Raw genomic sequence first — 472,111 nt, forward strand, 5'->3', positions numbered from 1 at the left:
GCCACAGACACTCCAGACCCAGGACGGTCTCGTGAGCTCGATGTGTGTGTTTCATCCCAGGCGCGGCCGGCATAGCACGGGGGGTGCGGGTGGAAATAATAGCAGCAGTGTTAGCACCCTGGTAAGTGCGCTACTAAGTCAGGCATCTCACATCCACCTGCGACTTCACTGTTGGAGGCGACACTTTTCCCTTGGCACGGTGTTGGGTGCGCATTTGCCATCTTTAGCTCCAACTGAACTGAGAGAGAGAGATACAAAACATCCATTATGCGGTACCATTTCCCTATTTATGATATTAACAGTAGTTGGTGCCATTGTTAGTGTTAGGCGCCTTGGTAAAAGCCAAAGAGAAGAACACCCTCCAGTTTTTTGTTTTGTTTTGTTTTGTTTGTTTTTTTCTCTTGCAGCCCTAAGAGTCCAATGATCCACCATAAGTAAAATTTTGTAGAACTCTCCATAGTTCTGTTAAATTTTTTCCTCGCTCTTGCTCATCTTTCAGGCTGGATTGTGATTTTTGTTTGTTTGTTTGACCATAGAGACTCTGCTTACCTCTTTTTATCCAATGCCTGAACACATTACAGCCTTCCAACAAATAATTAATACAGTGTTGAACCTATTTTATTTTATTTTATTTTTTATTTTATTTTATTTTTTTTTTTTGAGACGGAGTCTCGCTCTGCCGCCCAGGCTGGAGTGCAGTGGCCGGATCTCAGCTCACTGCAGGCTCCGCCTCCCGGGTTCACGCAATTCTCCTGCCTCAGCCTCCCCAGTAGCTGGGACTACAGGCGCCCGCCACCTCGCCCGGCTAGTTTTTTGTATTTTTTAGTAGAGACGGGGTTTCACCGTGTCAGCCAGGATGGTCTCGATCTCCTGACCTCGTGATCCGCCCGCCTCGGCCTCCCAAAGTGCTGGGATTACAGGCTTGAGCCACCGCGCCCGGCCAAGAACCTATTTTAAAAATTCCAGATCCCTCTTTTACATGTCTTCTACCATTTCATCCTCCTACTGCTTTGGGAGGCAATTAGAATAAGTACCATAAACCACCATTTGCATATGTCATGATTGACCCAGGGCATAATTTCTTGTTTACCGAAGAAGACCAGGAATAGAGTCAAGAACGCTCTGTTGCCAACTCACACACCGGCCTCAGCCTCCTCATTTATAAAACGAGAAAGTCGCCTGCTTAGATGATCTCAAAGTTAGCCGTCATCTCCAAATTCCATTAATACAAAGAATCTTACATAGTTTTGTGGAGGGGAACATTCTAAATAGGCAAATGATATTGAAATTATGTGCTTTCAGGGTTCTATTCTACTGGTGAGCTCATTAAAAGTCTACTTGGTAATTTTTGCATGAAAGTGTTTCTGACCTGTGGCTTTTACTAGGTTTAAAAAAAAACACTGGTAGCTGAAGGGAGGTAAGTCTGAACAATTTAAGTAGCCTAATGTTAAGATATTAGATCACAAACTGTGTTGATCCCTAACAACCACAAAGAATTTTCTGGTACTTACCGTGTCATATAGCCCCCTAAGCTTCACTGCTGTTCCAGCACCACCTAGCAGAGCAGAAGAGACTGAAAAAGTAGCAAGAATTGGAGGGCAGTAAGGTGAGGGAACCGAGAGTATGTTGTTGAAATGTCTGGCTATATTAGTCCTAACTAGAGAGAAAAGGAAAACTAGCCATTCATTTACTCAGAAAATATTGCTATGATTTAACTATTGGTCATAATCAAGGTATCATGGCAAATGCTGGAAGATATAGGGGAGTCCAGGTAAGAAGGACACTAGATCCTGTCATTGTGATGTGGCCAACACCAAGGAAATAAAAGGTAGACCAACTAAGGTGGTGACAGAGTATGTGGCAATGCTAAAGGAAGCCTCAAGAAGAATGATCTACTTACTGCATTTTCCCTGTTACTTCGAGAAAAATCAGTGAATAGACTTACAATCAGATACTTCTTGAAGTTTGGTATTTGATGTGTCTGGAGTGAACCGTAGTCCAGTAGGATGAATATTGCATCTGTGAGTCTGAGTCTTCACAGAGCAGAAATCTCTCCATCTGGCCCCAGGCCAAGAAATAAGAAGGGAAGGGGGGAAAAAAAGCTTATTCTTCCAACACTATGTAATTTGCAGATGGAGCCACACTCAAATTTACACTAAATCAGCCTATGTCCACAGAATTGGAAAATGGTATTTTTTTCTCTACTATTTGTGACTCTTGGATGGAAAATAAGTGTATTCAACAAAACTATGTTTACCATCAACCAAATGTCAGACAATAGAGTTAAGATCTAGTTATCTGCATGCACCAAACTGCTTTTTCCCTTGCCAGGGCACATTGTAGTTGTCCTCATTTTATCATCAGTGTCTGGGATTTTTTGCCTTGTGAAATGGTAGATATTACTGTGCACATCAATATTTAACTCTCCTATGCTACCTGGGAACACAGGGACTACACTTCTCAACCCCATTGCTATTAAAGGGGGCCATGTGACTGGTTCTGGCCAATGGACTGTGGAAGCGGTTTATGTCACTTCCGGGCCAAACCCCTACGAAGCCCCTGTGTGGCCCTTCAGTTCTCTCATCTCCTGTCTTGATGACATGGAGGTCACATGTTGAGATTAAAGAGAAAAGACCGGGTGTGGTGGCTCCTGCCTGTAACCCTAGCACTTTGGAAGGCCGAGGCGGACAGATCACCTGAGCTCACGAGTTCGAGATCAGCGTGGCCAATGTGGTGAAACCCCGTCTCTACTAAAAATATGAAAATTAGCCGAGTGTGGTCGTGGGCACCTGTAATACCAGCTGCTCAGGAGACTGAGGCGGGAGAATCACTTGAACGAGGAGGCGGATGTTGCAGTGAGCCAATATCATGCCACCGTGCTCCAGCCTGGGTGATAGCACAAAACTCTGTCAAAAACAAAAACAAAAAAATGAAAAAATAAAGAATTTGCTCTTCATGTTTGAAGTAACTGTGGCCCCAAACTATTCAGTATTCGAATGAAATGAGACAAGAGAGAAACAGCCTGTATCTCTATTACCATTAGCTTCCATTATTGCAAGAACTACTATGGAAAGCCACAGCTGATTCTTTTGTGAGTGAAAAGAACACTTTTGTTGTTGTTGTCACATAAAGCCACTGAACTTTAACGCTCAATTTAGCCTATACTTTGTTGAAGTGGAAAGGGAATTTGACAGTCAAAATAATACACTGTCTCTACCTTTGTGTTTCTGATTTTTTTAAAGAGGGAGTTGATAATGCCTTTAAAGATCTCTAAGGACACCTAACCATATGCAAGACCTAAACGACTTGATTGCATGTTACAAAACGTCTTCTAGAGAATTCTTCTTATGCAACTTTTATCACATAGATAATTCAGTTGCAAATACTATTGCTAAAAGAATTTTAAAATAAAAACTTGATTTCAACTGGGCACTTTCCCAAAATCCTGTGATCTTCAATGGCCTGAGGAGATTTGAATTCTTATCAAAAACACTCGTAAGACTTTTTCCAAAATACTTCCATTTCTCCTGAGGCAACTCAAACTTCTGATTTGGCAGTGAAACCACAACTTGTTTCCTTCGGGATGGTGTTGCCGATGATTACAAACTCAAAACGATCCTATTCGGCGTAATTAAACCCAAACGGACCATATTAAAAGTGGAGGAGGGAACACATCTCTGAACAAACTCAGCCTCATCTGAAGTCACTCAGTGTGACAGGGTCAGAGCTGCATGTGGGGTTCTGCCTGGCGAAAAGTAAAAGCAGCATCTCTTCCTTCAGGATTTTTATGAACTCGATGATGCAATGTATCAGTGTCTCTGTTGGTCTTGCCCTATAACAAAGATGTGGAGGAAAAACACTCAGTGGATTGCAGTCAGCTCTGCCCTTTTTCTAGGAGCCAAAAGGGAAATTCTAGGGCAGCATGAAAAGAGTATTTACTCTGTGAACAGTCAAGGCTTTAAAATAGCCTCCTCCCAAAACTGTGAAACTGCTGGAATAAAACACAGGGGAAACTCTTCAAAACATTGGTCTGGTCGAAGATTTTTGGGATAAGAACTCAAAAGCATAGGCAACAAACGCAGAAAGAGACAAATGGGATTACATTAAATTTAAAAGCTTCTATACAACAAAGGAAACGACAGAGTAAAGAGGCAACCTACAGAAGGGGAGAAAATATTTGCAAACTACGCATTTGCCACAGGGTTAACATCCAGAATATAAAAGGAATTCAAACAACTCAACAGCAGAAAAACCAAATAGTCTGATTTAAAAAATGGGCAAAAAACCTGAACAGAGAATTCTCAAAATGAGATCTACAAACAGGTCTATGAAAAAAATTAAAAATTAAAAATTAAAAATAGAACTACCGTATGATCCAGCAATCTCACTAGTGGGTATTTATCCAAAGGAAATGAAATCACTATGTTGAAGAGATATCTGCACTCCCATGTTTATTGCAGCACTATTCACAATAGCCAAATATGAAATCAACCTAAGTATCCATCAATGGATGAGTAGATACAGAAAATGTTGTAGAGCTACTTAGTGAAATACTATCCAGCCTTAAAGAATGAAACCCTGTCATTTGTGACAATATGGACAAACCTTGAGGACATTATAAGTGAAATAAGCAGGACACAGAAAGACGCATACCATGTGATCCCATTCATTTGTGGAATCTTGGAAAGCTGATCTCATGGACGTCCCGAGTGAAATACTGGCTACCAGAGGCTAGGGAAAATAGGGGAGAAGTGGGTATGTGAAGAGATTGGTCAGTGAGTACAAAGTTACAGTTAGATGGAAGGAATAAGTTCTGGTGTTTCATTCCATAGTATGGTGACTGTAGTTAACAATATTGTATTGTATGTCTGAAAATAACTAGAAAAGAGGTCTTTGAATGTTCTCACCACAAAGAAATGATCAATGTTTGAGGTGATGGATATGCTAATTACCCTGATATGCTCATTACATAGTATATACGTGTATCAAAATATCACACTGTATCCCATAAATATGTGCAATTATATGTTGATTAAATATAAGAATAAAACCTTTAATAATAAAATATTTTAACATTTAAAAATAATTAAAATAGCAATAAAATAGTCTCCTGTATTTTGTTCTCCCTCCAGGAAGGCACACCACTCAAGTTCAAGTCTGTGTCTTCAGGACACGTATTTTCCTTTTTTTTTTTTTTTTTTTTTGAGATGAGTCTCACTGTTTTCCAGGCTAGAGTGCAGTAACACAATGTAGGCTTACTGCAACCTCCGCCTCCCAGGTTCAAGCAATTCTCGTGCCTCAGCTTCCCAAGTAGCTGGGTTACAGGCACCTGCCACCACGCCCAGCTAATTTTTGTATTTTTTAGTAGAGACAGGTTTACACCATGTTGGCCAGGCTGCTCTCAAACTGCTGACCTCAAGTTATCCACCCACCTCGGCCTCCCAAAGTGCTGGGATTGCAGGTATAAGTCACCGCACCCACCCAGGACACTTATTTTCTTAATCCCTTCCCACTTCTATTCTTCAATCATCACTTGGATGCAGATAACTCCCGTATCAGTATTTCCAGTCCTGGATTCTTTTCCTACATGCCATATTATATTTCCATCTACCTGCTGAGTACCTCTACTTGGATGTCCCATCAATAACTCTAATGTTACAAACCAGATAAAATGAAGAACATAGGCTCTGAAGGCAGAAAGACCTATATTCAAATCACCACTCTGGCATGTATTAGCTGTGTGACCTGAACCAAGTTATTTAACCACTCTCAGTTTTAGGCTTCTTGCCTATAAGATGGAATAATGATAATGCTATATTTGTGTCTCCCCAAAATGCACATGTTGAAATCGTAACAACCAAGGGGATGGTATCAGGAGATGGGACCTTTGGGAAGTGGAACCTTCAGGAGGGATGGGGACAAGAAAAATGCTGTGGTCTGAATGTTTGTGTTTCCCCAAAATGCAAATGTTAAAATGTTAAGTGCCAAGGTGATGATATTAAGAGATGAGATCTTTGGGAGGTGGGGTCTTTGGGATTCACTAATCTTCCCTCATGAATGAGATTAGTGCCCTTTTAAAAAGTGGCCTGAGAAAAACCTCTTACATATTCCACCATGTGAAGCTACAGTGAAAAGACCGCCATCTATGAATCCAGAAGCAGGCTTTCATCAGACACTGAATTGGCCAGCACCTTGATTTTGGACTTCCCAGCCTCCAGAACCATGAGAAATAAATTTCTATTCTTTATAAGCCATTCTGTGTATGATATTTTGTTACAGCAGCCTGAATGGACTAAGATAATATCTGTAATGATAATATCTGTAAAAATAATAATAATCTGTTCCTCAGGTTGAATAGTTGGCTTATATATGGGTATTCATCATAGTATTTCCTATATTTTTATACATGCCTTAGGTAGGTCAAAATGAAAATAGATTAGCCAAAATGAGGGATCATTATACTTCCTTATTAAGGGTAGACATGTCAATTTACTGAAATTGAGCATATGACATATTGCATGACAAATATTTATTGAGTGTTCATCTTATGCCAAGCACTGGAGACAAAAGTATAAACAAAACAATTACAGTCCCTGCCCTCAAGGTTTTTCAGTGTAATAATGTCAGCCTTATTATTATCTCCTGCCTATTACTAGCTCCTCCTCTTGACTTCATTATTTCTTTTATTGATCTCGATTACTCAAGCTCAAAGCCTGGGAGTTGTTTTGGCTCCTCTCTCCTACTGGCCCCCGTATCAGGACAGATGTAGTCTCCTCTTCTACAGCATTTCTCTATCCCATTCTTCTCTTCCTTTTTCACTGTCAGGACTCTAGTTCAGATCCTCTAGTTCAGCTCTAGTTCAGACTCTAGGTCATAACCTACTGCTTCTTCCTGGCTGAAATATTAGCCTCTGCTGCCAGATTAATCTTCATGAAAAACCACCCTAACCATATCACTCTTCAGCTTAAAAACCTTCAAGTGGTTTATAATTGCCTTGTGAATTATTTCCTTATTCTGTCACTTAAGGCTCAGACTACTGTCTTTTACAAACTCAGCCAAGTAAGTCACTGGCATTTAGTAGGTGCTCAATACATTTTTTATTTTTTATTTAATTTTTTGGTGGGGAACGGCATCTCACTTTGTCCCCCAGGCTGGAGTGCAGTGGTGTGATCTCGGCTCACTGCAAGCTCCACCTCCCGGGTTCACACCATTCTTCTGCCTCAGCCTCCTGAGTAGCTGGGACTACAGGTGCCCGGTACCACACCCCGCTAATTTTTTTTTTTTTTTTTTTTTTTGTATTTTTAGGAGACACAGGGTTTCACCATGTTAGCCAGGATGATCTTGATCTCCTGATCTCGTGATCTGCCCACCTTGGCCTCCCAAAATGCTGGGATTACAGGCGTGAGCCACCGCACCCAGCCTCCATACATATTTTTAAATGTATCAATTAGTCAACCAATCCCTTTCTATAACCTGCGCTTACAAATTATTTCTATGTCTTCACTCATGATGTTCCACCTCTATCAAATTCTCTGAGGTTCATGTTAAAATTCATTTGAACATTGCCACCAGATGCGGTTCTTCCAAAGTAACTCTTGTCTGTTCATTTCAATGAGCAGAGATTATCAAAAGCAGTTTATTTTCATCTGTCACAACTCATCCACAAGGACCTTGATCAGTACGTTACGCTAAGAATACTACACCGTCCACTACGTTGATAATAACGTGCTGATTAGACCTGTTGAACTGAAAGTGGCAGATGTCTAACTAAGGCACATGCATATCAGAGGGTGGGAGATGCACTCTGGGAAAATTCAGGGTCATGACATCTCAGTGAATTTCTAGAGATCTGCAGTAGTCTGGAGCATGTTAAAATAGCCTCTCCAATGTGAAAGGCAAGTTGCTTCGCTTTGCACCCCTACTAATACATGATGTAACCTATTCCTGAGCTATCCAGAAAGGCTACCAGCTCTGCACACAGCCAAGAGCACAAAAAGGCTCTCCAGCTGGTTTGGGTTGTAGTGGATACATATCTACCACAGTGGCCTTTTGACCTCAGCAGATCCAGATAAACTCAAGATGACTGCAGCAGATAGAGGTTGATATGGAGCCTCTTGTAAGCTCTGATTGAAGACTCATAGTTGGTTACTGCATGGCCCACCACCAACCATACAGTGCCCTTGTGCTAACCTTTAAGATATTTCAAAATATGGTAAAATATACATAAAATTTACCATTTCAACCATTTTAAGTGTATAGTTCAGTGGTGTTAAGCATATTTACATTGTTCTGCAATCATCACCACTATCCATCTCCAGAACGCTTTTCATCTTGCAAAACTGAAACTCTTTACCCACACAACAATAACTCCTGATTTTTCCCTACCCTTGGCCCCTGGCGATCATCATTCTACATTCTAATGCTATGAATATGACAACTCTAGGTACCTCACATAAATACCATATGATCATATAGTATTTGTCCTTTTGTGAATGGCTTATGTCACTTGGCATAATTTTCTTCAGGTGCATCCATGTTGTAGCATATGTCAGAATTTTTTGCCTCTTGAAGGCTGAATAATATTCCATTGTATGGATAGACCACATTTTGTTTATCCATTCATTCTCCAGTGGACAGTTGGGTTGCTCATACATTTTGGCTATTGTGAATAATGCTGCTTTGAACATGAGTGTGCAAAAATCTCCTTGACACCTGCTTTCAATTCTTTTGAATACACACCCCGAGATGGAATTGCTGGGTCATATGGTAATTCCATTTTTAATTTTTTGAGGAAACCTTATACTGTTTTTAATGGTGGTTGCAGCGTTTTACATTCCCACTAACAGTGCAAAAGTGTTCCAATTTCTCTGCGTCATCACAAATACATGATTTTTCTGGAGGAATTTTTTAGTTTTTTTTTTTTTTAATATAGCAATCATCTTAATGGGTATGAGGTGGTTCACTGTGCTCATGTTAAAAAGATGCAGAGGATGCATCTTCTGCATAGCCCAGAAGCACTCAAACATCAGAAGTGGGACATAAGAGATCCCCCTGGAAAGTCGAGGCTGCAGTGAGCCATGGTCACACCACTGCACTTCAGCCTTGGTGACAGAGGCAACCCTGTCCCAAAAACAATAAAGAGAGAGAGAGCTCCCACTGAAGCATATGCTAAAGGTCCAACTGAGTTGCATGAGAAGTTGGTTCAGATTCCCATGTCTTCTTCCAGTGTTGATCAATGCCACCTCTCCCTCGATTCATACTTAGTGTTATAGGGCATTTAATGCACCTAGTTCACAAAAGAAGAAAAAGTTCCAGCCTGGTTTACATATGTTTCCGCAAAATAAACTCAAAGCAGCCAGAAGTGGAATGCTGTAGCATTACAGCTCTGCTCAGGAGTAGCCACCAAGGATGGAGGGGGCGGAACTTCTCCAGGTGGGCAGAACTGTGCAGTTTTTCTAGAAACTTCAATACCTTGAAGGATAGATGGTCACATATACAGATTGATGCCAATTAGAAGTGGGTGACCAGCATTTTGTTCAATGCCCGGGACTTGGAAGGAACAAAATTTGAGATTGGCAATGAGAAATAAGGAAAATATTTAGGCATGGATCTTTCAAAAGAGCCCAGAGTATGAAAATACTTGTGTCCCATGTAAAGACTCACCATACGGCATTGCTTCAGTGATGTAGTGACATTCTCAATAACTATAGAGACAGATGATCCATTTTATGGCACCTCTTACTATTAAGCTTTCTTCTTCTTCTTCTTGCCCTCTCATTAATTTTGTAAGCTAATCTCTTGCAATAAATTCTGTTGGTTTAAAATACTGTTATGGATATTCCCCCAAAATTCATTTTTTGAAACTCTAACCTCCAGTATGACTGTATTGGGAGATAGGACCTGCTAGGAGGTGATAGAGGTTAAATAATGTCATAAGGGTCAGGTCTTAATCCCATAGGATTGGTACCCTTATAAGATGAGGAAGGGACAACAGAGCTCTCTCTCTCAGTCATGTGAGCAGACAGCAAGAAGGTGGCTGTCTGCAAGCCAGGAAGGGAGCTTGCCAGAAACTGAACTCTGCCGGACCTTGATCTTGGACTTCCCAGCCTCCAGAACTGTGAGAAATAAATTGTTGTTGTTTAAGCCACTCAGTCTGTGGCATTTTGTTATGGCAGCCCTAGGTGACTAATATAAATACTTAGAGTGGATTTTCTTCCTTGTACTGATTTTGACCTGACACAGATACATATCACAATATAGCTTTTATGAAATCTAAATACTTTAGATTTCATGAATTTATGAGTACAAAGACAGTCACATGAATATTAACACCTAAAATCTCACCAGCCCGAAGCCTCCGTCTTCATGACAAAGTCCTGTTCTTCCTAATATTCCCTAATAAATATTTCCAACATGTATACACAAGCCAATCCTGGTGGGTCCCTGCAGTTTTGTCAGCTGGCTCAGGATTCCATTGCAGTAGTCACAGAAAGACCTAAAATATGCTGCTCCTCTCTACTGCCTCTGTAGCTGTGGGGAATTTGCAGGACGTAATGTCAGGGAAGCTAAAAGGCTGTCTCAGCTCATGACTCAAGAATCAAACTCACACTCATTTTGGAGAATTCCCCATCCAATGATGTTCACTTCCTAAAGTATAAGAGTTTTTTCTTTTCCCATCATGGTGATCCAAGCTGGGCCCACCATGACAGCTCTATTCTGTGCAAACTCTTGACTGGGACTTAGCTTCCATTGTGGTTAGTCACTGCCATTGCCAATATTGTTGCTTTCACTGTGGTTATAGTCATTAATAGTGCTGAAAACATGCTCTCCTCAATGCCTGTGAAATCGCAAAGCTACCACTGTACCCCAGTGCCAGAGATATGCCCACTGCAGATATTCTTGAGAAGCGAAAGTTAGGACATTCTTAAGTAAGGGTTTGCCCCACAGCAGAGTTTCTGGGTCACCAAAGTGTCAGAGTCCGTAGGCCTTCCATTCATGCACATAGTGATTCCCCATGAGGTGCATCAGTGGGATGCATTCTAAAATCAGTAAGCCCATTGTACTAGAGCCTCCACTCTCCCTCTGACATCAAAACTTGATGCTAGAATTCGCTTTTCATGGTTATCCTATTTGCAGTTGTGATGAGTTTATCACATTCTTTGGGTGGAGTCAGGACCTTTGTGGGGCAGATGATATGCAGCCTGCACTACAGACTGTCTAGTTCTTCAGATAATTGCAAATATCTGTTCAGCGTCAAGTTTTATAAATTCAGAAAGTTCTTCAGCTCCTGTAAAAATAATTGTATTCCAATAGGCCCATGGTGGGGTGGTGGGGGAGGCAGGATTTTTCCTAACATTCTGGAAGCATCTGAATCCCAGCTCTAGTCCAGTTAAGACTTCCTGTCACATTTTGAATAGTGAAAGATTAGAAACAATAGCAAAAATAAATGGAATTATTAAATAAAGCGTGGTGTGGCCATATACACAATATTATATAGCCGTTACAATTTTTTCAAAGAATACTCAATGACTGGCCGGGCTTGGTGGCTCATGCCTGTAATCCCAGGACTTTGGGAGGCCAAGGTGGGCAGATCACGAGGTCAGGAGATCGAGACCATTCTGGCTAACAAGATGAAATCCCGTCTCTACAAAAAATACAAAAAATTAGCTGGGAGTGGTGGTGGGTGCCTGTAGTCCCAGCTACTCAGGAGGCTGAGACAGGAAAATGGCGTGAACCCGGGAGGTGGAGCTTGCAGTGAGCGGAGATGGCACCATTGCACTTCAGCCTGGGTGACAGAGCAAGACTCTGTGTCAAAAAAAAAAAAAAAAAAAAAGTACATAATGACTTAGAAAAATGCTCATAGCAAAATTTTAAGCCAAAAACCTGGATACAATAGTGTATATACAATATGACCTAAGTTCTGTTTCAAAATGTGTGTGCATGTGTGTGTATGTGTAAAGAGAGAAAATAGAAAAAGGAATAAGCAGATACAACAATTACATCTGGGTGGTGGGTTTATGGTTGATTTTAATTTTAAGTTTTAAAAAATATTTTACAAATATTCACATTGCATATTTTAATAATTATAAAGAACAAGTATTTTTAAAAAGTAATTTCAAGCCGGGCACAGTGGCTCATGCCTGTAATCCTAGCATTTTGGGAGGCTGAGGTGGGCAAATTATTTGAGATCAGGAGTTCAAGATCAGCCCGGGCAACATGGTGAAACCCCATCTCTACCAAAAATACAAAAATTAGCTGGTGGTGGCAGGCGCCTGTAATCCCAGCTACTAGGGAGGCTGAGGCAGGAGAATCGCTTGAACCCGGGAGGCAGAGGTTGCAGTGAGCCAAGATACTGCCACTGCACTCCAGCCTGGGCACCAGAGCGAGGCGAGACTTCATCTCAAAAAAAATATATTAAAAAAGGCATCTCAAAATAAAAACCAATCATATTAATCACAACATAATGTCATGAGTCAAAACAAAAATTTTTGTAGAGAATACTGTTTTTAGCAAATCACAAATTAGACACTGATTAGTTGATAGACCCTCCAAACATTTCAATTCAAAAATAATCTTTCTGAGCAGTTATTTTTCAAAAACAAAATCAGGCATATTTGCCATGAGGAAACAATAAAAGCAAATATCCCAAATGTATAACAATAGCTGGAAAAAGAAAAGAGGAGGGCGTTTCCTCCTGATTTGTCAAGTTCTTGGCAAGGCTGTTTTTATAACACCACAATAAAAAAAAAAAAAAAAGATTTTTCTATGAGTCCAGTTGGATTTAAAGGAACGTTTTATGGTGCTTTAAAGACAATATTCTATTAAAATTACTCAAATTAACTTTTAGTAATACATCTGAAATGCATCTTTGGTATTTGGGTAACGAATATATATTTGATATTTAAGAAAATAGAATTTATGTAATTAATAAAGCCTTACCTTAACCCCACCATCTTTTTAATTTTGATATAGATTCTAAGTATTGGGAAAATGTATATGAATATGGATCTTTTCACCAGGACAAGCTCAGATTTTTAATAAACAGATGTTTAAAGTTATTCTTGGGTTATATTAGGGTTTTCTTGTAGAGATAATGAGTAATTTCAAATGCTGGCTCTGCAAAAATATTCTTTCTTCTCTTATTTGGCAGAGAGAATATTTCTGTAAACAAAAGCAGTGAAGAAGATTTGTTCAAAATGGTGAAATAACATAACTATTTTATTTGGATCTAACTTACTGAGAACCACCAAATGTTTGATTTGGATTAGGCGGTAGCTACTGACTATTGCCACTGCAAAGACATTCTTAAAGCACTTGACATGGCACAAATCCCATTATTTTTTGGTAGGGCAGATCAAGTTTATTTTCAGTCTTTTGTTCCTCATGATTCAGCCATTTTGCAAGGATAATCGATACTGTGGTTTGAATGTATCCCCAAAATTCAGGTGTTAGAAACATAATCCTCAATGCAACAGTGTTGAGAGATGGGGCCTAATGATGATGTTTAGGTCATGAGGCTTCCCCTCTCATGAATGGATCAATGCTGCTATTAAAGGGGCTTGTGGGAGTAGGTTCTCTCTCTCTCCTGCTCTTCTGCCATGTAAGGACACATCATTCCTCCCCTATGGAGGACACAGCATTCAAGGCAATATTTTAGAAATGGAGAGACTAGGTCCCAATCTGCCGGCATCTTGATCTTGGACTTCCCAGCCTCCAGAACTGTGAGAGAATAAATTTCTGTTCTTTATGAATTACCAAGTCTGAGGCATTCTATTATAGCAGCACAAAATGGACTTATAACAATAAGAAGGAGAAAGAATTAACTTATAAATGAATTATATTGCAAAAGTTATGTTGTAAAAAGCTTGTTCACTGCTCCAGCTTCACAAACGATGGCTGTTCCTAGGTCCTCCTGCAAACAATGGTACTAATCCTGCTACTACTTACACTGTGTCTAACTCCAATTTATAATATGTCTACAGCAAAATGCATAGGAACTGGCATGACCTTGCATTTTAGGAACAGACTTCCTCCCTCTATCTTTGAAACAAGAGGAGGCACTTCTGCAAACTCCAGAGTGGTGGTGGACTGGGCAGTTCTCAAGTGGGAGGGGTGCCATCAGAGGTGGCTTCTCTTGAAGACCTACAACAACTCTTTATCTTTACATTATAGGCTAACAGAGTCATAAAGCTCTTTAGATTCCATGGTCTGTGCAGACTGTGAAACACTATCCTACCAGGATATGGGGTTACGTATATATATAAGAAGTGGCTCCTCTTATTTCTAAGGTAGAAGGAGGAGGTCTGTTCCTAAAATTCAAGATCAAGCCAGTTCCTATGCATATATATGTAACCCTATATTCATATACATACCTATATATGTATATCCATATCCATATATATATCTCCATATATGTATATCCATATTCATATATATACACACATACACATAACCCTGTATCCATATATATATCAAATATAAATACATGTATCTCACTGTTTTTATAGTTATATATAGAATATAATCATGTCAACACAATAATGTGTCAATGAAGGATCCATTTCCTTAGCTTACTGCTCCTGATTTTCATGGTCATGTTTGTCAGCATTTTTGTATTCATTTTGGTCTTGGAAACAGTGAACACAAAAGATTTTAAGAAAATTTACAAGAGTAAAATATTAAACAGAGATAATTATATGAACTTTTTTAGAATATTGAGAAAAATGGATCTTACTGTAGTTTAACTGATAATATTCTTGTCCACTTTTGAAATCATTGTTTTAAACTTTAAAAGTTTTGAATTAAAGAATAAAAGAGAAGAGAAATGAGAAGGGACTCACTCAACAATGATTTCCCCATGACCTTATATTTAGAGACTCGCCTTTGTATGTCCAGAAGCCCTGAAAACCAAAGTAGGACAATGGAATGGACAATAAACTGGGCAATAGAACTTCCATTACTAGAAAAGTTTTCAAATTACAATATCCTTAATAGTGGTATAATGAATAGTATTTGTCTCTTTGCAGGACACATAATGCTTATAAATCCCAAAAAGTAAGTTAAATGTATAAAGAAAAATAGTTTTCTACAGTAATTTCTTAGCTTGATTCTCATTCACTTGGGTTACTAGTGACCCTGACATAAAATAAAAGCAATTTGTTTTAATGTTAGGAAGAGACGCTTGCTAGGGAAGAAAATGCCTAGGTTTGAACAGAAGACTGTGACAATGCTCAGTGACTGTATTAAGATATTTATCAATGACATCAAACACCTGACTCTTTCGGGCTTTGAAAGAGGAAGCTTCTGCTAGCCAACTTATTGGCAGTGGCTCTGTGAGCTTCCCTATAGCTTCCGATTTCTGGAGTGTCTTCAGTGCTAGTTCCCAATCCTTAATTTTAAATATTTTTCCATTCCCATCATCAGCACACTTCAACTATGATTCTTAAACATCAACAGTCTATTTTTAGAATTGTGCACATTTTATTGTTTTCTTTTTCCTCACTATTTAATACACAGTTGAAAAATGGAAATTCAAAAAAGTGTGTGATTGAAACTAAAGCTAGATGCCTTATCATGTTTAATTATTTATATCTGCTATAATTGTCATATCACTAGTGATATGGTTTGGCTGTGTCCCCGCCCAAATCTCATCTTCAATACCCATGTGTTGTGGGAGGGACCCAGTGGGAGGAAATTGAATCACGGAGGCAGATCTTTCCCATGCTGTTCTCGTGATAGCAGATAAGTCTCACGAGATCTGACGGTATCATAAGGGGGAGTTTCCCTGCTTAATCTCTCTCTCTTTGCCTCCTGCCATCCATGTAAGACCTGACATGCTCCTCCTTGCCTTCCACCATGACTGTGAGACCTCCCCAGCCATGTGGAATTATAAGTCATTGTATTAGTCCATTTTCGCATTGCTGATAAGGACCTACCCGAGACTAGGCAATTTACAAAAGAAGGAGGTTCCTTTTTTTTTCTCTTTTGAGATGGAGTCTTGCTCTGTCTCCCAGGCTGGAGTGCAGTGGTGCAATCTTGGCTCACTGCAAGCTCCACCTACTGGATTCATACCATTCTCTTGCCTCAGCCTCCCGATTACCTGGAACTACAGGTGCCCCCCACCACGCCTGGCTAAGTTTTGGTATTTTTAGTAGAGACGGAGTTTCACCCTGTTAGCTAGGATGGTCTCAATCTCCTGACCTCAGGATCTGACCACCTCGGCCTCCCAAAGTGCTGGGATTACAGGCATGAGCCACCGCACCCAGCCAAAAGAAGGAGGTTCTTACAAAAGAAAGAAGGAAGCTCACAGTTCCACATGGCTGGGAGGCCTCACGATCATGGCAGAAGGCAAGGAGGAGCAAGTCATGTCTTACATGGATGGCAGCAGGCAAAGAGAGAGCTTGTGCAGGGAAACTCTGATTTTTAAAACCATCAGATCTTGTGAGACCCATTCACTATCATGAGAACAGCATGGGAAAGGGGCACCCCCATGATTCAATTATCTCCCACCAGGTCCCTCCCATAACATGTGGAAATTATGGGAGCTACAAGATGAGATCTGAGTGGGGATATAGAGACAAACCATATCAGTCATTTAAACCTCTTTCATTTGTAAATTGCCCAGTCTCAGCTATGTCTTTGTTAGCAGCATGAAAATGGACTAATAAAAGTAGTCTCATTTTTCTATTACTAATTATTAAGAATAATTGCAAAATGCAAAAATATATTCAATATTCAAGTATTGCATGAACACTTCTGAACAAACCAAGGAAGCAATATAGTTTAAGGTAGTATGTCCATTGGCCAGCAAGATCACCATGGGACAACTCTAAATGTGTGTTTATCAGTTGATAAGTAAAAGTCCAAAGTCTGCAAATTGAGGTCATCATAGAATGTAATAAAAGTGCAGATTGCTTTAAGTCCATTATTACCTTTACTCTTTTGTCTTATCCTTCAATCAATAAAGTGCACTTTTATTTTCTGCTTCAATCAATAATGTATATTTTTATTTTCTAAAAAAAATTAGTACCAAACTTTTCGTTAGAATGCTATGTAGAATGAATACTCCTTCAATATAAATTTATCTTTATAGAGTATATAAAAATACATGTTCACATACACATACCCAAACACACACACACACACAGTGTTCACTGCACTGAGAGGAGGAGACATCTCTTGCAAATTGTAGCAAAGTGCATATGTTACCACTAAGATTACTAATGACTTCCTCAAATTGCTTTCTCTATAGCAGTTCAGAGCAAAAGAAATTATTACACAAAAAGACACCTGCATGTTTGTCACAAAACTATTTAAAAAATAAGCACCTGAATGTTTATCACAAAACTATTCATGATAGGAAAAATATGGAATCAACCTAAGTATCCATTCATGGATGAACGGATAAAGAATATGTGATGTATATACACAGTGGAATACTATTCAGCCATAGAAAGAGTGAAACAACATCTTTTGCCGCAAAACAAATGGAACTGGAGGCCATTATCTTAAATGAAGCAACTCAGAAACAGGAAGGCAAATACCACATGTTCTCACTTATAACTAGGAGCTAAATAATGTGTGCACATGCCATAGCATGTGAAATGATAGACATTGGAGACTCAGGAGGGTGGGAGGGGTGGCAGGTGAGTGGATGGTAAGAAATTAATGGGTGCAATGTACATTATTCGGGAGATGGACACCATAAAAGCCCAGACTTCACCGCTAAATAAAATACCCATGTAATAAAATTGAACTTGTACCCCTTAAATTTATACACACACACACACACACACACACACACACACAGAGAGAGAGAGAGAAATGGGAGGCACTACCAAGGAAAATAATTTTATTTTAATCTTTTTGGGCTTTAAAAAAAAGAATTTTCATTTATCATTGGAAACTCTAAAACTATTTATACCCACAGTGAGTGTTTTATGTCATTTATCTTTGCTTTTTGTTTTGCTTTATTTCACTAACTCTTGATAGCACAGAGGCTCCGGAGCCAGACTGCCTGGGCTTGAATACTGGCTCCCCCATTTCAGTTGTGCAGGCCTGGAACGTGCTTAATCTCTGTGCCTCAGTTTCCTCACTTGTAAAGTGGGAATTAATAACTGAGTTGTGAGGAATCAAAGAGTAATGCATCCTAAGCAGATAGAAGAGTGCCTGCCACATACTGTAAGCTCTCACAAACCCTTCTTGCTGGGCTCAGCTCCTCTTCCATTTCATTTCTCTTTTCTAGCTCAAAATAGGCAGAAACAAAAACACAGCATTTCTCATTAATGGTCCCTAGCGGTATGATGGGTGAGACAGTTAATTCATTATGCAAAGCTGACCAACAAATTGCAGACTGTGTCTCATCCTTGATTTCTGGGCACTATTATTATTATTATATTATTGCCAGCAGAAATCCCCAATCTTTTTGACAGTCAAAAACAGCAACCCACCCCCTGCCCTGTCCCTTGGTTCCAAATGCCCACCCAGGTTAAGAACCACAGCAGATATTTAACCCTCCTTTTTATTGATGGTAACTAAAGTTTAAGGGAAAGTAATGGAAATTGTAGTGGATGAAGTAGGCAATGATATTAACAACTGCTATTTATTGAGTCCTTACTGTAGTCCAGGGCTCATAATAGACTCATAAGGAGAGAAAGAAACTGAGATGAAAAAAGTAATTAACTAATCCAAGTCACAAAGGTGTCAAGGTGGTACAAGAATTCAAATTCATGGTTATCTTACTCCAAATCACATGCTCTTGTTCATAAAAACTAAATCACTTACTGCTTTAAGTTAAACTAGGACAGCTCCATCAGTTTGACCGAAGAACAGATTTTGGGCAAGTATAAAGTTAATACAATTATGCAGTATACCTGCAATTATGGGCAAGTGTAAAGTTGGGCAAGTATAAAGTTATACAATTATGCGGTATACCTGAACAGAGCTGGTTTTGTTCACCCTGTACCCTGGACTCTTGACTTTAATTATTAGGTGGAATTCAATTTGTAGATGGTGTATTAGTCTGTTTTTACACTGCTATAAAGATACTGCCAGAGACCGGGTAATTTATAAGGAAGGAGGTCTAATTGACTCACAGTTCCACATAGCTGGAGAGGCCTGTTACAATCATGGCCGAGGGTGAGGGGGAAGCAAGGATCTTCTTCACATGGCAGCAGGAGAAAGAAGTGCGAGCAAGGGAGCCAGATGCTTATAAAACCATCAGATCTCGTCCGGGCGCAGTGGCTCACGCCTGTAATCCCAGCACTTTGGGAGGCCGAGTCACGCAGATCACAACGTCAGGAGATTGAGACCTGGCTAACACGGTGAAACCCCATCTCCACCAAAAATACAAAAAATTAGCCGGGCGAGGTGATGGGCGTCTGTAGTCCCAGCTACTAGGGAGGCTGAGGCAGGAGAATGGCGTGGACCCGGGAGGCGGAGCTTGCAGTGAGCTGAGATCGCACCACCGCACTCCAGCCTGGGCGACAGAGCAAGACTCAGTCTCAAAAACAAACAAACAAACAAAACAAAACAAAAAAAACCATCAGCTCTCATGAGAACTCACTATCATGAGAAGAGCATGGGGGAAATCGTCCCCATGATCCAATTCCCTCCCTCCCTTGACAGGTGGGGATTACAATTGGAGATGAGATTTGGGTGCGGCACAGAACCAAAGCATATCAGACAGATACAGATAACAAGATTTGTGAGAATTCTTATGAAATCCACAAAACTTTTACTGAGCCCAATTGAATTCATAGTCTGTAAAGGAGAGTATAACCCAAAAGTCTTGAGGTCTTTCTAACCTGTGGATATGGCTTCCACTGGCCCACTGTTTCCACTTGCTCATTCAGAAATTCCTGTCTCTGGCCAGGCAAGGTGGTTCAGCCTGTAATCCCAGCACTTTGGGAGGCCAAGGCGGGCAGATCGCTTGAGCTCAGGAGTTCAAGACCAGCCTGGGCAAAATGCTGAAACCCCATTTCTACCAAAAATACAAAAAATTAGCCAGGTATAGTGGCATGCACCTGTAGTCCCAGTTACTCAGGAAGGCTGAAGGGGGAGGATCGCTTGAGCCCAGGAGACAGAGATTGCAGTGAGCCAAGATGGCACCACTGCATTCCAGCCCAGGTGACAGAGCGAAACACTGTCTCAAAACAAAACAAAACAAAACAAAGCAAAACAAAAACACACAAATTCCTGTCTCCAGAAAAACTCCTCACAGGCATATCTAGGCATTCCTAGAAGCTTGCTCAGACAGGCCCGGGAACACCTGTTATCCTCACGCTCCACTCTAGATTCTGCCATATGGAAACTCCTACTGGGGGATACCTCATCTTTGCCAGTGCAACTGGGCCCTTCAGTGAGAAGATTAACATCCATGCCAAGAGTGTTGTTTTCTGGAACTTTCAGACTGACCACTTTGAAGGGCCAGTGCCATGCTGGGTTTTCTATAGAAGTGAGGAGGATGCCTCTCTTCCCGACTTTAGGTCGCATCTTAATCTCTCAGCCTCAGTGCAGCTCTGCCTGAGCCCAGAGTCCACAGAATTTCTCAGGAAGCTCTCCTAGTTTGGGGCTCACCCATGTTTCCATTGCTGCTGAAACCCGAGTAACCAGAGGGGGACAAACACTAGGCCATGTTAGCCCTGTCCTCATCTTCCCAGTCTGCCCTACTCGGACGTTTCTATTCTAAAGAAAATAAAAACCTTTATTGTGGTGGTTAATTTTATGTGTCAACTTGGGCAAGGTATGGTGCCCTGTTGCTGGGTCAAACACCAGTCTAGATGTTGCTGTGAAGGTATTTTTATAGATGTGTTTAACATTTAAATCAGTGAGAAAAACAGATTACCCTCTATAACATGGGTGGGCCTCTTTCAATCAGTTGAAAGGCTTTAGAGAAAAGCTTGAGGATCCCTAAAAAGGAAAGAATTCAGCCTCAAAACTGCCTTAGGAGGAAAGAATGCAGCACCAACTTTTGCCAGAATTGCAGCAAGCCTGCCTTATAGATTTCATACTTGCCAGCCCCTACAATCGTGTGTGCTAATTACTTAAAATAAATTTCATTTATATATATGAAACTAATATATCCTATTGGTTCTGTTTCTCTGGAGAACCCTGTTTAATACACTTATCCTATCCTTTTTCAGACAACCCCGAAGTATTCATTCATAGCAACACATCTACCCAGATGCCCAGTGATATCACTTGCCTGGAAGGTCAGCAAACCAGACATTGATTGGTTACCAACTGAGGCCCTTGAGAGCACTAATTTCTGTTGAAGATAATGAGTTACAGGTGGCATTAGGCGAGTTAGGGTATCAGGTCCCATTTCTCTTGTCTAGGTCCCTACACCAGCCTTGCTGAAGAGATGCCTCCTGTCCTGATCTTGTTTCACGTTGTTCTTTCCCCAGCCAGTCCACATTGGAGTGTCTGATTCTTCAGGAACATTCCTACCACCACAATTCCTACTTCTGCTATGACTACTACAGTTACCTAACATTTTTTGGCCATTTCTTATTTAACCCAGATGTCAGCGAGGAAATCTTCACTCTGAGGTAGAATGAGCTTGAGTCCATAGTCCATACCACTGGAAAGTCCACACGTCTGCAGATTTTGAGATGGGTGTGGGGGAGCTTATATGCTCAAGGTCAGTGTGGGCTCCAGGTTTCCATCGCTGCTCTTCTGTACAATATCATCTCAGACTTACACCCGAGCTTTTTTCTAGATTTCCAATAAAAAACAATTCGAACCAAATATTTGCAAAAATATAGACTATACCGAAGATGTTTAGCTTCCATAGAAGGGTCACTTCATCCCACACAGTACTACCAACCTAAAAACACATATTAGTGTAGTGAATAATGTTTGAAACGCCAGTGGAAGTTTTCTTTCCTTACATTTCCTTTGATCTTCCCCTTTCTTCTCACTGGTCCAGCACCTGTAGCATCTTTCATCTACGCTGCAGAGGGAGTCAGAGAGAAGCTACAGACAAAAAGCCTTGGAGTAGCAGAGACTTGAGCTGAGAGCCACGGCACCTGAAGACGAAAATGTTTTCTGAATTCCAAAAACATGGCTTTTATTATCAAGAGCCAATGCCTGAAGGCAGAAAACACGGTGTTTACCCATAAACAATCCTTGCGAAGGAGAAAGATGAAGAGCCCATTTCCAGCCACACAAGAAGATAAAATACTTTTGCTTGAATTGGGGAAAGAACTTCAAAGAGGAGAGGAGAACAAAACAGTGAGTTTGCCTGTGTCTCTGACCCCTGGCTTCACCTCCCCCCAGGCCATGTTGAAGTGGGGAAGAAAACTGAAGATCTAAGATGGGTTTATGGGAGCCAACACGAGAAAGGACTTGGCCTTCCTTCTCAGTGGATAAACCTGGGAAGACTGTGAATTTCAGAGAGAAACTCAGCATCCATCCCAGCCAGCAAATTCTGAGGGAGACACCCTGACAGTTGGCCTCATGGACCTCCAGGGTGACAAGGGGACAGTGGCAGAAAGTTGCTTGTGGCCCCCGAGAGGAGGATGGGGATGACACCTAGACTAGTGGACACTGATAGGATTTGGATGTGTGTTCCCTCTAATTCTCATGTTGAAATCATGTGAAACACATGATTTCCAGTGTTAGAGGTGGGCCATGAGGATGCATTCCTCAAGAATGGCCTCCCCATGGTCATGAATGAGTTCTTGCTTTCTTAGCTCATGCAACAGCTGGTTTTTTAAAGGAGCCTGACACCTCCTGCTCTCTCTATTGCTTCCTCTCTTTCTATATGACATGCCAGCTCCCCCTTCACCTTGTGCCCTGAGCAAAAGCTTCCTGTGGCCTCACCAGAAGCTGAGCAAATGTCAGTGCCATGCTTTCTGTACAGCTTTCAGAACCATGATCTAAATAAACCTCTTTTCTTTATAAAGTATCCAGCCTCAGGAATTCCTTTATAGCAATGCAAAATAGACTAATACAGATGTGAACGAATCTGATTTCTATGTCCCAGTGAGGAGGACACAGGTGGTTTGCATGGAACAGGTAATCAGAGTCCTTGGGAGAACAGTGGTCATTTTGGCATAAGCAGTGGGTCATGCGCCCAGCGGCCTGGGGGGATAAGTTTCAGCTCAGTAGCAGCCAGAGAAGGATAAAAGATGACTGGGGATAAAGCATTCTCTTCCCTTACCTGGATGACAGTTAAAATCCTTTCCTTCTGGAATTTATATCACCTCCTGGGCAGAAGGGAGAGAAGAGCTGAGGAAGAAGTGGACTTGATTGGGAAGACAGCAATTATTCACTGAGTTTTAAATCCTAAGTGTCTGAACTGACCTTGACTCAGATTACTTTTTTCACTACCAGGTGGAAAGGGGCACTCAAATTCTAGTTCAATTGCAGAGAAATGAACACTTTCCATTTTGCACACCTCTGCAACATATGGGGAAAGTCTATGACATTTTCACCCACAACATGTGGCATTTGGCTGTTAGAGGTGTTCTTGCCCTAACCCTTGAGGGTTTGTCACTCACTGGCCTTCCCTCTCACTGGCTTTCCTTTCTCTCTCTCTCTTTTTTTTTTTTTTTTTTTTTTTTGAGATGGAGTCTCACACTGTCGCCCAGGCTGGAGTGCAATGGTGTGATCTTGGCTCACTGCAACCTCTGCCTCCCAGGTTCACGCAATTCTCCTGCCTCAGCCTCCTGAGTAGCTGGAATTACAGGCGCACACCACCACACCCAGCTAATTTTTTTGTATTTTAGTAGAGACGGGGTTTCCTATGTTGCCCAGGCTGGTCTCTGAACTCCTGACCTTGAGATCCACCCAACTTAGCCTCCCAAAGTGCTGGGATTACAGGCATGAGCCACTATGCCCAGCCTCACTGCGTTTTTCTACTCATACTCACTTCTCTGCTCCTTTCCCACCAAGACTGCCTTGGGAACTCCACATTCTGCTTCTTTAATGTGCAAAGCAAGTCAACACTTCCCAGCTCATGCTCTCAGCACACACAAACCTGTTAAGCCTACAGCAGCATGAAGCGGCCTTCTATTGAACAGAATCCTTTCTAGAAGCCAGTCAGGGTTATGAATGGCATCTTTATTCTATTACATGTGAAGTACCAGTAGCGCGCGAGTTGCTTTACTTACTTCATCTCACAACAACACAAATAGGAAAACTGGGATGGCCCAGAAAGAAAATGAAAGGAGAGACAGGTAAGAAATTGTGCAGTCCCCACTCAACCCTGGTCTCCCTGTTCCCAAATCCTGCACCACCAGCCACCAGGCAAAAATTCCTGGCTTTGCTTATGTACTTGCTTAACAACCTTGAGGATTAAGTCTTGATCATCTTCCTTCTTCTGAAGGCTTGAATTCCTTCCAATCTGCTTCACCTGATTGACTGGTTAATGAAAGAGCTGATGTCTGCTTGGCTCTGTCCCCACATCTGAAGAGCTCATTATCTGCCTTCTCACTTTGGCAACTTTCTCGGTAGTACAAACAGCCTCGCTGTCTTCTGAGGCCCGAGGGAATCTTTTAATTCCCTTTTGATGAGGATAGTCACTTCCTGCCCTGAGTTTAAAGTGAAATTTGATCATGTATATTTCCTGTCCGTCTCTCTTATGAGCAGTAGCTAACGGGTGGTATTAGTGCTTAAGCATTGATGTTCACGTCCCTCCGTGGGCTACCGAGATCACCCAAGGCAGTAATCCTGCAACCTCCTTTGTAGAAGATACCTCATAAAAGGAGTTGATTTAGGCTAGTTCTCAACTAATAGTTTCATAAAATATAGGGAAAAGAGACGGTTGTGTAAACAGGTAGAACCACACAAAATACTTTGCCCTAGACTAAAAACTTACGTATTTGGAAATGCCTAAGATCTCATGAAAAGCAGACACTTCAGTTATTTTCTAATATCTAAATAGATTGAAGAGAAGAATATATTGCATTTTACCTTGGTAAACTAATGATTACTACAAATTTCACATATTTTAATATAACTTCACTGAAAAGTTAAGAAATTTTTTGAGATTTATTGAAAACAGTCATAACTAGAAAAATAACTCATCTTACATGATTTAATACATTGTGCTGCAATAACCAAACTGTCAGATTAATTTAACTTAAATCCAACCCGATGAATTTCTGGTTTTTTTTTTTTTTTTTTTTTTTTTTTTGAGACGGAGTATTGCTCTGTCGCCCAGGCTGGAGTGCAGTGGTGCGATCTCGGCTCACTGCAAGCTCCACCTCCCAGGTTTACGCCATTCTCATGCCTCAGCCTCCCGAGTAGCTGGGACTACAGGTGCCCGCCACCATGCCTGGCTAGTTTTTTTGTATTTTTTAGTAGAGACGGGATTTCATCATATTAGCCAGGATGTTGTCATCTCCTGACCTCGTGATCCGCCCGCCTCAGCCTCCCAAAGTGTTAGGATTATAAGTGTGAGCCACCACGCCCAGCCAGATTTTTCTGTTTTAAAAAACATTTTGTTTATCCCAGAAATGCAGGTTGATTTAAAAATAGCAAATTAACGTAATTCATCATATTAGCAGACTAATGAAACCTCCACATTGTCATCTCAAAAGATACAGAAAAATTATTTTACAACAATTGGCATTCATTCCTGATTTTAAAAAAAAAAAAACCAACTCTCAGCTAATGCGGAACAGAAGGGAACTTCCTCTATCTGATAAAGCAATCCACAAGGAAACTACAGTTAACATACTCAATGATGAAAGACTGAACGCTTTCCCAAGATCAGAAACAAGTCAAGGACATCCAATGCCACTACTACTATTTGACACTGTACTGGAAGGTCTAGCCAATGCAGTAGCAAGTATAAAAATTTAAAGATGTCCAAATTGAAAAGGAAGGCATAAATCTCTCTTTATTTCAGACAGACATGATTCCATACACAGAAAATCTGATGGACTCTACAAATGCTATTAGAACTAGTAAGTAAGCTTAGCATGGATGTAGGATGCAATATCAACACAAAAAAATAAGTTATGTTTCTGTATGCTAGCAAATAACAACTGGAAATTGAAAATTTAAAAATGCCTTAATAATAACGTTAAAAATATGAAATAGAGATAAATCTAACAAAAAAGTACAGCCCTTGTACACTACAAACTATAAACATCGCTGAGAGAAATTAAAGAAAACCAAAATAAATAGAGTTGTACTATTTTCATGGATTGAAGGATTCAATATTATTATGATGTATTCCACATATAGGAGATACAGTGCAATCCTAGTCAAAATTCTAGCAGGCTGTTTTTGTGGAATTGACAAACTGAATTTATAATATGGAAATGCAAAGAACCTAGAATAGCAAAATAATTTTGAAAAATAAGAACCACTTTATAATAAGTCTTGTGGTTAGGTAGAACAACACACTACCAAACTGTAAGACTTACAAAGTTGCAGTAACCTACACAATGTAGTTTTGACCTGAGATCAGTTATTTGAGAGTAACTAAACAAAACAGAGTCTAGAAACAGACCTGTGCATATATGGTCAGTTGGTTTTCAACAAAGGTGCAGGAACAATTCAGTGGTAAAAAGAGAGTCATTCCAACTACAGTGTTAGAAAAGTTAATTTTTGGATGAAAAAAAAAAAAAAGCCTGTGATCTGTACTTCACACCACTCAAAAATTAACTCAGATAATAGATGTAATTGTGAAACCTAAAACTATAAAGCTTCTAGAAGTAAACACAGGAGAAAATCTATATGGCCTTGGACTAAGTGAACTTTTCTTATCTAGAACACCAGAAGTACAATGCACTAAAACATCATAAACTGGGCTTCATCAAAGTCAAGAAATTCTACTCTTTCAAAAACATCTTAAGAGATTAAAAAGACAAGCCACTGACTGGAAGAAAATATTTACAGATCACACATCTGTTAAAAGACTCATGTCCAGAACTTGTATATAAAGTACTCTCAAAACTCAATAATATGAAAACAAACACCTACTTTTAAAGATGGTCAAATCTGAACAGAAACTTCACCAAAGAATACATATGAGCTAGCTTGCAGTGGCTCATGCCTGTTATCCCAGCACTTTGACAGGACGAGGTGGGAGGATCACTATAGCCCAAGAGTTCAAGACCAGCCTGGGCAACACAGCAAGACCCCATCTCTACTGAAAATGGAAGAAAAAAAAAAGCCAGACATGGTGGCATATGCCTGTAATCCCACCTACATGGGAGGCCAAGGCGGGAGGATCGCTTGAGCCCAGAAGTTTGAGGCTGCAGTGAGCCGTGATTGCACCACTGCAGCATGGCAATTCATTATCTTGATTATGGCAAAGGTTTCCTATATGTCCAAACCTATCAAATTCATACTTTGAACATGGCAGTAGTGTATGTCAATTACACTTCAGTAAAGCTGTTATGCAAAATCCTTTTTATGATTTTAATTTATTCAATTGAGAAAGACCTGGATAAATTCTTTTTTGCTTTTTTTTTTTTTTTTTTTTTTTTTTTGAGATGGAGTCTTGCTCTATTGCCCAGGCTGGAGTGCAGTGGTGTGATCTCAGCTCACCTCAAGCTCCACCTCCTGGGTTCAAGTGATTCTCGTGCCTCAACCTCCCAAGTAGCTGGGATTACAGGCACCCACTACCACGCCCAGCTAATGTGGTTTTTTTTTTTTTATTTTAGTAGAGATGGGGTTTCACCATGTTGGTCAGGCTGGTCTCGAACTCCTGACCTCAGGTGATCCGCCCGCCTCTGCCTCCCAAAGTGCTAGGATTAGAGGCGTGAGCCACCGCACGGGCCTATTTGTATTTCCTATATTTTAAAATCCAAAATTGAGTTATTTTTGGAAGTGCTTTAAGCAGCAATTTCACAAGAACATTTACACATTTTAAATTTATTTATTTTTTATTTTTATTTTTTTGTGGAGACAGAGTCTCACTCTGTCTCCCAGGCTGGAGTGCAGTGGCGCAATCTCGGCTCACTGCAACCTCTATCTCCTGGGTTCAAGCGATTCACATGCCTCACCCTCCAGAGTAGCTGGGACTACAGGCGCACACCGCCACGCCCAGCTAATTTCTTTTGTATTTTAGTACACACGGGGTTTCACCATGTTGCCCAGGCTGGTCTTGAACTCCTGAGCTGGGGCAATCCCCCTGCCTTGGCCTCCCAAAGTGCTCAGATTACAGGCATGAGGAACATTTACACATTTAATGGTCTGACTAAAGAAGTAAAACTGTACAGTAAGGTCTCTAGATGGCAAATCTCTGTCAACAACGATCTGCTATCATTCAGCTTAACCTGGTGCTATGTAGAGGTCCGTGGGTGAAATGTGCAAAGGCATTGTCTCTAGGGGCTCAGGAGATTTACATATTCCAGAGAGGATGGGATCTTAAGGAAAAGCTCAGATAGGAGAACGTGGTGCTGGTAGCTTGGAATATTGGAATGGAAATAGTGCCTTGGCAGTATTCTCTCCGAGTCTTCCGGGAGTTGACGACACTCCTCATCCCATCCACTTACACAGAGTGAGCGGCGCTGTCCGACCAACTGCATGTTTGCTTGGCTCTTCTAATTTGTGGGAAGACAACCAGAAAGCCCTGTGCTAGGGCATGCAAAGACCACAACAGTGAGACCCTTGGTGTCCTCTGTCTGCTTGAGAAGCTGAGAAGAGCAAAAGGGATCAAGGTGATCCAAGCATGTGTTGTGTTGATTTTTGTGTTTCTGCCAATTTCAATAAAAGATTCAATGTGCTGGTTGAACTGGCAATGTTGGCATGCAAAGGGCCATGTGGATCTGTGGTGACAGCAGCTGTGACCAGGAGCAAATGTCTTTTGCTCCACTTTAGGGAGCACTTTGGGGCTCTGTCTACAGTGAGCGACGCCCTCACAAATGAACTTACCAAGGGATAGAGCATGAAGTAAGAAAGGGAACTAGCGATACTCACTGCTTGCTAGACAGAGATACTCTGGGGTCTAGCCACCAAGGACTCTAATGCCACATCAGGATGGACAGTTAACAGTAACCACTGAAGGGCATCCAGCTAACCTCATAAGAGTGGAGTCATCTGAATATTCAGGAGATGAAGGTAACTGTGCATCTTTCTTTGTTTTTATCTGCCTAATAAAATTGTCGTATGTGAGATGCTTTCAAGAACCTGATGTCTGAGAAAACTCTAGAAATAAATATAACAGGGCCGGGCATGATAGTTCATACCAGTAAATCCCAGAGCCAGGCTGAGGTGGGAGGATAGCTTGAAGCCAAGAGTTTGAGACCAACCTGGGCAACAAAGTGAGGCCCTGTCTCCACAAAAAATAAAATAAAATAAAATAAAATAAAATAAAATAAAATAAAATAGCTGAGTGTGGCAGCTTGCACCCATACTCCCAGTTACTTGGGAGGCGGAGGCAGGAGGATCGCTTGAACCCGCTTGAGTTTGAGGCTGCAGAGAGCTATTGTGCCACTGCCCTCCAGCCTTATCTCTAAAAAAATGAATGAATGAATGAGTAAATAAAAAATAAAATAGTTTAAACTGTTGCTGTTCAATAGTGGAATTTTTTTTTTCATGATGGAAATATTCTTTGTTACACATTAGCCACTAGTCCCATGTGACCACTGAACACTGAAAACTGTGACTAACACAACTAAGTTACTGAATTTTAAATTGCATTTCACTGTAACTAATTTCAATTTGTATTTGAATAGTGACCTGTGGCCAATGGCTGCAATAGTGAACAGTTGTATCCTGTCATGAAACAGTCTGCATTTTAGTTGGCGGTATATCATGTTTCCCCGCCTGAGTAAAGTTAGAAATCAATTAAATTGCTACAAAGAAAAAGCACCAGTACTTTTGTATACTGTATTTCAGAGTATCTCAAAAGGGGTACAATTTTTTTTTCTATTCCTGTTGGTTTTTCTTTTTTTTCTGTTGCATACCAAGAGAAAAATTTAGAAATACAGCATAAATATTTATTTTTTTTTTTAAGGGAAACCCATTCATTTCATTAAGTTAAGATTCGTTTCTTTTGAGTTCTACATACCTACCAAGAAAGGGTAGATAAATATTATTGTGCTACTCAGCATTAACTCACATTTTTCCTGTTAGCAAAACGATGGGTTTTGTTTATTTCTTTGTTTGTCATCTGAGTAACTATCAATGCCACAAAAACCTATCCACCCCTCCCACCCCTATCCTATTACACAAACTTGGGAGGAGTTTGGTTTAGAAAGTTTCTAATCATCCAATCAGAACTTGCACCTGTAGTCCAGCTACTCCGGAGACTGAGGTGGGAGGATCGCTTGATTCTAGGAGTTTGAGACCAGCCCGAGCAACATAGCAAGATCCCTCACTTCAAAAAATAAAAAATAAAGTGAAATGAGATTTTTGTTGGGACTGTAGGTAGAAAGACATGCTCATGCCACCAGAATGTTGAGAAGTGAATACAATTTGAACCTGAAGGGGCCATGTGGAGCTGAGGGGTCACCAACATAAGGGAAGGTAGAACCAAGAAATGCAGAAAAATCAAGTTTAGGTCTAATGATGTTGTTTGAACTTCAACATCCAGTCACAGAAAAAACCTGCCCAGGAGAATTTGTTCTAAAAACAGCTTTATTGAGGTATAATTCACATATCATATCATTCATCTCTTTAAACTTTACAATTCAATGATTTTTAGGATATTCATATTTAAATATGAACCATAACCACCATCGATTTTTGGACATTTTCATCACTCTCTGAAAAACCTGCACCCATTAGTGGTGACTCCCCTTCCTCTTCTCCCTCCAGCCCTAGGCAACCACTAATCTATTTTCTGTCTCTAGAGATTTGCCTATTTCAGACAAACAGATGGTTCCATTTCATATGAATGGAAACTTCATATGTAATACAGGGTCGTTTTTGACTCACTTTTTTCACTTAACATAATGTTTTCAAGATTTATCCAAATTGTAGCATGTATCAGTACCTCATTTTTTTATTGCCAAAATGAAAAAAATTTTGAAATAAACTTTTTATTTTGTAATACTTTCAGGTTGCAAATATAATATTCATACTCTTCACCCAGTTTCTCCTAATATTAACATCTTACGTGACCACGGTACATTTGACAAAACTAAGGAATAGTACTGTTTAACTAAACTATAGACATTATTTGTGTTTTTTTAAAATAAAATGTATTTTTTTCTGTTTCAGAATGTAATCCAGGAAACCACATTGCTTTTAGTAGTCATGTCTCCTTAGTTTCTCTTCTGGTGTATAACATTTTCTTATTTTTCCTTGTTTTTCATGATCCAGAAATTTTGAAGGGTATAGGCCAGGTATTTTATAGAATTTCCCCCAATTTGGGTTAGTTCCATGTTTTTTCTTCATTATTGCCCCCAGGGGCCCAGGTGCGGTGGCTCACACCTGTAATCCCAGCTTGGGGAGGCCAAGGCAGGCAGATCACCTAAGGTCAGGAGTTCGAGACCAGCCTGGCCAACATGGCGAAACCCTGTCTCTACTAAAAATACAAAAATTAGCTGGGCATGGTGGTGTGAGCCTGTAGTCCCAGCTACTCAGGAGGCTGAGGCAGGAGAATCGCTTGAACCCGGGAGGTGGAGGTTACACTGAGCCGAGATTTCATCACTGCACTCCAGCCTGGGAGACAGAATGAGACCGTCTCAAGAAAAAAAAAAGATTGCTCCCAGGGTTTGTTTTTCATAAGAATACCTCAGAGATGAGGTTTGCAGCTCTCTTCACATCATATTAGGGGGTAGGTGATATTCACATGACTTACCGCTTGGTTAAGATGGTATCTTCCAAGTTTCTACTCTGTAAAGTTACGTCTTTCCTTTCCATTCTCTGTGTTTGGCACTGAGTCCCTAAGTTCATCCCTCACTCAAGGATAAGGAAATTAAGGTCTACCTCCTGGAGCTGGGAGTATCTACATATACTGTTTGGAATTCTTCTGTAAGAAAGACATGCCCCTTCTCACTCCTTCATTCATTCATTTATACCAGTATGGACTCATCAATACTTATTTTATTGTTTGTGTTATAATCCAATGCTATCATTATTTATTTGGTTGCTCAAATTATTCCAGGTTTGTCAATAGGGAGCCCTTCCAGGTTGGCTTTTTGGTCCTTTTAATATGGCTCTTTCTCTTCCTCTTTCTCCTCTTCCTTTTCCTCCTCTTCTTCTTCCTTCTAGTCCTAGTCCTCCTCCCCCTAATCCTTCCCCTCATCTTCCTGCCCCTCACTCCTCCTCCTTCCCCTCTTTACCCTTCTTCCTCCGCCTCCTCTTTCTCCTCCTCTTCCTCCTGATTCTTCCCCTTCTCCTTCTGCTTCTGGTCCTTCCATCCTTCCTTTTCCCCCTTTCTCCTCTTCCTCCCACCCGTCCACTCCTCCTTCTGCTTCTCATTAGTACTTCCTTACTTTCTGGCACTACAAAATGCTCCACAACTGTCTTGTATTTTCCTTGCCCCAGCTCTAGAATCAGCCATTTCTCCAAAGAGCCCTGCTTCCTTTTACTGGAGAATGATATGTGGAAACCAAAATCTGGGCACTGAGTGTGCTTATTGCCATTGGGGTGCAACTGCTGCTGAGTCAACATACGTATGCATACTAACTCATACATATGCACATCTAAGATTATTTCTTTTTCTATCTATTTGCATATATATAAACATAAACAGGAGCTTATATTGATATCTCTGACTCTAATCTAGAGCCACAGGGTTCATTCTGAGCTTCACCTCTTCCTTATTTTTAACTTCATATCTGACCGTGAGAAATCTGGTTCCTCATATGTACCCATTTGTTCACACCTGGGACACATGCAAAGTAGTTTCAGAAGCGCTAATTTCCACTCCCTGTTAGAAAGAAATTTACCAACTTGGGTACAGTGTTTAGTCACAATTCTTTTTGTTCATAGCCTTCTATTACCAGATAAATAAACTCCTTTTTGTGGTTTTGCAGATTTGAACTGCATGATCCAATACTTTTATCTCTTATAGCATAGCTTACATGCATTAAAACTCCTTGTTTTTTAAAAAAGTGCTGCCCTCTGTTTTATAATTTTTTGCAATATATTTAATGCTGTGATTTGACATCAATTATGAGGAACGTAAGTCTATTATTAAGTCCTTGGAACTTACCTAAAATACAGGGAAATGAAAGAGACAGAGCTGTGCTCCATATAAAGAAAAACACGTTCCTCTAAGAAAAAACGTTCATCTAGAAGGAACAAAACAAGATTATGTGGCGATATTGTTATTGAGTGCCATAATTAAGCAAGTTTCAAAATCCGTGGTGGCTGGATCATAACATGGGACAATAATATTTTTTGAATGATTGCAGAGGACTGATGGGCCAATGTGAAATTTGTTAGCCTAACTACTTTTTCAAAGGCTATCAAATACTTTTTCTTGCATACTCATGTTCTTTTTTTGTATATCAACCCTATGAAGATAACTTTATTATAATTATCATGATAATAATTTTCCCTGATTTTCCAAGAAGTGAAGCTGAGTGCCTAAGCTAAGCAATACAGCTAGATTAAAAAATGGGTTCTTGAACTCAAATTCCCCTGCCCTGTCATTTCCACTAGGTTATTGATAAGGTCATTTTCTATGGTTTGGATGTTTTTTCCCCTCCAAACTTAATTTTGAAATTTGATCCCCCATGTTGGACTTAGGGCCCAGTGAAAAGTGTTTGGGTCCTGGAGGGCGTGGATCCTTGATGAATAAATTAACACTCTCCATAGGTCAGTGAGTGAATTGTCACTCTATTACTTCCTTCCACAGCTGGTTGTGTAACAGAGCCTGCCACAGCTCTCCTTACTCTTTTGCTTCCTCTCTCACCATGTGATCTCTGCACATGGCTGGCTCCTCTTCCACTTTCTGCAGTGAGTTGAAACAGCCGAGACCCTCGTCAGTTGCAGGTGCTTAATCTTGAATTTTCCAGTCACCAGAATTGTAGGCCAAATAAACCTCTGTTCTTTATAAACTACCCAGTCTCAGATATTCTGTTACAGCAACACCAAATGAACAAAGACAGTCATCATGCCACTGAGGATGCTGACATATTGACATCACATAGGTTATTGGACGTTTTTGGAAGGAGGCTCACAACTCTTTCAAGAGAGCCATGGAAGGTCCCTGAGTTCAGAAAGATAGCATATATTCCTTTTCTCATCACACCATTAGCCATAAACCTATGACATAAATAGTAATGCTGTGAAATAAACATACAGAAAATAAACACTTGGATTTGTAAAAGCCCCATAAATGTTTCCATTTCTTTTCCTTCTCTTTCTCCTCCTCCTCCTTCTCTTCTTCCTCCTTCTCCTTCTTCCTCTTTTTTGCCAAATAAAAAATTTCAAATCATTAACTTACATAAATAACTCATCTATAAGGGATACAGATTTTTACATTTAAATTTCTTTGAGTTTGCTGGCAGCCTTTAATGACAAACCTGGAAAAAGATACAGGGCCTATGCTAGTTTCACATGGTAGCTGCCTGGCAAATGTTTGTTGAATTAACCAGTTATTCAAAATCAACAAATATTTACTGAGGTAAACTCTGTGGAGGTGCCAAAAAGAAAAGGTCTGTGTCCCCAAGCATCAATGACCTTATTGAGTAGGCTGAGGCATTAACACCAGAACCTACTTAGAGTCACCAATGAAAGAGCCGAGGATAATTATTAAAAAGCCAGCATGGGTCTAATTACCAGTTAAGTGATGGGGAATAGGTAATGAAGAACTTCTGAGCAGAAGGTAGTGGTTATTCAAGCAGAGATGACCAAGCTGATGTTTTACAGGGGAGATAGTTCGAATCTGATGTTAAAGGGTGGATATGCTTTGGGCAGGTGGGCCAGTTGCTATGAGAGCGTTGGAACAGGGAAACGCAAAGGTTTCCTATATAACACACATTTTTCCATTTCAGAGAGGGTAAAAAAGGTGTTTGGGGTGAAGTTGCTTATGTCAGAGCAATCAGTGGTCTTTAATCACAGATCTCAAAGAAGCAAAAACTCTCAAGTACTCTTTAAAACTTTGGAGATGAAAATAAAACAAATTATGGCCAGGTGCAGTGGCTCATGCCTGTAATCTTAGCCCTTTGGGAGGCCGAGGCGGGCAGATCACTGGAACTCATGAGGTCAAGACAAGCCTGGGCAACATGTCAAAACCCCATCTCTACTAAAAATCCAAAAATTAGCCAGGGATGGTGGCACATGCTTGTAGTATCAGCTACTTGGGAGGCTAAGGCACGAGAATCACTTGAACCCAGGAGGTGGAGGTTGCAGTGAGCCAAGATCGTGCCACTGCACTCCAGCTTGGGCAACAGAGCAAGACGCAGTCTCAAAAAATAAAAAAATTAAAAATTAAAAAATTAAAATAAAAAATTTTAAACAGCAGATAATTGCTTTTTTCTGATTTTTTAAAAAATGACTTTGTAATACTAGCAGTTATCTTTTCCTGGAGTTTTGTGTATGAGTTAAAATTTAAAGTTTAGCTAATCTCTGTATTTATGAGTTAAAGTGAAATTACTTAAATAATCAAGTCATAATAATTTTCAATATTAAGTATTGAAAAAAAATCCCAAATGTCAGACTATCTTTTATAAACTCACCTTATTTTTTCAACTTTTATGTTTTTAATTGAGATTATATGTTATGTGTGGAATAGATGTTTTCTGTTTATTTCTCTTTCATTAATTAGCAGCTCAATTTTACAGGTCATTCCTTTCATCTCAATAACTTGAGGTCCACTGTGGTTTCTGAAGTCTGCAAAGAACTTGTGATCAGAAAGTTCCACCCAGAACTTGGAGCCTCAGTTTCCTGCATTTGTACATATCTATAGTTAAATGACAATAAATATGTATTCATCTTGCTCTTAGAAGTAGGTTGGCTGTTTTTAAAACACACACTTTTTCATCTAATGATACCAGGATGAAAACTTTCCATTTGCTGAGGGAGTCTAATTAAAGAAACTGAAAAGAAACTTATTCATTATTGGAGGAAAAATTATTTGCCTTCTGAATAGTGCTAGAAGCACATGTCAAGAAGATGTGCTAAAAATAAAAAAAAAAAGTCTTGTTGTTCTTTTTTGTTTAACGTAGCTGTGTGAGGCAGCTGCAAACCTTTATTTTCATGGAAACAATCCCAACCCTTGTTCACCCCAAAGAGTTCTTTTCATCCAACTAGGAACAGATTTTTTTCCCCAAATTTGATAGGATCATAAAATTTTGAAACTTAGAGATCCTTCTGTCTAACTTTATAAACTAAGTAAGGAGACAAGGATAATGCAGGGAAACAGTGGGAAAATCTATCCACAGAGCTCAACTCTTACCTTGTACTTACCTACAAGCAAATTACACTCCAGCAGCATTAAGCTTCTCTAAAAGATCTGGTGATTTTAGGACTCCATATCTTGGCATTGGGAACTCCTCTTGCCTGGAAGGACTGGCTCTTCTGTCATCGTGAACATGCCTGCTCTTCCTTCAAGACCCAGTTCAAAGATCACATCTGGTCAAATGTAGTGGCTCACGCCTGTAATCCCAGTGCTTTGGGGAGGTGAACCTGGGAAGAATACTTGAGCCCAGGAGTCTGAGACTGCAGTGATGGTGCCACTGCAATACAGCCTGGGCAACAGAGCAGGATCCCATCTCTTTAAAAAAAAAAAAAAAAAGAAAAGAAAAAAAAATCTTTCCCAGCTCTGAGGCCAGTAGTATCTTGTGACTCTGTGTTCCTCTAGAGTACTTTGCTGCCATCTCTACCATGGCACTTGGCATGGTGCCTTACAACAATGTGTTCCATGTCTACTCACTAGCTTATGAGTGTTTGAGTTCTTTATTTGTATATATCCATTGCCTAGCACAGTACTTGCCACATAAATAATTAATAACTGATAATTGAATGATTGGCCAGAACTCGTCTGTAGCTCTCCTGGCCTCCAAAAGATTGGCTACACGTTCTCATATCGTCTCTAAATTAAAATCATTACCTTAATAATCATTCTCAGTCTCACACCTTTTGAAAAGTAAACTAAATATTAGCTTGTTTTCTCATATCCAAGCCTCTTTAATATGTTTGCTGAATAAATTATTCACCGCAACCTACTATTTGTTAAATTCAAGGCATACAGGGCCATTCAGACTTCACCTTCGAAAAATTTAATCACTGGGCTTGGCAAGTTTAAAGTAAAATAAAATTAGAGTTTGATTACTTTTGTCTTTTTGTTAGAAGTTTGTTTGTCCTTTATTAACGAGATATAATTAGGCATCATAATTGGGGTGTTGCTTTTTGTAATTGTTTTATCCACACGTTTGGCCCAGAAGAGTACTCCTTCACTTATAAAATCTCCCATCACATATTTTATGGACTAGGAAGGATAGAGTCTAAGATTGTATACACACACACACACACACACACGTATATATATATCTCCGTCAAAGGTACTACCAAGTACAAGAGGTTAAAATTTTAAAACTTAATTTCAATAAATCATCTCTCTCTTTGTCTTCCAGTCCAATGGTGAAATGGAAGTTATTTGCCCTGGGAACGTTGACTATATTGCTAATGAATCATTTCTGCTGTCACAGGAGGCCCCAGCACTGGGTTCCTGGGTGTTCTCTCCATTGCCGTCACTGGTTTTATATGTTTGTTTCAAATGAGCCAACCAGGTGCATTCAGCCTCTATGGAAAGGTCACTAACCTGTCAGAGCGGAGAATTCCTGAGGAGTGTTGGACAGATCTTTTGGGAAAAAAATCAAAGGCTGCATAGAACTTGGGGTATAAGCAAACTGTAAGCACACACGGAGCCAAAAATAAATGTAGTGTATTGGCAAAGGCTCAGGGCTCAGAAGTCAGTCTTTGAAATTTCTGGTATAACTTTCAAGCTTTCCCTATAAATAGAAAATACTAACATTTGCAATTCTTTAGAGTACTAAGCAGTTGCTCCCTAGAGAAAAGTACAGAAATTCTAAGTGTTATTCTTACCTATTTTTTCTCTTCATTAAGCCAGTTGCCGTAATTGATTTTTAGATATACAAAAAAAAAAAAGTCTTTAAATTTTACTGTATACTTTCCTATAAAGAGTTTGACATGAGTTAAAATCATGTCTTTTCATATATGGGGCTACCATATTCTTTTTCCTGAAACACAAAAAGATTTTAGCATTTTTGTATATGTGTTTCTGCACACAAGAATGTTTTGCTCTCTTCCTTTCTTTTTCCTTTTTCTTTCTTTTTTCTTTTTTTTTTTTTTTTTTTTTGAGAGAGTCTCACTCTGTTTGCCCAGGCTGGAGTGCAGTAGCACCATCTCGGCTCACTGCAACCTCTGCCTCCTGAGTTCTAGTGTTTCCCCTCCCTCAGCCACCCGAGTACCTGAGGTTACAGACGCCTGCTACCATGCCCAGCTAATTTTTGTGTTTTTAGTAGAGATGGAGGTTCACCATGTTGGCCAAACTGGTCTCGAACTCCTGACCCCAGGTAATCCACCCACTTCAGCCTCCCAAAGTGCTGGGATTACAGATGTGAGTCACTGTGCCCTGCCTCTTCCTTATTTTTTTAAATATATGTGCATACATTACACATGTATATTATATATGATATATATAATACACATATATTAAACACACATATAATATGTAGTGTATATATATTACATATGTGTGTAAGATACACATACATATATATGTACAAATACATGAAAAATGGAGCTCTATTAAAATTACACTTTAAGTAAATTACCAGACAGATCTTATTGACTAGGGGAGGCCTATAGAAATAATCATCTAATAATAATGTAGTAAATGTGTTTTCTCATTCCACATTCCAGTCATACTTACATATACCATTTCCCCTGGAAATGAAAGTAGAGACATACTGGGAAAAGATATTCACACATGCATGTCCTGATTAGGGCAGGAAGTAACTGACAAATCTCAGGAGAGCCTTTCTTGCAACCCCGCCAGGCCAGTTGCATGGATTCCAGATGTTTATGGGCTTGTTAGAAACTTTGAATTGTTATCTGAACCAGAACGGTTACACTAAGCACTGACTCCCCATTGCTTCATTCCTCACATCCCCCTAGATTTGACTTGCTGTGTCTTTATACCAGAGACTGAAAGAAGAAAAGAAAAATCTAAGCCCACCCATTACCCTGGCAAAACTTTTAATCAAAACACTCCCACCGGTTTCCTAGCTTTCTCCTTCAACCAACAAAGAAAGGTAAGAGATCACTTTTCCAAAGTCATCGAAATATCAATTCTAGTTTTCAAATCTTATTCTGCTCAGAAGCCCATTCTCTGGAGAATGGTTGTTAATATTTGAGCATGGATGTACTTTCTCCCCGAGACAGAACACGAGGCTGGGTGATACCCCAGGCGGAGGAGCCATGCTCTATGGACTCCTCCAGGCTTCCCAGTCTCCTGCCTCTCCTCTCCCTCAATCCACTCTATCACAGTGTGGACAGCAGTGAAATATGTTTCACATTATCCAAGTAAGAGAAGGGCTTTTCTTTTCTTCTGTATTGCAAATAAAAGAGAAATTCCCTTTCCATGACGTATTCTCTGGGTACATTTTTTTTAACTTTTATTTTAGGTTCAGGGGTACAAGTGCAGGTTTCTTATATACAACTCACGTCATGGGGGTTTGCTCTACAGATTATTTCAGCACCCAGGTACCAAGTATAGGCCCTAATAGTTATTTTTTTCTGTTCCTTTCCCTCCTCCCACCTTCCACCCTCAAGAAGGCCCCAGTGTCTGTCGTTCCCTTGTATGTGTCTGTGAATTCTCATTGTTTAGCTCCCACTTGTAAGTGAGAACATGTGGCGTTAGTTCTATAATGAAAGACAAACAGTTACAGGTGAGGAAAACAGTTGAACCAAATTTGGTAATTTGCATAAGCCAGTCCCCTTCTTCTGAGGCAGGGTGACTGGATATGGCCTGACCCTTCTCTTCCTTTGAAATGTTACCCCCTGCACTGGTATGTCATCCCCGTGACTGGAGTTGGTCCCTTAACCACGCGTAGAACCTTGTCTGGTGGCCGGTGCTTCTGTTCCAGGGTGAGGTTCGCTTTCAGTCTAAGGGCTGGTTTTTGCTCATTGCTCTCTGCATGCAGGGCCGCTGAAAGTGCATCACGTAGCAAAGCTTTTCAGGAAATTTGTGTCACAGGATGTTTAACTCTGTTAAGGAGAGTCGGTAATAGTCAGTTGAGCCCAGTTACATGGAAAATCAGCACGGTTATCCATCCATTACTCAGTTTTCAGGGGGGAAGTGTTAGGGAAAATAATTGCTTAGTAAGACTAAAACTTGTATTAGAGAAGCAAACAGTGAACTTCATTAATAACATTTAATAGGAAATATGTAGTCTTTCATGTTCAGAAATGGCCATTTTCTAATTATCCTTTGCTAATAATGAGTCACTCTTTCCAGTCTTGGGGACAAGATGGTTGTTTGTAGGACGAATCAGTAGATTGCAGTGGTGTTTTTTTCCCCCTCACCAATGATTTCCACAAAATCTAGGGTTTTTTTAACCTCTGGAAAGCTATTTAAAAACATTAAGGAATTATTTTTGATCTCCTACTATATTATGTCTCTTGTTACATAAAGTCAAGCAAAAACACATTAAAGACCAGTTTATTGCAGAAGTGAAGTATCTTACTTTCTAGACATGTCTAGTAAAATCGTCTAAACTCTGGAGTAGGAGAAACCTGGTTACCACTAGCAGAGTCAGCAGCAATCTGAAGTCATATGAAAAAACGAGTCTGAAAATAGGAAAGAAATTCCTCCCTGCGTCTCAAAGTGGCTAAAACCACAAGCACTTCCAGGCATTCACTGTTTCAGAAGGCAGGGATTGAGGGGGAACATGCAATGTAGATTCAAAAGAAAACTCTAACAAAATATTCGAAGAAAGGGGCAGCGGTGTTTCAATCACAGTGGAAGACCCACAGGCAAACCTAAAGTGATGTTCATTTCGTTTTGCTTTGAGTCTCAATTTTGCCCTTTCTCTGGTGTCTCATTTCTCTAAGCTTTCAGTCAGAGACCACCTTGTGAAATGTGTTGGACTCAGACACAACAATATCCGAGTCAGAGAACTAAATAAATAAATTGTAAACAATTTCTTGGAGAGCTGAACCTGAGTAGCCCCCATGGAGCCTCACTGTTTTGTAGGTATCCAAAACTGTTTGTTCTGTCCCACAGGAAGGAAGCCAGTGTGTCCTGAAGCCATGTCCCTGGCACTTATTGGACAAAGCTGAATACTGTGGGTGGATAAGGGTTAATCAGGTGGTGAAAAGTCAGGGAGGTGGGGAGGAAAAGCTACAAAGGGAATCAATGGTTGGAAAACAATGCAGCAGGTATAAGATGAAATATCAAAGGAGATGAGGTTCAGGGACCTTGCAAACTGTAGAGAATAGAGACAAACTTTGAAATCAGCTGCAGTAGGACTGGAGCATAAGGAACAGAATCCAGGACAGTGTGGAAATTAAGAGGAAACTGAGGGAGACGTAGCTTCTGCATTGACATAGAAGTGCAGTTAGGAGGAGTGGTCATTGGCCTCCAGTAGTGACAGTCACAGTTGGGGTCTATGTGTTTCTTATAAGTAGGCTCCAGGTCTAATGGTATTAGGAATTGGTAGCGTGCCTTTTGGCCCAAGGGATTGAGCGTCCATGGACTCTGGTTTTTCAGGTCGTACTATTAGAGCACTAGAGTCCCAGGTCCTTTCTAATTTCTGTTCAGTGCCACCTGCAACTTCTTCTTCTTTTTTTTTTTTTTTTTTTTTGAGATGGAGTTTCATCCATCGCCCAGGTTGGAGTGCAATGGCGTGATCTCAACTCACTGCAACCTCCACCTCCGGGTTCAAGCCTGCAACTTCTGATGAGGATTGAAAAGTCCACAAAGCTTAGGGATGAAAAGAATATGAAGTCATGTCTGTCAAAGAGATTGCTACTTAAAGGCTTTGGATCTCACGGTGGCTCATGCCTGTAATCCCAGGACTTTGGGAGGCAGAGGTGGGCGGATCACCTGAGGTCAGGAGTTTGAGATCAGCCTGGTCAACCTGGTGAAACCCCATCTCTACCAAAAATACAAAAAAAATTAAATGGGTGTGGTGGTGGGTGCCTGTAATCCCAGCTACTCGGGGGACTAAGGCAGGACAATTGCTTGAATTCAGGAGGCAGATGTTGCAGCGAGCTGAGATCGTGCCACTGCACTGCAGCCTGGGTGATGGAGCGAGACTCTGTCACAAAATAAAATAAATAAATAAATAAATTTTTTTAAAAAAGACTTTGGATCTAAGCACTTGGTGGTTCTCCAACTTTTATACGTATGAGAGTCACAGTGGTGGGGAGTGGCAGGAGATGGTTTAAAATACAACCAATCCAGAGATGGTGTTTCGACAGATCTGGGGTCAGAACCCAGGAATCTGTGCACATAACCAGAGCTGTAGGCCATTCTGATCAGGTCAGCAGCTGACACACACGCAGAGTGGTGCCATTGAGAAAAACGTGCCTCCAGTGGGTGGACCAATGTAAAAGGCCTTGTTTCTCAGGTTCCCCCACAGCCTTGCCAGTGAGAACGTTTTGGCCATCAGGGCTGGTAAAATTTCAGTCCAGCTCCTCCCTACTTGGCTAGGCAGAGTACAACCTCCACAGCCTCCCTCAGTGGTCCTGATCCTTTAAAGATGTTCTTTGAACCTACTTTAATTCACCCTAAACTGCCCTGATGATAACAACGTCCCAGTAGCTTAATAAATGAGGGGTCCAGCTGGGCGCTGTGGCTTATACATGCAATTTCAGTACTTTGGGGAGCCAAGGTGGGAGGATTGCTTGAGGCCAGGAGTTCAAGACCAACCTGGGCAATATAGCAAGACTACATCTCTAAAAATAAAAATAAAAATAAAAAATAAAAAATAATTAGCCAGATTTAGTGGCACATACCTCCAATCCTAGCTACTCAGGAAGCTGAGGCCAGAGGATTGCTTGAGCTGGTGAGGCCAAGGCTGCAGTGCGTTATGATTGCGTCACCGTACTCTCGCCTGGGTGACAGAGCTCGACCTCATCTCAAAAAAAAAAAAAAAAGAGAGAGAGAGAAGTCCCTGGGTACCACCTTAAGCCTATCAAATCAGACTCTTCAAAGGCCCAGATTGAGAATTAGTATTTTTAACAAGTGTCTCGATCAGGCATTTGGGAAGCATCGATTTTAAAGGGTGGTAAAACACTAACGCAACCTTTCTCCTTGGTGTGTTCTCTCCGCCTGGGAAATCAGAGCCATCTTTCTACTCCAGATCTTATTGCTTCCCAGAATGGAATAGAAAGACATAATAATATGGACAGAAAGAGCAGACTTGAAAAATATTTATGAAGGTCAAAATGCAGTGGAAAAATATAATCCAAAACAAGATACATGTGTTCCTAGAAGAAGAAACTGGGAATATTGTCTTGTAGTTTTAGGCTTAAGCAGCTATAATTGTTGGGTTTGCACCTACAGTGCCTCTTTTCACTTGTCATACTGTGCAAGGTGATAGATGAAATAAATTTAAACTTTTTCATGTCATCATACCTACAGATATTAAACACTTTCAGTTGCTGTAAGCTTATCTGTTAATAAACTTATTAATTAAAGAGTAGGTGTCTCACCATTTTGCCTTTCACTTTATAAAATAATACCAAAAAGATCTACCAGGAAAGAGCAAAAGTAAGTCTGAAAAAAAAATGTTAGAGGGCCTGGCCCAGTGGCTCACACCTGTAATCCCAGCAGTCTGGGAGGCCGAGGTGGATGGATTGCATGAGGTCAGGAGTTTGAGACCAGCTTGGCCAACATGGTGAAACTCCATCTCTACCAAAAAATACAAAAATTAGCCAGGATGGTGACACGTGCCTGTAGTCCCAGCTACGGGGGAGGCTAACGTGGAAGGATTACTTGAACCCGGGAAGTGAAGGTTGCAGTGAGCCAGGATCAAGCCACTGCACTCCATCCTGGGTGACACAGTGAGACCCTGTCTCAAAAAAAAAAAAAAAAGAAAAAGTTAGAAGTGGATCCCTGATTTAAATATTCTTATTTTGTAAATGTCTTAAACACAATAGCAAACAGGTAAATAAAATACAAGCTTCAGATTCTGGTAATTATCTGGCATTATAGTGATCTAATTTCTATAATGTTTAACATTATAGGATCAAACCCCTACAATGCGTGATGTTTGGAATTACAATAGTCACCACTGTCTTATTCTTCTAAAACTAAAAATAAAATCTCTAATATGGTGGCCTATAAAAGCTAGATTCTATTTTTAAAGGGATTCTGGTCAAGAACTGGCTTAGTAATGTGTAAGTAGTTGTAAAATGAGACAGGATAACTTTGGATACTCCTGGCTGGTATTTATGACCAGCTAGGGTCCTTGATCACTTGATGGTCTAATGACCACTCACAACCAGGCGTGAGCATGGTTGACAGCCTTAGGTCCTGTGTTCTTCCAGCAGGCTTAACAAAATTGATTCCTCATGAATGTGGATGGTCATATTCACTTCTGGAGGGGAGTACCTACGCTGTGAATACTTGCTAAGACATGTTACACATGAAACCCCAACAGGAAAAGACCTTTCTAAATCTACAGGTGTGCTTTTCACAAAGACAGGATTCTTTGTGAGCAACAAATAGCAACCTTGCCAGCTATCTGATTAAAAAGCCAAAGGTTTCAGCAAACAAACTCTTGTTTCTGGAATACGGGTGCCACAGAGGCTGGAAACATTGGAAAAGCCTCTGACCATGGTTCCAAGGGTGTGGCACTGAGAAACTCTTGGCCAGAATGCTCTGATGCTGCTGAAAGAGGGACATGGAACATGGATCTGCCCTTCCAAAAACCAGCAACAGTTTTCTCAACATTTAGATCAGGTTCCTGAGAAAGAAATTTCAGCCTTTTTTTTTTTTTTTCTTTTTGTAATCAGTATTTTTTTTTTCCTTTGGAAACAAGGTCTTCTTCTGTCACCCAGGCTGAACTGCAGTAGTGTGACTATGGCTCACTGCAGCCTTGACTTCCTAGACTCAAGTGATCCTCTCACCTCAGCCTCCTGAGTAGCTAGGACTACAAGTGTGTGCCATCACACCCAGTTAATTTTGTTTATTTTTTATAGAGACGGGTTCTCATCATGTTTCCTAGGCTGGTCTCGAACTCCTGGGCTCAAGTGATCTTCCTGCATCAGCCTCCCAAAGTGCTGGGATTAGAGGTGTGAGAGATTACATCCAGCCTGTAATCAGTATTCTTAAATTAAAATGAAGAGCAAATTTCCTAGAGTTGCCTTTTAAAGTGCTTATTGGGTTTTAAAGGATGTTTAATTTTTCCTCCTTAGTCTATTGTGTGGCAGATGCTTGGCTACCCTGTCACTGTCCAGTATTTGTACATGAGTCAGTTTATGTGCACCTTGGAGGGGGTAGTGCAATAAAACTGGGAGTTTTGCAGTGCGTCAGATTCCCATCGGTGGAGCACTTGTATCAGCACACATTAAAATTATAAAACCAGATACTGACTTCCAGACTACACTTATAGACTGATAGCTACTGCCACAGTTACCCACTCTCAGCTGTCTGCAGTCACATGTACTGTTGAAAAAGAAACACAGGAATAAAAATAGATCCGTCAGGGCCAGGCGCGGTGGCTCATGCCTATAATCCCACCACTTTGGGAGACCAAGGCGGTTGGATCACGAGAAGATCAAGACCATACTGGCTAACATAGTGAAACCCTGTCTCTACTAAAAATACAAAAAATTAGCCGGGCGCGGTGGCGGGCGCCTATAGTCCCAGCTACTCGGGAGGCTGAGGCAGGAGAATGGTGTGAACCCGGGAGGCGGAGCTTGCAGTGAGCCGAGATTGCGCCACTGCACTCCAGCCTGGGCGACAGAGGTAGACTCCGTCTCAAAAAAAAAAAAAAAAAAAAAAAAAAAAGATAATTCAGAAAATCTGTGAGTTTGGAAACTCTATTGCTGAAAAACGTAACAAGTGGAATCTGGTCCTGAGTGTTTAACCTGGGGCTGATTTCTAAGTGTAGTTTGCCTACCACTGTAGTAATATCACCTTCACCCAAAGACTTTTTCCTTCCTCGCTTTCCCACACTCCAAAAACTACCAATACTCAAAAAGAATGAAATAGAGAACACAAATAGTCCTATAACCATAAAGAAATTGAATTTGTATTTTAAAATCTTTCACTTGAGAATTTTATCAGATGTTTAAATAATTAACTTCAATTTTACACAATCTCTTCCAGAAAGAGGAAGGAGTATTTCCTAATTCCTTTTACAAGGCCATACTTACCCTGATAGCAAAACCAGACTAAGACAATATGGAGAAGAAAACTGTAGACCAATAACTCTCACGAACTTAGATGAAAAAATCTTCAGCAAAATTTCAGCAATTCAACAATGTATAAAAAGAATAAAACACCTTGACAGAGTAGAATTTATACCAGACATGCAAAGTGGGTTCAATATTCAAAAATCCATCAATGTAACCCACCACATCAACAGGCTAAAGAAGAAAATTTACGTAATTATATTAATTGATGCAACAAAAGTATTTGAAGAAAAATTCAACAACAATTCATGATTTTAAAAAAACTCTCGGCCACGTGCAGTGGCTCACGCCTGTAATCCCAGCACTTTGGGAGGCCCAGGTGGGCGGATCACTTGAGGTCAGGAGTTTGAGACCAGCCTGGACAACATGGAGAAACGTCATCGCTACTAAAAATACAAAAATTAGTCAGTCGTGGTGGCAGGCGCCTGTAGTCCCAGCTACTCGGGAAGCTGAGGCAGGAGAATCACTTGAACCTAGGAGGTGGAGGTTGCAGTGAGCCGAGATCACACCGCGGCACTCCAACCTGGGCGACAGAGTGAAACTCTGCCTCAAAAAAAAAGGAAAAAAATAAAAAACACTTTTCTATACAATGGTAATACAGGGAAATGTCCTCAACCTTATAAAGAGCATCTCTGAAAAATCTATAGCTAATGTAATACTTATTGGTGAAAGACTAATTGCTTTCTCTGTAAGATTGGGAACAAGGCAAGGATATACGCTCTCACCATTCTTACTCAGCATTTTACTAAAAGTTCTAGCCGTGACAATAAGGTAAGAGAAATAAAAGGCATGCAGCTTAAAAAGGAAGAAATTAAGCTGTCTCTATTTGCAGATGAGGGGATTGTCTATAAAGGAGATACCAGGGAATTTACAAAAAATTGTAGAATTTATGAGTTAAGCAGGGTAACAGATTACAAAATCACCCCACAAAAATCAATTGCATTTCTATATACAAACCAAATTAAAAATGCAACACCACTTACAATTACTCCAAAGAAAACAAAATACTTGGGTATAAAGTTAACAAAACACATACTAGATCTAAATAATACAATTCCAGTGCTCATTAAAGAGATCAAAGAAGACTTCAATACTTGGAGAGACATGCTGTGTTTATGGATTGGAAAACTCAACATAGTAATGAATCTATGGGTTTAACACAATTCCTATCAAAATCTAACAAGGCTTTTTGTACACAAAGACAAGCTGATTCTAAAATTTATATGTAAAAGGGAAAGCCCTAGAATAGCCAAAACAATTTTGAGAAAGAAGGATAAATTGAAAGTAATCACTCTTCCTGAACCTACGGCTTACTACATAGCTAAATCGACGAAGACTGTGATTCTGGCAGAAGGATAAACATATATCAGTGGGACAGAATAAAAATTCAGAAACAGATCCACACAAATATGGATCCAATTTATTTTTAACAAAGGAAAAAAATCAATTCAATAGAAGAGACAGAGCATTTTAAATAAATGGTACTGGAAGAATTGGACGTTCACAGAAAGAAAACTACAACCTGAACTTCACACCTTATACAACATGTAACTCAATATAGGTCATGAAGTTAAAAGTAAGATATAAAACTATAAAACTGGGCCGGGCACAGTGGCTCACGCCTGTAATCCCAGTACTTTGGGAGGCTGAGGCAGGCGGATCATGAGGTCAAGAGTTCAAGACCAGCCCGGCCAACATGGTGAAACCACTTCTCTACTAAGAATACAAAAATTACCTGGGCATGGTGGCACGTGCTTGTAATCCCAGCTACTCGGGAGGCTGAAGTAGAAGAATTGCTTGAACCCAGGAGGCAGAGGTTGCAGTGAGCTGAGATCATGCCCCGTTGCACTCCAACCTGGGCGACAGAGCAACACTCCATCTCGGGGAAAAAACAAAACAAAACAAACTGTAAAACTTCTAGAAAATATGCGAGACAACCTTTGAGAACTAGGACTACACAAAGATTTTTAGGCTTGACAATAAAAACATAATTCATTAATTTAAAACTGTAAAATGAAGTCTAGTAAAATTAAAAACTCTTCTTCTGGAAAAGACCCTGTTAAAAATATGAAAATAAAAATTATAAAAACTGGGAGAAAATATTTACAAATCACGTGTCCAACAAAGGACCTATATCTATAATATATAAAGAATTCTCAAAACTGAATGTTTAAAAATATCCATTAGAAAATGGAGGAAAGGCTTGAATAGATATTTCATAAAGAACATCTACAGATGCCAAATAAGCACATGAAAAGATATTCAACATCATTAGTCATTAGAAATATGCAAATTGAAATCATGAGATATTACTATATACCTATGAGAATGGCTAAAATAAAAAACAGTGATAACACAAACTGCTGGCAAGAATGCAGAAAAACTGGATCACTCATAGGTTGCTGGTAGAAGTGTTTAATGCCACAACCCCTTTGGAAACCAGTTTGGCCGTGTTTTATAAAGCGTATCACACAACATACCCTATGATCCAGCAATTGCACCCTTCAGCATTTATCCCACGGAAATGAAAACTTATTTGTAGAAAGAACTTGTAAATAAATGTTTACAGAGGCTTTATTCATTGTAGCCTGAAACTGGAAATTAACCAGTGTCCTTTACGAGGTGATTGGCTAAACACACTGTGGTACATGCACGCCATAGAACACTACTCATTAACAAAAGGTACAAACTACTGATTCATGCAACCAATTGGGTGAACTTCCAGGAAATTATGTTGGAGTGAAAAAAAGGCCAATTCAAAGGATATATATTGCTATGTCCCATTATGTAATATTGTTTTGATCTTTCTGCTCCTTAGCTCAGCTAGGTCCTAGCTCTTGTCTTGCAACCAGGAAGAATTAGATGTGCAGACAGTGGAGGAGAATGAGGGGAGTAGAATGTATTAAGTGAAAGGAAAGCTCTCAGCAAAGAGAGCATACAGGGAGTGAGGGGGCTTCCCCTACCTGATGGTGGGAAACTTCCCTGTGGGGCTGGGTCCAGGGCCTTTTATGGACCCTAAATGGGGAGTGTGTGCTGATTGGTTTGTGAGTATGGAAAAAAGGTTGAAGGAAAGACACCACTCAAAGGTGGGCACAACAGAATAGAAAACCAATTAGGAAAGGGTAGGTATATGTAAAATAGGTGAAGGGTAGGGATCGATCAGGAAAGCACCCCAAACAGGAAGACAAATTCTCAATCTGGTCCGAGGATTTAGCTTGTAGCTTGGCTTTCAGGCTTTAAACTGTCTTCAGTTTGGGAGCGTTGTTTCACTGGGGACCCACGCCATCTACCTAGGCATTTGGCTGCCCCCTGCCACTCGCAACATTTCTGAAATGACATAATTATAGACATGGAAAACATGTTAATGGTTGCCAGGGATTAGGGATGCGAACAGAGGTGTGGGTGTGGCCAGTAAGGGGTAATAGGAAGGAGCCTCTGGTGACGGTAAAGCATCTTGATTGTGGTATTGGATATGTGAAGCTACACACGTGATAAATTTGCATAGAGATGTGGGTACAAACACACACACAGAGTTACATGTTTGGTGAAATCTAAAGCTCTGTGAATTATAGCCAGTCAATTTCCTGGTTTTAATACTATGGTTATAACAAAATGTGCTATAGTTATGAAGATGTTAACATTTGGTGAGGTTAGCTGAAGGTTGAATGGTATCTCCCTGTCCATTTCTTTGCAACTTCTTGAGACTCTATCTACTATTTCAAAGTAGAAAGCTAATAAAATAAAATAACAAGGTAATAAGCAAGAGGAGAAAGAAAGAAGTGTAGCTGATGCTCTCAAATCTTTCTCAAGTCAGCTGAAAGAGACATAATCTTTGGAAAACAACGTGGCATCATATTTTTGCCCAAACTTTTCCCCTGGAAGTCTCCCTTTTGGGACCTCTAAGGATATTATCCTAAATAAGAAAAACAAGCTACATACAAGAGGAATTTTTATGGTGTTATTTGTAGTAACAAAAAACATTGGATCCAATCTAATTTTCCAGCACAAGTGGAAGGATTAACGACATCAAGATGCACATCTAGCCAGTGAAATACCAGCTGCCATTAAATGTGATGTTGAAAAATACAAAATTGCAAGAGGAGAAATGCCTCAGTTAGTAAAATGGTATAAGATCAGGAGACCAAATAGTATGTATTATCTTTACGTAATATGGGAAGAGGGAAAAGGAAATATATAAGAACGATATGTATGTTGGTATAATGAAAATCTGGGACTTTTTTCTTTTTTGTATGTTCTACATTTTTAAAATATGAGTTTATTTTTACAACTATAAATAACAAAATTAAATCCTCCTTCACTTGCTTTAGAACATTTATCACTTTGAGCAGGCTCAGGTGTGTAACTTTAAATAATATCCTGGCTCTGGGAGCTTGGGGAAAAGACACAGAGGGCAAGCTGAAAAGTACACAGATCATTCTTACCTGTTTTTAAATTTGGCCTGTGATCACCCCTATATTGGAGAAAGGGTGGGTATTCTCTGTCTTCTACGTTCTATTTCACATGGCCCAGAACCAAGCTGAGCACATTATTTACAATCGTGATTCAGCTATGTGATGGAAACTCTATGCCTTGGCTGGTCTGGGTCCCTGATCACCACTCATGACATTGTTTCCGAATTCCAAATCTTTGTTAACAAAATTGACAGGACCACAATCATTCCAGTGCAGCAAAATATGAAGGCTACTATCTACTTTCTACTGATAACAAAAATATTGTGCATAGGATATCCCTAGTGCAAACAGATGCATCACACAGCCTTCTAGACGTGAACTTAGTAATAATTCAACAGTTTTGTAATAAATAAATACTAATGATAATGTTAGTCTCTCTTTACACTGATGTTTTAATATGGATCCCACACTCTTTTGTATGTGGCATGTATTGTTGATAAACACAAATATTGATCCCTCCTCACTTCAAAAAAATCAGATAGGATTTCAAAGCATCCCATGTGACTGTAGCCAGGACGATGAAAATTTACTGGATGTTACGAATCCTGATATTTGCCAGGAAAAACCTGGCTGAGCAGGAGGTATGTGTCTGGTAGTAACAATGCTCATAGTACTCTACTTTTCCTTTATAGTTAGTGATAATTTGTAAATGTTTATTTATTTGTGCGATTGTTTAATGTCTCTCTCCTCCACTCCATTTGAAAAGAAAGTGATCGTGTCTCTTTTCTTCGCTGCAATGTCTGAGTCGCCTAATATACTACCTTGCTCATACCTGACAAAAATGCACTGAAAGAATAAAAATGACAGTGCAGGTAGATGAGATAGTCTTCAGGCTGTCAGAGTAGAGAGAAAACATTAATATTTATGAGAATCAATTATGTGTTAGGCACTGTGGGTTTTTTCTCATTTAATTTGTACTCCAATCTTTACTTATTTTTCATTTTTTTTGTTTGTTTGTTTTGTTTTGAGACAGAGTCTCACTTTGTCACCTAGGCTGGAGTGCAACTGCGTGAACACAGCTCACTGCAGCCTTGACCTCCCAGACTCAAGCTACCTTCCCCTCAGCCTCCCAAGTAGCTGCGAGCACTGGTGTGGACCACCATGCCTGGCTTTTTAAAAAATTTTTTGTGGAAACAGGGTCTCCCCATGCTGCCCAGACTGGTCTCAAACTCCTGGGCTCAAGAAATTCTCCTGCCTCAGCCTCCCAATGTGCTGCGATTACAGGCATGAGCCACGTGCCCAGCCTGTGTTACAATCTTTTAACTAGGGTTGTTTTTTTTTTGTTTGTTTTTTGTTTTTTATGATAAACAGCCTCGCTTTGTTGCCCAGGCTGGAGTGCAATGGCATCATCTTAGCTCACTGCAATCTTCACCTCCAGGGTTCAAACAATTCTCATGCCTCAGCCTCCCGAGTAGCTGGGATTACAGGTATGTGCCACCACGCCTGGCCAATATTTGTATTTTTAGTAGAGAGGGGGTTTCGCCATGTTGGCCAGGCTGGTCTTGAACTCCTTGCTGCAAGTGATCCACCCACCTCAGCCTCCCAAAGTGCTAAGATTCAAGGCATGAGCCACTGTGCACGGCAGCTAAACTAGCTATTTGGATCGCTTTTGAAATAACTAAATCAAAGTTCAGAGGGGTTGAGCTATTTATCCAAGGTTGCACAGCTTATCTTATCAGGTATATCTAACCTTAAGTACTTATGGTGTTTTGTTTTGTTTTGTTTTCTATATCTTACTGCCAACTTAAGCCCTGCTGGAAGAAAATTAATAATAAAATATCCTTTAGAAGGGACTGGAAAATAATTGTGGGGTCATCTGTGGAATAAGTATAATGGAGAGAAAGAGCCTAATGCGGTAAATATATATTTTATAAAGTCCTTACTTCAAAGATTCACGTACTAGGAGACGGCTGACTGTATGGGGCTGAATTCCAGCCACCAGTGATGGAAGAAAGGACAGAGAAAGCCCTGATCTTAGAAACACTGTCTTTGAGAAAGAAACTTATTTCAGGGGGCAGTTTGGAATGTTCCTGATGCCACAGTAAACATGTGCAGTGGATTTTTCATTTGGTAACTCTCCCGAATCCCATTTGGGTTATAATACAGCAGCTTTGAAAGACTGAAGAACTTTTATGTTATAATGACTGGAGTAGTTAAAATGTTTTAAATCTGCAAAACCCAATGTCAGATTTAGTGTTACATCTTTATTTTATCCCCAAACATGCCTGCTTCAAAGAAATGGATGGTAAAACCCACTCGCACTCCATTGAGTAACAAAGAACACTGGGCAGGGTGCCAGCCACCTTGAAAGGACCAGCCAGGTGTCGTGCCAGATGTGACAATGCAAAACTGAACAACACAGTCGCTATTTTCATGCTGTTACCATTACAGCTAAGTGATTATAGACAGTAATCGAGCTCTCACCAAAATCCTCTGAATAAAAGTCTGACCAAGAACTAGACATGAGAATGACTCTGCTCCATTGCCGACTAGCATTGTTATTTACATGAAGACTTAGGGAGGAAAGTAATCACATACGTTTTGTTCCTTGAGGAAAGAACAGGTTTTTCTTTGCAAGTCTAATTCCTTTTGTTTCTCTTGAAAAACAATGGAAACAAAAAGGCAACAGGCAAAAAGGACAGTGAGGATTTATTTAGCTAAACATTTTGTACCCCTTGCCTATATCCGAGAGGAGGATAATAATGCATATTAAAACACGTGAGTTCAGTGGCATTCCTCTGATAGCATAAAAATTAATTATAGAGTTAAACATAAGTCAGTTCTGTCTTTGAGCTCTATTTAGGAAGGATGAAATATGGTTTAGAAGCTGCCCAACTTCAAGAACTCCTACAGCACACATTTGATGAGTTGAGTGTAAGTGAATTAGAAACATATGGATTTCATTTTCTTTGCAATGCATAAGAGCTTAAAAATCAAATGGAACAGTGATTGTCAAACATTTTCTGGGAAAAACCTGGCACAGTATTTCTCTCAATCAAACCCAATGAAATTACTTTCATTTGTTTCCTAGTGAATTCCAGTAATAACTTGGCATGGCGTTGAATTTTACTCTTTCCTATTTTAAAGTTTCATTTGAGGATTACCCCTCACTTTAAAATGGACATTTTGTAGGTGACCACTGCATTGCTTATTATTTTCTATTGAATACATGAGACTTAAAAAATTCTGTGCTCAGATTTATTGATTTAAATGGAAATGAGGTTGTTTATGCTTGCTTTCTTTAGGGGTAAGTGGATGGGTGGGAATAAAACATTTTATTTATATTAAACCAATTACTGTGTTTGAAAGGAGATTCAAGAGCGTGGATCTTGCCGTGTTTTTCCTATGTCTGCGATAGAGTTTCATATCCAAATTTTGTCCTACATGTTGATTTAATTGATAACAATCTTCAAATGAAAGCTTTTGGAGAGCAGAGACTGTGTAAGTTTTATCTGTCAGTACGGTGTTTAGAAAACCCATTGTTCTCTATGGATTGAGTAATGACCAATGCAATTACATTAAGATTATTTTCTAAGCATAAGGTCTCATATTTATTTTTTAAAACCCCAAAACTCCAATAATTCATTATTCCTTTTTTACAAAGTTTAATTTTTAAGCGCCAGGCGTATGTCAGCTTCTTTCAGAATCCAATAGTGTTTCTTTCACTCTCATAAAATCAAGTTACCGCCAGTAAGATTTATTTTAAGGAAAGTGGTTTAGGTCTTACAGATTTTCCTGGAGACATTATTTATTATTAGCCTGACATTTATTTGCAGGATGGCATCAAACTACTCTTAACTGCCTAAAGCAGAGAATTTGTCACTGGTGGGTCTCTGAATAAGAGCACATATCCCATCCTGCACTACTTCATCTCAACCATCTGATGGGATGCAGTGCATATAGGACATGGAGCAGGAACTGATTAGCCTTCAGGCATTCCAGCTAGTGGATATTTACAGTGTTTTTCACTTAGGTGTTTGCTAAGAGCAGAAACTTGAACTAAGTTATCAAAAGAATTGCCCAACACACATCACTTGTCAACTGGTTTTTGACACCCGCGTCAACACCAGATAGAAAGCAATGATTGCAATTCACCAGTCACACCCCTCCACACGCCCCTCGGTATCACTAATCACAAGGCTGCCAGATGGGACAAACAGTTCAAATTTACTTTATTTTTTCTTAAATTTTGTTTGAATCTTTGCCCCCTTTGTATTATATTCTCTTTTAAACTAACCATAAGGAAATCAATTTTTCCCTTCGGAGAAAAAATTACGCAACATATTAGGAATACATAAAGCAAAGTTAGAAAATCTGTCTTTTAAAATATTTACTTTATTTTACAAATTAAAAGAAATTTTGCCTTTTAAAGTAAGTACCCCAAGTATTTTACCTTCTGTATTTTTGCAGGCTTGTAACACATTTCATCTCATTGACAAATAGTTTTGACAAATGCCTAATGATTGTCTTACTGTGTTTCCACCTACATTTCCACTAACATCTCTGAAATCACGAAGTTAAGGACAAGTTGTCCTAAATACTGAAATAGTGTATTTATCTAGTGGGAAGCATATTTGAGGCAGGTGCTAATCTCCTGCCAAGTGCTTCAGCCTTGACCCACAGGATATCTGCCATCTTCATTATGAGAGTAGTGATGTCATCAAGGGACTCCCTTGAATGTAGTATGTTTCTTTCTTTCTTTCTTTCTTCCTTTTTTTTTGAGACAGAGTCTCGCTCTGTCACCCAGACTGGAGTGCAATGGCGTGATTTTGGCTCATCACAACCTCTGCCTCCCTGATTCAAGTGATTCTCCTGCCTCAGCCTCCTGAGTAGCTGGGATTACAGGCCCGTGCCACCACACCTGGCTAATTTTTGTATTTAGTACAGACAAGGTTTCACCATGTTGGTCAGGCTGGTCGTGAACTCCTGACCTCGTGATCCATCCACCTCAGCCTCCCAAAGTGCTGGGATACAGGTGTGAGCCAGCACACCTGGCCTTATGTTTCTTATGTCTTGCTGTTTTCAGTATTCTTTCCTTGTCTTTTGATTTTTGATAATTTGATTATGATATGTCTTGGTGAATTCCTCTTTGGGTTGAATTTAAAGGAAGACCTCTGAGTTTTCTGTACCTGAAAGTTGTCATCTTTCCCCAGGTTTGGAAACTTTTAAGTCATTATTCTCTTTTTTGTTGCTGCTGGTTTTTTTTTTTTTTTTTTTTTTTTTTTTGGAGACGGAGTCTTGCTCTGTCGCCCAGGCTGGAGTGCATTGGTGCAATCTCAGCTCACCGCAAGCTCTGCCTCCCGGATTCACGCCATTCTCCTGCCTCAGCCTCCTGAGTAGCTGGGACTACAGGCGCCCACCATCATGCCCAGCTAATTTTTTGTATTTTTAGTAGAGATGGGGTTTCACTATGTTAGCCAGGATGGTCTCAATCTCCTGACCTCGTGATCCGCCTGCCTCGGCCTCCCAAAGTGCTGGGATTACAGGCGTGAGCCACCGCGCCTGGCCACCATTATTGTCTTAAACATGCTTTCTGGGGCGTTCTCTCTCTCTTCTCCTTCAGGAATTCCTATTGTACATAGGTTAGTTCTCTTGATAGTTTCCCATAATCCCATAGGCCTGCTCCTTTTTTTTCATTCTTTTTTTCTTTTCACTCCTCTGACTAGAAAATTTCAAATGTCTTATCTTCAAGTTCACTGATTCTTTCTCCTTCTTGAGTAACCCTGCTGTTGAAGCTTTTTATTGAAAAAACTCAGTTTACTGCATTTTTTTATGCCTGGGATTTTTTTCTTTCTGCTTCTTTATCAAACTTTTCATTTTGCCAATAAGCTATTTTCCAAATTTTATTTAATTTTCTATCTTTATTTTCTTGTAGTTCTCTGAATTTAAGAGGACTGTTGTGAATTCTTTGTCATTTCATAGATCTCCGCTTTTTCAGGGTCTAATATTGGAACTTTATTAGTTTCTTTTGGTGTTGTCATTTCACTCTGATTTTTCATAGTCTTTATGTCTTGCATTGGTGCCTGTGCATTTGAGGAAATGGCCATCCCTTCCAGCTTTTGCTGGTGTTCTCTGGTGGTGGAAAAACCTTCATTATTTAATCCAGTCTTTGATTCTGGTGGGGCCAGGTGGTGGCAACCTCGGAGAGGTGGACTTTACTACTGTGTTCTCTAGTTGGGCTGGGATGTTACTTACGCTCTGGGGTTCAGTGGAACTGCTCTGGGGTACAGTGAGACCTGCTCATAGGTTAGTTCTGAGGTCTGTTGTTTGGTGAGACCACTGGCTGAACTCAGTAGCAAGGCAGATCTGCCGACTGGGCTCTGAGTGCCTCTGATTGGGCAGTGGTGGAGGTTGTCCTTCCTGGCTGGCCAGAATGTAGTTTGGGACCTGTAGTTGGGCAGGGCCACGTGCTGGTCTCTGAGGTTGGGCAAGGTATCTAGGATGGCTACTGAACAACTCAGGGTAGGTAGGGCCAGAGGCTAAACTCCACAGATATGGATAGACATGGATTTACCTGCCTTTCCAGGGTAGCCTTAAGCAGATCACCAAGAATTGGAGCTGCTGGGCCTGGGTGGAGCCAGACACTCCCTCTGCAGTTAATCACTGCCCCGCCTCTGATTTTCAGTTTGAGAAAGGATTAATGAGCATATCAAGGACTTGGCCGGGTCAAAACTCAGCAGCTTGGACCAGGCAGGGCCAGATACTCCCTTTGCAGATAATCACCAACCTGCTCCTACCTCACAGGCTGGGAAAGTTTCAAGGAGAGCACTGGGACTGGAGGTGGAAGCTGGCCAGGGATCCGAGCCTGGGTGACCTGTCCACCATGCTTCCCACACAGTGCTGCTGTTGGCTAGCTTTTCTGGAAGTGTGCCTCCACTGGTCAGAATGCAGAGCAATTGCCAAGATCCTTGAGCTGGTTGATGTGAAACAAAGAACCCTGTTGCATCCAGAATGCATCCAGAATGGTCAGGAAGATGAATGTTCACTTCCAGCTCTCTCCTCCCTCTGTAATCCTGGGAAATCCACTGTGTGCGGCACTGTGCCAGCTTGGGAGCAGGGTAGGGAATGAAGGAAAAGTGAAGCCACTCCTCTCACACTTTGTGCGCTGCTGTTCTCAGTTCTGTGGTTCAAGGGGGTGTCTCAGCCTCACTTCTGCACTCTGTGATACTCATGGGGGCATTGTTGTCTGCAGGGAGTTGCTGGTGGATTTGTATGGAGGGAGTGAAGCTGGAGGATTCCTATTCTGCCATCTTGCTTGAATATAAAATCTTAATCTCCTAATTCCAGAGTTAGTGCTAGTATTATTTGCAGGCACTTTATAACAAATAAAGGCTATACACAAAATAATATTAAGAGTTTTACCTATGGAATACCTTACTAAAGGGAAGAACATGCAAAGTGTGAGAACAGGCTGATTGACATTGCAATATTATCTGTCCTCTTTCTTTGGAAAAAACTATGTACGCTTTTCTTTGTATGTTTAAGACATTCAGGCATTATAAACTATTGATAAATTTCGTGGATATCATTCCCTTTGACTTAACTGAGGGATGTGTCTGTGACTGAGCAAGTGAGGAATATGCAGCTAGAAGACATTTATTCAGCCATAGACTGAAGAACATGAGCAAATCTGTGTTCTGCAAATCAGCTAAGAGGAGAACATGATTTCATGTGTTGCAGAGTCCAAAGAGAACACTGACTTTGAAATCAGAGAAAACAGCAAGAGGGTTTTAAATGTAGGGCTTTAGAGAAAACCTACCTATTCACACCAACCTATAATTGGGGTCACAGGATCACAAATCAGAACTCTGGATTGGGAAAAAGGAATAAAAAGATACTTTGCCACCTAATTGTGTGTGACCTCATTTTGGAACTGTAGTTTTCCTGTAAAACTTTTCAAATGTTAGTCATCAACCCTATAATAGGATTTTGAGAACGATGGGCAGGGAAGGTGCTCGGAAATCCAATAAGAACTACACATTACAAGACTTTGACAAGCCACTTAAAATTGCAGAGCAGGGGTTGACTATTTCTTCCATATGCTCTCTTTGGCTCTTGAGGTGTCACTCAAAGTCAGTGTCTTATATTCACACTTCAGCATATGCTATGAGGTCAGACTATACACTTTTTATTTTAATATTCTCAGGTTGTTAAAGGTACTAGGAAACTTAATTATCACAATTAGTCTGTTTAAAAAAATAGGACATAAAACCCCATTGTTCTACAGATAGTCATTTTGGAGGTACTCATAGCTAAAATACAACATGTAGGAAAAAGATTAAGTGAAAGTTAAATTTAGGCTACAAAAAAAATATGAGTTACAGTTCATTGGTACATTGTGTTGCTACAAAATGAAAGCAGTATCACAAACATCGGTGTATTTTGTTTATTAGCATAATTGTTCTGTACTCTAAATATTCCTCAAAGAACATTTTCCCCACCGATAGTATCTTTGGAAAGTAATTCAATATTGACTTGCTGCTTGGCTTGTCACAAAACACAACCAAACACAAGAAAGTACCAATCATTAAGCAACAGGTAGGGCTTCTAGACAGGATCAACTGGTTTTAGGTCGTCTTGGTTTAGGATGGTGGACCTACTTTAACTTATTTTTTTGAGACGAAGTTTTGCTCTTTCACCCAGGCTAGAGTGAAGTGGCACAATCTCAGCTAACCGCAACGTCAGCCCCCAGGGTTCAAGTGATTCTCCTGCTTCAGCCTCCCAAGTAGCTGGGATTATAGGTGCCCTTCACCACGCCCAGCTAATTTTTGTATTTTTAGTAGGGATGGGGTTTCGCCATGTTGGCCAGGCTGGTCTCAAACTCCTGACCTCAGGTGATTCACCTGCCTCAGCTTCCCAAAGTGCTGGGATTACAGGAATAAGCTACTGCGCCCAGTCCTACTTTACTTTTGAACTATTACAAAAGACGTCTGAGTGGGAATGTAGAGTTAAGGTATTCATGGTATCCATCAACATATTCAGATTAGTTATTTGACTTGAACAAAATTAGAGGTAAATTTTCATAAGAAATAGTATAATGAAGTTAAGATAGTAAAAGTTTATTATTCATGCATTTCTTATCATTGCAATAATATTTGGAGAATTTTGCTTTTTTCCAGTTTGTGTTCCTTTTGTTTTTCTTGACTTCTTCCAATGTTTGATACAAGTGACAAGAGTGGACATCTTTGTTTTGTATTGGATCGTGGGACTAAACCATTCAACCTTTCACTTTTAAGCACGATATTGTGTGTTCTTGTAGATGTCGCATTTGTTTGAAGAAATTCCCTTCTGTTTCTTGTTTGCTGATCATTAAAAGATCTTACATTTTCTCAAATGCGTTCTATCATATGGCTTTCCTTTCTTAGTCTGTCCACATGCTGAATTACATTGATTGATTTTCAAACTTAAAGCTCCTTTTATTCCTGGGATTATTTATACTTGGTCATAATGTATTTTTCTTTTTTCCCTCTCTCTTCCTTCCCTTCTTTCTTTCTTTATTCTTTCTTTATTTTTATTTTTATTTTTATTTTTATTTTTTTTTATGGAGTCTCGCTCTGTCGCCCAGGCTGGAGTGCAGTGATGCAATCTCCTCACTGCAAGCTCCAAGCTCCACCTCCTGGTTTCACGCCATTCTCTTGCCTCAGCCTCCGGAGTAGCTGGGACTGCAGCCACCCGCCACCATGCCCGGCTAATTTTTTTGTATTTTTAGTAGAGACGGGGTTTCACCATGTTAGCTAGGATGGTCTTGATCTCCTGACCTTGTGATCCGCCCGCCTTGGCCTCCCAAAGTGCTGGGATTACAGGCGTGAGCCACCGCGCCTGGCCGCATTTTTCTTTTTATACATTGCTGGATTTGATTAGCTAATATTTTGTTAAGGAGTTTTAGGTCAATGTCCAGGAAAGGTATGGGTTGGAAGGTTATTTGTTGGTTTGCTTTTATGCTTTCATTTTATTTTCTGTACAAGTTAGTGTAGACCCGATAAAGAGAACTGGATGGTGTTTTCTCTTCTTTCTCACGAGTTTCTGGAAGAATTTGTGTGGAATTAGAATTATTGGCATCTTAAATGTTTGATAGAATTTACAAGTGAAACCATTTGGGTCTTTGTAACCTTTGACCATCACCACCTCAGCTCCTGGCTACTTGCTTTCTATTATCTTCTTCTATGAGTTTGACTGTTACAGATTTCACATAAAAGTGAGATGAGGCTGGGTGTGGTGGCTCACGCCTGTAATCCCAACACTTTGGGAGGCTAAGGCAGATGGATCATTTGAGGTCCGGAGTTCAAAACCAGCTTGGTCAACATGGTGAAACCCTATCTCTACTAAAAATACAAAAATTAGCCGGGTGTGGCGGTGCATGCTATTTGGAGGCTGAGGCTTGAGAATTGCTTGCACCCAGGAGGCGGAGGTTGCAGTAAGCCAAGATCGCACCACTGCACTCCAGCATGGGTGATGAAGCGAGATTCTGTCCAAAAAAAAAAAAAAAGTGCAATTTCACTTAGTATAATGTCCTCTGGGTTCATCTTTATGGCTTGTATTAAAATGTCCTTCTTTCTTAAGGCTGAATAATAGTGTGTGTTTATGTGTGTGTGCATGTGTGTGTTTACATTTTCTTTTATCTATTCATTTGTTGACAGACATTTAGGTTGTTTCTATGTCTTGACTTTTGTGAATATGCTGCAGTAACAAGGGAGTGCAGATAGATCCTTGGAACAGTGATTTTTTTCCTTTGGAGCTATGTACTCAGACATGGGATTGCTGGATCGTATGGTATTTCTATTTTTAATTTTTGAGGAAACTGCATCCTGGTTTTCCATAATGGCTGCACCAATTTATATTCCCATAATAGTGTGCAAGTGTCCCTTTTCTCCACATCCTCTGCCAACACTTATCTCTTATTTTTTGGTAATAGCCATCCTAACAGATATAAGGTGATATCTTATTGTGGTTTTGATTTACAATTCCCTGATGATTCATGATGCTGAGCACCTTTTCATATACCCAATGGCTGTTTATATGTCTTCTTTGGAGAAATGTCTATTCAGGGATTTTGCCCATTTTTTGAGTTATTTGGGTTTTTTTGCTATTGAGTTGCGTGAGTTCTTTATATGTTTTGGATATTAACCTCTTATCAGGTAAACCGTTTGCAAATATTTTCACCCATTCCTTAGTACAATGTACTAATATTTGTGTTCTCTCAGAATTTATATTTTGAAATCCTAACCCTTGATGTGATGTTATTAGGAGGTATTGCCTTTGAAGGACAATTTAGGTTGTGACAGTGAAGCCCACACAAATGGGATTAGAACCACACGAAAGAGACCCCAGAGAGCTCTACAGCCCTCTTTCTACTTTGTGAGGATAAAGGAAAAAACAGAAGTCTGCAACCTGGAAGAGGATTCTCAGTAGGACCCAAACATGCTGACATCCTGATCTCTGACTTCCATTAACCAGATTGTGAAAAGTGAATCTTTGCAACTTATAATCATCCTGTCTATGGTACTTTGTAATAGCAGCTCAAAGTGACTAAGAAACCTAAGTTTCATTGTCATCTATTGATTGTTTCCTTTGCTGTGCAGAAGCTTTTAAGTTTGATGCAATGTCACTTCTCTATTTTTGCTTTTGTGCCTGTGTTTTTGGCGTCATATCCAAAAATCATTGCCAAGACCGATGTTAAGAAGTTTTTCTGTACGTTTTCTTCCAGTAATTTCAAAGTTTCTGGTTTTACATTTAAGTCGTTAGTCAACTTTGAATTGATTTTTCTGTATGTGGTGTGAGATCAAGGTCCAATTTCAATATTTAGCATGTGAATATCCAGATTTCCCAAAACCGTTTATTGAAGAGATTATCCTTTCCCCATAATATATTCTTGGTACCTCTATCTAAGGTCATTGATCATAAATGCATGGGTTTATTTCTAGTCTCTCTATTATGTTCCATTGTTCTATATATCTGTTTATATGCTTGTATCATATCTTTTGATTACTGCAACTTTGTAATATATTTTAAAATTAGGAAGTGTGATGCCTCCAGGTTTGCTCTTCTTGTTCAAGAATACTTTGGCTATTTGGAGTCTTTTGTGGCTACCTACAAATTTTAGGATTTTTTTCAATTTTTTGCAATAATAAATGACATTGAGATTTTTAATGGACTTCACATTGAATCCATAGATTACTTTGGGTAGCATGGACATTTTAACAGTATTAAATCTTCTCATCCATTAACATGGTATATCTTTCCATTTATCTGTGTCTTTTTTAATGTCCTTCTTGAGTGCTTTATAATTTTCTATGTAAAATTATTTCACCCTTTTGGTTAAGTTTAATCCTAAGAATTCAGTTCTTTTTATTGCTATTATGATTGGGTTTGTTTTAATTTCATTTTAAGAATTTACTTGTTAGTGTATAGAAATATAACTGAATTTTGTATGTTGATTTTGTATCCTGCCACTTACTGAACTTTTTAGTTCTAACAGGTTTCTTTTTGTGGAGTCTTTAGGGTTTTCTACATATATGGTCACATGATCATGTTATCTGAAAAGAGAGATCATTTAAATTCTTCCTTTCCAATTCAGAAGGCTTTTATTTCTTTTTCTTGTCTAATTGCACTGGCTGAGACTTCTAGTACTATATTGAATAAAAATGAAGAGTGTGAACATCCTTTTCTTCTTTCTGATTTTAGAAAACAAGCTGGCATCTTTCATCATTAAGTGTAATGTTAGTTCTGGGCTTTACATATATGGCCTTTGTTATGTTGAGGTAAATTCCTTCTATAATCTTCTTAAAATATTTATGACTTGTTTTGTGATGGAACATGATCAGTCCTGGAGAATGTTCTGCATGAACTAGAGAAGCCTATGTAGTCTACTCCTGTTGGGTAGAATGTTCTATACATGTCTGCTGGGTTCATTTGTTCTACAGTGTTGTTCAAATCTGCTGTTTACTTATTGACTTTCTGTCCAGTTATTCTGTTCACTATTGAAAGTGAAGTACTAAAGTCTCCTACTATTATTATATTGCTGTCTATTTTTCCCTTCAGATCTGCCACTGTTTTATATATTTACATGCACTGAGGTTGGGTGCATATGTAATTATTGTATATCTTCCTGATAAATTGATCTTTTATTATTTGTCTGTTTTGACAGTTTTGTACTCCAAGTCTGCCAAAGAGGGCAGATCACTTGAGGTCAGGAGTTCGAAACCAGCCTGGCCAATATGGTGAAATCCCGTCTCTACTAAAAATACAAAAATCAGCTGGGCACGGTGGCACGTACCTATAGTCCCAGCTACTTGGTAGACTGGGACAGGAGAATCGCTTGAACCTGGGAGGTGGAGGCTGCAGTGAGCCAAGATCCTGCCATTGCACTCCAGCCTGGGTGTCACAGTGAGACTATGTCTCAAAAAATATATAATAAGCATGTCTGTGGGCAGAAGCATGTCTAAGTACAGATTTGAAATGTCTCTGAGATATTCTTTACCTTAGGGAAAAAGATACGAATGATTACTGATGTCTGAATTCCTCAGAATATGTTTTAAATGAACTTGAATTTTTTTGTCAGCAACTTGAAATACTTCCAGTGTTTCATAGTATGGTTCGATGTTGAGAAAATCATCTGGGGCTAAGAAACCGTTGAGCAAAAGCACAAAAGGTAAAATGGTTATACTGTATATAAGGAACATATAGAATGGGGATAAGGAAATCAGGTTTTTTCATATTGAAGAATAATTAGAAAACAGTCTAGTTGAGATGTTGGAGCTGAGTGGGGAAGAACCTTATCCAATTGCCATGTTCTATTGAACTGAGAGATTCAGGTTGCCATGCAGCTCAATCTAGAACCTATTCAAAAGAGAGGCAAATGAAGGAAAGGATTTATACTTCTCTGTGTCATGTGAGGTCTCGAATAAAAATCTTTGTTCACAGAGGTGGGTGGAACAAATGATCTGTGAAGAGGACTATAAGTAGAAAGGATCATGGGAATTACTAATTCACCTATAAGTAAGTCATTTAAGAGTTTAGCTCTAAAGAAAGGGAACACCAGCACTGCTGCATGCATGAATACACACACACACACACACCCCCCCCCCCCCCCCCACACACACAAATCATTGTCAGGTGTTCAGATAGGAGTTCTATGTCCTTTACCATTTCCTATTCCATTTATTTAGTTCAGAGCCTCCAAATTGCTTTTAATGGAGTTTTACTCATAGTTTAAAAAATACTGAATTAGGCTGTAAGAGGTAGGTGGTAATCAGAGGTAGGTGGTAATCAGATATTGATGAATTTGATGAAGCTGGGAGAGAAGAAAACAGAATTTATAAAAGATGATGTATGACAGTCAATCTTGAATTCTCTGTACAATTATAGTATTCTACCACTTTATGAATGAAAATGCTACATCCTCTCAACAGATGTTTCTGGAGTCCTTGTATAACATAATAGAACGAGTGCAAAGACAGTTCAATATCCTTCCTTTCTTCCATTCGTTCTTCTCCTTCCTTCCTTCCTTCCTTCCTTCCTTCCTTCTTTCTTTCTTTCTTTCTTTCTCTCTCTCTTTCTCTCTTTCTCTCTTTCTCTTTCTCTCTTTCTTTCTTTCTCTCTTTCTTTCTTTCTCTCTTTCTCTCTTTCTTTCTCTCTTTCTTTCTCTCTTCTTTTCTTTCTTTTGCTGGAATCTCACCCTGTCACCCAGGCTGGAGTGCAGTGGTGTGGTCTCAGCTCACTGCAATCTTTGCCTTCCAGGTTCAAGCGATCCTCCTGCCTCAGCCTCCTGAGTAGCTGGGATTGCAGGCATGCACCACCATGCCTGGCTAATTTTTGTATTTTTAGTAGAGACAGGGTTTCACCATGTTGGCCAGGCCGGTCTTGAACTCCTGACCTCAAGTGATCCACCTGTCTCAGCCTCCCAAAGTGCTGGGTTTACAGGTGTGAGCCACCGCACCCGGCCCAAATAGTCTTTCAAGTTTGTTTTCTCATTATCTACTTACAAGATGAAGTCTTAGGAACAAATTCTGACCAGTTTATGTTGGCCAAGTTCATTCTCAACAGTGTTATTTTATTAATAAATAATCCTAGTCCGGGCGCAGTGGCTCACGCCTGTAATCCCAGCACTTTGGGAGGCCGAGGCGGGTGGATCACCTGAGGTCAGGAGTTCGAGACCAGCCTGACCAACATGGAGAAACTCCGTCTCTACTAAAAATACAAAATTAGCTGGGCCTGGTGGCACATGCCTATAATCCCAGCTACTAGGGAGGCTGAGGCAGAAGAATTGCTTGAACCTGGGAGGCGGAGGTTGCGGTGAGCCGAGATCGTGCCATTGCACTCCAGCCTGGGCAACAAGAGTGAAACTCCGCCTCAAAATAAATAAATAAATAAATAAATAAATAAATAATCCTTTTTCATCAAAAAAAAAAAAAAAAACCACACTCCATAAAAATTACCAAATATATATCAAGAGAGACGTGAAGAGCAAATCAGCAAATACGATTTCACTCACAATTTAGAAGTATTGTCCTCAAAGATTTCTTCTAGTGATCTTGCTTTCTTCTTGTGGCCTCTTAGCATTTTTTGAAGTGAGCCTCTCCTTTATTTCACTTGGTTATTTTACCTAAGCCATCAAGGAACTCTCATCCCTTTCATGATGAGGATAATGTTCAGCCTCAAACAAGTCCCCTGCCACCAATCTGCAATGACAAAGTAAAGACTAAGAAAGGGCCGGGCGCGGTGGCTCACACCTGTAATCTCAGCACTTTGGGAGGCTGAGGCGGACAGATCACGAGGTCAGGAGATCGAGACCATCCTGGCTAACATGGTGAAACCCCATCTCTACTAAAAAAAAATACAAAAAAATTAGCCGGGCGTGGTGGCGGACACCTGTAGTCCCAACTACTTGGGAGGCTGAGGCAAGAGAATGGCATGAACCCGGGAGGTGGAGCTTGCAGTGAGCCTAGATCGCACCACTGCACTCCAGCCTGGGCAACAGAGCAAGACTCTGTCTCAAACCACAAACAAACAAACAAATTAAAAAAAAAAAGTCACACTGTATTAAGCATTAAATGAAGGATTCTTGGTTTTCCAATTCAAACTATCATTACTGAAATTTGATAATAACAGCAATCTGTTAAAAACAAGAGAATGTCAACTTCAGCTGAGGGTCCTGCGTATTGATGAGGAAATTTGGAAAATCTGAAAATAGAGAAATAATGTGGACAACAAAGTGCAGATTATTAGAAGTACAGGAGACTTTGAAATAAATATCTGTTCATGACTTCATCTTTTATGCTGAACTATCGGCTATCTTATTCTAATTTTGTGTACTTCTGCCTTTTAAGCGTCCCTCTAAATATAAACCCTGTGATTTCTTTTCCTCACAGTATTGCCATTGTGTTATAGGAGTGGCAAAGGCAGACAAAAGGATTAATCTAGATTGGGTTGAGGATTTTGGTTAACAGTGGTTACAGTGATGGAGTCCAGAACCAGGTTACAGAACAAAAGGAACAAGAATGGGTACTTGAAAAATGGTAAAATGAAAAGAAAAAATTATTTGAGTTCTCTATAAATTTGATGCATAATAAAAGTTGTGGTTCTCTGTTTAATATGTAAGAGTCAGGATGGTTGTAGATGATAATACAATACAGGTCATGGCTCTAGGTCGATGGCTAAAGATCATTGAAGGTGAGTTGTAAAGGTGAAACATATTGGGTGCTGTATGGGTTGTCCACATTCTTGTTCAACACAGCAAGGACTGAATGAGATTACCAGTGGAGAAGGAAATAGTAAATGAGACACGCCTTTCTTTGAGGTTAGTGCAGGATTGATCTGGGAGATTAGTATCATAAGGAAGAAAGGTAAATAATGGTATAATGAGATGGCTGCCAGTTTGGTGATTTGGAAGTGGCTTCTGTAACCAAGTCAAATTACAACAAAACATCTGGTCTATGGGGCATAGGGGGATACTGGGAATGGAAAACTTCCCTTTTGCTGGGTTTCACATTGTTGAGCTCTACGTTTTTGTAAAATTAAATAGCAATAATGAGCTCTCTGTAAAGAAGCATGAAGAGAGGAGAGATTGTTGTTGTTTTTCACCAAAGGAAGTTTCCATAAAGTGCCAGGAAAATGATTCTAGACAGAAGTGGTCAAAGAACTTTGAATCGAGATAAAAGAATATTTAAGGAGAAAGGAGTCCGGGTCCAGGAGATGATAGGTGCTAAATCTGGAACCTTTCATTTTTGTATTACCTGTGATGGGAAACGGTATTTGATCAGTGTGCTTTAGATCTCTCAGAGCAGATTTCACTTTCCTCTGTGTTTCATTCCCCTCAAATAGGCTAGTAGTTTTAAATCTCGTTACTTTAATAATCTCGTTACTTTAGGGATCTGATGAAGACTGTAAACACTCTCACTAGATAAATGAAAATAGGCATTTTATATGTAAAATATCAAAGGCAACTTTACAGATTCTTTTTTTTTTTTTTTTTTTTTTTGAGACGGAGTCTCGCTCTGTGGACCAGGCTGGAGTGCAGTGGCCAGATCTCAGCTCACTGCAAGCTCCGCCTCCCGGGTTCACGCCATTCTCCTGCCTCAGCCTCCCGAGTAGCTGGGACTACAGGTGCCCGCCACCTCGCCCGGCTAGTTTTCTGTATTTCTTAATAGAGACGGGATTTCACCGTGTTAGCCAGGATGGTCTCGATCTCCTGACCTCGTGATCCGCCCGTCTCGGCCTCCCAAAGTGCTGGCATTACAGGCTTGAGCCACCGCGCCCGGCCAACTTTACAAATTCTTAAGTGCATCTTCACCCTAACACTCTGCCTAAACCTATGTTCCAGACCATTAACTTATTGAGCTGAGTAGCATTCATTCATGTCTGTCAAGTGTGCAGTATAATGTCTGCACATTATGTGGTTTTACTAATATTTTATTCAAGAACAATGCAACAAAACAGTATTGCTAGCCAGGCACTGTGCTAGAACCAGGCTTTTCATTTTCACAAATATGTGATAATACGTTTGTATTATTGAGATAATATTTTATATGATATAAGGGTATATATATATATATATATATTTTTTTTTTTTTTCTTTTTCTTTTGACACAAGGTCTTGCTCTGTCACCCAGGCTGGAGTGCAATAGTGTTATCACGGCTCACTGCAGCCCCAACCTCTCAGGTTCAGGTGATCCTCCCACCTCAGCCTCCCGAGTGGCCAGACCATAGGCATGCACCACCACACCTGGCTAATTTTTTGTATTTTTTGTAGAGACAGAGTTTCACCATGTTGTCCAGGTTGTATATATTTATATTTTTCATGACACAAATACATTTCAGGGTGGATCCCAGGAGCTGGTCATTTTATAATTCCAAAAGTGCCAGAAATGTTGATGCCTTTGCCCAGGTACAACAATATTAACTTTCCCAAAGCTTTCTTCCCTCCGCTGGGAGTTCAGTGAGCTCCTTTTCATTTCCGAAGGCACTTAGTTTTGCCTTCAGTATTGTCCCCTCCAGCTATTATGTTCATAGCTAGTTTGACTTCATTTCCATTTTCTATGACCAGAAGCCTTGAAAAGCATTATTTTCCTTAAGAGTATAATCAACCCAGGGTAGTCGACCCTCCAATTCCACCATTGTTTATTGTTTTATCGAATTGAATGAGGGTATCCATTACAGTGGTAATGGATTTTTTTTTTTTTTTTTTTTTTTTTTTTTTTGGAGTGCAGTGGTGTGATCTCGGCTCACTGCAACGTCCGCCTCCCAGGCTCAAGAGAGCTTCCCACCTCAGCCTCCTGAGAAGTTAGGACCACAGGCACACACCACCATGCACTGGTAATTTTTTTTTTTTTTTTTTGTAGAGACTAGGTTTTGCCATGTTGCCCAGGCTGGTCTCGAACTCCTGGCTTCAAGTGATCCATCCACTTCAGCCTCCCAATGTGCTGAGATTCCAGGCATGAGCCACTGCTCCTGGTGATGCTACTATTTTTGAAGGACAATTGATACTTTGAAACTTTGCAGTTTGACAAGATTAGATGAAGATGGAACAGGTAATGATTTGTTGCATGGGAGTATGTATTAGGGACTATACGAATAAAAATATGTGTTTTTTAATGTATCTCTCCTGAATAATGTAACTACATAATTTATTATCAAAAGGAAGAATCCGAAAATCAAGATTCGAAACAAGAAATATGTTTCTTTTTTCATTAAGACCCTTGTACTTTATTTATTATGGAAATGTACACACACACACACACACACACACACAGATGTAGATTTAGAGATCAACGTAATGAATCCATGTACCCTTCGTCTAGGTTCAGAAATTATCAGCCTGTGGCCAGTTGTCATTCTTTTGTCCACCAAGTCTGACTCTGCCTTCCCAAAATGTAAGAGCAAATCCAAGACAGTATATCGAGTCATGTCTTGAGTCAAACATTAATTCATTTTCTCCCATACCGTGCTTTTGTCCTCCACCATGGCCTGTTCATAACATCACCATTGTCCCTGTCCTTCTTGTTTTTTCATTTAGTGCTGCTGCTCTGATGGGTTGAGTCTGCCAGAAGACAGACTGTGAAGGTCAGTGCTGCATACAAATGACTCAAAGAGAGGGAGACACCAACAGTGCCTCCTGCCCTGCCCTCCTGTGATCTCATCCATATAGCTCCATCATGGTGGTTCCACAATGGCTGTAGGCGAGCCCCTGGTGCAGGTGAGGACCACTCTCTTGCTGCTCTGGCTGGAAGTGTTTCTGTTCCTTTCTGGATGGCCCCAGATTGTGCCCTGTCAATACCACAGCCCCCCAGAAGTGGTGATAGCTGTCAGGGTAACTGGCATTGGTAGAAAAATAAAGGCTCCGGGTTGGCTGTCATATAGCCTGTGCTTTGGAGAACAGAGACACATTTTCCACATGAAGGCCAAGAGCAATCTGGTATCTAGATACCTCTCTGTGTTCACCTACACTGATGAGGGTGCTCTCCTTGAGAACCAGCCTTTTGTCCAAAGTGATTGCTACTACCGTGGTTATATGGAAGGGGACCCAGAGTCCCTGGTTGCTTTTAGCACCTGTTTTGGGGGCTTTCAAGGAATAGCACGAGTAAATGATGTTGTTTATGAAATCAAGCCCAAAGGCTTTCTGCCACATTTGAACATCTGGTATATAAGCTAGATAGCAAGGAGACGCAATTCCCACTCTTAAGATGTGGATTAACAGAAGAAATAGCATGACAATTGAAGTTTCAAGAGAGTGATAATTCCACTCTGATGCAAAGCATCTACGAGGGCTAGTGGACCCACAGACGGCTTCTTGAACTGGCAGTGGTGGTAGACTACACGCGATTCCTTTATCAGAAAAGGAATATTTCAAATGTGCAAAGGGATGTAAGCCTTATTATCAATGAAGTAGATGCCTTTTATTCTTCAGTAGAAGTTCATATGGTTTTACTTGGAATCAAGATTTGGATTGAAGGAAACCCCACAGCAATAAATGACCTAGATGCAGTCCTGCCAGAATTTTGCAAATGGAAGAAGGTCAGCTTAAATTCCCGCATAAAATATGATGCTGTACATCTTATTGTAAAGAAAGGATATGGTAGATTTGCTGGCTTATCCCATCTTGGAACAGGATGTACTCTTGCTGGTAATTGTTGAGTTGTTAGTTTCCTGGATGACCAAATGCTTAGATTTGCATTCATTACGGCACGTGAGTTTGGCCATACTTTGGGTATGCCACATGATAGAAGTCCATGTACATGTGGGGAGAAAATATGCATAATGTCTCCAACAGTAAACATCACATATAGATTCAGCAACTGCTGTTATGAGATGTTGTTCACAACCACTGTGAAAGCGAACTATTTGCATGGTTCGCCAAATCCAGAGAAGATCTTCACACACAAGTACGGTGGGAATGATATGGTTAAGGAAGGAGAGGAGTGTGACTGTGGATCCTTATCCTTGTGTACAAAAGATCTGTGTTGTTTGGCAGACTGTACTCTGAAACCTGCGGCTGCTTGCGCTTTTGGGCTTTGTTGCAAAGACTGCCAGTTCCTTCCATCAGGCCACTTGTGTAGAGAAAAGCACAATGAACGTGATCTTCCAGAATGGTACGAGGGAACTTCGCATAATTGTCCAGAAGATGTGTGTGTGCAGGATGGCCTCAACTGCATAGACAGTGGCTACTGCTATCAAAAGGGATGTAAGAACCGTGATGGACAGTGTAGACACATTTTTGGCAAGGTAGCCAAGAGTGCAAATCAGAGTTGCTACAGGGTGAACACCCACAGTGACCGTTTGGCCACTATGGTTTCGATAACACTAAATATGTAAGATGTAATATTTCAGATATCTTGTGTGGGAGAGTTCAGTGTGAGAATGTGACAGAGATTCCCATGTTGAGAGCTCATTCTACTATGCACTGGGCTCACTTCAATGGCATCAACTGCTGGAGTACTGACTACCATTTTGAAATGACCATACCTGATATTGGTGAAGGGAAAGATGGCACAGACTGTGGTTCAAAACATGTGTGTACACGTAGGAAGTGTGTCCCTCTGCCATTTGAGGAAAGTACTTGCTTGCCTAAGATCTGTAATATGAGAGGCATCTGCAACAATAAACATCAGTCTCATTGCAACTGTAAGTGGGCCCCACCCTACTGCCTGTTAAAAGGCACAGGAGGAAGTGTTGACAGTGCCATGCCATCCCCTAGGAAAAAGAAAAAACTTATGGTTGCACAAGAAAATTTTGTTGATACTACTTTTATTAATTCCTGTATGTGTTTACATTTGTTAATATTGCTTAGTAGGAGGCAAAAACCGCATCAGAAAGGAGAGCAAAATGTTCATACTTCACCTGAGAAAGAAAAGCATTCAGACTCCATCTGAGACAGAATAGGAAATTTTTACAATTTCAGAAAAGAAACTCAATCCCTAATGAAATATCCCATGTATTAATTTTTAGTGTCCTAGCAGTAGAAATGTTATTGCCCATGCCAGAGGCCACCGACGGAAAAACCCAGAGATCTATTATGTTTCAGGATTAACAATCTCCATTAAAGAAAGGTAATTCCCAGTGTATTTCTAGTTTTCATCATTTTAAACAATTTTCTTGGAACTTGTCTCTTTGTTTTTTCTGAGCAAAGACACGGCTTGTGGATGCGGAGGGTGTGTGTGTGTGTGCGCGCACGTGTGTGTGTGTGTGAACTTGCTAGGTCTCAATTCTAAGCCCTTTTCCTGTCCCTACCATGCTTCGCCCCATGGAAAATGGGAACCCACAAATCGCAATTCTTTGCCAGTCCTCTTCGTATTCATTTCTGCCAACAGAGGAATGAGAGAGACTGGAAACCTAAGCGAACGGTTTGATTCCTGTTTATGTCAGTATTGCCACAGTAACAGCTTTCACCTTGGCAGCAGCAGTAGCTTTCAGTCTGTGCATTATTTTTTGTATGTATTTAGGAACTCCCAGAACCAACAGTATTGCCAGCTCCAGAGATACCAGCACAGCTACAAACAATTTACACTCAGAGTTCTGAGTCCCAGGCCTTTGAGCCCTACACCAAATTTCAAAGGTTACAACCCCAAGTTGGCTGGATCCTCTCCTCCAAGGTTGGAGTCCTAGAACCAGGGGACCTTTTCCAAAGCTTTAGGTTCCAGTAACTCCAATCTCTTCCATTTGATCTCCACTCTAGTCATGAGAGCTACAGCTTGTTAGTAATCCGTGGCTATCTCAGTGGTGTGGTTTGCCATTTTGTGTCTGAACTCTACGTGATACAGTACCTACGTTGGTACAGCAGAGAACAGAGTCAGACATCAGAAAGTTTGGAATTTTTCCCACCATCCCCTTCTATTTCTTCAAAATCTAAAAAGAGCCTATTAACACTTGCCACTCAACTCCTTTGCAACTTTGATTATAAAATAGGATAAAGAAGATGCTTACAGTTCTATGTAGGATGTAATAAATTTTAGCAAATCCTGTTTCCTCTAGGGTGAAAAAAAAACTGGGAAATCCCAATTAAACTTTAAAAATCATATTTTAAAGCCATCAGAGAGCTGTAGCAACAAGGAGGACTAGATAAACTAAATTTCAGGCATAGAAAGCAATTGTGAAATGAGTTGAGTGTGCCAGCTGTTTCTTCCTCCGGTTTGCTTGCTGATGTTGGATGTGAAGTGAGGATTAGGCTTAGCTCAATCGGAGGACCTCTGCCGAGAAAAGAACCCACCAATCCTCTTAATTACTACACAGGATTAAATTCATACACTAGACATTTTGGAACCTTCAATTTGCAACGATTTCCCCCCAAGTCCCATTTGTTGAATTTAAGGATGTTGTGGGATGCAGGTGAGTTAGCTTACATTTTCTCAAAAAGAATAGTTCACTAAAATCATGTTATATTTTGGACAAAAGGCATAGGTTTGTCTCCAGCATACGTACTGTCTCTTTAAGATGCTTACCTGATTTTGAACTTTCATGTAGCAAAAGGCTGGACAGCTGGGGTGGAAACCTTTGAGCGATAGTGATTCATCCCCATCATCTTTCAAAGCTGAGGAAATAGAGTCAGGTAGACTCCTAGATGAGGGTCTAGCAGACCCAGGCCTGAGAAGTATTAATAAAAGAGAATTAGTCCAAGACTTAATAAAAAACTCATTTACTGGTGACCTAGTTCAGTCCATGACTGGTTTAGGTAATCATCTCCTCATGATATCTTTCTAACAGAAGAAAGACGAGAAAATCTCTAGTGAAGACACCTAGAGCTTCTACAGTTTTTTTCTACACAATTTCCTGCATACAATAAAACACTTATATTCATGTTAAGAGTAAAATAATTATTACTTGTAATTAGAGAAAAGGGAAAAAAAGGAGAAATTTTTAATAGTGTCGAGACAATCCAGACACATGAAAAAATGACTATGATAAATACATTTTAAAATAAGAGAAAAATGTACAAAATGTAAAAGAGAATGTAGAGTTTCCTCAGTGAATTGGAAATTATCAAATGGATATTTTGGAACTAGAAATCACAATTTATTATAAGAACTCAGTAGATGAACCGTAGATTGTACAGGTCAAATTACAGAATTTAACTGGAAGACAGGCCAGTGGAAAAATCCCCACTCCAAAGCACACAGAAAAAAAGCATAGAAATAAGAAAGCAAGAAGTGTATGGAATACATGAACAGTTCTAACAATCCTAATGTTGGAGTTCCAGAGAAAGCAAAAAGAGATAACTAAATAGAAATAATATTCAAACAGCTGTTTGTTGGCAATTTTTTCAAAAGGGAGAAAATATTGCCATTCACTGCATGATAGTGGGCCACATATTTCTCAGAGGCACTTTAAATTTTTTTTTTCTTTTCTTTCCCTTCTCCACGTTGTGTCCTCTCTAATAACTTGTCTTCAAGTTTGTTTATTCTTTCTTCTGTCTGTTCAAATATTCTATTCTCCTCTATGAAACTTTTTACTTTGGTTACTATACTTTTAATTTTAGGAATTTCCATTTAGTTCTTTGATACATACAATTTCTGTCTCTTCATTAATACTGAAGGTGGCTTTTTGTATAGCATGCATTTGATAAGAAGCTGTGTTTAAACTTCTTGAGTCAGTGAGGAATTTATTCATTAGTTCTAACCTGTGTGTATATATGTGTTTAATTTTTGAGTTTTGTACATATATGATCATGTTGTCTGCAAAGAGAGATTATTTTAATTCCTCCTTTACAATTCAGAAGGCTTTCATTTCTTTTTCTTGTCTAATTGCACTGGCAAGGACTTCCAGTACTATGTTGAATAGAAATGAATAGTGTGAACATCCTTTTCTTGTTTCTAATTTTAGAAAACAAGTTGCCATCTTTCATCATTAAGTGTAACGCGAGTTCCAGTTTTTTCTTATATGGCCTTTATTATGTTTAGGTAAATTCCTTCTATATATGGTGTGTTGAGAGGTTTTATCATGAAACGGTGTTGAATTTTGTCAAAAGCTTTTTCTGCATCTATCAAGATGATCATGTGATTTTTATCCTTCACTCTGTTAATGGGATATATCACATTGATTGATTTGCATAAGTTGAACTATCCTTGCATCTTAGCAATGAATCACACTTGGTCAGAGTGTATGATTCTTTTAAAATGGTGATGAATTGGAATTGGCGGTATTTTATTGAGGATTTTTACATGTAAGTTCATTGGAGATACTAGCCTGTAGCATTCTTTTCTTGTGGTGGCTTTGTTTGTCTTTGGTATAAGGGTAATGCCAGTCTCATAAAATGAGTTTGGAAGTGATCCTTCTTTTTTCATGTTCTGGAAGAGTTTGAGAAGGATTGCTGTTAATATTTTAAATGTTTCATGGAATTTATCAGTGAAGCCACCTGGTCCTAGGCTTTTCTTTGTTATGAAAGCTTTTTGATTACTCATTCAAACTCCTTATTTGTTATTGGTATCTTCCAACTTTCCAATTCTTCTTGATTCAGTCTTGGTATGTTTCATATTTCTTGCAATTTATCCATTTTTTTCTAGGTTGTCTAAATTATTGATGTATAATTCATAATAGCTCCTTATGATCTTTTTAATTTCTGAGGTATCCATTGTAATGTCTTTTCTTTCATTTCTGATTTTTTTGAGTCTAGATAGATTATCCATTATTATAAGTGGAGTATTGAAGTAGTCTCACATTATTGTTTTTCTGTCTATTACTCCCTTCAGATCTATCAATCTTTGCTTTATATTTTTAGGTGTTCTGATACTGGGTGTATATACATTATTATATCTTCCTGCTGATTTGACCCTTTTATCACCATATAATTTTTTTGTCTCTAGTAACAGTTTTTGAGGAAAAGTCTATTTTCTATGATACAAATATAGCCACCCCTGCTTTATTTTGGTTACCAATGGCATAGGAGATCTTTTTCCATTTTTTCACTGTCAGCTTGTGTGTGCCTACACCTAACGTGAGTCGCATAGAAAGTGTATCTCTTGATCTTGTATTTTATCCATTTACAGACACTATGCTTTTTGATTGGGAAGTTTAATATATTTACATTTAAATTAATTATTAATATATAAGGACTTACTAGTGTCATTCAGTTGTTTTGCAGTGGTTAGGTTTCTTCTCTCGTTGTCTTCCTTTCCTATTTGATGATATATGTAATGATTTTCCTTTTGTCTCATTATCATTTGTGTATATGTCACAGTTTTTTGTGGTTAGCATGAGGTTTGCATAAATATCTTGTAATTACATTATAACCACCTATATAAATTTATAACAACTTCAATCACGTTAAAAAACTCTACATTTCCACTTCACCCACCCAGTCTGTGTTATTGCAGTTAGAGTTCACTTCCTTTTATATGGCATATCCGTGAATTAATTTTATAGTTATAGTTATTTGTAATACTTTTGTCTTTTAACTTCTATATTAGAGTTAACATTAGTTTATGCACCATTTTTACAGTGTTATGTTACTATATATTTACCTTTACCTGTGAGATGTATGCTTTCATATGCTTACATATATGATATTTAGCATATTTTTATTTCAATTTTAAGAACTCTCTTCAGCTTAGGTTGTAAGGAAGGTTTAGGGGTGATGAATTCCATCCGTTTTTGTTGTCTGGGAAAGATTTTCTTTCTCTTTAATTTTAAAAGGATAGCTTTTCCAGGTATAGTACTTTTGGATGGCAGGTTGTTTTTCATTCAGTACTTTGAATATATCATCCCACTGTCTCTTGAACTCTCTCCCACTTTCTCAGGAGAAATCCACTGATAATCTTATGGCGGTTCCTTCCTATATGAGGAGTTGCTTTTCTCTTGTTGCTTTCAAAATTCAAAAACCCTGTGTGGGGTCCTTTGGGCTTCTGAATCTGAATGTCTATTTCTTTCTCCAAATTTGAGAAGTTCTCAGTCATTATTTCTTTTCTTTTTTTTTTTTTTTTTTTGAGACAGAGGGAGACTCTGTAGCCCAGGCTGGAGTGCAGTGGCCGATCTCGGCTCACTGCAAGCTCCGCCTCCCAGGTTCACGCCATTCTCCTGCCTCAGCCTCCCGAGTAGCTGGGACTACAGGCGCCCGCCACCTCGCCCGGCTATTTTTTGTATTTTTTAGTAGAGACGGGGTTTCACCGTGTTAGCCAGGATGGTGTCGATCTCCTGACCTCATGATCCGCCCGTCTCGGCCTCCCAAAGTGCTGGGATTACAGGCTTGAGCCACCGCGCCCTGCCTCATTATTTCTTTCAATAAGCTTTCTGCTCCTTTCTCTCTCTTCTCCTTTGGGAACTCCATTATTCATATACTGATTTTATTTATCATGTCACCTAACTCCCATAGGCTTTCTTTCCTCTTTTTTATTTTTTTGTTTCTTCTCTGAGTAATTTCAAATGACCTGCCTTTAAGTTTACTATTTCTTTCTTCTGCTTGATTGCTTTAGAAGCTCCATTGCATTTTTCATTTCAGTCATTGTATTTTTTAGTTCCAGAAATTCTGTTTGGAACTATTTTATGACCTTTATCTCTTGTAGAAGTTATCATTTTGTTCACATACTGTTTCCCTTAAATGGCTGATTTATCTATTTGTGTTCTATTGCAGCTTGGTGAACTTTAAAACAATTATTTTGAATTATTTGTCAGGCAGGCAATTCATATATCTCCATTTCTTTGAGGTTGGTTACTGAAAATGTATTATGTTCCTTCAGTGGTTTCATGTTTCCCTGATTTTTAGTGTTACTTATAGCCTTGTGTTGGTGTCTGCACATATGAAGAAGAAGCAAGCATTTCTTTCAGACTTTACAGATAGTTTCAGTAGAGAAAGACCTTAACCTGTGATGGACTTGAGGGCACAGGTTATGTAAGTTTTGTGGTGATGGCAGGTTCAGAGAGGCATGGCAATGGTAGTTCAGTGGGTGCACAAGGTCAGTAGTTCTGGGGTTGTACAGTGGTGCCAGCTGTCAAAATTAGGGAGAGGTCAAGAGCTTCAGTGTCAGGGAAGTGCAGCAACATGGGTTTTGAGTGACTCCAGCAGCTAAGCTCACATCAGCAAAGACTGCACCCTCAGCAGTGAGGGCTGCAGGGATCTGGAACCATGGTGAGAGGTGAACCAGCTGGATTTCCTGGGTCCAGTGGGGGCTTGGAGAACTTTTCTGTCTAACAAGGGGATTGTAAAATGCACCAATCAGTGCTCTGTAGCTAGCAAGAGGTTTGTAAAATGCACCAATCAGTGCTCTGTAAAAACACACCAATCAGCACTCTGTGGCTAGCTAGAGGTTTGTAAAATGCGCCAGTCAGTGCTCTGTAAAAACGCACAAATCAGTGCTCTGTGGATAGCTAGAGGTTTGTAAAATAGACCAATTAGCCCTCTGTAAAATGAGCCAATCAACTCTCTGTAAAATGGACCAATCAGCACTTTGTAAAATGGACCTATCAGCGGGACACAGATGGGGACAAATAAGGGAATAAAAGCTGGCCACCCAAGCCAGCAGCGGCAACCTGCTGGGGTCCCCTTTTGTGCTGTGGGAGCTATGTTCTTTTGCTCTTCACAACAAATCTTGCTGCTGCTCACTCCTTGGGTCCTTGCCACTTTTAAGAGCTGTAACACTCACCAGGATGATCTGCAGTTTCATTCTTGAAGTCAACAAGACCATGAACCCACTGGAAGGAATCAACTCTGGACACAGTGGCAACGGCTAAGCCAGATGAGGTCCTCAGTGATTTTCTTGCTCTGCTTTTCTCCCACTGGGGAACCTGCAGCCGGTGGGTTCCTCTCAGTGCTGAGCTTTGTTAGTCTGAAGAATGGAGTAATACAAGTAAAATTAGACTGTTCTTTCTACCCCTTTCTCTGCAGTTATCCTCAATTTTTTCTGCTTCACTGGTTGCTGCAGCTTCTTTACTGGACTCCAGAGCTCTCACAGACTGATTCTCATCTGTGGATGGTTGTAAAGTTGTTTTTAGGTTGGGGGTTACAAGGGCTGGGACCTCCTGGTCTGCCATCTTGCTTACATGCAGTACTTTGAATCCTTATATAAAATATTCTATTACAGCTAAACTGACAAATTTATTGGCATATGGTTGTTCATAATAGTCCCTTATCATTTTAACATTTTATAATTTGTAGGAATTGATCTCTTGTTCATTTCTAATATTTGCAATCGTGTATTCAGTTTCTATCTTCCCATTGCTTTCCCTCTCCATCTTCTCTATTCTAATAATTGTAACTAATGATTTTTTTATGTTTTCAAAGAGCCAGTTTGGGTTTTATTTCTTATTTTTTGCTCTTTTCTAAATTTCATTTTATTGGTTTCTTCTATTATCTTTATTATTCTATTTTTTATTATTTGAATTTAATTTCTTCATTTTCTAGTTTATTGTAGTAAAGGCATAGAATTTTGGTATGAGATCTTTCTTCTTTTCTGATATAAGAATTTAATTCTATGAATTTATCTCTGAGCATTTTCTAAACTGTGTCACATGATTTTTAACAGGTATTTTCATTTTCATACAATTCAAAAATACTTTCTAATTTCCTGTGTGATATTTTTCTTCAACCTACAGTTATGATTGTGCTCTTTAATTTTCACATTTGAAGATTTTCTAGATATTTTTATCTTTATTACTAATTTAATTATATTGCTAACAGAGAATGTAATGTGTATGATTTCAATACGGCACATCTTTGAAAATATCTGGGTACCTTGGAAAAGAATGTGTACTTTGCAATTTGTGGGTAGAGTATTCCATAAAAGTTGTTGAGGTCAGGTTATAGCTTTGTTCAAATTTTTTATGTCTTTATTGATTTTGTTGTCTATTTGCTCTTTAAGATAATGAGGGCTGAAATATCCAGCTGTAACTATGGACTTACGTTACTTTACTTTTCAGCTCCTTGGTTTTATGCTTTGTGTATTTTGACACTCTTTATTATGCTCATAGGAGTTTTATGCTCTCTTTGTAAACTGTCATCGTTTTCATTATGGAACGTGTCTTTTTATGGCTGCTAATTTTTTTGTTCTTTCTATCCTATCTGATATTACTAGCCATTCTGGATATTTTGGTCATTTGTGTTTATGTACTGTATTATTTTTCATCTTTTTACTTTTAGCATATGTGAATTTTCACATTTAAAGTAGATTTTTTTTGTAGACGGCACATAGTTGGGACTTAATTTTAATCTAATTTATAATCTCTGCCTTTTATATGGATCATTTAAACAACTTTCTATCTTGTTTAATGTTTTTAATATTTTTCATCTGTTCTTTTTCTTGTTGTTTTTGTTTTTGAAGCAGAGTCTTGCTCTGTTGCTCAGGCTGTAATGCCATCAAGACCGGCTAATTTTTGTATTTTTAGCAGAGACAGGGTTTTGCCATGTTGGCCAGGCTGGTCCTGAACTCCTGGCCTCAAGTGATCCACCCACCTCAGCCTCTCAAAGTGCTAGGAATACAGGAATGAGCCACGACGCCCAGCCTGATATTTTTTCTGTTATCTTTCCTGCTTTTTTAGATGCATTGAGTATGATTATCATCAGAATAGTATTACTAAGGAAAAATAAGCAGACACGCAAAAGTATCCCACTGTATTATGAAACAGAAACATAACACTCATTTTTAAATTGAAGTATATAATATGTGAGGTCTGGGTGCAGTGGCTCATGCCTGTAATCCCAGCACTTTGGGAGGCCAAGGTGAGTGGATCACTTGAGGTCAGGAGTTTAAGACCAGCTTGGCTAACCTGGTGAAACCCGGCTCTCTTAAAAATACAAAAATTAGCTGGGCATGGTGGCGCATGCCTGTAGTCTCAGCTACTCAGGAGGCTAAGGCACGAGAATTGCTTGAACCTGGGAGGTGGAGGTTGCAGTGAGCCAAGATCGCACCGTTGCACTCCAGCTCCAGTGACAGAGTGAGACTCTGTCTCAAAAAAAAAAAAAAAAAAAAAAGAAAAGAAAAGAAAAGAAAAGTAAATACATAATATGTGTTTAATTAGTTTTGTCATCTTTATTTGTCCTGCAAATACAGGAGAAGATGCAATTCAGTTTGTTAAAGACGATTTTATAAACAGGTATCAAAAGAAAAAACTGTACTGAGATTAGTGTTGGTACCAGTGTAGAAAAAAGAAAGAAAGAAAGAAAGAAAGGACTTGCACCTGAATACTAATTCACCAATTTATTTACAGAGAACAGTTGGTGATTCAAAACTATGCCTCCTAATCTTGGTTCAGTGTGGAAGTGGTCACTCACTGTGTGGCTTTTCTGTCTGTGTGAAGGAAAAGCAATCAAGGTAAAACTCTTTTCACTAGAGTACACTTCCTATAGTGGTGCTTTCTAAGTATTTCTAGTTCATCATTAGCTTCCTGTCTATAATGACAATAAACTACAATTCCAAACATTTTTTCAAGCAGCTCTCTCAGTGACATTTTTGCCGCTTGAACAGACAGACTCCGTCACTCTCCCTCTGAACCTACTTTTAAAATGTGAGTTTGCTGCGACCGTCCCTGCTTTGGAGAGCTGTGGGAAGAACTGCAGTCATCCAGGTGGTGGTAGGATACATTTATATCCTAAGAGAAGGTGTTGGACTCTAAGTCTGCCAATCAGTTACAATAAGTCAAAGCTAATACTCAACCGACATCTGTGTCTATTTCTCAGTCGGCTCAGAATTCTGAGGGAAAGGAAATGAGATTAATTCTTAAGCCCAAGCACATGATGCTTTAGCCAGGAGACTTTATTTATTTATTTATTTATTTATTTATTTATTTTTTTGAGACGGAGTCTCACACTGTTGCCCAGGCTGGAGTGCAGTGGCGCGATCTCGGCTCACTGCAAGCTCCGCCTCCCGAGTTCCCGCCATTCTCCTGCCTCAGCCTCCTGAGTAGCTGGGACTACAGGCGCCCGCCACCGCGCCCGGCTAATTTTTTTTTTTTTTTTTTTTGTATTTTTAGTAGAGACGGGGTTTCACTGTGGTCTCGATCTCCTGACCTTGTGATCCGCCCGCCTCGGCCTCCCAAAGTGCTGGGATTACAGGCTTGAGCCACCGCGCCCGGCCGCCAGGAGACTTTAAAATGCACTAGTGGAACTCACACTTGGTAATCAAGATAGCATGTAAAGATAATGAAACTCCTGGGTTGGCAACAGCATTTGTTGATTGCAGGTGAGTGGCTACTCTTGTAACCGATACATTGTGAAGTCTCAACTCACTAGAGCACAATGAATAATGATTGTTCTTACTGTATTCCTTAGTTCACCACATTCCTGCCCAAAGGACTTTCCTAACTCTCTCTCAATTTAATCCCATAACTTTTCAATAACTTTGCTTACTAGATCAGTTTTATTTCATTCCTTATAGCCTCAGTCTGGTTCATCGTATTGAGGTATTATTGGCATATGATGCACTGCATATGTTTAAAGTGTGTGGTTTGGTACACTTTGACACGTGCAAACATCCATGATATTCTGACCACATTGAAAAGAGTGGTGTTCATTATCTTCATTGTGGTGATAGTTTCATAGATTCATCACCCTCCGAAGTTTCTTCTTAGGTCGAGTGTGGTGGCTCATGCCTGTAATCCCAACAACTTTGGGAGGCCGAGGGGACAGGATTGCTTGAGCTCAGGAGTTTGAGACCAACCTGGGCCACATAGTATGATCTCATCTCTATAAAATAATTTTTAAAACATAATCCAGACATGGTGGCACGTGCCTATAGTTTCAGCTACTGTGGAGGCTGAGGTGGGAGGATCACTTGAGCCCAGAAGGTTGAGGCTGCGGTGAGCATGATCACACCACTGCACTTCAGCCTGGACCACAGAGTGAAGCTCTGTCTCAAAAATTAAAGAAAAAAAATTTCCTCTCACCTTGTAGTTCCTTACTCCTACCCCTATCCACACCCTCCTTTCCATGTACAGCATGCAGGCATTTTTTTGATCTGGCTTTTTTCACAAAGCGTATTTCTGAGATTCATCCATGATGATGTGTGTATCAACACAGGCATATCTTGTATTGTTACACTGTGATTTATTGTGCTTCACAGGTACTACATTTTTACAAATTGAAGGGTTTTGGCAACTCTACATTGAAAAAGTCAATCAGTACCATTTTTCCAACATTTGCTCACTTTGTGTCTCTGTGTCACATTTTGGTAATTCTCTCAATATTTCAAACTTTTTTATTGTAATATATCTGTTATGGTGGTCTCTAATCAGGGATCTTTGACGTCACTATTGTAGTTGTTTTGGGCAACCATGTAAAGCGGAGAACTTAATCGATACATGTATGTACTGAATGCTCCACCAACCAGCCATTCTCCCATCTTTCTCCCTCTCCTTGGCCTCCCTATTCCCTGAGATACAACAATACTGGAATTAGGCCATTTAATAACCCTACCATGGCCTCTAAGCGTTCCGGTGAAAGGAAGAGTCACACATCTTCCATTTTAAATCAAAAGCTAGAAATGATTAAACTTAGTGAGGACAGCATGTCGAAAGGCAAGATAGGACGAAAGTAGGCCTCTTGTGTCAGCTAGCCAAGTTTCGAATATAAAGAAAAGGTTCTCGAACGAAATTAAAAGTGATACTCCTGTGAACACACAAAGGATAAGAAAGCAAAACAGCCTTATTGCTGAAATGGAGAAAGTTGTAGCAGTCTGGATAGATCAAACCAGCTACAGCATTCTCTTAAGCCACAGCCTAATCCACAGAAGCACCCTAACTCTCCTTAGTTGTATGAAGGTTGAGAGAGGTGAGGAAGCTACACGAGAAAAGTTGGAAGCTAGCAGAGGCTGGTTCGTGAGGTTTAAGGAAAGAAGTCATCGCCATAACATTAAAGTGCAAGGTGAAGAGCGAGTGCTGATATAGAAGCTACAGTAAGTTCTCCAGAAGATCTAGCTATCACCACTGATGAAGGTGGCTACACTAAACAACAGATTTTCAAGGTAGATGAAACAGCCTTCTATTGGAAAACTATGCCATCCAGAACTTTCATGGATAGAATTCAATGCCTAGCTTCAAAGCTGGAAAGGATAGGCTGTCTTGTTAGGGGCTAAAGCGGCTGGAGATTTAAAGTTGAAGCCAGTGCTCATTGACCATTTCAAAAATTCTAGGGCCCTTAAGAATTATGCTTAAATCTACTCTGCCTGTGCTGTTCGTGGAACAATAAAGCCTAAGTGAAACACATCTACTTACAGCATGGTTTACCGAATATATATTTTAAGCCCAGTGTTGAGACCTACTGCTCAGGAAAAAAAAAAGAGTGCTTTTTGAGATAGGGTCTCTCTGTGTTACCAAGGCTGGTCTTGAACTTCCGGACTCAAGACAACCTGTCCAGCCTGTTTTTAATAGGCCTGAATCTTAGTAAGCTCTAACATGTGAACATCAGTGGCTAAATATCACCTAGCATAATCAGCTGAACCAAGGGATGGAATTGCAGTTGTTGCTGAGGTTGGCATTAGATTTTGAGTAAAATAATCTTTTAGTTATATGGAGTTTTTAGGTGTTGGTCAGTTGAAGGTTTCCTGATCCTTGTTGCCTATTTATTAGCAAATAATTAGGACATTATATTAGGTTGGTGCAAAAGTAATTGTGGGTTTGCCATTATGCAAAAACCGTGATTACTTTTACATCAACCTTACTTCAAAGGCAGTTAATTTCCCATGGAATAGAAATCATTAGTATCTAAGGTTTTAGGTCATATTTTTCCTAAAAGTTTCTTTTTTCTCTCTATGGTTTTGATTTTCATTCCATTTCACTTCAAGAACTACACAGAGGATTAACTTCTTAGTTTCTTGTGCCTTCTAATATAATCACCTTGTCACATGGTCACACTGGCTCTTGTTTGTTAATTCGAAATGCACTAATAATAACCCTAAATTTCAGGGACCTAAACCATGGGTTTAACCATAAAGGTGTTATAGATTTTAAACATAAATGGGTAGAGAATAATAAGGAAACTCTTCCATTTATTTAGGTTGAAGAGAGAAACTCTCAATTAATTAAACACCTCCTTCTTGACCCTTGCAAAATACATATATATATATATTTACTTTAAATATGTAAAGTATATACATAATACATAAAATAGATATGTATTTTGCAATATCGCTTGTGTCTGGAACAGCTGGTTTCTAGAAATCAGATTGGTTGATAAGGCGGATTCATTTAAAACTATGTCTAGATCTTTAGATTAGTACAGAGGCTGTGAAGTATTTTTTAAAATAATGAAAATTAAGTTTAATTGCACTATATTTTCTAACACTTTTTCCAATTTTTGTAAAAATATGTGTTAATAATAAAAACTGAAGAAAATTTAAAATTCCCCCAATTCTCATCATTACAAAACAGTAATAGCCTGAAGTAAATATAATTTCAGCCAAAACAAAAAAAGGAAGGAACGAAGGAAGGAAGGAAGACAAAAAAATTTTCAAAAACCAGGGATCACAGTGTACCTGTTATTTCAAAATTAATATTATTCAATTTAATTTTAATTCCACCAATGAAAAAGATACTGAAGTAAAACGGAAGGGATTAACAAATTTGAGATTAATATTTCTTTATTGTAAAACATGTCTCCTTAAAAATCATGCGAAAATTAAGAAAAACAATAAAATCTTTCTTCTTTTTTTTTTTTTTTTTTTTTTAGATGGAGTCTCACTCTGTCGCCAGGCTGGAGTGCAGTAGCTCTATCTTGGCTCACGGCAACCTCCACCTCCTGGGTTCAAGCAATTCTCCTGCCTCAGCCTCCTGAGTAGTTGGGACTACAGGTGTGAGTCACCACACTCGGCTAATTTTTGTATTTTTAGTAGAGACGGAGTTTCACCATGTTGGCCAGAATAGTCTCTATCTCTGGACCCAATGATCCGCCTGCCTTGGCCTCCCAAAGTGCTGGGATTACAGGCATGAGCCACTGCATCTGGCCAACAATAAAATCTTTTTTTTTTTTTTTTTTTTTTTTTTTGAGACGGAGTCTCGCTCTGTCGCCCAGGCTGGAGTGCAGTGGCGCGATCTCGGCTCACTGCAAGCTCCGCCTCCCGGGTTCACGCCATTCTCCTGCCTCAGCCTCCCGAGTAGCTGGGACTACAGGCGCCCACAACCGCGCCCGGCTAATTTTTTGTATTTTTAATAGAGACGGGGTTTCACCGTGGTCTCGATCTCCTGACCTTGTGATCCGCCCGCCTCGGCCTCCCAAAGTGCTGGGATTACAGGCGTGAGCCACCGCGCCCGGCCAACAATAAAATGTTTAAGAGGTTTGAGTAATATTCAACTTCATGGTATTATTATGATATTCTTGGAATCTTTAGATATCTTATTTATAACTTATTATTTATTTATTAATATTTAGATACTTTTAGATACCTAAAGATAACTTTAGATTCTTAATATGAAAAATGGTTTTCATATTTACATATTTCAAAATAAATTTGTATATTATATTATATAATATGTATGTTATATATAGTCAAGAAGTATACCGTTCATATTCTATTCTGTAACCATAATTTCCGTAGTGACCAACTTAGAATTCTTAGAATGGATATAATTCTCACTAACAATTCAACTCAACACTGTTTCTCATATTAGAGTATGCAAGTTATCTATAAAAATGTAAAACTTCCATATTTTTATTAAATTTCTCTTCCAGTGTTTGAATTTATATTTATGTTATTCTAATACCTTAATTGTTGGAGAAGAAAAGAACAGAGAAGGGCTTAATATATAAATAATGCATTCAAGCCAAGTGAAAGTAAATGATTTTATGGTTCACTACAGAACAAGAGTTCTTTAGTTGTTAGGGAAAAAAAGAAAAGAAAAATGGCAGGAAAAGTTGAGTCTTCATATATAATGAAAGCACACAAACTAAGAAAAGTCTTAGTAGTCAGTATCATATCCATAATTTTATGTGGCATTTTAGTTTTTAGCAAACCATGATTTCACGTTAAATTAATGTTAATTTCTTGGTTTGCAATTTTATTTGCTCTTAATTTATGATGTAGGTAGGTTTTACAGTTTTCTAAGAGATATAAACAAAAGAGCTAATAATTAGTTTTATGTTTACAAGGTATTTTTTAAATATAATGAATAAAATTCAAATAAAAAATTTTTTAAATTGATTAAAAATAGCAGGTAATGACAGTGTTCCACGCGTATCTCCCTGGCTCTTACTGTTTTAGTAGTGCACACAGTACTAATTTCCAACTACCAATGCCTCCAACTGAGGCCATTGTTTTTTTTTGCCACCGTGCACATAGCAGGCCAGATAAGCTGAAAAGAATTAACCCTCGTGGCAGCAGTCCTCAATCTATGACTGAAGGGAATTGGAGTGTAAATACCTCAGCTCTTCCTCCAGGTGAGTGAAATAATTCTGAGGTACACATTTACGCTGTTGCCTACATTTCCTCAGCAGGATGCAGCTCCATTTGTTGGATGCAGGACAGTTATGCAGTGGACCTAAGGCAAATCAGGGCCCCTTTTTAAAGAAGGGATACACAGCAGCTAGAGGACAAATGAAGTCTGAAGTCCTGACCTAAGTTCATCTTACAGTAGATCCAGCAGATCTATGGAACTGCCAAGGAGAAATTTCTCTGTTGCCCAAATGCGTAATCAAAATGGCTATATTTATAGCTGGCAAACCTCACACTAGTCCCTGGTCTATATAGTATGAAAGGCCAAATGGAAGCCACCTGAAAATGCCCCCACCATCCACAATAACAAAAGTAATATCACATCTTGGGCAGGATGATCAGACACAAGGGCTATGGTCCCCTTCATACCCCATTTTAAGTTAATTTAACAAGTTAGCCCACCATAGTGTCCGTATTTTAAAGGCACAGGTCAAGGAACCACTTGGAGAACTTGTGCTTCTCATTTCCACAACTTTTGGCCATGCTAGGCCGGAGGTTCTGGTTCCTGGTAGGGAGAGGGATCCTTCTAGAATAAAGTTTCCACCAAATTTAAAGTTATATCTTCTCCCTTGGCATTTTCAGCTTCTTATTGCAGTTGACCAAGATGCAATAAAGAAGCCCTGATTAATGAGGATACACGGTTGCTATGATATTATAAGGGCGGGGAAGACTATGTCCTGTGACCCTTTGCTAGGGACTTTCTCTGGCCAGTAAAGCACGCTTGTCCATGTTCTGGAGAAGTTAACACCTCCCAGAAGAAGCTCTGATCCAAAGCTGATGGAATTTGTTGTATAAACATCTCATTTTTCTCACCCTTACTTAACTCCGAGACACATGATCCACACTGTTTTCCAAAGTTCTCAAGAAGGGTTAAGCTCCAGTTGTCCTTGCAGTGCTTTTCTTGAAAACAGACTCTTCTACTCGTGAGTGAGCTTCCCTCCCTTCTCTGTCTTTGTTACCTGCTCCCTTACACCTTCCAAATAAAGTTCTTGCACTCAAATCCTTGTTTCAGTGTCTCTATGAATACCCAAACTAAGGCAGTGTCCTTGAAATTTTGTTTTCTCTTTAAAAAGCATGTTACCATTTTAAAAACACTGTTGTAGTGCCCAGCCACCACACACGCTTCAATAACTGCTGGGATAACATCCTACAAAGCAGTGGTCTACTTGCTTACATGCTCATAGTCATGAATGAAAGATGCAAGCAAATGTTCTGCAAATGATGCAAGAAAATGTTCTTTGAGAGGGCTCAAATTGTACACTAAACTTTAAAATCCATTTAAAACACATTTGCATATATATATACACACACACACACACACACAGCCATTTTAAATTTGGATACTTAGAAGGACAAATTTCTTTTCTTTGAGAATCTTCCCTATGTAGATCAGCTCATCTAAGTCTTAGATCCTGGATGAGGCTGCTTATAAGGCTGTCTAAGTTGTATTCTCCATAGCTCAAGGGTGAATTGCAACCTGTAGCCCACATCTTCTGGAACCTTCTGGAATTCTGGCACAACTGGATTTACAACATGCATTTGCAAATGGTTATCTATCTCCTTAGACATCATCACCACGATACAAAATGAAGTGAGCCAGTCCATCAAACTCAAGTGCTCCCCAGCCCCAAAAGAAATGTTAGACTATGGATGTTGAAGCTAATTTTATTCAATGCAGTTTTCGTTGCCCCGAGGCACTTTATGTACTGCTGGAATGTACCCACTGAGTCATATTTTAAACCAGTGTTCTCTCCGATTCTATATGCGCCTCAAAGTCTAAGCACATTGGAACTGGATAAAGGGCTCCTGTCAAGTTCAATTTAGTCAAGATTACCTCCTCAACAATACTTCAAACATTTTATTCACGTAAATCATACAGGAGGATTAGAATATGCACTCAGTTAAAAAAGATTACTTTGCCATTTTGATGATCATGCACAATCTTATTGCTAATAAACTCCTTTGTATAGTTTCCCACACAAACAAGTAGAGTTTCTCATGGGAAATACACTTTTGTCGTTTTTTTGAAATATACACTAAGCTTTCTATTTGTTTTAAAAATCAGCAAAACAGTACCTTAAAGGGAATACACTACTGGAATATTACAGAAAATTAAATATCTACAAAGCCTGTTACAAATGAGGAAGTCAGCTTTTGAGGTTTTAAAAATCAGTTTCATAAGTGATTTCCATTGACCACATGATTATATGGGTAAACTTTAGAGAAGATGTTGAACATTTTCAGCGTCCGTTGCATATTACCTGTCTGCCTGTTTTTTTTCAAGTTTTGCATTTCAAATACTTTCTCAGTTCCATAGCCACTCTCTCAGTACCTCACTATTGTCTGGTACTCAACTAAATTCAAACTTTGGTATTACCTGCCAGGTCTCGCAAGGAGGCTGAGATTTTAACCTCTGCATTAAAACAGGGGACCCAGTGGATTGTTCTGAGACCCATACTTAGATGCATTTAATAATATATTTGAACATATTTTTATGTATTTTTATAATGATCACATGCCTATGTTAGGGGAAAGGGGTCCTGATCCAGACCTCAAGAGAGGATTCCTGGATCTCTCACAGGAAAGAATTCAGGGCAAGTCCACAGAGTGCAAAGCAAAAGCAAGTTTACCAAGAAAGTAAAGGAATAAAAGAATGGGTACTCCACAGACAAAGCAGCCCTCAGGGCTGCTGGTTACCCATTTTTATGGTTATTTCTTGATTATACGCTAAACAAGGGTTGGATTATTCATGCCTCCCCTTTTTAGACCATGTAGGGTAACTTCCTGTCATTGCCATGGCATTTGTAAACTGTCATGGTGCTGGAGGGAGTGTAGCAGTGAGGACAACCAGAGATCACTCTCATTACCATTTTACTTTTAGTAGGTTTTGGCCTGCTTCGTTACTGCAACCTGTTTATCAGCAAGGTCTTTGTGATCTGTATCTTGTGCTGACCTCCTATGTCATCCTGTGTCTTACAATGCCTTAACCATCTGGGAATGCAGCCCAGTAGATCTCAGCTTCATTTTACCCAGCTCCTATTTAAACTGAAGTTGCTCTGCTTCAAACACCTCTGACACCTACATAGGCTGTGACATGATTGAGCATTTAAAATTAAAACATTATAATTTCATGATGTTTCTCCCCTCTCCTATTTTTCTTCTTCTCGTTATTTTTTGTACCAGTAGTCTCTGATCTCCAAGTATGCCAGGAAGCAGATAGACACAGGGTCAGCAGGGCAGAAGGGAAACAGCAAGAGCAGCATGCTGAAGACCTTTCTGCCAGTTAACGCTCACGGGTCACGCTCTGGCAATCACTGCTGTTGACACACAGAGGTGGCCTCATAGATGGAACTAGTGTTGAACAACTCCTTGGATAGAGCAATCTGGTTTAAAAATGTCAGTTTTTTTTAAGCATTAGTTTATTTGTCTTCATGTAATGGATAAAGATAATCCCTCATTATATGATTTACACCTGTAACCTGAGAAGAGCTAGATTTTTAACTTTAAATTGTATTTGGAACCAAATTTTAGACTGATGAGGGTATAAACGGATGTACGAGTAAAAACTTAGTGATTAACTTGCTCAGTGTTTTCATTCCCTTGTGTATCTCCTTACAATCTTCTGTAGAAATTAACTATTATTGTCCCTACTTCACAGGAAAAAGAAACAAAAAAAATGGAAGTGAGGAATTTTTTGCTCAAAATCATACATTAAGTTAGCATCCAGTAGGATTAATTTGTTTTTTATTGTACTACACACTTATATGAAATCCTATCTTTTTATTTTATAATCTCCTGTCCAGAATTGAATCTTAGGAAAGACCAAAACAAAAACCTAAGCAGAACTGAAGTGCCCTCCAGGTTAGGCCAGGATCTTATTCAGATTTAGCCTGGCTGTAAGAGCTCAATCTCCCCATTTCCAGGCATCTTAGTCCATTTAGCATTGCTATAACAGAATACCTGAGACTGGGTGATTCATCAGGAAAAGAGGGGTATTTGGCTTATGATTCTGGTGGCTGGAAAGCTCAAAACTAGACAGCTGCATCTGGGGAAGGCCTCAATTGCTTCCTTTCGTGGTGGAAAGTGAAAGGTGAGTGGTGTATGCAAAGAGATCACATGGTGAGAGAGGAAACAAGAGCAACTGTGGAAGCCACACTCTTTCTAACATCCTGCTCTTGCTTTCGCAGGAACTAATCCATTCCCACAGAGTGAGAACTCACTCCTGCATGAGCATCTATTCATAAGGAATCTGCTCTGCCCTGTGACCCAAACATCTCCCATCAAGCACCACCTCCCAACACTACATATTAGGGATCAGATTTCAACATGAGTTTTGGCTGGGCCAGACTATATCCAAACCATAGCACCCAGTAAAAGCACAAAAGAGCAAGTTTCCTCCAAAATTCTGGAGAAAATGCACAGTTACCTTGCACAGTGTAGTTTAATTGGGTAGTTAAGACTAGCAGACAAGCCCCATCAGATCCAGCAGTTTCAATTCTTCTGTATAATTGAGGAAGAACCCCAGACGTTCTCCTTCTGACTGAGTGGGCTAGCATCGACTTGTTAAAGAAGCTGGTGGACCAGACTACCTATCATTAAAATGCACTTTGCCTTCTTGTCTAGGTCACAAAAGGGAAAAAAGACTGCTTAATTTGCTGAAGAGCATCAATTAGTGCCAATCCAAACATAAAGATAAAACAGGTGGAACCTTTAAAAACGTACTCTCTGAAGCACTCATACATTAGGACATGATACTAACTCATAAAGCATTTTAAAGGATGCGTTGGGTGAGCCTAAGCCAGACAAAGACATCAAAGTCATGGTGGACAATGTTAACCAAGTTTAGCCTAAAGCTGCCTCCTTACATATTTAAGTTCAGCCTAAAGGTTTTTCTGTACATTGTGAACTATAATAAGCAGGGGTGTAAACTGACCGTCCACACATGTGCCAGTCAGTGAGTTTTGGCCAATCAAATGTAACCAACTGTTCCAACGGTGTTCAAATTAGGCAAATGCCAACCTGTAACCAATCCAGCTGTTTCTGTCCCTCCCTTCCGATTTCTGTACATCATTTCCTGTTTCTTTTGTTGTTGTTGTTGTTGTTTTGTCTATAAATCTTCTTCCACCACGTGGCTGTGCTGAAATCTCTCTAAATCTGCTGTGATTCTGGGGGGCTGTCTGATTTGTGAGTTGTTCATCGTTCCATTAAACTCCTTTAAATTTAATTTGGCTGAAGTTTCTCTTTTAAAAGCAAGAAACCAACAGTCCTTCCTCCTTTTCCCTCCTGCCAGAGGGTAATTTTACTTGTCATTGTTTGCGTTCAATGAATTTAACGTTCTGATGTGGCTACAGAGAAGCCCTGGAGGGTGCTAAACAGTAATATTTTCACACGAGTACAACAGCACCAGCCCCTTATCCACGGTTTAGTTTTCTGTGTTTTCAGTTATCCACAGTAAATCATAGTTATTTTTGTTAATATCAGGTATTTCAAGAGAGTCACCATATTCACATAACTTTCATTACAGTATATTGTTATAATTATTCTATTTTATTGTTATCTGTCTAGTTTATAAATTAAACTTTATCACAGAACGTATGCATAGAAAAAAAATTGTATATATAGGGTTTAGTACTATCCATGATTTCAGGCATCCACTGAGGGTCTTGGAACATATCCCCCGCAACTTCCCGCAGATAAAAGGGGATTACCCTTTTTTTTTTTTAAGAGGCTGAGTCTCTCTCTTTCGCCCAGGCTGGAGTGCAGTGGATCGATCTCTGTCTGTCTCTGCCTCAGCATGATTAGTGGTTCTTAATTTTTTTCTTTTGTAGAAAAGGAGGTAAAAGTTACTCTCTTGACTGGGTGCTCTGGCTGACGCCTGTAAACCCAGCACTTTGGGAGGCCGAGGCAAGCACATCACAAGGTCAGGAAATTGAGACCATCCTGGCTAATGCAGTGAAACCCTGTCTCTACTAAAAATACAAAAAAATTAGCCAAGCGTGGTGGCAGGCGCCTGTAATACCAGCTCTTTGGGAGGCGGAGGCAGGAGAATCACTTGAACCCAGGAGGCGGAGATTGCAGTGAACCGAGATTGCACCACTGTGCTCCAGCCTGGGCGACAAAATGAGACTCCGCCTCAAAAAAAAAAAAAAAAAAAAAAAAGAAAGCATAACAACCTAGATTGTGAAAATTAATGGAGATAAAAAAGATTCAATAATTTAATCTTAAGAGTGCCTTAGTTAGCAAGCAAGACAAAAAGTTGTCAGGATAGTAAGAGGAAAAGCAAGAGATCGTGGAAGCCAAGGAGGAGACGGTTTCGAGAAAGAAAGAAACAAAGCAGGAGCGAGTTTGAGGCCCAGGAGAACCGGAAAGGTCCATTGAATATGATTAGGAAGAGATTTCTGGAGCAATTAGGACCCTCGTGAAGGTTAAAGAAAAGAGAGGATTTACATTATCTGAACTGCCTCCTGAATCCCTGGTTTTCAGTCCTTAGAGGAACAGGCTAACTGATGTTTGGATTAAGAAAACTGACTTTTTCCAGCAGATAAGAGTCCCAGCAGGATTTCTGGCAGACAGAGTCAGAGACTAGCACGGAGCGGGTGGAGCTCGGGGCCATTCCTGATTAATGGCCAACATAAAGAAACTCCAGAAAGACACCAAGTGACAGGATGCAGGGAAATTCATAGGAAGAGCAATGTAGGAGTGAAAATCGTTGCAACATGATGATTTGGTCTTGGCTAAAAGACAAGTAGAAAAAGATGAATTTGAAAGATTACTTGTCATTTACAGGACTTGCTGTATTTTTTTCCAACCATTTTTTCAATATCTTGTTGCTTGCTTTAAGGGATGGGCAGATACAGACTGTGTCCAGTGGAAAGCTGCCTCTAGGTTTTCACACATTTTTGAAAGGGGAGTGGAGAACAGCGGTGGCCTGAAATCTCTTAAAACTAGTGCTCTGGGTCAGCGCGGTGGCTCAGGCCTATAATCCCAACACTTTGGGAGGTCAAGGCAGGCGAGACCATCTGAGGTCAGGAGTTCGAGACCAGCCTGGCCAACATGATTAAAACCACGTCTCTATGAAAATACAAAAAAATTAGCAGGGCGTCGTGGTTAGCACCTGTAATCTCAGCTACTCCGGAGGCTGAGGCAGGAGAACCGCTTGAACCTGGGAGGCGGAGGTTGCAGTGAGCCAAGTTCGCGCCATTACACACCAGCCTGGCGACAGAGTGAAACTCCGTCTCAAAAAACAAACAGCTAGTGCTCTGACTCTGGTCCAACTCTTTTTCCCTTTTGAGTTGATTCAGTGACAGCACAAGCATTAGTATCCAGTATTCAACCATTGGAAAAAAATTGGAGGATTTTGGCTTGTCTTCACTAAAATAGCTTGGCGATAATAGAGTCACGAATTAGAACTGGTAGGAATCCATTCCTTCAGTCCTGCTAGTTGAAGTAAATCCCTTATTTGTGGACATGAGATTTACTTTAGGTTGTATTTGGCAAGTGTGGGAGTACAGGGTGTGGAATTTATTCAGCTACAGAAGTCCCTTAAAATTCCCCACGATCTCATAAAGCCTTAAGAGTTCAGACACGCACAAATGTTTGTGAAATCTTTGGAAGATGACAACCTAGGTTACTCTGTCTGCTGAAAATGACTAAGTTGGATTTTCTGCTTCATTCCTAAGGAGGAAACTTGACTGGTGAAAGTGAAAAGTGATGGCAGTAAACCAGGAAGGGCAAAGTAGAATGTGGGTGAAAACTTTACTCAACTGGGAAAAAGATGCTAATTCAACCCTGGGCAGCAGCAAGAGAAAATGCCAAAGAAGATGAAGTCAAAATAGCTAAATCTGTTTCAAATATGGCCGGGCGCGGTGGCTCAAGCCTGTAATCCCAGCACTTTGGGAGGCCGAGACGGGCGGATCACGAGTTCAGGAGATCGAGACCATCCTGGCTAACACAGTGAAACCCTGTCTCTACTAAAATACAAAAAAAATTAGCCGGGCGAGGTGGCGGGCGCCTGTAGTCCCAGCTACTCGGGAGGCTGAGGCAGGAGAATGGCGTGAACCCGGGAGGCGGGGCTTGCAGTGAGCTGAGATCCGGCCACTGCACTCCAGCCTGGGGGACAGAGCCAGACTCCGTCTCAAAAAAAAACAAAAACAAAAACAAAAAATATTTCATTTCTAAAAATTCGATTCTATTTTCTCTTGTCTCATGGTCTGTCTTACAGACTCATACTAAATCTGTGGATATCCTATTCTTTCCACATCTAAACACATTTTTAAAGGTGAGAAATAACCAAAGTTTGTGAGGCAGGATTCAGGGTTAATCAATAATTTCAAACAGGAAATGGAATATATTAAGTCAAGAACTAGTGTGTCAAGATATTCAGCAATCTTGTTAGAAAGTTGTTTGAAAGAACTTGCTCTTTTTTTGCCTAGAGATGAAATTGTTTTTCTTATTCACACACATGAACACAGCATGTTCTTGCTTCTGGAAGTGCTCCGGCAGGCAGATTAGGTAAACTCAGAGATTGGTATTCTGACAAAATTGGCAGTTTCCAAATGTCAAATAAATTTGTTTATCCCAACTCATTGTGTTGTAACTTAATCACCAATTAAACAGATTTAAACACAGAGCCTTTAAGTAAAAATATGTGGGGGAAATAATTGCTTAAGTCTAATAATAGGAATCTCTTTTTTTATTTTTTTATTTTTATTACTTTTCAATCAGTGTTGACCAGGTTGGCGTCAAACGTGTAGCCTCGCCTCCCCGAGTGCCAGGGCAACCGGCCTGAGCCACCGCAGCTCCAAGGAATCTCTATTTTTTTTAAAACCTGTGGAAAAATTTTAGATCAGATTACTCACCCTTAGAAATTAGATACAGTAAAAAAAATTTAAAAAAAAAAAGGAATTAGACAAAGTATCTTCAGTCATCACTCCCTTGAACAACGCCTCCTAGCTGTGGGATTGAGGAGGAATCTGGTGTTAAAAGTCCACATGCGTCATTTCTCTTAATGTTATTAATGATAATTTGCATAAGGAATTTTTTTGACTGTAAAAATAAGTTTACTTTGACAGTCTCTATTACTTAAGACATTTAGTCTATCACATAATATCTTTGTAATCACAGTGCTGTTTAAACTTTCAGGTTTTTTGTTCATTTGTTTTTGTTTTTGAAACGGAATCTCACTCTGTTGCCCAAGCTGGACGGTAGTGGCACTATCTCCACTCACTGCAACCTCTGCCTCCTGGGCTCAAGCGATTCTCCTGCCTCAACCTCCCAAGTAGCTGGGGTTAGAGGCGCCCGCCACCGCGCCCGGGTAATTTTTGTATTTTTTGTACAGATGGAGTTTCACCGTGTTGGCCAGACTGGTCTCGAACTCCTGACCTCAGGTGATCCGCCCGCCTCGGCGTCCCAAAGTGCTGGGATTACAGGCGTGAGACACCACGCCCGGCCTACACTTCCAGTTTTTTATGAAGTCCGTGGATGGCTTCCTGAGGTACACGAGCTCTGAAGATAATAATTGGGATTTTGTGTGTGTGTGCTATCTTCTGGAATGAAGTCCCACACCATTTATTAGATTATCTTGGGGAAATATGTCTTGAAGTTAAGAATGATTTAGAATACCACATTAAAATTGTATATGTACTGTGAGGCAGCAATACGAACCTGGCACTTTGCTAAAGTTATTACTAGTGGGTGGGTTAAAGGGACGTTTACCCCAATACTAAGCAAAGTAAGGTGGGCCTTTCTGTCAAACAAAAATAGTAATAGGCCGGGCGTGGTGGCTCAAGCCTGTAATTCTCAGCACTTTGGGAGGCTGAGGCGAGAGGATCGCTTGAGCCCAGGAGGTCGAGGCTCCAGTGAGCCACGATCGTGTCACTGCCCTCCAGCCTGGGCGACAGAGACCCTGTCTCTAAAGACAAACCACACACACACACAGACACACACACATTGTTCAATTCAGTGCGTGTTTCGCTTCGTATTGGATTAAAATTAACAGGCTTTCACATTGTGACTTTAATCTTATCAGAGACTCCTAAAGTAAACAATAGCACAGTAGGAGAAACCCTGATTGTGTAACTTCTGCTCTTGCTCCCCTGGAAATAACGTCATATCCTATAAACCCACCCCCAAACAGTCGTGACTACCTATTCATGCTACTGGAGTCTTCCAAAATAGCAACTGCACATTATTTATCAACGTTTAGGTTGCATTTGACAAGGCACATCCATCTGGGCTTCTATTTATCATTGCTATTACTGTATTTTATTATTATTTTCTTATTTCCAAAATCTGTCTAGAATGAACAGTAAACGCGGGGACCAAAACCCCACTTAGAACTCTGCTTAGAAGATTCGGAAATGCCCTCGAGGTTTGGTCCTCCCAGGAGAGGACGAATTTTGTCCTCGCGCGCAGCCCCGCTTCTCCGGCCTGCGCCCGCCGGCCTAGCCCGGGGCCAGCGCCCGCCCACAAGTGCCCGGCTCCAGGCAAACCCAGCGGAGCCGCACACCGCCCACCCCGGGGATTGGCCAGCGCGGCCGGGGCCCTGCGGGAGGCGGGCTCCGGGTCGCGTTCCGGGAGCGCGGGGGAGGCTGGAGGAGGCGGCGCCGCCCGGCCCCACGCCCCGCCCCCGCCCCCGCCCCGGGCGGCTACACAGAGTGGCGCCCACGTGCCCAACCCGCCTTCTGCTCAGCGCGGCCGGCGGGCGCTCCTGTTCGCGGGACCAGCGAGGCGGCGGCCGCTGCTCCAGCCTCCCTTAGCCGCGGGCCCCCGACGCGTTCCAGCCGCCAGCCCACCGCCGCCTTCTCGGCGCGGCCCCCAGCGCAGCCCCAGTAAGTTGCCAGGTCTCCCGCCCCGCCGAGAGGCCGCGGGGAAGAAGCGGGGCGCGGGCGCCCAGGGACGGGTCCAGCTGCGCGCAGCTGCGCGGAGGCCGCACTCCAGCGACTTTTCGGCGCGGAGTCCCGGGGCCGTGGGCTGGGGCTGAAGCCGCGGACCCTCGTCCACCGGGCTGCGCCCCGGGGTGCGCCTCGGCTCGTCTGGTCCCTGTGCAGTCGGCTTTGCTCGGGGGCTTCGGTGACTGCTGAAACTGGGAGAGGGGCTGGTACGGCGACTTCGCGGGGACCCTTGAGTCACTCTTTCCAGAGGGGCTCGGCGCACCCCTCTCCAGGTGGGTAGGCTGAACCTCCCGGACCTGCACGCTGCCGGGGTCCCCGAAGTCGCCATCGCTCCCTTGGGGTTCTTGGCTTAAATTAGAAACCCGGCTTGGAGCGCTGGAAGCCCCTTCACATTCTGCAGGGGACCTGGTAAAATGGCCCATCTTGGTGTTTGTATTGGGTATTTTAAAGTAACTAGGTGCCTTTTAAAATCCGTTTGACTTGGGCAGTATTTTTAAGCCTGTTTCATGAAGCCCATTTCATCAAACGCTGTTCTTGAGGCTTAGAGAATCTCCGTACCCCTCACCCCAGAGTACCTGTGCACCCGGAAAACTTTCTTTCGATCCGCTTCTGACGCTTACATCTAGTCTATGGAGTAAGGTATTGAGAGATTGTGTCTTCAACTCGATGAAAAGCAATATGCTCAGCAAAAGTCACAATCATACGTGGCTTTTGAAGTGGATATAGTGCCTGGATTTCAAGAGAAAAAGTACTCAGCCTCTTCAGAGTTGTAAATATTTATGCAAAACTGTCTAAAGCCTTTAGGTGACTAATTTTGGACCAGTAATAAGATTTATCTGGACGTTTGTGCGGAAGCGCTAATCCTTTTAATGAGGGGATATCGTCAGATCTTATTCAAATAAGAGCTCTCTGAATCCTGTCCAGGGCCGCCTGGGTTATAAAATTAGAATGTATGTGGCCTTGACTTGATACTTTTCATTCTTGCCTGAACCAGTCTTTAAAACTTAATAATTATCTCCTCCGGAAAGTGAAACATTTTGTGTTTGTAATCTTTCTCTAGTAGATGTATAGGATGTGAATATTATATATTAGTTATGTACCTTGTTAGGATTGCTTTGTAATTAATAAATCCTTTTTTTTTTTTAATTGCACTGCAGCGTCACATGAAATGATCTCTCTGCAGAACACACGACTTTTCCCCCCTCCTTTTACTACAAAGTTGCTAGTTGCCCGCTCTGGATTGAATCGCACTTTATTGTGATTTTTGAAGTTTCCTCCCTTGGCCCACACTTTGTTTCCATGCTGTGCCTTCATCTGGGAATGGTCATTTACCTTAAGGCATTTTAATCTTTTAGGGTGTGCCATGGCCTTGGAGACCAGAGTAAAGCGCTGTGGTATCTGCAGGGATCCAGTTTGCAGAATCCTTGGCCTCATAAGCAGTGGGCATAGCTCTTTTCATTCCAGAATCTCTAATCATTCCAGAGCTCTCCTGTCACTGGGCTTAGGAGACTGTGAAGGCGAATAGAAGCTAGCCGGGGAGACAGGGGAGCTGTGGCAATTTAAAAAGCCTGATTTTACAATGGAGTTTTTCATCTTGTATTCCCATATATCTTTGCCATTTGAACACATGTGCCTGAAGAATTTTAAAGTTCTCGTTTCTTGCTTTGCACTGCAAACACACTCACCTTTGCAAAGTAGAAGTACCTCGTCCCCATTCTAGGCGGTCTACCTTCTGTTCTCTTTTCAGACCTCCTGGCTTAAGCCCTCGTTTCTCCTGGCTGTTATGGCCAGACCCGGAGTCCTCGTTGTGCCCATTTCTTCTCTTTTCAGTCCTTCCTTTTCAAATGTTTTTTCCCAGAAGTCCTCTGGCAGCTTCTCTATTTAGCCTAGCCTCTGTCTTCTCTTGTTTTATTTTTCCCTCTCTCTCTCCCTCTCTCTCCCTCATTCCCCCTCTTTCCCTCTTTCCCTCTTTCCCTCCTTCCCTCCTTCTCCCTACCTCTCTCCCTCCCTTCTCTCTTCCTGTCTCTCTCTTTCTCTCCCTCCCTCTCTCCCTCACTTCTCTCAACCTCTTCCCTCCATTCTCTCTCCCCGCTTCTCTCTCTGTGTGTTCAGAGCCATCTGCTGGTTTTACTTTGATGCCCTTTGGTGAACAACTTTCAGAACAGAATGTTGAAAGCACCTTCATGTTGCTTTTTGCTTTATTTTCCCAAACATGTAGATATGAATACATTGATTTTAAAGACTCTTACAGACTACCTACTAGATGCCAAACATTTAGAACAAAATCAAAAAACTTTCAGTGGAATATATTTCTAAATAGTCACATGTTTAGTATTGGGTACATCATTTGAATGCTTTGTCATCCAACTGAATCCTGAAAAACTTAGTTAACTAAGATTTCTCTTAAGTGATAGCACTTGTCTAAATGGGCTTGAAAATGGAAGCTGTTAACTCATTTCTAAACCTTTAATCTGAATATTCAAAACTATATAGATACAGCCTTGAATGACAACAGAAAACAATTGTTCTTGTCATTGTCTTCTGTTTTAATAACTTTTCATTTTAGTACCTAATACAGTATCTGTCACATAACACATGTTTAGTATGTCTTTATTGTTGACTGAATGCCACTGATTTCAACAGTTTGAGAAAAGATGTTTTATATGTCTTCAAATGTATTTATTCCTTCATTGAAAACTGAGTTTCTACTCTGTACACTGGAAAATCAAAAAAGCAATGTGTAACTCTGGTTTTAGAGGGATTCTTTAATTATGTTTACATTTGGGGAACTCCATTGGTGGATTTTAAGAGTAGTTTTTTATTTTGCTGTACTGTATTGAAAAATACCACCACTTCTAAGCAGGCAATTTCAGAACTGTCTGTGCCACAAAGCAAGTAATTTACATGCTCTCTCTAATACATGAAGGTGATGCTACTCTTGCATCATTAAAAGCACATGTGCTGGACATTTTTATTTCACTAGTAGTAACAAATTTGTCTGCACTCCTCTTATATTTCCCTTTTACTTGACTTTCTAGCTCTTGTTTTAGAAGGGGTGCTTGTGGCTGTGGAAATGTTGTGGATGACATAGACAAAACCCAGCCAATTCGGGCAGATCACTTGAGGCCAGGAGTTCAAGACCAACCTCGCCAACATGGTGATACCTCGTCTCTACTAAAAATACAAAAATTGGGTTAATAGGTGCAGCAAACCAGCATGGCACATGCATACCTATGTAACAAACCTGTGTGTTCTGCACATGTATCCAAAAACTTAAAGTAAAATAAAAAATAAAAATACAAAAATTAGTCAGGTGTGGTGGCAGGCACCTATAATCCCAGCTACTCGGGAGGCTGAGGCAGGAGAATCGCTTGAACCCGGGAGGTGGAGGTTGCAGTGAGCCGAGATTGTGCTACTGCACTCCAGCCTGGGCGACAGAGTTTGTCTCAAACACACACACACACCCCCCAGCCAATTAGGGGTTCATTTTTGTCAGGCTCCAGCTAGTTAAGGTAATCACAGCATGAGTCACCTATTAATTTTTCTTGTCCATCTTAGTAATGGAAACTGTTACATATCAATCTATGGAAACAAGCAGTATACTGTTACTTTTCACATTCTTATGGACTCTTTTTTTTTTTTTTCTTTTTTGAGACAGTCTCGTTCTGTCGTTCTCTCGCCCAGGCTGGAGTGCAGTGGTACAATCTTTGCTCATGGCAACCTCCACCTTGTGGGTTGAAGCGATTCTCATGCCTCAGCCTCCTTAGTAGCTGGGATTACGGGCGTGTGCCACCATGCTCAGCTAATTTTTATGATTTTAGTATAGATGGGGTTTCGCCATGTTGCCCAGGTTGGTTTCGATCTCCTGGCCTCAAGTGATCCGGCCGCCTCGGCTTTCCAAAGTTCTGGGATTACAGGCATGAGCAACTGCACTCGGCCTCCTGTGGACTCTTAAACTTTAAATATTTCTGAGAAAGGCCTCTGCTGCCATTATGTTGACCTCACTGGTGAGTATAATTAGTATTGACTTAAGAAAAGATTTGAGTTAATGAGGCTATTTTAAAGGCTGAATTCGAATATGTGGGTCACGTCTCTGCTGTTCTTATTTAGACTTTTAGTTTGAACCTCTCTCTTCAGAGTTGTGGCTCCCTGTTATTCTGGGTGTGTATGGATGTGATGTGTTGTGGAAAATCTTGGAATTTCTTGATACAGGACTTTATATATCCAAGACTGAATCATGAAACTAGAGCGTTCTAGTGCTGCAAATGTCATGAATTTAATTTTTCGCCGTATCCCCATCCTCCTGCAAAAAATAAAATATAAAATTTGTAAAATGAGATGAAAAATGAAAGTAACACCCGCACACCCATTCTGGCACTGCTGTGTACTAACCCCCCTCTGCAGAACTGAGCCTAATCTGGGATTCAGTATTGGGAAGGCGAGTGATGCGAGAACATTCCATGACCTTTGTAACAGGAGCTTAAAAAAAAAAAGCCCCGACTGTGTTATATTCATTTTTGGAATATTTGGTGAACAATACACAACAAAGAATTTTTATGTCCCTTGTTGATTCTTACTAGTTTTTCCCACAGTTGTGGGGAAAATTCTCTTCTTTCTTTAACCCATTTTGGCTTCATCAAGTCTCCCTAAGTCTTCCTACAAGTGTGTGTATATATATATGTTGGGAGTATATCTGTGGCTAAGGTGGGAGGATCGCTTGAATCTGGGAGGTGGAGGCTTAAAAAAAAAGAATGGAGAAATCACATGAGCCTTTTAGTTACCACTCCCATCATTGCTTCTCCCAGCAGGAGACTCTGAAGACCAGCAGGAAAGCAGTGAGCCTTTACAGGTTAGTGTTGATTTCAATCTTGGCTTGCACGTTGGAATGGAAAAAGGACTGATTAAAAAAAAATGTTGACAGTGGAAAGATTTGTGCCTATTCCATATTAGAGAGGGAAGAGTTCTTCTGTTAGAAGAAACACATTGAGTTTCGTGTCCTACCATTGGCCTAGTAGAAGAAAAAAATACTTTAAAAGAATGTTTACTGGAGACTTCAATTCCTATAAGATATTGCTCTTCTGTTGTACAAGGAAGATTTCCATCGAAGTACGGAGTTGGGTATCACTAGTTCACTTTCCAGGTTCCTGGTTCTTGTGAATGTACCCTTTAGAAAATTTTTGATACTCATTCCTGAGAGGTTGGGTGGAGGGGGGTTTGGACAAGTAATTGATTCACATTTTTTAGTCTACTCAGGCAGATTATTTAAAGGAATCCTGGAATGAGTCCATTTCTTCTAGGGGAATCACTTCACAAGGTTTTTGTTCAGTGGACCTCAGGTGCTCCAAATTCTTTAATCATGGTTCTTCACCACGTACTGCTAGAATATCATGATTGGTTCTTACATGGGCAGTAAATAGTATTCATTTTAGGTCTTGGGTTGGGTGGTGAGTGCATGTTCATTATATTATTATTTTAAAATGTTGTATAAGTTAATAAAATTTTAAATGAACTTTCCATAAATCAATTAGTAAATAAAAATTTCACAAATTTCTTCTTTGTGGTTTTTCTTCAAGTAGAAAACATCTTTATTTTTATTTTTATTTATTTATTTTTTGAGACAGAGTCTCCCTCTGTCGCCCAGGCTGGAGTGCAGTTGCGCAGTTTTGGCTCACTGCAAGCTCCGCCTCCCGGGTTCACGCCATTCTCCTGCCTCAGCCTCCCGAGTAGTTGGGACTACAGGCGCCCGCAACCCGGCTAATTTTTTGTGTTTTTAGTAGGGACGGGGTTTCACCGTGTTAGCCAGGATGATTCTGATCTCCTGACTTCGTGATCTGCCTGCCTCGGCCTCCCAAAGTGCTGGGATTACAGGCGTGAGCCACCGCGCCCGACAAAAAACACCTTTATTGAAAGAAATTTTCCCCTTCAGAAGGGTGGCTGTTTCTTTGGATCGTGCCTTTTTTCCTTCCTGAAATTTACTTTATATTCACTCCCACGATGTTCCTTGTCTGTTCTAGCAAAGGGTACTTATTATTCATACATGACGCTCATAGTTCACAGAATATTTGCAACTTTCCAAGGTACTTGTCCTGATAAAAATTCAAATGGAAACTCTTTGTGATAATTTGTATCAATGTGGGTATGAATTCCTGTGGGAAAAGCCTGAGCTCAAAACTTTAGGCTACTCTGGATGGACTTTCTATTTGCTTTAATGATCATATGAAACAATCCAATTTTATATTTATATTTGAATTCACCAGCAAGTTTTAAGTGGTTTTTTTCATTCAGTTGTGATTTAAGCAATTGTTTGGGAGACATCTTTGCTCTTGGGTTCTGGGGAGACCTAGAAGGAGCCTGGGGTGAGCTTTGACCCTCCATCCTTAGGCCTCAGAAACACTCAGGTGTATTTTGGCCACATGAGGAATTTACCTTTGTTCCACGGCAGCCTATGGCAAGAAAGTGAAATCACATTGGCTGTGATTTACCAAGCGAAGTGAGGTTTCGATTTCAACTCAGAGGCCTGGCATTTTGCATTGATCTGGACTTTCTTGAAGGCATTGATAGAAGAATAACAAACTACTAAGAATTCAGTTTATTGATCATCTTGAAACGAAAGGGGACTGTTGAGTGTTTAGTGAGTCTCAGTGTGGAGTAAGTATCGAGCATCGGCTGTGTGCCCTGTGAGAATGTGCCAGGTGCTCGGTGAGATTGAGGCAGGTGGTAAATGAGATCTTGTGGCTCTCCTGGACCACTGGTCAGTTTCGTACAGAGTTCAGTTTCTAAGGGATTGAAGCCCCTACCTTTGAATTAGTTGCTCTTTAAATTATTTCACATTTTAAAGTCTTGAATTGCAGTGATATTTTTAAATGTTTATGTAATTCTAATTGGCAGAGCACAAACGTGATAGAATTGCCAGTGGTTCTTATTATGGGATAAAATTGAGGTCATGTTGAATGACCAGAGTAACAATTAATTCTATCAAGTTTATCGATTGTATTTCTGTATGCATTCCTTAGAGAACCCATATATGTTCACAGTTACTCTTCTACCATGTTGTCTTCTCTCTGGTTTTCATCTATATTACCACCTTTTATTAACAAATTTGGAGAAGTTAAAGGTCATACTCTTTTTAAGTAGTATTGTATTAATATTTACAACTTGAGGGCCGTACTGTTTGAGCAGTCTCTGAAATTTAACTGCAACTCTTAAAAGATTGAATAAGTGACTCAAACAGGAGAACTAAAGAAATTCAGGTAAAGAAAAAGAAAAGATTGGGTGACGTTTACGGTTTTTTCTAATGAAAGGCATTTGAATGAATGATTCCCATAGTTCCCTGATACACAGAGAAGGAGCTCCTCCTCCTTTACTCCGATATGTTGGCCATTCTGTTTACATTCATGCCTCTGGGGGAAAGAATAACTCTTAAGATCATAGCAGCTGTTTTGTACAGCAGTGACTCCCTTGATGTTTTAGGGGAGTTAAGGATATTAAGTGATGGAAGCATGTACCCCCTGATCCCATCCAGTTCACTTCCCTGTAAAAAAGAATGCACATCTGTATGTAAACTGTGCCTCCTCCCTCCGGCAATTTTGTGTAAGATTTCTGGAAGGTCAAGACTTCCTGCATTCCAACCAGTGGGCTACCAGGGTTTCAGAAACCCAAGATAAGAACCCTGGAACGCAGAAACCATTTCAACTTCTCGGAGAAATATCTTAAGAGAGAATCCTGTGGGCAGGATGGGGCCTTCTTGGTCATGCGTCCTTTCCTCTTGCTGAAGAAGACTGCTTATGACCTCCAAGTTGGTGCTGAGAACTGGCTCAGAAGTAGATGCGGCAGTCGGGGGCACTCTGTGAGTCGCAGAGCTGTGACAGTAACACAGCAATGACCGTTCTCACTAGTGGATGCCGTTCCCTGGCCTCAAGGATATACTTGACTTCAGTGATCTCCAGCCTCACCATCTTTTTTTCCTCCAAATTCTTAGTTTCATAGATTTCAATGTCTTCCTATGGGCCAGAAACAAATTTGCTTGAGTTTTTGCTGAGATCATTTAAATTGAGTATTTGTAAATGTATGACATAAACAGGAAAAAAAAAAAATGGATAAGAATAGTCAATGCCCTCTTTTCTTATCTAAAATTGGAGCATCTTTAGTGTGATGTTTGAAATCTAATCTTGCCAGCTCAATGTCAGTCTGATATGGATGTTCTTGTAGAAATCTCTGAGATTTAGTAAACTCACAGTTGAATAGAACTGAATCATACTAAAGATCAATGGAAGCATCCTTGCAGGGCCTTATCCGTTTTTATAATGTAAAATAACCCTTAGCTTTTCCTTTTATAGTTATGTTTGTTCAATAACATGCTTAATGAGTAGTAGTGAGACGAAGTGAGGAATTTTAATGCTGATTTAGCTACTGAAATTATCTCTTGCAACATTTGCTTTACTTGTAGCTAGGATTTGTAATGTTTTATTGCAAAAGAGAGCCCTCTTTTAAAGGCATTGCATTTGTGGCATAGTGGTTGTGTAGGTGGAGTAGGACTTGTGTCTGTACAATTCATCAAGAGCATGGCACAGAGCGCTTTTACATGCCATTCAGAGACAATAGTGGGTGTTGATAAAATTTGTAGTAGTAGAGCTGTGAAAACAAGTGCTGGGCTGGTGCCTGCTTTAAACTCTCTTGAAACTTAGCAGAATTTCATTTTTATAACTAAAATCACTGTTTTCTTTAAAGAGGATTGATAACATGAGTAACGCTTTGTGTCCTGGAAATTTGTTTGCTTATATCACTATAAAAATGATGAGACACTGTTGTGGTAGTTGATTTTGTGTTTTAAAGCCTAAACTTCACAGTACATTTAAAACTGTCCTATATGAAATTTCAGAGGCTTCGGACATGTTCCTCTCTAGCCTCCTTCGCTGTGGACAGTTATCAAGTTTCTGGCGCAGTGCTAGACAAATACGGAAGAGAAGTAAGTGCCTCAGAATGACATTTTAGAGCGCTCTTTTTATAGGTTAAGAGACTGAGGTCTTGAGAGGTGTAACTCATCTGAGGTTAGACAGCTAGGGATAGAGCGAAGAATAGAGTCCTAGCATATTGAAAAATCAGACCATTCTGTTTTTGTGAAAACAAATAATAATTACTAGAATACACTACTTATGTGGAATTTTTTTTTTTTTTTTGAGACAGACTCTTGCTTTGTCACCTGGCTGGAGTGCAGTGGCGCAATCTCAGCTCATGTGAGGTTAGACAGCTGGGGGTAGAGTGAAGACTAGAGTCCAAGCATGTTGAAAAATCAGACCATTATGTTTTGTGAAAACAAATAATAATTACTAGAATGCACTACTTATTTGTGGAATTTTTTTTTTTTTTTTGAGGCAGACTGTCACTGTGTCACCAGGCTGGAGTGCAACGGCGCAATCTTGGCTCACTGCAACCTCTGCCTCCCGGGTTCAAGCGATTCCCCTGCGTCAGCCTCCTGTAGTCGCGTACCACCGCGCCTGGCTAGTTTTTTTTATATTTTAGTAGAGACTGGGTTTTACTGTGTTGGCCAGGATGGTCTCGATCCCCTGACCTTGTGATGTACCTGCCTTGGCCTCCCAAAGTGCTGGGATTACAGGCATGAGCCACCATGCCTGGCCTATGTGGAATTTTTAAATTGGGAATCAGTACAATTTTAACTTAAAATTTTTAGATTTTAATGGTTAACTATAATTTATTATATAATATTAAAAAGCTGGAAGTGATTTAAATGTGTGTGTGTGTGTGTGTGTGTGTGTGTGCATTAATATTATTTTTGTGTGTGTGGAGACGGAGATCTCACTGTGTTGCATAGGTTGGTTTTGAACTCCTGGCCTCAAACGATCTTCTCACCTTCACCTCCCAAAGTGCAGGAATTATAGGCATAAGCTACTGTACCTGGCCTTTTTAAGTTTTTTGAAGAAAGGATTTTGAATGTCCACAATGCAGAGAGATGAAAAATATTTGAAGTGATGGATATGCAAATTACCCTGATTTGATCATTACATATAGTATATACATATTGAAATATCCTGTATCCCATAAATATGTACAATTATTACATCTCAGTGAAAAAAGAAAAAATACAAATGAATAAATTTAAGAAACTCTTAATTTAGTGATAACATGTAATAGAAATATGCCCTAAAGATTTCATAAGCTATTAAATTATTTTTCAAAGAGATATTTGAAGCTAATGAAGTGCATTTAGAAAATTGTAAGTGTTAAGGAAGAGTGGAAAAGAAAGTTTTTAGTTTTTAAAATTTCTTGGAAATTAATATATTTGGATAAGATATTTTAGTAGAGTGACATTCTTATGGTATGAACAAGTTTATTAAATGGCATACTTTTACCAGAAAATGGGAAAATATAGTCTTAATCTAAAAATAAAAAGACTTTAAATATGAGTTCTAAGTCTTTTAAAGTCATTAGGGTTTGAACCTCATAAATGGTGCTTTTAAACAAGTAAGTTCTGTTTGGAGTGCTATTGTTTTTTTTTTTTTTTAATAAAAAGCTCTTTGAATTTTTTACTTTTTCTAATTATCATAGGTAACAGATGGTTTGCACTTAGTTCGGTGAACCAAACAAAAAAAGAGCAGACTTGGCAGAACATTTCTGTTGATAGTGCATTTCATCTGTACTGAAATGGATCACATGTACTTTTTGAATAATGAATAACATATTTACATTATTCTGGTCTTTTTTGCTACAAAGTATAAGAGAAATGTGAAGGACATACAACCTTATTGTTACTCTTGTAAATTATGTAAAATATTTTTGTATTCTTCCTACATTGCTAACTCTAGGTATTGTTGGATGTCCTGTCTACTTTTAAAAAGGATAAATTGGGCCAGGCGCAGTGGCTCATGCCTGTAATCCCAGCACTTTGGGAGGCCAAGGCAGGCAGATCACCTGAGATCAGGAGTTCAAGACCAGCCTGGCCAACATGGCAAAACTACATCTCTAATAAAAATACAAAAATCAGCTGGGTGTGGTGGCGGGCGCCTGTAATCCCAGCTGCTCAGGAGGCTGCAGTAGGAGAATCACTTGAACCCAGGAGGCGGAGGTTGCAGTGAGGTGAGATTGCACCACTGCACTCCAGCCTGAGAGACAGAGCAAGACTCTGTCTCAAAAAAAATAAAAATAAAAATAAACAAATAGTAAAAATGATAATTTAGTCAGGTGACTGAAAACTGAAAGCCCAATTTATCTCATTGAACCACTGGTAATGGTAGTATATTAATATATTAATTTTTATAAGGATTTTAAAAACCCTGAGGGACCCACATTATTTCTCTCAGTTTTGAAAGTATTTAGTGGAATTGAAATTTTTATTTTTATTTTTTTGACTTTCAGTTGATTGGTCGGTGCCACCTTTTGGTGGCGAGCTCCTGTGGTGTGTGTTGGTGATGATGGAGATGCTGGTTTATAAGGCAGGCGAATGATATCACTAAAGTGGAGGCAGCTCTGGGAGTGGGGGCTGTAGACACCAGCTGTAGTTGTTGGTACCAACGGTAATTGAAAGTTCGAGTCATCTGTTTAAAGAATGGGCCTTTACGTCATCATGTCATTTTAATTCATTGCATATTGGACCAGAGAAATCAGTAAAGTTGAACTATAAAATCTGAAATCTAACGTTTTATGTGTGAATCAGAATTCAGGCTATTTTCAAGAATTGGAAGAGAAGTGCTCATTTTAGTGAACTAAGTTTAATTTCCCTTTTATTATTATCATTATTCTTTTGAGACAGAGTCTCGCTCTGTCGCCCATTGGAGTGCAGTGGTACGATCTTGGCTCATTGCAACCCCTGCCTCCCTGGTTCAAGGGATTCTTCTGCCTCACCCTCCCAAGTAGCTGGGATTAATTACAGGTGCCCACCACCAGACCTGGCTAATTTTTGTATTTTTAGTAAAGACAGGGTTTCGCCATGATAGCCAGGGTCGTCCTGAACTCCTGACCTCAAGTGGTCCACCCGCGTTGGCCTCCCAAAGTGCTGGGAATACAGGTGTGAGCTACCACGCCCGGCAACTTTTTAAGTACAATAAAGAGAGAAACAAGAATGCAATAATTTTTTTTTTCTTTTCACCTCCAACAAAGTGAAGTATGCAGAACAGTGTTTTATGGTAGAGAAAAGTAATTTTTTTCTAGTGTTCATTTCTCTAAAACATCTACTGAAATTATTTGCTGAATGGAATCTTCCACGTCTCTAAAAACATGATATGCAGTATGAATAGATTTAGTAAATCATAAGATTCTGGGCTCGGAATAAGCCTATGTGTTTCATTTCAAGCAGAACTGTATCTACCTATTTCTCACTGGTGTGTGCCTTATGTATGTAAGAGTGAATTGAGGCCCGGTGTAGTGGCTCATGCCTGTAATCCCAGCACTTTGGAGGCCAAGGCAGGTGGATCAGTTGAGATCAGAAGTTCGAGACCAACCTGAACAACATGGTGAAACCACGTCTCTGCTAAACATACGAAAATTAGCCGGGCATGATAGCAGGTGACTATAATCCCAGCTACTTGGAGGGCTGAGGCAGGAGCGTCGCTTGAACCTGGGAGGCGGAGGTTGCAGCGAGCCAAGATAGCGCCGCTGCACTCCAGCCTGGGTGACAGAGCAAGACTCTGTCTCAAAATAAATAAATAAATAAATAAATAAATAAATAAATAAATAAATAATAAAAGAGTGAACTGGCCTTTTTATGTGTACGGAAGTATCTGCAGAAAAGTCAAAATTGCCTAACTGGTAACATAAATGACAGTACTTCCGTATTTAAAAACAGTAAAATGTTGAGACTATAACTAGGAAAAACAGCTGTAGAATCAGCACACTGTCACCCACATTGGCTGAACTAATTTACATTCCCACCAATAGTGTAAAAGTGTTCCTATTTCTCCACAGCTTTGTCAGCATCTGTTGTTTCTTGACTTTTTAATAGTCACCATTCTGACTGGTGTGCGATGGTATCTCACTGTGGTTTTGATTTGCATTTCTCTAATGATCAGTGATGTTGAGCTTTTTTTCATATGTTGGTTGCATGAATGTTTTCCTTTGATAAGTGTCTGTTCATATCCTTTGCCCTCTTTTTGATGGAAGACAGTGTGGTGATTCCTCAAGGATCTAGAACCGGAAATATCATTTGGCCCAGCAGTCGCATCATGGGGTATATACCCAAAGGAAAAGAAATCATTCTACCATGAAAACGCATCCACACGTATGTGTGTTGCAGCACTGTTTACAATAGCAAAGACGTGGAACCAACCCAAATGCTCATCAGTGAGAGACTGGGTAAAGAAAGCGTGGCACATGTACACCGTGGAATACTATTCAGCCATAAAAAGGAATGAGATCATGTCCTTTGCAGGGATGTGGATGAAGCTGGAAGCCATTATCCTCAACAAACTAACACAGGAACAGAAAACCAAACACTCCATGTTCTCACTCATAAGTCGGAGTTGAACAGTGAGAACACATGGACACCTAGAGGGGAACAACACACACTGGGGCCAGTTGAGGAGTTGGGGGTGATGGGAGGGAGAGCATTAGGACAAACAGCTAATGCATGCGGAGCTTAAAACCTAGATGACGGGTTGATAGGTGCGGCAAACCACTATTGCATACGTATACCTACGTAACAAACCTGCACATTCTCCACTTCTATCCCGGAACTTAAAGTAAAATTAAAAAAAAAAATCTGTAGAAAACAGTTAAGCATTTTCTTCTTAACTTCTTCATCCCTAGTCCTGCAGTGTTGATGTTTCCAACACTTTTATTTCAGTGCCTAGGAAGAGGTAGGAGTTGTTAGGGAATCAGAAGAACCCTAAGGCCTTGCCTCTTTCTCAGTCACTGGTTGTAGTCATTGTTTTACAAGTTTTTAAATAGAGCTAGGGAGGGCTCAGTGCGTGATTTGAATTAGACTAATACAGTTACTGCTTTTTGACATCCTGTTATTACATTTGTTGTACAAATTATTCACAGAATAGATAGAATTCAGTGAGTTCAGTTCTTATTCAAGTGATATAATGTGTCGCTAAACCATTAAACATTATACATTAAAATATTGAGTATAAAAAAGCTACTGGCAGAAATAACTGAAGGTGAGATTTTTCAAGGATAATGATCATTTTATAATTACTGTTAGAAGGTAATAAACTGGGGGCTTTACAATTCTAAACAAAAACCTTCCCACTTGAAAAAAATTTCCATTTAAAATTTAGACTCTGAAAGTTAAAATTTAGAGGGTTGGAACCCAAGCTAGGGCTGGCCACCAAAGTTTATGTTCTTTCTACACCCACCTCCTAACACACTGATACTATGATGCTGGTGATTTCACAACGTAATCTGTCATTCTTTCAGAAAATAATCTCCTTTGGAAATCTTTGGCGTACTTGCATGAAGATAAATTCTAAACTTTGCTTCTTCCTCCTTTAAAGACGTAGTTGTTCAGTGCTATGGAATGCTTCTGCAGTGCAGAACTTCTCTTTGTACTTAGGTAGAGACATATACAAAAAGGGCATGCGTGTCCTGTGAGATCTTAGAACATATATTCTACGTCACGCTTATTAGTGTTTGTCTGTCTACGTGGAGTAACAAAAGATACGGCTTTTTTTCAAGGCCCTGGAGACACACAGGCCGAAATCCAACATTAAAACAGAACCCTACGCCAGGCACAGCTCACCCCTGTAATCCCAGCACTTTGGGAGGTCAAGGAGGGTGGATCACCTGAGGTCAGGAGTTCAAGGCCAGCTTGACAACCATGGTGAAACCCTATCTCTACTAAAAATACAAAAATTAGCTGGGCATGGTGGCGCGTGCTTGTAATGCCAGCTACTTGGGAGGCTGAGGCAGGAGAATTGCTTGAACCAGGGAGGTGGAGACTGCAGTGAGCCGAGATCATGCTACTGCACTCCAGCCTAGGTGACAGAGTGAGACTCCATCCCAAAACAAACAAACACATAGAACCCCAAGTGGAGTGGGGTAAAAAATATATAACCTTTCTTATCCTTCATGGTGGGTTTTTTCCCCGTATTTTTAAAATCACAGTTAGTAGACATAACACAAAATTTACCATCTTAGCCATTTTTAAGGGTTCAGTAGCATTAAGTACATTCACATCGTTGTGCAACAGATTTCTAGAACTTTTTAATCTTGCGAAACTGAAACTCTGTACCCTTTAATCAGTTTCCCGTTTCCCCTTTCCTTCAGCCCTGGGCAACCACCATTCTACTTTCTGTCTCTATGAATTTGACTGCTCTAGTAACCTTATACATGTGGAATCAGACAGTGTTTTGCCTTTTTGTGGCTGGATTATTTCACTGAGCATGATGTCCTCAAGGTTCATCCGTGTTGCAGCATGTGTCAGAATTTCCATCCATTTTAAGGCTGAATAATAGTCCGTTGTATGTATAAAGCACATTTTATTAATCCATTTATCCATGATAGACACTTGCGTTGCTTTCACCTTTTTGTAGAATGCCTTTTGTAATTGCTGTCATGAACGATGCTACGGTGAACGTGAGTGTGCAAATACCTCTTCAAGACCCTGATTTCAGATTTTTTTGATCATGTAGCCAGTAGTAGAATTGCCAGATCATATGCTAATTCTGTTTTTAATTTTTTGAGGAGCTGCCATATTGTTCCCCACAGCAGTGGCTGTTTTACAGTACTGCGGACACAAGGATTCCAGTTTCTCCATATCCTCATCAATACATGTTATTTTCTGTTTTTTTTTCTTTTTTTTTTTTAGTAGTCATCCTTAGGGATACTAATTATAATTACAAGTTTGCTCTAAACTGAAACAAAACACAAAATCATCCACTTTACCTCCATTCACACAAAAGGTTTAAAACCTGCCTGGTTATGTTTCTATGATTTTAAAAGATAGAAAAAGTTCCATTTATTTTAAAAGAGAAGATTTTGTCTTTCTCATTTCGGTGAAACTTATCACAGGATCTCCAGTGCCTTTATGCTGATTACTGTTACGATTCTAAGATTTGAGGTAGTTGTGATTCATAAATTTGAACTAGTAGAATCTGCTGAGATGAGGCCTTAATTGATCATTTTTATCAGACATCATTTTTGGCTGAATCAAATGATAGTGAAGCTAGCCTAAGAAATGACTGTGGAATCTAAGAAGCAGGGCAAGGACATTGGACCAAGCAAAATTGACTTTTTGTCCCACTTATAGCAGCTCTAAGAGGGAAAGTTTCATTCATTCTCAGATTAAGTTATAGGTGAGTAGTTTACACCAGAGCACATATTGTCAAAACCCTGCCATCCCACTCAATGTTTCTACCTCTAAAAAAGTGGCAGTCAAGTTCTGTTTATTCTGAGGATCAGTTATCTTCTGTATTCATGTGTATAATGGCATGGATTTAAAAATAATCTGGGCAAATTTCAACTGCAAATAGCATGTAAATATCAATGACATGTAATAGTCTTAGTTCTTCTCTACAAGGGTATATGCTCAGCCCTTATTGGGAGTAAAAACACCTGTGCACATTAGTGAGGCTTCCTTGACCTCACAGAGTCTCTCAGTAATTTGGTCCCAGTTCCCTGGATCCAGGTAATTAACAGAAATGAATGAAACAGGCTAGGGCAAAATAGAAAGGGATGGTGGCAAACTGTGTTAAACCAAAGAGGAATCAATTAAAAAAAAAAATACAATGTGTCCCAAAATGCGCATTTGAGTTGGGAGCAGTGACTGATTCAACATTTATAGAGAACCCTGTGGAGTCCTTGACATTGTGGAAAGAAGAGAAGTAGAATGAGCCCAGAAAATCTGTGTTTTCATTTTAGATTTCTTTAAGTACATCAGAATACAATATTTTCCCCTTCTCAAAAATATATCTAGAAAGAAAGAGATGGGGAAATGCATAGCAGCCATTGGTGGAAGTTGACCCTGGAAGCTAATTCTAGAATAACTTAAAAATTTAAGTTGTCCGGGTTTCCCTTTTATAGCTGCTCTGAGTAGGATGGAAATTCAATTTTGCTTGGTAGAAGGTCCTTGCCTCGCTTCTTAGATTCCACAGTGATTTCTTAGGCTAGCTTCACTATCATTTGATTCAGCCAAAAATGATGTCTTTTAAAAATGTTCAATAAAGGTCTCACCTCTAAGCAGATTCTACTTGTTCCAGTTTATGAGTTACAACTACCTTAAGTCTTAGAATCATAGCAGTAATGAGCATAAAGGCAGTGGAGACCTTGTGATAAGTTTTACTGAAATGAGAAAGATAAAATCTTCTTAGTTTAGAATATGAATATTTCCAGTAATTGACATTGTCATTGTCTGGGCCAAGTGGGTAAAACAGCATTTCTTTCCTGATCTTGTAGGAAATTGGTTTATGTAACGAGGAGGGACACTGGTAGAGCTATATTGGTAAAGGTTGTGTCTGCTATGCTGAATTAAATATTCCTTGCAAGGGTACCAGGAAAAGGGGAGGGACTTTATAGTTGCTAACCCTGAAAAAAGATTGGTTGCATCAGATGAACCTTTAAACTTAGGAAACGTTTACCAACTCAATATTTATTTGATCTAAATAGTCAGTATGTAATGGTGTAATACCCGTGGTACTCTTCCAAAGTCGTCAATAATGAGGGCGTACCCTGTGGTTGTTCATTTTTCAGTCCCTATGAATTTATTTGATTGCCTTTGATTGCCACATTTGTTTTTCCATTTTTTGGCCGGAGTCTCGCTCTGTCTCCAGACTGGAGTGTAGTGTCGTGATCTTGGCTCTCTGCAACCTCCACCTCCCAGGTTCAAGCGATTCTCCTGCCTCAGCCTCCTGAGTAGCTGGGATTACGGGCGCATGCCACCACACCTAGCTATTTGTTGTATTTTTAGTGGATGCGTGGTTTCACCATGTTGGCCAGGATGGTTTTGATCTCCTGACCTCGTCATCCGCCTGCCTTGACCTCCATAGTGCTAGGATTACAGGCTTGAGCCACTGTGCCAGGCCTGATTGCCACTTTTTTGAAGGATGGGGATGTTGAGTGGGGTGGCAGGTTTTTGGCAATGTGTGCATTGCTGAAATCTATCTACCCATATCTGACTGTTGGTTTATACAATACAGAGAACCATGGGCTAAGTCTTATTTTTTCAGCTACAAAATAAAAATCCTATCATTAAATCTTAGAATCTGAGTTGGCAGATAATCTTGTGTAATACCCTTCTAACTAAAACTGGTTCCACAAAATTCCTGAATCAACTGTCCTGTTTTAGGTAATGACAGACATCTGCTACCTTTAGAGGTCGCAGCTTCCTGTGGGTAGGAACACTTTTTGTTAGGGAGATATGCATTTTATTGGGTCAATAAAATGACCCTTTTTATGTGATATCTTACTCTTTTTATGTGATATCCTTTATTTGTCGTTTTGTTTTCTGAAGTGAATACATAGGATCATTGCCTTCCTACATCTTGCCATTCACGTATTTAAAGAAAGTGTTCATCTCTTTTCTTTTTCCCTAAGAATGAAAGAAACTAAATATAGCAGTAATACCTATTTATGATTCTAAAACTTTTTGCTATTTGTCAGATACTTTGCTTGTTCACTTATTCCTTGTGATAGTTCTGAGATATCTGTTTTATTAAATTAAATTAATTAATTTTTTTTTTTGAGATGGAGTCTCGCTCTGTTGCCCAGGCTGGAGTGCAGTGGTGTGATCTCAGCTCACTGCAACCTCTGTCTTCTGGTCTCAAGTGATTCTCTTGCCTCAGCCTCCCAAGTAGCTGGGATTACAGGTGCACCACCGCACCCGGCTAATTTTTGTACTTTTGGTAGAGACGGGGTTTTGCCATGTTGGCCAGGCTGGTCTCGAACTCCTAACCTCAGGTGATACACCAACCTTGGCCACCCAAAGAGCTGGGATGACAGACGTGAGCCACCACACCTGGCCTGTGTGTTGTCTGTGTTAAAGATGAGAAGACCGAGATGCCAGTGACTTGTCCAAAGACACATGGGTGGTAACTCCTAGAGATTATTAGCTAGCTCAGAGCTTGTTCCCTCTTTGGGCCACAGCTGTACCCTCACTTATTATACCTGAACATCTGCAGTTTCTTTCATTGCTCTTTAAGTGATGACATGGTCTCCTAGGACCCCTCATCCCATCCAGATTATTCTTCACTGAACATACCTGGTCAGCACTTAAGAAAAAGATGGATGCCAAGCATCCATTGATTCAGGAAATATTTGAGTATCTGCCACGTGCCAAGCACTCCAGATATTTGGGTTATACCAGTGAGTAGAACAGTCAAGCAAATCCCTGCCTTCGTGCATTATACACTGAGGGTTTATGTTGTGGCTTAGTCCCTGTCCCCACAATCAACACTGAAGAGGACTTTGAAACAAGGGACAGAAAAGTTGCAGGAGCGGGTTTGTGCTATCAAGGCATTAAGGTGGGAATTCTATACGAAAAGTTCAAATGATGTATTAAATATGGATCCAGTATCTCTGCTCACTTCCCTTTGCATCACTTTAAACACACATTCCTTGCGTGGATTCAGAAAATAATGTTGACTTTAACTGATTTATACTCATTTATTTCTAGGCACAAAATGAGACTAAACAAAAACTTGGCAATAGAAGGAAGAGGTTCCTGATGTTATCAGAGGTCATTTGAAATAAAATCCAGGCAAAATGAAAACACAAAAGATGTGATTTGTAGGGCCAGAAGACTTTGCTTGCTCTGAAATACGTTTTGAATTCAAGAATATGAAGAGAATCAAGAATATTAGAGATTGAGAAGCCGAGAGATGGGTTATAAGTGAACTAGATAAACTGTAAAATGCACACAAGTGTATTAGAAAATGTTATATGGTTTCAGTGAAGGCTGTGAAAATCTTCAGCTGCTTCTTGTAGGTAACCTTCTTATATTAAATTATGGGAGGTTTTTCTAGCTTAGAGGTATAAGTTTTAATGTATGTTGGAATTTTTAATACAGACTTAAGTCCTGATGCGTATCTAGTATCTTTCTTTGTCGTTAAACATTGATTTTCCTCTATTGCTTACATTTAATAACTATTACATTTTCAGTTTTAAGGCAGTAATAGTTCATGAATTTGAAAAGTTAAAATCTATTGGAGATGAAGTTTTAAAATTCTGACGTCTTTCAAATATATTTTTGGTAACATCTTGATGACCTTCAAATTTTCTTTCATCAACTGAGTATTAGAGGGTTGCCAAGAGCCTGGGAGCCGCTAGCATTGTGCGTCTCACTGCTTCTGGGTTATGCAGCATAGAAGAGAGGGCATGGAGTTTGGAGCCACACAGACCTGAGGTTCAAATCTAGCTCTGTGATTTTGAGAATTTCCTTAACATCTCTGAGCCTTAGTTTCATCATCCAAAGATAGGATATTTCTCCCGAGGTGGTTGGGAGGGTTAAATAAAGCGTATCAAGAGCCCAAGACATAATAGGAGAGCAATGATAGTCTCTATTATTAATTTTTATTTGTGTATATCAAAGTCTGGGGTACAATGGCCTTGCTTAACAATGGAATCCCCTTTCCTTTGAATTACTTTTCCTCCCCATGTGATAGTCTCGAATATTTATTCATTTTTCTTTTCTTTTCTTTTCTTTCTCTTTCTTTCTTTTCTTTCTTTCTTTTCTTTCTTTTCTTTCTTTCTTTTCTTCCTTTCTTCCTTCCTTCCTTCCTTCCTTCCCTCCTTCCTTCCCTCCTTCCCTCCCTCCCTCCCTCCCTTCTTCCTTCCTTTCTTTCTTTTCTTTTCTTTTCTTTTCTTTTCTTTTCTTTTCTTTTCTTTTCTTTTCTTTTCTTTCCCCCCCAACATCCAAAAGTAAAGGAAACAATATTCTGCAACTCCATCGATTCTGAGTTTCTCTTCGGTATGCTATATTCAGCTAGATGATGTCATCATCAGCTAACATTGGCTTTTCACCAAGCTGTGGTGACAAGTTTCTTTCCTTAAGGCACATTCTGGAATAGTGTTTCATCTCAGTTTAGAATGTGTACTTCATAACTGGACTATTTATTGGTAGGAACTGCCTGTGCTTCACTTTCTGGGATGTGCCAGTTAACACTTTGCTCATCAGAGCGCTCTGCTTCCTCAGCCTAGTGTTCATCATGGGAAACTTTGAGCTCTGGAAAAATGTAAACTTTTATGCTTGTCTCTTTGGATGGTGCAGACTAATCAGAAGCAAAACAACACCATTAGCAAAAAACAAAGAAGTTTTGTTTTTAATTGTAGAACTTCATTACATTGCTTCTGAAATGCTAATGCATATTATATTCATTTATGGAGAGTCAGACATTCATTTTGTCTGACATTGTCCTGACATTGGTCTGTACTAGCATCTTAGTCAGCTTGAGCTGTCGTAATAAAATACCATAGACTGGGGGCTTAAACAACAGACATTTATTTTTCATTGTTCTGGAGGCTAGGAGTTGAGATTATGGTGCCAGCATGGTTGAGCTCTGGGGAGGGCTCCTTTCCTGGCCTGCAGATGGCAGCCTTCTCCCTGTGTCCTCACTTGGTGGAGAGAAAACACCAGCTCCAGGCTCTTCCTCTTTTTATAAGGACGCTAATTCCATCATGGGTGCCCCACCCACATGATCTCATCTAGCCCTAATTACCTTCTAAAGGTCCTACCTCCAAATACTATCACATTACAAGTCAGAACTTCATAGGAATTTTGGGGGAACACAAACATTTAGTCTGTAACAACCAGCTAGTACTTATCCTCTTTAAGCATTGGTTTTCTGACCTACAAACTAAAGATAATAAAAGTACTTACCTCATAGGGTTGGTAGGTAATTCAGTTAGGTTAATATATGTAATACACTTAGCCTAGTTCCCAAAACCTAGTACATGCTTGATAAATGCTAGCTCTCAGTAGTAACACCAGAAGTAACTCATAACGATGGTAGTGTATTTTAGGAGCATGTCTCATTCCAGGAACTTACCAGAACTCTTCTGAAATTATAAATTGATGATTGAATTCTTTTTAAGCGATAGTAATGAGAATCTCTATTTTCGTCCATATTTCTGTCACCATTTTCTCTTCCTAGGCTAAATGTGAGCTTCCTGTATCTGAATCCTGTTCCCTTCAGCCCTGTCCCTCCAGGTCAGCCTTCCCTGAGGCTGTGGAGTTTTGGGTTCTTCTCACTGTGACCTTGCCATATACTTAGGTGCTTGTTTCTCATTGCCTGTGGCTCCCTAGTCTTTGCTTCAAACCCTTCACACTTTTTCTCTAACTTTTCTCCATGCCATATCATCATCTCCTTCATTTACTTCGGGGTCACTTACATAAAGAGGATGAAAGTTTCTTTGGGGCTTCTGAATAAAGGTGGCCGGGTTCCTAAATCTTAACATTCATCTTGCCAAGCAGACTTTTCTGATTACCTAAAATATTCTTTATGATCTCTCCTCCATAAAACCTTCTAGAATGATCCACGAAGAGCACCCTGCTGCTGCTGCTTTAAACCCTGAGAATGGATTCAATTTTGTTGTCTACCAGTAGACCATCTGATTGATTGAAACATCTTATTCCCCAACAGTGAGCTGAGAAAAGAAGAGTTTTCTATGAGAAAGAATTAGTGGTGATCAGAGTGAAACATACATGTTAAAGCTATATTAGTTTTGAATGCTCTTTGGTACTGATTGTAGAATTTGGGGCATTTTGAGATTTCGATAAGTGATAAAAGCGTTTTAAATCTTAAAACATAGGCTATGTGTAACCAATTACAAATATATTTCAGGGAAGAATTATTAAAGGGAGAAACTTTTTTATTGTGGCATATGTTCCAACAAAATATATTTTAAGACAGTTATCTGAAGCATAGGGGTTCATGAGAATATTTGTGTTTGTGGGTGTATATATATATATGTAATGCGCACACACATCCTTTTATAAAAAATATCATGGCTGGGTGCAGTGGCTTATGCCTGTAATCTCAGCACTTTGGGAGGCCGAGGTGGGCGGATCACCTGAGGTTGGGAATTTGATACCAGTCTGGCCAACATGGTGAAACCCCGTGTATACTAAAAATACAAAAATTAGCCAAGTGTGGTAGCAGACGTCTGTAATCCCAGCCACTCAGGAAGCTGAGGCACGAGAATTGCTTGCACCTGGGAGGTGAAGGTTACAGTGAGCCAAGATGGCACCACTGCACTCCAGCCTGGGCAACAGAGTGAGACTCTGTCCTTAAAAAAAAAAAAATAAAAGGGGGACTTTTCCAAACAGAAATTTACTTTCATTACAAAACAGTTTCATGGAGGAAATGGGAGATGAGAAGGACCTTGAGAGAATAAAAGGGTATGTGTAAGTAGAGATGAGCTTAAGCAGAGGATATTTTTAAATAGAGCGACTTTTTTATTTTATACTCCAGTATTGATTTGTGACTACACAAATCAATACTGAAGAAAAAAGATATTTAAGTATCTTTTTTTTTTTTTTTTTTTTTTTTTTGAGACGGAGTCTCGCTCTGCTGCCCAGGCTGGAGTGCAGTGGCCGGATCTCAGCTCACTGCAAGCTCCGCCCCCCAGTTTCCCGCCATTCTCCTGCCTCAGCCTCCCCAGTAGCTGGGACTACAGGCACCCACCACCTCGCCTGGCTAGTTTTTTTTTGTATTTTTTAGTAGAGACGGGGTTTCACCATGTTAGCCAGGATGGTCTCGATCTCCCGACCTCGTGATCCGCCCGTCTCGGCCTCCCAAAGTGCTGGGATTACAGGCTTGAGCCACCGCGCCCGGCCCGATATTTAAGTATCTTAAAAGCAAATCAGTTCTGTTAATTGCTTTAAAGTTATTTAGGTTTTTTTTACCTACAGCTAAGATATATGTTACTGAAATGACCTTTTATAAATCTTTTTCAGGCTTAGCATTTCTTAGTTGTGATTTCATTTAAAAAGAAAACACATAGTGTCATAATGATAGTTACTCTTGCTGATTTGTTGATATTATTGATTAGGCTAATTTATATAAGGTAACTACATTTTCTTCTGCTATTTTTTTTGGTAGTCCTTGAGCCATTTTAGGATATTGCTTTCTAAAAAGAATATATTTAAAATATGAAATTGTATATTTTGATAGAGGGAGGTCAAATAAATGTTTATATTTCAAAAAAATGAAGGGAAATACTTGTAGAGCTTAGGCAATGCTTGATATACCTTGTGTTTTCCCCACAGACAAAAAAGCATGTAAATGGCCTATGTTGGTTCTTTGGAACTGATGGCAAGAGAACAGAGTGTAGGATTGTTAAGAATTTACGTCAGATTAATTTGGAAGGAGTTCCTTGATACTTAATTCTAGGCACACTGTCTCTGTCTCATTAATTTTTATACACGTCTTCGTTAAGGAATTACACTGAGGGAGTTCTGCTGTTTCATCCTCACTCATCCCTGCCTGCCATCCATCAAGTGCTTCCGGAATTCCATGCCTGGATCAGACCACCCTGTGAAGACAACCGTGGCAGGAGCCAGGTTGGGGCCAGTAGCCCCGGAGAGGGACTCCTCACAGGGAGACGTGGCGCTGGGCTGTGGCCTGTTTTCAGCTTTCCGGCAACAAGCCTCTCATTAGCATGGGGTGCTGAAGTATGCTTGGCTAAGGAGGAAATCTCAAGAGCCGAAGCCTTGAAGAAAATCCAGCTCTTGTGTCTATGCCCAGAATGATGCATTGCTAGCATACAGCCAGCTGCAAAAGGAAGAAATCAGACCCAAATGTGGAAGCAAGTTTCTTAATGCCCTTGTTTCTCTGTTTAAAGTTTTCTGTCAAGCCGCTTCCACAGGGAGCTGATACCCAGTGGCTAATGCTTAAAAAAATTGTATTTGGAAAGTTCTTTTAACAAACGCTACAGAATCTTACTGAGACTGTGTCCTTAATGACTGTAGTGGCTGTCTGGCAACACAACCTCCTAGGTAAGAAGAGGAAAATGACCCAGGCTATATGCATGCATTCGTTTGTTTTCACACTGCTGATAAAGACATACCTGAGATTGGATAGTTTATTTTAAAAAAAGACGTTTAATGGACTCACAGTTCCATGTAGCTAGGGTGGCCTCACAATCATGGCAGATGGCAAAAGGCACGTCTTACAGGGTGGCAGACGAGAGAATGAGAATCAAGCAAAAGGGATATCCCCTTATAAAACCATCAGATCTCGTGAGACTTATTCCCTACCACGAGAACAGTGTGGGGGAAACTGCCCCCATGATTCAATTATCTCCCACTAGGTCCCTCCCACAACACATAGGAATTATGGGAGCTTCAATTCAAGATGAGATTTGGTTGGGAACACAGCCAAACCATATCAGCTTGGCCTTACTGGTCACAAGAAGCAGGGCTGAACCTGCATCCTGGGGTTGAGTAGATTGTGCACTTGTTTGTACCACCCTGATAAGTAGCCGAGGGCAGAAACTGGCGAGGATTCTTACTACATTTTATTACATTTTCTCAGAGAATATAATAGGGGATGCTGCTTGTCTTTAACATCTGCTTCTCAGATTTAGCTGGGCATCTACAAGAGCACCTGAAATAAAGACTAGGTCCTGTGTCTCCCCTGAAGCATACTAGGGTCAAATTCTAGCCAATAGCAAGTGAGGGAAAGCATCCTTTGTGACTTTTAGGAAGTATAGTTTTAAAAAGGGCGTTGGCTGGGTACAGTGGCTCATCCCTGTAATCTCAAAACTTTGGGAAGCTGAGATATGAGGCTCACTTGAGCCCAGGAGTTTGGGACCAGCCTGGGCAACACAGTGAGACCCTATCTCTACAAAAAAATAAAAATATTAGCTGGGCAAGGAGGGTGCCCCTGTATCCTAGCTACTTGGGAGGCTGAAGTGGGAGGATTGCTTGAGCCCAAGAAGTCAAGGCTGCAGTGACCCAGGATCACACCACTGCACTCCAACCAGGGTGACAGAGGGAGACCTTGTATCAAAAAATAAAAATAAAAACCTAGATGACAGGTTGAGAGGTGCAGCAAACCACTGTGGCACACGTATACCTGTGTAACAAACCTGCATATTCCGCACATGTATCCCGGAATGTAAATTAAAAAAGAGGGAGAAAAAAAGAAAGAAAATGACCATACAGCCAAAAGTAATCTACGAATGCAGTGCAACTCCCATGAAAATACCACCATCATTCTTTACAGAACTAGAAAAAAGCAATCCTAATAGAACCAAAAAAGAGCTCACATAGCCAAAGCAAGACTAAGCAAAAAGAACAAATCTGGAGGCATCACATTACCTGATTTCAAACTATACTGTAAGGCCATGGTCAGCAAAACAGCATGGTGCTGGTATAAGAATAGCACACAGACCAGTGGAACAGAATAGAGAACCTAGAAATAAACCCAAATACTTACAGCCAACTGAACTTCAACAAAGTAAACATGGCATAAAGTGGGGGAAAGAACACCCTTTTCAACAAATGTTGCTGGGATAATTGGCTAGCTACATGTAGAAGAGTGAAACTGGATCCTCATCTCTCACCTTATACAAAAATCAGCTCAAGATGGATCAAAGACTTAAATCTAAGACCTGAAATCATAAAAATTCTAAAAGATAACATTGGAGAAACCCTTCTAGACATTGGCTTAGGCAAAGACTTCGTGACCAACAACTCAAAAGCAAATGCAACAAAAAGATAACTAGATGAACTTGATTAAACTAAAAAGCTTCTCCACAGCAAAAGAAATAATCAGCAGAATTAACAGACAACCCATAGAGTGGGAGAAAATTTTCACAGTCTATACATCCGATGAAGGACTAATATCCAGAATCTACAAAGAACTCAAAGAAATCAGCAAGAAGAAAACAAATGATCTAATCAAAAAGTAGGCTAAGGACATGAATAGACAATTCTCAAGAAGGTAAAATTCTCAGAAGATAAAATAATGGCCAACAAGCATATGGAAAAATGTTCAACATCATTAATTATCAGGGAAATGCAAATCAAAACCATCATGCAACACCACTTCACTCCTGCAAGAATGGCCATAATCAAGAAATCAGAAAAGAATAGATGTTGGCATGGATGCAGTGAAAGGGGAATACTTTTACACTGTTGGTGGGAATGTAAACTAGTACAACCACTATGGAAAACAGTGTGGAGATTCCTTAAAGAATTAAAAGTAGATCTACCATTTGATCCAGTAATCCCACTACTATGTATCTACCAAAGGAAAAAGAAGTCATTATGTGAAAAAGATACTTGCACATGCATATTTATAGTAGCACAATTTGCAATTGCAAAAATATGGAATCAGCCCAAAAATCCCATCAACAAGTGGAGAAAGAAAATGTGAGATACACACACACACACACACACACACACACACACACACACGCACACCATGGAATACTACTCAGCCATAAACAGGAATGAAATAATGGTATTTGCAGCAACCTGGATGGAATTGGATACTATCATTCTAAGTGAAGTAATTCAGGAATGGAAACCCAGATGTTCTCAGTCACATGTGGGAGCTAAGCTATGAGGACACAAAGGCATAAGAATGATACATTGGATTTTGGAGAATCAGAGGAAATGGTGGGGGGTGGTGAGGGATAAAATACTACACACTGGGTACAGGGTACACTACTTGGGTGTTGCGTGCACCAACTTCTCAGAAATCACCGCTGAAGAACTTATGTGTTTATATACATAGTTGTGACTTCTGCATCTAATCCTGATATTTTTTTTTAGCTTGTTTGTAGCAGGGATTAAAATACAGAGCCACGGTATGCAATCAGGAACAAGTTCTTAGCATACTTGATGAATTTCCCTGTGCTCACTTGCTGCTTATAGTGATAGCACTTTAACTTTTGGAAGTGGAGAAATTACCAAAAATTATTGACTGGGGCAAGGGTCAGGGATGACTCAGAGCTCAGCTCTCTCCCTGAGTCTAGACAAAGTTGCAATCTAACACAGAACCATTTTTCCACATATTTCCCCCATTCTCTACATCACATCCTATCTAGTAAAAGGATCCTTTCAGCCCACCAGATTAGTTTGCCTTGACTTTTTAACTTGAATAATGGGTTTCTTTCTGGTGTCTTAGAGATGTTGGGCTCTTCTTCTCCCTCATTAGAAGGCTTATCTTCATTATGGTTATTTCTCTACTTGAAGAAAATAGAGTGTTTAGAAGTCTTAGTTTTTAAAAAGGGGTTAACTGTGATCAGATGGATATGCTAATTTGCTTGTCTGTCGTAACCATTTCACTATGTATAGTAAAACATCATGATGTAGACCTTAAATATAATGCAATAAGAAACAAACAAACTCTAGAATCGAAAGTGGCCAAAAATCATAGTTGCAATTATTACTATTTGTTGTATTTTCTTTTTATTTCTCAACAAGTTATCTTTGCATTCACAGCAAGATGTCCTAGAAAAAGGACACTATACAGATATGGGTTTGGGTGTCTGAACAGTAGGAGTGGCGAGTCCTGAGGGAGGCACAGGTGATAATCCGGGAGGATTTGTTTGCTAGGGTTTTAATTTGACAATGAACTGGTTACTTTTAAATTATCATGGTAGAATCCTACGTGCCTTGACAGTGATTGGCTATGTATGAGTTTGCACTCAAGGCACATTGAGCAACTGGATGGTGCTAGAGAGGTAGATGATGAAATACTGTTTTGTTGCTTGCAAACCAGCACATTCCTGCAAGCTGGATTTGTTGAAACCTTCCTGTGAAAGATTCTTAAACAAACTTGGTCATTGTTGATGTAAGATAAATGAAATACAGAGGCTGAATACTGAGAGTTTGGGAAGTTCAAAAAATTTACACAAGCTTTACTTTTTGGTAATATTCATAGAATGTTTGTCTTTTGATGATGGGGAAGTAATTTGCATATACCTTAGAACATTCCCTCATGACTAGCTAGTAGACTCAATCTCAATACCTTAGATTTTTAAAAAGCAGATTTCTAAATACCCAGAGAAAATATGAAGATATTTCTGTAACCCTAAAAGGTGATACTTTTTGGCAAGAAGAAAAGACAAATACAATCAAAATCCTAATCTGATAATGAAAGCTTAGAGTTACGAACAAGAGGGGCGGATACCAGAATGTTTCATTGTAGCTGCCATGGGAATTCGTTTGAGGGATTCAGATTTAAAAGGTGGAAGAATAAAGTAAAAAGTATGGGTTTGTGAAAAATGGCAAAGAAATGTTTGATTGGAAGCTTGCGAAATAGGACGGCAAACAAGAAAGGAGAAGCCTGGTGTGGTGGCAGCAGAGGCAGAGCTCCCAAATCTCTGTTTTGCTTTTGTCTTTACAAGAAGAGGGGACACCTGACTAGGAGAACAAGACAAATGATGGAAAGGGAACCTGAAGCCCGAGTTGGTGAGAGAGAACCTCACTGTTAAAACTAGTTCACAATTTCAGATCTGAATGAATTATATCTCATGATGTTGGAAGAATTTTTAGATGTGTGTGTGGAGTGAATAGAGATCATCTTGGAGATGCCCTGAAGTATGAGAAAGAGACAAGAAGAAAGGAAAGAGGCAATTACCCTTATTTTCAGACTGGAAGCCAATGTAGATGCTGGAAACCATGAATCAGGGAGCTGAAGACCATCCACCAGAAACAATTTAGCAGTGTGTGGTATCTAGTTGGAAAAGGGGTAGCTGATCTCCAGAAAGCATCATGAGTTCACTAAGAACATGTTACGCCTAACGAACTGCGTGCCCTCTTTCTCCACGGTTATTGTACTGGTGAGTTTGGAAAGTTTAAACATAACGTATTAGGATTTCAGCAAAGCACTTAATATATTGTGATAACCGTGGGATAAGTTGGAGAGAAATGCGGATTTCTAGTTGCTTGCATGATATATCCAGAGTGTTGATCAATGGGTCAATACCAACCTGAAGGGACATCTTGGTGGCATGCCATGATACTCTGTCCTTGGCTCTGTCAGGTTTAACTTTTTAAAATCATTCATTTGGATTAGCATAGAAGACCTGCTTTTTAAATTTGCAGTGACACACAGGTAGGTAGGGTACTTAATGCATGATTGACAGACTTGGGTTATAATATGACGTCAAATAATATGAAACTTGCAATGCTGAATTTAGGTTTTAAAATAATCAGTGAAACAAAATGGAACCAAGAGGACCACACGATATAGAAATATTTGAGAAAAAAGACCTGAGGGTTTTAGTTGACTACAGACCAAATATGAATCATTCACTCCCTCATTCATTCATTGGACAAATGTTTACTCCTATCCATGTTTCAGTCACTGGGAAAACACTGGGGATGCGACAGATGAATAAATATAGACCTTGATTTCAAAAAACGAATAGTCTAAAGGAATATATTAATTTCGTAGGGTTACCATTCAAAGGTACCACAAACTGGGTAGCTTAAAATAACAAATAGTTTGTCTTACAGTTCTGGAAGCTTGAAGTCCAAACTCAAGGTGGCAGCTGGACTGTCTGGGCTCCTTCTGAAACCCGCAGGGGAGGGTCCCTCCTTGCCTCTTCTAGCTTCTGGTCGTGGCCATTCATCTTTGGCGTAACTTGGCTCACAGCTGCGTCACTGTAATTTCTGCCTCTGTCATCACATGGCATTCTTCGTGTGTTTCACGTGGCATTTTCCTCTTCTTAGAAGGACACCCCAGTCTTATTGGATTAGTGACTTAACTTGATAACGCCTGCAAAGACCCTGTTTCCCAGTAAGGTCACCAAATAAAGTACCAGGTTTTAGGACTTCAGCGTGTCTTTCTGGATGGAGGACACAGTTCAATCCATAACAAGGAGTAAAATCTATCTTTATCCAAGTAGTTGACTAATTAGGATTTTTTTTTAAGTAACGTAAAAATACAGAGTGCTGTGAGAACAGGGTGACCTCATTTAGCTCAAGGGAGTATCAGGGGTGATTGGGAGCTATCCAGGCGGAGAGGAGAAGGAGTAACTTTTCAGGAAGAAGAAACAATGTGCAGAAAGCGCTGGGGCAGTCAGAGGCTTCGTGTTCTGAGGAAGTTAAAGGAGCCCAGGACAGCTCAAGTGGAGGAGGAGGAAGCAGAAGACAGCGGAGGAGATGGTGAGGAGCAGGCCCAGCACAGCTCCGTACACTGTCGAAGTGGTTTTTGAGAACAAAGCAGAAAGAATGAATAGAAGTAGACAAAATGGAGGGCTATCGTAAGCTAATCGGGCTCTATATTTGCTTCCCTACATATGGAACCTTTTGTGTTCTTGAGAGGGTCATATTTTAAGCTAATGATTGTTTTTCAGTGTGGCCATTACACTTTTTTTGTTTATTTGTTTTTTTAGAGATAGGGTCTCATTCTGTTGCCCAGGCTGGAGTGCAGTGGCATGATTATGGCTCACTGCAGCCTCTACCCCCTGGACTCAAGGGGTCCTCCCACTTGAGCCTCCCCACAGGGAGCTGGCACTATAGGTGCGCATCACCATGTCTGGCTAATTTTGGTAATTTTTGTAGAAACAGGGTTTTGCTCTGTCGTTCAGGCTGGTCTGGAACTTCTGGGGCAGTCAAAGGCTTAGAGTTCTGAGGAAGTTAACTTTGTCTGCCTCCGCCTCCCCAAGTGCTTGGATTACAGGTCTGAGCCACTGCCCCCTGGCCTGGTCATTACACTTTGAATTAATATATTTATATGAGGGGAGAGAAATCTTGGGATGGTAGCTATTTGGAATTACTTGAAGGAGAAGACTTTTCTGTATTTGTTCTTAGGGCAGAGTTAGACTAATGGGTAAGATTATAGGAGGAGAGCTCCATGAAATAGAAGCATTGAGAGCTGCATAAGGAGAAGACAGGATGTCCTTGAAGCTCGGGACCCTCTGGGCCCATACAACATGGCCGCCTGTCAGGGATGTAAGGAATTCTGAAGTGAAAATGAGAGGGGACCGGTTTCCTCTAGGGTCCCCACAAAAAGCATCCACTGGAGTTTCAAATGTGATACTAAGATTTCTAAAATATATTTACATGTACTTTATAGTAAAAAGTTAAGAGCATTGTAGAGGCTTTAACATTAAATGTCACTGGGGGATTGTTAAATAATTGAAATTCATTTAAAAACCTTTGCAGAAGTATTTAGACACTTCTGCTGGGCTCTGTTCAGTAGCGCTGGTTTTCCTTACACTCGGCCGCACTTGCAGTAATTGTCCTTAACCGCACGTCTTGTGTACGGACCACCATCTTTTCCCTTTTCTTAATGTTCTCTCTGCTGCCCTTAGTTGACTTGTTCTATCAAGCTCATTTTTAGGGCTCAATTGCCAGTCATTTACGGCCAGCTAAGTCAATCCTATTTAGAAGTGATGGTATATAAATGTGTACTTTCAGGTTTTCACCAGACAAGCAGTTTTCCCTTCATTGGGGGTGAGGGGAGCAAGAGGACACATTGTATAAGCAAGTGTCAGTCCTACTCAAGTGCCATGGGACTCGGTCTCCCCAGAGGGACATTTCCTTTGTTTTTGTTTTTGGTGGTTGCTGTTTGTTTTTTTTTTTTTTTTTGAGAGATGGAGTCTCGCTCTGTCGCCCAGGCTGGAGTGCAGTGACGTGATCTCCGCCCACTCCACCTCCCGGGTTCAAGTGATTCTCCCGCCTCAGCCTCTCGATTAGCTGGGATTATATGCGCCCGCCACCATGCCCGGCTAATTTTTGTATTTTTAGTAACGATGGCGCTTCACCGTGTTAGCCAAGCTGGTCTTGAACTCCTGACCTCGAGTGATCCGCCTGCCTTGGCCTTCCAGCGTGCTGGGATTACAGGTGTGAGTCACCGCGCCTGGCCTAGAGGGACATTTTCAAAGAAGCTGCGGAAAGTCCCTTGAAAAGGAGTTTCAACCTTCCTTTGTGTTAGGTTGGTGGGTGCAGAAGTAATTGCTGTTTTGCCATTAAAAGCAGTAGCAAAAACCATGATTACTTTTGCACCAACCTAATACCTCTTGAAGGAGACCCCATTTGCATTCAACACCAGCACTTCTCTATACCCCCTTCTCTCTCCTGCCGGCTTCTCTTGGCAGGTGGATGAGCGGGAGGTTCTCATTTTTGAGGCTGCTGGCTTTTTCCCTGCCTCCCACCGCGTGTTACATAAATCAGCTTAGTTTCTTAACTTTAATTTTCTACATTTCCCAACCCACCCCTGCCGCTTCTTTGAGTCAGAAGGAAAGCTCAGGAGCTGCAGAGGACAAGAAAGAACCTTCTTGCTGTGTCCATGCAGTAGCTCAGACGGCCTGGGAGCCGGGACAGAGGGAGAGGGCAAGGGGGCTAGGTGGGGGCAGCTGGATACACGCAGTTCAGTCAAAACATTTTCACCTTTGCGTGGACCAGAAGGCTCATGTGCTATGGGTAGTAGGAGGACAAACTGGGCTACAGTACTCGTTGGAGAATAGCACCATGCAGGGCTAGAAGGCTGGGCTGGGGGGATGGTTTGGAAACCAACTAACTTGCTGAAGTTAGTTGGCAGAGGACAAATTAGATACAAGTGTGAGTAAGTAGATTTTTTCTTTTTTTTGAGACAGAGTCTCTCTCTGATGTCCAGGCTAGCGTGCGGTGGCGCAATCTCGACTCACTGCAACCTGTGTCTCCTAGGTTCATGCGTTTCTCCTGCCTCAGCCTCTTGAATAGCTGGGACTACAGGCACATGCCACCATGCCCGGCTAACTTTTGGACTTTTAGTAGAGATGGGTTTCGGCATGTTGGTCAGGCTGGTCTTGAACTCCTGACCTCAGGTGATCCTCCCTCCTTGGCCTCCCAAAGTGCTGGGATTACAGGCGTGAGCTACTGCACCCAGCAAGTAAATAGATTCAAAGCCTTCAAACTGAAATCTCATTCTTTATATAATATTTAAATTTAATAAGAATTAATTGTTATTTTAAAGTATGCTGATATTTCTAAATATTTCTAAGCATATTTAAAATGAAGGAAGCCAAATTCATTTACAAATCTCCATACAGTGTGGCTTCAAATATTTGCCTCCTCTTCTGGGTGCCATTGAAAGTCAGGGCTGGGAAATAACAGGGCTGGTTTCCTGGAAATGGTGTATTTCAGAGCCTAAGATAGGCTCGCGCTCTCTGTCTCTGCATCTTAGTGCTGAAAACCCTGAAGGGCAGATGAAACTGCTCTTTATAAAGCAGCAGCAAGAGTGGGGAGGAAGGGAGTTTATCTCTTTTCTTAGAGTCTTCTTATTTGAAAATACTGCAGCTGTACAATGGCCGTATATTGTATGTAATACAAGGCCACTATAAAGGTTTTAGAGGACGGAAAAGTTATAGTTTAAGTTTTGTTTTGGGGTAACAAAAGATTAAAAATTTGTGCTGTTAAAAAGAAGTTTGAGAAAGTCCGTGTACGATATACGTGTATATGGATGTATTTTTAAATTTTTTGCTTAGATTGCAGGGCTTGCAATGGTTTTTATGAATTATATTCCTTGTAAAACCTACTTTTCACACTTTATTTGAATATTTTAAAATTCCTATATGATCAATGATTCCAAAATAGTTTTTGTATTTATGAGATGGTTTGAATTTTAAATTTTCTAGTAATTAAGCTATTATTAATCAGAATTAAAAATCAAAATACATGTTTCCAGGAATTTCTGATTAAGACTTTATAGACTAATATGATTATTTAAAGGGTTTTTTTTTTTCTGTTTAGCAGGGAAATAACTATAGTTGCTGTTAAGTATTTATGCAAAAATTCAAGATCTTTTTCCAAGGAAGGAATTGTTTCAAATAAAGTAACAGAGAGGAAAATTTGGACTTCTAATTGAGCTTAAGAAGTGAATGATTAAATAAATTATCAAAATTTCAAAATGAGTCTTAAAGATTATGGATATTTCTTAGTTAATAAAAAAATGTGGCCGGGGACAGTGGCTCACGCCTATAATCCTAGCACTTTGGGAGGCTGAAGTGGGCAGATCACCTGAGGTCAGGAGTTCGAGATCAGCCTGGCCAACATGGTGAAACCCCATCTCTACTAAAAAAACTACAAAAATTAGCCTGGCATGGAGGTGGGCACCTGTTATCCCAGCTACTGGGGAGGCTGAGGTAGAATCACTTGAACCCAGGAGGCGGAGGTTGGAGTGAGCTGAGATCACGCCGCTGCACTCCAGGTTAGGCAACAGAGTAAGACTCCATCTCAGAAACAAACAACAACAAACACACACGCGTGCACACACACACACACACACACACAGAAAAAAACCCAGCAATTCTAGAGTGGAATCATGGCTGAAGAATCAGATTAGTCATGGCTTTCCCCAGGAAAGCGTCCCTGCTGCTCCCTGACCCCAATCCCAGTGTGAGCATGGAGCCCCTCCTCTGTGTCCCCAGTAGTACCCTGGATTTCCTTTACCCACAGACATCTAGCTTTACGGTAATGGCCACTTTACTTTAGTACCTGTATCCCCTTGCCTCCTGGAATTTTGTTTGGAAATTGCATTTAGATTATTTTTTTTCTTTTTTTGAAATGTCTAAGGCTTGATCTTTTAGAGAAACTGACAGTTTGTTGAACAGTTGATAAGTTGAATTCAGTCTACGCAGTAATATAAAATTTAAAGCAAAGTCTGGAGAAAACTTAATTGGAGAAATTGTTTACATTTATGGCATATTAATAAGTAGAACAGAAATGCGATAAGCATATCAGTCTTCAGTTTTAAGGACCACATTCCTTCCAGTTGTTTTAATGTTTTAAATTGTTCTTGGTTTGCATGTTCTAGATAGAAATTTTAGAGGCTCTGAATCATGAAAAACCAGCACCCTTTTCATTGCTTTCTCTGAACACACAATGGGAGTATTTTATTCAGATTTATTTGAAGCCAGTATGAACTTGCAAACTTCTCTGAGCCAATAGCAGCATTTCAACAGTCTATCGAGAAGCTAACGATAAAAATCTATGCTCATGCATTGTTGCTATGTTTTAAGAAGAACCAAATCAGAATGTGTTTTTCAAAATTCAAAATATAGTTTCTAAAGTGACCATTTTATTTCAATAAATGACTTTTCCGCAAAACCGTAAATCCCAACACAGTATCCCTCTAAATTTCTTGAACTTGAAGTAAAAATGAATGTGAAATCTGGTTAAATTCCATTTCTGCCACAGTTGAAGGAATTTTGCCTAGCATTGAGACAAAAGTGGTTGAATTCTAACAATTAATTAAATTAGGTAACTTTTACGGGGTGGGTGCAGGGTGGTGATTTGAAAGGGATGCACTTTGGCTCTGTTTGGAAAGAGAATAATTAGAGGAAACCAGTGTTCTAAAGTATTTCTCAGCTCTTGGCTTTTAGACAAAAAGCTTTCTTATACTCCACTACCCTCCTGGTCCGTGCACATACTTCTGGTATCTTTGATCTGAAAGTCAGCTCCTAATCCAGAGAAAAGTGAACCTCGCTTCCCAAACACAGGCTATTTATTTAATTTTTAGTTCCAGAGTATATGGGCAGGATGGGCAGGTTTGTTCCGTATGTAAACGTGTGTCATGGTGGTTTGCTGCACCTACTAACCCATCACCTAGGTATTAAGTCCCACATACATCAGCTGTTTATCCTGATGTTCTCCCTCCCCTCACACCACCCCCTGACAGGCCGCAGTGTGTGTTGTTCCCCTCCCTGTGTCCATGTGTTCCCATTGCTCAGCTCCCACTTATAAGTGAAAACATGTGCTGTTTGATTTTCTGTTCCTGCATTATTTTGCTGAGGATCATGGCTTCCAGCTTCATCCGTGTCCCTGCAAAGGACATGATCGCGTTCCTTTTGATGGCTGCATAGTATTCCATAGTGTATATATACCACATTTTCTTTATCCAGTCTATTATTGATGGGCGCAGGCTATTTAAAAAGGGCAGCAGGAACATGGTTCCATCCAGGTCTTCAGGATTTCCTTGGCATCCTTGAGTTATCTCTAATTTATGTGGACAGTGGATTCAAAGTGGAATTAAGGTAATATTGAGTGGTTTGCTTTTTAAACAACAGTTGTGCTCATCTTCTTAAACAGTTTCTCTGGGAAGTGGTTACCCGTTTGTAAGGATGAGCAGTTCGGACCTCTGTCATCACAGCAGATAACTACCCTGAAATTCAACAGCATTTAGCGGAGGATCACTGAATTGTGGCAAGATTTGATGGACAGTGTCAAAGACTTAGAGATTGAATCTTCAGTAAGCTAGAAAACCCACTCACGTAAACTCACTCATTTACTTTGTTCCATGAAAATATGCCGAATATTTCTCTGTTTGGAATTCTGACAATTCAAGGAGCTCGATGTGGAAATTTTAGCTGTATTCTAGAGGCATATATTTAAAGTCTGTATGTGTTTGCTTTTTCAGTTTTAGAACAGGCATGCAAGCTTCAAATGGAAAAAAAAACAAAACAAAACAAAGAGAAAACAGAACCCTCCTTGCACAGAGTTATACTGAAGTCAATCTGACATAATTTGTTGATTCTCTGTTATCTGTAAACTATATGACATGTAAAGTTAACGTTTTAACTTCAGAGTGAAATAGGAGCTCAATAGTCTTATCACCCAGCTTACAAATCCATGTGTCCCTTCCCACTCATCCTCTTCCTTGACTCTCAAGGTGGAAAAGCTAAGCTCTGTTGTCCACCCGTATCTCTTCACCCTACTGCCCTTCCCCTAGAGCAGCTCAGAGTCCCTTGTGCCTAGATTATTCCAGTAGCCTGTTTAGCTTTTTCCTTATCTCCTGTCTTGATCTTTCTCATCCCCTGTTTATAATAACAGTCAGAATGATGTTTCTCAAATTCTACGTCAGGCTTAAAAGTTCTCAGTGATTTCCTACTGCCCCCAGGGTCAACTTCAAGCTCCTTGCACAGCCTAGGGACCCTCCTGCTTAGCTCTGCTTACCTCTGGCTTCCCCATCCCTAAGCTCTATGTGGAGCTTTACTCTTGCCGGGAACTCTGCTTAGAACACTTGTATCCCCACCACCCCCTCCCGCCCTCCTTCTCACTGAGCTTTCAGATGCCTAAATTTAACTCATCCAAACATAGCTGTCTCCAGGAAGGCCTCTCTAACTACCTGAATCCCTGTCACAGTCAGAGTTAGGAGCCCTTGCAGTGCTTTGCCTCCCGTATGCACAAGCATAGCTGTCTCATATTGCAATGGCCATCATGTGTGTGCCTGTGCAACTGCGGGTGGCACGAGGGAAGAATTGGGGCAGCCTATTTATGGTTGTTTCAGGGCCTGATAGGGTGCCTCAAGTATTTGGGGTAACGATAAAGTAGTGGAAGTATTTATAAGAAATTTACATTTTTGGCCGGGCACGGTGGCTCATGCCTGTAATCCCAGCACTTTGGAAGGCCAAGACAGGTGGATCACTTGAGGTAGGGAGTTCGAAACCAGCCTGGCCAACATGATGAAACCCTGTCTCTGCTAAAATACAAAAATTAGCTGAGTGTGGTGGCGGGTGCTGTAGTCCCAGCTACTTGGGAGGCTGAGGCAGGAGAATCGCTTGAACTCGGGAGGCAGAGATGGCAGTGAGCCGAGATCACGCCACTGCGCTGCAGCCTGGGTGAAAGAGGGAGACTCCATCTCAAAAAAAATTTTTTTTTTACATTTTTTAACAAAAGATAACCCACTAACATTCAAGTCTTAAGTGTTGTAGAGACTTCTGTGACTGAGGAATTTTAAAAAACCTTCTCCAATATGGTAAAATATTCCCAGTGCTTCCCTTGATATGCTTTCCTCCATTAGGTGAATTATCGCTCTGCCACTAGCTTACTTCTATAATTCATTGGCCAAAAAAAAAAAAAAAAAAAAAAAATTTAAATGTTTTTAATAAGTACTATAGAGCCCTTGTTTCCTATTCCTGGGGCCTTAACTAGCTCTTACCTCCTTCTCATTCCAATAGTGGGCATTGGGAGAAATGGTGTTACCGATAATCCAGATTCGTTGTGTGTATATCTAAAAAGAAAAGATTTTCTGGCCGGGTGCAGTGGCTCACGCTTGTAACCCCAGCACATTGGGAGGCCAAGGAAGGAGGATCACTTGAGGTCAGGAGTTCGAGATCAGCCTGGCCAACATGGCGAAAACCTGTCTCTACCAAAAATACAAAAAAAAAAAAAAAAATAGCTGGGTGTGGTGGTGGGTGCCTGTAACTACTTGGGAGGCTGAGGCAGGAGAATCACTTGAACCCGGGAGGCGGAGGTTGCAGTGAGCCAAGATTGTACCACTGCACTCTAGCCTGCGCCCCCTCCCCGGCTCCCCGCAAAAAAAAAAAAAAAAAGAAAAAATTCTACCTTATGTCAAGCTATTTCTTTCAAGGAGAGAGTACATACATCTGTGGGTAAAGGGCAGAACTAATGCAGGTTAAACACTTTAAGTACCGTATTGGAAAGTGAACAAATTTGAGTTATTCTACCATGGAAACCACCTTTTGGAAAGAAGAGGAATTCTCAGGAAATGTAGCAGAAATGGCCGAAGGTAGCAGATTGGAAGAGTTGACAGTGGGAGTAGAGTGGGGTGAAGCAGGCTCACTTAGTACCATCTTGACCTTCGCCAGTAGCTTCTGGTTTCAAGGAACAGAGACCACTCTAAATAGCTGAAGTGCACAGGAGGTGTGTCCAAACCATGTCAGGGAATCTCGCACACACAGCATTAGAAGCGCAGCAAGGCCCGGGGGGACAGAGAAGCTCCCCAGGCTCGTCTTTCCCTGCCTCCCTGCTGGGGCAGCTGCCTTTCCCAACTCTGCCCTACTCTGAATGACCATGGTATGGCTTATTGTATTTATTTATTTGTTTTCAGATGGAGTCTCGCTCTGTCACCCAGGCTGGAGTGCAGTGGCACGGTTCTCACTGCAACCTCTGCCTCACGGGTTCAAGCAATTCTTCTGCCTCAGCCTCCCGAGTAGCTGGGACTACAGGCACGCAATACCATGCCTGGCTAATTTTTGTATTTTTAGTAGAGATGGGGTTTCACCATATTGGTCAGGCTGATCTCAAACTCCTGACCTCAAGTGCTCCTCAAGCCTCCCAAAGTGCTGGGATTACAGGCATGAACCGCTGTGCCCAGTCCCCTCTGTGTGGCTTCTACTGCCAGCTTGTGGGTTTCTGCACCTTGTCAAGCTGGTCCCCAGTGTGTGTGACTTCAGCCTGCACTGGACCATTTGACCAACTCGGTTATTTTGTGCTTAAGAGCTTTAAGAACATCTAATTGAGCATTCCCAGCCTTTGACTGTTTAACCCTGAGTCAGGTGTCTCTCTGGTCCAGTGATCTGTGGCTTGGGGGTGTGAAGACAGTGCTATGGGGAGTGTAGGAGGCAGTGGTGGAATCCCAGGTAAGGTAAAAAATTAAGGAAAGGGCCATTCCTCATGTTTGCCATGGCACATAGAAGGTGACAGGTCCTAGCAGCTTGGGGAGAGGGAACAGGTTGTACCCACTGGCAGTCACAGTGACATACTAGCCAAAGATTGCTGAAGACTTTGTGGGCATGGGCATCTGCCTGGTGCCCAAGCCTGCCACCGAGCTCTGGTCGGGAATGCAGAGTGCTGACTGGGCAGGGACTCCGGTTACCAAGGTGCCAAGGGCTTTGCCTTCTTCGGTTTTTGCTGCTTCTGTTCCCCAAGCCTAAACACAAAAGTTGGATGCTTCATTTAATTTTTTTTTCTGCATCTCTTTGAGCTAACTACGTATGCCTTATTCCCACTGTAATGTTGCTTTTACTGAAGTGAAATGGAGTCACATATTTGGAAGCACCAGCTGTCTTTACATAGACTTCCCAGAATTCTCTGTCAGCCCTTTATTTGTTGAATGTCTTTAGGAAAAATGCTTGCCTGTGTCTGGATTCTATATCAGAAAATTTGAAATAATATGTTTTTAGTCTAACTTCCTGGCAGTACTGATTTGGTATAAAAGGGGAGAAAATATCAATGTTATTACTACAGTGGTTGTAACTTTGTAGTGGCTTCAGTTGCGTTTTTCGTTTTTACCTATGTCTACACTCGCATGCACTTCTCTGGAGAAAACCCTGGAGGAAGAAATGGTTCAGAAAACTTGATTTGGAGAAAAGGTAAGTTTTAGACCCAATAAAAGTGAAGTGAATATGGTAGAGTGTTTTGTTTTTCCAGAAAAATTCAGGCTTAAGTGTTGAATGCAAAGGTTTGTGGTTTCTGTTTTTGCTAATCAAGGCTGAACAGTTACCACTTGTGATAGTCTTTTATCCTACATTATACTTCTGATGAATTTTTAAAGAAATTAATCTCTCAAAACTTAGCAAAAACAATAAAAGTCAATAAATCCATGGTATTATGGCTGTATCTTTTCCCCTTTACTGCATTATTTAACCCACATTATAATTTGAAAATTTATCTCGGAACTTTAACGTTGTAGATTGAAAAAAAAAAAAAAATCTAGGGCAAAAACAATGCAGTAAAGATCCCTACTTATCTATGTGATGTAATTACTTTTTTTCCCATCAGTCCTAAAACAGAAAGAGCAGATGTCTCCCCACGAAACTAGCAAATGGAATGAAGAAAGAAAAAATTGGTTATAATTTGGACAAACTAATTTGTTGAGGGTTTATTGGAACACCTGCCCCACTGGCTTGTGCCAGCCAGTTTCTCCTGTAAGATTTATTGTCAGGGCCTGGGATACTGATATAGAAGATTAAGTTTGAAATGTCAACCTTTACTTACGGGAGGAAGGGAAAGATTCGTTTCTAAGTGACTCAATGCAACATCAAACTTTTGAACTACAGTGAGAATCCAGGATCAACTTGTGACTATGATTGGCAGATTTGAAAAGATTTCTGGGGGTCGTTGAAAGGAAGTTTGCTCTGTTAATGTCATCAGGGTTAGGGATTTACTAGACCTAAAATTCTGTGCTGTCAAGTTGATGGCCTGGGCTGAAGAAGTTTTAGAAGGAGGTAATTTCAAGTTGCTGAGGAAGGAATTTAGCTTTTCGGCAAGAATTAATAGGGCTTTATCAAGGAATAAGGTGCCTAGAAATGGTCATACTTAAGTTTGGGGCAGAATGGGGGTGGGGGCTAAGAACGATCCACATGTATCATTGGGCTCATGAAAATCATTCAGAGACTTTTCTGCAGCACAGCATATTGCTAGTTCCTTCCAGCCCTCCCTTCGCTAATTCTGTTTTCTGATCTAAGCTAATATGCACATACTTGTCTTCCTCAAGAGACGCCACTGTCTCAGTAATTAATAAAATACTTGCTTATCGAAGAAAGATATATATTTCTGGGATTGCCAGAATCACTTGTGACCTCATAGGGATATTGATTAGAGCCTTATATTCTAAGGCCAAGGATATGGGTGTGAGTTTTGTACGGGCCTGTTCCCAAAATCTGCATCATTTTTCTTCTACTACATGCATGTAGGTTTCTTATTAAACATGAGTCCTTGGTCACAGTAGCAATAACTGACAGTGGTTCCAACAGTGCAGATCATCTCCTGGAAAAACAAAGTCTGTGCCCTCCAGAGTAAAGGAATCACCTCCAAAACCCCTGCATTTTATCTCTGCGTTTGTATTTGTTGTATAAGTGGGAGGGATTTTTTTTTTGGGCAGTGAAAGTCCTCTGTAAAAATGAGAGTAAGATGGTCATAACCATTTCACATAGGGAACGTATCTTTTTTTAAATGTTGAATAAGTTATAAAAACTTCAAAAATATGTACATACCACATTATATCACTAATATTAGACACAAATTTTTTTCTCATTCTCTTGTTGCCACACTATTTTCGTATATCAGTGTGTCTCGACAAAAGCGTATTTTACAAAAGTACGAGATTCACTTTCGTCGTCTACGAAGCACTGCATGATACACCTGCTAGAACTCAATAAATGTTTGTTTAATAGTGACTCATTAAATTGACCCAATATGTTTGTTCCTTACTTTTCTCCCATCCCATTATAGTCCTACAAAATTAGTTCTGTGTTGTGGCTTTTGCAATCCGTGTTTTACCAGGCTGTGCGTAGTTGAGATTGTTTGCAGAGGACATTGAGTAACCTGCCAGTTCTGAGAAGTTTCTGACGTATGCTTTTCTAATTACTCAAAAGCAAATGAATGCTTGACAAATGGGATCGTTGTCTTTTTTCCCCAGAGCAACATAGAAAACCTGACTACACATAAAATATTTTTCATCTTTAATGGGAAAGAAGTATTTTGCCTACACAGACCTCCCCGCAACCCCTCCAAAAAAGAAAAAAAAAATAGGAAAGAATCAGTAGAAATCATATCTTATCTGATTAAAGCTGTGCATTTCTATAAGCAGTCCTGCTTCCTGTGTAATCTGGAGTGAATTAAATTCAATTTCATATTGAAGAGATGACCATCACTAATTTATTCATTTTGGGTAACTTAATAATAAAACATTTTCAAAGGAGGTTTGTTTATTGGTCGACTTGCTTATTCTTTTCTTTTTATGCTTTAGAAATTTCACAAATAACATCATAATCATAGTACCAGGAAAAAAGGATTTGAAAAAAGTTTACCCACAATCCTGTTAGCCCCTGAATCTTTCCGTGGTTTTCCTTGCTTCCTTCCAGATCCTTTCTCTTTAAATATGCAATAGTGGTAGAATTTATGTCTTTTACTCATAAAAGTCAAGGTTAATTCAGTCCTCCACCATAGGCATGTTTTATCTGGTTAAATGACAAATGGATATGCTGCACTTTGTTTATCAATTGTGTTCCCAAAGTTGTATATGACATGTCCCATTTTCACGTGATCTTAAATCATTAGTGAACTTCAGTGTGTCTTTGTTTCTGAGCACTTTTCAGTTGGCCGTGGTCCCTAATCCTTGGTCTTTGTGCATCTCTGTATAAAAATGCTTAGATATTACAGAAGCTCAGCATTTAGTAACTACCTTTCCCATCCCTCCTGACCCCCTCGGTTGGCCTTTATGTAACTTCCACTTTTTACTTCTCAGTTCTTTTTAAGCAGAACGCTTATCTTCTATCTATATGAGAACGGGCTATTTAAGGGTTAGCCATTGGTAGAAATTGATATACATTTGATTTATGGAAGTATTGATAGTTTTGACTTTGAAAACCTGACTATTGGTAAAACTGGAGGTGTCAACATATTTGCAGATTTTCCCACAAGCGTTTGTGAAGTGTCACGCTTTGGCACTCTGTCGGGTGGCACAGAAGATACTGAAGATGTGTAAAAGTTTTATTTTTATCATCGAGGAATGTGTCACCTATTTTTTAATTTCTCCTTAGGCTTTTCTTCATATTCTTTGACTTACCTGCTTTCACTATTGGAAGCTTGTATTTATATTTATATTGATGTGTGGATAATGTTCCTCAGTTATTTCCTAATCTGCTAAGTTATATGTTTTGGTAGACAATTGCATGTACAGCTCTTTCATTTTTAATATTTCTTTTGCATATAAGTTGTACATATTCATTGGAGACAAATTAGAAATAGGTATTAGCAATATAATATATGAAATACAGAGATGAACCCATCTTCTAAATATAATTACTCTTAATATTTTGATATGTTTTGCTTTAAGCCTTTTTACTGTAATATATGCCTATGTATTTTTTCTTAACTAATATTCTTATCTTGTTTTGTAACCTGATGCTTTTTCGGTGTTAGATTGTTTAGGCTTGCAGGAGGTGGGGAGTGTGACTTTTTGTCTACTTTATTCATTCCATTTTTAAAAGAACGTAGAATAATATTTGGCATGGACTTTGGACTTATTTATTTAGAAATCTGAAATATAATAAGCTTGTGTATTTTAGTACAAATTCATACTTAAAGCATGGTTGAATGGCAGTTTTAGATTTCAGCAGACTTTGAGAGGTGATTTTTTAAAAATTCTAAAAGTTCACATTTGCTTCACATTCATTATTTAAAATGGAAACAGAGAAGCTCACACATGCTTGATAAATCCGGAGAATACGAAATGATTAAGTTTTTATGTGCTTTTAGACGATAGCTAAGTCCTGTAAGGCTAGAGACCCTATCTGTGTAAGACATCATTCTACACATATTCTCAGCACAATTCCTGGGATTTAGTAAGGCCTGAAAAATCTGGGCCAGGCATGGTGGTTCATGCCTGTAATCCCAGCACTTTGGGAGGCCAAGGAGGTAGGACTGCATGAGCCCATGAATTCAAGACCAGCATGGGCAACATAGTGAGACCCCATCTCTACAGAAAATAAAAAAGTTACCTGAACATGGTGGCACATGCCTGTGGACCCAGCTACTCAGTAGACTAAGGTGGGAGGATTGATTGAGCCCAGGAAGTTGAGACTTCAGTGAGCTATGTTCATGCTACTGCACTCCAGCCTGGCTGACAGAGTGAGACCCTGTCAAAAAAAAAAAAAAAAAAAAAAGAACCTGAGTTAAATGGATAGTTGAAGTACAGATGGACAGAACCTAAAAGATGAGGCAATTCACTCCCTTCCTTGTAGTGAGAACGAAATTAGCCATCTCTGAAACATATTTCTATCAGCATATCCTTTGAAAATTTTTAGCTTGGACATGGTGGCTCACACCCATAATCCCGAGGCTGAGCTACTCCAGAGGCTGAGATGGGAGGACTGTTTGAGCCCAGGAGGTTGAGGCTGCAGTGAGCCAAGATTGTGCCACTGCCCTCCAGCCTGGGCAACAGAGTGAGATCCTGTATCCAAACAAAAACAAAAACACGAAATTATAATATGAGAACAAGAATGGCAAATCTTTTTAATCACCCAAGGCTGCTATATTCCTTTGCTTGCCACATAAGCCATTTATTGCAGTCTCTTATAAACGGACATGTATCTACAGGAAATTGAACTGCAGGAAATTCGAGGCTCTGGTTATTAAACCTTCCTTCTGACTGCTCTGGGTCACTGCATCTCTTCTAACAAGCGAAACGCACACACAGCCTCGCTCTAATTGTGCCTGGAAGCTGGGTCACCAAAGGGAGGGATGATGATTCCAGATCAGCTTCTAACCTCCTCCCTTCCGCTCAGGTTGCCTTCATCAGACGTCAGAATGATTCCCTGCAGAGCCGCGCTGACCTTTGCCCGATGTCTGATCCGGAGAAAAATCGTGACCCTGGACAATCTAGAAGACACTAAATTATGCCGCTGCTTATCCACCATGGACCTCATTGCCCTGGGCGTTGGAAGCACTCTTGGTGCTGGGGTTTACGTCCTCGCTGGGGAGGTGGCCAAGGCAGACTCGGGCCCCAGCATCGTGGTATCCTTCCTCATTGCCGCCCTGGCTTCGGTGATGGCTGGCCTCTGCTATGCTGAATTTGGGGCCCGTGTCCCCAAGACGGGGTCTGCGTATTTGTACACCTATGTGACTGTGGGAGAGCTGTGGGCCTTCATCACTGGCTGGAATCTCATTTTATCATATGTGATAGGTATGTTTCAAAAAGAAGTCAAACGTGTGGAATGGAAGAATTCGCAGCCCTGTGTCACAGCCCTTAGGTTCAGTTGTAGGTGTTGGGTACATCACTTGATGTCTGTGTGTCTCATTTTTGTCATCTCTAAAATGTCTCCTCCTAATTACAGAATTTCCTGGGGTTTTTTTAAGACAGTCTCACTCTGTCACCCAGGCTGAAGTGCGGTGGCGTGAACTCGGCTCACTGCAACCTCCGCCTCCAGGGTTCAAGCGATTCTCCTGAGTAGCTGGGATTACAGGCACCTGCCACCATGCCTGGCTAATTTTTTGCATTTTTAGTAAAGACGGGGTTTCACCATGTTGACCAAGCTGGTCTCGAACTCCTGACCTCAGATGATCCACTCACCTTGGTCTCCCAAAGTGCTGGGATTGCAGGTGTGAGCCACGGCACCCAGCCACACAATTCTGTGATTTTTGCTTCATCTTTGACTATGCCTCTTAATGGACTTGCAGACTTTTTTAGTTACAATTCTTTATTGCAAATAAAGTTACCACATTCCACAGTTATGGATTTGAACATTTGATGACTATTGCATGATTATAAATATCCAGATACTGTATATGTGATTAAAATTTTCAATCTTTTGTGAACTCATGTTTATCCTGTAATAGAGTAGCAAACAATGCTATGTTAATTTGCCCCCAGTGACTTCGTATCCTCTGTTCCATTTTGGGAAGGTACGTCAAGTGTTGCAAGAGCTTGGAGTGGCACCTTTGATGAACTTCTTAGCAAACAGATTGGTCAGTTTTTGAGGACATACTTCAGAATGAATTACACCGGTCTTGCAGAATATCCTGATTTTTTTGCTGTGTGCCTTATATTACTTCTAGCAGGTAAGAAAACCAGTTATGCCTCTCCCCAGGATGAACCACACTATTTGTCTCAGGAAAATAGATTACTTCTGAATTTGGGGCCTGAGTTCCCAAGACAAGGTCAGTATATTTATACATTTATGTTACTGTTAGACATCTGTGGGGTTTATCACTAGCTGGAATCACATTTTAACCTAAGTCTAAATTGTGTGCAGTGGTAAAAATAGCGCTTCTGAGTAAATGGCACCTGGCACACACTAAATAATAGGATGAGGACATTGATTTTTTTAATAATTAATTGCAGGTTTGCAGGAATAGCGGTGGTTTCAGTAAGGAGGAATGTATACTTTCTTGGCATTGTTTCATCTTACTACATACAACTAGGGATATTTGCAATTTCTAGAACAAATTCTGTTTTTCTGACATGCCTTCATCTATATAACGTAGGCCTTTGGTTGTAAAGGAAGCAAGTTCAAATCACCTGTCATTTTGTAATGTTGACATTATATAGACAAACATACTTAGTACTAGGATTTTTCAGTTTTTGTCAGTATGGTAGCATAGTGGTTTTAAGAGGCACAGGATTTCGAATAACCAGATTTCAAACAGATTGCTGTGCCACTCACTGCCTTTAGAACATAGAACAATTTATATAATCTTCCCCTCACTCAGTTTGCTCATACATAAAAGGAGGCATCAGTGTCTGCCCCCTTCAGCCTTCTCATCTGGTTCCTAGTAAGCACTCACATGGTGGTCAGTTTTATTTCATAGGCATAGCTAATCCCTGCTCTGTCTCCTTATATTTGCTTTAACTGTGTAAACATTTTCTTTTTTTTTTTTTTTTGAGATGGAATCTGACTGTGTCACTCAGGCTGGAGTGCAGTGGTACTACAACCTCTTTCTCCCGGGTTCAAGCAATTCTTCTGCCTCAGCCTCCCGAGTAACTGGGACTACAGGTGCCGGCCACCACACCTGGCTAATTTTTGTATTTTTAGTAGAGACAGGGTTTCACCATGTTGGCCAGGGTGGTCTCAAACTCCTGACCTCAAGTGATCCCCTCACCTCAGCCTCCCAAAGTGCTGGGATTACGGGCGTGAGCCACCATGCCTGGCCACGTTTTCTATTTTGAGTCTCATTCTTACCTGCAATCCTGCTTATACCTATCAAGGATTACACTAAGAGTAAAAATCGTGTCTGTTCCTACTTCTTACTTGCTTTACCCTGAGCAATCTGCGTCATGCTTTCTTGTCCGACTTTATCTCTGCTTTCTCCCTTGTTAGAAGAGTGAGACAGAAATATCTTTCTCTTTTGAAACGTTTACTAGAAAATTATATAATTTTGAAAACAGCTTTACCTTTTAAAAAGTGAATCATTAATTAAATGTTTTATATAGGGTTAGGGATAAGAACATGAACAAAGTGTATAGGTCTAAAATGTTTTGCATTTTGATTCTAATGTCAAGAGAAATTGCATCAATTGTTTTTCAACAAAGATTGATTTTTGTTTTGGTTTCTAAGCAGTCTAGCTTAGAAATAGAAACTGGTCTAGTGTTAAATTATTTACATTGTATTTTATTTATTTACATCATATTTTATTTATTTACATCATATTTGATCATTTTAATGAACTTAAAATATTCAACTCTAATCTCTAAATGATGAAAAAGCATGAAGCTATGACACAATCAGCACATAGTTTAATTCCACGGCAAGACTCAGGCCTTGGCTCATTTGTCCCATGTTCATTCACCATCATATCTTTCCTTTAATTATAGGTGGCGCTTATGTTTTAAACTCTGTCCTTAGAATCTTTGAAGATCAAAACCCCCTAATGGAAATCCCTATTCATATTGTAACACCAAATGTCTTGTGACATGAAGCAGTTGTTTTACTAAATATACACGGGAAGTGTATGCTCCGTTTAGATGAGATATTCATTGGTGTGTAATCTGCCAGTGGGAGATGAGACCTCAGAGTAGACAGTGCACATGCGCTGTTGGGAAACTTATGTGAAATATAAAGGTGGCTTTGTTATTCTCCGAGGTATATAGCAGCGGTTCCTAACCTAGCTTACAATTATGGAGTTGGGAACTGTACTGGCCATACAGCTTTCCTTTATATGGTTAATATATGATTCTAGGAATTACACAGGTAGAAGAACAAAATTCAAGTTCTTTCATCTCTGCTTAGAAAAATTTGCTTATTTGTTGCTGGGTGGTATAGATATGGGGAAGAAACAAGTAAATCTGTGACATCGTCTTTTCACAGCAATCATTTGCTCAATAGTAAAAGATAAATTTTCTTAGGTCCATAATTCAAATCTTATACCAGATGGGTTAAAGATATACATATGATAAATATAATTAGAAAAATGCTGGAAGGAAACAAAGTAGATGTTTTGGGTTAATGTTTAAGAGTTTTTTTTCAAGGTAGAAACTAAAAAGGGAAAATTTATTTTTTATTCTAATAACTTTTCTACATGTATATAATCAGTAAGATTAAAGGCAAAAACAAACTGGGAAAAATATGTGTTATACATGACAGGCAGAGAGCTTATGGCATTGATATATACATAAATTTTATAAATCAGTGTATTACTCCATTTTCATACTGATATGAAGAAATACCCAAGACTTGGTAATTTATGAAGAAAAAGAGGTGTAATGGACTCACATTCCACATGGTTGGGGAGGCCTCACAATCGTGGTGGAAGGTGACAGAGTAGTGAAAGAACGTCTTACATGGTGTCAGGCAAGAGAGCAGGTGCAGGGGAACTGCCCTTTCTAAAACCATCAGATCTCGTGAGGTGTGTTCACTATCACGAGAACAGCCCAGGGAACCTGCCCCTGTGATTCAGTTAGCTCCCACTGGGTCCCTCCCTTGACACCTGGGGATTATGGGAGTTACAATTCAAGATGAGATTTGGGTGGGAACACAGCCAAACCATATCGATCAGTATGAATAGAATACCCTAATAGAAAAAATAGACCCTTTAAATTGAGCCAAACTTTCCAGAGAATATTTTGATAATAGGAACCAATAGTACAGACCTTTGATGCAGTATTACCTTGCAGAAAATTATTGTAAAGAAGTAAATGGAAAGTGTAGAAAGATAGTTATAAAAGAATTATTATGTCAGTGCTATTTATAATCGTAACAAACAAAGAGTGATCTAATTTTCTATAAATAAGGGATGAATTAAAAGTGCAGTACCTCAATATAGTCTAAGATTATGCAGCTGTTAAAAATGAGATTATATATTTACTGGCACAGAAGAGTGTGTGTATATGTGTGTGTTTGTGTGTGTGTACAAAACTTGGGAGGGAAAAGCATAGTTGATCTTCTTTGTTTTTTTTCTGTGTCTTCAAAGTACTTGAATAGGAAATTGATCACTTTTACAATCAGAATATAAAGTATTAAAATGAGAATAGGTTTAACAAAGTACTTTGTTGGCACAGTTGAAGAATTATCTTTGTTTATGTATTTTGTGTGCATGGCAGATATATGTTTTAGCGTTTACTTTTAAAAAGTTCACAACTGGGCCGGTTGTTGTGGCTTAAGTGCCTGTAATCCCAGCACTTTGGGAGGCTGAGACAGGCGGATCACTTGAGGTCTGGAGTTCGAGACTAGCCTGGCCAACATGGCAAAGCCGCAACCCTACAAAAAATGCAAAAATTAGCCGGATATGGTGGCACACACCTGTATTCCCAGCTACTCAGGTGGCTGAGTGGGAGACTTGTTTGAGCACAGGTGGCAGAGGTTGCAGTGAGCCGAGATAATACCACTGCACTTCAGCCAGGGAAACTGAGCGAGACTCTGTCTCAAAAAAAGCAAAAATAGTTTGCAGCCATTTACCTTGCAATTAGATGTTACTTTACCTATCATTGGCAAAGATGGCCAAAGTTACTAGATTTATGTTTCTTAGAAAGTGTGGTGTCTTCTATGAGCACGACCTGCCTCCAAAATTGAGTTGGTTGCATTCAGAAGACCTTTCAGGATTAGGTAATTAACTAATGAGTAAGAACTAGCAGTAGAAGTGGATAGATGGAAATTAAAGATATGAATACTGGTGAAAGAATATCCTACAGCCCTGTATTTGCCTCAAAATGCCATTGCCTTTCCTAAAGATAAATAAACATGGAAATGCCCTTTCTTCTTCCATAGGTCTTTTGTCTTTTGGAGTAAAAGAGTCTGCTTGGGTAAATAAAGTCTTCACAGCTATTAATATTCTGGTCCTTCTGTTTGTGATGGTTGCTGGATTTGTGAAAGGAAATGTGGCAAACTGGAAGATTAGTGAAGAGTTTCTCAAAAATATATCAGCAAGTGCCAGGTAGAATATTTGAGATTTTTTTTTTCTCCTTCTTGTTTAAGACAATATTTTAAGTGGGTATATTAGGTCATTTTTACTCTGCTAATAAAGATATACCTAAGACTGGGTAATTTATAAGGAAAAAGAGGTTTAATGGACTCACAATTCCACATGGCTGGGGAGGCCTCATAATCGTGGCAGAAGGTAAAAGGCATGTCTTACCTGGCGGCAGACAAGGGGAGAGAACTTGTGCGGGGAAACTTTCCCTTATAAAACCATCAGATCTTGTGAGACCCACTCACCATCACAAGAACAGCAAGGACCTGCCCCCATGATTCACCACCTCCCACTGGGTCCCTCCCACAACACGTGGGAATTGTGGGAACGGCAATCCAAGATGAGATTGGATGGGGACATAGCCAAACCATACCAGAGGGCATATGTGAGTTTTCTTCTAGAGCAATGGTTCTCAAATTTCTTGCTTCTGAGACCCTTCTGAGAGGCTGTTCCATTCCAAGACCACTCTTCCCAGATTCCCTTCAAACTTAAAGGTATAGGTGTGCTCCCTATGGAGCAACTCTGTGAACCCATGCACCTGCTGAGCCTCAAGCTCTGCTCCGGGTTTAGGGGAAGAGCAAGGGAAGATCCTAACTATTGGGAAAACTTGATCTTTCCCCCTAGCAGTTTGCCACTGCTAAATAACAACGAGTATTTTTGACTCCTGCATCCTTTAGTTCTTCCTTCAGGACCACCATTCAGTTTTATTGTATTCTTTTAATGCTTTAGTAATCTTTAGACCTTGTTTTTTGGAGAATGTTTTTAGTTGCACAAACAGACATAAGATTACAAAAATACCTATTGCATGGAATGAGGTACACCTGTATGTTTTTCTTGATATATGTTGTTTAGTCTTTCCAATAAGGGAAAAAATTGGTATCCTATAAACTTACATAGTTTTTTAACATATAATAAAATATTCAGTTTCATTATTATCAATCAAGACGAGGATGTTTTGTTTCATGTTTTTAAATGTCTCGTTAGGGAATGTTAGAGACATGTACTCTGCCGTACTTGATGCTTTATGAGTTGAAGAATGGATTCTCCTAAGTATAAGCATCCATGAGAAGAGGAGGTTTCTGGTCTTTGTCGTCCCAGAGCATGGCTCATATGTGGAGTCTCTGCTCTCAACGTCCTCCCTGGCTGTGGGTTCAGCTGGAGCTGGTCTGGGGCTTCTACATATGCTGTCAGTCAGCCTGTAATTGGGTGTCAGTGATGCAGGAGGGTCATTTTTAGGTACCATTGTTAGGGGCACCACCACATTCTGTAGCACAAGGTGAAGAGAGTAAGGTTTTAGTTTTATGTATATCAGCTTCAAAGAGCTGATAAGCACAACCACCTTCCAAGGATATAGTCTGAGACAAGTTACCGGAAGGAGAGTTTTCTGTCAAAGTGACTTTCCGCTGTGTTTGTTCTCTTTCTTAGAGAGCCACCTTCTGAAAACGGAACAAGTATCTATGGGGCTGGTGGCTTTATGCCTTATGGCTTTACAGGAATGTTGGCTGGTGCTGCAACTTGCTTTTATGCCTTTGTGGGATTTGACTGCATTGCAACAACTGGTAAGAGCAGTGTCTTGGCTCAGTGTAGAAGAATGGGTGTTCCTTGTCGTGCACGAGTACCCGTGTGTGGCAGCAGAGGGTCCAGGAAAGAGAGACGGATTTGGGATAAGAAGGGCACTAGTTCCAGACCCAGCTGTGACACGTGCTGCTAATGATAAAAAGAAAGAATGCACCTCTCTGCCCTTGGTTTCCAGTTGGTAAGTTTCGGAGAGCAATTCCTATTCCTCAGATAGTAGGAAGATCCCCTAAAATAATGCATATGAAAAATACTTTGCAAGCTGTTGGATTACTTTATAAATGTTAGTCATTATTACCATCCCTAACCTTCTGTCCAGAAGTGCTGTCACGTGGGCCATACATGATGATCATGTTCTTAAATGGTCTCTTCGTTAGTGGGAGAAAAAATATTGTGCCTGTTCTTTCTGTGTTATCTTATACATCATCATCATCATGCCAGAGTCACTCTCTAAATGTCTCCTCTATTTTTATATCTTGGTATGGCCGTACAATTGACCACGTTTTGAGTATTCAATCTCATTAGTGTACAAAGTATACTGTTTTTTAAATTGAAATTAGAACTTCATACCAATAGATGAAATAACGTCATCTGAAGCCTTCATATTTAAAGGCCTACGGAATGGCACGGCAGTCATTTAATCTCTGTAGATGAATCATTTTCCAAATGGATTAAGACTGCTATTCTGTCTCTAAACACTTAACAGTGCTGATATGTTATGGATTTTGGTTGATTGGTTGGTTTTTTTCTTTCCTGGAGATAGGAAACTGACTGGCATGACTTCTCCTTTTCTCCCTCTGGGAATTGGTTTTTTATGTAATAAGAAAGTACCTTCAAGAATAGAGGAAATTTCGTGTAAAACAGATGGATCGGCCGGGCGCAGTGGCTCACACCTGTAATCCCAATCCTTTGTGACGTTGAGGAGAGTGGATCACTTGAGGCCAGGAATTACTTGAGGTCGGGAATTAGAGACTAGATTGGCCAACATGGTGCAAACCATCTCTCCTAAAATACAAAAATTAGCCAGGTGTGGTGGCGCACACCTGTGGTCCCAGCTACTCAGGAGGCTGAAGCAAGAGATTTGCTTGAACCTGGGAAGCAGAGGTTGCCATGAGCCAAGATCACGCCACTGCACTCCAACTTGGGCAACAGAGCAAGACTCTGTCTCAAAAAAATAAAATAAAGTAAAATAAAATAAAATAGATGAACCAAGATAAGAAAAGGAAAGGGACAAAAACAGAGAAGAATTACCCTGGAGGAAAGGAAGAATTTTGCACAATTTAGTTTCTTTACCTATGAATGTTTTATTAAGCATACACATCTTTTGTTTATATTTCCTTAGGTGAAGAAGTTCGGAATCCCCAGAGAGCTATTCCCATTGGAATTGTGACGTCTTTGCTTGTTTGCTTTATGGCCTATTTTGGGGTCTCTGCAGCTTTAACACTTATGATGCCTTACTACCTCCTCGATGAAAAAAGCCCCCTTCCGGTAGCATTTGAATATGTGGGATGGGGTCCTGCCAAATACGTTGTGGCAGCTGGTTCTCTCTGCGCCTTGTCAACAAGGTACATTGCGTGGCCTTTGGGGCAGGGGCTGTTTGGGATTCTACAAAGTAGTCAGTGTCTAAAAATTTGCTTTTGTCTATTTAAAAAGTATCCTAATAGAAACAAAATATTGTGCAACTTTGTATTTATTGATTAGCTTGCTCCGAATTTCCAGATAAAAATCTTAAAGGATAAACTCCCCTGCTGTTAGTTCAGAGTCAGTTTTTGAAGACAGTGATGGTCCAGGCTTCAGTAGAAATATATGTGGCATTGATACACACACACACACACACGTATCTGTGGCACATAGTCATGTATATAGGCATTATGAAACTTCAGGATTCTTGTCCTAAAATGTTTCTCCATTGGCTTTGGTGATACTAGTAGTTCTTTAGACATCTGAGAATGTATGTACAGACCTTGCGTTTGCTACACTCTGTTTGAGTAATACTGAGCCTATGTGAGTGAACACTTATGCTCTGTCTTTTAAAAATATAGTGTGCTTTTTATTGTGAAACATGGAGACTTTTTCTTAGCACCAATCAGAGTGCAGTTGGTCTGGAAATAGAAATTATCATTCTTAAATAAATGGTGACAATTCATATAAATATGTGAAGAGAAAAGGGTCATTGAATCCCAAGTTTTCAGATTCTCAGTAGCTGCTTGTTTGAATACTTTAGAACTCATTTCCCAGGTTTCCTGAGCTGCCCTCATTTCAATTAACATATGATTATGCGTAAGATATTTCATTCTCGTTTTTTATCATGTCATACAGTGGAAGAGTCTTGCAAAGAGAAAATTAATCCTTTTTACCAGATTAGTAATTTTTTAACTGAAAATAAGCTTCTAAAAGTCTGAAACTAGAAAAAGAAGTCTTTTAGTGTAATTCACCAGCCTAGCTTTATTTTTCCCCTTCAAACTCCCTTTTATTTTCTATGTAATAAGAAAGTACCTTCAAGAATAGAGGAAATTTCATGTAAAATTTTAAACTGAAATTTGAACTTCCTACAGATAGTCTTTTCTTTAATTACATATCATTAAGACAATATTAAGTAGCAATTAGACGCTCTTGGTTTCTCAGCCATCTGCTAGTGTTGAGGTTTATTTATTTGAGACAGGGTCTCGCTCTGTCAAGCAGGCTGAAGTGCGGAGCATGATCATAGTTCACTGAGGCTCGAACTCCTGGGTTCAGGTGATCTCCCCAGCTCAGCCTCCTGAGTAGCTAGGATACAGGCACGTAACACCACACCTGGTTAATTTTTTATTTTTTACAGAGACGAGGTCTCGCTAAGTTCCCCAGGCTGGTCTTGAACTTCTGGGCTCAAGCGATCCTCCCACCTCAGCCTCCCAAAGTGTTGGGGTTACAGGCATGAGCCACCACACCTGGCCTTGAGGTTTATTTTGAATAGCTTCAAGTAATTTCCAAAGTCTGAATTCTGAAGATACCACGCCCCCATGGCCTTAGAAGGGATGGGCAAAGATTCATCTGTGGCCAAGCTCAACAGAGCCTTATTAAAGATAAAGAAGGGCCAGGCATAGTGGTTCACTCTTGTAGTCCCAGTACTTTGGGACACCGAGGCGGGAGGATCACTTAAGGCAAAGAGTTCAGGACCAGCCTGGGCAACATAGCAAGGCTTGGTCTCCTCAAAAAATTCAATCAATTAGCTGAGCAGGTGACATGTGCCTTTAGTCCCAGTCGCAGTTACTTGAGAGACTGAGGTGGGAGGCTCGCTTGAGCCCAGGAGCTTCAGGGCACAGTGAGCTATGACTGTACTACTGCATTCCAGCCTGGGTGACAGAGTGAGACCCTGTTGCAAATAAAATAAATAAATAAGAAGGATTTTTAAATAAAATACTTTTTTTTGTTTTCTCTTACATGGTTATTTTTCACAACTAAGTAATGTGTGCCATGGTGCAGCTAGTAGACAAAAGTAATTCCGAGCATCTCAAGCAAAAACTGTCTTACTAATCTTCAGTTGCTAACTTTTCATTGTGGTCCCCTCTGTATACTACATTTACGTAAATTGATCTTCTTTGCCTTTTTCTACCTTGATTATCTTATGATGCTGGGGATTATTACTAACTTGATCCAATATCAGGGTGTGTGAGAAAAAATACTGGTACAATAAATGCAAAAAATACATCATTATTGAATAAAGGTTGCAACTATTGCTTATGAAATAAAATTACTTAGTCTTTTCTTTAATTACATATCAAATTAATAATTTTATTTTCTAAGTTGTTGCTGCTAAAAATGTCTTAATAATATTGGTTTGGTTAAGTCTTAATTACTTAGTTTTAATTTGGTAATAATTGTGGGTACATACAAATTCCTTGCAATATTGTTTTAAGTCTGGTAATTTTGCTGGGTACTACTTATCTGTAACAGAATAATGAATAGCACAATGGTAAATATTAGCAAATTTTTTTAAATGCCCTATCATAGTGCATTTAAAAACAATGTGACATAATTATTAATATAAATAATATGACTTTGTAATTACAACTGTCATGCTGAATATTATACAATTTTATTTCCGTTCGGGGATGTAATCTTGCATGAATGTTTGCCATACTGCATGTGTTTGCTTTTTATTCAGTCTTCTTGGATCCATTTTCCCAATGCCTCGTGTAATCTATGCTATGGCGGAGGATGGGTTGCTTTTCAAATGTCTAGCTCAAATCAATTCCAAAACGAAGACACCAATAATTGCTACTTTGTCATCGGGTGCGGTGGCAGGTGAGAGAGAGTTGACTTTTCTTAAGAAACGGGGGATCTTTTTCGTCAAGGACTCTGCGTTAAAAATACAAAGCTAGGTGGTTTTCTGTTTTGATTTACAAGAAGTTCAGTCACTTTTTTTGTGAATGTTTCCTATTTTGAATTTTTTTGGTTCTGCATTTTCGTGTGTCCAGTCTTTACCTGTGCGTACCTGTCTAGAATAATCCTTAAAATAACTCATGTGTGAATTTTGAATTTTTCTGTTCTAGTCTTCTGGGCTCTATGTTCCCTTTACCCCGAATTCTGTTTGCCATGGCCCGGGATGGCTTACTGTTTAGATTTCTTGCCAGAGTGAGTAAGAGGCAGTCACCGGTTGCTGCCACATTGACTGCAGGGGTCATTTCTGGTAAGCTTTACAGACTTAGGCTTCTTGAGCATTGGACTGGAACATTTAATTCGCATGCATGGACTTAGAAAGAGGGTCTGCATGCTGTGCATGTAAGTTAAAAAAAAAAAAACCAAAATCACTGGTAAATTAGCGTACGGGCATTGGGATTAACATTGAAAATTGTGGTGGCGGTGGTATACTGAAGTTCATTCTTAATTGACCCTTTGGGATATATATATATATTTTTTACTATTTTGTTATTTTAATATTTTGGGCTCGAACAAATGTACAAAGGGTTATAATGGCTCTCCACTAAATATCATGAATTGCTTTTCTGATGAACTAGCACACAAAATTATATCATTGATACCTAAAGTTTCGATTAAGGAATTCTGGCTTAATTTTTGAAATATTAATTTTAAAATAATGATTGTTTGGTCTAGGATATACGTTGAATATTGCTAAAGGACCACAGGATTTTTTAACTGCTAAGCTTTACCTGTTATTAATAAGAAATGTCCAAGATAATTTATGCTTGGGTGTTGTGATCACCGTCCTCAGTATGGTGGGCATCCTTGCTCCCAGGACCATCGTAGCCGTCTAACAGTTAACGAATGTGTATATCCTCTCCAACTCCATCAGGAATCTATTTTCCCTTTCAACAGTTTTGGTACTTAAATTATGTTCAGAAAATCCAGATTACTAGTCTTTTGGCACATCTTAATATCCATGTAAAATACCTTTGGCCAGATTCTTATCTCATGCAGAAAATTTCAGTGAGATTCTAGATCCAGACAATGACCTTAAAGGTACTGTTACAGGAAGCAAAAGAAAGACTTTAGCAAACTTTATACGTAAAATAATGAACAATCTTGGCACTAGAAATTCAAACCAAAGTGACAATTTCGTTGAGGCTCTGAATTGTTGGGAAATCAGGTTAGAATACGCTACTGCTTCATTCTGTGTAAAATGGATTTTTTTTTTCAGGATCAGAATGTATTTGTTTAAACACTTTCACTGTAAACATTTTCTTATAAATCTGGCCCTTTCTTTTTTTTTTTTTTTTTTTGAGATGTAGTCTCACTCTGTCGCCCAGGCTGGAGTGCAGTGGCGCTATCTCGGCTCACTGCAAACTCCACCTCCCGGGTTCCCGCCATTCTCCTGCCTCAGCCTCCCGAGAAGCTGGGACTACAGGCACCTGCCACCACACCCGGCTAATTTTTTTGTATTTTTAGTAGAGACAGGGTTTCACCGTGTTCGCCAGGATGGTATCGATCTCCTGACCTCGTGATCCGCCAGCCTCAGCCTCTGAAAGTGCTGGGATTACAGGCGTGGGAGCCACCGCTCCTGGCAAATCTGGCCCTTTCTTAAACATATGTTAGACAGTCAAGCCACTTATTTTCTCAGGCCTAGGTTTCTGCCCCGCTAAAATGAAGGTTTGCCCTAGACGATGTGAAGCCTATTTTATTTTTAAACAACACATGTTAAACATAGTTTGTAAATATTTTTGACAGTCATACATTTTATTTGACTCATAAAAAATTTTCTCTTTCCAGTAAAATACTTGCCCAGTAATGATCCAGAATTTTTAAAAGTTTATCCTTCTCCATTCAGGAAGAATTGAATTTGGTGGCATGTTAAGATACTAAAATTAATAATTACAAGAAGATGATTATAATATACCACTTTTTAAAATGCTTTAAAATGTTTTTGTTATTTTATACTCCCATACCTTACTTTGCTTATTTTTAACTTGGATTAGAGAGCTTGTGTGGACAATTTATCATTTTCTTCTCTCTTGGCTACCTTATTTGGCTCTCTGTGATTTTTAAATATACTGAAATTGTAATAATCTGACGTATAAGTATATGAGCAATGAAGAATTTTCTTCCTTTTTTTTTTTTTTTTTGTTTTTTTTTTGAGACATAGTCTCACTCTGTCCCCCAGGTTGGAGTTTAGTGGCACAATCTTGGCTCATTGCAACCTCCGCCTCCCGGGTTCAAGCAATTCTCCTGCCTCAGCCTCCTGAGTAGCTCTGATTACAGTCACGTGCCACCACACCCAGCTGATTTTTTTTTTTTTTTAGTAGAGATGGGGTTTCACCATGTTGGCCAGGCTGGTCTCAACCTCCTGACCTCAAGTGATCTGCCTGGCCCGGCCTCCCAAAGTGCAGGGATTACAGGTGTGAACTTCTGTGCCCAGCAAAGAATTTTCAAAGTGACGCATGCAGTGTGTTAAAAGAAACAGTGTGATCTTGTAGAAGGAACATGGGGCTGTTGAATGAGGGAAACTCTGCCCCGACGGGTAGTCGTGGCCTTGCTAAAGTTAGCCTGTCTCTAAGATGGGGATAATCCTGTTAGAAAAACCACTCACAGTTGCTGAGTTTGGGGTCAAAAATTGTCAAATCCAGCCATTTTATATGCCTAAACCTAAATGATTTCCCATCTCATAGGATCATTGACTCGAAGGTAAAATGAGATCACAGAGATTTAAATCTTGTACAGGGATCTGAAACATCATATAAACGGAGTGTGTTGTTATCTACTTACTCTAACAGGGAAAACTATGTGCTAAATTCAAGTTAATATTGTCACTATCTTGATGTTTCAGTGGAGAAAACTGTTGCTTAGTGGAAGTTAAACTATTTAACTGTTTACAGTATGTTTTGCCTCTTAATATTTTGGGATTTGGTATGCAGGACCAGAAATTGATCGCTCAGATCTAGTAAGTCTACCTGCAATGCATGGCTTTAATCGTAGTGGAATTTAGCCTGTTTCAGAAATGTAATTTAATTGAAAATTATTTTATTTTATTTTATCAGAATTACTAAAATAATTTTCAGTCAGGGGGGTCACTGTCACACCTGTAATCCCAGCGTCTTGGGAGACTGAGGCCAGTGGATCATTTGAGGCCAGTTCGAGACCAGCCTGACCAACATGGTGAAACCCTGCCTCTACGAAAAATACGAAAATTATCCAGGTGTGGTGGCACACACCTGTAGTCCCAGCTACTCAGGAGGCTGAGATATGAGAATCACTTGGACCAGGGAGGTGGAGATTGCAGTAAGCCGAGATCATACCACTGCACTCCAGCCTGGGTGACAAAGTGAGACCCTGTCTCAAAAAAAAAAAAAAAAAAATTGAGTTGTATATGATGTAACTCAATGTGTATGGAAACTAAAGTGGTTATATAATATCTGTAATGAAAGCTCCTTCTGTGTGAATGTTTTTTGTGGTTTTAAAAAGGAGCTAGCCAGTGCTTCCTAGCAGTATTTTTCTTCTGAAACATCAAAGACAGTGTTCTGTCATGTAATGTTTTCAGTCTTTGTCAGGCCAAATATTTCTTATGTAATCTAAGTAGAATGTGCCATGTAGTGGCTAGAGAGCTGAGGGTTTTTGAAGTCCTATCAGCAGTTTATATGACCTAAAGAACATCTTATTAACTGTGAGAGATATATTTTCTACACTGTGGTTGGCTTATCATTGGGACTAAAACGAAGTGGCAGTCAGCTGTCCCTGACTTGAACATTAGTAACTGTCTGGAATTTCCTCCTGGGCCGTTTACTCCACCATTCTTTTCTTCTCCCCCTAGCTTTGATGGCCTTTCTGTTTGACCTGAAGGCACTTGTGGACATGATGTCCATTGGCACACTCATGGCCTACTCTTTGGTGGCAGCCTGTGTTCTCATCCTCAGGTGAGTCACCCGGTGGTTCTACGGGGTGTACCATGCATGGGGGACTCTGGGAGTGAGAAAATGAGCCCTCACTCTCCTGGCTTCCTGGGAGCCAGCAGTCTCACCAAGGGGAGAGGTCACATCTATCAAAATAGTAATGAAAAATAGAAGAAGCCTATCTGGTCTGTAGCAAAGAATCATATGCAAGTTGACCACGAGTGATAGGTTGGCCTAATCTACGTGAAAGGCCATTTCTCATAATGTCTAAAGACACTTAAAAATGCTGTGCTTTTTGTTCCATTAATTCAGTTGTTAAAATTTTTGTGCTAAAGATTTAACCAGAGGCGCACATAGATGTATGTAGAGGATGTTTTTGGAAAAGGTAATTTACAACAGTGAAAAAATGAAACTAACCTGAATATCACTAGAGGAATGGTTAAATAAATGAGGCTACATTTATTCACTGAACTCTTCTACAGCAAATAAAATGGTATTTAATTTTATGGAGAAATATATCCATTTGAGGACATAAAACTACAGTATATGTAGTGTCTGAACTGTCTCAAATAATAAATTTACATGGAGAAATCATATATGCCTGTATAGCTGTTATATGCCTGGGTGAAATTGTACCAAAGTGCTAACAGTGATTAACACTGGCTGATAGTATTATGGCTGGTTTTGAATTTCTCCTGTATGCTTTTGTGCATTTTTTCTCAGTGAGCATATTTCTTTATATGGAGGGAAAATGTTACTTTCAAATATAAGTAAAGGCTGCCCAGAAGGAGAAGAGGCCACACTGAAAAGCCTGGGGCAGACACTAGGAGGAGAAGTAGGCTTGTATTAGTCCATTCTCACACTGCTAGTAAAGACATACCCAAGACTGGGTAATTTATAAAGGAAAGAAGTTTAATTGACTCATGGTTCCGCAGGGCTGGAGAGGCCTCAGAAAACTTACAATCATGGTGGAAGGGGAAGCAAACATGTCCTTCTTCACATGATGGGAGGAAGGCGAAGTGCTGAGCAAAAAGGGGAAAAGCCCCTTAGGGCGTGGTGGGGGACACCTGTTGTCCTAGCTACTCAGGAGGTTGAGGCAGGAGAATCACTTGAACCCAGGAGGCAGAGGTTGCAGTGAGCTGAGATCACACCACTGCACTCCAGTCTGGGCAATAAGAGCGAAACTCGGTCTCAAAAAAAAAATAACAAAACAAAACATGAAAAACCATCAGATCTCATGAGAACTCACTTGCTATCACAAGAACGGCATGAGAGTAACCACTGCCATGATTTTTGAATTACCTCCCACTGGGTCCCTCCCACAGCACCTGGGGATTGTGGGAACTACAATTCAAGGTGAGATTTGGGTGGGGACACAGCCAAACCATGTCAAGGCTGATGTCTTGATATAGGCTATACAGGAGGAGGATAAAATAATAAAGGACAATGGCATGCAATGGGTGCAGACGTGCAGGATGGTCAGATGAGCTTGTCTTGGTTTAGCTAGAAGAGTCAGTAGGGAAGGATGAGGCCAGAAAGACAGATTGTGATGAGGCCTTTGAAGGCCAAACTGGTGACTGCATTATTTTATAGCTGAAATTTACCCAGAGTTTCTGTGCTGTTTTCATGAACCGCATTTCCTTTGGACATAGATAATTTCAGAATAATCATCCTTTTATTGTGATTGCCTTACTTTACAGTTTCACTTTCTTTTGCCGTCTAATATATGACTCTGATTAGGTAACTCCTGGGGGAAATTTGGGTATTTTGCTGCAGATGTTTTCTCGAAAAGGTTTGTGGCCTGACTCAGCATGCTCTGGGACTGGAGTCATAAGTGTTGATTTACTTTACACACTATCACTCTGTATGATGTCTTCCTTAAGGCTTTAGGTGCTGGTTTCACTTGGGCCAAATGTCTGTTTGAGAATAAAGACACAGATGTCTGTTTGGGAATAGGTACCAGCCTGGCTTATCTTACGAGCAGCCCAAATTTTCTCCCGAGAAAGATGGTCTGGAATCGTCTCCCAGGGTAACCTCGAAGAGTGAGTCCCAGGTCACCATGCTGCAGAGACAGGGCTTCAGTGTGCGGACCCTCTTCTTCCCCTCCCTTCTGCCGACACAGCAGTCAGCTTCTCTCGTGAGCTTTCTGGTAGGATTCCTGGGTAAGTCGTCTTCTCCGCTCACATTGTACAGACCCAGATGTGTGTGGGTAGAGCTGGCGTGATGTGAAAGAGAACAGAGAGCCTCACATTGCCCTAGAATATATTAGCAACCACCCTGAAATTTTCACCTAAAGCATCACCAGTCGTCGAGATCATCTTTATATTACCTGTATATATTTATTGCATCTTGATAATCGAACAAAAGAGGAAGGAATACTTCAAGACGAGAGTGACAGAAGTACAAACTGGCACATTCGTTAGAGGTTAGGATGCCCTCTGGGTGAAAGCATCAGGCTACGTACCCGTGCCAGTAACTTGACTGACTGGAACCTGATGGAATTGTCCAATAATATAGGACATCCTTGTTTTATGTAACACACAGTTACGTAATCATTCGTGTTTTCAGTGACATTTATAAAATGTCGCCTGTGTGCCGGGTACTCCACTGGGCACCTGGGATGCCAAGAGAGGCGGTCCATACTCTCACTGGGCTTTACAGGACAGGATGATTGGTGGCAAGTAGGAAAGCACAGGCTTCTCAGAGCAAATAAGAGGTGCCCCTAGAGCAGACTTGATGGTCAGGGATGGGGTGGTGATGTCATTCTCCGAAACAAGGAGAAAAGATGCAGATGATATATTATTTGTGTACGTTAACAGTCTGTATTAGTCTGTTCTCATGCTGCTAATAAAGACATACCTGAGACTGGGTAAATTATAAAGAAAAAGAGGCTTAATGGGCTCACAGTTCCACATGGTTGGGGAGGCCTCACAATCATGGTGGAAGGTGAAAGGCACATCTTACACGGCAGCAGGCAAGAGAATGATAACCACGCAAAAGGGGTTTCTCCTTATAAAACCATCAGATCTCATGAGACTTACTCACTGCCATGAGAACAGCATGAGGGAAACTACATACTGTTCAATTATCTTGCACCGGGTCCCTCCCACAACACATGGAAATTATGGGAGCTACAATTCAAGATGAGATTTGGGTGGGGACACAGCCAACCCATATCACAGTCCATGTTTGCAACAGCTTAAAATAACCAGATGTGCCATTTCCCATTTGAAAAAAAGGGAAATATCCACCCCTGATAGCATCCTAGTCTGAAAATAACCAATGAGGACACAGATGGCACGTGGGCAGATAATGCAAGTCAGTAACACCAAGAGGGGCGGTTGGCTTCTAAAGAGGGGAAAGTAATGAGTAAATAAGCAATGGTTCTTAAATCCATGCAACTGGACATCTCTCTTCTCCATGAAAAAGAAGAAAGAGCAAGGCGAAGACTCTGTATTTAGCTAAGTAGATGTGTACAGAACTCAATGTTTTATCAGAACATACTGTATTGCACCAAACAATCTGGGTGGAGCGCGGTATGCTGACTGTGTTATCTACACATCCCCCTGCAGCTTTTCTCGTGTTGGGCCTGAGTGTCTTGACCACTTACGGAGTTCACGCCATCACCAGGCTGGAGGCCTGGAGCCTCGCTCTCCTCGCGCTGTTTCTTGTTCTCTATGTTGCCATCATTCTCACCATCTGGAGGCAGCCCCAGAATCAGCAGAAAGTAGCCTTCATGGTATGTGTAATGAGGATTAGAGACCCAAAATACTGTGTTCATTTTCTCTGTATAATTAGTTTGATGTGTTTTTTCTTTTTTCTTTTTTTTTCTTTTTTTTTTTTGGAGATGGAATCTCTCTGTCGCCCAGGGTGGTGTGCAGTGGAGCGATCTCGGCCTCCTCTGCCTCCCGCGTTCAAGCACTTCTCCTGCCTCAGCCTCCCCAGTAACTGGAATTACAGGCACATGCCACCACACTCAGCTAATGTTTGTATTTTTAGTAGAGACCGGATTTCACCATGTTAGCCAGGATGGTCTCAAACTCCTGACCTCAAATAATCCACCCACCTCCGCCTCCAGAGGTGCTGGGATTTTACATGTGAGCCACCCTGCCCTGCTTATTTTTGTGTTTTTGTGGTGATGGGGTTTTGCCACATTGGCCCGGCTGGTCTCAAACTCCTGACCTCAGGTGTTTGAGACCTGCCTCAGCAACTCCTAATGTGGTTAGCCAGTGAATGAGAGTGTCAGAATCCTTCGATATGTTCCTTTTTGTGCAGAATTCCTTCTACATTGGTCCTCTTACTGCCTTTTCAAAAACTTGGGTATGTTCCTATCACAATATTATTATATGTAATAGTAAACAAATTTCATGTTAAAAGAAGTTGTAGTATCAGAAAAGTAGGGTGAATATTTTTAGAAATTCACTGCCCTCTCCTAAGGACTTTGTTCCCACCAAAAGCCCTTCCTCTGGGGCCGGGTGTGGCGTCTCACACCTGTAATCCCAGCACTTTGAAAGGCCAAGGCAGGAGGATTGCTTGAGGCCAGGAGTTCAAGTGCAGCCTGGGCAACATAGTGAGACCCCATCTCTACAAAACAAACATATTAGCTGCGTGTAGTGGCTCATTCCTGTAGTCCTAGCTAGTCAGGAGGCTGAAGTGGGAGGATCACTTGAACCCAGGAGTTCATGGCTGCAGTGAGCTGTCATAGTATCACTGCACTCTAGCTTGGGTGACAGAGTGAGACACTGTCTCTAAAAATAAAATAAAACTAAATTAAACATTAAAAAGATAAGCTCCTCCACTGCGAGTTAAACTATCCTGTCCCATTGGCGCTAACAGTATACTGGCTTGGGCTTGTAAAGGGCTTCCTGGAAGGATGTACCTGGGATAACCATATGTATCCCGCATTTCAGAGGTATCCCCTGTGTGTGTCTAAATTATTTTGACGGTGCAGGTGTTACTGAATCTTACAAATCCCCTGTTGCCTTGAGCTTTAGTAAATACTCTAAGATGTGATTCTCCTTTTATGGTCTCTAGAAGCGTGGTTTTAACTGTGACTAAGGTAGTGCGAAAGTATATATGCCGAATTAATTGCCGCACTGTTGAAATATGCTTCAAAATATGAGTATGTTCAAAAGGATTGTTTTCCCCCTTAGGTTCCATTCTTACCATTTTTGCCAGCGTTCAGCATCCTGGTGAACATTTACTTGATGGTCCAGTTGAGTGCAGACACTTGGATCAGATTCAGCATTTGGATGGCAATTGGTAGGTCTTTTAATGTTGGGTTCTCTTTCCTATTTTATGTGCTGTGATGAGAGAAATGCACCCTCTCCCCCAGCCTGGGAATAAAAGCTTTTTTCCCCCCATTTCTTTCTTTCCTGATTCTTAGGGATGTCTGAGTGCTTTTCCAGATGTTTTCAGATGCCTTTTTAAATCAGTATCTCCCACTAACCCAGTAGAACCATGTCGGCTCTATTTCTTTCAACTTACGGGTGAAAAAAATGAAACCCAGAAAAAGTCATTTTACATCAACCAAAAACTCACAATGAATTTTCTAAAATAAAACTAAAACAGCAAAATGCCTATATGTCTGCAGTGATCTTAGGAGGGTACTTAAAACATTGCCTCCCGATCCCCACACAGTGTGGCTGTTAATAAACAGTTGCTTTGCAGACAGTTCTTTGGATTCTCCTGGTGACAGTGACACGTGTAAGGCATATCCGTGTCCCCTTAGTTAATACAGGGAGTACTTTCCAAAATACCTGACCTTGACTCTGATAATTCATCACTTGTATTTAGGGTATAATTTGAGACTTTATTCCACATATCATTTTGTTTACAGTATTGACTTTTAAGAACATAAATTCGAAACCAGCCTGGCCAATATGGTGAAACCTTGTCTCTACTAAAAATACAAAAATTATTCGGATGTGGTGGCGCACATCTGTAATCCCAGCTACTCTGGAGGCTGAGGCTGGAGAAACATTGAACCTGGCAGGCAAGGTCACAGGGAGCCGAGATTGTACCACTGCACTCCAGCCTGGGCAACAGAGCGAGCCGCCATCTAAAAAAAAAAAAAAAAAATTACTGGGTGAACTTGTACAGTCTCCTAGCATTTCCCTGTCACCAGGAGATTTAGGACTCAGGGACACAGTGGCTCCTTTTGAGAACCACATGGAAGGAATCCACTCTGCTACAATAGAGTGAGGCCTGGGCATGGAAAACCCACTTACCCCTACCAGAAGTTAGGCTGGTAATCGTAGGGATCACATCCATATTGTTAGACTCATTATTACTAAATTAGGGAACTCAGGAAATTATTGGGACTGGTTTCATTTGCGCCTTTAAAATGCAAAGTGAAGGCCAAACGCGGTGGCTCACACCTGTAATCCCAGCGCTTTGGGAGGCTGAGATGGGCAGATCACCTGAGGTCAGGAGTTCGAGGACAGCATAGCCAACATGGCGAAACCCCGTCTCTACTGAAAATACAGAGATTAACTGGGTGTGGTGACAGGCGCCTGTGGTTCCGGCTGCTCAGGAGGCTGAGGCAGGAGAATCGCTTGAGCCCAGGAGGCGGAGGATGCAGGGAGCCAGGATTGCACGACTGCACTCCAGCCTGGACGACAGAGTGAGACTCTGTCTCAAAAACAAAAATAAAAATGAAAAGCAAAAGTAAATGCAAAGTTAGGAGAAAAAACAAGTAATCCCAAATATGTATTCAATGAGTTGTAGTGTGAATGACATTTCATGATTTACATATCCGAAATATTCTGGAATCAGCCTCATTTCTTCTAATTTGATTCTTCTTAATAAAGGCAAATCAGGAAATTTAAAAAAAAAAAACATAAATTAAAATTTTTCCATATAGACATTGAAAAACTTGTTGAGAGCAAAATACAATCTATAAAGTTTGGGTCTTAACAATAGAGAGGCACATTCTAGCAGGAAAATATTGATCAAGGACATCTTCTGTGGGGTATGTTGTATTTGCCTTTCATTCTTCTAAAGCAGCGGTCTCCAGCCTTTTTGGCACCAGGGACAGGTTTTGTGGAAGACAGTTTTTCCATGGACAGGGTTGGGGGTGGGTTTGGGATGAAACTGTTCCACCTCAGATCATCAGGGATTAGATGGATTCTCACAAAGAGCACGCAGCCTAGATCCCTCACGTGTGCAGTCCCTTCTATGAGAATCTAATGCTCCCTGCTCTGACAGGAGGCGGAGCTCAGGTGGTAATGTTAGCAATGGGGAGTGACTGTAAATACAGATGAGACTTTGCTCGCTCACCTCCTGCTGCTTGGCCTGGTTCCTAACAATAGTGGTCTGTGGCCTGGGGTTTGGGGACTCCTGTTCTAAAGTACTGCAGAAAAGAAAGAGAAAAACTCTGAAGTTCTGTGTTTAATTCTCCACCTCTATAACTTAAAAGTCATTTTCTGACATACCTGAAACCTTGATTTTTTTTTTTCCCCACCCCAACAGGCTTCCTGATTTACTTTGCTTATGGCATTAGACACAGCCTGGAGGGTCGTCTGAGAGATGAAAATGATGAAGAAGATGCTTATCCAGACAACATTCATGCAGCAACAGAAGAAAAATCTGCCATTCAAGCACATGACCATCACCCAAGAAATGTTAGTTTACCTTTCATATTCCATGAAAAGACAAGCGAATTCTAACACTTGCAGGAGCAGAGCTGGTCATCGTGTTAGCATACATATCCTACGCTGAGTAAACCGTGACCGGATGTCATCAGCATGCTAGTTTAACATGGGTTTGCTGCATACATAGTTCACCCTAATTTATACTTACTTACCTGGACAGCATCTCCTCAGATGGTGAATTACATGCCCGAGGAAACCTTTTGAGTGGAGGTTTCATTCATCAGTAATGAACAGCCCCCAAACAGTGGGAGTATGTGTACGTTTGTGTGTATGTATGTATCTATGTATATGCTTGGGAACATGAGTGTTAAAAGTTAGCTGGTATTTTACTGTTACTGTGTTACATTTTTCCGGTGTCGTCATTAATCGGTGGCATATACTGCACATACTGAAATAGAGGTAAATCACTGAATGTAAAGAGGTTTCGTCTCTGGCCCCTGCAGTTGGGGAAATACTAGTAGCTTCACCTTGTTTGACTTCATTAATGTCAGTTTAGGGGATGCCAGAAATGCAGTTACTCATCATGGTGTCTGTCACTGGTTAGGGGTAAGATGAGGGGATAAGGAAAGAGCCTTTTCAATAAGTTGTGAGTGCCAACAGTGGGTTTAATGCAGTTTTTTTTTTTTTTTTTTTCCTGTGAGGTATGACAGTTTGCTCACACCTCAGCCAATAGGGCGTCAGCTTCTGCTGCACTACGCAGGCCAGGAGTGGCATTCCATGTCACTAGCTGGCCTCCCTTTGAACTTTGTCTCCTTTGCAAACAGTGGTCCTAAAATATGAGGTCTTCACTTGATGTGAATGACATATCCCCAGTCAGGGACTTAAGAGAGGCACTGTGACTTACTTGGGACCCTTGCAATTAAAAGGTGAAGATGGTCACCATGGCCAGAAAGCTCATGGAGTGGCTGTAATGAGAATATGTTTGAAGATCAGAGAGTTAGACCAATGCTTGAATAAGCAAACCCCAAGCATCCCTTTCTAAAAAGTCACTTAAAATAAGCCAACAGACTCTCCCAGACCACACAACTTGTGGAATGATTCATCCTTTTTCCATTACTTCCTTAATCACAATTTAGTTTTTTTCTTATCCTTGTCAGGCACAGAGTTCGCTTCTTTGTTTCTGTTTCTTTTGTCTTTTCCTAGAGATGAGGGGCCTACAGCAGCATCATGCAAAGAGGGAAAGACAAAGGGAAAGAAGAGAAAATCCCCCTGTTGTGATATGAACATGCCTATTCCAGTATTAAATGGCATCTGGCCCAATTTAAGGACTTTGGATTCAATTTGCCTCTGATGTTTCTTTTGGAACATCCCTACTCCATAAATTGTTTAGCACTTTTTATTCCATTTGCTTTCAAATGACCACACTAAGCCCGTTAATACAAGCTCCCGTGTTAAATATAATAACCCATCAGTGATTGGGGAATCAAATATTTTGGTTAAAAAAACACGGTTATTTAAAACTCTAAACTAAAAAAAAATTAAATTGAATTAAAGCTATATAAACACAGTTACCCTTGTAAATGAGCAAATAAATTTTTCCGTGTAAGATTCTCTCATTGTTATATTTTACTTTTTAGGCTTCCCTAATAGCAGACTATTTATTTGCAGTGTGTTTTGCTTCTCATGAACTATTTTTTGTACAAATCATTAAACAGTTAATTGGATGAGGCTGGGTGACATTTCCCGGGACACCGTGGCGAACATTACCAAGCATGCTAGCTGGCCCACATAATCCAAAGGCAAGGAAAACATTTGTTTTCCTCATGGGTCTTCCAAGAAATCAGCTATTTTATTGTTGCCATTAGAAAGCAAGTTGCAGTGGTTTTGTATAGCCAAGAGTTTATTGTGATTAAACATCAAACAGGTAGAAAGCCTGGGTTTCTGGCTGCTAGTGTTACAGCATCCGTGACACAGAACTCATTACGGACATTCCACAACTTCCAGGGTGCACATAGTAAAATCTGAAGCCCAGAATTTTCTCTCAAGCTGCATGTTTTACTGGAGAGAAGGAGTTGGATAAGCACAGGATCGGATATTTTGGTAGGAACTGTAGGCATGCTCAGAAATCCTTGCTGTTGTCACAGTACACTGAAAACACGTTTGATTCTATACTCAATCTAGAGTAGGCCCTTCACGCAGGAAATGTGAACAATTTTTATATATGAACACTCAAATCTTTTACTGTAATGCAGTCAAGAAACTTGTTTAGAATGTGATAGGCAGCTAAAACTGTTAGGCCCACTGTGCTCAATTTGAAGCGGAATTCGGTGAAAAATTATTTTTCCACATTGAAACACTTTGCAGACACAAATATATATGAAAAAATGCTTTGTCAGCCACTGTGCCTTTTTTTCTGTGAAGACTCAATGGATGTGTGTGTTTCTATGTTAACAGTTACGTATGTATGTGAGTGTATAGATATCTGTGTGTGTGTATTTCAAACGTCAGTGTATCAGTAAGTTGGGTTTATGGTGGGCTTTGGCTATATCATTATGTGGGTACCAAACCCAACTGCTGTGGAGAAAAATTAATGTTTGATGTTGATAGATATGCTTATACCTAATTTTTAGTTTTTAAACTATTTTAAAATATACTATGATTTTATATGTATATTTCCTATAGATAGACTCTTTAAGAAGTATTTATAATGTTTCTAATACGAAGTCACTCAGCTCTAGTGCATTATAGCAGGTGCTTTGTAATCTGGAATGGAGAGGAGGTGGGGGCATTTGGGGATTCCTGTTTACTTGTTCCTGCCACACCTTTTCCGACAGATCTGTCCTGGTAGGTGTTTATTAGCAAGTCAGTATCACCAGCTGTTTGGCACCTTTCTGTTTCTACATTTGAATTCATAATGTTTTCAACTACATTTTTTTTTTAATGTCTCAGAATTACCTAAATGTTTTGTGGAGTTTTGACTAGTAATCAATCAAAATTATATAAAGTCTTCTCCAGTAATGAAGAAATACATATGCAAATTCTTTCATGATTAAGTAAAAGCAGCTTCAATTACTTTTCTACCCTAAGAAATATATTCTCAGCATTTTCAGTGAGAATTTCTTCTAATGGCACCTCAATTTTATACTCTTAAAAAAAAGAATAATTTGTGACTTACCACCAGAGGGCAATGGCAGTCCTACATTTAAGAATAGAGCTATGCAAACTCTATTAAAAACTGTGAGGAAAATTTATATTAGAACCTTTGATATATACTAAAATACCGATTATCTGAATCACATTTTCCCCAGAGATAAACATTGAGAGAACTAAAGCCATAGTGTCATTTGAGAGAGAGATATATGAAAAAGTAACATTAATATATAGAACTTTACCATTATCAGCCATGGTTGATAGAAAATATTAGTTTCAGAATTATCCTCCTTTAAAAAATAAGAGACTGTCTTCTTTTAATTTCTATGAATAAAAATTTTTTAAAAACTTTTACATTTTAAATATTAGTCAAAATACTTTTAAAGTCCTGAGTGCTTACAGGTAGTTTTAAAAAATTTTTTAAGGCCAGGCATGGTGGCTCACTCCTATAATTCTAGGACCCTGGGAGGTCGAGGCAAGCTAATCGCTTGAGCCCAGGAGTTTAAGACCAGCCTGAGCAGCATAGCAAGACCCCGTCTCTACAAAAAATACAAAAATTAGCTGGGCGTGGTGGCGCACACCTGTCGTCCCAGCTACTGGGGGTGCTGAGGTGGGAGGATCGCTTGAGCCCAGGAGAGTGAGGCTGCGCCGAGCTGAGATTACGCCACTTCACTCCAGCCTGGGCAACAGTGAGACCCTGCCTCAATAAAAAAAAAAAAAAAAATTTAAAACACTTTAATTAGAATCTATTTTTATCTATTTTCTAAATTTATTTAAATGCTTAGCAGGGAGCATAAGGAAAAGCCATCGGCCTCCAGTACCCATGATGACAGAGGGAGCACTTGAGCCTTGCTTTCCCTCCTCTTAAATCAGGGCGTGTTCTGAGATTACAAACCACATGATGAAATCATGCCAGATTCTGACTCTCCCTTTCCGGTGATGTGGCTCATGATTTCTCCTAATACGCTTCAAGCAACTGTTACTTACCACGAAAAATACAGTTTCCACAGGGCTTTAAAGGATTGAGTTTAGCATGTGTATCACGGGTTATTAAAGTTCACGTGATTCGTGTGAAAATTAACTGTCCTTTTTGCTAGTGCCAAAACAGTGCCTTCTCTGTACACTTTACTTTTTTATAAAGTTATCCCACATGTCCTTAAATATCAAGGGGGAAAGGATGGATATTTGCATGGCAAGTAATGCCAGCAAAGGTCATTTTCATTTTTTAGTCATATAGATGTGAAAATAAGGTTGCTTGACTTTATGGTTTTGGGGAGATTTTTTTTTTTTCCTTACATGATTGTATTTAAACACTTTAGCCTTCCGGTTTCTGGATTTTGAGAAGCCTGATCTGTTATTGTTGTGGTTGTTGGTATTTGTAATGTTCATTATTGTTTATATATACACAGTTTAGTCTTACTGATTTCAAATGCATTTTGTTATTGCTCAACCCAGTTGGTAACCCTGTTTGTTGGGAGCACTATACTTAACTTTGATTCACCATGGCTGATGCCACTGCCATGATCGCTGGGTCTTAAAGAGCTTTCCCTAGCCACTGACAGCCCGGTGGAGGTCATTGTCAGGGCCCCAGGCTGGTTCCAGGGTCAGGCAGCCTGTAGAGCATGAGCATCTCTCTATCTGTGGCTACCCTTGTTGGGTGGGCTCTTAGACTGGTGGGGTAGGATATGAAGTGAAAGCCTTCAAATGCAAGTAAGGTAGCTTGGGCTCCTTAATTCCAAACGTCCCATGAGTATATCAAGATGAATAAGGACCAAGGGACCTCTGTGACTCATGGAAGGGCTGGCTATTTCCGGAAGTAGCTTAGTGGGACCTGGTCTACAATTTATGCACATGCACTGACAGCCTTGCTGTGCCACATGTCTCACCAAGACCCAGGTGGGAAAGAGCCTCAGGTTGCCAACAGGTTGGGTTTCTCTGGCCTACACCTGATTAATGGGCCCTTTATCTTTGGTGTCCCCTAGGAGTGTCCCGTTGTTTTATTGCTTTATTCTGTTATTGCAGTACTTACTAAAAATTGTTGATAGGGCCCAAAACACTACAGAAATTCTATGTCTGTAAAAACCAACAAAGGCATTGGACTTGTGTGAATGTAAAGGGTTTTTTTAGTAGTAATTTTAAATTTAAATGTCTTAAGTGATCATCAGTGTTCTTTTTACTTACAAAGTTGGATTCTTTTTTAGAATTTGTAATAAATAAAAACTGCTGCTTTACCACTGTAAAATATGCTTTCTGACGTGAGTGTATTTTTAAAATAAATTTTAATATGTAATAATACAGAATGCAGATGTCACCCATACCAAAAGCACACATTTCATACTGACCTAAGTTAAACTCCTTATTTATTTGGAAATCTTTAAAGCTCAGAAATATAAGCAATCTACATTGAAACAATTGAAGAATACTAAGCTGACAGCCTAGGGCCTGCTGTGTGACTGACTGCCAAGTCCTGTGAGATGAGAGGTGTCTTCACATATCCTCAATCCTCATGGCACATTCCAAAAAATATCAGTTGCTTTTGAAGCATGCTACCCCAGAGTCACACATCTGGGATCCTGCCACTACAGCTGCCATTTAATGAGCCAATCACTTTGACATTGCTTTGATCTGCAAGAAGTTCATCAGTGTTCTTTCCACCAATCATAGCCTTTAATCATTAGTGATCAGTTGTATGTAACTAGGATACTTTTTAAATATGGTAAATAATTATCAACTTTTTACTCTTTGATAGAGAGGGAGAATTCAAAGCGGATTTTTAAAATATGTTTCTAAATTGCTTAAAACTACAAATCTCTTGAGTTAGCTTGTTTAATTTTGAAACATTTGTGTATGCAGTTCCTATTGTTTATAGTAAATTGGAGGGAACATGTTGAATTTAAAAAACTTTACTATCAATTTAGAAAGCATTAAAAACCAAGCTAAAATAGCAAACTACTTGCCAAGTAGAAGCCTCAAACAATTTAATTTTTGTTTGATTAGGGTTGCTGTGAGACAGTTGTGCCCTACCTCTGTTTTGCCACCATGAGATCACATGAAATTATCCCCCAATAGTTGTCTCTGGGCTGTAGGTCCAGCCAGAAGCTCCTGGAGGTAAGAACATGATCTCCTTAGTGTTTAAAGGACACAGATAGGCTTCCTTTGGGGGCTGAGGGTTCAAAGCCATGGATTGCAAAGAGATTGTGCTGAGAAGTCCTCATCTGTGTGGAAAGAGTAAATTATTTCATCCCATGAACTATCTCAAAAAATTATCAAAGACATAACAAAAATAACTCTCACTATCACATTATCTCAGCTTGTCTTTTAAAGTGTGTCAAAGTGGCTGGGCACAGTGGTTCACACTTGTAACCCCAGCACTTTGGGAAGCCAAGGTGGGAGGATTGCTTGAGGCCAGAAGTTCAAGACCAGCCTGGTCAACAAAGCAGAGACTCCAGTCTTTTTTTAATTAGCTGAGTGCCTGTAGTCCCAGCTACTCAGGCGGCTAAGAGGGGAGGATCACTTGAGTCCAGGAGGTTGAGGCTTCAGTGATCCATGATGGCACCATTGCACTCTAGTCTGGGTGACAGAGTGAGAATCTATCTCTAAAATGAACGTAGATCAAAGTGTGAGTGAAACTAGAGACTCGGCTCAACACTCACTTATATAAACCTTCCTAGTAACAGATTGATAGCCACCTCTTAAATAGTTGTAGGTATCACAGTATCAGATGTCATAAACTCTGGGCAAAGAGTTGTTACTGCTCTATTAAGACTGGAGCAGTCAAGAGGAAGAGAAACCCACAGGATAGAGACCGCACTACCCAGGAGTAGTGTATAGCCCAGGGTGGGCCCCAATCTCCAAGCCAGTTTCTGAGTTCTGAGTCCCTTAACCCACAAATACAACATTGTCAAAGTTCAAGATTCTGGGCATCCCCAGTGGCTAAGTCTCCAAGTCACCGGAATCTTTCCTACCTGCTCACTGACGTCTGATAGTTTCACGGAAGGACCAACAATTTCACTGCTCTGGTAGAAATCAGGCTTGGCATGCCATTGTTCTTAAAACAGAACCATTGACTTTAGTTGGCACGCAAGTGTAAATGACTGATAATAGATACTTTTCAAAAAGAGCATCTAGAGCAAATAAGCAAGAGAAGGCAAATAGGCAGAGACAGTTGAAAGAGGAGGGAAGACACTATTAAGAGAAAGAGGAGGCCAGGCGCGGTAATCCCAGCACTTTGGGAGGCCAAGATGGGCGGATCACGAGCTCAGGAGATCGAGACCATCCTGGCGAACACAGTGAAACCCCGTCTCTACTAAAAAATACAAAAAACTAGCGGGGCGAGGTGGCGGGCACCTGTGGTCCCAGCTACTTGGGAGGCTGAGGCAGGAGAATGGCGTAAACCCAGGAGGCGGAGCTTGCAGTGAGCAGAGATTGTGCCACTACACTCCAGCCTGGGTGACAGAGCGAGACTCTGTCTCAAAAAAAAAAAAAAAAAAAGAAAGAAAGAGCAAAGAAAAAAGAGGCCAAAGCTTTCAAGTCACAAGTTTCCTATTCTACGTTTTGGCTTAGAGTGGTCCCTCTTTCCCTTGCCACTTAGAGGCTCTCACAACTAATGAACAGGTGATGCATCTTTATAACATGCTACATCCTGGAGCTAGGAAGGTCATTACTTGTGCTTCATTGGTTTTAAGTAGACTAAGCTTCTGGGATCCTTACCTTACCCTACCCTAAGATGTCTCTTGATGAGTGGCTCTGGGAGCATCAAAAATGTCTGGCATTTCTATCAGAATGAAGTTTTCAGGGAGTCCCATATTTAAAACCACTAAATTTTGTTACTGCTAAAACCTGGAAGCATTGATTTTCACTGTGGGAAGTCAGGGGCCCAGAACGGAGGGACCGGCTGGAGCTGTGGCAGAAGAACATAAATTGTGAAGATTTCATGGACATTTATCAGTTCCCAAATAATACTTTTATAATTTCTTATGCCTGTCTTTACTTTAATCTCTTAATCCTGTTATCTTCATAAGCTGAGGATGTATGTCACCTCAGGACCACTGTGATAACTGTGTTAACTGCACAAATTGATTGTAAAATGTGTGTTTGAACAATACGAAATCAGTGCACCCTGAAAAAGAACGTAATTTTTATGGAACAAGGGAAGATAACCATAAGGTCTGACTGCCTGCAGGGTTGAGCAAAAAGAGCCATACTTTTCATCTTGCAGACAGCCTATAAACAGACGTGCAAGTAGGAGAGAGATCGCTAAATTCTTTTCCTAGCAAGGAATATTAATATTAATACCCTGGGAAACTAATGCATTCCTGGGGGGAGGTCTATAAATGGCCACTCTGGGAGTGTCTGTCTTATGTGGTTGAGGTAAGGACTGAGATACGCCCTGGTCTCCTGCAGTACCCTCAGGCTTACTAGGGTGGGGAAAAAACTCCGCCCTGGTAAATTTGTGGTCAGACCAGTTCTCTGCTCTTGAACCCTGTTTTCTGTTGTTTAAGATGTTTATCAAGACAATACGTTCACCACTGATCATAGACCCTTATCAGTCGTTCTGCTTTTGCCCTTTGCCTTGTGATCTTTGTTGGATCCTTATCAGTAGTTCTGCTTTTGCCCTTTGTCCTGTTCCCTCAGAAGCATGTGATCTTTGTTCTGCTTTCTGCCCTTCGAAGCATGGGATCTTTGTACCTACTCTCTGTTCTTACACCCCCTCCCCTTTTGAAACCCTTAATAAAAAACGTGCTGGTTTGAAGCTCAGGTAGGCATCACGGTACTACCAATATGTGTTGTCACCCCCAGCGGCCCAGTTGTAAAATTCCTCTTTGCACTCTTTTCGTTTATTTCTCAGCCGGCTGACACTTATGGAAAATAAAAAGAACCTATGTTGAAATATTGGGGGTGAGATCCCCCAATAGATTTTTGTGAAAAAATCGTCTTGGTTGTATGTCTATAGTTAATGAAGACTAGTTAAAGAATTTACATGTCCTTATCTTGGGGATGGAGAAGGGATGCCCAAAATGTTGGCTGATTTTTTCTTACCTAACAAATTCCTAATGGTATTCACCACTTCAAAGGGGCGTATAAAAAGCACGGAAGGCAATAGAGTAGGGGGATTTCGTGGGTAGGCATAGAAAACTACCATTAATTAAAATAGACAATGAAAATGGCCGGGCATGGTGGCTGACACCTGTAATCCCAGCACTTGGGGAGGCTGAGGCAGGAGGATCACTTGAAGTCAGGAGGTTGAGACCAGCCTGGCCAACATAGTGAAACCCCAGCTCTACTGAAAATATAAAAATTAGCCAGCCATGGTGGCGCACACCTGTAGTCCCAGCTACGCAGGAGGCTGAGGCAGGAGAATCACTTGAACCCAAGAGGTGGAGGTTGCAGTGAGCTGAGATTGTGCCAGTGTACTCCAGCCTAAGCGACAGAGTAAGACTTATCTAACAAAAAAGAAAAGAAAATAAAGAAAAGTGGGTGTTACAGGTAATGTGATCACTTATCTAAAAACCCAAGAGATCAACTGAAAACTATTTAGGCTACTAAGAAGGTCCATTAAGGTGACCAGATAGAAGCTAAATGCACAAAAAAATTAATCAGGCCTTGGGAAAGCAGGCTTCAAGTTGTATTTGATTTAGAGCTGCAAGATAATGCTTATTTTAATTGGCTAACATTATAGTAATTGTTGAAAAAGGAATGGAAAAGATCAACACAACAGATTTTAATAATAAAATTCTTTCTCACCGTAGAGACAAAGCACGTGGATTTTTATAGTGAAATAAGACCCATGAAAAATACAGCTTTGGCAGTTTTCGTTTTCAAATTTAAAATCATCTTGAGATTGTCTCATTCAAGGATAATAAGCCTTGTGATGAAATAGCTACATGTCTCGGGAAGCCCCTATACTTCTTATGAATTCTGTTCCCATCCTAATACAGACCCTGTATTAGTTTCCTGGAGCTACCATAACAAAGAGCCACAGACTGGGTGGTTTAAAGAACAGAAATGTATTATCTTATCGTTCTGAATGGTAGAAATCTGAGAGCAAGGTGGCAGAAGAATGGGCATTCTCTGAGGCCTCTCTCCTCTGCTTTTATTTATTAATTATTTATTTTGAGACAGAGTCTCTTTCTATTGCCCAGGCTGGAGTGCAGTGGCACCATCTCAGCTCACTGCAATCTCGTTTCCCAGGATCAAATGACTCTCGCGCCTCAGCCTCTCAAGAAGAACCTCTAAGTGGCAAGAGAAAGAGGTACCACTCTAAGCTAAATGTAGCTGAGCCAGGGCAGTGAAACTTGACAAAGATGGCATAAGAGAGGCGGACCTGGAACATGCACAGTTAGCATGGTGGGGAGACTGGGACTGAGAGGAGTAATCTAGACCCAACCCCAGGCTCCAATAGGGAGCGAGAGTGAAGCAGTCATTTCACCGGGTCAGAATGAAAAGAAATCTCAGGATGGGGCAACTTAGGCAGATTTACCCTCTGTGTGCACCCTCCAAGTCCTTTGCTCAGAATTCTCCCCAGAACGTGACATGCCACATTGTAGTGGTCTAAATTCTTGTCTACTCCTTAAAAGCTGCCATAATAGATGATGTCTTAACCTTCATAGCCATAAGGTTAATCACATAGCAAACTCCTGTTGAAATAATCGTCTAGTTCCTTCTCTTAATAAACAAGAGATGCTAAAACCCAGAAGGTTAAGTGAATTGTGAGAGGCTTTCAGAGTTTGCGCCAGTGTCAAGATCTGAACTTTGGTCTTTATTACCAGGCAATTGTTCTCTGCATCACAAAGCGAGTGGCAAAGCTCGGGCTAGAGGTGGCAACAGAATGTAGAATTCTTGGTTCCTCCTGCAGAAGTGACTGAGAAGCATTAGTTTATTGTAAATGGCAGCACTTCTTTCCTTGGGTGTTGAGGGACAAATCCCTTTCCTGATACTCAGAATTGATCTCTCTTTAATAGCGGTGTCTGGTACTGAAGATCAGGATGAGATGGGCTGCTTCTCACCAGGGGGAGCACACACCGGCATCTCCCCCGCTAGCAAACTGCTTTGATCATGTGAGACTGCAAGCTCAGAAACGCAGGATGGCTTTCCGCAGAGGGGCTCGTGAAAGCCTGAATCCTCTGCCCCACTGTTACCTGACAGAGTTGTCCAGGTTCTTGGCCTGTTGAACAAAGAATTGAACAAAATGCAGAGTAACATAAGAAAGAAGCAAGGAAAAACAAAGCAACAGAAGGGAGGAAGGAAAGCGTAGATTTATAGAAGACAATTCAGAGTGCGCTGCAGGAAGCCGATGGTCCCCAGGGATTTTATAAAGCGAAAAGAACTTGGCAACACCCCTGGGTTCCCTTTAGAGGCCTCCAACTGGTTACACCCTACGAAGGATTGGCCTGCCACCAATCAGAGGCTAAAGTGGAAACTTTTGCCTTGATATCAGAGGAGCAAGGATGTGGCCTGTGTGCCGCCTAATCGTGCCTAGAACTATCTGCACCTGCCGATCTTTTGCTTCTGCGAACTGGCTGCACCTGCTGTTCTCCTGCTTATATCCTAGCCGTGCTTACTCTAATTCCCTATTCTCCTGCCTCCCCACCACAGCCCAAGTTCTCTGCGCAGTCTCATTTTCCACGTTATTCCTGTAATGATTCCGTCCTCCCACCCCCACTAGCAGTTACGGGGCTGGATGCAGAGCCCAACTCGGGCCACAGAGGAGCAGCAAGAACCCAGGGCAACGGGCCTGTGAGTGGAATGCATGTGGGAGAGAGAAACGGAATGAACAGAAATATTTAGGAAGCACTGTTTACAGAGGGCTCAGGCTGTGCCTGACGAGGTGGGGGCGAGGGCTGGTGACATTTGGAAAGTCGTGGTTAAACGTGATCCCGTCAGCACCCGCTGGTCCTTCTTGAACTTGATAACCTCGGTGAAAACGCCCAGCGTTGGAGAAATTCAAGGAGTGGCTGTTGTAATTCACATTTCGCCCTTAGCCTTTCCTCTTCGCGCTGGGAAGAAGCGCTGAGCACCGTGGCTCCGCCAGGGGGCAGGAGAAGTCTGGGAATGTTTTTTTAAAAATTTCCCAACTTTTCCCCCCAAACTGTGTGCCTCCTCAAGAAACCGAATCCTCCCGCTGCAGCGTCCCAGGAGCCCGCCCCTCGCCCGCCGCCTCCCCCGCGCCCCGGTCCCGCGCAGCCGCCGCGCTCCTACGCTCCGAGGTCCGCGAGATGAAGGTCTGGCTGCTGCTCGGTCTACTGCTGGTGCACGAAGCGCTGGAGGATGGTAAGTGACTCTGGGCGCTGAGCCACCTAGCTTGTGCCCTGACTTTAGCCGGGACCCGAAGCCCCCGCCGCCCTGCTGCCAGCTCTTGCTCTAACGTTCGGCCTTCGGTGGCTCAGTCCCCGCGCCACTGCCTGCCCGGTGCACCTGCCCTCTTCTAGTGGGGTCGCCTTTCCTCCCACTCTTTCCCTTCCCGGAGAGCCCTCTAGGGGAGGTGGCAGCTACCCCGACCCTTAGGAGCCCACCAGGACCTCTCCAAGCCCCCCACCTCCGGGCGAATCAAGCATCCCTAGCCAGCGCCTGGTCCAGCCCCCACTGTCAACGTGTCGGTCCGGGAGGTGGCGCGGGAGCCTCGGATGGCTTCCACTTCCCAGCGGCGTGGCCGAGACCTCTGCTGCTGAGAGCGGGTGCCACCTAAGCACGGCAGTCGCTGATTCCGTTGTAGAGTTCCAGGTGACCTCCCCCTCCCCTCGCAGTCCTGGGTGAGTTCCGTCTACCACTTTGGGAGTGAATCCTGCAAGATCTGCCTAGATCTTCGAACAAAAATGTCAGTGTATGAAACTTCAAAACGAATGAAAACCCCATGGCTTGTTATATTTATCTAATTGGATGGGAAAGGGGGGAAGAAAATGCTTTTTTTTTTTTTTTTTTTTGGTACAGCGTATGCGACCATGACCGCTGCGCATTTTTGAATCTGTACCTGCCCTGGGTCCACCATGTGCACCATCGTGCACACTCGTGACCACAGGGTCAGGTGCCGTTTTTCTGTGTGTCTGGGTGTGTATTACTGTGGTGTATATTATACATTATTGTTAGCATTTAAGTGTTTTGTTTGTTCTATTCACTCCATGGGTGTTATTTGTACAGCACATGTTTCATCTGGGTACATCCTGGTATCCTCAAGCCTTTCTTGAAATTCCTGGGCTACAGCACAATTTTTGCTTAGATTTAGTGGAAAAGTAGCTTTTGCTGTTATGCAACTTCATGCTGGAGCCAGCTCAACCTGGGTCACATTTTTATCCACTCCTTCATCCTGACGAGTTTCTTTCTTTCCTAGGAAACTACAACATTTGCCAAAAAAAATACCGCATTGTAGTTTCCAAAATCCAAGATAGTTGCGGGACTTGAAGTTGAGAATGGGGATCCTTCAGCCTGGAGCCTGGCTTAATAAAACGTAGGCAGAGCTTCTGTTGGGAGAGTAACACTTAATTCTGCCCAGAGAGAAGTTGGCATGAGTTCAGTTTGTAAAATGCAATATTAAAATGCTCCTGGCAGGCCCTTGTATGCCACTGCTGAAAAAGCAGAAATGTAATTTGTAGTATCATTTTTTGAATAGGACAGGAGATGTCCAGGCAAAATATTTTCAAATCAGCTGTTCCTTTGTTTATACCCAACTTGCCGGTCTTAGAGGCTCAGGAAGTGGCTTCCATTCTGCCTCCTGGATCTCGCCCAGCCCATGTGAGTTTATTACAAACATCTGCCTAAATAAATTACCATTTCTTTAAGTGTAATCCATATAAACAATAAGCATTTATGAGACAATTGGAGAAAGCGGAATACAGACTATAAGAAATCGTTGATAAATTTCAGGTGATAATAGCACTGAGATTTTGTTTATAAAAGTACACACATCTGGCCTGGCACAGTGGCTCATGCCTGTAATCCCAGCACTTTGGGAGGCCAAGGCAGGTGGATCACGAGGTCAGGAGTTCAAGACTAGGCTGGCCAAGATGGTGAAACCTCGTCTCTACTAAAAAGACAAAAATTAGCCGGGCATAGTGGTGGGTGCGTGTAGTCCCAGCTGCTTGGGAGGTTGAGGCAGAGAACTGCTTGAACCCGGGAGGCAGAGGTTGCAGTGAGCTGAGATCGCACCACTGCACTCCAGCCAGGCGACAGCGTGAGACTCCATCGCAAAAAAATAAAAATAAAAATGAAACGAAAGTACACATATCTATAATGTATGGACCATTTATGGATGAAATAGTGAACACATAGTGCCTCATTAAGTTATGTAAGCATTTGGCTAAACCTAGTAAGAATGGTTTTTGGTTTTTAGTTGTGTTGTGAGTTGTGGCCAGGAGCTACTAAGGAGAGTGGATTACACAGGAGGCCCTTCCAGTGCTGGTTTCTGATTGGCAGGTTGGGAATATCCTGCCTTCAGGGCCATCCCAAAGCACAAACTCCAGACACAAGGCCCACGACTCAACTGTGTCACTGCCTTTTAGTTTTTCTGATCACATCTAAAAGACAGTTATTGTTGTTGTTATTATTATTATTATTATTACTATTTGAGATGGAGTCTCGCTTTGTCACCCAGGCCGGAGTGCTGTGGCACAATCTCAGCTCACTGTAACTTCCACTTCCCAGATCATGCAATTCTCATGCCTCAGCCTCCTGAGTAGCTGGGACTACAGACATGCGCCACCATGCCCAGCTAATTTTTATATGTTTAGTGGAGACAGTGTTTCGCCATGTTGGCCAGGCTAGTCTCAAACTCCTGACCTCAAGTGATCCACCCACCTTGGCCTCCCAAAGTGCTGGGATTACAGGTGTCAGCCACCACACCTAGCCAAAGACAGCCTTCTAAGAGAAAAAGACTTCCCTACAAGTGTGTATGGGGGTGAACATCTGGCCTGACCCAGTGAAGTTTGCGTTCCCAATTACAAAATTCTTTACTTTTTTGGAAGTAATGTTCTTTCTCCTCATGAAGAGGGGTAGCTGAAAGGGCCCATAATATTCTGTGGCATAAAAATGAGGGATGAAAACAGGTAATAATCCAAGATTCCACTTTGAGACGTCGATCATAGCACCCGATTTTCAGCATTTATATAGAATACATGCCACAGAGTTTATTAACAGGGTGCTTCTATTTTCACATTAAAAAGTATAAAATCACAAGCATTTCCTGACTTTTGATTACCTACATATTTTTATTGAATGTCAGGAGCAAACACTGAAGTGTTAATATTGATTTGTCACTGCTGTTTTGTTGAACAACATGAGAACCTTGATCCATGCTAATCTGATCTTCAGTAACCTGGGTTTATTTCGTATCTGGTGAAAGGGGTTTCTTTCTGGGAGGACTAAAGACATTCATTATGGTCTGAGGGCAATATAGCCAGATCTCAAGAAGGTAAGGACAGAGACACAATGAGGATGATTCTCTAACCAGGAGCCTGTGACACTTTCATGTCTTCATTTATTCTTGAGAAAAAAAAAACAGAGTAAAAATGAGTACAGAAATATTTTAATGAAAAAAGAATTCTAAAATTCCTTATTGTTTTTGATGCAAATAATGAATGCTTTGAAGCATTCAGGATCTTGGCTGGCATGTTTGACATACAAAAAACAATTTCTGATCCTTAAAACTCAGAAAGAGAAAAGTTTGAGGGCATGAGAGAGATGCGGTGGTCAGAAGATTGATGGTTTTCAAACCTAGACAAGGTTCTAAAACGCTTTCTTTGTGGTGCTCATAATCGAATGCAGAGGAAAATAAAGAAGTAAAGATACAATTTCAGGAAGTGGTAAGTGGCATCGAGAATCATTAATCAGGGTCTGTTAGGTTCCTAGGGCTGCCATAACAAAGTACCATAGAATAGGAGGTTTAAAACCACAGAAGTTTGTTTGCTCATGGTCCAGAGGCTTGAAGTCCAAAGTCAGTGTCAGCAGGGCCACACAGCTTCTAAGATGGGGGTAGAATCCTTCTGTGCCTCCACTAGCTTCTGGTTGTGGTCAGCAATCCCTTGGCATTTTTTGGCTTGCAGCTGCACCACTCCAATCTCTGCCTCTGTTGCCATGTGACCATCTTCTCCCTGTGTCTGTCTGTACGTGGCATTTTCGTGTGTGTGTGTGTGTGTGTGTGTGTGTGTGTCTGTCTCCTAAGAACATCAGTTCTATTGGAGGAGAACCTACCCTAATGACCTCATGCTAACGTGATTGCATTTGCAAAGACTCCGTTCCCGAATGAGGTTACATTCACAGATACGTGGGAGTTAGGACTTTAGCATATCTTTTTAGGGGACACAATTTAACCAGTAAGACAGGGTGAGACATGGAGAGGACTGAGGTGGGGTGTGAGGATGCTGTTTGGATGGAGAGCCATAAGCCTGCCTGAAGCAAGGAAGCAAACCCCGGAGGTGGCTGAAAGCAAAGCTGTGCGCTCCAGGGGTGCCACAAGTGCAACAGCTTCAAGATGGGCTTGTACCGGTTGCCAGTGTGGCTGTGATATGTGGGACAGGAGATGGCCAAGCCTTGTAGGGCGTGGGAAGATTTAGGGCTTGCTTCTAGATGAGATGAAAATCACTGGAGGCTTCTGAATGGAGAAGTACCTGTAATTTGATTTATGTTTTCAAAGGCAGGTGCTATGGTTTGTATATGGCTTGTCCCCACCACATCTTATGTTGAATTTTGATTCCCCATGTGATGGTGGTGGGAGGTAGGGCCTCGTAGGAGGTGTTTGGGCCTTGGGGGTAGTTCCTTCATGAATAGATTAATGCATTCCCTTGGGGATGTGTGCATTCTCTATTATTACTGGCAAGAACTGCTTGTTAAAGAGATTCTGTTGCCTCCTCCTCCCACCTCACCCGGTTATCTCTGCACTGCTAGTTATCCTTGCCCTCTGCCCTGAGTGGAAGCAGCCTGAGGCCTTCATCTGAAGCAGACGTTGGTTCCATGCTTCTTGTACAGCCTGTACAACGATGAGCCAAATAAACCTCTTTTCTTTATAAACAACCCCGCCCTAGGTATTCCTCTGTAACGATGCAAAATGAACTAATGCAGAAAATTGGTACCAAGGAGTGGGATATTGCTCTAAAGATACCTGAAAGTGTGGAAGCAGTTTTGGAACTTGGTACTGGGCAGAGAATTGGAGGAGTTTGAAAGGCTCAGAAGAAAATAGGAAGAGGAGGGAAAGTTTGGAATTTCTTAGAGATTGGTTATACGGTCGTGACTAAACTGTCCATAGAAATATAGACAGTAAAGTTCATGCTGACAAGGTCTCAAATGGAAACAGATAACTTATTGGGAACTGGAGAAAAGTCACCCATGTTAGGCCTTAGCAAAGAACTTGGCTGCATTGTGTTCATGCCCTAGGAATTTGCGGAAGGCCAGACTTAAGAGTGATGTCCTGGGGTGTCCAAAAGAAGAAATATCTAAGCAGCAAAGTGCTCTAGTAGTGGGGGGTATGGCTGGTTTTAAAAGCTTAGTATCAGCCGGGCGCGGTGACTCACACCTGTAATCCCAGCACTTTGGGAGGCTGAGGCAGGCGGATCACGAGGTCAGGAGATCCAGACCAGCCTGGCCAACATGGTGAAACCCCGTCTCTACTAAAATACAAAAAATTAGCCAGGTGTGGTGGTGTGCACCTTTAGTCCCAGCTACTTGGGAGGCTGAGGCAGGGGAATTGATTGAACTCGGGAGGCAGAGCTTGCAGTGAATGAGATTGTGCCATTGCACTCCAGCCTGGTGACAGTTAGACTCCGTCTCCAAAAAAAAAAAAAAAAAAAAAAAAATAAAAGCTTAGGCTCAAGATCAATTACAGCAGCAAAGAAATGACCTAAAGGTAGAATTTATTATGAAAAGGGAAGCACAGAGTAAAAGTTTGGAAAATCTGAAGGCTGGCCATATGGCAGAGAATGAAAGAGCATTTTTGGGAGAAGAATCCAGGGGTACAGCTGAGAGACTGTTTGGTAAAGTAATTAGCACGAGTAAAAGAGAATCATGTGCTAGTAGTCAAGAAAATAAGAGAAAGGCCTTGAAGCCATTTTGCAAATCTTTGAGGAGCCCCTCGCATCACAGGCCCAGAGACTCGGGAGAATAGAGTGGTTTTGGGGGGCAGCCCCTGCTGCCCTCCTGCCCTGCCTCGGGATGCTACTGCCCCTATCCCAGGTGCACCAGCTCTACACTTGACTTAAAAGGCCCCAGGCGTGGCTCCAGATGCTGCTCCAGAGGGCACAAGCCATAAGCCTTGGAGGCTTCCACATGTCAAGTCTGCATGTGCCCAGAATGCAAGAGTGATGGAGGCTTAGCTTCCACCTAGATTTCAGAGGATGTATCAGAAAGTCTGAGTGTGCGGGCAGAAGCCTGCTACAGGGGCAAGAACTACCATAGAGAGACCCCCACGGGGCACTGCCTAGGGGAGCCATGGTAACGGGGCTGATGTGGGGATCCCAGAATTAGAGAGCCACTAGCAGTATGCACCCTCAGCTTGAAAAAGACACAGACATTCAACTCCAACCTAACTGATCAGCCATGTGGGCTTCACACAGCAAAGTTATAGGGGTGGGGATGGCCAAGGCTTGTTTTTGATTTTCCAGGCTCATAGCTGTAAGGAACTTGCCTCAAGTCTCAGATGAAACTTTGGACTTTTGAGTTGATGCTGAAACAAGTTAAGATTTGGAGGACTCTTGGGAAGGGATGCTTGTAGTTTGCAGTCTTTGAAAGACATGGGTTTTGGGGGGCCAGAGGTGCAATGCTATGGTTTGGCTATTTGACCTTCTCAAACCTCATGTTGAAATTTGATCCCCAGCGTTAGGGGTGGGGCCTAATGGGAGGTGTTTGAGTCATGGGGGCAGATCCCTGATGAATGGCTTGTTGCCCTCCCTGAGGTAATAGAACTAATAGCATGAGTTCTTGCTCCATTAATTCACGTAACAGCTGGCTAAAAGGAGCCTGGCACCTCCCCCTCTCTCTCTTGCTTCATCTCTCTCCATGTGATCTCTACATACACCCATTCTCCTTCACCTCTGCCACCAGTGGAAGCAGCTTGAGGCCCTCGCCAGATGCCCTGTCTTGAATCTTCTGGCCAGCAGAACTGTGAGCTCCCTAAACCTCTTTCCTGCATAAATGATTCAGCCTCAGCTGTCCCTTTCTAGCAACACAGATGGCTGAAGGAGTGATACAGTGGAGACGAGGGGCTGCTTAGGAGATAGTATAAATGTCTGGATGGTACATGGCTTGGCCCAGGGTGGTGTCAGTGGATGGAAGGAAAAGAGGCTGGGTTCAGGGTATATTTCAAGATGAAGTCAAAATAATTTGTTGCTGGATTGGAGAGGAAAATTTTTAAAAAGTGAGACTTGGAAGTTTTTGTCCTGAGCAATTGTCATTTGCTGATAAAGGGAGCATGAGGGAAGCATTCAGAGGTCAGACATGCTAACTTTGAGATGCTAAATTTTGGACATGCTAACTTAGACATGCCTACTAGTCTTTCAAGTGGCTGTGCTGAATAAGCAACAGGATATTGAGATCCGGAGTGTAGAGGCGGGCTCAGGACAGGAGCTAGGGCAGCTTTCAGCATATAAATGCTGCAAGGGTCATGGAACTGTGTGAGGTCACTTAGAGAGTGAAAGGTAGTTAGAGAGGAGTGACCAGGCAGGTAAGGAAAATGAGGAAGAGCTGCCGGAGACTGGAGAGTTGTCAATGACACAGGAGGAAAATCAAGGCAGCAGAGGGTCCCGCGAGCCATGTGAATCGAGTTGTTCAAGAAGAGAGTCATCAGCTGTGTTCTAACAGGTGTTCTGGAAAATACTTCAAATTGAGGTCTTTATCCTGGCATCGAAGGATCTCATTCTCAGAAACTGCTATTTGTTTTTTAAATGATACTTTAAACAGTGGTAGTGTTACTGGAAAGGGATCCTGATGCAGACCACAAGAAAGAGTTCTTAGATCGGCCGGGCGCGGTGGCTCAAGCCTGTAATCCCAGCACTTTGGGAGGCCGAGACGGGCGGATCACGAGGTCAGGAGATCGAGACCACAGTGAAACCCCGTCTCTACTAAAAAATACAAAAAACTAGCCGGGCGAGGTGGCGGACGCCTGTAGTCCCAGCTACTCGGGAGGCTGAGGCAGGAGAATGGCGTAAACCCGGGAGGCGGAGCTTGCAGTGAGCTGAGATCCGGCCACTGCACTCCAGCCTGGGCGACAGAGCGAGACTCCGTCTCAAAAAAAAAAAAAAAAAAAAAAAGAGTTCTTAGATCTCGTGCAAGAAAGAATTCGGAGTGAGTCCATAAAGTGAAAGCCAATTTATTAAGAAAGTAAAGGAATGAAAGAATGGCTTCTCCCTAGGCAGAGCAGCGGCATGGTCTGCTCAGCTGCTTATACTTACTGTTACTTCTGGATTATATGCCAAACAAGGGGTGGATTATTCATGAGTTTTCAGGAAAGGGATGGGAAATTCCTGGAACTGAGGGTTCCTCTCTTTTTTAGACCATATAGGGTAACTTCGTAATGTTGCCATGGCTTTTGTAAATTGTCATCGCACTGGTGGGCGTATCTTCTAGCATGCTAATGCATTATAATTAGCATATAACGATCAGTGAGGATGACTATAGGTCATGTTCGTTGCCATCTTGGTTTTGGTGGGATTTGGCCAGCTTCTTTACCGCAACCTGTTTTATCAGCAAGGTGTCTGTGACCTGTATCTTGAGCCAACCCCCTGTCTCATCCTGTGACAAATGACTTAATCTCCTGGGAATGCCACCCAGTGGTTCTCAGCCTTATTTTACCCAGCCCCTATTCAAGATTGGAGTCTCTCTGGTTCGAATCTCTGACAGTAGGAGGGTGTTTTGGAGTGGGGTTCTCGAAAGGAATAGAGAAAGGAAGGGCTCACTACATCTTGCTACATTTTCCTCTCCATAGGGTCGCTTTCCCACCTTCTCAGCTTTGTTGCTGGAAAAGTATGTGTGTTCCTGCAGGGTGTTTCATGAAAAGTGGAAAAATGAGGGTGGCGTCTCTCGGTTTGTGTAACTAATTGGGAAGCAACTGAGCGGCTCAGAAAAATGTATGGCGTGGTTACTGGGGTGCTACTTTTAAGGATGGCATTTCCCCTTTACTGCCCATCAGGGAGAAGAAAACCAAACAACTTTATGCTTTGATGTTAATGACTATGCTTAACAAGAACTCTCATCCAAGCTGCAGTCAACGATTCTTCTAATTAATTTATTTTCTCTTCCAGCACAGTTCTATTAGAGAGGCTAATAGGTTACTGTTGATGAGTAAGATTTGATTGTGGGTCTCAGTTGATGCTGAATAACCTTGGTCCTTTGTCCTGCTTCCTTCTCGCTTTGTAACATCTGTTTATTTATTTTGGATATAAGGGTTTTTGGGGTTTTGTCTGTTTTCTTGTTTTTTTGAGACAGAGTCTCACTCTCTTGCCCAGGCTGCAGTGCGGTGGCAGTGGCGCGATCTCAGCTCACTGCAACCTCCATCTCCCAGGATCAAGCAATTCTCATGCCTCAGCCTCCCGAGTTGCTGAGACTACAAGGCATGTACCACCATGCCTGGCTAATTTTTTTGTATTTTTTGGAAGAGATGGGGTTTCACCATGTTGGCTAGCCTGGTCTTGAACTCCTGGCCTCAAGTGATCCACCCTACTTGGCCTCCCAAAGTGCTGGGATGATAGGCATGAGCCACCGCACCAGGCTGGAGATGGGGTTTTGATCAGCATCTCCTCACTGGGGGGATCCAACGTGTGCCTTGGAAAAGTATCTCCAGCTCTTCCAGGAAGACGAGGCTCTTATCCCCAGCGTCAGGTTCTGTGTGGCTTGGAACTCCATGTCACATCAAACAAAGAATCTCATGGTGCATGAGACTTGTGCAAACAAAGTGTAAAAGCAACAACATGCTAATCTCTATGTGGATGGACAGGCAATGGCATGAGCCAGAGAAAGCTCTAGACTTGGAGTCAGAGGGTCTGGTTTTTCATTACCTTCTTGATGACCTGGAGTGAACTACTTGGCATCTATACATTAAAAAGAATAATATCTGCTTAGCCTCCACCACAAGTTTTTCATAGAGATCTCATGTGACACAGAAAAACAAGTAGCACTTAGCCAGCAATCACTCACTATGGGCCAGATGCTAATTTCACCATTTTCGACATATTAACTCATTTAACTCCCACAGTAACTATTATAGTTATTATGAGGTAGTTGTTACCATATCATTCTCAATTTACAGATGAGGAAACGGAAACAGAAGAGGGTAAGTAGCTTCCCAAGGTCACACAACGAGTAAGTGGCAGGCCTGGACCTGAAGTTAGTAATGCTATTTAATCGTTCTTGAATTTTGCCACCTGTTGCTCTATAAAATATACAATGTAATAGTCTCAAAAATGCAATGGTAATGGACTTTAACTTTTATTTATCTATGGGATGAATTCTTATATTTTTTAGGTCTTTCAAAAATAACCAGTTGACATAGTTAGGCTGAAGAGTCATATCTTTTAAAAAGTTAGACATGGGATTTGGGAGTCACTCATTTCCAGGAATGTCTGGGTATCTGTGGGGCCACTAGGCTGGTCCTTTAAGTTAGCATCATTACCCTCAAACCACAGGCCAATTTTGTGGTCAGGCAGCTGCACCAACTATATAGTTAGATCAGCTGGTGGGGCTGTTTGGTCAGAAGGTCAAATTATTTTGCATAGATAGCAAATATTTGGATACATAATCTCCATAATCAGGTAATCTGATGTTCCTGAGTAACATAGATAACAAGGTATTACAGCTTAGAAGTCAGACAAGTAGCTCTGTTTGTCTAAATTCCATAGGATTTACATATGGTTATTGTCATTTCTGATAGCTTGAATTCCTGTTCCATGATACACAGAACACCAAATTAGACATTAATCCAGAGTTTTCTTAATCTCACAGGCATTAAAATATTTACAGGGCACAGATTACTTGGACATTGTAATGGTAGGCTTTCTTTTCTTTTCTTTTCTTTTTTTTTTTTTTTTTTTTTTTGAGACAGAGTCTTGCTCTGTCAACCAGACTGGAGTGCAGTGGTGCAATCATAGCTCACCATAAACTTAGACTCATGGGCTCAAGTGATCCTCCTGCCTCAGCCTCCAGGCATGTGTTACCACATTCAGCTTTTTTTTTTTTTCCTTAATTTTGTAGCCATGTACCATGTTGCCCGGGCTGGTCTTGAACTCCTGGCCTCAAGCAAACCTCCCAACTTGCAACTTGGCCTCCCAAAGTGGTGGGATTACATGTGTGAGCAACCATGCCTGGCCTATTACTGTCTATCTTAAGAAGAAAACTGTAATTTCTACCTTATTGCAGAGCTGAGGCTTATGCTTCACAACTGATGTTGCTGGATCAATGTACTTTTGTTGGTCTGACACATTCCCAGCCATTGCAGTGCTTTTCCTTCTAGGAGGCTGGGAGCGTGTGCATGGGAGCCATTGTCTACTCCCACCTATCATTAAAACCAGGAGTGATAAACCACATGTCCAGGGTGAGCAGAATAATGGGCAAACAGCAGATTCAGCAGCAGGTGTTGGGGGTTCCGCCTTGGAGACTAGGGTTCAAGGTCACAGCTCTACTCCCTGGAAGGATAGAGGATGCTCCGTAAGGCCTGTAACCAAGAGGAACCTTAGTAGGGGAAGGAAGGGAAATAAGAGACTCGGGCCTAAGAGAAGAAACAGGTCACAGCTGGACATGAAGTCACAGAAAATAGAGCAGGGCTCAGGGGTTGAGGCATAGAAGCCCAAAGAGTGAGGCTTGGATCTTGACACTGAGCCAAGAGATCCCAAGGGCAGGATTGGTTCTAGACTCAGGGCCACACTGAACTAAGAGGGTAGGCCCCATGGCTCCCGTTTCAAAGGGCAACACACAAAGGAAACCAAATTCATCATTACACAGTTGAGTCCAAATCAATTGTGTTTTTTATTATACTTTTCTCCTAATCTACCACATGTTCTATAAATGCCCTGTCGTTCTCTCAATTGGCCAAGGGCTGTGTGGTTGTTCAAAATATGTACAGAATGGTTATCTCCACATAGTGAAATGAGCTCTCTGGAATGGGAATAGGAGGCCTGACTTCTGCTCCACATTCTGCCACTAACCAGCTGAGTGACTCTGTACAGTTTATTCAGCTTTTCAGGGAGGGCCTCCTTTAGTTTTTAAATCTACAACATGAGGACTTGACCTAAATGATCTCTAAGGATGTCGTAAGTTTGAAAATTTTATAATTCTGTGGGTATCTATTGAGGTGGCCTTTGAGCTTGTGCGGACAGATGGTCAAACTGAAACTCTACAGTACCTTTTTCTTTCTTTTTTTTTTTTTTGAGACAGGGTCTCACTGTCACCCAGGCTGGAGTGTGGTGGCATGATCTCGGTTCACTGCAACCTCCGCCTCCCAGGTTCAAGCAATTCTCGTGCCTCAGCCTCCCTAGCAGCTGTGACTACAGGCATGCACCACCATGCCTGGCTAATTTTGTATTTTTAGTAGAGACAGGGTTTTGCCGTGTTGCCCAGGCTTGTCTCAAACTCCTGACCTCAAGTGATCCACCTGCCTTGGCTCCCAAAGTGCTGGGATTACAGGAGTGATCCACCATGCCCAGTCCTGAAAACGTTTAGATAACTCTAGAGAAGATAAATTTTTAATCCTCCCCTCCTCATATGTCAACATTGTTTTCACTGCAACCTCTGTCTCCCCACACCTGGCCTACAGTCCGCTTTTCTTTCTTGTTGCGTGGACACAACTGTGTGGCTGCAAGGGGCTTAGCTGAGATTTTAGGAGTCTGGTGGCCCACCACAGGCAGAACAGGGAGGGGGGACTCTTCCCTGGGTGTAGTCAGTAAGGGTGCCTTATTTATAGAGAAGACAAAAACAACCATAAAAGCAACTTAAAGTCAGTTAGCTTTTTATTATCACTATTTGCCAGCAACTCTCAACAATGTTGGTGATAAAATACTCCTTCCCCAAAGATATTTTGTTGGTGAAATTCTAAATCATTGCTACAGTTACAGTTGAGTTTTGATCATTTATATGTAAGTTTCAGATTAGTATACATTTAATATTTACTCTTTAATAATAAACATTTTATTCCAACTAGACATCACCAGCCCCTGACAAATGTAATCTCCACTTTACCATTTGTTTTGAGAGAAAGTTCATCATGGTTCAAAATCTTGGCAGGGCAGAGTGGCTCACACCTATAATTGTAGCACTTTGGGAGGCCTAGGTGGGAGTGTTGCTTGAGGCTAGGAGTTAGATACAAGCCTGGGCAATATAGCAAGACCCCAACTCTAAAAAAAAAAATTGTTCAGCGTGGTCTCACATACCTGTGGACCTAGCTAGTCAGGAGGCTGAGGCAGGAGGATCACTTGAGCCCAGGAGTTCAAGGCTGCAGTGAGCTAGGATCATGCCATTGCATTCCAGCCTGGGTGATAGAGTGAGATTCTGTTTCTAACAATAAACACAAAATATTTTGCATGCAATTTCAGCACAGTTTATGCCCCCAGTCTCTGTGGAACTACATATTTCTGTGTTTAAACAGTAGAATCAAAATGAACAGTGACAACATAGAGACTGCAAAGTAAAGAAACAGCCTTGAATGACTTCAGTTCGGCTGTTTTGTGTGACCACTTAGAGACTGTGCAACAGTGTGAACTATAGGCAATAATATTTTTGTTTTCTAAGGGCAAATTTTAGCTCATACATGAACTATTTTGCTGAATTTGAGTATCTTTGGAGCTGAAATATTTTCCTTTTTAATGATTGTTTTAAAACTATAGAATCAAAAAATGATTATTACATGACTTTTACTGAAAACAATATTGAGATATGAGGAGGGGAGGATTAAAAAGTTATCTTCTCTAGAGTTATCTAAAAGTTAACAGGGCTGGGCATGGTGGCTCACTCCTGTAATTCCAGCACTTTGGGAGGCCAAGGCAGGCGGATCACCTGAGGTCAGGAGTTTGAGACCAGCCTGGCCAACATGGTGAGACCCTGTCTCCATGTCTCTACTAAAAATACAAAAATGAGTTGGGTGCGGCGGCGGGCACCTGTAATCTCAGCTACTTAGGACGCTGAGGCAAGAGAATCACTGGGAGGCGGAGGTTGCAGTGAGCTGAGATCATGCCACTGTACTCCGGCCTAGGCAACATAGTGAGAATCTGTCTCAAAAAAAAAAAAAAGAAGAAGAAGAAGAAGAAAAAGTTATCAGCCTCAAATATTCCGAGGATGCCGTTACTATAGTGCATTTCTCTCTCCTTGGTTTGTGCAGTTACTGGCCAACACCTTCCCAAGAACAAGCGTCCAAAGGAACCAGGGGAGAATAGAATCAAACCTACCAACAAGAAGGTGAAGCCCAAAATTCCTAAAATAAAGGACAGGGACTCAGCCGATTCAACACCAAAGATGCAGTCTATCATGATGCAGGTGCTGGATAAAGGTCGCTTCCAGAAACCCGCCGCTACCCTGAGTCTGCTGGCAGGGCAAAGTGTAGAGCTTCGATGTAAGGGGAGTAGAATTGGATGGAGCTACCCTGCATATCTTGACACCTTTAAGGACTCTCGCATCAGGTAAGCATTTTTTTTTTTTTAACTGTGTAGGGTTGAGTATTTGTAATTGTAATAGTTAACAAAATTCCTTCTTAACTGTTATTATACATTGTTTCTGACATGTTGCGTTTTACCCTAATAGATCATTAGAATAGAAACTCAAAGAACGAAAGTCACAGATTTTATTTCTTTACCCAGTTAATAAAAACAACTGCAAATCCTACCAACATTTGTTGAAAGAGTGAAATTGTATCGGAAACCATGTAACAAAACCATATGACAATTTTATTTGAAAATGTATGGTGAGTGACATTTTATAGGAAACCAAAATTTTATAGAAAACTATTTTGCGTAGAGATGGATGTTTAAAAATTCATATTGTGTGGCCAGGTGCAGTGGCTCATGCCTGTAATCCCAGCCCTTTGGGAGGCCAAAGCAGGCAGATCACTTGAGGCCAGGAGTTGGAGACTAGCCTGGCCAACATGGTGAAACCCTGTCTCTACAAGAAATATGAATTAGCCAGATGTGGTAGCAGGTGCCTGTAATCCCAGCTACCCAGGAGGCTGGGGCAGGAGAGTTGCTTGAACCCCAGAGGTGGAGGTTACAGTGAACCACGATCGCACCATCACACTCCAGCCTGGGTGACAGAGGGAGACTCCATCTCAAAAAAAATATTAAAAAAAATACTGTGTAAATTAATGGACATGTTTTATGTTATTTCTTAAATAATCATAATGAAAACTGAAATGATCTAACAGGAGATTCCTGTGAGCAACTTGACTAGATATCAACTTCAACTACTTTTCAACTGCTTCTGATTATTATTTTTATTATTATATATATATTTTTTTAGACAGTCTCACTCTGTCACGCAGGCTGGAGTGCAGTGGTGCGATCTCGGTTCACTGCAAGCTCCGCCTCCCGGGTTCATGCCATTCTCCTGCCTCAGCCTCCCGAGTAGCTGGGACTACAGGCACCTGCCACCACGCCCAGCTAAGTTTTTGCATTTTTAGTAGAGATGGGGTTTCACCATGTTAGCCAGGATGGTCTCGATCTCCTGACCTCGTGATCCTCCCGCCTCGGCCTCCCAAAGTGCTGGGATTACATGCGTGAGCCGCCGCGCCCGGTAGCTTCTGATTATTTTTACGTTCATAAATCTATGACTGTTACATTCAGAGGCCTCAACTGGTAAGAAGGCCAGTGATTTCTCATGTTTAAATGAGTACCTTCAGGAGGCTGGGCTTTCTAGACCAGGAAGAGTGGTTATGGTGGTGACGGCGGCAAGTGTGAGAAGCAAGAAAGAAACACATACTTTCTGCGGTGCTGGGAGGAACCTGAGCACGGGCTGTGAGTCAGGGGGTGTGTATGGGGTTAGAGTCCTGTGCACCTTGGCGAAGTCTCCTAAACTCCACCAGGCCTGTTTCCTTATGTGTAGAATGAGGGCGGGGGATGACATGATTTCTAAGATTCTTTCTGACCCTATTTCCGTATATGATGGAGAAATAGGATCGATTTACAATGGAGAAATACCAGACGTTGTTTGAGATGACAAGAGTGGGAGAAAGAAAGGCTGCAGGAAGGCTGGGCGCGGTGGCTCATGCCTGTAATCCCAGCGCTTTGGGAGGCCAAGGTGGGCAGATTGTCATGATGTCAAGAGATCAATACCATCCTGGCCAACATTGTGAAACCCCGTCTCTACTAAAAGTATAAAAATAAACTGGGCGTGGTGCATGCCTCTAGTCCCAGCTATTTGGGAGGCTGAGGCAGGAGAATCGCTTGAACCTGGGAGGCGGAGGTTGCAGTGAGCCGAGATTGCATCACTGGACTCCAGCCTGGCAACATAGCAATACTCCATCTCAAAAGAAAAAAAAAAAAAGACTGCAGAGGGCAGGTGTCTCAGACTCTGCATGTTCATAACAGATTCATATTTCCACACAAACTGTGTTTCTGCAGAAATTCATCTCCCTCAAGGACATCATTATCCACTTGGTTACCCAACCAGAAGACTGGGAGGCATCCATGCCTCCTCCCTCTCTCCCACACTCTCCACATCCAGTCAGTCGCCAGGTTAAGCCAGTTCAGCCTTCATTTTAACATTTCAAAATTCTATGAGTATGGTGTAAATGTAATAGCGATTCTTGCCATGAAACGTAATGATGGCAAACCGCTATTGCTTTTGCACCAACCTAATATATGACTCAATTCCCTCTTCATAGCAATTGAGCCTTCTTCCAGGAATGGGCATCTGTCCATTTGTGTTGCTGGAGTCACTGTCCCCTGTCTGAGCTGCTGTTCTCTGCCATCTCTGATACTGCGGTGACCACACCCAGGCTAGTGCTGCTCACTGCAGCCGGACCAACACTTAGAAGTCAGAGTGCAGCGTGTGGCTCCCCTGCTAACCACTCGGTGGGTGCCCTTGAGGATAAAGTCCAACATCCTCACACGGCAGTGAGGCCCTCCCTGACCTCTGCCGTCTCTCTGGAGTCACCTCTAATCTGGATGGGTCACTCTGCTCTCGCTGCCCTGGGCTCCTGTAAGATTCTCAAAAGCACCAGGCTCCTGGGGCCTTCACGTTTGCTGTTTTCATAGCCAGGAACACTCTTGGGCCCCTCAGCACCAGGCTAACCTCAGGCATCACTTTCTCTGGGAAACCCATGGCAGGCCCCCCTAGCTGTGTGTTCCCACAGCACTTGCTGTTGCATCTTCCCGGCTCTCTTCACACCGAAAACTACTTTCAACATCTTTGTTTTTCACTGAGACTTAGCTGAGTGGTTGGCATTTAGCTTTCCCTACTTAATGCTTGACTGACAAGCCTCCCTGATACATTTGTCCTTCTTACACACACACACACACACACACACACTCCCCTATACACACGACTTGGAAAATAAATAAAATACATGTATAAGTTATAGTAAACTGTCTACTTATCTCTGTTATCCTCTTGTGTTAAGACATCTTTCACATTTTTATTCTGACTCTACCTTCTAGCATCGTGGATAAAACAGGATAGGGTCCTTCTTAAGGCTGAGTGGGCTGGATGGGGAGTGGAAATGGAGAAAGTGAATCCATTCTTCCTGTTTCTCTTTCTACACTTGAAGTGCGTGTGTGTAAGAGAGAACATATGGATATTCTGCTTGGAAGATATATGGAAAGGCTTACCACTATATATGTTTATGTGCGGTAAAAAACACATAACATAGATTTACCCTCTTAATGATTTTGAAGGCCAGGCATGATGGCCCACACCTGTAATCCCAGCACTTTGGGAGGCCAAGGTGGGCGGGCTTGAGCCCAGGAGTTCAAGACCAGCTTGGGCAACATGGCGAAACCATCTCTACTAAAATTACGAGAAAAAAAAAATTTAACCTGGCTTTGGAGTGCATTCCTGTAGTCCCAGCTACTTGAGAGGCTAAGGGGGTGGGATCACCTGAGCCCAGGAAGTCAACGCTGCAGTGAGCCATGATCATACCACTGCAATCCAGCCTGGGCAATGGGAGTGAGACTGTCTCAGAAAAAAAAAGAAAGAAAAAATAATTTTGAAGTGTACAGTATTGTTAACTATAGGCACATTGTTGTATAATAGACCTCTAGACTGTTTTCATCTTGCATGGCCAAAACTCTGCCCACTGGACTCCTCCTCTCTTAGCACTCTTTCCTGGCAATCACCTTGCTACTGGCTGTTTCTATGAGTTTGACAACTCTAGGTACCCCATATAAATGGAATATGCAGCATATTTTTGTTATTGTTGCTGACTTATTTCCCACAGCATGATGTCCTCAAAGTTCTTTGATGTCACAGCATATGATATGGTTTCCTTTTTGTTTAAGGCTGAGTAATATTATATTGTATATATATACCACATTTTATGTTTGAGATGGAGTCTTGCTCTGTCACCCAGGCTGGAGTGCAGTGGGACGATCTCGGCTCACTACAGTTTCTGCCTCCCAGGTTCAAGTGATTCTCCTGCCTCAGCCTCCCAACTAGCTGGGATTACAGGCACACACCACCACACTTAGCTAATTTTTGTATCTTTAGTAGAGACAGGGTTTCACTATGATGGCCAGGCTGGTCTCGAATTCCTGACCTTGGCCTCCCCTAAGTGCTGGGATTACAGGCGTGAGCCACCATGCCTGGCCTATACTACATTTGTTTTGTTTGTTTTGTTTTGAGATGGAGTCTTGCTCTTTCACCCAGGCTGGAGTGCAGTGGTGCAATCTCAGCTCACTGCAATCTCCACCTCCCAGGTTCAAGCGACTCTTCTGCCTCAGCTTCCAGAGTAGCTAGGATTACAGGCACGCACCGCCGTGCCTGGCTAATTTTTGTATTTTTAGTAGAGATGAGGTTTTACCATGTTGACCAGGGTGGTCTCGAACTCCTGACCTCAGGCAGTCTGCCCACTTTGGCCTCCCATAGTGCTGGGATTCCAGGTGTGAGCCACTGTGCCTGGCCTAGACTACATTTTTATAATCCATCATCCAGCGATAGGCATTTAGGCTCCTTCCACCTTCTGGCTATTGTGAATGCCACAATGAATATGGATGTGCATATATTTCTTTGAGTTTCTGCTTTTAATTCTTATGGATATATACCCAAAAGTGGGATTTGCCACATACATTTTTTTTTTTTTTTCTGATGGACATCCTGATGTTGGTTTTACTGTTTTTGTTTTGAATACACAGGCCGGGTCAGGAGCAGTAGATTTGCCAGCACTCTAAGGGTCTTGGGCCAGCTCTGGATGGAGGGAGAGCCCCACATGCCCCGAGCAAGGCCCCCCATTAAGGGACTGCAGCCACCTCCAGGGACCTCTCCCTCCACCCACCTGCTCCCAAATGCCAGAGGGAGCCTTCTCGCCCTCCCTCCCTGCCCACCGTCCCCTCAAGCGTCAGCCTGGCGTTGAAAGCCTTTCCAAGTTCCACCTTACTTTTCCTGCTCCCAAAGGTGCCCAGGCTCTGGGCAGGCCCGGCTCATATCCCTGGTGGTGGCACATTCTCTGGAGGACCCTCCTGTTCTTGGGTGCAGGCCGTGCCCCACCTAGGTAGCCGTCCCATTGGGATCCTGTAGGATCTCTAAAACCCAGCTCTGGCCCCAACTTTCTGTCTGGCCTGGAGGTTTCTCAGCCTCCTGAGAGCTCTCCTGGGCCTTGGTCTGGGCAGAACCTGGGCCTAAACAAACAAGAGCCGGGGCAGCCAGGGTCTCTGCGTGTCTGGGCCCAGGGCTTGCCCTCAGAACTCAACTGTCCAACAGGAGAGGAGGGTGCCTCCACCTTCCCTACTTTCTGCCCCTTTTTCAGGATCTCAGGGCCTCTAGCCCTGTGGGGGGGTGGGGGTGCTGGGTGCCCCAGGTAGAGCTGAAGTCATGGGGCTCTTGAGGAGTTGGTGTCCACCTGGAGTCTGTCCAGTGAGGTTAGGTCAACAGGTGTGCTGTCTGTCGTTCGAGGCTGAGCCAACTCCCAACAGCCCGTACAACTCGAGGGGCCTTTTGAGGGAGGGGCAGGCAGGCCCAGTGGGTGGTCAGCCCAAGGTGAACCCACCCATCATGGCCAGCGTTCCTCAGGTTGAGCCTCCAGTGGGTGAAACCTGGGAGTCCTCATCCTTCCTGGCAGATGGGACCATTGACAGGAGGTGGGTGGGGCCTCCACAGACTCGGCCCTGTGGTGTCACACAGCTGGCAGCCAATGGGAAGCACCCAGCCAGGAAGCCCCGGAGCTACCCTTGCTGGGGGACCTGGGCCATCCCAGTTGGTGCGAAGTGGCCGGAGGCAGTTAGGAGCCCACGTTCAATCCAAGGCTGTCCACTGAGCCCCATGTGACTGTGACCGGGCTGGGGTGTCCATGTCCTCTTTGGACCTCAGTTCCTGTAAAATGGCCCGTTGGCCAGATTGGCCGCTGGGCTACTCACAGGTGCACGGGCTGCATGTAACTCCGTGGGAAGAAGCCAGCGCACCCGCAGGACGGGCCCCGCCTCCAGTACCACATCCATTTTAAACGACCTGATTCACCAAAGTCGGATTCATACACTTTTTATAAAAAAAAACAGAATTGACATAATTTAAATTATTCTGAACATTTAGTCTTTGACTTACACAAAGCATCTTAAGCTTAGAGGATTCCATGCTTGAAATTTTAGTGTTTTCTAACAGTATTTTCACATATATCTAAATTATATATTAAAATACATTTGAAAACATTTTAAAGACTCAGAGTAAGCATTAATCTGAAGAGAGATATTCAGCATCTGAAGAAACAAATTTTGACTCTTTAACATTAAATACTGTTCATCCGAAGCACAGCAAGAGCTTTAGAAGAAAGTAATGACGGATGTGGGCTTCCAAAAACTTACGAAACGTGAAAAAATGTGAAAAACATCTAGTCATAGCTATATCAACCAACGATAAAAAAAACCCCACGATTTATTTCACACCAGAGATTCAAGAAATGGACTCTTGACATCGTTCCCAGAACGTGGTGCCTTTGGATGGCGAAGTATTCGTTGTGTGATTTCTTTTTTCCGTAGAAAGAGTTCTTTCCAGGGCTGTGACAGTGTTGAGTTTGGAAGCTCCCCAGGTGTTCATCCAACAAAGTCTTGTAGTTTTTCATTTTTTTGGTTTGTTTGTTTTTTTGGCAAAGTCTTACTCTGTCGCCTAGGTTGGGGTGCAGTGGCACTATCTCAGCTCACTGCAACCTCCGCCTCCCATATTCAAGCAATTCTAGTGCCCCAACCTCCTGGATAGCTGATACTACAGGCATTAGCTGCCACACCTGTCTAATTTTTGTATTTTAGTAGACACGGGCTTTCACTATGTTGGCCAGGCTGGTCTCTGCCTCTTGGCCTCAAGTGATCCGTCCACCTTGGTCTCTCAAAGTCCTGAGATGACAGGCATGAGCCACCTCACCCAGCCAAGTCTTGTAGTTTTAACCAATATTGGTGGCTTTCTAGAAGCGTGACCACATTTATCTGAATGTAACCATCTGACTACTTCATCTTTTCCTACTAAATCGTGAAATGTTCTTCACACTCACCTACAAAAGCAGGTCAACAGAGAGAGCAATTAACGAAGAAGAAAAAGGTCTAACAAACTTTAGAGCTCTAGGAAGTAAAATGCCCAAGTAGAGAAAAATGCAATATATATTTGCTTTCCCCAAAGTGCTGGGAGTGTCGTAGTTGCTTACTTAAGACTTTAATGAGTTAATGTATCTGGCTTTATTCATCAATGATTTTGGTAAATGATTAAAACACAATATAAAGAAAGGAACATTCACGGCACCCAAATATAATTTGGCATCTCTCTAGGATTGGAGGATGCAGAAATCCATCTCTTCTTACTGATTATTCATGGTGGTGTTTTACCAAGGATGCTGCGTCAGTTTCTTTGGCCTGTAAAACAAGATGGTCTCTAAGGACCCACTCAACTATGAATTTGGGATTTGGGAAAATAAGTGTTTAAAGCAATATTGCAGTAAGTTAATGTGTTCTAACCTGCAGTAGTTTCATATGGATTTTTATGTAGATCTACTTACGATGTTGATGACAATATGGTATTCCGTCAATGTAACATTGCATTGTCATCTTATGGGGTTCCCAGCTTGTGGCTTTGAATTTTTACTATCATAAATAGTGCAGTTATAAACATTATTATATAAATAACTTTCATGGTTCATATGTGTAACACAGAGAAAGCATTCAATTTACTCAATAAGGATAAATGTGTTATTCTATATGTTTCCTTCAATGAGAATAAAGACAAAGAATGTTATGGAACAGAGAAGCCAGAGGCTGAGGCACAGCTAGATTTGAATTATCCCTTTATGACTAACCAGCAAAGTGGTCTGTGATCAGTAATTTCCCTAGCACCCAGCTTCCTGATCTGGAATATGAATATATTATTGCTGATCTGTTTATTCCATTGATTACTTCTTTATAATCTGGGGTCTGTGTCCTTCTTCCCTCCTGAAAGAATAAACCCCCTGAGGCAAATAGCACATCTGTGGTTTATCATCAGATTCCTAGCACCTAGAACAATGTCTGACACATACCAGAGCTCAGGAAGTATGTTTTGGCTTCCCCAGGGGTTTAGGGGACATGTCAGAAGTCAGTTCCTAGTCATTCATTCATTCAACATTTAAAGATAATTACTGAGTACTGATGTGTATACACTGCGTGTATTGGGAGGTGGGTCTGCTAGGCAAACAACAAAGTATTAATATATTTCATATCTATGGTGCTGTGTCACCTGGATCCATCCCCATTGGCTCAGAGCCTGATATGGTTTGGCTGTTTCCCCTCCAAAATCTCATCTTGAATTGTAGCTCCTGTAATTCCCACATGTTGTGGGAGGGACCCAGTGCGAGATAATTGAATCATGGGGGCAGTTCCGCCATGCTGTTCTCATGGTAGTGAATAAGTCTCATGAGATCACATGGTTTTCTAAGGGGAAACCCCTTTCTCTTGGTGCTTATTCTCTCTCTCGCCTGCTGCCATGTAATACATCCCTTGCTCTTCCGCCAGGATTGTGAGGCCTCCCCAGTCATGTGGAACTGTGAGTCCATTAAACCTCTTTCCTTTACACATTACCCAGTTTCAGGTATGTGTTTATTAGCAATGTGAGAACAGACTAATACAGAACCTCTTGTTCCTTGACCTCATAGAGCCATTAATCCATTGACTCTCCCTTCTCCCTCTTTATCCACATTTTGCCCCTGTATGTCTTTACTTCTCTCTCTCTTTTTAAAAATGTTATTTTTCCATAAGTTACTGAGGTACAGGTGGTATTTGGTTACCTAAGTTCTTTAGTGGTGATTGGTGAGATCCTGGTGTACCCGTCATCACCTGAGCGGTATACACTGCACCACATTTGTTATCTTTTATCCCTCGCCCCCCCCCCAGACTCTTCCCCCTAAGTCCCCAAAGTCCACTGTATCATTCTTAGGCCTTTGCATCCTCATAGCTTCATTCCACATATCAGTGAGAACATACCATGTTTGGTTTTCTATTCCTGAGTTACTTCACTTAGAATAATAGTCTCCAATTCTGGTTTCTGTCATTTCTACTGAACTCTTGAACATGTCCTAAGTTCCTTTGCTCTCTGTTCTTCCTTCATATCCACTTGGAAACTTCTGACCCTAAATGACCCTGTTCATCTCCTTTCTCTTGTCTGCACATGGACCCTGAGCACTGCTGGAAGGAGCCATACGACTGGCCACGTGGCCGTGGCTGCCAGTAGTTGTGGCCACCTCACTTCTGCCTGGCAAAACTGAATACATTTATCTAGAAAGTCACTTTTTCTCTCTTCTTAAACGTCTGATCTCTCTCTCTCTCACTTTCAGCTGATGAAGTCATCCCCTAATTTATTGAGAAATTGGAGCTCCAATCGCCTTCACTTTATCTTACATGTCCTCCTTCCCTGCTCTACCAGTGACAGGGGAAGAAGGATGAGGATTTTCCCTCCTAAGGCCAAAGCACTATCTGTGCCCTGGATCTCATCTCTACCTACTTTCTCAGGAACCTCAACATGTCCCTTATTGCCTCTTCATTCTGGGTCGTCAACATCTCCTTGAAAAGGATTTATGGGTCCTTTTCATCAATATTCACCAAATTAAGAAATTCTGCCTTGACCCCCATGCACCCTCCAGCCATCTTCCTCTGTCATAACCTTCACAGCCAGTTCCCTGGGAGGAGTCTCTGTTCCCACTGTATTCACTTTTTTTCTTTTTCCTATTCACTCTTCAATAACTATCTGACTCCTGGCCCCATTACTTCACCAAGGTCAACAAGGGCGCTAAATCCAGAGTTCCCTTTTCCATGCCTTGAGATTTCCTGCACCAACTCCGTTTAGCCGAGTGAAGCATCTTGTCTTGGCTTCCACAGTCCTGTGTCCCTCTGGTTTTCTCTCTGTCTCATAGCTCTTCCGGAGTCCTCTTCACCAGCTCTGCATCCTCCACTCCTCCAGACATTGAATGTTGGCTCTGTACACTCCTCTCTACATGCTGGCAAATGCCCTCAATTTGTCCTATATTATGTTAAATGTTTCTTCTGAGCTTCAGACTGAGCTATCCAGCTGCCTGCTCACAATATCTGCTTGGATATTTCATGAGCTTTTATTTAAGCTGAACCATCTATCCCAGCAACAGGGGAGGCCAGGAGTTTAAGACCAGCCTGGGCAACATAGCAAGACCCCCATCTCTAAAAAATTTGTTTTAAATTACAGGTGTGGTGATACATGCCTGTAGTTGCAGCTACTCAGGATGCTGAGGTGAGAAGATCACTTGAGCCCAGGGATTTGAGGCCATAGTGAACTATGATCCATGACTGCACTCCAGCCTGGGCAATAGAGCAAGACCCCATCTCTAAAAATAAAAAAAAATTTAAAAATATTAAAAAAAAAAACTTTAAAAATGAGCCAGGCATAGTGGTGCACACCTGTAGTCCCAGCTACTTGGGAGGCTGACATGGTAAGATAGTTTGGGCCCAGGAGCTTGAGACTGCTGTGAGCTATGATTGCGCCACTGCTCTCCAGCCTGGGAGACAGGGCGAGGCCCATCTCTAAAGAAATAATAAACAGACTCAGCTCATGGTCTTTCTCCACACCTGGTCATCCTCCTGTGTCCTTCAGTTCAGAGAATGGCACTAAATCCATCCAGTTGCTCTTGACCAGAGGCCCAGGAGTCACTCTGAATACCACTTTCCTTATTCACTCCCGCATCCAAACAGTGATGCTACTGTCTAAGTCGTTCTTGGATTTTCCCACTTCTTCCTATCACAGCAGCAATGACTCTAGTCTCTAACCATAGAGGGTGTCTGTTTATTCCTGATGTTTTCCGCGCACCCAGCACAGTCTCCAGCATGCTGTCGGTCCTCCGTGTGTGTTTCCATGAATGAGTGGTGCCGGCGGCACTGAGCCTGGAGGGGATCTAAAGTCAGACCCCTAAGATCATGTGACCTGAGACTCTGGGAACAAGCTCAAAGAACTTTAGACCTAAAAGGGACCTTCTGATTATTTATCTTACACCCCTGTTCTTTTTCTTCTTTCCAACTTTTAGGTTGAGCGTGTATATGTGCAGATTTGTTACATGGATAAATTGCATGTCACGAGGGTTTGGTGTGCAGATTATTTCATTACCCAGGTAATAAACTTAGTACCCAATAGGTAGTTTCTCAGTCCTCACCCTCTTCCTGCCCTCCACCTTCAAGTGGGCCCCTATGTCTATTGTTCCTATCTTTGAGTCCAGGTGTACTCAGTGTTTAGCTCCCCCTTAAAAGGGAGGGCATGTGGTATTTGGTTTTCCATCCCTGTGTTGGTTTACTTAGGATAATGGCCATTTTGCTGCAAAGGACATGATTTCACTCTTTTTTATTGTGTAGTATTCCATGGTGTGTATGTACCGCATTTTCTTTATCCAGTCTACTATTGATGGGCATCTAGGTTGATTCCATGTCTTTGCTATTGTGATGAGAACTGCAATGAACGTATGAATTCTTGTGCCTTTGTGGTAGAACAATCTATATTCCTTTGGATATATACTCAGTAATGGGATTGCTGGCCCACATGGTAGCTCTAAGTTCTTTGAGAAATCTCCAAACTGCTTTGCACAGTGGCTGAACGAATCCACATTCCCACCTGCAGTGTGTAAACATTCCCTTTCCTCCACGACGTTGATGGCATCTGTTATTTTTGGCTTTGGTTAATAGCCATTCTGACCGGTGTGAGAGTATGTCTCATTGTGGTTCTGGTTTGGATTTCTTTAACGGTAAGTCATGTTGGGATTTTTCATATGCATATTGGCCATGTGTATGTCTTCAAGGAAGCCTCGCTTTTTGACAGATAAGGGAACTGAGAGTCATAGAGGAGAGGTGGCTGGTCCAGAGGGACAAGCTGGCAAGTGGCTGCGTGGGTCCCAGAACTTGGGCGCCCTAGTTCCCGAGGCAGAGTGGCTGCCCTGCTCCAGAGCTCTGTGGTACGTCTGTTGGGATAAATTTACATCACAGTACACTCTCCGTCTGATGGAGGTAGCTTCAGGCAAGATAGATTAATCATCGACTTTTTTTTAAGTTATAGACTAAACTAATCCGATTTCTAAAGATTCAAAACAGAAATGAAAAGCATATACTTACCCAGAAGGAAGCATCGATTTTTCTTGCTGAAATAGCTTTGCATGGAAAGTGGTTGAAATTCCACATTGATTTAGGATAACTCTTTGGATGCCAGAGCGTGAAAACCTGACACTGGGCTATTTGGAAAGGAGAACTCTGTCGGAAGAGCGTAACTGAGGGATGCTCTTGGAGTTCTGGTCTCCTACACTGCAATGCTTGTTTCCTTTGCCTTGCAAAACCCTGTCATGAGAAAGTCCACTAGATGGCAGGTTTCAGCTGTGCTACAACTGTCTTCCTATCACCAGTAAATGAAGAAACATTCCAAATGAGAACTGAGTGGATACAATACCTGCACACTTAAACCTATGGTCCTTTCAGCCTTCTAGGCTACGCAGTGGGCACAGTTTCAAGTTGTATTTTAAACAGTGTAGAATTCAATTTACCAACAAACAAATTGTATTTTAATTTATGTATTTTTGGAGACAGTTTTTTCTCTTGCCCAGCCTGGAGTGCAGTGAACGATCTCAGCTCACTGCAACCTCTGCCTCCTGGGTTCAGGCAACTCTCATGCCTCAGCCTCTCAAGTAGCTGGGATTATAGGCGTGTGCCACCACGCCTGGCTAATTTTTTGTATTTTTAGTAGAGACAGGGTTTTGCCATGTTGGCCAGGCTTGTCTTGAACTCCTGACCTCAAGTGATCCACCCACCACCTGGGCCTCCCTAAGTGCTGGGATTACAAGCATAAGGCACCACGCCCGGCCCAACAAACACATTTTTTAAAAAGGGAGTAGACATTTGTAAGTGTACGTACCCACACAGGGACAAATTCAGTCGTGCCCCTGTGCCCTGCTGTGTCTTTCAGGAACAGTGGCCCCCTTGAACAGTGTAGTTCGTCCCTTCGAGGCTGATAGAAACATGCTGATGACTGTATTTTCAGGTGCTGAAATTGATTCGGGTTTTACTTCCAGACTCAGTCCATCCCAGATCCCATAGACATCTCCTCTCTTTGAGATTGGAAACAGCAAAGGTACTGTTCCTGACAACAGTAATTATCATTGGTCGAACGCTCTGTTTCTCGACTCCTCTGCCCTGTTCCTTCTGCCAACAGTTTTTTTATAAGCATCTACTATGTTTATGGTCCCTGCTAGGCAGATGCTGGATATAAGATGGCGAGCAAAATAGATATAACCTCTGTATCCCATAGATCTTTTAATCTCATGGAAGACAAGCAATTTTAATAAAATATTAAAATCTGTTAGCAAGTGCCTTGTTAACAGATGTATGGTGTCAAGGAGGAGGAAACTCAAGCTCATACCTGAAAGTTGAGAGTTCCCTGGGTAAGGAAAGGTGTAGAAGAATATAAGGAAATTCCGGAGAGAAGTGTTTGAAGGAAGTACCTAGAAGTGGGAATGAGTGTAGAACTTGGAGCATGGAGGGCAGGTGGGTGAGACGGGGAGGTCAGAGGCAAGGGAGTGGGAAGGAGGTTAGGAGAAGAGATGATGATGGGAGGTGAGGCAGACCATGGAGGGCCTTGTTGGCCACATAAAGAAATTTAGAGTAAAATTTAGGGCAATTATGAGTCGAGGATTTAAGGCCTTTCTAAATATGTATGCACAGAAAATGCATGAGTGGGCATGGTGGCTCACACCTGTAATTCCTTACTTTGGGAGGCTGAGGGGGGTGGATCACTTGAGCTCAGGAGTTTGAGACCAGCCTGGGCAACATGGCAAGACCTCATCTCTACGAAAAAAAAGATACAAAAATTAGCAGAGCACGGTGGCGTGTGCCTATATCCCAGCTACCTGGGAGGCTGAGGTGGGAGGATTGCTTGAGCCTGGGAGGTGGAGGCTGCAGTGAGCTGAGATCATGCCAGTGCACTCCAGCTTGGGCAACAGAGTGAGACTCTGTCTCAGAAAGAATGAAAGGAGAGAGAGAGAGAGAGAGAGAGAGAGAGAGAGAGAGAGAGAGAAAGGAGGAGGAGGGAGAGAGACAGAAAGAAAATGCAGAGTAATATAAAGCGTAGTGTGAGGGTTAGCACTCCTCATTGCCTTCAGAAGAAAGACGGTGTCTCTTCCTGTGTCAATTGTCTTCATTCTTCCTCCCCGTGCCCCATGCCTATTTCGCTCAGACTGGGGTCTGTAGATGTATTCCTGGACATCATGTTTCTTTGCAATAATTTTTTAAATGTTTGCTTTCATTTTGTTGATAGTATTAAAACATTTGTACAAGAATATTCTGGATTATCTGAATAACCCCTGCTGGGAGATCAACATGACCCATTTCCATCTTCTCTGCACACATTTTGTTTCTTGAATGTCATCATAACACATTTCCAGGTTGTAGAGCCAGAGAACGATTGGCACCGCGCTGATTCAGGGAAGAAAATGAGAAGAAACTGAGAATAGGTGGGTCTGGACAAAGGCTTAAATATAATCAATCAATGCAGGTAGGAACAAGGAGATGTTGGAGATTTCAGCTATGTTGTCAGCAACATCACAGCAGTAAAAACAAGACAGGCTGATGTGGTAATAGGCCCTGGTCCTGCTCCCTAGGAAATCCAGTCCAGGCATTGTCTCTCAGGATGTTTCTCTGGTATCTGGTGGGATGTTAGCATTTTTTCAGTCAAGAACTGGGAGTTGGGAGGAGTGCGTGGGGTACAGGAGATCTCTTTGATGGCTGGCTCCTCTGAAAACAATAAATAGCTTTTAGAGAGAAGGGAGGGCATCGGGCTTTTCATTTGGCCACGGTTGGCAACAGCTTACTCCACCCACAGACAACACAAAGGGAGGGTGGGCCGATGGAGCAAAGAGTGGGCTCCCGGCCAGGCTCATCATGTCATCCAGCATCTGGAGGGAGAGTCTGGGAGACATTTTAAAAGAAAAAGAGAAAGATCTTAAGTGGTTATCAACAGAAGAATCCCACCGTTGAGAAGGAATCTGCACAGACTTTGGTAAATGTTATGGACAGTACTCTGGTGTTATACTGAGGAAGGTATTTTTGGTTTTTTTCCCCAAATAATTTATAATTTTGGAAAATACACAGAACATACAATTTACCATATTAACTATTTTTAAGTAGACAGTTCAGTACACTTAAGTGCATTCATATCGTTCTGCAGGTGTCTTTTATATTCGAACTCACTTTCCTCCAAAGCTCGTTTTATTTTCCGAGCAGAACAAATGAAGATGACGAGGCTCTCACTTTGCCTTCGTTCTTATCTGGAGCATGGATCCAATTGGGGTCTAGTTTGCAGTGGCCAGTCAAAAGGAAACGCCACCCCCAAGCTCTAATACTTGTCCTCGAATGGTCCTCCACCCCAGAAATGACAAATACATAACTTAACCAATGCTGAAGGTACAGCCTTCTCTTTCCAGACTCACTGGCACCAGCTCCAGGCCCTCCCGTATTTCCCCAGAGATTGGTGGGTGGAGGCAGCAGGATACAAGACTTCCCCCAGTGTACTCAGTGTTCTGACAGTGTTCAGGTTGCAGAAAAACACAGCTATGTTCCGTTCAGGACATGGGTGGGGGGCAGGTAATAATAGAACTAGGCTCATTGTGCTGTTCTCAGGATAGAATGAGGTCATGCATGTAGAGCTCTTGGCACACATAGTAAGCCATCTCAATATCGGTGAGTTATTTCTGTTCACCATACTGTACCCAAAGGAGGTAACTCATAAGAAAACAGCCAGTTTTTCAGATTGTTTCTTTTCTTTTTTTTGAGATGAAGTCTTGCTCTGTCACCCAGGCTAGAGTGCAGTGGCACAATCTGGGCTCCCTGCAACCTCCACCTCCCAGGTTCAAGCAATTCTCCTGCCTCGGGCTCCTGAGTAGCTGGGATTACAGGTGCATGCCCTAATTTTTGTATTTTTAGTGGAAACCGGGTTTTGCCATGTTGGCCAGGCTGGTCTCAAACTCCTGACCTCAAGTGATCCACCTGCCTCAGTCTGGGAGTTTCGTTTTAAGAAATGTTTTAGACGTGTGTCTCAATCCCCTACAAATTTTTGTGTCCATAGCATTGTGGAGGGCTCAATGATACTCATACTAATGGTCTCAAGGTTCTCTGGATCACCCATTGCTCGTCGACCTAGTCATTTGGGTGGGGGAAATTGCTTGAAGCACATTCTATAGTTTTGGGGAAAACGTCTTCTGCTAACTCTTATTTAAAAATAATGTTCCTTCCTACACCGAATATGTATTTAAAACCAAAAAAGAGTTTCATTCAACAACACCTTTCATTTCTTGGGCATTTCTGTTAAGTCTAGGATTGATTATCCCAGATGTGTTTCACAGCATTAAAATACAGTAAGAAAATGACAATACAGTCAAGTTAGTGCATCAAACCAAGACACTGTAGGAATATCACAAACTATGTTAGATGATAATTTTGGAGCATCTTGTAAGATGGAGCTTTGCTGATAGTACCAGTGATTGCATGTATTTTATGAGTGAAACCTTGCTTTGACAAATACGTGTACATGTGGATGATGTCTGGGATTTAATGCTCAAAAGTGCACATTGGTGTGTTAGTAGCATCATTGTTGACCAAGTACTTGAACATGTAACTTAAATAAAATAGTTTTGAAAGGTATGTCAAAGGAAGGAGCAAGAAAAGAGGAATAAAGGATAGATGTAAAATGGGAAATTGTGTGTCCACTAGTCAGTAATTGTGTGGAATGGCACGTTTATAAAAAAGCAAAATGAAGATGTCAGAGGTGTTCCTGCAGTGTCTGGGCTTGGCTCCCTTGGCAGCTCCATCCCACCCACACAGCTGGCTGCAGGTGGGCAGCTGCTAAGTTGCTGCCCTGGGAAGTCAGCCCAGAACCTTCTCGTGTCACTTCCCATCCTGCATTCCCAATTTGTCCATTCTGTCTTGGGGCCTCGGGCCTGTCTCCTGCCTCGCTTGAATCCTTCCTGCTCAAAGACTTTGCTTGGATTGCGTTTGGGAGTTCATCCTGATTTGCCCCTAGTCTCTGCCTTTCAGATCACATCCTACTGTCCAAAGCACTACTCTGTCCCCATCCCACTGCCTAGAACCCAGGTGAGATCCGGTGTCTCACTTACATTGGAGCAGAGGTCAGAAAGCACCAGCTCACCCTTCCCTGTAACAGCGCTGTCGTTTGTGAACTTGACTTCAAAGCTGGGAAAAGGTAGGGGGTTTGGAGCCCTGTGAGTTAACCAACATTGATAGAAGTGAATCAATGTTAAACGCGCCCTCGTGTATTTATTTACCCAAGTGGCTCATGCAAGTGGCACAATACATCACATCCCCTGGTAGGCATCCTGGGGAAAGAGGCAGAGGGAGGAAATGTCCCCTACAAGAGCCAGAGGGGTGACCAGAGCGAGTGTGTTACAGCCTTCAGTTAAGTGTTCGTCCACTGCGGAGAGTGCACGCTAAATGCATTATCATTTGCTTAATGCATATATAAAGACAGTCTACTAAGTCAGAATGGCATATGAGGGGGAAAAAAAACAGAAATAGTCCCAATGACAAGCAGCTTAAGAACTAGTGAGATAAAAGACAAACCGGATACAAGGACAGAGCAACAGAAGACAGCACGTGGTCAAGTGTGAGTGTGGAGCAGCTGATGGGAAGGAGAGAAGGCAGCCGTGAGCAGGCATTGGTGAGGCAAATGGAATCATTGAGTGAGTGATGACCTAACTGTAGGAGACCAGGCCTTGAAGAGAAGATGGAGACTTGTGCAAAGCAGAGCCAGGGAGGGGCCAGGCACAGCAGCTCACGCCTATAATCCCAGCACCTTGGCAGGCCGAGGCAGGAGGATCACTTGAGCCCGGGAGTTTGAGACCAGCCTGAGCAAAATAGTGAGACCCCATCTCTTAAAACAAAACCAAAAAATTCTAGCTGGATATAGTGGTACACATCTGTGATTCTGGCTACTTGGGAGGCTGGGGTGGGTGATTGAGGCTGCAGTGAGCCATGGTCACACCGCTGCACTCCAGCCTAGGTGACAGAGCACGACTCTGTCTCAGGTAGTAGTAATAAAGAAGAGCCGGCGGGGCACAGTGGCTCACACCTGTAATGCTACCCCTTTGGGTGGCCGAGGCTGGTGGATCACCTGAGGTTGGGAGTTCAAGACCAGCCTGGTCCATATGGTGAAACCCTGTCTCTACTAAAAATACAAAAATTAGCCGGGTGTGGTGGCGGGCACCTGTAGTCCCAGCTACTCAGGAGGCGGAGGTTGCAGTGAGCCGAGATCGCACCACTGAACTCCAACCTGGGCGACAGAGCGAGACTCCACCTCAAAAAAAGAAAAAAAAATTACCTAGGTATGGTGGCATGCACCTGTAATCCCAGCTATTCAGGAGGCTGAGGCAGGAGAATCGTTTGAACCTGGGAGGTGGAGGTTGCAGTGAGCCGAGATCACGCCACTGCACTCCAGCCTGGGTGACAGAGGGAGAGACTATACCAAAAAAAAAAAAAAAAAAAAAAACAAAACAGCCAAAGCGAATAGCATCAAACCTCCCCTGAAAGATTGTGATTTGCAGCCAGCTTGGAGAACCGCTGATGTGGCTTGGACCCTACATGTTACAAGGTGACTACATTAAAGCCACAGAGGGGAAAGAGACTGGCTCGTGTTACACAGCTTTTAGTAAAGTAAACTCAAAGCAAGCCGTATTTTCAACATCTCTGTAGTCTCTACACCAAGAAAACAGTTTGTTTATTTAGGTTTCTGATGTTATTCAGAAGATTTACCATCAGTGTGGCGTTATTATGAGCGATTACCTTAAAAATGTTGGCAGGAGGGAGATTTGGTGGATTTTCCTGCAGTGAATTCATTGTGCTGGGTGCGAATGGGTCCAGGCCCCACGGCTGTTGCATTCACTATTCTGACTTGGCCATAATACACTCACTGTGCCTGTGTGCCTGTCCATTGGTAATTCACAGCTTGTTCTCCTAGCAAGGGTGGCAGAGGCTTGCTCCATTGTCCTCTGTCCTCACTCGTCTTCCAGGGCCTATTCTTCCCGAATACATGGCTGTGAGCATTCAGCTAAGCAGAGCTAGGGCATCTTTTTCTCATGTTACCCACAGAGAAATGCTGATGAGCTTCTGCTACATGGTAAGATTAGAATTGCCAGATTTATAGTAAGGGTTGGGCATCCCTAATCCAAAAATCCAGAATCCGAAATGCTACACAATCTGAAACTTTTTGAGCACTATGACATTCAAAGGAAATGCTCATTGGAGCATTTCAGATTTCAGATTTTCAAATTAGGGATGCTTAACTAGTAAGTAGGATGCAGATACTCCAAAATCTGGAAAAAATCTGAAATCCAAACCCCTCTGGTTCCAAGCATTTTGGATAAGGGATTCTCAACCTGTAATGTGAGTCACCCGTATACATCGGAATCATATGGTCACAATTCAAAGATGACCTTGTTGTCAGAATTACAAGAGAAGGGCCAGGCACGGTGGCTCACGCCTGTAATCTGAGCACTTTGGGAGGCTGAGGTGGCAGGATTCCTTGAGATCGGGAATTCAAGACCAGCCTGGCCAATATGGTGAAACCCCGTCACTATTAAACACACCAAAATTAGCCGGCATGGTGGCGCATGCCTGTAATCCCAGCTACTCAGGAGGGGCTGAGGCGGGAGAGTCCCTTGAACCCAGGAGGCAGAGCTTTCAGTGAGCCAACATCACGCCACCGCACTCCAGCCTGGGGGACAGTGAGACTCTGTCTCAACAAAAATTACGCAAGAAGGATGATTTCGTTGTTATTTCTATGCGTTTCTCTACATGGTGAGTGCCTATCTGGAAAGTTATCATCTGCGAATTTCCTCCAAGTCAGCATTTCATTAGGATTTACTTACGTATTTTAAACAGTCAACTCATGTTACTTTCCCCCTGCTCAGTGGGAAGCATGCCAGACTCTCTTTTCTCAGGAGTCCCCAGGGATTTCATTCCCAGCTCTGCCTCTAGCTGGCCTTGTAACCTTGGATGAGTCAGTTCATCCCTGTAAAGTGAGACATCCAACCAGATGATCTTTAAGGTCCTTCCCAGTTCCGAAATTACTCTTGGCACTTGTACTTAACTCACATTGGATAAAAGGGGGGCAAAAAGTAAGGACTCTTAGATAAGTTATTCAGCCTGCTTTCACTCATTGAATTCTGTTGTGTTCTGTACACTGTCACCTTAAACTGCAGTTCAAGGTCACACAGCCAGTAAGTAGTGGAGGCAGGATTTGAACCAAGGAAAGCCGACTCCTGAGTGCATGCTCTTAACCGCTGTTTTATAAAGGCCACTGGACGTGATTGGCCTCCTTGGGAATAGCACCCTGAAGAGTAAGCATGTTTTGATCAGATAGAAGAGAGCCCTTCAGAGGGAAAGAGATGGGTGGAGGACTCAGAGGTGGAAATGAGCCGATGTGTCTGGGTTTGGTGAGGAGCTAATGGCTAAAGACACAAGGTTACTCGGCTTAAGGACTGGGAGAGTAAAGGAGCTGGAATACCAGGCAGAGGTGGTTACGTGCAATTCTGTGTGCAGTGGGAGAAGCTGATATTTAGAACTGGAGGTAATGATACAATGGTTTTCAGGAGAGTATATCTGATACTTGATGAAAGGCATCTGAGGGGGATGGAGGAGACATTTCTCCAGAAAGATAGATTTTTCAGCAGACAGAGTAGACATGAGAGAGTGAGTGGTGATAGCAGCCTGGGTCACAGGTGGAGTTGCAGCTGTGTGAAAAGAACTAGAGATGCCAAGAGTGGGAACCAAGAAGGAAGGCTTGGTAAGATCGGGGAGCCTGGGTTAAACTCCGGGGAAGTGGCACAGCCTTGGCAGGTCCACACAGACAGGGGAGCAGAATGGTTAAGAAACAGCCATGCTGCACTCCAAATGATATGTTATACTCCAATCGACAGTGTTTCCCTTAATCTTAACAAAATAATACACACTAGTTTTAGGCCTCTAAAGGAATTTCCTGTTGGAAATTCACATTTTAAAAAGGCAACGCGTTGTAAAACTAACCTCCAAGTATTTAAATACACACGAGCCATTGTGCTTATGCATTTATGCAGCATCTGTTTTGTACTTTATAAGTACTTTTACTTGTTTTGCTTTTATTATAGTTTTTCTTTTCTTTTCCCTCTTCCCTCTCCTCTGTCTTCTTTTTCTGAGACAGGGTCTCGCTCTGTCACCCAGGCTGGAGTGCGGTGGCATGATCTTGGCTCACTGCAACCTCTGCCTCCCTGATTCAAGCGATTCTACTGCCTCAGCCTTCTGACTAGCTGGAATTACAAGCACCTGCCACCATACCCGGGTAATTTTTGTATTTTTAGTAAATACATGGTTTCACCATGTTGGCCAGGCTGGTCTCGAACTCCTGACCTCAGGTAATCCACCTACCTTGGTCTCTCAAAGTGCTGAGATTACAGATGTGAGCCACCGTGCCCAGTCCAGTTTTTCTTTTCTTATTATAAAATAACACATACTCATTTGATTTAGAAGCTTAAAAACTACATATAAGCAAAAAGAAGAAAGATCTCTGAAAATCCCAAGATACATGGTTAACACAGTAGTGTTGAATCTTCTAGTTTTATTTTTAGTATAAAAAAGGTATCAAAATATACAAACTCTTTTTTTTCTTTTTTTTTTTTTTTAAGACGGAGTCTCGCTCTGTTGCCCAGGCTGGAGTGCAGTGGCGTGATCTCTGCTCACTGCAAGCTCCGCCTCCCGGGTTCATGCCATTCTCCTGCCTCAGCTTCCCGAGTAGCTGGGACTACAGGCGCCCACCACCTCGCCCGGCTAACTTTTTTTTTTGTATTTTTTTAGTAGAGATGGGGTTTCACCGTGTTAACCAGGATGGTCTCAATCTCCTGACCTCATGATCCACCTACCTCGGCCTGCCAAAGTGCTGGGATTACAGGCGTAAGCCCCTGAGCCTGGCCACAAACTCTTTAATGACTAACTTTCCCCCCAGTCTATTGTGAATATTTTTTATGTGTAAAAAAGGTATCAAAATATACAAACTCTTTTATGATTAACTTTTCCCCTAATCTATTGTGAATATTTTTGTGTGTAAAATTATCAAAATATTCAAACTCTTTCATGATTAACTTTTTGCGTAATCTACTATGAATATCTTTCGTGAGTTATGGCTGTGATACTGTAGTAGGTTTAGCTAAATCTCTTGGGTCTCGCCGTCTCTTAGATCGTGCCCCATTTTTTATGATCACTCATTGCTGCCGCTAACATCTAGGTAGCAATGATCTGTTCTTCTGGGTGGATTTGTTGGGGTTGTTTTAAGGCCTTTATTCCAGGTGGTTTGAGGGGATTTTCCGTGGGGCGGATCGCTGGTGTGTCAGGTATGGTTATGTTTTGTGGTGTCAAAGGGATAGCCACTTCTCATCTTCTCAGAGTCCAGGGAATATCCGAAGGAGGCAGAGGAGCTTTTCCTTTGTAAACGACCTGGATGTGCTGGACAGAGGGTCAAAAAGAATGAGGACCCCAGCAGGTGGCAGAGGAGAAATGAAAAGGGAAGCGGGATTTTGCAGCGTGGCAGGCAGAATCCAGGCAGTGCCAAGGAAAGGACCTGCAGGGGTGAGAGTGACGCTGGCAGGGCTGGAGGGACGTAGCATGTGCAATCTCCTGTGAAGTGGTGGAGAAGTGCTTAGGGTGACTTCTTTTTCAATAATCCAGAGGAGGCCAGGCACAGTGGCTCATGCCTGTAATACCAGTACTTTGGGAGGCCAAGGCAGGTGGACTGCTTGAGCTCAGGAGTTCAAGACCAGCCTGGGCAACGTAGGGAACCCCTGTCTCTACAGAAACGTGCAAAATTAGCCAGGCATGGTAGTGGGCACCTGTAGTCCAAGCTACTCGGAAGGCTGAGGTGGGAGGATGGCTTGAACCCCACGGAGGTCACACCACCGCACTCCAGCCTGGTACCAGAGTGAGACCACATCTCAAAACAGAAAAGCTACCTTAAAAATAATATAAAAATAATAATACAGAGGAATCTGGCATAAGTCATTGTAGTAGAGAGGCCTGAGCCACGTTTCACAACGTAACCAGTTGTTGAGATGGACATATTGTATCACATCGCAAGGATTTTGAATAGTTCCTTGGACAGTAGGCACACATAGAGATAGATGATAGAGAGATGGTAGATGGACAACAGATAGATTGACAGATGATAGATAAATTGATAGATGATAGATCAGTAGATGATAGGCTGATACATGATAGATTGATTGACAATAGATAGATTGATAGATGATAGAGGGATAGAGCTATTCCAGCCTAATTTCTGATACAAGAACATGTGATACAAGATAGATGATAGAGGGATAGATCTATTCCAGCCTAATTTCTGATACAGGGGCCTCATGAGGATCAAATAAGTCAAAATGGGTAAAGGGCTTACAGCATTGCTTAGCACATGTTAAACACTGCGTAAGTTTCAGTGATTATTATTAGTTTCATCATTGCCATCTTGTGGGATTGAGAAAAAGTAGTGTCTCTTGGGTATCACCAGTTATGAAGTAGATGGTTAATAACTGATGGGTGTCCCGTTCTTGTTTCCTTTAATTAATTACCGGATGGTTTAGTGTTGACTGTATTCAGTCTGAAGTCCTTTAGATTGACTATTTGTTTCCCTGAGATCGTCATGCATATTTCTTCTTTCCTTTTTAAAGAAACACAAACAGTGACAGTTTCAATATGTTTTACCCAGCTGTCTGTTTCCCAGGATCTGTACTCTGTTCATATGGCACATTTCCTGCATATCATGCAGCCATTCTTCTCTGACACATGCTGAGACGGAGACTTAGAGGAAGCACAGGCCCTGTGTAAACACTTGAAACACAGACAAGCAAATACCAATGAGTCTTTATCGCTCTTGATTCTTGGCACAGTTCCTTGTGTGTGGTAGAGGCCTAACAATTTTTCACATGAATGTAGAATAAGGAGAATATTTATTTTGTACTTTGTAAACTTGTTTAGAGGCAAGGTCTCCCTGTGTTGCCCAGGCTGGAGTGCAGTGGCACAATCCTAGCACCCTGCAGCCTCCAGCTCCCAGGCTCAAGTGATCCTCCCACCTCAGCCTCCCAAGTAGCTGGGACTACAGGCAGGCATCATGACAACCAGCTAATTTTAAAATTTTTGTAGAGATGGGGGTCTCTCTGTTTCCAACAAAGGCAGCAGAGAGCGTCCAAAGCAGAAAATCTTTGTGTAGCTAGCCGAGGCGCCCTGGGAAAGTTGTGTAAACTGAGCTTCAAATTCTTCTCTGGTGGCTCCAGCACTTCCTGTGTAGCCTTGGGAAAGTTACCTAGCCTCTCCACCCTGTTTGTTCACCTGACACGTGGGGTTAATAATAGCACCTATCTCTCAGGGCTTCCTGAGGATCAAGTAAGTCAAAATGGGTAAAGGGCTTACAGCATTGCTTAGCACATATTAAACACTGCTTAAGTTTCAGTTGTTATTATTATTAGTTTCATCATTGCCATCTCGTGGGGTTGAGAAAAAGTCGTGTCTCTTGGGTATCGCCAGTTATGAAGTAGATGCTTAATAACTGATGGGTGTCCCGTTCTTGTTTCCTTAAATTAATTACCGGATGGCTTAGTGTTGACTTAACAGAAAACAGTGTACCATTTCTATTATGGGATTTAAAATTCTGAGCACAATTAACTGGATCTCTCATGTTTTTGTTTGTGATGTGGGAGTGTGTGTGTGTGTGCATGGCTATATTTAGCAGATTTTGTAAGCTATTTAAGGCCCCATCACTCTGTCAAAATTGCTTCATTTCATTTCTGTGGGATGAAAATCCATGCCCTCTTCATTTATAAGCATTTGTAACTTGAGTCTGTGTGACACTAGTTTAGATGCTCTGCCACCCAATAGCTGAGTAACTTGGACAAGTTGCTTCTCTATGTTTCGGTGCCCTCATCAGTAAAAGGGGAAAAATAGTACCTCCAAGTTAATGTGGCTGTAAGAACCAGGGGGACCACAATGACAGTTTCTAAAATGTATTGAGTCTGGGCGTGGTGGCTCATGCCTGTGATCCCAGCACTTTGGGAGGCTGTGGTGGGAGATTGCTTGAGGCCAGGAATTTAAGACTAGCCTGGGCAACACAGCAAGACCCTGTCTCTACAAAAAAAAAAAATCTAAAAAATTAGCCGGATGTGGTGGCACATGCCTGTAGTCCCAGCTACTCAGGAGGCCAAGGTGGGAGGCTCCCTTAAGCCCAGGAGTTTGAGGCTGTAGTGAGCTGTGATTGCACCACTGTACTCAAAGCCTGGGCAACAGAGCAAGACCCTATCTCTAAATAAATAAATAAATAAATAAATAAATAAATAAGTAAGTAAGTAAATAAGTAAGTAGGATGTATTGAGCACTTCTCTGTGGCAGATGCTGTTCTAAGTCCTGAACTTGTTTACAGAGCTTGGCACCATGCCTGCCCTCAATAAGCATCATTGTTTTTACTGCAAGTCTGAAGAGTAGGTGAAGCCAGATTGTGGAAGACGAGCTGTTGCTAAGGACTCTGAAGGTCATGGTGAAGCCGGGATTTGAATCTGGCCAGTAGGGTTACAAAGTCCATGATTTTATTTTATTATTGTGATTATTTTTTATTTATTTGTTTTTGAGACAGAGCCTTGCTCTGTCACCAGGCCAGAGTGCAGAGGCACAATCTCAGCTCACGGCAACCTCCACCTCCCGGGTTCAAGTGATTGTCCTGCCTCAGCCTCCCCAGTAGCTGTGACTATAGGCATGCACCACCGCGCCCAGCTAATTTTTATATTTTCAGTAGAGATGGGGTTTCACCATGTTGGCCAGGATGGTCTTGATCTCTTGACCTCATGATCCAGCCGCCTTGGCCTCCCAAAGTGCTGGGATTACAGGCATGAGCCACCGCGCCCGGCCCAAGTCCATGATTGTATGCCTTTGACCATGGTCTTCAGCCAACTTGTGGTCCAGAAAAACATCTCTTCGTTCTGCACAAACCTGCCTTTTTTCTTCTCTCTGGAGATCTCCTTCCCTCGGAATGTGTGCCCTTGATTTGTGCATGTTGACATCCTTCCTTTCTACCAAGACCCTTTAGGCCTGGAGGGTCTTGCTGGTTACTCTCCTCGGAGTTCTCATGACATGTTGTATAGGAGAACTCGAGAGCAGGGACCTCTCTAGACATCGTTGCATCCCTCCTGTCCTCTCCAGCACCTCCCATTTATTTTGTACTCATTAAGTATGTATGGGTATAAGACCAATGAATCATTATCTTGTAACGCAGGGCTCACCCTCTGCCCTTGGCTTGCAGAGTCTTGACGGGGCGGACAGTAAATGAACCCCACTTCTATTACCTGGCCACTGCCCCAGGTAAGATGCACTGGTCACTATATCTGAGGGCTGTCAGCTCCCTCCTCTACACCATCTCATGACTTAGACCACCCCCAGGAGAGAGCAGCCTGGGCTAAATGCAGGAAGCTTCAGGCCTCCACTGATGAGAGCAAGACTCTGTGTGTGTGAAGGCTGGGAGAGCGTGTTAGAAGACATACACACACATATAAATACACAGGGTCTTAACATTTGAACACATTCACTTTGAAACATGGACTTGGCCATCACTGAGCTCTCTGTGGGTCAGGGCTAGAACTCCTAGTTTGGAAAGAAAAGGCCAGAGGCAAGCTGATGTGTTGGCGTGTTCAGAGATGATTCCTGTTAATGTGAATTCTGCTTCTCTTAGAACACCTTTTTCCTGGCACTTGGTCATAACACCTCCTTTTTGCTCCACTTAAACTCCCCGTTCTCCACTTCCTCCATCCCTGGGGGCGGTGTTCAGTGGTTACACAGAAAGGAAGGGTCTTTGATGAAGCGTCTCTGTACAGTGGCTCTGAAGGGCTCAAGGAATCCTTGTCTCCCTTTCATGACATGGACTCAGCCTCCAGAGGCCTTCGGTCACTTCCAAGCCCTTGCATAGCCTGCTGCCTGGACGGTGAGATACCATTGGTAGAAATGGACATTCTAAATCCAGGCATTTAAACTGTAATCCTACTAAATAATTTGTTTCCTGTTTTATATTGTTTGCTTAGAAGAGGGGGTGGAAAAATGCAGAACTGTTTTCCAGTGCATTTCCTTCCTTCCACCCCCAAACCTACTAAAGATACAGCATGCTTCTTTGCACGCTGATGGTAGGGTTATTCCTAAGTGTTAATTTTTTACGTACCTAATTACTTTCCCAGTAGGAATGGCATCTAATACTTTCTAGCACTACAGTGCTAGCAAATGCTGGGCCCAGAGAAGATGCGTACTGAATTTGTTGATTGCCTGCTGATTTTGTACCCTGATTCTGAGCTCTACAGGAATATGGCCAGATATTGTCTACATGGGGAGACAACCACCTCCATTTTCCCTTCCCTTTTCCACTTTTTTAATGTGCTGAAATCCAGCTTCATCCTTAAAACTAAAACTAGCATTGATTTTTTTAAACTTACTTATTTATTTACTTATTATTTTTTTAAGACAGGGTTTTGCTCTGTCGTTTAGGCTGGAGTACAGTGGTGGGATCATAGCTCACTGCAGCCTCAACCTCTTGGACTCCAGAGATCCTCCCACATCAGCCTCCTGAGTAGCTAGGACAACATGCACACTACCATGCCTGGCTAATGTTTAATTTTTTGTAGATAAGGGGTTTTACTATGTTGCCCAGGCTGGTCGTGAACTCCTGAGCTCAAACGATCCTCCTACCTCAGCCTCCCAAAGTGTGTTGGGATTATAGGCGTGAACCACCGCACCTGACCTTTTTTTTTTTTTTTTTTTGGTTGTGCTAACTGTCCCCAGTGCTACATGTGTACTATTTGTCATGGCTATAGTAATATTCATGATTACTACTACTCATCTGTAATTAAGATATAACTGGGATAATACAATGAACCAGGCATTGCATGAAGGGCTTTGTATGTATTTTCTTGTCTAATGAGTGGCATTTAGAACATACTTAATTGACTTAAGGAAGACTTGCTCACAAGTGGTTCACAAGCTGTGGGTTTCAGGGAAGCCATTTCTGCTGTCTCAGACTCAGTTTTCCCCTCTGCAAAATAGGGAGCTGGATGCCTGCCTCTCCAGGTTCTTTCCTTTTTCATCACTGGTTTACCTCAATTCACTTGTGTTTAGGAGTCCTTGCTGTGTACTCTGCACAGATTTGTTGCTTAGAGAATATAAAACAAATGCAGTTCAGTCCCTGCGTCAAAGCTTGTACCATCTAGTGCAATGACAGGAAGCCAGGGGTATCCGAGGGGTAGAGAACAGGGAAGTCAATTATGTCGGGCGAAAGTGGGGAGATTCCTGAGAGTCGATTCTAATTAGAAGCTTCCTGAAGGAGGAGAGATTTCCGTTCAGGGTAAAGGAGGCAATTGATGGCGTGGGAGTACAGAATCACCTCTTGACAGAACTGGTGGACAAAACAAGCTATTCAGCAGTGAACCAGAACAGGGCTGCGTTCAGGACCAACTCACCTGACATTTTGCCCTATGCTAAATGTAAACTGGTCACCGTATCGATACTGCTGCAAGATAAACTGGAGAATCTCAACTACATCATAAAAGTATGTGGATCTCAGAAGAGTGAAGCATTTGGATATTTGAGATGAGTCCCCAGATTAAAACTGCTTATTTTGGCGTCCCCATATGCTGAGTCTCTCGGCCTCAGGGGAACCTCCAGTGTGGGGATGATAAATCTGATACATCTGGATTTCTGCCACAATATAATAGAATTAATTACCATTGAAATTGGCTAATGCTTGTGTTTAATAATAAATATATATGCCCCTCTTCATTTCAGAAAGAAACTGAAGGGGGTTGCAAATATATTTGCAATGCAACAAGATACAAAATACAAGAGATAAGGAAGAAAAATAAAAGAAGAAATAATTGAGTAAGGTCAGAGGAAAAGTCCAAATGCCCAAAGGCTTTAAATACTTTATTAGAAGTGGGCTGCATGCATGCTTTGGGCTCAGGATCTTATCAGCCAATGCATTTTTTTCCTAAAAGAAAGTTTTTGGTTTTAACATGATAATGTAACATGTCTAAGATTCCAAGAGTTAATGCAGAGACTTACCTTTATCGATGAAAGGGATTTTGGGTATTGGATAATGCTGTGTACTTTCATTCATGTTGACTGCTTAGAAACGAATTCATGAGACACAGACTGAAAGCAAAACACGAGCCCAAGGCTTTCTGGCTGAGCTTCTGAGGCTGCGTAGCTTTTGCACCAAGGATTTTACTTAATGAAACCGCAGGTCTGAGGACAATTATGTTCTCCAAGAAGAGGAATTCTCTTTGACGTTTATTATTTCCTTTGAGGAGAGGCTTTTCTCTCTGCTTTCCCCACACACCCATTTATCAGAAACATACTCTTTATTTTTTAGAGACAGGGTCTTGCTCTGTCACCCAGGCTGGAGTGCAGTGGTATGATCATGACTCGCTGGCATCTCAAATTCTTGTGCTCAAGCCATCTTCCTGCCTGAGCATACCAAGTAGCTAGGACTCCAGGAGTCAGCCATCATGCCAGGCTCATTGTTTAATTTTTGTAAAAATGGGGTCTTGCTATGTTTCCCAGGTTGGTTTCAAATTCCTGGCCTCAAGTTATCCTCCCATCTTGGCCTCTGAAAACACTGGGATTATAGCTGTGAACCACTGCCAAACACGTTGTTTTTTTCTTTTTCTTTTTCTTTTTTTTAAGTGGTGACACATCGGTTTATTGAAATATGTAGCAATGTATGGTGAAAATAATGTTCATATTTTATTTTCTTAAAACAGAATATTGCAGTTTTTAGTGATAGATTTTGTTTTTTAGGGTGGTTTTAGGTTTCAGAGAAATGGAGAAAAAGATACAGGGTGCCCATTTACCTCCTCCCCTCCTGCACACAGTTTTCCCATTATTAATTTCTTACATTAATGTGGTACATTTTTGACAACTGACGTACCAATATTGATACGTTATCATTAGCTAGTCCATAGTTTAAGTTAGGGTTCACATCTTGTATTGCTCATTCTTTGAGTTTTGACAAGTGTATAATATTGCATTTTCACGATTAACATTTCTGTGTATTTTATCACTGCATAAAATCTGAAAAAAAGTAGTAAAATCCAGAAATATGGTTATGAATAAAATTTTTTGAATTGTTGCAAAAAATATTTACCTCGTTGTATTATACTGAAAAGCCGAACAATCCATCATATTGCTCAAATTGTTACAGAATGAACTTTAAAATGGAAAAATGTCATTTTTTTCCTGATTTCTTTTTTTTTCAGTTTTTTTTTGCATTATTATTTTTTATTATTATACTTTAAATTCTAGGGGTGTTTGACAAGCCAGACACATTCTTTGTGACATTGGAGAAAGACTGGGGCAAGTCTGCCCAGAGAACCGTGGAGCCAAGTGTGACAGCTGGAGGGCCTCAGCCCAGGTCTGACCTCCTTTGAGTTCATGTCTCTTTTATTCCTAGTGTCAAGCAGAATGAGCGCTATGGCCAGTTGACTCTGGTCAACTCTACGTCGGCGGACACGGGTGAATTCAGCTGCTGGGGGCAGCTCTGCAGCGGCTACATCTGCAGGAAGGACGAGACCAAAACAGGCTCCACCTACATCTTTTTTACAGGTAAAATACTTGGTGCATTCATGGAACTCTTCAAACTTCTGGACTTGGCTGAGAGCTGAAGGTTTCCCTACTGCATGCTGAATAGCAAATAATGACATCAGAGCACTTCTTGTTTGCCAGGCTCTGGGCTAAATGCTTTACATCAGTTATTTCATGTAAGTCTTACCATAACCCTTCAGGGCATATACTAATATTATTGTTATTATTATTATTTTTCAGATGGGAAAGTTGAGGTTAAATAAGTCCTTAAGGTCACACAGCAAGTAAGTGGTGGTAACAAGATTTCAACACAAACCGTTTGGTTCCAGGGTCTGTCCCTGCACTTGCCAATATAGTGACCACTAGATACGTGTGGCTACTTAAATTTAAATGAAAATTAATCAAAATGAAATAAAATTCAAAACAGTTTCTCAGTGCACTTGCCAGGTTTCACGTGCTCAACTGTGGCATGTAGCTAATGGCTATTGTACTAGACAGCACAGAGAGAGAACATTCCCTTTATCACAGAAAGTTCTATTGGACAGTGCTGCTGTTGACTTTCATCACTGTGTTCTCAGAACCTATGACCATCTCCTCTCTGGAAACTCCATAGGATGCTTTGCTAAAGACCTCCTCCCATTTGTCATTTTTATTATTTTATTTTTTGATTTTTCCATAGAAATGAGGTCTCACTGTGTTGCCCAGGCTGGTCTCAAACTCCTGAGCTCAAGCTATCCTCCTGCTTTGGTCTCCCAAAGTGCTGTAGTTACAGGCATGAACCACAGTGCTCAGCCCCATTTGTTCTTGGGAGTACTATGAGCTGGGATTTCAGAGGCAAGATTCCCAAAGATTGTGGCTCTTGTGTCTCCAGTCCCTGTCCCTAAGCCTCAGTGGACTGCCTGAAAATGTTCAAGTCAGAGTGGAGAACTCTGCAGTGCAAAGTATGTTTCTGGAAGGTGGAGCTTGCATTTTGAGAAACAGGTGTGCAGAATAACTGCTCAGCCTCTTTCTTCTGTAATGTTCTCTAAGTTCTGAAGTTTAGGGGATGAAGTTCTCCAACAAGGTTCAGAGGTCAGTAAGAGCTTTCAGGAATCTTCCAAATCCACCCCAGTCCTATTGTTGTCCAAGACATTTCAGGTGAAACCAGAATCCTTTCTTAGTGCCTGGCCAGGGACTTTCATGAGATTTCTCTATGCCCTGAATCCATCTACCTTTCAGACCTAGAGCTAAATAGGCCTAGACGTAGACTTAGACCTATGACCCAAATGATGTTATGACCTGACCAGTAAAGAATGTTTTAGTACAATTTTATGTATTTGTCCTTTCCTGCCCAAATAACTCCCCTCTGGCAAGAAGATGTATTAGTAGGGTACGCTGCAGTTCTGGAAGCACATGTATCTCATTTTGAAGGAGACTTTTTACTCCTTAGTTCAGCTAGATCCGAGTTTTTGTCTCATGCCAGGAAAACTTAGGCACACAGACACTTAAAAGAGTGAGTGGAGTAGAATTTAGTATGCGAAAGCTCTCAGCAAAAAGAGGGGTCCTGAAAGCAGGTTGCAGGTTGCCCTCTACACGGCTGAATACAAGGGCTTCTATGTTCCCCTGGTAGGACTGGGTTCCCTGTTTGTAAAAGGCGTGAATTCCTGGCGGCTCCACCCCTTCCTTTCAGTGCACATGCGGGCCCTTAATCTGAGTCACTCCACGTTGATTTATTTCCCTTACTGCACGTGTGTTAAGGGATGGAATTTTTCACTAGGGGCATGTTTAGGCGAGACTCCTGAGCACAAAGACCGTGGTAGGTCAGAGGTTCTCTAAGGACCCTCCCATATCTGCTTAGGAGATTTCTCTGCCTCCTGCCTCTATCAATTTCATTTCCACAACATCCCTGGGAAATAAGCAAAAGCTATTTTATTATCTCCAAAATACCACAAGTACTAATGCTCATGCTGAGCCATAATGTTCCAGGACTTGTAGTGGCACAATAAGGAGTGAAATCTTTTTTTCTGACCCAGGATCCAGTGTTTTTACTGCCTTGAGCCTTTTCTAGGACAAGGTGAAGGATGGACTGATAGCCAGATTCTAGCTAGCATAACTGGTGTTGTCAGGAGAATTGTTAATAATTGTTCATAGGCACTCTCTTTGGATCTTCATTTTGGAACTCGCTACCCAAGACTGTCTGTGTGCCCTTTGTATTATACCATGCTGTGAAGCAACAGTGGAAAAGGCAACTAATTAAGATGAATAAAAGTCTGTTATTCCAGACAACAACTGATTCCACATTTCAAGTTGCAGAAGGAAGATTCTTTGCCATAATTAGCACTGTTGTGTCTTCCCAAAGTATCAGTCGAGGTTTTGAACTGAAGGCTTAGCTTGGGCATAATGTTCTATTAATGTTATGGGGTCTTGGCCAACCATGGTGGCTCACACCTGTAATCCTAGCACTTTGGGAGGCCGAGGTGGGTGGATCACTTGAGGTCAGGAGTTCGAGACCATCCTGGCCAACATGGAGAAATCCCATCTCTACAAAAATACAAAAACTAGCTGGGCGTGGTAGCGCACACCTGTAGTCCCAGCTACTCAGGAGGCTGAGGCAGGAGAATCACCTGAATCTGGGAGGCGGTGGTTGCAGTGAGCCAAGATTGTGCCACTGCACTTCCAACATGGATGACAGAGCAAGACTTTGTCTCAAAAAAAAAAATTATGAAAAAAATTATGGGCTCACTTTGAGTTTTGGAGGCAGATCCTTTTTTTTTTTTTTTTTAAATTTACTGAACTCCTTTTGGGAACCAAAGAAAGGCTAAAATATATTTATTCCAACTATCAAGAAACTTTGATCAAAAAGGGAGGTGACCTAATGAGTTTTTTGTTCTTATTTCTCTCTTTTTTTTTTTTTTCTTATTTCTCAACACTAAGGTAGGAGTCCAGTTGGATTTTCACTGTAGGGTTTATCAATTTGTCTTTTCAAGCATGGGTGGGTTTGAAAAATCAAGATGGGCAGTTATAGAAGCTGAGGTTCCCACTGCTGGCTCAGGATTCTTTCAGAACATGTTTCCTGGCTACCCATGTGGAGAAACGTCTGTCATTCATTATGTTTGTATGTTTCCTAGAGTTTGATTGAAGCTTCTTTTGGGGGACTGACTGTTGTTAGTGTGCAATCTGTGATAAACAATTGCCATATATATTTCCTCTTTCGTCTTTATCCAGGAGGCTCTTGGAAGGTTTTTCTCCCTTCTCTCTCACTTTTTATTGGAGTATAACATATGTAAAGAAAAACATTCAAATTCTCAGTATACAGCTCAATAAATTGTCGTCAACCAAACAGGCACATGTGACTCCCACCCAGGTCAAGGATGAGAACATTACCAGCGGCAGGGCTTTCTCATCGTGAAAGGCTGGGGCTCTCATTTTTATATGTAGGAAAACTACATTAATAAGTACTTTCCTGGCTGGGCACAGTGGCTCATGTTTGTAATCCCCCAGCACTTTGGGAAGCTGAGGGAGGTGGATCACTTGAGGTCAGGAGTTTGAGACCAGCCTGATCCACATGGTGAAACCCTATCTCGACTGAAAATACAAAAATTAGCTGGATATGGTGGCACACACCTGTAGTTTCAGCTACTCAGGAGGCTGAGGCACAAGAATCGCTTATACCCAGGAGGCAGTGAGCCAAAGTTGCAGTGAGCCGAGATTGCACCACTACACTCCAGCCTGGGTGATGGAGTGAGACTGTCTCAAAAAAAAGACTCTTCTAAATATTGAATTTGCTATAATTTGGATTTAGTGTATAGCTTGTTAACTTCACTTTTTTTTTTTTTTTTTGTGAGACTCTGTCTCGGCTCACGGCAACCTCCGACTCTCCTGGTTCAAGCAATACTGCCTCAGCCTCCCAAGTAACTGGGATTACAGGCACATGCCACCACGCCCATCTAATTTTTGTATTTTTAGTAAAGACGGAGTTTCACCATGTTGTCCAGGAGGGTCTCAATCTCCTGACCTCATGATCCGCCCACCTCGGCCTCCCAAAGTGCTGGGATTACAAGTGTGAGCCACCCCGCGTGGCCAATTTTTTTTTTTAATGTAAAGTCCCATGTGCTTAGTTTTCTTTAAGTAATACATTTGTCATCTAGATTAGTGAACATAAATACATTTGCACAGGACATGTAATCTATAATTATTAAAATTAACTTCAACAGTTTTGGTTGTTGATGGAAGCTACAAATTGCAAATATATTTTTTAAAGCAACTGGTGTGGTCACTTACTTCAAAGTGTGTATTATAGTATAAGAAGTAAGGCTGGGCACATTGGCTCACCCCTGTAATCTCAGCACTTTGGGAGGCCAAGGCAGGAGGATTGCTTGAGTCCAGCAGTTTGAGACCAGCCTGGGCAACATAGTGAGACCCTGACTCTACAAAAACCAAACAATAAAAAATTAGGCTTGGTGGCACGTGCCTGTAGTCCCAGCTACTCAAGAGGCTGAGGTGGGAGGATCACTTGAGCCCTGGATGTTGAAACGGCAGTAAGTCATGATCATGTCACTGCACTCCAGCCTGGGCAACAGAGTGAGACCCTGTCTCAAAAAAAAAAAAAAATGATATTTTTATGTTCTTAAATTCACATGGTTCACTTATTCAACTAACGACTTTGCTTATTGATTCAGATTATTCTACACACTCTTAAAACAAAAGTTGCCTCTAAATCTTGCAATCATGCAATCCTAAAGTGTTACTGCTAAGAAAACATCTTTAATATTATCCACTCCAGATTCTTCTCTTGACAAATGTGGACACTGAAGCATGAGGAAATTAAGTAATGCCTCCAAGGCCATGTAGATGGACTGTGTGAACACGTGAACGTTGGGCACAACTTTGACAGAGGTGCTCCTTACCTAAGCCTGAAAGCCAATTTCTCATAAAGTAGAACGGATCTCCCAGCCTGATGGAAACCCATGTAAAACACGGAGACTCTCTGAGCCATGATATGCTCTTCCCTCGTCTTAGAGCCAAGAGGAAGGATCTCCACGTTAGTGAACTTGGTACTTATAGCCCAAGAACTCTTGGCTCACGAACCATTCGGTGATGTGTCCAGGAATTCTGCCCCCAACCTAAAACACCATCTAACTCTGACGCAAAGAAGGCAAGTTGGGGAGAAAGGCAAGAAAAATTATTTATTTCAGGAACATTGTGGGGAAAACACAAGAAAGGATGTAATACGTATTAGGGTATCACTAGCTCCAAATATTTCCCTTTGCAATTACTATAATATTCCCTCACAGAATGATCCAGAAAAACAAAGGATTTAATGTACCATTCCAAAAAAGAAAAGCCACCAGCACCAACAAAAATTACCCCCAAAAGCCCAGTCCAGAGTTTCTTGCCTGTCCTAAGGACAGAGTCAGTCCTCATTTCTCCCATTTCGGTAAGATAAAAATGCCATCATCTGAGCTTAAAGAACCAGGCAGAGTAATTTCAGGGGAAATGAGGGGATGTAAGAGACTGGCTGAAGATTCCCAGCCAGGTGCTGGCCAAGCCGAGAGCAGACCTGAGACTGATGGGTTCCTCCTTCAAACCAGCAACATTCCCCTCCACTAACTTTGGCAGGCACCAGGTCCTCTGGGCTGTGTAGGGAGCTCTGATGCGCTGGGAAATGCTTCCTGGCTGGCAGTTACTGACCATGGCTGTGGGGTTGATTTCTCCACACACAAGCAACAGATGGCTTCAAGCTTTACAATTGCTAAGGGTTTAAAACTTACAATCATAAAATCACATTAATAAGTGCTTTCCTAAATACTGAGTTTGCTGTAATTTGGATGTAGTTTACAGCTTATTAACTTGATTTTTTCTGGAAATCTAAAATCCAATGTGCTTAGTCGTCTTTAAGAAATATGTGTGTCACCTACATGAGTGGATATAAATACATTTGCAGGAGACATATGTAATCTATAATTATTAAAATGAACTTTAACACATTTTTTTCTTGATGGAAGCTACTGATTGCAATTTTTTTTTTTTTTTTTTTTTTTGAGACACAATCTTACTTTGTTGCCCTGGGTGGAGTACAGTAGCATGATCTCGGCTAACTGCAACCTCTGCCACCTCCTGGGTTCAGGCAATTCTCATGCCTCAGCCTCCCATGTAGCTGGGACTACAGGCGCCTGCCACCACACTCAGCTAATTTTTTTTTTTTTTTTTTGTATTTCTAGTAGAGATGGGGTTTCACCATGTTGCCCAGGCTGGTCTCGAACTCCTGAGCTCAGGCGATCCACCCGCCTCAGCCTCCCAAAGTGCTAGGATTACAGGCATGAGCCACTACACCTGGCCAGATTGCAAATATATTTTTAAAGCAAGTAGTGTCGTCACTTACTTCAAAGTATGTATTAAAGTATAAGAAGTAAGGCTGGGCCTGTTAAACCTTAACATGTTAAAGGTTTATTTGTTAAATCTTAAATCTTGTTCCTTGCTGCTTCATGGCTGTGATCCGTGGGCCTCATTTGGGCTTGAACTGATACCTTTTCTGTTTTCTTTAAGGAGACGGGAAGGAAAATCATTCTTCCAAAAAATGAAAAGCATTAAAATAAAAAAAACCCCAGCTTTTGCTACTCCTAAGGATTCAGTATTTGGAGGATGTTGCCAGAATCCTTAAGGATGCTTTTACTTTGCTTCTCCAGAGTGAATAAGCCTGTGTCTTCCCTTTGCAGAGAAAGGAGAACTCTTTGTGCCTTCTCCCAGCTACTTCGATGTTGTCTACTTGAACCCGGACAGACAGGCTGTGGTTCCTTGTCGGGTGACTGTGCTGTCGGCCAAAGTCACGCTCCACAGGGAATTCCCAGCCAAGGAGATCCCAGCCAATGGAACGGACATTGTTTATGACATGAAGCGGGGCTTTGTGTATCTGCAACCTCATTCCGAGCACCAGGGCGTGGTTTACTGCAGGGCGGAGGCCGGGGGCAGATCTCAGATCTCCGTCAAGTACCAGCTGCTCTACGTGGCAGGTAAGCTGGGCCACCCCTGTCTAGATTCTAGTCACTCCGCTGGTCAGTTTCAGGTACTGCTGTTCCCTGCCTGCAGATGGAATAAGGAAGCACCATGAGTGCCTTTTGTTTCATTGTTGTTGGGTTTTTTTTTCTTTTCCTTTTTTCCTGAAACAGTGTCCCTTTTTGCTGCCCAGGTTGGAATGCCGTGGCACAACCATTTTCTCACTGCAGCGTTAAAGCCCTGGGCTCAAGCGATCCTCCTTCCTTAGCCTCCTGAGTAGCTGGAACCACAGGCATGCGCCACCACGCCCTCTCGTACAGAAGAGGTCTTCCTGCCTTGCCTGGACTGGTCTTGAACTCCTGAGCTTAAACAATCCTTCAATCTCAGCTTCCCAGAGTGCCGAGATTCCAGGTGTGAGCCACCATGCTCGGCCCACTTACGCTGTTCTTAAAGGCTTCCCTTCTGCCCCACCGCTTCTAGGATGTTCTCCTTCCTTGCTATGACTCTGACCGAAAACCCCCCGTCCCCCTTCCAGCCAAATCCTTCCATCATTCACTCTGGTGCTGCCTCTCTGTTTGATGAGCAGGTCTTCTAAGTCCCCAAACTCCTTTAGAGCATCCTCCCAGCCTCTTGGTCTTAACCCGAATCTGCTGTCTCCTAAGGACACCGTTCGTTCCCACCTCAAGGCTGGCATCCTTCTTGTACCCATTCCCACCCCCCAACCCTCATTCTCTGCCCTTCTGTTGGGAACCTCTGCTCTTTGGGGGCTCCACCAGCATTCTCATTTCCTTTCCTGTCACTCCCCTGAGTGCATCGAACATTTTGGCACTTCGTTCATGGTCCTGCTTGTCGCTCCATTTTTAGGGTGACTTTGATATCGACTTGGAACCCACTGGTCAGGTTCATGGACCCCTCATCTGCTCCACCTCGGATATTCCCACCCTCATCACAATGTGAACATGTCAACCACAACCGCTGTGACAGCAATCACCGGGGCTGACCCCAGCTCCAGTGACACAGGCTTGTACTTTCCCAGGATTCTGTGTTTAATGACTCCCTCAACCACAATCCTCACCTGCACCCCCTGTTCCCCAGGGCTTTCTGCCCTCCCCACCCACGAGGCTTAGATCCTGGCTCCCAGCACATCTCTACTCACTACCCACGCCCTGCACGCCCTCATCTCTGTACTCCCCTCTCCTGTCCAGGAAAGAACCATCCTGGATGAACACAGCTAACTTTCTCCTCGTACCTGTACCCATGGGTGGGTAGAGGGCATGGCCACGAATCTCCCATCTCTTGCCCACCCTGCCTGGCGTCCTCTGCGTTTTGTTCCGTCTTTCTTCTGCTTTCCCCAATGTGCACAGAACACTTGGAGTCCTCAAATTCCCACCTCATTCTCTTCCAACTGGCCTTATTCCCTTCCTCTTGACAGATCTGAAACATGATCAGTCTCCCAATTAAAATTGGAACTACTTCTTTTAATGTGGCCATTTTAGTGGGGAGTTTCATTTCAGGGCGTTTATACATGAAATATGTTTTTCCCTGGTAACTGCCAGCCATTCCACTGTGTTAAATCCCCCTTTTCCTGAGGGTAGGGAGACCTGTTAGTCGTGTTGAGTTTCCCTTTGACATCCAGGAGGCTCGCTGGGTGGGTAAGACAGCCTCGTTCTGATTTCTAAGGCCGTTTGTTTAAAATCTTCAGTCCCGACAATTGATCCAAGCCTGCTTTCTGCTCTTCCTTCCACCTGCAGGCTCCATGCTGAGTCCAGCAGCTCTGAGTCAGAGGCCACAGTCCCCTCTGCTCCCCTCCCCTCCCCTCCCTGCTGGGACACCAGATTAGGGGAAGTGAGAGACAGAGGTCAGAGCCCGAGAGCTGGCTACCCCTGGTGATAAATGCTGACCTGGCTTGCTGTCTGTGAGCCTGATGGGAGCAGATAGTGACTCCAGTGCTTTGTCACAGGTGATAGGGACTCGCTTGTCACAAGCCCCTTTAGTGTCCTAGGCCCTGTCCCATGCAGCCTCGCCTCCTCCTGGACCCTCAGCTGGAGGCTGCCTCTGCTTGTATGAACTTCTTTGCTGTTAGGTGCAGCATGACTGAGAGAGCCTGGAGTCTTGACGTCTCTGAGTCCATCTGATCACCTGACTCCGGAGCAGGTGGCCACCAGAACATACTGTGGAGACACAGTCTGGGCCCTCTTTCCTTCTGGAAGTCCCCCACTCTGCCATCTTGTCCAGGGCTCTTTTGCCCCGGGCTGATGGCATAGGGGCAGGCTAGGAGCAGTTCTGTTGGAGAACGCCACAGCACCCCCCACCTTCCTTGACAAGCAGTTCTCTGAGGCCCCTCCCTCACCTTTCTGGAGTGAAGCACCCCCTTGCCAGCTTTGCAAGGGAGGAGGGGAAGTCGTTTCTCTTTAGGCACTTTAGTCCCTCACAGGTGACTTTAGTCTCTCGGAGAACTCTCACCTTGACCAGGGAGAAGTGGTGTGTGTGGGCAGGGTCCGTCCCCTGCAGTGGAGCTTCTCAGGCAGCCCTGTCGGGGGATCAGTAGCCCCAAGAGTGAGCTGCTCTCTGAAGTTAAAAATTGGACTCTGTCATGCCTCGTGTTCTCAGCCATGGTGCTTATTCAGCAGGCCATGCCCCTCACGCCCTGTTACCAAATCCCTCTCATGGCCCTGCTTCACCTCCCCGCGTGCTGCGCTGAGCCCACCACTCTTCCCCACTAGAACCAAGTCCCTGAATGAAAGAGCTCTCCATGTCCCATCTCCACTTCCTTTCCTCCCACACACTCCTCTGCCCACTCCCATCTGGCCTTCTCCCTTGACTTCCACCGAAATGGCTGTTGCCAAGGTACTCTGGGAACCCCATGCCGTTAAAATCTGTCCCCGTCCCACTGGATTCCGCCTCCCCTGCATGGAACGGCCTCTGCCCTGGTTCCATTTTTTCCAGCTTCCACCACCTCCCCTTCAGCTTTCTCACTCTTCTTGGTCAGCTCTTAGCAATCTATCAACTCTGAAATGCTGGTGCTCCCCCAGTCACCCTTCTTTCCCACTCCTTGTTCTCTCCCTGGGCCTGCTTCACATGTGTACACTGGGAACTCCCAAGTGGGTGGAAGTGGCCAGATCTGGAAGCACCAGATCCACGTGTCCGCCGTCCACCTCGAGCGTGCACTGAGATGCTTCGGGACCCTCCATCCTCTGTATGCCATCCCTGGACTCAGCGCCATCCTCCCTGGACTGGTTCTTCCTCCTCCTCTGCTTTGGCGACGGCACTACCTTCATCCAGGGGACAGGCCTGTGGCTGGAAGTCAAGCTCATCTCCCTTCTCCCAATCCTTTGTACTTTTCTCATTAAATCACTTTCAAATCTTACTGTTTCTCTCCATCCTCACTACAAAAAAGGGATCAAGCTAGCATTGTCTCTGCCCTGGTCTTACGTGAATACCTTCTCATCCATCTCCCCTATGTCCACCTTTTCTTTCTCCACTCTGTTTTCCACACTGCAGTTGATTTTTTTTTTTTAAGGCAAAATCTTGCTCTGTTGCCCAGACTGGAGTGCAGTGGTGTGATCTCGGCTCACAGCAACCTCCACCACCTGGGCTCAAGCGATTCTCCGGTCTCACCCTCAGTATCTGGGATTACAGGCATGCGCCAGCATGCCCAGCGAATTTTGTGTTTTTAGTTGAGATGGGGTTTCACCATGTTGGCCAGGCTGGTCTCGAACTCCTGACCTCAGGTGATCTGCCCACCTCGGCCTCCCAAAGTGGTGGGATTACAGGAGTGAGCCACTGCACCCGGCCCCTGATTTTAATTAAACCATTCAGTAGGTTCCCACTTCTCCCAGAACCAAAGTCCAAATCCTCTGTGTGGCGTGAATGGCCTCGCATGGACTCACCCCTGTCCTCCTCCCCATCCAGGTCTCACTCCTCCCTCCCCTCCTCTCCCCAGCCCTCCTCACTCCGCCACCACCTCTCACCCAGGGCCACGCCCATGAGCACTGCCAGCCTGCTGGTGCCTCCCTGCTTCTCCTGTTCATGTCTTTGAAGCTCAGTCTTGAGATTGTAGTTCAAACAGTACTTCCTCAAGGAAGCCCTTCCTGGCTCTCAGACTGTTCTATTCTGGCCTTTCGGAGTACACTGGGCTTCTGCTTCATAGCTTTTAACACAGCATTTTAAACTAACCATATAGGCCGGGCACGGTGGCTCAAGCCTGTAATCCCAGCACTTTGGGAGGCCGAGACGGGCGGATCACGAGGTCAGGAGATTGAGACCATCCTGGCTAACATGGTGAAACCCCGTCTCTACTAAAAATTACAAAAAAACTAGCCGGGCGAGGTGGCAGGCGCTTATAGTCCCAGCTACTCGGGAGGCTGAGGCAGGAGAATGGCGTAAACCCCGGAGGTGGAGCTTGCAGTGAGCTGAGATCTGGCCACTGCACTCCAGCCTGGGCAACAGAGCGAGACTCCGTCTCAAACAAACAAACAAACAAACAAACAAAAACTAACCATATAATGACTCACTCAGTGTCTGGCCCCTCCCTTAGAATACAGGTTCCAGGGGCTCAGAGATCAGGTCCATCTCCCTCCCTGGTCTAGACCCACCTGCTAGCACACAACCTTGCTCAAGGCTACCATCAAAATTGCTCGTTGACACACCTGTACTCCCAGCACTATGGGAGGCCAGGGCATGAGGATTGCTTGAGGCTATGAGTTGGAGATCAGCCTGGGCAACATAGACCAAAAAAACTGAAAAATTAGCCAGGTGCAGTGGCTCATACCTGTAATCCTACCTACTCAGAAGGCTAAGATGGGAGGATGGCTTCAGCTTTCCTCCAGGATGCAGGAGTTCGAGGCTGCAGAGAGCTAAGACTGCACCACTGTTGGCAGGTTCCTGTACTCCCAGCTACTCGGGAGGCTGAGGCAGGAGAATGGTGTGAACCCGGGAGGCAGAGCTTGCAGTGAGCCAAGATCACGCCACTGCACTCCAGCCTGGGTGACAGACCCTATTTCTTTCTTTCTTTCTTTTTTTTTTTTAATTATTATTATACTTTAAGTTCTAGGTTACATGTGCACAACGTGCAGGTTTGTTACATATGTATACATGTGCCATGTTGGTGTGCTGCACCCATTAACTCGTCATTTACATTTTCATTGTTCACTTCCCACCTATGATTGAGAACATGCAGTGTTTGGTTTTCTGTCCTTGCGATAGTTTGCTGAGGATGATGGTTTCCAGCTTCATCCACGTCCCTACAAAGGACATGAACTCATCCTTTTTTATGGCTGCATAGTATTCCATGGTGTATATGTGCCACATTTTCTTTAACCAGTCTGTCATTGATGGACATTTGGGTTGGTTCCAAGTCTTTGCTATTGTGAATAGTGCCACAATAAACATATGTGTGCATGTGTCTTTATAGTAGCATGATTTATAATCCTTTGGGTATATACCCAGTAATGGGATGGCTGGGTCAAATAGTATTTCAGTTCTAGATCCTTGAGGAATCGCCACACTGTCTTCCACAATGGTTGAACTAGTTTACAGTCCCACCAACAGTGTAAAAGTGTTCCTATTTCTCCACATCCTCTCCAGCACCTGTTGTTTCCTGACTTTTTAATGATCGCCATTCTAAATGGTGTAAGATGGTATCTCATTGTGGTTTTGATTTGCATTTCCCTGATGGCCAGTGGTGATGAGCACTTTTTCATGGGTCTGTTGGCTGTATAAATGTCTTCTTTTGGGAAGTGCAGAGACACCATTTCTAAATAAATAGCTTGTTGAGTGAATTCTCCATAAATGAAGAAATTTGTTTCTGAAACATGATGAGGCAAAGGCACTGCAAACCCAGGTAGCAGTTGTGCCCAAACATCTTTCATATCTGTATATTTAGATTTTCTCCTCCTCTTGTGCGGATAGACAGCCACACACTTATCTGCTCCCTGCCACCCCCGTGGACGCCACCACCCAGTACTTCCTACATGCTTCTTCCCTAAGGACTTGTTCCCCCTCACCTCTTTATTCTCTTCACATGACCCCTGACGGACCTCTGAGCCTCCTCACCTAATCACAGGCTTGGAGGCTGTCCTGGGAGTCCTGGTGCCAATCCCATTCCAGACCACCAAGGTCAACAGGTAAAGGTGGCTTCAAAGGAAGCCCCAAGTGGTGTGCTCACACCGTCTTGGTGCTGGACGGGAAGTTGTGAGAAAGGCAGAAAAGTCCATCTGTCTCCATAGAAAAGAATGCATGTGTAGGTTTGTTTTTGAGGTTACGCTCAGGGTCTCACTCTCCCTGTCTCCTGCTTGCTTCCAGTTCCCAGTGGCCCTCCCTCAACAACCATCTTGGCCTCTTCAAACAAAGTGAAAAGTGGGGACGACGTCAGGGTGCTCTGCACTGTCCTGGGAGAGCCCGACGTGGAGGTGGAATTCACGTGGATCTTCCCAGGGCAGAAGGTAAGTGTCATACTCAGCACCTGCATCTCAGCACTGCATCTCAGCCAGCCATTTTAATTCTCAGCTTTGTCCCCACCCAGTGCTACATGCCATAGCTTAAGAAGTGCAAGAAACATGTGGGACTTTGTTGGGGGCCAAGGCTTGTTTGTTTTCTTTGAAGATGTTTCAGTATATTAAAAAAAATTTTTTTAAGGACAGGAAATAAAAGATTTGAGTTTCATTAGTCAGTTTGCTCAATGTACCCTCTTCATATGCAGGGTTTTTTTTTTTAAACCCTTAACTAAGAAGGGACAGTAATGCTCATCGCAGTGCCATTCACAATACCAAAGACATAGAATCAACCTAAATGCCCTTCAGTGGTAGATTGGATAAAGAAAACGTAGTACATATACACCACAGAATACTATGCAGCCATGAAAAAGAATGAGATCATGTCCTTTGCAGGAACACGAATGGAGCTGGAGGCCATTATCCTTAGCAAACTAACACAGAGGCAGAAAAACAAATACTTCATGTTCTCACTTATAAGTGGGAGCTAAATGATGAGAATACATGGACAAGAAGGGAACAACACACACTGGGGCCTACCTGGGGGTAAAGGGTGGGAGGAGAGAGTGGATCAGGCAAAATAACTAAGGGGTACCAGGCTGAATATTAATACCTGGGTGAAGAAATGATCTTTCATTTCATGACATGAGTTTACCTCTATAACAAACTTGCACATATACCCCTGAACCTAAATAAAAGTTTTTTAAAAAATAAAAGGACACTGGAGGAAAGGGAAATGAAGTATCTCACTCTTTTCTCCTGCCCCCACCTCAATCTTCAGTCCCATCTTCTGGGTCAACTAGAATCTCACCTCCTCCTGGGGTCCTTCAGAGTGTTCTCTTTGTTTTTAATATGTTTTGTCATTTTTTTATTTCAGTAGGTTTTTGAGAACAGTAGGTGTTGGGTTACATGAATAAGTTCTTTAGATGATTTCTGAGATTTTGGTGTATCCATCACCTGAGCAGTGTACACTATACCAAATGTACAGGCTTTTATCTCTCACCCCGCTCCCACCCTTTCCCCCCGAGTCCCCAAAGTTAATTGTGTCATTCTTATGTCTTTGCATCCTCATAGCTTAGCTCACATTTAACAGTGAGGACATACCATATTTGGTTTTCCATTTGTGAGTTACTTCAATTAGAATGATGGTCTCCAGTTCCATCCAGGTTGCTGCAAATGCCATTATTTCATTCCTTTTTATGGCACAGTAGTATTCCATGGTATATATACTACATTTTCTTTATCCACTCATTGATTGATGGGCATTTGAGCTGGTTCCATTTTCTGCGCTTGTGAATTGTACTGCTATAAACATGTGTACAAGTATCTTTTTCATATAATGACTTCTTTTCCTCTGGGTAGGTACCCAGTAATGAGATTGCTGGATCAAATAGTAGTTCTACTTTTAGTTCTTTAAGGATTCTCCACAGTTTTCCATAGTGGTTGTACTAGTTTACATTCCCACCAGCAGTGTAAAAGTGTTCCCTTTTCACCACATCCATGCCAACATCTGCTGTTTTTTGATTTTTAAATTATGGCCATTCTTGCAGGAGTAAGGTGGTATCACATTGTAGTTTTGATTTGCATTTCCTTAATCATTAGTGATGTTGAGCAGTTTTTCATATGTTTGTTGGACTTTGGTATATATTTTGAGAATTGTCTATTTATGTCCTTAGCCCAAGTTTTGATGGGATTGTTATTTTCTTGCTGATTTGTTTGAGTTCCTTGTAGATTCTGGGTGTTAGTCCTTTGTCAGATGTATAGATTGCAAAAAATGTTATCCCACTCTATGGGTTGTCTGTTTATTCTGCTGATTATTTCTTTTGCTGTGCAGAAGCTTTTTAGTTTAATTAAGCCCCATCTGTCTTTGTTTTTGTTGAATTTGCTTTTTGGTTCTTGGTCATGAACTCTTTGCCTAAGCTTATGTCCAGAAAAGTTTTTCCAATGTTATCTTCTAGAATTTTTATGGTTTCAGGTCTTAGATTTAAGTATTTGATCCACCTTGAGTTGATTTTTGTATAAGGTGAAAGATAAGGATTCAGTTTTATTCATCTACATCTGGCTTGCCAATTATCCTAGCACCATTTGTTGAATAGGGTGTCCTTTCCCCATTTTATGTTTTCTTTTGCTTTGTCAAAGATCAATTGTAAGTATTTGGGTTTATTTCTGGGTTCTCTATTCTGTTCCACTGGTCTGTGTGCTATTTTTATACCAGTACCATGCTGTTTGGGTGACTATGGCATTATAGTATAGTTTGAAGTCAGGTAATGTGATGCCTCTAGATTTGTTCTTTTCGCTTAGTCTTGTTTTGGCTATGCGGACTCTTTTTTGGTTCCGTATGAATTTTAGGATTGTTTTTTCTAGTTCTGTGAAGAATGGTGGTGGTATTTTGGTGGGAATTGTATTGAATTTGTAGATTGCTTTTGGCAGTATGGTCATTTTCACAATATTGATTCTACCCATCCATGGCATGTGATGTGTTTCCACTTGTGTCATCCATGATTTCTTTCAGCAGTGTTTTTTAGTTTTCCTTGTAGAGGTCTTTCACCTCCTTGGTTAGGTGTATTCCTGAGTTGTTTTTTGTTTTTTGTTTTTTTGCAGCTATTATAGAAGGGGTTGAGTTATTGATTTGATTCTAAGCTTGGTCGTTGTTGGTGGATAGCAGAGCTACTGATTTGTTTACATTAATTTTGTATCCTGAAACTTTGCTAAATTCATTTATCAGTTATATCAGCTTTTTGGAGGAGTCTTTAGGGTTTTCTAGGTATATGATTATATCATCAGCAAACAGTGACAGTTTGACTTCTCTTTATCAATTTGGATGCCTTTATTTCTTTTTCTTGTCTGATTGCTCTGGCTAGGACTTCCAGTACTATGTTAAATAAAAGTGGGCATCCTTGTCTTGCTGCAGTTCTCAGGGGAAATGCTTTCAAGTTTTCTCCATTCAGTATAGATGGTTTTCATTACCTTAAGGTATGTCCCTTCTATGCCGATTTTGCTGAGGGTTTAATCATAAAGGGATGCTGGATTTTGTCAAGTGCTTTTTCCGTGTCTGTTGAGATGATCATGTGATTTTTTGTTTTTAATTCTCTGTGGTGTATCACATTAACGACTTGTGTATGTTAAACTACTCCAGTATGAAACCCATTTGATCATGGTGGACTATCTTTTTGATATGCTGTTGGATTTGGTTAGCTAGTATTTTGTTATGGATTTTTGCATCTATATTCATCAAACATGTTGGTCTATATTTTTCTCTTTTTTGTTATGTCCTTTCCTGGTTTTGGTATTAGGGTGATACTGGCTTCACAGAATGATTTAGGGAGGATTCCTTCTTTCTCTATCTTGTGAAATAGTGCTGATAGAATTGATACCAGTTCTTTGAATGTCTGATAGAATTCATTTGTGAATCCATCTGTACACATATATATGTACGTGTGTGTATATGTGTGTGTGTGTGTATATAAATATATGATTGTGATATTTTCCTGTTGGACAAGTCCTTTTATCATTACATAATGTTCCTCTTTGTCTTTTTAAACTTCTGTTTCTTTAAAGTTTGTTCTGTCTGATATAAGAACAGCTACTCCTCTATAAGACAGGCCTTCACCTGTAATCCCAGCTGCTCAGGAGGCTGAGGCACAAGAATCGCTTGAACCTGGGAGGTGGAGGTTGCAGTGAGCCAAGATTGCGCCGTTGCACTCCAGCCTGGGCAACAGAGTGAGACTCTGTCTCAAAAAGACAAAACAAACAAAAAGAATAACTACTCCTGCTCACTTTGGTGTCCCTTTTCATGGAATACCTTTTTCCACCCCTTTACGATAGATTTATATGAGTCCTATTTGTTAGGTGAGTGTCTTCAGAACAGCAGATACTTGGCTGGTGACTTCTTACCCATTCTGCCATTCTCTATCTTTTAAGTGGAGCATTTAGGCCATTTACATTCAACATTAGTATTGAGATTTGAGGTACTATTGTATTCATTGTGCTATTTGTTGCCTGAATACGCTTTTTTTTTAAAATTTTTATTTTTATTTTTATTATTGTGCTTTTGTTTTATAGGTCCTGTGAGATTTATGCTTTAAGGAGGTTCTCTTTTGGTGTATTTCAAGGATTTGTTTCAATATTTAGAGCTCCTTTTAGCAGTTCCTGTAGTGCCAGGTTGGTAGTGGTGAATTCTCTCAGCATTTGTTTGTCTGAAAAAGACTATCTCTCCTTGATTTATGAAGCTTAGTTTCACTGGACACAAAATTCTCGGCTGATAAGTCTTTTGTTTAAGGAGGCTGAAGGTAGGGCCTCAATTTCTTCTAGCTCTATGGTTTCTGCTGAGGAATCTGCTGTTAATCTGGTATGTTTTCCTTTATAGGTTACCTGGTGCTTTTGCCTTACAGCTCTTAAGATTCTTTCCTTTGTCTTGACTTTAGATAACCTGATGACTATGTGCCTAGGATGATCTTTTTGTGGTGAATTTCCCAGGTGTTCTTTGAGCTTCTTGTATTCAGATGTCTAGCTCTCTAGCAAGGCTGGGGAAGTTTTCTTTGTTTATTCCCTCAAATATGTCTTCCAAACTTTTAGATTTCTCTTCTTCAGGAACACCAATTATTCTTAGGTTTGGTTGTTTAATATAATCCCAAGCTTCTTGGAGGCTTTGTTCATTCTTTTAAATTCTTTTTTCTTTGTCTTTGATTGGGTTAATTAAAAAATCTGATGTTCGAGTTCTGAAATTCTTTCTTCTGCTTGTTCACTTCTATTGCTGAGATTTTCCAGTGTATTTTGCATTTCTCTAAGTGTGTCCTTCATTTCCAGAAATTTCTGTTTTTGCTATCTATTTCACTGAAGATTTTTCCCTTCATACCCTGTGTCTTTTTTTGATTTAATTAAATTGGAGTTTACCTTTCTCTGATGCCTCCTTGACTAGCTTAGTAACTGACCTTCTGAATTCTTTTTCTGGCAATTCAGGGATTTCTTTTTGGTTTGGATCAATTGCTGGTGAGCTAGTGTGATTTTCTGGGGTGTTAAAGAAACTTGTTTTGAAATATTACCAGAATTGTTTTACTGGTTCCTTCTCATTTGGTAGACTATGGTAGAGGGAAGATCTGGGGCTCAAGGGCTGCTGTCCATGGGGTGCTCTCTTGTTGTAGTGCTCTCCCCATTGCCCTATGTGTGTGGCTTCCTGAGAGCCAAACTGCAGTGATTGTTATTTCTCTTCACCCAGCAGAGTTACTGGGCTCTGGGCTGGTACTGGGTAGTGCCTGCACAGAGTCCTATGATGTCTCAGGTCTCTCAGCCATGGATACCAGCACCTGCTCTGATGGAGGTGGCAGGGAAGTGAAATGGATGAACTCTGTTAGGGTCCTTAGTTGTAGTTTTGTTTATTGCACTAGTTTTGTGTTGGTTGGTCTCCTGCCAGGAGGCAGCACTTTAAAGAGAGCATTAGCTGCAGTAGTATAGGGAGGATCAGGTGGTGGGCAGGACCCTAGAGCTTCCAAGAGATTATGTCCTTTGTCTTCGGCTACCAGGGTGGGTAGAAAAAGACCATTAGGTGGTGGCGGGGTAGGTGTGTCTGAGCTCACTCTCCTTGGGCGGGTCTTGCTATAGCTGCTGTTGGGAATGGGGGTGTGGTTCTCAGGCCAATGGACTTATGTTCCCCAGGGTATTAGGGCTGCTCTGCTGTGTCCTGCAGGTCGCCAGGGAAGTGGGACAAAGCCAGCAGTTACAGGCCTCACCCAGCTCCCATGTAGCCCAAAGGGCTGGTCTCACTCCCTCTGTCTCCGCCAACAGCACAGAGTTTGTTTCTAGGCAGTGGAGGAGCAGGGTTGAGAACTTGCCCCAGGCTACCAGCCTCCCGGCTAAGAAAGCATACAGGGCTTTCAGGTTTCACACCTGCTACCTGCCACAGTTTCTGTGCTATGTCTGCACTACTGCTTCAGTCCCTCACCCGAGTTCTGTCCAGGAAACTTTGTGTTTGGTCAAAATTGTTAGAAAGTTCAGCTAGAAGTTTCCTTCTCCCTGTGGTCTCTTCCCAGTTTCTCTGGTAGCCAGTTTCTCTGGTAGCCAGTTTCTCTGGTAGCCCTCTTCAAGGACCTCTGTGAGACAAAGTGAGAAATGCTGGGGACTGAGACAGCCCACAGGGCTCTTCCTGCCGCTGCTTTCTACCGCTGTGTTTCACTTGGCTCGAGTGTTCTCTATACAAGCTGTGCCTATGGCAAGCTGCTGTAAGCAGACATCCCCCAAGTGAGCATAGAAATAGACCATGCCGAAAAGGTGCTGTGAGGCCAGAGATAATTTTAAAGTAGACTTCTCATAAAAGCAATTGCAGCATATTTAGCCCTTGTGCATGTTTTGCTTGCTAAAATAACAGCTCTGCTACCAGCACGGAATAATCCCTTTGTTGCCAGAAGAGATTTGGCCTCTACAAGACACATTCAGTAGCTGACATCCTTCTGGCCTACAGGCTGTGATTGGTAGAAAATAACTGTCCCTGGGAATAGTGTTTTCCAGCTTCCTGGTACCAGGTACTTATCAAAAGTGTTGGTCATACTTACAGGACATAGATGATTTTCAGTAGAGGTGTTTTTTCTGTTTTTTTTTTTTTTTTCCCCCGCTCCTACATTGCTATTTGGTATTTTATGAGAAAAGGTATTCACCGAGTGATACTATGTTCTTATCACCAGAGTTGGCTGAACATCTCAAAAGTGACCATCTCACTTTCTAGAAATAGGGGTCATGTCATCTAGTACATTATCTTACCCATCCTTGGTACAACTTTTCTCCCACTGGAGTCCTAAGGCACATTGACCTAATCATAGTTCTTCCTCTCCCAAATCTGAGCAATTGGGAGCTCCTAGTCATTTATACAGTGGGTGCGTTTTCAGGCTACTGACTTTCTATTCTGTAGATAAGAACCACTTAGGAAAAGAAAATGGGCAATGTGAAGAACGAGGCCAGTGGAAAATTGTGTCCTTGCTTGTGCTTAATGCCAGTTCCACTTTCTTGGAGTTCTAAAAGCATACATTTTAGATTAAGTAAAAATTTATAGAAGAAAAGGACAGACAGACAGCGCCAAACAGCGTAATGAAATTCAAGGCTCTGTTTGGAAAAAATGCAGCCTAAAATGATTCCAGTGTAGAAGCTTCCACAGCTTATGAGCTATGCATACTAAAGTCTTTTATAAGCATGTGCTTTGCTCTTTGAAAGGAACACTCAACAGTGTTGGGCGAGTGGGAGCTGTTTATAGCAGCTTGTCCCTCGTGCTTCAGTCTGTGTGGGTGTCGTTAAACAGGATGAAAGGCCTGTGACGATCCAAGACACTTGGAGGCTGATCCACAGAGGACTGGGATACACCACGAGACTCTCCCAGAGCGTCATTACAGTGGAAGACTTTGAGACCATTGATGCAGGATATTACATTTGCACTGCTCAGAATCTTCAAGGACAGACCACAGTAGCTACCACTGTTGAGTTTTCCTGACTTGGAAAAGGAAGCGTAATGAACTTATGGAAAGCCCATTTGTGTACACAGTCAGCTTTGGGGTTCTTTTTATTAGTGCTTTGCCAGAGGCTGATGTCAAGCACCAAACCCCAACCCCAGCATCTTGAGTCCGACCCTGACATCCAAACTAAAAGGAAGTCATCCAGTCTATTCACAGAAGTGTTAACTTTTCTAACAGAAAGCATGTATTTTGATTGCTTACCAACATACGTGTTCCTAGTTTTTATACATGTGTAAACAATTTTATATACTCATTTCTATTAAATGAACAAGTTTTTGTAAAGAATACAAAGTGGGATAAGTGTTTGTTAAGTTGGCTTAAAGTATATCCAAAAAGACTTGGTGGTGGCGATACGTGGGTCATTACCAAGTATTCTCTTTTGTATCACCACCACAATGTATTAGAATTTTAAAATGTTCTAGATACAGTTCAACTACTTATCCACAAGCAACAACTCCAGATTCAAATGCTTAGAAATGTCATTTTGTCTTAGTAGCAACTTTAAAGCAAACGTGAGTTAATTTATGAAGGTATTGAAAAAAATCATGTATGCTTCATCTTTTTAAACTGCTGCACTCAAGGGTACTAATTCTAGATTAGTCTATTCAATAAGTACAGCATGTTTTTAGAAGTTTAGCTTTTTTTTAGAAATAGATGCATAGGTTGAGAACATTCAACTTTTAGACTTTTTTTTACCATATTCAAAAATATTTACCAAGTTTGTCCAATTTTCTTACATAGCAGAAATTGTTAAAATCAGCCAAAATTTATTTCTCAAACACAGATAGCTTTGAATTTAGAAAAGAAGAGCTTAGCCCTAACTCTAGCTCTGTGAGCCAAGTTTCAACCCATGACCAATTATGTGGTTGCAGTGGAAATTCCGGGAAACAAACTAAGAGGAGATACCATCTTTACTGTGCTGTCAAAGGGCTATAAATTTGAAGAATGTAAAACTGAAGAATTTGAAGAATGAAGTAGGTCAGAGGATGCAATTCTTGAGTATTCCAGCATTATTTATTTGATCAAAGTAAAATACACTTTCCATCACTACAAACTGAGCACAACTACAGTTGTCTACACATCCATATTTTTGACGTGCCAACATTTTGTATTCTACATGAAACATTTGGTTTAAACAAAATCTTAAAAATTCTCTATTTTGTTTCCTATCTTCTCTCCTGTTCTCTGCCATCCTCGGAAGACGTCTTATATTAACTGCTATGAGATTTATTTCCCAGTCACATAATACGGAGGATGGCAGGGAACAACACAAGATTTACCATGTGTAGGGGATGAATGGCAAACCCAACTTTGGCTAATGTCATTGAGAACTTGCAAGCGTGAGCAGAAATATCCCAGGAAGTGGCAGTGACTCTACATTTCCATTTATCAGAAGCAAACATGGAAGGTTACATACATGATAAACTATTGGAAGTTAAAGACTTATGACACACAGCCACTAATTTAAAAGAACATGCAACGTGAGTATCAACTTGCTATGTAGTGTACAAGTAAATGACCCAAATATCCACCTCTAGCATCCTGGATCTCTTCTTCCTACAGCGGTTATTTGTACAGCCACTGAAGGTTGATTAGTAAATACTGACATCACAATGTTGACACATGCAGGGAGTGGGAGATAAAGCAACAGTTCTTCCTTCCACCTTTTCCAAAGTCTCACGATTAGGGGAGGTAATAAGTTTTGGAAAGAAACTGAAATGCAACTTGGAGGAGAGTTGGACAAGCCACATTTTCCGCTCGTCAGCGGGCCATTCTGCTACTAAAGACAGAGGGACTCCTCAAAGGGTACCTGAAAAATGAGTGTGATCCTCCCAGACTGTTTTCTTCTATCAAATACTGCATCATCGGTAAGCACTGAATCCTACCTTAATTATACTAGCCCAGTGACTTCCTTTTTCTCATTCTTTATTCTAAGATTTCCCAAAATCTGTAGTATCAAATCCAGGCTTTAGTTTATTTGGAAAGTGGTTTCAGCACCTGGAAGATGAGCTGGCTCTGGGGCTCTGGAAAATCATATTCCTTTATCCTTATCCCAGAGAAACGTACGTAGGAGGTAGAAGGTTTGCTTTTGTGGCTCTGGATGGTGGAGAAAGGTAAAAAGGAAAATGAAAATAATGGGAGAGAAGAAGACAGGTTAAATCTGCAAGGATCGATCAAGGTAAAAATAAGGCGGAAAAACCCATTGGTACTGCCCTTTTTCTTTTTACATTTTTTTTTTAATAGAAAAATTAGGATTCTACATTTACACATAGCCTGAGAAAACGAATAATAGGATAGTGTTTGTTAGGCTCACATGGGTAAGTAAAAACTCTACAGAAAAATCTAGTTTCAACTGACATGGCTGAACACTGAAAAACTGCCAAGAAGTTACCCCCAAAAGATACAGAGAATGTATAGATAGGGACAAGTCAAAGCTTTCCCTGTTATACCCTCTCCCTGCCCTGTTACAGGGCTGAGCAGAGTTGGTGGTAGATGATCATAATTCAAGCAACTATTGCTTTTTCTTCTATGGCTTTGGCTGAAATGTATATGCTGATTATTTGATTAGTACATATCCAGATATATTCAGATTTTGACATTTAATACACAGCAGAGGCGGCTGCATCAGACACATGACACTCTGTGACATCCATTTCATTCACACCCCCCCCACCCCCACAGTCAGACTAAAAACTCACAAGAAGGTGTCTGTGGTGAAGGACATTACAAAGGTTATAAATCTTTATCTTAATAGGCCCCTGAGAGTTTTTCCCCCTATGCTTAGGTGAACAAGGCAATGAACAAGATGCTCTCGTTCTTTAAGTGCTTTGTGCAACAACGTCCGTGTCGACGCCGAAATCTTTTTTTGGAGGAAATCTTTTGGATGGAGGTAAAAGCCTTCCTCCAGAGTTCCAGTCTCAGAAGCTGCTGATTCCGGCGGCAGTGACGCTCCAGTTATCCTACGGTGATCACACGTGTGCTGATATACCTCTGTGCCCACGTTCCTCATTGGGGTCAGTCCTGCAGACCTGTATCAAAATGCTTTCAGAGAGTCTGTGGACTTTGGGGAGGCATCATCTGGGTGAAATGCTGGGGCTGGGGAAAGAGCCCGAATTCCTTGGTGACTGGAAAGGGATGGCAGAGGACGTGGGGGATCTCTTGGGGCTACACAGGTCCCCATTGTGCAGCTTCCACAGAAGCTCCTCGTTTTCCATGGAGAGTCGCTTGTTGACTTTCGACTCCTTCTCTAGAGACTCCTGCAGAACAGCCTGCTCCGTGGAAAGTTGCCTTGGAGAAAAAAAAGCCAGAAACCATATACGTCTATGTAAAAAAATAACTTGAAAAACTTTTCTTAGCATTTGAAATTTTGAAGTCCAAAATTATTCCTTTGGGATAAAACAGAATCCTGCACAAGGTCACAGGTATTTGGCTGGCTAAGAAACACAAATACAGGCTGGACTTGGTGGCTCATGCCTGTAATCCCGGCACCTTGGGAGGCCAAGGTGGGTGGATAACTTGAGGCCAGGAGTTCGAGACCAACTTGGGCAACATGGCAAAACTCTGTCTCTATTAAAAATACAAAAATTAGCCAAGCATGGTGACATGTGCCTGTAGTCCCAGCTACTCAGGAGGCTGAGGTGGGAGGATTGTTTGAGCCCAGGAGGTGGAGGCTGCAGGAAGCTAAGTTCCCACCACCGTACTGCAGCCTGAGCAATAGAGTGAGACCTCATCTCAAAAAAATATAATAACTCTACTTTTTGGGCAATTTCATAGTAGGCTGAGTGCCACTTTTGCAAATATTCAACATGTTTTATGACTGTCTTATGCTGGGGGCTGTTTTCTATTTGGTTTTGTATTGCTTTTTGTCTGAAAGCATTCTCAGAGGCAGCCAGAGGCCGTGGCAGCAGGCTTGCTGGCCTGGGTCTCAGTGTATAGTCCAGGCCGCTTTGGTAAAAGCATGAACCATTACCATCACATTTTCCAGAGAGAAATCAATGCCCCTTCAACCATCTGCTTCCATCCTATTTCCAGGAGGTGCAGGGGTAGAGCATGTCCAGAAAGTACACTGGATGTGCAAGGGAGGGGGGAGCTCAGGAGAAACGGCATTGTTTTCTTTTTACCTTGAAATTTCCATGTGCTTGTCCATCCGAGCTTTTAATTCTTCATTCTCCTGCTGGAATCGCTTCAATTTGTCAACCAATGCTGTGTTGTTGTCCACCTTGGCACAAACAAGAATTCCCACATTTATACAGTATTAAAAAAACATCTCATTTCTTAAGGCACCTCATGACATAAGCACACTTGGGAGATTTAATTAAGGAAAATGCAACACCATATTAAAATATTTATACACTAACATACTGAAAAAGATTTTGAAACAGCAAAACAGAGCAGCTGGGTATTTTTAAAACATGTATGCCAGGCCACTTCAATATTGATACAAGTGGGGAACAGATTTGTTCCAGGCCACATTGTTTTGGAATTCTCTAAGAATGGGTGCCTCTTTCTGTTTCAATGTGAAATAAACCTTGCAGCCACACTGCCCACACTTATCAAAGCTTATGTATCTTCTTATGAAGTGAATTTTGCAGAAAGAAAAAAAAAGAGATTCCCACGTCTGATGAAAACTCACAGGCCAACAATTCAACGTCCCTGGCAATGTTTACTATGGACTTGAACTCAGTTTCATGGTAATTCTTCGGCATTTGCCTCTGAGTGGCCACACAAAGCTGTAATTGGACAGAGCTCTTAGAGCATCCCATCAAAGAAGTAACAGGTCAGGTCAGCTGAAGATAGGTCTGTTCTCCTGCTGGCCTGTGCAGGCTGAACTTTCAAGGCAAACAGATTGATCAGCTGAGAGATGAAAGGATAAGATGCCTGAGGACACTGAATCACTTAACATGATGAAGACCTGCCTCCGTCCCCCACTCACTTTCTAAAGGTAAGGTTTGATGAAGAGGCGATATTATAGGTCCATCAGAATTAAGTCTAAGCCCCTTGTCCTTGTAGCAGGACTAACGCACTTTGAGTGTGGTGCTTAGTTCGGAGCCCGGTTGTTCTTAAGACATCCTATTATCCAGAAGCAGCGCACCGCAAGCCGTTCGGGTGAAATGACTTTCCAGAAAATGAGCCTAAACACTGAGTAATGATGCAGGAATCCCAGATAAAACAATGTGGGAAAACCCTGGAATTCGAGACTGGGAGGTATTGTCCTTTATTATCTCATCCTAGGGAAACCAGTCCTGATCACGTCACTGAGCTGATGATGGGCAGTGCTAGTGTCATGGGAAAGTCATCTTAGAAAACTTCCTGTGCTGCTCTCTTCATTTCATCAGAGGCCTGTCATTTACAAATATGAAGGGAACGGTGGGTTTCCCTGTCATTGTGTCAACCCATTCTTCCACACATCCACAATGCAAGGCTGACAGAGATCATCAGGATACCTCTGGGGCATGGCAAGAAACAAATACTAGATCAACACAAATTAAATGTGTCGTTAAGTTTACAGAATAGTCTGTTCTATTGCACATGATTTTTTGAAAGTTTTGAGGCATGAATGGCATATGGAGCGACTATTAACAGGATTATCTGAACCACCTCTGACTACCATTTAGAAGATACCAGACTCGCTGGAACAGGACGACCTCTGGCAGGAACTGGTATGTATACTAGGTTGGGCCCATTAACAACCATGAGTTCCTTTCCTTCCTTTACAAAAATTTCCTGGTAATTCAAAGTGCTTGTATATCCACACAGGGGCTTGGCTGTTACCTCCCTCAACAGAAATCATAGTCTCCAGGAGAAAACCAAACCCCAAACCAACACAAACCAAACAGTAGAGAGGTTCCCCGTGCCCCCTACTGTCCAGGGCTGGTTTGGGTTTGAATGAGGCACTTGAAGCCTGAGTCACTCATCATGTGGGGAGCAGAGGCCAGCAGCACGCGGCAGTTGCACGGTCAACAGCAAGGCACCGCGAGGGCTGGGATCACTTAAGCTGACTTGCCAAGCTCTGCCAGCTTGGTTAGAGTCCTGGCTGGCAGCAGTTGTGTTTCAGGGCCGGACCAAGACTGAAGCTGAACACTGAACATGCCATGCGTGCACACGGTTCTGGGCAGACTCCTCATACACTAACATCATTCTCTGTCCTAGAGACTGCAAACTGAATGTTATTCATAGTTTTGGTAACACTTGCTACTTGTTCAAATGGATTAATCTTCTTATAGTACAATTTTTTTTTTTTTTTTTTTAGACTGAGTCTTGCTATGTCACCCAGGCTGAAATGCAGTGGCGCCACCTCCCCAGTAGCTGGGATTACAGGCACCCACCACCACACCCTGCTAATTTTTATATTTTTAGTAGAGACAGGGTTTCACCATGTTGGCCAGGCTGGTCTTGAACTCCTGACCTCAAGTGACCTGCCCGCCTCAACCTCCCTAAACTGCGGGATTACAGGAATGAGCCACTGTGCCCAGCCCATAATTCTTTGATCACATGCTAATTCACAAGAAGCAAGATGAAGAATTTTGATCGTATTGCTTCACTGGGATTGATTTCTATTAAACATATCCAACTGCTTTGGACCTAAGAAACCTGTCCAGGGTGGGTGGTATATTAAAGTACTGATTTTACATAGATATTTAAACACTTTTCTTAAGCAGGTGAAGATTCAACATACCACTGAACTATAAGCCTGATTTGTTTGTTGTAGTTTTTCCAAGGACTGGGCGCTGTTTTACATGTTCCTTGAAAAAGAAAACATTCTAGGAGGCAGCCATGAATAAATATTGAACAAACTTGGCAAAGAAAATGTAAACTTTATCTTTCGTCTAATTTCTAAATATCTTCAGGAGCAGTTAACTCCATAGTTCTAAAATGCAGGGCACAATTTCATAGATATTACCCGATTTGTAAGATCCTCACTCATTCTGAAGGAAACATACCAGTTTCTCCATTTTCATTAACTTGATGTCCTGTTGGTGCAGTTTCTCATTCTTGATCTCCAACACAGCTTTCAGGCTTTCTAACTCCTGTTCCAGATACATGATCTGAGGATTTTTCTGGAAAGGACACAGCAAGATACTGCTCTTATTCCACACACTCACATAGTTCAAATTCTTAAAGAATCTTTGATTAGATTTAGACATTCGACAAGCAGTAAGAGACAGATGTTCCTCATCTTAGAGGAATTTCAAAGAAAGAGGTGAAAAAGAAGAGCACCTGAAGTCAAAGACTGGTCCTAATACTGAAAACAAACATTTCACTCATTTATCAGTAGGTTAATATGCAAAAACGTGAGTTGCATCAAACATGTTATTGTAGTCAAGAGAAAAACTATTGCTTACATACAAAACAGAATCTTGGTTGGAGATAAGGCTATCTGTAAGACAGTTACTGGCATTTGCCAGGAGAAAAGGGAACAACAGTTCTCCCCTACCAAACAAACTGATCAGGAAAGAAAAAGCAGTGCATTATACCGCTCTCTGGAAAACAACAGAGATAACGACATCCTGAGTCTGTGGATTTTTGTTATGATGGAGCTACGCTGACCAGGCCATACTTCTAGGGCAGACTTAATACTATCATTTTATATTGCGACACCCCAGTACCTACACGGCATGGAGTACATAGCCTACTAAAATTTCTCTCCAAGAATTACCAAAGTTTGCCAGGCATAGTGGCATACGCCTACAGTCCCAGCTACTCAGGAGGCTGAGGCAGGAGGATCAACTGAGCCGGAAGGTCAAGGCTGCAGTGAACTGTGAATGCACCACTGCATTCCAGCCTGGTGGCAGAACAAGACCCTGTCTCAAAAACACAAAACTCTCCAAAATAAACGCTACATCAGGGGAGGCGTCCTTTGAGAGCACACCATTAACGTGGATTCCTCACCACCGCCCACCCACTCCTTGCTTTATTCATGGAAATTCAACTAAACCAGCCAAAATGTATGCTACAGAAGAACAGCTAAGGTCCACTGATCAGATATGTTTAACGAAGGAACGTCTTAGATAAGAGTCAGTGGTGTGGATCATCCAGCTTATCTGCTGGGGCAGTGGTTCCTGCTCTGGACAAATCCTTAGGGAGAATCCAGGAAGGGGCCTTCGGGGATTACTTAATCCAAACCCCTTACTTCACACAGAAAGAGGAAACATGTTGCACGGGTTAAGCAACCTACTCAGGAAAGATGAGGAAAGCTTCCAGAGCTGGAAAGGGTCAGGGCAGGGACTAATACTCAGATCTTCACCTCTAGGTTCTTTAGATAGTTCCCTGAGGCTGGGAGAGGTATGCGTGTGTAGGTGTGGGAGTGGGATGAGGAGAGGCTGGTGAATGCATACAAACATACAGTTAGAGAGAGGAGTAGGTTCTGTGTTCAGTAACACAGCAGGGTGACTATAGTTAATATATTGTGTATTTCAAATAGCTACAAGAGAAGATAGGAAATGTTCCAAACAAAGAAATGATACAGATGACGGATACCCTAAACATCCTGACCTGGGCATTACACAGTCTATGATTGTCTCAGCACATCACATGTACCCCGTAAATACATACAAATACTAAGTATCAATTTTAAAATTTCATACATTTTATACAGTGTTATCCTCGTACATAGGATTTTTTTTTAACCTTGAAAATAGTGAATCCTACCTCATTTTTGTTAGAGGGAAAGGCATAACTTACCGTCAGTTTTAGAATTAGAGCATTTACAAGACTTGTACCCTCTGCATTTTCTCCGCCTCGTCTGCCAGCCCGTCCCTTTCTCCTGGACTACAGTCAGACGCACTCTTTTTCCGCAGCCTCAGCATGCTTACGTGGCAGAAGCAGTTGGCTGGTTCTGTGTTCCTCAGTCTGACTCTGCCTTAGCTTTTCAAAAGCAGCTGCAGTAGAAGAATCCCCTCTGTGTACCGGAGGCTCTTTCAAACCTGTTTCCTGAGCCATCAGTAAGGTTTACACCCTGCATATCCCTGCATATATGTAAGTCTAGATTTCGTCTGAAATCACTGACTCTTCCTAAGAATCTTCTAGAATCTTTGAAGTTTCTTTGACTATAAGCTCATCTAATGTTATCAAATAGCTAGAGGGTCTCCCAATGAGATTATTAGCAGAAGGTCTCACTGAGAGATCCACATATGTACTTTCAGACCTGGCCAGAGATTTAAGTGGAGAAAAGCTTGCTTCAGCAGTCCCAGAGCATAAACATGGAATGAAAATGGTGGTACTAAAGGCAGAAGCAGCCAGGAAAAAAATTTTTTTCAAAAAGACAAAAAAAGGTTGGAGGAAGGCAGGGGAGAAAGGACAAATGTGCCAACAGAAATTTCAGCTTCCAAGAGATTTGTACTTTTCAGAAGTGACATTTATCCATATGATGAAATATTATTCATCCATAAAAAGAAATGAAATACTGAGATAGGCTAAACCACAGATGAACCTTGGAAACTTTATACTAAGTAAAAGATACCAGTCTTAAAGGACCACATGTTGTACAATCAACCTTTTGTATTAATTCCTCAGAATAAGTAAATCCATAGAGATAGAAAGTAGACTGGGGATAGTCTGGTGCTGGGGAATTTGGGGGAAATGGGGAGTGACTGCTAACAGGTCCAGGGTTCCTTTTGGGGTGATAAAAATGTTCTAGAATGAAGTACTGGTGACCAATGGACAACTTTATGAATATACTAAAAGCCACTGAATTTCACATTTTAAAAGAGTGAACTTTTCCTGGCCAACGTGGTGAAACCCCGTTTCTATTAAAAATACAAAAATTAGCTGGGCATGGTGACGCATGCTTGTAATCCCAGCTACTCGGGAGGGTGAGGCAGGAGAATCACTTGAACTAGGGAGTCGGAGGTTGCAGTGAACCAAGATTGTGCCACTGCACTCCAGCTTAGGTGACAGAGTGAGACTCCATCTCAAAAAAAAAAGAAAAAAGAAAAAAAAAGAGTGAACTTTGTAGTTTGTAAATTATATCTCAATACAGTGATTTAAAAAAAAAAAAGTGTTGACATAAAACCCTAATCCTAATTGGCAGTTTCAGTTTCCTTCCTTTTCTGTAGTATTAGCTTAGAACACCAGAAACATCCTGGACTTCATCTGTATGTCAGCTTTTAGGATGGTAAAACAAGACACCAGTAAGCAAAGAAGCTCTTTTACACACCTTAGAAAGCACGTTGCCAGACATGAAAAGGATTCCAAACCTGTGTTATTTCTCTGGCTGCTGAGTACTTCAATGACTCTAAAAGGCAATTAAGAAGAAAAATTCCATCCTGATAAAGGAGCACACACAACTTACTAAATTTGCTTTCTCTCTTGCTATTCTTTTTTGTTCTTCTGATTTCAGTTTTTCATTTAAAGCATCATTTTCATTCTTCAGATCACTGATTTGCTTCTAAAACACAAAACAATGAGATGGGGAACATAAGTTAACAAGAAGACCCCAGAAACTCAGCGTACGTACACAGAAACATTAAAACCAAACAAAATCAAAAATGATAATTTTTTTGTGGGGGATGCTGGGATATTGGCATTCACCCACCTCTAGCGATTCCTGCTTCTCAGAAAGTAAATCTTCAAGTGATTTCTTTTCTATTTCATGGCCTTTCTTAATTTCTGGGAAGATAAAAGGATATTTTTGAGACAATAACATTCTATAAGATCAATGTATTCCACAACGGTGAAAGCATATAGATGCAGGGGTTGACGAGGAAGCCATATGATGTTACTTTACATCTATGGTATGCTTTTATGTAAACTGGCCATCTGTTCTCAAAGTAGCCTTGAGAGGTGGGCAGGGTAGAATTCCCATTTTATGACTGACAGCACTGAGGCCCACCAAGGCCCACAGAGGCCATGCGACCTTAGGAAAACACTGCGTGCCATTTCAGGGCAGGCTCTCATAAATGCCACTCTAGACTCCTGGTCTGGAAACCCCGTGCTCTCTTGAATTTCCTCTTCATGACCTAAACGTAAGTCTATAATTACACTCATTTCTAGCAGGAAGGAAGAAAAACAATGTTTCCTAAAAGTGTGCCCGGAGCCAGTCACTTTTACACATTATCATCTCTGCCTGACTTTGGGCAACTCTTATTTCTCTGGGGAGAAAGTCCTTGCTGATGGTCACACAGCCGGTTCCCAGCACACGTCCACGCTGCCCTGTAAGGTGCAACTGGTTTAGCAGAAAGACTGTGAGCGACACTGCCGATTCTGTTCTGAAAGCAGTGGCTTACACCCTTGCACTGATGAAAGACGAAAAATAGAAAAGACTCTTTTTCTATTCAGTAAGTGACACCGACATTTCACAGCTCCATTGCTGTGCGGGAGCACTTGGGGTGGATCCTTTACCGTGGATCACAAGATAGAAACTTTTACTTTCAACTTCCCAGGAACCTAAGCCGGCAACCACCATCCCCAAAATAGCCTTTACAATCTTTCGAAGCCCATTCTATTTAACACAAGGCTGGCATTTGTCACTATTATTTGCATCCTTAGTGGGAAAAGACATCTGTGAACAATGAACAATGCAAAAAGGAACCAAGAACACCCCACCCTGAACACCACAGGGCATTTGCTGAAGCAGAAAGTTAAGACTCATTTCCATCTTGAAACATATCAGGTGGTTCCTTCAGATTTTATTCTGTTTAAAGAAGAAAAAAAGCATCCTTGCCTGAAAGGGAGGCTTCATAGGCCTTCTTGAGCAATTCAACTTTCTCCGAGTGGCTAGCTTCAATTTCCAACTTAGAGGTTTCATGGGCAGCATTTAAGTTGTCAAACTATAAGAAACAAACAAAACCGTGGTTTAACAGTAAAACCAAATGTCCTAAGTGGAATAAGCAAAGCAACCACATTAAGAGACTTCACAGCTTCCCAGGTAAGCTTGGGGTCTAGTTTAAAGGCTCCCCAACACATACAAAGGCCAGGGCAGTGGTTCACACCTGTAACCTCAGCACTCGGGAGGCAGAGGTGGAGGATCACTTGAGCCCAGCAGTTCAAGTCCAGCCTGGGCAATGTCACAAGACTCGGTCTCTAGACACACACAAAGAATGCATAAAGAGCAACCCAACTGGGGTTCACCACTCAGCTCTCCTCTGTCTCCTTCCCTACCCTCAGGAACACAGACACAGAGGCTCTCCAGAGTGATGGATGGAAATGGCTGCATCAGCCACAAGGGATGACCAGGAATGAGGATATGTTTTACAGTGACAGGGCCACATGCTCTGCGCCTGTCATTTGACCACTCAGGCCCTAGCACGTACCTGGCCTGGAGTAGACACTCTGCAGATAATTACTAAACGAAAAACTGAGTTAAAAAGGGAGCTATGAAATCAGAAAGGTTTGATACTCTATTCAGTGAAAAAAAATAGGGTATTTAAACAAATGCCACTAAAAAAAAAATGCAGAACAATAGTTTGGCAGCACAACACCAGGATGTTTATAAGGGATTATTTCTGGGTAGAAAGAAAGGGTTGTTTCTCAATTTTATCTTTTCCTCCTCCTCTTCCTCCCTTCTTTCACTTAACATACATACATTGCTTTGGTCATAGGAAAACTCTTCAATTAAAAAGACATTGTTTCCAAGGTGGGTGGATCATCTGAGGTTGGGAGTACGAGACCAGCCTGGCCAACATGGTGAAACCCTGTCTCTACGAAAAACACAAAAATTAGCTGGGCATGGTGGTAGGTGCCTACAGTCCCAGCTACTCAGGAGGCTGAGGCAGGAGAATCACTTGAACCCAGGAGGCGCGGAGGGTGCAGCGAGCCAAGATCAAGCCACTGTACTCCAGTCTCTAGCCTAGGCAACAGAGTGAGACTCTGTCTTAAATAAACAACAGTAACACACTTTTTATACCTATTAGACTAAAAAACAAAGAGAAGCTCATCAAGGATGTGAATAGCAATCAGGATTCAAGCAAGCAGCAGAGGCCTCAGACAAGCTCTGGCTGCAAAAGCACAGACCTGCTCTTGCAGTTGCATTTTGTACTTCTCTGCTTCTTCAACGTAAGTGTCCCGAAGCTTTTCATACTCCCTGGTGTAAAATTCCTTAAGCCGATTCTCTCGTTCTGTTTTTTCAGCCTGGTGCTGCTGGACAAATGCTTCATACGCTGTTTGTAACTCATTCCTGGCTTTTTCTAACTTCTCACAGGTGGTTGAAGCAGTGACTGAAAACAGATGAGAAAGAAGAGAGAAGAGGTCATTTTATTTGTGAAATGTCCTATATTCACTGCAGTCACACACAGCTGTGATGACACCTGAAGTATAAACCCACGATGTCTCGGGTCTCTGGTGACCCTATGTTCAAACCTAACAGTATGGAACTGAATTGTAAAAAGGAACACGAGGGCAGGGCATGGTGGCTTACACCTGTAATCCCAGCACTTTGAGAGGCCGAGGTGGGGGAATCACCTGAGGTCAGGAGTTCAAGACCAGCCTGGTCAACATGGCGAAACCCTGTCCCTCTTAAAACTACAAAAATTAGCCAGCATGGTAGCAGGTGCCTGTAATCCCAGCTATTTGGGAGAGTGATGCAGAACTGCTTCAACCCGGGAGGCGGAGGGTGTAGTGAGCCAAGATCACGGCACTGCACTACAGCCTGGGTGACAAACTGAGACTCCATCTGGAAACCGCCCCCCACCCCCCACCCAACCAACACACACACACTCAAAAAAGTGACGCCCAAGCAGTAAGAGAAGTACTTCAGAAGAGCCAGGTTTCCAAGGGAAGATCCCCTCTCATGCGGTGACCAGTCAATGCAGTGGTCAAGAAAAGAGCCTCAGCCAGGCCGAGACATTTCTTAGGACAAGCGACTCCTCCGTCTCCCAGCCAGCCAGTGTGGCAGAAGCTCATACAAGAGCAAGAAAGACCAGGGAGAACAAACGAGTGGACCTTAAGCTTGTGCTTAATTTCAGCTGATTATAATTTGTGATTTCAAAACTAATTAAAATGAAATATTAGTCTCTATTAAACACAAATCACCAGAGCACAAATATCTTAGGAAATAAAAACACATCTTAAAAGCACCCACACAGGCCAGGCATGGTGGTTTATGCCTATAATTCAAGTATTTTAAGAAGCTGATGCAGGAGAATCATTTGCGCCCAGGAGTTCATGACCAGCCCGTACAACACAGGAAAACCCCATCTCTTAAAATTAAAAAAAAAAAAAAAATTATCCAGGCATGATGGTGTGAGCCTGTAGTCCGTGCTACCAAGGAGGCTGAGGTGGGAGGATCACTTGAGCTCAGGAGGTTGAGGCTGCAGTGAGCCATGATTGCACAACTGTTGGGCAACAGAGTGAGACCCTATCTCAAAAAAAAAAAATTATAAAATGAAAGGTTAAAAAAACTTTATATATGTATAGAGAGAGAGAGAGAGAGACAGGGCGAGAGAGAGAGAGAGAGAGAGGGAGAGAGAGAGACACAGAGAGAAAGAGAGAGAGACGAGTCTTGCTCTAACACCCAGGTTGGAGTGCAATGGCACGATCTTGGCTCACTGCAACCTCCGACTCCCAGGTTCAAGTGATTCTCCTGCTCAGCCTCCTGAGTACCTGGGATTACAGGTGCATGCCACCACACCCAGCTAATTTTTGTATTTTTAGTTGACACGTGGTTTCACCATGTTGCTCAGGCTGGTCTCGAACTCCTGACCTCGTGATCCTCCTGCCTTGGCCTTCTGGTTAATATATTTTAGAAGGGCAAAGTAATCTGATAAACATACTAGAAAATTAGAGCATCTTATCTCTTCCCTACAACTACCAAAAACAGAATGACTAACAATAAAATACATGGCAGAACACACCAAAAGATATATGTACACACACTACAATAAATCCTAGCAAATCGTGAATTCCTTAGGAAGTCTGACTTTGGACGTTCCCAGTCTTCCGTCATCGAGATGTAAATACAAGCAGACAGGGTACTACTGTAATTGTCAGGGGTACACATGCTGTCCACACCCCCAGAGTGCCCGTGGATTAATACAACACGGTTGCTGGCAAATCTGTTAAATTAACCCTTACCTCTCTTTTGGAAAGGAATAACATATCAGGAGTTGTTGAAGGAAGATTATTTTAGGACAGAGAAAAGGATAATTTAGATCAGTAATTATTTGACCTAAGGAATGTGAAAATGGCAGGTTCTTAGGAAAATTTCCTACAATGGTGTCGACTTGTTATCTCAGGAACCTGCCATGTGGTGGTAGAAATACCCAAGTCACATGGCCCATATCAGAGTTCTTTCAGAGGAAAAGGAGGCCACATTGAAATAATGGCAGGAATAGTGTCTGCTAAAGAGAACCCTTAAAAATTAAATAAATCCACAAATGTTTATTGAAGGGCAAAGAATGAACATTTAAAAAAAAATCCCCAAAACAAAAACTATTTCTCGGTGCCTGGCACAGAATGGGGCTCCTTATCTTGTTTAACCCTCACGGAGGACCTTCCGCAACATATAAATAAGGAAACTGCCACAGAGAGGCTAAATCATCTGCCCAGGCACAGAGCTGGCAAGTGTGAGAGGACGGGTTTCGGTGAGCAGTGTGAATTGTGATTCTGTCTGCACCCAAAGCCTGGGTCCCTTCTTTCCCACCAAGCTGTCTCTTGTGCCAGGGCTGGAATGGAGCATCACGGGGCCTCTACTGGAAGAGACACAGACAGAGAAGTGGCGGGACCAGGCCAGACCTGAGGGCCCAGGGAGTGGCACTCAGGATAGTTTACATCCAGTCAGGGTGGACCAAAGGTTTGGTCTGATTTTTAAAACAATTAAAATAAAAACCAAAAATAAAAACTGTGATGAGGGCTGGGCACAGTGGCTCACGCCTGTAATCCCAGCACTTTGGGAGGTCAAGCTGGGCAGATCATGAGGTCAAAAAATCGAGAAGGAGGACAACATGGTGAAACCCTGTCTCTACTAAAAATACAAAAATTAGCTGGGCATGGTGACGCGTGCTTGCAATCCCAGCTACTTGGGAGGGTGAGGCAGGAGAATCGCTTGAACCTGGGAGGCAGAGGTTCCAGTGAGCCAAGATCACGCCACTGCGCTCCAGCCTGGCGACAGGGAGAAACTTCATCTCAAAAGCAAAAACAAACTGTGATGAAGCTGACATCAAATTAACAATTTTAATTATTTTTAAGTGTACAATTCAGTGGCATTAAATACCCTCACGTCGTTGTGTAAGCTTTGCCATGATCCATTCTCCAGAACGTTACCCCCCAACCTGAAACTCCATACCAATTAAACAGCAACAACCCATCCCCTCCCCTTCCCCAAGGCCCTGGCAGCGACCATTCTACTTTCTTTCTCTATGAATCTGACCACTCAGTACCTCATATACCTGGACTCATATAGTACTTGTCCTGTTGTGACTGTTTATTTCATTTAGCATATGTCCTCAAGGCTCATCCAAGCTGTGGGATGTGTCACAATTTCCTTCCTTTTGAAGGCTCAACAGTATTCCATTGTTGGCCGGGTGCAGTGGCTCATGCCTGTAATCCCAGCACTTTGGGAGGCCAAGGCAAGCAGATCGCTTGAGTTCAGGAGTTCGAGACCAGCCTGGCCAACGTGGCGAAACCCCATCTCCACTAAAAATACAAAAATTATCCCAGCATGATGGTGCACATCTATAGTCCCAGCTACTGGGGAGGCTGAGGCAGGAGAATTGCTTGAACCCAAGAGGTGGAGGTTGCAGTGAGCCAAGATGACGCCACTGCACTCCGGCCTGGGCGACAGAGCAAGACTCTGTGTCAAATAATAATAATAATGATAATATTCCATTGTACGTACAGATGACATCTGTGCATCCACTGACCATCCACGGACACTTGGGTTGCCTCCACCTTTGGCTATTGTGAGTAATGCTGCTATGAACGCCAGGGGACAAATACATGCCTGAGTCCCTGCTTTCAATTCTTTGGTGTACATACCCAGAAGGAATTGATGACTCATATGGCAATTCTATTATTAACTATTTGAAGGACTATGGTAGTCTTTTCCCTAGTGGTTGAACCATTCTACATTCCCATCAGCAGTACCACACACAAGGGTTCCAATCTCTCCACATCTTCACCAGAACCTATTTTAGTTTTTCTTTTTTTTTCTTTTGAGATGGAGTCTGGCTCTGTCGCCCAGGCTGGAGTGTAATGGCCGGATCTCAGCTCACTGCAAGCTCCGCCTCCCGGGTTTCCGCCATTCTCCTGCCTCAGCCTCCCGAATAGCTGGGACTACAGGCACCCGCCACCTTGCCCGGCTAGTTTTTTGTATTTTTTAGTAGAGACGGGGTTTCACTGTGTTAGCCAGGATGGTCTCGATCTCCTGACCTCATGATCCACCCGTCTCGGCCTCCCAAAGTGCTGGGATTACAGGCTTGAGCCACCGCGCCCGGCCTATTTTAGTTTTTCAAATATATATAACAGCCATCCTAATGAGTACATCACTGTGGTTATGATTTGGTCAGTAGATTTTCAAATTGAGCCATGTGATAGAAATTAAATTCTGGCATCAAGGGTGAAAATCCTATCCCAGCATGAGCAATGGTGGGAGACGGAATGGTGAGCCTTGGTGACTAAGAAACTCACAAAGCAGAAAAGATAGAACCCATAAAGACAGACGGAGGCCAGATTACAGGGGCCATCGCATGGAACTCAAGCCTTTAGGACTGAACATTAAAAGTTTTTTTTTTCCTTTAAAAGAATTTAGTAAAAGATAGTGACAGTCTTGATTGTTGGAAGTTTTTTTTTTTTCCTTTAAAAGAATTTAGTAAAAGAGAGTGATAGTCCTGACTGTTGGAAGTTTTTTTCTTTTTTTCATTTAAAAGAATTCAGTAAAAGATAGTGATGGTCTTGACTGCTGGAGAACATTCTCTTCACATTCACTTTTCCTTCTATTACACTAGTAACCACAGAAGAAAAAATGACTCAAGACGTCCAATGTTAGTCAAACGAGTAAACACAGCATTACCTTCTGCCAAGTAACTTTCCGACTCTGAAGGCTCCTCGTGTGAATCTCATACTAGAACTTTCTATGAAAACCTACAACTTCGCAAGCCACTGGTGAAATCATCAAATAACTTTCCAGTCAGAGAAATTCTAGTTTCATGCAGCCTTTTCACTTGCTTTTCTTAAAATTTCAGATATTCCCCAAGTTAGAAAAAGAAAAGTAAGAACATGATCTGAACCCATCTGGAAGCTCATATCCGGGACAGAAACATCTAAGTGAATTCAGGGACTCAGCAACACACAAGAGACTGCCTTCAAGCCCTGGGCTAGAAGAGCCTTGAAGCAGACGTTAACAGCAGGCTACCCTGGCTGATTTTAACGCATCTGTTTATAATAAAAATACTGTTGGCCTGAACATATAATTATGGCACATCAGCCTTTAAAACCAAATAGGATACACAAAAGTTCTTTCCCATTAGCCATGGGACAGGGCTGTTTCTCTGTTTACCAAAAAAAAAAAGGCAGCTCTGAAGTTTTGTTGGCCACCATAAGTGAGGTGAAGGGAGGACACATGGGAAGAAACGGGAAGGAGAAAGGGAGAAAATGGGTCACATGGGGGAACGGGAGGTTCACTGCTGTTATTGTGACAGTCCAAAGCGGCAGGCCCAGCCCCAGACGGTGACATCAGCCTGCAGCTGTGCACAGACCTTTGCTCTGTTTACTGGCCTGGTGTGCTGCTGGGGAACAGCTGGGCTGCAGTCATCGCTCACACTAATGGCTTTAGTTTGAAAAACCTGGCCTGGGCTCTGAAGGAAACATTTATTTGGCATAAAGAACTCAAGAAGAACTTTTTAAAGGATGCACGTGTAAACACTGTGTTAAAGGTTCTCAGAGCGCTCCTCGACAGCTGTGACATAATGTGTGTGTGTGGCGGTGGGGGGCGTGCATAACCCTGATTTGAGGCCGTGGACTTTCCTATGCACTGACTACAGCTTAGGGGAGATTTATGGTACCACCTGTGTGTGCTCTAGCCCCTATCCTCAGTCTAGTCTCTTCTTGCTTATTCTCCAGAATTCCACTCACTTTCAATTAATCAGACGTCTGCCCAACAAAGCCAAAACCAAACATTAAATGGTTCTGAATTTACATCAAGTGAGCATGGAACTTTCCCCCAGTGATACATAAGACTGTTTAAAAGTAGGTATTACACAAACACAAAGGTAAAGTAGTCCTTTTGTCCCTTTTTTTTTTTTTTTGAGACAGAGTCTTGCACTGTTGCCTGGGCTAGAGTGCAGTGGCGCGATCTCGGCTCACTGCAACCTCCTCCTCCTGGGTTCATGCGATTCTCCTGCCTCAGCCTCCTGAGTAGCTGGGACTACAGCTGCCCGCCACCACACTTGGCTAATTTTTTGATTTTTTAGTAGAGACAGGGTTTCACTATGTTGGGCAGACTGGTCTCGAACTCTTGACCTTGTGATCCGCCCACCTCAGCCTCTCAAGTGCTGGAATTACAGGTGTGAGATACTGCGCCCAGCCTCTGTTGTTTTAATCATTCCATTAGTTGATTTTGTTTTTAAAGCATGTATATGATTAAGAACACCAACAAACCACTGCTTGTAGGAGAACTGTTGGGCAACTTTTGTATACACGTTTGTAAACCATGAAAGCTATCTCCAGCAATCTAGCTTAAAAGAGGAAATGCAGTTCTCAGGATTTCAGGAAAAAGAAAAGAAAAAGAGAAAGGAAGAAAGGAGAAGGGGGGAAGGGGGGAAGGGAGGAAAGGAGAAGAAGAAAAGGAAGGCAGACTCATGTACAAAATCATCTCTAAAGTATAAGGCCATATTGAGATTAGAAGTCAGTATTTTCACTCTGTAATGAACCACCCGAGAAGAATTCTAGGCCAGTGGCCCTCCCTGACAGTTTAAATCATGGATAGCTGAGCAAGAAAAAAAAAAAATCATAACAAGTGAAATGCTAAGTTTTGCTTTTCAAATAATTATCAAGATGATATGTGGTCCAGTGCCACAGTCAAACATAATCTCTGGAAAACAGAGCTGGAGTCCTCCCAGGTCCTTCAGCACTGAGCCCTGCAGAGCAGGAGTGGAGCCATTACTTAATTAGTCCTCATGGCTTTTTCTCAGAGGGGAAGGTCAGACTTCTATTATTTCCATCTCATAGAGACTCATTTCCCTTTGTTAATTGATAAATGTACTGTTCACAGAGAAAAGCATTACATAGCCATGGCCTGACATTGTTAATATTCTTTTGAAATGATACAGCGCTTTCCTAGTTTTTATATCTGAGTAGCACGCTTCACTATGAGATGACCAAAAATATTTTAATGCTCAAGAACATAAATAAATGTCCTAGTAGAATAGAGCCAAAATTACTTGGGTTCAAATCTCAGTCACACCACTTAGCTGCTACATCACTCGAGCAAATTACTTAAACTTTCTAAGCCTACATTTTTTTTTTCTTTTGAGATGGAGTCTTCCTCTATCACCCAGACTGAAGAGTAGTGGCGCAATCTCAGCTCACTGCAACCTCCGCCTCCTGGGTTTAAGCGATTCTCTTGCCTCAGCCCCTTGAATAGCTGGGATTACAGGCATGCACCACCATACCCGGCTAATTTTTATATTTTTAGTAGAGACAGGGTTTCACTATGTTGGCCAGGCTGCTCTAGAACTGCTGACCTCAAATGATCCACTTGCTTCGGCCTCCCAAAGTGCTGGGATTACAGGCATGAGCCACCGTTTCTTGCCTAAGCCTACATTTCTTCATTTTTAAAATGGAGATAATATTAGTCCCTTCTCTATAGGATGAAATAGCACAGGTGAAGCACTCACCCCAGTGCTTGACCACAGTAACTGCAGATAAATTGTTTAACTGTTATAGCTTGCAAGAGTCCACTGATTCCAATGTGTTTGAAGATTCCTGGTAGACAGGCTTGGGGTTCCATAACAGAAATTTAACAGATAACAAGCAGCATTGCTGGCCTAGTATTCGAATTTGATGCATATGCACGCACACACATAGGTATTACGGTGGAGTATACACTCACTTCAAGTCTTCACCTTCCACTATTATTGTTCTCAACATTATATGCAATAGAATTTACCTAATTTGGAGGAGGTTTTGTGTAAATCAGACCTAAAATATAAAAAGAAAAGTGCCAGGCAAATTTTCATAGTGCCACATAAGAGATTATGATAGAAAGAAGAGACAAACAGGAAAAAGAGATGATTCCATTCCCAAATTGCATACATGCACCTTTCCCGGACACTCCGGCCAGCCTGCTGTGGGTGGCAACTCTCCCCCACCCCACCTCGAAATCCCCACCTCTGCACCAGCTAGGATGGAGAAGAGCAGCCTGCCTCCAGCTCTGCCTGCAGTGGGCCCCGCACTCTCTCTTGGCCGCCTGGGAAACTGGCCTCCTCCTCTCAGTTCTGGGCTCCTTGACTTCTTTCTTCAACAGCACATACCCAATACACTTCTCAGGCTAAACTCTCACTTCTCTTGTGCCCCACCCCCAGAACCAGGAGGCGACGCTACCTTCTACTGTAGAGTGTGATAATGTCATAACATTCTACGAGGGGAAATCCGATCACCACACACGTCCATGGCAAGTGACTATGCTGGTGACTCCCTTAAGCCAGGGTCTAATCTGGTTTGAAACTGGAGGTAGTAATATCACCGAACAGGTAACCAAGAAGTTGTTTTTAAACATCAAGTTGATGCTTTGTGGACAGGCAGTGGCCGAAAGAAGAAAAAGGTGGGACCTAGACTAGCCCACAAATAGGCATGTCCAGTTTCCTGGGTCTCCGTGTCCTGATATGGAAGGTAGGAACTAATACCACCTGTTCGGCCAACCGTATAGATTGGTGAGAGTAAAGTGAAACAGAGTTACTATTACGCCTGGTAGAAAAAGTCTCCCCAGCCTGTGGAATACTCCGCTACTCCCAGAGTGCCAGGGTTTCCCTCTCTAAAGATACTTTGTCAAATGACCATGAAATTTTGCAGACAAGTGGTAGACAAGGTTCTTTTTCTGAATTTCAAAATTATCTCCAAATGGCTTTCTGATTGCTCTTGGGCATTAAATCAACGAATCAATAAGAGCTCATTTCAAAGTCTTCCATAAATCATAAATTATTAGGAACTTACTTTTTACAGAAGGCCTGCACTATCAAATCATTCCTCCCATAAATACCACTTCACCTTTAAAACTCAGTTCATACTTTACAAGGTGCTCTCATATTTGTTTCATGTAATGTAACAATGCTCTGAATGAATAAAATAGGTATTATGATACATCCCATTTTACTAAAGAAGAATGGAAATGGCAGAGCTGGATCTACAACTCCAGCCTCTTTTTTGTTGCTGTTGTTGTGTTTTGAGTAGATACGGGGTTTCACCATGTTGGCAAGGCTGCTCTCTAACTCCTGGCCTCAAGCGATCTGCCCACCTCAGCCTCCCAAAGTGCTGGGATTACAGGCTTGAGCCACCGTGCCCAGCCCTAGAACTCCAGCCTCTTTGAGAGCCTAAGCACAGAACACCAAACGAGATCTGACTGGCTCCTTTTCCCAGCCTGAGATTGAGTAGAGAGAAGTTAATTCACACGTACCATGGACGCCTCGGGGTAGCAGGGCTTAATTCTCCTGTGGAAGCACTGCTGAAAAGACTCCAAGATAAGGCAGGTAAAAAAATGACCTTTCTCTCGCTCTATTGGTTAGTGCTGACCAAGTGTGACTCTCAGGTGGGAAGAGAATTCCACTCAGCCAGCCTGTCTTCCATCTCCATCTTGGCGCCTAGGTACCAGCTGGGCCTCCCCTAAGCTTCTCGCCTCTCCCTGCCAATGTTCCGCCTCCCAGCCTTGAAGAGAAGCCTGCAAAGGCCTTGCTGTTTTTCAGCTCATTCACTGGCCAACATGCTGCAGAACAGATGCTCTGTCTCTTTTTTTTTTAAATCACAACAGCAAACACTCCATGTACAAACGAAAACATTTAGGAATAAAAGTGGGCTGGAGGCGAGAGCACAGCTGAATAACGGACAATCTGTTCTAAGATTCAGCCCTGAGAGAAGTGAGGCAGACTTTAAAGGAATCCTATTTCCATCAAGAGTTTCAATGTAAAAAAAAAAATAAATAAATAAAAGGGCGATTTCGAGTCAGGTACTGTTCTGCCTCTCCTCCTCCCTGACGGATCACTTTTTAGGGTGCAAGGGCCAAAAAGGCTGCTATAAGCCCTTGGCATGTGTAACATTTGAAAGTTTGTTTGTAAGAATGTACTCAATTCAGTTGGAGTTACTTCATATTATCCTTACTATGCTTATTTGATATATATATATCTCACATATATATAAATATATGTATCAAATAAATATACATATATATACATTTTTTTACATAAAAGAAACAATATTCTAGACAGAGCAGTGTCAAAGGGTAGTCCTGGGGCACCTACATGAGAACCACCTGGATGATCATTAAAAGTGCAGACTCCTCCTCAATTTCCATTAAGGGAGAGGTTCTGCTTTATTTTTCTTCGTAGGTAGCCAAGGCTGTACTCAGATATTGCTAATGGGGAAGAAACACTGGTCTCCTGTTAACCTGAGGACACTAGGGCCAGAGGTCAGGAAGAGGGACCACTGTCCCCATCAACACATCTTTCTAGACGTGCTGCCTCTCCTTCTATAATTGTAAAGCACCTATTACTATTCCTTAAAGCCCACAGCGGGGTTAGTAGGATGATGGATATAGGAGATGTTGGCATTAAAAAAAAAAAAAAAAAAGTGCAGATTCCTGGACTTCATCCCCAGCCAACGGAGTCAGAAGCAACGGGCATGAGAACTGAGGATCTGCATTTCAACCAGGTCCATTTTCGTACACAATAAAGTTTGGGAACCACTATTCTACACGATAAGGTATTAAATCAGGAAAATCACAAGTTGAGAGACTGGAGTTAGGACAAGGAACAGGACAAGGAGGAACACTCAGTGGGTTTCAAACACAGGTACCATCAGTAAAACTGCGTATCCGCAGGTGAAAAAACATGGCCTTCTACTTATAAAGACAGCCGACCAAAGTCCAAATTGAGGGCAGATGTGGACAGGAAGAGAATGAGCTAAGTTTGAGGTGGCTATCCACTCAGTCTTCAAACAAGTCAGGGACATAAACAGCCCTGTTTTGGTGTACAGTTGGTTTTCAGTATATTAATAGATTTTTCATTAAAGCCTACTTCAAGAAAAATCACTTCTGGAATTTTACAACTCAAAAGTGACTTACCTGTAAAGAGTTTGAAATGTATTTTAAATACATAGCCTTGTTAAACCAAAATTGTAGATAAAAACGGAACAGTGAATGAATCAACACATTCCATATGGTGTGGGGCAGTCCGAAGTTCACGGACACTGGGGAAGTGCTGATTAGACAATGTGTATACTGCTTTTGTCAATACACTGTTTTTTGCAACCTACTTTCCTCAGTAAGATATATTTTAACAATATTTCTTAAACTCTTGATTAGAAGAAAATTATTCCAAAAGTAGCTATCCATTCAAACTAGTGTTTATTTCATATAATTTTCCAATCTTTCAAATCATTTCATCAGACTTTCCCTGTGGTGACTACCAGAAGATTGGTGGTCTAGCCATCTTGGGTTCTTAGGCAAGCTCTATGATTTCTAGCTTCCCTTGGGAAGTTACTTAACCTCTGAGCCTCAATTTTTTTTTTTTTTTAAATACAGTGCAGATGAACAGACAGAGCTGAACATTGTTTGTTAGGGATGAGTAGTCACCAAATACACAATGCTGTTATACTTAGCTCATAATTTTCATGCATAAAAAATCAACTGGTCTTTTTATACTATTATGGGAAGGCCAGGCATTTTTAGAGAATTAAGGATTAAAATCTTGTTGCACAAAATAGAAATAATCAGGACTAATGTATAAAAAGATGAGAGTTACCTGTTAATTGCGATGGCTCAAAGTAATTTTGAAATACGAAGTAACTCTTTCTTCATTAATTTAGATCAAGCTTGTCCAACTCCCAGCCTGCATGTGGCCCAAGACAGCTTTGAATGTGGCCCAACACAAATTTGTAAACGTTCTTAAAACATGATGAGATTTGTGATTCTTTTTTTCTTTTAGTCATCAGCTATTGCTAGTGTTAGTGTATTTTATGTGTGGCACTAGACAATTCTTCTTCTTCCAATGTGCCCCAGGGAAGCAAAAAGATTGGACATCCCTGATTTAGATGCAAAGTCTGATTCCAAGGAGTAACATTAATAAAAAGCAAAAAGAACCCAAAAGATCATAATCATGGTCCTCTATTGCACCAGTTTTTATTCAACATGACTCTAGAAAGAAGCTTATCCTAGAGGCAAAATGTCTGCTGCAGATGTAGACCGTTTTAAATTTAACTATAATCTATTTCAAAGACTGACACTTTCAAAATGCTCTGATTAACTGGGATGGTCGGACATAATCTACAATGCATCCAAGAGAATTATAGCTCTCCTTTATGACCATGCATTCCTAAAGGACAATAATTTTTTCTTTGCAAGATGTGGATTGTATTTTTTAATTATTCTGACTCTGCTTTATTTAAACTTTTACTTGACGTTCAGGGGTACACGTGCAGGTTTGTTATACAGGTGAACTTGAGTCACAGGAGTTTGTTGTACAGATTATTTCATCACCCAGGTACTAAGCCCAGCACCCGATAGTTATTTTTTCTGCTCCTCTCCCTCCTCCCGCCCTCCACCCTCAAGGAGGCCCCAGTGTCTGTTGTTCCCCTCTTTGTGTCCGTATGTGTTTGTCATAGAAATGTTAAACAGTTTATAGAAAAACATTTGTGCATTAAGAAAACACTGAGTATTAGCATATTTTACGAAGAAAACTACCTTTCCCTAGCTACCATTGTTGGTAATAAAATCATTCATTCGTTGAAGTCTAAGCACCTGGTAAGCGCCAAGCACAAGGTGGGAGAGCTATAAAAATAAGGAGCTACTGGCCCTGCCCTTGAAGAGTTCCTAATTCCAGATGGCAAGAAGAGGTCTATAAACAAATCACTGGAAGAAACAAAACCTTAAATGTGTACAAAGTGCCTTGAAAGGCATATTAGAAGGCACAATTAACTTGCTTGAAAGATGTGGGCGAAATTCAACTGAAGATATTTTAGCTACAACTTAAAAACTGAGTAAATGAGAAGGAGCTTGAGGGGTCCACGACAGGAGGGGAGTGGAAAGAGGAGAGTGCACTCCAGGCAGAGAGGATACGGTGCAAAAGATGTGGACAAAAGGTGCTAATGAACCCATGGCTGGGGCCTGGGAGGGGAAAGGAGGCATGAATAAAGGGGAAAGAGTGCCTAGACATGAATTTGGACTGGAAGATTTCAGTCAGTCAAATCACAATGGTGTGCTTAGTATGTCTGGATTTTTTCCCCCAAGGCCAAACTGGAGTCTTTTGTGTTTGTTAAAAATGTCCAGTAGAGGCTGGGCGCAGTGGCTCAAGCCTGTAATCCCAACACTTTGGGAGGCCAAGGCAGGTGGACCACCTGAGGTCAGGAGAGTTCGAGACCAGTCTGGCCAACATGGTGAAACCTCGTCTCTACTAAAAACACAAAAAGTCGCCAGGAATGGTGGTGCACACCTGTCATCCCAGCTACTCGGGAGGCTGAGCAGGCCAATCACTTGAATACAGGAGGTGGACGTTGCAGTGACCCAGGATGAAGCCACTGCATTCCATCCTGGGTGACGGGGTAAAAACTCCTTCCAAAAAAAAAACCCAAAACACAAAATGTCCAGTAGAGACACATGTCAGCTTTACTCTAAGTATAATTAATTCTGGCCGCAAGTGGAGAGCAGATCACAGGCCAGGAGGCAAGGTGGCCTGTGGGGTAGCTGTTGCAGTAACTTCCAGGTGAGAAATTGTGGGACTTAAAGCGGCAGCAGCCAGAATGCTGAGCAGGGATGGATCCAAGTGGCATTTAGGACACAGACTGACATGCACATGGAGGTTGGGGGAACAGGAGTATGATTTCAGTTGTTAGCTTGGGTGTTAAGTGAATCATATCACCATCATCAAAGCTGAGGAACAGGGGTGAATGAGGAGACGCTGCATGGCCAGGAAGGAAGGGGCTGGGTCATCAGGAAGGTCTGATGATACTGGACTGGCTCACCTGGGGGCAGCACCTCACTGAGAAGCATCTGCAGCTTGGGAAGGAGAGGACCAGAAAAATAAATCTGAGTCATTCTTGTATAGGTAGTAGTGGAAACCATGGGAATGGATGAGAAAACAGCTGGCAATGAAACCCTTGCTATATACTATGACACTATTTAATGGGTAAGTGAACTTATGGGACAGCCACTTGATAGACATTCCCCCAGCCCATTAAAGGTGATCACAATGAAGACCGCGAGGCAATGTAGAAAAGTGCTTGACCTGTCCAGTTAAAAAGATCACAGCAGACATCTGACCAGGTGCAATGGCTCACATCTGTAATCCCAGCACTTTGGGAGGCTGAGGCGGGTGGATCACTTGAATTGAGCATTCGAGACCAGCCTGGCCAATATGGTGAAACCCTGTCTCTACTAAAAATACAAAAATTAGCCCAGCATGGTGATGTGCACCTGTAATCCCAGCTATTCGGGAGGCTAGGTAGGAGAATTGCTTGAATCCAGGAGATGGAGGATGCAGTGAGCCGAGACAGTGCCACTGCACTCCAGCCTGGGCAACAGAGCAAGACCCTGTCTTTAAAAAAAAAAAAAAAAAAAGATCAGAGTAGGCATTTAACATACACAAATCTCAAAAGTATTATGAAAGAAGCCAGAGACAAAAAACAGCATACTATATCTTTCCATTTAAATGAGAATCTAGTTCAGACAAAACCTGATGATAAAGGTTAAATCAGTGTTTGCTTCTCGGGGGAGGGGTGTTCCACTGTGAAATGGCATGAGGGAATTTTCTGGATTGACAGAAACAGTCCATGCTTGATAAGGATGTAGGTTTTAGGAGTACATGTCTGTCAAAACTGATGGAATAATTAGTATTCCATTGTATGAAAATTATACCTTAATTTAAAAAAATCATAGTATGAAGTTGTATATATTCATATAAACTAAGAAAAGGGAATATGCAAATAAAGTTACGTCAGGGCAGTGGAGCTACGGGCTGTTTTCTTTCCATTTAAAAATTTTAATTTTCATACACTGTTCTTAAAAAAAAAAAAAGAACTTTAAAACTTCAAATGCCTAAAAATATTTATCAATGACCCAGGAAAACAGAAAGCATATTATATTACGTTTCCATAGGAAACAGAAAAGAATCTCTACAATTATGGACTTTATCCCTGAAGGTAACAAGAAAACACACGAGACAGTAAAGATATCAACGTGGAGTATCAAAGAATCACTGGACCAAGGGGGCACTTGTAAGAGTTTCTGCAGAAGCTAAGTACCAGGGCTTCCATGAGGGGAGGGAGGCTCAGACGCTGGAAACACGCAGGCCGCTTTGGATGCTGGCACGGTGAGAGTGAGAGGACAATGGGGAAGTCAGCGGATGCGGGGACAGCGGCAGGCTGCTAGATTGGAAAAGTGGAAAGCACAGACTCTACCTGGGTTTCAGTGGCCCTGAGTTTATCAGCTGTCCTCTTTCTTTGCAGTTCTTAATAGTTTGGGTGCCTTGTCTCAACTTTCGTAGAGAAGGTGAAGAAACATTACCCAATGGGAGAGTGACACTAACTCCCATCGCCCCACCCCCATTATTTTGGAGGGGAAAAGTGGGTGCTTTGATGACGGCGATAGTGGCAGCTCTCTTTCCTTGAGTTGCTGTGATGGGCCAGGCACTACGTCACTGCTTTACATGTGTTACTATTTTATTCAAGCCCCACAATAACCCAGCAAAATATATACTGATTTCATATCACCAGTGAAAAAACCATACTCAAAGAAGTTAGGTAACATCCAACTAGGAGCGGATGGACAAAAACTTAGGCTTTGACTCCACACACCAAACTCTACTGGATCAGGAGAATACGCTGATGAGGTCTCATTTCCACTTGAGTCTGAAGAGCCTGTCGTTCGGGATTTCTGGTAATACTGAGTCTAATGACTATTCCTTTCTGTGGCATAGATGATGCCCTCACAAAACGGCCCCTGTGGTTCACGACTATACAGCTGTCAAGCTGCATACATCCTAATACCTATTATTTACTAGCAGTTAACACTTGGTTCTAGATGCTTCACAATGCATTACCTCATGTAATCCTCACAACCACCCTTGGGGCAGATGATTGGCACCGCCATTTTCACCAAGGATGAAATTGGGACTGAAGAGATACAAAGCGACTTGTCCTAAGTCACTCAGTGACCACAGATGTGGCCCCGGACAGTGTCACAACATGAGCCTACCACTTGACTGCCTCCAAATTCAAAACTGGGTTCCCAACTTTACTATGGAAACCCATCTCAACTCACACTGAAACTAACAATCCCACTGGTAGCCTTGAGAGTGTTCTTCCTGGACCGCTTCATCACAAGTGTTTATAGCTTTCGCTTCTCTCCACTTACAGAACCAAAACCCTTCTCCAAGCAGAGAAGGGCTACCATCAGATGTATGCCTGCTGCAACAGCAGCCACGACACATTCCCTGAGAGGCCAGCACTGGGTGACTGAGGATCTGGACAGGCCACCCACTGTACCAACACTCTGGAGGCAGCAGAAGCAGCGCACCAGGGCAGCCTCCTTATCACGGATACAAAGGTGACAGTGGGCACACACCGTTACGGCTATTTCCTGTCAGGCTACCTGACTCACTGGAGGTGCTGAGTCCCTGGGCCCCAATTGCAGTTGATTAATTGTTCTGTCCACTAAAATGTAAAAACAGCATCCTTCATTCAAGCAGCATGAATGGGCACAGTGTCCCATTCTCCCTGCTGCCTTGTGTTGGGAGAGAGGCTGAAACGTGAAACTCTAGGTAGGCTCACCTCCACTTCCACTGGGTTATAATGAACTCTGAAACACACACACACAAAGGCCTCTTTCCTGATCTTCTAACTCTGTTAATTACATTATTTAAGGCATGGACAAAAGCGAATTGGGTTGGTCATTTAGGTAATCATAAGGGTGACTGTAAAGTAACATGGCACAAAGCCTGCAAACTCTGAGAGCTGGGCTGTCTCTCAGCTGGGGTTTCCTTGAACTCTTTCACCAGAACTCTCAAGTCTTTGGGATTCTGAAGTTTCCATCTGTCTTAAAATTACTTTTCCATAAAGAGGCCTTCATTTGCATAGCCTAAAACAAAGTCAGGACTGATGTCTTGGCTAGGTATTAAGAGTCTGGATGGTTAGTCAGGGATTTGGCCTCACCTCCCACTAGAAGGGGAAAAGGGAATAGGAATGTAGAAAAGTCTTTTACAGAGTCTTGCTCTGCTGGCCAGGCTGGAGTGCAGTGGCACAGTGACAGCTCACTACAGCCTCGAAGTCCTGGGCTCAAGCAGTCTTCCCACCTCAGACTCCCGAGTAGCTGGGACAACAGGCACACACCACCATGCTTGGCTGATTTTTAAATTATTTTTTTGTAGAGTCAGGGTCTTGCTATATTGCTCAAGCTGCTCTCAAACTACTGGCCTCAAGTGATCCTCCCACCTCAGCCTCCCAAAGCGCTGGGATTACAGGTGTCAGCTACCACACCCAGCCCAGAGGAAGTCCTGACCCCACACTCACTGCCCTCTGATTTTCGCTCTGGTGAAGGTGGGAGAATTAAGTGTTCAAATCCAGCAAATCAGGTTGGCAGTGTGGTCTTGTCCAAAAGAAAAATGGGCAGTTTCTCCTAGAGTTGGGTGAACACAATTTGCTTCTCTGGTTGTTACCTTGCATTATTCATACAACATACCTGGGCATATTTTGATGGAGACTGTAACACACACAGAAAACCGCAAAGGGCAAGGAAATCAGTCCTAGAATGATCAGCTCGAGATCTGGCTGAAGCTGAAGCAGGAAGCTGATTCTCTAGTCTGAGGAGCCCAGGGCAGAAAGAGGAACCCCAAAGTGGTCAGTTCACTCCAAGATAGGAGTTGACATAGAAAAGGCAGTGTCGGCTGGGCGCGGTGGCTCACACCTGTAATCCCAGTACTTTGGGAGGCCGAGGTCAAGAGATCGAGACCATCCTGGCCAACATGGCGAAACCCCATCTCTACTAAAAATACAAAAATGAGCTGGGCATGGTGGCGTGCGCCTGTAGTCCCAGCTACTCGGGAGGCTGAGGCAAAAGAATCGCTTGAACCCGGGAGGCAGAGGTTGCAGTGAGCCGAGATCGCACCACTGCACTCCCGACGGAGCAAGACTCCGTCTCAAAAAAAAAAAAAAAAAAAAAAAAAAAAAAAGAAAAAGAAAAGAGAAAAGCAAAGCAAAGCAAAGGCAGTGTCGTGTCTGTTCCATGAACCCTAAGGACTTCCAGGAAAGACTGGAACTAAAATAAGAGTGCAACCTGGAAACTGCAGGGCTGGGTGGCAGGTGTTGAGACCTGGGGCTTCCTGTGGAGCGGAGACGTGGTTCACCATCAGCCCCCTCCAAATAGTAAGATTAACACAGAATGTACTTTTTCAGTCAGGTTGCCCTAATGGACAGTATCCTTTCAACTTCATCCTCACTACTCACAAACCAACGCGTGGAAGCACAATGGATTTACTGTTTATCAAGAGGGGAAACTTTCACTACTGTCATATGAAAAGTGGTTCAGAAAAAAAAAAATGACAATATTATTTAACAGGAATTCACACAATTACAAAGTAATTCTGTCCCTCTCTTCAGCAAGAGAAATGTTTTGCTCATCAGAAGTTCTGCTAGGCTTAGTCAGATCAGTGCCAGGAATTCTGTGAACTGAAGGTCAAGCTGCCAAGATTCAAAAGAAATGTCGATAGTAAGTGTTTGCCCAGATAGCAGACAGGGAGTGCCAACAGCTCCCAGCATGCAACTCCAGCCACAATGCAGACAGGACAACCACATTTTCCAGTGTTCCCCTTGTCCCATAAAATTTAACAACAACAACAACAACAACGAAAAGCTCTTACCTAGCTCTCCCCGGAGGTTAACAAGTTCTTGAGATAGGGTTTTGTGTTGTTTCAGCGCTTCCTCCCGCTGCGGAAAACACACATCAAGTTACTCATGTTTTCAAGAGGGTCCCTTTCAGTAAGGTACACATTTGTTATCACTAGGAAAATGAGACCCACTATTGGGAAGCCAAGATATGAATCATTTAGACTAACAATTTGTGTTGTTAAAAGAAACACAGTCGTCCCTTAGTTGTTAAGGAAATTCGTAACTCAAAAATCTGTATTTTTGCAGGTCCCAGTGCAACTCTGGTTTGAGGCAGTGAATGGCCCATTTAGAAATATTTACTTTGAGCCAGTGCTTCACTGCTGATCCATAGAACCTTTCGGCTAATGCATACTGTACTTAAGACGTAATGCGTTCTCTTCCTCCAAGGGCAATAAACATCTAATCAGTTTAAGATAAATATTTAATGTTCTAAACACAGGCACATATATGCACTTTGTCCTATATTTGCAAATAAAAAAGTTTCGTTACAATGCCAATCCTTCTAAAAGAAAGATAAAAAGTTTGTTAGAAAGCTGCAGCAGAAAGATAATCCTTTAAAGACAAAATTAAAGTATTTTTTTTCAGCTACATACCATTTTCTAAGGATTACGATATTTTGGATCAGTGATAATTCTAAATCGATGTTAGAGAAACAAACCAAAGAAAACCAGATGGCTGTTTTTAGTATTAGAGAAGCAATTATCAACCTTGAGCTAAAGAATCATTTTCAAGTTACCAGCAACTCACGGCAATCACACATACACACATACTTACACAAATACAGTAATTACATACAGTTCCTTAAAAGGTAGATTCCCTAGCACCAGGGAGTAACTAAAAGAAAAAATGAAGAATTTCAAAGCTCACTGAAAAAAGCCCTCACAAGGATCACCCAAGACGGAGCTCCCACCGCATCTTGATCACAGCGTTGCAGAGATCATGAGACCCGGCCTTTGCAGGCAAGAGTTGCTTGTCATTCCAAGCATTTTCCCCGAATTCCAGACAGCCTCTGCAGTAGTCCTGACATTCTTCCAGAAAAGCACTATAAACAAATACTAATTACCCTTGGTGCTGCACATGGAGAATAGAGGCACATTTTGCTGCTCGGGCAGCCCATTTTCCAGCTTCTGTCTCCAAGTCCCCCCACCCCTCGCACTGTCCAAGAAGCATACAGGTGGCCGCGCCACCCACCAGTCGGGTCTGTCTACATTCAAAGCTCTAGCAGGAGGCGTGCCATTGGCCCTCGGGCGTCTTACTTCATGTCCTGCAGGTTACCGTGCGCCTCGGATTCCTCACTCACAGAAGCTGATACTGCAGCTTCTGCCTTTGGCACAGGCAGCCTGCGATTACTTAAAGCCACAGCCTTTCATTTATGAAAAACGAGAGGCAGGCATTAGACTGATCGATTGCCATTTAGTTAAATATCAGCTGCAACGGGGGGAAGAAACACTGACCCCCTCTGCATGGATAATGGAGTTATTTTGAGACTTGTGAGCCTTTTTCCTCCCCTCTCTAATTGGGGTCATTAGATGATGACACTTACTAATAGAAAAGGGAAACTTGTTCTTCAGAACGCGTATACTAAATGAGGTTATGAACTAGGTGAAGAGCAAGGAAAGGGGCGTGCTGTCGTTTAGAATTTTAAATGGCATTATGAAATGAGCAGTGTTTCAGAGTAAGTCCGAAGTGCTCACTGCAGAGTTGGAGATCCCATGTATTTTTAACTTTTACTTCGTTCTCACCTCTCAGTAACAGCTCAGGACATCAAGTCTAAACGCCAGCACTGAAGCGTGGTCAGCAGGGACTGGGATTTAAGAGACACTTTTCACTGAGTACCTTCTGGCCTCAATGGTATTCTAAATGTTTGGGTTTTTAAAAATATGGTATTAAGTTGTTCTGAAATCACCAATGAGTCTGAGTTTTTTAAATTAACAAGTAATTGGTTTTCTGATGCAGAAATTTAAGTGAGGAAAATCAGCCTGCATAATAATGGAAGAAAAACATAAAAATATGTATCATATATACTTCTCCTCATGTCAGAAATTTAAGACTTAATTTTGTTGAGTAATTTACTTCAAGTAAATACCAGGAAGCTTTGCCACTCAAGTAACAGGAAAAACAAGACAGCTTTACTAACTCCCCACAAGCAATCCTGAAACTCATTTGGTGAACTTGCTTAAAATTCACCTTTCAGTACTAGCCAAGCTGCTAACAGAAGGAAGAGATGGCAAGAAAATTAAATCATTTTTCAAATTTATGGAAACTATGGGAAGATGAAAAAAATTAAAAATTACAGTTAGTATAATTTCAAAGAACAATTTTGTGGAAACATTATGTTCTGTTGCAAAAATACACCAGGTGATTTTTTTACTTATTAAAGGGGGTTTTGGGAAAGCGAGTTTCACCAAACACGTCGACATTTCCCCAAACTTCAACTCCACTGCACTCCACGATCCTGTCCTTAATGCCTCAGAGGCTACTGACATCTTCCAACCTCTGTCAGGCACAGTAACAGCAACAGGAAAACCTTGAGGTCATCTTTCACTCTTTGTCTAAATGGGTTGTGCAAAAGTCAGTCAGTTCTTCCCTTGTAATGTGTCTTGAATCCATTGCACTTTTTCTTTTAGTGCTATCTCCACACTAGTCCTGATCCTAGCCCATTCCTGGACTATCGGAAGCATCCCTTCACCTTTCAGAGGGCTGGTAGATTATTAGTCCATATTCTTTGTATATATAAACTCCCTTGCTCACAACAAGCCTCGTTGAGTGCATTCAAAACAAACGAACTACTTCACCATAGTTCTGTGGACTTGAAGCATCCAGCCTCCCCTTCAGCCTCCCAGCCTCTCTCCTGTGCAAGTCACCCGGACCACGCATATCTCACCTCCACATGCTTGTCAACACCACCTTCTCTGGAATGCAGGACTTTCTTTACTGACTCATTATATAAACCTTCTAGGAATGCTAAATATCATAGACAACATATCCCCCTCCCCCAAATGAACAGAAAGACCATTTACCCTTCTAAATCGGTTGGTAACTTATTACTTCAAACTAATTAATCTAGCATTTTTCATAGCAGATGCTGTGAAAATATAAAAGAAATTTAAGACATGGTCCCTGCCTTCAAGAAGCACGGGGCCTACCTAGAGCTAGAACATCCAGGCTCAGTTCTTTTGGTCATTGATCAAAGCAGATGACCTCATCAGATGGGAAGCAGTAATGAAGAAAACCAAGGGCTTTATATACAATCCGTAGGTGAAATGCTGACCCCCGTGCTCATACTGTAACAGACACATGCTACATGTTAGTTTCTGCCTGACTCTCCCTGATAGCTTGGCCTTTACATGTACTTACCCTTTACTTGTAGATGATAAAATACATCATATGTCCCTTAGATACTGATTTACTGTTTCTTTTTACTCAGCTGCTCCTAGATCAGTGTTTCTGTCTTAGAGAATAAACTCTTAATCGTCCAGATAACGGGTTGATTCAATTCTCTTTGTATTGTAACATGCAGAATTTCACACAATGTGAAAAAAAGAGAAAGGTGGAAATCTGGATATAAAGATGCCTTTATGCTCATGCATTAAATATACGAAATGTTCCAAGAAAAAAAAAATGGATTCACCATAATTGAATTAGGAGTCCCTGGGACACAGGCACTTAGTCTCTGGCTGTCGTCCCATCAGCGTGCCTGCATTTTTGCTAGCCACTGAGTAGCATCAACAGCCCACAGGATCTTGCAGAGAAAAGCCACATTAGATGGCTCAGATGTATGCTGCATCTGACCTCCTCCCCATCACCCACACCGCGAATTTGCTCAATGCATCTACATTTTTTTGTTCCGAGACAACTTTACTGCTAGTGTCATTCAAAATTCAACTTTGTTTAGGTGCTACTTTAGGTAAAATTCCACTTGCAAAAAAAAAAAAGATTTGGAGGCATTTTGAAGAATGAGAGGTTTGGGGAGGGTGACCAGTTCAAGTTTACCTAGAAACCCACCCAAAAGACCCTTTCATGAAGAAGCTTAATTACTACCATCACTACTGTTGTTCACTTTGGCTGTCTGCGCAGAATACTGTCTAAGCAAGGATAAACCAAGAATTAGAAAAAAACTTAAAGTAATGTTAGTGTGTCTTTTGAGGAACAGAGAGTGTGACATTAGTTCTCCGATTCATGAGACATCAGAATGTCTGATATGTCATGAAATATGTCTGCTACTACAGTGGGAAACTTAGAGTTATTAAGTAGACTTGCAACAAAAGCATGATAGTTGCAAGATTCTCTTAATCCATCATTTTCACCCATAATCTAAGGCTCTAATGCCATTTACAAAAGATTAGCAAAAACAAAATATATATACACACACACACAATACCTATATATTATACATATATAAAAATACATAGACTTACAATGTATAGGCATATCATGTATGCAAAATGCATACACATTATATATGTATACAATGTGTATCTATATGTATTTTATATATGTGTGTGTGTGTCTGTGTATAAACACAGTATATATACTTCTGTAATGGGAATGGGAACTAAAAGGTTAACGGAGTTTTTAAAATTGTTTAACTTTGCCCAAGATTTTTGTTCTCCAACTATTTTTATTATTTTATATATATATATACACATATATATATACACACACACATATATACACACACATATATACACACACACATATATATACATATATATATACACATATATATATATATTTTTTTTTTTTTTTTTTTTGAGACAGGGTCTCACTCTGTCACCCAGGCTGGAGTGCAATGGCGCCATCTTCGCTCACTGCAACCTCCGCCTCTTGGGTTAAGCGATTCTTGTGCCTCAGCCTCTCAAGTAGCTGGGACTACAGGCACGTGCCACCGTGCCTGGCTAATTTTTGTATTTCTTGGTAGAGACAGGGTTTCACCATGTTGGCCAGGCTGGTCTCGAACTCCGCACCTCAAGTGATATGCCCACCTCAGCGTCCCAAAGTGTTGGGATTACAGGTGTGAGCCACCATGCCTAGCCTCCAACTGTTTTATAATAGTACTCAGTACACACTACACCATCAGTAAATATTTGCTGATTATAAAATAAAGAGAACAAAGAACATTTACATAAGACTTTATGCTCATCCTACATCTGGAATTCCATCCTCTCTGTTCACATGTTCACTCACCTATACACTGTGTTGTTTATTAAAGCTGCTAGGATGCTTTCATAATAAAGAACTAGAGGCAGATCCTGCCCTCAGTAAATTTCCTATCTTAAAATGCAAAAACAAGCATTAAACCGGTATCTCTAATATAGTGCAGAGAATGAAAGAGAAGCACATATGCTCCTGGAATCCAGAGGTGGACAGAATGCAGATCTAGAAGGCCAGGAAATCATTCACTAAAGAGTGGGTTCTGGACTGGGCATGGTGGCTCATGCCTGTAATCCCAGCAGGCATTTGGGAGGCTGAGGCAGATGGATCACTTGAAGCGAGGAGTTTAAGACCGGCCTGGCCAACATGGTGAAACCTCATCTCTACTAAAACCACAAAAATTATCCGGGTATGGGGGTGGGCATCTGTAATCCCAACTACTCAGGAGGCTGAGTCAGGAGAACTGCTTGAACCCGGGTGGTGGAGGTTGCAGTGAGCTGAGATTGCACCACTGCACTCCAGCCTGGGTGACAGAGCAAGCCACTGTCTTCAAAAAAAAAAAAAAAAAAAAAAAAAAAAAGCAGGTTCTGGAGCTATATTCAGTGCAGTCACAATTCCTTGGGTTTCAGGACCTGAATTTCGGTATAAGGTGAAATTCACACACAGTACGAATGTCTGGGAAAGTCACTAGGAGCCTGTCATGTTGTGGACAATGCATCTCTCTGTAGATCCAACCCAGTGAATTTTTTTTCCTCTAGTGTTGGATCTACTCTCTCTCTGAGCACCTGATAAAGGCCTCAGCTTGTGTTTAGAGGCCAGGTTGTATGAGGGAAAAGTGTCTTTAAACACTAAGATCGCGGAGAGTATAGAATGCTCACACCACAAGAGGTGTTCAGGGACTGAGAAGACACCTGAAGGAAGGGTGGACTCCTGACTTTTATCTCAAATTGACTCTTGGACCTTCTTCGTTCACTGGGGGTGGGGGGCATACAAGGTGGACTTGTGTTCTTCATTTAATTTGCTTTTTTTTTAAGATGGAATCTCGCTCTGTCGCCCAGGCTGGAGTGCAGCGGCGCGATCTTGGCTCACTGCAACCTCCATCTCTCAAAGTAAAGCGATTCTTCTACCTCAGCCTCCCGAGTAGCTGGGACTACAGGCACATGCCACCATGCACGGCTAATGTTTGTAGTTTTAGTAGAGATGGGGTTTCACCATATTGGTCAGGCTGGTCTTGAACTTCTGACCTCAGGTGATCCACTTGCCTTGGCCTCCAAAAGTGCTGGGATTACAGGCGTGAGCCACTGTGCCTGGCCTGCATTTTTCTTATTTTAGTTGTTTGTATACTGATCTATGTAAATTAAATGCAAGTGGTGATGTGATGCTGCTGTAAAACCGATCTGAACATGTAAGTATTGGGGGCAAGGACAGTAGCCCAGTAATGATATGTGAACAAAGGATGAAGTACAGGAAGTTTACAGGACATTTTTAGTTGATAGCGTCCTAGACCTAGGTTTATGTCCTGGTTCTCCTCTTGCTAGCTGTCTGATAGCAGGTAAATTACTTAACTCTATTCCTCAATTTTCTTATTTATAACTTCCAACTCGTGTCTTTGGTGAGGATTTAAATAAGGTAAGTAAGAGTATCTGGCACTTAGTAAATATTAGGTTGGTGCAAAAGTAATTGCGGCTTTTGGCACGATGGCAAAACCTCAATTACTTTTGCACCGACCTAGTATTCAACAAATCCCTCTTGCTTCTCCTCCATCTCTTTATGTACGGCTACAGCATCTGGGCATGAGAATAACATTAAAAAGGGCAGTAGTTACCAAATGATAAAAAACCTTATAGTCCCAGTTAAAAACCAGAGTCTCCCCAAAACAAAATAACAATGTGAGTTACATAAGTATAAATTTCCTAGTAGCCACATTGAAAAAAGTTGAAAAAGATGAAGCTAATTTTCATATTTTAGCTCAAATATATACAAAATAATATTTCAATATATTCAATATAAAAATTGTTTATGAGATAGTCTATATCCTTTGTTTTCATTCTAAGTTTTTGGAATCCAAGTGTATTTTACACGTACCACACATCTCATTTCAATGGATTACATTTCGAATGCTCAGTCTCATACGGCTAGTGGCTACCACACTGGACAGATGAGCTATAGATAAGGGAGAACCACTGGAAGATTTAATCAGCAGCATGGGATGCTTTCGTAAGAGGAAGCTGTCAGCAGTGCTTGGGATGGATTATAGGGGAGAAACAGTGCAAGCCTAATGATTGGTTAAAAAGTTGCTATCACAGGTTGGGCATGGTGACTCACGCCTGTAATTCCAGAACTTTGGGAGGCCAAGGTGAGCGGATCACCTGAGGTCAGGAGCTCAAGACCAGCCTGGCCCACATGGCGAAACCCCGTCTCTACTAAAAAAATACAAAAATTAGCTGGGCATGGTGGCGGGTGCCTGTAATCCCAGCTATTCAGGAGACTGAGGAAGGAGAATCGCTTGAACCCGGGAAGCAGAGGTTGCAGTGAGCCCAGATCACGCCATTGCATTCCAGCCTGGGCGAAAGAGCGAGACTCCATACCAATCAAAAACAAAAACAAAAAAAACAAACTTGCTATTATAATCTAGTGGACAGCTATCCAGGGTCGGAGCAAGGAGGGCATGAGTGGGGATTGCGAAGACATAGAATGGGGAGAAACACTGTGGAATGAGAGTTCACGGGACTTGACTGACATCATGAGGAGGATAAAGGAGAGAAAATAGTTGAGGATGGGAGCTATTAGGCTGGACATAGTAAAATGATTGGTTTACTTCTAAATATAAAAACTAATTATTCCCCACATTTGATAGTATACAGTTTCTAGTTAGCTTACTTGGTTATATAAACACACTCTTGAGTTCCTTTCTTACAAACGAAAGACAAACAAAAATACCATATACTATTACCATAACTAAAAATCTAAGTAGTCCCCATCTTCCCCTCAAAAACAAAAACAAAAACAAAAAAACATCTGGAGAAAGCTGTAAAATACTCATCAAGAATTCACTGAGGCCAATTGTGGTGGCGCATGTCTGTAATCCCAGGACTTTGGGAGGCCGAGGTGGGCATGTCATGAGGTCAGGAGATCAAGATCACCCTGGCTAACACAGCGAAACCCTGTCTCTACCAAAAATACAAAAAATAAGCTGGGCGTGGTGGTGGGCGCCTGTAGTCCCAGCTACTCAGGAGGCTGAGGCAGGAGAATGGCGTGAACCCGGGAGGTGGAGGTTGTAGTGAGCCGAGATCGCGCCACTGCGCTCCAGCCTGGGGGACAGAGCGAGATTCCCTCAAAAAAAAAAAAAAAAAAAAAGAATTCATTGAAACTGTCTACTAGTCTGATAGTTTCTCCAAGGCACAGACCAAGTCTCATCCACTTCTCTCTCTCCCTGCTTCCTAAACAGGCAGCCATATCACAGGGGCCTCTGTATGAAACAAGGACAGGTTTGTTGATCTGAACGAAACTACAGAACAGCCAAACTGAACAGTTTTCTTTTTGCTTTTAATTTTTATGTTTTCCCTATGTTGCTTAGGCTGGTCTTGAACTCTTGGCCACAAGCGATCCTCCCTCCTCGTCTTCCCAAAATGCTGGGACTCCAGGCATGAGCCACAGTACGTGGCCAGTTTTTGTGTTTGTTTTTTCCTTTTCCTTTGTGTTATCATGTATATCCGCCTTGAAAACTGTGATTAAAAACTAAGGAGCTCAAGTTATATTCTCTGATCAGTTTCCCCCTGAAATAATTACAGCTTTTATTGCTATGTCAGTAACATCTTGATATAAACTTGGTTTTCTCAATGAATTTCAGCCAGTTCGTGAAGTAACATCCCTGAAGAATATTAGGGAAGAGTAACAACACCGCAAATCTGCTTTGCTTTTGCTGCACCACAGGGACTATTTAGGAATCAATGGAACTTTCAGAAAGAATCCCCAGATTCTTTCTGAAAGTTCCATTTAACTCACTTTTGAGTTAACTCCCAGAATCGTACCTGGGGATTCTTTCTGAAAAGTGCTCTTTAATCCATAAATATAACAAACCTCATTTTTCAAAGCATTCAACTAAGTGTGATATGAAAAGCTACACATAGACAAACAGAAAAATTAAGTGAAAAAAATGCTAATGCTAGTTTAGGTCTAGAGGCACACAGCGGTGTAACAGGAAATTATGTTCTTGCTGTTGCCATTCTAACCAACAGACTCTAGGGGTAAAAAAAGGAAGCGAGAAAATGTTTCCATGCCAAGGTTCTAGAGACCGACTCAGGTTATCTGGTGAACTGACAAAAATGTAATGTGATGAATCACACCTGATCTTTCCCATCATTTACCTAGATATTCCCAAGGCGAGCACATGAGCAAGTCCTCCCCGTGCTCCCCCGACTTAGAGGAGAAAGGCTCTTTCTAGGATGCATATCCTTACCTCAGACAGCAGGTGCTGAATCACAACTGTCAATGCCTCAAACTTGGTATTACCACAGGCAAGAAGCTGCTTGAGCTGCAGGATAAATCCACTTTGGTTTTCACATTTTGTTTTATATTGCGCCAATTCACGTGTTTTCTCAGAGGGCAGTGCATCAGGAGCCGTCTGCGTCTGGATACATAAGCTTCGGGGATTCTTCTGCCTGCTCTTTTCAACTGCAAAAGGAATTAACATAGATACAAAGACAGGTGAGGTTAATTTTTAAAATCACCACCACATGGGTTCAAAAACAACCAGATAAGCCATGGAAACGCATTTATGTTCCTGTAAGGAATGGATACGGATGAGAGGTGGAATGAATCGGAGATCTAGATGGTGGAATTCTCGAACACAGTGGCCACCAGTTATGACTTTAAAAGATTTATGCGGAACAGAGAATTAGGAACACGACGTAAATAGATTTGGCAACCCAGAAACACAAAAACTGTGTGCAAAATGATTCTGTTCTCCTAGCTTCTCATTTTCCAGTTAAACTGGTAGCGAAACCTTGGCTGACGAGAAGCCTGACTTTTCTGATCTCATATGCCAAAAGAAACACACAAATCACTGGACATTTAATTAAATGCCTTTCTCTCCTCCCATACATTTTCTACAAATCCCTCATCTTTTCCCTGATGATGGCCTAGTCATTACACAGATTTATACTGCAGATGAGTCATTTCCTAATCTCTAATAAATCATAACATACATTGAAAACACTCAGATTTTGCCTCTTTAAGTTCACTGCTACGAGTACTATACTCTTGACTATACTATTCCATTTTCTGCCAAACACAAGCTTTGTCGGTCTTTTTTCCCAAGTAGTGATAATGGCTCCCACAGTTTTTTTTTTTTAAAGCGCATGCTAACACTCCAAATCCAACCCAAATGCCACGCTAAGTGATTATTCCCTTCCTGCGCTATAGTGCCCTGGGAATTACCCTGTTTTACATAAAAAACTGTTCAGTCTTGGAACCATTTCAAATGTGTCAGTCATTCTGAATATCAAACAGAATTGGAAAAATAAGAAATGAATTGCTTAGCTTCTTGAAATAAACAAGCCAAGTAATCCAAACAAATGTAAATTTGGAAAAAAAGACAAAAGAAACTAAAAAAAAAAAAGTTTCCTTATTCTAACAGTCTTTCATTATGGCATCCACATTTTGTGGTAATAAATCTAAGACAACTTGTAAAGAAATTCAGTAATTATTTTCTCTAATTTTTTGGGAAGAGGCAAACTATTACAGTGATTGCTTAAAGAAAAATAAAGAAACATCAGTACTCATGTTCTAAGAACAAATGGCTAAATATATTGAATAAACTCTAAGTTAAAAACAGGAAAAAAGGCTCTTATTTTCTATGGCTGCATTACATGGTTAAATAACTTATATTTGTATTAATATTGATAATTCTCTGTCCTAAAATGACTAAAATATCCATTATTTCACTGTGTCTTTGTAATACTTGATGAGAGGAAGTATTTATCCATTACTCTTTATTATTAGCAATTAATAGTAGCTTATGAATAATTGTCACTTCCATAGATGCAGAAAATAGCCAAGTTAATATATTACAGTCCTGAAGGGCGAACAAATTACTTGTCACTTATTGATGAAAAAAGAATCTAAATATTTGACCATGAGATTAGTATTCTTTATGTCATTTCCTAGATGTTTTTAGAAATTGTCACATAACAGGTAATAATAATCCCACAGTGTTTCACTGATCACAGCGTGTTCTCACTTTCCCTCTCTTTTCATCCTCCCAATGACCCCAGGGGGGACGAGGGGGCTCACAAGTGTGAATGGTCTTCCCTGGGTGTAAACAACTCCTATGGGAATCCAGATTCAAAGTCAGAACCCAGGCCTCTAATGCCAAGTCTCTGCTGTTCCCACACATTTTGGAAAGTGGATTAGGTGGTGACGTAATACATGATATATATAAAAATAAATATTTATGCAACAAATGTAACAATATCTTGCTTTAATACATATAAGCCCATTATCTATCTGATAACTCATTTTAACAAACCCACATATAAACATCTATGTGTTATATAATTTTATAAACAAACATTTTTAGATCCTTTACTATCTAGAATTTATTGCAACAAATACAGACACAAGTTCATTCTCCTGATATCATTTGTGTATGTCCTACTAAAACTTACTTAAAAATTCATTTATTGATAACTGCTTTATCACTTCCTGACTCCTGAATAACATTTGGCTCTCTTTCTAGAATTTCTATGCTAATGAATGTTATTTTAAACACAATTTCAGAGCTTTAAAACTGTCAGTTTAAAATTATTTACAAAATCTGACAGGTGAATCTTTTATATTAATATTTTGGAGAAATATTCAAGATTCTTGCTTTTTGATCATAAATCCATAACAAAAATATCACAGAATACATGTAATTGTACTAACATTGTTTACTTTTGAAGAGAAGGTAATAGGAATCAGATAGCTAAAAAGTATCCTGAGGTATTTTTTATACTTTTTAACCATGGGATAAATATATAACCTCTTCAAAAGTTAAATATAAGAAGTAAACAAAATTACTTTTAAAAGACAGTTAAAGTGAAATTCGAGAACATACATTTTTTATGTACTACTTAGCTATCAAGGAAATAGTCTATGTAGAATTTTTCCTTGGGGAAATTACACAGGAATCTAAACATTACACAGGGTTTGTTAGTGATTACTCAGAATAGCTTTATGATTAAGGAGGAAAGAACACACTATGTATTCGTCTAAGAGTACGTGTCTTCAAATTTTAAAATGAGAGCAAATGAGCAAACAGACTGTCCTCTCTGTGGAGCTGGAAATGTGCGCCGTGCACTCAATCTTCCGCTCCATATACTGTGCTCCCTAAGGATGTAGTGTGACCACACGGCAGGCAGCCGATGACCCAGTTTCCACATGCTTCCCACTCTCTCCCCACTCCTGGCTCAGCTGCAGATCAGAGATGATGCAAGAATCTCCAATGATGCTCAAAGCCCCAAGGCTCATCAACAGGTACTTCACAGTACTGAAAAGCCAGGGGTTTCCCTTAAATCCTGCAGGATTCATTACTTACGTGAAATTAGCATAGTATCAGCCAAACTTTGCGCTTACCCTCGTTTATCAGCATGTTACTGTTTTGATAATAAAGCTTTTATACAAAAGTATAAATTATTTTGTTTATTGTACCTATTAACAGAACACGCTCTGATTTCAAAGGATCAATTTAATCAGAAATCTTAAAATTAAATGTTAACTTCTACATCAATTCAGATTTCTCTCAACAAGATAATGACCACCGTCAGCTGTGATCCAGCCTTACTGGGACTCATTCTAATGAAATGGGGACCTCCATCAGGAAAACAAAGGCCAGAACCAAAGATATTGGCTCATCTGGAAAACAGCTGGGTAACACTGTTGGCTCTCTTTGTTCTTTCTACTCAGAAACCTCAATTTAATAAAATTTAAAACTAGTGCAATGAAGTCATGCATCATCTTCTTAAAGAAAGTAGTTGGTTAAAGAGGAAGATGCCCATTTCTCAGGCTCAAGTCACTTAGGCAAACAGTCCTCCATATCCCAAGACCAAAAACAATTTTGAGAAAAAAAACCTACCCATTCAGACATGGACTAACCATCACCACATACTAGCAGCTCAGGACATATCCGTTCTAGGTCAAACAAGCCACACATTTCCGCAATCTGCTGGCTTTTCACATTAATAAAATCCAGTTAGAGAGGAGACCTACTGAGGGAGATTGCCTTGGGTTCCATGAAACACAAACTAAACACAGAATTTGGAAACGAATGTTGTCTACTTTTGTGTATACTCATTGACCTACTCACTCACTCATGAAATATATTTATTAAAATCTACCATGAGGGCGCTGCTGTGGTGGGTGTGCACCTGCTCTGGTGCTCTGGGGGACGGGAGAAGTATCACATAAGAGGGTGGTATTGCTCAGAGAGCCACAAAGACACCAAAGATCTCTGCTGACTCATGTTTCCCTAGTGCTCACCTCTTCAACTCCAAATCTCAACCTATCTGTATAAAGGTGACAGTCACTGACCGGATGGTATGTGCTTTCCACAACGTATTGCATTAAAAACTGATGTTTGTGGGGTTGACAAAACATAGGTTATGAACTCAGAGGCTGGTGAGGGGTCTCTTCATCCCTGCTAGCAGCGTGGACAGACAGAAAACTCCCTTCCTTCTGCCTAATCTAATCATACACATCTAAAAGTCCTCATAGGGACACCTACACACAAGTTCCTTCAGTCAGGGTTTCCCCAGCATCTGGTGGCAGGTGCTTATCCTGCCTATGCAATCTTACATATAGTTTTTAAAAGTTATCATTCATGTCAACTATTAGCTTACGTTCGTATAAAGTTTCCCAGTGTTCCCTTCATTAGCTGTTTACTCTAAAAGAGTTAACAGTAATAATTCAGGAGACATACAATATTTTTCTATTTCTAGGTAGATACGGCATTTACTGAAAATGGACAATTTTAAGCTCAGCAAAGCACAGTGTTTAGACATTTAAAATTACCCAAGCCAGGCCGGGCGCGGTGGTTCATGCCTATAATCACAGCACTTTGGGAGGCTGAGGCGGGTGGATCACGAGGTCAGGAGATCGAGACCATCCTGGCTAACACGGTGAAACCCTGTCTCTACTGAAAATACAAAAAATTAGCCGGGCGTGGTGGCGGGCGCCTGTAGTCCCAGCTACTCGGGAGGCTGAGGCAGGAGAATGGCGGGAACCCGGGAGGCGGAGATACCAGTGAGCTGAGATCGTGCCACGGCACTCCAGCCTGGGTGACAGAGCAAGACTCCATCTCGACAAAAAAAAAAAAAAAAAAAAAAAAAAAAAATTACCCAAGCCAATTATTTTTGGGGGGTGGGAGAAGGACTTATGATGCCTCAGCATTTAAACTTTTCATTACTATATTGGTAGAATTTGTTGCAATAGCTCATATTATATGAAAAAGGGTTCTACTTCTTTTCTTCACATTAAAAGCAGATTAGAGAACAGAAAGCATATTCATATAAAAAATTCCTGTTTGGGTTAATTATGCTTATAAAATTTTTTCCTGAAGCAACAGTCTAAACTTGCCCTTAACTATTTTTCACATAGCTGGCAGGAAAAAAGCAAATTTCTCATACTCTTATGGACCTAAAATGGACTACTAACTCAAAGAAGAGTTAACACAAATTCACCACATTCAGAAATACTTTTAAGAAGGCACTGCCTCCCTCCTATAGCAACCAAAAAAGCATGACACTGGTCTAAAAATAGACACATAGATCAATGGAAGAGAACAGAGAACCGAGATATAAAGCCACATGCTTACAGCTAACTGATCTTTGACAAAGTCAGCAAAAATACATACAACGGAGAAAGGACATCCTATTCAAAAAACGGTGCTGGGAAAATGAGAAGAGAGAAACTGCAGCCCTGTCTCTTATCACATGCAAAAATGAACTCAAGACAGATTGAAGACTTACAACGTAAGACCTGAAACAATAAAAATTCCTAGGCAGGGGCGGACTAGAAAAAACACTGGCCAAGGCAAAGAATTCATCACTAAGATCTCCAAGCAAATGCAACAAAAACAAAACTAGACGAATGGGACTTAAACTAAAAAGCTTCTGCACAGTAAAAGTAACAGTCAACAGAGGAAACAGACAACCTATAGAATGGGAGAAAATATTTGCAAACTATGCATTTGACAAATATCTAATATTCAGAATTTATAAGGAAAACCAACAACTCAACAAGAAAAAATACAACCCCAATAAAAAATGGGCAAAGGACATGTAGAGACTTTTCTCAAAAGAAGACAGAGAAGCAGCCAACATATGCAAAAGCAGAACATTAGAAAAAATGTTCAACATCACTAATCATCAGAGAAATGCAAATTAAAACCACAATGAGATACCATCTCATATCAGAATGGCTATTACTAAAAAGTCAAAAAATCATAGATGTTGGCAAGGATGTGGAGAGAAGGCAATGCTTATACACTGTTGGTGGGAATGTGAATTAGTACAATCTCTATGGAAAACAGTATGGAGATTCCTCAAAGAACTAAAAAAAGAACTACCATTCAACCCAGCAATCCCACTACCCGGTGTCTTCCCAAAGGAAAAGAAAAAAAAACAGACTATCTTACAACAGAAACGAAAATTAAAATAGCCAGTTAAATACTAGAAATATTTGTAATACAGGCAATAAATAAAAAGAGAACATCATTCTCAAAATACTAAGCAGTTAAAGACAAGCAATTTGGAAGAGAGGTGCCTAGGACTCAGGTCACCAGGGAGAAAAAAGGCAAATCTCTCACCCAAAAAGAAAGCTCTATTAGTCTTAATTTTCCACAGAGCCACATAATTGCTGATGTTTATAAAAAGGACCCTTGTGTACTAAAATAACCCAAAGTATTGCCTTAAACACAGAAATATGACATTCAGTATTAGATATCTTTAAAATCACACCTGTTGTGTTTCTACCTAGGAAAATAATATGCATACATTATTAATAAAATATTATTCATAGCTCTGAAAGATGTTTTAAAGCTCATAAAAAGTATATTACTTTATTTATAGGGTAATTCTCAATTAACCAGAATAAATTGTTCTAATGAAACAACTATTTATTATATACAGCTTGCCATGTTCCTCCAATGTCTCTTGATGAAAAACACTGCTGTCCTTCCCATTATGAATGCAACTCCAAACCATAATTATTTCCTTTCCATTTGTGTGTGAAAGTGGATACCAAGTTAAAATGTAATTTAGTGTAATAAAACTCTAATTATCTGAAACTTGTCAGATTAGGACATACGGTCTCTTTCAACATCTCACTTCTAAAAACTTACCAAAATCGGCCGGGCACGGTGGCTCAAGCTTGTAATCCCAGCACTTTGGGAGGCCGAGGCGGGAGGATCACGAGGTCAGGAGATCGAGACCATCCTGGCTAACACAGTGAAACTCCGTCTCTACCAAAAATACAAAAACTAGCCGGGCGAGGTGGTGGGCGCCTGTAGTCCCAGCTACTTGGGAGGCTGAGGCAGGAGAATGGTGCGAACCCGGGAGGTGGAGCTTGCAGTGAGCTGAGATCCGGCCACTGCACTCCAGCCTGGGCGACAGAGCGAGACTCGGTCAAAAAAAAAAAAAAAAAAAACCTTTCCAAAATCTTAACTATTGTGAACAAAACTTGCCATTTAACACTTTATTGTCTTCTTCAACAGAAAGCTGTAACTACAAAAGTGCAGCTCTTCATGTCACGGCAAAGCTACAGCTCTAAAACTGCCACGGCTACCGAAGCTTGGAATCAATCCACAGCAAAATGATTTCAGCATCATACCATTCGTAATACCAGTTTTTAGCTAACGCTTGTCTATGTGGCAAGAGTCCAGCAAAATCCTTCATGACTGCCTTCAAGGAGGCTGAAAGGAAGAATCTGGATTCACAGTAAGACAACTAAGGGGCAGTGAAAGGCTACTTCTCACATTCTTCTTCATCTTGGTCCTTTTGATTTCTTCTGCATTCTACAAAAGCCTAAATGTTATCTTTTCACATGCAAATTCTAACATATGTGGTATTTTAATGGAAGCTTTCTAATATGGCCTCACTGATGTCTACATTTTGTGGTACAAAAAACACAAGAGAAACTGAAGTTTATTTACTGTCACCCTAACGGTACATGAATAAATGCCCTCCTAATCCATAATACATCCATAAATGCAACAATAACATATTAAGCATACAAAAGCCATACTTAAAGTTGAGCACATTCCTTCCCAATGTATTTTATAACTGAAAATTCATTCAAGAGATCAAAAATCAAATATTAAGACTTACATCCAAACAATAAAACAACTTGAAAGTTTAACTGGAATCATTACAAATACGTAATCAATGCCCCTCCAAAATGCATAGAATAAACAGCAAGGCCTGTTGCAAGGTCCAACTTGTTAAATAATATACTCCCCTCATTTATAATCAGCCAACATCCACTTGAGAAATACCTGTTCTGCCTTCTCTGTGGCAGATACTGCAATAGGGATCTTAACATTTTATACCTATCTGTGCGACAGAGACTAGAGAAGTCACAGGCTCTATTTCCCAGCCTCCCTTCCAGGTAGATACAGTCATGTGACTGAGACCCGGCCAATGAGACAGAAGCTTAAGCGACCTGGCACCACCCCTTCCTCATTTCTTTTTCTTCCTTTCTGGAGCAGCCACTGTGAGACCATGAGGCAACAATCACGAAGACAGGGCTGAGAAGACAGCAGAGATGAGGATTCCGACATGGTGGAGCCACTAAACAACCTCAAAGCTGCTTTTCTTCAGGAGGGACAAGTTGCTTCTTAGTAAAGCTATTAATTCCATCTAAAAGGAGTCGAAAGTGAATACCAAATGTGAGAACATAATTTGATCAATTTCATTGTAAACAAACGCATTCACATTCTGCCTGCCTCTTACTGAACACCTGTTTAAAACGGTTCTCTTCCTGAACACAAAGAAGGGAAACAGACACGGGGGTCTACGTGAGGGTGCAGGGTAGGAGGAGGGAGAGGAGCAGAAAAAAATAACTCAGGTACTGGCCTTAATTCCTGGGTGATGAAATCATCTGTACAATAAACTATTTATTGTACAACAAACTCTGTGACATGAGTTTACCTGTGTAACAAACCTTTACATGTATCCCTGAACCTAAAAGTTCAAAATATAATAAAATAGCAAAAGTAAATGGAAATATTTTGTCCTGATACTAACTCTGCCATTCCTCGATATGTATGTACATGTGTTCCTCCTCCTTTGCGCTGCAGTAATCACGTTTAATGTCACTAGCTCAGCAGAAAGAATTCTGTCCTTAGTGCACTGAATTGCCTTCACTGGAGTTAAGAAGGAAATTACCCTGTGAGGTTCAAATGACACTCTTCATAGTAATTAATACAAGAATTTCCAGCTTCATAGAAAAACTGAATGCTAAGTGGCAGGGAATAAATTCTTAGCAAAGTCTTTTCCTTCCCCTGCCTCATTATAAAAATAGAACTAGTAAGCTGAGGTAAAATTCTGAAAGAGACGGAGTTTAATACTTTGGTAAGAAAGACTATTGCTGACCTTTCCCCACGTCAGTGAAGTCATCACTGGACTTCTCAGATTTTCATCTGCGCCTGATGTCCTGCAACATCATGCACAGTTCCTGACAAATTCCCTCCTCTCCCCTATTTACAGAGGAAAGATAACCTCGATCCAAAAGCACGCTTCACCAGTGGTGGACACCACCCAGTAATAATATATCACAGTGCCCAGTGCCCAGGTGCCAGGTCGCTTAAGCTTCCGTCTCATTGGCTGGGTCTCAGTCACATGACTGTATCTACCTGGAAGGGAGGCTGGGAAATAGAGCCTGTGACTTCTCTAGTCTCTGTCCCACAGATAGGTATAAAATGTTAAGAGTCCTATTGCAGTGACCGCTACGTGGGATCAGTGAGAAAGCTTATTCTGGCTGGATCTCTATAATGGCCAGCCCCCGTCCCACCACATTCTATGCTCAGAAATATTACAACTCTTTTGTTTCCTTGAAGGAGCCCTTCCTCAAACTCCTCTAGGCTTTTACATGCTTTTTTCTCTGTCTGAAACACTTGGTCTCTTGGTTAATTCTCCATTTCCTGAGAACGCAACTTAAAAGGCACTTCTACTGGAGGACCTGGATTAAAGGTACCTCCACCTGCTAAGAGCTGGCTGGGCACCGGTCCACACCCTGTATTATCACCTAGTGCTCTGTCTCCTTCTGTTAAACAGTGGGCTGTGTGAAGGCAGGGTCCATTTGGCTTACTCCCAGCCATACTTTCAGCACCTACCATCATGCCTGGTACACAGTACACGTCTAACAGGTACTTCCTTATGAAATGAATGCATTAATCTGTAATGCGAAAGACAGTTTAGAAGCAAGGGAAAGGCTGGAGGCACAGACCAAACAGAAAGCTTTTCAGAAAGCCCAGTCAACATCTTAGTCTGGATTATACAAAACTGTTCATATTTGACCACATTTTACTTATTAGAAGAGTAATTTTGTGTGTGTGGTTTTTTAAATAGAGACAGGGTCTCGCTAACTCTCCAAGGCTGGTCTCAAACTCCTAGCCTTAAGTGATCCTCTTGCCTTGGCCTCCCAAAGTGCTGGGATTACAGGTGTGAGCCACTGGCACCAGCCAAGAAGAGCAATTTCAATGCTTCAACATAATAGTGCCTGAACTAGGGTAATGGCAGGGGGTAAAAACAAATAGAGATTTCAAATGATGGAGTCTTAAGAGTATGACAACCAATTGATCGTGGATAAATCAGGACAAGTAATGAATCAAAGGTGGGGTATGGCCAGGCACGGTGGCTCATGCCTATAATCCCAGCACTTTGGGAGGCTGAGGCAGGTGAATTGCCTGAGGTCAGGAGTTCCAGACCAGCCTGGCCAACGTGGTGAAAACCCATCTCTATTAAAAACACAAAAAAGTTAGCTGGGCGTGGTGATTGGCGCCTGTAATCCCAGCTACTCGGGAGGCTGAGGCAGGAGAATTGTTTGAACCTGGGAGGTGGAGGCTGCAGCAAGCCGAGATGGCACCAGCGCACTCCAGCCTAGGCGACACAGCGAGACTCCGTCTAAAACAAACAAACAAACAACAACAGAAAACAAAGGTGGGTTCTGATGAGCAGACACATGGTGTCATGAAAAGAAACAGATAATTCAGGAGTATTAACTGAATTTAGGAGGTAAAAATAAGGAGACAATTCATTTAGATAAGATGAATTTCCAAGCAGAATAATACACTGAGGGTTTTCATATCTTCAGTCAGAAAATTCACAGATTTTGAGGCTAAGGGGAACCTGAAAGTCATCTCATGTGATTTCCTTATTTTGTAGCCCTGGGAGGTTAGGTGCACAGGGCTATTCACTTGGTCACTAGCAGAATCAAGGCTATAATCCAGGCCTCTTGGAATCCAGGTCAACACTACTGCACAGAGGCAACCAACACCACTTCCTTCACTAAGGATACAAACCCAAGGTACTGCTGACAGTCCGTTCAGATAAGAGTCACTGCGACGGTGTCAATACCCACCTGACGGACGATTTCTCGGACATTAAAATGACATAATACGGATAAGCCCACAAAAGACCGATATTGGGAGTAAGCAGAATTATATTCCTTACAGGATTTTAAAAAGCCTCCAACACACAAACAAAACACTTTCTCCATCCCTGCTATTCCTTGGATCTAACAAAATTACAGCAAAATTCGCAGCCAGAAAATATGCACGCTAAAAATTCTAAATAGAGGTCCCAGGTTTTAGTCTTATCTCTGCCACTTACTGTGCGCCTTTGGGCAAGTGAATTCACCTCTCTGGGCCTGAGACTTCCTGGTATAAGATAGATTAGATCACCTCTATGTGAACTCTAGCTCAAAAAATTATGATTGCAAATCAACAAAAAATAGTTTTACATAAGTTTAGAAAATAAAATGTGCCCAATACATCACTATTAATCAAACTCTGGTAACAGAAGCCTTGTGTCTTTTGCTTAAGCTGTCTTGGAAAGCTACCTGCTTCACAACAACACTACAAACAACTTAGAATGTCTACTACCAGAGCACTGGTTAAGTAAATCATGACTTATCCAACAATGGAATGTTACAGAACTAATTTTTTTTAATGAGGCAAATAAACATGTGATCACATGCAAATCTAAAATACATTAGCTTTAAAAAGGTATAGAATATATAGTACGCTTTTATTTCTGTATAACAAAAAAAGAATACAAAAGACCTACACAGATTTACACGCGAATGGAAACGTGCAAGGACACTATACAAGCAGCCTGAGAGTGGCTGTCTCCACGGAGTGCAGGCAGGGACCCAGGGTTAGAGAGAGGCTTGCCCAGGACTGCACAACCTTCCACACTGTTTGATTTTATTTTTAACTTGGGGTGTGGATTGTAGTATTTTTTTTAAAAAGCTCGTTAAAATTAAAAGCGATGTGGAGCTACCTTCGATCAGACAAATTATTGCAAATATAGAGAATATAGGGTACCCTTTAATTTTTTTCCCCCCCCACCTATTAATTTTTTCAGTTGGAAGGGCTGCAGCGGCCCTGGGCTGGGAGAGGAGTGCCACTGCTGACCACCTCCTCGCTGCCTCCCCCATTTACCTTCAGCTGGCAGCTCAGACTGAAAGGGAGAGGCTGGCAAACTCAAATGACAGGTCAAGGGGAGTTATGAAACACCAGAGAGAGGTGCTGGAAAAAATCAGAATTCTCCCACAGAGAAGGGAGATGCCTCTGGGAAAACTAAAAACAGTCAGCTGAAAAAAACTCCCCAGGGGCAGAGATGAGCCAAGTGCAAAACAAGACACACGAGGGGTCACATGCACATGAAGCAGAAAAAAAAAAAATCTATTTACATCCTCATCAAACAATCCTGCAACACCTAACACCAACCAGCCCAAAACAAATGTAACAGCACCCCAGCTAACATATTTTACAGAAGAAAACTGATTTAATTCACTGTGGTTGTAAAAATCATCTAGAACAAAAGTAGCAATGTAGGCCAACCCAATCCCCTGAAAGTGAGCAGACAGGTCACCATGTGCCTAAAATATATACTAAATTTGTTTTCATCTTAGGCACAGAGAATGAAAAGCAGATACAAACATAAACCTCAGGGGAAGTATTTTGAGATTGCACACGTTATTACTATGAAGACTGGAAAAGGACATTTGCGATTCACTTACCACTTCCCCCAAACCATTAGGATGTTTTCTGTCAGAAGAGTTTAGAATAGGGAAATCTTTCAGCATATTACAATTAACTGTCTCATCTGACTGAGAAACTATCCAATGAAAAACGATGGAAACCTTCTCATCTACACAGCGGGAAAAGAAATATTCTTCTAAATTTACCTATGTCCTATTTCCCAACCACTGGAAGTAAAATATAATTTAACAGGTGCTGATTTTCACACATTTGGCTGGTGACAGAGAAAGAGCTAGGGAACACCAAGGCAACAATTCTGACTTCCATCAACACAAACAACACAATCTGCTGCTAAAAGTAAAAGTATTATGCACTTGTGCTGAAGCAACAGAAAACAATTTTTAAATTAAGCCTCATCTCTCTTTAGAGAGAGCTTCGTTTCTCCAATTATCCGTCTCCTTGGAAAAACCTCTGATAAACATCTGCAAATTAATGAAGACGTTCCCCATGCAACACTAAGCAGAGATGTACGCAAGACAGACCTGTGTGGAAAACAACAGTGCTTCTCCTAAACCCTGAAGGAAGTCGAAGGTTTCGAAGCAATCCTTTGGCTGTCAGTCGTACGTGAATGGTGGATAAGGAGAATTTGGGAGACAACAACATGTCTTCGGAGCAGGTGGCGAGATTTCACAGAAGAGGCGATGTCCATGCACTGTCACATACTGTCTTTTAAACTCAGTACTCTTCACGGCCAAGAAATACAGTGAGAGGAAACATGCCTACACAGCAAATGTCATTCCACCAGAGAGGCAGAGAAGAAAAAAAATCCCCCAGGGCTAGCCAAGTGTTTCTGGCTTCCGTTTTCACTTCCAGATGTTACCAAAACGATGCTCTTCCTCTGAATAAAATCTCCTTCCTGCAGGTCCAGAAGCCGCCTCTGAACCACATCACACTGTGCACGCTTGCGGAGTTGTCAGGGTTTTCATCCGAGATGGTAAAGGGGAGGAGAAAGTGGGTGGTCTCAGGAGCTTTAGAAAACAACCAATAATGTCACAGATCCTGTGACCACTTGAAAGATCGCTAGGGGAAATTACTTCAAATGCCTAGTGTTTATCTCATAATTAGAAAAAAATTAAGATTTCCTGAAAGTACACTGTGTCCTGATTTTAACATTTTTCTCTTCTTATATTTGCACTAATAACAGGAGTATTTTTTTCTCTAGATATTTTTCATGTAAGCCTATATTTAAGCCTGGTATTTTGGAAAAATTTTGTTTTTGTTTTTTTTGTTTTTTTTTTTTTTTTTTTTAAGACTTCAGGCCATAAATGTTCCCAACGAAAATATTTTAAGAAAATTTCTATTCTAATATATTAATGACAGATTGTCAAAAGGTTAAAGTTCAACTTTAATTCCCACATGCTGAGGACCTCACAAATAGTCAACAACGAAAGATGAATACGGTTTCTCTACCAGAGGTACTATCAGAGTTCCAGAGGAATAGTCTATCAGATTGGCATATTCTAAAGACTACATTTATTGTGTGAGTAATTTAGAACATCAAGTGGTCTCTTACAGCGCTCTTTAAAGACTAGGAGTGTGAGGAGGGCACAGTTATCAGTATCTTTTGCCAGTTATCTACTAATTTTTATTTCAGCAGAGTGGCTTGTAAAAGCATGTTAAAACACGATGGCAAAAACCAAAAGAACTTGTAAAACAAAGATATGGATCTAAGAATTAACAACAATATGCCCACTTAAGCTAATTCCAATAAACCACAAATAGCCTCAGCTCTTAACATTTTTAAAAAATGTTATAAAGTACAACAAAACAATGTTTTAAAAATGTGCTATGCCAGTTTCCAAGATTTCCTAGAAAATAAGACTCAGAAATAAATGCAGAATTGTTACCGTAAATAACACTAGTAAGTGCTACTAAAACCGGCAGGAAGCAGTTCTTTTAGAAATTCTATAGAGTAGGTTATGAAGCGGGGAGGAGAGAGGGAGGAAGGGAAAATTTAAGTAAGTCCTCTTCCCTCAGATCCCCTCCCTCTTTACTCAAGCCCCCAACTTGCCATTTTAGAGGCTGTCAGCAAGGGAGACAGACCCAATAACCCGTCCAGGGCTCCTGTGAGAAAGATACACCTAGTTCATACACTGACGGAAAACCCGCTAAATACACTGCACCATGGCAACTGAAGCCAAATGATCAAGGAACTAAAGTCAAGGCAAGCTGCTTTTAGGGGTTGCCTTTTACTTTATCCCAGTTTATTATTAAAAAACCTAAACACCTTTTCCTTCCAGATTCTACATACTAAAAATATACCAGAACCTTTTCCTCTACCCCCCCAAACCTTGTAAAAACCAAGAAATCAGTCAGCATTAAAAACATAAATAGAAGAACGGAGTCAAATTTTGATATGATTAAAAACAGATATGCCACCACTCCATACAGTAGGAGGCGTCCTTTCTTTATTTTGGTTGTGTCTGCTGTTTATTCAGTAATAGTAAATTCTAAATTATCCTTTTTCTTTTTTTTCAGATGGAGTTTCACTCTTGTTGCCCAGGCTGGAGTGCAACGGCACGGTTTCTGCTCACTGCAACCTCCACCTGCCGGGTTCAAGTGATTATCCTGCCTCAGTCTCCCAAGTAGATGGGATTACAGGTGCCCCCCACCATGCCTGGCTGATTTTTGTATGTTTAGTAGAGACAGGGTTTCACCATGTTGGCCAGGCTGGTCTTGAACTCCTGACCTCAGGTGATCCACACACCTCGGCCTCCAAAGTGCTGGGATTACAGGCGTGGGCTGCCGCGCCCGGCCTTAAATTATCCTTGTTAAAAGGGAAGTTCTTTAGACTCCCTAAAAGAAGAAATTAGCAATCTAATCACCAATTAATCACATTCATTAACATTTTTACTTGAATTACATTAAGCTATAACCACACATATTAAAAATAAACGTTGTTAATGGTATCTCTTAACAGCAGAGTAAGAAGCTGCAGGAATAAACGAAAACAGTGCCAGTGAGGAGGAAAAGCCAAAAGTCACTCATTTGTACAGTGAAATACACACACAAACATAGCAAGGTGTATTAGATACATGACAGAACTACACAAACTAGGTTTCGATTCTTTCCCAAACATAATCTGCCTCCTGGTGGCCATGCAGCACAAGTGCACCAAAGCAAGGGAGCTGCCCTGGCAATCCCTGAACACGAATGGCCATCACTTAACAATCTACTGCTCCAAGCACTCTCTTACACACTTTATGTTTGCTCATTTAAGTAACCGGATAAGCAAGTACTTTCAGGTCACAACTATTTTTATACTATATATGCCTCTAGGGGGAGCCAAGATAAAAAAAACTGGTTCAAAAAAATTCTTTGATTATTTGATCGTCTGTTACCACTTAGGCACTCTGTATTTTCTGAAATAGAACGAATGTAAGAGAAGAAACTAAAAAAAAGTGTCTTTGTTATTTTTAAAAGTCTTAATTTAAGAGGAAAAGATAGGCATCACTTGAGGACAAGAGAGGAAAAAATAAGGAAATTTTAGTGCCTAAGGTAGAACACTTTGTAGTTGGTAAAACGTTAGCTATGAGTCTTTATGAGCTGGGTGTGGTGGTGAGATTACATGCCTGTAATCTCAGCACTTTGCAAGGCCAAGGCGGGTGGGATCACCTGAGGTCAGGAGTTCAAGACCAGCCTGGCCAACATGGTGAAACCCCGTCTCTACTAAAAATATAAAAAATTAGCTGGGCATGATGACAAGGTAAGAACCGCTTGAATCCAGGAGATGGAGGTTGCAATGAGCAGAGATTGCACTACTGCACTCCAGGCTGGGCAACAAGAGCAAAACTCCTCTTCACAGAAAAAAAAAAAAAAAAAAAAAAAGATGAGTCTCTATGAAGCAGAGCCTGTGTTAGGATGTCAGTGGAAAACAAAACCATGATTTAAAATTTTATGCAATGTAGGATCTCAACTTCAAACAAAAAGGATAAAGTATATTGGAGCAAACATGCCAAAATGTCAGCAATGCTCTGGGAGGTGGAAGAGGCAAGACTTCTATTTTTCTTTATTATATGTGTTTGTATTTTCCTTTTTTTTTCAAAAATCCTGGAGCCAGAAAAAAATTAAGAAATTTAAGTGTTAGAATAATTTTATAGAAAGCTTACAAAATGACCCAAGTTTTCATAATGACACAAAGAAAAATAAATGATGTGTAAAGTCTATACTAAGGCTTAAATAACAAAAGATGATGATACAAAATGTTTGGTAAGTCAATATGTTGTAATATCACAGTATATTCAAACACACAGAAATTCCACCGAAAGCTACATAGAAATGTGGTTTTTTAAATCAGGGATTTAGAAAACAATGTCATGATTCTAGACAAGATTCTAGCATAATCTGTATAGTATGCTTAGATGCTACAAAATGCACTCAATTTGTCTGTTATTGTTAATTATCATAAAGAATGAGGAAGATTAAAATTTAAACCAAGTGGCTTGTTCAGAGATTCAAGCATCTCTATCCAATCAGTCTTCTTTAGCCTAATATGGAACATTAATCTTAATATTTATTTCCTTACTTTTCCTAACACAGCATTAACTGCAACATTTTCTTCATTTTACTCCTCATAGTCTTTAATGTAATAAGTTCAATTCTCTATTCCAGTTGTATAAACTTCAACTTAAGGCCCAATTTTTCCACACTATCCTCTTCCTCGGTACGAAGATATATTGTAATTATCAAAAAATTAACACAAAGCAATTAGAAAAACAATCAACTTCCAACCACTGATCAATTTCCATTGATAAGCTCTCAAAGAACAGTGATATTGCCTTTTATTTTGCAATAAGCAAAATAAGAGTTTAAATTAAAAGCAGTAATCCTTTGAATTCATGTACAATGTTTGTTTTTAAAAAACAAAAACCATATGTTCATTGTAGATTTTTTTTTTTTCTAGACAGAGTCTTGCTCTGTGCCCCAGGCTGGAGTGCAGTGGCGCGATCTCGGCTCACTGCAAGCTCCGCCTCCCGGGTTCATGCCATTCTCCTGCCTCAGCCTCCCGAGTAGCTGGGACTACAGGTACCCGCCACCACGCCTGGTTAATTCTTTTTTTTTTTGTATTTTTAGTAGAGACGGGGTTTCACCATGTTAGCCAGGATGGTCTCAATCTCCTGACCTCATGATATGCCCACCTTGGCATCCCACAGTGCTGGGATTACAGGCGTGAGCCACCGCACCCAGCAAGAATTTTTTTTTTTAATTTAAATTACTTACACATCAGACTGCTCTGCAATTTGTTTTTAAACTTACTATAAGCTTAATAAACTTATTAAACTTAAAAATTTCACTTATCTTTCCATGGGATTAAATAAGCCTTTATATTGTTATTTTAATGGCTTCAAAAAATCTTTAAAATGTCAACGAACTTAATTCCTATAAGGTATATAGGTTGTTTCCAATTCTCCCCCATTGTAAATAATTCTGAAAAGCAGTAAATAAGTAAATGAATGATTTTCCTAGACCCAATTCTGAAAAACAGAATTCCTGGGTAGAAGGTGTTTGTTCTCCGCTGCAGCTGCTGTAATTCACACTTAAGGAGCTGTACATGTGAGTGCTGTTTCTCACTCTTTGCCAGTACCAGGTACTAGCATTAAGAAATAAGCAGGAACTGAGAGCACGTTATTTTAACTCATATTTGGTGAACATTTTTCATATATTCCTTAGTCCTTCATACATTTCTTTTTTTCTGTCCATCCACTTATTTTTCCCTTTCTTTTTGTTTAGTTTTTTAAAATTGTGGCAAGAACACTTAATATGAGATCTACCTTCACAATAAAATTTTAAGGGGACAATACAATATTGTTAACTATAGGCACAATGCTGTAACAAATATCTTGAAAACTTTTTTGCCCTTGCATAACAAACCTTGTACCATTGAACAGTAAGTTCCCATTCCCCGGCAACCACCATTCTACTCTGCTTCTGACTTTGACTATGTTAGATGCCTCCTATAAGTAGAATCATACAGTATTTGCCCCATGACTGGCTTATTCCATTTAGCCTGGTGTCCTCCAGCTTTATCTGTATCATTGCATATGGCAGGACTTTCTTTTTAGGGGCTGCATAATACTCCATTGCACATATATGCCATATTTGCTTTACCCTATGGACATTTAGGTTGTTCCCACATCCTGGCTATCATAATGTGGCAATGTCCACTGTTGTGGGAAGTCAGGGACTCTGAATGGAGGGGCCGGCTTGAGCCGCAGCAGAGGAGACATAAATTGTGAAGATTTCATGGACATTTACCACTTCCCTAATAATACTCTTATAATTTCTTACACCTGTCTTACTTTAATCTCTTAATCCAGTTATCTTTGTAAGCTGAGGATGTATGTCACCTCAAGACCCTGTGATGATTGCGTTAACTGAACAAACTGATTGTAAAACGTGTGTTTGAACAATATGAAATCAGTGCACCTTGAAAATAAACAGAGTAACAGCGATTTTAAGGAACAAGGGAAGACAACCATAAGGTCTGACTGCCTGTGGGGTCGGGCAGAACAGAGCCATATTTGTCTTCTTGCAGGGAGCCTATAAACAGACATGCAAGGAGGAGAGATATTGCTAAATTCTTTTCCTAGCAAGGAATATAATATTAAGACCCTAGGAAAAGAACTGCATTCCTGGGGGGAGGTCTATAAATGGTCGCTCTGGGAGTGTCCTATGTGGTTGAGATAAGGACTGAGCTATGCCCTGGTCTCCTGCAGTACCCTCAGTCTTACTAGGGTGGGGAAAAATCTCTGCCCTGGTAAATTTGTGGTCAGACAGGTTCTCTGCTCCCAAACCCCATTTTCTGTTAAGATGTTTATCAAGACAATACGTGCACCGCTGAACACAGACCCTTATCAGGAGTTTCTGGTTGTGCTCTGGTCCTGTTTCCTCAGAAGCATGTGATCTCTGCTCTGCCTTCTGCCCTTTGAAGCATGTGATCTTTGTGACCTACTCTTTGTTCATTATCCCCTCCCCTTTTGAAATCCCTAATAAAAACTTGCTGGTTTTGCGGCTCAGGACTTACCGGTATGTGATGTTACCCCCAGTGACCTAGCTGTAAAATTCCCCTCTTTGTACTCTTTCTCTTTATTTCTCAGACCAGCTGCCACTTCAGGAAAATAGAAATACAGGGGGCGGGTTCCCCCAATAGACCATGGGAATGCAAATATCTCTTCAACATCTTGATTTCAATTATTTTGGTAAATAACCCCTTATCAGATGTATGGTTTGCAAATATTTTCTCTTATCTCATAAGCTGCCTTTTCATGCTATTAAATGATTGCTTTGCTCTGCAGATTTTTATTTTATGTACTCCCACCTGCCTATTTTTGCTTTTATTACCTGGGCTTTTGGTGTCATACCAAGAAAAATCTCATGAAGTTTTGTCCCATGTGTTCTTTGAGGTGTTTTACACTTTCAGATCTTATATTTAAGTTTTTAATCCATCTCGAGCTGATTTTTGTGTACTGTGTGAGATAAGGGTCCGATTTCATTATTTTGCTTGTGGATGACCAGTTTTCCCAGTACCATTTACAAAGCGACTATCCTTTCCCTATTGTGTATTCTTGGCATGTTTGTTGAAGATTAGCTGACCATATACGCATGGATTTATTTCTGGACTATTTTATTTCATCAGTCTATGTTTCTGTCTTTATGCCAGTTCCATACTGTTTTAATTACCGTGTGTTGTAATATACTTTGAAATCAGGAACTATGATGCCTCCAGCTTTGTTCTTTGTCAAGATTGTTTTGGCTATTTGCAGTCCTTTGTCATTCTATATGAATTTTGGAATTGCTTTTCTATTTCTGTAAAAAAAAAAAAAATGACACTGGGATTTTGATAGGGGTTGCATTGACTCTGTAGATCTCTTTGGGTGGTATGTCCACTTAGCCTCTATTATAGAGTTGTCTTTCTCTTGCTGATTTGACAGAGCTCTACAAAGAGTATGTGCTAATATTATCTCAGTTTGTTCTTTGCTTATAAATACTGTTTCTATGGTTTTTATTCTCATTTTTTAATTTTTCTGAGACAGAGTCTCACTCTGTCATCCAGGCTGGAGTGCCATGGTGCAATCTCAGCTCACTGCAACCTCTGCCTCCTGTGTTCAACGATTCTTCTGCCTCAGGCTTCTGAGTGCTGGGACTACAAGTGCGTGCCACCACGCGCAGCTAATTTTTTGTATTTCTGGTAGAGATGGGGTGTCGCTACGTTGCCCAGGCTGGTCTTGAACTCCTGGCCTCAAACAATCCACCTGTCTTTGACTCCTAAAGTGTTGGGATTACAAGCATAAGCCACTACACACGGCCTGTTTCTAAGGTTTTTTAAAGCTTTTATTGTTCTAATTATTAATCGTTTCTATTATACTAGTGTTCCTGGAAAGATCTTTTCTACTTAAGTCCATATTCTTAGTGTTTTAATTACTTTGTGTGTTTAAAACTAATTTATCTGGAATACTTTGCATATATATGAAAAAGATCTAGCTCCTGCTAAAAAGGTAGCCACTGTCTCAAGACGATTTACTAAAGGATCCACTTCTCCCAACCCCAACACCAACTGGAAACAGCAAATGTATCCCATATCAAAAGAGCAACTGCTTTTTAAGTATAAGGGGAGAGTTACGATAATCATAAAACAACAGTGAAAAACAGCCTTCTCTCTGCTCTCACCAGAAGAAACCCTGGCACCCTTGGCATCACCTCATCAGCAGGCTTGCAGCTTGCAACCACTTCCTAGCACTTGGCCAAAGAAGGCAAGAAAGCTGCCCTGTTCTCCTGTGCTGTCTTTACTAAGTAACTGTGGAAGGAACAGTGCATTTTCTACCTTCCAAGGCAGACACCCTGGCACCTGAGACTGATGATCTTGTGTAAAACAAGCAGGGTGCTGGATAAATACAGCTCTGGTATCCCAATGGCTTTAGTGTGTGGCAGAACCAAAGTAATAATAGTATGCTGTGGTATGTGTGACATCTTCCTTATCAACAGTAAGCCCAGATTTTTTTTAGAGTCAATGTCAACTAGAATCCTGTAGCATCATAACCTTTAAATAAATTGCAACGGTTAGACCCCAAGAGGTTGGTTCTTGACTTTACGTAGTCTCTCCTGCTTGCTTTACGGATTTAAAATAATACAACTTCCTGGAAAAGAACTCTAAAAATAAGCCACTAGAATTATAAAAACAATGTAAAAGATCATCATCGTTACCGTTCCTAGCAGCTGAATCAACTATTATTTGAGAACCTTTTATAAAACAATTCTATGATGTCAAATTATTCCCTTTCTGGGAATCATTCCCCCAATATTCCCATGTTTCCAAATGAGAAATTTGAGACTTGGAGAGGCTTAGCAACTAGCCCAAGGTCAGGACACAAATAGAAAGTGGCAGGACCAAGGTTTAAACCAATATCCTGTGCCTTAAAAGTTCGTTCTCCTCCTGCTCTTCTACGTTGTCTTATGAGATAATGAAATTTCTTTAATTGATAAAGGTCAAGCTAAAACAATGACGTAACATTTTAAACTATTATGTTAGTCAAAAAAATTTAAAAATAATATCCAATGCTGACCAAGGTATGATGAAGCCAGCTGTCTTTTATGTCAACCACGGTATAAACTGACATGAAGCTTTTGGAAAACAATTTGGCTATTTGAGTGAAGTGACTGTAAACAGCTACATATTTTGATTTCCTGATACTACTTCTAAGAATCTATCACAAGAAATTTCCCCCAAAGTTGAAAGTGCTAATTGTACAGATGTTCAACATAGAATCATGTATGAATGTGATACAGAGCACTAAAAATATTCAAAAGTAGTTAAATGTTACTGTATCTGCTAAATGTAAAAGTGATTACTATATATTAAATGACACAGCAGGACATAAACTTATCTAAATTTCATTTAAAATCACAAATTTAAAAAAGCTAAAGGGTGATTCCTAAACTACATGCTAAACTTTTTGAAGTGTGGCAAACTGCTATAATTAAAAGTGACTATGTTACTAGAACTAAGGAATATGAAGTTGGTCAACTCAACTGTAATCTCCACCACTATTTACTGCTTTAAAATAAAAATACCTCAAAGCCATAGTAGAGCAATTAAAAATTTAACACTCAGAGGAACACGTCTATGTGTGGAGGCAATGTCTTCTATATCAGCTAAAATATGACTAATTTCCAGCAGAATATGAAAAAAGTCAAGGTGATCTGCAGTCACAGAATATCACAGTGGGGAGAAATCTAGAAATCTGCCCTTTCAGTTACATAGAAAACTATTATCAAAGAGGTTCAATGATCCATCCAAAGTCACTGACTGTCTGGACAACATTTTTCAGCATCAAAGTTGTCCTTCCAAAGTGAACACACTTTGTTGTGGTCCTCTGTCCACAAAGTAACTTCTCACTAGGCTCCTCATAATACCAGGTTAGTCTTAAGTCATGATAATAACGAACCATCAAGAAGAAGAACCTGGGAAAGTCATGCTTATGGTTTTGGGAAAATACACAGGCGTACCACACAAACTAGATTAAATGCAATGTTGACCCCTTAGAATACATTCTATATACTCTACAGAGTCATATACAGATTCAATGTAACAGGAATAATTAGAATTAGTATTCGATTTATTATGTTCCTAAAATCTCACGTGACTTCATTACAGAGACTGACAAAAGCTGATCCTAAAATTCATAAAGAAAATCAAGAGACCCAGAATAGCCATAACAATCTTGAAATAAAAGAAAAACGTTGAATGACTCACATCCTGATTTCAAAACTTACTAATCAAGACAGTGTAGTACTGGCAAAGGTAGACGTATACATGCAAATAACACAATTTAGAAACCAGAAATAAACTCTCACATTCTTAACCAATTATTTTTAACAAAGGTGCCAAGGCATATCGATGGGGGAAAGAATAATGTTTTCAACACCTGGATGTCCATGTGCGAAAAACAGTTAGACTTTCTACCTCATACCATATAAAAATATAACTCAAAATTAATCAGAAACCGAAATGTAACAGCTAGAATAGCAAAAAAATCTTAAAAGAAAACACAGGCATAAATCTTCACAACCCTGGATGAGGCAACTGTTTCTGAGATACAATACCAAAAGCAGAAGCAACAAAAGAAAAAAAATTGATAAAACTGGACCTTGTCAAAATTTAAAACATTTGTGTTTCCAAGGACACTATCAAGAAAGTGAAAACACAGCCCAAGAACTGGGAGAAAATATGTGCAAATGATAACTCTGACAAGGGTCTAATATCAGACTATATAAGAACTCCTACAATTCAATAAAAAAATCCAGTTTAAAATTGGCAAATGATTTGAATAGACACTTCTCCAAAGAAGATATACAAACGGCCAATCAGCATGCAAAGCGGCACTCAATGTCACTGGTTGTCAGAACGCAAATTGAAACGAGACATCACTTCATACCCAGTAGGATAGCTGTTAACAAAAAAGACAGACAAAGCCAAGTGCTGACAAGGATGTGGAAAAATGGGATTCTTCCTACACTCTTGGTGAGGATATAAAATTGTCCAGCCACTTTGGAAAATAGCCTGGAGGTTTCTTAAAGTGTTAAACACAGAGCTACCATTTGAGCCAGTTTTCTGATTATGGTTAACTAAATTTTAAACAAAACCATTCCACAGAATATTAGCTATCTTTTTTCCCCAGATATTAGGATGTACCAGAAACTTGAAATAAAAGCCTAAATGTGCATAACATAGAATTTCTTCTGCATTTTTAGACTATAAAGGCTTTAGTAGCCATAGATATTCACATTGAGCATCCTGGGGATCTTTAGAACTTAGATCATTCTGCATGGCTGTCTTCCCAGCTTTAAGAGCCTACAAAAGGTTAAGAATTCTGTGATAATTCCCCCACACTTCCCTGCTTATTATGCTGAGGAAACTGAATACACCTGATGGGGCATCAAGGATATTTGTTATTCATGATATAATGTTATCCACCCTATTTTCTTTGCACAAGAGGCTCAGAAATTTATACCTCCTGCCCAGGTTTCCCTCACATCACAGCCTTCAATCCCGGACCTCTCTTCTAGGACAAGCCAGCCCTCCTTCCTAGAACTTAGTGCATGTGTGATTCCTGTTTATTTGAGCAGGTTTTTTGTTTGTTTGTTTGCTTTTACTATCCTGTTAGCTCCCCAGAGACAAGGCCCCTGCTCATTTTTCGCTCAGGACTGCATCCTTAACACCTGACACTCACAATGTATAAAGAAACTGTAGTCGACATTCTGTAACAGTACAGGCATACCTGGGAGATACAGATCACCCCATAAGACACATGTCATAATAAGGCAAATCACAAAAATTGTCTGGTTTCTCAGTGCATGTAAAACTTATATTTACACTACACTATAGTCTGCTAAGTGTGCAATAGCATTATGTCTAAAAAACAATATGCCTTAATTTAAAAATATTTCATTGCTAAAAAAAAAATGCTGATGATCATCTGAGCTTTTAGTAAGCAGGAATTCTTTTGCTGGCGGAAGGTCTTGCCTCAGTGCTGATGGCTGCTGACTGATGATTAGGGTGGTGGTTGCTGAAGGTTTGGGTGGCTATGGCAATTTAAAATAAGACAGCAATGAAGTTTGCAACATCAACTGACTCTTTCATGAAAGATTTCTCTGTAGCATGTGATGCTGTTTCATAGCATTTTACCTACAGCAGAACGTCTTTCACAATTGGAGCCAATCCTCTCAAACCCATCGCTGCTTTAAGTTTATGGAATATTCTGACTCCTTTGTCATTTCAACAATGTTCACAGCATCTTCATCAGGAGTAGATTCCATCCCAACAAGATACTTTATTTGCTCATTCATAAGAAGCAATTCCTCATTCTGCTCAAATTTCACCAGAGATCAACAGCAATGCAGTCACAGCTGTAGGCTTCACTTCTCATTCTAGTTCTCATCCTATTTCTACCACATCTGCAGTGACTTCCTCCACTGAAGCACTGAACCCCTCAAAGTCATCCATGAGGGTCAGGTCAACTTCTTTCAAACTCCTATTCAGTTGGTGCTTCGATCTCCTTCCATGAATCATGAATGTTCTTAATGGCATCTAGAAGAGCAAACCCTTTTCAGAAGGTTTTCAACTGACTTTGCCCAGTTCCATCAGAAGAATCGGTATCTACAGCAGTTACAGTCTTACACAATGTACTTCTTAAATAGTAAGACCTGAAAGTCAAAATTACTCCCTGATCCGTGGGCTGCAAAATGGCTGCTATGTTAGCAAGTGTGAAAACATTCATCTTCCTGTACATCTCCATCAGAGTTCTTGGGTGAACAGGTGCATTGTCAGTCACAAGTAATATTTTGAAAGAAATGTCTTTCTGAGTTGTAGGTCTTAACAATGGGCTTAATATTCAGCAAACCAGGCTGTAAACAAATACGCTGTCATCCAGGCTTTGCTGTTTCATTTGTAGAGCACAGGCAGAGTAGATTTAGCATAATTCTTAAGTGCCCTAGAATTTTCAGAATGGTAAGTCAGCATCGGCTTCAACTTAAAATTACCAGATGCATTCGCTTCTAATAAGACAGCTTGTCCTCTGAAGCCAGGCACTGACTTCTCCTGTCTACCTGTGCAAGTCTTAAACAGCATCTTCTTTCAATATGAAGCTGTTTCACCCACACTGAAAGTCTGTTGTTTTGTGTAGCCACCTTTATCAATGATCCCAGCTAGATCTTCTGAATAACTTGCTACTTCACCTTGTACTTTCATGTTATGAAGAGTTACTTTAAACCTCATGAACCAACCTCTACTAGCTTCCAACTTTTTTTCTGCAGCTTCCTCACCTCTCTCAGTCTTCAATTGAGGAGAGTTAGGGTCTCATCCTGGATTAGGCTTTGACTAAAGCGAAAGTTGCAGCTGGCTTAATCTTCTGGTCAGATCTCTCAAACTTTCTCTATGCCGGGAGTCTGTTTTGCTTTCTTATTTGTGGGTTCACTAGAGTAGCCCTTTTAATATTCTTCAAGAACTTTTCATTTACAACTTGGCTAACTGCTTGGCACAAAAGACCTGGCTTCTGGCCTATCTTGGCTTTCAATGTGCCCTCCTCATTAAACTTAATCATTTCTATCTTTCGATTTAAAGTGAGAGACATGCGACTTTTCTTTCACTTGAATATTTACAGGTCATTATAGGGTTATTAATTAGTTATTTTCAATATTATTGTGTCTCAGGGAAAAAGGAGGATCAAGGAGAGCGAAGGGGATGGAAGAGGGACCAGTCAATGGAGCAGTCGAAATGCACACGCATCAGCTGGGTTCGCTGTCTTACATGGGCATGGTCTGTGGTGTCCCGAAACAATCGCAATAGTAATATCAAAGATCACCGATCGCAGATCACCATAACAGATATAATAATAACGAAAAAGCTTGAAATAGTGTGAGAATTACCAAAATGTGACACACAGACATGAAGTGAGCAACTGCTGTTGGGAAAAATGATGCTGGTAGACTCGTGAAAAATACAGTATTGGCAAAGCTCAAGAAAATGAGCGATGCTTATACCTTCATTTCTTCTGATTTGGTGTTCTAATCTGCCAGGGATTCAGAAGCCACATAACTGTTTTATCACTGTATACAAAATAAGACAATGTAGGCAGTGTATGGGAGACCTTATCTATCTATCTAGAGAGATCAATCCATCTATTTTTTTTTTTTTTTTTTGGAGACAGGGTCTTGCAGTGTCACCCAGGCTGGAGTGCAGTGGCATAATCTAGGTTCGCTGCAACCTCTGCCTCCCAGGTTCAAGCAATTATCCTGCCTCAGCCTCCTGAGTAGCTGGGACTCCAGGAGCGTACCACCACGTCTGGCTAATTTTTTTGTATTTTAAGTAGAGATGGGGGTTTCACCACATTGGCCAGGCTGGTCTCGAACTCCTGACCTCAAGTGATCCACCCGCCTTGGCCTCCCAAAGTGCTGGGATTACAGGTGTGAGTCACTGCAACCAGTCTGTCTGTCTGTCCGTCCGTCCGTCCATCCATCCATCCATCCATCCATCCATCCATCCATCCAAAGTACAGGAATCGCAGTGAAGATATTTTGTGAAACCTTTTATGGCTTCTTGAGAGACACAAAGTTTTAGATTCTCAGCTGTGGTTCAAATAGCGGAGGCTGCAGGCTGTCTTGGGAATGTAAGTCCAGTGAAAGTGTAAAAAAGAACATAAAAATATAGGCTGCTGAACTGGGAAAAGGTGCTAAAACCAAATCTTGAGACCACTTAGCAATTAAGGAATATCCAATTTCAAACTAGCATTTATCTTGGGAGAAGTACATTTTCCATCTCATTTAGACCACATTAACAAAATCAGTTTTTAAGAGACTATAATTAACTGTTAGCAATAAAATGTCCTTTTACCATTCAGAACGCCAATCATGCTTACCGTATTTTAATGCTATGTGACCCATCATAAAAAGTCATGTTTATACCTCAAATTGGAAATTCTATTTATAAGCACCCCAGTAAAAAATCACTGTAAATAGTTGTAGTAACATAACTTTACAAAAAGATTCTTTTTATCCCCATCCATAAAGTGGTCACTCACCTGCATTAAGAGCTGTAAATAAATTTTTTCTCGAAGGACCTAAGATATAAAAGAAACATGTAAAATATACACGTTTATTTGACATATCACACAAAAACAAACCATGCTGATAAGAATTATTTTCAAAAACAATCAATCTCTAAATTCCAGGTTCCAGGTGGGAAATATTAGTGAGATTCAACCAACTTTTATCAAGCGCATTTTAAATATAAGATGATATTCCACATAACATCCAAAGGTTTCAGAATGATATGCAAGTCGTCACCACAAATTAAATAGCATCAGTTTTAATATGAAAAGCCAGTGTTTTTTCAGTCAAGAACAGCTGAAGTTCAAGTTTTAACAGTGCTGAATTCACACACTGACTGTGCACATATGCTCTTCTGCTGCCAGGAGAGCAGAGGCCAGACTTGATGAAGGACAGTCACTCCTGTGTGCTTTCTGAAACTACCCGTTTCTATTCAGCTATGAAGAAAAATAGAAATATTACTGTATCCGTTTTCCTCCAAACTGATACAATATAAAATCAGGAGTGGTAATAGGTACCGAGCTGTAAGTCACGAAAATCTATGCACACTTCTACTTAACATGAAATAGTTGTTTCCAGCACATCATCATCTACAGATTAGTTACAACAGCTACCAGATTCTATCTGAAATTTTACACAGATGATCATCTCTTAAAATATGTGGCTGTTATCAAAGGAAAGCACTGATTCCCACTCAAGTAAAACCACTGCAACACAAGAACCTATCAATTCCATAGTGAGGCATTTTAGAATTCTGAGTCTCCTGTTCTACAAAGCTGTCTATGAAATCTCATCCTCTGAAAGTCATTTTAGTATCAAAGTTCCACGGCATTAACTTCGTTACTGCTGTGTGGATCATGGGGCTTTATCATCATCAATAAAAAACCACAGTTTTCCATTCTGATGTCAACCCAGCACGAGGTCATCTGGTGCCTCTGAAATTTGATTAAATCCCTAGACAGACGACTACCTGCTGCACACCAAAGAATTCAACCCACTCCTAAAATTCATGCCTATTTTCTCTTCAATTCAGTACAAAGAAAAGGTATTGACATACATTTACCAGCCTCAAGTTACCATATGATCCTTTAAACACACACAGAGACACACGTTAATGAGGATACTGTGACAGAGCAACACCTTTTAGAAAGTTCCTAATAGATGTTAACAATCCAAAGAGTTTCGGGCAGGTTAACCCAGTAATTCCTCCTTCTGGGACATTCAGAAGTAACCAGAATCTGAAACAATGAACTATGACTCATATTTGAAGAGTTTCATCTAAGTATTAATACACCCCAGTAAAAGTCAGAAGTTGTCCAGCATAAACTAAACTGGGCAACCACAGAATTTGGCAACAGTGGACTGTTGCACGGCCATTTAAAGTGAAGAAGCTCTCATGATATACTAACTTAATAAAAAGCAAGATACAGAAGAGTGTATTCATTATTACCCCAGTTTTGCTGGAATAAAAACAAAACAACACACACATTCCGAGGAAAAAAGTCAGAAGGAAATGTGACAGCAATTGGTGGTTGACAGAATTAAGGAAGACTCTTTGTTTCTGTGTTTTCCAAATTCTCTAACATAAATGTGGGTCTCATTTTATAGGTCAAGTTTCTCATTCACAATTATTCTCTCAGGCTTCGGTTAAGCTTCAGTTCACTAAGCACACAGAAGGCTTTTTTTTTTTTTTTTGAGATGGAGTCTCGCTCTGTCACCCAGGCTGGAGCACAGTGGCGCGATTTCGGCTCACTGCAACCTCTGCCTCCTGGGTTCAAGCAATTCTCGTGCCTCAGCCTCCCGAGTAGCTGGGACTACAGGTACACACCACCATGCCCAGCTAATTTTGTATTTTTGGTAGAGATGGCGTTTTGCCATGTTGGCTCGGCTGGTCTCGAGCTCCTGACCTCAAGTGGTCCACCCATCTTGGCCTCTCAAAGTGCCGAGATTACAGGCATGAGTCACTGCGTGTGGCACAAAGAAGGCTCCTGATGTGCTTTGGGTCCACTGAGACAAAGTTGCATGAAAACATTGCACATTAAGTATATACCACATATTTTGTAAACCTGAAAATTACTTTTAATAGTCACAGCAAATACAGGGTGAGTGATATGAGAAGGAATAGAGATAAACAACATTTAGAGGAAGAACAGTGTGTTGGACCAAAGACATGAAGACACAAGTACAGTAATAAACACAAAACCTCTACCCTGATGAAAAGTCATCATGCATTTCTACTCCTTTCTATCTCACTCTTCTACGGCACTAGTTTAGAATTATTTAACTCTACAAGTTTTGTTATTTTGACCTTATACCTTTGTTCTGCCTGCTGATTTACATGTAGTGATTTTTAACTACAGAACCTACCAACTCTCAAAACAACGATTTCTTCAGTGTGAAAATGTATTATATCTCCTTTCTCAACACATTTTTAATCATTGTTAAATATACTATAAACCTGTCAAAATTTAACTTTCTACAAGCCAAAGACTTTAAGCGTCTTGCCCTCCCTCTTCTAACCACAGTGACAACCATACCTTTTGGAGGAGTTTTCAGCAAGTGAACATGAGCCCTGGATACCAAAGGCTTCAAATAAAAGGATCCTGAGGAACCATTTTGAAATGCTGGTTTTGGAGGTTTCTCCTCATATTTGATGACAGCGGCATTACCAGCTGTAACAAAACAGAAAAGGACACTTTATCCTATAAATACGGTTTCAAACTTCCACATTTATTCCTTTGTTCTTGAATCAACAAATGCTCAATAAGCACCTATGACATGCCAGTCATTACTGAACACTGGGAATACAGTGTGGATAACAGGTAGCTTGTGTCCTCAGGGATGCGAAACAAAGGCTGTAATCGGAGTGACCATGCATCCTGGTTAGCTGGGCACGGTCCAAGTTTATGCATCTTGTCTAGCTCAGCTTTCATTCCAGACAAAAGTTGGAAAAGAAATAATACAGCCATTCATGCCATGTAACAAGAATGCCCCAGGTGCAGCTAGAAAGAGCATCCAACTCCACGGGGACAAGAAAGAATTCACGCAGCCAGCTAGTTAATGACACAAGAACAGTAACATACAGACTCTTTGGTAGCTATAAGGATGAGATCTGGTTCAAATCCTCGCTGCTACAGCAAGGAGTTAAAACGCCAACTTCTGCCCTGAACAAAGGAAGTTTGTTCCAAAGCAAACTTCATGTTTTACTCCAAAGCAAAAGCAGAAAAGGGAATCTCACCTAAATAACAAAAACCGTCTTCTGTATTATGTGTAAAAATTTCCCCTCCACCAACCCAGACTGGATTTTTTACTGTTTCTCTTTTTTTTTTTTGAAATGGAGTCTCACTCTGTTGCCCAGGCTGGAGTGCAGTGGCATGATGTCAGCTCACTGCAAGCTCCACTTCCCGGGTTCACGCCATTCTCCTGCCTCAGCCTCCCGAGTAGCTGAGACTACAGGTGCCCGCCTCCACACCCGGCTTATTTTTTCTATTTTTAGTAGAGACGGGGTTTCACCGTGTTAGCCAGGATAGTCTCGATCTCCCGACCTCATGATCCTCCCACCTCAGCCTCCCAAAGTGCCGGGATTACAGGCGTGAGCCACAGCGCCCAGCCTGTTTCTTAATAATCATCAATATCCAATTCTAGGCACCCAATTCTATTCTACTATTCAACACTTATAAATTTCTTTATTACCAACTTTGATCCCTTTTCTCACTTTACTCATTTAGCAAAGGGTTAACATAGCTACCTTGTTTACAAACACATTCTAAATGTGAGGACAGCTAGAAATTTTTCACTCGGCTAAACTATTCCAACTGCTACAACAGTGCTTATACACATCACATTCAAACTTTGTACAGGCATGCTATTATTTTCCCCTAATCCACACTCGGTCCCTGTACAATGAGCCATCTGTTAATTGTTCTTGTGCCCAAATAACATTCCTAATATTAGGTCAAATCGACACAGAGCCTTCCCTCCTGCTGAGAAAATTCTGTCAATTTCCTGTTCTTTTTTTCCAATTCTCACCTCCTCGAGAACCTAGAGATTTGGCTTTTTGAAAGTTGACAGGAAGCCAAATGGGAGTGACAGTATTAAAGATACTGCTATTATAACATTCAACAGAACCCTTTTTAGATGTTCATATAAAATAGATATTGGGTTTCAATGAGCATTTTAGCTTTTGTGAATCAAATCCAACAAAGAAAACGAGAGTCTTAACCAAGGAATTGTAACAATCTGGATTTTAGTCTTACTTTTCTTGAAGCTATATTTGATTATATTCAGCAACAAATAAGTCACTTATTCATATTTTAAAAAATTAAACTGAGTTCAATTTACAAACCTAATATGAAATTGTGTGATTCTAAATTCATGCTTTTCCTTTCTAAACTTTAGACACAAAGGCTCACGGTTCACAAAGAGATCAGTAAAAAGATTTTCACTAAAGTAAAGGACACGTTCCTCATGAGGAATGATACTCCTGTCCCTTGGCTGTCACACGTAGAATAGGAGGTGGTGTGCTGGAAATCAGCTGTCTCACTGCCACTTTTCAGACTCAATACGACACTAGATCCACCTGGCACCAACTTCGTAACACACAACATGAAGTCGGAATCTATACTGCAAGGATAAAATGTCTGCATGTGACTCAGGTACAAACATACACGCATTTATGTTTTACACATATTTACATGAAAGCTATATATACAAGATATATATTCATATACTCTATGATCAACGATCGTACATGCTTTCTGCCTTACTAATGGCAGGCACAAACTGTACTGAGCTGAATATAATTTTATGACTGACACTTAATATCTTTCTTTCAATCTCTACTCACTGTACTCTAGGCCGGCCCACTGCTTTCTAGTAAACCCCAACATGAGGCATAATGCTCTTCAAATATTTCCCCTGCCCTCTATTTCTGATCCTAACATGGCAACTGACTGGGTATCCTGATGCTATCTAAATTTTCCCTCAGCCAGAGTCGTTATATCCAAACAATAAAGTCCTCAGCGGCAACAGTTCCAATATAAGAGATGCATAATAGTTTCGAGCAACGGAACAGGATGTAAAATACCCAAGTTCTGGTGCTGACTTGGCCACTGCCTAGCTGTGCTGAATCACCTATCTATGAATAAGAAGGGTCTGAATATCGGGTATGGGAATAGACAGCACATTCGCCTTCACAGGGGCCCTACTAACTGACTGTGGTATTCAGTCCCACTGAGGCTGGAAGCATCCTCAGAATCATCCTAAAGACAGTGTTCTAGAGAGCCATGGACACTAAACACTGCTGGCTTGAAGAGACAATACGTAAAATTTTCCATGTGGCCACACACTTCTCAACCTGATCTAGTATGTAGTTTAAAACTGCCCCTTTGTCAACTTTGGTCCCAACTGTCTCAATTATGCCAGAATAATAGATTCTCTGGAATCCTATCTTCATTTCTCCCATGGCCAAAGTGTGTTTCAAGTGAAATAAAGGAGCTGGTGAGACTAAAAGGAAAAATGAAGGGATATTCTCAGAAAAGCCCAAGCAGAAGAAATGATTTTCCTATTAGAAAAGTGCTTCTCGGCCGGGCACGGTGGCTCACGCCTGTAATCCCAGCACTTTGGGAGGCCGAGGTGGGTGGATCACGAGGTCAGGAGATCAAACCATCCCAATTAACAAGGTGAAACCCAGTCTCTACTAAAAATACAAAAAAATTAGCCAGGCGCAGTGGTGGGCACCTATAGTCCCAGCTACTCGGGAGGCTGAGGCAGGAGAATGGCGTGAACCCGGGAGGTGGAGCTTGCAGTGAGCTGAGATCGCGCCACTATACTCCAGCCTGGGTGACAGAGCAAGACTCCGTCTCAAAAAAAAAAAAAAAAAAAAGAAAAGAAAAAAGAAAAAGAAAAGGGCTTTTCAGGCTTGGCACAGTGGCTCACAACTGCAATCCTAGCACTTTAGGAGGCCAAAGTGGGCAGGTCACTTGAGGCCAGGAGTTCAAGACCAGCCTGGCCAATATGGCAAAACCCTGTCTCTACTGAAAACACAAATATTAGCTGGACATGGTGGCAGGTGCCTATAATCCCAGCTACTCAGGAGGCTGAGGTGGGAGAACTGCTTGAACCCAGGAGGCAGAGGTTGCAGTGAGCCAAGATTGCGCCACTGCACTCCAGCCTGGGTGATAGAGTGAGACTCCATCTCAAAAAAAAAAAAAACGGCTTCTCATTGTTCCAGACTTTTATCTGCAAACTACCATTCATACTACATTCTAACATCTAGTGAAAATTCACTTTTATTACATTATGTATATACACACAGAGCCAACATTCTGTTCATTTCTTGAATTTTATGTGAATCAGTTTAACACTCCCCACTGTGCCAGATCATCTGCCCACCTGGCTTAAAATCCAAGTACTACTGAAATCTAAGCTCTTGAATTTCAAAAGCAAAATCACTCAACTATATCATAACAAGAACGTCTCACATATACCCTAGAAAAACATGAACAGAGAAAGAATGAGAACAAAGTTAACAGTGGTTTGGATAGTATTTCCTTCTTCAATAGTCCATTCAGAAGTGTGCAAGTACTAACATGTTTTGTGATGTAGAGCCTAATGAATCGACTGCCTGTTCCTCATCTTAGCCTCACCCATGACAGACATCACTAGTTGAACACAAAACTTTCCCTCTGAACCTGGAGGCACCCTGAGAAACCACTGACACTATCCTACAGGCGAATTCTTATCCACTAACTGGTGTTGGCCACTAACCAGTGTTGGCAGGTGAGACAATTTTCTCTTGCCATTCCTGTCGTGAGAGAAGAAAAAAAAAAAAAAACAACTAAGGGTAAATAAGCCCCACCCTATTCTTTATCAGCTTATTCACTTGAACAACTCAAAACACGGTCCTGCCAAACAGTGAGGCCCTGTTTTATTGCAGTGAAAAGGGTCAGAGACATTTATTGCTGCAAGGACTTTGAAGATGACCCAGTCCTCCCTTGTCATTGATCAGAGGAGAGTATGGAGGCCGGAGGCTAAGAGAAGAGAAAGATTGTCCAACTTAACATGAGTTAGTAGGAAAACTAAGGTGGGACTGGGCGTGGTGGGTGGCACATATCTGTAATCCCAGCGCTTTGGGAGGCAGATGCAGGCATATCACTTGTGGTTAGGAGATCGAGACCATCCTGGCCAACATGGTGAAACCCCATCTCTACTAAAAATACAAAAATTAGCCAGGCATGGGAGTGCATGCCTATAATCCCAGCTAATTGGGAGGTTCAGGCAGGAGAACTGCTTGAACCCGGGAGGCAGAGGTTGCAGTGAGCTGAGATCACACCACTGCACTCCAGCCTGGGCGACAAGAGCAAAACTCCATTTAAAACAAACAAACAAACTAAGGTGGGCCCAAGGTTAGTGCCCTTTTCTACATGTCACACCCCTCTCAGCCAGGGCTGGCAATGAAGGTGAAGGGAAAGAACACTCCATTTCTTTTATTCAGTCTCCTTCTGTTCCTTGCATTTCCAGGAGAATGCAAATAGCTTTGGTCTGCACCTCTTACATTTCCCCTACCATCTGGCTCTCAAATATAAACATGGTTTTGTGGCCAAAGTGGAAGAGGAAGTAATGTCTTTGAAACTTATTTTCCTGCTAACATGGCAAAATTATACACTCTCCCAAGAGCCCCTTCTAAATTGCACAACAGTCCCCAAACCTTCAACTCTGTTCATGACAAACAATATATCATTTATTTTTATCCAGTGACTTTAATGATCTTAAAAACTGGATGTTAGGTATCTGAGCACGAAACAGCTTATAATCTTTAGCTTCTATAAATGAGTACATTTGGTATAAACACCATTGTGAAATGTTTTTACACTAATATCCAAAAGGATCAAGATCATAACTTTGAAATTTTCTACACTTAAAAGAACACACACAAAGAACCTCCTAAAATTCCCAAATAAGAAAAACGTACTGTCTTACGTATTTTGATTCGGTCGTTTAAAAAACTTAGTAACGTTATTTCTATAGGATCCCAAAGTTCCGAGAACCCAATGCTAATTTTACAACAGCACTATGTTGTATCAGAAGTTCTTAAATGATGCCACTAACAATATCACATCACAAAGAAACAAGCAGACAAAGCAAGAAACCACTATTCGTTAAAGGGATTCAGATACTTAAGCCAGTATAAATCAGAACACCGATCAAAAGAGAAAGTTAATTCTTCACATGACCATCCATTATCAGAAGCAGGAAATTTTCAGCGCAAAATGATTTTTTCATGTTTTGAGGTAGCCTTTAAATGTATACATGTTTAATACTTTCAGTTACAACTCAGGAAAACAATCAAAGATATGATGTTTCCATTTTAATTTCAGAAAAGTATTTTTCTACACTTGCACAACTACCAGCTACATACACACAAAAACTAGTTATTTAATAGGAAACTAAACCATCAAAAAGTCTTTGATAATAGGATAATTTCATGTGCCAGAGCATGAACGATGCTGCCGAATTATATCAAGAGTGCCAAAACCCATAAAAGAGACAATAAAATTGGTCCTACACAGAAGCATTCACATCTTAAATATACATTCAAAATGCCCCCCAAATACTACAATTACCATAAATTGCAAGTTACAAAAATAACAGTCAAGAGATCCTAAATCCATTTATTGAATAAAAATTTAAGCATGCTTACGAAGAAAAGAAACCAGAAATCGTCAACCTACTTTTTTTCCCAGTAAACGTGGCTAACAAAGGAATTACACAAAGGCTGTACGATCCCACGAGCAGCAGAGTCAATAAGGTAGCATCATAGTGCCTCTCTGAACCAGGCGGTGGGGTGAGGGTAGAATTGATAAAGATTTTGGAAGAAATATCAGTTTCTGTACAACTGCGAAATCCTCCTGGTACAGTCATTTAAAAGGATCAAAGCAAGCTTAAGCAGGAAACACTGCAGCCATGCTCCCTCTCATATCCCTCATGCTTGCTCTTAGTGAATTCGAATGGAGGAAAAAAAAAAAAATGTGTAAGCTCCAAGGCACTACACAAAACAGATTAAACCAGCTAGCAAATCAAACTAAGAAAGAGACTCATTGATCTGAATGCTTAATCCGCCAACAGGAACACATCGCCACTAGACAGGCTCTGTGGGTGTATGGTAAACCCCTTTGTTAAAAGACAAAAAGGAATGGACAAAAGCATTTTACAACCTCCTTAGGAGCATCAGACATGGTACCGAAACGGTGGCCAAGTCAATGTGGATGTCGACGGAAAACGCGGCGCTATGGCACTGCAGATTGTGTCTGTTTCAAGTGCCACAAATTCTGTTGCCACAACAGTTTTTCTAGAGCATGCTGGTGATTCTGTTTTGGCAGTTTGTTTTTAAAATTGCTTTGCAAGACAAAGAGAGCTTAAAATAATACATGTGTGAATTACCTTTTCAAATTCAGAGTTCTCTCTTACATGCAAGCCTGATTTTGTGCCACAACTTCAAAATTCAAACAATAAAGCTGATAATAATCCTGTTTAATTTCAAGTCACATATCCCAGTATTTCTGAAGGGCCAGGGTATGCAGCTACTTACTCTGAGTCCAGCTACTGCTGCTAGGTGACCCATCGGAAATGTGCTCATTAATTCAATGCCTTCTCTACAAAAAATGCTTTCTCAATTCCCTCACATACCTGCTGCGTGATTTTGGACCAGTGACAGTATCTCTGAGCCTCAATCCCCTCATATATAAAAATCAGGATAACAGTAGAAGGCACTTGAGAGGAAAAGATAAAAGCAAATATGGACATCCTAAAACACTGCTCCACACCCAGAGGAACCTTGTGAGTGAGCATTATTACACTTTGTCCCCATCTCCTCACCCAAAAGAAGAAACTGATCTGTCAAACTGGGGAGATCAAATTGCTGCTCCTCTCCATACCCTTGTGTCTGGTTTTATTAGTATTCTCATCATCCATGAAAAATACCTTCTTTTTCTCCTCCACTATTTTTTTTAGAATAAGGGCCATTTCTATTACATCCTATGTCCCTCACTGCACCTATCATGGTGTCTGTGCACAGCGGGCACTTCAACATTAAATTTATGAATTATTTCGTGGGGAAGTATAAAAAAGGAAATGAGAAAATAAGAACCAAGTCCAAATACATCTTTGGAATGAAAGAGGTATCTCAGTAAGTTCACTCATTTATACACAGAAAATAGAACTCAGGTTAACTGAAAACTTTAACAAAAGTCTCCTGAGTTTAAAATTTTTAGAATGAGGATTCAAGTTATATTAGTCATATTACACAAAATCTAGCATCCAAAGATACCACAAGAGATAGTCTTTTGCAAAGTAAATGAAACTATAGCAATCTTTTTCCTGATTCCAGTTAGATTCCAAATCCCCTGAGTTGCTACTCTTAACCCTCCAAAACACCATTACTTCAGATGATGCACTTTAGAATCCTTCATGCAAAAATATACTTTAACACACAATTATTTCAAGAGAGTTTTTCAAAGAATTTGTTTTTTTTTCTGCCAAACTTTCAGAGCAACTCCAAGGAAGCAGTATGCATATTTTTCCTGAAACCCTAGAAACAAAAATTCTAATTATACGCAGAGCATTCGCTTTTCTTGCAATGACTGTTTCCACAACCCCTGAAGTGTGATATAAAGTTGACTTACAATTGTTGCTGTAAGTGCTCAGCTCACTGTGGGTGCTGGCTATTGAGGGGGTGCTTCCTGTCCTCCGCAGCGCAGAACTTTTCAAAGATGCTTTGGATTTAGGAAGTGGTCTAGACAAATTCACCCATGATGACTGTGCAGTTTTCAAGGATGCAGGTTTTCCTTGGGGTTTAAAACAAACAAACAAAAAAAGTTTCCACTGCTATTCATCCTGAAAGCCGGCACTTTTTAAGCCTGTAAACTCAAAGTTCTGCACTAACAACAAAGTCAAAACACAAAATGAATATTCACGATCATGTAACTTCAGACGAAAGATGAAAGCTTCATGCAGACGTGTTTATTTTTGATCATTTAGAGGCAGGAGAGCAGAAATGATGAGGCAATTAGGATATGAGAAGTGTGGCAGTAACCCTGTCTCCTAAAGTAATTAACTCACACATGTTCTCTGAAGGAGAAGATCAATCAGAAGAATCGTGAGAAAGCAGATTTTGGCAAAACTGAAATCAAAGAATAAACAAACTGATATGACCTCCCATACTGTTGACTAAAAAAAAAAAATTCCATTAGCACAATAGGCTATCATATAAGAAATAAATAAGTGGAAAATTTTAAAATCACCCAAGCAGAAAGAAAAATGCAACTTGATAAGAAAAAACTTCATTTGAAAAATGCCTAATGTTCTAACACCAGGTGGTGCTATACTATTAAGATTCTTTTTTTTACTCTCACCTTTTCTTCTTTATTCTCCACAGTTTATTTATTCTCACCCGCAGTCCTGTCTTCCTTCTGAATCTCAAGGCTACTCGTGTTTTAAAGTACTTATTGAGTACTTTAAGTTTTCATCTTGGACCGACATGGTCCTGTTTATGCTGATTATAGCGCCATTGTTTTATTATTATTTTTTTTAATCTCATTTTGTTGCCCAGGCTGGTCTCAAACTTCTGGCCTTAAGCAGTCCTCCTGCCTCAGCCTCCCAAACTGCTGGAATTACATGTGCAATCCACCCCACCCAGCCATACAGCCCTATTTTTAATTTTTTTTTCTAGCTTCAAACCATTGAAATCATCTTTTCTTCCACAGATCCCCGTATATTCTAGCACTGTCTCCCAGTGCGACCAGTACCACCTAACAGAAGTTGAAAAGGACCTTTGATGAAAATGATATTGTTGCGTATCACTAAGGATCCCGTAAGTGAGTCAGGTAATGCTGCCAGAAAGTCATGCCCATTGCTTTGTTCCAGCGATTTCGCTCATAAAAACCTCATCCTAATGGAGAAAAAGATGCTGAAGCTCCTCAGGCCTGGCATGTGAAGTGACCGCATTAAGCTCCCATTTCAGCTCCAGCCTCACTCTTGTATTGCTCTTCAACATCCACGTGTGCTCTGCTCCAATCAACCTAGCTTTCTCTCTGACACCAGGGCACACCGTGTGCTATTCTATTAATATTCCAACAGGCGCATCATTTCTTTTCAAAGAGCTCTTCTTCCTCCTCTTTTTGAATACTTATTTAACCCTTTATATCATTGTCTAAACTGTACTGGACTACTAAAATCCTGTCCTTCCATCCCTTCCAACTCCATTGTGTTAATCTCCTGAATGTGAAAATGAAGGTCATGACCCAATCTAAAATTTGGGATTCTCCACTATGCACAGCATGTGGCCCAGGACAGCTTTGAATGCTGACCCGATACAAGTTCATCAATTTTCTTAGAACATTATGAGATTTTTTTGCTATTTTTTTTGTTAGCTCATCAGCTATCATTAGCGTATTTTATGTGTGGCCCAAGACAATTCTTCTTCCAGTGTGGCCCGGAAGCCAAAAGATTGGACACCCCGATCTATAGGATGGTGATCTTAGTTTCAATCCTTTTATTTAACATTAATTTCACAGGCTTAAAAGGCAATGTAGGGTTGATCCCTACCCACTTCTTCCCGCTTAGGCCATGCCTCCACCCCTTCATACACACACATCCCTTAGTGGTTTCTCTCCAGTCATTTCACTCTATTCTTCTGCTTATGTACATTCTTCCGACTGAATGGCCTCCTTTCTATCCCCTCCCCTATTTCTGTCCAGTGAATGCAAAGTCAGCTCAGGCTTCTCTTTTAAACCCTTGCTACTCATTTGCAGCTCCACCCTAGGCCTACTGAATCACCACCTGCAGTTCCACAAGATCCCCAGGTGATTAAAATGCACATGGAGTTTCTGAAGCACTGTTGAGAATCAGGACCTCTTTGTGAGCTTATCCTGCCAGGACACCATCTTCTGTGTGCCATGGACTACACCTTGCTTTCTGCTCACACCACGTACTTGCTTCTATCACAGCATTTGCCCCCACATTCCTCTTGGACCATCTCTAAGGTTCCTGAGATCAGGAAGAGCACCTGATTCAATTCGGGTCCTCAGGAACTGGCAAAGGTCTAGCATGGAGTGAGCCTTAATAAATGTTTCCTCAACAAATTCGTTTTTTTAACGCCAAGAGTAAATGATGTATTTTGAAAATGTGTTCGCCCATCACCTGCATTGAAGCATTCAGTGCTTAACCCATTTTCACAAGTTTATGTGTCTCTTCAGTCTATTGGAGACTTTTTTCTTTACACCCTTTACAATAATTAGCAACTGTGAGATGGCAAATACCCATTTTAAAAATTTATGTTTAGCCACCAGTTTTACTTGCTTTAGGAGGAACAGAAAAATGGATTTTTAGAATATAAATTTACCAAATTGCTGCCCTTTCAGGAGAAACAATGATGAGTCATCATCATCACAACTGATAAACAAGGGTGGGCAAGGAACAGATCAAAATGACTGGGCCACAGCCACAGGGCAGCCAAGGCTTCCTACATTTTGGAAATCCGCTTATTCTTCAGAAATACATGCCTCGTAGCTTTGTTTCTAAACACACCTTAGGTTTGCAGACATTACTGTGTGCGCCTTGGAACTACTACAGAACACCTGTACCTTCACACAGCTGCACTAGAGGAAAGCTCTGCACCCAAATATCATTTCCCTGACCTCCCCTATCTCACTGGCACCCCCATCCAGGCCCACCCCCTACACCTAACGGCAGCCAGTCCTCGCCAAAGTCTTCCCTTCCCAATCCCACCATGACTCTTGACTAATGAGCACTGAGGAGAACAAAATAAATGCCGATTTCACCAAAAGATTAGTTCCTTTGATAGTGAGAATAATCCTAACAGTGTGTGACTATTACTAACCCAGTTTATAGATGAGAAAACTACTTAGGTGGTTAAATGGTGTACCTGGGTCACATACCCAGCCGGTGACAGTAAGGCCTAGAATCCAAGTGTCTAACCACCCGCCCAGGGTTCCCTGGGCCATGCCACAGAATACAAGCATCTCAGTTAAAGAAGTGTGAGGCTTGGACGCAGGCAGAGTTCAGACTGGAGCTCTTACTAGACAGGAGCTCCTACAGCGGAATGGGGAAAACAGTGCGCATGCAACAAAGACATTTAACTATTTCACCAACAGTTCCGACGTTTAGCTTAACAGTAAAGATGACCTAAAGTCGTTTTAATTGGATTTCATACCAAGCAATAAAATATGCACATCATAAGCAATATTAAAAGTCAAACATAGCAATATTAGGTTAACTGAGAGACTGCAAGTAACCCAGGCACTAAATTCTTAAACAGTGAAATCAATACAGGACTTCTCTGAATTACAGTCCTGAAAAGATGACATTTACCACCTCATATCGTATTGTGTAACTTATCCCAGATGTGAAAGATAAAGATTTAAGATCTACTTGCCAGGATACCATTGACCTCAGCAGTTTATTTTAAGCTCATGCACTTAGCATAGACTTACATATAGACAACAGATTTGTTTTTATTCTGTAATTATAACCATCTTTTATGTAGGGAAAATCTGGAAGGAATAATACTTCCACTTTGCCTTAGATAGTAACACAGACAGTCTACTGGATTTGAAGCAAATTTTCATTCATCAACCAATTTACTAGAACACTCACCTCAGAAAACCTGAGTAAGTGTACCATATTTAACAACAATAAAAATCAGTAAAAGACGCCTAGCAAAACTAAAATTTCAATGGAAAGATAAAGTGAACAACAGGATAGTGTTAATATTAATATTATTCTATTCTGTAAAACAAGATGGTAGAATGGTGCTTGCCAGGAGCTGGTGGGGAAGGGAAATGGGGAGTTGTTCAACGGATATAAAGTTCCAGTTATGCAAGATGAATACGTCCTGCAGATGTGCTGTATAACACACTGCCTATGTTTAACAACACTGCACTGCGCACTTAAAAATGTGTTAAAGGGTAGATCTCGTTAGGTCTTCTAAGAAAGAAGGAAAAGAAAGAAGAGGCTGGGCGCAGGGGCTCAGCCTTTGGGAGGCTGAGGTGGGCAGGTTGTGAGGTCAGGAGATCGAGACCATCCTGGCCAACACGGTGAAACCTCGTCTCTACTAAAATACAAAACACTGGCTGGGTGTGGTGGCGTGTACCTGTAGTCCCATCTACTCGGGAGGCTGAGGCAGGGGATCGCTTGAACCCAGGAGGCACAGGCTGCAGTGAGCCGAGATCACACCACCGCACTCCAGCCTGGGTAACAGAGCAAGACTCCAATTCAAAAAAAAAAAGAAAAAGAAAAAAGTAAAGAAGAGAAGAAATGAAAACGAAGAGAAGAAACAAACAGGACTTGGAGGGAGCAGTGATAGCTATGAGATGTGGGAAATAAAGGAAGGAGACCAAATTATACATGAACACTGAGAAATTATCATATTGGCTAGAGAAAAACTCAGAACTAACCCGGCTGAGGGGGTTCCAAGGCAAAAATAAAATTATAGAAATAAAGTTCCATTTTGCAAACCCCCTGCAAAAAGAAAAAACATATTTTAAGTTTGTATTTACCTGTATGTTGAAAAAGTCCAAAAGGCCGTACCACAATTTTGTGAGACTAGTAAGAGGTACAGCAGAGTCAGACAAGGAAGAACAGGGAAGGTGCAGAAATGATAACTTTTCCTTCATACTTTATACGCAAATACATTAGTCCACATGAATTTTAATTTTACAATGAGCATATTTTATAATGAAACTATTAAATATTATTAAAGTCAATGGGGTCAAATTTAATCAGATAAGACACCTAAGACAAAGAAATCAAGAAAGGATAAAATTGGATTGATAAAGTAAGTTGATTTTAATAATCATTTTTATTTCTGGTCATCTGTAATCATTAGTTATTCTTCAATCTTTTTTTATTTTACAGTACTAAAAGAAAAAACAGACTCAATATTTTAACTGATGCTTTGTAATGGCTATCATAAAAACAGTCGCTTTACTACTGGAAAGTTCATCATGTTACCCTCATGGGATGTTTCCTAGGACTGGACATTAAAGCCCAAGAATGAACTCCTGAAGGGTGTCCTTTGTCTCGACCCTCATGTTAAATGATTCAGTCGCCAGGAGAGAGTTCCCAGCACCCTCACAGGTATGTAGTGTAATCTCTTAGCAATAATTTGGCCTTCTCCATTCTTGAAGGAAAGCCTAGGGAAGAAGGTGGGTCCCACACCACTCACAGATCACCTTTAATATCATGACAGCAATTTCCAGAGCCACAGAAACATCTACCAAAGCAACTTCTCATCTCTCAACTATCGCCTAGAGGCAAAGGAATTCAGCACTAACATACACATATTTTTAAATTTTTGTAGAGGTGGGGTCTCACTATGTTGCCTAGGCTGGTCTCAAACTCCTGGGCTCAAGTGATTCTCCTGCCTTGGCCTCCCAAATTGCTGGGATTACAATTGTGAGCCACCATGCCAGGGCTTAATATATTTTTCACAAGACTATTCAACATTGAAAAGGTGACTTATTGTTTATACATTTGGTAACAATTTATGGATTCTGAAGACGAGTTTTAATTAGTTAACAAAGAAACACTGACTACTATATTATCTATATCAAAAGACACATATCCTTTTTTTTTTTTTTTTTTGAGACAGAGTCTCACTCCTTCACCCAGGCTGGGGTGCAGTGGTGCCATTATGGCTCACTGTAACCTCCGCCTCCCAGGTTCAAGCGATTCCCCTGCCTCAGCCTCCTGAGTAAGCTGGCATTACATGCACACACCACCACACCTGGCTCATGTTTTTGTATGTTCAGTAGAGACGGGGTTTCACCAGGCTTGTCTCAAGCTCCTGACCTTAAGTGAGCCACCTGCCTTGGCCTCCCAAAGTGCTAGGATTACAGGTATGAGCCACTGCGCCCGGCCAAAACAGATCATCTTAATAAAAATCTGGACAACAGATTCACATGAAGATGTGTGTTACCCAAGTATTTATGTGCTTACCTAGTAAGGCAACTGCAAGTAATCACAAAGTTCAAACATACACAGAGCCAGAAACACCTGACATCCTGCCATAGAATTAACTACCAGATGTTCTCAGTAAAAACTGTAAACTAGAGAAAACATCAGGTCTCATCATAAGATATGTTGTTCTGTAGTTTATACCGCTTAGTAGGAACACAGGTATCATGGGGAAGAAGAAGAAAATGCGGCTGGAGAAGTAGGTAGTTTACAGTTGGGTGAGATATGGCACTGAATGCCAGACTCATAATTTTAGACCTTAATGGTTAGGGATGGATATGGTGGGAAGATGTGTGTTGCGGGGGTTGGGGAGACTGAGGCTTTCTTAGCATTTACATCAGAACTTGATTGTGTGGTAGCAGTGTGCAGAACTGACTGAAGACTGAAATCAGGGAAAAAGGAAGCTAGTATACCGGCACCTGCCAGGGTTAGAGAAGTGAGAATTTTAACTAGAAAATGAAAAGATTATTGAGGTCCATTTGAAATATATCAGTAAGGCATGCAAGTTGCAAGGCCACTAACTACTAAGGTCAGAAACAGAAAATGCCAAATTAACAGACACAGTCAAAATACAAGACATGAGAATATGTATTTTTTTTCCAGTTAATTCAGAGAATGTTTCCAGCTATCATTATAACTTGGGTTTCTTAAACACAACTCAACTACATAGGGACAGTTACCTGTAGAGTAATTATCTACAGTAACTAGCAATTATTACAAAAACAGGGGAAACCTAAAAGTGACAAACAAGTTAACAGTAAGTTACAACAGAAACAAATTATACATACTCAAAACCGTGTTTGCAGGTCCACTTCCAATTAAGCTTAAGGGACCAAATTCTCTCAACACTAAATATACACGTTTAAGAATTTAGCTTCAATGGTAACCACCGTATAAGTATTAAGTAAACCTGATGGGCTTCTTACCAAGTAAGTATTACACAAAATCCATATATTTCCTATGTGCCAGGAAAAAACAGAAAAAGAATTCCCTTAGTCACAAAAAGGAATTGCACACATAGACACACACACATACGCACTGTTTCTATGAATAAATTTATCAAAAAGTGCTATTCTGTTGTGAAAATTATAAAAATGAGAAAAAGTTCTGAACAAGTGTACACATGTGAATTCTTCCATGAATGGATATTTTATGGAATACCATTCCAATCTGAACCTGTATGTGACTGCTTTTAAATGGGGGAAATTGAATTTTTAAAACATGTTAAAGTCATCTAGAATAATTAAGAATAGCCAAAAAAAATTTACAACAGAAAAACATTAAGACTACAATTCAACAACAAAAATACCAAACAACCCAATTTAAAAAGTGGACAAAGGACTCAAATAGGCTTTTCTCCAAAGAAGATAACAAATAGCTCCTAGGTACATGCAAAGATGCTCAACACCACTAGTCACTAGGGAAATGCAAATCACAACCACGATCTCTGTAAGATACCACTTTGTACCTACCAGGATGATATCATCAAAACAAACAGCAAAAACAAAACATTAACAAGTGTTGGCAAGGAAACGGAGAAACTGGAACCCTTGTGCACTGCTAGGGGGAATGTAACATGGTGTAGCCACTGTGGAAATGGTATGGTGGTTCCTCCAAAAATTAAACCTGAAGTTACCACATAATCCAACAACCGCATGTCTAGGTACAGATCCAAAAGATGTGAAAGCAAGCCGGACGTGGTGGCTCGTGCCTGTAGTCCCAGCACTTTGGGGGGTGGAGGCAGGGGATCACCTGAGGCCAGGCCAGGAGTTTGAGATCGGTCTGGCAAACATGGTAAAACTGCATCTCTACTAAAAATACATAAAACATTATCTGAGCGTGGTGGTGGGCACTTGTAATTACAGCAACTTGGGAGGCTGAGACAGGAAAATCACTTGAGGCTGGAAGGTGGAGGTTACAGTGAGCTGAGATCGTGCCACTGTACTCTGGCCTGGGCGAGAGAGCAAGACTCTGTCTTAAAAAAAAAAAAAAAAAAAAAAAGTGAAAGACCCGAGCAGGTATCTGTACAACCATCTTCTCAGCAGCATCATTCACAATAGCCAAAATGTGGAAGCAACACAACTTTCACAGGCAGGTGAATGAATGAACAGAAGGTGGTACAGCTACGCCATGGAATATTCTCCTGCCTTAAAAAGGAAGTTGACACATGATACAACATGGATAACATTGAAGACACGGTGCTAACTGAAATCAGCCAGTTACAAATAATGTATGATTCTCCTTCATGATTACTAGAATAGTCAAACGCATATAGACAGAACATAGAATGATGAGTGCCAGGCGCTGAAAGAAACAGAGAACTGAGGGTTAGTAAAATGGACACAGGATTCCAAAGGGAAAACAAAGTTCTGGAGATGGATACGGAGGATGGCTGCACAAAAACATGAATGTACTTAATGCCACAGAATTGTACATTTAAAAAAATTGTTCAAGTGGCACGTTCTGTGCAATGTATGTTTTGCCACAATTTTTAAGTTAAAAAAAAAAAAGGAACTTGTGCAAGTAGTTAGAGTACGATATTAAAAAAACAAAAGTCTTACTGGAATAAAACCATACTGACACCATTAATAAGGTGGTATATAAATCTCAGAAATATAAAAATTCAGGATAGGGGCCGGGCACGGTAGCTCACGCCTGTAATCCCAGCACTCTGGGAGGCCGAGGCAGGCGGATCACGAGGTCAGGAGATGAGACCATTCTGGCTAACACGGTGAAACCCCGTCTCTACTTAAAACACAAAAAATTAGCTGGGCATGGTGGCGGGCGCCTGTAGTCCCAGCTACTTGGGAGGCTGAGGCAGGAGAACGGTGTGGACCCAGAAGGCGGAGCTTGCAGTGACCCAAGATCGCACTCCTGCACTCCAGCCTGGGCGCCAGAGCGAGACTGTGTCTCAATAAAAAAAAAAAAAAAAAAAAAAAGGATAAAGGAGGTATCTTAAACCAGCAAAAATACTTATTGGTGATATTAAGATATGTGAATTATCAAATTAAAATTTGAGAAGCAGAACGGTATAGTGGTTAAAAGCTAACAATCTCAAGGCAGATCGTCTAGGTTCAAACCCGGCGCCACCTCACACTGCCTAGTGAGCAGGTTCCTTACCACTCTGCACTTCTGTTTTCTCATATGTAAGAATGGGGTTGATAGGAGTAGTCCTTATCTCACAGGTTCTTGTGAGAATTAAATAAATTTATAATTTTAAAATGCTTAGGCCGGGTGCAGTGGCTCACACCTGTAATTCCAATACTTCGGGAGGCCGAGACGGGCGGATCACAAGGTCAGAAGATCGAGACCATCCTGGCTAACATGGTGAAACCCTGTCTCAACTAAAAATACAAAAAAAAACTAGCCGGGTGCGGTGGCGGGCGCCTGTAGTCCCAGCTACTCGGGAGGCTGAGACAGGAGAATGGCGTGAACCTGGGAGGGGGAGCCTTCAGTGAGTGGAGATCGCGCCACTGCACACCAGCCTGGGCAACACAGCGAGACTCCGTCTCAAAAAAAAAAAAAATGCTTAGAATAGCATCTGGCACAAAGTACCATACAAATATTAGCTATTAGTGCTCACCATCCACCAAAATAAATTAAATTGGATTACAAAGCAAAGGGCTTAAGATGAAACCATAAAACACAATAATTAAATATAGGTCAGTCTTCTTTTTGAGTAGGAAGCATCTTATTATGCATAAAAACACAGGAAAAGATAAAGAAAACAAGATATTTGACAACACAAAAGTGAAAAAAAATTAAGAAATCACCATATGCAAAATAAAAAGACATAAAAACAACAAGCAAGGAAATGAACAGCAGCAGATCAACAAAAAATCCTATGCCCCTAAAGGTAAGCGAGCAAAAGCTCTCAAAAGAATGAATAAAAAGAGTTGATAACTTTTGTTTTTTCAAGCTCACTGTGTCTAACACCTTTCCTGGTGAGCCAACTGTCATTCCTAATCCCCATCTCCATTGCTTAACCTCATAGAAAAGTTTAAAAAGTCAAATACTTGCTTCCCCATCTTTCATGCCAGTAGGGGCAAGAGCCAGATCTGGTCTGTGCCAATCAGACATAAGGATGAGAGGGCGAGCGGGGAGCTGTTGAATGTGCGTCCCCAATAAACGAAGAGAGGAGGAGGTCCCTGCCCCGAGATGCCGCCCTTTGCTTCCAGCCTTTGAACACAGTCACAGGAAGTGGTGGCATGCACACGGAACTCTTAGTAGCCATATTTTAACTGAAAAGCCAATGACAAAGCCACACGCTCACGTGAGACAAGCGGAGAGGCAGAGAGAGGACATTTCTGAATCGTCAAACCTGGCCTGCCTCTAGCCCTCCCGAAGAATAAACACACACAGCCTCTGGTTGACGTCCACCAGTTGGGTTTCTGTCGCCTGCTGCAAATTGTGTTCTTAACTGCGCCATTCTCCTGCCAGCAGTATTGGATGCAGTTGTGGTTCTTCCTTTCTCGTTGAAAGGCTTTCCTTATTCGGCTTCTGGGATGCCCCTACCTTCCTGCTGTTCCTTCTTGACTTTGGAGAGTCTAGGGAGCATCCCAGAGCTATCCTTGACCTGTGCTCTCTACACTTACTGCCTTGGGGATCTCATCCAGTCTGGTGACTTTAAATATCCTCTATATGGTGCTGAATCCTAAATTTATATCCGTAGACCAGATTTCTCCCATGCACTTCAAACTTGCATATCCAGCTTTCTACTCCACAGGGCCTCTTATCAATCATTTCAATGTAACTGAGTTTCAGATCTCCCCTTCCCAACATCTATGTTTCCACCATCCAGTCTCATTCTCAGGTAAAGGCTGCGTCATTCTTCCACTGCTCACACCAACATGGTCATGGTCATCCGTGACTCCTCCCTTTGCTCTCACCCTCAATCCAGTCTAAGCAAATCTCACTGGCTTTCCCTTCAAGCACACACCTAGAATCTGACCAGGCCCCACTGCCACAACCTGGGTCCCCAGAAACCATAACCTCCTGCTGTCATCACAGCAACCCCTCCTAACTGATCTCCCTGTTCCTACCCCACCCACATCCAGTCTACTCCCAACACAACTATCAGAGTGATCCCATTAACATTTAAGTCACTCCAGTTCAAAGTCAAAATCCTAATTATGATTTTCAAGACTATACATGATCCATGCTGGGCACGGTGCCTCACGCCTGTAATCCCAGCACTTTGGGAGGCTGAGGTGGGTGGATCACCTGAGGTCAGGAGCACGAGACCGGCCTGAACAACATGGTGAAACCCTATCTCTACTAAAAATACAAAAACTAGCTGGCCATGGTGGCAGGCACCTATAATCTCAGCTACTCGGGAGGCTGAGACAGAAGAATCGCTTAAACCCGGAGGCAGAGGTTGCAGTGAGCTGAGATCGTGCCATTGCACTCTAGCCTGGGTGAAAGAGTAAGACTTCGTCTCAAAAAAATAAACAGCAGACACTGTCTCCATTATATACATAAACATATGTGCATGAGAATATGCCAAAAAAAAAGGTACCAAATAGTCATAAATTTTTAAGCTAAAAGCTATTTGGTGGTGGTAAGATGACAGGTGTTTATTTTCTCACTTTTAATTTAAAATGCTATACCTTTAAAATAGCCTACTGGGATGAGAGTAAACTTGACAAACTATCCAATTTGCCTGGTCAAATTCAAGACACAAGAAGTAAAGAATAAAACAGGGCCCCGCATCCCTTTCTTGATATTGACATTGACAAGGGGCTCTCGGTCAGCCTCTTCTTCGTTGACTGCCAGAAAGCCAATCTGTTGTGTTCTAATCACCTGCTGGCCCTCCTCTGTATTTTCACTCCATCTGTACTTACTTTGACCGCAATCTCTACATTCTATACTATGAGCCGTAACTCAGAGTACTGAGAGAAAAATATCTCAATCCATGTACATCCTCCTTATTTTTCAGATCTCGGGGGGCAAAAGTTAAACAGCACAAAGCATCAACATTAAACCAAGTCTGGCCCCTACCTATTTAAGAGTGTAACTCTGTTACACTATATAATCTCCTATCTTACAGAAAGAAAAAAAGCAAACTTTGCTATTTGTAATTACACCCTCATTCAAAATCCTATAGTTCTTTTTATTAAATTTTACTATTATAAGAACAAATGTGATGAGAGAAGAACTTGTCAGCTCTTCCGTTTGGCAGTTAATACCAAGAAGGCAAAAACCATGTCTTACGCATCCCACAATCCCTCAGTGTCTGGTACATGACTTATCTAGCATACGCTCTCCATCTATTAAGTAAACATGTTGCAGAACACAGTGTATTTCAGTAACACTCTACATTTATATCTTGCAAATGTGATTTTAGTATTCCACCTTCTAGAGTTCCTCAAGGCCATAGGACTCCGTATAACTATCTTCGTTTGCTTAAATTCAAGGGTAAGCTCCCCAGACAAAGGCACAGCAACACAGGTGAGTCACAACAAAAACACAGCAAGTCTGAAGAGTGCAGTAATTTGACAAAGAAGCAAAAAGTCCCACAAAGCAAGGTTCTCACGATGCCCTGAGCTGCAGAGAAGCGCAGCATTCTCGGTGATGCTGTCAGTACCTGCCTCTGCAAGTATGTTCACAAGATGTCTGTGGCTTCAGGTGGGGATTAAACAAAAATAACTGCCTTAGTCACAGGCCTGGAACACATGTCCCATAACTATAGGAACATTTAAATTCAGAGGGGAATAAATCAAAGACTTAGAGGCGTTGCTTCCTTTTCCCAGCTGCCATGCAAAGGAGATGAACAAGGGTCTTCACATGTACACCAGCAAATTTATTTACCATCTGACACTCATGCTAATAATGCCTCATAAGAACAAAAGAAGGTGCACAGTGAGCCTCCTGGCTCATTAGGAGTCAAGGTTTATGAGCAGAGCTGCATTGAGCAATGAGATGGTGAGATCATTGAGACCTCAAAACTTCACACCATCTTTCTTTTCTTTTCTTTTCAGAGGGTCTCGCTCTGTCACCCAGGCAGCAGTACAGTGGTACAATCATACCTCACTGTAGACTCAAACTCGAGCTCAAGAGATCCTCCTGTCTCAGCCTCCCAAGTAGCTAGTAGCTGAGATTACAGGCAGAAGCCACTGGCCTAGCCTGTCCTTATATTTTTATGTCAGCTCTTTTCTGATGGTTTCCTTGGTCTCTCCGTATTTTTACTCTTAAACTTCAAGCTTGCACATACCCCTTTGAGGTGCTTCCCAGTTTGTAGCCTCCTCCAATTTCACACACCCCGAACTAAACTCACTATTCTCCTCCAGAAAACTTCTTGCTACTCTATTCCACATTTCACTTCATGACCCACCATGAAGTGGTGGGTAGACACTTGGGACTGCTCACCACTAACAGAAGTGACCAGACACTTTCTCCAAATTATTTTAAATATGTACTCTACCATCTGTTCCCAAAAAACGTGTAGCACTCGTGCAAGTTTGTGTCTAGAGTATTAGAACTCATCAGCCTCAATCTCCCTTGAGGCAGAGGCTCATCTCATTGACCCCGGGACACGTCTGCTGTGTCCAGCAGGGCATGCTGACCCTGGCCTTGATGTTCCTCAAGCACACGGTATCTTTTGAGAACACCACATCTGCACCTTCGGGAACCCCAGCAGCCTCCTCTACTGGCAAGGCGCATTCCAAACTCCTGCAGGGCATTCCAAACAGTTCAAATGTCACCGCCTCTCCTCCAGTTCTCCCTCACAATGAGTTAGTGTTGCTCCTTTACTGTGGATACACAGTGCTTCGCACAGGTCTCCATTCAAATCAAGCCAAGCAATGTTTTTAAACACCTTTTGTGTAACCAGTACACCGTGCACTGGAAAATACGAAAATAACTAAGAGCTGAACTCTATCCTTATGGATTTCACTGTCTAGAAGGAGACAGACATGTAAGGAAATAATCAGCATACAGCACTATAAATGCAAAGTAGCAGAGAGGCCAGGACAGCTGAGCTGGAATCTGAAGAGCCAAGAGTTTTCATTGGAATGATTTGCTCAGACACCCCCTTATCCCCTCACCCTCCAACCAGTAAGCTCTTTAAGAGGGCATATTTGCTTAATCCTGTTTGTAGTCTCAGAATCTAGTACACTGCCCAACACAGAGCAGGGACCCTAAGCACTTCTTGAATGAATGGGCAAGCCTGCACTATGACATATTAAGCCTACTCATGAGTCATTCCACAAAGCAATCTTCTCCATAATTACTGCCAAGTGAGAATTGTGTGAAATGCCTGGAAAAGATCAAGTATTTACAAGCGATGATGTTTGTGAGGATGAAAAGAGGACATGTGCCTCACAGGCACCCGCATGGCCCTGCTTGGTTGGTCCTGACCTCCTCCGCCCACCCACATCCTCCAGCCCACACCACACACAGTGGGTGGCTCACTGTTCCTTGCGCACCCCACACCCTGCCTCACCTCGGGGTCTCTGCATGGCTGGTCCCTGTGCCTGGAAAGTCCTCCCACCTGACCTCCAAAAGCCTCCCTCCTCCCCTCCTTGCAAGTGTTTGCCCAAATGTCACCCTCTCAGTGAGGCCTTTCTTGATCACCCGTTTAAAAATCTAATTTCCTTCACTGCTTTCTTTTTCTTTTTCTCCTCCTTTTTTTGAGATAGGGTCTTGCTCTGTCACCCAGGCTGGAGAGCAGTGGTGCAACCTCAGCTCGCTGCAACCTCCACCTCCCAGGTTCAAGAGATTCTCCTGCCTCAGCCTCCCAAGTAGCTGAGACTACAGGCACGTGCCACCACACCCAGCTAATTTTTGTATTTTTAGTAGAGATGGGGTTTCACCATGTTGGCCAGGCTGGTCTCGAACTTCTGACCTCAAGTGATCCACCCGCCTCGGCCTCCCAAAGTGCTGGGATTACAGGCGTGAGCCACTGTGCTCGGCCGTTTCTCCTTTATTTGTGGATTCATCATCATGAATCACCACTTGTAAATGCTTGATCTTTTCCATCATCATGAATCCCAAAATGCATTTATTTCTTAATCCCCTTATTAGAATTTAAGGTTCTTAATGGAAGGAATGGGTCTCTTCTGTGCGCTTCATTCCAGTACTTAGAAGAGTCTTAGCACAAGCCAGCCTTCCCCACATTCTCCTTCACACACACGTGGTTTAATGAAGAGTTCACTCATGTCCATGAAAGAAGACACGAGTGCGTCAAGATTCCTGCATGCACGTAAAGAACCAGGGTCAAGAGCACAGACTGTGGGGCCAGAATACCCGGCCCATTTCCCATCTACACCAATTACCCCACTGTGTAACTTTGGACAAGTTACTGAGGCTTTCAGACCCTCAAATTCCTCATCTGTAGAATGGGGATAATCACAGTATCCCTACTAGGAGTTGTGAGAATTAAATGAGACTATGCATTTAAAAAAAGGCTGTGCTTGGCGGACACAGGCACTCAAAACATGTTAGCAATTAATACTATTTTTATGAAAAGAGATCCTGAGACATACTCTAAAGAAAGTGATTTAATCACATAAAAATATACAAACACCTATTAGTGACACATTAATGTTAAATTTTATTCACATTTTAGAGACAGGGTCTTGCTCTGTCACCCCACTGGGAGTGCAGTGGTGCAATTATAGCTCACTGAACCCCCAACCTCCTGGCCAGTGATCCTCCCACCTCAGCCTCCTGAGGAGCAAGGACTACAGGTATGTGACACTTGCCCAGCTAACTTTATTTTTTGTTAAGACAGGGTCTTACTCTGTTGCCCAGGCTGGTCTCAACCTCCTGGGCTCAAGTAATCCTCCCAGCTCATCCTCCCCGATTGCTGGGATTACAGATGGGAGCCACCATGGCCGTCCTCAAGGTGGCTTTTAGAATAACTTATTGAGTAATAACTTCTGATTTTTAGTAATTACTTTATTCAAGTATGTGAAAAGTCTCTCGTAATTTTGCTTACTATCTCTCTCAAACTCTCACCTAGAAAAGTTTAAAAGGATATAAAAGTAATTTGAAGATTTTAAATTCTCTTTAACACGAAATGAATGAAAAAAAAAATCAGTTTACATAAACCACGAAGGAAATACCTTAGCAAGAAAGAAGAGAAACCTGTGATGATAGGCAAGTCACTGCAAGTTTCGGACTAACTACTGTCTTGAAAGGAATTTACTCTATTAACCCACAATAAACTCAATGGAAACAATGAGTTGCCCTTTGGAAATGTGGTTTCTCTTTCTCTAGAAGAAAACTAAAACCCATCTCTTTCAGGAGGCCTTTCTTCACCGACCCGCCCCTGGACATTCTTCTTACGGGGCCTTTTCCCCACCCATCACCATTCTTTGTGCGGCTTTGTGTTTCCTGCACAAACACGCACTCTCCCTCCTCAGTTAGCTCTCCGGAGTCACGGGGCAGGGAGGGAATCCTGTGCTACTTCTGGAACCCTACCTGGCTCAGGCTGGCCACTGAAACGGCAACCGCATGTGTGCAGAGAAGAACACAGATATTTATCATCTAAAACCTGGGAAGAGCTGATATTGCCTCCAAAACAGAGTGACGGCGGGTCTCTCTGAAGACGTCTGGATTGGTCATGAAGGATTTACTGAGCAGTTATTTATTCAGCAACACTAATTTTATGATTACTGTATGTTTTATTGTTTTAAGTTCCAGGGTACATGTGCAGGCCGTGCAGGTTTGTACCATACGTAAACGTGGGCCATGGTGGTTGGCTTCACCTAGCAACCTAGGTATTAAGCCCGGCATGCATTAGCGATTTTTCCTGAAGCAGCATTAATTTCCCATAACCACATAAAATCATTTACATCAGAGTAAACTGACATCAAGCTTTAAACCAAGGCCTGAAAAGTGCCACAGTTTCTAAACCACTCAGCTGGGCAACAAGAATCTTAATTTTTAAGAAATTAAATGTTAGCCTGGTGTGGTGGTTCATGCCTGTAATCTTGGTGCTTTGGGAGGCCTAGGTGAGAGAATCACTTAAGCCCAGGAGTTCGAGACCAGCCTGGCAACAAAGCGAGACCCCCACCGCACCTCTATAAGAAAAAATAAAAATCAGCTAAGCATGCTGAGGCACACCTGTGGTCCCAGCTACGCGGAAGGCTGAGACAGAAGGATTGCTTGAGCCCAGGAATTCAAGGCTGCTGTGATCTATAGTGCAGCCACTGCACTCTGGCCTTGACAACAGAGTGACACTGTCTCAAAAAACAAACAGAAAACAAAACAAAAAAAAGTTAGACTTTATTTTATTATCAAAAATAAAACTCAGGCCAGGCACGGTGGCTCATGATTGTAATCCCCGCACTTTGGGAGGCCGAGGTGGGTGGATCACCTGAGGTCGGGAGTTCGAGACTAGCCTGACCAACATGGAGAAACTCCCATCTCTACTAAAAATGCTAAATTAGCCAGGTGTGGTGATTCGTGTCTGCAATCTCAGCTACTCGGGAGGCTGAGGCAGGAGAACTGCTTGAACCAGGGAAGGGGAGGTTGTGGTGAGCCACGATTGCATCATTTGCATTCCAGCCTAGGCAACAAGAATGAAACTCCATCTCAAAAATAAATAAACAAATAAATAAAACAAAACTCATGGTCATACTAATAGTATTGAGATTAATAATGTGACAGTTAATAGCATCACTGGCTGGTCTGAATCCCACCTCTGCCACTTTCCAGCTGTTTAACATTAGACAAATTATGTAACTTTTCTGTGGAAGATTCCTTGTCTATAGAACAGGGATAAGCCTCACAAAGTTATTGCCAGGATTAAATGAATTTACAGATGAAATTACTAAAACTGAGCCTGAAACTTGACATACACTTAACAGTGTGAGCTGCTATCATTCACATTATAATAATTACTATTAGAAATAATTTTCATCACTATCTCATCTTATTTCAGTACATTTCCAAAGAAGCAAAGGCACTTTAGATTTGGTTTGTTATAATCTCTTATAATCTGGTATCATATAAATATCTGCATTTTGACAAGTAAAATGGAACAGCTCTTTGGGAGGCCAAGGTGGGTGGATCACCTGACGTCAGAAGTTCAAGACCAGCCTGGCCAACATGGTGAAACCCTATCTCTACTAAAAATACAAAAAATTAGCTGGGCGTGGTAGTGGGTGCCTGTAAATCGCAGCTACTCGGGAGGCTGAGGCAGGAGAATCGCTTGAACCCGGGAGGCGGAGGTTGCAGTGAGCCGAGATTGCACCATTGCACTCCAACCTGATCAACAGAGCAAGACTCCGTCTCGGGGAAAAAAAGAAGAAAAAAAAAAAAAAAGGAAAAAGGAACAGCTCCATTGGGTTTAATTACAATTCCTTCTCACATTCATTTTAAAGCTTCAAGAAAATGGCTGTTTCAACACTGGGTCTGGTTTTCTACTTAAGTGTTCTGAAAGGATTTATTGAAAACCCCAAATTGGCTGGAACATTCCTGCTGCTTACCTTTCAGCAGAGTAACTGTGAGTCAGTATGGTGGATATCCATTTGGTTTCAATTTGCTAATACACACAAACACTTCATTGTACAATCAATGGCAACAGGATCACAGTGATCTAAAAGCACATTGTTTCTGCTCCTTGATTTTTCTGTTCTACTTCTAACTCTGTGGAGATTAAGTTTCTTGTCCCCCTCAAGACACATCTCTCAATTTATCGAGAGCATCCCAAAAAATTAGTTGCTATTAAGTTTTCTGTAAAACATAATACAGTAGAATCAAATTAGTCTTCTTAGCTCGGGCTGCCATAATAGTAATAATACCAGATGGGGTGTCTTGAACAACAGAAATTTGTTTTCTCACTGTTCTGCAGGCTGGAATGTCCAAAACAGAGGTGCCAGCTGATCTGCTTCCCAGCAAGGGCCCTCTTCCTGGCATCCAGATGGCCATATTCTCATTGTACCTCACATAGTGAGGACAGTTCCAGTGTCTCTTCCTCTTTTTTTTTTTTTTTTTTTTTTTTTTGAAAGAGTTTCGCTCTTGTTGCCCAGGCTGGAGTGCAATGGTATGATCTTGGCTCACTGCAACTCCCCTTTCCCAGGTTCAAGGGATTCTCCTGCCTCAGCCTCCTGAGTAGCTGAGACTACAGGCACCTGCAACCACCCTCGGCTAATTGTTTTCCGTATTTTTAGTAGAGACGGGGTTTTACCATGTTGGCCAGGCTGGTCTCAAACTCCTGACCTCAGGTGATCCACCTGCCTTGGCCTCCCAAAGTGCTGGGATTACAGGTGTGAGCCACCATGCCTAGGGCATCTCTTCCTCTTTTTCTAAGGGCACCACCTCTCCTGGATTAGGATCCCACTTTTAGGACCCCGTTTAACCTTTATCACCTCCTCACCAGCCCTGTCTCCACACACAATCAAATTATGGGTTGGGGTTTCAACCTATTAATGTAGAGTGACCCAAATATTCAGACCATAAAAGTCTTCTAACCAGTCAAATATAAAACTCAAATTCAAATCCAGAATGTTTCTGGTTACATTACATTTTTCCATTCAGATACAGAAAACCAGTCAGTATAAAAAGGTAATTTAGTCGTTAACTTAGACTGAAAAATCTGGATGCATACCTCAGTTATCAAGCTCATTGACACAGGATGATAAACGCTCAACAACGTGCCCTGTCTTTTCGCTAAGACTAAACAGATCCACTTTTCTCTAAGATACATTATGCAACGCAGGGTGAAAGGACTTAACAACCGCTTCCCGGCTGGGTGGGACTGACTGCCTACATAAAAGGATTCTCTTTCTCAATGTATCCTGGGTATTGGCCTCGTTTCTTAAAAGTATGTGCACGTAGGTTTTCTGGAATTCAAGCGCCACGAAATTCAAAGAATCATACCAGGAACAGCAGTTACTCAGAAAACGAGGTGAGCTCCAAATTGTCCCTAGAAAGGCAAGGACTGGAAAAGCTGACAGAGTCTTTGATTCTCAGACACTTACACTTTCCAGATGTGAAGCCAAAGCCTAGGGAGAGTGAAAGACTTGCTCAGGCAGTGTATTGGAGCCAGAGTGGAACCAAAACACGGGGCTCCTAACAGCAGGCCAGGCGCCAGGGACCACACTCCTATGCCACCAAGCTACAGGTGTTCCTCACAGAGGAGGAGGGGAGCTCCACAGTCTCTGCAAACACCATGAGCCTTACTGGACAACTACAGTAAGGACCAGAGCTTTTTCTTCCCCACCAAGGGACAGGGTTTTGCCCTGCTGCCCAGGCTGGAGTACAGTGGCATGATCATAGCTCACTGCAGCTTTGAACTTCTGGTCTCAAGTGATCTTCCTGCCTCAGCCTCCTGAATAGCTGGAACGACAGGCGCACACCATCATACCCAGCTAAAATACATTTATTTGTTTATTTTTCGTAGAGACAGGGTCTTGCTTTCTTGCCCAGGCTGGTCTTCAACTCCTGGCCTCAAGTGGTCCTCCCACCTCGGCCTCCCAAAGCACTAGGATTTCAGGCATAAACCACCGTACCCAGCCAGGACCAGAGCTTTTATCTCACTCAGCCTTGACTCCCCAAGTGTGGCAATATCCCAAATAAGAATCACTGTTTCTCCCAGTGGCTTTTGGCTTGTTTTTCTCCCAAATGATGAACACTCCGAACTAATGAATTCCTCTTTCCAGCTAGTTCCTCTGGGGATGGACATGTGCTGCAAATCCCTCTTCTTCCACTCACACCTCTGTGGTCATGTCTCCTTGACCTTGACGCCAGGCCTGAATCTAAATAAACAGCCCGTAAAACATTTCTGTGCATTACAGGCTTTCACGCTTGAGGCTTCATGATAGGGCTGAAAAAATGAAACCTACAAATACTAAATGGGAGGGAGATACAGAGATCTTCTGGGATTTGCTGGCTTTCACTAGTGTCCGTAAAACATTCTCACATGTGTGGGCACATCACTATTTTTATAAGGGAACCTACTTCTAAATTGATTTGACATGACTTTAATGTGTTCAGGGTTGCACCTGCAGCAATAAGGTGTGTTCTCTGCAACCTGTTCTCAGTCACCTGCAATGGCTAGCAGGCTTTCCATCCCTGTGACACAGGGCTGACTTTCCCATTTCTTATCAACACAAATCCGTACATCTGCCAAATGCAGTATGATACTTAATAGCTACTCTTGAGGCGCTCAGATTTCACTGGCCTTACATGACTTTAAAATTACAAATTACAAGATACAAGCCAACATAAATAAAAGTTCAGATTAGAAAAATTTTAACTTTTTAGTCACCCTCATATCCCCCTAAATCTATAATACATCTTTCAGTAAAATTTTTTAAAAATTAATCTCTTCACCTGTATTGACAGCATATTATGGACCTACAGTACAACATTTTGGTATTGTTAAGCACTTAACCATTTGAAAAAAATGAATGAAATGATTCAAATTGACAACAGCCACCCAATTGTATATTTACGTACACATCCTTCTGAATAGCTTATAAGATGGTTTATACCCCTATACCTCTCTCCTCAACTAGCCTCTGCCTTGCTCAAAGGGACGTGCTGTCATCTTGTTTTTCGACCTTCTCTGCTCAGGATGCTGGTCCACAAAAGGCTAAATGCTTTAGTGACAGATTGCATTAAACCTATAATCATGACTGTCAAATTTTACATTCAAACAACTCATAAACTGTTGAACTATTTTATTCTTACCAGAACTGGACACACGCCTGATCCTCTGAGGAGAGACGGCTCGATCAGCACTGAGATTTCTACTGTCGCTGTTCCGCCTCAAACAGGAAACAGGGGGCCCCACTTTGGCTTTTGGAGCAGCTATTTGCCTCAAACCGCAGGAGTCAGGCTTGGATATATTCCTGCCTGAGGTGGTCGTCGTTTTTGAAGCAGAGCCCTGTGAAAATAACAGTTAAGACTGTCAACCGAAAATAAAATTCTAAGCCCCCAGTTGATTGAATGGACCCCTCCTCTAGGCCAAGCAGATTCCAAAGAAACCTACAACACAAGTTCAGGCCATGATGGGAAAGCGGTCAGACATGCCTCATTACACTCTCCTCCCTTTAGAATTCAGGCACAACTGACCAGCATTACCATTAAAACAGAGACCTTAAGTTAGACAAAACAGACTCTTTATAGCAAAAAGACACCAAATTCCAGCCTGACTCTGGTATAGCATCACATGACAGACAGCGAGCCCTGAAGGAAACTGAAGTATATTACCCCAAAATATTTTTCTTTAACACATTATGAAAAGGCCCTGCAAAGCTGTCTCTTGTGGGGGCAAATTTACATTCCGTAGAGAATCTTCTTCCTTTCCCCAATCTTTGTCTGGTCCCAAAGAAATTAGCTGAGAGTCTAGCACCTTTTAAAAGTGTAAATAGGTAATATTTGCCATCTATGGCCTCTAAAGGCGGCCACCTGAGGTTTCATCTACGTAATAAGAACCTTGGTCTCCACACCCCCTTACCCCCTTATCTTAACCGAGACCCTGCTTTCTATTGATTCCAGGTCTTTAGATAATTTCTTTTTTTTTTTTTTGGAGACATAGTCTCACTCTGTGGCCCAGGCTGGAGTGCAGTGGCATGATCCCGGCTCACTGCCACCTCTGCCTCCTGGGTTCAAGTGATTCTACCGCTTCAGCCTCCTGAGTAGCTGGGATTACAGGCACATACCACCATCAATCTTTTTACTTTTAGTAGAGACGGCTAATTTTTGTATTTTTGTAGCTATTTTTTTTTTTTTTTTGGTATTTTCTTTTTAGTAGACATGGGGTTTCACCATGTTTTCTTTGTGTGTGTGTGTGTGTGTATGTGTGTTTTTTGTATTTTTAGTAGAGACGAGGTTTCACCGTGTTGGTCAGGCTGGTCTCAAACCCCAGACTTCGTGATCTGCCTGCCTCGGCCTCCCAAAGTGCTGGGATTACAGGCGTGAGCCAATAACTTAACTCTTTCAACCAATTGCCAATCAGTAAATCTCTGAATCCACCTATGATCTGTAAGTCCCTACTTCAAGATGTCTCATCTTTCCAGACCAAACTAATCTATATCTCAAATGTATGGACTGATGTCTTTTGTCTCCCTAAAATGGATAAAATCAAGCTGTAACCCAACCACCTACACACATGTTCTCAGGACCTCTTGAGGATGTGTCATCAGCCATGGCCCTCATATTTGACTCAGAATAAGTCTCTTCACATATTTTAGAGTTTGGCTTTTTTCATTAATAAAATTTTAATCCAGATCATACCTTCCCCATATCACTTCCCTGTGGTATTAGCTATGTGAAGGGAACAATTTCTAAGTGGACGTGTACAGTTGTCCATTGGTATCAAAAATGATTGGTTCCAGGACCCTTGCAGATATCAAAATCCATGGACACTCAAATAAATCTCTTATATGAAATAGTGTAGGGTTTGCATATAACCTACGCACATCCTCCCATGTACTGTAAATCATCTCTACATTACTTACAACATAGTATTCAGCATGTAGGAAGTTCAAGTTTTGCTTTTTGAAACATTGCGAATTTTTTTTCTGAGTATTTTCAATGCAAGGTTGGCTCAATCCACAGATGTGGAACCCACAGATACAGAGGGCTGACTGTATTCAATTTTCATTTTTACTATGAAGCCATTAAAACTCTTCATGGCTTACTCTTTAATTCACCGTATTCTGCCTTTGTACCCATTAGTGAGAATGTACTCAAGATTGCCAGTATCACAAGTTAAATTCAAGCTAGTTTTCAATCCTTTCCCTGGGCGCTCTCTCTACAGCATCCAGCGCTAACAACTCCATTCTCTGGTTTCCTGACAAAGCTCTTTCCTGGTTTTCCTTCTACTTGTCTGGGCATTCCTTTTCTGGGTCCTATTCTTCTTTACTTTTGGAGGCTAGTGATAGAATTTGGATCTGTGTCCCCACCCAAATCTTGTATGGAACTGCAATCCCCAGTGTTGGAGGAGGGGCCTGGTGGGAGGTGACTGGATCATGGAAGCAGATTTCTCCCTTGCTGTTCTCCTAATAGTGAGTTCTTACAAGATTTGCTTGTTTACAAGTATGTGTCACCTTGCCCCTCATTCTATTCCTCCTTCTCCAGTCATGCAAGACATGTCTGCTTCCCCTTTGCCTTTGGGCCTGGACTGTAAGTTTCCTGAGGCTTCTGCAGCCTTGCTTCCTGTACAGCCTGTGGAACTGTGAGTCAATTAAACCTCTTTTCTTTATAAATTACCCAGTCTCAGGTAGTTCTTTATATAGCAATGTGAGAACAGACTATTACAGCTAGTCTTCATGAAGACTTAGCCTCGGCCCTGTTCTCTTTCCTCACCATGTACTCTTCCTACATGATTCTGGCTGCTCTTTCAATTGCCACGCGTACACTGCTACATCCAAATCCACATGTCCAACCAGTACTCTCTCCTGAGTTTCCCATATACCTAACTTCCTCTTCACCTTCCAACTCAGCATCCTTTAAGTACCTCTATGAATTAGTCTATTTTCACAATGCTGATAAAGTCGCATCTGAGACTGCGTAGTTTATAAAGAAAAAGAGGTTTAATGGACTCATAGTTCCACGTGGCTGGGGAGGCTTCACAATCATGGTGGAAGGTGAAAGTTTCATCTTACATGGCAGCAGACAAGAGAGAATGAGAGCCAAGCAAAAGGGGTTTCCCCTTATACAACCATCAGATTTCATGAGACTTATTCATTACCACAAGAACAGTATGGGGGAAACTACCCCCATGATTCAATTATCTCCCACCAGGTCCCTCCCACAATACGTGGGAATTATGGGAGCTACAATTCAAGATGAGATTTGGGTGGGGACACAGCCAAACCATATCACTCTACTTAACTCACTAACCTAGAGCCCTTATAGAATACTATTCTAAATTCTAAGTATATGTATCAACTCACTTAACCCTCATAAGAATCCTGTGAAGTTGGTAGGTTTATTGTACCCCAGTTTACAAAACAAGAACGTGAAGCATTTTCTAAAATTAAACTTACTTTCCTATCTACCTCAAAACTTATCTCTTCCCATGTTCACCACAACATACCCAGGCACCCAGCTTCAACAATGAAAGCTATTTCTCTTTTCCATCTGCTGTTATTCCTCACCAAGATTACTGAAACCATGTCATCAGGATCTTTCTGGTCTCTCCAGCTTTCAATTCATCTTTTATCTGCCTGCTAGGGCAATCTCTCTCTAACTCAAATAGGGTTAGACATCTTCCGTCTGTCTTTCAGATGACATCTCTTCTGCACAAGGCCCAGCAATCCTTTTGCACATGAGAGGCCCTGCCATCCTCTTCACCTTATTCCCTACTGCTCAGGGTTCTATACACCCAGCTCCCTTCACACCTACTACCTAGAGTCCCCTAAATGAGAAAATGTTCTCATATTTCTTCATCTTTGTACGTGGTATTCCTCTACCCAGAACACTTGCCCTTCAAGTTCCAGCTAGTGACAACATGTGATGTCCCCTATAAGCCTTCCTTGACAACTATACCCATCACCACACTTTTTTCCCCCTCCTGCAGCACAGCAGTCTACTCACACTCCCAACTTAGCAATCAACACACCCTTGCTGGTTTACTTTCTCCTATTCATAGAGGCAGGAGGCAGAGAAATTCTAGGCAGACAGGGGCAGCTCCCCAGCAAAACCCCACCTTCAAGGCAAAACCCCTGAAACCTGCGGTCAAAGTGAGAACTTCTATCCCTGTTTACCCACTCTCTCCTAATTAGTTCTTTCTGAATCATGTCTTTTTACCAATCGAATGTTGCCTTTTCCAAAACTATCCATGGCCTGCCCCGCCCCCACATCCCATTCCCGTAAAGACCCCAGACTCACTCGGTAGAGGACACAAGCGGCTTGACTGATGTATTAGTCCATTTTTACGCTGCTAATAAAGACATATATGAGACTAGGCAACTTACAAAAGAAAGAGGTTTAATTGGACTTAGAGTTCCACATGGCTGGAGAAGCCTCACAATCATGGCAGAAGGCAAGGAGGAGCAAGACATGTCTTACATGGACAGCAGCAAAGAGAGCTCGTGCAAGACAACTCCCCCTTATAATAACCATCGGATCTCCTGAGACTTAATCACTATTATGAAAACAGCATGGGAAAGACCTGCCCCCCATGATTCATTTCCCTTCCACTGGGTCCTTCCCACAACATGTGGGAATTCAAGACGAGGCTTGGGTGGGGTCACAACCAAACCGTATCAACTGGAGACTTCAGAGAACAGCTCAGTCTACCGTCATATCATCCTGAACATACCCAATCTCGTCTGATCTTGGAAGCTAAGCAGGGTCAGGCCTGGTTAGTACTTGGATGGCAGACCGACAGCTGGACTTTGGAGGAGAGATGGCTTAACTTTGGAGAAAAGCTGACTGGAGACGGCCAGACTTCAGAGAAGATTATCTGCCCGTCCTGTCGCCTCTTCAGCTTCCCTCTCTGCTGAGAGCCACTTCCATCGCTAAATAAAATTATCCACCTCCACCATCCTTCAAGTGTCCATGTGACCCAATTCTTTTTGGACAGCAGACAAGAGCTTGGGACCAAGTTTGGGTACCCAAAAAAGGTTGTCACAATGACCCTTTGCCCTCGCTGCTGGAGGGCAGCTCTCCCACACCATGAGGCAAAGGGCCCACTGAGCTGATGACACACCGCTGTCCATGGATGGTGGAGCCAAGAGAGCACTGTAACATGCCCTCTGGGGCTTTGGGGGTCACAGACACCACCACCTGGGCACCACTGTGGGGCCCACACAGAGCCTGCTCCTGCTGGCACTCAAAGTGGCTGGTTGGATCCTGTACTCACTTGCCCAAACACTCCTGCCCGCAAGAGGTTGAGCATGGCGGGCTGAATAAATGGGGTGCCCCCACTGCAAGTTTTACAAAGGGGTTGAGAAAAACTCCTGCATCAGTATTACCCACTGCACTAGGCATTACATTTAGACAGGGTCTCTTTTTTCCCTATACCCTAACAATCATCACCATATACATAATACACAGTAGGCACCCAATAAATGTTTCTATTCTACATAGAGGAAATGGGAGCCTGAGCCTTACAGTGTGAATTCCAACATCAAACTATAATTTGCATTCTCCCTTTACATTAATGTAAAGCAATAATAAAATTCTAAGCCCCCCAACCATCTGAAAGGACCACTTCTTTTGGCCAAGGGCATTCCAAGGTTAACCTTAAAAACTAGGTCAGGATATGAAAGGAAGGGGGAGTCAGACATAATTATACTCTCTCCCAGGTTGGAATTCAGGCACAGCTGACCAGCATTAACATCAACATAGACCTTACGACTGACAGAACAGACTCTTTTAAGTCTGATAAGAAAAATTTACTATCAACTCCCCCTGAAGCAGGCTACCTGAAGGTTTCATCTGCATGATAAAACCTTGGTCTCCACAGCTCCTTACCTTAACCCAGACATTCTTTTTTGTTGATTCCAGGTCTTCAACTCTTTGAACCAACTGCCAATTAGAAAATCTTTAGGCTGGGGGCAGTGGCTCAAACCTGTAATCCCAGCACTTTGAGAGGCCAAGGCGGGCAGATCAAATGAGGCCACAAGTTCAAGACCAGCCAGGCCAACATGACAAAACCCCGTCTCTACTAAAAATACAAAAAAATTAGCTGGGTGTGGTGGTTCTCACCTATAAAACCAGCTACTCAAAAGGCTGAGGCAAGAGAATCACTTGAACCCGGGAGGCAGAGACTGCAGTGAGCCGAGACATCACACCACTGCACTCCAGCCTGGGCAACAGAGAATCTGTCTCAAAAAAAAAGAAAATATTTAAATCTGCCTGTGACCTGGAAACTGCCTCCACTTCCAGTTGTCTCTCCTTTCTAGACAGAACCAATGTATACCTTACATGTACTGATTGATGTCCCATGTCTCCCTAAAATGTGTAAAACCGAGCTGTACCTGGATCACCTTAGGCACATCTTCTCAGGATCTCCTAAAGGCTGTGTCATGGGCCATTGGTCACTCATATTTGGCTCAGAATAAATCTCTTCAAATATATTACAGAGTTTGACGCTTTTTTTTGACACAAAGAACAAATGAGCCCAACAGAGACTTAGTAACCTGCTTGAGGTCACTCTGCTCAGTAAATGGTGGAGCTACAAATTGAAACTACTCCAAAATCCGTGCTTGTAAAGCAGCATATTCCCCACCATCACTTTTCTTTCTTTAATAAAGCACAAGTGTTAATTTCCAATAGAGATACATAAAGCCCAATGCTGATGGCAGAATTCATACATTAGGTGAATTCAACAATAACTTAGCAGGCCAGTCACCCATGAGAACAGCTGGAGGTCATGTTTTGGCACTGGAGAACAATACAGAATTGGCCAAGAAAAGCAAGCGACTGTACACAAACTAACAAAGATCTTCTGTCTCTGGCTAGGTTCAATGAAAGCTGGCTAAATTCATCCCCCAGAGAAAAATCTTCTTTTAAAAAGTAACCCAAAAGTTAATCTCCCAGAGAAAACCTTCTTTTAAAAAGTAATGCAAACCTCTCACCAATTTACAAAAGTGAATCTTCAGCAAATCACTTATTTTGCCTTTCAGAGCCAACATTCCAAAAATTTTGAAACCCTACGGTGTATGGAGCAGAAAAGGCCAGGATTCAAGCGAGGGCTCTGCATGTGAAGTCCAATTTTACTACTTACCAGCTGTGTGAGTTTTAAGTGGCCTGGCTGAAGTATTAAAATGTCGACAACAATTGCCCTGTTGTTACTGGGAAGAGTAAATAACAATGTATGTAAAGCACCTGAGCATTACAGGCCTATTAAACAACCTAATATACCTAAGGCACCTGAGCAAAGTGCCCGACCCAGAGCAAGGACTGAATAAACATCAATTCCTTTCCTTTTAGGTAAGTCTCCACTCTCTTTATCTCACACGCTATCATGAATACATAACCTCTGTTGTGAGAAGCTACATAAAGCCCCCTGTTTCAAATAAAAATCAAGTGCCTTCTTCCAAATAAAAACTTTTCTAACGATTCAGATAAACCCTGACCACCAAAGAGCTGTGAAGCTGCAGGCAGCCTCGGGATTCAGTAAATTCAAGGTCGAAGGTAGGCCAACAGAGCAACAGTAAAAATGAACATCCGGCTGGGTGTGGTGGCTCACGCCTGTAATCCCAGCACTTTGGGAGGCCAATGCGGGCGGATCACTTGAGGTCAGGAGTTTGAGACCAGCCTGGCCAACATGGTGAAACCCCATCTATAACAAAAATACAAAAAACTAGCCAGGCGTATGCGCCTGTAGTCCCAGCTACTCGGGAGACTGAGGTGAGAGAATTCCTCGAACCTGAGAGGCAGAGGTTGCAGTGAACTGAGACTGCATCACCGCACTCCAGCCTGGGTGACAGAGCAAGACTCCATCTCAAAGAAAAAGAAAATTAACATCCCTCCAGGATGGTCTCCTCATCAATCCAGGGCAACAAGAGCCTCTGAGTGCTGCTGAAGTGACCAACAGACGTTCACTTTTCAGGAAAACACTCAGCGAATCCATTCAGCTCTCTACAGTAAGTGCAAAGCCCAGTGGCCTATGAGGGTCTCCCAGATACTTTCCCATCCTCCTTCCCAGAGTCATGGAAATGTGAAAGACATAAACTAGCAAAATCAGAGAGCACGGTGCTTCAGACATGATCATGAAGAAAGAGTAGGCCGGGCGCGGTGACTCACGACTGTGGTCCCCGCACTTTGGGAGGCTGAGGCAGGCGGATCATGAAGTCAAGGGATCGAGACCAACCTGGGCAACATGGTGAAACCTCGTCTCTATTAAAAATACAAAAATTAGCTGAATGTGGTGGTGCACGCCTGTAGTCCCAGCTACTTCAGAGGCTGAGGCAGGAGAACTGCTTGAACCCAGGAGGCGGAGGTTGCAGTGAGCCAAGATTGTGCCACTGCACTCCAGCCTGCGGACAGAGTAAGAACAAGACTCCATCTTTAAGGGAAAAACAAAGAAAAAAAGAAAAAAGAGTAAGTCCTTTATGCCAGTTGTCAAGCAAAAGTGACAGCACTGCGAATATGGGACAACCTTTCAGGACTTACAAAGTATTTCATATCTAATTACGAATCCTAATTGCCAGATTCCTAAGGCGAAAAGTGCTGCTTCTCCAAGATGTACTAGGATCCATTTCAACCTGATGATTCTATCACCTTACTTCAATACCACATCGGGAGCCTGAAGAACAGGCTTTCAAGTTGCACAGGGGCAATATAACCCTAAGACTAAATACACAAATCAGGAAAACTTTTAGTTTCAAAATTACACAATTACACAACCAATTTAAACTCAAGACAAATGTCATTTAAAAAAAAAAAAACTTTATGCGTTTTTGGTAGCTGGGGACTGACACACCAAAAAAAGTCTCCCATATATCAAGAGAATAAACATTGTGTTTCTACGTATATCTATAAATGCCAAACTAAGAAAGTTGATTAGAATTAAGAGCATGTTGTAATTTAATTTTGCAAAAAAATTAAAATTATAAATGAGTTTTCTAAGTTTGACTTTAAGATAACTTAAAAACTAAACCTGAGTTTTGAAACTATGGATGAACTTATTAGTTTAGAAATCACTGTGGTATACCCTTCTTCCAAACAGAGAAGACTGGTTGTTAAAACCCAAACATGTCTAAATTGATGTTTTAGAGAATCAAGAATATCTTCAGTCTTTCCTAACCTTGTCTTCTAAAGGAACCCGACAATTCCCTCCTGTGTGGCCCCTATGCACCCTGAAGACACACACCTAAGTCAGCTCTTCCGCACTTGCTATTCCATGTGCTTCATTCCTCTTGCCATGAGCCCTCCGAGGGACAGGCTGGCTGTGTCACACCTGCCTTTCTCCCCTGGCACCTACCTCCCTTCCTGACCCAGAGGACAGGCACCCAAGGACAGCCTGTCTGGGGCTGAAAATACACCTAAGTCCCCACTGCCAAAAATAGGGCCGAGGACACACACCCAATGGCCAACAGTGGCCTGTCAAATGTTTTAAAACTCAGAAAACCAATTTCTTCACACTATTCTCAAAAATACATGCATGTTTAAAGGAAAATCACCTTTACACTGCATGTGAATTCTTTATTCTTTACATAGCAGTCTCTAGGTGCTCCCCAAATATTTTAGACAGGTGCTATGGAAAACATACTAGTTTTTCACTATACATGAGTAAAAGATATTTTATTTTATGTACCAGGAATTAATACATTAAGAGTACAAGAGGTTTCACACATCCACTAGGGCCAATCCTTTCATCTTTGGGTCTCAAAAAATCACTTGTCCAAAATCATTCTTAGCTGGTCAGAGGAAAAATCAAGAACGCTCTTGCTCATACAAGAGGGCTCTACTTCCCGGAGCTGCCACCTCCACAAGAGTCCAGGAGTTATTTTTATGTTGACATGTTTACCAGCACTCTCAAGCCCTTTCTTAAATGTTGTCCGATACATTTTAAAGTTGACAACCCAACGTTTTCAGAAAAATAAAATATAACCTGATTGTATCAGGCATTTAAACTACTAATTACACTAAAATATTAAAGTAGCTTCATTTTTTCAGCACACTATTAAAAAGAATGGTGATACTTGATACAAAATACTGACATTGAGGATTTTTTTTCCCATATGCAGGTTTGTTATATTGAAACCTATTAACACCCTAATACATACTGACAAGACAATGAATTAACAACTAAATGTACATCTGCCCACCTAGTTCTGCAATATTATTGACTGACAGATAACTAATTGCTAACACATCTCGGTTTTCTCCACAGTTCTCTGAAGCTTGCAAAAAAATGTATATATTACTTACCAAAAACAGAGAACCATATTCAAAAGTCTCATTCATAATCTCTTGTTTCAGCTCTTGTTTTTCCATAGATGTCCCATTTTCTTTTTCACCCTTCTTTTCAGGGCTATTCCTATCAATGTGGGGAACGTATGTCATTTCCAAACATTCTGCACTTTCCATTTTAACAGGGAGTATGCCTTTGATCTTCTGAAACAACGCAGAAACGGACCCGGTCTCGCATGCTGAGTTAGAAGAACTGGCTTTGTCAACATCCTCCTGATTCGATTTCACGGCAGATGTTGTTCTTGGAACCCTGTGTGAAGCATTTTTAGCATGAGTTGTAACACGCACAGCCTGGCCAGTAATGAGTTTATTAAACTGCTGCTTATGCGTCTTGTTAATTAGAATTTCTGCTTTTTTGTCTGCATTCAAGTCAGCTCTTGGTGTTCTGCTCAAGACTGTTGGCTGTCTTGAGGAAACCACTGATGAGGGTGATGAGGCACCGGTCAGCTGAGGTCTGGGTGTGACCTTAGATAAAGCAGCATCTCTGGACTGCAACACTGGTCTAGACATAACTTTTGCTTTGACATTCTTGAAGTTTGGTCTTGGGTAACTTATAATTTCAGTTTTTCTAACTTTGCAACCTATTGGGGTATTCGTTTTGGTTGCTGATTTTCCTAAACTAGGTTTACAAAGGTTCACAGGTGCCTCCTTCGAGTTTGGTATGTTTTTAAGCCCTCGATTACTCTTCTCCACTTTCTTAGATTTCTCTGTTGCTTCAATCGGTGAAACAGAAAAGGTTACTTTTGTGGGTTCTAGGACTGGTGTTGACATGCATATCATGCTGTCTGTGCTAATGACCATATCATTTGCATCCCAGGTCAGTCCACATGACAAGCCCACCTTTTGTCCTGGCGGGCTACTTAGAATCAATTCTGAGGTACGATTTTGGGTTTCCAAATCCTTTCCTTTGGAGGCCATTTGTGTGTCTTCAGTCTCAGTGACTTTATGCTCTGGGTTCAGCACTTGGGCTTCGCTTTTATCAAAAGCTGGCACCATTAAAGGGCATTCATCATCAATAAGACAATGGGACACTGTCTCTCTCAGATTTTGGCCCATTTCCTTTTGCCTGTATGAGCTCTGTGAATGTGGTTCGCTATTGGATTCATCTTGGGATAAACAAAAGAACTCTTGTAAGGCAGAACCATTGGGGACTTCCATGCCATCAGAAACTGGTGTTAGAGCTTGTGTCTCTTTTTCTCCAACTAGTCCTTGCTGTGATCCATCTGTGTACTCACTGGTGACCTTTCCTGAAGAACGTGGACACCGATTTCCAATATCTGAAACAAAAACCTCACTTTGCATCACCACATCAGAAAATGCTGTGTAAGTCATGTCTTGGGCTTCTGATGGTGTGGCTTGAGGGTTTTCAAAGCTTTCTCTGTCGTAAGTAGTTTCTCTTGCATGCATCTTATCAGAATGGGAAGATGTCCAAGTGGAATAGGATAAAGAAGATGTATTTCCACTTCTCCTACCAGCTGGTGGCAGGCTTCCAGTGGTGTGGAAGGACTGAGTCTTTCCGATGGCATGACGTGATATAAAGGTGCAGTTAACTTTATCCACTGTCATATCAAATGTCTGGTTTAGTTCCAAGGAAGCAGAGTAGCCTGTACAGTTCAAATCGTCATTAGGCTTCCACACAAAAGGCAAACATGGCTCAACACTCTGGCCCTGAACTGCTTCTAGGGAATGACAACTGTGTTGCAGATATTTGGGCTTCTCGGTACCTACAAGTGCAGGAGACTGACAAATGGAATCTTTATGCATATCTAACACCTGCTTACTAAAGAAATCACTAGAAGACTTTTCAGGATCAAATACTTCAACACCCTGAAGGCTTAAAGAAATATTTTCACCAGTAACCACAGCAGGGTCAGTTTCATAATCAACCACCATGTCATCTGGGTTGGCAGAATTCCAATCCACACTGCTGGCTGAGGAGTTTTGTGTAGGTGGTGATCTTGGGTTGTATGCATGTGTATTTCCATCTTCATCACTGGTAAAGAAGGTTTGCGATTCATCTTCTATTTTACCATCTGAATTATCATCAGTCATCCTGAATAGTAACCTTAAACCTCTGCCATTTTATGTCTTCTTCAATTCCTTTTAAATGAGAGGATGGGAAAAATGGTCTGTCTTCTAGGTTTTTCAGCACAGTTGAAAGTGTTTTAGTCTAAGTTGCTCTGAAGATTAAATGGTTTGTTGTTCCCTGGAAGAAATAAAATGTTTAACTCAAGTAACTATTAGAAAAATTAACAGGCCACCCCTTAGTTTCAATCACTAAGTGATTAGTTTCAACCACTTTATGTTCACATTTAGAACCCACAACTATTGATGTGGGTAACTGAGATATAATTATGCAATCTATCACCCCTTTTCAAGACACTTTTTATATGTGAGGGAATGGGGCAGACTGGAAGATGGGTCATTTCTCGTTAACCCTGTCCCTGACTTTATAACTGATATGCCTCTTAGGGACTTGTCATAGAGAGAAGGAGCTAAAACTGGCAATAGTTTTTCCTTCTTCTTGGCTGATAGAGTGACAATTCACCCATATTTGCTTATGATGTCACTTCCCCTTCTTCTAAGGGCACCAGCTCTATTGGATCAGCACTCCACCCTTATGACTGCATTTAACCTTAATCACCTCCTTAAAGGCTCTGTCCCAAAATATGTCTGTTGTCCCAGGATGATTAGTAATCATGTCCCTTTCATTCTCAGAAGGGCCCCCTATTATTTCCACCCAGAGTGAATATTAGACCATGAAAGCCCAGCAAATGAGCTGAAGATCAATCAAGAACTCACGTTTCTCCTTTGTTTTTATTCTTATCTAAAACATATGCCATTTCCAAATTGAAGGAAAAAAAAAGCTGTCGATTCTTAAAGGCTAAAGTGGTACCCTGGTGGAAGTCCCTCGAAATGTGAGACAGTTACCATATGTTATGGACGAAACTGTTCCCCGCCCCTTCTCCAATTCATATGTGAAGCCCAACCCCCTCCTTATGTTAACCATGTTGGAGACAGAGCCTTTAAGGAGGTGATTAAGGTTAAATGCAGTCATAAGGGTGGAGTGCTGATCCAACAGAGCTGGTGCCCTTAGAAGAAAGGGAAGTGACACCAGAATGCTCTCCCACCTTTGATTCATCCCCTCTCTCTACAAAATTAGGGTACACTGAGAAGAGGAGGAGAGCTCTCACCAGAAACCAAACCCTGAAAAGAACCTTAATCTTGAACTTTCCAGCCTCCAGAACTGTGAGAAAATAAGTTTTCGTTGCTTAAGCCATCCAGTGTATGATAATTTGTTATGGTGGCCAAAGAAGACTTAAGTACCACATGACTCAGCAATTCTACTCCTAAGAATCTACTGAAGAAAATGAAAACATGTCAACACGGGAACTTGCACACAAATATGCATGATTCTTAATAGAAGCACTATTCAGGCCAGGCACAGTGGCTCAAGCCTGTAATCCCAGCACTTTGGGAGGCCAAGGCAGGCAGATTACCTGAGGTCAGGAGTTCGAAACCAGCCTCAACATGGAGAAACCCTGTCTCTACTAAAAACACAAAATTAGCCGGGCATGGTGGTGCATGCCTGTAATCCCAGCTACTCAGGAGGGTGAGGCAGGACAATTGCTTGAACCTGGGAGGCGGAGCACAGCTGTGGTGAGCCGATTTCGTGCCACTGCACTCCAGCCTAGAAGCACTATTGATAATACTCATAAAGTAGAAACCCACATGCCCATCAACTGAAGAGCAGAAAGCAAAATGTGTTGTTATGCATTCAACAAAATATTCTTCAGCAATAGAAAGGAATGCAATACTGACACATGGTACAATGTGGATATAATATTACACTTGAAAATGTTATATCAAATGAAAGAAGTCAGTCATAAAGGTCTACATACTATACAACACTATTTACATGAAACGTCCAGAACAGGCAAACCTAAAGTGGCTGCTAATTGGGATGATGTTTCTTTTGCGAGTATGTTCTAAAACTATATAATGATGATGGTTGTACAAGGCTATATACTGAAAACTACTGAATTGTACACTTAAAAATGAAACCTTTAAAAACACCCACGGAAGCATTCAAATCTAAAACTTTTTGCTTTTTTGAGATGGAGTCTCGCTCTGTCACCCAGGCTGGAGTGCAGTGGTACAATCTCGGCTCACTGAAACCTCCATCTCCTCGTTTCAGGCAATTCTCCTGCCTCAGCCTCCTAAGTAGCAGGAACTACAGGTGTACACCATCATGTGTGGCTGATTTTTGTATTTTTAGTAGAGATGGGGTTTCACCACGCTGGCCAGGCTGGTCTCGAACTCCTGACCTCAGCCTCCCAAAGCACTGGGATTACAGACGTGAGCCACCATGCCTGGCCACCTTTGGGAAATAACTTAAATTTTATTATGCTTTTGGTCAAACTGCAGTGCCTAAGAAAGGTCCAAATGTTCAAGCTAGGACTACAAACAGGTCATTCTGAATTCTACAATGAAGGCTGCGTGATTCATATACTGATGGAAAGTGTAAATTTGTTAACTCTTTTTACTATCGCGAACAGATACACACACACTTGAACTGATTTTCCAATCCTAGTATTCAACGTCAATCCGATGTCACAGTACTGTTGTAAAGAAAAAAAATATATCCATGAGGTAGCGAAAAAATGCCATTCCATGTGTTAATTCGAATTGCTGAATGAAGAGTAGGTCTCATTTTTCTACCTTGCAACGTTTTCTCTGTATTCAAACTTCAGTGGCCTGAATAAAACCAGAATAGGAACTATGTTAAAACCGAAACGATCAGTTTTCTTCGCTAACAGGGCTCTGTGTGTTTCTGGCCAAGCATCCTGATACCAGCCTTTAATGGAATAAAGAAAGGCTGCAAAGTTGATTTCAACAGCATGTGCACACACACACATCCAAAAGGCGATTTTGAATCCAAAAATGAGGGCTGCATGATTTATATCCTAATGGAAAGTGTAAATTTGTGAACTCTTTTTACCATATAACTCCGTGGTGAAATCACTGAATGGTTTATTGGCAAGAGCCTCAATAAAAGCTTTTATGAAACATAAATTAACATTTTTAATCCTCCAGTATAAAATATATCCAAGCTAAATGTTTAAATCAAGAAATATATTTATTCATGTTTAGGCTTACATATATGGGATATATTTTCCAAAAGCACTTAAATATGCTACACCTTTCTGCTTCCCTAACAGCTAATACTCAGTTTTAACAGATTGTGGCATAAGCAAATATATGCAAAGTGCACTGCAAACATGCACTTAGCATAGATCGTGAGAACTGTCTTTGTAAATAATTATTAGCTTCAATTAACGTAATTTTTATTACCCAAGTTCCCTCTTCTGAAGTACATAAAAGATGATTTTTAAAGTTCATATAAATTGACTAAAGGGCTCATATGTCAAAGTTATTTTTTATTTATTTATTTTGAGACGGAGTCTGGCACTGTCGCCCGGGCTGGAGGGCAGTGGCGCGATCTTGACTCACTGCAACGTCCGCCTCCCGGGTTCAAGTGATTCTCCTGCCTCAGCCTCCCAAGTAGCTGGGATTACAGGCACCCGCCACGACGCCCAGCTAATTTTTTGTATTTTTAGTAGAGACGGGGTTTCACCGTGTTAGCCAGGATGGTCTCGAACTCCTGACCTCGTGATACGCCCACCTCAGCCTCCCAAAGTGCTGGGATTACAGGCCTGAGCCACCATGCTCAGACCCAAAGTTATTTTATAAATACGTATATAAGAGGATAAATAACTGTATCACTAGTCCTATGTTTGTTTTTACCAGTTGTCTTTTTTTTATTTTTCTTTCTTTTGAGACAAGGTCTCACTTTGTCACCCAAGCTGCAGTGCAGTGATATGACTACAGCTTACTGCAGCCTCAATCTCCTAGGCTCAAGTGATCTTCCCACCTCAGCCTTCCGAGTAGCTGTGACTACAGGTATGTGCCAGCATGCCCAGCTAATTTTTTAAAAAAACCTTTTGTAGAAAAGAGGTCCAGCTTTTCTCATTTATAAATAATACTAAACTGAAATCTTCACAATCTTTGACATCTGATCATTTGCCAAATTGCTATATTTAAAAAGGGGGCAGGATTCTCTATAATGTGCATGTTACTATGTATGTATATTTTATATATATATAAGTTATCTTTATATATTTATATATAAAAATATATAATATAAAATATATTATATATATTATATACTGAGTTTTACTTTTAAGACTCATATATTGTGGTCAGCATTGCCTTCGAGGCATTTTCCCATGTCATTATAGTATAAAAACATTGTTAATGGTTGTGAAACGCCACTAAAGGTTAAATGTTTTAGATTTACAAGCTAGTAGTTTACAAGAGTAATAGAAAAATAAAGAAGGCATTAACCATTCAACTTTCACATAACTTTTTAGTACACTTGGGTTTATGATTTTTTTTTAATTCACAGAAAGAGGCTGGGTGTGGTGGCTCATGCCTGTAATCTGAGCACTTTGGGAGGCCGAGCCAGGAGCAACATTTGAGCCCAGGAGTTCAAGACTAGCCTGGGCAACACAGCAGGACCTTACCTCTACAATTTTTTTTTTAATTAGTAGGGTGTGGTGGTGCACACCTGCAGTCCCAGCTGCTCAGAAGGCTGGGGAGAAAGGATCACCTGGGCCCAGTAGTACCACCACACTTCAGGCTGGGTGACAGAGATCCTATTACTATTAAAACAAAACAAAACAAAATAAAACAAATTTCAAATTGGTGAGCAAAGAGACTAAAGTGTTCATAAATACTTAAGGAGTGTTTTGATATAACATAAATGTACTGACATCTCTTCTACTTTGTAGACAGGAGTAAAAAATTAGTGGTACAGAGATTTGGATATCAAAAAGGTTCTGTACTTAAGCTCCTCAGTTCCAGGAAGCTGGAAGATCCACCTCACCATTCATGAAAAGAAAACAATGGCTTTAAGCCACCACCACCACCATGCAGACAAAGCCACGGACAGAAAAGGGGTGACCAGCCTTAGCTCAGGAGTTTGTCAAGAGTTAAAAGTTGGCCATTTTGTTTACTGCCTATTTTACTTCTCCCCAACTTTAAGAATGGGTCCTAACCTTCCACCACTTGCTAGACACATACATTCTTAGACTTAATCTCACCTGACTCATAAGCAAAGTCTTCATTTTCCTGTAGTTGCTATTTGTAAAGCCTTCAAAGTTACCATCTTAGAAATATTTTTATTTCTAATAAAAATGTTAATTTTTAGATGCAGAAAGTTAAAAAATAAAAAGAGAGTGTGTGCTGGAGGAAAAAAAAAACAAACGAACAAACTTGAAACATACCATCCTCACCCAAAGGGATAATTTGTCAAGTTCTCTTTTGGTAGCACTACCTACCAGAACAAAGGTGTAACACCAGAACAAAGGTGTAACACCAGAACAAAGGTGTAACACCAGAACAAAGGTGTAACACCAGAACAAAGGTGTAACACCAGAACAAAGGTGTAACACCAGAACAAAGGTGTAACACCAGAACAAAGGTGTAACACCAGAACAAAGGTGTAACACCAGAACAAACGTATAACACTTATATAACACTCCAGAACAAAGCAGAATGATCAAGTTTCCTTTCTAAGAGAATCATTTGGGAAAATGAGATCTTTTTCAGACAACATTTTGGACCACAGAGAACAAATTCCCCACTTATTAAGATTTGGGAATGTAAAGAAGCAGGTCCTCTTAAACAGTTACCAAAATATGTATTTCTCTAAGGATTTATAAGGTTAAAAATTAGTAAACATGTGCTGAAAGATGGTCAAAGAACTACTAGTACAAGCTTTGAGGAAAAATTCCAATGCCTTTGGGGAAAAAAGTTTCTAAATCTACTTTCTATATCTTAGAAGTGATTGTTTATTCCCCAAAGACAAAAAATTCCATTATTTCCTCATGTGAAGAGACACACCTGAAGAACTGAATCATTATATTAATTACAATTATTATCATATAATAGAATTCATTATCATTATCATATTAATGCTAAAAGAAATTTTAGAGATCCAATTCAAACTTCATTTTACAAATGAGGAAACCTCTGAGAAATAAACTGCATGACGTGGCCAAATCAGCTGTCAACAGCAGATGATACAACAGTTGTATGTCTTATTTCACCAACTGAACTAGAAACTCACTAGAGGCCTATAGAAGAGTAGATGTCTTCTATACCTTCCTATTACCCACAGTGTCTAGCTTGATAATTTGGACTTAATATAGTTAACCTTGTAACACCATATTACCATTATAAAGTCAAGAATGTTTCCCGGGCGCGGTGGCTCAAGCCTGTAATCCCAGCACTTTGGGAGGCCAAGACGGGCGGATCATGAGGTCAGGAGATCGAGACCATCCTGGCTAATACGGTGAAACCCCGTCTCTACTAAAAAATACAAAAAACTAGCCGGGCGAAGTGGCGGGTGCCTGTAGTCCCAGCTACTCGGGAGGCTGAGGCAGGAGAATGGCGTGAACCCGAGAGGAGGAGCTTGCAGTGAGCTGAGATCCGGCCACTGCACTCCAGCCTGGGTGACAGAGCAAGACTCCGTCTCAAAAAAAAAAAAAAAAAAAAAAAAAAAGAATGTTTCCAAAAGTAAAACATAAAAGCTGGCTTCATTACTTTATAACCACACAGAACTTAATTTTACTCCTTATTTATGTCAATATACGGCACGCCAGTCCTTTAAGACATCAACACAAATACAGTTATAATTTATACCTTCCCAAATCATAAAGTAATTATCAATCTTCTTAAAAGTTTTTAAGAACTCACAAGTCACAATAGTAGTTTACTTCTGTAGGCTTTAAAAGTCAAAATATTACCTGATCTTCAACCTCCCTTGAATGAAAAAGATGACATTGGCACATCTAAGCTATCACTTTATCTCATTAAAAATTAAGCAGTTGAGGCCAGGTGTAGTGGCTCAAGCCTGTAATACCAACACTTCGGGAGGCCGAGGTGGGCGGATCACTTGAGGCCAGGAGTTTGAGACCAGCCTGGCAAACATGGTGGAAACCCCGTCTCTACCAAAAATACAAAAATTAGCCAGGTGTGGTGGCGGTGCCTGTAATCCCAGCTACTCAGGAGGCCGAGGCACAAGAATCGCTGGAACCCAGGAGTCGGAGGTTGCAGTGAGCTGAGATCACGCCACCGCACTCCAGCCTGGGTGACAGAGCGAGGCTTCGTCTCAAAAACAAAACATAACAAAAACAAAAATTAAGCAGCTGAACAAAATGCCATCAGCAGCATGTATTATAAAAAATATATTCATAAGTCTCCACCTCCTGTTAAAACCATTCAAGGTAGCTAATAGTTCTACTCTAAGCCTCAACTTACTACTATTTTTCATAATTCAAGCTTACATTCTTAAATTTGCTCTTGCAGCCTACCTTTCATCAAACTCAATAACCACCTCAAGCACTGGGTTTAACGGAGCATGTCTACCACCTAGGAACCAAGTAGCCGAGTACCTGATGGTCACTTTCCTAAAAGCATAATGATTTCCCATGAAGTTGTTTAAATAAACAGCAGGAAACTAGAGTTGATTTAATGCATTTCAAAATGGAAGACTATGAAGTAACACAAGTTATACCTTAAATGATTTAGAAAACAAGTATAAATTTGAAATTACATCCTTTTATTCTGAAACAGCATTTCTCTGACTTTAATGTGCCTACAAATCAACTGGGCCTTTGGCTGGTCAACTGACTGATTCAGAAGGCAAGGGTGGGGCCTGAGATTCTACATTTCTATCCTTCTCCCTGGTGATACCGATCCTTTTGGTCCATGGGCCACCTTGTATTACCAAAGATGTGGTAAAGAGCTTTGAGAAATACCTGTCCAGCTGACCAGATCAATAACAACAGTGGCTGTCAGGGCTGGCTGCTTTCACATCCAATGGTACCTTTTTTTTTTTTTTTTTTTTTTTTTTTTTTTTGAGATGAAGTCTTGCTCTGTTGCCCAGGCTGGAGTGCAATCGCGCGATTTGGCTCACTGCAACCTCTACCTCCCATGTTCAATTCTCTGCCTCAGCCTCCTGAGTAGCTGGGATTACAGGCGCCCACCACGACACCCAGCTAATTTTTTGTGTTTTTAGTAGAGGCAAGGTTTCACCATCTTGGCCAGGCTGGTCTTGAACTCCTGACCTTGCGATCCACATACCTCAGCCTTCCAAAGTGCTGGGATTACAGGCGTGAGCCACCGCGCCCGGCCGGTGCCACTTCTTAAAGTAGATATGGACTTTCCCTACATTAGGACTCTTAATTTATGCTTTTGAATGCTCCTCTCAAGACAGCTCATATTTTGCATCTAGAAGATAACTGGGAATGTTGCTTCCATACCACTTCAGCTTATTCCTTCCCTGTGGAAGGAACTTAATTTGTGTAACACTCCTGACTTTTGATTCACTTCATCCAGGAGAAGTGAAGTGACTTAGTGGATTTTTGTAAATTTATTAAGAATTATCTGCACAAACTCAGAATGGCCCAACCTCTTTTTTTTCTCTTGGGAATGAGCTGCCCACCAGGGCCAGGACGAGGGTGCAGTGAGGGAGATACTCGCTGGAGGCACTGAATTTAAGACAACACGATTAACAGTACCCTACCCAGCCATCCTGGAGCCCGAGGCAAAGGGAAACACTAGTGACTGCGGCTGGCTGGTTACCTAACTCATCTCCTTTTCTTTCTAGCACACAGATAATATGTTTCTATGTGTTTTGCAGGTAATGCTGTGTATTCCAGCCAGCAGAATGTGAGTGGACATCATATGTACCACCTCTGAGCCTGGACCATAGAACTCACACATAATCCTTCACGCTCTTTCCTATGTGACTACACAGATGAACAAAGCAAGCCAAGTGTGGAAACATGTTCAAGATGGAACCGCAAGATGGAACAAGCCTGGATCCCTGAATCCCTCCTTGGAGGATTAGTGACCACAAATCATAAATACCCATCTAGATCTCAGCGAGCAAGAAATAAATTACTGTATGTGAAGCTGACTGTTTTAAAGGGTTTTTTGAGGGGGAAAGAAGCATGATGATAGACACATTCTTAAATACTATAACTGCTTTGAAAGAAGCGAACAATAGTTAACAACTATGTCATTTTAGTCATCTTTTGTTTCGTCAAAACAAAGATGTTACAGGCCTGCGCTCACTTAATACGAAAACACCATATGATCTACAAATCCTTGGGGATACGGAGAATCAGGGTAGCTGATGACATCTGACCTATCTTCTTACTCACTGATACTGTTCAGAAAACCAAGCTAATAGGTTCTAAAACAGCCAGGGAAAAGGGTAATTTCTATGCACTTGCATTTTTATGACAGAAAACTGTAAAAAAAAAAAAAAAAAAGGCAGTAATTTCTCTGTACCTGCAGTTTTATGAAAGAAAACCCATTAGGGGGCCGGCCACGGTGGCTCACGCCTGTAATCCCAGTACTTTGGGAGGCCGAAACAGGTGGATCACGAGGTCAGGAGATGGGGACCATCCTGGCTAACACGGTGAAACCCCGTCTCTACTAAAAAATACAAAAAAATTAGCCGTGCGTGGTGGCGGGCGCCTGTAGTCCCCGCTACTCGGGAGGCTGAGGCAGGAGAATGGCGTGAACCCGGGAGGCGGAGCTTGCAGTGAGCTGAGATCCGGCCACTGCACTCCAGCCTGGGCGACAGAGCCAGACTCCGTCTCAAAAAAAAAAAGAAAACCCATTAAACAACATTTTATAATAACGCATCCCCTACACACTGAACAATTTCCCTGTTCCTGTTTCATCTTTAAATATTCCCCAGGTCTGCTTCTTTTAAGATGTCTTCACACGTTAATCTAGTCCAAGGGCTGGCAAGCCATTTCTGAAAAATGCCAATATAAAATACCTTAGGCTTTATGGGACGTGCAGTCTGTGCTGCATTTATTCAAATGTGCTGTTGTAGAACCAAAGACGCTACAGATGATATGGAAATGAACAAGCGCAACTGCATCCCAGGAAAATGATTTACAAAAAACAGGCAGAGGGCCACATTTGGCCATGGACCGTAGCTTCCTGATCCCTGAACTAGTCTATGCCCTAATCCAGAGGTCTCCAACCTTTTTGGCACCAGGGACTGGTTTCATGGGAGACCATTTTTCTGAGGATCAGGGGCAGGGGGATGATTCAAGCATATTACGTTTACTGTACACTTTATTTCTATCATTATTACATTGTAATATATAATCAAATAATTATACAATTCATCAGAATGTAGAATCAGTGGGAGCCCTGAGTTTGTTTTCCTGTAAGTAGACAGTCCTATCTGGGGGTGACGGGAGACAGTGACAGATCATTAAGCATTAGATTCTCATAAGTAGCTCGCAACCTAGACACCTTGCGTGCACAGTTCACAGTACGGTTTGCACTCCCAGAAGAATCTGATGCTGCCACTAAGGTGACAGGAGGTGGAGCTCAGGCGGTAACGCAAGCGACGGGGAGTGGCTATGAACACAGATGAAGCTCTGCCCTCTCGCCTGCTGCCTACCTCCTGCCGTGCAGCCCAGTTCCTAACAGGCTGTGGCCCAGGAATTGGGGAAGCCAGCCATAAAGAAGGAAAACCAGCTGTCATTGGCCGGGCGGAGTGGCTCACGGCTGTAATCCTAGCACTTCCGGAAACTGAGGCAGGCAGATCACCTGAGGTCAGGAGTTTGAGACCAGCATGGTAAAACCCTGTCTCTACAAAATATACAAAAATTAGCCAGGCATGGTGGCATGCACCTGTAATCCCAGCTACTAGAGCGGCTGAGGCAGAAGAATCGCTTGAATCCAGGAGGCACAAGTTGCAGTGAGCTGAGATTATGCCACTGCACTCTAGCCTGGGCCACAGAGCAAGACTCTGTCTCAAAAAAAAAAAAAAAAAAAAAAAGACTAGCTGTCATGTATACTTCACCATCACTAAAATACAGACACACACCCACACACACAGATATATATACATATACATATATACACACACACACACACAATTCCTTTGGTTTTATTTCTTGGCTCTTTCAGAGACAGGTCAACTCAATTCAAGGACAGTATACTCTCAATTTTCTGGTAAAGTCCGTTACTACATCTCTTCATAAAAATAGCCACTCACAAAATCAGATATCACAGGGCTTCTAAACTACCTCACGACAAACAGAAATAGCACCAAGAATTGGTTCTCAGTTTTCACAAATCCTCTCCATTCATTATCATTTAAGTTATTTACTATATGAAATTATATACTTTATAGACTATAAAATTATTATATACTACAAATTAAGAGATCTTTATGCTAGCATCAGTTTACCTTTGTTTAAAAAAAAAAAAAAAAAAAAAAAGCCTAATTGTGACTTTAGAGGCATTTTAAGACTAGTTGACACCCGGTGCCGATTTAGGGAATTTTTGTCACCAAGTTCAAGTCCGTTACAGCTGTCAAAGATCATAAAACTGAAAGCATACAGTATTAGCAGAAACAAGTCTTAGCGGTGTCCATGCAATTTTAAAGAGAAGAACAGAAACTTGGCAACCAATGGGTAATTAAATGTCTGCAGAGCATCACATATGAGTACACCCAGTACACAAGTAACCATCATCCTTGATGAGAATGAAAAAATGTTTAATTCCCACTCATCCCAAAGGTCACACACAAGCCTCATTCCTCCATGAGATCTCCTCCTACTCAACATGGCTATCTTTTTACAAGTCTAATATGCACACCTCTCTCAGCACTTGAATGGAATAACTGTTGCAGCATTTGGGAGTTATTTTTCTTTTAGACATTTGCAGATCTTATCTCAAGGTAACTAACAGCCCAGAGTTAAGTATTTGTGAGGCAATCTATGCGAACTCTGAACTTACCTTGGTGGCTTATATAAAATATGTAGAATGCACGGCAGGAGCCTTTGTAAGAAAGTATTATACTGGTTTTCTGGGGGTTTGTTGTTGTCGTTTGGTCTGAGAATGTACTGCTAACCTCTCTTTTGTAAGAGAGAACTGATTTTGACACATATTTTAAAATATGATAGTGCAGAGCTAATGGATGTTAAAATTTTATTTTGTCTTGGTAGGTAGATTGAATTGAGAATCATATTATCAGTGTATCTGAGAATTATATGACCAGCATATTTTAAAATATGGTATCTATTATAATCATATTTTAAAGTATGACAGTGTAGAGCTAATGGATGCTAAAATTTTATTTTCTTGTTTTAGTAGGTAGACTGAATTGAGAATCGTATGATCAGTATATCTGAGAATTAGATGACTAGTATATAGTAAGACTGGACACAATCATTTGCCATCTTTTCCTGTTATCATCACATAGTGTGGGTGGGGAGAGTGAACGGAAATCACTCCAGAATAATGATAAATGGTTTTTAAGACTCTGTATTGAATACATTCCAGCTGATAATGACTTTTCTGTTTTCACTTTGGTGGTATCAGCCTCAGGGTAAAAAAAATGTATTTATAAAAAACAGTTTCATAAATCTTTTAGTTATAAACAACAAAGTTTTATACGAATGTGTCATTTCATTTCTAGACTGTTGATAATAAGGATTTGGGGCCAATTTTGATATATGAATGTATTGTTTCTACATGCGGTGATTAAAGTTCTCTACTAGCAGTTAAAAAAAAAAAGAAAGTGAAAGGTGGTGAAAGGGGCTGGGTACAGTGGCTCATGGCTGCAACCCCAAAACATTAGGAGTCCAAGGCAGGAGCAATGCTTGAGGCCTGGAGTTCGAGACTAGCCTGGGCAACACAGCAAGACCCCCATCTCTTAAAAAAAAAAAAAAAATCAGCCAGGCATGGTGGTGCACACCTATGGTCCCAGCTACTCTGAAGGCTGAGGGCAGGAGGACTGCCTGAACCCAGGAGTTCAAGGTTGCAGTGAGCCATGACCAAGCCACTGCACTCCAGCCTGGGTGACAGAGCAAGACCCTGTTTCTTAAAGAAAAGAAAAAAAAAAGGTGTGAAAGAGACTGAAGTGCAGTAAGATGCTCCAAGTTTGGGGGTTGGGGAACATGAAGATAAAAAAAGGCAACAGTTTGGTCAGCTCAAGAGTTTGGCTTCTACTCTGAGGCAATGTGAGTCTGCCAAAGAAGTTATGATGGAGACGGATGCTTCAAACTGGCTGAAGGTGGAAGACCTAGTGAGGAGAGACTGGACGCACGAAACTGCTAGGGCAGATGTGAACCCCTGGCAGTGGCAGCAAGAGGCAAGGGAGAGGACAAGCCAGACATGCTTAAAAGGCCACTGCTGTGTCCTCTGCACTGAGCAGCAGAGATGCTGGCACACAATATGTGCCCAATACAGGTCTGTTGAATTAAACATTATTTTAAAAGACTACTTTACTTTCATTAATATTTAAAGAAGGAAGCCACAGCAGATAGTATCAGAGAGCTGTATAAATAATCTATCACATTCTAGAGAGATACACAAAGGATTTACGCTTTGAGTATAAACTAGGGGAGTTTTAGAATGTTCTCTCTTCTCTTTCTTCAAATAAACTAATTTGTGAGCTTAGGATATTAATTCTGGATGTTCTAGGGCCTCAAAGGTCTTTTACTCAATCCAAAACAAATAAAAGAGAGGTTCAAAGAATGAATAAGAGATCTGGGTTAAAATGAATAATTTATTAAGCACAGAGACAGATACTAGTTTAATTATCTAAGGAAAAGTAATTTGCTTCTTTCTAAAACACACACATTTAAGACTATTTAAAAGAAAATCATATACAACAAAGAAAGCTATGAGAGAAACTCTGTTTATGCCATGGTTAAAAAAAAAAATCAAAATGACCTCAACAAACATGTATCACCCCCTTTCCCTACCCACCCTCAAAGCCACATGAGGTTTGTATTTAAAACATCTTTAAGAGCCTTTTTGCAGTAATTAGAATATTTTTCATAGATATAGTCAAAAATTACCAAGTGTCTTATAAGCAGATAGAATTCCCCTACCTCCAAAATAAAAAACAAAAACAAAAAACAAACAAACAAACAAAACCATTACAAGACCACCAGCAGAGAAGAGAGAGTCCTGGTGGGCAGATGGCATTCCACAGTCCTCTAAAACTGCTATCAAACACACCAGAAAAGTAAAAGAACCATCCAAAAAATCATTTTTACACCAATAAATAAAGATCAAACAATTAATGGTATTTTGTTTACACTTCTGGAGTAGAGTTTTTGGGGGTTTTTTGTTTTTGTTTTTTTAATATGTTTACAACTTAAATGGGCATTGGAGTGGAAAACTGACTTACTCTGTCAACAGCACGGTATAGTCAGTTTGTCTTAGATAATTCACACTAAGCAATTAAAAAGCCTTTGCATGAGCAAGCCCCCAGTTGATGAGGACAAGGACAGCACCCCTGAAGGAGAAGCTCCCAGCAACGCCTGCAGGAAGTATAAAGATACAAGACAAAGTCAATTAACTGACCTACTGAGGTTCAAGAATTCTGATTCCTCAAGTTCATTCCAAAAAATGCTTTCATTCCAATTTTTTTTTTCTCTCAACAACTTCCTAAAACCTCCAAGCCAGCATGTGGAAGACCCCACACATTCACAAACTCTTAAAACTGCATTTCTGAAGGCTTAGTCAGTAATCTTAATAAGGAAAATGGTTTAACATTTTCAGAGCATCCTATATTCTTTAAACATATCATAAAAGCAGCAGAAATAACAAAGTTGTGTTTCCCTCAATCCTCATCTCTTGTTGCCAAGACGGCATGAAAGCCAAATTGCCAAGTTTAAAATGCTCAGATCATTTTCAATTATAAGCATTCAAGTAGTTTCAGTTTTCTTCTCAGCAGACCCACTGCCACACTCTGCTTACATCCACACACACACAGACACATACACACACACAGAGACACATACACACACACACACACACACAGACACACACACACACACGGGGGGGAAGCACTACAATCAGAATCACAATGCAAAGGTGACGAATAAGCAAGGTTCTGGACACTTCAGATGGCATATAAGTATATAATACATAATAATTTCCGCCGCACTCCATACAATTGTTGGCGTAACCATAAAATAACCATAGTCAGGTATAATAATATACAACATGTTTACATGTTGCTTAATGAGAGTTTTTGTACTAGATACTTTAACCCAAAGCAGAGCACTACATTTGACTATTATCCTTTCCAAAAAGTGCATAAGGGTGTACTCACTTTTCTGCATAATAATCTTTGCATTTTCAAACATTCTAAATTTAGCCTGAAGTAGGGGTAACCCAATAAAGTATGATAAATACCACAAACAAAATATAAGCAGGTGGAAAGCATCTAAGATTTAACGAGCAGCTTTAAAAAAAAATCACTTTTGAAACTTGAGTGGTTTTAATTTAAATGCCCCAAATCAACCATACCAAGCTAACTTACCTATAGTCCTCAGAGTATCAGAACCAACTGCTATAAACGTTAAGAGACGTCTTATTCAAGTTAGCTGTCCAAACAAACATTTTTAATGCCTTTGGTTGCACCTAAGAGACTGTCTTTTTCATGGAGCAATGCAGAAACTACAACCAGACTAAAGGAAATCCAAACACCAGACCATACACCGACGCCTCTCTGGGGACTATGATTATTCAAAGACCAGCTCAGCCTGGCAGCAGTAATAGGGCTGAGTGTAATGACTTTTTTTTTTCTTCCAAACTGAAGAATTTTCCTTGGACTCTCTGCCATTGAAACATCACAGACTTCTCTGACGCTTTATAGGCAGAAAACTTGTACGCAGATGTTTCTTGGTTATACTATACACATCACTTACAGTAAAACTGAAAACAAACAAAAACACGACAAGCTCTTCAAGCAATTTTCAGACCATGTCTGAAAACAGAAGGGACTTTTGCCTGTCAGATTAAATCAGCGTTCACTGTGGCTGGCTGACTGCTTCTGGATTAAAGAAACTGGAATATTCCAGTGATCTGGATAATACAAAAGAAAAAAAGTTTTTTTTTTTGTTTTTGTTTTTGAGACGGAGTCTCGCTCTGTCACCCAGGCTGGAGTACAGTGGCCCGATCTCAGCTCACTGCAAGCTCCGCCTCCCAGCTCACTGCAAGCTCCGCCTCCCAGGTTCACGCCATTCTCCTGCCTCAGCCTCCCGAGTAGCTGGGACTACAGGCGCCCGCCACCTCGCCCAGCTAGTTTTTTGTATTTTTAGTAGAGACGGGGTTTCACCGTGTTAGCCAGGATGGTCTCGATCTCCTGACCTCGTGATCCGCCCGTCTCGGCCTCCCAAAGTGCTGGGATTACAGGCTTGAGCCACCGCGCCCGGCCTAAGAAAAAAAGTTTTAAAGGTAAGTTGTTACGTCTGCATCTATAACATTACTGGAATTTAGATTTAAGGAAAAACCTTCATTAACCTGGCTACAATTTTACTTCTCATTTCCTTGACTAATTACCTATACCAATAAATTCTTAGGAGTGTCATATCCTTTAAACTTAGGAAGTTCAGACTGCTCAAAAATTCTCAAGTTAATAATAAATACAATAATGTGCGTAAGGAAAAGTTCCTGAAAGATACATACCGTCTCATTAGCAGTGGTTCACCATCTCAGGTCAGTGATGAGGAATCGGAGGCACGGGCATCTTCTGCATTGTAAGTTTGCTTTACACATTTACATAATGATTTAAATATTTATAATTACTTTTGGAATTTTATTCAAATATCAAAATATTAAAACATATTTATGCTCCAATGGAATCAAATACATGCTTCATGGACTGAACTTTTTAAGTCAACATTCCTTTCACAGACACCGCAATTCAAAGATCTGGAAATCTTTTATTCAGAATCTTGGGCCAGCATATCTGCTCTCAGCAATGTGAATAACTAGTGTCATCAAAGCTGTTACTTTACAAAATAGTCAGTGTAGTCCCTAAATAAAATGTCTTTCAAATTCCAACAACAGATTGTCTAAACCAGACACCTGAAATGCATGCCAAGAAGTCTTGCAAGCAGGCAGTCTACACATGAAAACAAACCCTACAATAGATTCGCTTGAAATTCAATACAACTCTTACAACAAAGACAATTTTACTATTTTCCTATAAACAGGGTCCACTTGTGGAAAAGACATTGACTCACATGGATAATTCATCTTCCAGTGTTTAGAGTGGCTGAGTTCATTTAACCCAATCTACTAGATCTACATGTGAGAAAACTGAGGTCTAGAGAAAAGAAGTTACGATTTCTAGTAGTGTCTACTGCATAACTCTAGGAGTCACCATTCACACCGCATTCTATGGACAGAAACTTCACTGGTCCATTTAAAGATGATTGCCACCGTGCCCCTAGAATTGTGCAGGGTAGCGGCCTAGATGACTTTTAAGATCACACAATTATTTAGAGGCAGAATCAGGATCAGAATTATCTCCCATCTCTTCTTTAGTTTACCGTCATCTTGCCTCATAAATGTATGAAATAAAGCAAAATACAAGAGCATTTAGGATAAAACTCTAATTTTTATCCTTTTTAAAACCTGTGCATTTAGCCACCTTAGGTGAAATGGCATCAATACCGCAGACTAATCCTGCCTTCAGAACATCATATTAAAAGGAATGCCTATAGAAACGAGACACACACGTACAAAACAAAATAACTGAAACATTTAAAGATGTCCTACACCAATACACTATATTAAATACTTTGTGTCCCAAAGCTACAGCTGAAAACAAGAATATTTCACTTGTATTATCCAAACTTGAATCCCTATTGTTTTCAATATCCCTACTGACTGTACCACAGAGGATTTAAATAAAGAGATTCATAATTATGACTGTCATATTACATCTGCTAAAACGTAATTATCTGGCCCTGCTTCCCAGTAGAAGAGGCCAGTGTACTCTGTACTGATGTCATACCAAGGAATCACTTTTGGCTCCAATCACTGATGCCAATTAAGATAAGAAACCAGTACATTCAGTACTCTAGTGGGCTGTTGCAAAGCAGATTAACTTTTCCTACAAAGAGAAACTAGGCCCAAAACCAGACACAGTATGTTCAACTTCTTTTTATAACCTGCTATCATTCAATGTGAAAGAAAACCTAGGCACTAAGTAAAAGCATTTCAGATCATTACTTTGTAAACAGCCAGAGCAGTTCTTCTAATTTCTGAAACCACCACCCGTGATTCAGCACCAAAAAAACACAAAGGAATAAAAGGTAATGAGAAACCATATGAACATAACGTGCCCTTGAAAAGCACTGGCATGGAAATGACTTGAAGATTATATAACCAGAGTAATCCATATTAGAGAATCAAAAGGAGATTACACTCCCAAAGATACATTCAGAACAAAAGCTACTATGAACTAAATTATCCTGCTAGTTTCCTCAGTTCATGCAATATACACACACGTACAACCTCCCCCTCACTTTCACCTAGTTGGGATGAGAAGTTAACTTAGGCTGAACGACTATTATTTCTCTTTACTCCTAGTATGACAGAGAGGATCCAAGGGAAAAAAAGTTGTACAGTAAAATATAAAGATTACGAATCAGAGCCCCAAGGAAAATAAAAGATTGTATTAAATATCACTGCAAATCAATGTCCCTGAACCGAACTTTTCAAATATTTTGCAGTGTCTCAGATCGCCATATGTAGTGCAGCAATGGGGGAAGAGTCTTCAAGAGTCATGCTAGCCACACTGTCATTAGAGGTGGCCTAGAGATGCTCTGGGGTTAACTGAAACAAGCCAAAAAGCCCAGTGTCTATATCAATGGCCTTCCTATACAAAGGCAAATCTAGGGTAAGATACCTCACTTTGATGTATATGTATGTGTTCTGTCGCTACACCATAGACTGGGTAACTTATAAGCCATCAAAGTTCATTTAGGTCAGGGTTCTGCAGATTGAAAGTCCAAGAGCACAAAACTGGTGTCTGGTGAGGGCCCTCCTGCTGTGTCATAACATGGCGAAGGGCATCACACAGTGAGAGAGTAAAAGCCTGCCAACTCAGGTCTCTCTTCTTACAAAGCCACCAGTCTCATCATGGGGGCCACATCCGATGAACTCATCTAAATCTAATTACCTCCCAAAGACTCCACCTCCAAACATATAAAATTTGGGAGTCACATTCAAATCACAGCAATGGAGCACCAAAATCCCACAGGGTCTTTCCAGGAAGAACTCTGACACGTCCCTCATCACTCCTGTCTATGTCAACCAGCTTGGACACACATCTACACATGCATGTATCAATGACTAGCATTTCTGAGGTGGAAGCTAGGGCCCAAAGCACACTATATGTAAATAGGACTAGGAGGTAAACCTAACCATTCCAACGTCCATGTTCTTCCCCGTCGTGCAGCCCTCACACCTACATTCCCTCCTTCAGCTCCCTCACCTCATTATGTGACCTTAACAATCCTGCTGGTAAAGGCAATCCCCAACCCACAAGCACATAATCTTCCAAAGTTTGCTTGGAGATTTATTTCACTCAAAGCTCATTTTCCTAGATAAATGCTACAAACAGCATTTCTCTCTTAATAGCATTCTGTTAAGAAGCTCCCAGGCTGCCCTCCAATCTGAAACCCATTTAAACCACAAAGCAGCTACTACTAGTTTGGGAAAAAAAATAGCCCTTAACATCTGCATAAAGGCCTAAAAGCTGAACACCAGTTAAGACTTGGTTTCGATGTGGATAAAAGAATCAAAGGTGTTGCTTTTCCTACTTGATTCCGGCTCCTACCACCTCAGTATCAAATCAGAAGAGGGTAAGGACTGGGGAAGAAAATGAAAGTTAGTTTAGCACTTTCTAAAAGGTAAAGAAAAGAAAGGGGAGGTGACGCCACCAGCCACTGGGGTGAATCTCATGAGAAGATGCTCAACATCATCAGTCTTTAGCAAGATGCAAATCAAAACCACAATAAGATACCACTTCACACTCGTTAGAACGCCTATGATCAAAATGCTGGTGAGGATGTGGAGAAACTGGAATGTCCTCGCATTGCTTGTGGAAATGTAACATGGTGCAGCAGCTGTGGAAAATAATTCCGTGGTTCCTCAAAGAGATAAACATAGAATTGCCATCTGATCAAGCATTCCACTGTTACACCCCCAAAACTAGAAAATAGAAACTCCAAGAGATATTTGTACACCCACGTTCACAGCAGCAGTGTTTACAATAATCAAAAAGTGGACACCACTGACAGACGAGTGGATAAACAAAATGTGATCTATACATAAAGTGGAATATTATTCAGCCATAAAAAGGAAAGAAATTCTGTTACATGCTGCAACATGGCTGAACCCTGAAAATATAATAAGTCAAAAACAAAAAAAACAGACAAGGACAAACATTGGATGATTCCACTTAAAGTACCTGGAGTAGTCAAATGAATGAAGACAGAAAGTCAATTCGAGGTTAACAGGGGCTGCGGGAGGGGAACACGGGGAGCTACTGTTAAATGGGTACACTTTCTGTGTGGGATGATGAAAAAGTTCTGAAAACACTGGTGATAGATGCACAACTTTGCGATGGTACTTAATGCCACTGAACTGTACATTCAAAAACGGTTTAAAATGTAAATTTTACGTTATATCTCTTTTACCTTTAAAAAAAAAAAAACAAGCAACACCACAAACTACAAGAGTCAGAGCTAACAGCTTCACCTCACAATACCTCAACTTTCGCAAACTACAGAATAGGAGAAAAATATCGTACCACCTCTGGGATCTTGAAATCCCAGAGTATCTGTAGACCTCAAATGCTAAATCCTCAAATGCAAAGCCACCACAGGACAGCGAGCATCACCCCCTACACACCTGCCAGGTGGAAGCTTTTCTAAGCTAGACGGTCACACAGAAAGCAGCCATGTGTACACATGAGCAAGTTTCCTAAGTTTACAAGTTCTGTTGTTCAAATCTTCAATAAAATTCTCAGTCTATTAAGTATCATAAAAGAGACATTATTTCATAGAAGAGTAAAATTATCACAGTAACCACAGCAGTATGCTGACAAAGATGTTTTTGATGTAAAAGATGTTTTAGAATACATTACTAGGACAAACATCTGGACCCATGGCCACCAGACATTGGGCAAACAGAGCTCAGGTACAGACTCCTGGTGAGGCAGCCTGGGCAACCTGAGTGACCCCAGTAGGGGCCTAAAAATAAAAGTGACCACAAGACACACAGCCCGATACTGAGTTGCATGACTACGCACGCATTTCAGGGTTAAGTCAAGGTGCTTAGGTTCCTACTGGGCCACCAAGCCATTCAGCACCAGTGCTGGTCTCATTTGCAGGCAAAGAGTGACACAACTACCTCTTCACGGAACACTCCCAGGCAAGGCCCACTTAATAAGGAGGTCCTTCTGCAGGGTCAAACCAACCTCAGAATGCGCCATGGTGCTGAGCGGTCTTTAAAACTTGCTTGTATTTGCAGTCAGTCAACCGCAGATTGAACATAGTCGGGAGAAAAAGAAATGTAACAATAAAAAATACAGTATAACAAAACTAATATAAATGTATTTACATAGCACTTACATTAGGTATTAAAAGTAATCTAGAGATGATTTACAGTCTGGAAGGATGTATCCTTTATAGGCAAATAGTACGATATTTTATATAAGAAACTTGAGCATTCTCAGACTTTGGTATTGACGGTGGAGGCAAGGGTGATCCTGGTAACAATCCCAGCAGAGACCTACGGACAATACACAGAAGTCTCAGATAGGAGGCCCGGTGCAGTCACGCCTGTAATCCCAGCAATTTGGGAGGCCAAGGTGGGTGGATCACCTGAGCTCAGGAGTTCACCAGCCTGTCCAACATGGTGAAACTCTGTCTCTACTAAATATACAAAAATTAGCCAGGCATTGTGGCGCATGTCTGTAGTCTCAGCTACTTGAGAGGCTGAGGCAGCAAAATCACTTGAACTCGGGAGGTGGAGGTTCTAGTGAGCTGAGATTGCACCACGGCACTTCTGCCTCGGTGACTGAGACTCAGTCTTAAAAAAAAAAAAAAATTAAAAATCTCAGATACAAGGCTTACATAAAGCAAGCATTCAATAAATGTTGACTGTAAATTAGATTTTCTTTCCTATTAAACATCACTCATAGGTGACAATGAGTGATATTTAATCACTACTAACAACTATTTTCATATCTAAATACAAATTTAAGGAAATAAATGTGTAATACTCCCTGGACTCTCTCCTCTTTTAAGACCTAATTTTAACTGCGCTTTTGGAGAGCAATTTCAACAGCTGTAAGACTTGATTTCATGGTATCTTACTTAAAATGGAAAACCTGGGTGTGGGCTTAGCTCACAATAACCCCCTTTCTCTGAACACAGCCCCTCCTACTCATTGAGGTGGGTTCCACTAAATGAACTAGTGAATTAGCTCTCGTGCAGACACTTAACTCTAATAGTATGTGATTTTCCCACCACCCGCATTTGGATTTGAAACAGGTGGTCAGGGCCAGGCACAGTGGCTCATGCTTGTAATCCCAGCACTTTGGGAGGCCAAGGTGGTTGGATAACCTGAGGTCAGGAGTTCGAGACCAGCCTGGCCAACATGACAAAATTCCGTCTCTACTAAAAGCACAAAAAAAGAAAAATTAGCCAGGCGTGGTGGCACACACCTGTAATCCCAGGTACTTGTAGGCTGAGGCAGGAGAATTGCTTGAACCCAGGAGGTAGAGGCTACAATGAGCAGAGATCACACAACTGTACTCCAGCTTGGGTGACAGAGTGAGACACTGTTTAAAAAAAAAAAAAAAGTAGTCAGGCACAGTGTGTCCCTGGAACTAAAGAACATAAATCCAGGGGCTGTGCATCAGCCACCTTCTCCACACACCCAGAAGCAGAGAAAGCAAATCTCTACAGACATGGATGGGACCAATGTACCAAGAGGAGCAGAAATGAAAAACAGCGAGGGTTAGACTGCCTCACTGACTTGGTTCCTGAGAACCTGCCAGACACTGAGTTCTTAAAAGGACTCCATATCCTTATCACACCTATCCACTTTTTGCCCCTATTTGCTTGAATTTTTATGACTTTCGATTAAGAGTCTTAAGTAAACTACTGTCAGAAATTTATTATAGGAAATATTTGAGATTTTTAGTATATTTTCCACATCTGTGAAGACTTAGAAATGAAAATGTTGACAACAAGGAATTAGAAAATTACACTACAGTAATTCAATAAAATACAACTATTTATATACTATGTAGTTTACAAAACTAGGAAAACTATTTCTGTTTTATGATTACTGCTACGTAAAATATGTAAAAAAAAAAAAAAAGCAACACAGGAAAATAAAAACAGATGTGGGTGGGGGTATGGAGCTGTGGGTTACTGACGCCATTTTAATATCTTGTCTGTGTTATTAAACTAGGAAGAAAAATCTAATCACCAAAAACTAGAAATAACCCAAATGTCCATCACTGGTAGACTTTTTTTTCTAATTGTGGTACATTCATATGACGAAATACCACTCCACAACAGAAAGGTAAACCACTGACACACAAACCATACAGATGTATCTCAAACACATATGCTAAGCAAAAGATGTCACACACAAAAGGCTCCGCACTGTACAACTACATTTATAGAATATTCTGGAAAGGCCAATCTAAGGGAACGGGACTGGTGTTTGCCTAAGAATGGGCAAAGACTGAAAGGGACACAAGGAAACTTTGAAATAATGAAAATCTATTTCGTTGACTGTGGTTGGTGGTTGCACGGCTACATGTGTTTGTCAAAATTCATTGTACTATACACCCAAAAAGTGCAAATTTTGCTACATGTAAATTATACCTCAATAAACCAGACTTAAAAATAAAGAGGAGGGCCGGTGTGGTGGCTCACGCCTATAATCCCAGCACTTTGGAGGGAGGAGGCAGGTGGATCGCTGGAGCCCAGGGGTTCGAGATCCGCCTCAGCAACATGGTGAAACCCTGTCTCTACCAAAAAATACAAAAATTAGTCAGGTGTGGTGGTGGGTGCCTGTAGTCCCAGCTACTTGGGAGGGTGAAGTGGGATGATAGTTTGGGCCCCGGAGCGGGAGGCTGCAGTGAGCTGAGACAGCACCACTGCACTCCAGCCAGGGTGGCCAAGTAAGACCCTATCTCCAAAAACATATAAAAATAAAAACAAAGAAGACACTGAGCTCAGACACCAAACCAAAGCTACTGAGGCACCTGTAAGGTGTCTGTTTTATAATACTGGACGACATTCATTCATCAAATGTACTGAGTGCCCATCTTACGCTGAATGCTCTGCTATGAGCTAGTACACAGTAAACGAAATAGACAAAAAAAATAGACACAACTACATAAACAAACTACAGGTCACACAGAAAAGCATGGATGTTCTGATTGCTATTATGGGAGTAGCAGTCAGGGAAGGCCTCTGTGAACAAGTCACACAAGCTTAGACCCCAGGAACAATTAGTAGGTAAGAAGGCAGAGATTGGAAAGGTTTCTAAATGTGTCATTACAGCAGTAGTTAATAGCAACTCAACTGTTTCAACACATGAGGCATGGTTACAGTTTACTAGTTTGCTACGATAAGGATTAGGGCCTCCTACATAAAAAGCCCTAGTAAATGAAGGTCTTTTTTTTTTTTTTTTTTTTTTTTTTTTTTTTTTTGAGACGGAGTCTTGCTCTGTCACCCAGGCTGGAGTGCAGTGGCCGGATCTCAGCTCACTGCAAGCTCCACCTCCCGGGTTCACGCCATTCTCCTGCCTCAGCCTCCCAAGTAGCTGGGACTACAGGTGCCCGCCACCCCGCGCCGGCTAGTTTTTTGTAGTTTTTTTTTTAGTAGAGACGGGGTTTCACCGTGTTAGCCAGGATGGTCTCGATCTCCTGACTTCGTGATCCGCCCGTCTCGGCCTCCCAAAGTGCTGGGATTACAGACTTGAGCCACCGCGCCCGGCCAAATGAAGGTCTTAAAACAGTCTACAGACAGTGACCAGGAGACGTAATGATGTGTTTTGGATTTCAGGGACCGTCAAGGAGTAGGTTCCTCCAATCCTTCTCAATATTTCAAAAATGATCAACACATGTATGTATTTCCCTGAAAGGAGGTTGCCTATGGGTAATCTAAAATCCATGTTCTGGTGTTTAAAAGATTGTTGTATTTGTTCTTACTTCTGGCTGAATTTGCCATGATTTATTTAACAAGGTTTCCTGAAGCTTGTCAATGTTTCTAAATGATAATCACACTCACTTATTCTCTCTCTCACCCAAAAACTGGACAAAATGGTCCCGGTTTGACAAAACAAAAACCTCTTCACACTACGGGAAGCCAGCTTGAGGAAGGCCCCCTTCACCTGGCTTCAGAGGCCCTACTCTCTCTTGGTTTTCCTCCTGAACGCACAGACTTCTCTTTGGCAAATGCTTCTGAGAGATGATTCTTTGATCAACCTCCAGCGTTGGAGGGGGGCGGGGGCAGGGCCCAGCCCCTCATTCCTTCTCTTCCTTCACTCACTCTTGTTTCAAATATGCTCTGATAACAATTCCCACAAGCCCATCTCTGGCACTGATCTTTCCCCAAAGCTCCAGGGTGGACTTCTCAACTGTCAACTCCACGTCTCCATTTACATGTTTACCAGGAATCTCTGACACGGGTTGGATGTGGGTCCCCTCCAAATCTCATGTTGAAATGTGATCCCCAGTGGTAGAGGTGGGGCCTGGTGGGAGGTGACTGGGTTATGGGGGCGGATCCCTCACGAGAGGCCTGGAGCTGGCCACAAGAGGGAGTCAGTTCTTGCAACATATGGTTGTTGAAAAGCGTGTGGCAGCTGACTCTGGGCACACTTTCTATGGCTTAGCCCTGCTCTGCAAGGGACAGCCATAAAAAAAAAGTGTGGTACCTCCCCTGTCCCCTTGCTCCTGCTCTCACCATGTGACATGCCAGGCCCCTGCTGCCTTCTGCCATGATTGGAAGCTGCCTGAGGCCTCATCAGAAGCACATGCCAGCAACATGCTTCCTGTACAGCCTGCACAACCAATTAATCCTCTTTCCTATATACATTACCCAGCCTTAGGTATTTCATTCTAGCAATGCAAGAACAGTCTGATACAATCTCAAGCTTCAAGTCTAAAAGGGAACTCTGGGCTTCCAGACCCCTGCCCATTTCCTTCTTGTACCAGTGTTCCTGGTTTTCAATAAAAGACACCATGAATGTACCTCGAGCCAAAAACCCAGGAGTCAGCAATAAGCCGCCTCTTTCCCTCTGTCCCCAGTAGCAACTCCAATAGGCACGGCCTTCAAACTACATTTCAAACGCAACCATTCCTCCCCTTCACTATTATCCCTGGCCCAAGCCACCACTCTCTCTCTCTCTGGGACTACTACTAGACAAATCGTGAGCCCCTGCCTCCTTACAATATATTCTCAAAACAGTGACCAGAGTCATCCTTCTGAATTGTACTCAGTTCCTGCCATCCCTCGGTCCAAGCCTTCTTGTATCACACCTAATACAAAAAAGGGACCCAGTGGCCTAAAACAATAATTAGCAACAGACTAACCTTTCTGCAAAAGGTGACATGAGGCAGCATCAAAGGCAAGGGAGTGCTCACTGCCACCACAAATCAGATGACACAGCCTACACGTCACAGTCAATCCTGAGGGCCTGTGGAAGAATCTCTGAAAATCAATGACATTTCATTCCTAAATCAATAGGTGTTCAAACAGAATTATCTCCTCTTACCTAATCAGGTCTCCACACTTACCCTGAAGACTTCAAGGGATAAGAGTGCTCCTGGTTTTTGACCACTGATTATTTACTTGCACAACTACTCAAGGGATCTGATTCCACCTAAAATGGAACCAAGGAGTCTCGAAAAGAAATACTATGTTTCAAATATCTTACAGCCAATCAGCAAACAGCTACCATTCTGAAAAGATTGTCTCAATTTCCAATCCAAGTTTCTTCTAGCCCATATGACTTCAACATACAATCTGTACCATATTGTATCCAAAGAGTTATTACTCAGAATGTGAAATAATCCTCCCCTAAATTTCAACTTAAAATGTGTAGTCTTTGTTTAAATGGCCTGTTGTCTGCAAGTTTTGAAACAAGGCTTCACTTTGTGTTCAAAGGCAGTATAAGGAAACAAGACAAGTTACTGTTTCAACTCCTCTGACAGTGATTCACATTAAACACAAGAGTTTCTTACAAATTAGAATTATCCAGAAATATATCCCGGTAAGCCTGGCCTCATAAAAAGACTGACTTCAATATTTACTTTCATTTCTAAAATTTTTTCAATCAACCACTAAGACTTCTACCTCCCCCTACACAAGCCAAGAAGAAATGCTGGCTCCTCCCTGCACGGGCCACACCTGTCTTTAGCCAGCACCCCTCTCCCACTCGACGGCCTCCTGCCCCCCTCATGTGATCAACTTCTGGCATCAGGAAGGCAGCGGTGGCTCTGTGCCATGAGGTCCCTCTTTGTAGGCTGTGGCTATTTTTAAACTGGCAGCCCCTCTGATTCCTAACTTGGCCCTAGATAATCATGAGGCAGCCTTTAGAGAGCAACCCGTCAGAAGCCAGGCAGGTCTCCGTGGGATTAGCAACACTCCACTGCTAACACAGCAAGTCTCAGGTCCTAAGTCCTACAAAGGCCCTCCAAGGACAGCCCCCTCTAACCTGATGGCCCTCGGTCGGCCAGACCCAAGGCTGGGCTCCCATTTCAAATGGGCATGTCTGTGGTTTTATCGGGCCAACAAATCAAAGCTGACACAGATACACTACTCATACGTGGATTTGAGCCAGGAAATTTAAAACAACTCACTGATGGGATTTTTTTATTCCCTTAAATGTCGTGTCCATTCATAACACTGAGATTTCAGATGTGTGTAACAGCTTTGGGAAAAGGTATTGATAAAAATATTCAAAGAAAATGTTAGTCACCTTTCAAAAAAAGCACAGCATACCAAGACGATGTAGTAAGTTAAACATTCCCTTGTGCTATTTATAAATATAATCATATACTATATCATTTCTAATTGGAAAAGGTCTACCAGAAACACTACATACACCCGATGCTAAAACTATACATTATCTTCTGCTACGCCTCTACAAAAGAAGGCTATAATAACTTGAATTTTAAGAACTACACATTCAAGATAAATATTGGATTGGTTTTTCCATCTCACTATTAAAATGAAGCATAAGACCCTCAAATTAGGTTTAAATGTTTTAACAGTGAAGTTTTATGGCAGAGTACATCAAAAATTCAGAGAAAATACATTTATGTATTTCATATCACACCTTTCCTCCAAGGCCATCATGACATCAAAATTGATCCCTTTTCTTTATCCCTAACTTGGATTTTGTAAAGAATTGTAACATCTTTTCTGAACCCGCAAGTCTATGGTGTAAATAATGTTTGATCCCCAGGTTTCTACTGGTAACATTAAATGAAGACCTTATGAAACCTGGCCAGGCGTGGAGGCTCACACCTATAATCCTAGCACTTTGGGAGACAGAGGTGGGTGGATCACCTGAGGTCAGGAGGTCGAGACCAGCCTGGCCAACATGGTGAAACCCATCTCTACTAAAAATACAAAAATTAGCCAGGCGTGGTGGTGGGCACCTGTAATCCCAGCTATTCAGGAGGGTGAAGCAGGAGAATTGCTTAAACCTGGGAGGCAGAGTTTGCAGTGAGCCAAGACTGTGCCATTGCACTCCAACCTGGGCAAAAAGAGTGAAACTGTCTCAAAAACAAAACAAAACACACACACACACAAACAAAAACACCCTTAAGAACACAGTAAGGATAACATGTTGGCTGTTGTATTTCAGAAGGCAACCTGGCTTGACTCTGAGCTACAGCTCCAAGAAATAAAGAGGATTCACTCACTGGTCCTGGCTCTGACAACAACCACCTGCCTAGTGGAGTCTCCGGCTATGAAGGTGAGTGAGGTGTTCTCTCCATTCTATCCATTCTGGAGTTGGAATTTTCCAGAGACTGCTAAAGGTGGTGGTGTGCCAGGAAAACAAAGGAATACAACATGGACCAGCCAAGTTCCCTCTCTTATCCTTACAAGCAGAACAAAGTCTCAGTGCTCCAGGACTGGCCACTTTTTGACTTTCTTAGATGGGAGTGTAGGAAGAGGGAGCACACCAGGCCTCAGACTCTGTCCTCACTAGACATGGAGGAGGAGATGATGTAATTTTTTTTTAAATAAAAAGATATGCAATGTGCATGCTGTTGTGCTATGAGAAGAATGTGGAAATTCACAAGTTGGACATTGTTTAGCTTTGTATTCCTGGGGCTAATGTGTTCAGCTCAGCCTGAGGCTCCATGAAGACGGTCCTTGAGTCTGACTTCCAAGGGTCTGACAGGCTATTGCTGACGGCCTTTACAATCACTGGTATCTGAAGCTCAAGCAAGACAGACACCAACTAAGTGCCCCCAGCAGTCATTTCTCAACAAACAACTCAGTAACAGACTCCATCCTTAACGGCAATCTGAGGCTCTGCTGTGGTCAACAAACGCCAGTAACCGAGGCCTGGACCACCACTCCGATTCCCACAGACCTGTGGGCCCCGATGACATGAAGGTCACTCAGAGCTTAAAGGCAGAGATGAACGCAATGAAGATTTCTACTGAAAGATGGAAGAGAAATGTTCTACCCACGCTCACCCAATTGAGATTTGTGGAATTCAACAGCCCCCAAATGTTTTAAAAGCAAATAGTTCAGTATCCACTCATGTCTTTCTCCAAGTGATTTCAACTCTGTATAAAGTATTTAATCATAAGTTAAATAAAATAACATCTCTCCTTTTGACACTAACTTCCTATAGCTTAGCTGTTTTAGGCAAAATGGCAGTGTGATTTAACTGAATCCACAGTTACAGTTGAGAACACTCCTATTCCCTGCTGTGACATCGACGTAAGATGTTTTAGTTGGCAATCTAAACCCTGCTAATTTTCTTACAACTGTTTTGTTTTTGTTTTTTTTTTTTTCTGAGATGGAGTTTCACTCTTGTTGCCCAGGCCAGAGTGCAATGTCCCCATATCGGCTCACTGCAACCTCTACCTCCCAGATTGAAGTGGTTCTCCAGCATCAGCCTCCCAGGTAGCTGGGATTACAGGCACGTGCTACCATGCCCGGCTAATTTTGTATCTTTAGTAGAGATGAAGTTTCACCATGTTGACCAGGCTAGTTTCCAACTCCTGATCTCAGGTGATTTGCCCGCCTCAGCCTCCCAAAGTGCTGAGATTACAGGCATGAGCCACCATATTAGAGACTTTTAGGAATGAAATGATCCCTGTGTAATTTTTACTATATTCAGAGTTCCAACTGGCTACAAAAAGAGGAATGTATACAATAGCAAGCAGAACAGTCTCAGAGAAGTTCCATGGCTACAGAATGGGGGCACTTCTCACACCACTCTGTCAGCTTCCTTATCCCCGCTACCGAGTGACCTTTTTATAACAAGAAGAACTTTTTCTTTTGACATAGAGTCTTGCTCTATTACCCAGGCTAGAGTACAGTGGCGCAATCTTGGCTCACTGCAACCTCTGCCTCCCAGCTTCGAGAGATTCTCGGGCCTTGGCGGCCTGAGTAGCTGGGATTGTAAGTGTGCACCACCATGCCCGGCTAATTTTTGTATTTTTTGTAGAAATGGGGTTTCTCTATGTTGGCCAGGCTGGTCTTGAACTCCTGGCCTCAAGTGATCCACCTGCCTCGGCCTCCCAAAGTGCTGGGATTACAGGTGTGACCCTCTGTGCCCCACCTATAACAAGAACTTTTATTCATGCAACAAACATTCCGATGTCTTCTATCACACGCCAGCTTCTTTGCTAGGTGATGGGGACACAATGCTCAATAAGATGGTCCCAGCCTTCAAAGAGCCTCCAAAGAGCCTACAGTTCAGCCAGGAAAACAAACATGGACAAGGAAATAATTACAGAAACTGCAAAGACAGAAACGACTGGAGGCTAAAGGGACCCAGAGAATAGGCTCCATTGTTACAGATACGGAGAAAACAGTGAAGTGTCACTTCCAGAAGAAGATAAAGCTTGAGCTGAGACGAAGGCATAGGCAGGGAAATGCTTCTCTGCCTCTCAGATTTTATGGACCCAGGACATCCCCACTCCAAACCTCTGCAGAGACAGCATGGGGATGTCAGCTTTCATTTCGCCATGACGGGCACTTCAGACAAAATTTGTACTACTGCCAACCCATTATAAAAGGACATTTTTTTAACACAAAAAGTGAAGGGGGTACAAAACTGCAGCATAAAGAACATTCCTTTAGTTTAAGTAATATACATATAGCCTTATGAAAATCTTGGTACACTGTATTTTTATTCCATCTCACCATGTCCAAGTCAACATTCTGTCACCAGGCACCCCAGGGTCACAGATGCACATTTGGAACCTCTGATGTAGATGAGAAAGGCAGTGGTGAGATCTGGAAGGCAGTTTCTCACCTCTGCAAAGATCAAAGCAACACACCAGGAGAGAAAGAAATACACCAAGGGACGTACTGAGAGGGCCGATGGATCAGCAAACGCCTAAGGCCAGGTACGGTGGGTCATGCCTGTAATCCCAGCACTTTGGGAGGCCAAGGCAAAATAATCTATTGAACCCAGTTTAAGACCAGCCTGGGCAACACAGTGCGACCCTGTCCCTAAAAAATTTAAAAATTAGCCGTGGGGGCCACATGCCCATAGTCCCAGCTACTCAGGATGCTGACGCCAGAGGATCACTGGAGCCCAGGAGTTACAGGCTGCGGTGAGCCACCATCATGCCAATGCACTCCAGCCTGGGTGACAGAGCGAGACCCCATCTCTGGAAAACACAAACAAACAAGAAAAAGGCGGCCTAGAACACATCCAGGAAGGGTCAGTCTATTCTGACCCTTCTTGCAATGGAAGCCACATCAGAGCCCACATTCACCAACACACACACGAGCCTGGGACAGAGGCACCCAAAGACTAACCCCAATGAGCTGCTTCCGTCGAGGCCAGCGAGGTCTGGAAGGCAGTGCCTGGCACCAGACAGCCCTCAGCCCATGCTAAAAGCTCCTCCAGGACCCAGGTACCATCTCAGATAAAAGCTCGTCAAGGACCCAGGCACCATCTCAGAAGTGGGTGTGCCGCTGAGGAAGGAGGAAATCCATCCTTCAGAGGAGAGAAGAGTCTCAGATAGGAAGTGTGAACTGACCACACTTAACATCCTCACGTGGATATTTATCTGCAAGCGACTGTTTGAAACCAAAAAACAATGAGTTATCTTCAGGTTGCTACATTATATGTTCCCTACAAGTAAGGGGAAATGAGGATGTGGGGGGCAGTTGGGTTATAAAGAAATAAAGTTCCATTTGGGGTCACAATGTGTAAGTGTCCCATCTGCTTCTGTAGTTGAGAGACTGGCTGGGGCTGGAAGAAGTGGACCCACCCGAGCTGTATGAAGGAGCTGGGTTCCACGTTTAGTATTAAGAGTTAAGGAGCTATGTTAACCAACATTTTACAGACTGCAGGAGCAGAGCTTTATCACAAAAGAATTTCGGTCAGGCCACAGCACATCAGTTCTTCGAATCCCTTACGAACTCATCCACCTCAAACCAGCACATACTGTTTTGTATCATGGCTATACATTTCAGAAAGAAAATAAAAGTAGAATTTTTTTAAAATGACTCTTTCCTAGTACACTTGACAAGCATTGTAGAGTGAGGCTGACCTCATTGCTGAAAAGCGATTGGAAGCTTCTGGACATCAGAAGGGCTGGTGAGAGAAAGCGCTGTGTAAACACAGTGTTTGGCACATCCAAGGACTGACAAAGAGGGGCCACCACTCTCCGACACCCTGTCAATTCCACTGCTCCACTCCAGGCCAGCACAGTGTGTGAGGCCAGGATGAGGAACAGCCCACAGCCTCCACCATGGGTAAAGATAACAACATCAGTGCACAGCTCTTCAAAGTCCACAATGTTCCCACAGTCATCCTCCCAGTAGACAGTCCCATGGGACAGACAGGTCACATGACAGTCACATTCCCCCATCCCTCCTCCTTTGAGATGCTAAACCTGATCTTTCCAGAAGGTGAGTACCTTGCTCAAAACAGAGTTAATAAATAGCAGCAATGGACCGTAAACTCTACTCCAATGTGTACTCTTGATCTATTTCCACCCTCCTTCTCACAATAATCAAATCACCTAAACACCTGCTAGGTCTGCACGGCTATGGACCTATATATGGACCCTATAGCCACCTGACATGGGGAGCATACTTTCATCAAGGAGCTCCCAAATTGAACCAGGAACTGGGTTACCTGTTACAAGCCAAAAACATTCTTGCCTCATTTTCCTCATGGATAAAAACGGATTCAACAATCCATCTCATCGGGCTGTTTTACAGTTACATAAAATTTTTGAAACTTTCTAACGCACAATTGTACGTTGCTACTGTTATGTCAAGAACCTTGTAAAACAAGCCTTATTATCATCCTCACTTTTCTGACAACCAAAGCTCAATAGCTTATTCATCCAGTCAAGAAGACTTTCTGGCTGGGCGCGGTGGCTCACGCCTGTAATCCCAGCACTTTGGGAGGCCGAGGCGGGCGGATCACCTGAGGTCAGGACCAGCCTGGTCAACATGGTGAAAGCCCATCACTACAAGAATACAAAAAATTAGCTGGGCATGGTGGCGGGTGCCTGTAATCCCAGCTACTCAGGAGGCTGAGCCAGGAGAATGGCTTGAACCCGGGAGGCGGAGGTTGCAGTGAGCCGAGATTGCACCATTGCACTCCAGCCTGGGCAACAAGAGCAAAACTCCAACTAAAAAAAAAAAAAAAAAGGCATTCTGTGTGGGTGATGGACACATTCTGTACCTTGATTGGTGTGATGGTTACACCGATGTGTATTTGTCAAAACTCATATAACTGCACACTTAAGCCAGGTGCACTGCATTTCATGATACTTAATTTTATCTCAAAAACTGTTTCAAAGATCATGTGGTAGTGAACAGCAGTGTGTATTCTGTAACATATTTATGAATTCTTATTGGAATCTACAGATTTTTTTCCGCATTCTTTTTTCCGCATTCTTTTTCTGTAATCTGCTTGCCAACTAATCCTTCCTACCCAACTGAAACCCTTAAATGTTAACGACAGCTACTAGTTACCATTTTTGTCTCTTTACTCAGAATATCATCTTTTACTGTTACACGCTGAACATACTTATCTAGACCCTTCTACTGAAGTAGGTCTCTGGCCACAACCCAGTAGGGTACAACAGCCACACACTAAACAACTACCTTGAAAAGCAGGTCAGGAAGGATCATGTGCCAGTTGCCTGCAGTCCTAACCCAACGGACTTCTGAGACTCTCAACCATATTTCTCAATCTGAGTCAACATTCCTTCCACAATGTATTGAACAAAAATAAAAAGCACAATTCTAAATACTCCTCCCAGAGGAAGAAACAAAATAAAGTCCTTGCTCTCTTAGATATCACATCTTACTGTAGATGATTTTCAAAATTCCATCAGAAAGTAACCTTTTTCATGAAAATCAGTAAACAAGAGGCAAAACAGTAAGTTTCAGGATAGTACTGGGTCCAAAGTATTTACTTTCACACAATGAGCTGTTTGTACAGAAGTAAATAATTAAAACCACCATCTATACCCAGAGCTTATCAAAGGCATTCTCAAGGACTGTACAGTTATGCTAAAGAAATGATTTGATGTACAGACCATGCATGCTTTTAGTCTGTTTTGTTTGTTTGTTTTTTGAGACAGAGTTTCACTCTTGTTGCCCAGGCTGGAGTGCAATGGCGCGATCTTGGCTCACTGCAACCTCCGCCTCCCAGGTTCAAGCAATTCTCCTGCCTCGGCCTCCTCAGTAGCTGGGATTACAGGAATGAGCCACCACGCCCGGCTAATTCTGTATTGTTAGTAGAGACAGGGTTTCTCCATGTTCGTCAGGCTGGTCTCCAACTCCCAACCTCAGGTGATCCACCTGCCTAGGCCTCCCAAAGTGCTGGGATTACAGGTGTCAGCCACTGCACCTGGCTGCTTTTGGATTTTAAATTATACGCAGTTAGTTTTTTTTTAATACCTAAAAGGTAGCACAGGTTGTTTGAGGTATGTGGCGGGTAGACCGCACGGGCAGGGCAGAGTTTACAGCTGAAATATAAAATCTTTACCCCAAAGTGTTAAATGACCATGAACATTTCCTTGTTTAGAAACTTCAGAGTTGTCATCCCCCTTCAAAGTCCACTTGGTGAAAAGGAAATAATTTTCCACTTGAATCATGCCAACACCAAATGGAAAATGCCTTTATGTGTGCGCAGTTACGCAAGTTGGCACCTCACCTTATACCTCCCAACCTTTATTAAACATCGACTTCCTGCACTCTTTTCTTGAAAATGATTACCTATGTTAGGCTTTCTGCTGGCCAGTAAGAGTTCTTTAACAGAAGGTGACTGTATATACACATTTAACTCACAGCAGCGTCCCAAGGAGAGCCAACCTCCAAACGGGGCCTACTTGTACAGTCCCAACCCTATATACTCCTTAGAAGACAATTTGGAAATAGAGAACTGATGACTTTTAGGGCTAAAAATCATGACTGATATTCAGCCGAAACTGTGGTTTTGTGAGGGCATTCATCCATTCCCAGTTCTGACACTGGCCTCACCTCCTACTTCCATTTCCATCTGGGATTACCTCCATTTCCTCCACTAATTACCTGCCTCTCTGTCGCTTACAATAAGGAAACAGAATTCAAGATTTCTACTTTTAAAAAAAGTTTCCACTGGACACGGTGACTCACACCTGTAATCCCAGCACTTTGGGAGGTCGAGGCAGGTGAATCATCACAAGATCAGGAAATCAAGGTCATCCTGGCTAACACGGTGAAACCCTGCCTCCACTAATAATACAAAAAATTAGCCAGACATGACAGCACACGCCTATAGTCCCAGCTACTTGGGAGGCTGAGGTAGCAGAACTGCTTGAACCTGGGAGGTGGAGGGTGCAGTGAGCCGAGATCGCGCCATTGCACTCCAGCCTGGGTGACAGAGCAAGACTCCGTCTCAAAAAAAAAAGTTTCAGGAAAAAAAATATTAGTTTCTATCCAGCATATAAGACTTCAGACTGCTAATCTATAAGATGAGATACAAAAAAATCTAAATATTCAAATGATTGTTTCTATAGAGTTCTATTAGGACTTATTGAAAAAGGCAATCTGAAAGCTATAAAGTCCTATGTAAGTGGAATACATGATTGTAATGATCTCTGTCAATTTGTCACTTGTGCTACTAATCTTAATGGTTTACAACATTTAACATTCGGTTTTATGTTCTGTGATTAGAAAATGGGAAAATAAACCGTAATTCTCAGCTATGCCATTTGAAATTTTACATACCAAAACTACTGCATGGCTTGGCCCGGCACGGTGGCTCACTCCTGTAATCCTAGCACGTTGGGAGGCCAAGGCAGGTGGATCACTTGAGGTCACGAGTTCGAGACCAGCGTGGCCTACATGGTGAAACCCCATCTCTACTAAAAATACAAAAATTAGCCGGGCATGGTGGCAGGCACCCGTAATCCCAGCTACCCAGGAGGCTGAGGCAGGAGAACTGCTTGAATCCGGAGGTGGAGGTTGCAGTGAGCCAGATCGCACCACTGCACTCCAACCTGGGTGACAGAACAAACTATTGGGGGGGTGGGGGGAACTGCTGCATGACTTTTATCCCATTTCAGCACCAATGTATAGAAAAACCTGGCAACAGAAACCTATTACTTTCACTCGCATTAAAACTAGTCAAATAACAGTATCATATTGGGCGTGGAAAATGGACTGGTACAAGTCCAGTCCCAGTTCCATAACTTACTCTCCATAAGATAAAACATTTATCCAAATAGTTGTGGTCCCCACTCTCCTTGAGTATAAAAGAGAGCACTCATGACGTGCGCTGCCCAACCACAGGGCCATTGTGATCAGTTCTTAATATCATATTTAGAATGTGCTTGCTACAAACATAGGGAATTAATTTTTCACTATGCTTAAAAGATGAAAATACAGAATTCCTTTTATATTTAAATACTGTATATTAATAGTAACATTTTACAACTGAAACTCTAAAATACAAATACTCTGGACTATGTTACAGGTGAAAAATTGGAACAGGGAATGTTAGTACTGTAATATCCACAAGTGCAAGATAAGTTCAAAGTGATGACTCACTTGTTTTTTGACTGTGCTGATTGATAACAAATGGGCAACATAATTTACAGACTTTACCAAAGATAAAAGTATCTGCTTTAATTTTTTGAAAATACAGTTCAAATGGAGTATCAGCAGCCCACTAGACTTAAACTTTCAAGAAAAACAAGAGGTGACAAAGCTGGAGTCTGAGAATAAACAATCTCCAATGTTTGGTACAAATTCATTCTTCCTAAGGAAGAAGGAAAGTTATCAGCCTCCTGAGCCTAGAATTTAACTCCCAACAGACAGCACCAGCAGATCCAAGCAACACCTCCACCAAGGCTAAGCTGCAGAAACTAAATGAAACACCTATCTATGAATCAAAAGATTCAAAACTAGAGGCAAAGGATGGTTATTAGCACTAACTCATCATCTTCTATATACCTGGCACCTGTATCAGAATAACCCCAGGAGACAAGGTACTACCACCCCTACCTCCTAGTGTCCTGATGAGCCAACTAGGGAGCAAAGGTAATGAAATTTCACCCAAGGTCACATGGTTAATAGGAAAATCTCAGACATGAACCCAATTTTGCCTGTTAAGTCTGTGCACTCTCTATGACATTATTGCACCAAACGTTCTTGATACCCATAACACTTTTCCAATGCTATAATAAAGTACGTCCCCAGGGTATCATAATGGATGTCATGGTGGGCAAAATCTAGCTAAACGGTAAAATCTCTCTATTTATTATTCCAAATTCAATAAAAACAGGAGGAAGGAGAGAAGAAAAGCAGTCCCTAGCACTGAAGGATGGAAGGCTACTCATTCAAGATCAAAACAACTGATACTATATAAGGAGAAAATCATTTTCATTTGATTATATATCTACAAGGTTATACATTTTTAAATGTTCAGCTTAATAAGCTATAACCAGCACTTTCCAACAAAATAGTCTTATCTGCAATATAATATGGTTTAGGTTTCCTCATAGAAACAGAAATGTAGGATTTTTCTTATCCCCTTTTTCATTGACTGACCCTACTCTTTCAAATTCAAATGAAGAGTAAGTAAACCCCTCTGCACAGGTGCCATTAAAAACACTATAACGCAACATCACAGGCTGGGCACGGAGGCTCACACCTGTAATCCCAGCACTCTGGGAGGCTGAGGTGGGCAGATTGCTTGAGGCCAGGAGATCGCCACCAGCCTGGCCAACATGGGGAAATCCTGTCTCTACCAAAAATACAAAAATCATCCGGGCATAGTGGCACACACCTGTAGTCCCAGGTACTCAAAAGGATGTGGCAGGAGAATCGCTTAAACCCGGGAGGTGGAGGTTGCAGTGAGCCGAGATTACACCACCGCCCTCCAGCCTGTGACAGAGAAAGACTCTGTCTCCAAAAAAAAAAAGAAAAAAAATTAGAAAGCAAAACAATTTTTTTAACATTAAACAGAAAATACTTCTTCAGAGCATTAAATCAAGTTCAGTAACCAGCAAGTCTAGTGAACTACTGAAAAGTTTTACATAAACGCAAAACTACTCTGAAACACAAATCTTATTAGATGTAATAAGAACAATCCTAGCCTGAAAAGTTACCTGAATTCTTCTTTAAGTTGTACATACATATTTCTCCAAACAGAAAACAGCCTAAGTCCCTAGTCAAGAGAAATTGTCAACTTGTGATCGTCTGCATGAATAGAGAATGTAATAAATCAGGAGTGGAATCAATTACATACATGTATTAGTACATGGGTATGCCAGATGTTCTGAAACTGACTCTTCATAATAAAACAGTAACTCAGAAGGAACAGGAAACTTGGCACCTTCTAGCTCTGATGCTCGGCTCCCAAAGCCGTGGCCTTTCAGTCAGACACAAGACTGAGGGTGAGCTACCTTCCCTCTGCTTGCTGAGTATGAAACACGGGATGAGGGGGTGAGGGCAAGAGGAGAGGGCAAGGAGCAAGGCAGAGAAAAGCAGTAAGGAAATTAATACCTGTGGTTTAAAAGACCTTCCAGTAGCTGTGACTATCTGAAAAAATAATTTCAAATTCCCGTGCCGTCAGAGCTTGAGATGATTTATTCCAGACCACATCTGGGAGAAATAATTATAAAAGTAAAAATGTACTCAACATCTGAAGATTTAGACCCTATCCTTAAGAAGCTTACAAGATTTAGCAAAAAGATACTGGAAAAGGTAACTAAAGATTCTCACTGAGAGAAATTAAGAGATGCCAAAGAGTTCCGTGCTAAGTATTTTCCTTCTCAATCCTTTTGGTGAGAAGGAAAAGGGTAAGCATGATTAAGGATAAGGATGTTTTATACAACCAAGAATGTTAACACAGCCTATGTGACCAAACTTTGGTCAAGACAGCAGGTGGAATTTTCAATGCAGGGCCCAATGTTAACAACCTAGGAGAATATTTCAAGCAACACGAATACTTACTAACATTTCCAAAACTGTACTTTTCACAATGATTGGGGTTTCTCTGACTCCTCCAAGAAAAGACGTCAAATTCTTTTTTTTGTCTTCTACCTCACAGTGTTTCGCCCATAGAAAGTGTTCAAAAATGGCTAAGGTTGATGAAAACCAAACACAGACCGGACACAGAGGCTCACGTCTGTAGTCCCAGCACGTTGGGAGGCCAAGGAGGGTGGATTACCTGAGGTCAGGAGTTCAAGACCAGCCTGACCAACATGGTGAACCCTTGTCTCTGCTAAAAATACAAAATTAGACGGGCATGGTGGCACATGCCTGTATCCCCAGCTACTCAGGAGGCTGAGGCAGGAGAATCACTTGACCCAGAAAGCAGAGATTGCAGTGAGCCAAGATCGTGCCACTGCACTCCAGCCTGGGCAAGAAGAACAAAAATCCGTCTCAAAAAAAAAAAAGATAAAAGAAAAAAGAAAATCAAATATAATATTCTAACAGCAAGGATTTTTACTCATGCTTTTTATCATTTGACATGAAAATATAAGCCTAACCATACACTATGTATAAATGACTTTGTTCTGTATGTGGGGCCTAGACTGGGGATCTAATAAAACAAGTGAATTTTTCTTGGTAGGTACGTCCTGGCATGGCTCAGCCCTTTTAAATCCATTTCTCGTTCTCCAATATCCCTCCACCCGATCCTGACCGCCGGCAAGAAGGACTTCTGCCATCCTCACTTCAGTTAAAGCCTATTGGGTTAGGGTCACAGTAATAAGCAAAGACGGTTCAATTCTGTAATTTGACTATCAATGAAATCATTACAGTGTAGTAGTTTACTGTATAACAAGAAATAAGATTTTAATAGTGCAAGGTGATTTAATCAGAATTCTGGGAAATATGACTCAGTCACCTTGACACAGGGGTCACGGGAAGGGGGGTAGGTCTATGTTTCAATGTCATCTCAGAAACTGCTCATATCTGTGCTGGGTTCTATTTTTGTTCCATAAAGCTAGCCAAGTGAACTATGTTTTAAGAGGACATGCAGTTTCCACTTCATATCATTCACTGCTAACAATCATTCAAAAATCTACAAAATGAACATAAAGGAAAATAAATCTCTAATTTGTCATTGAACACTGCTGAACACCTCACATGAACTGCTTATCAGAAATAAGGTGAAGAAATATTGATTCTTTTCATCCAGATTGGTAGAGTGTAAATAATGCTTGAGTTAAATATTACCATGTTTCCCATGTACAAAAAGCACAAAAGATAAGCTAACCATCCAACAGTCAAGACTTAATGAACACTGTCACAAACATTATTTACACAAGAATCTATGTTATGCCTCTTCTTCCTACTCTTCTGATAAGTATGAGTCTTTCTCAAGATTCCCTTCCCAATGTCGTTTTAGGACACAAAATCTCCTTCAATGTTTTAGTTAACAGAAGATCAGAATAATTATATTTGATTAGTCCTCAAATTTAAATACTAATTTTCTTCTGCATGAAGCTTAAGATACAATTTACTTATAAGGTACACATTTCTGCATTTAAAAGAATAAGGTCATTTAATGGTTTAAAAACCTCTTCCAATACGTCTTACCTGAAAGACTGATCTGTTCCTAGTCTGTTCTTCCCTGTAGCTGTGTTCACACTGTGTCCTACCAATAAAGCTTCTAGGTTAGAATCAGGATAAAATGTGTGGTTTTTCTTACTTTTATTCATGTAACTAATGTGTATAAAAGAATACTCTTTTTTCTTTTTAGACAGAGTCTCACTCTGTCACCCAGGCTGGAGGTCAGTGGTGTGATCTCGGCTCATTGCAACCTCCGCCTCCCTGGCTCAAGTGATTCTCCTGCCTCAGTCTCCCACGGAGCTGGGATATAGGCGTGCCCGCCACCACATCGGCTACTTTTGTATTTTTAATAGAGATGGGGTTTCACCACGTTAGCCAAGCTGGTCTCAAACTCCTGACCTCAGGTGATCCACTTGTCTTGGCCTCCCAAATTGCTGGGATTAGAAGTGTGAGCTACTGAGCCAGGCCCAAGAACATTCTTTTTTTTTTTTTTTTGAGAGGGTCTCACTCTGTTGGCCAGGCTGGAAGGCAGTGGTGTGATTTCGGCTCACTGCAACCTCCGCCTCCTGGGTTCAAGCAATTCTCCTGCCTTGGCCCCCTCAGTGGCTGGGATTACAGGCACCTGCGACCACACCCAGCTAATTTTTTGTATTAGTAGTAAAGATGGGGTTTCCTCATGTTGGCTAGGGTAGTCTAGAACTCCTGACCTCAAGTGATCCGCCCAGCTTGGCCTCCCAAAGTGCTGGGATTACAGGCATGAGCCACCGTGCCCAGCCCCGAGAACATACTTAATTTAGATATGGGTCTGCTAGCAAGGCTTAAATGTAGTTCATTTTAAAATAAGTGAACATACTCTTCAGTATGGAGCTTAAAGTCTAAGGAAAATCTACGAGCTTGTCAAGCCTCCCTTTCCACTCCACACAACCTCACTGAAATGTGAAATCAGTGCAATTTCAGGGCAAACTCCGCTCCCAGGAGGTGCGGCCTCCTTGCAACCCTTTGCCCTTCCCAGCTAGTCCGAGAAACTCAGGACCTGCACTTCATCTTCTTTCACTGCTCAAAAAGATTCTAATCAACGCCACTCCAAAAGTAAACATGTTTCCTCACGAGAAACTTGAAGTGACCTTAAGATTATCTTTACTTAATTTTACAATTTCAAAATTAAAGTTTCTAGGTTAGAATGAAAAAATCCAACTACTGTGCAGACAAGAACATTCTTAATTTAGACAGGGGCCTGCTAGCAAGATTTAAATGCAGTTTACCTTTGAATAAATACAATTTTACTACTTTACAATATACAGCTTGAAGTCTAAGCTTTAATGAACCAAGTTATTTTGTAATCAAGATTTATATGCAAATACGTACTTCTGAAGTACTTGAAAGCTATTTACTTAAGTGAAGCACTTCCAAGTTCGACCTTGTTTACACTCTAAATTTGTTCAGAAAACCCACCCTTTCTTCCTTGATTGTGCAACATTTATATATCAGGGCAATCACCAGTTGCCAATCTGCTTATAGTGTATGAAAATGAAGTTTTATCCTGTGTATCCACATAGCAAAGAGCCCCCAAATTTGTCATCTCCAAAATGGAAGTCTTTTTTACCATCTAAGGCCGAGTGAACATGAAAAAGTCATGCATTAATGTCATCATGGAAAACTGCCCCAGATCCAAGAGTAATTTCAAAGATTACTGAGGGATTTTCTCTAAGAAAATAAATAAATAACCATCATCAGGGCAATCATCTACAGAACTTGGTTTAGAAATAAATTTTGAGGCCGGACACAGTGGCTCACACTCGTAATCCCAGCACTTTGGGAGGCTGAGGTAGGCAATCACCTGAGGTCAGGAGTTTGAGACCAGCGTGGCCAACATGGTGAAACCCTGTCTCTACTAAAAATACAAAAATTAGCCAGGCATGATGGCGCACACATGCAATCCCAGCTACTCAGGAGGCTGAGGCAGGAGAATCACTTGAACCTGGGAGGTGGAGGTTGCAGTGAGCCGAGATCGCACCACTGTACTCCAACCTGGGTGACAGAGACTCCATTTCAATTAAAAAAAAAAAAGAAAGAAATTTTTAGGTTGGGGGCAGTGGCTCATGCCTATAATCCTAGCACTAAGGGAGGCTGAAGTGGGAGGATTTGCTTGAGCCCAGCAATTCAACTCCAGCCTGGGCAACATGACAAAACTTTGTCTCTACAAAAAAAAAATACAAAAATTAGCCAGGCATGATGGCACATACCTGTAGTCCCAGATGCTCAGGAGGCAGAGGTGGGAGGATCACTTGAGCCTGGGATGTGAAGGCTGCAGTAAGCTATGATCATATTGTACTCCAGTCTGGGTGACAGAGCAATATTCTGTCTCAAAAAATAAAATAAAATAAAATGAAATAAAATAAAATAATAGCCGGGCGCGGTGGCTCACGCCTGTAATCCCAGCACTTTGGGAGGCCGAGGCGGGCGGATCACAAGGTCAGGAGATCGAGACCACGGTGAAACCCCGTCTCTACTAAAAATACAAAAAATTAGCCGGGCGCGGTTGTGGGCGCCTGTAGTCCCAGCTACTCGGGAGGCTGAGGCAGGAGAATGGCGTGAACCCGGGAGGCGGAGCTTGCAGTGAGCCGAGATCGCGCCACTGCACTCCAGCCTGGGCGACAGAGCGAGACTCAGTCTCAAAAAAAAAAATAAATAAATAAAAAATAAAATAAAATAAAATAAAATAATAAAATAAAATAAGACGGGCGGATCACGAGGTCAGGAGATCGAGACCATCCTGGCTAACGCGGTGAAACCCTCTCTCTACTAAAAAAAAAAATACAAAAAGCTAGCTGGGAGAGATGGCGGGCGCCTGTAGTCCCAGCTACTTGGGAGGCTGAGGCAGGAGAGTGGCGTAAACCAGGGAGGCGGAGCTTGCAGTGAGCTGAGATCCGACCACTGCACTCCAGCCTGGGGGACAGAGCGAGACTCCATCTCCAAAAAAAAAAAAAAAAAAAAAAAAGAAGATATTACAAGTCAAACTCAACTCCTGGTTATACTGACTGGACCATCCTAAACCAGGTATAGAGACTTCCTGGTCAGAGTAGGCTTTTTGGGGCCAGATTTCAAGCTAGCTGAGTTCATACCATCCCATCTAGTCCTTCATTTCCTGCGGGGTGGGATCACTCACCCTCCTTCTCAAGAGGCCACAGTCACCACTGTACCCGCTGCTAAGTGGTCGCCTCCCTCCGGGGCCTGCCTTCCTCCAGAGAAAGTCTAAGTGCCCCTAAGCACTTAAAAATGTGCTTAAAATGTGGAGTTTAAAACTCCACTTAAAAATGTGGAGTTCACTAAGCTGAACTCCAATTTCATCCTTATGGCTCACATACGGTCCTATTGCTTACTCTTATGCTGTAAGCTTGGGGAATAAAAGGGACTCAGGCTCTGATGGAGAACACACTTCTTTCAGTGAGGCCTTTCAGGGTGTATTTAAGCTTTCACAACACAGAGAAAGAACTCAACTTTGAGAAATCAGGAAGTTGTGTTTCCCCCCCCCTCAAATAAATAGTTTGCTGAGTAGCAGTATTGGAAATTAATCCAGGAAATTTTTTAACTACACATACAGGACATTTGTCTGGACATCAACACAAGACTCATCATCAACAAGTCCGTATGAAACCATAATAATGACTATAAAAAGAAGAATCTGGCAAAATGATACTACAAATAGATTACTGAAAAGAAATGGAGTGTGAGCCTACTTCGTATAATCACAGAACAACAGATCTGAAAACATTCAATCTTTGGGATTTAAAACTTTCTGCTCTGATTTCAAAGGATGCTGTTCCTAATAGTATACACCAAGCCCAATGGTTTCTCATCAACAAATGCAAGTAGTTTTGCAACAGTCTCTACTCCAAGATATCGAAGTTCTTGTAATGAATTTCAAAAGATTCTAATTCAGAATTTGGGGAATTTTTTTTTTTTTTTTTGAGATGGAGTTTTGACCTGTCACCCAGGCTGGAGTGCACTGGACTGATTTTGGCTCACTGCACCCTCCGCCTCCCAGGTTCAAGCGATTCTCCTGCCTCAGCCTCCCAAGTAGCTGAGATTACAGGTGCACACCACCACACCCAGTTAAGTTTTTCTATCTTTAGTAGAGACGGGGTTTCACCATGTTGCCCAGGCTGATCTCGAACCCCTGACCTTGTGATCCACCCGCTTCGGCCTCCCAAAGTGCTGGGATTAGAGGTGTAAGCCACCACACCCGGCTGGAAATTTTTTTAAAAATCTTCTACCAGTCACACATAGTTCTGAAGCTAAGATTTAGAAGTGTTAAAAATTCTGTTTTGAGAAAGTCAACACATTTATCAACATTAAAGAAACTTGTGTATGTCAAAAACACTGTAAATATATAAAGCAAAGATAAAAAGGGAAAAGTATCTGCAATATGAATGGCAAAGATTTACTATCAATCCATAAAAGGTTCTTATGAATTAATGGAAAAAAACTAATATCCCAGGAGAAAAATGTGGCACTATGTTAAATTTCAAAATGGAAAACAACTAGATTTCTTTGATGTTCAAATCATCTGTAATCAAACAAAGTTCAAATATACAGAAAGCACTGTTCACCTATAAAACTGGGAAGATTTTTTTTTTTTTTTTCCTTTTAAGGATGATTCTCCATGATGACAAGAATATGGTAACACCAGTATTCTCAGAGTGCTGGTGGGAACATAATTTGGTTAAACACTTTTTGGAAAGCAAGTGATCAATATGTATGAGATCTTCCAACTAACTGTATTTCAAAGGCTCTAAGGATATTAACCTTGCACATAAAGTTTTGAGAAGGTATTTGCTGCAAAAGTATATTTAGTAATAGTAAGTGGAAATAAATGAAAAAGTTTGATACATCTATGTAATGTAATATTAAGTAACCACTAAGATTTTTGAAGATTTAATGACATGGAAAATTTTTCATGATATATTAAGCAGCAAAAAACCTAGCATGCAATAGGATATTTAGGTAAACTATATAACGGTAAAAAAGTATTTTCTACATATTAACAAGTATTTTCTGAAATATTAACTGTGATTATCTTTGATGAAATTGCTTAACTCACTTTTCTCAATCTACCTATTTTTATACAGCAAGCATGGATTACTTTTGAAATCATAAACAGGGTTAACAGACCAGGGCTATTAAGTAACAGGCTTTTTAAATGCTTGAGTCTAATAACTGCAGGTTAGTTTCCAAAAATTATAAGATATTTATCTAGAATTTTCTAACCCTATTATACTCCAAAATGTAACCTTGACTTATTGACATATAATTAAAAGGTTTTGTTCCAAGCATGATTTTCTACCAAGCAGATCTACCAAGAACTATTTTCTCTTCATAAACCTGATTTTAAAAAGAATAGGTGAAAAAACTTGGTGCAAGCTACATAAATAACTACATATTATTTTAAACTAAATTCCACTTCTAAGGATTTTAGTTTTGGTTTTAAGGATAAGCATGTAGTTCTAATGTTTTCTTTGTATAGCTTTCTTAATGGAATATACTGCCTAAGAAGAAAAAATCTGTAACAGCACTTTCTACACTGTAAAGCACTGTACTAACAGGACATCATCCTTTTAATTTAAATTGTCCATTTCCTGCCCTAATCATCTCTGAAAAAGAAATTTGTGTACAGAATTGCAAGTATGTTTATGCAATTCCTTTTAAAGTTATCCATGCACTGTTATCTTCTATATAGCCTCCTTAAAGAGGTCACTCGTTCCCAGGAAGCAATGACTCTCTTTTTTAATACCCTCCCCTCCTGCATTCCCTCCCTTCCTCCTGAAATCCACTCGTAACCCCCCTACTCCCACCCTCCAGCCCCAGTGCTGTGATTTAGTGATGATTGACTTCCAATCACCTGCACCTGGTAAAACTTGAAAGCTTCACCCACCGTTTTGCCTAAGACTTTGGTTTCATTGAAACAAACAAAACACACTGGATTTCCTTAGAACACTATTTCAAACCAACAGTCTTTAACAGAGTATGTGTAACTACGCAGGCTAAATGAAGAATTAACCTCTTCCTTCCTAGGCCCAAATCACTCCAAGTCAAAATCAACAAACAATTTGGTAGAAAGGAGTACGTCTTCAAAAAAGAAAAAGGTTCGTCAGTAAACACCTAAGTCTACTAAGTACTACAGAGTAGTCAATAACGTCACCTTAATTAAGAGTGGATTTTTCTAGAGCGTGAAAAGTGCAAACGAGCTGCAGAAAGTAGCGAGGCGCGGGGAGGGGTCTTGGGACCTGCAGCAACCCTATTCCACCCGCTTTCTCGGCCCCGCTTGCTTCCGCTGAGAAGGGACCCAGCGAGAAGGCTGGGACCGTCGGGCCCGGGTGGTCGGCGTAAGGAGTCCACCGTCAAGCTCCTCGGTCACTTTCAAGGTGACAGCAACGAGATCCGCATCCGTCCCTTCCGCAGGCTCTGCGCTGGCCCACGTGAGACCCGCCTCCGCTCCGCCAGCGCTGCCACCCCCTTCCCCCCCTACCCGCCCCAGCTTCAGCCCCCAAGCTCCCGGAACGCCCCCTCCCCTCCCCGGGGACCGGTCTCCTCTCCACCCCGGCCGCGGGGCAGCGGGAACAGTCCCCAGCCCGCACTTACCCGCAGCTCCTTCAAGCGCCCAGGGAGCAGAGACGCAGCGGCGGGGAGCGCGGGCGCCCTTTGGACCGCTGGCGGGGTCGCCGCGGACCCGCCCCGGAGGTCTCGGGGGCGGTGTCTGCACCTGGGGGCGCGCGGCGCGGCACCACCCCAGCCCTGCGGCGGCTACCAGGAGGGACCCGGAGCCCCGGCCTCCCCGCCTCCCCGCCTCCGGGGCCGCCAGGGGGTGGAACAGGGCGGGGAGTTCGGGAAACTTGTAAATAGCCGAACTCGGGCCTCCCGCCCCAACCCGCGGCGGCTCCCTCCGAAGGCTCCCCTCCAGCGGCTCGCGGCGGGAGACCAAGGCCAGCCGCCACCCCAGGGAGCGGCCGTCCCGGGAACCTGAATGACGTGCGAGGCCGTACCTTGGGGCGCTGGACTCCGCTCGGCCGCTCCCGCCCTCCGCTCGCGCTCCCGGGTCCCAATCCCGACGCTCCGCGCGCTCCCGGGCTAAGTGCGGACGCGCCCCACGCCCCGCGGCGCCAGGCCGGGACAGCGCTGCACCTGTTGCCACGTGCGACGCGGGGCGCCGCGGCTGCCACTGCCGCCTGCGCACCTGGCTGCACCGCGCGTCCCGGGACCACACTCGTCCCCGCAGGAGCCCAGGGCTCCGCCGCACCCAGCGCTGGGGCCCAGGCCGGGCCGGCGTAGGTGGGGGATCTGCCTCCTGCTTCCCTCTGGCCACCTGCAGGCCGAGGGGCCTCGCACCGCGGGGCGGATAGAAGGTGGGACCGTGGCAGAATTATTAAGGCGGAGACGTGCAAGGAAGGAGTCGTGATTGTGTCTTAGAAGGGCTGATTCGCAGTCTGTATTATCTTCATGCTTCTAGCAAGTTTACTAGCAAGTGTGTAATAAAGGTTAAAGAAAGGAGCTTCCCAGCTGTTAGAGCTTCAGATACAACGTGGAAAGGAGTCTAGAACCCCAGGGAGAGAAACTAGGCCCGACCCACTTTTCTCTAAACACAAACATAGTCCTCGCTCTTTGCTAAACTGAGCGAATTTCATCCACAGCTGTCTTTTAGGCCCGTGAAATATTTTCTTCTATAAAACATATTTTTAATAGAAAACTTGTCCGAAGATGCTATTCTGCCTGTGAGAGATGTAACATTACTGAACCACGAAATGTCAGACAACCTGAGAACAAATTTTTAATATTTCTTCTTAGTTACCTGGATTGTGGTTTGCTAAAAGCTTTTAAAGAGAAGTGAACGTTTTTGGAGAATAAACCTAAGGACGCTGTATTTCACAGTTTTCTATACCATGAATATTAGAATAACTGACAGATGTCTTGCCGTTGATAGTTGTAAAGCCTTTTCACATGTACAATGATCCATTCTTTCCTGACTACAAAACCCAGGGGTATAAAGGTCAGATTATCTCCATTATTCAAATGAGGAATTGAAGCTCAGAAAGGTCAAGTGACTAGCGTAAGGTCACACAGCCAGTGAGGGCAAGTGCAAACCCAGCAAGCCTAACTCCTAATCTCCTTTTTTAATTCCATTACATAACGACGCTTCTCACTTGCTTTTGAAATCCCTGTTGTAAAGATAGATGCAACTGCCTGTAATCCCAGCACTTTGGGAGGCCAAGGCGGGTGGATCACGAGGTCAGGAGATCGAGACCACGGTGAAACCCCGTCTCTACTAAAAATACAAAAAAATTAGCCGGGCGTGGTGGTGGGCGCCTGTAGTCCCAGCTACTCGGGAGGCTGAGGCAGGAGAATGGCGTGAACCCGGGACGCGGAGCTTGCAGTGAGCCGAGATTGCACCACTGCACTCCAGCCTAGGCAACAGAGCGAGACTTCGTCTCAAAAAAAAAAAAAAAAAAAAAAAGATAGATGCAACTAACATGATCCCTGTTGTTAGGAAAGGCATGTGATTAATTTTAAATAGATATAGTATTAAACACCACCAGATGATTCTCCCTATGAAAAAGCACACAGAAACAAAACAAAACGCTGACATACTTTCTGCAAGTCACGAGGCAATTATGCTAATTAGCAGCAAGCCTCCATCCCTAAGCAGAATACTTCTTGTGTTAAACATATCATTTAATCTTTGTAACCCTGATGTGACCTAGATGATTTGGTCTAAACCCCACAATCCTATTGTGTGGCTTAGTTATATCTATAAATATAGAACCAGTTTTACTTCATTTTTGTATCAGATGGTTTGAAGGGGGAAAAAGACTATCCTCTGCTAAGTAATTAGAGCCACTTTTGCAGGCACTGGGGAATCTGAAACTTAACTTCTAATTGTCTCCACGTAAAAACAGAAGTTAACTTCTAAGGACATCTTCAGGGACTCCTCAAGGCAAATATTCATGAAATGGGGCCTATTGGCTTTTCTTTTCATCTTGGTTCTGGGCATGTTGCCATATTCCTGATTTCTGAACTCTGATGCTGACCTGCTACAGACTCCAGGAACAATATTAAGGATAAAATAATAACTCACATAACTTTGTGGCCCTTTATCCTAAAAAAAAAAAAAAAAAAAACTCAATTTTTTTTCCTCCATGAGAAAATGCAAATTAAAACTATATTGAGAAACCATTTTTTCACTTATCAGATTGTCAAAGATTAGAAAGTTTGATAACTACAGTGTTAGTAAACATATAGACAAGCAGTCACAATGAAAATATTAATGTAAATTATCATGACGTCCATAGGGGTTAGGTCAGGATACCTAACAATATTGCAAATAAACATGTAAGAGTTCATCTTGGCCCTGCGTGGTAGCACGGTGACTCACACCTGCAATCCCAGCCCTTTGGGAGGCCGAGGCGGGCAGATCGTCAGGAGTTCGAGACCACCCTGGCCAACATGGTGAAACCCCATCTCAACTAAAAATACAAAAATTAGCCCAGCACGACAGCAGGCGCCTGTAATCCCAGCTACTTGGGAGGCCGAGGCAGGAGAATCGCTTGAACCTAGGAAGCAGACTTTGCAGTGAGCCGAGATTGTGACACTGCACTCCAGCCTGGGCAACACAGCGCGACTCTGTCTCAAAAAAAAAAAAGTTTATCTTACAACGCACATGAGAAATGGTATGTATCTACAACCTTGTTTATTTCAGCGTTGTTTATAATAAAATATTTTTTTAAATACAAATATTCTTTAGTAAAGGACTGGTAAATCATGATACAGGCATAAAATGAAATCCTATGAAAGCTTTTAAAAAGAATGAGAAAGCTCTTTGTACTATTATGAGATGATCTTCAATATATATCATGTGCATTTTTTAACACAAAACAATTACCTAATAGTATGCTACAATTTCTACTAAAAATGAGGCAATGATACACACGTGTATGGATACTTATATAGATATGTTTGTATAAGCATGAAATAAGCATAAGCTTCCAGGCATGGTAGCTTGCACCTTTAATCCCAGCTTTTTGGGAAGTCTAAGGGAGAGGATCACTTGAGCCCAAGAGTTTGAGACCAGCCTGGACAACTTAGACCCTGTCTATAAAAAATACAAAAATTAGCTGGGCATGGTGGCATGTGCCTGTAGTCCCAGCTACTCTGGAGGCTGAGGTGGGAGGATGGCTTGAGTCCAAGAGGTTGAGGCTACCATGAGCCATGATTGTGCCACTGCATTGCAATCTGGTGACAGAGCAAGACCCTGTGTCAAAAGAAAACAAAACAAAAACCCATAAAATATCTGAAGAGATATACCAGAAGCAGATAGTATTAGTTGTGTCTTGAGATGGGAGTTGGATAAAGGGCAGCATTTGAAGAAAAACTTGTTAGTAAATACAGTTTTGTACTTTTTTTGGATTTCGAGCCATATAAATAACAGAACCCATTCTAATATTTTAAAATGTTTTCCCACATGAAGTTTTGCCATCAGGAATGACGAAAGTTTCTCTGTGAACGAATTTCACTTATAGATAAAATAAATGATTGGCCAGGCATGGTGGCTCACATCTGTAATTCCAGCACTTCGGGAGGCCGAGGCAGGCAGATCACCTGAGGCTGAAAGTTCAAGAGCAGCCTGACCAACAAAAAAACCCCGTCTCTACTGAAAATACAAAAATTAGCTGGGCGTGGTGGTGCATGCCTGTAATCCCAGCTACTGGGGAGACTGAGGCGGGAGAATCACTTGAACCTAAGAGGCGGAGGTTGCAGTGAGCCAAGATCTCGCCATTGCACTCCAGCCTGGGCAACAAGAGCGCAACTCTGTCTCAAAAAAAAAAAAAAAAAAAAAGTTCAATAGATGCTTTCGACCCTATTTCTTCTCTAGTTCGTCTAAAAAAGACAACTTTGGTATATAAAGCTCTAACACAAGTGTGGTGAAAACGATGAATTAGCAAATTCCTTACAATTTTATTAGCAGTGACATCTCCCTAGGGTAGAGCTTCCAGCTAACTTTCCCAAAGTTGCATTCAATCAGAAATGAAAAAAGTATTCCAGGCCTTAATTCTCAAGGGGAACTCCAATGGAGTCCATGGAGCCTTTGTTCCCAATCCAGGTCCCTTTTCTTGTTATTTATGTTTCCTTATACCACCACCTCATTGAGAAGGGAGTTGAACGTCTTTAAAAGACAGGAACAGTACATTTTAAAAATAAATACTTCAAAGTGTAGGTATTTTTAGTGTAAAATGGGATTCCCGGAAAAGCACACAGGTAACAGTAAACATAGTATTGAGCAACAAATTAAAACACTGAGCTTGCTAACCACTTACTAACAGTCATTTTCAAAAGAGGCTGATAGTTTCTCAAAGGAAGAAAAGCTTTTCCTAGCACTGAATTTTAAGAAAAATTTTTGTCGCTCATTTTCAATTCAAGACTACAAAATGGAAAATGACAGTATACTATTAAAATACCATAAGGAACTTCATGTGGCTATTTTTCATGGTGACTGTGAATAAAACTAGAAGTTTTTTTCTTCTTTTTTTCTTTCTTTCTTTTTTTTTTTTTTTTTTTTAATAGAGATGGGGTCTCACTATGTTGCCTGTCCTGGTCTTGAACTCCTGGGCTCAAGCAGTTCTCCAGACTTCGCCTCCCAAAGTGCTGGGATTACAGGCGTGAGCCACACTGTGCCTGGCCAAAAAAACAAAAGCATTGTAATAAAACTCAACTTGAGGAAGTTACTCACCCAGACAGGGACCAGTCTTACAACAGCATAATGAGATCAAGGATTGGCTGTAAATAGAAGCGTGGAAAGACAGCAGCTTCTTCGGATAAACTTCTGAAAGTCAACTATGCTCCCGGTAAAATGTGAACATCTCCACAAATCCCTTGGTGCAGAGTAAACACAGTTGCTTTATACAACATTCCAGAAATTTTCTTGTGAGCACTCATTAGATAGGTGCTGAAGCATTGTAAGAAGTTGCGGTAATCTCTGGCAAAGTCCCTGAATGCTGGAATTTTGTGATACTGTCGATGACCTTTTCTTTGTTTTTGTGAAGAGAATATGTATGTTACACATAGTCATATGATTTTTGTTGTTGTTTTGAGACAAGTTTCCCTCTTGTTGCCCAGACTGAAGGGCAATGGCACGATCTCGGCTCACCACAACCTCCACCTCACAGGTTCAAGCAGTTCTCCTGCCTCAGCCTCCCAAGTAACTGGGACTACAGGCATGCGACACCAAGCCCAGCTATTTTGTATTTTTAGTAGAGATGGGGTTTCTCCATGTTGGTCAGGCTGGTCTCGAACTCCCAACCTCAGGTGATTCACCCACCTCAGCCTCTCAGAGTGCTGGGATTACAGGCATGAGCCGCCGTGCCCGGCCTATGACTTTTAATTCTTCTATCCAAAGATGGTGAGACATGCGTGGTAAGATCCCAAACTGACCAGTTATAACAGTGGCTGCATAACAAGAAAGTGAGAACATGAGAGCAGCGAATGGTCCTGATTTATTTACCAGTAACTCCCAGGTTCTTGATTATCTGTTTTTTTTCTCAGTGGACTTAAAGACCCAACTGGACTCTCCTCATTTTTTCTTTTCTTTTCTTTCTTTCTTTCTTTTTTTTTTTTTTTTTTTTTTGAGACGGTGTCTAGCTCTGTCGCCCATGCTGGAGTGCAGTGACATGATCTCGGCTCACTGCAACCTCTCCCTCCCAGGTTCAAGGAATTCTCCTGCCTCAGCCTGTCAAGTAGCTGGGATTACAGGCGCCTGCCACTATGCCCAGCTAATTTTTGTATTTTTAGTAGAGATGGAGTTTCACTGTGTTGGCCAGGCTGGTCTCGAACTCCTGACCTCATGATGCACCTGCCTCGGCCTCCCAAAGTGCTGGGATTACAAGCGTGAGCCACTGTGCCTGGCCTCCTTTTTTATTTTCTTATTTTTGAGACAGGATCTCGCTCTGTCATCCAAGCTGGAGTACAGAGGTGCCATGATGGCTCAACTGCAGCCTCGACCTCCTGGGCTCAATTGATTCTCCCAAATAGCAGGGAAGCAGTCATGTGCCACCATGCCCACCTCCTTTTTGTATTTTTTTATAGAGATGGGATTTCACCATGTTGCTCAGGCTGGTGTCAAACTTCTTAGCTCAAATTATCTGCCCACCTCGGCCTTCCAAGGTGCTGGGATTACAGGCATGAGCCACTCTGCCTGGCCCTGGACTCTCTTCTTAATGTTCCAGAAGGTGACTCACAGAATAGAAATGTTCTTAGGCGGCCGGGCGCAGTGGCTCACATCTGTCATCTGAGCACTTTGGGAGGCCGAGGCGGGCGGATCATGAGGTCAGGAGATCGGGACCATCCTGGCTAACACGGTGAAACCCCATCTCTACTAAATACACAAAAAATTAGCCGAGCGTGGTGGAGGGCACCTGTAGTCCCAGCTACTCGGGAGGCTGAGGCAGGAGAATTACGTGAACCCGGGAGGCGGAGCTTGCAGTGAGTCGAGATCGCACCACTGCACTCCAGCCTGGGCGACAGAGCGAGACTCTGTCTCAAAAAACAAACAAACAAACAAAAGGTTCTTATGGCAAAGTCTGAAGATTTTTAAGTATCTCAGAAAAGGAGTTTTTTGTTACAAGTTCAAAGCAGTAGAAAAAATGAAGAAATATAGCTTCCTCTTATCAAAATGACCTGCAGAAGTTTGAAAAACTCTTCCACCTCCCCATACCATGGACGGCATCTTCAACAGTCCTATTCCATTTTTAGACTCTGTAGAAGGAACAGTTCTTATAACATGATGCCAAAATTATTTTAGTTCACACACAAACAAGTTGTCCTGTAATTCTGCTGTGGGCCTCCACATATTAGGAAGAAATTAAGAAAAATATAGTACCACCAGTTTGTTATGCAACCACTTCGAAAATGTTTACTTTGCTTAAAATGTCATGGCTAAAGAAACTACTCGTCTGCATAATCCACTCTGGACAGTGATTCATAACTGTGTGACATTTGGGCTTGGTCAGGCTTTACTCAAATCAGATTGAGTCTTTCCTTAAAAAGGGGATATATTTTCAATTTCAAAGTATTTACTGCTTCATGACAAATATTAATAACAAGTCTGTGCCTTCGAGGCCTCATACCTTTGAGACTACCACAGTCTACTTAGCATTTTTTTTTTTTTTTTAGACCTTTTGAATTTGCTTTTAATTTATGCCCCTGGCCTTGTTCTCTTGACCAAATAAAAGCCCTAAGAGAGCTTCCACTCCCAGCAGCCTTCCAGTTGACTCTGTTCCCCCTTGGGCCCTGTTGATTGTTCAGTGATCACCTAAAAAGAGTGCAAAGAGTCAGGAAGCCTAGTGAGTTCAGTCTTTCTGTGCTGACACCAGGCCACATCCAGACCTGATGTACTAACTGATCTCCAGTTCATTCCTTTTGCGATTTTTGGCCTTGATTCATAGTTCCTGATTCATGATTGACTCTGAAATCCTCTCCATTTGCAAGTGGGATGCAGTCAAGTAGGCCAAAGCGCTCCATGTTCTAACAAATGTTTGCAAATCATAAGAATGTAGGAAGAGAACCATAAACTAAATGAACAACAGGCATTAGCCCTCATGCTGTCACATAAGCATTCCTCAAAATATAGTCATGCTTCTAAACATGGGCGGGCAATTCAGGAAAGGACCACTGAAAATATTAGCCTCGTTATTTTTTCTGTATAGTAAACAGACTAACTATGCCTAAACCACATTGCAGTGTGCCAACATTGTAAATTAATACCTGATTGGTTACCTAAAAGTAAAACAATCTTACTTTTAGGCATCTAGAACACTGAGAAATCCAGGATGGAAACTTAATACTACCAAAGATTGATCTATTTTGGGTAAGTATACTTGTGATCTCTTTTTAAGTACTGTATTAGTCCATTTTCACACTGCTACAAAGAACTGCCTGAGACTGGGTAATTTATAAAGGAAAGAGGTTTAATTGACTCAGAGTTCTGCATGGCTGGGGAGGCCTCAGGAAACTTACAGTTATGGCAGAAGGCAAAGGAGAAGCAAGTACCTTCTTTACAAGGCAGCAGAAAAGACAGAGAGCACAGGGGAAACTGCCACTTTTAAGCTGTCAGATCTTGTGAGAGCTCCCTCACTGTCACAAAAGCAGCATGGGGGAAACCACCGCCATGACCCAATCACCTCCCACTGTCCGCCCCTCAACAAGTGGGAATGACAATTCAAGATGGAATTTGGATGGGAGCACAGAGCCAAACCATATCAAGTACCTACAAAATTATGGTGAATCTTCACTAATTGGCAAACTGATTATCTGCAAATCTTAAATAGAGAATAAAACATAAACATATCATTATCCCTCCAGAACGGAGGACATAAATTGGAGTTAGAAGACTTAGCTTTGACACCTAGATATGTTTTCATTGATTTGACCTTACTTGATCTCAGTTTCTCTTTTGCAGAATTAGTTCTTTAGATCAGAGGTCCCCAACCCCAGGACTGCAGACTGCCACTGGTCTTTGGCCTGTCAGGCACCCAGCCACACAGCAGGAGGTGAGCAGCATCAAGCAAGCATTAGCACCTGAGTTCCACCTCTAGTCAGATCAATAGTGGCATTAGATTCTCATAGGAGTGTGAACTGTATTGTGGACTGCACATTCAAGGAATCTAGGTTACATGCTCCTTATGAAAATCTAACTAATGCATGATGATCTGAGCTGAAACAGTTTAGGCCAAAACCATCTCTCCCGCACCCCATTTTGTCTTCCAAGACAAAAGATTATTCAAGGTTACTACGAACACCTTTATGTGGACAAAGTAGAAAATCTAGAGGAGATGGATAAATTCCTGGAAATATACAACCCTCCTATATTAAACCAGAAATAAAAAGAAATCAGAAACTGAACAGAACAATAACAAGTAGTGAGGCTGAAACAGTAATAAGAAGAATTGCCAAGAAAAAATAATCTAGGACCAGATGGATTCACAGCTGCATTCTATCAGACATTCAGAGAAAAACTGGTACCAATACTATTGAAGCTATTCCAAAAGAGAGAAAGAGAAAATCCTCCCTAAATCATTCTATAAAGCCAGTATTACCCTAATACTAAACCCAGGAAGGGACATAACAAAAAAAACTATAGACCAATATCCCTGATGAACACAGATGCAAAAATCCTCAACAAAAGGATTCTCAATAAAATACTAGCTAACCAAATCCAATACCACATCGAAAAGATAATATACCATGATCAAGCTGATTTCATACCGGGAACACAGGGATGGTTTACCATATACAGGTCAATAAATGTGATACACCACATATGGTTGTCTTATGAAAGTTTTTGTCAAGTAGATGCCTTAGGAGGTACTCATGGAAACAATATTCCCTGAATTTGTACACAGTGATTGCATTTTGTATGCTGCCTTTATCTTGGAAAGCTACTGACTCACATTTTGTTTCACTGAATATCTTAAATATGTTACTCCATTTTTCTTCTATCTAAATCATTGCTCTTAAAAAATTTGATGGCAAATCTGATTTTTTTTTCCTTTATAAGTGGATTTTTTTGCCTGGAAGCCCAAAATAATTTTTTCCCTTTAAAATGAGTAATTTTGGTGGGAAGATCACTTGAGCTCAGGAGGTCAAGGCTGCAGTGAGCTGTGATCATAGCACTGCACTTCAGCCTGGGGGTCAGAGAGAGACACTGTCTTGAAAAATATTTGTTTTAACTAGTAATTTCATTTTATTATGCTTTGGTGTTACCGGTCCTGGGTCAGTTTTTCCAGGTATATAGTATAACCTTTCACTATGTAGCTGCAAATACATATATTGTTAATTTGAAGAAAATGTTCTCGATTATAGTTTCTTGGTAGCCCTTCTGTGCCTTGCTTTGGTTTTTCTTCTTTAGAAACTCTTGTTAAACATATTTTTGTGTATCTTTTTTGCCTGTCTCTAAGTTTGTTTCTTTCTCTCAAGCCCTTTTTATTACTTTCCTTCAATTAAAAAATTTTTTTTTCTCTTTCATCTTCTCTTAAGGTATTCTCTCTGTTTATTTATTCTTCCATTACTTTCAGTGTAGTTTTTTTTTGTTTGTTTTTTTTGTTTTTTTTTTTAAGAGATGGGGTCTCGCTTGTTGCTCAGGCTGGCCTTAAACTATTGGGTTCTTGAACTACTGGGTTCAAAGGATCCTCCTGCCTCAGCCTCTCAAAGTGCCTGGGATTACAGGCATGAGCCGCTGTGCCCGGCCTAGTCTCGGTTTTTGACTATTGTTTCTACGTCTTTTTCCTAAGTATAATGTCATTTCTGCTATTTCCCAATTCTCATTTTTCTTGTTTTTTCATGTCTTGATTTCTTTAATCTCTTTTAGCATATGTTGAAATAATAAGTAATGGTTTGCATCTGTTCTGTAGGTATGTCTTTTTAGCATCTTTGGCATTGTCTATAGGGATGTTTTTCAACTTCTTCTTTTTTCCTGACAGTAATTTTGTATGAGATTTAATCTTGGTATTTTTTTTTCTCGTTTAAAAAATATGAAATAATTTTCTTAAACTTTCAGGAGGAGTTAGCATTTGGGAAAGCATTTCCAATTTCACAAGCTGATCACTCTCTTTTTTGTTGTATTTGTGTAGTGTTTAAAACTATCGGGGCTTACTTACTTACTTTATTTATTTATTTATTTTTGAGACGGAGTCTCGCTCTGTCGCCCAGGCTGGAGTGCGGTGGCGCGATCTCCGCTCACTGCAAGCTCCGCCTCCCGGCTTCACGCCATTCGCCTGCCTCAGCCTCCTGAGTAGCTGGGATTACAGGCGCCCGCCACCTCGCCCGGCTAATTTTTTGTATTTTTAGTAGAGACAGGGTTTCACCGTGTTAGCCAGGATGGTCTCAATCTCCTGACCTCATGATCTGCCCGCCTCGGCCTCCCAAAGTGCTGGGATTACAGGCGTGAGCCACTGCGCCCGGCGGTCGCGGCTTATTTTCTGAGATGGTCAGGCTCTGTTTTCCTTCCTTGCTTTCATCTGGACCCCGTCTTTATGGGTCTCTATCGTCCTAGTTCCATACAATGACCATCCTTTCCCAAGAAGTTTCTTCTCTGTGCAGTGCTTGTCCAGGAGTAGAAATTTGGGTGGTTAGTTTTGAACATTCACTGTGCCCCTCAGACACTTTGCATTGCCCTGACTTTGGAGTGTGCAAAACTTTTTCCAGTTTCAGCTGCTGTTCCCAAGTGGAACCTCCAAGCTTTCCAGCAATTGCCTGCTGGCTGTTTAGAGATTATCAGATTTATCAGTGTGTCATGACTTCCCTCCACTTTCTACGATACGGTTGCTGATACCACCCAGCCCTTGTATCTGTCTGTGGCTTTCCTCAATTCCTTGTGTTCTAGGGTTCCTGGAGACACTTCATCACCTAATTTTGTTACAGATGTTGTCCATGGGTTTTTTATTTTATCTTTTGTCCTTTGTCTATTTTTGCGGGAGAATTTTTAAGTTAAAAAACGATGACCCCCGCCCCCCCCATACAGGTGACCAGTGTAGGGGTACAAGCAAAATTTCCCCTTTGTCCTCTGAAGATTTCCCCTTCGTCCTCTGAAGATCTTAAAAATCAACTCATAAAAAGACAGATTAACTGGAGTAAACGTATATAAATTTTATTAATGTGTACATGAGAGCCTTTAGAATAAAGACCCAAAGATATAGAGAAAATTATCTTTTTTTGTTTGTTTTTGTTTGACACAAGTTCTCTCTGTCACTCAGGCTGGAGTGCAGTGGTGCAATCACAGCTCACTGCAGCCTCAACCTCCTGGACTCAAGGGATTTTCCTCCCTCAGCCTCCCAAGTAGCTGGGACCACAGGAATGAACAACCACACCCTGCTAATTATTTTGTTTTTAGTAGAGACTGGGTCTAGCTATGTTGCCCAGACTAGTCTCGAATTCCTGAGCTCAAAGGGTTCACCCACCTCAGCCTCCTAAAGTGCTGGGATTATAGGCATGAGTCCTCGAAACCAGCCTGGAAATTATTTTTATATTAGGTTTAATAAAGTACGGACAGCCATGTAGAAATATAACTGGGCACGATCTAATGTTAATAGACAAAGTAGGGAAACCCAGGAAGGCCTGGGTTAGACAGTAAGCTCAGATAGTAACGCCGATTGTATTAGTCTGTTCTCATGCTGCTAATAAAAATGTACCCGAGACTGGGAAATTTGTAAAGAAAGAGGTTTAATGGACTCACAGTTTCACATGGCTGGGGAGGCCTCACAATCATGGCAGAAGGCAAAAGAGAAGCAAAGGCATGTCTTACATCGCAGCAGGCAAGACATGTTGTGCAGGGGGAACTCCCATTTATAAAACCATCAGATCTCGTGAGTTTTATTAACCGCTACAAAAATAGTATGGGAGAACTGCCCCCATGATTCAATTATCTCAACCTGGCCCCACCCTTGACACGTGGGGTTTATTACAAATCAAGGTGAGATAGGGGTGAGGACACAGCCAGACCATATCAGCCCATCTCTCTATGTATTTTTTTTCTTTTGCACATAGGGCAGGACCCTCTCTGGAATGGGGATCGTATGGCCTACAGTTAAATAAGGTAGCTCAGTTAATTTTTTTATGACCAGGTTTTAAACAGAAAGGTGCAGGGGAAATTAGAGTAATATTTTTAGGTTTTTATGGCTGGCTTTGGGGCAAAGAGGTTCTCATTTGTATGACCTGCCTTGGGGAAGAGGGATTCTAGTTTCTATGGCAAGCCTGAAGGAGGATGGGACCTTAGTCTTAGACAAGAAGACGGGAGAAAATTAGAAAAAGAAGTTTTGCTTCTAAGACTGTTTCTGAGGCCTTTATTTTGGGGGTGTGTTTTGAGTCCCAACACCATCAAATAGATCTTGGTAGCCACCAGCTATGTATGGTGAGTACTCCTCGACAGCACCAAGAATGAAATGCTCAAACAGGTTGGCAGAAGTCCCTGTGGATGCTAAGAGGGTGCCATAGAGAGGAAAAAAGAGCAGAAGGCAACCAGCTTTTATTTGAGATCTATGTGCCAGATATTTTGCTAGCAGCTTCCACATATTTTATTTGAATTGATTTAATCTAATAATCACCCCAATCTTCTGAAGTAGAATTTTCGGATCTTCTTAAGTCCTATGCTCATTCAACATGGAATTGTGAGAAACTTAATCCCCCTGATGGAATAGGAATCGGTTAAAGTGCAACAGAGTAGAGGCACCTGAGTCAGCACTAATGAACTTCGTGAAGTCCTGTAGTGTCTGTCAAAACTACTGTAAAGATACTACCCGGGGCTAGAATTTATAAAGGAAAGAGGTTTAATTGACTCACAGTTCTGCATGGCTGCAGAGGCCTCAGGAAACCTACAATCGTGGTGGAAGGGGAAGCAGGCATGTCTTACATGGTGGCAGGCAAGAGAGAAGTAAGTGCAACCAGGGGAAATGCCATCATATCTCATGAGAACTCACTCTCTCAAAAACAGCATGGAGGAAACTGCCTCCATGATCCAATCACCTCCTAGCGGGTTCTTCCCTCAACACCTGGGGATGACAATTCAAGAGGAGATTTAGGTGGGGACACAAAGCCTAACCACGTTAATATGTATCATGGATTCAAAGATTTCTTGAGTAAAACTGTGAGATATTAAGATTAATTATGATAAAAGTAATACCAAACCTTGATTATGTACCATGCATGATTTTAGGCATTTTACACTTTACATGTATTAATTACTTAAATATTCGTAACAACTCTATTCGGTAGATATTATTATTGCATTCTTCTTCTTTTTGTTTTTTAACAGACAGGTCTTGCTATGTTGCCCAGGCTGCTGCTGGCCTCAAACCCCTGGACTCACGTGATCCTCCCACCTTGACCTCCTGAGTAGCTGGGACTAAGAGTCATGGTGCCCAGCAGGTAGATATTATTATTATATTCATTTTGTAAGTGACGAAGTTGAAACCCAGTCTAGTTATAAATATGCCCAGTGTCACGAAGCTAATAAACAATAGGATTAGGATTGTAATCCAGGCCAGTCTGACCTCTGAACCACCAAATACACTGCCTTCTTATAACTCTGCTCTTTGGAGTTCTACATTTGATTTACTTTTGTGTTTCAACCCCAGATGTATAGTTCAAAAATAATATATAACCTTAAAAATAAAGATAATTTTTAATGAAAAGAACCAGAATTAATTGCATAATCTGTTGTTAAAAAAAATCTCTTGGCCAGGTGCGGTGGCTCACACCTGTAATTACAACACTTTGGGAGGCCAAGGCAGGCAGATCACGAGGTCAGGAAATCGAGACCTTCCTGGCCAACATGGTGAAACACCATCTCTGCTAAAATACAAAAAATTAGCCAGGTGTGGTGGTGCACACCTGTAGTCCCAGCTACTCGGGAGTCTGAGGCAGGGGAATCGTTTGAACCCGGGAGGCAGAGGTTGCAGTAAGCCAAGATTGCACCACTGCACTCCAGCCTGGCAACAGAGCGAGACTCCGTCAAAAAAACAAGGGAAAAAAAAATCTCATAATGAAAAAATACAAGTCAGAAACACTTGAGCCAATTTACTTAGAAAACAGAAACATACAGAGGGTACCCCTGCCACCACTATCACTAAACAGAGAATGTAGAAAGATTTAAGTGTGTTTTACATATTACATGGTTGCATACTTAAAATGTCAGCAGAATCAAACAAGAAACAGTTATACACAACTAGAAGACAGAATGTACTGTATCAATAATACATTAAATACCTAGCAATAAAATTAACATGAAACAGATGTGTTTCTTAAAAAAATTGATTGAAGGCACAGACAAAGATTTCCTGACAAAGATGCCAAAAGCAATTGCAACAAAAGCAAAAATTGACAAATGGTATCTAATTAAACTAAAGTGCTTCTACACAGCAAAAGAAACTATCATCAGAGTGAACAGACAACCTACAGAATGGGAGAAAAATTTTGCAATCCATTCATCTGACAAAGGTCTAATATCCAGAATCTACAAGGAATTTAAACAATTTACGAGAAAAAAATGAACAACCACATTAAAAAGTGGGCAAAGGATACGAACAGACACTTCTCAGAAGACATACATGCGGCCAACAAACATAAGAAGAGAAAGCTCAACACACTGATTATTAGAGAAATGCAAATCAAAACCACAATGAGATACCATCTCACACCAGTCAGAACGGCTATTATTAAAAAGTCAAAAAACAACAGATGCTGGAGAGGATGTGGAGGAATGGGAAAGCTTTTACACTGTTGGTGGCAGTGTAAATTAGTTCAACCATTGTGGAAGACAGTGTGGTGATTCCTCAAAGACTTAAAGGCAGAAATACCGTTGGACTCAGCAATCCCATTATTGGGTATATACCCAAAGGAATAGAAATTGTTCTGTTATAAAGATACGTGCACGTGTAAAAATAAATAAAAAGATACATGCACATGTATGTTCATTGTGGCACTATTCACAATAGCAAAGACATAGAATCAACCTGGACACCCATCAACAATAGACTGGATAAAGAAAATGTATGTATACACCATGGAGTACTATGCAGCCATAAAAAGGAATGAGATCACGTCCTTTGCAGGGACATGAATGGAGGTGGAAGCCATTATCCTCAGCAAACTAACACAGGAACAGAAAGCCCGTCACCACATGTTCTCACTTATAAGAGGGAGCTGAATCATGAGAACACATACACACATGGATGGGAGCAACACACACTGGGGCCTCTCGAAGAAGGTGGGATGGTGGGAGAGAGAACATCAGGAAGAATAGCTAATGGATGCTGGGCTTAGTACCTAGGGGATGGGTTGATCTGTGCAGATCTGTGTAGCAAACCACCATGGCACAAGTTTACTTACATAACAAACCTGCACATCCTGCACAGGTATTCAGAACCTAAAAGTCGAAGAAAAATAAGTTGATTAAATTCTAATGAAAAAAAAAGTTAAATATACCTAAAGAACTATGCTACGTTCTTTTTAAGAGAGATTAAATAAAGCATCAATTAAAAATGTTTAATATGGACTGGACGTGGTGGCTCATGCCTGTATTCCCAGCACTTTGGGAGGCCGAGGCGGGCGGATCACAAGGTCTGGAGTTCGAGACCAGCCAGGCCAACGTAGTGAAACCCCGTCTCTACTAAAAATACAAAAGTTAGCCGGGCATGGTGGCGCATGCCTGTAGTCTCAGCTACTCGGGAGGCTGAGGCAGGAGAATCGCTTGAACCTGGGAGGCAGAGGTTGTGGTGAGCCGAGATCACGCCACTGCACTCCAGCCTGGGCAACAGAGTGGGACTCTGTCTCAAAAAAAAAAAAAAAAAAAGTTTAATACATAAATTTATTGCAGTTACAAATTCCTGTGAGAACCAATAGTGAAAAATAAATGGATGACATTATCAAAACATTTTCATTGTTAATAAGGGTAAACTCGGCAAACTTGGAAAACTGAACACACTGCAACAATGATCAAAATCATACGGTCTTGAGTTATCACAGTCTGAAAAAAGAATCCAACCTGTAGGGCAAGGGAAAACCACACAATAAATTGTCTTCCAAATAGTTGGCTAACAGGCTGGAGCAAAAATCATGTTAGATACGTAAATGCACGGAAACAAACAGTATAATAAATTCCAGCTGTATCAAAAAGTAAAAGCACTTTTTTAAAAGATGGAAGAGTGGTTTATCTATCTCACATGCGAAAAAGAACATGCATTTTTATTTTCTTTTAAAGACAGTGTCTTACTCTGTTGCCCAGGTTGGATTGCAGTGGTGCGATCATGGCTTACTGCAACCTCAATCTCCTGGGGTCAAGCAGTCCTCCCATCTCAGCCTCCCAAGTAGCTGTGACTACGGGCATGCGTCACCATGCCTGGCTAATTTTTTAATTGTTTGTGGAGACACAGTCTCACTATATTGCCCAACCTGGAGAACATACACTTCTAATCACTGCAGAAAACAAAGGTTGTTATCAGAAGCAGGGGGGATTAATTGAACATATTTAAATTTTTTAACATTCATGCAACAAAATAAAAATAAAAATGCTAGAAAGAAAACTTTCTAGTATAGGATAGATATGTTACAAATATAACCCGATAATAGCTTTCTTCAAAAATATATGAAAAAATACATGATGATGTAAGTCAATCAACACTTTCCACTTGATGAATGGACAGTTTGCAGTTAAGAAAATTTAGACTACATCATTGTGTTTTTAAAAATCAGAGTTTTATTAAAAAATGAAAATAAAGGTTAATTAAACTCAACTCACATGAAGACCCCCTTACAGATGCATTAAACTGGAAGACATTTTTTATTTTTTATTTTATTTATTTTTTTTTTTGAGACGGAGTCTCACTCTGTCGCCTAGGGTGGCGTGCAATGATGCGATCTTGGCTCACTGTGACCTCCGCCTCCCAGGTTCAAGCGATTCTCCTGCCTCAGCCTCATGAGTAGTTGGGGTTACAGGCACCTGCCACCACACCCGGCCTATTTTTGTATTTTTAGTAGAGACAGGGTTTTACCATGTTGTCCAGGCTGGTCTCAAACTCCTGACCTCATGTGATCCACCCGTCTCGGCCTCTGAAAGTGCTGGGATGACATGCTTGAGCCACCACGCCCGGCCTGGAAGACATTTTTTAACTTGTAAAACCCAACCTGGACAAGTCTTTGGGAGGAAGGCAGATGCATATTTTATATGTTAATGGTAGAAATGTAAAATGGTTACATATTTCTGGGGGGTAATCTATAACATGCTCTTCGACCTATTACCCATTCCTTCCCCTGAGAAAGGAAAACTAACTTATAAAGCAATTTTCATGGCAGCCTTACCTATAACGGGAAAAATTAGCTTCAGTTGAAATGCCCAATAGTATTAAAATGTTTAAGTAAACCATGGTGTATTACCATATACAAATTAAAATGACAAGTAAATGGAGGATGTAACACATAGGTATGTTTATGTGAAACAAGGTGAAGTAAACAACTTGAACCCATGATCACTTTATACAATTATATAGATACATATAAATGTAGGCCAGGTGCAGTGGCTCCCACCTGTAATCCCAGCACTTTGCGAGGCCAAGGCAGGTGAATTGCTTGAGTCCAGTAGTTCCAGACCAGCCTGAGCAACATGGTGAAACTCTGTCTCTACAAAAATAAAAAATAAAAAAAATTGCCAGGTGTGCTGGCACAAGCCTGTAGTCCCAGCTACTTGGGAGGCTGAGGCAGGATTGAGGCTGAGGCAGGATCGTGGCTGAGCCATGATCACACCACTGCACTCCAGTCTGGGCTACTGAGTAAGACCCAGACATTTATATTTCTTTTTCCTGGTTTGTCATATATATATATAAATATATATATATATAAAATATATATATATATGACAGCATCTGTCTTAATAGCTTAGGCAATTTCTATTTACTAATTGCTTTAATTGGCTTCCAAATTCTGCTCCTTGCATCTCATGTCTACATCCCCATTCGTTTCTCTAGTGTGAAAAAAAAGGAAAAAACTGAAAATCTCAAGAGGATTCCAGGAAATCAAAACAAGGAATTATTGAATAAAGAATTTGAAAGAGAAAATAGACGCATACTGAAAAAAGAATTTTGTTTAGTGAGATAGAAGTAATAATGAAGGCATGTTGATAACGGGGGAGGCTATATATATATATATGAGGGGAGGGATATATTGGAAATCTCTGTATCTTCCTCTCAATCTTGCTGTGAACCTAAAACTGCTCTAAAAAATATTTTGAAAAGGAATAATGATGTAGTAAACATGTTCTGTGATTTAAAAAGAGAGACTTTTCATAACCACCTCCCTCCCCCTCTACACACATAGAGTCATGTCTGTCTGCATTCCCTTACTCAATAATTTGTGCAGACACAACCACTGGGCTCCAGTAATCCTAAAGTTTCTAGAAAATCAAGCACAGAAAAAAGTTAAAACCCTGCGGGAATAAACGAATTCCTTTGCATCCATTGCATTTCTCAGGAAGTGAACTAACAAATTCGCTGCTTTTAAAGAAGGAAATTTTCTCAATGAAATTGATTCCAAATCTTTGTTAGGTCAACTGTTCCCAGGTAAAGCTGACCTGTCAGACTTCTTAGCTGATGCCTGATCTGACTATTCCTTATCTTTAGTACAGAAACCAAGGTGAGTGACCTTTAAAAAACATGTTAGACTGTTGACATGTCTTCTATTTTGTACTCCAGGTAAAAACGATAAACCGGGAAAAAGAAAGTAAAATTCAACCTCAGGCTTGTGGATCCAGAATGCATAATTATGAGTCTGTAGTATCTACATGCATGTGATGAGCTTCAAGGACAATAACCATAAAGCAAAGACTTAAAAGGTATTATCATTAGAATAATTGTAATTCACTTGATCTCTCAATGTAACAAAATACTTCAATCTACTGTCCCAAGCCATTATTGTGTCTTATACTCAGCATATTGGTTTGCGTACCATTAAATATTTATTTTCCACGGTGCTCTCTGGAAGGCAAACAAAGCAGCCACTCTGCTACTTTATATTGATTCCTGACTTGTCCTTAGGAAAAGCTTTCAGGAAGTTTAATAGGTTTGAAAGATACTTAGATTTACCCTGTGATTGGCAAATATACTTCCTTCTTTTTATTTCAATAAGAGAGTACTACAGCTTAGGTCTTTATTGTTTAATCTAGTCAGTGCTGCCATTATTAATCAAGATCTCAAATGACACTTGTTCTGAACTGTAACTGATCTATTCAGAAGAAGATGAAAATAGTAAAGAGGGCAACTGTGCATGCTTTTACCGGACATGATTTTAATTGCTTTAAAAGGAAGTTATGCAACCAATGAGAAATGGAGCCTTTGGAGTGGCCTGAAGCTAAAGGTTTCAGGTGTATTTTTGCTTTCTTTGAAGAAAGAACTAAATCATTTTATTTAATAAAAAGGCCGTTTATCAAGAATTACTTAAAGCTGCTTTAAACCTGAGTTTGCAATTTATAGAATATATTCAAGCAGCCTCAGTGCCCTTTTAATTGGATGGTTTTCACAGATTTATCCAATTTGAGATTTATCCAATGAGAATTCCCTTTGGTTCACGTATATATGTCTTTTCTTCCATAAAACGGATTCAAATGAAAGACTGCAATCTGCTATACCAGACTTATCAGTTATACATTTGATGTGATAAATTTATAAGAGGCCAATTGTTATGAAAAATACATTGAAATACCTGATAGTCATTTACTGTTTTATAGCTAATCTGAAAGTATTTACTAAAAAGAAACTATTTCTTTTTATGTGTACTTTATACTTTAACCCTTCATATGTCCTTTAAATAAATTAAGAGAAGAAAAAACATCATTTATATTTATCCACTTATTTTCTATTTCAGGTGGTCCTCATTCATTCTTGTAGATCCAAGTTACCATCTGTTATTATTTCCTTTGTCACCTGAAGAATCTTCAGAACTATTTCTTCCTATATGTAGCATGTACAGATACTCTAAAAAGTCCATTATATGATGTATAAAGCAAAGCATACAATGTAGTCTCTGCCCTAATCATCTGTAATTTATATAAAACCTTTTGTTTTTTTTTTAATTTTTATTTGGTTATTTTATTTTATTTTATGTTTTTGAGATAGAGTCTTGCTTTACCCCAGACTGGAGTGCAATAGTGTGGTCTTGGCTCACTGCAATCTCTGCCTCCTGCTTCAGCCTCTCCATTAGCTGGGATTACAGGCAGCACCACCATGCCTAGCTAATTTTTGTAGTTTTAGTAGAAATGGGGTTTCACCCTGTTGGCCAGGCTGGTCTTGAACTCCTGACCTCAGGTGATCTGCCCACCTTGGCTTCCCAAACTGTTGGGATTACAGATGTGAGCCACTTCACCCTGCCTAATTGGTTTTTTATTATTTAGACTCCACATATCATTTTTCTTACTATGGTGATATGAAATAGCAATTAACCTTGAAATGTCATTTATTTTTCTTTATTACTACATTTCCCTTAAGAACTACAATAAATTATTTTACTGAAAAACATTGTCCTTAATGTACCATGAGCTAATCATTCAAGAACTGTGACTAAATTATCTAAATTATTTCAGTGTAATCACCTGAGGTTCTAGGTAAGCCCTCCTTCTCTTTCTCTGCTTCACACATGCCAGTGATTAGAAGATCAGATTATTGCCCAAGCACAGTGGCTCATGCCTGTAAACCCAGCACTTTGGGAGCCGAGGTGGGTGGATCACGAGGTCAGGAGTTCAAGACCAGCCTGGTCAATACAGTGAACTCCCATCTCTACTAAACATACAAAAAATTAGCTGAGCGTGGTGGCGGGCACCTATACTCCCAGCTACTCAGGAGGCTGAGGCAGGAGAATCACCTGAACTTGCAGTGAGCTGAGATCGCACCATTGCACTCCAGTCTGGGCGACACTGCGAGACTCTGTCCCAAAAGATCAGATTATCTTTAAAAAAAGTAGTCAACTGGAGTTCCACTTTTGGCAGTGGTAGGGTAGCTGGCATCAAACTAGATCTCCTGCAGATCAAAATTATATACTTTGAAAAAAATGTAAATAAGGTCTATCTGAAGGCACTGGAGAGTGTCTAGAAGCAGGCAGGAACAAGAAGGGAATCCTTTAAAGAAGGGAACTATATATGGTTTTTCAGTTGAGGATACTCCCCCGACCTTGTGGTAGAAAGAAGCTAGAACTGAAGCTAAAACCACAGTTTTAATTGCTTGAAGAGTTAAAGGACAGAATTTGGGACTGCCAATATGACTGGATTATGAGGGGAGAAATTTCTGAAAGATGGTAATCACAGATATGGGAGCCTCTAAATCCATTTGGAAACTCTCTACACACATTCCTGCAGACCTCCGAACTGTGTATGTGCGTAGGAAACTCCAAGGAACCCAACCAGGAGGCTGAAAAACTGAGTAGAGATTTCAGCTAGTGCCCTGACAAGGGAGATAAGATTTGGGATTTGAGTCCAACTAGGTAACTGCCTGCTAAAACAGAACTCAACACGCAGCCAAAAACATAAGAAAAGCAAGACTATTTAAAATGTATCATCAAATGCACCAGATGCAATCAAAACTTACTAGACAGGCATGCAAAGAAACAGCATATCTCTTGACCCAGGGTCAAGAAAAATTCAATCAATAGAAATCTATCCCAATATGTCTCAAATGTTGGAATTAACAGTAAAGATCTTTTTAAAACTGTTTTAAATATATTTAAGATCTTAAAAGATAATATCAGTGGAAAAATAGAAACAGAAAGAATCAAAGTAAATTCTAGAATGAAAAAATAACTAAGTCTTTAAAATGAGCTTAACAGCAGATTGGAAACAGTAAAAGAACAGATTAGTGAATTTAAAAATAAAAGATCAACAGAAATTATCGAATCTGAAAAACAGAGAAGAAAAAGAAATTGAGAAAAGTGAGTAAAGCAACTATGAAGAAACATCAAACATATGAACACAGATATACTTAGAGTCCCAGAAAGACAGGAGGTAGAAAACAGGGTAGAAAAATATTTGAAAAATGAGCCAGGTGCGGTGGCTCATGCCTGTAATTCCAGCACTTTGGGAGGCTGAGGTGGGTGGATCACCTGAGGTCAGGAGTTCAAGACCAGCTTGGCCAAGATGATGAAACCCCATCTCTACTAAAAATACAAAAATTAGCCAGGCATGGTGGCACACACTTGTAATCCCAGCTACTCGGGAGGCTGAGACAGGAGAATCACTTGAACCTGGGAGACAGAGGATGCAGTGAACCAAGATCATGCCACTGCATTCCAGCCAGGGTGACACAGCAAAACTGTGTCTCAAAAAAAAAAAAAAAAAGAAAAGAAAAGAAAAGAAAAATATTTGAAACATTGTGGCTAAAAATTTCCCAAAATTTGGTGAAAATATAATTGTGCAGATCTAAGAAGTTCAACAAACATAAGCAGAAAGAAAAGTACAGAAAACTATGCCTAGATACATCATAGTAAAATAATTTTTTAAAAAGATCAACAAAATCTTGAAAATATCCATAGATAAACTACACATGAATAAAAGGGGACTGATCAATCAAATTTTGACAAGTCAAGAGAAATAATAGGTTCCAGGAGACGATGGAATTACATCTCTCAGGTGCTGAAAGAAAAGCCTGTCCACCCAATTCCGCATCCAATGAAAATGCCCTTCAAAAATGAAAGAGAAGGCCCAGGCACAGTGTCTCTCTCACGCCTGTAATCCCAGCACTTTGGGAGGCTGAGGAGGGCGGACCACGAGGTCAGGAGATGGAGACCACGGTGAAACCCCGTCTCTACTAAAAATACAAAAAAAAAAAAAAAAAAAAAATTAGCCGGGCGCAGTGGCAGGCGCCTATAGTCCCAGCTACTCGGGAGGCTGAGGCAGGAGAATGGCGTGAACCCGGGAGGCGGAGCTTGCAGTGATCCAAGATCACGCCACTGCATTCCAGCCTGGGCAACAGAGCCAGACTCTGTCTCAAAAAAAAAGAGAAGTAAACACATTCTCAAATAATGAAAGTGAGAGAATGAGTCACCAGCCAACATGCACTACAAGAAATGCTAAAGAAGATTCTTCAGGTGACAAAGGAAATAATAGCAGATGGTAACTTGGATCTACAAGAATGAATAAAGACCACCAGAAATGGTAAATATGTGGATATATATAAATGGGTACATTTTTTCTTCTGTTATTTAAAGGACATATGAAGAGTTAAAGTAAAAATTATTACACTATATTGTAGAATTTACTAAATAAGCAGATGTAATATATATGATAAAATAGCACAAAAATTGGGCAGATAAAATTATGCAGTTGCAAGTCATATTTTACATGTAATGATGTAATATTAACTTTAAGCAGATTGTACTACAATTAAGGATGCATACTGCAGTCTCTAGAATCACCACTAAAATTGATGTAAAGAAGTAGAACTAAAAATTCAGGGGCCAGGTATGGTGGTTTATACCTATTATCTCAGCACTTTGGGAGGCCGAGGTGGAAGGATCACTTGAGGTCAAGGGTTCAACACCAGCCTAGGCAACAAAGCAAGACTCCATCTCTACAAAAATTAAAAAAAAAAAATAGTTGGGTGCAGTGGCATGTACCTGCAGTCTTAGTTGCTTGGAAGGCTGAGACAGGAGAATCACTTGAGCCCAGGACTTCAAGGCTACAGTGAGCTATCACTACACCACCACACTCCAGCCTGGGCTGGGCGACAGAATGAGACTCTAGAGAAAAAAAAAATCAATAGAGAATTGAAATGAAATACTAAAATATTGTATTACACAGAAGAAGGCACAAAGAGAGGAGCAGAGAAACAAATATCAGACTGGACAAATAAGAAACAAATAACAAAATGACAGCCCTACATCCTAAAGTATTTATCATTATATTATATGTAAGTTAAAATGTAGAGATTGTCAGAATGAATTTTAAAAAGCAAGAATCAAAGATATGTTGTCTACAAGAGAAGCACTTTAATTATAAAACACAAATAGTTTGAAAGTTCAAAAGTGAATGAATAGAAAGGATATACCATGTAAACAGAAACCATTAAAAAGCTGGAAAGGCTTTTTCAACAATTAAAAAAATACACTTTAAGAGAAAGAGTTTCACCAGAAATAAACACGTTGTATAATAATATAAAAGGGTCATAATCAAGGAGTCACTATCATGAAAGCATTTGTACCTGATAATAGACCATCAAAATATAACAAGCCCAAATTGACAGAACTAAGGGCAGAAACAGACAAGTTCACAGTTTTGAGTGAGACTTTAACACAGCCCTCTCAGTAAACAGTCAGATAACAAAAAATCAGTAAGAATTGAGAAAGTCTGAAAAACATTATCGAACAACTTGGCCTAACTGACGTTTATAGAGCGCTATACCCAACCACTTCAGGATATTATATTTGCATATAGAACATTCGTCAAGACAGAACATAAATTAGGACCTGAAATAAGTCTTAGTAAATTTGAAAAGGTTGAAGTCTTACAGAATATGTTCTAGGATTATAATTAGACTATAAGTAAATATCTAAAAGAACTTCCAAATAGTTAGAAATTAAACGGTGTGCTTTTAAATGTGTTGAAGAAGAAATCATAAGAAAAATTAGGAAAAAAAATGGAACTGAATGATCACAAAAGTACATTCCTTCCAAAAATCTAAATTCCCAAATAGAAGTTTGTGAGACTCAGCTAAAGCATGGTTTAGAAGAAAATTTAGAACTTTAAGTGGCTATATTAAATAAAACTTTCAAATCAATGATCTTTCTACTTACAAAGCTAGAAAAAAGAGGAGAAATGAAATCTACAGTAAGTAAAAGAGAATAAAATAAATAAGAGTAAAAACCAACAATATAGAAAGCAGACACAATAGAGAAACTTAACAAAGTCAAAGTTGATTCTTTACAAAAATTAATGAAATGGGTATATCCTGGTGAGACTGATAAAATGGAGGAGTGGGACGAGAGACCATAAGAGAAAGAACACACATAACCTATGTGAGGAATAAGAGGTAATAGGAGACTATTATAATCTACTTTATGTCAATAAATGTGACAACTTAGATGAAATGAAGTTACTCGGAAGACCGCTTATCACACTTGATACAAGATGAAATAGAAAATTTGAATAACTGTATATCTATCACATAAGCTCTTTCAGAAAACAGGAAAAATAAATACTTCTCAATTCATTTTACAAGGCCATCAAAATACTGTTATCTGACTTTGTCAGCGTAACTCTAACAATGACATGAACAAAGGAAATTAGAGACCAATGTTCCTAATACAAGCACAATAATCATTAACAAAGTATTAACCAACTTATCCAATAATATGTTAAAAAGGTAACTTATCATGACCAAGTGGGGCTTCTTCCAGAAATGCAAAGGTGGTCAATATTTGAAAATTAGTGTAAATTGCTGTATTAACAGAATAAAGAAAAAAAAACCACATGATCATTTCAATAGACGCACTTGTGATAAAAACACCCAACAAACCAAGAATAAAAAGAAACTTCCAGGCCTCATGCCTATAATCCCAGCACTCTGGAAGGCCAAGGTAGTCGGATCACCTGAGGTCAGGAGTTCAAGACCAGCCTGACCAACATGGAGAAACCCTGTCTCTACAAAAATAAAAAATTAGCCAGGCATGGTGGCACATGCCTGTAATCCCAGCTACATGGGAGACTGAGGCAGGGGAATTGCTTGAATCCAGGAGGCGGTGGTTGCAGTGAGCAGAGATCGCGCCATTGCACTCCAGCCTGGGCAACAAGAGGGAAACTCTGTCTCAAAAAAAAAAAAAAAGAAAGAAAGAAAGAAAGAAACTTCCTCAACTTGATATAGAGCATCAGTCAATATCACACTTGATGGTTAAAGGGGCAACTCCTCTTACATGATTGGAAACCAGGCAAGGATGCCTCTTCTCCTTTAACTTCTATTCTATTGGTAGTCTGAACCAGTTTGATAAGCCAAAAAATGGAAATAAAAAACAGAACAATTGGATAGAAGAAGGAACTGATTCCTATTTGCAGATAATATAATTCTTTATATAGAACATCTTAAGGAATCTACAAAAAGTTACTGGAACTAACATGTGCATTTAGCAAAATTTCAAGATACAAGTTCAATATAAAATACATCAGTTGCATTTCTACATACTAACAGTAAACACATTTTTAATAAAATTAAAAGGTTATTACTTTAACAATAGCTTTAAGACATAAAATAGGAACAAATTCAGCAAAAGATCTGTAAAACGTCAATGTTCAAAGCTACAAATACTAATAAGTGCAATTAAATAACACAGATAGAGATACACCATGTTCAAATGTTGCTAGACTCAATATTATTAACATGTCAGTTTTCCCCACAATGGTCTTAACTATAATCCTAGCAAGGATTTTAGTAAAGGTGACAATCTGAGTCTAAGACTTATTGTAAATGTAAAGGGCCTTGAATAGCCCAAACAACCTTGAAATAAAAGGACAAAGTTGGAGGATTTATATTATTGAACTTCAAAACTTAACATAAATCATGATAAGATGTGTAATATTGGCAACAGGATAGACATATAGATCAATGAAGCAAAGTATGAGGCAGAAACAGACAACGTCTATCTGGTTATTTCATTTTGAACAAAGGTGGCAAGTCAATTCAGTGAGGAAAGGAAAGTGTTCAATACATTATATGGCAAAACTAGATATCTATATGGAAACAAAAGAACCGTAACTTCTACCTCATTCATCCATGTACCTAAATATAAAAGCTAAAACTATACATAGTCTTAAAAAAAAAAAAAAACTTAAATCTATGGTGAAAACCTCAGGTAAGTGAAGATTTCTTAAAACAGAAAAACAACCCCAGAATGTTTTTAAAAGATAAATTAAACTTTATCAAAATGTAAACCTTCTCATTAAACGACACTTTAAAAATGAACAGAAAGCCACAGACTAGGAGGAAATGTTTGTAAAGTATATATCTGACAAAAGACTTGGATCCAGAATATATAAATAACTGCAGCAATTCATTAGTCATGAATGACACCAATGCAAGAAATAAAGTAAATAAAATCTGTAATAGACACACAACAAAGGAAATATTATGCATGTCCAATAAGCACATGATCAAGTTCTTTATTAGTCATTGGAAACATGCAAATTAAAACTTCAATGAGATACTAGCTTATACCCAACTAAAGCGGCTAAAATTAAAACTACTGATGACACCAAATATTGGCCAAGATGTGAAGCAAGTGGAACTATCATACATTGCTCATGGGAATCAAAACAAAAAAGACTGGTAATTTCTTATAAAGTTGAACATATACCTGCTCTAAAACCCAGAAATTCTACTCCTACATGTTTACCAAAGAGGGATTAAAACATAGGTTACAAAAGTCATGAATGAGGACATTCATGGTCACCAAAAACTGAAAACAACCGAATTGCCCATTAATAGGTGAATGGATAAACAAGTTGTGGTACTGTACACTCAAACAACGAAAAACTACCCACAGGAAAGAACTCTTGATATATCCAAAATATGGATGAATCTCTCAGGTGTGCTGAGTAAAGGAAGCTGGACACAAAGAGTATGTTCCATGATTCTACTTATATAAATTTCTCAAAGAGGTTAAAAAATATGTGCTGAAAATCGATGGTGGAAAAATAATCTGGAATGGAAAAAAGAAGAACAGAGTTTGCCTCTGCCAGGGGTGTTAATTAGGAAGAGGCATTAGGGAACTTTTAGGGTGAGAAAAAAGCTCTAAATTTTGATAGAGAGTTATACAGAATATGCATGTGTCAAAATTCATCAACTTGCACATTTAAGATTTGTGAATTTCATGGTTTTAAAATTTTGCCTCAAAGATAAATAACCAAAAACAAGTATTAGCTCTAGTAGATTTGCTTTTCTCAGTGGATTAGCAATTCCAAAACGAGTTTTTGTGTATTCTAGGTTGGAAAAAAATACATGAATGTATTGAGGATAATGAAAGCCAGGTTTTCCATTGTTCGTGGAGAAAGTTAGAAACATTGAAAAGGGAAGCCAAGCTGTGGTGTTAGATTGGAATCGGAGGTACAAATATGAAGTAATGGTTTTTAGTATGTAGATAAAGATTTGTAGACAGAGGTAGCAATAGTTATGGAAATACATAGATAGGTATATATATGTATGTATATGTCTATGTAAGTATATATGATTCCTGTATCTGTCCACTCATTGGACCTAGAAGGGCCTTCAGCAAAGAACACAGCTGCTACCCAGATCATTGTCTTAAATATCTTTAATACATGGAACCTGGGTTCATTGAAGAAATGCTGATTCCAAAACTAGAGCAGGAAAAGTGGAAGATGAATCAGGAACATGTTACTATATCTGTAAGGATATGCTCAACATACAATAGCCACATACGAAAAGGACAGGGGTTGGCTTGAAGTGGTTCCCACTAACCCAAATTGGCAAAATTGCACATTAATATAAATAATAGTAATACTGGGTTATAATCTGTTAAGCAAAGTTAGAATGTATGAGTGCATACTGATATAAATAAAAGGAAAAAAAGGAGGGAGGGAAGTATGTTAGACCATTTTTGCGTTGCTATAAAGGAAAACCTGAAACTGGATAATTTATAAAGAAAAGAGGTTTAATTGGCTCATGGTTCTGCAGACAGTACAAGAAGCGTGGTACTGGGCCAGGTGTGGTGGCTCACGCCTGTAATCCCAGCACTTTGGGAGGCCGAGGTGGGCACATCACCTTAGGTCAGGAGTTCGAGACTAGCCTGACCAACATAGTGAAATCCTATCTCTACTAAAAATACAAAAATTAACCAGGCCTGGTGGCACATGCCTGTAGTCTTAGCTACTTGGGAGGCTGAGGCAGGATAATTGCTTCAACCCAGGAGGAGGAGGTTGCAGTGACCCAAGATGCTGCCACTGCACTCCAGCCTGGGCAAAAGAGTGAGACTCTGTCTCAAAAAAAAGACAAAAAAAAGAAAGGTGGTGCTTGAATCTGCTCATGGTGAGGCCCTCAGGAAGCTTCCAGTCATAACAGAAGGCAAAGGGGGAACAGGCGTCTCACGTGGCGAGAGGGGAAGAAACAGAGAGATGGGGGAGGTGCTACATACTCTCATTTTAATTTTTTAAAATTTATTTTTAAATGTTTAAATGTTTGATGTTTGTGGGTTCATAGTCGGTGTATATATTTATGGGGTACATGAGATGTTTTGATGCAAGCATGCAATATGTAATAATCTACATCATGGAGAATGGGGTATCCATCCCCTCAAGCGTTTATTCTTTGTTACACAAAATCTAAATACTCTCTTTCAGTTATTTTCAAATGCACAATTATTACTGACTATAGTCACCCTGTTCTGCTATCAAATGGTAGGTCTTATTTACTTTTTCCATTTTTTTTGTACCCATTAACCATCCCCACCTCCCCTCCACCGCCCCCCCAGCCTCACCCTTCCCAGCCTCTGGTAGCCATCCTTCTACTCTCTATGTCCATAAGTTCAATTGTTTTGATTTTTAGATCCCACATATAAGTGAGAACATGTGATGTTTGTCTTTCTGTGCCTGACTTATTTCACTTAACATAATGATCTCCAGTTCCACACACTTTTAAACCACCAAATCTCGAGTGAACTCAGAGCAAGAAGTCATTCATCACCAAGGGGATGGCGCTGAGCCATTCGTGAGGGATCCACCCCTGTAACCCAGTTGCCTCTCACCAGGTTTCACCTCCGACGCTGGAGATTACATTTCAACATGAACGTCGGAAGGGAGTCATATCCAAAGTATATCAGGAGGGAGGACAGGAGGAAGGGAGGAGGGAGGGAGGGAAGGACAGAAGGAAAGGAGGCTGGAGGGAGGGAGGGAGGTGGTTTACTACACTACCAGCCTCAAAAGGAAAAATGCTAGCATAGATTGCTTAGGGTTTTGCAATCATATATGCTCATTTTAATACCTGTAATCTTTATTCAGCATTTTAAATTCACTGTATCTATTTCCTATTTATGCCAGCTGAAGAACATGTGGCTTTGAATTATTTGAAATGCAAACTTTTTTCCCCATTTTATCATTTTGTTGGTTGTATTGGTTTTCTATGGCTGTTGTAACAAAATACCACAGATTTAGTGCCTGAAAACAATACATATTTATTCTGTTACCATTCTGGAGGTCAGAGGCTAACATAAGTCTTAAAGGGCTAGAATGAAGCTATGAGCAGGGCTGGTTCCATCGAGAGGCTCCTGGAGAGAATCCTTTCTTTGCCTTTCCCATTCCCTCTCTCCAATATGTCTTTGGCTTTGCCTTCTGCTCTAACAGAGTCCAGTTCTTCCCTCTGTTTCTTTCTTCGAAGAACACCTGTGATTGTATTTAGGACCCATGGGGCTAATTTAGTATAATCTGCTCACCCCCAAATCTTTAACTTCATCATATCTGTGAAGTTCCTTTGCCATATAAGGGCACACTCATGGGTTCTGGGCATTAGAACATGGACATTTTAAGAGGCCATTATTAAGCCCACCACATTGATTATTCTATTTAGTCTCTCTCCACCAGAACACTAAAATAAAATATTTGTCATTATAATAATTTATATTTTTATTATTTTACTCTTAAGGTGAATTTATAATATTTTATTTCATATGAATTAGAGTATTTAAAAATATGAAGGCTAAAGTTATCATTAATAAGTAATTATATATCCTTTTTTTTTTTTGAGACAGAGTCTCGCTCTGTCCCCCAGGCTAGAGTGCAGTGGTACAGTCACTACTCACTGCAGCCTCTACCGTTTGGGCTTGAACAATTCTCCTACCTCAGCGTCCTGAGAAACTGGAACGACAGGTGCGTGCCACCATGACTGGCTAATTTTTTTAAATTTTTCCTACAGATGCGGTCTTGCTATATTGCCCAGGTTGGTCTTGAACTCCTGGGCTCAAGCGATCCTCCCGCATCAGCCTCCCAAAGTGCTGGAATTACAGGTGTGAGCCACTGAATATACTGTTTATATATCATTTATAAATAAATATATAATATAATAATATCTAAACTTCATAAGACTATTCAATTTGAAGTTTTTTCCATTAGTTTAGTTCTCTTTATACTTAAGATTCTAGATAAAGAGTAACTATGAAAAGTAATAAACAATAATCAGATTTGGAAGCTAGTCTATCCTATTCTAGTTGCCTAGTCATTCATTGAACAAATGCTTACTCAGTCCCAAGTGCTATTGTAGATACTGTCCGCAAAGAAGAGTCTATTTCCATTTGCTCTTCTCTGTTATGGCAGATTCTTTTTGCCAAGATGGTTATAACAACACCTCCCATTCTACCTGCTCATCTTATCATGCACGTTGTCACTCTTCACTTTGAGAGATGGGGACCATATTCCCTTTCTTCAAATCCAGGCAGGCCTGTGATACAGCAGTTCAGCCATGCGACTTCTAAGGTTGGGTCCTACAAGTTAACACAGCTCCTGCCTGGCTCTCTTAGGACGATCACTCTTGGAACCCAACTCCCACACTATGAGGAAACTTAGGCCACATGGAGAGGCAACTGTGTTCCATTATGTGGGTGTTCCAGGCAAAAGTTCAATAGCATCAACGTCACCAGCCAGATATGTGACTATGGAAGCTTTAGAGAATAACTCCCACTCTTTCCGTTGAACCTCAAAATCATGAGAAATAGTAATACATTAATATATTCGTTCTAAGCCACTAAGTTTTGGAGTGATTTGTTATACAATGACAGATACCCTGAATATCTCTTACCTACTCATTTTATGAACATACATGATACTTCAGTTTCATAATATAGTATATAAAATTTAGAATGATCTCACTTCCTATTTTACTAAACTAAATGATACCATATATATGTCATTCTTTGAATTTCACTGAAAAAAATAACAAATTAAATTCAAAGTGCTGTCTTTGTGCCTTTTAGATTGCTATTGAGGAGATAAATGGATTTAAAAAACCATTCAAGCCGGGCGCGGTGGCTCATGCCAGTAATCCCAGCACTTTGGGAGGCTGAGGCGGGTGGATCACAAGGTCAGGAGATCGAGATCATCCTGGCTAACACGGTGAAACCCCGTCTCTACTGAAAATACAAAAAATTAGCTAGGCGTGGTGGCGGGCGCCTGTAGTCCCAGCTACTTGGGAGGCTGAGGCAGGAGAATGGAGTGAACCTGGGAGGCAGAACTTGCAGTGAGCTGAGATCACACCACTGCACTCCAGCCTGGGTGACAGAGTGAGACTCCATCTCAAAAAAAAAAAAAAAAAAAAAAAAAATCATTCAAGCAAGAATTAAAAAAAAAAAAAAAAAAAGGAAGCTTCACAACTTGCTGGGGCAAATCACTATTGCCTTTGTTTTTTGTTTTTGTTTTTTTCCTTTCTGTCTCATTTTTAAGCTATCTGACTTTCAAAATTCCCCTGCAAACTCTGGTGCTCTTCCAACTTCCCTCTCTCAATGTCTGTCACCATCATCCATGCGGTTACTCAAGCCAGAGTTTTTAGGAGTTGTCCTTGACCTCTCTGTCTTTGGCATCCATATCCAATCTGGCACTAAGTCCTGACCATTTCTTCCCAAAGAACTTCGGAAGTTTTCTGCTTTCCATCTCCCCTGACACGATCTCAATTCAACAGAAACCTATCAATTGTTCTCCAAATTTCTAGTCCTCACCAGTCCTTTGCATCAGAATGCAAATCTGGTCCTGTCACTGCCCAGCTTTCCTTTTTATGAGACAGAGTCTCCCTCTGTCATTCAGGCTGGAATGCAGTGGCGTGCTCTTGGCTCACCGCATCTCGGTCTCCCAGGTTCAAGCGATCCTTGTGCCTCTGCCTCCCGAATAGCTGGGACTACAGGTGTGCGCCACCATGCCCAGCTACTTTTTGCATTTATAGTAGAGATGGGGTTTCGCCATGCGTGGCCAGGCTGGTCTCGAACTCCTGATCTCAAGCGATCCACCCGCCTTGGCCTCCCAAAGTGCTGGGATTACAGTCACGAGCCACTGCGCCCGGCCCTGCTTTGTTTTGATGGCTTCTCAACACTCTCAGAGAAGGAGACAAAATCCTAAATGTGGTCCACGAGGCTTTGGATCACTGGTCTCCTTTCTCCCTCTCCAGCTTCTTCCTGGCATTTTTCTTGTCTTGTATTCTAGCCACAATGGCCTTTTGTCATTTCCCTGTGTCTTCCTACCTCAGAGTCTCCTTGACTAAGATCCCTATGCCTGAAATCGTCTTACGTCATTTTCTTTGTTAATGCGGTTCTTATTTGACTGTCCAAGCCTCCCTTAAAAGGTTCTTTCATCAAAGGATTCTTCCCTAATCCCCAGCCCAAGTCAAGTTCGCTGCATTTTTACATCTACTGTACTGTGTCACTAAAAAATATAACAGGAATAGAAAACCAATTCATGAGATTTCATGTTTTTTTCCCCCACCACAATCACTAAAGAAAACTCTCGCCAGGAGGTAGCTTCATTTGCATTGAGGATAGAACAGATGGAAGAAGAGGACAAGATAGGAGTAAGAGGTCAAAGAGCCAGGAACTTCTCAGGCCAAGGGTCAGGAAGAACTTGGAAAATTCGTTTTTATCACTAAGTAACTGGAAAGGGAAACATTGAGAGTGTAAGACAAGGGAAAAGATGTTAAAGTTCTTCTGTTTTGCAATAAGATGGACTCTCTTGGGTATTTTCTGAAGAGTTGCAATAAAGTTTTTTTCTGCTAGACTGACCAAGAGAGGGGCTAGTTTGTATAGTTCACGCATATTGAATATTAATTTAACAACCCTGTCCTCGTCTCACCTCTGCTTGCATACAAACTTTATGTGGTCAATGTCTTTTTGCTTGTCATTGCAACCTTGGTGTTTATACAATTAGTAGCAGGGGCTGAATCAATATTGATTGAATTAATGTGTGATTTGGGGCAATTTGCTCAAGCTCTCCAGACTTCAATATTTCCCCCCTCCTCCCACCTCCAGAAGTCTGGAATAGCCTGAAACAGCTAATTACAGTTCTGATATTTCTCTGGTGTTTCTTTGAAGTTTCATGTTTTGTCTAAAAAACTTGTTTTATGATTCATTTTACAACTTTAATGTTAATATTCCATACCATTGTATGTCAGTATTTATTTAAATTTAAAATAATTTTGGCCGGGCGCGGTGGCTCACGCCTGTAATCCCAGCACTTTGGGAGGCCGAGGTGGGTGGATCACGAGGTCAGGAGATCGAGACCATCCTGGCTAACCCGGTGAAACCCTGTCTCTACTAAAAAATACAAAAAAACTAGCCGGGCGAGGTGGTGGGCACCTGTAGTCCCAGCTACTTGGGAGGCTGAGGCAGGAGAATGGTGTAAACCCGGGAGGCGGAGCTTGCCGTGAGCTGAGATTCGGCCACTGCACTCCAGCCTGGGCGACAGAGCAAGACTCCGTCTCAAAAAAAAAAAAAAGTTTTAAATAATTTTATCTCAAGTCTTCTAACAAAATGAATGGCATTGTACCTATTACCTCCAGGGCTACACAAACTTCAAACCAGTTTGACAAACTCAAGTATGCATTAAATAATCACAAAGGCTCTCTTTGAGCCAAAAGTTTTATGATTCTTGGATTCTACTGAGTCGAACAGCTAGTATTTACTGAATTCCTTGCAAGTCACAGGGGAGAATACAAGGAACAATGAGATGAACTGCCTTGGAGATGCAATTATGATGACAAGTCATGCATATGTACAAAGGTAATATTATGAGGCAGTACAGACTGCCAAGTGAGTAGAGCAGCTTGTTAATGCAGAAGAATCCAGGATGATTGAGCCCTCTAGGCCTCCGTTTCCTCACCTGTAACATGGGCAACCATGCTCATGCTTTTATATCAGAGGGCGGCTGTAGAGCTCAATAAGATGAAATGTACCTACATACAAATGAGAAAGCATATTATTCTCGGAGGGGTCTCCATCACATGGGAAAACCTTGAGATGGGGTAGAAAACAAGTTGATAGACTAGCATAGCAGAATGGCCTTCATGAAGACACAGAAAAAGAAATACAAAGATACAGGAAACTAAAAATGACAATCTTTTTTTTTATGATTGGGAATAGTAATATGTGAAGGTTATTTTTAAAAATGACAATCTTTATGGGGTGGAAAGCTCAATCAAGGGGGATAGCTCTGAAAAAGCAGGATATTGTGGGCCTTGCATTCTATGTTAGGAAATTCAGAATCACTACTGTGGATGTTATTTTCAAAAGATAAATCCCTTGGTACATAATTTGGTTCATATTTTGAGACAGCTGGGAACATTTTGGCACAGACGAAAGGGCTATTTTAAATTCTTCGACTCCTTTAAAGAATATTAAAGGGTGACTTGAAGAAATCAGGTAATTGCTTGCAGAGATCAAGTGTCAGGATGGTAATATTGCTAAAAGAGTAAAGAAGAGAACATGGTTGTTGTTTTAACTGAAAAATGAATTGGCACTATGCCAGATGTGGGCAAACAGAAACGAATTTGAAAGGAGTTTCAATATAACTCTTGATGCTTGGAGGCAAGAAGCCAATGGCCCTCAGGGTAACTTGGTATAAATTCCAGCCTTATTGGATGATGGCTTAAATTTTAATCCAAAAGCTCAACCAGCTCTCTAAGATGAAAGTGTGGCATTGGTAGAAGAATAAGGTGTTTTTTTTTTTTTAACATAATATAGAGGAAATAATACCTGGTGATGGTGATAATTCTATATATTCAATCGTTTAAATGAGATTTCTGAAAGTCAACTAAAGAGAAAATACATTGTTAGTATACAGTATTAGCATTTGTTTAATGGAAGAATGTAAGTGCAAAGCAAATCTTTATTTTAAGAAGTTTCCAGAAAGCACATCCCTTTTGCAAAATGTGGAAAAGCCCACCAGTGTTGAAACCATATACCTTTGCAAGCTATTATAGATGCCTGCATTTGAACAGTGCATATCATGCTGTAATTTGTGTAGAAAAGAAAGAATACATCTACTTGTTAGTATGTAAATAAAATAACCCTGGAAATATAGAAAACAAACCTGTCATCTTGGTTTGCCACTAGGACATAGGAATGAAAGGGAGAAATTTCTTAGGTTTTTTATTTTTTGTTATTTTTGTTTTTTCTTTTTTGAGACTGAATCTCAGTCTGTCGCCCAGGCTGGAGGGCAGTGGTGTGATGTCGGCTCATTGCAACCTCTTCCTCCTGGGTTCAAGCAATTCTCATGCCTCAGCCTCCCGAGTAGCTGGGATAATAGGCGCCCACCACCACACCCAGCTAATTTCTGTATTTTTGTAGAGACAGGGTTTCACCGTGTTGGCCAGGCTGATCTTGAACTCCTGACCACAAGTGATCCACCCGCCTCAGCCTTTCAGAGTGCTGGGATTACAGGAGTGAGCCACCCCGCCTGGCCGAGAAATTTCTTTGTATATCATTTTGAATGTTTAAAGTTTGAATTGTATAAGTACATTTTGTAGTCCAATAAACAGATAAACAAATCAAATGACCTCAAATAAAATGATTATCTTTGATGTGGTTTCTAGAGTTTGAATTCACTTTATTAATAAATAAGTCAACTTACCCTACATGCTCAGATGCGTAAGATAATAATCCTCTTTTTCCAGCACATTCTTCCCAAGCTTCTTTAGTGTGCATCAGAATCACCTGGGGACTGTTAAAAACAGATTGCTTGGCCTCATCCCCCAGATTTTCTGACTCAGACTGGCTGGGGCAAGTCCCAGGAATTCTCGTTTCAACAAGTTCCCAGGTGCTGCTGTGGCTGGTTGTCTGGGGATCAAAATTTGAGAACCACGTTTTGTTGTTGTTGTTGTTGTTGTTGTTGTTTGTTTTTTTTTGAAGCAGAGTCTTCTTGCTCTGTTGCCCAGGCTGGAGTGCAGTGGCATGATCTCGGCCCACTGCAACCTCTGTCTCCTAGGTTCAAGCAATCCTCCTGTCTCAGACCCTGTTGTAGCTGAGACTACAGGCACGTGCCACCACGCCAAGCTAATTTTTGTATTTTTAGTAGAGAAGGGGTTTCGCCATATTGGCCAGGCTGGTCTTGGACTCCAGACCACAGGTGATCCACCTGCCTCAGCCTCCCAAAGTGCTGGGATTACATGCATGAGCCACCGTGCCCGGCAGAGAACCACTGTTCTAGCAGTAACATCAGCAATGAGTCACTGGTGCTGTAAAACACTTCACATTCCATAGCAGAAATAAAAATGTATATGAATTAGAAGTCTGCTGGGCGCGGTGGCTCATGCCTGTAATCCCAGCACCTTGGGAGGGCGAGGTGGACGGATCACCTGAGGTCAGGAATTTGAGACCAGCCTGGCCAAGATGGCGAGACCCCGTCCCTACTAAAAATACAAAAATTAGCCGGGCATACTGGCGGGCACCTGTAATCCCAGCTACTCCGGAGGCTGAAGCACGAGAATCACTTGAACCAAGGAAGCGGAGGTTGCAGTGAGCCAAGATCACGCCACTGCACTCCAGCCTGGACAACAAGAGCAAAACTCCACCTCAAAGAAAAAAAAAGAAAACAAAAAGTCAGTAGGCTCTAGAGAATTTAAGCAAAACTTTACAAACCTAAAATGTAACAGGTTTTGAAGGCAGCATCTCTAGATAAATTGCTTTATAAAGTCTTCTCTGTGATCGGTAAATCAACGCCACGGCCAGCATTCTGCTATTATGATTACTCTAATGACATAGAAGATTCTCCTCTGCCATCAAGGAGCTTTGAATCTAGTTTAAACCAATGACTCCCTTTTTGAGAGATGATAAATTTCAATGTTTGTTTTAATACTGAGATACATAGAAGGTGTAGCTCAAGAAGTTTTGTGAGAAGTTTTAGTATCTCTTGTATTTATTTCTCATTAACTTTTACCCAAATTGAGACCTGTCAATGCCTGGTGAAGAGTAAACAATTTGCAATTTGCACATGGTGAATTGAAAGCTCATGAAAATACAGGTGTGGGCTGGGCGCAGTGGCTCACATCTGCAATCCCAGCACTTTGGGAGACTGAGGCGGGTGGATTGCTTGAGCCCAGGAGTTTGAGACCAGCCTGGGCAACATGGCAAAACCCTGTCTCTACCAAAAATACAAAAATTAGCCAGGTGGGTGCACCTGAAGTTCCAGCTACTCGGGAGGCTGAGGTGGGGGGATCACTTGAGCCCAGGAGGTCAAGGCTGCAGTCAGCTATGATTGTGCCACTCCACTCCAGCCTGGGTGACAGAGTGAGACCTTGTCTCAAAAATAACAAAACAAAACAAAAAATAAATGTGGGTTGAAGGACAAGCTTTACTGCTAACATTATGTAAGCTTAACTTTTCTCAAACTGTTTCTTTATCTAAAACTGAGTATAATTGTAACTATGCTAAATGTGATACTCTATGATGATAATAAAATCTAACATTTATTGAATACTTACTAATAATTTACATGCATTAATTCATTCACACTTCCCAACAACCCTATGAAATATGTACTATTATTATCATTTTCCAGATGAGAAAACAGAAGCTCAGAAAGGTTTAAGAAACATGTCCAAGGTTAGTTGGCCAGTAAATGATAGAGCCAGGATTTGAATACCTGTCCCTTCCATAATCACCATGCTTGCTGCTTTTCTTAAAAGTTGGAGATGAAGTTCACCTCAGACACCTTAGCTATCTTTAGTGGGTTGTATAAATGGGCCTTTGTACTTTTAAAAACATATTGCCCTGATATAAGTTTCTATAAATGTGGAGAAAACACATGTACTTATCTGGTTGTATGATACGGTTTTTTTGTGTGCACACAATGTAGTACTTGTGTTAGACCATTGCATGTAAGGCTGTTAAGCTCAGGTAATACCTTGGCTGGGTGCGGTGGCTCATGCCTATAATCCCAGCACTTTGGGGGGCTGAAGTGGATGGATCATCTGAGGTCAGGAGTTCGGGGCCAGTTCACATGGCCAACACGGTGAAACCCCATCTCTACTAAAAATACAAAAAGTAGCTGGGCATGGTGGTGGGCACCTGTAATCCCAGCTACTTGGGAGGCTGAGGCAGAAGAATTGGTTGAACCCAGGAGGCAGAGGTTGCAGTGAGCCGAGATCGTGCCATTGCACTCCAGCCTGGGCGACAAGAATGAAACTTCATCTCAAAAAAAAAAAAAAAAAAAAAAAATTCAGGTAATAGCTTAATTGCAAATGATATATACCAAATGTTCATTGAATATTATACTCTTTTTACTTCTTGGTCAATACCTCACTCTCAGCATTAGACAGATTATCTAGACAGAAAAATCAACAAAGAAACATTGCATTTAAATTGGACTTCAGATCAAGTGGACCCAACAGACATTGACAGAGCATTCTTCCCAACAACTGCAAAATATACATTCTCTTCATCAGCCCATGGAACATTCTCTAGGATAGAATGTATGTTAGGCCACAAAACAAGTCTCAACACTTTAAAAAAATATTCTTGGGCCACATGGAATAAAATTAAAATGGCCGGGCATGGTGGCTCACTCCTGTAATCCCAGCGTTTTGGGAGGCCGAGGCGAGTGGATCACCTGAGATCAGAAGTTCAAGACCAGCCTGGTCAACATGGTGAAATCCCATCTCTACTAAATATACGAAAAAGTAGCTGGGCGTGGTGGCGGACACCTGTAGTCCCAGCTACTCGGGAGGCTGAGGCAGGAGAATGGCGTGAACCCGGGAGGTGGAGCTTGCAGTGAGCCGAGATCTCGCCACTGCACTCCAGCCTGGGCGATAGAGTGAGACTCCGGCTCAAAAAAATAATAAATAAATAAATAAATAGATAAATAAAACAAAAAATCAATACCAATATGCCTATCAGTCCCAACACTTTGGGAGTCTGAGGCAGGAGGATCACTTGAACCGAGGAGTTCATGACCAGCCTGGGCAACATAGTGAGAGCCCATCTCTACAAAAAATAAGAAAGTTAGCTGGGTGTAATGGCACACACCTGTAGTCCCAGCCACTAGGAAGATTGAGGTGGGAGGATTGCTTGAGCCCAAGAATTCAAGGCTGCAATGAACCATGATCGCATCACTGCAGTCCAGTCTGGGAGACAGAGTGAGACTACAATTCAAAAAAACAAAAAATCAAGGAGAACTCTGGAAAATATGTAAATATATGGAAATTAAACAACTCTTGAATGACCGCTGGGTCAACAAAGAAATTAAGGTGGAAATAAAAAAATTTATAGAAACAAATAATGGAAAGAACATATCAAAACCTATAAGATTCAGCAAAAAAAGTGATAAGAGGGAAGTTTATGTCAATAGATGCCTATATCAAAAAAGTGGAAATGTTACAAATTAGCAATCCAGCAATGCACCTAAAAGAGCTAAAAAAAGCAAGAACAAACTAAACCCAAAATTAGTAGAAGAAAATAAATAATAAAGATCAGAGCAGAACTAAATGAAGTAGAGAAAAAAAATCAATAAAAAGGATTGGTGAAAGGAAAAATTGTTTTTTTGAAACGATAAACTAAATAAATAAAAGTAGACTTTATTTTTTAGGGCAGTTTTAAGTTTACAACAAAATTAAGCAGAAAGTACAGAGTTCTGAGGTATGTCCTGCCTTCACGCATGCATAATCTCTCCCATAATCAACATTCCACCCTCAAGTGGCACATTTCTTAACAATCAATGAATCTACGTTGACACATCATTATCACCCAAAGCCCATACTTTTGGGTTCATTCTTGATACGGCATATTCTACGAGTTTTGACAAATGCATAGTGACATATATCCTCCATTGTAGTATACAGAATAATTTCACTGCCCTAAAAATCCTCTGGGCTCTGCCTATTCACCCCCTCTCCCCATATAACCCAGTAATATTTTTCTTTTTCTTTTTCTTTCCTTTTTTTTTTTTTTGAGACAAGGTCTCACTCTGTCGTTCAGGGTGGCGTGCAGTGGCATGATCTCAGTTCACTGCAACCTCCGCCTTCAGAGCAAGAGATTCTCATGCCTCAGCTTCCCGAGCAGCTGGGATTACAGGTGCCCGCCATGACACCGGCTAATTTTAGTATTTTAAGTAGAGACGGGTCAAGTGTTGGTCAAGTTGGTCTTGAACTCCTGACCTCACGTGATCTGCCCAGCTCGGCCTCCCAGAGTGGTGGGATTACAGGCATGAGCTATTGCGCCCGGCCATAACCCAGTAATTTTTAATATGTTTTTCTTATACAAATAATATATAAGGAGGAAGAAATATTTTCATCCAAATCATATAGTATGGTTAAGAATGTTTGCTTAGTATAGACATGAAACTAATTATCAAGAATGTCAGACAAGTCTACCAAACGCTATAACTTCAGAATGATAGGATAAGTCTTCATGTATCTTGTACTTAATTCGTCCCCTTCTGCGGTTAGGTGAAGATTTCTTCAACTGGTGATTAAAAACACTAACCACAAAAACCAAACTAATAAATACTCAAGAACTACGCATCGAAAGAGAATGAGAAGGCAGGCCACAGACTGGGAGAAAATACTTGCAGAGCTTATATCCATATATAAAGGAAACCTACAAACCCTTAGAAAAAGACAACAACTGAATTTTAAAATGGGCAAAAGACTTGAATAGATTCTTCCCAAAAAAAGTTACCCAATGGGCGTAATGGAATAAGTATATGCAAAAGTGCTCAGTCTCTTAGTTATCAGGGAAATGCCTATGAAAAAACCACATAGAGATGCCATGATGTGCCTATCAAGGTGATGAGTTAAAAACAAAACAAAACAAAAAGCCTGACAAAACAAACGTTGGAGACAATGTGGAGCAACTAGAACTCTCATATGTTGCTGATGGGGGTATAAACTGGAAAGGTAACTTTGAAAAATAGTTTAGCAGGATTAAACTAAAGCTAAACATCTGTATACCGCATACAAGGTACATACAGAAGAGAAGCTAATGCTTTTGTCCACCAAAAGGAATATACAAGAATGTTCCAGGAATGTTCATGGCAACTATATTCATAATAAACCAAACCCAAAAACAACCCAAATGCTCAACAATAGTAGAGTTGGTAAATGAGTTGGGGTATATTCATACAATGGATTATACTACAAGCAATAGGAAGAAACAAACAATTGTTGCATGTAACAAAATGAGTGAATCTCACTGCAAAAACGTTTAGCAAAGGAGGCCAGGCAGAAAAGTACCTACTCTCGTGTGTGTTTGTGTGTGTGTGTGTGTGTGTGTGTGTAAGTTCGAATACAGGCAAAACGATGGTGATGAAATTTAGAATAGTATAATACTAATTACTTCAATGTTCGAGGGCAGTGAACAGTAACTGAGAAGAGATGTGGCAGAGCCTTTGGGATGCTGGAATGTTCTATATCTTGATTTAAGTAGTTCTGCTCAAATGAATGCACATGAAAATTCATCAGGTTAAGATTCACACACTTTACACCTGAATAAAAAAGAAAACAAAATCATTCTGATGCATATAATAAAATACATATTTCCATGCTAAATGTTTACAGCTTTGAAAGATTAAAAGACTGAAAAAGTACTGAGTATTAATCTAGTCAAAAGGGTCTGACTGCCTTTGCTAAATATGGAATTGGTATGGAAAAATTCCGCTTTACCCCTGCCGTGGTGTGCAATGATTCCATCAGTGGGACACCTGGGGGAGAATACTGAATAACTTTCACCCAGTGAATATGCTTTTTGTTAGGAGATGCTTGCTTCTAATTGCTTTAAATTTGTGAGTCAGAAATTGGAGGAAGAGGGGGTGGAACCATTCCCCACCCTTCTCCCCTTGGTGCCCCTACTGACCACAAATCCTTGGCTTTGAGTCTTATTAGAGGTTTTCTGTCCAATTTTATGGTTTTCCACGTTCTAAAACACACGATGTATAAATAAATGACACATGCTTAGGGCTTGCAGATGCCTTTAGATGTTTCTCAAAATTCCCTGTGGGCCAGTTCTCCACCTTCCTGGCATTTGGACTTGAATTCACAGGCAATAGTTGGAATTTTACTTTGGACTTTTATTTGTCTATTGTCCCAGTGGCTCTAGGTAGGATTTGGTTAGGGTTAGCCCGTAGGATTTCAGTAAACAAATTTTAGAAATTGTTGGAAAGGTGACATCCACCAAAATAAAATTTTTATGATGTCCCTAATGCATGTTAATAATCTGTTGGTATATCATAGGCTGCATTCTGTAGAACTTAACTGGAACATATCAAATATAATTGGTAAAGGTAGAATTCAGTCAGCTCCTACCTTCAAGTTCAAGGATACATCCTGCTGGCTAGGCAGAAAGGAGAGGCTGAAATTTCTGCGTAGCAGCTTTACTTGCGGTTTCTGCAAGGACAGCATACTAGAAATGATAAAGAGTGTCTGCAAGCTCTTTCTTCACTTACCACTAACTATACCAGATTAGGAGGAGTAAAATATCCAGGATCTGGAGAAGATGGAGCCTTACGTTATCTTGAGGTCCGGTATCAGGTGCAGATTAGGCCTAAGGGCTTACGTGGTGAAACATCATTCTGAGATTGTAAATACTCTCCCACTGCTCATCCAGCCGTGTGCAGGACATCATAGTTTGTAATTGCTCTGAGTCTGTGGATTCCTGAATCCTCATTTATCCATGGCTGAGCTGGGGTTTTGGTACAGAGACAATGATGATAAGAAGTACTTTCTTCCCTTTGTCCCTGCAGATGGTTGCAAACTGAATCTTTTCAGGATTTTATCATCGGAGTGTCAGGTCAGATCTATGAGACAGGAATGTCAAGTTGGCTAAAGGATATTCTAAAGTGAATTTATTAAAGTGATTCTAAGAGAGAATTAAAATTGTGTTAAGAAATTTTTTTTACTGGGTTTACACAAAACCTTCATGTTGGTAGTTATTTACGTGTCTTTGAAAAGTAGAATTTCGAGAATTGAAATTGCTAGTGTATGATTCCTTAGTCAATTTTCTTTACGCTTGCCTTGATTTCTTTCCTCCATGACTCATTTCTTTCTCCTCAGCTTAGAGACACTTTGTAAAGTGTGATTAGGTGTTAAGTGTGTAGATTCTAGAGCCAGGGTAACCAAATTCAGACCCTAGCCTCCTAGCTGCATGATCTTAGGCATTATTACTTAACGTCTATCTGACCGTTTCTTCATTTGTCACAAGGTGGGGGTGATTATTAGAAAACCTAGCTCACAGGGTCATTGGTAAGATGGATGAGTAAGTAGAGACAAAGCTCCTACCACAGTATCTGGCACACAGTAAACACTGCGTTAAGGATCAACTTTATCTCTGTTCTTGCTGAGGGACTCCCCTGTATCTTTCACCCCATGGCTTGGCTCTTGCTGATGCTTTTTCTTTCCCAGTCTTAACTCCAGGCTTTGCTCTACATCAGCGTGCCAACTTTGTTCATTTCTTGGTATAGTTTATTCAAAAGTTTTTGAATCCTAAGATCTGGGTGGTGGAGAATGAGGAGATTCTTTTTTTTTTTTTGAGACGGAGTCTCGCTCAGTCGCCCAGGCTGGAGTGCAGTGGCACGATCTCGGCTCACTGCAAGCTTGAGAGTGAGGAGATTCTTATTGACCTTCATTACATGCCTACGAAGACCTTGGTGTAGTACGTGAAGACTGTCACTTGCTAAGTGACTCATTCATTACCCAATACCATCATGCACGAGTCATAAGACAATTGGAAGGCACAGATGAAAAGAACAGCCATCTACTTTAATTGCTCTGTTTTGGAAATAATGCATAATATTAAAACCACAACTCCAAATCATAAAGCCTAAGGTTTGGAAGAGACGGAAGATCACTCAGCCTAACCACCCAGGTGATGCTTGTGTGTATTTGCAATATTCTCTACAGAAGGTTCAGCCTCAATTAAGTCTACCCTGCCAGGATACTCTTATCAACTCAAGAAGCAGTTTATTTTATCTTTTAGATAGCTCGGATTCTTTGGAAGTTCTTTCTAACTTTAGTCAAAATTAATATACTAGCAGTTTCCATCCATTATGTATTTTCATTTATTAATTTACTCTTGAAGTCTTATGGAATAAATGTTATACATCATTCCATTTAAAAGCCCTCCAGATATTTGCTGACTGCTAGCATGTTTCTTCTGCAGTCCTCTCTGGATATTCCAGTCGAGCTAAATATTACTCATCTTCTCCAATGTGGATGGTCTGTTCTGAATGAGCTATGATTTCTTAATATCCTTTAAATATTGGTCCCAGATTGAACCCAGTACTCTATATATAGTTGGGTAAGTCCAAATTAGTTACTACCTATGTCTACTATTCTAGCTTCAAGATGGTTATACTTCTATTAGTGAACTCCAAGATCTTCTTAGCTTGTTTTGGGTAGCTACATCATCTTTGTGAATAATATTGTATTAATTCTGTCAAAATGACTTTTTCCATGCCCTAAGACAGACCTAACTAGCACCTTATTCTTTGGAGTCTCCACAGCACTTTGTATGGATTCCTATTGTAAAACAAAACCCAAAAGTTTACCTACAGTTATACACTGCATCAGAACATTTTGGTCAGTGGTGGACCGCATGTACAATGTGGTCCCATAAGATTATAATACCATATTTTTACTGTACTCTTTGTATATTTAGATATGTTTAGATTCACATATGCTTGTCGTTGTGTTATAATTTCCTACAGTATTCCATACAGTAAATGTTTTACAGGTTTGTAGCCATCTAGATTTGTGTAAGTACACTCTACAACATTCACACAATGACAAAATCACCTAATGATGTGTTTCGTAGAATGTATCCCTGTTGTTAAGTGATACATGACTGTACGTCATTTTATTATGTTTTTATTCTAATTATTTTATTGTGTTCTTGCATTTGACTATGAACTCTGCATAGCTAAATTTTTTGTTATTTTGTTGCAGTGACTAATAACCCATCTGTTATTCAAAACATGTTTGTCAAATAAATGTTGAACTAATCCCTTGATAGAGCTTTTTAAGGTAACTCTAGTTAACGAAGACCACTGCACCGTAATGTCATATGGAAATTTTGATATCAGAGGCCCACAGAGATTGATAGCCCCATCTCCTTTTCTAGAGTCCTGCTTATACCTAAACCATCAAGCTAAAGGTTTGTATAGTGGAAGTCTAATGGCCATCAGGAAAGAGAATTATTAAACCCAGTAGCTCAGTCAAATGCATGCCCTACGTACGCCTGTAACTATACCACCATTGGAAATATTATGCAAGAGTGTGGATAGATCACTTTGCAGAGTCAGCACCCACCATGGCAAAGCAATCAGTTTTAGAAGGCAGAGGCCATGTGCGAGCCTGTTCCAAGGAAACCTGATCCTGGAAACTTGCAGTGAATTCGGCTGCCTTGGCAGTTACATCTCATCTGGCAGCCTGGAACAGGAAAACTTATTTAGAGAACAAGAATGCCTTTTAGGAGATCGCGATGAGTCTGATCTTAAACTGAAAACTAGGGGCCTAAGAGATTATGGTTCTGTTTATGTTGTTTGTGTTCTACTTATACTGCCTATCCTTCCCTAAGTGGTCTTTGGTTAATACATATTCCTCGCTAACGGTTGCTGTATTGAACACAGAGGAACAAACACACCTCTAGACCTTCATTCTACTGGATTTTGCAAACCCAATATTCAATTTCCGGCTCAGCTTTGATAGTAATATTTCCAAATGATAAGGAACAGGAACTATTGCAACAAGTTCTCCTGACAATGAGGTCCCGTGTGCCTAGGTTTTGTAGAACGTACCGAAAAAGTAGGCGGCCATGTCTTTGATATGCTTTATAAGGTGCATCCAACTACAGTTTCCTTCCTTTCTACCCAATAATTCCCATCAGTGAAGTTAGGCCCAAAATAAATAAAGCTGTTTTTTATAAACTATTATTAAAGGGCATTTCCACTACCTGAGAAGGAAGGGAAGACATTCTAGCTCACCGTTATTAGCACCGTAGGAGGCACTGGTGAATCAACACCTGAAACTGTACAAATCCCAAACCATCAGTGCTGAGAGGGAGAGCGGGCAGTGACTGAACGTGGCCCCAGACCCACCTATGAAGCCTCCTGAAGACACTGAACAGCCTGATGCAGAGAATGCCAAGTGCTGAGGGGGCACAAAGGTTCAAGGCCAAGGTCAAGGGTGTCCCAGTGTCCTGGGCCAGCATCTTAGGGAGGAAGGGGTAAAGGAAGGGAAAGAAGAAGCCTAGATTCACCCACGATTTGATCTGTGAGGAGCGTTGCTTATGAGTGGCATCCTTTGCAACTGTAGCTTCAGAGGGAAAACAAATGACATATATGCTATAAATTCCCAGTAACATCCTGCCTGAGACAGAGGCGGTCACTCTGTAAGACCCCACTGTGCAGACAGGGAAAAGAGACATAACTGCAGCTGACTCTGCAAACAGTGGCCACAGTGTCCCACCAAGATGACAGAACAGAGGTCACAGCCACCCTCTAAAGGGCCTCGGGTCTGGCACCCACCCCCCCACCACTGCCTTCTTGCCAAACTCATGAACACCCGAGTTGGAAAAAGCTGACAAGCGTGTCTTCATCTCCCACCCCTGTTGGAACTTTCTTGGATGAACCACGTCATGAAGTTTCTCCTTCATGCAGAGGAAGGCTTCTTACTTTTTTTTTTCTCTTACTTTAGGAAATTTGAATAAATAATTTTTTTTCAAGTAAAATACACAAATATTTGTTTTTAAATATTTGCACATCAAAATACACTCAGGCCCAGAAAGTGTTCTTAATGGGAGACTCATCAGATCTCGGTATTGAAGGCACTGTGTTTTGGCAGGTTTTATTTATGGTTATAGACAAATAAAAAAAAAAAGAGCATCTGAAAACGAAAATGGTTAAATAGACTGGCCCACACCTTACCAATTTCTTTCTTTTATTTTCTTTCTGCTCTGGGCCTGAGACCGGCATGGAAAAGTTTTAGCTTCTAAACAGACTGTTTCAGGAAGTTTTGGATGCTGATGAAGACGGCGTAAAGAAAAGTGGTGTGCCACCCTAACTCGAGCTTTTTTTTTTTTTTTTTTTTTTTTTTGAGACAGAGTCATGCTCTGTTGCCCAGGCTGGAGTGCAGTGGTGCTATCTCGGCTCACTGTAATCTCCACCTCCTGGATTCAAGCGATTCTCTTGCCTTAGACTCCTGAGTAGCTGGGATTACAGGCACCCACCACTGTGCCTGGCTAATTTTTGTAGTTTTAGTAGAGACGGGGTTTCATCATGTTGGCCAGGCTGGTCTCGAACTCCTGATCTCAAGTGATCCGCCCACCTTGGCCTCTCAAAGTGTTGGGATTACAAGCATGAGCCACCGCACCCAGCCACTTGTGCTTTGATGCACATTATTTTCCTGTGAAAAAATTAAAGTGATCAATGAGCTCCAGGGATTCATTTTTAATTAAATGATGAAGCAGCTGGCATTCATGGCCTCTTGGCAGGTAGTCCAGCCCGGGCTTGCTGACTGGAGGAATGAGAGTGGGAACTTACCAGCTGTCTAAGCGTCTTGGTTCCAGGTAAATGATACTTATCTGGCTGTTGAAGAATTTAGGGAGCAAGTCCGATAGCCATCTGCACACAGTCAGCATCATTGAATTACTCTTTTCTTGCTCTGTTTCAGAAAACTATATGAGAATAGAAATCCAAACTTTTCACATAAACTTTTATCGCTTTTAGGTTTGATCTGAAAGACTGTCCTTGAACTGAAAAGAATACATCAAAACTGCTCAGCTTCTCTGAATGGGAAGTATTGAGAAATGATCTTTAAACTCTGGGGTGAATCAGATTTATTTATGGGACTTGTTAAAAATGAAGCAGCCCAGGCTTAAAACTTGGTATGAAACCAGCCTTGAAAGTAAAATACTCAGTTCCTCCAAACTCCTAGTTCCCCTGAGTTACTCATTCTACCACGTGGTGACTCACATACGAACAAGATACAGATGTTCTTTGAACCAGGATTTCAGAAGATCCGTATTTAGAAAGCATTCTCAATCACATTCACTGTATTCCTAATAGACTCCGAAAGTTCTCAATGTTTTCTTTTTTCCTGATCCTGCTGATCTCTGAGTCAACATGGAGCCCTTGTTAAAACACTATTTTAATTTGGCATTGCTTTATTTTGCATAATCGTTGTCTATGTAAAAGTCTATCTGCTTCTGACTTTTTAGAAAGAGATTATTTTATAGAAAATGTTATTTATTTCCTATCTGTTCAACATGAGTAAATGCTTGAGGATATTAAGATTCTTTCAAACACAATTATTAGCATAGGACACAAGTTGAAAGGGATTGGTGATTTTCCACCCCAAAGCTACTTACTGTAGTTTCAAATGTAATTTTCCTGTAACTAGGGAAGCATGGGCTATTTTTAAGCTTTTTTTTTTTTAAAACAAAAAAAAACCTAGTGATTAAAAAGCTAGTATTCTCTATAAAGGATGTTCTTTGAAGAACATACGATTCCTAAGAATCTCAATTAGTTGGTCACCAGAAAAGGACAGAGAAAGCTTTATAGCTGGCAGACTTTTCTAAGGTTTCATTTTACAATTCGGGAGCTCTGTGTTCTAATATCACTCAACTGTCCAGAGATACTGTAGGTGGAATAAAGGAGGGAAGTAAAAGAGATGAAATGGCTGGCACATGTTAGCCAACTTTAAGAGCTCCAAAATTACCCAGTATTCTAGAAAATCATGACGTGCGTGATCATTCTCTCTGGGAGAGAAGCTGCAGCAGAAACCAGTGATGTAGTATCCAACAAAGGGGCATCTGTTTGGCACCTTGAAGAAAAATACCAAATTGTCCCTACATCTAGACAGTCTAGGTAAGGTTATTACCTTCTAATAAACTTAAAATTCTAGTTCTTCTAAGATATGCCCCTGGCCCCGTTCCAATTACTGTATGACCTTGGAGAAATGTCTTTTGAAGTGTTTCTGTGTCTATAAAACCTGGATAATAATACTGTCTGTCCCAGATGGTTGGAATTGTATGAATTAATTAGTTCAAGCTGGAAAGGTCTTTGATAATGCTAACTGCTGAATATTGTTATTATTATAGGTACGAGTGGAGGCAATGCTACACAGCACATCTATAATTAGAAAGGCCTAGAAACTGAAAGTAGGGCCAACACCGCCGGAGTTAAGGAGACAATACCCTGTGTCATTTTCTCCCGAGGCTCAGTCAGCTTGCTATGATGGAATATTTCATTCGCTCTTATCCTCTTCAAAAGGTTGAAGCTTGTCTTGGACTTGCCAACCAAGCAGCATAGTTTTTACCGGGTGTATGTGCTTTTTAAGGCAGTGTTTTGAATGAAGTGCTGACATTTATTAGAACACAGGACATAGTCTTGGGTTTACAATGCTTGTTAATTGTTCTGAGTCAAGAGACCAAGAAATTCCATTACCAGAAATACCTGTCATCTCAAAAATGCAGTTTTTTGTTTGTTTGTTTGTTTTTTGGTTTTTGTTTGTTTTTTGTTTTTTTTTTTTTGAGACAGGGTCTCACTCTCTTGCCCAGGCTGGCATGCAGTGGCACAATCAGAGCTCGCTGCAGCCTCAAACTACTGGGCTCAAGTGATCCTCCTTCTTTGACCTCTCAAGTACTCTCAGGACTATACATGCACACCACCATATCCAGCTAATTTTTGTTATTGTTTTTGTAGAGACGGGGTTCTTGCTTTGTTGGCCAGGCTGGTGTCAAACTCCTTGCCTCAAGCTGTCCTCCCGCCTTGGCCTCCCAAAGCACTGGGATTACAGGTGTGAGACACCACGCCTGGACAGAAATTTTCTTGAGCTATAAAATGAAGAAGAAGTCTAACCTTCTTTTAGGGATTGAAAGGTTTTCTTTTTCATAAACTGTAAAGTGTTATGTGGAATCAAAATATGTAAAATAGGCTGGGCGCGGTGGCTCATGCCTGTAATTGCAGTACTTCGGGTGGATCACCTGAGGTCAGGCGTATGACACCAGCCTGACCAATATGGTGAAACTCTGTCTCTCCTAAAATTACAAAAATTACCCAGGCGTGGTGGTGTGCACCTGTAGCCCCAACTACTTGGGAGGCCGAGAGAGAGAGAGAGGAGAATTGCTTGAACCCGGGAGGTGGAGGTTGCACTGAGCCAAGATCGTGCCACTGCACTCCAACTTGGGGAACAGAGCAAGACTCCATCTCAAACAAACAAACAAACAACAACAACAACAACAAGAAACAACATAAAATAGGTTAAAAACTGAGCTGTGCTGAATAAAAGGACAAAGGGAAAGATTTTCCTTGACTTTGTAAAAACCCTGAGGAATGTCGTCAGAATCTAAGGCTCCCCTGAGCCCACTGGACCATATCATATCTAAACCAATTTTTAATACCTAATTTTTGAGTATTATAAATACCAGTAATGTTAAGAACCCACACTGCTGGGCTCTTCTAGAAGACATAGTTTACCCAGACTGATAATTTATTTCATATGCTATCTCCTCTGAAAAACCTCTTCTGACCATCTCCTCTCGTCTTACAAGTTCAACTATTGATGAAAGTCACACAGCACTGCAATTTACCATTTCAAATTCCTTTGTTATCTTCTTCTCTATCATCATCATCATAGCAAATATTTATGAAATACTTCTGTGCCAAGCATGGTATTACCTCATTTAATCCTCTCAACACTACCATGGGATGGTTATAATAATATTCATATTTTAGAGATGAGAATATTCAACACAGAGATGTGAAAGAATTGGCCACCTAAGAAACGGCAAAGACAAAAGGTAAACCCCAAACAGCTTGACTCAGATCTTCTTGGGCAATAGCAAAACCCAAGATCATGTTGTTTATCACTCGGTGTAGAGGAACTGCTTATGTGTTTACTTGTCTTTCTCTAAAACCAGACCTGCCAGTGTCCTGAGAGCAGGAACTCGATTACGCTCATGGCTACATCACTGGGATCTCACACAGTGTCTAACACATGGTAGTTCTTTTTTCTCCCCCCATAGGCTTTGGGGGAACAGGTGTTGTTTGGTTACATAAGTAAGCTCTTTTGTAGTGATCTGTGAGATTTTGGTGCACCCATCACCCAGGCAGTCTACACTATATCCAATGTGTAGTCTTTTATTCCTCACTTCCCCTCCTACCCTTTCTCCCAAGTCCCCAAAGTCCATTGTATCACTCTTATGCCTTTGCATCCTCATACCTTAGCTCCCAGTTATGAGTGAGAACATACCGTGTTTGGTTTTCCATTCCTGAGTTACTTCACTTAGACTAATGGTCTCCATTCCCATCCAGGTTGCTGCAAATGCCATTATTTCATTCCTTTTTATGGCTGAATAGTATTCCATGGTATACATATGCCACAATTTCTTTATCCACTCACTGATAGCAATCATACTACTGGGATTGATAGTAGGTATGCGGATTAACACTAGGTATCTACCCAGAGGAAAAGAAGTCATCATATGAAAACAATACTTGCCCACGGAGTAGTTCTTAATAATTGTTACATTATCAAACTAGCACACGTTTCCTTTAAAGGATAAAACAATTTGCCTATGGTTATTCAAAAGAGTAAAATACTAAATACATTAGAGTTACGGTTGAATAAAGTTTAAAATGATGAAAAATTTTTAAAAATTATTTCTAATAGAAAACACTAATCTTTGAACATTTGGGATGAGGCTACTTAGGTGGCCAAGCCTAAATCCTTATTCTGCTCAAGAAAGTCAAACTGACACAACTTTTGGGAAAGGAATTAAGCAATTCCACTTCTGCAAGTTTATCTTACAAATAATTCAGAAAACAAAACACATAAAGTTATTGTGTAGAAATACATTTATTACAACATTGTTATAACAAACAATTGGAAATAGCCTAAATATTTAAAAAATAATTAAAAGATTTTTGATTGGTCAACAATGAGAAGAAGAACCTTATGATAATGTTTTATAGAAACTTCAAAATTATGTATGAAAATATATTTTAACAACTTGCAGACATAGTTAAATCACAGTACTACATTAAGTAAAAGAAGGACAATGTAATCCTAAATTATATAGGATTAAATGTATTTAATGTACATATTAAATACATTTCCCCAACTGTTGTTAGCAAAGCAAAAGAAAAAAAACAAAGAATAATGCCCAAAGGGTAACCTGGGTTCGCTCTGGTTGATGAACAGTGTTTGTTTTTTCCCCCTTAAACATTTCTGCATTTTAAGTTTTTCTATGAGAATATACTATGATCAGATGAAAAATAAACTATGTGGTTATTTTTTTAAGTGTTATTAAAGAGCAGCCATCTGGTATCACAAGATCGGTTAGGTTAGATTTAGGAAACTCATATGAAATAAAAAAACCTTTACAGGAGCAAACTTGGTTGTTTAATTCCTAGAGTCAAATTGCATCACTGTGTGTCGCATAGTGTATCACGTACACACAATCAGTTCCCCAGGTATCAGGAGTTAAGAAGATGCATTTACTGAAATAAGAATTGATATGATGTCCATGTTACTCCTATTTTATTCTACAGTTGTTTCTGCTAATATTGAAAGTTGTTGGCCAGGTGCGGGCGCTCACGCCTGTAATCCCAGCACTTTGGGAGACTGAGGCGCGCAGATCATTTGAGGTCAGGAGTTCCAGACCAGCCTGGCCAATGTGGTGAAACCACATCTCTACTAAAAATACAAAAAATTAGCCAGGCGACGTGGCACGTGCCTGTAGTCCCAGCTACTCAGGAGGCTGAGACAGGAGAATCACTTGAACCCAGGAAGCGGAGGTTGCAGTGAGCTGAGATCATGCCACTGCACTACAGCTTGGACAAGAGAGCAAGACTCTGCCTCAAAAAACAAACAAAAAAATTTTTGAATTTGGATGGTGAGGTAAATATGTGGGCTCAAGAACGTATTAAATGCATAATTATTGCTTATAATTTCATTTATCTCTCTTCAGTCAGATTCAATACTTCCTACTATGTTGTCAGACACAGTGCTAGATGCTTTTTCACTGTATTTCTTAATTCAACTCACATAACAACTTTTTCAAGTCAGTTTTAGTGTCCACACTTGACAGATGAGGAAATTAACTTTCGGAGAAGTGACCATTCCAAATTCAAGTTGTTTCTTGGGCTATGAATGCTGATCTTCAGCACCTGACAATCTTTTAATAGTATCAGAAGTAGACCATTTATCCTATTAGAAAACTAAAAAGCAACAAACAAATTTATTTTAAAAATTTTTAAATGATAAAAATTAATAATAAAAACAATTCTCATGTTTAAAGTTGGAATAGTCTCTAGGGCTTAGTAACTGGAAAAACAATAATTGAATCTGCATCTAAAATTATTTTCTCATAGCCAGATGTGGTGCCACACACCTGTAGTCCCAGCTACTCAGGAGGCTGAGGTGGGAGGGTCACTGAAGCCCAGGACTTTGAGGCTGCAGTGAGCTATGAGTGTGCCACTGCACTCCAACCTGGGCAACAAAGCAAGACCCCGTCTCTAAATAAATAAATAAAATTATTGTTTCCTATTTGTTTTTTATTTCTATCATATCAGTGCCTTCTATACTGTTTGATGATTGGCACATACTGTAACGTGTGAACAAACAGCATAGTCTTATGGCACAATGTGTGCCCAACATAGAATTCTTCTAGTTTGTGTTCAAACCCACATAAAAAGAAATGAATACAGATAAGCCATGCATGCACAACCAGAAACTTATAATCTCACTAACCCATAGCCATCAGGAGTTCTCAAAACCAGGTTGGTACATGTGTGAATGTGTGTGTGTCTGTACATTTTAAGGAACATGTGTGTGATGAGGTTAGAAGCCACCATTCAAAAATCTCTTCTGAAAGACATGCATGCAGCCAACAAATATATGAACAAATCCTCAATATCACTAATCATCAGAGAAATGCAAATCAAAATCACAATAGATATCACCTGACATCAGTCAGGAGGGCTATTGTTAAAAAGATTTGAAGAAACAAATGTTCATTATATCAAAAAGATAACTGCATACATATGGTTATCACAGCACAATGCGTAATTGCAAAGATATGGAACCAAGTTAAGTGCCCATCAATTGATGAGTAGATAAAGAAAATGTGGCATATATACACTGTGGAATATTGCTCATACTACTCGGCCATAAAACAGAAAGAAATAATGTCTTTTATGGCAACTTGGATGGAGCTGGAGGCTATTATTCTAAGTGAAGTAACTCAGGAATGGAAAACCAAATACCACATGCTCTTGGTTATAAGTAGGAGCTAGGCTATAAGTAGGCAAAAGGACGTAGAGTGATGTAATGGCCTTTGGAGGCTCAGAAGTGGGGAGAGTGGAAGGGGATTGAGGGATATTGGGTACAATGTACACTACTCGGGCGATAGGTGTACTAAAACTCAGAATTCACCACTACACAATTCATCCATGCAACCAAAAACCACTTGTACCCCAAAAGCTATTGCATTACACAGTGTGTGTGTGTGTGTGTGTGTGTCTGTGTGTGTGTGATGTGTGTTTATAAAATACAACAGATGTTGATGAGGTTTTGGAGAAAAGGGAGAACTTACACAATTTTGTTAGGAATGTCAATTAGTTCATCTACTGTGGATAACAGTAAGTGGTTTGCAGATTTATTTCTTTTCCTTTTTTTTTTTTTTTTTTTTTTGAGACAGAGTCTTACTCTTGCCCAGACTGGAGTGCAGTGGCATGATCTCGGTTCACTGCAACCTCTGCCTCCTGGATTCAAGCAACTATCCTGCCACAGCCTCCTGAGTAGCTGAGACGACAGGTGTGCGCTACCACACCCGGCTAACTTTTGTATTTTAGTAGTAACAGGGTTTCACCATGTTGGTCAGGCTGGTTTTGAACTCCTGACCTCAGGTGATCCACTCGCCTCGGCCTCCCAAAGTGCTGAGATTACAGGTGTGAGTCACTGTGCCTGGCTTACAGTTTGGAGATTTCTTAAAGAACTTGAAATATAACTACCATTCAACCCAGCAATCCCACTACTGGGTATATATCCAAAGGAAAATAAATCATTCTACAAAAAAGACACATGCACTCATATATTCATCACAGCACTGTTCACAATAGCAAAGGTATGGAACCCACCTGGATGACCATCAATGATAGACGGGATAAAGAAAATTGGTGCATGTACACTATGGAATACTACACAGCCATTAAAAGGAATGAAATTATGTCATTTGCAGCAATGTGGATGCAGCTGAAGGCCACTGTCCTAAGCAAATTTAAGCAGGAATGGAAAACCAAACACCAGGTATCCTCACTTATAAGTGGGAGCTACACACATTGAATACATATGGACATAAAGATGGCAACGATAGATGGTGCATACTACTAGAGGAGGGAAGGTTGGGAAACTACCTATTAGGTAGTCTTCTCACTACTTGGGCAATGGGATCATTCATACACCAACACTCAGTGACATGCAATTTACTCATGTAACAAACCTGCACATGTACCCCCAGAAGCTAAAATAAAAGTTGAAAAAAAATCTCTTTGGAACCCCTTACAAGAGAATGAATTAAAGACGAAAGAATATTTAGCCTTTTTCTGATAAGCCAGGTAAATCGATTTTGACATGATTTTACAATAGCAGTCCCTGTTTGTAGTGACATCTGGGGCTTACAATAGCTCAGTATTGCTCTGTAAATGGCATTTTATAAAGGAAACATCTCCCCTATGGGGTGTAAGTTCTTCAAAGGCAAACCATGTTTGTGTATGCTATATTTGCAACACTTGGCACTGTGTTTGATAAATGTTTTATTTTTTTAACTGTTGGACCGGATTTTTTTCTTTTCTTTTTTTTTGAGACGGAGTTTCACTCCTGTCGCCCAGGCTGGAGTACAATGACGGCTCGGCTCACTGCAACTTCCACCTTCCAGATGCAAGTGATTCTCCTGTCTCAGCCTCCCAAGCAGCTGGGATTATAGGCACCCGCCACCACGCCCAGCTAATTTATGTATTTTTAGTAGAGACAGGATTTTGCCATGTTGGCCAGGCTGGTTTCGAACTTCTGACCTCAGGTGATCTGCCTGTGTCGGCCTCCCAAAATGCTGGGATTACGGGCGTGAGCCACTGTGTCTAGCCTTGATATATTTTTTAAAAAAGAAAAGTATATCTAGTTTTTTAAAAACATTAATTCACTCAATAGTCACATGTAAACAGACATATACTATCTATGCACATTGTAGGCACACCGTATAAAGGGTGGATGAAAATTCTTTGGCATTACTGTTTAAATAAAAATACAAGATAAGCTGGCAATGAGAGCAATATATGTAATTTTAAATTTTTTTCTTTTTTTTTTTTTTTTTGAGGCCGTCTTGCTTTGTCATTCAGGCTGGTGTGCAGCGGTGCAGTCTCAGCTCACTGCAGCCTCCACCTCCCAGGTTCAAGCAATTCTCGTGCCTCCGGCTCCAGAGTTACAGGTGTGCGCCACCACACCCAGGTAATTTTTGTGGTTTTGGTACAGACGGGGTTTCACCATGTTGGCCAGGCTGGTCTCAAGCTCCCGACCTCAAGTGATCTGGCCGCCTCGGCCTCCCGAAGTGTTGAGACTACAGGTGTGAGCCACCGTGTCTGGCCAATATATATAATTTTAACATGTCTAATAATGACTTTTAAAAAGTACAGAGGCCTAATTAGTTTTAGTAATATATTTTATTTAGCCTCATCCATCCAAAGTATTATTTAACAATGTAAACAACCTAAAAATTATTCTTATTTTTGGAGGTATTTTCTCTTTTTCTGGGATACTATGTCTTCAAAATCCAATGTGTATTTTATATTTATAGCTCGTCTGAATAAGGACTAGCCTTATTTCAAGTAAGCAGGAACCACATGTGACTGGTGACTGCTGTATTCACAGCGCAGTTTGATAACAGTTTAGCTTCAGGATTTTTGTTTTTGTTTTTGAAATGAACTAAATTGCCAAACCTACGTGTAATATACCTGATAGACTCATATCCTTAATGTCATTTGATTTGTTTCTTCAGGACCAACAACCTATTTTATTCACTTTGCTTATATAAAAAGTATTATTATTAAATATGTACTATGTACAAATGACAAAATATTTCATAGCATTAAATGGTAGGAAATATAAAAAGGAGTGTCCTTTCATTACATCTCCAAGCCCTGAGGTAACCACTATCACATATACATGCAGATTTTTTCCACGTATATATGAGATATGTAATCTTTTTAAAGTATCAATGAGGACATAACTTACTTTTCACAGTCCTGATAAAACACCTGATAAAACTTTGCTATATGCATAAGATTATATAGGATATTTTCGTGTGTCAATTCTTCTTCTTCTTTTATTTATTTATTTATTTATTTTTTTGAGATAGAGTCTTGCTCTGTCGCCCAGGCTGGAGTGCAATGGCACAATCTCGGCTCACTGCAACCTCCACCTCCCGTGTTCAAGCGATTCTCCTGCCTCAGCCCCCTGAGCAGCTGGGATTACAAGCGTATGCCATCACGCCCGGCTAATTTTTGTACTTTTAGTAGAGACAGGGTTTCACCATGTTGGCCAGGCTGGTTTCGAACTCCTGACCTCAGGTGATCAGGCCACTTCGGCCTCCCAACGTGCTGCGATTACAGGCGTGAGCCACCACGCCCGACCCTTGTAAATTCTTTACTAGCAATGAGGAAAGAAAAAGAAAAAGTAAGTACATAGGATCTTGATTTTGATGCTATTTTTAGACATTGATTTTGTAGGTTCCAATATTTTGATATTCATAGAAATAACCAGTGGCCATAAGTTCTGTAATATCAAATGAAGTAGCACTCTTCTATGGACTATACACTTTACATTCATTTTATGGTTTCTTTTTTTTTTTTTTTTTTGAGACGGAGTCTCGCTCTGTTGCCCAGGCTGGAGTGCAGTGACGCTATCTCAGCTCACTGCAAGCTCCGCCTCCCGGGTTCACGCCATTCTCCTGCCTCAGTCTCCCGAGTAGCTGGGACCACAGGCGACCACCACCACGCCTGGCTAATTTTTTGTGTTTTTAGTAGAAACGGGGTTTCACTGTGTTAGCCAGGATGGTCTCGATCTCCTGACCTCGTGATCCACCTGCCTCGGCCTCCCAAAGTACTGGGATTACAGGCGTGAGCTACCGCGCCTAGCCACATGGTTTCTTTTTTACTTAGTTCTTCAATCAGGCAGTCAAAGAACGTTCGAGATCCTGTCATGTGTCAGACACTGTGTGGAGAGTTGGAGATAAAACTGTCAACAAGATGAATGCAGCCTCTGAAATAAAGAGTTTGTAATCCAGTGGATTCTCTGTTCATGCAAGGCTTCTTGCATTTCTTCTACACTTTGCTCTATCAAAAAAAAAAAAAAAAAAAAAAGGCATTCAAGGCATTCAAAACACTCATAAGTTTGTTGACCTTAAAGTGGAATCAGCTGATACAAATTAAAAGCATTTTGCATTTCAAAAAGTGATAAAGCCTAATAAATAACTCACTAATGGTGAAATTTTGGAGACATTTATTTTAGGCTGGAGTCTTCCTAATTCAGAAAAAATCAGTCCAAATTCTCTATTTTACATCCAAACTCCTCAAATGACCTATCTACATTCTGTCTTTTTTTTTTTTTTGGAGGAGGAGGAGTCTCACTCTGTCGCCCAGGCTGGAGTGTAGTTGCCCAGTCTCGGCTCCCTGCAACCTCCACCTCCCCAGTTCAAGCAATTCTTCTGCCTCAGCCTCCCGAGTAGCTGGGACTACAGGTATGCATCATGATGCCCAGCTAATTTTTGTATTTTTAGTGGAGATGGGGTTTCACCACATTGGCCAGGCCGGTCTCCAACTCCTGACCTCAGGTGATCCGCCCACCTTCGTTTCCGAAAGTGTCGGGATTACAAGCGTGAGCCACTGCGCCAGGCCCTAATCTATTCTCTCTAACTGTTTTTATTTCCTGGCCTAGAGCTCCTTACCATTCCACTGAAATGGATTTAAGAACACAAATAACGTTATCACTAACTCCAATGATCTTTCATTAGAACTTCTCTTCCATTATTTTATGGCATTTTAAATTTTTAAAATCACTCCTTCTGCATTGAAAAACTATTATACTGAGGTTCGACACCATAATTTGTTTAGCTCCCGTCCCACTTCTCTGTGGAATCATTTTTTTTTCTCCTTTAAAAGCTTTTCTTCTTTTGATCTCATAATTGTGTGAGTTCTTCAGGCTACTACTTGAGCAATCAAGTCCGTATTTAAAATTGTCACTGATGATCCATTATTTATAGCTTACCAACATGTGTTCTATGGAACACTCTTCCCACAAGACCACACTGCAAAACAATCAAGAACCCTGGCAAACATTTCTCCTTTGCCTGCACATTCTATAGACATCATAAAAATAAATCTTATTTTTCCTGATCATACTTCCAGACGGAGTGAACATATGAAACAATTCTGACCAACAAGGCATAAACTGAAGTCTGTTGACCCTTCGCTTTTCTTACTGCTTTTAACGTGAACACAAAGCGGGAACTGCAGTAGGTAATTTGCAATTTTGAAGGATGGGCTAAATGAATTGCAGCATCAGACTGCACGCTGCCCTGAACATAGGACAGCAACTGCTTACCTCCTGAGTTCTCACTATGTAAGATGAATGAATCCTTATTTGTTTGGACTTCCATCATCAGGCGATTTACACCTTGCAGCAGAGCACACTCTTAATTAGATATAAAAATGGTACAACCGTATGTCCTTCTTGGAACTTCAGAATGCACATTAGAAAATTAGAGAACTGCGAAATTCCCAAAAGAAGAAATCTGTGGAATTCTGTTGAGTATGTCATCTCCTGAATTTATTTGATCAAGCAGCCCTTTTCTTTTTTCTGTACTAAACTCCCAGTGTCTCACAGAACTACGGCTCTCTAGGTTTTTGCTTTTCCAAGTGTAATTTCTAGACCAGCAGTATCTGCATCATCTGGAACCTTGTTAGAAAACCCAAATATTAGGCTCCATCCTGGAATTAGAGTTACATTTTAACAAGTCTTAGGTTGATTTGTATGATATTAAATCTGAGAAGTGCTGCATGGGAAACGCTGATTTAGGGAATGAAGGACAACTAACCTTAATATCCTTATGTGGTCTATGATTTCAAAGGCATCTGTATCACAAATGCCTGCTTCACAAATCATCACACCTAGTTCTTATTGAACGCTCACTCTGTGCGAGGCATTATGCTAAGTGTTACACTTTTATAATTCTCAAAGCAACCCTATGAGGCAGGTACTATTGTAATCACTATCTTGTAGATGAGATAGCTAAGGCTCAGAGAAGTCAAGTTGCCTACCCAAGGTCACATAGCTATTAAGTGGCAGAATCCTTGGCTTAAGGATTTAAGGATCACTTAACTATATTGCCTGTCTAATCTTTTGTTCCCAAGCACTTTCCTGCTCTGTGTACTTTACACACGTGATTCCCTCCGCCTGCAATATCTCCCCACGTACACCTTGTTAAAAGGTCTCAGCTCAAAAAGTCAGTTGTTCTGGGAAGCTTTTCTGATCTCCTACCCCAAAGCCAGGTCAGATCCTCCTGGTATACATTTCCCAGGCACATACCTTTACTTCATACGTATCAACTTTTAAAATTATGTATATTTTGTGATTCTATGATTATTTACCAAAAAGCTAAGCTCTGTGTGGACTTGAACTCTCTGTGCTTGACACGTAGTTGGCACACAAATATTTTTTAGAGTATCTTTTTTTTTTTTTTTTTCCTGAGATGACGTCTCACTTCGTTGGCCAGGTTGGAGTGTAGTGGCACGATCTCAGCTCACTACAACCTCTGCTTCCGAGGTTCAAGCGTTCTGCTGCCTCAGCCTCCCAAGTAGCTGGTATTACAGGCTCACACCACTACACCCAGCAAATTTTTGTATTTTTAGTAGAAATGGGGTTTCATCACATTGGCCAGGCTGGTCTCAAACTCCTGGCCTCAAGTGATTCGCCTGCCTCAGCCTCCCCGAGTGCTGGGATTACAGGCGTGAGCCACCGTGCCCGGCCTTTTGGAGTATCTTTTACTCTCATTTGAAATGTTCTCTCCCTACTCTGCACCAATCCAAAATCTATCCAGAAGAAGCTATAGGATGGTGGCAAAACATTTGA

At 41.2% G+C, this 472,111-nt stretch overlaps 4 protein-coding genes across 23 annotated transcripts; 2 read left to right on the forward strand and 2 right to left on the reverse strand.

The window, feature by feature from the left end:
- Positions 1-98,746: 98,746 nt before the first annotated feature.
- On the forward strand, positions 98,747-173,325 carry SLC7A2 (solute carrier family 7 member 2). Of its 12 annotated transcripts, none has more exons than XM_015144817.2 (13): positions 98,747-99,233; positions 103,767-103,810; positions 144,826-145,223; positions 145,943-146,098; positions 150,241-150,406; positions 151,868-152,001; positions 153,360-153,582; positions 156,162-156,301; positions 160,260-160,362; positions 162,295-162,500; positions 163,911-164,077; positions 165,492-165,600; positions 167,812-173,325. In XM_015144817.2, the coding sequence occupies exons 3-13, from the start codon at positions 144,848-144,850 to the stop codon at positions 168,006-168,008; spliced, it is 1,977 nt and encodes a 658-aa protein (XP_015000303.2). In that variant the 5' UTR covers positions 98,747-99,233; positions 103,767-103,810; positions 144,826-144,847; the 3' UTR covers positions 168,009-173,325. The 12 variants fall into 12 exon arrangements, with proteins under 12 accessions (XP_015000303.2, XP_077799180.1, XP_015000304.2 ...); XM_077943054.1 differs by lacking the exon at positions 156,162-156,301 and adding an exon at positions 156,550-156,686; XM_015144818.2 differs by having other exon boundaries at positions 103,770-103,810.
- Positions 173,326-180,268: 6,943 nt separating this feature from the next.
- Positions 180,269-246,545, forward strand: PDGFRL (platelet derived growth factor receptor like). Its single transcript, XM_001096474.5, has 6 exons — positions 180,269-180,353; positions 194,359-194,656; positions 225,177-225,328; positions 232,003-232,296; positions 238,583-238,722; positions 246,053-246,545. Exons 1-6 carry the CDS (start codon positions 180,299-180,301, stop codon positions 246,239-246,241), a joined length of 1,128 nt encoding a protein of 375 aa, XP_001096474.3. The 5' UTR covers positions 180,269-180,298; the 3' UTR covers positions 246,242-246,545.
- Positions 246,546-247,258: 713 nt separating this feature from the next.
- Positions 247,259-361,412, reverse strand: MTUS1 (microtubule associated scaffold protein 1). Of its 9 annotated transcripts, none has more exons than XM_015144825.3 (14): positions 359,161-361,412; positions 349,015-349,210; positions 327,018-327,179; positions 318,873-319,007; positions 316,308-316,346; positions 287,890-288,104; positions 278,249-278,315; positions 259,215-259,417; positions 257,926-258,031; positions 256,798-256,871; positions 256,555-256,650; positions 253,205-253,321; positions 250,385-250,482; positions 247,259-249,551 (listed from the first exon to the last, which is right to left on the reverse strand). In XM_015144825.3, the coding sequence occupies exons 1-14, from the start codon at positions 361,252-361,254 to the stop codon at positions 249,338-249,340; spliced, it is 3,816 nt and encodes a 1,271-aa protein (XP_015000311.2). In that variant the 5' UTR covers positions 361,255-361,412; the 3' UTR covers positions 247,259-249,337. The 9 variants fall into 9 exon arrangements, with proteins under 9 accessions (XP_015000311.2, XP_077799233.1, XP_015000314.2 ...); XM_077943107.1 differs by lacking the exon at positions 359,161-361,412 and adding an exon at positions 357,098-357,307; XM_015144828.3 differs by lacking the exon at positions 327,018-327,179 and having other exon boundaries at positions 359,161-361,411.
- Positions 359,255-442,800, reverse strand: LOC144330572 (uncharacterized). Its single transcript, XM_077942763.1, has 3 exons — positions 442,796-442,800; positions 409,056-409,792; positions 359,255-361,408 (listed from the first exon to the last, which is right to left on the reverse strand). The coding sequence occupies exons 1-3, from the start codon at positions 442,798-442,800 to the stop codon at positions 361,368-361,370; spliced, it is 783 nt and encodes a 260-aa protein (XP_077798889.1). The 3' UTR covers positions 359,255-361,367.
- Between the last annotated feature and the right edge of the window lie 29,311 nt (positions 442,801-472,111).

Source organism: Macaca mulatta, chromosome 8 (genome assembly GCF_049350105.2).
Source record: "Macaca mulatta isolate MMU2019108-1 chromosome 8, T2T-MMU8v2.0, whole genome shotgun sequence".
Taxonomy (NCBI): Eukaryota; Metazoa; Chordata; class Mammalia; order Primates; family Cercopithecidae; genus Macaca; species Macaca mulatta.

Bases quoted from the DNA above. Each gene is read 5' to 3' on its own strand.
- SLC7A2 (XM_015144817.2), top strand. From the start codon at position 144,848: ATGATTCCCTGCAGAGCCGCGCTGACCTTTGCCCGATGTCTGATCCGG. The intron at 145,224-145,942 runs GTATGTTTCAAA...CATTTTGGGAAG, and splicing joins CATTTTATCATATGTGATAG to GTACGTCAAGTGTTGCAAGA. The intron at 152,002-153,359 runs GTAAGAGCAGTG...ATATTTCCTTAG, and splicing joins TGACTGCATTGCAACAACTG to GTGAAGAAGTTCGGAATCCC.
- PDGFRL (XM_001096474.5), top strand. From the start codon at position 180,299: ATGAAGGTCTGGCTGCTGCTCGGTCTACTGCTGGTGCACGAAGCGCTG. The intron at 180,354-194,358 runs GTAAGTGACTCT...TGGTTTGTGCAG, and splicing joins GCACGAAGCGCTGGAGGATG to TTACTGGCCAACACCTTCCC. The intron at 225,329-232,002 runs GTAAAATACTTG...TTCCCTTTGCAG, and splicing joins CACCTACATCTTTTTTACAG to AGAAAGGAGAACTCTTTGTG.
- MTUS1 (XM_015144825.3), bottom strand. From the start codon at position 361,254: ATGACTGATGATAATTCAGATGGTAAAATAGAAGATGAATCGCAAACC. The intron at 288,105-316,307 runs GTGAGTGACCAC...TTCCTTTTGCAG, and splicing joins ATTTACAGCTCTTAATGCAG to TTGAAAAGAGCAGGCAGAAG. The intron at 253,322-256,554 runs GTAAGTTGTGTG...TGTCCTTTCCAG, and splicing joins CAAGAGAGAAAGCAAATTTA to AAAAATCCTCAGATCATGTA.
- LOC144330572 (XM_077942763.1), bottom strand. The intron at 361,409-409,055 runs GTAAGTGCGGGC...TATTTCTTCCAG, and splicing joins GGCGCTTGAAGGAGCTGCGG to GGAACAACAAACCATTTAAT.